This window comes from Podarcis cretensis (assembly GCF_951804945.1).
Source record: "Podarcis cretensis genome assembly, chromosome: 5".
NCBI classification, from domain to species: Eukaryota; Metazoa; Chordata; class Lepidosauria; order Squamata; family Lacertidae; genus Podarcis; species Podarcis cretensis.
Window position 1 is genome coordinate 62,804,622 of NC_137174.1, and position 576,716 is coordinate 63,381,337.

Below are 576,716 nucleotides of genomic sequence, written 5' to 3' on the forward strand. Positions count from 1 at the left end.
AGTCTCTGTCTGTAGAATTGGAACAGATGCGGCTGTAACGTAGTGCCTGGCTATATACAATGGACCTCTCTTGTACCTGCGATACATTGACGATATTTTTATCATCTGGACACATGGTCAACAGACCCTGGACACCTTCCACCAGAAATTCAATGATTTTCACCCCACAATCAACCTAACAATGAATCAATCTATGCAAGAAATACATTTTTTGGACACTACTATAAAAATACAGGATGGGCGCATAGACACCACCTTATACCGTAAACCAACTGACCGACAAACATATCTACATGCCTCTAGCTACCATCCCAAACATACCAAACAGTCCATTGTATATAGCCAGGCACTACGTTACAGCCGCATCTGTTCCAATTCTACAGACAGAGACTCTCACCTAAGAGATCTACAGCAAACCTTTTTAGAACTAAAATACCCAGCAGATGAAGTTAGACAACAGATCAACAGAGCCAGACTGATACCCAGAGAGAACTTGCTGCAAGACAGACCCAAAAAAGAAAATAACAGAACACCTCTAGTCATCACATACAGCTCCCAAGTTAAAACAGTACAACGCATCATCAGAGATCTACAACCTCTCCTGGACAATGACAGTTCTCTTTCTCAAGCTCTGGGAGGAAGACCTTTCATTGCCTACAGACAGCCACCCAATCTTAAACAACTCCTAACCCACAATAATACTACTACCAGACTTAACACGGACACTGGCACCAGAGCCTGCAATAAACCCAGATGCCAACTTTGCTGCCACATACACCCGGACAACACCATTACTGGCCCCAACAACATCACACATACCATCTTGGGACTATTTAATTGCTCATCGTCTAACATTGTGTATGCCATCAAATGCCAACAGTGTCCTTCAGCTCTCTATATTGGACAAACAGGCCAAACCTTACGCCAAAGGATAAACGGACATAAATCTGACATCAGGAATCACAAGACAGAGAAACCAGTAGGAGAACACTTCAATCTCCCAGGACATTCTATACAAGATCTCAAAGTAGCTGTTCTATTACAAAGGAATTTCAGAAATAGACTGGAAAGAGAAGCTGCTGAATTGCAACTTATTACCAAACTTAAAACCATGGAGAGACCTGGTCTTAACAAAGACATTGGATTCTTATCTCATTATACATGACAAAGCCATTTTTCACCTTCTCACCCCTTGCTTTTTCCTGTAAGACCTATTGCAGTCGTTAAGAGTCATCAACAGGCTCATCACAGCTATCTGCCAATCACCCATTCCCACCACCCTTCTGAGTAATACCCCTCCCCACCTTCCCACTATTTAGAAGGGTCTGGTGACTTCTGTTTCAGTGTATCTGAAGAAGTGTGCATGCACACGAAAGCTCATACCTAGAACTAACTTAGTTGGTCTTTAAGGTGCTACTGGAAGGAATTTTTTTATTTTGTTTTGACTATGGCAGACCAACACGGCTACCTATCTATTCCTTTTGAATGTCCCTTAATTTTTCAAATTTCAGCTTCATTGGATGGTTGCAGGTCAAAAAAAAAAAATTGATCCACTTTATCCACACCATGCCTAATTCCCTATGTCTTTTTCATGTCCCCACTTACTTGCTTTTTTCTACAGTAAAAAATCCTCAATGTTGTGACCTTTCCTCTTGGGGGAATTGTTGTAGCCAAATGATCATTTTGGTTGCCCCTTTCTGAACTTTTTCCAGCTCATATATATATATATATATATATATATATATATATATATATATATATATAAATATTAGGTGTGGCAACAGAACACTTTATTTCAAGAACAGTCATACGATAAATTTATCTGTCATTATGATATTGACAGTTTTGTTTTCAATCCCTTTCATAGAATCATAGAATCATAGAGTTGGAAGAGACCACAAGGACCATTGAGTCCAACCCCCTGCCAAGCAGGAAACACCATCAGAGCACTCCTGACATATGGTTGTCAAGCCTCTGCTTAAAGACCTCCAAAGAAGGAGACTCCACCACACTCCTTGGCAGCAAATTCCACTGTCGAACAGCTCTTACTGTCAGGAAGTTCTTCCTAATGTTTAGGTGGAATCTTCTTTCCTAATGATTCCTAACATAGAATTCACCTCTTCCACAGCTGCTACACACTGGGTTGATGAGCTATCCACCACAACTCTAAGATCTCTTGGTCAGTCACCGTCAGTTCAGACCCCATTAACGTTTATGTAAAGTTAGTTTTTTTATGCCAATGTACATCATTTTATACCTACTTAAATTGAGTCACATTTGTAATTTTACCCATTGTGGAGAGATCCTTTTGGAGCTCCTTGCAATCTTTTTTGTTGTGGTTGTTGTTATCACCTCGAACCCTTTTGTTCAAATCACCAGGAATATCAGCAAACCTGCCCACATCACAGCTCACCCCTAACTTCAGCTGATTTATGAACAAGTTAAAAAGCACAGGTTCCAATCCTGATCTGTGCAGACTCCATTTCTTACATTCACCACCCACCCCCACTGTGAGAATTTTCAATTTATTCCTTCTCTCTGCTTCCTGTTCTTTAACCAGTTATTGATCCATAAAAGGATCTATTCTCTTATCCCATGACTGCCAGGCTTACTTACAAATCTTTGATGAGGGACATCATCAAATGATTTTGGAAAGTGTAAGTACACAATATTAACACACTCACTGCTATGAATATGCTTATTTACACTCTTAAAGAATTCCAAAGGGTTCATTAGACAGGACTCACCTTTACAGAATCCATGCTGGTTCTTCTTCTACAAGGTTTGCTTTAGCAGCTTAAGGAGATTGTTCTGTCAGCAAAAGCATTTCTGCTTGCTGGATGGAATGATTTCCTCTCTCCTCCCCCCAGGTGCTGTTTTGGGGGATTCTTTTGACCCTCCAGAACAGATTTGGGGAAACACATGGCGGGGGGGGGGAGTTCTGTTGAACTAATGGGAATCATTGTACTGCCTTCCACTAGCACAATGGGTTAGCTGAATAAGGCAATTTCACATTCAAATTCCTTAACTCTTGGGTGGATGTTATCCTTCAGATCAGATGGAACTATACTATCCCTCAGTGAGGAGTTAATTATCATAAACATCTAGGTTCTGAGATTGCCCGGCCTTTCTAGAACCAGCCAATAAGAATGTGAGTCAAGCAAGCTGGCACAAACAGTATTGTGTTCACATATTTTGATGTCAGTAAAACAGCCTATAAAATCTGACTTGAAGAGTCAGCTATTGACAGCTGCTCAGCTACTGATAATGGTTACCTATGTTAAATATATATATAAATGTGAGGCCTTCCTGATGTTGTAGGAGTACAACTTTCATCATATCTCATCATTGGCCATGCTAGCAGAGGTGGAGTTGTAGTCCAACATCTGGAAGAGCGCCACATTGGCTACCCTTGAACTAGTGGAACACAGAATAGGGGTGTGTGATTTCCTCTTGTCAACAATTTGATATGAAATCCATTGCTGAGTTTTCCTTCCTTCATTAGACTGCACCGGCTATTTCTTTAAAGTGGAAATGTGTATAGAATATTGAAAGTTTCTGAATTCTTATCCCCTACATGACCCATTTACAGTGCAAACACATATATGTCACCTCAGATGTAAGTCATATTGATTTCACTCCAGGTAAGTGATTAAAGTATAGGATTGCAGCCTTAGGAAAATATTGATAGGTCAGAGGACCCCTCCCAATTCTCCCCTCCTTATTTTTCAAAGCTTCTGACATTTTAATTAGTTTCCAGAGTCAAACAAGCACAACAGTATTGAATAACGTTAGAATGTGCTGTTGTTTTAAACCAGTGTTTGTATTTATACATGCATATCTCTCTCTCTCCCTCTCTGTGTGTATATATATATATATATATATATATAGTGGTACCTCGGGTTAAAGATGCTTCAGGTTACAGACACGTTAGGTTACAGACTCCGCTAACCCAGAAATAGCACCTCGGGTTAAGAACTTTGTTTCAGGTTGAGAACAGAAATCACACAACAGCGGTGCGGTGGCAGCGGGAAACCCCATTAGGTAAAATGGTGCTTCAGGTTAAGAACAGTTTCAGGTTAAGAACGGACCTCCGGAACGAATTAAGTTCTTAACCCGAGGTACCACTGTACAGTATATGCAATAATGCAATTGCTTTAACTGTTTTTATGTCGTTATATTCTAAACTGATTTGTGGTTGCCTTATGAGAAGTGATTAATAAATGAAATAAATGAATAAAGATGTGACTTGAAGAGACTTAAGGAAAGAACTTCTCTCGCATCACATCTGTCACATGTACACTTAGGTGTGTACACAGAAATATGCAATATATTTTTAAGTAATCAAAATATGACTTACGAGAAGTTGGAAATATTTATCAGGGAAAAGTTGGAAACGTTTATCAATGCTCCCTTATTAGCACTGCCGTCTTGGAAAGTAGGCATTTAATGTAAAAGCCGGTGTTTTATTTGCCAAGCCTCACTTCCCTAGGGGTGCAGCTCAACTGTCAGATCAATTCTTCCTCAGTTCATCCTCCCGTATAAGCTCCCTGACGGGCTTGGCAGTTTCTGCAAGGATGGGGACTAACCCATCTGCCTGCGCAGGAAGGGCCAGGAGCAAAATCGGCCAGGGAGCTGGCGGCGGCTGTGCCACGGGACAGGGCTATTTCCCATTGGTTGGTCGTGTTGCTATGGAAACGTGGGACGCTGCTGCTGCTGCGGTGGTGCGTAGGAGCCATTGCCGAATTCCTCTAATCAGGTACCGTCTGCCTATCAAGCCCTTGCAGTTCTTGGGGCAATAGAGTCCCTTCGGAGTTTCAAGACCAGGAAACGAGAATTTTCAAGTGAGACTCATCTCTGAGTAATCATAATGCATTAGAATGGCCTGCAAATGTGGCGGTCCTAAAGATTAGAAATGACACCACAAGTTACTAGGGCAGTGCTGGGAAGTGACTAAGGCTGCAATGCTAAACACTTTTACTAGGGAGTAAATCCCACTGGACACAATGCAGACTTACTTCCAAGTAAACATGTGCTGCAAAAGCCATAGTTGGTGCTTCATAGCCCTAAATTATATTTAATTAGCCAAGTGCCTTGATGATGATTCTCCAGGCTGGGCAGTAGTGTGACATAGTGACCTGATGTTTTGGCGTTTTTGTTTTGGCAGCACAATGACCAGCAGGAAGAAAGAATTAGCTTTGCAGGTCAGTAAGTGAGCTTAATGTTTCAAATGTGGCATTTCATTCTGTTAGAGTTCCGGCTTGTTTGGAAGAGAGGGTGGTTCGGGTGCAATGTTGCATTGTATTCTGCCAGTGAAACCTTCCTACAATGGCACAGATTTAAAATAGAAAGCAGAAGTTCTAAATGGATTTACCAGTCTCCCAGGGCAACAAGAAGCAGTAATGCAATTGCTTTCATCATTTGATGAATCAGAAAGGAAATGTAAGAGCCGATTTAAATGAATCCCTACAGTGCACATTTCCAGGGACTAGTCACTGACACAGGGTGTTATATTAATCAGAATGAGGTAAAATAAGAACCAAAGGCTGAAGGGTGAGCTGTATGATAATTGGAGCAGATTCAATTTTTAAATCTTCAAATACAAATTAAAATACAAATCAAATATTCTAAGAAAGACACTAAACTAGGTTTAGCCCTTCATTTGTAAGCACAGCTTCTCTGTTAACTTTAGATTCAGGTAGCCAGCAGTGTTGGTCTGACACAGTTGAAATAAATTAAAAAATTGTCCAGTAGCACCTTAGAGACCAACTAAGTTTGTTCTGGGTATAAGCTTTTGTGTGCATGCACACTTCTTCAGATACACTGTTAACTTTATCTTCATTAAGACCTAGGGTAAAAAGGATAAATTGTCCTTTCAGATTGGCTGTGTTGATTTGGATGTCTCCAAAGTCAACAACAACAAAAACTAGCATGGGTATCAAAACACAGTATTAGTCCAAATATACATGCATGTGTGTTTTCATTTTTATCCTAGGTTTTAATGAGGATCAGGTTGGCCAAGAGAATGTGTTTACCTACATTTGGAAGGGATGTAATACCAGTTCTAGGGTTTGTGAGATGCAATTAGGAGAGGCACCTGTTGGAATGGGCCTCCCTCCTCCTTGCTATTGCCCATTCGTTTGCCTGCTTCCTCTGGGCCCAATCCACAAAATATCCAGAAAGAGATCATAGAATAGAATCATAGAATCATAGAGTTGGAAGAGACCACAAGGGCCATCGAGTCCAACCCCCTGCCAAGCAGGAAACACCATCAGAGCACTCCTGACATATGGTTATCAAGCCTCTGCTTAAAGACCTCCAAAGAAGGAGACTCCACCACACTCCTTGGCAGCAAATCCCACTGTCAAACAGCTCTTACTGTCAGGAAGTTCTTCCTAATGTTTAGGTGGAATCTTCTTTCTTGTAGTTTGGAACCATTGCTCCGTGTCCGCTTCTCTGGAGCAGCAGAAAACAACCTTTCTCCCTCCTCTATGTGGCATCCTTTTATATATTTGAACATGGCTATCATATCACCCCTTAACCTCCTCTTCTCCAGGCTAAACATGCCCAGCTTCCTTAGCCGTTCCTCATAAGGCATCGTTTCCAGGCCTTTGACCATTTTGGTTGCCCTCCTCTGGACACATTCCAGTTTGTCAGTGTCCTTCTTGAACTGTGGTGCCCAGAACTGGACACAGTACTCCAGGTGAGGTCTGACCAGAGCAGAATACAGTGGCACTATTACTTCCCTTGATCTCGATCTCAAAGTAAGTGGAAGTTGCTGCACCATGACCTCTGTTGTCAACTGCTTGCATGCTCAGGGAGAGCAGGTGGACGGGTAGGCAGAAAGGAGACACAGCATGAGCAGGAAGCTCTGAGTGCCAGCAATGGGCACCCTTGCAAGAATGTAAGCATCAGTATGTGCCCAATAATGTCAACCTCTAATGTTGGCCCTGAGGGGCTGCCTGAGGAAATAATATCACAAGTGATGTGATCTGTCCAGCCTGCACAACAAATACTTTGTTGGAAATGCATGGATTAATATTCTATGTTTCATGAATCTTTTATCATAAAGTTGTTATGATGCATATTTATTTACAAGTAGTCCCATTGGCATCAGTGTCCTTCCTTCTCCTCTAGGCTGTGTGAGAAAGTATCTTAGATAATTTGCAAACTTCCATTTGAATACAAATTATACTGGTAGTATGTAGCTGGTTGCCAGAAAAGGAATGAGTTAGACACTACCCTATAACTGAAACATACTAGTGTAGTTTAGTCATCTGGTGACTGGAGACAAGCATGTATGATCTCAGTGGCACTTTGGACATAAGAACATGAATATATGAATATTAATACATATCCTATCTTTCATTCATAAAGCATGGTTATAGAACCATATAAGAAAAGATGGGAATGTGTTTGCAATTCCTTTATTATAAATTGCTCCGTATGGAATATAATCTCTATAAATCCTGCCATCAAGTGGCTAGAAGAAGAAATTGATTATTATTTCAGTCCTGTTAACTACTTACATTAGAGTAGACATATTGATTTCACTGGAACGACTCCCATGTGGCTCTAAGTCAGCTACTTATAGGCTGACCTCAAAGTGCTTTGCCATAAACAAAGTGCAGCCATCTGTTAATTAAATGTTTTGAGGTCTGATATGCTGGGCTATACAACAGAAGCAAGAACATGAAATGAGTTGCTTGAGAATTATTTCCTGGGATGCCTGCAATCACGCAATGAAATTCTATGCATGTTTCTTTTCAGAGAAAAGTTAAGTGGGTTTAAAGAGTGCTTTTCCTGGGGGTATGCAAGGGTATGTATAACCCTAAACATTTTGTGAATCCTTGTACTTTTGCCCATTTACTGTATTTATTTTCCCCAATTTGAACTATAAAATGGTGATTTTCTTGAGTCAAAATGAGAGTTTAAATAGATCTACAGCATTCATGTCTTACAAGCAAACTTCCATTTACCAAAATGCTAATATCCACGTTGGGCTGTGTGTTGGTAGCATAATGCTATCTTAAAATTAGATTCATAGAGTTGGGAAAGACTTCAGAAGTCATCTAACTGCCCTGAACTCCTGGCCTACCTGGTGGCAAGTCAGTATGTAAAGTCATCAGTCCACATGTCCAAAGTCCAAACCGAAGGCACCATCCTTCAGAGATCCAGAAGCATCCAAGCTGAGGGCTAACAACATGAGCAGACAAAGCCTCCTAGCTCTGCTGCCCCCTTTATACTTTGCATGCTGATTGCAGCATCTGGGCTTCAGTCATGTGACCACCAGCTGTTCCAAGCCTATTCTAGCTGAGGAAACAGACACATCCTCCCAGAGGTAGTGTCGCCGGAAATCACCCCCCCCCCTTAACACGTGTTTCACAAGCACCATACTCACATACACGTATCTCCCCCTCTAACCCTAGAGATGTTCCTTTAGAGGGCCATCTCTTAAAGAAAGCCTTCCGTAAATAAGGAAGCGCGAACCTGACAGCTTTCCAAAATAGCGCTCCACATCGCCCTATCTTTATTGCCAGTAGACCGGCCGCCTGAACTTTACTGGTAAACAACGGCCGTCTCAGCCAATCAACATTGTCGAACAGCGCCCCTTGCGGCAGCCACGCTGGTACTGCAGGCTGCAAGCGCTTTTTCCCTCACCTCTTGACAGCTCTCAATACAATGTTTCCGAGTTCAATTGACCGTGACTGATCTAATCAAAATGTAGCAAGTTGCTTCCGAAAAGTGAAAGTACTTTGAACTACAAGGACAATATTCTTCATAAATTCGCCAAAAATCAGCCGTACCTCGGATTTTCATCGGACCACTTTTATTCTACTCCATATTACAAGGGCTATCGAAGGGGGGTGACCTGATGCACGGCAGCCATAATCCTTTGACCGGGCAGTCACGTACTCTGGAGAGCTTCCCAGCTGATGTGATCACCTTGATGGCCATCGTGATGGGCCCAGACGAAAGGCTATCAGGAACACAATAACCGGCATGTTTTAGTGTATTCCGCACAGACTCTCACAAAGGACTCTGGCCAGGATTTCCCCTCAGGGGGCAGGAAACCTCGCCCTTCTTTTGTTTTTGAAAATGACTCATGTGGGATGGGGAGAGGGGGCTCCGGCCAGGTGTCAGGACTCTCGGATTACCTGTGTAACCCCTCCTCGACTCCTCCCAATTTTGATGTAATCGTGATGTAAATATGATGTAATTCTGGGGGTGTAGCTTGGGGGATTAGCAATTAATAAAAGTTAGGGTCGTCCTTTGTTCGGGGCTTCCATCTTGCTTCACCTCGTGGGCGGTGGAAGTCCTGTCGCGACAGTCTTTTCCTTAAATAAAGACCGAGCCTACTGGCTGCTGTTTTGCTCTGAATTGCTCTGGTTGGTGTCTTCATTTGTCCAAGAGAGCCCTCGGATTTTCCGGTAACAGTTTTGGCGACCGTGCTCAGGGACACTTGGTTCTCCTGCAGAGGTGAGAGGGGAGATAGAGGGGATCGGGCGCCACTGGGCAACCTTAGCCCAGGGATCCTTTTCTTCCTCTCCCTGCCTCCTCTTTGCGGGCGGTAATCAACCGTCACCAGAAGTCCGACCAGAGAGAGCAAAGGCGAGGTAAAAGCCGGCTAAAAGAAAAGGATCCCGGGATCTGCGGGGGACATCTTCGAACGTGAGTATGGTTTGAAGAAAACACATTGGGTGGCGGGTGGAAATAAACGTCCTCACGACAGCCAGACTTTCCTTCTTTCATTTCCGACGTTCCCTCTCGGGGTCGGCCAGGAACGTTCAACTTTATCCTTTTCTCCCCCGATCCTCTCCTTTCGGAAAGTGGCCAGGGAGGTCGCGGAACTTTACTATCTGACGTTCCCCCTCGGGGTCGTCCAGGAACGCCAAAATCTTTCCCTTTCTCTCCCCCCAATTTCTTACGCGGAACGTATCCGGAGAAATTGTGGTACTTTACTGTTTTCCGACGTTCCCCCTCGGGGTCGTCCAGGAGCGTCTTATCTCTCTATCCCTTTTCTCCCCCGTTTTCCGTCTTGGAATTGAGTCCGGGAAAGCGTGGCTCTTTACCGTTTTTCTCTGACGTCCCTCTCTCGGAGTCGTCCAGAGGCGTCCTTCAAAGCTCTCTCTCCTCTCTCTCTCCTCTCTCTCTCTCTCATCTTTCCCTTTCTCTCCCCCCAATTTCTTACGCGGAACGTGTCCGGGGAAATTGTGGTACTTTACTGTTTTCCGACGTTCCCCCTCGGGGTCGTCCAGGAGCGTCTTATCTCTCTATCCCTTTTCTCCCCCGTTTTCCGTCTTGGAATTGAGTCCGGGAAAGCGTGGCTCTTTACCGTTTTTCTCTGACGTCCCTCTCTCGGAGTCGTCCAGAGGCGTCCTTCAAAGCACTCTCTCCTCTCTCTCTCTCCTCTAATCATGCAAATGAAGCCGCCCCTCCTGCCCGGCGACCTTTGTTAGGGATGACCCGGGTACGTGAGAACGCAAGGTCATTTGTTTCCTTTCCAAACTTTCATTTTCTCGGACCCCAATCTGGCATTGCACTGCGCAAGCGTTCAGTAGGGGCTCCGAACTTAGTCACAACGGCTAGGCAGGAGGCTGTCGTGAAGGGTAGAAGGGGCGGCTCACGGATTGGGGCCCCACACTAGGACCAGTTGTGTAAGCAGTACTGCGGTGAAACTCTAGGATTTGTGTTTGTGTATCGGGTAAAGAGAGAGACCCGTGAGTTCAAGGCTGATGTTTGAGAGTTGTGAATGTGAGATTAATTACGGTTCAATAGTAGACGAGATTAAGCTCTATAGGGATAAACCGAGGTACCTTAATTACTGAAAAAAAAAAAAAAAAAAAAAAAAACCAAAAAAAAAAAAAAACTATTTCTCTGCCTTCTCTCCACCCCCCTCCTTTTTTTTCTTTCTTTTTTTCCTTTTTCTCTCTCCCCATTTCCTGTCCGACTATCCTTTAGTCTGTAGGACGTGCCGCTAGCGAAACCCCATTTTGTAGGATAAAGAAATGGGAGCCCACGCTTCCCAACACTCTGACTGGACTCCTCCTGGCGACAAGGCTTCTATGAAGCCTTTCTGCTCTAGAGAGGACTCCGATACCCCTCTGCAATTTGTCCTCCTCAACTGGAAGGAATTGAGAGGGAGAAAGGGACTCTCAAAATCTAAACTGAGGGATCTCTGTAACGTCTCGTGGGTTGCCTTCACCCACCACCTGGAACCACTTTCTAAATGGCCACCTCATGGTTCCTTTAACCTCACAAGAATGCAAGCACTTAAGTCCTACTTAGCTGACGAGAAGCCCCGTCAACTATACTACCTAAATGTCTTTGTCGAAGCCCGCGAACTATTTCAACGGCAGCAAGCCCAAATTGCCCGCCAAATGGCTGTTTTAAAACCCAACGGACCCCCTCCCTATGATGAGATCAGAACCCAGGAGGAACAGCTGGAAAGGACCCTCGTTCCTTTCTACTACCCCGAACCACGGGCTCCCCGACCGCCAGGACCTGGGGCAGGTGACAGAACAGAAGCTGGAGGAGGGGGCGCGGGACTAAGGGAAGCCGTAACAAATCCACCCGATGCTACCCCTTCCCAAGGTGCGGGACTAAGAGAAGGCGTAACCATCCCACCCGCTACTGCCCATCCTCAAAACATCCTGAATACCTCGCCGTCCGACCCACCCTCAAATATACACAACTTAAGGGAAGGCCCAGCAGACTTGGGCCTTGAACCCTTACTCAACGGGCAACTCCTTAACGGAGGAAGAGAGGGACCCGTCTCCAGCAGGACTAGAAACAAGGATACTCCGCAAAACGGAGACATAGAGGGCGCTTTCCCTCTGCGAGCATTACCCATACCCCCAGTCAGGGCAGGAGACCCACCCCGCATGGTTTTTACTCATCAGCCGTTTCTTACTTCGGACTTGATGAACTGGTCTGACAAGATGCCCTCCTTAAGAGATGACCCTGACAAATGCCACCGTCAGGTGGCCACCATCTTCTCCACTCACAACCCCACTTGGGCAGATGTGCACATGCTACTAGGGGCCCTTTTTAATGAGGCAGAAAAGAGAGAAATACTAGCAAAGGCGGGGGAGGCTCTAACCCGAGAAGACTACCAGCCAAATCGTCCTGCCTCCATGGCCCCTCTAACCGCCCAGACGATCCTTAATGATCCGGACTGGGATTATAACACCACCGACGGGATATGGGGATTAAAGATTTTTAAAAAGGCCATCTTAGATGGAATCAAAGCTGCTGGTCAGCGAACCGTAAACTGGACAAAAGTCCAAGCCATTCTGCAAGGGCCAGAAGAACACCCGTCCGACTATTACTCCCGCTTGGTATCTGCAATTAAAACCTGGGGCGGGATAGACCCGGAGAGCCCCCAACATGAAGTCATAGTAAAAGGCTTCTTCAAAGACCAAGCAACGGCAGATATACGGAAGGCCCTAAACTCACACCTGGGATATGATGGAAAAACTATAACTGAAATTCTTTCCATCGCCAAGTCAGTCTTTAATTCAAGGGACGAGCGGAGAAAGAAAGATCAGAGGCCCGACTCTCCGCGAGTATTAGCTTATGCAGGAGGGGTCCCCCTTTACAAAGACAGAAGCAACCAAAGGGGACCTGACTTCCGAGACAAACGTATTTGCTACAAATGCGAAGAAAGAGGACACATAAGGAAATTTTGCCCCCTCCTAACTGACACTGCAGGACCAGAGTACGGAGACACAAAAACTTACAGAACGGATTATCGGGACCCTGTCTACCCCAGACCCAGAGGATCAGATACCTCATATGGATATATTCCACCTAAAACCCAGCCGCCACATCGGGCGGGTCCACCCCCTCCACAACCTAGACCCAGGAACCCCACTCAAGATCCAATAAATCCCTTCAAGCCGGAAAACCGCACCATTGATCCAGCCCATGAAATGGTGATAGACGAGTATAAGTCGCATTGACAACTAGAAGCAGATCCCGCCTCTTTCCCCTTTCTTTGCCCCGTCTTGCAACTATCCTCCTCCGATCCGATCTGCACTATGCAAATCGATGGCCAATCTTACGATTGCCTCTTAGATACGGGAGCCACTTATTCCACCCTCACTAACAGCCATTTGATCCCCGGGGAAGAAACCAGAACCGTAATGGGACTGGATGGAATTCCCCGAAACTGCCCTCTTTCCAAGCCTGCAAAAGTTTCCGTTGGACCTCTATCTGTTAAGCACACCTTCTTACTGACATCTAGCCCTGTCAACCTCTTGGGGAGGGATCTGCTCTGTAAATTAAACGCCACCATACAATGTGGCCAAGAAGGGATTTATTTACACATGCCAAATGAATCCCTCTTCAGTTTTCAAGGGGTCTTACAGGAAGTCCACACTACACCTATTGATCTTCCACCCGAATTACTAAATAGCGTTTCCCCTTCCCTATGGGGAACCGAGTCGACCTCCGTCGGACTCCTAAAGTCCGCAATACCAGTAAAGATCAACTACAGGAAGGATTTACCATTCCCCTGCACCAAGCAATACCCACTTCCTCCAGACGCCATAGACGGACTGACCCCGATGATCGAGGAATTCTTGAGGATGGGAGTTTTAGTCTCATGTGCCTCTCCTTGTAATACCCCCCTTCTTCCCGTCAAAAAGCCCAATACAAATCCCACCAAATGGCGCTTGGTACAGGACCTCAGGCTCGTGAATTCCTTTGTCATCCCTAGACATGCTGTAGTCGCGAATCCGCACCATCTTTTAAGCACCATCCCAGAGGGAACTGTGGTCTATTCCGTCATAGACCTATGTTCTGCCTTCTTCAGCATCCCCGTGCACCCGGAAAGCCAATTCCTCTTCGCTTTCACATGGCAGACAGGGCAACTAACGTGGACCCGCTTACCCCAAGGATATGTAGAATCCCCGGCCATCTTCTCATCTATACTACATCAGGATTTGTCGGACGTAAACCTACCCGGAGGTTCTGCCCTGAGGCTTTACGTTGACGACATTTTGCTCTGTGCACGGGATCTGGAATCCTGCAAAAGGGATACTATAGCCCTCCTAAACATACTGGCACAAAAAGGACATAAAGTATCCCCGAAAAAGATACAATATTGTAAAAAGGAAGTTAAATATCTTGGCCACATCCTAGGAGAGGGCACCCGGGCACTAACTACAGACAGAATTGAGGCGATAACCAAATTACCCCTACCAAAGACTAAGAGACAACTCCGAGGTTTCATCGGAATGAGCGGGTTCTGCCGAGCATGGATTCCGCGCTACGGAGAATTCACCCGCCCCCTTACAGCAATGACACATGACAATGCCCCTGATCAACTACAATGGTCTGCAGAGGCGCTTGAAGCCTTTGAATCTATTAAAAGAGAATTGAGAACCTCACCTGCCCTCGGACTCCCGGACTACAGACTACCCTTTTCTCTATATGTGCACGAAAATAAGGGAGTCGCTTCGGGTGTCCTCACGCAGCAATTTCAAGGAAGGAATAGGCCCGTCGCCTATTATAGCCTTCAGTTGGACACTACTGTACTAGGAAACGTAGGGTGCCTTAGAGCTGTAGCAGCTGCAGCCCTGCTGCTAGAAAAAGCGCAGGAAACTGTCCTAGGACACGAACTAACCGTGAACGTTCCCCATGCTGTCGCTACCCTCCTTAGCTTACAAGGATGTCAACGCTTCACAATACAACGCTTAAACAGATACGAGGCCATCCTCCTCAGTCCCTCAAATGTCACCATAAAAAGAGTAAATTCTCTCAACCCTGCAACCCTCCTGCCCCTCCCTGACGACGGCACCCCACATCACGACTGTTCTCAAATAGTCCGCCATGTGGAAAAACCACGGGAAGATCTTGACTACCTTCCTTTAACAGACCCTGACCTCATCCTCTATACAGATGGAAGCTCCAAGGTTGTGGGAGGGGAACGAAAGAGTGGATATGCCATAGTCACTGACAGCGAGATCTTAGAAGCACGACCTGTCCATGCCAAATACAGTGCGCAAGCGGCTGAACTAATCGCCCTAATCAGAGCTTGTGAATTAGGGGCAGGGCAAAGAATTACCATCTACACAGATTCAAAATATTGCTTCGGGTTAGTTCACGCCACGGGCCAGATCTGGTTGCAAAGGGGTTTCTTGACTGCAGCAGGGACCCAAATTGCACATGCTACCCTGGTACAGCGTCTCATGAACTCTATACACCTTCCTGAAGCCATAGCAGTAGTACATTGTAAGGCACATACGAAAGGGAGAGACTCAGTCTCAACAGGGAACCGACGCGCTGACAGCGCGGCACAGGAGGCAGCCCTTCAACCCTTCTCTGCAGACAATGAGTTCCAGGGACCACAAGTTTTATCAGACATAGATTTCACAAAGATGTACAAAACTGCGACCCCAGAGGAGGTTAAAAGATGGGAAGAACAAGGGGCCCACTTAGAAAATGGCGTTTGGTACTTCCCAGACGGAAGGCTCATAATGCCCAGACTATGGGTACCCAAACATTTGAGAGTCCTACACCAACGTACCCACTGGGGCAGAGACAACCTTATAGACACAATGCAACGCTGCTGGTATGCCCCAGGTCTTGCCCTCGCCGCTAAAGCTGCTGTAAAGAATTGCCATACTTGCCAGAGCTTTAACCCAAAACATACCGCCAGATGTCCACCAGGGGCCAGACCATGGGCTTTTGTCCCATTCGAAAGTCTTCAGATAGATTTTATAGACCTACCACCCTGCCTAGGCTACAAGCATGCCTTGGTAATCATCGACCAGTTGACCGGGTGGGTCGAATGTTTCCCCACTCGCAGAGCAACTGCACACATTGTTGCAAAGATTCTATTACAAGAGATCATACCCCGCTTTGGAGTTCCCCGACACATAGACAGCGATAGGGGCTCACATTTCACATCCGACATAACTCAACAGGTTGCCAGTGCCCTCGGAATTAAATGGAAGCTACATACCCCATACCATCCACCGTCCTCAGGACAGGTCGAAAGAATGAATCAACAGCTTAAAACGCAGCTCGGAAAACTTTGTAAAGACACTGGCATCAAATGGGTCAACGCCATGCCACTAGTCCTCCATAACTTAAGAGCATGCCCCCGTGGAAGCCTCAAATTATCCCCCTATGAATTACTATTCGGAAGACCCTCCCCAGTGTACAATACCCAGTTTCCTACCTCAGAGCTAGAAGTGGGCGAGTCAGAATTAACTAAATACGTAATACAGCTCCAGCAACAACTCATTCTTCTCCACAAATACGCCGCCTCAGGCCAAAACATTCCCTTAGATGAGAATATCCACCCGTACCAACCAGGGGATTGGATACTGGCAAAAACTTACCATAAGGTACCCCTACAGCCCATCTGGGAGGGCCCCTACCAAGTACTTTTAACCACTCCAACTTCTATTAAGGTAGCTGAAAAGACAGCCTGGTTGCATCACACTCGCTGCAAGCCTGCTTTGCCACCCGAACCTGCCTCAGACGACTCCCCCTGCTGCGTCCCAGGCAAACCGGTAGATGACGACACTGAGATAGAGGAAGACCAACAGACCGGACCAGATCGGGGCACAAATCGAGCCCAACAGACCGGACCAGATCGGGGCACAAATCGAGCCCAACAGACCGGACCAGATCGGGGCGCGAATCGAGCCCAACAGACCGGACCAGATCGGGGCACGAATCGAGCCCAACAGACCGGACCAGATCGGGGCACGAATCGAGCCCAACAGACCGGACCAGATCGCGGCACAAACCAAACCCAACAGACCGAACCTCACCCACCATATACATCAGCCCATTGGACCTCCGAAATAATCACATCAGCCACCCAGGACGACCAACCCCCAATACGCCTCAGACTTTCTAAGACACACCCAGTTTGACAGCTCTACATTTTGACAGCTCCACACTTTGACAGCTCCGTTTGACAGCTCTACATTTTGACAGCTCCACACTCTGACAACTCCGTTTGACAGCTCTACAGTTTGACAGCTCCGCACTTTGACAGCTCCGTTTGACAGCTCTACAATTTGACAGCTCCATTGGACAGCTCCACAACCTGACAACAAACGCTATTTACAATGATAATCACCATACCCACCCTCCTCTTTCTCTCTATTACCTCGACTCTTTCTCATAACACCATGACCACACACGACTCATGCCCTGGATTACAAATGGAATACAAATATCTAGACTTCGGAATTGTTGATATGGTAAAAAGAGGGACGCCCGACCGCCTAGGAGATTTTGATTTCTGCTTACCTGAGACCCGCGTTCTCCTTCGACATTCCATACTACCAACCCTCGCTATTCACCAAACGTGGGAACTTTTCATTCGCTCACCCTCATACCTACCACTTGGCAAACTCATCCTCACTAAAGATGGCCCTTGGAACCGAGCCCACTGCCTCAATGGCTCTTACGTACTTTTTTCTGACGGTACACCCAAACAAACTCTAAACTGGACACTTCTAGACAATGGCGGCGGTGACTCAGTCTATACTGACCGAAATCACCCCACAGATCACCTGGTCCATGGGTTTTACTGTCAACGAGTTGATTCCACTCCCCGCCAAACCATCCTACAGGGAGTTTGCCTGCGCAGGTACTGCTGCGTCTGGGACATCGGACTCGCCTCCGCTTGGGACGGGAAAGCATACCTAGAAGGCTGGCATCACTCCCTTACATCTTCAGCAGAGTGGGACACTACCGGACCCCAAAGATGTGGTGGTCTTACTACAAACCTCACTTACCTACTCCGCCAAGACCCTCTCCACCCCCCCGGTACTGCACCTCGACAAAGGGGGGAACTGTCAATATCCGAAAACCCCGACAGTAATGATTTGTTATCCACTTGGCACTCCAACACCTACGTAAAACTGATCTCTCAAATTGCGAAACAGACAACGACCAATGAGTGCTGGATTTGTGCCAATGCTCCCGCACACCTCCACAGCGGCCTACCATTTCTTGGAGTACCCCTCACCCTACAACAACATCTCTCCGCTGACGTACAATCCTGGAACCTGACTGCCGTGAACTTGACCCATCAATACATCTACCTAACCGGACCCACAACGGGTGACCTCTGCCGGAAGTTCAGCGGAAATGACAAGCCCATCGGAGAGAGCACCTGTAAGTACACCATTGATATTGCTCTAAATGGCAGGATTACCCTATGGCACCAGGACAACCCCTCTATTCACCCCACCTTAATGTCTGCATGGAAACGCGTAATGAGCTTACCTGACTCCTGGAGTCCCTCCCCGGCCTCCCGGTGTTTCTTCCGCACCTTCCTCACTGGCCGCATAAACTCGTGCCTACAGGGGTTGTTCTGGGTTTGTGGCCACCGCGGATACACGTGGGCCAGCCCCCATTCCCGTGGCACTTGCTACCTCGGACTAATTTTGCCTGGGGTTCGGGTCACACAAGATCTACCCCCCGGGAGGAGACGCAATAAGAGGGCAAAGGACTTATCACAACTCTCCGATGTGGCAGCTAATAGCGAAACTTATGGTCGAGCTCTCTTTCCCGCGTATGGAGCTGGCTCCAACCACGTCGACATCCTTAAATTAACGGACATCCTACTAAATTTCATGGAGGAGTCCAATGCCGCCACTCAATCTATCCTGACGGAATTAACGGAAGTCAGGCAGACTGCGATACAGAACCGCCTTGCTTTGGACTACGTTCTCGCCTCAACAGGAGGCGTTTGTGCCCTTGTTGGAACTGAGTGCTGTACACACGTGTCCGATCAAACCCTCAATATTACGGGACACCTTAATAACATCCATAAACTAACCGACGAGCTTAAAGATATACAACATGAAGGATTGTCAGATAGCCAGCTGTGGAGCTGGCTACCGGGGTCTGACTGGATAAAACAGCTCCTAGGAAACGGACTTCTGATCCTGATCACTGTAACCATCTGCATTGCTGTCTTTTGCTGCGCAATCCACTGCTTCCCGATGTGCTGTCAAACCTGCGGCTTTTGCCCTTCAATCCTTCACCCGCGGTCGACTGCCACCTATAGACCGCCAGCACCCGGAACCCAGTCCACCTCCATCGAAATGGGACCCCTGAAGGACTTCCAGAATCCGGACACTAGGTATGACATGTCAAACTTTTATTGATTTGTGCGGAGAGAAGGATTGCGCGGTTTTCCCAACCTTCGCAATCTTATCTCCGAAGGGGGGAACTGTCGCCGGAAATCACCCCCCCCCTTAACACGTGTTTCACAAGCACCATACTCACATACACGTATCTCCCCCTCTAACCCTAGAGATGTTCCTTTAGAGGGCCATCTCTTAAAGAAAGCCTTCCGTAAATAAGGAAGCGCGAACCTGACAGCTTTCCAAAATAGCGCTCCACATCGCCCTATCTTTATTGCCAGTAGACCGGCCGCCTGAACTTTACTGGTAAACAACGGCCGTCTCAGCCAATCAACATTGTCGAACAGCGCCCCTTGCGGCAGCCACGCTGGTACTGCAGGCTGCAAGCGCTTTTTCCCTCACCTCTTGACAGCTCTCAATACAATGTTTCCGAGTTCAATTGACCGTGACTGATCTAATCAAAATGTAGCAAGTTGCTTCCGAAAAGTGAAAGTACTTTGAACTACAAGGACAATATTCTTCATAAATTCGCCAAAAATCAGCCGTACCTCGGATTTTCATCGGACCACTTTTATTCTACTCCATATTACAAGGGCTATCGAAGGGGGGTGACCTGATGCACGGCAGCCATAATCCTTTGACCGGGCAGTCACGTACTCTGGAGAGCTTCCCAGCTGATGTGATCACCTTGATGGCCATCGTGATGGGCCCAGACGAAAGGCTATCAGGAACACAATAACCGGCATGTTTTAGTGTATTCCGCACAGACTCTCACAAAGGACTCTGGCCAGGATTTCCCCTCAGGGGGCAGGAAACCTCGCCCTTCTTTTGTTTTTGAAAATGACTCATGTGGGATGGGGAGAGGGGGCTCCGGCCAGGTGTCAGGACTCTCGGATTACCTGTGTAACCCCTCCTCGACTCCTCCCAATTTTGATGTAATCGTGATGTAAATATGATGTAATTCTGGGGGTGTAGCTTGGGGGATTAGCAATTAATAAAAGTTAGGGTCGTCCTTTGTTCGGGGCTTCCATCTTGCTTCACCTCGTGGGCGGTGGAAGTCCTGTCGCGACAGTCTTTTCCTTAAATAAAGACCGAGCCTACTGGCTGCTGTTTTGCTCTGAATTGCTCTGGTTGGTGTCTTCATTTGTCCAAGAGAGCCCTCGGATTTTCCGGTAACAGTAGTGAGCCCCACATGGCCAGCTAGGGAGCTGAGCTGTGGGTCCTTGCCTGCCTCAGCCTCCCAGAGTGCTCCACCCACTCCTCCCTATGCTTCAGAACCTGCCATGCTCCTGGAGAAAGGGACCCCTCTGGCTCTGGGTCCAGCTGTTCTGGTTCCTGTGCACTGACCCCCCCCCATCCCCTCGCCATACTCTGTCACCCTGTGAGTACTTCCTACACCAACCTCTCCCATAGCTGTCAACGTTTCCCTTTTTTAAAGGGAAATTCCCTTATTCCGAATAGGATTCCTCGCAAGAAAAGGGAAAAGTTGACAGCTATGACCTCTCCTCCACTATCCCCTGCTTGCCTGTGTGTCCCAGTCCTAGCCACACCCCTCATCAGGATCCTCTTCCTCCTCCCCATTGTCCTGCCAGTTCCTTACACTAATCAACCCACAGGTGAAACAGGAAATCCCATGTTACAGCATCCTTGATAAGTAGTCATCTAGCTTCTGCTTAGAAACCTATAATTGAGAGGTCACCACTTCCTAAAGTTTTACTGTGCTATTGGATGTTTTTCCTAATATTTAGCCAAAATCATTTGACTTGTAATTTGAATGTGTTTGAGTCCTCCTTTCTGCAGCAACAGAAAACAAATGCACAAACAAATTGCACCATCTTATGTGCCATGTTTGAGCATCATGCTGTCTTTTATTTTCCTCTCTATATACATTTTGCCTAAAGAAAGTATTTTCATGAAACTGACTTGTGACTTTGACTTTCTGACACAAAAATCTTAGTTGCCCCCTTGCTAATTTACCAAATCTCCTTTCAGGTAGCTCTTAAAGGCTTTATTGCTTTATTGAAAGCTTTCTCAGTTATATTTCATTTACACACAGATGGTTGTTAATAATCAGGAACTTTGGGAAGAAATGCTGGGTTCCAAAGGTTTGATTGGTAAGACCTTAGCTGTAAATATGGCATGGCTCTCTGTTGCTGTTCATAAATACTAGTACTAGTATACTGTGGCCTCTGATCACCAACCCTCCTCCATTCCCCCATTAATCCCCTAGAACTTCTCTTTTCACCTCTTGCAGCTACTAAGCTTGTTTTGCACCTTCCCAACCCCATTGCTGAAGCTTCTTCTGTTCTATTCTACAGTCCCACTTTGCAGCCTTCTTTTCAGCTTACCACTCATGCGCACGCGTCCATTCTCTTGTGCAACCCCCTTGCACACAATGCTCCCATGGTAACCTTTTGTATCTTCTTCCTCCCATACATTGCAAGTACTAAGCATCCTTTTCACCTTCCACCATCCCCTCCTGTTCTTCAGGTTCTTTCTTGCCCCTGCTTTCATCTGCAACCCTATTCCCATTGCTCCTTCCTTTTTTTGCAGCCCCCATTTTCACCTTCAGCACTTTCTTTCTCCCTCCTCCTCTTTTCCCGCCAACAACCCCCACTTCCATGTTTCCTCCTCTCTTATTTTGCAGTCTCCCCTTTGTCAATATATCTCATTATTATCCCTTTTCTCCCATTTGCACTGTCCCTTGCAAACAGACCATCCTCATTTTTATGCCTCCTCCTTCCTCCTAATCTGCAGCCCCCTTTCCATGCACAGCCCATGATGCTTTATGTTACCATATCTTTAAGATGAGCAGAATCTAAGAGCAAACCTGTCAGTTAGCTTGACTTCATTTGAGAAGGTTCAGTTCAATTGATGGACGGTTCTGTTTTAAATCACTACACAGAAAATGAAATATAATACTAGGATTTAGATACATTATTGTGAGAGTACTATGGAATATTTCAGGCCTCTGAACCTTCTCAAACACAAAGAAGCTGAATAAAGTAAGAGGGAAACATTTGTATACAGCAAGAAGAGAAGAACTATGAAAGGAAAAGTGATTTTAAACAACAGATGTTTGAGTAGAGCAAGCAGAGGGTGACAGTGGGAGGAAGATTGTGACTTTAAAAAATGGCAGAGGTTTGAGTAGAGCAAATGGGGAGCAACACCGAGAAAAAAGTGGTGGTTTAAAACAAGTTTTCAGTACAGCAAGAAGGGAGTTTGGTAAGGTTCTGTTGTGTTAGCTTTTTGATGTTAACTTCTGTGTAGTATTCATCTCTGTGATTTCTCCCTTCTCATACTTAAAAAAACCCCAAACACTTCCCTTCTGAATACTACTTTTTGTTTTCAGTGTCCTTTCCTTCTAGATCCCATGCCACAGCCTCTGTTGTTGTGCAACCCTCCTTCTTTCTTGCTGCCCTCCCCAACTCTGACTCCATGCAAATCCAGGATTGTAATAAGGCATTACACGTAATAAGTCATTACAATAAGGGCTGCATGATGACAGCCTTACATTTATTTTTATATTGAGAGATAGATATAAATACTGACAGTGTTTATAGAGCAGGTTAGAAAAGGAATGAGTGTTCCTGTTGTTGATGTACCACCTTTCACCCAAACCTGTTTCTTCCAAATATTTTGGACTACAACTCCCATCACCCCCAGCTAGCATGACCAGGGATTAGGGATACATAAGTAGTGATAGTTAACTAATTTCATTTGCATGTGCTGAACTAAACTTTGTAGGTTCTGAAATGCCATGATTTGCTAAGTTAGCTTAATCTCTTTGTAGTGGTAGATGTTTATCAAGGCTGGTGTGGACCATGTAAAGCAGTAGTAAACCTCTTCAGGAAAATCAGGAATGAATTTGGTGATGACCTCCTTCATTTTGCTGTGGTAAGAGACGGCTTCAAATTTATATAGTAGGGGTAGCTACCATGATGCATTCCAGACATTGCCAGACTCCCAACTCCCATCAGCCCCCATTAGCATAGCCAGTGCTCAGGGATGGTTGGAAAATCATATGGATGGATCCGTCGAGAATAGTTGGCAAAGATAAATGCCTATGTGGCAAGCAGATAAAACGGGCAATTCATCTTGCTTCAGTGAGCTAAATAAAGCTGCAGTTCTATACACTAAGGTAGGGAACAGTTTTTCAGTCCTGGGGCTGCATTTCCTTGTGCCTAATCTTCCAGGCGTAGCAGGTCCAGCAGTCGGCAGAGCAAGACCACAATGGGGGAGGGGGGAGCAAAGCTGGCAGTGGATGGAGATACTCCACACTCTCCCTCACAAAACACAGCCTCCCCTTCCTGTGAGCTCCTCTCCCCTGCTCTGGCTAATTAGGAAACATTGTGGTTAGAGATCTCAATAACACAAGTCTTCAGGCATTAATTATTGCTTGAAGAGGGACCATGAGTAGAGCAGGGATATGGGGATGCAACTTTAACCCTGCCACTCTGCTCAAGCCCTGATCTTCCAAGGTTCTCATTTGGCTGAGGGAGCCTTCCCAAAGAGATATACAAGGCTCTCTGCTGTAGCTGTTTGCAGAGGCCAGAGAAATCACAGGGCTATGGGGGCAGAGCTAAATGTGCATCTGAATAGGTGTTTATCCAATCAGGTATAGGGAACCGAGGGCCCTCCAGATATTGTTGGGCTCTAGCACCTATAATTCCTGTCAGTGTGGCAAATGGTCAGGGATGATGTAGAAGAAGAAGAAGAAGAGTTTGGATTTGATATCCCACCTTTCACTCCCTTTAAGGAGTCTCAAAGCGGCTAACATTCTCCTTTCCCTTCCTTCTCCACAACAAACACTCTGTGAGGTGAGTGGGGCTGAGAGACTTCAGAGAAGTGTGACTGGCCCAAGGTCACCCAGCAGCTGCATGTGGAGGAGCGGGGACGCGAACCCGGTTCACCACATTACGAGTCTACCGCTCTTAACCACCACACTACACTGGCTCCTAAGACAGCCCTGAGAAAGACCTCGATTTAGGCTACAATCCTATACCTACAGAATGACAGAACTGTAGAGTTGGAAGGGGCCCAAGGAGAAATCTAGTCCAGCCCTCTGAAAAGCAAGCATTCACTTACCAGGTGGTGCAGCAATAAAACCGCTGGGACATTTGCAAGGCTAAGCAGAGTCCGGTATGGTTTCAAATTGGATGGGGGACCGCATGTTGAAATTCTTGCATTGCAGCAGACTGGACTAGTCGACGCCTTCCAACTCTACAATTCTATATTTATTTATAAAAAAAATGCGTATACAGCTGTGTGAGAAGTGTGACTAGCCCAAGGTCACCCAGCAGCTACATGTGGAGGAGCGGGGAAGCGAACCCGGTTCACCAGATTATGAGACTACCGCTCTTAACCACTACACCACACTGGCTCTCATGTGTGTTGCAGTCCAGCAATAACTGGGAAGCACCAGGTTCTAGAGCAATTCTGCTCTAGATGTTTTTCTGGCCTACCCAAAGGGTGCTTCTGTAGTTGTGAACATTTGCCCTATTATTATTATTATTATTATTATTATTATTATTATTATTAAATTTGTATACAATACTGCCCTTCTTACACAGATCTCAGGGCGGTTCACAACATAAATGCTCTTAGTAAGTTGTTTGCTTGTTTACTTTTTATTTAGGCTGAAGTAGATTCAGTTGATGCCCTAGAGAAATATCGTGGAAAATGCGAACCTACGTTTCTCTTTTATGCTGTAAGTTGGTACTTTTGAAACCTGAGATGTCTTTTAAACCTGTTTGACTTTAAACTTGCTCCACTATGCTCTGGTGTGTATTATGTATTAAACACGTGTTTTTGCTCGTATCAGTGAATTTGAACTTGCTGGCAGCTGGAGATATATGTTGTTGCTGGGAATCGTATTTTTATATTTCAGATATTACCTTAGTTTGTATTTCCCCTCATTCTCTATGCATACGGTAACCTAAAATACTTTCCACAGTAGTTGTAACTTACGTAGTTTATATAAATGTATATGCTTCTGACCATAAGATTAAACAAGACAGAGATTAGGATGCTATAAATATTAAGAATGTAATTAGTAGTGTCTGAATAAATTAGGCATCTTAGGATAAAGGGGGGGGAAAGCCTTCAAGAGAGATTAGCACACTTAGCAATTATCCACTCCTCCATTTGTTGGTGCAAATAGCAACCAGGTTTTCTGCAGTTTGCCATTCCTTCTGATTCATTGCTAAAAAGCGGGGCAAAGCAAAACTCCTCTGATCCTTGCCTACAATGCAGAAGTGTGGACGAGCCCAAAACAGGTTGGCCTTGTGGTACTGCTCTGCTAGGTGGCTGCTATGCACAGGAAACTCTGTCAGAAGAACATTGCTCAGAGTATGTAGCTCCTGGGAAGTTGAGGGAACACATAGGACCTTCAAAACAATTTGTGGTGTGGCGTGTTCCCCGTTCAAGATTACAACTACTCCATTTCTCTTCCTCATCCCAGTGTTCTTATCACTCTGCAGTCGGACAGCATTCCATGGCCAATTATCACAATTGGGCCACTCTGCAGGGTTCCCCCCAAAATAGTTATTGTACTTCTTCAGACAGTTTCTCGAGTCTCCTTCCTGTGTGGGAGTGTTGTTCCTTTGGTTATGTAAGCAATGCCACTCACAACCTAAGCACTGGAAGTGGAAGGGGATGATATGCTTGCTTCCTGTGGAACGGGTCGTACTACAAATTAATAGGATGAGTCAGCTAAAACATTTGCCCCAAGTAGTGTGGAAGTCAAATAACTTGACTTTAATGGATTGGGGGCAATAAATTATCTCTGGGTAAATTATTTTATGGTGCGATAAAATACATGTCTACTCAGAAGTAAGTCCCACTGATTTCAATGAGGCTTACTGCTAGGTAAGTGGGTTTAGGATTGCAGCCAAAATCAATCTTATGAGTTTGCCAACCAGTTAAGGAATTAAATTTGCATACATTTGCATGTGCCTAAAAACATTGTTTCTGAAGGAAGAAGCATCTCCTCTTTGTTTTTTCGACATTGCAGAGATAAGATAGTGCTCTTTTAAGATAGTGCTTGACATCTTCAGTTTTTGCAAGGGTTTATATTAAAAATAATTATTCTTTCTAATCTGCCTCATTACTTGGGACCACTTTCTAGCCAGTTAAAACAAGGTTCTGTTTATTGATCAACCAATGAAATGGTTCAGCCTTGCAACCCTTGCTACCTGTGAGGCATCCCATGCTTCAATCCTCTCCTTCCTCTTGTTCTGTGATTCTGGGTCTTCAACTAACAACAGGAGAGGTTGGAAATCAGTCCACGCTTAAAATCTAATATATTTTTTGCTGTCTTTGTAGCAGCATAGCATTTGTTGGCAGGAAAAGAAGACCCAGACTCCACCACTGGTAATATTAATGCTTGTGTTGATGCAAATTATGTTTGTAAACTATATTATATTTTCTGTCAGGGGGGAGAGTTGGTAGCAGTTGTAAGAGGAGCAAATGCACCATTGCTACAGAAAACAATTCAGGAGCAGCTAGAGGCAGAAAAGAAGGTCTTGGATCATGGAGCAGATAGAGTGGCGGTAATCTAACCTCTTCGATTTCATTTAAATTTCTTTTAAGTTGTGTCTTTGATTAGAGTTGTGGGCAGGGGGGTTGTGGGCCATCTAGTTTAAAGCCCTGCTTAATGCAAGAAATCCAGAGCAAAGTGGCTGTCTACCCTCTGCTTGAACACCTCTAACAAGGGAGAGACCACCACTCCTCAAGGTTGACTATTGTTGAACTGTTTGTACTGTTAAGAGGATTCTCCTAATGTTTGCTGCCTCTTAGCTGGTCCATCAACTGTTGTTATCAGCTGATGTTCCTAGGTCCTTGTTTCCAAATTCTGTGTAGAATTCAACAGATAGTGAACCATGACTGGGACGTAACTCTGCTTCCATTATTATCTCAGTTTTAATGTTGCCTAGTGTGTGTCTACTTGAAGGGAAAGAAAATTAATAAAAAAGTGAGAGTAGTAATGTCCTTCAAATAGATACCCAGTTTCCACTTGCTGGAGAATGGAGATTCTGAAAGGCCTGGATTCTGACCCTATGGCCTGGAGCCTGGCACTCAATCGTCTTTTGTCAAGTGTTTTGCCTTTTGGTATTGAGCAGGGGAAGGGGGAAGGTTTTGATTCCCTGGCATAGCTGTCAACTTTCAGATTTGAAAATAAGGGATCAGCAGCCTCACCTGTCCCGGGGAGCCTTGAAAATAAGGGATCAGCAGCCTCACCTGTCCCGGGGAGCCTTGAAAATAAGGGATCAGAAGCCTCACCTGTCCCGGGGAGCCTTGAAAATAAGGAATCAGCAGCCTCACCTGTCCTGGGGACAGTCTACGGGATATCTAACAATCCGGGATAGCAGCAGGAAGCTGTGGGAAACGGCACTGAAATAAGGGAATTTCCCGCAAAAAAAGGAAAGGTTGACAGCTATGTTCCCTGGCACTGGGGCTGTAGTTCCTGAGAGTCCTGGCTCAAGGATATTGAGTTCAGAGTTCCATTTCTTATGATCTTGACATCTGATGGGAAAGTGGTCTACAGGGACCCCTCCCCCTCTAAGTACAGTGGTACCTTGGGTTAAGAACTTAATTCGTTCTGGAGGTCCGTTCTTAACCTGAAACTGTTCTTAACCTGAAGCACCACTTTAGCTAATGGGGCTTCCTGCTGCCGCCGCGCGATTTCTGTTCTCATCCTGAAGCAAAGTTCTTAAACCGGGGTACTATTTCTGGGTTAGCAGAGTCTGTAACCTGAAGCATCTGTAACCCGAGGTACCACTGTATGTGTCCAAGTCACTGCTAATCATCTGGGATAGCTCTGTATGCATAAACGTTATGGGTTTCAGAGGCTGCAGGAATCTCTGGCACCTGTGGAGGTTATGCATCTCTTCCTCTGAGCATCCTCTATTAACAGTGAGAGCATGTGCAGCTTCTTCCCTCAGCTCCTTAGTATTCATGAATTCAACAACACATTCATTATCCATCAGATTGTAACCATTTGTTAATAAAAACCAGCTCCAGAGATAAAAACCGTAAAAAAAATACTAATAGATCACATTTTGGAAAAATGGACAAAACACACCACCAACGAAACAAAAAACCCCCTATTACTAAAAATAACCATTGTCTATTACATAACACTAGTCTTCATTAAAATGTAGTTTTTCTAAAATAGTCTGCAACCAACACCCTCGTATGCTTTGATACTAGATCCAGGATGAAGCGATTCCTAAAGAAGTGAGTACTGCCATTGAGGGAGAGGAATCAGAAGATGGGGAAGAAGAGGAAGAGGAGGAAGAAGCAGCAGCAGGTATTTGGCTGTAGTCAGTGGCATATAGGTAATACCATTTATATACCGGTAGTTTAAAAATTATCCTTGCACAAGAAGGTAAGCAATCTCAGATTGGATTTTTGCCACTGCTCTACTTTAGATTTTGGCACTGATATTACTCATCCCAGAAGGAGCATCTTCTGGGTTTATGTAGATAAGTGAGGCTTGTGTTGTGGTAGAGCTGTGAATGCTGAGTTGCAGCAAAGTCAAAGGGACTAGGTTCCATTGCTTAGGAAATGTCACTTTCTCTCCTCCCAGTATGCTTGAGAAAACCATTCTTATGATATATTTTGGGCTATCATAGTACTAGGCTTTGATGGTTTAAAAAAAAACCCCAGAAAAAATTGAAAGAGTATTTAATTTTACGGTTTTATACTGATCCAAAAGGCCGAAGCAATTTCACAGTGTAAATATCAGGCAGATATCCCTCCTTTGATGTTCTTCCAGGGTCTGCTTTCTTCTTATGCTAATTTCCTCTCATGCTTTCTTCCTAGATTAATTCACCAATTGATGCTTTCTGGAACTGGCTTTCTCACTATCATTTGGAGCTGATGAGTAATGTTACAGACAAGTTTTCTCTAATATAAGTGTAAAAAATTAAATGGCTACATATTGCCATAAGCAGCAGCAATGTGTTTCAGGTTGGAGTAGTCTATGAAAAGAATTACAGATGTTTAGGAAAGCCTTGCTACAAACCTGACTATCAGGTTAATACTGTTCAAGGCAGCATATATGAGGATATGGACAGTAGGAGAGCTTTGCTGGGCTTATCTCATTCAATATCAGATCAAAGGCTTATTTAACCCTGCATCCTATTCCCCATATGTGTCTATGGAAAGCTCAAAAGCTAGGTAAGAGCACAATAGCTTTCTGCTGCAGTTGTTCCCCTAAAATGGGCACTCTGAGCTATTATGTCTCTGATCCTAGAGGCAATATACAAACATCATTAATCTGTAGCCACTGATAGATTTATCTTCCATCATGATGATGATGTGTGCCACACAGGTTTGTCATGTACCTAGTATGCTGTCCTCAGGTGCACTGGGGAAGACTATCCTGTTGTCATGTACAATTGTCAGTCTAGTCAGCTTTTGTACATGGGCACATCATCTTGTCCTGTGCTAGAGGCAGCAAAATGTATTGGGTCAGCCCTGTCTGTGACACCCTAGATTAAAGGCTTTCCAAACAGAACAGAGCTGATATAACAGTTTTGCAAACCCTTTGGATATATGTGAATGAGAAAAACTGTAAACTTGCCGAAGAAACTGTAAACTTTCACAACAGAAATTTTATGATTGATCTTGCACAGTGTTGGTTTTGTCACTGGAATCAATTTTCTAAGCTTAGCAGTGACTGAACGATTTATCAACATGTGAATTTACAGTGGCTGTGTTGAATTCTGATATGGTGGCTCATGCAGTACTTGCTGGATTGGAAGTGTGACTTTTTGTGAGACAGGCAAACCACCTAACGCACGTTTGCTTCTTCTGGTTATTATTATCAGTGACTCATGCATTTTCTGGCCTTGCTTTTCTATTTGAGAATACTTGCACCTGATTACTGTTTTAATAAAGAAATTCAAGTAATTACAGATTTGTTTTTCTTTTCCACATCCAGATGCTTCATGGCAAAGAAACCATGAGGATTCCTTTGTGCAAAGGAGTTCCACCACTAGGCAGGGAGTGGGTGACGCTGTGGTCTAAACCACTGAGCCTCCTGGGCTTGCCGATTGGAAGGTCTGCTATTCGAATCTGCACAGAGGGCTGAGCTCTTGTTGCTCTGTCCCAGCTTCTGCCAACCTAGCAGTTCGAAAGCATACCAGTGCGAGTAGAAAAATAGGTACCACTGTGGTGAGAAGGTAAACGGCATTTCCGTGCACTCTGGCACTTGTCATGGTGTCCTGTTGCCCCAGAAGTGGCTTAGTCATGCTGACCACATGTCTTGGAAAGCTGTCTGCGGACAAATCCCGGCTCCCTCAACCTGAAGTGTGATGAGCACCACACCCCATACTCAGCTTTGACTGGATTTAACCATCTAGGGGTTCTTTACTTTTACTCTTACCATAGAGGTCTCCAAATGGGAAAGAACAGCAGTCTAACCAGGATGAGCCATCATAACTGACATTGCATAATCCTACTACCAAATAAGACTCAATGAGTTCAGTGGGATTTAATTCCAGTTAATTGACCCCTAGTTAGTGCGGGTGGCGCTGTGGTCTAAACCACTGAGCCTAGGGCTTGCTGATCAGAAGGTCGGTGGTTTGAATGCCCGCAATGGGGTGAGCTCCCATTGCTCAGTCCCAGCTCCTGCCAACCTAGCAGTTCAAAAGCACATCAAAGTGCAAGTAGATAAATAGGTACCGCTCCAGCAGGAAGTTAAAATCTGTTTCCGTGCGCTGCTCTGATTTCGCCAGAAGTGGCTTAAGTCATGCTGGCCACATGACCTGGAAAAACTGTCTGTGGACAAACGTCGGCTCCCTTGACCAGTAAAGCGAGATGAGCGCTGCAACCCCAGAGCTGTTCACAATTGGACTTAACTGTCAGGGGTCCTTTACCTTTTTTTTAGTACCTTTCCCTTAGCTGATACCATGCACACTCCTTAGAATGTAACATACTAAGGTGTATCTCAGTATTTTAATTGGTGTCTTGTACATGCCTACCATAAAAGGTGTAGAGAAGAAAATGCCACTCCCGAAAGCACAGAATGGAGCAACATCACCAGCCACATGGTTAGTATCCATAACAATGTGAGCATTCAGCTGCTGTATCTTGACATTCCTGTCCCGGGACCAGCTGCCTGGGATGCCTGAATATCAGCTAGCTGCATGGGAGGCTACTTGAGAAGAAGGGGAAGTGGGGTGGAAGCACATTCCTGGATCAGGGCCTGACTTAGAGGCAGGAAGGAATGCAGCTTTAGCCTCATTGCTGAAGCATCAGTGCTGTTTCAAACTGTAAACCCCCCCCCATCAGCATACAAATCAGTATGGCTAATTTGACCCAGCAACATCCCCCCCCCCACCGCCCTGCAATCAACCAACCATGCCCTGGGCCCTCTGGTCTCTTACTTGGTCAGCAAAAATAAGCTCCGGTCATATGCTATGCAAAAGAATGGAAGTTTGTAGACTTGATCAGGGTGGAGGACTGTGACAAAATTAGAATTCCTTCCTGTTTTCTGCCCCCTTTTTTTCGGTGGGCATTAGCCACCACGGATAGGCTGCCTGATAACTGAGTTAAATCAATGGTCCATCCAGCTTGGTATTGTTTACATTGACTAGTGATAGTGGCTCTTCTAGGTTTCAGATGGGTCTGTTTTTCAGTCCTACCTGGAGATGGCCAGGAATGAACCTAGGACATTCTACGTGCAAAGCAAATGCTCTACCACTGACCTTCAGCACTTCTGCAACAGTTACCTATTGGCAACTATTAGCCCCCTGTCATCCCATCATAAACTCAGCAGTGGCCAGAAGATTGGAGTAGATCAGTCTACATCCCAATCCCAAAGAAGGGCAGTGCCAAAGAATGCTCCAACTACCGCACAATTGCACTCATTTCACACGCTAGCAAGGTTATGCTTAAAATTCTACAAGGAAGGCTCAAGCAGTATGTGGACTGAGAACTCCCAGAAGTGCAAGCTGGATTTCGAAGGGGCAGAGGAACCAGAGACCAAATTGCAAACATGCGCTGGATTATGGAGAAAGCTAGAGAGTTCCAGAAACACATCTACTTCTGCTTCATTGACTATGCAAAAGCCTTTGACTGCGTCGACCACAGCAAACTGTGGCAAGTTGTTAAAGAAATGGGAGTGCCTGATCACCTCATCTGTCTCCTGAGAAATCTCTATGTGGGACAAGAAGCTACAATTAGAACTGGATATGGAACAACTGATTGGTTCAAAATTGGGAAAGGAGTACGGCAAGGCAGTATATTGTCTCCCTGCTTATTTAACTTATATGCAGAATTCATCATGCGAAAGGCTGGGCTGGATGAATCCCAAGCCGGAATTAAGATCGCCGGAAGAAATATCAACAACCTCAGATATGCAAATGACACAACCTTGATGGCAGAAAGTGAGGAGGAATTAAAGAACCTTTTAATGAGGGTGAAAGAGGAGAGCGCAAAATATGGTCTGAAGCTCAACATCAAAAAAACGAAGATCATGGCCACTGGGCCCATCACCTCCTGGCAAATAGAAGGGGAAGAAATGGAGGCAGTGAGAGATTTTACTTTCTTGGGCTCCATGATCACTGCAGATGGTGACAGCAGTCACGAAATTAAAAGACGCTTGCTCCTTGGGAGAAAGGCGATGGCAAACCTAGACAGCATCTTAAAAAGCAGACACATCACCTTGCCAACAAAGGTCGGTATAGTTAAAACCATGGTTTTCCCAGTAGTGATGTATGGAAGTGAGAGCTGGACCATAAAGAAGGCTGATCGCCGAAAAATTGATGCTTTTGAATTATGGTGCTGGAGGAGACTCTTGAGAGTCCCATGGACTGCAAGAAGATCAAACCTCTCCATTCTTAAGGAAATTAGCCCTGAGTGCTCACTGGAAGGACAGATTGTGAAGCTGAGGCTCCAATACTTTGGCCACCTCATGAGAAGAGAAGACTCCCTGGAAAAGACCCTGATGTTGGGAAAGATGGAGGGCACAAGGAGAAGGGGACGACAGAGGACGAGATGGTTGGATAGTTGAAATATACTCAGAGTCGCAAAGTGATTTCATGCTCTTTATTCAGCTCATAGTGGTGAGGAGGAATGAAATCCCCTCAAAGTATCTGCTTTATATACATTATTTACACAATGGGCTGCACATGATTGGCTAATTCCGGAATTCTACTGTAAGCCAATCAGGTTGTGGATTCACTTCAATCTGGAGCATGACTGGGTGGTTCCTGCCAACCAATCATACTGCTGCATTGTTCTAGGACCAATCAGACTGCTGCATTCTGAATCCTATTGTTCTAGGACCAATCAGACTGCTGCCTTTTGGATCCTATTGTTCTAGGACCAATCAGACTGCTGCAGTTTGGATCCTATTTGACTCAGTACATAACACCCCTCCCCTCTAAGTTCCAGTCCTGCCCGGGAGGTCGCATTCATAGTCCTCAAGGTACGCTGGCGGCCTACGTGTGCGTTGCGGCCTGGGGTGTTCCCTGGTCCGGGGTTCAGGTTCTGGCTCGTGTTCCAAGGATGCTGGCTGTGATGGGGCTGTTTGGTCTGGCGCAACCGGCTCGCTCAGTCGTGGTTCTGGTTCCGGTGTCCTTTCAGCCTCACGGGTCCTCTCTGTATTTACTGATTCTGCCTCTCCTGCTGGCCCCTGCTGCTCTATGGGCCTCACTGCCCCACTGTTCCCTTGGGACTCCTCTGACCTGTCCTCCTCCTCCTGGTTTTCTCCCGGGAATCGTCGGCGTATCTGGTCGCAGTGGCGGCGCCAGCATTGCCCCCCATCTGTTAGCACCTCGTACGACACGGGGCCAGTGACCCTGGTGACTGTGGCGGGTACCCATGCAGGGCCTGCCCCAAAATTCTTTGCGTACACTGGGTCCTGGGCCTCGAAGGTCCGGGGGTTCCTGCCTTCCCCCACCACTACCTCATCCTGAGCTCTATCGGGGTGAAGGCGGTCCAATCTGATTGCAAGGCGCCGACCCATTAGTAGTTCAGCGGGGCTCCTGCCAGTTGTTGAGCTGGGGGTGCTGTGCTGTGCTAGAAGGAATGTGGCAAGGCGGTACTCCCAATCCCCTTGCGTCATGCGGCGAAGGGTTTCCTTGGTGGTCCGCACCATGCGTTCTGCTTGGCCATTGGTGGCAGGGTGGAATGGCGCCGAACGGATGTGGCGGATGGCGTTCTGCGCTGTGAAGGTTTGGAATTCTCCTGACGTAAATGCAGTCCCGTTGTCTGAGACGAGAGTGTCAGGGAGCCCGTGGGTAGCAAACAGCCTGCGTAGTACCCGGATGGCTGCGGACGTAGAAGTGGACGGTACCAGTGCGACTTCCAGCCATTTGGTGTAGGAGTCCACCACTATGAAGAATGTTTTCCCCTGAAAGGGGCCAGCGAAGTCCACATGCAGTCGTGACCATGGTGCTCGGGCGGACTCCCAGGACTGGACTGGGGCCCTTGGGGGATCTGGGCGGGATTCTTGGCAGGCCTGGCAGTGTTTGACCCAGGCCTCTATCTCTCCGTCAATCCCCGGCCACCACACATAACTCCTGGCAAGGGCCTTCATTCTTACTACCCCAGGGTGTGTCTCGTGTAGGGCTGTGAGGACCCTTTTTCGGAGGGGCTGGGGAACAACGACCCTGCTTCCCCATAACAGGCACCCCTTGTGGGCCGACAGTTCATGTTTGCGGGTTGTGTAGCCGGCGAATTCTGGCCCGGGGCTGCTGCTGGGCCATCCCCTCCACACCCAGTCCAGGACCCGGGAGATGACCCTATCTTTCTTGGAATGGTGTGCAACTTCTTGTGCCTGAATGGGGCGGTCAGGAAGCAGCTCCAGGCTCATAACCTCTTGTGCAGGTGCTGGGTCAGGGCCTGTTTCCGGTAGTGGCAGCCTGCTGAGGGCGTCCGCATGGCCCATCGCCTTCCCAGGGCGGTGAATCAGTGCATACTGGTAGCTGGTAAGGAAAATTGACCACCTGAGGACGCGAGGAGACAGCACTTGGGGGGTCTGCTTTTCGGGGGCAAACAAGCCAAGCAACGGTTTGTGGTCAGTCACCACGGTGAAGGGCCGCCCGTACAAGAAATCATGGAATTTTTTAACTCCCTTCACGATTGCCAGACCCTCCTTGTCAATTTGTGAGTAGTTCCGCTCAGTTGCGTTGAGTGTCTGGGAAAAGTATGCCACCGGTACCTCTCTTCCATCTGGGAGTTGGTGTCCCAGGACAGCGCCAATGCCATAGGGTGAGGCGTCGCATGCTAGCACCACCGGCAGCCTCTCGTCGAAGTGTGCCAAGACCGAGTTTGAGACAAGCAAGTCCTTGACTGCCTGGAATGCGGCCTCCTGGCGCTGGCCCCACACCCAAGGGGCCCGCTTGTCCAGGAGTCTGTGTAGGGGCTCCGCTACCGCCGCCTTGTGGGGAAGGAAGGAATGGTAAAAGTTCAATAGTCCCAAGAAGGCCTGAAGTTCAGTCTTGTTCTTGGGCGCTGGGGCATCACAAATGGCCCGTACCTTGTCCCCAGTCGGGTGGACCCCTTCTGCGTCCACCATAAATCCCAGAAAGTCCACCTGGGGCACTCCTAGTAGACATTTTTCCCGCTTCACCTTGAGACCTGCTGTCTGGAAACGGTGCAGAACGGTGCGGAGGCGGTCCTCAAACTCCTCTGGTGTGGGCCCGGCAATCAACACATCATCGAAGAAGGGGGTGACGCCAGGAATCCCTTTAAGGAGAGAGTCCATTAGATTCTGGAATATGCCTGGTGCCACGCTGACACCGAATTGCAGCCGCTTTACCCTGAATGCTCCTCTGTGCGTCACAATCGTCTGTGCCTCTGCTGTGGCCTCATCTACTGGCAGCTGTTGATATGCTTGGGCCAAGTCCAGCTTGCCAAAAATTTTCGACCCAGCCAGGGTGGCAAGGACATGGCTGACCACTGGCACTGGGTATGCATGGGCCGTGAGGGCCTTGTTTATAGTACATTTGTAGTCTGCGCAGATGCGGACTGAACCATTAGGCTTGACAGGTGTGACGATTGGGGTTTCCCAGGGGGCATTAGGCACCGGTTCCAGCACTCCTTGCTCCATGAGCCGGTCCAATTCCTCATCTATACGGGGTTTCAGGGCGAACGGGACCCGGCGGGCCTTGAGCCTGACCGGTCGTACTGCGGGGTCAAGCTGTAGAGCAATGGGGGGGCCCGTATACTGTCCCAATTTCCCATCGAAAACCCCCGGAAATTCCTTGCATATGGCGTCCACGTCCACTTGTAAGCTAGTGTGGTTCACCCCGGTGACAGCTAGCCCCAGTGGTCCAAACCATGACAATCCCAGTAGGCTAATGTAGGGGCCCTTGACCACAAGTAAGTCCAGTTGCCGCGTCCGCCCTCGGTATTGCACCCTGAAGGTCCCCACCCCCATTGTGGGGACCTTACGTTTCTGGAAGTCCCGGAGGGTGAATGGGGCCGGCCTGAGTTTGGGACCCCCAGTAGGACACAGTTTCCTTAAGGTCCTTGCCGAGATTGTGGATAGAGTTGAACCCGTGTCAAGCTCCATGCGGCATGGGGCCCCCTCTATCTGTACCTCTACATAAATTTTTTCTACGTTGGGGTGGGGCAACTGGTATACCTGGAAGTCCGTGAGCTCCGTCGAGTTGCCTTGGTGCGTTGGGCCCCGGGACCTGGGGTTCTTGGATTGGTCATCTGATGCCTGGCATCGGGTGGGCCGAGCCCGACACACCCGGGCGATGTGTCCCACTTTTCTGCACTGCCTGCACTCTGCGTTGCGGAAACGGCAGGTCCTCCTCTCGTGACTTTCTCCACAGCTTGCGCAGTTCCCTCCTTCTCGTCGAGGCAGCTGTGGTATGTGGGCTGCTTGAGTGCGCTGCTGTACTCGGTGCACCTCCTCCCTGTCAGATCCTGAGTCGTCGGTGAGGTCTTCGTGGTGGACCCTCGGTTGGGATGGCTGGCTCGGCCGTGCCTCTTGCGTCGACCTCTCGGCAGCTTCCGTTGCCAGGGCCTCCTCCAGAGCGACCTGGAACGTTAGGTTCTTCTTAGCGTAGAGGCGTCGTTGCAGCTTCTCATCCCTCAGGCCACCGACGAGGCGGTCACGAAGCATGTTCTCCAGCTCTGAGAAGTTGCAGAACCGGGCGGCTTGGCGGAGAGAGGTCACAAACCCAGTTATGGTTTCCCCAGGGGCTTGCCGCTTTGCATAGAAGGCATTTCGACGAGCTACCACTGAGGGCTGTGGCGAAAAGTGCCCCTTCAGCTGTTCCATTATTGTTTTGTATGGAACAGTAGCAACGTCTTCAGGCGCAAGGAGAGCCCGGGCGATTTCAAATGTCTCCTCTCCGCAAACGCTGAAGAATATTGCCCTCTTCTTGGCGTCTTCTTCATCGGTGACCCCTTTGGCTTCTAGGAGGAAGGTGAAACGGGAGGCGTACGCTTCCCAGTCTCCGGATGCTGGGTTGAACGGCGAGAAGCTGCTGTCGGTTGCCATTCTGAGTTCCTTGTGTCCCGGAGCTGAAGCCTGGATACACGGTGCGAGGCAGCGGTGCGGCAGGTGGCGGTGCTGCGGTGCTGTGTGTGGCAGTCAGCTCAGCGGGATCCCACCTTCGTCGCCAGTGAAATATACTCAGAGTCGCAAAGTGATTTCATGCTCTTTATTCAGCTCATAGTGGTGAGGAGGAATGAAATCCCCTCAAAGTATCTGCTTTATATACATTATTTACACAATGGGCTGCACATGATTGGCTAATTCCGGAATTCTACTGTAAGCCAATCAGGTTGTGGATTCACTTCAATCTGGAGCATGACTGGGTGGTTCCTGCCAACCAATCATACTGCTGCATTGTTCTAGGACCAATCAGACTGCTGCATTCTGAATCCTATTGTTCTAGGACCAATCAGACTGCTGCCTTTTGGATCCTATTGTTCTAGGACCAATCAGACTGCTGCAGTTTGGATCCTATTTGACTCAGTACATAACAATAGTGTTCTCGAAGCTACAAACTTGAGTCTGTCCAAACTGCGGGAGGCAGTGGAAGAGAGGAGTGCCTGGCGTGCTCTGGTCCATGGGGTCACGAAGAGTCGGACACGACTAAACAACAACAACATCCCATCATAAATGGCGTAAAATACCCTTATACTCTTATTTGTTTTTAGGTGATGAGCAGGAGTTGCCGTTAGAGGAGGCATATCTATTATGTATCTAAATGCATATGCAAATGAACTGTCAATTAGGGAAATCCTTTTTATCTAATTTACTCAGATTACAGGCTAAAACCCCACCCACCCCCGCATTTATCTAACGGATCCAACGTCGCCGCTCTATCAGAACCTATTGCATCAGGAACTGTTAATAATGCACTATTACATGAACTGCCCCCGCCCCCCGCTCTATTTAATATTTGAGGTTGTTGAACCTCGGAGCAGCAGCTTAAAACGCGTCCCGCGCCGAAACCTTTAAATCGTACTGAATTAAAAACCGCAAAAGCCAGCAGCCGCGAATTTACGCTCTCGGATGCATCTCTCTTCGGCGCCAGAAGGCGGCGCTGCGAGATCGAAGGCCCGCATGGCCCGAGCTTGGGCGTCCCCTTTAAAGCAGACGCCGGGCGGAGAAGCTGCGCTTGGGCCGGGCGGAAGTAAGTGGCGGCGGGGGCGGCGGAATCGCTGGCGTTTCGAGGGCGCCCCCGAAGATGTGGGCTGGTGAGCCTTGTTCCTTTGCCTCGCTGGCTCAGGAGTCGGGGGGCCGAGGGCGGGCGCCTCCCAGTTTCCCAGCAGGCGGCTTGGCTGGCCTTGTGTGGGGCGCAGCCCTTGAGGCAGACTCGCCCCGCACCCCCGTCCCTGGCCGTGGCGATGCCTGCCGCTTCTAACATGGCCCGATCCTGCTCTGTGCTGCGGCGTCCTAGAGGAGGGCGCCCGGGTTTTGTGGGGCGGGGAAGGGAATCCCCGGAAACCCCTCCTCTCCCAGCCTGTGGGGTGGCTGCTGTTTGCTCCCAGAACTGGCACCTTCGGGTGGGTGACTGAACATACCTCCGTGGGGCTCTCGGGTGCCTTGTCGCCTCCCCCCACCCACCCACCGCTGTTGGAGAGAAATGGTTAGAGTGTGTGTGTGTGTGGGGGGGGAATAATATTTCTAAAATAATTTATACTCTGCCTTTTGGCCCTAACAAGGACCTCCAAAATGGCTTGCAACTTAAACCGTATGAGTTGTAATCCAGACACGGAGAGGAGATCAGTATGTTTTGTGTTAGTCTGCACAGCTGACATCTTGGTGTCAATGCATGCCTGTCTTAGGATAGCTACTGTTACTTTCATATTTTTGATCTAGTACAAAAGTGAAGCAGTTGTGTGGAAATCTCACTCTCATGTTTAAGTAGGAGTTCTTAGCTGTGACTTTTCACTTGTAGTCTGCATATTGCCACTGCTGCAGGTTTTCTCTGATTATTTCCATGTATCCCTATTGTAAATGTGGCATGTGAACCATTCTATATCAGTTACAGGTGTTTGGGTTCTGGAAGCAGATGTACTTTAATCAAGTGGCTGCTTTCTGACAACTGGGAACAGGAAAGATGGAAGATGAACTGAAGATGGAGAGTCAAAACCTTGACCAAGATCAAGGTCCCTTTGTGGCAGATGAATCAAGTCAGCAGCCATTGTGCCAGGAATCCTCTTCCCCCAAGCTGTCTGTGACTGAACTGAGTAGAGAGTTGGACTCCAAGAGTGAGCTGGTAAGACATTGCTGCCTGTCTTTTGTCTAAAGAATGAATTGTTGCTGTCCTTCATTATACATTATACATTGTTATGTGCTACTGTTTACTTTTGTAGTGGTAGGTAATCAGGGTTTTAAAAAGTACGTTGCAGGTGCTAGTTTCAAGTTCATTACATATGCACAAAATATTTTATGGGAGTTTTATTCCTTCAGATTTTTGGATTGGATCATACATTAATATCTTGTTTGGTTCATGTAGTTGCAGTGGGTTGGTTCCAGAAAAGTGTAGTCAGGACTCCACTTGGCAAACAGGGCTTTCCTGCCTCCTCAGGAGTGCTCCCCCCAAAAAAAACACTCTTGGAGTTAGAGGGACTCTGGAATAGTATGGGATGTGGTGCTGGAAATTAATACTTTCAGAAGCTTGCCAGAAACTTGTGTCAGAAGTTTGCTTAAGACACACACACACACACACACTTTGCATCTCCTCTAACTATAGGGAAAAGAGGCATTGGTTTGTGGCCAGAGTGCTTTTTTAGCATCAGAAATCAAGCTTACAGTGCTTTACTTCAAACACTGAAAGTATTAGACAAACTGCAGAGTGACTGGATGTCATCTACTGTACTGTGTTGTCTATTATCTGTTCTAAGATGCTGTGTCTAGTATGTTTTGGGCTGCTTTTGCAGCTGAATGGGTAGATTTGTTACATCATGTGGGTTGTTCTCTTGTCTTATTTTGATGTGGATGAAGATGGCTGAGTGCTGGAAGATTAACACTCCGCCCCCCCCCATATAAGTCCCAGACAATCCTAAAATGAAAGGGAAAAAGTGGGGACTGTAACGTTAATTAAAATGCTCTTAAAGCAAATAGGAATTGAGGATTTGGAGTTTTCATTCTGGGGGGGGGCGAGTTTTCAGACAAACAATAATTATTGTGAGTACAGACTTCCTTCAGTCATAACAGTTCCCAAAGTGGCTTTCAGTGAACCAAAGCTAAAAACAGTTCTCAAAATAATAAATTGCTTCAAGTACCAGAAGGTGGCACTGGATGTATGCATTATTATACCTTCTTCCACTCCCAGATATTACGACTCAGGAGTAGGGACCCTCTGGCCTGCAGGCCAAACTTGGCCCATAAGGCTGTTTCTCCCAAACCACACCCACTTGCCCCACACCTGGTATCATGTGACAGATAGCTATGCAACTGACAGAGCACAATCGGGAGCCTTATAATGCTCTCCTGGTTGTTCAGTGACAAAGGAAAGCAGGTTTTGATTCTACTGTCCATTAGCTGATGGACTCTAGAGCCAAAGCCTCCTGGATCAGCTGCACATGGTGCTTTGAAGTCCTGACTTCAGAACTTCAAAGCATCCAATCACTTGACATCATTGTGACCTAAGGTGTTTGACAGCTGGGCAGTCTCTCAGGGTCTGTGATCCCTGTTCTAGCTGCTCTCTTAACCCCTTCATACCCCACTTTATGCAGCTCTTGGGGGCATTCAGATGCAGACTTTTGGAAGTGCTTATACAGCAGCTAAACAGGGATTGACAATTTGAGCAATGGAGACTGCAGTTCCAATTCCTAAAGTGCCATCCTGCTGCAGCAGAGGAGAAAGACGGACATGGTCATCCTTTTTCTGGTTCTCACCTTCAGGCTTTGGTGTTTTCATTACCAGAAAGTCCTGGGTTTTATGTTGTGTTTATGATCTGTGCGTTTTTTGTTGCACATATCTGGTATTTACATGGTTTACACTTTTGTTCAGCCCTAGATCATTACATTGATCAAATTCCCAGTTTTTCATAGTGTGTGTGTACAGTAGCTCCCAATTGAAATTTTCCTTTGGAAAGCACTGATTTTCAGAAAAGAGCACCCAGGGAAGAGTGATTAGGAGCATGAAGCATTTCACTGTCAAAAGTGGTCAGCCAACATCTTCATGATGAAGCTTAAAAATGTTTCTTTTTTTGATATAGATAGATGACAAGGAGTTTGATATTCCTCAGGTTGATACTCCCCCAACACTGGAAAGTATTTTAAATGAGGTGAGTTGAGCAGGGTAGTACAAAACCCTTATTTGCACACTGTGCTGGAAGAGCAAAATGCAAATGTGCAATTGCTCACAGACCAATTTATCATAACACTGCTCTTAAACTACCTTGCAAAATGGGACCAAGCTCCTCTAAAAATTGGCAAAGCTGTTTAATTGGCATTGTGTGTTCTTTTCTCTCTGTGTGCCTTTCTGAACCCACCAGTAGGATTTTATTCAGCAATCTTTGAGCAAAGTCTGTCTTTCATCCCTGTCTAATACCATGCCTAACTGGTACCTGGCAAACCCAGGCAGTACTGCTGTAAGTTACATTAGTGCATTGCAAGGCTGGATATAGCATGGTTGGCCAGCTATGTTATTTCTGTCTCTTTTTTAGACTGATGATGAAGAAGAGCCATTTGTTCTTGAGGATCCTTCCCTTCTAAATATTGATAACATTGACACTCACTCATATGATACTTCATCTGTAGCGAGCTCGGACAGCGGCGATAGAACACACCTGAAAAGGTAAATGTGGGCAAATGCCTTGATGCGGCTCCTTTGTGATCTATGCCATCACTGACGGTCTCCAGGAACTCACTGCATAGGATTAGTAAGCAAGAGTTGGCAACTTGCGCCCCACCATGGGAGAGGAGGTATGGCAGTTGCATGAGGGGGTGTAGGAAATGGCATAAGTGCCCTCCTCTCCTGTGCCACTCATGTCCTCACAACTCCACTCCACAGCTGGCCTTCTGAGCTGACGTATCTGTGGTATGCACTGTTACATGTGTCATGGTAGCATTTGCATGGCTGTAGTGTATCTGGTGTTCTGCTGGCACAGTGGGACTTTAGCCCCTCATCTAGCAGTTTCTCACTTCAGCACTGGGTTCTGAGAGATTGTCCTTACTTTACAAAGGAAGAAGAAACTTCGTGATTCTTTCTCCATCCATGGCTCTGTGATACGGCTGTCCCTTCTGAAAGGAATCTCTGCTCAGATCGTATCTGCAGCGGTAAGTAGCTTTTCTCCACCAAGGCAGATGAACAACATGGGCAGTACACAAGTCAGAAGAGACAATAGTTAGGTGGTACACTTATGATATTCATGCAGCGGGTAGAAAAAGATAAACATGAAGTTTGTTTTCCTAGTCCACAACTAACTGGGGTCTAGGGATTTGGATATGCGGTCAAGCACACTCTTCCACTGCCTCGTGTTCTGTTTCTATTATTTCTATATATTTTATTTATTTCATAACATTTATACACCGCTTGATTTGTAAAAAAAACCCAAAAGCCTCAAAGCGTTCTAGTGTTATATCTGACTGCCACGTGGGTAAAAAAGAGCTCTGGTAAATTCGCAAGTGTTAGTTTGAGAATCCTGAAAAAAACCAATTCTCTGGGTAATTTTAGGACTGGGTGTGGTCCCACATAATTGTAAACCCAGGAGGGGGTGCTTCTAGCCCCTGCATTTTGCAGCTTTGGGGTATTTTCCATCTGTGGGAAAAGCAAAATCCACTCAGGAGGGAACAGAAACCTTTTCTGCACAGTCATAACCTGATGAATTCCCATATGGAATTAATCTGGTTGGGGGGGGGTGTTTGAGTCAGAGTTTTAGCTTCTTAGTGGCAAGTGTAGGCTTAAGTTTGGACCAGATGACCCTCAAGACCCTTCCAATTCTACGATTCTATGATTCTGTTATTTCAAATGGCAAGTTGGGAAGCCTCACATGATTATATCTGACATGCAGATTATTTTGTGTTTCACACTTACGATTATTGATGCTAGTTGCATAATATATCTTTCTCTTTTAGGCCAAAGTGGATGCTGGCTTACCCACTGCAATTGTAAGTTTATGAATAATTATATAATGCTTGCTTCATTTTTGACGTTCTTAAAGCCTTGCTCCTAGATACAGTATTTTTGCAGACCCTGTTTCTTTCCAAAACTATTTCATTTGTATTACTATATAGAATGAATGAATAGATATGAATAATCCATGTAACAAAATAAAGGACCCAAAGCAGTGCACACAATCTGGTACTCCAGTAACCCTTGCAGTAGCTGTGCTAAGCAACATTTGGATGTAAAGCTAAGCTATGGATTGCCAGGCTTGGGCTCCTTAGCCATGAGAAAGAAATGGGAAACTCTTGATTTTAATTAACCTCTTTTATCTGAGTTTGGTATTACCTGGTCAATCTAGAGTTAGCCTTAACCATGGTTTACTGAAACAACCCAACTTAAAACCATGGGGTGGGATTCATTGTTGTGCTTTAATGAATGTTTGCACAAGCCTTGCAGCTTGCCAGATGGAACAGCCCCCCTCTCCTTCCCCTGTGTGCTGTTCTGGAGGTTCTGACACCTCCAGAGCCAATTTCACACACACACATACACAGAGGAGGGAATCCCTGTCGCACAAATGGAAGTCCTTATGCAGGGCTTCTGCTTTAATGGGGCTCATTAGGTTATTCCAACCCATGGTTTATGAAGTTGGCTTGTTTCAATAAGCTATAGTTAAGATTAATCACAGTTTAGGATTTGGCTGTAATGCTAAACTAGGATTACATCAAAGTGAAAATATCCTTTCTTTTCCCTCATAGAGGCACTGGAGGAGGAAAGGGGAATAGATGAGCCCAGTTTTTGTGCACAGGACAATGAGTAGGCTTAATGAAAAATCAGGAAGTCTAACTGCCACCTAATGTATATGATGATAATCCAGTCAGTCACCTGTTCCAATTATAAAGGTCACTTGGATCAGTTCTTTTTGTGAAATAATCTTTAATCATTTGGTCAGCAAGTGTTTCTGATATGGCTTCTTCTGAGTCCTTTATAGAAACCTACTCCATGGGTGCATAACCTTTTAGGGTTAATTTCTAGTTTCAATTTTGCTTGCTTAAAACATTGGGTTATTGCTTGTTGTCTGCCTTGTTTTCAAGTGCTTTAATGCTTTCCCTTGGCTTTGCTTTGTTTAGGCAGCATCAAATCTCATAGCAGTGGGAACATCCCATGGACTGGCACTGATATTTGGTAAGCAAGGGTACCTGTTGAACTACTTAAACTTCAGAAAATCACTTTGAATTTTATTTCTGTGGCATATTCTGGTCATCTGATTCAGTAAGCTTAGCAGGACATGCTACGTGTAAGTAATGTGATGTATTTTTAAATGATGTTGACTTGCAGGCTTTCTGGATTAAAACAGATTATGTTCAAATAAGGTAGGGGTTTGTTTTTTTACTCGGTTCTCTATATGGCATTTGAAGGAAGTGTTGTCTGGATATGCTGTTTTGGCCTCATGTTACAAAGAAATGGATAGGCATTTCGCCTGTTGCTCCCCACCCTGCCACCAGCAGAAACTGATTTGTGATAGCCTCTTGCTGAACAGAAACATTTTATTGGATATTTTTCCTCCCTATTGACTTCTGGCTTTTCTTTCTCTCTCAACTTTTTTCCTCCTGGACTGAGAAGGCAAAGGTATAGTACCGCTGCATTGTGCATGTAACTTGCATGAAAAGATCCACATTTTAAAACTGCCACAACTATGCTCTGAATTCTGATATGCTAGATTAAATTTATATTTATTGAAGGTATTTGTATACCGCTTACTGAAGGTCTGGACAATATGTTCACAATGTAATTTTAGGGCATAGGGTGCAGGAATTCATAGAAAACCCTGAAGCTATTTCCTGTGCTGGGAAATTCCTCTGAAGAAGAGACAAATATTTTGTCTGTAGCTTTTAGTACATCATAGCTTTGATTACCACTCTGGCAAGAGGTACTGGTCTCCAACCAGAACATATTCAATAACCGCCTATACAGTTTCGGGGGAAAGAAAGTACACCCTCTTTGAATTCTGTGGTATTATCAGGGCACAGTACCAATCACCTCCTCCTTAGCAGGTCTTAAAATTAGGTAAATACAACCTCAGATGAACAACAACACATGACATATTACTCCGTGACACGGTTTATTTAACAAAAATAAAGCCAAAATGGGGAAGCAGTGTGTGGAAGAACTAAGTACACCTTATGATTCTATAGCTTGTAGAACCACCTTTAGCAGCAATAACTTGAAGTAATTGTTTTCTGTGTGGCTTAATCAGCTTCTCACATCATAGTGGAGGAATTTTGGCCCACTCTTCTTTACAACGTTGCTTCAGTTCATTGAGGTTTGCTGGCATTTCTTTGAGGAAACTGGCTGCCTGCCACCTCTGATGGTGTTAACTGCTTTCCCCACCTGCCTTTCCCTCTTCTTCCACCATCCCTCTCGTGGACACTCTTCTTCTCTCCAGCGGCTTTGATCCTGAACCTCACAGCTAATTAAAATGATGAGGTTGGGATGTCCTTAAAGGTTAAGGGACCCTTGACCATTAGGTCCAGTCACAGACAACTCTGGGGTTGCGGTGCTCATCTTGCTTTATTAGCTGAGGGAGCCGGCATACAGCTTCCAGGTCATGTGGCCAGCATGACTAAGCTGCTTCTGGCGAACCAGAGCAGTGCACGGAAACGCCGTTTACCTTCCCGCCGGAGCGGTACCTATTTATCTACTTGCACTTTGACGTGCTTTCGAACTGCTAGGTTGGCAGGAGCAGGGACCGAGCAACGGGAGCTCACCCCGTCACAGGGATTCGAACCGCCAACCTTCTGATCGGCAAGCCCAAGGCTCTGTGGTTTACACCACAGTGCCACCCGCGTGAGATGTCCTTATGGTTAAGCAGACTTTCAGAACACAAGTTAATTGGTTGAATTTGCTTAACCATAAGGATGGGATGTCCTTATGGTTAAGCAAAATCAGCCAATTAACTTGTGTTCTGAAAGTCTGCAGTAGGGATGGGTGAGGGCATTCCCCCCCCCCTCCCGGTACATCTGACTGGGTTGATTCCTGGGTGAGAGCCAGAAACAACTAGGAAGGGTGTGCATGTGCCTAACCCAGCCTCTTGGTGAGAGATGGATGACTAGTGAAGGGTGACCTGGTAAGAGCACGGAAATCATTCATGGGTACATTTGCAGGATGGTGGGTGGGCAATGTGAGATTGAGCTCTCCCTTTCTGTGGTTGTACACCATTTGTGGAATGCCCTCCCTAGTGAGGTGCATCTGCCTCCATCATTAATTTTCAGAAGGAATTTGAAAACATTTTGGTTTACTGAGGTGTTAGGTGGCTGAAGGATACCTATTCCTGGTAACTCTGAAGTTACCGGATAAAATAATGTTTTTAACTCTAACTGTTCTTAGAAATTGTGGATGTGTTTTCTGCTCTGGCTCTTTCATTCATTCATATAAAAACATCAATAATAATAATTAATAATACTTGAGGCAGAGATATAATGTGTGGGAAATGATTTGATTTTTATAGAGCATGCTCTGTGGTAAATACAATTAACTTAATTCATTTATAAAAGTATTTATATACCATTTGCTCACAAAACATTAGGGGTGTGTACAGCAACATAAAAAACTTAAAAGCAGTACAGAGCAATCATTAAAGTGACTGGCTACCCAAGGAAATGTAAACTGCATAGGCCTGCCAGCATGTGTTTGGCTCATACTTCCTGGATTTGTTTTTTAATGTGTGGTGTTTTATTGTGTTGCAACAGTGTAAATGAATCCGGGTTTTGTTAAATGCTGTTTGTTATTACCTATTATTTGTAATCATTAAGAACATATCCTTCCACTACAGACTTTATGCATTCACAAGGTTGCAAAACATCCTGTTCAGTATTGACATCCTTTGAAGTATTGACATCCTTCAAAGATCAGCCTATGAATTTTTTATTTTTCAAAAGAGTTTGAAGCCATATACCTAGTTTTTACTTCCTCCAGTCTATTTTTAAAGTAGCTGTGTTATATTAAAAAAAAAAAGTTTGACAACATTTAACATGCATATAAGTTTAAAATACTTGGGCATAAACCCAAGTTTGATCACATTAGTAGAAGCAAATATCATGTACTGAAAATGGATAAGAAACTTCACTCAAGTAGCCTTGGGGCACTTACAGTTTTTGACTAGAGAGTCTAACCAGTTTCTAGAGAGCTGCTGAACTAAAATAAGGAAGCTGTGTTTCCGCTCCCTTCCCATTTGAATAGCTGTCTATGTCATATGACAAACTAGGTGTGAGATGAGGATTGTTGCAATCTTTAGTGTGGTGATCTTCATTCTCATATATTTGTGTGTATGTAATCTTGCTTCCAAACAGGCGTGGGGTTGAGTGGGAACTGTTTATCTTGACCTATAGGCTTTTATATTTTTCATTTTAAAAAAGTTATTTTACATAATATGTGATGGTGGTAGTGGCAACAGCAGATATTGTCCATTGGCAGCCTGTTTGTGACCTTGAAATTCCCTCAATGCAATGTGCTTCCATGGCATTTTGGGAGAAAAACATGGAGGCCATAGCAAAATAATTTTCTGTTCTATTCTTCCCCTCAAGCTTTTAATTGAGGCATAGCTTTTATTTTACTCTCCATTTTTCTATTATTCTTTAGCCTTTTTGTATTAAATTTCTAAAATATAATCTTTCTCTTGAAAGAACTGAAGTGTTTTGTTATGTTATCTTTTGACTTTATTATTGCCATGCTTCTGTCTCCTTTCTTCTTGCTGCTATAAATAGTGCTGTTTTCTTTTTCTTTTTTATGTGGCTTATTCTTCCCTTTATAGCACTGGCCCTGTTGCTCCTGAGTTTTGTGGGCCTCATTGGGTGTCATAGCCCTTCACTGTTAGAATTTTAAATTCTGTCTTTAAAATCACATAAGCGGTTGCTCCTCATTTTTCACTCTCCACAAAAGCTTTCTTCACCTCCTCCTCCTGGTGAATTGTAAGCATGTTATGCCCAATTTAGGTGTCACAAGTAATCATGGTTATGCAAACCCGGAAAGGAAGGATGAGGGTGAGAGACCACAGTTTGTTGCTAGTTCTCTGTATCATGGGTTGAATGATTGAAAATGTGATGTCTGAAATGAGCCAATTCATGATGTGTAGAATTACTCTTGATTCTGGGATTGATGTGCTGATCTTTGGTGTTGATGTACCCATATGTCAACTAGGCATCTTTGTGTTTAGATCCTAACCAGGCTCTTCGGCTTTGTTTGGGCAGTACCGCAGTTGGAGCACAGTATGGGGCTATATCTGCTCTTAGCATCAACAACGATTGTTCAAGACTTCTGTGTGGTTTTGCAAAAGGACAGGTAAGGTTGATATATGGCACAATACTGTGCATGCTTACTCAGAAGTAAGTCCAGCTGTGTTCTGTGTACCCCAAGGTAGATGTGCAAACCCAGGGGTTACGTTTCAGTGAAATCGGGTAAAGTGTGGAACACCCTCTAAAAACACCCTTTAAATGTCCTCTCTGCTGTTCTCTTTTCAATCCATACCAAAAACACTGTATCCAAAAATATCCACACACAACTAGAATTGAAGCTCTGGAGCTGACAGGAGGCTGGAGGCTGCATGCAAAATCTGCTGCGCCGCCCCGCACACCAGCTATTAGGCGGGGAGGCTGAGCAGTGTAAACAAAGCCCTGTTGCACCTTCAGTCTCTTTGGGGCTTCCTCTGCCTTCACTGTCATCCTTTTCGGGCTCCAGGGAGGGTCTCCTCATGAGCTACGAGGACTCTCCAGTTCTCTCCCGCCATTTCTGGGTTTGAACTGAATTATGTTATTTCCCAGCACCACGCATGTATGTGGTTGTGCGTAAGTGAGGGGACACCTGTAATCATTGGCTACTGCTTGTGATGGCTTTGTTCCACCTCCGCTGTCCAAGGCAGTGTCTCTGAATTCCAGTTGCTGGGGATTGCAAGTGAGGAGACTGCTATTGCACTTGGGTTCTGCTCACAGGCTTCCTATGGGCATCTGGTTGGCCACTATTAGAACAGAATGCTCAACTCAATGGGCATTTGGCCTGATCTAGCTGGGCTCTTCTTATTTGGTTCTGGAGAGCAATGATTTTCTATTTACACCTTTTGTTATCTCCATAGATAATTTCTTTCTACTGTGGCTTATTGTAGGGAGAAGCCTGATGACCCCAAATGTGATATAGATTAGCAAGCAGTACATGTATCCCACACAGTACTTCTTTGTACTCCGTGAGGCCTTATTTTAATGCGAGAAAATCAGCTTTTTTTAAAGTCTAGCTTTGATTTTCTCAATAAAAATGTCATATGAAAGAAAACATCATCCATTTTATTTGTTTATTTTGTAAACTCTATATTTCAGTTCCTAGCAAAACTTTCAAAGAATAGATAGATAGATAGATAGATAGAGTCATGTTCATTATTTTGGAAATTGGGAGTGAGCAATCTTGGCAGTCTTGCTCAGTCATGTTGGCTAAGCTGGTGGGAGGAAGCTTCTGCTTTTAAACTGATGGACAAGCCATAGTGCAGTTTGGATGTGATATGGCAATTAAGAAAACTTTGTGGCCTTCCCCACCCTTTTGCTCCACCCCCCTTGGCTCATACAGCCCTCCCTTTTCCTGTTGTTACCAACAGTAGTTTACAATCATGCCTGACCAGTTTAACCCTAATTTCTCTTAACCATAATTAGCTTTCAAACCAGAGTTTGAAACCAGGATTAGACCCCATTTGGTCTCAAAATGTGCTTAGCAGTAATTTTTGTTAATCATGCCAGCTCAGACTTTGCAGTCAGGATAGTTACTGCTAGCCAGGAGAGAGCGCTGAGGAGGGAAGGACATAGGAGCCAACTCCTAAGGGCTGTGGGGACTTCGCCCTCTCAGTTTTTTTGAGGGGGCTCCCCCCCCAGTTGATGGACATTGCCATTCAAATGGTGTGCAAGCACTGTGTCATGTGATCAATTATGCAGGGTGCTGCTTACCTGACACCCCCCCCATATTTTATTCAAGTTGGCACCCCTGGGGGAGGAGGAGTCTGCTCCCAGTTCCCAAACCATGGCTATGGGGAATCGTGATGTCTGAATTAGACCTTTGTTCTCTAAAGCTTTATAAAATGTGAAGTACACTCTGTGCCTGGAAAAGTAGGACAAAATAATTGAATAACGCTTGATTACACAAGAAGATGGTTGGCAAATATTTCGTAGATGTCTTCATGCTTTGGTAATCCAGACTTGTATTAGAGAAAATTAATGGTCTTTTACTTATAGATTACAATGTGGGATCTGGCTAGTGGAAAGCTTTTGAGATCAATAACAGATGCTCATCCTCCAGGAACAGCAATTTTGCACATTAAGGTAAGAAATATTAATTAATTCTGCTTTGTGAGCTGTGTTGGCTGCACTGAAATTGTGTTAGATCTTTCTGACGATAATAAATTGTGCACACCTAATACAGCACCAGTATTTCTTACCTCAAAATTTGAATTGCATAGGAAAGAGAAGTATATTAAAAATATCCCACCCACTTCTGAAAGGCCACAGATAGTTAAAGATCCAAGGCCTGGTTATAGAAGAAAGCTTTTGTCTGGTGCATAACAATATATAATGATGGTGCCAGGCAAGAGCATTCTACAAACAGTGAGGCACATGAAGAAGGGCCTCAGATGATGATCGCAGGATCCGGGTTTGATTCATAGGGCCAGAGGCAACTCTTAAGGAACCATGGTCCTGATCCCTTAAAGACTTTATAGCTCAAAACCAGCACTCTGAATTGGGCCTGGAAACTAATTAGCAGCCAGTGCAATCAGGCCAGGTTTGGCGTTATATGCCGAACTGTCTTGCCTCAGTAAGCAACCTGGCCGCTAAATTCTGCACCAGCTGAACTTTCCAAATTGTCTTCAGAGGCAGCCCCACATATAGCACATTACAATAATCTGACCTGCAGGTTACCAGAGCATAGACAACAGAGGTTAGGCTATCCCTGTCCAGATAGCAGTGAAGCTGGGTCACCAGCAGAAGCTGATAGAAGGCACATTGCGCCACTGAGGCCACCTGAGCCTCAAGCGACAGCATTTGGTGTAGAAATACCCCAAAGCTGTGTAACCGCTTCTTCAGAGAGAATGTGACCCCCATTAAGAGCAGGCCACCTCCCATCCATCTGGTCTAGGGTAGTAACCATTAACAAGTGAGGTAGTGTTAATGAAAGAAAGTTTTAAAAGTTGCTGAGACGATACATGTTTGGGGGAAAAGTAATGTTCTGTTCAGTTTACAGATGATCCAACGCTAGCGATTTGCAACGACAGTGGAGGCTCAGTATTCGAACTCTCTTTCAGGTAAGAATCTGTGGGTTTATTGTCGGATGACAGGATTGTTGGAAATAGACCCTTTATAATGAAATCTTTTCTAAGAACTTGATGTGCAGCATTTCAAACACCAGGTTGTGCTCAAGATTTCAAGTTGAACAGACTGAGGAAAAACACTAGAGGCATTCTCTCTTGAGTATCCCTTGAGTATCCTGGTCAGTATTGTTTGTGCTGGATTTGCAAATGTAGTTGTTAAAAGCCATTCCTGGAATTACATGCAACACTTTTGAAAGCTAAATTGTATATGCATTTTCCTATACACACAAGTCACTGTTGTAAATTGTTGCTGTTTGTTTATGTCCTTTTACTGTATTCTCAGGAGAGTCATGGGTGTGAGAACATGTGAATCACGCTGCTTGTTCAGTGGTTCCAAGGGAGAAGTCTGCTGCATTGAGCCTTTACATGCAAAGACTGAACTGAGAGACCATCCCATCACCCAGTACTCCCTGCTTGCAATGGCTTCCTTAACAAAGGTGACTTCTACACAAGACATCCTGCTTTAAAATGGAAGAAATATTGCCGAATGCCGAATATTTATTACTTACTTTCATTTCTACCTGCAGATTCTTGTCATTGGTTTGAAACCGTCTTTGAAAGTGTGGATGACTTTCCCATATGGTCGTGTGAGTAATTTTGACAAATTCATGATTGTTCAAAGTGCTCTGGTGGAGCATGAGGGTTACTGGGGCCAACCCTACCATGAAGCAGAGGGAGGAAACTGCCTCGGGTGATAGATGCTGCCCCTCACACTCCGACTGTTTCTCCTGATCCTGCCCCATTCCACCCAGCCATTACCCTCTGTTGAAGGACAGAGCTGTGTGTCCCACATGACTTGTCCTGCACCCCCAAAATTAGCCTGCCTCCTTCACATGCAATGGAGAATGTTCCTTTCTTGAATCAACTTCTGGTCTAGGCTGCTTCTGTACATGTGACTAGAGAGCACGACGCCATCTTGTCCTTTGCCTAAGGCAGAAAATTGTCCTATGCCAGGCCTGAGGATTATTTGTGGAGAACCTTAGTTTGGATGTCTAACACAGCCTTCCATTGTCTTGTAAGAACTTTATACAACACACACTGCTCCGATGGAGTAATTCTTTGCCAAATGAGGCATACCTAAGACCATTGAAAGTGCACCCACCTCTGCAAGGACTGGAGATGCTAATGTTGTACATTTCAAGCTGATTGCATCTTTATAAAGCTTTGGAAAGTAAAGTATTTTTTATATATATTTAGTAAAGAGCATGATTATAGCATTGTTGAATCAGCAAGTCTTTTTGTAAATTGAGTTTAAATTAGACCAGTATATTTCACTTTCAAACCAGTACTTCTCTCCCCTCTACAGCCAGTACTTTTTCTTTCTTTTACTTGGTGCTAAGAATCTCGTATATTTTCATCTTCAGATGGACCCCTCCAGTGTTCCATTGCTAGCATGGCATTTTGTTGCTGTACAGACATCTGTGAATCCCGTGCTTGCCTTCTGCCGAGGAGATGTTGTCCATTTCCTTCTGGTAAGGTTCATTTTATCAATCAACTTTGGAGAGTTGCTTTCTAAATACATATTCCCTCAGAGTAGTTGGTCATTAACTTACAGAAGCTCAAACTGTAGGATGGCAACAGTTGTGTTGTAGATGAGTTTCTCAGCTTACTAGTCTGTTGAAAAAGCCAAAGTATCTAATTGTTCAGTTTGATTTTCACTTAAGTGTACTTTGGGATTAGTGGGAATCACTCTTCTTTATTTATTCCTGAATTATTTGTGTACCATAATTTGTTCTCAACAAATATAATACAGTAAAACACACACAAGCTAATCACCAGCTGACTATCATGAAAAATGTTGGCAAATTTAAAAAGTTTTCTGCAGGTGTTAGACGAAAACACAGCTGAAGGTAGCACAATTGTAAGCAGCCCAATTGCTTGATGGACCAATGGTCTGACTCTGTGTAATGCAGTTTATTATGTTCCTATGAATTACCTAATTTCATCACCAGGTTAAAAGAGATGAATCTGGAGCAATACATGTTACAAAGCAGAAGCAGCTACATTTGCACTATGATCTCATTAATTTTACAGTAAGTTGTTATGTTTTATTTTCTACTACGAAATGCGAAAAATTTTGTTGCTAAAAAAGAAATAGGCATTTCTTCCATTTGATAGGCTCTTAACGCTTCAGAAGATGAACCTTATCTGGGTAATGATGGTGAGGGGTGTCAGATGTTTATGTAGTTGTCTCCCTGCTAGCCTCTGTTGGCAGAGAGGAGCACCACCATTTAGGGGGCTGTGCTGTGACTGAGGCTGCAATGTCACTCAGCTAAGCTACTTCCAATTGTTCTCACCTTTTTTTAGCAGGATCCAGGGGCTCAAGGATCCTCCTAGCAAATAATAATAAAAACCCCACAGTCTGACATGACCAATGCAAGCTGGTAAGGTGTTGGTTGCAGAAATGGCTCCTTTGCTCCCCACCTCCATTTAAGATTGCTCTGTTATTTGCTAGTGAATTTCAACATACTTAAATACATTGTTGCCACTTTAATAGTTCTCACTGTGTTGTCTCTTGAGCCGCGATCTTAATTTCTTCTCATTTGCCTTAGTTTGATTCTAGTAGAAAACTCGTCAACATTAACTATTATTGGAAGTGTGTTTAAGACTTGAATAACCTGGAGGTTTAAAAAGTATAAACGTATAACCTACAAATATGAATTTTTTAAAAACTTCATTCTAGTTTTGTGCCTTGGGGCTTAAAGGGGTGCTTCAAGTTTTGCTCCCAATGGTTGTGGAGACCATCATATTAAGAAAGAGCTTGTCATATAATTGTGGGGATTTGTACATCACACTTGAGATTTTCCACTTTAAAATGTATATTTCTAGTCTTGCTGATTGTGGTTAAATATTCCCAGGAAAATTACATGACATTCCTCTCTAACATATTTGTACTGAGACCCCAACTTCTAAAGTTAGTCATGTTGCCACCAGCTATATAATTCGGATGCTATGGCTTTATAAGATTTACTTAAGAAGAAGAAGAGTTTGGATTTGATATCCTGCTTTATCACTACCCGAAGGAGTCTCAAAGCAGCTAACATTCTCCTTTCCCTTCCTCCCCCACAACAAACACTCTGTGAGGTGAGTGAGGCTGAGAGACTTCAGAGAAGTGTGACTAGCCCAAGGTCACCCAGCAGCTGCATGTGGAGGAGTGGGAACCGCAAACCCGGTTCCCCAGATTACGAGACTACCGCTCTTAACCACTACACCACACTGGCTCTCTTAGTGCCCAATAATATCCCCTGTCCTTTTGTGTTATTACTTGTTGGTACCGTTTACCTTTGCTTGATTTCTAGTGGATAAATTCACGCACAGTGGTTCTTCTGGATAGTGTGGAGAAACTGCATGTGATAGATCGTCAGACGCAGGAGGAACTTGAGACTGTGGAGATCTCAGAAGTCCAGTTAGTGTACAACAGCAGCCATTTTAAATCATTGGCTACAGGAGGCAATGTCAGCCAAGCACTGGTACGGCCAAATGAGATATGTACTTAATGAACATGTTGGTTTGTTAGGAATTCCTATCTAACATCTGGTGTGTCCTGAAACTGCAGCTAAATAACGTCTCTCTCTCTCCCCCGCCCCCACCGCTTTCTTATTATAGTTCTCTGTTTTTGTACAATTGGGTTCTGTATTCTTCCTTTATGGCATAACTGTAGCAATAGAGAGAAACTGTATGGCATAACTGTAGCAATAGAGAGAAAAACTATTCTACAATGATGAGAGCAGACATACAGAAAGGACCTTCCTCTCTTTCCCAACTATATACACTTCAGCACATCCAAAAGATACCTTGAAACTCTGCCATCACTTTGCTGCACACAGAAATTGTTTGTTTGCTTACATAGCAATCACAGTCTCATATCCAGATTTTAAAGATTTCAAAACTTGACCATAGTTTTGTTCTGTCTCTTGCCCATTTGGTAAATTTCAGCAGAAATTAGCTTATGTTTCAAGCTTCTGCATTGCAAACTACACGTCTGAAATATAGTCAACCTATTTGGTAAATATTAGCTGCCTTGTTGACCCATAACACATCATTAAAACTCTTAGTGGATCACAGATGAATGTGAAATGACTACTAAATGCTCTACTTTGAATTTGTCACCTGCTACTATACAAAGGAGAGAGAGAAACGACTGAATAATTAAGCTTGTCTGGCTGCACTTATTTTTTCCATTGCCCTATATTCCTCATATATTTTCTTACTAATGAAAAACACCACTACTGTACTCTTGTACTAAATAAAAACACTCCATGTTTTTTAGGCGCTGGTGGGGGAGAAAGCTTGTTACCAGTCAATCAGCAACTGTGGTGGTCAAATATTTTATTTAGGCACAAAGGTAAGTATGACCAGGTTCTTCTAAAACTATTTTATTGTTTACTAGGCCTCTTTATCTGCCTCTTATTAGAATGATTAAGTTATTATTATCTCAGTATAGAATTATTTGTCATTTGTTTTAGTACTTGTAAAGCATGTTGTGTGCTTTGGCAGAAAGGTGCTGTATGTAAATGTAATAAATAGAATAAGGCTATCAATGGCTCCTAGTCATGATTGTTATATATATACTACCTCCATCATCAGAGATGGCATGAGAGGTTTTTTGTCTTCAGATGTTTCTTGTGGTCTTTTCATCTGCATCTTGTTAGCCGCTGTGGAAAACAGGATGCTGAATTAGATAGCCCTTTGATCTTAAGTTGTGGGATTCATGTTTCTTCAGCACCTAGAATAAATGTTGCCTAAGCATCCTGCCAGCTGGTATGGGAATTCATAGTTACTACCAACGAATGCTTAAGTAGACAACTGCATTTACTTGTGCTTTTACTTTCCTCTACTTTCAGTCTGTCCATGTGATGACACTGAGAAGCTGGAGAGAGGTAAGTGAAGAGAAAGGCCCTAGTGTATTAAGGCTGCAACCTTAAATTCACTTACATAGGACTAAGCTTTTCTGAAGTAAGTTGGGCTTATAACTGAGTAGACATGTATAGGATGACACTGTGGAGAGCTTAGGTTCATGACTTGGTGACAGGAGGAATGAGCTGCCTTCAAGACAAAACTTTGATGAGTAAATATACATATTATAGACAGAAAACATTGGTGTCCTGTTAACTGAATGCAATATTTTCACCAACCAACATAATAAAGCATTGCTAATCTAGACTGCACTGTCTTTTTTTTTTTGGTAATTATTCACGATGCACCGAAAGATTACCTCTGTACTGTTGATGCTGTATATGTATCAGCAATGAAGGAAACTTACAAAAATGTGAAGAAATTGCTAAAGGGAGTTAATGTATCATGTTCCTTCCATCAGCAAGCCCCATAGTTAGTTTTGTTCCAAACTGACAAGGGGAAGGCAAATAAAATGGATTGGCTTATAATTTTAACTGCCATTAATTATTGCCCAGCTCCATGTTATTCAAAGGGCAGTTGTTTTGATGTTATGATGTTAATCAATTTTCAAAGCTTTATAGAATGGATTTGTGGAGTACTATTTTTGAGTGGCTGATTGATCTGAGACACGTGTATGTGTGGGTTGTGCACATTGTATTTTTGTGGGGGGGGGAGGTGTTGAATGTTTCTGTGTTGGAGCAAGCATCCTAGAAATGTCTTAAAACACAAACAGAGCAATTAGAATTCCTGAATTAAATCCTTAATTGGAGATTGCTTTTGGTCACAATCTGTAACAGTTGTCGCTGTTGTGTATCTGCCTTCAGAGAATAGATCATCTTCTGAAACAAGATTGCCTTAATGAAGCACTGGCTCTTGCTTGGTCCTTTCACGAAGGAAAAGCCAAGGCTGTTGTAGGTAAGTTTGATTTAGGTATTGTACCACCTAAGGCCCCCCCCCCCAAATTGCTTACCTTCTAGCAGCTGATCTTAAGAAGTATATTACCTATGAACATGGAACTTTCAGCTTTCTGTCCTGGCTAAAAGCCATTGTTGGTACACCTGCTTTTCATAAATTTGTCTAATCCCATGCTAAAATTAATCCTGCCTGTCTTTTAATTCTACAGTAAATGTGGTGGTGGTTATACACTTTAAAGTTGTGTTTTGAGACATTTAATTTTTAAAAAATTGCCTACTCTGAGTTATAATAAGTGAGGAGCTTTTTCATTTGCAGTCTGACCTGGAAAAGACTCGGTATTCTGTTTTGTTTTTAAACAGGGTTATCTGGAGATGAACAGAAACGAAAGGCTGTTGTTGCAGACAGAGTGAGTTTTTCCTCTTCCTAATCTCATCTTTTTTTTCAAATATAGAGCTACATTCTGTCTTTTTTTTTCTGTACGATTTTGCTTTTGTTTTCCCAACAAACAGCTTAATTAGGGTGTGTGTGTTGGTATATGTCTGAATGTAAAAGCAATGACAATTAAAAGTCATACTTGCCATCAGTGCATATTGTTCTCTTAAGGTTACAGACTCCGCTAACCCAGAAATAGTACCTCAGGTTAAGAACTTTGCTTCAGGATGAGAACAGAAATCGTGCTCCGGCACGGGGCGGTGGGAGGCCCCATTAGCTAAAGTGGTACCTCAGGTTAAGAACGGACCTCCAGAAAGAATTAAGTTCTTAACTAGAAGTACCACTGTATATAGTTACGCCTCCACAATGATTAAACATTGACACTGTACATTAACTGATATTGGGTCCAAATTTGTGGGAGGTCCAGGTAGCCTTAGTGGTTTGAGGCCCCTTTAGCAGCTGTGACTGATACCACAGCTATGGCTGTTCCTGAACCGGCAGAGCCTTGACCCACAGTAGTTCAGTCTTTGCTGACTTCAAGCTTGGATTCCTGGCAATGCACTCTAGAGTGGTGCCTCGCAAGACGAAATTAATTCGTTCCGCAAGTTTTTTCTTCTTGCGAGTTTTTCGTCTTGCGAAGCACGATTTCCCATAGGAATGCATTGAAAATCAATCAATGCGTTCCTATGGAAACCGCCTGCAGACCAGGTCTGGGGACAGTCTGTCCCCCGACCTCTTCTGAAGGCTGGGGGGGGGGGACAAGGGCTTTTCTTCCCACTGCCAGCCTTCAGAAGGCTGTTCTGAAGGCTGGCGGTGGGAAGAAAAGCCCTTCTCCCCACCTCCCGCCCCGCAAGCTCCGGGGACAGGAGGGCTTCGCTGCCGACCCCCAGAATTTTAAAAGCCCCCAGGACAGTGGAGGTCTTCTGAAGGCCGGCGGTGGGCGAAAGTCTTTGCTCCCCCCCGCCTGCCTTCAAAAGCCGTCCGGGATAGCGGAGAAACGTGCTGCGCTTCTCCGCTATCCCGGGAAGGCAGGCGGGGGGGGAGCAAAGACTTTCACCCACCGCCGGCCTTCAGAAGACCTCCGCTGTCCCGGGGGCTTTTAAAATGCTGGGGGTCGGCAGCGAAGGTTTCCCTGCTATCCCGGACCTCTTTTAAAATGCTGGCGGTGGGGAGCAAAGCCTTTCGGCCCCCGCCGGCCTTCCTGGACCTCTTCTGAAGGCCGGAGGGGGGCGAAAGGCTTTGCTCCCCACCGCCAGCATTTAAAAGAGGTCCCCGGAGATTTCCCTATGGGCTTTCTTCTTGCGAAGCAAGCCCATAGGGAAATTCGTCTTGCGGAACGACTCAAAAACGGAAAACTCTTTCGTCTTGCGAGTTTTTCGTTTTGTGAGGCGTTCGTCTTGCGAGGCACCACTGTATGTGGAGCTTCTCTTGCACTTGATCTGGAAGCTGCAGTTAGTGCAGAATGCTGTAGCATGACTGCTGACAAGAATGAGACACCTCTGCACTGGCTGCTGATTCACCAAGTTCAAAGCGATTCCTATTAGATTCAAAACCCAGCATCTATGAGAGAACTTTGGCAGCTGGACAGCCCACCCCCGATTTGGCCCTGTATCCCTTTCTGAACTCATTCCTAGGGCCATAGATCAGTGGTAGAACATGTGCATTGCATGCAGAAGATTCCAAATTCAGTCTATGTCATCTTCAGGTAGGACTGGGAATGTTCTCTCTCCTTCCACCGTCAAGTACCTTCCTTTCATATAAAGCATGACGGGCGCTCCTTACCTCTGTAATCTTTCTGTTTCACAGATGGTTGAAATTCTCATCCATTTTGCTGATCGAACGATGAAGAAATGTCCTGATCAGGGTAAAATCCAGGTTATGGAGCAGCACTTTCAGGTACAATGCTTTTGCAGTGATTTCTCTTTTCTTTTCTATTTCCACTTAAAATTCAGAGGTTAAAACAGTTATGAATTGTTTCAAGAGAAATGGAAGCACCTATATAAAAATAATATTTCCTTGTATAGGCTGCTATCATGCTGCTCTTGGGCATCTTGTGGTAGACGCAGGGTTGATTCTTCTGCGTCAGAAAAAAATGTCAAGTCTTGAGGATAATGTGCAAGCAATATAGTGACTTCCTAATTTTGTGATCTCCCTCTATCAGTGCAAGTTTAATCTTTTCTGGATAACAGCTACAGAGCAGTAATAGGAGATCAAGTAGTACTTGCGGATTGTTAGTGACACTTTCTGTGTGGTTTTTTCGCAGGATATGGTGCCTGTCATTGTTGATTACTGCCTTCTGCTTCAGCGGATGTAAGTGAGAGCATGAGAAACTTGCTTACTGAATTCAATAGATTTGCCATATATACTGCACCAGGACTGCCACCTATAGCTGTTCCTTGCCTTAATGACAAACAGCAGGTGTCCCAGAAGAAAAGTGGAATATGAGAGCTGACAATGATGGAACAATTGAGCCATAGGGGAAGGTTTTCTCTAAATTTCCTGTCTGAATGATCTTGAATTATAGCACTGCATTCGCAATTGCTTATTTGTAAAATGGCGGGTTTCTAAATGGATTTTCCTTTTAAGGCCTCACCTTTTAAAGTTTTTGGTCCGAATGACAGATGTTTCAGGAATTTCATCTTTGTGAATTCCAGTGCAAATTGACTTGATCTGTGCCTTCTGGACTCATATGCAGATCAGAATGCAATTATCCTTTTGGATTTCACATTTATCTGAATTTTACAAAGCAGTTCTCACTTAAAAAAAAGTACCAAAATGTTTATTTTAAGATAAGGTATGTTACTAAATGACATTTTGTGAAAAAAATACATATTTATAGACTAATATGTATTTGAAACATGGGACAGAACAGATTTACTGTCTGAACACATGCAAAACTGATACTGGCAGAAATAGATTGACCAGTCCCTCATCCGTAATATGAATGCAGGAAGTGTTCTCCCTGCTGTGTATGCTGTAGAAATCAACCATTACTAGCTAAAATAAGTTTTTAATTTTTGATAATTACTTATTCACTTGTCATCTTCATTCCAGGGATCTGTTGTTTAGCCAGATGTATGACAAGATGAGTGAAAATTCTGTGGCAAAGGGTGTCTTTCTGGAGTGTCTTGAGCCATACATTTTAAGTGATAAATTGATGGGAATTACAGCTCAAATTATGAAAGATTTGCTGCTTCACTTCCAAGATAAGAATTTAATGGCAAACATGGAGGCTTGCATTGTACATATGGATATCACCAGCCTAGACATACAGCAGGTGATAATTGGTAACCTTCATATTTTGACATGGATGTAATCTCATTCTGCTGCTGTTTAAGTACGAATGTTTTCAATAGTTAACGAACAAGATGTTTAAAACGTTTTGTGTTGCATTGTGCTAAAGAGATGTCCCTGGGCTCTGTAAAACTCTAAAAAGCATTTTAGAACCAGACAAGATCTCTTAGGGTGATCTACATTAATCCAGCTATAATTATGTGGATTAATTCCAGTTTCAAACATGGGGTAAATCACGGGTGGAGAATCTATGGTCTGCAAGCCAAATAAGGCTTACCAGGCCTCCACATTTGGCCTGCAAAGCCATTTTTAGGAGTCCATGCCCACTCGCCCTATTCTTGTCATGTATGATGTCACCAGGTGTCTCGTGGGTAAGGGCGGGGCTTCAAAGGAAAAACTGGGTGCTTAAAGTGAGCTCCCAATTGTTCTTTTGGTGAAACACTTCCACCACCCATTAACCACTCCTTCCGCAGGGCCTGTAAGACAGAGCTGTTCCGTCTGGCCTTCAATTTGAATTAGCCTGATCCTTTATTCCCTTTTCCCTTTCCTCTTCTATGAAGAAACCCTTTCTGGGACCCCACATTTAAATTCTTGTTCATACACCTCCTTGCTGGCCCTAGTAGGAACAACTTGGCCAGTTAGCCCTGGTGACCATTTGATGTCTACTGACTGGGGTTCCCTCCCCCAATGACCCCTGAATTTTTGAATTTTATTGATATTGATGCTGCATTTTATGTTGTATTCTATGCTGTTTTATGCTGCTTTTAAGTCACATTTTAAACAATGTTTTATATTTGCTGTTAGCCGCCCTGAGACCGTTTTTTAAACCGGGAAGGGCGGGGTATAAATAAATATTATTATTATGAGCAGTGGCTCATTCAAGGAGGGGGAATTGTTCTCCCTTCCAGTGCTGCTTGAACCTTAAAAAAACTGGAGGTTCAAAGAGCAGCACAGGACTGTTTGAAAGCTTTTCCAAAGCAGCTCCATACCTCAGTTTAAGAAGCAGCATGGTTGTATTTGTAAAAGGGCTTTAAATGTCTCTTTGAAAAGCCAGGAATTCCAAAAACAGCATGTGGACGTTGGAAAGCCCTTTGCTACAAATTACCTCCCTTCCCCCTCATTTAAGGAAATCAGTTTCAGCTTTTTGTATATGTATTTCTCTACATTATCTTCTGAGTCCACATGCTGCTTACTATCTGTTATAGTGTTGAATAAATCTTCAAGTCTCAAGGCATATTTTTTTGTTCCTAGGTGGTCCTCATGTGCTGGGAGAATCGTTTGTATGATGCCATGATCTATGTCTACAACAGTGGCATGAATGACTATATTACACCAATGGAGGTAGGAAGGTTGCAGCCACATACTAAGTACCTTTTATGCTCATCATCAGTTTTCTGCAAGACGCTTAGCTAAACATCAGCCCCAGCCAGGGTGGCTGATGGTTAGGAATTAAGGGAGTTGGAGTCCAACATAGTCTGGAGGCCATCACATTGGTTTCCTTTACTCTTTAGCTTTAGACTGGAGCAGTCCAGTTTTTATTCTTCTTTAACTGCAGTTATTATTTATTCTGAACATTGTGCATGTTTACGGAGAAGCCACACACACATTCCCTGGGTGACATTGGCCACAGCCATTTTCTCTGAAGCTGGGAGCAATAAGTCTCATGGTTCTTATCAAGCATCACTAAACATAGAGCTGGTTTAAGTACCGTATTTTTCGCTCTATAACACGCACCCGACCATAACACGCACGTAGTTTTTAGAGGAGGAAAATCCGTAGGCATGCCACCTGTAGGCATTCCCTCCATAACACGCACAGAAATTTCCCCTTACTTTCTAGGAGGAAAAAAGTGAGTGTTATGGTGCAAAAAATATGGTAATTTCAAGGACTTGCTCTTCAGCCAGTGGTTGTTTTTTTCAGACCAAATAAATAACTATGCAACATTTGACAATAAACAAGTCAGTAGCAACCTATTTACTAAGGACGTAGCCAACGTGTACTGCTCATAAGATGTCTGAAAAATAATCACTATTTTATTTTTCTTCCGATAAAGTGCAAGCAAGCAATAACAGAATTGAAACAGACTTTAAATTAATGGAGGCTCTTATGCAAAAACTTTGTGATATTATCACTGATGCTGAGGCTAAGAGTGCATTGTAATAAACTGGTCATATGCAATAGCCTTCCAGAAAGAACTCATGGATACAAGATTCTCATATGGTTCTGCCTCCCCAACATCATATGTTGAACATTGTGATTATCTTGTTGTACTTTCTGGAGACAGAATTCAATTAAATAAGAGCACTGGTAGGGTACTGTGTAACCCTGCAGATGTCATTGGACTACAGCTCCCATCAACCCTGGCCACTGGCCATAATAGTGCAGGTTGATGGGAGTTGGAGTCCTACAGCTTCTGGAGGACTACATGTTTCCCATCTCTGGGAACCTCTTCTTATTGCATACCTGTTTTCATTGCAGGGAGAGAAAGTGAGTCAGCTAGACTGTACTGTTTATTTAAACCACTGGATTAAAACCTCTCCTTTTCCCAGGGAGAGATACTGCATTTAAATAAGCAGAGTGCATCGTTTTACTTGGTGGGTGAGTGGGGAGGCATTGCATGCACTCAGAATTTTATTTAGTAGTTTGAGATTGCTTCCTAGAAAATAGCAAGTAAACAGGTCACTGGAGAAACTGTAAATATGGGTGCCTTAAACATGTTCCTTCTCCCTATTAAATTCCTTGTTTGATGAATCATTCAAACCTGTGTGGACACAGATTATATCATGGCAAGTCTAGGACTACTGGAAAGATGGTGCCACTGTGGACTGCATGGTGGAAAAGGTCAACATTTAGCTGTTGTCATGGAGAATTAGAGAGAAGATCATTTAGTGACACATTCATAATGTCAACTACCAGCTACATAATTGCACTGATACTTCGTTAAGGACAGAACAAATCCCTTGTATCCCCAAAATGTAATAACATAATTTCTAAGCTTGCTTGTTTGTTTTTTGGTCCAGGTAAAAAAATAAGCAGCACGTTGGTTTGTTTATTATAACGCCACCTTTAAGTATTCATCACCTATTCCTTTTCATTTGCATGAGCAACCATGATGCTGTTTCAGTCTTCTTGTAGGGAAATAAGTATGTTATTTCAGTGGCGGTAACAGTGGTTATTAAGCAACTGCCTGAGTGTACTGATTGATACCAGTTTTCTGCCTGAAAATTTTAGTGCTGAAAATGTTCGAAAGGATGGTGGTAACTACTGCAGTATTAGGCCATCTGCATGAGTTGGTTTTGCCACTATAGGTGGCTGAATAACTGTTATTGGCAGCGCAGCTAAAGGCCACTTTGTACAATTCACATTTCCCACCCAAGGTAATTTATACACTGGAAATGTCATCAGTTCCATGAGTAATTCATCACCAATGGGAAACATCTATTTATCAGTTGTGCCATATCTTCTGTGTTCAGGATTCAATCCCCAGCATCTCCAAGTAAGGCTGGGAGAGACCCTGGTCTGAAATACTGGAGAAAGCTGCTGCCAGTCTGTGTAGGCAGTACTGAGCTAGATGGGCCAATGATCTCACTTGTTATAGGCAGCCTCCTATGCAAAGGAATTAATATTAAGATGGGTAGAATGAAATCTGCAGTTCCGTAAAAAGTGTTTTGGATTTGCTACCTCCCAGGTGATATATTTTTATAGTCTCCCTTTCTTGCATCTACACTGGTTCCTGTACTGGCCTTTGCCATTTAATTACAACCAGTAATCCCCTGGATGTTTGAATGCACAGAGGCAGCAATCTAGTATAGGCCAGATTCTTATCAGATCCTAGGCTTCTGTACCAAATTTGACAGGTGGGCTGTCCACCTGTCCATCACTAGGCAATACAGTGACATCAGGCAATTGTGTGCTTTGAAGTCATGAAGTTGGGATGTCAAAGCATCATGCAGGGTTTGCAAAGAGCCCTGTGTGGTGCTTTAAAATGTGTGAGGCTTTGGCTCCCAACTGTGTACTGGCAACCATACCTCTACCTGTCTCACAGATGACATCACATATGACATTAGTTCTGGGGCAGGTGGGAGTGGTTTGGGGGGAAATGGCCCTCCAGGCCAAATTTAAACTCTTGGTTGACCAAGTTTGGCCAATGGGCTGGATATTCCCCTCTGCAGTATAGATGAAGAAAAACCCCTTCTCCATTACTCTTATTGCATAGGAAATCAAAATATTTTTTAGCCTTGAAAGGAAACCATCCAATCCCATACTGGTCTCCCCTGAGAACTTCACAGACCACATACTGCTCCTTCATTTTCTTAGCGGACAGATGAGCTGCTGTTTTGGCATTGAAAGAGACTGGAGAAGGCAGCAGGCGAGTGTTTAAGTACACTTTCCCACATAGTAAAGCTTTACCTCATGTGGTATGGGCCTGGGGCACACTCCCTTTGTATTATGCTGCCGTTCCAAAACAATTTGCAGCTATTTAAACCAAACTGCCCCAGGCAAAACTTCCCATTCAACTACAGTTGCACCCTTTGACTACTTGGCAATTTTCTCTTTTTGAAATCTCTCCCTTTTTGACGTCTTTTTACTACTGCCAAATCCACTATTAATATGTTGAACGAAAATGAAGAGCAACAAAGGAAACATCTGCTAACCTTGTTTGTGTTCTCTTCATTCCTCCCACCCCCAGAAATTGTTCAAGGTCATTGCTCATCCTCTTAGTGCTGGAAAGTCTCTCTCAGGTACTCTGTGTTTGATAAGTATTTATTGTTTAAATTTACATTTTGAGCACTTTTTGAAAGTTTGTTTGGTTTGTGATAGCTGAATGTGAGGGATTGCTATAGCCTAGCCTACCCACCTCCGGTCATCCTAGGCTCAGCTCACCTCATTGGCTTGTTCCCTTGGAGAGATCTGCTTTATGATTGATAAACTTCCTCTCTGGAAATTACTTTCATGTTAAAACTCACATGAATCCAGCCTATACCTTAACGTTTATGCTGATCCTACTCAGCTTCTGTGTTCCCAAATGAGCTACAAACCCAGGAGGGACACTGCCAGTGGTGTGGCTTGGTATAAGGCAGCTCATGATGTTCCATAGCTCAGATGAAGGGGGACTTATGCATTCTTCTAGCTGACGCCAATATCCTATAAAAGGATAGGAATACACCGCCAAGACCCTGAACTTTCTGAGCAAGCATGGTGTCATTCCTTTGTTTTATACAGTGACTATTATTTACTAAATATCAAAATTATAGTATTTTTTTGACATTTTCAGCCTTTCATGAACCTTCTCAAATGTTCAGTATCCAGATGCAATGTCTTTAGTGTAGACATCTGTCCATGTATCAGATTATGAAGAAAATGGAACATTGAGTTTGTCAAATCACTTGGTTGTTGCAAGTAAGTGACCTGAGGCCCTTTTAGCAAGGCAGGTTATGAACTTTGAATAAATTCAACTCCAGAAGATAATACAAATCTTTTGTTTCTCTGTGTGTGGTTTATTTGTTTGTTTTTTAGATGAGCAAGTCATCATGGGCAACAAGCTGCTTGTCTATATAAGGTACGGTATGTCCAGCATCTATGAGATAGTTATTTATGGTTTGCTTTCTGTAGTACAGTGGTACCTTGGTTTAAGAAAGCTTAGTTTATGAACAACTTGGATTAAGAATGCTGCAAACCCGGAAGTAGGTGTTTCGGTTTGTGAACTTTGCCTTGGAAGCAGAACATGTTGAGTGTGTTCCATTTGTAAACTGAGTCCCCTGCTGCTATGGGAAAGCACGCTTTGGTTTGAGAACGCTTTGGTTTAAGAATGGACTTCTGGAATGGATTAAGTTCGTAAACCAAGGTACCACTGTAGTATGATCTTTTTTGTCACATAGGGACAGAGAAACCCAGCAGCTCTGCCATGCCAGCAGCCTATACCATAGCTTAGCTAGGATTCTCTGCACCCCAGTGGTGCACAACATAAGTGGACAACTGCCAAGAAAGTCCAACATTGTTCTGACTTCAAAAGAGGAAACTTAATAAAAATGAGATAAAAATGAAATTGAAAGGGATAAAAAGGAAATTGAAAGGGAAAGTCAAGAGGTTCAGAACACTTGGCAGGAGAGAGGCCATTCAGTACCATCATAATAGAAGCTTGACTGGAATGTAGACCTAAGATCAGGAAAGGTATTATCAGGGCCAAATGGATGCCACTGGAGTCACTGAAGTGATTAGAGGCAAGCAAACTAAATTCTAATGCTGATAGACTGCTTTGGGTGAGTGGGGAAACTGCAGGGGTATAGAACAGAGCAACTGGAACCCTGAACAGGAGCACTCTGCTGCTGTTTGTTGAAGGGTCCCACTTGTATACGAGTAGGAACCCAGATAAGGAAATGGGGGCCATTTCCAGCCACATTTAGGTCTTTGTTAGGTTACAGTTCTTAATTTATGGCACTGTTTTAACTCCATCTATCCTTTCTTAACAGTTGCTGTTTGGCTGGTCGAGCTTATCCACTGGGCAATATCCCTGAAGATCTGGTACCTTTGGTTAAAAATCAGGTGAGTTAAAAATAAACTGCAAAATTCACTGGAAAGGCCAGTGGCTCAGTATTACCCAGCCAGTCCATGTAGAAAATAATGAGCTGAATGACTGATGGTCCAGCTCCGTATAAGGCAGTTTCCTATGTTCTGCCAGAATAATTTTGCATTTTTGAAAAATTTGGAAGCTGCTCCCGTAGGTGTGCTTAATAAGAAATAATAATATCAAAGGCATAATTTGTTGTGGAACTCCCTTCACTCCGTCTTTGAATAGTATCCACCCACTCTGGCAATGGTTGCCACAGCAATATCCCAAAGTTTTCTGTGCTCAACTTCACAGACTGCTGGTCCATGTTTGGAAGTCTTATTATAGAGGAAACGAGAGAGTGTAGAAAATTTGAGACAAAACAAAAGAGGCAATATTGCAGGAACACAAGCAAATAAAAATTCAAAAGGATACTTTCCCCCCTACATTCCAGTTGTGTCATATTCTTTAAGACTATGTGCAGATACTAAATTTATTAAGGTTGGCAGATGACTCCCATCACGGAACCTGGTTTATCTATAGCAATCACATAACAATGTGATAGGAATGACATGCCTTTTGTGCTTAGCGTTACGTTGCAGATATCTGATAAGAAGTTGCTATCATCTGGATAACGGTAGCCTTTTGATTGTCTGCCACAGCTCTTTGTAATTGTCCCTGAGCACTTTTTCATACACATTTTGATTCTCTCCCCTGCCCTTCTTTCAATGAAGATACAGTCAGCTGGGAGCTGTGCTGTGTTTTTTTCCCCTGGATTTTTTTGTCCATTATGGACTTCATGGGAGTCTAGAGCAGGAATGGGGAACCTTTGGACCTTCCAGATATTGCTGAATTATTATTATTATTATTATAATCTCTGACCATTGGCCATGCTAGCTGACTGGGACTGATGGGACATTTGAACAGCCATAGATTCCCCACCACTGGTCTAGAGGCTAAGGCTGCAATCCTATTCTCACTTACCTGGGAGTAATTCAAATTGACTCTGGGACTTGCTTCTGAGTAGACATGCATATGATAAAATGTACCTAGGCTTCATTTCAGTTCTTGGGGAGGATGGCCAATAAGTAGATCACCTGATTGATTGATTGATTGATTGATTGATTGATTGATTTTTTTAAAGTAAATTTCTATACTGCCCATAATCCAAAGATCACGGGGTGGTTTACAATGTAAGAACACACAAATATATACCATAGCAAGAAACAAAAACAATATCCCCCACCCAGTTTAAAAGGCCACAGGATTGCCATGAAGGATTTATGTGACATTTTGTATTTATTTATGATATTTTTCAAAGCAATGTAAAGAAAGAAAAGTCATTGATCTAAAAAGCCTAATTTTGCATTCAAACATGATAGGAGGGAACATGCAGAATGGAAAAGGGTGGGGACACAGTGTGGCTGTTTTGTGCATGCAGGCTTCATTTGAGTTGTTGGGGATAAGGGTGAACAAGTAAATCTACCAGATTTTTCTACACTAAGTATTATACATTTACAGTGCAATCTTACGTGCTCTACCTGTATGCCACCGTACAGTGCGCACAGGATTGTCTCCCTGATCATGAAGTGACTTACTATTCTGTTAAATAGCCACAATAATGGTATAAAATAGCTTTTAATATCCACATTGAAGCAACATTTTGAAGCATATCTGATCATTTTGCTCTGTATGCAAAGACATTAGTGCTTATTAGCTGTGCTCAGCTCAGTAGCGTGGCAGATAGTTTGGATGTAGGCCAGGTGCATCTAAATCACTGCCAGTAAATTTCAGGCATCACTTCTGTGTTCCTGTTGCTAAAGCTCCTCAGGGAACTGTTATTTTAACCACAGCGAAGCATTGCGTCTCATGCCTTAATGTACAGATTGATCATATAACCTACTTACTGAACTGACTGGCACTCCTTATCCCAAGTAGTTGCACAGTTGTGGCTCTCTGCAACTCTGCTGTGCTGTGCTGTTCTGGTCTTGTGATGTTTAACTGATATACCTGTTGCTCATAGTCTGTGATGGACAGCCATAGGTGCGGTCCGTGTAGAGATGTCCTGTGCCCAAGGCAGTGGCAGAGCTTCATGCTCCGGCACCGGGGGGGGGGGGGTCGGATCTTGAAATATGGGTCCCCTCAACAAAATTTAAAATTCGGCTTTGTAATTCGGAATTTATGTGATGTGATTTGATTTGATTTGATTGCTCGGTTAATAAAAATTATTTTTTTAAAAAAGAGAATCCAACAATACAGTGGTGCCCCTCAAGACGAATGCCTCGCAAGACGAAAAACCCGCTAGACGAAAGGGTTTTCTGTTTTGGAGGCGCTTCGCAAAACGAATTTCCCTATGGGCTTGCTTCGCAAGACGAAATGTCTTGCGAGTTTTTCTGACTTTTTTCCCCTCCCCCCCTTTTTCTAAGCCGCTAAGCCGCTTATCTGCTTATCCGCTAAGCTGATAAGCCGCTAAAAGCCGCTAAGCCGCTAATAGCGCTAATCCGCTAAGCTGTCAATGGGCTTGCTTCGCAAGACGAAAAAACCGCTAGACGAAGAGAATCGCGGAACGGATTCTTTTCGTCTTGCGAGGCACCACTGTATCTGGACTGTGGAATGTAAACAGATATTGTTGGATTCTCACGGGAAAGGGAGACGGGATGTGATGTTACTGGTTTCCTGTTTCTTTTGTTCCTTTCGTTTTCTTTGTTCAGTTGCTCTCTGCTTCTCTCAGACACAAGATGTATTTTTCTTTGCTCTCTGCATAGCTTAGTAATAAAGTATAGCAATGTAGCCCATACCTGCCTCATCCTTCCGTTTTGGACTTTGTTGTTTTAATGCTCTGCTGGGTGGGCTCAAAGAAGATGAGCCTTATCAGCTGGGAGGACCGCAGCTGAAATTCAATAGGGCACGCCATCTGAGAGGACGTGGCGCCCAGCGTGGGCAGGGGGGCAGCCGCGATGGCATCCCACCGGGATCGCGCTGCCGGGGGCGGTACTCTCCCCCCGCACTCCTCTTCCTCCGCCAATAGCCCAAGGCTCCACATGGATTTCTGTTTTAAGCACAGTGATTGGATGGGGTAACCCCAGTCATTCTTGCTCAAATTGTCCATGTTATTTTCCCCCAGCGTTTGGCCTGTGGTTCATAGATTTTCATAATCACTCTCCCATTTTAAATTCTGCTAACAATCTTTCCTTTATCTTTTATGTCCCAATAAATTGACTCGATATATTAGGAATCGGTGCATTTTGGAAAGTAATCTCAAAGGCAAATGTGCTTGTGTCTTTTGCCAGAATTCATTATTTAGGAAACCTGTGGTGATAATCTCTCTCAGATGCCAGTGAGCAGCAATAAATGTCAATAATTGTGAAAGTGGATGTAAGAAGCCATGGGATATGTTAAACAGAAGTACTTTGCCTACGTTAAATCATTGAACTTGTACCAGGAAATAAAGGTCCAGCACAGCGGATGGCATTTAAGGAACAGAAAATGCTGCTGAAAATCCATTCTGTATTCTCAAGGAGGTTTAAGGAGCTGGTAAGCTTTGAACAGTTCCTTCAGGTATTCAGTGATTATTAATCTTTCATGGCAGGTCTTTGAATTCCTCATTCGTTTGCACTCAGCAGAAGCACCCACCGATGAAGAGGTTTACCCTTATGTCCGCACACTGCTGCACTTCGATACGCGGGAGTTCCTCAATGTTCTTGCACTGGTAAGTGGCAACATCACTTCCACAAAGATATTGGGGGAGAAATCCCATCACCTCCTTCATTTGATTAAAGATATATATGTCAGGTTTTCACTAATCTAGAAAAACTTACTTGTTTGACAAATATAATATTTGCTAACCTTTTTCAGTATTAGCTGCAACTGAATATTCTGTTTGTCACAACAAACTCTCCTTATAGTGTGAAGAGTTGTAGTCTTTATGAGCCAACCATCCCATTTACTGTTAGAAGGCCTTTCTGAAAAAAGGGAATTTGGGAGCCACTGGCACAAATTCCACCAACACTGGGGGTGTGTGTGTCATACTTCTTGAACTTTAACCAATGTATTCAATGCATTTTAAAAATGCATATTGTATTAGGAAAAGTCTTTAAAATGCTGTTGGTATTGCATATGCAGTTTTGCAGCAAGTAACAGGTTTCCAGGCCAGGATATGCTGGTGATAAATCTGTTCACCATTATGGATTACATTACTCTTGGTGGGCCAGATGTTATAAAAAATTATGTAGCAGTACACTTGCTAAGTGTGCAGTTCAGCATGTGAAAAGCTGCCCTTTTTATTTTATTATTTTACAAAGACCATGCAGTTGCTATTTCTGGAAGCCAGAGGCTGCCCTACTATTAGATACAGGAACAGAGAACCAGAAGACTCTCCTTTTATTTCCATTGCCCTTTTTAATATCCAAGTGTAGCACCCTGCTTGTGGTTAATGCTTAGCTGGAATGAAATATTCAACGCAGCAATAGAGAAATTAAAATAATAATTTATTTGTCAGACAAATAAATGAGAGGCACAGTGGTATATGGTTACCAAGCTCTGGCCTGGCTTCCTGCCATTATGGCCAGCACTTATATTTCCTTAATCCAGCCCCCTTGCTCCTCCTATGGCTGCCTCTGTCCAATCAGCCTGGTTGAAATTCCTATTGGCTGTTTGCTAGAACCAATCACAAAAGATACACCCATTTCCTATTGCCTTTTATGGGAAATAAAGCTATATTTATAATTGGCAAACAAGTAGCCATTAACCTCTACAAGGCACCTTAATTACCAAATCACCTTTGCCCCCTTAATTCTAAAATAGAGCAGATGGCTAAAACAGATGGTGGCTAATTCTATTTTAAACAGGTGTCAGAGATCTTGTGTACGCATCATCAATGAAAGATCTCCTTCTTTGGAGGTTCCTTTAAACAAAAGCCTGACAACCACATGTCTAGAGTGCTCTGATGGTGTTTTCCTGCCTGACAGGGGTTTGGACTCTATGGCCCTTGTGGTCTCTTCCAACTATTACTTTCTAAATCCTTTGCATAATTACATTTAAGCCAATATATTTAATACATAACATATATAGTTTTTTTATAAGCAAAGACGTTTTCAAAGTAAGAAAAAACTTAAAAACACTTTCTTCAGAGAGAAGCCCCCCTTTCCCTATTTCCATTAGCTCTTGCCCTTAGGAAAATGTGGCTCAAGTCTCTAACGGGAGGCACAATAATTCTTACTATTTACCAACTTAATTGTAGCTTAATTGTACTCTGCAACATGCAAGGTCAGCGACCTCGCTTTCAGCCTTTTTATGACTGCAATAAACCAGAGGGCCTCTCTGGCCAAGAGGATGAACATCTGCCAAAATCTTAGCCAGCCTAGTTCCTGCCTGGCATGAAACATTTGTGAATTTGAGCTCATTTTTAAGATACAATCCTTGATCAAAATATAAGCCTTGATTAAAAATGCAGGCTATGATTAGATACCTCACAAGGAGAGTGGAAGATGTATGTGTGAGGCTTAGGGGTTAGAAGCCCACAATACTAGATTGGATTTGGGGGCTGAAGAAGAGGGGGTGAAAGGATGGCACTGTGAAAATCCCATCATTTTCATGGATGCTCATCTGCTTTTCCATTTGTGCTTGCTGCTAATAGTTTCACACTGGACACCCACAAGCCACACTACACCCTGTCATTATTGGTACTTTTTTCATTTCAGGGATACCTTCTTCTTGCTCAGTGTAAATAATGCCTCTTTATGCTGAGAACTAATTTATTTTGTGCCTCTTGTTAGAGCTAACATTGTTGTCTGTATTGATGCTCTAGTTTCATTTCCATATTGGAAGTGGGGAAGTTTGCCTCTGTAGAAATAATACTGACTCTGCAATCTGGCTTCTGCACTCTGCTGAAACTTTAGTAATCAAAATAATAATAATAATAATAATAATAATAATAATAATTTTATTATTTATACCCTGCCCAGCCAGTCTGGGAAACCCAGCCAGTCTGGGTAGGGTATAAAAAATAATTATTTTTATAATATTTTTATAATAATATTTTCTTCTCATTTCCAGACATAAGCCTCTCATTGACCTCTCTACTGTCTTTAGTACAGTTGTTGTTCCTCTCCTGGTTGATTCCCTTAATGCTCTAGGTTTCTTTATCTTGCTCCCTTCCTCCCTGTCTATAATCCATTCAACATGTTTGCTTTTTCCTCTCCCTTTGTTCCTTCAGGACCTGTTCTTAACCCTCTGCTATAATAGGCGCATGAGCTTAACATCCTGGTTTTGAGTTTGCTACAGCATGGCTACCCCCTCTGGAAATTGTTACATGTATGCACTGTGCTTGCCTCTGCCTCAGGACCCCATAGCTTTCTGCCACAATATAAGCAGTCATATCTTAACAGCTTGCATGTTACTGTCAGCTTCTCCACTTCACACTACTGTCTGAGATGCTGCAGGCACCTGAAAACAATTATAGTTTGAGCGAGTTGTGTTACAGGTAGAGGCCAAATGATACTGTCCATCAGAAAAAGCTTTCATTGCAAAGGGCTGTTGTACTTTTATTCCAGTTTCTATAGTCTAATTGGCCGCCAACGTCTTTGCAACAAGATTTACAAGCAGAGTAAAGTAACAAGTTTAGTGGATAATTACAGTTGGCGTGAGGGAATGAAGGAAGGATGTAACAAGTCCCACTGCTAGCTGCTGCATTTTTCGTATTTCCCATTATATGGGGACAAAGGTATAAAGTGTTTCCCCCTCTTTTCTCTCCCAATACCATTATCTAACAAAGACATTTGAAGACTTTAAGAATGACAAGCAAGCTGTAGAGTACCAACAGAGGATTGTGGACATCCTTCTGAAGGTAAGCCCCCTCCTCACCTGTTTTTTGTAGTGGCCATAGTAAAAGATGGATTGTTTCTAGGGTGTTATATATTCCTTTATTTTAGTCCTGTCACTGAGTTGGAATGCTTTCTTTGGGAAATGAATAAATGTGTCCTTTGTGTGCCTTGTTAACTGGCAAGAAGTGAATGGCACTGGCTTCACTAGCACCTCTTGCAAGGTACTCTGAGGTACTTGAATGAGAAATGTTTCCTGACTTTAAACTAATGGTGCTCTTTAAAAATACTAAACAAATATTTTCCTGTAGAATGTACAGTTTCATGAGAGAATAATCGTGCAATGCCATCTCTTTCTTGATCCAGTATGCTTCACTGAAGTGCCTAATGAAGCTAACTTACCTTAATACATAAGTGATGATGTATGTTGGTTTCATTGATGGACTTTATCCTTATCTTGAATATAATATACACTGAAACATAATGAGGACAAAGAACTATGGACAAGTTTTTAGCACCGTGTTGTTGTAAATGGTTAATGCAAAATGGATTTATGTCGTATACAGGAGAGGGGGCAACTAAGTTTATCTCTGTGTGTGGCCTTGGACTGTTCCAGAATAGGCTTCTTTTGGTCATAACATTTAACAGAAAATACGTTGCTGTCATAGGTTGAGGAACTGAAAAATGAGCCTTGTATCCTCGTATTTCTGCTAGAAGGATGAAGAACTTCAAATTCAAAGATGGAAAAAATAATAGAGAAATAACATTTTGTAACTGAAAGCGTATTGAAAAGAAGAGATGGGTTTCCTGCTAATTGCATCAGTTAACTTGTTTGTCTTCTCTATATCTAAACATTTCAGTAACTGCTCCCTCCTTGAGGGGGAGTTCATAGTTTTCCATGTTCAAACCCACATAACATTTGCAGATATTATAAATTATTAAAGATTTCATAACAGTTGGAATTTCATCTTCTGTTCAATTAAATAAAATTTGAAAAGGCATTAGAAAATTCTGTGATAACCCCACCACACCAGAACTGAAGTAGGTCTGCATTAGTAGCTAAACATTTCCAGCATTTAAATAATGTATCCGAGTATGTCTTTTTAACCCTAGAAAGCATAAAATGCCATTTTAATAATAATTTATATTCATTTAGCAGTACCTGTTTAGCAGATTTACATACCGCGTTCATTTCTATTGTAGGATTCTAATTCTGATATGTTTTCCATTGTGCCTCCTTCCCAGATTTTTAAGTATACCATTATTCTTGCCAACAAACCCCTTGATTCTTCACCTGTAATTAAAGTTTCCCAGGGCATTCATTTCTTTAATAATGAGTATGTAGGAACCAACACCTCTAAAATAAAATTCCTTATTTGAAAGCATTGAAACCAAAGTAGTTTCCAACCTCCCAAGTTCTGAACAATTTCTGTCTTAACAATTGTCCATTCAGTTGTTGTTGTTGTTGTTGTTTAGTCGTTTAGTTGTGTCTGACTCTTCGTGACCCCATGGACCAGAGCACGCCAGGCATTCAGTATCTGCTCCCAAATGTAAATACCTCATGTGTTTCCAAATTTTCAAAGACACATATTCATCCTTTAAACAAATTTGCTATTCCTTATTACTGAAGATAGTAGTCGTTGTACCAATTTATCCACTATTTAATCATCTCTTTCTTGCTTTGAATCCCAAAAAAGAACCTCAAGGGGTATGTTGATGTTTAATTGTCCTAGATGATACATTATATCTTTCCTATTTTAAGTAATCTATTTCTGTTCTTATTCTCATCAGTGTTTCAGTAGCTTTTGAGACAAACGATCATTCTCTCTTTCTGTTTCATGTGGAATTTGGTGGCACCAAATGAAGTTTGTAGTTTATTAAGCCATGGACAAACATCAGAATGTGGCCAGAGCCACTAGGAGAGAAGGGCAGGATCATGAACTGACTTAAAGGTTAAGAGAGTTTAAAAGTTTAAGTATCAGAGCAATACGGGAAGGCACTAAAGGCAAACCTATAGAAATGTAACATGATTAATACTTGAAGAAAGAAAATAGCAAGTACGCAGTAGAAGGTGCAAGGGATGGAGTTTGCAGCCATGGTATTTGTGTATGTCTTCATTATATTCTGTTAACTCCTTGTGCTGGCTGGGTGAGAGTAAAGGAGCAAGGTTTTTCTCTCCACGTATCCTCTCCATTGTCTTCATCTTTTTTTATATAGATCACGATCCTGTGGGCAGGTTGTCTCTTTATTAATTGTGCACATTATGCACTTCTAAATATATAATACATCATTGTGATTTTGCAAAATAGGTGCAACCCGCATTTAGAGCTTGCCCCCCACCCCATCAATCTGTAGTAAACCCTGAATGCTCTCTTGCCATAAATAAGTTTTTTTAAAATAATAAGCTAAGAAGGTCTCTGTCTACTCTTTGCAGTGTCTTTAGTCCCTACAAGACGATACACAGCTACACTTTCTTTAAATGTGTCTCTACACATGGCAGAATACATGAAGGCAAAATATTACTATTGTCCTCCAGTAACTTCTGTGCGTCCAGCACTGTATAACAGATACATTGCCTGGGGCATATTCTGAGATTATTGTAAAAAGAAAAAAATCAACTACATTTCACTTGACTACAGGATCTTGAGTATCCTGTGCTGTGGGCTAACCCTATTAACTGAGGACACTAAGGTTTTCTAGACAGGTATGTCTGAGCTTGTATGCTTCGTTAGTCGAACATAGTTTCATGTTGTCAGGTTGTATAAGCCTTAGTGTGGCAGGAGAGTTGGGGACAGTCTTTGCTGACAGATGAGATATCGGTCTAAATGATATTGGTAGGTGAAAGGCAGTCTTTCCCATAAATCATCTGAGGGACCTGGGGCAGTTTTGGTATTTTATGAGGGACTACATGAGCACAGAACAATCTACAGGAGCATGAGAGGAGAAATAATATTTTCTAACTGACCGGACTAGCGATATTGCTGATGGTTAATGTATTTGTCATATGGAGTAAACCGAAACTGAGCGCTGCTGGCTGGTGTGTAATGGAGAAGTTGAATAGATCACCTCAGACTTGGAAAAGGAGCAAAGTAGGAAGCAGACAGCAAACTTGGCCACAGGGCGTGACTCATTCATATCAGGTACCCATGGTGTAAAGGCTCACAATAAACAACCACAAGTAAGCAATGGAACAAGGTATTGTGGGTCTCTTATCCAGTCTGCCTTTCCATAGATTTGTGGAATAGTGTTATGATATTGGCAGTTTTATCTTCAACCTCTTTCTTAATTATCTCAAATGTAGAATTCATTTATTTCACAGCTGCTGCAATTGCACACTGGATGTGCATCTCCACTGAGCTATCCACTGTGACCCCAAGGTTGTCATCCTAGTTGGTCACCATTGGCTTATACACCATTAACATATATGTAAAGTTAATATTTTTTTCCTGCAATGTGCATCAATTTATACTTGCTTATCATGAATTGCATTTGCCATTTTACTGCCCGTTCACCCAGTTTGGATATATCCTTTTGGTGTGCCTTGCATTCTCTTTTTCTTTTAATTGTCCTGAACAGTTTTGTTTATCAGCAGACTTTGCTACTTCACTGTGTTGCCTTTATATCATTAGTGAACAAGTTTAAAAGCACAGCCCAACACTGGCCAGTGGGGGATTCAGCTTTCTACATCCCTCCATTCGAAGAACTGTCCATTTTTTCCTACTTGCTTCCTATTTTTTAACTGGTTGCTGGTCCACCTCTCCTCTTATGCTCTTATCTATGGTGAGCTTACTCAGGAATCTGTTGAGAGACTTTGTGAAAAGCTTTTTGAGAGCCCGAGTACATAGTGTCAACTGAGTCATCTGTATGCTTGTTGACGCTCAAAATTATTTTTAATAGGTTGGTGAGACAGTGTTTAACCATGCAGAAGTCATGGTGGTTTTGCTTCAGCAAGACCTGTTCAATACGTTTGGTAATTCTAGCTTTAATAATGCTTTCCACCACTTTCCCCAGAACAGACATAAAGCTAACTGGTCTGTGATTTGCCTCATCTCCTCTGGATCCCTTTTAAAGAAATTCTGTTACATTCGCCACTTTCTAGTCCTTTGTTTGTTGTTGTTTAGTCGTTTAGTCGTGTCCGACTCTTCGTGACCCCATGGACCAGAGCACACCAGGCACTCCTGTCTTCCACTGCCTCCCGCAGTTTGGTCAGACTCATGTTTGTAGCTTCGAGAACACTGTCCAACCATCTCATCCTCTGTCGTCCCCTTCATCGTCTTTCCCAGCATCAGGGTCTTTTCCAGGGAGTCTTCTCTTCTCATGAGGTGGCCAAAGTATTGGAGCCTCAGCTTCAGGATCTGTCCTTCCAGTGAGCACTGAGGGCTGATTTCCTGAAGAATGGATAGGTTTGATCTTCTTGCAATCCATGGGACTCTCAAGAGTCTCCTCCAGCACCATAATTCAAAAGCATCAATTCTTCGGCGATCAGCCTTCTTTATGGTCCAGCTCTCACTTCCATACATCACTACTGGGAAAACCATGGCTTTAACTATACGGACCTTTGTTGGCAAGGTGATGTCTTCTAGTCCTTGGGTATGGAAATTGATCTTAGGGACAAGTTACATACTTAGATCAGGGATTCCACGTTGGGGTAGATTCTGTTTGAATCCAGATTTGCCAGTTTCTCATTTGTCACTGAATTGTCTCTTGTCACTACTGTTCTCAGTTCCTCAGACTCCCACCCATACTTTGTGAAGAAGCTTCTGAATACTGCTAAAGCTTAGCCATTGTGTGTGTGTGTGTGTGTGTGTGTGTACATGTGTACGGTTCTGTAAACATTGCAGTACCACCAGAATGTTCTGAAGATGTTGGGTGAAATGGTGTAATTGTCAATCAACCTTGCCAGCTTAGCTGTATCTTGGTTAGACCATGTGAGAAACTACTTAATTTAGTTGGGAGTAGTATTTCCCTTATTCCCTTAAGCATGATGCTGTATCTCAAAATGCCCTTGTTATTTTGACCCTCCTCTTCTCAGGGCACAACTATTTAGGATCTTAAGGAGTGCAGCAAAATTCAGTGTAGCTACGGGTGTCCATTTACAAGTGGTTCTTGACACAGTGTGCTTTTAAGCATGTAGAAAGCAGGTAGTTCAGAACATTCACTCATGTGATGAGGAGAATTTTAATCCTAGCTACATTTGTGTCCAAGCAAAGGGGTACTCAGATTCTGCATGGTGCTTGGCTAGATATGATAAATCTAGATTTACAAAAGGTAGATAAAATAGTTAATATGGATTTATGGAATGCTTTGTTTTAAGACACTATAACTATACTGTCTCCATGACAGAAATGTTTCCAAAGTGCAAAACATGGATAGGTAGCATGGTATAGTCAGGAATAATTGGGAGTATTAGCAATTCTTTATGTATAGAATAGCAAAATTTAAGATGCTAATTGTTAGAAACCTATCATAAATAACTTTTGGAAGAGGATTCTCACAAGTTAACATTTCTGTCTGCTCCTTGGTGAGAGAAAATGGAATTGTACCCCCCCCACACACACCCTGATTTATGTCCATCTTCTCTGTGCCCTCTCCCATTTTACGACTATTTATGATGAGCTCCCGAGTTGTTTCATAGACTGCACAAACTATGCCTACTGTTATCCACTGATGAGTTCAGAACAATGTCTCTGGCTGTTACTGCAAGGCAGTGTAATATGACTTCTCTGTGATAGTGCTATATCTGCTTCTTGTGATAAGGTTTCGGAGCTGATACTTACATCCAGTCCATGATGAGCTGAATTTCTTATGGCAGTGTAATGATAAATTGCTCTCCTTCAGAGTATAGACACTGCAATGCAAGTAAAGTCATATGAATTTTGTTTGAAATGACTAATGTGCTTGCCTTGTGCTTATGTGATCTAAATTTTCCAATTTAGTAATCTGGCTTTCTCATATTCCCTTTTTCCAGTAATATATTTTGGAAATCTTTATATGATTTTCTTTATCACATTGGAATTGGATACAGTTTATCTTTTGCACAGTTAGCGGTGGCACTTTGGGTTATTGCTATGTGTTATTTGTTCTGTTTCATGTATGTTAAGTGATAACATGGGATAACCTAATTAATTGAGCTGCTTCCCCTTGTCTAGGTTATGGTGGAGAATTCTGATTTTACCCCCTCACAAGTTGGATGTCTTTTTACTTTCCTCGCCCGACAGCTTGCTAAGCCCAACAACACACTGTTTGTAAATAGGACGCTATTTGATCAGGTAAAAGGAAGGGGGAGCACAAATAAAGGGGAAAGGAATGTTGCTGATTTTGTTTTTTCTTTCATTTTTTAAATTACTCAATAAAACAAAGTATATATGCTTACAGACAACTAGAAGATCATTTTTCCAGGACTATTTTGCATAATACCTACATTAAGCAATTAATATTCATTACTATTAGTATTTTGTTTACGAAGTGCCTAAAATCTCACATTATGTGATGCCATAATATAAAATTACGGGACTGTGTATCATGTCTTTCTTTAACAGTGCAAAAAAATGGGATATAAAGCATGAGAAATTTGATGGCAGTGATTTTATAAAGATTAAGTGGCAACAGAGACTAAGATACATGTTGGAGGATTTCGAGAAGATCAGAAAATCCAGTCTGCAGGCCAAACTTGACCCACCAGGGATTCAAATTTGGCCCTTAAAGCCATTCCCTCCAAGCTACACCCACCTGCTCCACACCAGAGATCATATGTGATGTCTGGAGCAGGGCAGGTAGAGACCCGCCTGCCAGTACATAGTTGGGAGCCTTAAAGTGTGCTCCAGAGTGTGCATTGACAAAGGAAAGCAGACTTGAATTCCTACCAGAGCCAGTGTGGTGTAGTGGTTAGGAGCGGTAGACTCGTAATCTGGGGAACCGGGTTCGCGTCTCCGCTCCTCCACATGCAGCTGCTGGGTGACCTTGGGCTAGTCACACTTCTCTGAAGTCTCTCAGCCTCACTCACCTCACAGAGTGTTTGTTGTGGGGGAGGAAGGGAAAGGAGGATGTTAGCTGCTTTGAGACTCTTTTGGGTAGTGATAAAGCGGGATATCAAATCCAAACTCTTCTTCTTCTACCGCTGATCAGCAAATGGGTGGTAGAGCTGAAACCTACTGTATTAACTGTATTAGCTGTATGTAGTGCTTTGAAATCCCCACAAAGCATGCGGTGCTTTGAAGTCATTGTGGTTTCAAGTCTGGCCTGTGGAGCCCAAAAAGGTTTCCTGTTCTTACAGAAGATAAAAGTAGAACTTGAGACTTAAGTGGTTGCTATATTGCTCTCTATTTGCTGAATTCATACATCAGAAAATTAATTCCAGGCATTCTGGATATGGGTCTACTTTTCCAAAATGCTATAGTAGTGCTGGTCATCTAGAGAATTTTCTCTCCCAGAAGCATTTGATAAGGTATATTTCTGAGACACAACAAGAAAATGCACATCTATATCCCTATCTCTGTAATCATGTTTGCTTCCCGTCCAGGTCCTTGAATTTCTCTGCAGTCCTGATGATGATTCACGGCACTCTGAGAGACAGCAGGTATGAATCGTTAGACGAATAATTCATGCTGTTAGATTGGTGAATGGTTAGGGAAGGGAAGGTCATTGCTAAGAATGATCAGACTATTGAGCAGCAACAGTAAAACTGGCACTTCACAGATTAAGAAGTTGTCAGCAGCTGGAGAGCAACGGACAACCTGTATGTTTATGCAAGCAAACGGACAATATCTGCATGATCATTATATGAACAATAGCTGAATATTTTTATAGCAATGCAGATCAGCCACACTGAAAGCACAATCTGCGGTGTGAGCAAATGCAGCTCAAAACTGCACCCATAATGCATAGGCAGCTGCTGCCAATAATACCAGTGAAGCTGATTGCAGACATCTCTGTGTGTATGGTTTACTTTCCCCACCAACTTGAAAAACAGTTTGGGATGGAGGGTGGGGAGAAAGGGGCAGCAGCAGTTATGGGGAAAACGTGTCCCCTGCATTGATTGTCCAATGGCAGTTCAGAAAGAAGTGGACACATGCAATACAGCAGCCTTTCTGAACCTGTGGGTCCCAAGATGTTGTTGGACTACAACTCCCATCACCCCTAGCTAGCAAGGCCAGAGCTCAGGGATGATGGGAGTTGTAGTCCAGCAACATCTGGGGACCCACAGGTTGTGAACCGCTGCAATACAGGATAACCATCCATTCATCTAGCTCAGTATAGTCTACAGTGGCTGACAGGACCCCCTACCCCTAGGTTTCCAGATGGGGGTCTCTGCCAGCCCTACCTGGATATATTGGGGGTTGAACCTGGAAGCTTCTTCATGCAAAGCAGATGCTCTGCCACTGAGAGCGCGGCAGGCTGTGTCTGAGTAGGAGGAGAGGAAGAGTAGAGGAAAGTTACTTTTATAGGGCAGGATATTCTAACCTTAAGGTGCAGTGGTAGAAAGAATTACAAGGAGCAAGTGAATGGGGTAAGAGATGGATCAGGCTTGGAACGGGAAAGCCAAAAATATTTATACCAAGCCTCCAAAAATACACTGATACAGCAAAACTACATTATAGCTTCCATTTTGCAAACAAGCTGGGCTTTGGTCAAGACAGCTATCTCAGAGTCAAAACGTGATCGGAAGCTTTGTGAGAGGTGTCTGTTGCCGAGCTGTACTAATTCAGATTGCAGACATGAAGTGACATGTTTAAATGTTTACCTATAAGGAAAGTGTAAGGTAAAGGTAAAGGGACCCCTGACCATTAGGTCCAGTCGTGGATGACTCTGGGGTTGCAGCGCTCATCTCGCTTTATTGGCTGAGGGAGCCGGCGTACAGCTTCCAGGTCAAGTGGTCAGCATGACTAAAGGACAGGAAAGAAAAGATTTTTGTGGGGGAGGAGGAAAGGGCCCCAGCTAGAATGAAAACAATGTGTACAGTAGGATCACATCTTTGGGGGGGGGTGTTATGTTCCAGTGGGTAGTGTGTAAAGCTGAAATCATATATAGTCAAAACAACCCCCTGGAATTTCCCATGCAATATTGTGAGTTGAGGACCCGCCACCCGCTTAGGGATAAATAAGACACAAGGACACATATATTTTAGGTTAATGTGCTAAATAAGGCCACAACTTTATTGGTTACAGCATATGAGTGGTATTGGCTTAGGCATTGGATCAAACAATCTATACATGACTCAACCCCGTCCAGCAAAGTGAGGGCGCAGTGCTGCCACGGCTGCTTAAGTGTGGCTAAACCCCACCCCTGAGCCAGACCGATTGGCTGGCAGCGGGGGAGCGGTGCAACAGTGGAACGGCTGTTGCCGGGGGCCGGAAACGCCCTCCCTGCCGACGCCGGGAACCGGCTCCCACTCACAACCCCTCCCCTCTGGGAGGAGGAGAGGTCTTGCCATTCTGAGCTGGTACAAGATTCTTGCAAAGGTCATGTGAGTGTTTCCCATGCCTTGCATGTGTTTAACTCTTGTGATATTGGTTGGCCAGTTGACAAGTGCATAAAATTGTGATTGTACGTGTTACTGCAATGCTAGCTCAGAGCTCGAAGGCACTCCGTGTAGCTCTCAGTATCTGAAAATGCTCATATATGGGCACAATCTACAAGTCTATAGCTCAAGAATGTTGGGAACTCTTGATTGTCCAGGTATAAACACAGCATCTAATAACTATTTAATGCTTATAGGTTCTTCTAGAATTGCTCCAAGCTGGAGGCATAGTACAGTTTGAAGAGAACAGACTCATTCAAATGGCAGAAAAAGCTGAATTGTAAGGCTTTTTTGTTTTTCTGTCTCCCTTTAAACCATTTCTTATCACTTTCTTCCGTTTTATCCTGTCACCTGTGTTGCCCTTTCAGATAATCATAAAGCCACATCCTTCTGGGTATCCAGACACTGTTACAGCCTTATATGGAGCATAAACTTAATCTGGTTTTGTATTGTGTAGATCCTATTGGATTTTCCAGTGGATCTCTGTCCTCGCCTCCCCGAGTGTGTGTATAAACCTCCTTTGTTACCCATGGTGTGTGATGGTGCTCCTTAGTATTGTTCCTGCTATAATTTCATTCTTTTATGTTTCTCTAGTTCTACACAGATGATCCCAATAGGGTGCCTAATGGGGATGGGGCCTATTGCTCCTGTAATTTCATCCAAGCTGGCTAAGTCTGAAAGCTCCAGGCTGGCATTATCTGCAGGAAATGGATGGATGGAACTAGGAAAAGCACATGAGGTGGTTGCTTGGCAACTGCTTTCAGTGAGCCCTCTGTTCATCCTCAAGTTGCCTTAGCATTGCAGCTAAACCTGGGCCCTTTGCACAACAGTCTAACCATGTGACAAGGTTTCTAGCATGGCCTACAGCCGAAAACAGTAACATGTTAAGCTGACTTCTGCTGCCAAATTTTTGCATGTTTATAGTGCTTCAGATCAATCCAGTCCCAGTCTGCTAGATTTGATTCTGGTATCAGATACTGGGAAACATGTGCCATAGAGAAAATACTGTACCTATAAGTGCTGCTTCTGTTATCTTTAACCAATCCCAGGACATTATCACAGGAGTAAACACATAGTTCAGACCTGCAAGAGAGCTTAGGCTGCAATGCTGTATACATTTACAGTGGTGCCCCGCAAGACGAACGCCTCGCAAGACGGAAAACCCGCTAGACGAAAGGGTTTTCCGTTTTGGAGGCGCTTCGCAAAACGAATTTCCCTATGGGCTTGCTTTGCAAGACGAAATGTCTTGCGAGTTTTTCTGACTTTTTTTCCCTCCCCCCCCCTTTTTCTAAGCCGCTAAGCTGCTTATCAGCTGATCCGCTAAGCCGCTAAAAGCCGCTAAGCCGCTAATAGTGCTAATCCGCTAAGCCGTCAATGGAAACCGCTAGATGAAGAGAATCGCGGAACAGATTCTTTTCGTCTTGCGAGGCACCACTGTAATTAGGAGGAATAGATCCCATTTGACTAAGAAGATATGCATAGACTTGCACTGTTATCTGCCTGAACCACTATTTTGTTAGTCCACTTGCTGCTGCTGCTATTAGTTAAAGTAATGTCACTATTCTTTTTTTAATCATTTGTTACTTTCGTATGCTGCTTCTAGTACATTTATTGTGGAACAGCAAGTTTTCAATGAAATTAATAAATAATAAACTACCGCCAATCCAAAAGTCTTAGAAGTCCTTTGGAAACCCCAAAGGTAAGCACAATTCCCATTGGGAAGAAATGCTTTAAGGCAGCGGTAGGGAACCTCTTTTGGTTACATGGGCCAGATCCTTGTCAAATTTGGCTTACAAGGCCAATCCTGCTAAATAAGGATGCCTGTTAAAGCTCAGCTGGAATATTGGTGCTTCCCAAAGTTGGATCTCCAGCTGTTTTTGGATTATCACTCCCATCATTCCTAGCTGGCAAGATCAGTGGACAGGGATGATGGGAATTGTAGTCCAAAAACAGCTGGAGACCCAACTTTGGGAAACACTGATCTAGATCAGGCATTTCCAACCTTCGGCCCTCCAGATGTTTTGGACTACAATTCCCATCATCCCTGACCACTGGTCCTGTTAGCTAGGGATCATGGGAGTTGTAGGCCAAAACATCTGGAGGGCCGCAGGTTGGGGATGACTGATCTAGAAGTTACTAGATTGCATATCTTCTAGGCCACCCATATCCTGGAGGGGTCCAGCTCATTACCTGTCTCCTAGTCAGATAATTTGATTTAAAAGGAGATCTCACACACCTTGTTCTGCCTTTTCCTTTAAAAAATAATGTGGTTTAATGCTTAGAGTGTTGGACTAGGACCTGGGAGAGGAGGGTTCGAATCCTCACTCAGCCATGAAGCTCACTCTAAAACAACAACAACAACAGTCTAAAGCCTCTCATATTAATAACCCGATCAGGCTTCCACTGACCATAGGTAGAATGTATACTAAGAAATTTATGAATTGTGTCTATCCTTAAAGTATTAAGACAGAAAAAGGAAAATGTATTGCTTGCAGAAGATGCGTTATGCCTGAAAGCCACGTCGCTCCCTTCAGTTTCTGACACCTGAAAAGAGCTAACATCTTCAAATGAATAAATAACATTGTTTTATTTCAGCTATCAAATCTGCGAGTTTATGTATGAACGGGAACATCGCTATGATAAGATAATTGATTGCTACTTACGAGATCCACTGAGAAAGGTAAGGCTGAATGGACACAAAAGTAATCACTGAGAGAATCCAGATGAAATCTTCACTTCTGCATGTTTTGTGAGGGGGGAGGTACTTGATTTTCAGGGAGGCTTTGATGTGGGAGTAACCCCTAAAATACATTCTCCTTGCCATTTTGCATTTACAAGGCAGTTCAGCATGCAATGAATTATATAGGAATTGATTTTTAGATTTGTTGGGTTAGTACATCCATCAGATTAGTGTGTGATTTATTTATTTATTTATTTATTTATTCATCCTTCCCATTTATTACCTTTAAAGGAAGAAGTTTTCACTTTTATCCACAATATACTCTCCATTCCTGGATATAACACAGAAGAAAAACAGTCTGTGTGGCAAAAAGCTATGAAACACATTGAGGTATGACTTAGATTAACTGATTATGCATTTTAAGGTAAACCTAATTTATCTGCCTAATTAGGGATCTGGCAGACAGTTTGGGTGGCATGCCCTTTTTGGGTTATTTATATTTTTAAATTATACTCTCTGCCCGGTTTTAAAAACAAAAATGGAAAGCTTAAAAAACAAAAAACAGCTAAAAGCAATAGTTACAGCTGTATTATTTTTTTTTTAAAGCACTCTAGATAATAACTTCAGTCATTATGGAACGAAAGTCATAGCTATTATGGATTTATGATATTAATTGTTTACTCAAACTGGCCCATTTGTTCTAGCTGTCTTTCACTAGTCAGAATATCTTTTAATTCATTACACACTTTGTTATTCATGCTCCCCCCAACACCATCTTTCCAGGAAGAGGCTATTAGTGAAAACTGAATTACACAAAGGAACAAACCTTTGTTTCTAATACTCCCGATTCTGATCCTGTATCTAAACCAGCAGTTCTCAAAGTGAATCTGAACAAGAGCATTTATTTTAGCTATGAATAGTAAGCTTGGATGTAGAGTGAGTTGGCAGGTGATGAATTGGCCTCTTGGGTCCTTCAGGCCATTCCCCATTCAGAGCAGCTTAATGCCCCTCAGGTCAACAAAGCCATTGTTAGCACAGTTATCAAGAATCTGCCTGATGGGCTGTGCTCCTTTTGCTCTGTCCCAGCTCCTGCCAACCCAGCAGTTTGAAAGCATACCAGTGCAAATAGATAAATAGGTACCGCTGTGGCGGGAAGGTAAACGCTGCTTCCGTGCGCTCTGGTTTCTGTCAGTGTTCTGTTGCAACAGAAGCGGTTTAGTCATGCTGACCACATGACCTGGAAAGCTGTCTGTGGACAAACACTGCTTCCTCGGTCTGAAGCAAGATGAACACCACACCCCATAGTCAAGTTTGACTGGACTTACCGTCCAGGGGTCCTTTACCTTCGCCTATCAAGATCAATTGGAAAATCCCATAGAGCCTCTCAGCCTAGAGCTTGAAGCTAGTCCTTACCACTGTGACCATAACAATTAACGTATAGAAAAAGTATAGCTATATAAACTTTCAGAAAGAAATTTATTTATAAAATTAACATTTCTATACCATCCTACATCCGGAAATCACAAGGCAGTTAACAATATAAACACACACACACAATTGAATAATCCTCATAGAAATTGCTCTGAACTCTTTGACATAGATTCACTGGTCAACAACAAATTTGTTGTCTGCATTTTTTCAGTTGATTTAGGATGAATCTGATGCGTTGAATCAAAAAATCACATTGGTTTTGCTCAATCAGGTCAAGTTTTTGAGCTATGGCCACGTCGTTTTTTTTACGTTTTTGTTCACATGTACGCTTTTGTGGAGCATTTTAGAAGAAGTTGGTGGGGGGTAAAATGCCATGTCATATAATTGTTTTGATTGGAAAAGATTATTTTAATGACAAGAAGTATTCGGGTCCGATAGTTCTGGATGATTATATCGAAAAGGGATCAGTTTGAAGTCATAAAACCTCGAAATCTTCCATAAATTGGTGCGGCAAAGCATAAAGTTATTTTGGTATTAAACTTGGTGACCAGGATAAAGCTTGGGCGCCACACATAGTGTGTGGGTGGACCAATGGCAAGAGGAGTCTGAACTTTGGAATTCCCATGGTTTGAAGGGAGCCGACAAACCATGTCACGGACTGCTACTTCTGTGCTGTTGATGTGACTGGGATCAACAGAAAGAACCGGAGCAGTCTCAACTATCCTGATCTTCAATCAGCACGTCATCCTGTAGCTCATTGTGATGAAATTCCTGACATTAGTGACGAAGATGCCTCCAGTGTTGAAGGACATGAAGAAGAAGAAGTGGTTCTTGAAGATGATGCTCCACATCCATTTTCCCAAAAGGAGTTGAATGATCTAGTTCGCGACCTCAGCTTGTCAAAGGACTCTGCCGAACTGTTGGCATCCAGATTGAAGGAAAAAAACCTCCTCTCTGACAGTGCTCACATCAGCTTCTTCCGCAACAGGCATCAAGAGTACCTCCGTTTTTTCTCGGAAAAGAAGGACTTGGTGTACTGTGCAGATATTGCGCAGCTTCTGCTCAAGCTTGGAGTGCCACAGTACGAACCCAAAGATTGGAGACTGTTCATTGACAGCAGCAAGAGATCACTGAAATGTGTTCTGCTACACAACGGCAACCAGTTTGCCTCTATACCCCTGGTTCACTCGACTACACTGAAGGAGAACTATGAAGCGGTGAAGTATGTGCTGGAGAAAATTGGTTATGATCAGCATAAGTGGTTTATTTGTGTTGACCTGAAGATGGTGAACTTTTTGTTGGGACAACAGTCTGGCTTCACCAAGTACCCATGATTTCTCTGCATGTGGGATAGTAGGGACCATGCTCAGCATTACACGAAGAAGGACTGACCTGTGCGGGAGGAATTGGTGCCTTGCAAAAAAAGGAATGTCATCAACGACCCTCTGGTGGACAGAGACAGAATACTCTTCCCACCGCTGCACATCAAGCTCGGCTTAATCAAGCAGTACACCAAGGCTCTGGACAAGGATGGTGACTGCTTCACTTACTTGTGCCAGGCTTTTCCAGGATTGACCATGGAGAAGTTGAAAGCTGGCATCTTTGACGGTCCTTCCGATCCGTCAGCTCATCAGACATCCAAAGTTCGGAAACTCAATGAACGAAGTGGAACTGGAAGCGTGGAAGGCATTTGTTCTGGTAGTGAAGAACTTTCTTGGCAACAATAAGGCCAGAAACTAAGCAGAACTTGTCAACAACATGCTGACTGCTTTCAGAAACCTGGGCTGCAACATGAACGTCAAGATGCACTACCTATTTTCACATCTGGACCGGTTTCCTGAGAACCTGGGTTCAATGAGTGACGAGCAGGGGGAGAGATTCCATCAGGACATAAAAGAGATGGAGACCAGGTATCAGGGTCTCTGGGACGCAGTCATGATGGCTGACTACTGTTGGACTCTGAAGAGAGACCTCCTTGCCACTGAGCATTCCTGGAGTTCCAAGAAACGGAAGATCAAGCCCTGAAGTTTGAAAAATGGTGAAGCAACATGCAATTTACATGTACTTACCTTTATCAATGCCCACCATTCAGTTTACAGTAATCGATGTTTCTATCAGGTAATCAATATATGTTGTTGGAAAAACATTTTTTTCCTCTTAAAAACATATTTAGGGTGATATGTGTTGACAAAAATCAGATGATAATGCCACAAAAATGTAATCAATCTTGTCACAAGATCTGATTTTTTTCAAATCAACATAGCACAAAAACCTGACCTGAGGGAGAGAAATGGATGCCATTTCCTGATTCAGCAGTGCAAAAATACCCTAAATCAGTTGTAGAAATCTAGACAACATTCAAAAAGTAAAAAATTGTTGCCCAGTGTACTTTTTATTAATCCTAATAATACCATGAAGTATAAGTGAGTAACTTAGGCCCGTGATTTCCATGAACTTCCAAACTCATTTGAAAGAATCCCATTGTTAAAGTCAACAGAGTCAATGTGCAATAAAGCAGTTGGGGGAAAAAATATATTCACCAGTGTGTTGCTTTTTATACATTGGTTAAGTGCCTGTCAGTTTGACATGATAGAGTTTTATCTCTGTTGCTCTTCCCCGGGAAGATGACTGGCCTTATCAGGGAAATACCTTGCCTACATTGAAGAGGGGCTCCTCTGCTTGGGAAGTCCTCCTTACCCTGTCAGGAATTCAGCCTGTCTAGGGGCAGTGATAGATGGAGACCTATTTGCAGGACTGCTGCTAGCTTCTTGTTATATGGGAGAAATGTAACAGTTGGTCCAATGTGTGCACATCCTCCGTGGATGTACTATACCTGAAGCTCAGCATGACCAAGAAATAGAACCTGGAAACTAGTTATGTAAGTATGAATTTGCAAGATATTACAAGGAACGAAACAGCTATACTTCAGGCCGCGTTATGACTTTTTCCATCTTGGGAGCTATAAGAACAGAAGAAAATTCATAAAGATATCAGCATGGTTCATTGTGAATCCTGCTGAGTGCAGCCAGAGGAGGACATTGAGAGTAAGGGTGAGAAAGGAATGTATGCATGTGGAAAGAGAGAGCTGCTTTTTAGCCTCTAGGTATGTTCTCATAAGATGAAAGCAGGATTGAGTTAATTTGAATTCCACTGTCTTTCATTGGCTAATTTCTATACATGCAATCAGTATTATTTCAGGTACTAGGCATGGAAGTATAAGCTGCTAGCTAATCTACTAAAATAATACAATATGTTGAATAAAATGTATGTATGCTTATTGTAAAAACATCCTGAAAAACTGGGCCTACAAACTAGTTAAGCAAAATTGTTCAAACTGGATTTAACTCTGTTGATGTCAGTGACATTCCACCTAAATACATTTTGTATAGAAATAACTTGCATTGAGTCCACTGATTTTCTAGAGGAACTTTGTTCCTGTCGAAATGTGCTCAAGAAAACAACCCCAACTAATGTTACATCCAAATTCTCTAGCTGAACAAGACTGCCTGCCTGCTGTAGTCAAATATTAAGTTGTGTGTGAAAACCAGTTCACACCATTATCCTATATGTTATGTGCTCTGAAAACAATTATCATACTGGTTACATCCTGACTATTCAGCACAAAGTTAAGTTAAATTGCTTGCCTGTACATAGATGGCAGTGAGACGGTTGTGGGAATTTCGAATAGAGAAAACCTGTATTTTTCAGCTTCCGTGTCTGTTCATTGAAGAAACAGTTGTAACCACTGAGTTAACAACCTCTTATTTTTAGCTGTCACTTTATCACCTTGTTCATTTATGAACATATTTCAAACAGAATTGATTTCTGAGTGTGTTCTATGGTATTTGATTTTACTGTATGTATAATCTCTGCATTAGTAGGGATAAAAGAACAATTATTTTTTTCAACCTTTGCACAGGAGCTGCTGTCAGTGAGTCCCTTTAAAGCAGCCGATCTGATTTCAGTTCACTTCAGTGAGCAAATTGAACAAATAATTCAGAACCTTCAGGTAACGTGTCACATGTGTCAACTCAGTTTTTAAATTGAGAAGAAGTTTTCTATTAGGAGAGGGCTGCAAATTACTGCATTGGGCAATTGCCTAAAAATTAGGAATTGTCAAACCAGGACTGGGGCCGCCGAGAAAGCATGTCTCGCAAAGGAGCACAAAATCTATGCACGAGCAGTGACAGAATGATCGTACTCTTTGGGGAAATGTTCTAAATTTTATTTTCTTGGGATTGCACCAGTATCTGCTCAACCAGTGTGGCATACATGGCTATACTGCTAAGTCACGAGGCTAGATCCCAACCCCTTTGACAGTATTGCTTTTCCCCATGTTCAGAGCAAGTCTTACCCTCTTCTTTAAATCCCTCATTATCAGCCAGTTTTAGGTTTGTTTTTTTATTGTAGTGAAAAGCTTTTCCTGAGCCACTTCAAAGTCATTTTCCTCTCCTCCTCCATTACCTCCTGCTCCTCTCTCGTGGTCCTGAAGTGTTCCTGTTAGGAAAAGCCGTTTTTGTAGTAGGGCATGTGCACAGTGTGTCCTCCTATCTGCAGCAATTTTCAGCTTCGTGGGCAATTTGTGAAAGTTGTAGTGGCAAAGAAGCTCTCTTTCAGCCTGATCCTATGCCTGTTGACTTAGCAGTAAGTCCTACTAGTTTTAATTGGCATACTCCAAGTTGGCGTGCATAGGATTACATCCTTAATTATATATTAGACATCCTGGAGAATGGATGGAGAGAATGAGGTTATGCTTTGCAGGATTGTATTTGAGTTGACCTCCTGCCTTTCTCCACCATACTCCATTGCTCCAGACTTTTTTATTTAATCCCTTTGAGGAAAGGGATGGAAGGCATATTGAGCTAGACTAGGGTGAAAGTCCCTGGGGAAATGGGCAGATGGAGAATTTAGCTTCTCTCATCACAGTATTGTTGTAAAAGTCAATCTTCTTTAAAAAATGGATATGAAGGTCTGTCCTCATTCTATCTGGTTTGGACAGAAGGTATCTATTCATCATTTAAAAGTTACTTTCTGGGCCAGGCATTGATACAGAGCTTTTTGAAGTCCCTAACTAGCATATTATTTTCATAAATATCCTGCTAAATTCCTCTTGCTCTTTAGTGTGCAGCACAAATATAAATGTTCAGCCAAGACAAGGTGTCTAAAATTGTTTTTCTAAACACTCATTACATTCATCGATGGAGAATTTGTCACTGAGCCACTGAAACAGCTGGCAAATTTTTTTTTGCTGAACCAGTTAACTTAATTTGTCCCCCACTGAATATAGTCCAGCTCTTGGATAAGTTTGTTACCAACATCTTAATAACTTTAAAAAATGATGTAGGAAATTAAGAGACATCACCTGAGTGTTAGAATGTTTCACCTGGAGGTTTAAATAAAAGTACAGAAGGTTATGATATGATGTTCACCCTCTGAAACATGCTATTTTGCAAATCCTAGTTTTATTTTCATTCATATACACAGCAGGCCTAGTTCTTTTAGTTTCTGGGGGCATGATATGCAGTATGTTTTGTGCCAAGGTGAATCCCTATTTCCATCTGATAAAGTTTTAAACACCTGCTATATCAGTTGCAAATGTTCCATTAACTTTTTCTCCTCCTTGTTTGTCAGGATCAATGTTTGCTTTTCCAGTTTTTGAGGAGCCTACTTGACCCAAGGTATGTATACAGATTGCAGATTCCATTTTGATTTTTTTAAAAAAATGTTTTTATTCCTTTTTAGGTTACTCCGTTTTAGTTTTTGGAACCAAAATATTTCCATTAACCTTTTGTTGCAGATGTTAATGAACAGAGGCAACATTTGTTTCTGAAAATTTAGAAGATTCTTCTTGTCGAGGCAACAGTTTTCTCCAGCGGAGTGGGATTGTGTTAGTGTCTGATAGTGTTCTTCCTTACTATCAAATCCTCTAACCACCAGGCAACACTCGCTACAGAGTGCCAAGTTTTAACTAAATCATCATTTCTAAAGTAGTTAATTTTGGTCATCTTACTTGGGAAATGTTGGGGGTTATTTGCAGTATTTTTATGCATTTGGTGAAGTGTAGGGCTTTGGAAGACCAAGATAGGAAACACATTCCTATCATTTCCTTGTTAAAGAGGGGTTGGGCCTGCTTGTTGCCCCCTCCCCCCCCCCCAGCTATATGTCAGTCCTTACCCACTTCAGTGCCATGCCATTCAGCACTTCGCTAAGCATTCTGGGGTTGTTTTATTTTGGGTTTTTTTTAAAAAACAACAACACATGGGATGCCTTTTCAACTTCAAAACCATTGCATTGATTGGCCCCTTAGATGGATTATAAGCCTACTTAAGTGTGTCTTTCTTTTTACAGTGAATATATAACAGGGGGAGAGTGGCTTCAAGTCCAAGAACTCTTGCCTGTGTGTCTTTTTTAAAAAAGCAGTTTCTTAGTTCTCTTAAAGTAGCTTTAATTGGGCACTCCAATTATTCACATTGCTTTTGTAATTTATAAAATCCCTCTTTATACATTTTGAAAACCTCTGCTTAAACTTTGGAAAATCACATGTATTAGAGATGCAGGGCCAAGGCAGTGGGTTTGTAGAAGAGAACTGGAATCAGATTTGGCAAGAAATGCCTGTTAAGGGGACTGTAGTGTAGGAAGCAAAGATATACAGTAGGCCCACAACTTACACAGGGGTTACGTTCCGGGGATCACACCTACAGCCAAAATCACATATAATCAAAACCCATTGGGCTCAATGGCTGGTGGGACTGCCAGAGTCATTTCCCCCAGAACGCTGCCTCCTCTTTTAATTTTTTTTTAGATTTTTTGCCATGCACATAAAGTTGAATGTGCACAAGTTAAATGCATGCAAGTAAATGCAAATGGTTCCTGGGAGACGAGCCTGTGTGCTTGAAAAGGATAACTCCAATAAGCACAGAGCAATAAGCTGCAAGCCTGACAAGACTGTGCCTCCAGTTGTTTTTGATTTTGCTATTCTAGCTACCTTCTCAGGTATTTGTTGTTGCTAGTGCATTGCCAGCTGATGGTCCAGCTTGTTTGCCCCAGCACTTAAAAAAAAAAAAATCAGAGTACTGAAGCAAAATGGTTTATTGAAACATGGGCAGCTATAGAAGCTACATCGCCCACTTATCCACCCAGAAGACATTGACCCAGATTCAGTGTTTTCTAATTGCTGTTGCAAGGGTTGTTGCGCTAGTGTAGGGGCAAGGATAATGTTTGCACTGGATTTCATACTGCACAACAGTTGTGCTAGCAGAAGTGTGTTGTGCAAAAATTTGGCACTGCAGGAAGTATTGGGGCTACAGCAATATGTTGTTCATCCAGCCATGAGAACCATGTTGGCTTTCTGCACCTTTCATTGCGCAAAACTAAAGCAGCTGGTCCACTGCTAAGAGACTTTCACTTAGGGCTGTGTTGAATTCATCCCATTGTTTTCATCAGATTGTCTGTTAGACAAGGCTTCTCTGTGATGACTTGCCTCCCTAGAGACTGAAACATATAGTACCATCTGTAGCCTCATTCTGGTTCCTGTCACAGAGATTCTGTGCCAGCACAGCCACATCCAAGAGGGGGCTGATTCTGGCGTTAAATCTCTGCTAGGAACTAGGATGCCATGATCACTGGTGGAAGTCATCCCACGGAAGCCATTTACAGGGGCCTCTGCGCAATCAAGTAACACAACTTTCCATTTTGTGTACCACTTGTTTGTAAGAGGAAATGTCATTTCAGAGAAAATTACATTTTAAACGGTGTGCGGGTTGCTTATGGGAGTTGTAGCAATATGCTTTGTGGTACAACTGCTCATTGGTCATGGGCAAAAGCACTCCTGGCTGTGTTTATTTCCCAAGGCAATTGTATACCTCCACATCCCCCCCCCCCATCTCCAGTCAACTGGCCTTGTACCAATTTTAGAATAAATCTCTGGCTAAATTAAATGTGCCAGACTAATCCCCTCTGTAATTCCAGTCCCTTCATTGTAGTTACACCACAGCAAGGAATCTAGCCCAAATGTGCTGTCACGAAATCCTCTCTAGTTCAGACAATAGGCTACTCTCTTCAGGATAAAATCTCAGTTTTAGTAAAACGTTAGCAAAATCACCATCCGGGGTGCAAGACGAACATCCACACTGATATGAAGGCAAATGTTTAGTTTGTGGATGTACTTTCTGCTCTGATAGTTTTCAAGTTTGCCTCTATATCAAATGATATCCAACATATTAACCTGTTTTGGAAAAACAACAAGCCTGGACCTTCTGTTTTGTGCACTTCTACTAATATGCCCTATATCCCTTGTGGTGATGCAGTACACTTTAGCCCTGCTTTATGTGACTTTCCACAGTTTTCCAGTGAATAAACCTATTAAGATTTTTCTGTTCATGCTGAAATCATTGGCTATATTTCAGCTTTCAAGTCCATATATATCACTGGGCAACAATTTTTTACTTTTTGAATGTTGTCTAGATTTCTACAACTGATTTAGGGTATTTTTGCACTGCTGAATCAGGAAATGGCATCCATTTCTCTCCATCAGGTCAGGTTTTTGTGCTATGTTGATTTGAAAAAAATCAGATCTTGTGACAAGATTGATTACATTTTTGTGGCATTATCATCTGATTTTTGTCAACACATATCACCCTAAATATGTTTTTAAGAGAAAAAAATGTTTTTCCAACAACATATATTGATTACCTGATAGAAACATCGATTACTGTAAACTGAATGGTGGGCATTGATAAAGGTAAGTACATGTAAATTGCATGTTGCTTCACCATTTTTCAAACTTCAGGGCTTGATCTTCCGTTTCTTGGAACTCCTGGAATGCTCAGTGGCAGGGAGGTCTCTCTTCAAAGTCCAACAGTAGTCAGCCATCATGACTGCGTCCCAGAGACCCTGATACCTGGTCTCCATCTCTTTTATGTCCTGATGGAATCTCTCCCCCTGCTCGTCACTCATTGAACCCAGGTTCTCAGGAAACCGGTCCAGATGTGAAAATAGGTAGTGCATCTTGACGCTCATGTTGCAGCCCAGGTTTCTGAAAGCAGTCAGCATGTTGTTGACAAGTTCTGCGTAGTTTCTGGCCTTATTGTTGCCAAGAAAGTTCTTCACTACCAGAACAAATGCCTTCCACGCTTCCAGTTCCACTTCGTTCATTGAGTTTCCGAACTTTGGATGTCTGATGAGCTGACGGATCTGAGGACCGTCAAAGATGCCAGCTTTCAACTTCTCCATGGTCAATCCTGGAAAAGCCTGGCCCAAGTAAGTGAAGCAGTCACCATCCTTGTCCAGAGCCTTGGTGAACTGCTTGATTAAGCCGAGCTTGATGTGCAGCGGTGGGAAGAGTATTCTGTCTCTGTCCACCAGAGGGTCGTTGATGACATTCCTTTTTTTGCAAGGCACCAATTCCTCCCGCACAGGCCAGTCCTTCTTCGTGTAATGCTGAGCACGGTCCCTACTATCCCACATGCAGAGAAATCATGGGTACTTGGTGAAGCCAGACTGTTGTCCCAACAAAAAGTTCACCATCTTCAGGTCAACACAAATAAACCACTTATGCTGATCATAACCAATTTTCTCCAGCATATACTTCACCGCTTCATAGTTCTCCTTCAGTGTAGTCGAGTGAGCCAGGGGTATAGAGGCAAACTGGTTGCCATTGTGTAGCAGAACACATTTCAGTGATCGCTTGCTGCTGTCAATGAACAGTCTCCAATCTTTGGGTTCGTACTGTGGCACTCCAAGCTTGAGCAGAAGCTGCGCAATATCTGCACAGTACACCAAGTCCTTCTCTTCCGAGAAAAAACGGAGGTACTCTTGATGCCTGTTGCGGAAGAAGCTGATGCGAGCAATGTCAGAGAGGAGGTTTTTTTCCTTCAATCTGGATGCCAACAGTTCGGCAGAGTCCTTTGACAATTCTTCGTGGGGCGGCTGCCCCATTAACTTAGTTTTGATCCCCCAACTTTATGCTTTGCCACACCAATTTATGGAAGATTTCAAGGTTTTATGACTTCAAACTGATCCCTTTTCGACATAATCACCCAGAACTATCGGACCTGAATACTTCTTGTCATTAAAATAATCATTTCCAATCAAAACAATTATTTGACATGGCATTTTACCCCCACCAACTTCTTCTAAAATGCTCCACACAAGCGTACATGTGAACAAAAACGTAAAAAAACGACATGTGACCATAGCTCAAAAACTTGACCTGATTGAGCAAAACCAATGTGATTTTGGGATTCAGCGCATCAGATTTGTCCTAAATCAACTGAAAAAACACAGACAACAAATTTGTTGTTGACCAGTGTATTGCTTCCATCTCCTATGATCTCCCTTGTTTCTGTTTCTCTTATTCCTGGCTTTGCTGCTTGGACCCAAATCACTTTCCATGAACTGGTAGAAGCCAGTCATACTTTATGCCATGAATACTAACAATAAGACTTAGTCCACTCCAGTGGGGCCAGAGCCACCTTCCTGGCACTGTTGATTCTTTTGGTTAGCAGGGCAGAGGTGATGCAGAGGCTGTGTGAATGTGCTGGTGGGAGCATCAGATCAGTGGTCCTGCCAGTGCACAAACACATCCCTGATGCAGCCAATGCCCCAGCCATATTCAGGTGATGGGGGGACTGCCCCACCTCCTGCAGCCCTACAGTGTCAGTCTCTGTTTTGTTGCCTACTCTGCACAGTCTTCTGTGTTTGTCTAAAACGTGTCGGATCCCAAATGCAATGTGCCATTTGTTGTTTCAGGGAAGGTGTCAATCAAGAGTTGCTTCAGCTTTCTCCCTTCATTACTGAGCAGTTTATTGAGTTGCTGTGTCGGTATGATCCTGACCAGGTTTTAGAGACTTTGCAATTCCTGGAGTCCTACAGGCTGGAAGAGACAATTCAGGTAAAGTAGGAAAGCTTGGAAATTGGGCTGGAATTGGAGGGAAATAGAAGTTTTGCAAGAGCTGTTTTCACTCGTCGGCTAGGCCCTTTCACATGGTATGTGGAAGAACAGGAATCGGTGACAAAAGGGGTTGCAAGGATGCATCATTGGCCCCACTCGCAGTCTTGCAGCTTCCCCCAGCCTTGCTCCTGATTTCAATGCATGAAGTGTAGATGTCTGAGGCAGGCAAATCTCTATGGGAGCTGGAATCCTGTGTGATCTGAGTTCTGACTCTCAAGATAGCCTACTTGTGTAGACTTCCCCAGCTCAGACATTGACCTCTAATGTATCAACACGGGGGCAGGGGTAGAGAAAGTTGGTTTTCAGAGGCAGGACCAGTTGCAGGGCTCGAAGTGCCCTTTTAATCATGTGATGCTTTTTCAGTTCCCTTCACCTGCTCTGTCCTCTCCTATACCTGTGCTCAAACCTGGACCAGTTCTTACAGCTAAGCATAAGTGGGAGGTTTCTATCTGGGACTAGTGGGAGCCAATCTAACTTATGCATGCCTTGATCATGCTGTCCTGTATGCTGTAGTGCTATTAGGTTGTTGACACTGTACCTAAACTCAAGTTAATCAGTAGTTTTTTGGTTTAGCTTCCAAATGGTTTTAGCAAGAGCTTCTTCTGTTTGGGATGTGACCCCGTTATTTTTTCCGTAGGTGAAGCTATTGCTATGGCAATCTCACTTTCATATATCACACAAGACTACAACTGATGAGGCTTCATAATACATTCTTAAAACTAGAATGCTCTTTTATGATGGGAAAGGCCTTTGAAATTTTTGGGGCCAAAGTGCATTACTCAAGAATTCTGTGGAAATTTCCCCTTTTTAAAAGAAAGAGTAGCTCCTTGGGTAGGGAGGGAAGGTAGGTGGAGATGATGTGCTTTGCACTTTCCATTTTTACCATTTTTCTCCACTGAGTCCCCACCTTCAAGGTTCTCTCTCTCTCTCTCTCTCCTCACCAGGCAGAAGAAAAAAATATGGGAACCACTGAATGATCACTTACACTAGAATATTTATAGTATAGCATCTTGAGGGTCCTGAGGTTGTTACCTGAAGTCTGTTTTTTAAATACCCAAACTCTCCCTCTCTTTTAATTATAGAGAGCATAACTAAAATCACCTTTGTATAATTTTTGTTCAGATCACACAGAAATACCAACTTCATGAAGCTTCTTCCTATCTACTTGAGAAGAAAGGAGATATTCATGGTGCCTTCCTAGTTATGCTTGAGGTATAGTTGACTAAAAACTACTTTGAAATGCTTCAGTCACTTTCTGCTAGTAAGACCTAGTAACTAAGAACAAGTACCTGTTTTCCAATGGTAAGACCTGTTTGGCGGTGAAACAGACTCCCTCAGAAGGTGTTGGGCTCCCCTTCACTGGAAGTTTTAAGCAGAGGTTGGGTGACTTGTTTGCCATGGATGCTTTAGTTGAGAGTCCTGCAGTGCAGAGGGTTGGACTAGATGGCCCTCAGTGTCACTTCCAGTTCTACAATTCTATATTTACCTCAGCTTATTCCACATCTCGGAAGACATTTTGCCATATTTTCTCCATATACAGTCACTTACATATTTTAGTCCATATTTTTACGATAATAAATATTATCTGTTTGATTATAACTTTAGATTTGGAACTGGAAACCTTTAGAGGGAAGGTTTAACCCAAAAAACATGTCTAATGCCAAATAAGTCAGTTTACCTGATGCCATTATTTTGATTGTTTTCTCACAACTCCTAGCAGCAGCAAACAGTGAGGAGCAAGAACAGAGAAATATTACTGTATGAAGCCATTGTCACTTGAGTTAAGCTACACATGTCTGGACGTCACTCTAAAGCAGGTGTGGGGAACCAGACTCTGGCCCTCTATGTAGATATTGCTCAACTTACAGCATCCATCATGCCTAGTCAGCCTAGCCAGTCTTAGCCTTCAGTTAGCCACAGAATTAGCACTTAAGACCAATACCAAGACTGTAATGATCCAGTATTAGAAGGACATTAGGGGAAGTAAGCTAAATCCCAAAGTACAGCTCTTGTGCCCCTTGTTCATTCCAAAATGAAAGGAATGGAATTGCTGTTAACTATGAGATAATGCTGATTGTACCAATTGAAAATAAAAAAGGTGGCTACCTTATCTGGTCTTCCTGCGCCCCTCCCCATGTTATCCACTATGTAAATTCTTCTGAAGTCAGGGAAACTTTAAGGGGGGGGGGCAGAATAATTGGCAGTAGAAAATCCTGTATGAAGGGCTTGTGAGTTCAACTGATTATGTGTTTTTCTGCAGTGGCTACAAAGCAAGTTGTTGACACTTAAATGTGAAGATGAAAGTAAGTTTTTAAAATTGAGCTTTCCTCCTTTTTTCAGGAAATGTGACTTTTTTGAAGAGAGTAAAACTCAAATAATATCAAGCTGAGAATAATAGAAGAATTGATTAGCTTTTTATTGTTCTGTCAGAGCAAGTCTAGACCACGTCCCCTTGACAAAGATGACTGCATTTTATCTCTTGCTTCAGTGTTACTAATCACTCTTCTCCTGGATTAGTGGGCTTGAGATTGTAATGTGTTTTTAAAGTAAGAAATGCTGAATTTGCACACGTGCATCATATCAGGCTGGGCACCAACACATGGCACACACTGGCAAATGCTCCTGCAGGGGAGAACCACTGCTGGTGCTGGATCTGGCCAGGGCCCATGTTCCTTTATGTAACCCCACCACCATTTTAATCCCCCCGGAATTTAATGTGTGGGTCCAGCCACATGGCGCTAGCACTCCAGTCTGCATCGCCATTGGGCCGTGGAAAAATCACAAAAGTAGATCACATTGACAAAAACGGAGGTTGTTCCGGCTTGTGCTTCTTTTTATCATGCAAAAATTATCTGTTGCTGGTAATTTCTACACTAGAACCATTTGGTGAAGGCATTTTAGAAATGTCATAAATGCCCAGGGAAATAAATGGCTGATTTGGAGATACTCTTAGGATTTAATTTCAAAGGGAAGTCTGATCTAGACATGCAATGAAGAATAAATTCTGACTTCTCAGACTTCTCTACTGCAAACCTCATATGTTTGCTATCCATGTGGTTCTAGATGACATGGACCCAATTTCACCATAGGAAGCTCCTGTCACTTAGCGGTATAAGCCTGGTGCATATGCTTAGAGTTACAGCAGTTCTCAGCTGAGTTGTATGTTCACATCCTTCCACCATACACATAATGTAATGCACGAGGCTCACAATCCACATGGAGACCTGGTTTGCATGTTTCTTACCTTTCACAAAACAAAAAGCGGGAGGGAGTAGATTGGACTGAACCAGGCTTATGTGCCTACTTCCTATGCAGTCTTCATCTCATACAAGTAAAGTTAAAACGGGCTGTCAAACAGTTGTTCGAAAATAATGAACTGAATATATTTTTTATGAGAAACTGTATTGCTTACAAAGAAAAAAAATAAATGAGAAAAGCATGATTGAATTCGTCAGAGAAGCCAAATGTAGTCAGTCAGTTCACATTTAAAATATATCTTAGAGCTTGTCTTTGCTCTGTAGTAACTTGGCAGAATGCTACCATAAATGAATTAGGTAGTTTAAGGTGAACATTTATTTTAAAAAGATTGCCTGGGCCTTTTGGGTGTTTTCTTTTGTATTTCATAAAATCAGCTCAAAGCAAATGTTTGTAGCAACGCAAGATCACCTCCTACCAAATATAAGCAGCCATGGAACACAGGGTAATGTAATTCATCCCATAATCTCCCTAACCTAAGTAAGGTTTTCTAAACATCTTTTGGATATTGTGACAGACTGGACAATTTAGGGATGTAAGACGCTCACTGCTTGGATAACCATTATGACTTTGTTATTGAATTAAATGGTTTTAATAGTTGTATAAACAATAATAGTAACTTATGAAGAACTTTGGCTTAAAGCATCTGTTTTCAATGAAGAGGTAACTAACTTATGTGGCATCTGAGCCAAATGTTATAGGAATGTCTGTATGGTTGTTATTTTACAGAGCTCTACCAGTCAATGTGGTAGAATGGCAGCAGATCACCACCAAGTAATAAACAGTATAGGTGAAGTTGCTCATATTGGAGAAGGATAAATAAAACCCTAAACAGCCTGGTGTGTGTGTGCCCCCCCCCCCGTCCTGAAGTTTCCCCTCTAAAATATTAACTTGTTCCATGGGAAGCTCCCCTATTATGCTCCCCTATTACATGTTATGGTAAACTTAATTTACAGTCAAGTTATGTGATTATTTCCCCCCACATTGATTTTAGCTGTCTGATTTAACTGCCAGATTAGTATCTAATTGCTATTTCTTCCTTAAATCAAGGTTCAATAGAATTTCCTTCATTAAAGGATATTGAAGATAGCTTAGCAAAAACAATTGCACTTTGCCAGAGGAATTCACATAAGTTAAATCAACCACAGCGAGAGGTAAGAAGTCTAGGAAGTGCTTGGCTTGTTTTCCATTAAGCTCATCTTATTGTAACTGGGGGGCTGCTGTGAGAAAGATGCATCTAGTTTCCCCCTCCCCCTCTATAACATCTAGTATTTTGAGTTGTGACATTGTGAGGCACCAAGTTTCCCTGACCCCATCAGCACCATTGACAGCCAATGATGTGGGGTGGGGATATGGAAAGCAGAACATCATGACTCAAGAGAAGTGCTGGTAGTTATTGTAGAGGGGGAAAGGGGTTGCTTGTGTGGTGGTTGTTCTCAGCTACAACCTTAAGTTTACCATAACATCTAGTTTGGTCATGGATGGAAAACCAGAGCTCCATCAGATGCTGCTGGACTCCCAGCTCCCATCAACCCCTGCCACTATAATCAGTGACCATGGGCGATGGGAGTTTCAGTCTAACAACCTCTGGAGCACCCTAGGATTCCCCATGTCTGATTCAGGTGTATCCTATACAAAAGCCAGATAAGGTTAATTGTTCTAATACTGGCAATTGTACTGTTATTCTCAAGAATATTTTGTATTTATAGTTTATTTAAGATGTTTTAATCTATGTTGGAGAGGTTTGCTTAAATGTAAGACATATATAAATTGTCTTAATAATAATTAGTACTTAATAATAGTTAGTTTGACCTGAGGTCAGATGGAGCCAGCCAATGACATTTTGCTCCCTAAGGCAAAGAACAAGATGGCTGCCCCCTTCCCTATTCCACATACACAAGTTGACTGTATTGAAAGTTGAATCTTTCTTCCACTGAAAATAGAATAGCATCCTCCACAGCACCTGAGGCACCTGGCTAGCTTAGGTTCTCGCGACAGACTATGGGATATATAGCTTTGTCCTTCAATAAGGGCAGTGACGCAGGGTGGGGTACAGGAGCAATAACCATGGGGCTGCCAATCCTCTCCTGCACAAGCTTCTGTCATCGGATGCATTTGCCTCACTCTGTCTAGTGGCAGGGCCAACTCCTGGGCCAAACTCTTGCCTGATTCAGGTGTATGGACTCATGGGATTCCATTTTGTTTCTTTTCTAGGCACTGTGGTTTCCACTCTTAGAAGCAATGATGTCTCCCCAAAAGTTATCCAGTTCTACTGCGCTGTGTCATTATTCTGAATGTAAGCGCCAAAATATCCATAACAATGTGTACTTCAGACCCTGTTCTCTGAAGCCAAGTAATTGAGAGTGAGAATGTGAATAGCTTTGTCACTGAGCCATAACACTAACAATTCAATAATTGGCAGTGCATATAAAGTAAAGGTAAAGGTACCCCTGCCCGTACGGGCCAGTCTTGACAGACTCTGGGGTTGTGCGCCCATCTCACTTAAGAGGCCAGGGGCCAGCGCTGTCCGGAGACACTTCCAGGTCACGTGGCCAGCGTGACATCGCTGCTCTGGTGAGCCAGAGCCGCACACGGAAACGCCGTTTACCTTCCCGCTGGTAAGCGGTCCCTATTTATCTACTTGCACCCGGAGGTGCTTTCGAACTGCTAGGTTGGCAGGCGCTGGGACCGAGCAGCGGGAGCGCACCCCGCCGCAGGGATTCGAACCGCCGACCTTTCAATCAGCAAGTCCTAGGCGCTGAGGCTTTAACCCACAGCGCCACCTGCGTCTGCATATATAAAATACATCAAAAATGTAAGCATAAAGCTTATCAGTAGGCCAGATGACAACATCCTATACCTTCAAAGTAGCCCCAAAACTGATTTCACTGGTGCCCAGCAACTCCCTCCCTCCCTCCCCAAAATCTTGTATACCTTGTCAGAAAAGACCAGAAATCCCCCTCACAGTTCTTCTAGCGACAGCTCCCATATGAAGACTCCTAGGGCAGGAGGGTTTTGCTCACCTTTTGTTCAGGAGGGTCCTCCAGTTCGCAGCTGTTATGTCATGAGTGCATTTGCGTATTGGCTTCTGTTTCTGTACTCTGAAGCTTGGTTATTTCTCTCTGTTCCTCTTTTCCATAGTAATGAATTTGAGCACTGAATTATGTGTGGGGTATGACATGGGAAACATTTTTCAACATTAAAGTATTATAGTAGTATAAAGCTTCAGGAGCTCTATTTTCCTTTGCCTTCAGACGTAGATACTGAATTGCCCTTCTCCCTGTGGATATAATATTGAGGAGTTTCTGTGGAAATACCTCTAAACTGGAGAGCATTTGTTTAAGGCACCACAGAAATTCATCTGAAATTAAATAATCACAGAAAAGAATTGTCTCCATTCACCATCCACATGCACCAGAGAATCCATTTTTTATTAGATATCGTGACTTAAAAACACACACACTGGAATAGCATTTGCTCCTGTTAGTTATGACTCTGATGTATTTGTTCTACCAGTTTTGAAGAACTTGACGATGCAAGTGTTGAACAACATGGCAGCATTCATTGCCCTGCCACTGATCTTGCAGAAAATTCTACAGGTGAGATAATGTACTCATAATGTATTTTTAAGTGAAATATGCCTTTATATGTGCATGCTTAAGTCGTGGTATAAAGTGGTATTACTTATTTGCCTGATACGTTGTGTTAATATCTGTGAATTCATCTCATTACCTCTGGTTTTGTGGGTGGTGGCAGAGGGTGTGTTGAGTAAAGTCAAAGTTGTACAGTGAGAAGGATTGACGTTATTAAAACAGCTGCTGCCAATAGGAATTGGGATGGGTATTTTGTAGCCTTTTGTAGAAAATAATTTTAAAATTGCTAAGACTTTCATACTTGGAGTAAAGTGAATCTGAGAATTAGAAATAAGTGAAGGACTGAGGTTCAAACTAAATGTTACACAAGTTTTTGTCCTCTTTCTGTTACTATAAACACGAATACCTTGGTGAGTGGAGCTCGTGCTTTGCATCAGGGGTCACCAACATGGTGCCCTTAAGTCTTCCATGGCACCCATGAAGCCTCTGTGTCCTCTCCCAGTTGCTACCTCCTTGGTCATGAGGGAAGGACTGGTTTGCCCAGTTTGGCAGAGCCATAGCAGTAGTCTCCCAGCAGCAACAACACTTTCATTTACTAGGAGAGGGAGAGGTAAGGTGGTGGCAAGGTCAAGGCTGCACAGGGAGCGTGGAAGAGCCAATCTGATGCACTTATATAGCCCCGAGTGTACTTCTGTCTTCCTCCTCTTAGTACAAGTGGCAGCAAGGCTGCAGTTCTGCCCCACTAGATGCTCCACTCCTGAGTCAAGGTGGTTACTTTTTTCTCCCTTGAGAAGTAACTAGGGAATAGTTACAGGGTCTCTGTACATTCCTTCATAGGTGAACAAAACTGACTGGAGGAGGTTTGTTCTGATTTCTGTATTTTGCATGTTTTGTATTGGAAGATCAATAAAACATAATTAAAACAAACAGAACACATTTCAGGGTGTTCCATTTGCATTTTATAAACCACGTAAGAAACAATGCATTTGTTAGCTCTTAATCCAACAAAGCCTAACTTTAAATGGCTTTCTCATCCCCATATTTAGTTTTGCCAAAGCCATATTTGTTTGCTGTCCTTTTATTGGAAAACGTTTTACAAAATCAATGCTCCCTGCTGGAGATACAACCTAAAAAGCAGCTCCATGTCCAGATTACGTGCCTTGCTTGTGGCCTCTACTAAAACAGAAGCCTACTGTTGTGTATCAAATAATGGCTTTTAGATTTGCCTTATATTGGACACATGATTCCCCTGAGATGCACTACAGCTTCTCTGTGGATGATTTATAATACCAAATCTCATATCTAGGTTGATAATATTTTTGTAAAATTGCTATCTAGCATTCCTTCAGTTCTTGGGAGAAATACTACTCTGGGGACTCAAACTGGCACTGCTTTTATTTCATCTAAATTACAGCTGCCTTTCTCCTCATCCTAATCACTATTACCAGTTTCTAGTTTCTGCTTCTAAAGGCAAAATGTGAATTTGATGCCTACTTTCTTTTGCTCTCCTGTCCCTAGTTTCCAGCTCCATTGATATTTTTTTTTGTTTTGTTTTAGTTGTATTTTGGACCTCAGAACAATAGTTCCCATACCAAAGTGTCTTGCTTTCAACTGTAATTTATAGACTAGGTAAAATACCTTCCGTAGCATAGGTCTAGAATCAAAACCTGAAGAATCTGAATTAACAAGCTTTTTGTTAGTTTGAGCTACATGAGGATAAAAGTCCTTGGTACCAATCACTTCGTTACAGGAGAATGATCTTATTTGTTACGGAAGACCTAGAAGACCTAGCAGCACAACTTACTTATTATGCCCCATTTTCATTTTCAGAATAGGAGTCTTTTCTTAATCTTGTATTTGCTTTAATGATAACTCCCTGAGACGGCATGCGTCAGGCTGCATATGTGCAGCACAATTGGTTGGGGCCTCACTTTCTGTTGGTGTTGTCAGATGCTGATGGAAATAATTACTTCTGGCACTTGAATAATATATCAGACCCACTTAGCAAATGTTGGACTGACACAGCATATCATCTGCATGACCCGTTCCCAACCTGATGTCCTTGAAATGTTCTGGACTAATACCTCCCAACAGCTCCAGCCAACGTCGCCAATGTTTAGGGATGATGAAATAGGGTTGCCATATTTCTATCTGTGAAACTGTTTTTGAGCTATTTTTTTATGGAAGATCGGCAAAAATGCCACTGCTGTCATGGGGGGCTATACATCAGCAGTTTCCCGGACATTTTGCCCAGACTCTGCTGCCAACTGCAGTATTCTACATAGGTCCGGGAACTTCTGGATGTATGGCAACACTAAATGAAAATTGTAATCCATTGACTTCTGAAGAGTGCCAGATTTGGGGTGGCTGTTCTGTATGCCCTGAAATGAATTAGTTTTGTGGGTAGGGTAAGCATTTCTTAGAATCATAGAACTGTAGAGTTGGAAGGGAACCCTTGCAGTGTAGGAATCCCGCCCATCGCCATCCGTGGATTCGCTCAAACCACCAGCCATCTGGTTAACAGCCAGATGCACTGACCTATTGTGCCACAGGAGGGCCCTACGGGTAGAAGATCTGCCTGCGTAAGGTAAATAGCAAGAACATTCCAACAGACTGAACTATTGAACTGTCTCTTTGCCTAGAAAGATATTTTGTAATGGTCTGTTTTTTAAGAAAGGCAATAACATTTTTTTATTGCTTGCTTTAAATAGGTATAATCCACATACCATAGCAATACTATAGATCTGTTTTCAGCAAAAATACCTGGGTTATAATTTCACATTGCATTTACTTTACAGTTACTCATTTGAAACGGTATTAAATATGATTAATGTTAGATTTAAATTCTAAATCTGACTCATCAGAGGATTTAGTAACATTAATTCAAAAGGAAAATGAAAGAAATGCTTTGGGGCAATATTAAGAGAATTTTGGGGACATTAAGATAAGTATTATCCCATTAAGAGGATGAGTGGTATCTAAATAGAGATGAAAGGTAAAGTGCTAAATCTTTCACAAAGCCATAATCCCTTGTGAATGTTCTTAAAACGGATATCTTGTGGTTTCTCACTGTATACCCTGTTCCAGAAGCAGGAAACTTTAAGATTCTTTATTTCCCTATGCCTGTAGGAAAGTCAAAGCTGTGTCTGAGCACATTTAAGCATAGAATATCTATTTAATGTGATAATGAGCATTCTATAGCTGCTGGAATTGAACTGTGGGCAAATCATTATAAGCAGTATAAAAGCTAAAATTCATATTGCATATATTTCACTTCCACTACTAACCAGTAGGACACTAAGCTACGCACTAAGCTATATAATTATTATAATTATATAACCTGTTGCATATGTTGTTTGAGAAGTAAAGAAACACAACATGTAAATGGCATCAATTTTCCTTGCACCATAATTGGTTAGTGCAAGGCCTCTAGCTAACTTACTCATTCACACTACTTTTTAAAATATTGTGCAGCTTGATTTGACCTGATCTCTAGTAATTAAAGATCTGTGAGTTGGAATGTGCTTGTTTATCTTGGTATAGACCTTCTCTGCCTGCCTAGTTTAAAGGGCTTTCAAATGAGGGTTTCAAATGTACCGTAATATCAGTTCCTGGTCTACCAGCAGCATTTGGGAAACCCAGAGTCTTTCAGGCACCTCTCCTCTGGGGGTCATTTGCTTCCTTTTTATAAGAAGCATCTGCATGCCGCTCCAGAAACAGTGTTCTCTGACCTGCTTACAATAACAAAACATGAAAAACCCCAAAACAATTTGTTATGCCTACCGGGGAGGTTGCTCAAGAGCAAACAGGCAAGATCCCCACTGGTCTTTTCAAAGGCTTTATTATTGGTGCAGAAACATTTACAGTCCAGAACGTCTCAATTCCATGTCTTGCTCAGTCACTAGCAGAATCTGAGAGTGGGCGGTCCTTAAACTTTCTCCAGCAGAGTAGTCTCTTGACCCCCATCCAACGCCTCCCCTCTCTGCCTGTAAACCTGCTGCGCAGAGAGGGTGTGGCTAAAGGGGGACCTGCCTCCCCCCCCACTTTGCTCATGCCCGGTGTCTTGGCTCTCTCTTGCATCCTCTGAGCCCTGCATCCCTTCCCCACTAGATCTTTGGAGGCTTCCTGTAACCCAGCTGCCCTTCCACCTCTCACCTCTGAGCTGATGGCAGTTCCCTGACACAATTAGTAAAGACTGCGGAGCGAATAATTGGGTGCACTCTTCCCACCTTGGATCAAATTTGTGCTTCCAGGTGCCGTAAGAAAGCTGCAGAGATAGTGCAGGACAGTGCGCACCCCGGAAATGATCTCTTTCAGCTTCTGCCTTCTGGAAGAGAAGGTACAGGGTCATAAAGACTAGGACTAGCCACCTGAGAAGCAGTTTCTATTCAAATGCAATTTTGGTTTTAAACACAGTGTAGGGTAGTCTCTATGGGAGTCTATTGTATTTAATTATGGGGTATCAGAGTTTTTAGGGGGCTAACCAGGCTGGGATAGCTGGGAGAGCAGGCTTGTTGGTTTTTGAATGTCTGATGTAGATTTTTTTCAATTTCGTTGTTCTGTATGGGACAATGACAACAAAGATTATCGTATCAATCAATCAATAAAAATAAATTAAAACACTTCAGCAGCAGCAAGTAAAACAGTATAACAATATAAACAACAACAACACTAGAAGCAGAATATAAAATTCAGTGGAATCTAAAAATAATGTCTTCACCTGGTAATGAAAAGAGTAAAGAACGTGATAGGCAAGCATCGGGGGGGGGGCATTCCTTAACTAAGGTGTCACCATGAAAAAGGCCATTTCTCAATTAGCCACCAGTAGCAATTCACTTGATCTAGAAAAGGGTAAGTACCTTGGAAGAAGTGGGTCTTTCAGGTAACCTGGTTCCATGCTATTATGGGTGTTAAGGTTCCCCACCTCTCCTGTAGCTTGTTAAAAAGACATCTGGGGTGTTATCATTTTGTCAGCTGGGATTAATGTCTGGAGCAATCCATATATGTCACAGTCTTCACTGCCATCTCTTTGCTACTCTGTCCTCCTCGGTTTCCTTTCTAACTAGCGCTTGGCGTCCCTTGACATGTGCACACTCTTGAATTGAGTGCCTCAGAAAAGAGGAGCTGGCTCGCTTAACAGATAAAAATAGCTTGCTGTATGTCATGGATCACGTACATGCTGTGCTAAGGGCCCAGACTTCCCAGTTACTCTCCATAATTTATATGGTGCCTCAGCATGATGCACTTTCTATGCTGCCACTTTTAAATTATGCATGCTAAAATGAAAAGTACTTACTGAAAACAGAATGTGACCCCAGAAGACTCCGCTCCCTTTGTGTGAATGGATCATTGCTATGCGCCACTGCTTCCTTGCAGATCAGGGAGAAGGTTTAGGTTGACCTAGTAAAAATTATAACTTGAGTGCATTTGTTAAACAGGAAACTTAACAACCTAATGTAGAGGCTTCCCAACCAAACAGGCGTGTATGGGGATTTTGTAGCCTCGTTTGTAGCTCATAATCATTTATGTTTCTTTTAGCTACGCCCCGGCTCAGAGCCTGTCCAAAAAGCAGCTTTGACTGCACGTGGCTTAGCAATCTAGCATCATATTGTAGGTGTGGGAAGCAAGAGAAAGGGAGGGAAAGTGTTTTAAAACAACAGTTGATGTTTGGGACTAAGCCACTGTTGCTGATCCAGCTAGTCCCCAATTCCCTAGAGTACAGGGACAAATCTATGTGGCTTTCAGGTATTCTGAATTGTCATGTACAGCACTTGGAAGAATCCTGAATATGCCATCTAATCCTTTAATTTTTTTATCACTCCTCTCTAATCTCTACAGGTAGTAGCATAAGCTCCTTTAGGTCATTAATTATAAGGCACTGCTGACATGTATTTGAGTCTTCTAGATTAGTCCAGTCAACTTAGTCTCGTACTGTGCAAAACTAATGTTTCTCCATAAAATTTGTATTGTAGAGTATATCTATCCCTGTCCACCAAAGGTAACTCTCCTTAAATGGTCTGTAATCGTCCTTAAAGGTAAAGGGACCCCTGACCAATAGGTCCAGTCGTGGCCGACTCTGGGGTTGCGGCGCTCATCTCGCTTTGTTGGCCGAGGGAGCTGGTGTACAGCTTCCGGGTCATGTGGCCAGCATGACTAAGCTGCTTCTGGCGAACCAGAGCAGCACACGGAAACACATTTACCTTCCTGCCAGAGCAGTACCTATTTATCAACTTGCACTTTGATGTGCTTTCGAACTGCTAGGTTGGCAGGAGCAGGGACTGAGGAATGGGAGCTCACCCTGTTGCGGGGATTTGAAGCGCCGACCTTCTGATCAGCAAGTCCTAGGCTCTGTGGTTTAACCCACAGCGCCGCCCGCGTCTCAGTAATTGTCCTTGTTGTTGTTGTTTAGTCGTTTAGGTCGTGCCCAACTCTTCGTGACCCCATGGACCAGAGCACGCCAGGCACTCCTGTCTTCCACTGCCTCCCGCAGTTTGGTCAGACTCATGTTTGTAGCTTCGAGAACACTGTCCAACCATCTTGTCCTCTGTCATCCCCTTCTCCTTGTGCCCTCAATCTTTCCCAACATCAGGATCTTTTCCAGGGAGTCTTCTCTTCTCATGAGGTGGCCAAAGTATTGGAACCTCAGCTTCAGGATCTGTCCTTCCAGGGAGCACTCAGGGCTGATTTCCTGAAGAATGGATAGGTTTGATCTTCTTGCAGTCCATGGGACTCTCAAGAGTCTCCTCCAGCACCATAATTCAAAAGCATCAATTCTTCGGTGATCAGCCGCCTTTATGGTCCAGCTCTCACTTCCATACATCACTACTGGGAAAACCATGGCTTTTTCTATACGGACCTTCGTCCTTACTGTTGAATAAAACATTTTATTTCTGCATATTTTATTTTCATCCACTGGTTCATCCACTGGTTCTTACACTGCCTTTTCCTGCTACATTAAAAAGCCCAAGTGTTGACTTTAAATTTAAAACTGAGTTCAGCTCCCATGTGCTAAAACTGTAATCTTGCTGCATTGCTTTAAGCTTTTAGAACATATTTCAATAACATATTTGGGTGTGAGTTTTTTCCTGCAAGAGCTGCAGATTTAAAAAATGGAAAGCAGAGAGCTATAAAAAGTATGAGACAAGATTACTATAAAACTGTAAATAATGAAAATCCTGTTGACCTTTCTCTCCTGAGGCAATATGTCATCATGCTTTAATTAGATCTCATGCATGACCAAACCAAAAATTGTTTAGAAAAGAATTCTTATTGAATCAAGGAGTTCAGTAGGGAAATTCCATTCTCTTCACTGCATTCCTTTCAGTCGCTTGGAAGGATAGGAAAACCCTTTTGGGCAAAACAGATTCATCTCTAGGACAAGGTCTTTTAGGGAGCATTGTTAGGCTGGAACCTTGTAGTAAACCTTGTTGGGAAGCAACCTTGGAATCAACGAACTAAGAGAACCTTTGACAGGTAAGCTTACTGCATATCCAGAATGTGGGGGCCTGCACCACCCTCCACATAGTCTTCTGAATCTGCCCTGAGTGAATTTGGGGTTATCTGAGCTATGTGCTGTTACTTCAGTCACAGAGAAATATTTATGTGAACAAACACTTGACTATATTTAGAAGATATAGATCTCTCTGTTTCTCATGCACTAGCAGTTTGATTAGATAAGAGGTTGTATGTTTTTATCGCAGCCAGAGAAGTCAATAGCTATTAACCAAACATTTCCCCTTATCTGCCCCTCCCCTCCTGGCATTGGTGTGTGTAGTAGTTTTTCAGTTTGTTTTCACTGAAGTTGATTAACATCGCTTGCAATACTTTTTACAGGATCCAGTCTATGGAAGAGGAAAACTGGGAGAAATTCAGGGTCTTGTTCTGGGCATGCTAGACAGCTTTAATTATGAACAAGTAAGTAAAATGGGCTTTTTCTTCCTACTAAGGTAAAGCGATCTTGCCTAAAAATTGAAGGGCTTTTTGTCTAATGGAAGAGAAATTGAGTGGTGTTATCCACATTATCCCCTTTGTGTTAATTAACCAAACAGTTAATTGCCTATTAAATGAATCTTCCACCAGGTATGATGAAAGCATGTGTTAACAAGCAAGTTTTTGTTGTCTTGGACATGACAGTACCTGTAGGTTATCAGATACCCTATGAAGCTTCCTTTATACTAACTTAGACTACTGGTCTATCTAACTCAGCACTGTCTGCTGACTGGTAGAAGCTGCCTAGGATCTCAAGCAGAGGTCTATCCCTCACCTCATGTTTGCTTTTTATTTACCTTAAGGCCTCTGTAGACAATGTGCAATGCAACAAATGTACCGTTCTTGCTAAACAGCTGACTTGGGGATGGTAGGATTGTTTCTTCTGGACATGATCATGCTCTCTGAAGGAGCAGGTTCACAGCACAGGTGTGCTTCTGTCGCTTGCTTTCCTTCCAGGTGAGGTGGTGGTAGCAGTGAGGAGTACATCTTGCCACCTTGGGCTGAGGAGTTACCTTTGAATATTTCTCTCACCAGAATTTTGCCACTAATTTCCCCTGCTTTGATGAGCTCATCGTTCAATTTCCCCCACTAAGTGGGGAGCTGCATTTTGAAATTTTATCAAATGCAGTTTATTTGTGTTTATTGTTTATTAAATTCATACCTAGTCCTTCCTCCCTGAAGGGTGCTCAGGGCAGCTAACAATATGAAATCCAACCAAATTCAATATACAATAATTAAAATGGCAGTTATAAAAGATCAGATCCCCACTTACTGAAGGCCCCTGCTTGTGCCATCACATGAGAAATTCTGTTCTGTTTTACCACACTTAGAGCAAATCTAAGCATATCCTTCTAGTTTTTTGAGCCCATTTCTTTGGTCAGAAACCATCTTCCCTCTATGACCATGATAGTATGGAAACTTGCTTTTTTTTTCTTTTTCAGATGAATAGATTGTTTACTGGTAGTTGCTATTTATACCTTAGCCTTTTGATCCCTGGATGTATTCTCAATAGGAGAGTCTTGTAGCCATTTTTGAGCCCAGAATAGAACGAAGAAAAGCTCACTCCTCACTTCCCTTGCAGTCATCTTTTCCCTTGGGAGCTTTAGGCTTCTCCTCTCATTCTCAAAGTAGCAAGACAGTTCTTAATTGTGATTTCCAGGTATGATGCACAAAACCACCTTTGTAGCTTGCTCTGAAGAAGGGGAAGAGGCACAGAGAGAAATGGCACTAACTCATCAGCAGACACAGCCCCTCTGGGCATGAGGAGGTGTGAGGAATTTATTTAATTTCCTCGCTGGGAATTTGCTTTCATGAGCCATCGGAAGGCATACTTCAGTACCATTTAAAGTTCTGTAGCTGGGAGTCTTCTCTGCCATATTCAACTCTTGCATTGCTCTGGCATTTAATTAGGAATTTGCTTAGGGTGCCTCCATATTGCTTTCTTCCAGTGACGCTGGTAGTAAGCTGGAAGTCTGAGAAAGTTGCTGGCTAGGAGACTGGGTGGGGGTGCCACCCCCCAGTGCTGTTGTTGTGCATACACACTTCTGTGTAGGATAGGTGTGTCTGCGTGTGAGCCAACCCCAGTAGCACTATACATAAATCACAGGAATGTATGAAACAAATAACTATCACACAAACATATTCTAGTTTTGCATGGGATGAGGCAGTCATCTTCAAAAAGCTGCATTGCATGGGTTGGATTACATGACCCTTGGGGTCCCTTTCACAATTTTATGATTGTATGGTGAGTGTAAGCATTAACTAGGTCATACCCATACCCCACACATTTAGAGCACATGGCTGCCCTCAAAGGAATCCTACATGGCGTGTTACAGTTCAGTGTTGTAAGTCAGCTGTACCCTCATTCACATAGATGAAACAAGCTGTCTCCAAAAGTTAAAAAGATTGAGATGGAGGTGGAGGGGTGATGGAGAGAAGCCCGAATGAGAGGAGGGGGAAGGAGGTGGGGAACAGCATGCCTGGTTGGACCTGGTTGCCAAACCATGGTTTGGGTACCAGGGAGTGTCATCTATGCACCTGGCAGATGTGGTTGCAAGGATAAATGTGGATAATCCCATGCACGCCACCTGAACTTCTATGGGGAAGGGTAGCATGCAAGTTTGACAGATAAACATTTGTATCCTCAATATGATAGCCCTAACCAATATGATAGCTGTTTGACAGTGGAATTTGCTGCCAAGGAGTGTGGTGGAGTCTCCTTCTTTGGAGGTCTTTAAGCAGAGGCTTGACAACCATATGTCAGGAGTGCTCTGATGGTGTTTCCTGCTTGGCAGGGGGTTGGACTCGATGGCCCTTGTGGTCTCTTCCAACTCTATGATTCTATGATTCTAACCACACAAAGTTCTACAATTGGAGCCCATCCAGTACAATGGGGTGTTGCACATGATGCAGACATATTGTAAGTGGCTGCTGGTGGTGTTATATCATTTAAACATTATGTATGTTTGTTTTAGAGTATCACTTTGATGGGTCCAATTTATGCTTGAGCTCTGTTGTAATCCCAAACACCTTCTCATTAGCATAAGAATAGCTTGTTTTTTTCGCCACTTTACACAAATACGAAATTGGTTTAGCCCGAAGGCTCAAAATGTGTGAGCTAGGAAGACACCATTCTATTGGATAAGCTCCAATTACAGTACTGTAGACTGACCTGTTATAAAATGGCCACACAGTGACATTTGACAGCATATATTATGTATAAAATAGCAGGATCTGTCATTAAGATACCTAAAAGTGTTGTTTCTCCCCTCATTTAATCTCTGTGAGATGTTTTGCCACATGCAGAATTTATGGAGCATGGCTAACAGGTTAAGTGATGTCTTTCTCGTATTGTCCTTGTGCTTGATCAGACTCTCTTGGAGACGACAACCAACCTACTCAACCATGACCTCCACTGGTCCTTACGTAATTTGAAAGCATCTGTGACTAGAGGGCTGAACCCCAAGCAAGATTACTGTTGTATTTGTCTACAGCAGTACAAGAGAAGACAAGAGACTGCTGACCAAATCATAGTCTTCAGGTAACTGTTGAGAAAAGGCAATAAGAGGTCCTAGCAACAAGAGGTCCTGAAGTTTAATATAGTTAAGATACATAGAGGTGGTTGTTGTCTTGCTGCACTGTGAGGGGGCCTGATGTAATGGGCTCTGTATGTCTTCAGGGTTTGTATTTTTTATTTATTTTTAAATTTTATATCCCACTTTTCATCATGCTGATCTTAAAGCGGCTTACAACAATAAAATATACAATATAGAAAATTTAAAACATTGATTAAGCTTCCAGAATTCTAATCTCAAGAATTTAAAATCCCCCTGAATGTAAAACTTAGGAGACTTTTAGCCAGCAGAAACAAGTATTTCTGAAGGGCTTTTATAGATGACTGAGACTAATTTCTCTTTAATCGTTAGGTGGTCATTTGGCAAATAGAGATCCAGAAAATGTTTGTGACAGAGAATAAATGGACAAAAGTATGCTTACTCCACTATATTAAAAGGGTCTTCTTACTCTGTGTTTTGGATTGCAGGATTAATGTCTTTTAAAATACGTTTGTTTCTCTTGACAGTAGTGTGACATTTGGTTTACTGGAACCTATTTAGAATTAATTTTACAAAACAAATGTGCTCTGGTGTGCAGAGCATCTAGTTAATATATGTGTGCAATTAAATTTCTTTCTTTTTTTTGTAACAGCTGTGGCCACTTGTACCATTCTCTCTGCCTCCTGAGTAAAGAGTGTGGCACTGAAACAGACGGTCAGATGAGATGGACTTGTTTTAAATGCAATGCAAGTAACAAAGGAGGAAAACTAAGCGGTGCTTGCTTAGAAATGAAGAAGGGAACTCCTGTATCTCTGGCACAGGTAAGATTTGCAGAAGTGAACCTTTCCTAGAAGGCTGAGGTTATACCTGAGTTTAGGAGCACCTCAGTAAAATGAAGCTTCTTTTGTCTACACTTCCATCATTCAAGAAGCTTTTGGTGTGGCTTGATAAGTTCTTGCCGTGTTTGAATTGAAGGCTTTTTAAAAAAATGGGACATGCATTTATTTATGGTACAATGAAAGGCAAATGATGGCTTCTTGCCATGTGCTGTATGAGTGCTTTCCACACGTGCTAGCAATCTAAAATCTTCCATGTGTCGTAGTAGACAAGGCATTCGTTCAAATTGTAGGCAGACATGAAAATAAATACTGGGGAGCAGCAGGAATCATTATGTGCACTGTACCTTCAACTGCCACTTTGGTGTGTTTTGAGGTCTGCAACTGCTGTTCTTGCTCCTCTGGCCGAGAATCAGTGTCTGAGATGAGGCTGCGGAATTGATTTTGAATCTCTGGAGACAAGCATGGCTTCTGGCAGTCCTGCTTTTTTGTGTAACATTCCTCCAGGGGTGATCAAGAGGTGGTGGACCATCCTTCTTGGAGGGATTTAAGCAGACATTGAATGGCCATCTGTCATGTATGATTTACTTGAGACTCCTGCATTGTAGGGGGTTGGACTAGATGACCCTCGAGCCCCTTTCAACTCTATGATTCTATATGTGGGTCAAGTTAAAGTGGATTCTGTGCATACTCATGTCTGAATTACTCCAAGTGGAGAGAAATCCTTCCCGTAGTGCAGTTTTTATCACGGATTATTTGTGTGTGAAAGAGCATAACATCCTTATTGAAAAATTAAAATGTAGAAAATGCTTTTTAGATACAGTGCTTCTGCTAAATGCCTCCCAAAATTGCATTTGGCATTTTTTTTTTTATCACAATGCTGACTCATGTTCAGTTTGCAAGCTGCTTAATGATAATTCAGAAGCTTTAAGTAATCCAGCTGCTAAAGCAAAGTAGTAGAAAATCCTGATTTTAGAGTATAAATGTTATACGCTTGAATTGGATGAGAGAGGACTAATATACAATGCAGCCAGAGGATGGTTGCAGTGGGAGTCGATGTTTGTAGCTATTGTAAGGAATGCCTGATGTATCTATCCAACAAGATCTCATGGCCTCGGGATTTGACGGCACTCTGTTTCCACAACAACTTGAACAGAGAACAGATTTGCATTGAATTAAGTGTCCAGACCAATGATTCTTCTAGTGACTTCATTGCTTTACTCCATTTGCATTGAAGTACAAGTAATTCAAATAACACTCTAATGGTCAAATAACATCCTTCCGATGAGCTATTTGTTTGTAGCATGCATCTTAAGCTGCCAGCTTTAAAATTAATGCACTTCAGCTGTTAGAAACTGGAGAACATGGTGGACACTTGAAAGTCCTTCAGCAGTCTAAGATAATACTATTTGCTGTAGTAGGTCCCCTACAATATAGTACAGTACTTCGAACCCTTTGTTGTTTGGGCTTAGTGAATTCTATGTATAATCCTGCTATATTTTCCTTCTGTTGTCATTCTATCAGATACCTTTCTATGGATTATGGGCTTCCCAAAGGCCACTATGGGAACAAAATGCTGCACTAGATAGGTCTTTGGTCTGATCCATCAGGGCTTCTTTTTATACTTAAAGTATGTTTGTCCATGGTCAAATAGAGGGCACTCTTGGACTACCTGTAAAGTTCCGAGTTTGGGTGTTATATTTTCTTTAGAATGCTTTGAGCAAAAATGCATTAGTGCTGGGAAATGCCACCAAGCATCTGGAGTATATTTCTTAGTACCATTTCTGCTCCTCCGAAATGGACTGTCAGCTTGAATTTTGAAGTAGTGTTGAGATTTATATGTGAACTGACAGCAACCCAACACACTCTATTCTTTATCTCTCCCTCCCTCTCTCCTGTGAGCATCCTTTTCAGCAGCCATATTGAAAAACAATGGGTATGCCAGGAAATGGGTGGTTTAAAGAAATGGGTGTATGAACATTCAACGGCTTTAAGGATTCGGCGTTTTAAGTGTATTTCCAAAGCTCGCATTCCATTCCTAAGAGGTTGTCCCCAACTTAATTCCTAGGGCAGTTTTCTCCAGATCCCTTGGCTGGGATGTGATGCGGCTTTTGTTCTTGAAAATAACCATAACTGGACTTTGTAACAGGCGCAAGCGTACTAGCATTGCCCACCCTTCCTCTCCAGCTCAAGTGAGGAAGGGCAGAGTAAAGATAGAAAAGCAGACTGAGTTTGTAGCAGGTTGCTCTGGGCAAGAGCTGCCGCACAGCCAGGAACCGCCAGCAGGAATAATTTCGGAAATGACAGATGGCAGCCCAGACCATTTCAGCCCAAGGCAACTTAGCCAGCAACATAAATCTCTGTTGGGGGTACAGGAGGCAGCCTCCCTCTAAACACACTTACTTATCTAGAAGAGGATAATGCTTACCTAGTCTTTATGGACTGATTGTACATGCTAATAGTGAGGCAGCTTCCCCAGTAATTCCCTTAGAGTGACTGGAGGCCACCAATGGTGACTTATTGCAGTGGTCTTTCTGTCTCTTTTCTTAGGCGTCTTAATCTGTGCTTTGTGAGCATGTTAGAACATTTATTTCAACCTAGTTACTGATCCTAGTAATTGAAGGTAACTGCCATTTTCTGAAGAGGATATACCAGAGGCTGAGACAGAAAAAACGTAAAGGCATGAGAAACTTTGCTAGTTCTCTGTGCTTTTCTGGGGCCTTTGATTGTTAATTTAAGCCAGATCTTCTTGGGCTTTATGTGAAAGTGCCTTCTTTTTTAAAGGAGCCTTTGGAGAGTTTTCCAGATTAAACCGAAGTATAAGTTTGTCAATGCAGTGACGGATGTTGCCTTGAGTATAAATTCCAGGCCTTTCATCTGTCACAGTGTCTGCCATTTTTCTGCAGTTTGCCAAATAACATTGTGTTTTTTTCAACTCTGCCATTGATCTTTATGGAATTGACATGACTCTAGGTTGAAATAATTTCTTGTTTGCCTTTGCAATCTTGACTTGAAGAAGATCACTATGTATGTATATACACCTTTGCTGAAGGCAAGAGTTCACTTGGATATATATATTTTAGAATGTAACCTTGACTGTCTTGGTATGTATATGACTGAAATACATCTTACGTGGCTGTTGGTTCATTACTCACCTACACTGATGTATAGTTGTTGTACAAAGGTAAGAACTACCGTATTTTTCCTTCTATAACACGCAGATTTTTTCTCCTAAAAAGGAAGGGGAAATGTCTGTGCGTGTTATTGAGCGAATGTGTGGTCCCTGGAGCCAAATGGCGCGAGGGGAGGCAAAAAAAATCAGGCAAAAATCAAATCACGCGTCTCCTAGAAGGGAAACCTGAAAAGAGGAAGCGGCTGCTTTCCTGCATTCTGCCTCAGGGTCTTACTGCCCACCCACCTCTGTTTCCTTGCTGTGTTTGCTCAAACGGAAGGAAGAGCAGGGAAAGCCCCTCCCCTCCAGGCAAGCAGAGGGGAAAGCAGAGTGTCGTCTCTGTGCTCCCGTGCTGCTGAAAACATGCAGGAGGGAGGGAGGGAGGGAGGGAGGGAGGGAGGGAGGGAGCGCACGCGAGCTGGCTGGCTTGGGTGGGTAGGTGAGGGAAAACTTTTGCCTTCCTTTCCTCCCTCCCGTTATACCCCTCTCCTGCATTCTTAGCCAGCTGCTTCTCTGCACACCCCTCTCGTGCTCCTTGTCCGTTCTGTGTTTTTCCTTCCCTCCCCACTTAAAATGTGGTTAAAAAGCATGGATCCACATGGATCCTCAGGATCTTTGCATTGGGTCACCCCAAATTCACCATCAGATCACATAGCATGTCCATGGCTACAGCCTGCCCCCCAAAAATCACGGACCCACTGTTGCCTGGGGCTGCAATGGTGCAAAAACGTGGTTACAAAGCATGGATCCACATGGATCCTGAGGATCTTTGCATTCGGTCAGCCCAATTTCACCATCAGATCACATAGCATGTCCATGGCTACAGCCTGCCCCCCAAAAATCATGCACCCACTGTTGCCTGGGGCTGCAATGGTGCAAAAACGTGGTTACAAAACATGGATCCACATGGATCCTCAGGATCTTTGCATTGGGTCAGCCCAAATTCACCATCAGAGCACATAGCATGTCCATGGCTACAGCCTGCCCCCCAAAAATCACGCACCCACTGTTGCCTGGGGCTGCAATGGTGCAAAAATGTGGTTACAAAGCATGGATCCACAGGGATTCTCAGGATTTTTGCATTGGGTCACCCCAAATTCACCATCAGATCACATGTCTGTGGCCACAGCATGAAGCACAAAAATGATACATCCACTGTTTCATTCAGAATGTTTTTTCCCTTGTTTTCCTCCTCTAAAAACGATGTGTGTGTTATGGTCAGGTGCGTGTTATAGAGCGAAAAATACGGTACTTCATATTTGGCCAATAAGTCCTGCAGCTTAAGACTGGAACATAAGTCACCTCTGTGCAGAAAATTCTGTAGAATACTTAAGATTGTAAAGTCTCATGCATGTGAGCTGCCGCTCCATTCATATATGAAATGTACAGTCAGTCATATGTTCCCATCATGTGATAACAGGGCGCATGTTATTCACATCTTGGAATCAATGTAGAAAATCATCAGTGTGCAACCCTTCCTTAATGGTGTGTGTCAGAGCTGCCTCTAGGTCCCAGCTCACAGAGGACCAACGCCAGGCCGTCGTTATGTACAAAAGTCTTTATTGAGGTTTAGTTTCCATTTCAAAGCCGCAGCGCGCAGCTCTACGTCTTAAAGCCTAGACCGGCGAAGTCCCGTCTGAGTCTCCGCCCCTTCCACACCAGTTTAAGACTCTCGCTTTGCTCCACCTCTTCCTAAGTTCCTTTCTCCTCTGGGCCCTCCTGCCCGCTAGGGTTTCATCCTTTCTGGACTCCTCTGACGCTGACCCCCCTGATTCTTCCCCCTCCTTCCGGCGGGCTTTAGGACCTGGTTCCCTATCCGGGCTACCTTCTGTGCCGCTCGCCTGTACATTTGAACTTGGCGCGCGCGCCCAGCCGGCAACTTTCCTCTTGACCGTTCCCTCGCTCTCCGATGGAGGCGTGGCCAACCCTGACTCATCTTCTCTCGCTGGTGGTGAATATGTGGGCTCTGATACCTGGGACTCCTCCCCCCCACTACGCTCTGGTGGGGAAGCTGGTCCTGATTTCCAGCTGCTGCTCTGGGAGTCCCCGCTGGCCCCTTGCTTCTGGGGTGTCCCCCTTGGGTCCCCCCTTGCCCTGGCCATCGGTGCCCCCTTCTGTGAATCTTCTGATTCGCTGGAGAGGCTCATGGAATCTCTCGGGCTGCTGTCATCTTCTCCTACGCTGCTCTCGGATTGCTCCCCCTCGCTCTCCATCTCCTCCCCTCCCTGCGCTCCCTCTGAGTCCCTGACAGTGTGTGAATAAACAAAATCCTGCAGCCACTCTGGTCACTCTACACAGTGTGGTTGAGAAAACAAAAATGAATGAAAGGGGAGAGAAGATACCGGAGCTGAAATGAGACATTGGCTGTAATCCTCTGCATAGTTATCTGGGAGTAAGTCCCATTGAACCCAGTGGGATTTATTTCCAAGCAAGCATACATAAGATTGCACTGTTTCTCACATAACCAGGAAATGGGTACATGAAGGAACAGCTACTATTCCCAGCTTGATCTCTGGCATTTGCTATTAAGAAAAGCTGGTAGCTGTACTGGGAAAATGTTTTCCTGACAGACTAGTGAGCTAGTTTGAACCTGCTGCTTGTCAGGATGATTGACTTCTGGGCTTCAGGATGATTGATGTGACTCTGTAGACCATTTCTTGTTCTCACTACTAGAATTGTGTAGTGTAACATCTAGCTCTAGTTACTTAAACCTGTTCGCATAAAAACATAGGCAAGTAAGCCTTATCTTAGCCTTACTGCTTATTGTATTTCTTTAAAAGGCAAATAGAAACAATGTGTGTCCAGAAAGGAATACTAGCCTTGCTAAACTAGATGTGTACTGCAGGATACAAACAACAACAACAAAAACAACAACAATTTATACCCCACCCATCTGGCTGGGTCCCCCTAGCCACTCTGGGTGGCTTCCAACAAAACACTAAACTACAATAACCTATTAAACATTAAAAGCTTCCCTAAACAGAGCTGCCTTTAGATGTCTTCTAAAAGTTTGGTAGTTATTTTTCTCTTTGAGATCTGGTGGGAGGGCGTTCCACAGGGCGGGTGCCACTACCGAGAAGGCCCTCTGCCTGGTTCCCTGTAACTTGGCTTCTCGCAGCAAGGGAACCCCCAGAAGGCCCTCGGCGCTGGACCTCAGTGTCCGGGCAGAACGATGGAGGTGGAGACGCTCCTTCAGGTATACTGGACCGAGGCCGTTTAGGGCTTTAAAGGTCAGCACCAACACTTTGAATTGTGCTCGGAAATGTACTGGGAGCCACAAAGAAGTGTTCACATCTTTTGAGATTTGCATATACTTGTAGGATTAGAAATTCTTATCTCTAACAGATTCTTTGAATCTAGACTCTAGAAACATTGAGGTGGGAACTTCTGTTTCAAGGATTACATGTCACATTTGCGAGATTCCAAACGAACAAATAAAACCTCTTTAGAATGACTTACAAAAGGGGCTGTGAAGTCACTTTTGCAAATAGGATGTAATCCAATTCAGCCCGATTCTGAGCAAGCTAATATATCTGCATCACCTGTTGTTAGCTGCTTAGCCGGCTCCTTGCGTTTGAAGTGAAAACTGCAGCCTAATGTATGCATGCAGGTTTCGGCATTTATACTCTGTGTAATGACACAGATGTCAGATTGGCTAAGAGATTTCCAGCAGCATTGAATAAAAAGCTTTCGTTTAGTTAAAAGGAAGAAAATGCCCTGCAGTGCTCGTTTCCATGACAACAGGAAAATTGCCCGCAATATATATCAGCTCATCAGCCCCAAAAACAATCTGATTGATGGTTACACACAAGTAAGAAACAGCTAAGGGGAGATAGTTATGTTACATTTTCTTGTCTTTGGATAAGAACAAATTACCTTCCACTTCTGTGTGTGTTTGTTGCAGGCCTCTAAAGAGAGACAATAGATCACATAGCAGCAGTAGATTTGTAGTTGTTAGTATCTGCGATTTGGAAAGCTACTGGCACATGGAGAGTTAATGTGTAGTACAAATTCTTATTCACTCTCCATTTTAAAAAAATTGTGGAAAATGGACCTGGAGAGTTGTGAAAGTAAATGTCAGCAAATAAGCCCTTGATAGTTCTTTTTATGTTGAATTCTTTATTTTAACTGTTTTAAAAAGATCAAGCAGAGCCTTCAAGATTGCTCAAAAGAAAGTCCTTATTCTTATTCACAATACACTAAACTGAAATAAAAGAGAAGGGAGAGGGGAGAAAATACATAAGACATAGAACAGTTGAATCCCAATACTTGATCATAATTTTGTTAGTCAGTATTATAATATTGATAATCTGTGGATATAAATCTTAACTGGATTTGCTCTGTTAAATGATGGGTTGGATCCAGAAAAGAATGGCTTATTCCGCTTGCACAGTGGAGCTTTGCTTGGTCTCCCCCTCCAGCCACTTGTGCGCCCCTAAAAGCTGTTATTGAGGGTCAAGACAATGTGGGATGCGATGATCATGGAGGGGGGGGGCTGCAGCAGGATGGGGGGGAATCAGCAGCAATTGGGGATTGTCTTATGCAAAAAAGTGCCTTTGTGCTCTGACAAGGAACCTTTTGCACCAAACTGGTAAATTTTTCCCAGTCACTCTGAAATTGCAGCCTGATTTTTAAATGTTCTTATTCCTTTATAATTGTACATAATTTTCAGGTTAAGGTTGCAACCTCTGTGCACACCTTTTCTGGAGGGAAACTCCATTAGCAGTGGGATTCACTTCTGAGTTAGCACATGCACAGGACAGTACAGTAGCTCAACAATACCGTGTTTTATTCTGTAAGATCAGGCATAGGCAAACTTGGTCCTCCAAATGTTTTGGGACTACAACTCCCATCACCCCGACCACTGGTCCTGTTAGCTAGGGATGATGGGATTTGTAGTCCCAAAACATCTGGAGGGAGGGCCAAGTTTGCCTATGCCTTCAATCTTGATAAGTTGTTGGATCTTCTCTTGATGATGTTAATCAATGCAACAATCTTTCTTCCTGCTTCAACCTGGGCAATTGAGTTCCCTTGTATTGGCCAAGCCACTAAGTTGTGGAATTCCCTCCCCAGAGGTACACCTGGCACCTTCAGTGTCCAGCTTTCTGCAAATGCTGAAGATGCACATTTTTACCCTAGCCTTTGACACTTCTTGAGATGTGTATTTTTAGGACGCATCCTATTCCTGTGACTGTATTTTGTTTTAACATTTTAATTCTGAATTTTAAGTTGTTGTAACCTGCCCTGGGACCTGCTGGAAAAGAGTGATTAGTCGAAGCAGTAGTAATTCACTCAGTCTCCATCCCCAATTCCAAAGCAGGAATAGTAATGAGTTTCCCAACAAGAATGTTGTGAAGATATAAAAGATTTTGTTTGTTGTTTAGTCGTTTCCAACTCTTCGTGACCCCATAAACCAGAGCACACCAGACACTCCTGTCCATAGCTGTCAACTGTCCCTTATTTGGCGGGAAACTCCCTTATCCCAGCACCGTGTCCCGATGATGTCCCTTAAATTTCCTAGGTTTTATGCTCGCCCGGCTCGGGAGGGAAGCAGCAGATCGGGTTCTTCCGCCTCGAGAGCGCGCATGCGCATGAACTGCCACGTCTCCGTCTCTCCCTTTTTCCCCTCAGGGGCGCGTCGTGAGGAGACGGGTAGCGGTAGGTGGGCAGGCAGCCCCTCTCTTGCGAGACTTCCGCCGCGCTGCCAGGGGAAGCCAGAGCATAGCTGTCAACCGTCCCTTATTTGGCGGGAAAGTCCCTTATCCCAGCGCCGTGTCCCGCTGCTGTCCCTTACTGATGATGTCCCTTAAATTTCCCAGGTTTCAAAGGAAGCAGCTCCTCTCCCTCCCTCCCTGCCGGCCAGGGAGGAGGGAGGCTCCAACTGTGTTGCTTGGCTGCGTTGCTAACCCAATAAGGAGTCTAAGAACGACTGGGGGGTGGAGCTTGCATGCCTTGTGCCGATCAAATTGGCCGCGTTGCCTGGGGACTCGCCTTTGCTCAGTGCTTCCCAGCGGAGAGGTGACGGTGGTTTTCCTTGCTGCATCCCTTTGCCGTGTTGCTGTGCTGTGGGAAGCACCGCTTGAGGCTTCGTTTGGCTGCTGGCTGGGTTTTCTGCTGGCTCGGAGGGGCTCAGAAGTCGAACATACCCGTGTTCGGAAAATCCCTTATTTTGGCTGCTGATCCTTTATTTTCGAGGCTGCTGGTCCCTTATTTTCAAATCTGTAAGTTGACAGCTATGCTCCTGTCTTCCACTGCCTCCCGCAGTTTGGTCAGACTCATGCTGGTAGCTTCAAGAACACTGTTCAACCATCTTGTCCTCTGTCGTTCCCTTCTCCTTGTGCCCTCCATCTTTCCCAACATCAGGGTCTTTTCCAGGGAGTCTTCTCTTCTCATGAGGTGGCCAAAGTATTGAAGCCTCAGCTTCAGGATCTGTCCTTCCAGTAAGCACTCAGGGCTGATTTCCTTAAGAATGGATAGGTTTGATCTTCTTGCAGTCCATGGGACTCTCAAGAGTCTCCTCCAGCACCATAATTCAAAAGCATCAATTCTTCAGCGATCAACCTTCTTTATAGCCCAGCTCTCACTTCCATACATCACTACTGGAAAAACAATAGCTTTCACTATACAGACCTTTGTTGGCAAGGTGATGCCTGCTTTTTAAGATGTTGTCTAGGTTTGTCATCACTTTTCTCCCAAGTAGCAGGCACCTTTTAATTTTGTGACTGCTGTCACCATCTGCAGTGATCATGGAGTCCAAGAAAGTAAAATCTCTCACTGCCTCCATTTCTTCCCCTTCTATTTGCCAGATGCCTGTTGTTTTTGTCCATGGAGTTTTCTTGGCAGGGATACTGGAGTGGCTTGCCGGTTCCTGCTCCAGGTGGATCACGTTTAGTCAAAACTCTCCACTATGACTTGTCTGTCTTGGGTGGCCCTGCATGGCATAGCTCATAGCTTCTCTAGTTATTCAAGCCCCTTCGGCACGACAAGGCAGTGATCCATGAAGGAGATATAAAAGATAGGAAGCATAAAACACTAGGTATTGCTACATATGGCATATTGGAGCCTCTTCACTGTTGTTTTTTGGATGTGGTCCCAGTTACATAACAAAGGTGTCTAGCAAGCTGCTAGATTCAGGAAGGCCAGGAGGAACACAACCCATTTTTCCATATCTAACACCCAGATGTTGTATAATTCCAGCTCTTGATATGACTCAGAAAATTTCTTGGCTAGTGGCCAGTGAGGTTGGCCAGCTGCATTCCAGTCCACGCACATTATATATCCAGCTAAAAGCAGCAAGTTGAGAATTTCCTAGAGTGACAGCTTTTGTGCATCACTTGTATATTAGACAAGCACAGTTCTTGTTCCTGCCCTTGCCTGTTCTGAGCATGAAATAAAAAATGTTTAATGAAAATGAAATACTACAAGAATTGACTAGAATATATTTATTACTGCAGACATAAAATATCATTTTTCCTTGTAACATGCTTATCTTTTAGTTTAATGGGATATTCTCTGGCTTTGTTTAGGTCAAAATATAGGGCAAGGTGTCCTGAATTAACTATATTTGTTTGGTCCAGAGTCAAAGTTCTAAGCATGTTTTCTCCAACTTTCTGTAATTGAACTTCTCAGTTAGGTCTGATAAGACACTAGAGTGTAGAAGCCCTGGTTGATGTACATGTTTTGTGTTGGTGACATTGTAATACTTCTTCATAGACCAATTCTGAGGCCATCTTGGATCCACAGCAAGCTCAAGCTCTTGACCAGCTTTGTCGTCTGTACCAAGGAACATCAAGGGTAATATAATTTTATGTCTCATTTTTAATGAAGTAAAACTAGTTTGGAGGTGTGTTCTCATATACTATATACAAACTCCAACTAGTTTGGAGGTGTGTTCTCATATACCACAAGGATGATACTTGGGGAGGGAAGAAAGGTATTATCCCCTTCAGGGGTAAAGTAAGTTCATCATACCCACTGGAAGTGTGTGTTTCTTTTGATTATTCGAAAGAGAGTCTAGTTTCCTCAAAGCACACCTTTCTTTCACAGCTGACTTTTGAAAAGAACATTTCCCCTACTTTTATAACTCAGTTGGAGAATTTTCTGTGATTTGGTCAATGCTGTCTCAGTAGATGAGGTTGTGACCTGGTAGTTTTTGATTAGCAACTTGCGCTATTTTTTATTTGTACTAAATTATTGTTTGCCCCTTTGAGTAGGTCAGTGCTTTTACTACCCACATCACTCAGTAATATATGTTCCTCACATGATTTCCATTACCTACACTATACCAAGTGGTGTTCTTTGGTTTTGCAGTTGGCTCTTCTGACTGAACTCTCACGGGACCGTGGTGGAGAAAAACATGGGCTCCTCCATATCTCCCAGGGTGATTCTGCACTGAATAGTGTTTTCCAGAATGAGACCTTCCAACTTCACCTCACTCCTCCTCCTCTAGTGGAAGACTAATCTCTATTTGATGGGGTTCCAGGGCATGAGAACAGCACCGTGAAAAGTACATGACGGTACTCCTGATGGTGGAACAAGCTCCCGAGAACTTCACTTTGTATTTAGTAGATGAGAGGTTGCAACAATGCGGAAACTTTGTAAGGACCAGCTATTATTTTCCCTCTGTGACTTGCTTAACAAAGCAGAAGGGACATAAAAAATATCTCTCAGTCTTGTTTCCATTGGGCTTTGCTGAAAGCTATAAACTACTCTGTCAAACCTATGCTGTTCGTCACTGGAGCTGAACACAACAGTACTTGGGGCAGCTGCACTAAGCCCCAGGGATAAAGTGTCTGCAGCCAGAGCTTATTTAAATAATTGGAGTCTGTTTCCTTAGAGAAGAAAACCAAGGGAATACAACAAATGTCAGTCATCCAAAGTTGACATTTCTCTCATTTTAATTTAGAACAAGCTGTGAAACTCTACAGTCAGTATTCTAATAGGTAGCTGAATGCAGAGAACCCAACTGAACCCAAGCGAGACAGAACTGCCAAGGATGCCCCAATTGCATGATTTTTTCTGAAATTGCTTTAGCTCTTCCTCTGATTTTAGCCATTGCAGTAAATCTCTGTTGGCCCTTGTGCTAGTGGCTCAAGAAGGTTTGCTGTGACAGATGCTATTCCAGGAAAGTGCCACTCATTAGCATCCTGAAGCAGAAATTTTGCTAACCAAGCACATTATAATGTAGTACTCAGCCAACTTGAGAGTGGCAAATATTTGGTGCCAGCTTGTGTGTGTTGTAAGGCCTGCACTAGCTGTGTGCCAGCATTTACACAGAGCTCTCACTCTTTCTAGTGTACCAAAAGAAAACAGCACATTCATCATTATGATGGCGGCGGCTGCTGCCGAGTTACTGAGCTGCATGGAAAGGACATCCTCTTTCATTGTATCCCACCCCAACCCTAGCTCATTTATCTATTATGAACTCTATACTGAATTAAAGGAAAGGCTTCAGATGGTGGTTTATGATTCCCACCCCACCCCTCTCCTGCTCTTGCTCTCTTCTGTGTAGATAGGGCATCATTAGCAGCCTGCAATAGGAATGGGTTTTATAATGAATTTAAGGTGATATTTTCCTGGTCCTACAGGGTAAAGCATAAGCTTCCCACTAGTGTCTTGTTTAATGTCCTTACATCTCCAAAAGCTGGTAGTTGGCAGTTTTCCCTTGTTTGTTTAAGGAGTTTCCTGTCTTTGTGATAACCTGTCCAAAGGGAGAACAAGTGCAGATTAAAAAGCACATCAAGCAGTTTTTTCACGTGACCTGCTACTGACTGCCGTGTCCAGAGGTGATTGCAGTGTGTATTGCGTTCCCTCATCTTTTCTCAGGATGCAAATGGTTCTCCACTATGCATTAATGAAATTGATGCACATATGGCTGCAGATTACTCATATGCTAGAGGTATGTACATCTGGAGTGCACAAATTGAGAAAAGGTTATATGCATACAATTTTATTTATTTAAAACATTCATTGATGTGGGATTATTATGAAATCGGGCCTTGGGTACCCATTTTCTGATCTAATCCACTTCAGTTAAAGCTAAGCTATTTAAATGTTCAGCATCATCCTTGATTGCACCCTTGATGGAAAGGGGGTTGTAATCATGCTGTGAATATATCATTCTTCTTGTGCAAGTATTCAGGTATAAATATCTATGAACACTTCTGCCTCCTCTTGAACTAATGCCTCTTAGTCCTGGCTTATGTTTGTCCATGCTATATAATCAAGCAAGATCTTTGGCACCTAGGTGACCACTGATTTTATGGTAAAGGAATATCAACTCCTGGTAAACAGGTTTTCTTGGTCTTAATCAAAATATGCTTACCATTCTAGTAAGAAATGCTTCTGCAGTAGGTAAGTTAAATAAAAGTGCCAGTATCAAATGCTATTATATAAATGTATGGTATGAGCACACATTTGGTTGCCACATTTCAAAAAAGATATTGGAGAGCTGGAAAAGGTTCAGAAAATACAACCAAAATGAGAAAGAGCTGACCAGCTCCCAAATTAGGGAATGTTACAGTGTTAGGTCTGTTTAATTTAGAACATGGGTAGGCAAACTAAGGCCCAGGGTCCAGATCCGGCCCATTTGCCTTCTAAATCCAGCTCGCGGACGGTCCGGGAATCAGTGTGTTTTTACATGAGTAGAATGTGCGCTTTTATTTAAAATGCATCTCTGGGTTATTTGTGGGGCATAGGAATTCATTCATTTCCCCCTAAAGATATAGTCTGGCCCCCCACAAGGTCTGAGGGACAGTGGACTGGCCCCCTGCTGAAAAAGTTTGCTGACCCCTGGTTTAGAAGATAGGCAGGTAAGGGGAAACCATAACAGGGGCTTATAAAATTATGCTTGGATAATAAGTGGATAGATAAACAGTTTTACTTGCTCCTTCATAATGCTAGAACCTGGATGTATGAAATGAAGCTGAATAGGACTGACAAAAGGAAATGCTTCTACACCACACTGTTAAAACTGTGCAGAAGATTCCTGCACTGCAGGGGGTTGGTCTAGATGATCCTCGTGGACCCTTCCAATTCAATAGGATTGTATGAAAAGAGATTATTGTGGGCTTCCCAAGATGTATCTGGATGGCCACTGTGCGAAGAAAGGATGCTGGATGAGATAGGCATTTAGTTTTACCTGGCAGGGGTCCACTTACGTTCTTACAGGGCAATGCTCATAAGCAGGACCCATTGAGTGGAATTCAGCACCAGGCTTTTCCAGTCCGATGGAGTGATCCCCGCTCTCCTCCCACCTATGCACTGTGCTCCCGCCCTGAGCCAATTTCAGGTGACGCACCAGGAGAGGAGAGGGGGAAAGCCCCGCTGCGCAAGCGGAAGTCCTTGTGCAAGGCTTCCACCGAATGAGCTCATTAGGTGAATCCTGCCCATTCAGTTCAATGGAGCATTGTCCCTGTTAAGGCATAGTAGTGTGATGTCTTAAATCTGTTAGTACTCTTGTTCAACCAAGCACTTGGATCAGAACCAGCTGCCAAATATAATGTTGCTATTTGGAGACTGTGTAGCAGAAGGTTTAATAACTGGAGGCCCCTGGCCCACTAAGTGATGCCAACTGTTCTTTCAGTTGCAAGGCTAGATGCCAAAAGAACTGTGGAGGAAAATGACAGTCGTGGCAACAGAATGTGCTGGCAGGGGAAGGATTTGAGGTGCTAGTCAACTACTTCTCTAAGCATCCCTCGAAAAATAGGCTTTGTTGTGTGTTCTTTGTGCCTCTCCTCCCCTGCCGCAGCAGCCAAGAGTCTGGCTTGATTACTGTCCCTTATAAGTGGGAATGTGCTTTATTTATTCAACCTTGGTAATGGAAGTTCAGGAGGAAGAGCGAGGATAGAGGGCAGAAGCAAGCTGACAGCATGAAATGGAAAAGGAAAATGAAAGCAAAAGGAAAATGGTTGAAATTTTTTTATTGATGCTGGAGGTCCTTAGGGAAGCTCACACTTTTCAGTGTTCACCTTTAAGCTGCAGACATTGACTCCAGATTTCATGCCCTGTTGGGCCAAACTGCACATGGGGAAGGTCTCTGCACCCTTCCCTAAAACTCTTCCCTATTGGGACTAGTTTTTAAGTATTTCCCACTCTGAGCCTTTGCTATAGACTAGCAGACTAGCTTTGTCTGAATGTAACTACTATTTAAACTCATTCATATAAACACACACACAAAATTTATTATTACTATTACTGATCACTCTGTGTATTTCTGAAAGTGAAATAAATTGGCTTCCTTCCACTTATAATTCACAAGGATCGTCTATTCAGTTTCTGTAGCATTAACTCAAGTCTTTGATGCCACTAGCAGTGCCAATCCCCTGCCTTTTAATCATTATAAATCATCTGTTTTGACTAGTTCCTGAGCTTGTGGATTCTAATGCCTAAATCATGCTGAAAATATTTTATTGGTTTTGCATGTATAGGAGGAAGAGTAATCTGGCCTCTGTGTATGTAATGCATGAGTCTCATGTCCCCTCCTGTTTCCTGCCTTTACAAAGCCCCCTCCCCTGCTCTCTTTTAGCAGTCAGGTTGTCTTACCATTCTCCAGTATTGTCTCTGAGAAACTGTTCACACTACTCATAACCACCAACCCCCCCCCCCAAAAAAAGAACCAGGAGAAAAAGAACTTTTTCGCCAAATATGATCAAGCAATCCTTATTGTGTAGGATAGGCTGATTTGAATATGTTTTCCTTGTAGGATGTTCATCTTTGTTTAATGTCTAGCACTCTATTAACTGGCGGAATAAGCAAGAACTCATCTATCTTATTTCATTGTAAATGACTTGCAAAGAGGAAAGAGAAGGTTCTACTGATAAAAATAACTTTGCTAAGCTGCCCAAGGTCTTTGCTAATTGTGCTAGAGCAGGGCGCTTTCATATTCAGGATGTGGAAGCACAGTGAGCTAATAGAGAGCTAGGAGATTAGCCAATCCAATAAAGTATTAAGAATTCCACCAATTTTTAGATTTAAAAAGCCCTATTGAGACTGGGAGCAGCACAATACCCTTTTACCTTCTGTTGCATTTAGAAATCTAAAAAATGCCCTTTCTTGAGGCTGCAGCAAAGCAATTTCAGCCATGTCCCAAAGCAAATTTGTACATGAACACACAGTTATGACCTCCTGGCTACAATGTTTGGAATATAGATGAAGAAAAGACTTGTGTAGGCAGAAGTTGGGAAACATCTATGGTATGGGAGACATCTATTTTATGTCATTCTCATTCACCCATTTCAGTTACAAGTGTTCAGATGAGTCAGTCAACTCTTAATTATCCTATTCTTATATTACCTTTGGTGTGGTATGCCCTTAAACTTTTCTGTATCAGCATGGGTTAGCAGTAGGATCTGTTTGCCACTGACTATACTCTGTTCTGTGATTGGTATATAAGCAAATAAGTACGTATTATGTCTTTGTGTACTTGTACCCATGGAGAAGAGTCATAATTCAAGTGACGAAGGATGCTCTATATGCAGCAGGTCTTAGGTTCAATCCCCAAGCTGACCCATTAAAGTGTTCTAATGTCACAGTGACAATATTGCATGGTGTCCTATTTAAAAACAACTCCTCTTAAGATGAACTGCAATCTTTGTCCCATTTACAGAATTCATGATCAGGTCAAGTCTACTATCAGCTGCTTTCAAACTCAAGATGGGTATCTGTTAAACTGTTGCAAGACAGTCAGCAGAGAAATAAAGAAGACAGGAGAGGGTGCATTGCTTAAACAGAAATGTTCTGTTTGTGGAGGGGCAGAATTAATGGCCAGATGCTCAATGGAATATATTCTTGTTACTCAAGTCTTCATTGACTAACTTACAAGAAAGCAGAAAATGACGTTTGGTCAAAGAAGAAAGTATAAATTCTCTTCTCTAGCTATGACAAGAATGGTAAAGAACTTTCAGAGCTTACTAAGGGAAATCTGCTGTCCCTTTCAAGTAGTTTTACAGAAAATAATAACAGGCCTTGTCTAGCAAAACTTAACTGTAGAAAGACAACTATAGTATTAACTACGTTGAAACTAAGGAATGAAGAGTGGTGCTAGTGTAGCAAGAAGCTAACAGAGACTGTGGTGTCATCTTTATTTCCCAGGTGATAGTTGCCACATCCAATTCAGCTACACTCCAACAATTTCATGATAATGCACAGCTACACCTGAAGATAGCATCGAATCACACCAGACCCCATTTAGAATTCAACATTTTTGGACCAGTATAGAATTGTGGAGAATAAATTTGCCTTAACGCTGTGCTTGTGCAAAAGCAGTCTTCACATTTATTATTTTGTGAGAAGTTTACATGGAACAATAGGGTACCCTTGGGGGAGTACGTTGAGACACAGCATCATGTGCTAAATCATCTAACCAAATCCTGCCATGGCCTGCACCCAGGCAATCTCCAGGGAAGCCAGGCACTACAGGATTTTGCCCATTGTGCTTAAGACTTTCGAACAGAACAAGTTTAACAGTTTAACATTGTATGCGGCTATTGCTAATTAACAGTTTGATAAAGAGTGTACCCATATAAGTAAATCTGTACTGAATTTAACCCAGCTCATGCCTCAGTTCAGAATGTATTTCTCTAATCTTAGCCCTGGTTTGGTGGCTGCTAGTCTGCCAAGGAAGGTTTCATGATTCTTAAGTGTAATGAAAGAAACTAAGGTGTACTTTCAGAAGCTGCCCTGTTTCTGCCCTCAAGTGTAATTCACATTTTTTTCTAGCCCCATCTGCCATTGCCAGAGATCCTTACTCCTTTCATGCATAAGAAAGCCAACAGCAAATGTATACGATGCCTTTCAAACCCCTAGCTAGAGTAATGCAATCTCGTTTTATGCATTGTCTTCCTGCTATAAAAGCCATAAGTATGCTTAACAGTACAGCACCTGAGAAAACACTTTAATAACCCCCAAATAATACTTTTTTTAGTAAACTCTATGAACTAGAATTTACTAAATTTATAAAACAGAATGTTTTTCTTTAAAAATTAGCAGAATATCCTATATATCCAGAAATGCTAAGAAAGGCTTTACCAGTTGTGATGCCCAGAATTGAGTTCCTCAGCATTTTGCCAAGAAATGTATTTTAATATAATTCATCATAATAAATATTTTTTCTTCTCAGGGTGTTATTTTTATATTTTAAAGTACAATATCAGTTTATATAGTTGTTCATAATACACATTGTAATCTAAACGCTTTCTAAAAAGTGTCTATGTCAGAGTGTAGAAAACTTAGTAATGTGTTAGGATAGTGTTTAAAGAGCAGCATTCAACAACACAGCATAAAATAATCTAATACTGAGAGATATATCTGTACATATTTATATGCTCATTCTCACCAAGACTTACGGAAAGTGATGTAACCAATGTCTGAAAAACGATGTGGTCACATATTGTTTGGGGAGGTCTTGCGATATATCCATCGGCACTTGACCCTGAAGTGTAATCTATTTCTGACTAAAACTAAACTCCCCCCACCCCAATCCTTAGGACTCAAAGGGCCACTATGCTTGAACTGATTCACAGAGCATCTCTCCCCAGAGGATAACCTGCCTCTGTACAACTAAAGCTGAGACACAAATACATGAGGGGGTTTAAAGACCTGTCTTACTCACTGTACACTGTTCTATATGTTACATGAGAACTTTCAATGTGAATTGGAAGGACACAGTGAAAGGAAGAAAAAGTTTGACCAATTAGCTGTGACTTTTTCAAGTAGACTTTGATTAAACCAAAGTGTTTCAGCAGCTGGAATTAGTATCTCTTAGCTGGACACCTTAACAGGCATGGAAATGGTCTTTAAGCCAACCACATCTGGACAAGTTTTTTTTTCTCCTGCCTTAATCACCATGGGAGAAGCCATAGTCCAACCCAGCAGGAAAGTTGCCCTTTTCCGAACTGATATTAATTTGGACCCAATACTAAACTTAAATCTTAAACCATTACTGGCTCAGAGTAATAAGAAATCAATAGAGTAGTAAGCCGAACAAAACCTTTACACCCCTATTACAGTACTGAGCTGGTTTCTACCATCCATGTCAATTCATGCACAATTATTAAGTTCAGGTGTACATGTATTGAACATATGCACAGCAGAAAGGGTTGGGTGATTTATTTATTTTTACAAAAGCTGCTGGTATACCACTGATCAGCTGGACAGACTTTTCTAAATAATGGGCTCGTGACAGCTGTCTGCCATGAGCAGATGGCAAGGGCAGATTCACATAATCAGTTTTGCCATGGGTGTGTTCAAACCCCAGGCAAAAACATCTGGCAGGTTTGGAGAGAGAAAAACAAAGTTTGACATCATGAACCTATTTCAGGTTAGAAGCTCTTCAATCTATGCCATATCTTTGCAACCCAATCCAATTTGGCCTCAGTTGGTAACACATGAATCAATTTAAGTCAGACTGAAGACCAAATGAAGTTGGTCAATTGGCCGTGTAACAACTCACCCTAAAAAAGATTTTAAATTCAGGCATCGTTATCATTCTTTTCCAACAGGATTATGATTAATAAGGGTATATTGTGCTTATTCTGGGAACCCCCTGAGTTACTCTGCAGCTTGCAAAAGGGTGGTGTGCATGCAGGTTATTTGAAAAGGGGGTACACTGACTGCAGAACGTGTGGTGCAGAACTTGTGGGTCTTGGTCTCCTACATAAAATAAAAAAAACTAAAGGGCTTTGTTCACCCAAACATTTGGTGTGCTGATGAAAGGCTGCCTCCTTGCTCTGAAGGAGTAATTTGGAACTAATAGGAACAGCTCACAATTTGACCTGATTTTTGCAAATTAAGTGCACCATACCAAAATCAGGCACAGTCTAGAACTAAAAAATACGTCAAATCTGTAACTTTAAAAATATACAATAGGGCTCTTGAAAATTCAGTGGTTTGATTAGGATCAAACAACTAATTCACAAGTGACTAAATAATGTTAACTACATTCCTCTGTGGGTTGTCAAGTGCATTGGAAAAAAGGACCTGTCAGAAAAAAGCTAGTAGTATAAATGCTAGAAAACTGGTATTGTTTTAAGTATGCCTAGCTAGTTTCCAGCTCAGCACTTCACACTGTGGTTTCTATGGTCTCAATCACTTCTAGTTCGCATTGTGAGGGTGATAGGAGGGGACACTCATCCGGTTCCCAGCTACTGTCTGGACTATAATCTTCTTCTGAACTTAGCTCCGCCCCTTCCTCTGTGTCCTCATCACATGACTCCATATAGTGAGCCCCAACAGCATTGATCCCAGAGTCCTCAGAGCTGGAGGGGGAAGAGCAATGATCTATTTTTGGTGTATTATTCTCTCTCAAAATTAAGGCATTGCGTGTGGTGACCTCCTGAGGCTTCGTTTTATTGGGGGGAGCAGGAGGTTGCCTCTGCACGTAACACATCTTCCCATTGATGCATTTCACACGGTAATTGTCAATAAAGAGGTCCGAGATTGTGCAGAACCGTGGGGAATCTGGGGGTAATGGTGGCTGGAAGACAGGTGCAAACTTCAAAAAGTGTTCCGTGAGCGAGACAGATATCTGAATGGTGTTTGTGGTTCCCCGAGGCCGAACAGGTATTTCTGTGCTTGGAAGTTGTTCTACTGGAGTCATAGGCTGATAGACGTATTTGCCTGTGAAGGATATGAAAAGATGAATTAGAAGCCACATTCTGCTGTGTAGGAACTAGGTCAGGAACAAAACGGGTATTAGGCCCTGAATATCAGTTGCTGAGAAGTAACGTGACAAGAAGGCTAGGAACATAGGAAGCTGCCTTATATGACGTACCAGTACGTTCACCTAGTTGAGGATTTATAAAAGTATTTATATACTGTCATTAATAGACTAATATCTAGGCAGTGTACAGGAAAAAGGCATTTAAAATAGCAGCACTGCCTACAAAATGAGTGGGGTACCTTTTTAAAAAGTCAAGGGCTACATTCCCATTGAGGGGTGGTTAGGGGCTGCATACTGGTGGTGGGTGGGAACACTCCTCTCTACCCAACCCCACTTTTCTCTCTCCTCTCTTTCACACCCACACCATATTGACACCATTTCCTTCCAGCCACTTTCCTTCTATGCTAGGGTGTGGGAGCAGGCTTTTCTTTTTCTCAGCCTAGCGCAGAAGGGAAGTGAGCTGCTAGAGCAGGAACAGAGCAATCTGTTCCTCCTCCTTCTTCGCTGGATGAGGGAAAGGTTTTTTCTCTCCCAGTCTAGCACAGAAGCAACGTATGTCACTGCTAGGCCAGTGGGAGGAGGGTGGAACCATTGCAGGCTCTGTGCCACACTAACTGGCAGCAGCCCTCGGAGGTCTTTCCCAGCCCTTCCTCAAAAAGCCAAAAATTGAGCATGGGACTTTCTGAATGCAAGTCACACAGGTTTCCACGAGGCATCTGCATAGCCACTGTGGGAAACAACCCTGATCTAGATGGTTTCTTGGTTTAATCCCTCTGGGCTCTTTCCACATTCTTATTTGTGGCTTATTTTTCTTCACAGTCAACTGAAAGCGAGCTTTCCATAAGTGCCATTTTCTAGGATAATTCTTCTAAAGAAAAGCAATCAGAAGATGTTTCCAGAATCATCAATGCATTTATTTTGTTTTCCCTACTACACAAATATGTCTTTTGGGAGGGTGCTGCATTTTCCCCTTTGGTAGTATTGGACACAATTGTGGCTGCAGCTGGCAACGGAAGAAGTTTTAAAGCAGGATATGAAAGGACTCCAAAGCTGTGACTGCCACTGGCACTCTGATAATTCAGCTAAATAAAAAGAAAATAGGATTATGCTGGCTGTAAAATGGGCTCTTATGCTGTATTGAACAAGAAGCTTGAAAGCGCTGCTAAAGGAAGCCATATAGAATTTTAAAAAGCAAAAAGACAGAGCTTTGTTGCAATGAATGAGAAATCTGAGCCCAATTCAAAAACCCAAAAGAACAGAATTTAAATGTCTTCTAAAATGCATCATGAGCAGCTGTGTGACAGAAATGTTACAAACATGGAGGACTACTGTTGTGCTCAGATGCCACTGTGGTAAACACTCAGTGAAAACTTTCTACTGTTCTTGCCCACAACTAATTGGATCTATTTTGAGACAGCGCTTTTCTTTCTCTGACTCTCCAGGTTCTCAGTAATGAATTACAAGCTAAACAAGTTGGCAAACAAAGCAGCCATGCCTTCGTTAGCATCTGCTTCCTTTTCCCATATATGCACTTGCTAGCACAGCTAACATCTTCCCATCTTCTCCATCCTTCCAAAGCTCTTATTTTGTAAGCCCAAGGCACAGACCTTATGAAAACCAGTAGTTATGCATTAATGTATCCTCCTAATTCCAGTCAATGCAAAATGATTGACAATTATCTATTTTCAGTGCTAATCTGTGTCAATTACACACGTTAACCACTACAAACAGTGTAGAGCAAAAACATTAAGCAAATGCCTGACAACCCCAACCTATCTTTCACCACAGGGAGTACTTGAGCTTCGGAATCTTGAGGCATGTGTTGTGGGTGGACCCTGCATCCTAATAATGGCCATTCTACGATTACAAACATTTTCCAACAATAATGTTATCCCCATGTGTCTCTATTATGTTTCTTGCAGAGCTCTTGGGTAGAGGGGAAGTAGAAGACAGACATTTGGTCATATGGAATCCAGGAATTCAGCTTCAGCTTCAGGTTGAGATAAGCGCATGCTTTGCAAAAATAAAATGTGTAGCTAGATTATGGGAGTTGCTCCCCTCCTGCCGGCAACAAATTCACTTCAGACCAGAGTCAAGGCAACCCTGGAGCCCACCTCCATTCTAAAATTAATCAGGATAATAAAGCAAGTGCTAAATTAATCAGGATAATAAAGCAAGTCCTACTCCCATAAATTTTTTGTTCAGTATTGTGGACCCTATTTTATGAAACCGGACGCGGGTGGCGCTGTGGGTAAAACCTCAGTGCCTAGGACTTGCTGATCGTAAGGTCGGTGGTTCAAATCCCCGCGGCGGGGTGAGCTCCCGTCGTTTGGTCCCAGCTCCTGCCCACCTAGCAGTTCGAAAGCACCCCTAAGTGCAAGTAGATAAATAGGTACCGCTTTATAGCGGGAAGGTAAACGGCGTTTCCATGTGCGGCACTGGTGCTGGCTTGCCAGTTGCAGCTTCCGTCACGCTGGCCACGTGACCCGGAAGTGTCTTCGGACGGCGCCGGCTCACGGTCTCTTGAGCGAGATGAGCGCGCAACCCTAGAGTCTGAAACAGGCCACCCTCCCTGTTGCACTTCTGGCATCTACTGAAGACCTTTTACATTTCAATTGGCTTTTAAACCAAATTTTGATTTTATAGTTCGAATGCATTTTTATTTCTATTGCATGCCACATAGAGATTACTGTGATCAAATGGCATACAAACTGTAGAAGTAAAAATCACGTTCCTGGGCAGTCCTATTATTGCCTCTAGACCCTGATGTGAGGCTACAGCACTACCAATGCAGACCTGCTGAGGCCTTCCCAGTCCCTTACCTCAGGGACGTAGGCACGAGGCTCAGAAATCCTCCATACATGCATAATTCAGTCAGGGATGCTGGGAAATCATAGAAAATGAATGCCAGCTGGTTCAGATTGGGCCTTTAGGCCCTACTTTGAGGAAATGAAAGCACTAAACCGCAGGGTCTGAAGGCCTCAGGCTGTAATACAGATTTCTCTTTGTAAGTGAGGCCTCTCAGCCACTGGTAAGGAACACAAGTGAAGAGGGTGCATAGGGCCTCATTCATGGTGAGAAATTCTTAGCAGAGTTTGAAGTCTCCAATCTACACCATATATGCACAGTGGCATAGCATGGGTTGTCAGCACCTGGGGCAAGGCAAGTAATTTGCGCCCCCTAACCCATGGATTTTAGCACTCGAGTCTCTTCCACTAGATTAATGTGCCCCCCCCCCAGATGTTGCGCCCGGTGCGGCTGGGCCCCCCTGCACCCCCACGCTACGCCACTGTATACGCAGAGCCCAGAACTCCAGGCAGGAGTTCGGATGATAATTCTGGACACCCAGTGAACATTCAAGAAAACAATCTATTCGCTTTTGATTATTTCTAGATCCTACTTGAAAGTTGTGTTTGCTCATCCTTATTCAAATGTTGTTTCCCATCAGATAAGCCGCTACCATTGCATAGGCATGATGTAGGCGAATCATATACCTTACTTGAATTGCTTGAGACACTCAGCAACATTTTAGAGGAGGGAGAAAGTGGACCGAAAACTATTTGCATCAAAAATCTACTAAGATGTTTAAGAAACATGAAACCGTCAGTATCAGATGCTCTTATCAAAACAGAAACAGTCGCTAAATCTGTGCTTTACAATGTGGCCTGGGAGGAAATGAATGAATGCATGAGCTACCAACAAGACTTCTGCTTGTGCAATGGGACTTTTCCCCACCTCGCCTCCCCTGTGCATTTCCAAAATTTGCTCCAGATGCCATGTGGGGGTACAGTGAAACGAGAGGGGGAAAGTGCTCTGTGCAAGGAGAATCCTAGGCCTATGCTGGATTCTACCTATAGGCTACAAACTGAAGTGAGCTCTAGAGAGTAGAAACACCTTCAAGGTTCTTTTCCAACTTTTTATTTTTATTTAATATTCTATTTATACACCATTCAACTTTATTTTAAGGACTGTGTAGTTCCCTCCCACTTTGAGAGTTGTTTTAACAATAATCAAGCAGTGTATAAATTTTATGAACTAAATAAATATATCCTCAGAACAATACCTGTGTGAGAATGATTGACACACAGTTCTTCAAGTGAGTTTCATGGCCAAGAAAGAAGATAAGTCTCAGTCCTTGACCACAAGCACTTTCCTGTTGAACAAACATACTCAGCCCTTATTGGGGATGTGGATTCCCCTTTGAAGTTTTATTTCCTAAATATTTTTTGTACTCATGCAGATCTTGGGAGTCTCCCCCGTCTGCTGTTAATTCCCTCTTGTGCATGACTAGTGCTGTGCTGCCTATATAAGCAGAACTGAGATTGCTATTAATATACAGGATTTTTAAAAACCCAAAATCAAACACCTAATATTGAAACCAATGCAATGATACCAAACAGGCAGGTAAAACACCGAGTTGCTGACAACTCTGTTCACATGTAGGTATTTGCCATGTGGGTTAAACGTAACCTGTTATTTCTTCCAAGTAAACTGGGTTGCACAGAATGTATGTTTCATGTTTTATTTCCTAATATCTTTTAAGCAAACTTTCTGAGAAGTAACGGTCATTGAAAGCCGTGGGACTTATTTCCAAATAATAGATTTAGGGCTGCAATACAGGAAATGCTAAATTTAAAATACTCCAAAATAATGACTGGCTCCTGCTATGTTGCAGAACACTATAGATCAAGATGTTTTGATTAGAGACTGCAGACAGGAGATATGGGATATGTTTTTGATTTTCTTGCTGGCTCACAATCATTACTCAAGGAAACCAACCCATCTGTGCCTCCAAACGCACCAACTGTGGAAGGCTCAAAATAGAAATTATCCCTGTGCAGAGCTGCTGTATTCATACCCCAGGACTGGATGAGTTGGGGACTGGGGGACTAACTAGTTCTACTCTTACTTGGATAGACAATTCTAGGTGATGCTGGGGAAAGACTGCTAGACTGCTTGGCACTTGTGTTTGGGGGGTCTCCACAGGGTGCTATTCTATCCTCCATACTGTTTTATGTTTACATGTAACAGTTAAGTTACATGTCAGTGGAGGTTTGAGGATATGGCTAGTACTGGCTTATCTGTCTAGGTGAGCAGCGTTCTGTCCATTCTGGAGGGAGTTGCACTCCTCCTAAAGTATTATATACAAAATTGGTTCATCTTATGTCCCTAGAAGTGCAGGTTGCCTCCGTAGCACCTTTTTCCAGTTTCTATTGGTGTACTAACTATGACTCTATCTGGACAGGGACAACCAAGCTTCAGTTTTTCATGTCCTGATATCCTCCCATTTGTCTTCAAAGGCAGACCCATGCACAATACACTGCAATACTCCAGTGTGAAACTTCAGTTAAATCAGAACACAGCAAGACTGCTAACTGGAATTGGAGAGCATGAACATAGCATGCTGGTGCTTTCCTGGCTTCAATGGTTTCCGGTCTATTTCCAGGCCCAAGTCAATGTGCTGTTTTTTTTGACCCTGAAAGTCCTGCATGGCATGGAACCAGAGTACCTGGAGGGTCATCTACCTAGATCTCAATAACCTTCGGAGGCCTTTCTGAGGCCTTTCTCTGGGCGCTCCTGCCGGGTTATGTGTGACAGGTGACTACTGGAGAAAGGGTCTTTTCTGTAGTGGCACCTCAGCTCTCTCAGCACCCCAGAGAGCCTCACTCGATGCCTAGCTTGATGTCATGCTGACACCAAGTAAAGCCACTCTTACTTTCCCAGCTCCTCCTATCAGTTCCTGTTATCTGGGCTTTAGGTATGTATGCGTTTTATTGATCTATTTATTTTTCATCTGTTTTTTATCTCAGTCTTAAACTGTCCTGAGAAAATGGTTCAGCACATCATAGAAATATTTTAAGCGAAAAAAGCAAAGTAGGCTGATACTTTTGCGGGTAGCTTTTCACAGTATTTGAAGCCAAGAGTTAATCTTTGCCTCTGCAGATTTTTTGCCTACTGTATTTGCCATGCTCTTCTTCCAAGGGCCTTGGAATGACTTGCATGTGGTCCCCAGGTGGTCTCCTATCCTGGCAGCATCCAAGGTCAGGCTCGCTTAGTACTCAGAAACAATCAGATACACAGCATCTTTGAAACTCTCAAAGGTTTCATGAGCAAGAAATACTGCAGCTTTGTCAGCGGCCCCTTATATCACTATGTTTATTCAGAAGGCATATGTTCTACTAGTAAATGCACAGAAAATGGCAGGGGTCCAAGACAGATCACATACTATAGTATATAATTATAACCTACTTCCCCAAATGTATGCCTATGAAAGTAAGCATGCTAGTAGGAATTTCAAGAATGACGGGAAATGCAAGTGTTCGATTTCTGAAAGGAGACGTACGAAGGCTCACATTTATATATATATATATAAAATGCATCCTTTGACCTGGAAACTCTGTCTCCTAATTCCAGGTGCGTTGAGACTTGTTGCAGCTACTGAGTGGCAAGGGAAATGTAAGCTGCTGCAATTTACTCTCCTTTATTAAACTTAACATGCCCGTGAATTGTAAAAATGTCCCAGGATGCAAGACTGACTCAAATTAAGCCACAGAAACAATTCTTAGCTTTTAACAGAAGATTATTCACAAAGTCATTTGTCCTGTACAAGTAGCTCTAGACAGGCTTGAGCATGTTCCAAAGAAAAAGCTTAACTAATACAATGCAGAAAAGAATCTCAGTTTGGTGGTGGATTTACGGTCTACGACCCCTATGTGCCAGCCCTTTTGGAGCTCAATCCATCCACCTAAATAAACGTGACTATGTTAAAAAATGTGACAGAGCTAAATGCATAAGAATGATTTCATTAATGATATCTTGTGGTTGTGCACAATGACACTGAGAACACACTGGTCTAGTATTCTTGAAAAAGCTGACATAAGGCTGCATCCTGTGAAGCTATGGAAATATCACCTCTATAAACTTAGTTTGCTTATGAATCCCACCAACGTCACTTGATTATTAGTACTTGAGTATAATGAAAGGAAACAAATCTTTGTGGAATAATCTGTAAATGAATGTTATTTGAAAAAGGCATACAGAAAACTCTTATTTTGTTCAAAGCACACCTGACTCCCACAAGCCTTATGTAATTTGACATAAAAAAATGAATTGTGCCTAGGCTTTTAAAAGCAGCCAAGGTAATTAACCCTGACCAGGTGAAAACTCAAACACTGTCTGATGCTTAGAAGGAACCGTAAGCATTAATGGCTATATTAGAAGAATGCATTTATTTCTAAGGAAAGAAATAAAGTGCTTTGTTCCATCACAAACACCATCAGCAGAGCTGCGCTTTCTTTGGGGGAAATGGATTTGCCCTTTTTCCATTAGGAGCAGGTAATTCAATATCACCACTGTGGCCCAATCGCAAGTAAGTACATGCATTGTGTGAGAGCTCATACTAAAGTGCCAGAAAATTGGGAGTAGCTGCTCTGTAATGAAAGCAACACGTAACATCACATTGCAGAAAACCTATAGCACCCAAGCCTTTGCTGGTCAGCTGCTCTACCAATTATTTCATGGCTCAAGGGAGAGGCTTAACCTTTCAGATTCCAGAAAGCTCAGTGGTGGTGAAAACAAGAAGTATTGTGGCACTTTAAAAGATACCAATTTTATGGTTGCTCTTGTGGGCCAGACCCATCTACAGTGCTTGTAAGAAGTTAATATACACAAAGGCACAAAGGAGGAGAACTGTGAGCAGTAAATCAGTATCTGCATTTGCAAAAACGGTATACTAAGGAAGAAGTAGAAGACCTGGCCCTCACAAGAGCAACATACTTGATAGCAACATATCATTCTGGGAAATCAGGGTAGAGACTTGTTTTCCATATTTGGATCAAGAGCTCCATACAATGCTTTTGTTTTTTCCCAGAAGTAGAAGAAGTTGAATTTCATAGCTCTCATTTGTTGCAGACATGACAGGTCTTTTTGCAGCAAAAAGAACATTTGCTCACATGGTATAATCAACCTAATCAATCATTTCCACTAATGTGCAATTACATTGCTAACTCATTATTGTAAACAGATCTCTACCAGTTTCCTTTAGGGAGTTATTGGAGGATATATTTTTTGTCTAGAACCAGTAGAAGCTTAACGGCTTGTTCCTTTTTTTATACAGTGGTACCTCGGGTTAAGTACTTAATTTGTTCCGGAGGTCCGTAGTTAACCTGAAACTGTTCTTAACCTGAAGCACCACTTTAGCTAATGGGGCCTCCTGCTGCTGCCACGCCACCGGAGCACAATTTCTGTTCTCATCCTCAAGCAAAGTTCTTAACCTGAAGCACTATTTCTGGGTTAGCGGAGTCTGTAACCTGAAGCGCATGTAACCTGAGGTACCACTGTATAAGATTCAACACATACTTTGGATTTTGTATTCTTATCTATGCTTTTTCTAACACCAGATTAAACATGAGTGGTACAGCGGACAGGATACTATTGTTTTGTACCTACTGGGACAGGAGGCATAAAAACTCCCGTAGGAATTAAAGCAATGAGAAGATATTAAGAGAGAAACATTTTCCTTCCATCATGGCAGATATTAAGCTTGGGAAGTCTGGTTCCCCCTGCCAACACACATACTTTAAGAAGGTCATATGCAAACACCATCCAAAAGAAAGTATCCCCTCCTATAAGATGGAGCAGATTTAACCTATGGAGACTGATACAATTAACAGGCAATGCAATCCTATACTTGTCTACTCAGAATTAAGCCCCAGTAAACTCAGTGAGACTGAATTACATTTATATACAGTATAGGATTGTAGCCTCAGATTTTTAAAAATTGAGTGACAGCTCAAATATGTGCATGAAGATAGGTAAGAATCTATCTGTAACTTATGCATTGTATCTAATGTTGGTCCTACTTAGAGCAGACTCACTGACAGTAATGGAAATGTCTTAATTTAGCTCCATTCATTTCAACGGATCTACACTTAATAGAACTTGGGCACAACTCTCTGTCTATGCTATCCTAAAGTCAAACACCAATCCTCTCCAATCACATCACTGATTTTAAAGAGAGGAATGTCTTCATCGAATAATACGATTAAAGAGTTGGAAGGGTAATCTAGATCAACCCCTTGCAATGCTGGTTGTTAAACTCATCAAAATATTAGTTTATTTACATTAAAAAAAATCCCAGCAAAACATGTTAGAAACAAGTCAATAGGTTGAGCTCAAAAAGAGTTCTTTACTAATTGAGCAGTCTGTATGCATCCCTGCCTCACAGCATCAAATTCTGTTGCTAATTTGAAGGTATCTAACCGTGAAATAAACAGAGGATTTGCTTAAGCATTCTTTTTTCTGCTTCTATTGATCCCAGCATTCCAGTTTACCTTTGAACCTCTGTAATGTAGCTCACATATGAAAAGCGCTTTCAGCTTCTGTTTCCACCCCCCCTAAATCACCACCTTTATTAACTTGGAGGTTCATGTTTTTCAAAAAGGATACTTAATAATGAAAACAGCTACAAAGTAATAAAAGTTACACTCCAATTTGGGAAAAGCTTACAGAGAAGACTCCACTGTTGAGCTAAGAAAAGACACAGACAAAACATGGGACAATTAAGCCCCCTACCCAACAGAATCACATGCATGAAGCTATATTAATGCTTATGAAAATAAAAGGTTCATTGTTCACAACATAAGAAAAACCAGAACAGATTGAAGATTAAGTAAAAGGTGTAAGGTAGAAGAAGAAAAAATGGATGGGGATATTTGGGAGACAGCATTTTAAACTAGATCTTCAGTTTAAAGTGTCAATATCTCAATGAGCCATAATTCTGCCCATATTACTTGCGCAGGTTTGAGGCTTGTCTCTGTGCTACCCTTCCTTCAAGAGCTAGCGCCAACATTTCCACAACTTATCTCTCAATTAGCAGGGTGCATTTAGATTTACAGGCTAAATGTGTAAACCATTTTGCAACAAGTGCCCTTAGCAATGGCAGCATTTCAATAAAGCCTAGGGAACTGGCCATGTTTTGTAGTACTTTGGTGATGAAAAGATTATCTGGGTCTTTTCCAAAATAAAATAGAAGAACTTGTAACTGCTGATCTTCTGCCAAATGAAAAAAGTGAAGAGGTCCATAACACATGTATTAACAAAACTCACAACTGGCAAATACTATCAGCTTTTACCATGAAATATAACTTCAAACTTTCAAAATTATAGGTACTCAATACATGCTTAATCTACCGTAATCATCTGTTGAGTTAGTCAAACTGAAGTGTAACGATGCACTGGACTATTTTTGTTTGTGTATTGTATTGCTTATTTCCAGAATCCATTTACCTTTTATGGATTATAAATGAAGCTTTAAATTGGCAGCAAGGTGTAAACACAGGTAAGCAGATGATTTATGGGCCTCTAAGGCTTCCTGGAATTTGTAATATGAACAGTCACTCAACAAACTAAAATTCTCCAGCTCATTTCCAAGAGGGTGAACCACGAGTTCATGTTCTAAACATACATATAGCCAAATTTTACATAGTTAGCCATTATTTTAACTGAGGCATCATGCATTTTCACCATTTATGTTTCCATGTTATGTGCACAAATCTTTGAGGATAGGATTCTCCTCATAAGATGGAGCTTTTATATGCATAATGACAAGATATATGTCTTCCTATCATATACAACAGTCTAGTCAATATTGTATAGCAAAAAATGCTTGAAAAAGTAGACCTGGGAACTTCCAGACCCCTCAGTAAGGCACACATGTTAAAGGAACTCCCTTGCTGGATCAGATTAAGGTCCACTTAATCCAACATTCTTTTATCAATGGTTACCAGCCATCATACATGCGTACCCTACACATGAAGGCGATAATATGCTCCTGAGGTTTGCTTCTAGCAATGTGAAGTCAATTGCCTTTGAACATGGGAGATTTCATTACAGTGTGATGGACTTATCGTGCATGAATTTGCAGAGTCCTTTTTTCAAAGCCCATGATGCCGGTGGCTATCGCAAAATCGTGTGGTAGGGAATCATTTTGTCTATGTTTAGCCCATTGCCATTTTCATTGTTATCCCCCCCCCCCCCCCGGGATCCAAAGAGGCATCCATGTCATGTAAATTCCAATTCATTACATACTGTCACAATTTATGCTGCCTCCTTTCTGAGGTCTTCAACCCCCATATTCATTATTTGCCAATGATGATTGCAAATGAGATTCAAGTAAGTTAGTTACAGGAAGAATAGGAAGTCATGAAACAGTTACAAATTGTTGGGAGTATAGAAGGTCATCTAGTCAAGAATCCCTTCCCCAAGCCAGAATATTCTATGTAATATAAAGCTTGCTAGATGAACCTTCCTTGGAAACCTCCAGGTATGAAGACTCCATAACCACAAAACACTTGCTCCGTTGTTCAGCTTCTCTTATAGTTCAGAAGTTCTTTGTGGTATTTAATATCAAGCCATGTTACAGCAATTTAAACCCAAGGCTTCCTTTCTACTCTATTAGCCCAAAGTAGAAAATGCTTTCCCAAAAGCCAAGACTTCAAAACCAATTCTGAGAGTTTAAAGGAGGGTTAGAGCAAGGTCATATTTCCTGGTTACATTTTTCAATGACAGTAGTGCCCCTGCAATTTGTAATACAAGAACTTGCACTTTTGTCCAATTTTGAAAAACATGTGTATACAAATACAGCAAAGGATCCTTGAGAGCATCCTTATCCACACAAAGGCATGTAAACTTGAATTAAGATGTTGATGATGTGCGATTCTCTCGAGTGAAAAATCCATATATTTCTGCTAATTCACAGTTCCCACCCCTCTTTTCATATTCTACAATAAAGTTATCAGCTCCCATTTTGTGATTGATTCTGCTAACAATTTTAACAGGGCTGAATATGACCTCAATCTGTTCAGATTAATCACAAGAGAAGAAGCAACTTGATTACGAAACTTTAAACACCTGTCCCAGGAGATGCTATTTGATTGTAGAGGGCTCTTTCAACATATCAAACAGAAAATTTAAAGATACATTCAAGGAGCGGAATGTGAAATTATATATTTTTAAAATCAAGATAGAAATGAAATGCCACTTTTTGAACAGTGTGGATAATTAACTACCGGAAAAGATTAAGAAGAAGTGCAGGTGGCATATTATACTGCAGCCTGAATGAAGCATCACTATAATTCATCTACAAGTGAGTCAGGCTGGCTAGTAGTAATAAATATCCTCAAGTGCATAAATTACTCTGTGATGCTCTCTGGGCTGGGCTATGTGGTCAGAGTGGTCCCTGCTAGCCTTGAAAACCATGCACTCTGACAAAGCCCATAAACTCCCAAGAAAATTATCAACTCAGACAATGTTGCACATGCAGAACACCATCTGTAATCACAGCTACTCCTTCATCGGTCCTCAAAATATCCCTTATCAACTAATGTACCACTGGTAGAAAATTATTACTATCTGATGCCTGTGAAACTTAAACAGAATGATGAGCTATGGTCTAAGAAAAATGGCAAATGTCTATAATGACTGGATTTCACTTGGCCATTCCATTTTCCTTGCAAAAATAAAAAGGGGTTCTTTTTTTAAAAAAATTAGAGTTCAGTCATATGTTCAGAATTAGAAGTCTACTCTTTAGCTGACTTTCCCAAGGTCATCTAGCACCAGTAGGTCAATATCAGATAATATTTCAAAAAGCTATTTCAGGAGATGTATAATGTGTGTGATGTTGCATCCTGCTGTTTTGCATTTACAAAAAGAGAGAGAGAGCTTAATTGAAAAAAACTATTACAGAGTTCTGAAGCAAAAATCAATGCACTGTGCAAAATTAATCCTTCTATGTGAAGGTTTGATTTTAATCCTTGATATTGTTCCACATCTGTTCATGCCTGCCACTTGAGCAATCCAGGCCTCCCTTCTCTTCATCATAGAGATAAAAGAAACAGATGTCAGCTGTGGAACAGATATTCTCAGGGCCAATTCACACAACCAGTGGAAATGATAGTGAACACATGATAGCTATCACATTCAGTTTGCCTGCCACTAACAACTATGTTCACATACTAAGAATGTCTGTGATAAATTGGTTGTAACGGTTTGGTAATATGGTATGATATCTATGTACAATGTCATTTTTATTTCAGTTGGTATCGTTTATTGCCAAATTGTTTGATTTTCTTAGATGCCTTAGGGACACAACTACTAACATTAAGAAAAAAATACTGTAAGATGCTCTGAGACCAAGGGATAGAAAGAGGAAGAAAAAGAAGAAAAATACAAAAACATTTTAACAGACTTGTATTTTTCCAACTGTCTGTTATTTAAGTAAGCATAAAGAGGAGGGAGCTATGGAAGTCAATGTCACTGCTACCAAAATTCACACCATATTACATAATGCTATGCCCTTGGAAGGCATATGTGGCACTGAGAAAATTTGATGTGCCCCTCATAATAATACAGAAGTGTACATTATCTAGAGAATCATAATGTTTTCAAGACTAAAATCTCAAACATCTGGACCCAATCTAAAATGCCACAAGATTTGCTGCCTTGGATTTTAGGGAACAAAAATATGCTATAAATAGGTAGCGAGGCTAGACCCCAAAAAGAACCAAGGTGTCAAAATGGATCTGGGGGTTTCCTTCAGTTACGTGCACCAAAGGGAGGAAAACCTCCTTACAGATAAGCCAGTATGCCACTAGAGATACTGTAGGGAAAATAAAATGTTTAGGGTTAATTCATATGCCATTCCATCTCATATTGTGGACCTTCCATTATATATATTCTAATGACTCAAGCGATAAATCCATGGCTGTGTAGTTAATTCACATCCCAAAAAAAGTTGCTCTTCCCAGCCTCATAGTTTACTCAGTCTAGGAAACTCTCCATACTTTTGCTTGTCCTGTTATTTTCCCCTTGGGAAAACCCGCTCTTCACGGCTGAATCGGAGCAAACATCAGTTGGGTTTTCCATGGATGGACGTTTGCTCTGATTCAATAGTAAATAGTGGGTTTTCCAAAGAAAAGCGTCAGGGCAAACAAAAGGCTGCTTGGCCCTATGCTTTCTAGGCATGGGATGAGTGGAGTGTGGATGAGCCCTAGGTCCACCTATGAAGTGTCTTTCCATTGCCCATTGAAAAGATAAGTATGTTCCAGCTTGGTCATAGCTACCATTTACTGTTCCCAAGCACACAAAAATAAAATTGAGAGGCTCTGCAATAATATAAAATTGCTCCCAAGGCAACAGTCACTTTTTTTTTACCAAGAAGAACAATTGTAATTAGCTATGCTCAGTATCTCCTTGCTCACATAACTAGGAGTAGGCAATATGGGTTATTTGCCAAGGTTGTCTATACATAAAGGGCAGAGGTTAGAATGGAAAGGCATGATACTGCTTGCCATAAAATATATAGGAAAACAATATATTGAGACCCCCAAATTGTGGTCTGTTGAAGCTACAAAAACTGACATTTATAACTTTGCCATAAATAATAATGGCAAAATGGCTGCTCATGTTGTATACTGAAAATTGCTTTTATTTTCCAAAATCTGCTCATACATCAATCTGAGAAAGTAAGACTGCCAATTAATTTTAATACATTAGTAGTGTACATATATGTACTGATTACCCATTTCCCACATCTCAAAGTTACAAGCCATTTCTTAGGTATATATTTAAATATGCAATATTCCCAAGGGGAAACAAATACAGAGCCTGTGCTAAATTAATAAGGAGTTTATAATTGTTTGCACTGGTTTTCCTGGAGGTAAAAAAGAAGAAATCCAGGGTGGACCTTAAATTACCTTTAAAAAATGCTGGCATCAAAGTAGAGAAAGACGGAAAACGACAGCTACTACTGGTGAAGCTTTTCATTAAATACTGTAATCATAAACTGCCAATTTTCACTTAGGGACGAATCAGCTAAGCGAGCAGGTTCAGGAAGAATTGTGTGGGGCGAACTCTGCAGGCCACTGAACTCATGCCCCCTCTTGTTGCTCTGTGCCCACTGCTGTGTCACAATTCTGCTCCTTCACCAAAGACTGAAAATAAACATGCCACCTCATTCTGGAACTCCAAAGGTGGGGACTGAATCCTTGATGAGCAGCGGGACCATCAATACCCCTAGATAAGGACGTTCGGCTGCCTAATTTTGTATTTATTTGATTTTATACATTTCTATGCTGCCCTTCATCTGAGGATTGAAGGGTGGTTTACAATATAAAAATACAAAATATAATTTGTCTAGCCAAGCTTTTGTGATCTTATAGATTCCTATGATATTTATGTCCTCAATAATGACTCAATTTTCTCCCTATGAACATTGCTTCCCACTTCCTTTCCAGCCCTGTTTCTCCATTGGCAAAAAAATCTCAGCAGACTCAGAGTATGTCAACAAAGAAATCATTGGTTTAGCACTAATAAATGGAGCAAGTCCTAGAAATGAGAGATGGTCCATTTGGAACCAAGGAAGCTGCCTTCTAAAAGACCACTGTGCCATCCAGTTCAGCACTACCTACACCAGGGATGGGGAATCAATTTCAGCCCTAAGCTCACATTCCTTTTTGGGCAACCTTTGGAGGGCTGCATGCCAGTGGTGGACAAAACCAGAGGCAAAAGTGAGTGAAGCAATTCATGTAATATTTACTCACATCCTCCATCCTCCATCCAGAGAAGCAAGAGGCATTGACTGAGGTCAAGGACCTTTGGAGTATGGAGAACCAGTGAGAGGTGTAGCATAGGGAGTTCAGAAGGCCAGACAGAGGGGCCCTACCTGTGTTTCAATTTCACTGGAAAAGGCTCCTGAGGGCTGCAGATAGGTGCCTTTCCTGGCCCTACCTGGAGATGCATTGGGTCCAGTCGTGGCCGACTCTGGGGTTGCGGCGCTCATCTCGCTTTATTGGCCGAGGGAGCCGGTGTACAGCTTCCGGGTCATGTGGCCAGCATGACTAAGCCGCTTCTGGCGAACCAGAGCAGCACACGGAAACGCCGTTTACCTTCCCGCCAGAGTGGTACCTATTTATCTACTTCCACTTTGATGTGCTTTCGAATTGCTAGGTTGGCAGGAGTAGGGCCCGAGCAACGGAAGCTCACCCCATCAGAGGGATTCGAACCGCCGACCTTCTGATCGGCAAGTTCTAGGCTCTGTGGTTTAACCCACAGCGCCACCCACGTCCCTCTGCAACTAGTACCAACTCATTAATTCTCCATGTCTAGGATGAGTGCTGTTACCTTCTGACTTGCAGGGACAAAACCCTTCAACTGCAGATATGTCTTCCTGGGACAAATAGCTTTGAGGGAATTTTCTTTAGGATCATGGAGCAGAGGGAAAGGGTTAAGACCCCTCCACCAGGGCTATAGTTGCAATCCAAATTAGGAGGCCCAGAGCTATTACTGTACTTTTCCGTGTATAAGACTAGGCTTAACATTAAAAAATAATGTTAAAAGGGGGGCTTATACATGGGGGACAATCTCCCCCCATTTTCTGAATTTTGAGTCCCCGTCTTATACACGGAAAAATACAGTAATTTTTTAAAAAACACAACACTCAAGCAAATGCAAATATATATTTAACATAATGTTCAGTTTGGCCCTCCGAGTGCCATTCTGTCCAATCCTGATATAACTTTGGCTGGATTCCCTCCACTGAAAATGGAAAAGAGTGCATTGTTTTAATGGTTATCTGCACAGAGTCCTTGGAAATTGCTAAGAGCTCTTTAAGATCAGTTACAGATGGGGGTATTATATCCCAGCCAGATGGGCGGGATATAAATAATAAATTATTATTATTATTATTATTATTATTATTATTACTGAAATCTTGGTCAATCCTTGTATAGGAGAAAGCACCTGATCAGGCTGTGATCGTAGTGATGTGCAAGTGGGCGAATCAACTTATCCACTTGATTAGAAGCACTAAAGCAGCAGATTCAAAAAGGCTTAACAGTGTGCTTTACCAACAGGAAACCAAAAACATTATTAGAGAGCATTTAGTGAGCACTAATGTGTATGACATCATTAGAGCTTTAGTGGAGCACTGTTCTACTCAGCAACAGCCTAATTTTGTAGGCTGAAACGGCACAAAGGGGTAAGGTGGGTTTAAGAATGATGATGTCCATATAACTCAGGGTGTGGAGTTGTAGTTCATCCTAACCATGTCCACAGTCCCAAGTGAATTTTAGTTTTATTGCCATTTGTTAGCAAGTTGATGCATCACTAGGGCCTCCAAGATGAAGGGGTGGAAAGCAAAACCCAATGAGATCAAAGAAAGGGAAAGGTAAGGCCTTTAAAACGTACAAAAATATAGATTTGGACAAGAAGTACACACCATTAGTTGATAGCTTGACAATTTATTGTGGAGCAAGCAGTTTTCAAAAGGAGATACAACAATCCTCTAAATTTACAAATGAGATATAGTTTAAAAACAGAAAATGACAATGAATCCTACCCTAATATATAAATTTCCTCAGGTCACAAGGACTGGGACATGAGTCATGATGCTTTGTGAACGGAGAGAAAACCCCACAGAGACTTGGATGGGAACAACAGGATGCTGAAGCAGAAAACTGAAATGCAATTTCTCTGTTGTAACAAGTCCAATGCATCTACCTCTCAGTTTTCTGGCTGTAGATAATGAAATGGCCACATCAGCCAACTGAGATTTGCTGTGTGACTTGTTCCAGATAGATGGTGTGGCACTGAGTTTCATGACAACTATACCAATAAAAATGGGAAGAAAGAGCAAATTGTTTATCATCTATTTTCTTCTGCATGGCCTGCCCTTCACTCTGGATCACCTCATATCATTCAGTAAGGTGTTTCTAGCTTGGACAAGGGAGGGCTGTGTGTGACTAAACCAAAAAACCAAAACCTTAATTGAGAATGAATACATTTTAACTAAACCATTCCTTAGTGCATTTTAGAAGCATTCTTTGGGCATAGATTAAATTTCAGGTTGCCAGGGAAGATCCTTTAATAGCTTGGAAACGAGATAGCATTAAGATTACAGGTTCTATTAAATGCAGCTCCATACTATAAGAGAATAAATAACAGAAACCACCAATTTTTAAAACCACTATGAATCAGCAAGCCTAGCCTGAGACAGCAAGCCCACAAAAGAAGGTATTTCTGATGGGTATTTCTGATCTTTCCCCAGAGAGGCACACCTAGTGCCATCTTTATCCAGGTTTAGGCACCAGGCAAAGAATTTTCTCTTATTTACTGAGGTTTTTGGCTCTTGATTTGAAGGGTGGTAGCATGGCCTCTTTGGGTAAAACAGGACCTGTAGCCTTGACTTTTTGTTCAGCTGTGTTTTTTAGCCTTTTATTTGTACTACTGTATTTTTAGGGTTTGGGGTTGTTGTTTTTTTGGTTCTTAGCTGATTTTATCATTAAGTCACCCAGCCTCACTTTGTAAGAAATCCAACTAACAAATACAATAAAAATGACAGCCAAACTAAACGCCTTGCTTCAACCACTAGTGTTTATACGTTGATATAACTTAGACTTCGTACACATTATGAGAGCCACTCTTAGTGTACAGAATCCAGTAAGGAAAACCTACGAATAGTGCAGCCCATCCCACGGAATGTTGGATCCATTTCCTGCCTGAACATCTGTGTTCATATACAAGGCATCTACAACTCCAGCGGTTATCAGAGATAGAAGAGGGAGCGCCTTCTTGTAGCGACAGAGGCTAGGATTATATGGGAGGTTTGCTGCTTCTCAGCCCCCCTAAAACAAAAAACGATACGTGGAGCGGGGAGAGAGGGGAGTGTGGTTCTGTTCTGCCAAGAGAGAAGAAGGGCAGGCGCACCCCTCTCCTTCCCTTCCACCTTTTACCCATTACTGCCACTAACACAGCTTTACAGCGAGCCCATCCCATCCCTTTCTTGCCTCATCAGATACACGCAGGCTGGGAGGATGGAGAAATCCATCGTGTTCCGGGTGCCATGCGATCAGCCCCTATCGATCTCGCCGTCAAATCCTGCCCTCCGGGCACCACAGAGCCACCGAGGCGAAGGGAAGGATCCGAATCCCAGGGGGGCAAATAGGGTGTGCTTCTCTCACCGCCCCCCCCCCCGGGGCTCGGGGATGCTCGCCTGCTCTTCCGCCCTCGCGGCTAGCAAACCACCACCCAAACGGCGCGCCACTCCCCGCCTCGACAGGAATCTCTGCAGCGTTCAGCCAGGGGGCTCCCTGCGCTTGCAGGGAGGAAGGAAGCCTCTGGAAGTCCTGCGAGGGGCCAAGGCGCGCTGCTCGCCCGGGCGGCCCGCCCATCCCGCGCCATCCCCCCTCCTCCTCGTCCCCCCAAAACACTCACAGTGGCACCAGCCCAGGTGACAGCACCAGTGCAGGCGGAAACAGCGTCCGTGGCTGTGCGTGGTGCACATCGACAGCCCGTCGCAAGGCTGGAAGTCGGGTCTCCCGGCGCAGCTGCGGGCCAGCGCTTGCGCCTCGTCCAGTTTCTCGCTCTTGCCCGCCGCTAGAGAAGCGGCAGCGGCGCTGGCCGCCGCCCCAGTCCCGCTCATGGCGCTGCTGCTGCTGCTGCTGCTGCTTCTGCCGCCGCTTTGCCCGCCGCCACCTGCAGCCCGCGCCGAGCCGCGCACCTCCGCCGAGTCTCTCCCGCCTGCGCGCACACAAGGCGCAGCGGGGCGGCGAGCGGCGCTTGTGGCCAGCAGGGACGACGCCACGGGCTAGCCCGGCCGCGCCTGGAGCCACCCTGGCCTGGCGCCCGGCTCCGCCTCAGCCGCCTCAGCCCGCCCCCTCCAGCGGGTGAGTGGGTTGGCGGGAGGGTGGGGCTCGGAATGAGCGGGAGAGTGAGGGAGAGAGGGGAAGTCTGCTGTGGGGACTCCGCCAGACGCCTCGTGAGCGGCAGGAGGGCGGGAGAGGGAGCGGAATCCTCCCGAGAGACCGAGACCGGCCAGCCCTCCCAGGACGCGCAGCGGCTGCTTCAGGCGAGGGAGGGAGGGAGGGAGGGAGGGGCGCCTGGGGCCCGCTCCCCACCCCCTGGCAGCCAGTCAGAGCGGCAGGTGGGCCTCTCTCCTCTCCAGGGACCGGTTACCAAGGAGCCTCACCTGCCCTTGGGGAGGGAGGGAGAGGAAGCCCCCACCTCACCCCGGGCTCCAGCAGACCCCCTGCTGCTGGAAGCCATGTCGAATGCATCGTCAGCTGCTTCCACAACCACGGACTGGGAATCTTTGGGTGGGCGGGTTTTTGTTTTTTAAATTTTATTTAGTCAGAGGCAACCATTTCTCTCCTGACAACACTCCCTCTGGTACCTAGCGACGGCCCCGCTTTCCCGGCTAACCTTTCCACGCCGCTCGGATCTCGCCACCCCCTCTGTCGGGACCCTGCGGGCTTGTATATAGCAGCAAATCCGCAACGTGGCGATACAGGACATCTGTTATAGACGGGCTATAACAGCAGGGCTCCCCCGTCGGCTTTGCAAGACATACACTAAATAATAAACGCGGGTGGCTTGAAGCAAGCTGATTTCGTATAAACATGTCATAAGCTGATAAGCGTGTGTGAATGAAGCTTCTTTTTGCGTGGGGTTGATAATTGCTCCCTCCTTGGCTCAGTGCGTTCCAGAATAAAAGGAAGGCAAAGCAGGAGTTTGTCCGAAAGGCCCTGCAATGGCATTCAGAAAGCTCCCTTCTACTGTTGCATGCCACCCCGGTCTCTCAGCGGTGCAAGATTCCAGGGGTTCCAGATGCTTTATCCAGGGTTTGTGTTTTCTTTTGGAAAATGAGGCAAAGCAGAGACTCTGGTATCTTTATGATACAGTATATGGTTTATTCACACACACACACACACACACACACACACACAACATGAGCCTATGATGGAGGGATTCTCAGCATTGACATCCCAAGTGGGTCTTGTTTCTCCCATAGCTGCAGCCTTGGATGCAAATAGAAATCAGACATCCTGCTCTGACCCTCTCTCCAGCTTGCTTCCTTAACCATGAACCACCTGTCACCTTTTTTCCTCTAGGTCACATCACACCCAACCCTAAAACTCTTCTTTGAACTCTGCCTTTGTCTTATTAACTAATTCTGAGTTGGGGGGGGGGCTCCTCTCAGTTGCCATTTGGCATAGAGCCCCCTCTCTTTGGCTTTCCTAATGGCTAAACATTTTTAGAAGCCAAATACCTTCGGGGCAGGGACATGGGTGGTGCTGTGGGTTAAACCACAGAGCCTAGGACTTGCTGATCAGAAGGTCGGTGGTTCAAATCCCCGCGACGGGGTGAGCTCTCGTTGCCCGGTCTCTGCTCCTGCCAACCTAGCAGTTCGAAAGCACGTCAAAGTGCGAGTAGATAAATAGGTATCGCTCCGGCGGGCAGGTAAAACGGCATTTCTGTGTGCTGCTCTGGTTCGCCAGAAGCGGCTTAGTGATGCTGGCCACATGACCTGGAAGCTGTATGCTGGCTCCCTCAGCCAATTAAGCGAGATGAGCGCCGCAACCCCAGAGTCGGCCACGGCTGGACCTAATGGTCAGGGGTCCCTTTACCTTTTACCTTTGGGACATCGCACATGCAATGTCACTCATGTTGACCCCCGCAATCTTCTTTACAGTTTGGTGCCTCTGACTGCAACACAGTCAGATTCTCAGATTCTCAAAGCCATGCACTCTTTCCTGTCCTCGCCACATTTTTACTTCCTTGAACTTACAGAGGCATTTTTGTCAATCTCCTGTACTCTGTCCAATCGGTCCAATGGCTGTTCTGGACAGGCCTCATAGAAAGAGCGTTCCTGCCGGGTCTGCCTTTCTGGCAGTCTGCTCAATCCCATAGTTTTTCTGTTTAGAGACACATTGGAGGGACCTCTTTGCCATAACTGTACTTTTGGATTAAGAATGTGTGTAATGGTCCAATTTCCTACATAAGTGTTGTGGTAGTGCTGTTTGCGATAAAAATGGCAAGGTTGCAGTACTAACAAGTAAAAATGTTACCAGCCACCACTGAAAATACAATCAACATAAAGCAATAATTAAAATCAACGTTAAAAATAAAATACAATGGAGCAGAAATACTATGGTATCTTTAATGCGGGGGGGGGGGGGGAGAGGTGTGAAGCACTTTAAGGGAGTTTTTTGCCTTTGGTGGTGTTGCAGCAATGAAAAGGGCAAATGCAGTGTTAGGAATTATTAGGCAAGTTGCAAATGATAGGTCAGCAAATAAATCCACATTAAGGATACAGTACTTAGTGTTTTGTTCTGATCGCACCACTTCAAAAATAATACAGATGAGATAAAAAGGACTGAAGAAAAAGGAGTTAGTTTTGACAGTAATGTGCAATTAACTTTTTATATGACATATGGAGAGAGCACAGAAGTTGTTCACAATTGTCTTTCAGTGTTCAGTAAGATCGTTGGCATTAAGTTCTATTTGCCAGTGAGCAATAGCCAACCACAAGGATCTTGCTTGTGACATGAAACCCTCTTCTTTTGTATAAATGATCTGAGGTTAGAGCGGGGAAAACATAGGTCGATTGTCTCTCTAATTTCTTAAATGCCAGAAGGCTTTTGGTTACTCTTCTAGTAACAGGGTAGAATCTATTACCCTTTCTTATAAATTATTTTAAAGGACAACTATGCAATGCTGGTTGTCTTGGTCCTAGTAGTACATTGTAGAGAGCGGTGTTTTGGTGTGATAAATTGCCTGATCCTGATCCTGTGCCTCATGCTCCAGATGTTGTTGGAACCCAAATCCTATCAGCCCAAGCCACTGTGATCAATAGTCAGGAATAATAGGAGTTGTGGTCCAGCAATATTTGGAGGGCCACTGATTCCCCACTCCTGATTGGTGGCAGCATATTTGACCACAGGGCTCAGAGCTGCCTAAATGTGGTTTCTTCACATAGCTGTGTGGTAGAGCTATCAATTTAAGTAGGTTGAATTGCACATATGCAGTTTTGTTTGTGTCTAATAATGTGACAGGCTTGCCTTCCTTGAGTCTTAATGTTTATTTGGCCACTTTTAAATTCTTAATAGATTTGGTATCACAGGCTGGCCTATTACTCTTGCAGCACACTTCTATGAACGTTTTCTCAAGAATTAACTGAGGTTGGATTGAGCTTGGGAGTATACATGCCTACCTGGAGCAAGTATCACTGAATCCAATTGTACATACAATGGCATTAAAGGAGGCAGTGATGGCCACCAACTTGGATGGCTTTAGAAAAGGACTAGACAAATTCATGGAGGAGAAGCTAATTCACAGTCACTAGCCACAATGGCTATGTGCTGCCTCCACTGCCAGTAGCAATATGCCTGTGAATACTGTTTGCTGAGAACCACAAGTGGGCAGAATGTTTGTGCTTATTGTGTTGATTACATTTATATACCACCTTTGCTTCCAAAAATCTCAAGGTTGTGTACTTGGTTCTCCTCTCTGTTTCATCCTGCAACAACCTTGTGAGGTAGATTAGGCTGAAAGATGGTGACTAGCCCGAGGTCACCTAGTTAGCTTCCTGGCTGAGTGGGGGTTTGAACCCTGGTCTCCCAGGTCATAGTCCAACATTCTAACCTTTACACCACAGTTGCAGGCTTCCTGCAGGCATCTGGTTGGCCACTGTGAGAATAAGATCATCTTAAGATCATCTTCATATTTTTGAGCAATAGTTCCACATGGTATCCGAGTACCCATGCAGCTGCATTTCCCTTTACTTCTCTCCTGTATCTTATTTTTGTTTTCTTTGATAACTTCTACTATACTTTACCTTTCCCCTTCTTTCTTATACTATCTGCAATCTCAGTTCTCCAAGTATAGCTAAAACATCAACATACACACACAAAGCAATCTTGTGGGAACCTAAGGACTGCAGGCATACAAGATAAGAAAAACTAGGGAGAGGAACCTAAAATAACCCTGTGGCCATGGAATGCAGACTGAGTTTGGGGGGGAGAGGGACAGAGAGAGCAGAAAATCTGAGTGGGAGGGGAAATGGAATGGAGTATCCTAGAAACAGGAATATTCCGTTCCACAACATTGTGTACCAGGTCCCTAGCCTCTTACTAAATTTGGTTGCTTACTTTCAGTATTTTATCTCTCTCTCTTTTCTTCTTTCCACTTTCAAGAGGTTGGGTTATATTGGCCATCTTACTCAGTTTTTTTTAAATTTGCAATGAATATGAATAGAAGTAGTAACTTTAAAGGATTACTGCAGAATTGCTATATAGTTCTACATTTCTATCACATCTCCTTCCTAGCTTACTCAAAATGCCTTCAATATTGCATCCAAAATAAATGCAGTTATGCACTAGATATAACAAAGGGTTTTTTGGGGAGAGGTTTTTTCTCCCTCAGTAATCATACTTTTGTGAAAAGCACTAAAGTAGATGCTTCTTTGAGGTAGTAGAAGTAATCACATCATTTGTGTCTGTGAATGTATATATTTGCTTTTTCCAAGATAAACTTGGCAACAGAGAATGTGATCTTACGCCAGTACAGTATAAGACAATGAAGACTCATTGGTTGGAATCAACATTTTCATACTCCTAATTCCACACCACTCATATAGGTAATAAGTATTGTTAAAGGAAACAGCAAGCATGTGACAGAGGCATATATGAAGATTAAACTGTTAGGAGAATAGATGCTTTCTGTTCCTGGAAGGAACGTGAATAGGCTTGTGTACTTGAAAAGACAATAGTACTTGAGCTGTGATTATATGCCTCATCTCCACCCCATTCATTTAAAGCACATCCAACATACATTTATAGGACATGACTTCCCCCAGAGAATCACGGGAACTGTAGTTTATTATGGGTGCTGGGGGTTGTAAATCTGTGGGGGAAACTGCATTTCCCATTATTCTTTGGAGGAAGTCGTGTGCTTTAAATGTCCATTGAACGTGCTTTAAATGTACAGCTTGCATCTAGATTCTTCAAAACCAGAGTGCTAAGGAAGATTGCTGGTTTCAAAGTGAGCTTGTTATCTACCACCAGTCTCTGGATTGTGGTGCAGATAATATGCTGGACATTCTTTCCTTGGAGCAGCTAGAACAAGGCATATGTGTGTTAACGGATTCAATATGTGAACCCAGGTTTTTGCCAGATCCAGCTAATCGTAAATCACAGCATGAACAGAAAGAATTTCCCATCGTTTCCAAGCATGTGGTATTCTAAGACGGTTGCTTTCAAGGACAGATTTCATAGAGGAAAATAGATAATTAGTAAGAGCCAGTCACAGCTGGGGCAAAGATGTCAAAATACAAGCAATTCATTTTATGTTCTCGTCATTAAATATTTTGCAGTGCAGGCATGATTTTAACCTTCCTTTTAAAGGCCAGCAAAAATAGCATGCAGTTTGCAATATGGCCAGAGTTAGATGCGCAATACAATCCTGCTGTGTGCAGATGAGAGAAAGAGAGTCATTTAAATTGCTGTTTCCACTTGCTCCTTTGCAAGCACTACTGTGCAGCTGCCAGACTCCTTTCAGGGTTGAGAGAAAATAAAAGTGGTGGATAAACACTGACTAAAAGGAATTTATTAAAAACTCTTTTTGACAGAACCTGAACGTCCTTTTCCTGTACTCCCTCGTACTCAGAGTATAAACTCATATCTGTGCCATCATGAATGTAATACTTAGGTTCCCTCTGGAGGTTTAGTACTGCTGGGGACAGCAATAAAAGTCAAGGCTTTCCTCTCCCCTAGCATGCTGATGTGATTCCCCCCTTTCCCCCCTTTTACTCTTTGGAAAGATCCCTGTGGGCTAGTCCATTAATGGAAGAAGAGTGCACTGGCTTAACTCTTATCTTTAAAAAAACACACAACAACTTGCATAAATATTGTGTATTTGTGCAGAGAGAATCTAGGAGCTTCAATGCCAATAGCAAAAGTTCCCACCACTTGGAGAAATATGTCATTAAACAAATTATAGCATTAACAAATAAAGTAACGCCTGAGGAAACTTGTGGTACAGACTTATTGGAGCTGTTGTAGAACGGCATCATTTTAAACCACACTGCTGTCTGCCTAAATCTTTCAAAGTGATGTGTTGTTAAAAAGCTTTAGCTGCGTATTGTAATATAAGTTGCAATTATTCTTTTAGAGGTGTAACCACTGGTTTTATATATTGTGACTTCTGGAGGAACTGCGTGGCTAGTGCAAAATACTGGCCCTCAGTCATGAGTAGGGTGAGGCTGTTGCATCAGGCAGGAAATCTGGATTTATGTGTGTCAGAATTTCACCCCTCTCACCTAACCATTACTACAGTGGTACCTCGGGTTACATACGCTTCAGGTTATATATGCTTCAGGTTACAGACTCCGCTAACCCAGAAATAGTACCTCGTGTTAATAACTTTGCTTCAGGATGAGAACAGAAATCATGCTCCGGCGGCGAGGCAGCAGTAGGAGGCCCCATTAGCTAAAGTGGTGCTTCAGGTTAAGAACAGTTTCAGGTTAAGAACGGACCTCCGGAACAAATTAAGTACTTAACCCGAGGTACCACTGTACTGCCTTGACCTAGACTGCCTCGTTGCTCTTCTGAGGCTGGCAAGGAAAAGAGTTTGTTGTACCAATAGGTAGTGAATTTTTCATATGCAGCGCTATCTTGCACATGGCGATGCCATCAAAGAAAGCTGTTATCATAGGCTCTTTCACTGGTAGCAGAAACACACTTCTAAACTCCTACCTCACCTCAGCCTTCACCTCAAGCTCCTCTTCTGCTGCTTGACGGACTGGGGAACTCTCTGTTGGGAAAACATCCTTCAGAGTCTATTCAACTACAAGCAGTGAAAATGGCTGAAATTATGTCCAATGAGGGCCATACAAGAAGATGGGGCTACAGGCAAGCTGTCCAGGGCCTAAGACAAGGAATGGTTGTGAGCTGTTGGCAGGGATGGAAAGGGCTTTTGAAAAAGCTCACAGTGTCTAAGGACATGAGAAATTCTAGTGTTTTGGCAAGAGAGGACCAGGGACAAACGAAACACTGAGCAATGCAGGATGTTGACTGAGAGCCAGGGCAGCTTTTAGGAGACAGAACCAACTAGACACTGGCAGGAAATTAAGGGACTTGAAACAATGGCAGCAAAGGCATTGATGTGAACAAAACTGGGGCAAGAAAAAAGATGGGGCTGCAGACAAGCTATGCAGGACCTACATTAGGTCTAAGAATGGTTATGCACTGTTGCCAAGAATGGAAAGTGTGTTGGAAGTCAGAGAAGTGTGGACCAGACAGGCAAGAGGGGCAAAGGGTTGCCAAGTCTATCCTGGAGAGGCTGTCTATAATTTAAAGGGATGCACAGATGGATTCTAGCTGGTGCAAATTCCCACTTCACCAGAGTACAGTGATGGAAAAAGCCACAACACATGAAATTCTTCCTTCTATGAAAGTCTAACAAGCACAAGAACCCTCTTACAGGCTATATGTGGATACCCTAAGGAGGCAGCTAGGTTTAAGAGGAAGGAAAGGAATTTCAGAAACTACTTAGAACTGAAACCCATTATGGAGGGAGGGAAGTTATAGTTTGGTTCTATTTCTGAGAAAGTAGCATATTAGTTCTAGTTACTATCCTGTGGCTAGCACCTTAATGCAATAGGGTGTGGTCAATTCAAGGCTGAGTGGCATGAGAGAAGGATGCACAATCCACTGTTTGAATTTATTTAGAGCATTTTTATCCCACCAATTCTCTAAGGAACATACACAGTCCCTCTCCCTTCTATTTTATTCTCCAAACATCATGAGGTACGTTTGGCTAAAACCTCACCTACCAAGCTTCAAGACTGTGGGGATTTGAACCCGGGTCTCCTTGTCTAATGTTCTTAACCAGTACATCTCACCAGATCTTCTGAATAATCATGAACAGAAAATTCAGCATCTTAAGGCCTGCCATATTGGCAATGCCTGCACAGCCCCCTTTGGCCAAGCCCTGGGAGTAACCAGAGGCAAATTTAGGGCAGCATAACTAGTTCCACTGCACTGGGTGCTGAGCCCAGAGGGCACCTCATGGTGTTGCAACTATGATGTATGGAAGGTGAGAGGCAGGGGAGCAGCAAATTTTGGCCTCGCACCAGGAGCCGCTGAAATTTCAAAGACCCAAGTTCGCCACGGTGTGATTTGCCAAATGAGGCAGCCTGGTGGACCAAATTTGGCCAGTGGGCTGGCGATTCCCAGCCCCAGTTCTAGGTGCTTTGTGATACTAGTTTTGAGTGTGAGATCAGGAAAGGACACTGTAGAAAGGCACATGTGATTAATTAAAATAGTTTTATTTAGGGAGAAAATTCATTGCTGAATCTTGGTGATTTTACTTTTGATTTCCTGGATTCCAGAAATAATTAGTCTGAGAAGAAAAGTTTGGGCAATCTTATGGCCTCAGCACTGTAATTCAGACTCAGAGGTTGGTACGGCACTCTTGGAAGCCCTTTTTGCTGGCACCATTGGTGCTTATAGAATCCCTGAGATACATTATTTCCAGCAGGCCCTAAAATCAATGTTCCTGAAGGCACTTATTCTGTACTTGCTGATACAGAAATTCCAAATTATGTAAGAGAAACAGACTGAGGAATTTGGAGATCACACAGGTTTGAAAAGCAGAGGAGACACTGATTTAGAAAAGGCAGACAGCAAGAACGAGGCACTTGTTTACGCTAGACTGAAGAGCATTTGAAGCATCAGTTGCTGAGATTCATTGGCCACCATCAATGTGTAAGAAGGTGGAACTGAGCTTTCCAAGGCTGAGAGTTCTGTTCCTCAGCCACATTTCTCCTCAGCAGTGTTTATCCACTTCACTGCATTTCATCTTTGAAGTGGTCTTTTTTACTTAGCACACATCAATTGTGGAAGAGCAGAGGTCAGAATGATAGCTATCAGAAGCAGGTGAAATTGAGATACCCTCCTCTGAATTTTTTTGGAACTATCTCCTGCCAGGCAGCGGGGCTTTGCATCAGCTCCTCCCTTCAAGAGAAGCCAGTGCAAAGCCCCGCTACACCACCAGGTGTGTGTGTGTGTGGGGGGGAATCTCCCCCTCTGCCCAATGGCAAAGCTGGGTGGAGAAATGCTTCTCCTTTTGTCAACTTGGCGGGGGGGGGGGGAGACCTTCCACAAAGCTTTGGCATAAGTCCCTCTTTGCCCCAGAGTCCAGGGAGACCAGCAGCATAGCTGGGCAGCAGAATGGGGTAACACCCCTTGAGGGGGGGACACTTGAAGTGGCTGCCTCACCCAGCCTCATGGGCAGGTCGACTTTAAATGTAGTCAGCAAAGAAATGGAAGAAAAGCACGCTGCAAGCAGCAATATTTCATTCGCATAGGCAGGATACATAGATGTGTACATTGTATTAGAATCAGAAGAGACACTGACAGTGTTCTACAATGCACTGTGTTTTAGTCTGGACTGGAACAGTCAAAAATATTTGAATGGGAAAACCAGACTGCTTGCAGTGCAATTACAACTTGCTGTTCTGAGTTCCCACAAGTGATGACCAATCTTTCAGAGGAGGGCTGCCCAAGGCTACAAGCTTCTGCAGAAAGGCACTGGGCTGTAGTTTGGGTATGTCAGGATTAGCCTCAGCATACTTCTGCAATTTTGCTAAAACTGTAGGCAACCCTACCTCAGAAGCATAGAACATGGGACCACCCCTATGTCTGGGCCAGCCGTAGCCATTGATGTAGATGGTATCAATAGCTTCTGGACAAGAAGCTATTCCATCAGATAATATCCGGAAACCCTCATTGGCAAGGGAATATAGGCAGCGTTCCAGGATCTCATCTTGGCTAATGGTGCGTACTGAAATACCATGAGCATTTCTGTACTCAGCAAGAAAACTATGAAGCCACGGATCTGACTTTGCTACCCTTCCCCCGGGTTTATCATATTCGTACCAACCCTTCCCAATTTTCTGGCCATATCTCCCCTTCTCGCACAGAATATCAGGGAGTGGGCTGTATCGTCTTCCACCTCGTTGACGAGGAGGTGTGCCAAGAGGCAGGCTGGGTCCAGTAAGGCCTTGCCCTTTCCTAGATCTCCAGCCCACATCAAGCCCAGCAAGGTCTGAAACACGGAAGGGACCCATTTTGAAACCAAATTCCCCCAGAGCTTTGTCTACTTCCTCTGGAGTACTGCCCTCTTCCAAGAGGAAGTATGTTTGCTCAGTGTAAGAATTCAGCATTCGGTTTCCAACAAAACCAAAACAGTTCCCTACAAGAACCCCAATTTTGCCCATAGCTTTGCCAACTCTCATGGCTGTGGCAATGGCATTGGGAGATGTTTGCTGACCATGGATTACCTCTAGTAGCTTCATTCTATTAGCTGGTGAGAAGAAGTGGGTGCCAATTACTTGCTGAGGGCGGTTTGTGACAGAAGCAATCTCATCAATATCAAGGCAAGAGGTGTTCGTGCACAGAAGGGCCTCAGGTTTGCAGACTGCTGATAACTTCTGGAAGATTTCCTTCTTCAGAGCCATATCCTCATATACAGCCTCAATAACCATATCTACATCCTTCAGTGCACCAAAATCCAGTGTGAACCGAGGCAAACCAGGCATAGAGGCAGCCAGTGTTTGGCCATTCTGTTGCATTCTTAAAGCTTCCCGTTCTAAAAGAGCTGTGATAGTTCCTCTAGCCAGCTCCAAATGCTTTTTATCCTGTTCAAGAGCCACTACAGGAATTTTAGCCTTGACCAGAGATGCCACGATGCCTTGTCCCATTGTCCCTAAACCTTGTGATAAAAAGGGCAAGGAGAGAAAGGAGAAGGAATAATTAGAAATGTTCTACAGAGAGGAGCTTATTAGGCAATCTTTTAACTTACAAAATAGGCAAATAAATTGAGGGGGAAACCATTGAGAAGATCCACATTTGAATTAACATTACCATCCTGAAAAGAAACTACTGCAAGGCTGAAGATGGAAAGCAACGTTAATGTCTGTGCAAGTGAGTTGGGATTATGCATTTCATAGGGGAGTCTGTTCAATAGCTACTAGAAATTGCACTCTCCTCCTTTTCTTCCTCTATGCATGAGTGGAGGAGATAAGCTATGTAGCAATTCATATTTGCTGTCTTGCCAAACTCCAGCAAACTATATTTTTACACAAATCATAGTTATTAGGCTTGGACAAAATGGCTGCAAATCCCCACTAGATACTTCTAGTCTCCTCCACCTATAGAAAGAAGAAGATGAGGGAATGTGCAAGCCTAAGGCTCTTGGATGCTTGTGTTCATAATACAAACTATGGTGTACCATCATATCAGAATGCAGCCAAGATAAAGTTGTAGCAGAATAGGAATTCCTCACAATCAAGTGACCTTTTTTGTCTGATTAACCATCTTTTCTGTCATGAAGTATGGTGGTTACCTTCTTGCATGTGGAGCATGCTTTCAAAACCTATTGATCTTCGCTTATTCCAGAAAGGCTGCATCAAACTGCTATTAGTCAATGTTCCCCAAAAGCCTTCTGCTCAAAGCTTTATGGAGCCTTACACATGGTGCTCCCTCAGTGACATAGCTATCTAGGCTGGCCTGCTAAATGCTCAATACATTCTAGTTTCAGCCCACTGATTTTATATTTGGACAGCTTCTCAATCTGTGTTCTGGGACAGCTACCTGATGAGGATCAGATCAAAATCCCTTTGTACTGCAGGGGCCAAAGATCAGAATGAGGAAACTTTGTAATAAACAATATTTAGAACCAGCTGTCAATGTCTGAGGCTTGCTAAAGGGGTCAAAACTATGTGACTAACACTTTTTTCTGTACAGTGATTTAATTATTTTAAAAACTCATGGCCCATATTATCAGGTTTATGAATGTGATTTGTTTTAGCTGGACAAAGAAATACAAACCACAGGGATTAAAAAATTAATCTAAAGCAGCTTTATGAAGAATAGCTGAAATTATGCTGTCAGTAAAACAAGATCAATTCCTAGTAATGCGGGTCAAACAAGGTAGCAATTTGGCTCAGTCCTCCAGTATACTGTGGGATGAAAAATAGCTGAATAAAGAGTTTACAAGATAGAAAAGCTGGAACATGTTTGTCTCTATTTAAATGTTTCCTACTACTTCTGGAAGTCCTTTCCCCCTCTAAGTCATCTTACGTAGTTGATCTGACCTCAGTTCCCACTGTAGTTATTTTCTAGTTGTATGGTTGATTTCCAGCTGGATCCCTGTATGCATGGGGCCTGTATACTTCCTCATATGGGGCACACAACAGCTTTTTTTGGGGGGGGGAGCTCATTGGGGAAATTGTTTAAAAAAAACTCTGCCGCCCACTGCTGTGGACCAAATCTGAATAATAGTGATATCTATAGGTACGATTCCGCCTTATTTAAACACACACACACACACACAAGATCTTGTTTATGAATATCTCCAAATTTGGCTGTTAGTGGGGAAGGATGAAAAATCTCTTTATACGCAGAAGAACCTTAGCTTCAGAAGAATCTGAGAAAACCAGTTCTAATTAATGCAGAAGATTAATGGAGATTCAAATGGCAGGGCCCAACACTGGCTCTTTAAAGAGAGCCTTAGGTCTAATACTGAAGCCCAGACTCAAATGAAGCACTACCCATTGCAATGAAGAGAAGACTTGGATCACATTCAAGTTTTGCAGGGGCAGGGGAGGCGGTGTTATATATATTGCAACCACCACAGACAAGTGTTGTTACCTTCATTTCGATAATGCTATCCTTGCAAATTAACACCCACACCCTGCTTCTGTATATTACAGCAAAAGAGGACCAAATCAATTTATTAGGTAGCTGAGCACCAGATATGCTCAAGCAGCAGTCAGTCATGCAAAATTCATCCTACACTGCCTTAAAAGCATTTCAGATTCAGTTTGCTCGAAGCAGCGAAGCAAGTTTGTAGCAACGCACAGTGACCCATGTATAATGATGGAAAACTTGTTACAGAAAATTCAGTAGGCTTAAAATGTATTGAAACATATTCAGATTGTAAATGTTCAATTAAAGTGCTGGTTTATTTCAAAGTTCTTTGTAGTCTCTGAAGAATATGCAAATAAGGTGCCAACATGAGGAACAGATGTTGGTAGATGCTAGTGTTTCTACTACATATTCTCTAGATTAATATCAGCTTGGAGTAAGATCCTCCTCTGGGCAAGCTATTCTTGCTCCATTCCATTCCAATGATAATTCGGAATTAATATTTCTGTTTTGACCTGTATCTGTATTTCCATAACAGACATATCCATTTTGCATATCTGTCACTTGTCTAGCAGCAAACCTGTCATTTATGATTTCCCATGAAACTCAAAATGGAGACTGTTCCCACCAAAGCCCATGTGGTAATGCAGATCAGGTCGACACACATTTACGTCTGCATACTGAACAATAAACCACATCCCTCCCACATGTGCTGAGCTTCAGGCTCCATGCTGCTTAACATGAATGTCAGTTCTCCAGTGGATGAGTTCATAGCAACTTGAGAGTTCAGGCTTGTTGGCAGATGTAACTGACGACATAGAGATTTTTGCTCTAAAGGGGTATGACTCATGCAGAGAATGTTAATTAAGATTGCAAAATGGAAGAAGCAAAGGGGCATATGAAGCCACAGTCCTCAAGGCTACCTCGTGCTGAGGTGAGCTTGCAGAGAGCTCAGGTTGCACCCACTGCAGCAAAGCACATCCTGTATCTAATAACTGGGGAGGGAGGGAGGAATAGAGGAGGGATGAGATGGCTGGCAGTCTCTTAAAAATCAAAGGGGCATTGCTGAGGGCTGGGCTACTTAGAGAGCTGTCTCCCACTGAGTATACCGATCAATATGCAGAACAGCAAAGAACAGTTGAGAGATCTGTGCAGTGCATCAAAGAGCTTTATTTCAGCTGCCTGTATAAAAAATTAATGAAGGCATTATTTGGGGGGGGGTGAGAGAAATAGGAGACGGCAAAATGGGAAGAGTGGCTCGCTACAATGAGATGAAAGCTTCTTAAAAGGTACTTGTCAACAAAACATATTGGGATGAATACATCCTCAAATGATTAAGTACGTTTCAGTAAACAGTCTCTGTGCAAGGGAAAAGCAGTCTTTGAAACCCAAGCCCGACAGCCCCTTTTTCTTGCTGAACTTTTACCCATAGTGGCCAGAAGCAAAGGAGCTTTTATGGGCTGTGTAGGTGTAGGTGCACCTTCTGTCACCTCCGCATGACACCTGACAAAAATATCTTCTGCATCTGTTGCAGAAGACCTACTTTCAAAGATCACATTCCAAACACAAGAATTTCATAGAGTCAATGCATTATTATTACACTGGCTGAGCAAAACAATCTCCCTCTACTTAACTTATCACAGAAGAGGAAGGGATAATGGGTCATTGCTTTCCTTTTCTTCCCCTGTATTGGGAGATTTACAAAAAGGCATATCAAGCTGTCCAGAATTAGAGGTGGCAACCTTAAGTAGAAGCAAGGTGATGAGATTCAAAGGAAGGCTGAGCTCCAGGATCTTTAAACAGTGATGCAGCTACTGAGAAGGGAAGCTGGGACTGAAGAAATGATACACCAATTTTGGATCTCCTGCATGCAAATTAGGTGATGCTTAAGAATGAACAGGGAACAAAATAGGAACTTTGCAACTGCTACTGAGAACAAGATATCAAGAAATGGCTTAACTCATGGAATCCTATAGTCTTACCTATCACAGCTGCTCTCCGGACTGGCTGAGGGACTGCAGTTTTCCAAGATGCTCCACTGGGCAATGCCCACTTCTCCACCAACCTTTGTGCAAAGAAGGCATATTGCAATGCCTTAGCCTGTCCTGAAGTCAAGAGGAACATGAACAGCTCCCTTTCTCTGCGAATTCCTTCTGCAAATGGCAGGTACACAGAGGCTTTTACAGCATGGAAACACATTTCTGGCGAGAGGCACCCATTGGCCTGCTTCTTCACCTTCACAAAAGCTGCATCAAGAACGGCTTCCATGTTGGGTAGCTTAGGAGTTTCTTTTTGGCAGAGCCTGCGAGGGCCCAACGGCTGTCCTGTAGGGACGAAGAAATCAAGACGACAAAACTAGTCAGTCCCTATCTTTTCCTGATAAACTAAAATTAAATTCTTGTCCGTCTGCAGGTGAAACACAGTCTCACAATGCAGCTCTCTGGACATGGCCCTGTAGGTAGGAGTGGATCCACTGTAAAACAGTGCCATCAATCCCAGTCCCACAGAGTTGGTCCAGGAGGTAAAACTTAGAAGTAAAGGACCCATAACAATTAACTCCAGTTGAATTTGACTATGGGGTGCAGCCCTCAACTCCACTTCCAGGCTAAGGGAGCTGGTGTTTGTCCACAGCTTTCCGGGTCATGTGGCCAGCATAACTAAACTGCTTCCAGTGCACAGAACACCATGACAGAAGCCATAATGCACAAAATGCCATTTACCTTCTCGCTGCTGCAGTACCTATTTATCTACTTGCACTGGTATGCTTTCGAACTGCTAGGTTGGCAGGAGCTGGGACAGAGCAATGGGAGCTCACCCCGTCACACAGATTCGAAATGCCAACCTTATGCGGATTCCATAATCAATGGAATCAAAAGCTGTTGACAGACTGAGAAGCAGAAGCAGAGCCATATTCGCCATGCCCTGCTCTCAACATAGGCTACATCAGGGTGACTAAGATGGTTTTGGTCCTAAAACTGTGCCTGCCCCAGACTGAAATGAATCCAGATAAGTATTTTTAAAGTATGTTTACTTGTAAACACTAAGTTCAATGGAACTTACAACTTAAGAGTATTTAATATTTATTTACACTTTTTAAAAAAGTGTAAAAAGGGATATTCTAACCCTTATGCTTGCAGAGAGGAATTTCAAAACCTCACTGCAGTAAAGAATTTAAGCATCCTACATTTTCCAAAAGTATATTAAAAACGGAGGCAATCTATATTGAGCCATATTAAATACTTTCATCTCCCCTGAAATCTGACCTAAGAAATACACAACATTTTAAATTCCAATCACAATCCTAGATCACATATTTTGAGTGTTCTACAAAACAGCAGTCTCTGAAACACCCTGCATGTTTCTTTCTTCTTTTGTTTAGGAGATAGAGGTGGGAGAAAATAATGTCATGATTGTTGATAATGATGAGGATGATCTCTTTGTAGTTCATGTTACTGTCAATATAGAAAAAGCCAAGATAATATACATTGCATTATTTATGGGACATAACTCTCTCAAACCTTTACAAAAAGAAAGGTGAGAAAATATATCCAGGTATTTCAGTATACCACCTTATGGTACAAGGGCTTCAACCGCATATATCAAAAGGCTCATTTACAACATGCAAACACCTGGTTATTTAGGATTCCCTGTAAAGGCAGGGCAATCCATAGGGAAACTGAGTCCCTGGAAGCCGAAGAAACTGGAAAGTGAGAACATAAAGAATGGCCAGGAAGTGCCATATATCATCTGGTCCCTTGAAGAAAAGTACTTGTCTGGACTTGCCTAATTTGACGCAGAGAGATTCCTGTTGTGGTGGTGTTGGCAAAAGATAAAAAAAAAAACCACAGTTGAGTGTTTCTAGTGGGATTTCTCCTGCTTAAATTCAGTACATCTATTCTAAAATATAGGATCGTTCCTTTCCCAAGTGGTCCCTTCTATCCATGGCCATACCTGCCCCATACCTGATATCATGTATAGGGTAGGTGGGCATGGTTTGTGGGAAACAGCCTCACGGGCCAAACTGGGACCAGTGCCTGCAGTCCAGATGTTTCCCTCCCCTGTTTTACGCCATATCGTATCTATTACATATCAATGTTCAGGAGGTAATCCTCTCAAAGTGACAATCTACCACTTACACTGAATTCCACAGATACCACAACCTATACATCTGGACCATCTGTGGACTGTAGGTAGTGAAATGTGCACCATAGGAGTGCATCAGAGCCCCACCCCAAACCCGATGCAAACACACTCTTTGTCAGCAATTACTGATCTTTTCCAATTGATTCTTAAGAGGAGATGAGGAGGTTTTTGTTTTTTTGGAAGGGGACCCACCCAGACAAGAGCTGGAGGCTCACCTCCCCCAAACTCTGCTTGAAACGCCATTGAAAAATTATGGCAACATAATTATAGTAAGGTCTGCTTTGCAGGAAACCTTCCTCAGACATACAAATTACTGGGCACTGAAACTCTCCGAACTTTGTTGTGTAATGGGTAGAATTACCAACAGCTAAATGGTAATCATTACCGGTATTTTTTTTTTTTACATTTGTGCCCCATCTTTCCTTCAAAAAGCCTAGTATTAAAAGGCAGCCACTGTTCAGACTTCATCTGAACAATGGCACAGTAGCTGCCTCCATGAACACAAAGAACTATGGAACTCTGATAAATTGATGGTATTTGCTGCTGTATGCTGAAAGCAGCATTATTTTCCAGGTTTTAGTGCCATCAGGTGGACAAAGCGAATAGTGTGATGTTAAAAACAGCTGATGCAAACATATTCCCCCCAAATACGTTTTCTGCTCCTTGCTCACGAGACATCTAGCTGAATTGAAAATACTCCCCCCTCCTTTTTACAGAGGTGCAAGTTGCACACCACTTGAGTAATCTGTGGAACAGGGTCACAGGGAAACCCTGTGCATGTTTATTCAAAAGCAAGCCCCTTTGGTTTCAGTGGGATTTATTCCCTAGTAGGAATAGATGAATTTGTCCATTTTGGTTTCTCCTAGTTTCTCATTTTCCCACCCTTTAGCTTAGTTTACCACCTTTCTTCATCAGTTCATAAGTTAGTTAGTGGTTGGTTTTTTTAAGTCTTCATGAAAACCATCAGATTTTAGCACGGATTTCTCCTCATATGCACATCTTTGTATGCAATTTTGTCTAACGTTCACATTTTTGCAAAGCTATTTTCCCTTATATAATGAATTTTTGTATGATATTTTCCTGAATATATGCATTTGAATGCATGCTTTACCCTAGCATGTGCATTTTGGTAAACATTACTTGGCTGGAGAGCTGAATGGCAAAATGTAGAGAACTGCAGATTTTGAAGAACGTCTGTTTCAATTCACATATTGTTTCAGAAAGTGCAAAGTCAGTAGGATTGCCTAAAAATGTGAACTGAATCAAACTGCTCTCCCAGTCGCTAGTAAGTGTGCGTATAGGACAGCAGCCTCAGTGACTCAGCCAGCAGCACCCTGAAGTCACCCTGCTTGAAATGTGGACCTCTGTGCATTGGAAATGTCTCACCAACTATTGCCTTCAGAAGGGTAGTGAGAAGAAGTACAATTTTATGGGTAGCCAAATGTGGAAAGATGTAGTTGTTCAATAATTTGTTTTCTGGTGCTTAAAAAACATATTAACAGCAGAATTCTATGAATATTTTAATCAGAAGTAAATGCTGCTTGCTCATTGAGAATTTCCATTCCACCTTAAGGAGCAGACGTGTGGAACTGTTGCGTGTCACATGTCTGTTTACATTCCAGCACAGCTTGCTGGGAACTTCCATTATGTGTACAGTGGTGCCCCGCAAGACGAACGCCTCGCAAGACAGAAAACCCGCTAGACGAAAGGGTTTTCCGTTTTGGAGGCGCTTCGCAAAACGAATTTCCCTATGGGCTTGCTTCGCAAGACGAAATGTCTTGCGAGTTCCTGCGGGTTTTCCCCCCTCCCCCCCCCTTTTCCTAAGCCGCTAAGCCGCTTATCAGCTGATCCGCTAAAAGCCGCTAAACCGCTAATAGCGCTAATCCGCTAAGCTGTCAATGGGCTTGCTTTGCAAGACGAAAAAACCGCTATACGAAGAGCCTCACGGAACGGATTAATTTCGTCTTGCGAGGCACCACTGTATTGCTTTTGCTTTTCTCTTTCTCTCTGAGAAGATGAAGAGAGAGACAACATGTTTCTTTGTCCTGATTTATGATTAATAAATCTGTAGTTGTAGTATGCTTTCACAAGCCTCACGCCTATTCTGTGTGCGCAGTTCGATCTGCTGATAGTGTGCCCTGGCTTTGAAGCCCGGGTCGCTGATTTACGTCGGAGCAGAGGCCGATGGGTCTTCTCAGTGGGACGGCTGGAAGGAGATGGCCCAGCTGGGCCTAGCCAGCTGGCCTTGCGGCCCTCTGCATGTCGACAGCCTGCACAAGATGGCAGCCATTGGCTGCAATCTTATACTCTCTTACCAGGAATGACCAGCATGACAGGGCACGAGTGTTCAGCCTCCCTTCCCACAGCAGTGTTGCTGTCACTTACTGGTATCGGACAGGGCAGCAATGAGATCAGAGCTACACAAGCACACCTGTGCAGCCAATCTGGTGCTTGTGCTCTTCCAACTGTGGTAAGTGCCAGTGGCACCACTTAAGCTCAGTGGGACTTACTTCTGAGTAGGGATGTATAGGATTGTGCTGCTAGTCACCTGTTGGCCATGTTATATTTGTCGTATTAAGCTTGCTTGTGTTTCGTAAAATAGGAGTTTCTTGACGGTGTGATCATTAGACCCGCTCAGTCACAAGCGTGCCTCTGTTTTAAAATTTATAACCAATTGTGTTTTCGTTACGACTGGCAGTAATGATGCTCGACTCCAAAATTATAGGCCAACCATTTGTTGACACTGAGTCCGCATAGGCACATTTTCATGAGGTATATGCACCAAGGAATGTGCTGCTCAGTGATTCAGACAGGCCTCAGGTGCTCCTGTAGGGTCCTGCTGGCGTTTGTCCTTTAACTCACTGCACAGCAGATGCCTGGATATCAACAAAGAAATAAACAGACAAATATATGGAAACTGCTTTAGCTGCAAATGGTGGAAACAGAAAGATTTAGGTTAAACTATAGAAAGAAGTTCATAACTGCAAAACCAGATTAGCAGCATAGCAGATTGTTTTGTGCAGGTTATAGAAAGTCTTTGCTTGGAAGGCTCCCAATCTTCCTTGGGGAGTGTTTACCTCTTTTGGGGGTGGGTTTCACACACCCTCCAAAGCCTTGAGCCGTGTTTTTTGGCCTGCCAGGGGTATTGTAACTCCTATGTTTTAGCAGATCCAGGCAAAGAGCCTTGGTGGAACACAGGAGGACATTCAGTGCTATGATGGCAAATATTACAGGACTGGGAAAGTTATGGCTCGCCGGATGGTGTTGGACTCCCAACTCCCATCAGCTTCAGCCAGCATGGCCAAGGATAGTCAGGGATGATGGGAGTTGTAGTCCATCAACATCTGGGAGGCCACAGGTTCCCCACACCTGACATGAATTACTATTTTCAGACTTATATTTACAACATTTATATACTACCTAACATTGAATATGTTAAAATAAAAACACAATAAACAATAAGACAATAAAGGTCCAGTAAAATTTTTCCATGGTCAGCAATAAATGCGAACAACTGGAGAAACACTTCAGGGAACGCTCTTCCACCCCTATGAGAACAAGGTTATATTAACTAAGGACAACCAAGGCTGCATGAATTCCTACTTTAGTCATGCGATTATTTTGAAAAAAGCAATGTTTTTGGAATCCCTTGATCATCGATATTCAGAATCCTATAGCTTTATTTGAAAAACAAAAACATAAAAACAGCTCCACCAGTTAATTGGCAGGGCATCAAGTTAACCAAGGATTTTTGTATGGACATTTATGATTTGGTAATACAGTCTTATTATTTTCCACCAACTATCCTGTGTATCAGGGCTTTGTACCATTCCAATGTTGTACCTTAGTAAGGTTACTGTCCTATGCACACTTACGTACCAGGGAAGGAGCCCCACTCAACACTTCTGAATAAACATGCATAGGACTGCTCTGCTAAATAAATATTTTCACTGATATTTGTCTATGGCTTATATTAAGGCTTGCTTCAGGTCATGCTTCATGTGTTATGCTGCTGCCCAATACAGTTAAGAACTCTTACCTACTACTCTTTCTGCTAAGTTTATGGCCGCTTCGATTGTTTTTCCTTCCACAACCCCATCTAGGATTCCCAGTTTCAGCGCTTCAGTTGCTGGCACATGTCTTCCTGGCATGAAGAAGTGGGAAGGAAGAAGAGAGTGAGGAAGGCAGACAAGACAACATCAGGGTTTGCTCCAGTTGAACAAGGGGGGCAGGCAGCGACAAGATTGGGACCTATACCACTTGGACTCCCTCACCCTGAGCCAACTTATAACAACTGCCATGCAGGAAGGAATTTCTGCAGCCAGTTCCAGTTCCAGTGGGTCTGGTTGTTTGTTTGTTTGTTTGTTTGTTTTAAGCATGTGGGTCTTTGTGTATCTGTTGCATTTATAAATGTTGTTAGCTACTTTGAGGACTCTAGCTAAAAAGTGGGATAGAAATATAGGGCGCAATGCAATGCCACGCTCTTCCAGTTGTTCTGTCTGCACAAAAATGCAGCTTGGCAGATGGAATCATCACTCCCTCTCCTCTCCCCATGCACTATTCTAGGGGGGTTCTCCTAACCCTAACCCAGAGCCATTGGGGGGGGCATGGGGGAGGAGAGTCGGGAAGCCTTGTTGTGCAAGCTCAAATCCTTCCACTGATGGGACTTGTGAAGTGATTCCTAAGGGGAGTGCAACTCCACCCAAAACAGTCTGAATGTCCAATATTGTGACCTTATATACATCTTATTACTTAGAAATTTCAGGGATCGAACTTAGGACCTTATACATACATAGTGTGTGCTTGTCACGGCAATTTTCTAACATGTTACTTGCATAGATATTCATTATCTTGTAATGTCAGTATAGTTATCCAGCTGTTAATATACTTGACACCTGTATGGTTAGCATTCACATCTGGAGGAGCTTACCTGTGGTGATGATTTCAAGTGCAGCTGGTACTCCAATCAGTCTGGGAAGTCGTTGAGTCCCGCCAGCACCAGGAAGTAAGCCTATTGTGACCTCAGGTAAACCTACCCGAGCCTGGAACAAAGATTGGGTATTTGTGATGCTTGGTTAGAGAGTTACTGGGGCTTATAATATATTTTTTTATTTATTTAAACAAGAACATACACTTCAATAGCACCCAAGAACAAAAAACCAAACAAAACTGAATGAAAACAGAGGGGGCGGGGATGTGGAGCTACCTCACTCTCATTTATCAATGATGTCATAGTCTTTAATGATAAATAGGTATCCCTTACCTGGGTTATGACTCTAAGGTCTCTGGGTGGTGTGTTGGTTGGAGGTAATATTCCAAGTTCAAACTCATGGAGAGAACATATATTAAGGAGCCTTTCCAACAAGCTGACCTATCTAAGCTGTTTTTTAAAAAAATCATTGTACCTGCTTATTTGCAATCCTGTAATGACAGCCCAGCGCTATTTCCAGGCCTCCTCCAAAAGCCACCTCTTCAATAGCAGCCACCACTGGCTTTTCACTCTTCTCTATCAGAGAAACTACTGCTTCCAAGCTGGGCATGTCTCCTTGACCTACCCTGGGAAATCCTTTGATATCAGCACCTAAAGAAATTGAACAAAACCACGAATATATATACAATCCCTTCAAATAAGCTATCCAGATAAACCCTTCTTCAAATTGGTAGATGACAACCAACAACAGGGCAGATTCACAGACTTCAAGAAGGGTGAAAAGTATAAAGATTCAATTTGGTGTACAAACATTGTTTCCTGAAAGCATATCCTACATTTTCTGTCTTTGGGACTCTCTGCAGAACTTTGGCAATGGAGAAGCTACAAATAATGGAGAAGCCACTTGTAATTGTGGAACCACTGAAATTCCCATATTACTTTATTAGGAAAAACTTATGTATGAAAACTAGAAGAAAATAGCCTAGCTGAATCATACATAGCAGAAATCTATGCTGTTTGAAGCAAAATTTCATGGCAGAAAAACAGACTACAAAAATTGTGTTGAGATGTAATATATCTAGTTGGTAATTTATTAAGGGTGGGTACTGGCTTTGCTCCATGGAAGGTTATCTGTGGGTTTTGAGGGTTGCTTTTTGTTCACTTTCAGTCATGTGGTCAGTCTTTCAAAGCAATGGAACTACACTTGCATAGCAGATAGTGAACCTGCTCTTGAGACATTTGTGATGCTTTTTAAGAGACAAAATCAAAGAACTCATTCCATAAATTATATACAGACAGGTGTCAAGTCAATAAGAATTCCCACTATGGGTCTCTAGTATAGGATCTTGCATTGATCTGCTGTGCCCAATTACATTCAACATCCCTACTGATAATCAAGGAAAATTTAATCACTAGTGGAGTTAACACAAAACCAGATACAAGGGTTAGATGGTTAGCAAGTTCTAGGGTTAAGTCGATGATGCAAACAGATTCAATTAATCACAAAAGGGCCAACAAAACGTAAACTTTAACATAGGCAAAGGTAGCCATAATAAGCAAGGTCAAGATAAAGGCAGGTTAGAGCAGTGTTTTCCAATCCCGTGCAAGTGGGTCATTGGGTTTTATAAGCAAACCCAAATTAATTATTGCTTTTAATACTTAACTGGTATGATGAAACCTGTAACAGCATTTTGTTTTGTTGGCATATTATAATGCTCTGTTGTCACTTGTAACCAAATGTAGGAAAGGCTTGAGTCTTACTTTTTAAAAAACACTGCTCTGGCATCTGGCGGCAGATCCAGTGAGAGTTTGCCACAAAGTGTTCATTTGGGGAGTTGTTTTGAGTGACTGTTACAGCTTTCCTCTGATGAGCACCTTTTGGCAAACCATCACCGGATCTGCTGCCAGGTTTAGTTAATAGTTTAGCCAAGGGTGATTTGAAGTTTGTTCCGCCAACATTTGTCCGCTACTTTTCTGCTGAAGAAGCAGAAGTTTGAGTGAATGTGAAACCCATGTGTAACTAATGTTACAAGGTTGTCTTTGTCTGTGCAAAATGAACAACAACTCAGTGAACTGTCGTGACATGATTCTCAAAGAAAACTTTGGGGAAGTGAGGTTATCTGAATTTTGGCTTCATGTTACTCACATTACTCACATTACTCAATTACTCACATGTTACTCCTGAGCTAGCATGAGCTAGATGAGGCAATACCTGCGCTATTGCTATTTGATAGTACCTATCTTTTCAAACCTAGCAGTTTGACAGTACGTCAAAGTGCAAGTAGATAAATAGGTACTGCTCCGGCAGGAAAATAAACGGCATTTCCGTGCACTGCTCTGGTTCGCCAGAAGCGGCTTAGTCATGCTGGCCACATGACCCACATGAGGCCGGCTCCCTTGGCCAATAAAGCAAGATGAGCACCACAACCCCAGAGTCGGTCACGACTGGACCTAATGGTTGGGGGTCCCTTTACCTTTACCTTTATCTTTGTGAGTCAGGCTATGAAGATGAAATGTGGTAGCAGGGTTATATGAGTTGGTACATAGGTGCTGGCTCCCTGGGGACCTGGGTGCCTGAGCACCCACAAAATTCGCCAAATTAAAGGGCCGAGCACTCACATATTTCAGTGCCAGGGCCACACACGCTGCAGGCACCCACAGCCCCGGGCACCTACAGTCGCAGGGCCAAGCTGGCACTCCTGACTTGGTAAGTTGCCTACTTTGGATGGGGTCATACTTTCCTTAAACTTTTCAACAAATTCCACATTAACAGGAATGTTAAGTACACTTTTGCTTGGATACCTCAAGTTATAATTACAAAATACACGAATTTACAGTTGGAATGCCAGAAATTGATGGCTGCTGAAGACAAATGGTCCAAACTTCATGTGACAATAAACTGATGGGTCACCTTACCAAGTAAATTAGGGTTATGAGTCATCATACCAAAATATTTAGGAACCACTAGATTAGTGAATGAGAGGAAAACAATAATGTTTGATGTCACCAGAGACTATAATGAATATGAGTCTTCAGTTCTTGGAACTCTGAGAAATGGTTCTCTATTTCAGTTACAGAAAAATCACTTTATGGTCCTTTAAAAATAATGGTCTGTTAAAGGATCAATAGTCATCACAAGATATAAGGAAAGGCACCCAAAACTCTACTTTCATTAGTACAGCATGGCTAGTTTAGAATAAGTATAGTGGCATTTAATTAGCCAGGATTATTTTCAGTAAATACTAAGAATACAGTTGATTCCAGGCAAATCCATGGTACCAGTGCAGAGTTGCAAAACATATTAATTTTTAACAGGAGCAGAAAAAAGGTGATACACAAACATGAGTTCAAAGGCTCTTACCTGCGCTGAATTTCCCATTTGCTCCACAAATCACAACAGCTTTCACAGTGGGATCAGTATTTGCATGCTTCACATCTCGTTGTAAAGCCAGTAATGTTGGAGGGCTAAAATAAAGAAAATAATCACTGAAAGCGTTAGGGGAATATCTGATTTGTTATAAAACAAATCTCTAAAACATTTTTTTTAAATCATGTGGAATCTATTTGGGAACTCTCAATGGAGGATTCTAACCATTCTAACCTGACCTGAACTGTAAAAGATGTTATGTTGAGTCCACAGGTAAAACCTATGTGCATGTAATGTATTTCTTCAGAAATAATGGCTTTTAGATGGCCAAGCCTTAGAATTGTATGCTCTTCCATGTGCCTCCCTCTAATCATAGTTTGAAGTTAACTGTAGGCCTGATCCACACATGAGCAAAAAGAGATGGATGAAAGTGATAATGACCTGAGATGGAAAAGTGATATTACTTCATGGTGGAGGTGTGGGATACCATTTCTGAATGCTGCTCCTATGTTAAAAAAACCCAAATCTTTATTGGTAAGTAAAATCTAACACCACAAGAAGTAGGCTGGGCTAGAATCGCCTGATATGCAGTGGTGTTTGTTTGCTTGTTTTAAATTGCAACCATTTTCTTATTTTGTTTACGCATGGGGACATTACAAATATGCAGCAGCAGCATCTGCATTCTGAAGTTTTAAAATCCAGTCTAGTACTTCAGTATTCTACCATGTCATTCTTCTCTGTGCGTAGACTGAGGCCAGTAGTTGGTCAGTTCCGACAAAATGGTCAAAGCAGAAAAAGAAGGAAGAAGACATTGGGTATGAGGAGAAGAGAGGAGTGAGAAGGTGTGAGTGAACATGAGAATATTTGAATTTTTGTTCTCCTAAAAGCTTGATGATGAATATACTCTAAAGAAACATGAAGTAGCTATACTGATACAGAGCTGTTTCTAGAGTATTGAGTGAAAAGGCGATTTTGCAAAGACCTCCCTTTATGGGAAAAACAGTAGCCATACAAACAACATAGGTACATAAATATGTATCCTAGACAGTGCTTTAGTTGTGCTCTGCAATGTGCAGCAGCAGAGCTGGGGGAAAACAAAGTGACTGCAGTTTTCTCCCTGGGCACCAGCACAGAGTGGCTAAGGAAACCCAGCCAGATGGGTGGGGTATAAATAATAAAATTATTATTATTATTATTATTATTATTATTACACTTTCTTGTTCACAGTAAGCCATCATTTGGATTACTATTATGTGCATACCAGGCCATTGATAAAACATGAAGCCTGAAAAGATATGAACTACCTCTAGAGGGACCTAAAATGGCAGCAAAAACTTTGAAATAAATTCAAAACTGTGGCGATTCCCCATTACTTCTTCCACCTTCAAGGCCAGCAGAAAGTCACAATCAGAAACTGAAGATGTAGTAATCTTAAAGTCATTTGAAAACACCAGTTTGAACCCAGGCTGACTGATTTGTTATGTGAAAAACACTGGTGCTTCACATCTCACATCACAGTAAACATAACACACCCTACACAGAGATTATTTTATAATGATGTGCCCCAGAGTAAATGGGGAGTGAGTGTGTTTTGCAGACAGGTATTGCACAACTTTAATTTAAAAACACTACTGCATCATGTGAACATTTCAACATATTGATATAGATAAGTGAGTTTTTCCCAAGTTCAATGTTAATTTCTTTAGTTATATGTTGTGTTTTGGACACCTTCCCAATTAGAATCTCAGCTCCTTTACTGCATGTCTGTTCTTGTACTTCTGAAGCATAAAGCATGTACCTGTGTGGTTCTTTCTTGCAACGTACAATGGTACCTCGGGTTAAGAACTTAATTTGTTCTGGAGGTCTGTTCTTAACCTGAAGCACTACTTTAGCTAATGGGGCTTCCTGCCACCGCTGTGCGATTTCTGTTCTCATCCTGAAGCAAAGTTCTTAACCCGAGGTACTATTTCTGGGTTAGCGGAGTCTGTAACCTGAAGTGTCTGTAACCTGAAGCGTCTGTAACCCGAGGTACCACTGTATACAATTCCATACCATGGCTCCATGATCATTCGTGTGGGAGAATTTAAGCCGTTGTGACAAGTCAGTTTGAAACCGTAAAGCAAATCCTATAACATGGTTGGGCATTAGCAATGCCAAATTGATTTTTCAAAAAAAGTCAGGGATAATATGACTTACGGTTCCAATCATATGCACACTTAGTTAGGAATAAGCCTTAGAGGACTCAGTTCGACTTACTTCCAAGCAAATACCGTATTTTTCGCCCTATAAGACGCACTTTTTCCCCTCCGAAAATGAAGGGGAAATGTGTGTGCGTCCTATGGGGCGAATACAGGCTTTTGCTGAAGCCTGGAGAGCGAGGGGGGTCGGTGCGCACCGACCCCTCTCGCTCTCCAGGCTTCAGGAAGCTATCCGTTAGCCGTGGGAGAGCCACGCGGCTCTCCCATGGCTAGCGGAGAGCTTGCCTGCACCCAGAAGCTTGGGGCGCGCTGAGCTCCACATGCCCCAAGCTTCGGGATTAGCGCAGCGCTCCGCTAGCCGTGGGAGAGCCGCGCGGCTCTCCCATGACTAGCGGAAACCTTGCCAGCAGCCAGAAGCTTGGAGCGCGCTGAGCTCCGCACGCCCCAAGCTTCGGGATTAGCGCAGCACTCCGCTAGGCTTGGGAGAGCCGCGCGAAGTTGCACTGCTTTCCCAAGACTAGCGGAGACCTTGCCGGCAGTCAGAAGCTTGGGGCGCGCTGAGCTCCGCACACCCCAAGCTTCGGGATTAGCGCAGAGCACCTGGGGGGGGGTAAATTTTTCCCCCTTTATTTCCCCCCAAAAAAACTGGGTGCGTCCTATGGGCCGGTGCGTCCTATGGGGCGAAAAATACGGTATACATAGGAGAGGGCTGTTAGACTACTATTTGTTATATTCATCATTTCAAAATGTGGTGTGACAGAAAATAGATCAGAAATGTTATATTGCAGGAATATGTAGACTGCAGGATCTACCTTGCTTGTTACTTAAATTCTAAGATCTACCAATTGGAGTCAGGTGCAAGATAGGCAGGGAGGGGAGCTCTTACGCTTACTAACTACGGTAATACGTATATTAACTTTTTGCTTTCACCAGAACAGGGGCTAAGTCCTCTCACAAAAATATCCACCCCCCAGCTTTCTTCATTTTAATAGTCTGATATTGAGCTGTAGAGTTTTGTTGTTGTTGAACTACCGTGAGTCGGAAACCCACACAGATGATTGCCCAGAGATCTACCAACATTGGCCAGAGTTAAGGGGAGGTGCTGTATAGTTCAGTGGCGGAGCAAAAAGTCCCAAGTTCAATCCCTTGCATCTCCTGGTAGAGTTGGAAATAGATACATGCCTAAGAACCTGGAGAGATGCAGCCTGGTTGTGTTGACAATACTGAGCTAGATGGACCAATGATGCCTTATGCATTGTATTCTTGGAGTCATTTGAACAAACTCAGTAAGATGACATTTTACATTCTCTATGGAGCTTCATCTCTGACAATCTTTACACTGCCTGTGAAGTAACTAGTTTATAGCTAAAATACAGAAACACAGTTGTCGTCAATGCATTGTAGCTAATTATCTGTTTATGTATCATTTGTTAGGGAACTATCTTACCACTGGAAAACAAAAAGGCTAAATCTGGGTTCCAAACTGAAACTGTCTCGCTAAACATGGAATAGAAAAACAGGTTATTTACTAGCAAACAGTAACCCAGTATATTATAATGTGATCATGATCCTGGCTCAACCTAATAGTATCCAAAGTCCTGAAAAACACAAGACTTTTGAGTTTACATATTAACCAGATTCTCAGCCCATGACTTTTTCCTTTTCTTTGGATGATCTTTACCATGCCAACGTTACAATTTACCATTAAAAGTGGAATTTTACATAAATCTTTTTTTAAAAAAAGAATTAAGATGATTACTTCCCGCTTCCTGTAATGAGAAGGAAAATGTGATCCAAGGAATACTCTCCTTTGCTTCAATGTAACTTCAGGCTAGGCTACTACCTACACTATTTGACTCATAGGTTTTGTGACATGACTGACTGCAATAGTAGTAGTAACAATAGCTGCTGGCAGTCAGCTCATTTTCAGCATGCAAATTCATCTTTATTGAACATTGTTGTTCTTGTTGTTTAGTTGTGTACATCTCTTTGTGACCCATAAGTACCCATAAACATGTGATGTGACAGGAATTCCCAATTTTTCCTTCTGGGTGAGGTGGTGACTCCATTATAGGCCCACACAGCCCTGAAACGAAAGAAAAGCCACCTTGACAGCAGCCAACTGAAAGGCAAGATAAAATGTCCCAAATGAATGAATAAAGCTATCTGAGCTCTACAACCAATATTTTATGCTTTGGGACTCATGTTCTGTCAGCCCCTTTCCTAAAAATGCTACACTTCAGAGGGACCAACAGGTCCATTCTTCTAGGGATGCATTACTGAAATTGCATTGAAAAATTCATTCAGATTTGGAAACACTTTAAGTTTCTGAATATGAATAGGTACTTGTGTTCAATAAAGAAGAATTCACATGGCAATTCTGATTAGTGAAAGAGTGAATACAGAATTGTGTTCTAGCTCCTGGGTGATAATGAGCAGGCAGATGGAGACTATGTTTGTTATGCAGCTTCTCTGCAGATGATGATGGTAGGATCAAAATGAGGAATGTATATGGAATAACAGTTCTATGAACCTGTGGAAGACAATATGGTGCAATGTTGTTGTTCCACACCAGGAAGTCAGTATAGAGGACCAGGACAGGGGCCACAGACTTACACAAAGCATATTGCTAAGTCAGGCACAGATACACATCTCTGGCTATTCTGTATCTCTTTGGGTTCACTGTGAAAGAACAAACCTACTGTCATCTCAGCCCATGCACAAGCACAAAGCTGTCCTAAATTATTTTGAAACTCCAGTTTGGGAAGCAGAATTGTGCTAAATATGTTACTGTATATGCCATTTATACTTTGTAAAACATTTTGAAGATTGCTCAGCATATTATTGCCTTATACTTTCTTTCTTTCTTTGGCGATCACTCGTAGCAAAGTAAGATTGTCTTCCATGAACATGGTCTTAACAGTGAGTCCGTAAGTGACTGTGGAGGCAAATTCTGGATCCACACCTCCTTCCACAGTGGGGACATAGGTTACTAGGTGGAAGTTGATCACAGTGAGGGTTTGCTAAACATGCCTTCCTCTTAGCTTTTTTATCATTTTCACCCTGAGTTCCTGCTTCTTCAAAGTCCATGACACATTTGGTAAAGGCTGTTCTCCATTTGGAGCACTCACAGGCCAGTGTTTCCCAGTTATTAGTGTTTATCTTACATATTTCAATCATCTCCTTATTGCACAGCTAGGAGAGTTTCTCTACTTGATCAACGAATGTTTGTAGGTGAAACTGTAGTTCTCAACTACAGTGGTACCTCGGGTTACAGATGCTTCAGGTTACAGACGTTTCAGGTTACAGACTCCGCTAACCCAGAAATAGTACCTCGGGTTAAGAACTTTGCCTCACGATGAGAACAGAAATTGTGCAGCGGAAGCGGGAGGCTCCATCAGCTGAAGTGGTATCTCAGGTTAAGAACAGTTTCAGTTTAAGAACGGACCTCCAAAACGAATTAAGTTCTTAACCCAAGATACCACTGTACTATCTATATTGCCTTCCACTTGTGGCAGTAAGGTTTCTATTGTTTACAATCTGGGCTGGTGTGGTGCCACAGAATGTTCAGTTATTCAAGGCACACTGACCAGTTTGTAGGCCAGCTTCTGTGAGGGTAGGAAAAGTTGTTAGTTTGGCTGTGATGAAAACCTTATATTGGAAGCAGCCCTATGACATAGGAAAGGGGAGGTCAGCCAGAGGATGGATGCAGCGTAAGCAATGGACTGAGAAACAGAACCATGAAGGAAAGGTAGCCAGAAAACAAGGTTTAAATAAAAGGGTTAAGAAGACTGAGAACTGAGGCAAAATGAAGCTAATCAGTTCTCAGTCACAAAGCCAGGAGGCTCTGTATAATGAAATGAGTGTTAAGGAAGTTGATAAAGAAAATAGCAAAAGGAATTTAGCTAATTCTGTAGCTTGAGCTCTACCTCTCTTTTAAATCAGAACCAGTGAAGGCGGTGAAGATCCTGTGTGAGTGTCTGGAGGCGGTTGGAGGATGGATGGCGGCTAACAGATTGAGGTTGAATCCTGACAAGACAGAAGTGCTGTTTTTGGGGGACAGGAGGCGGGCAGGTGTGGAGGATTCCCTGGTCCTGAATGGGGTAACTGTGCCCCTGAAGGACCAGGTGCGCAGCCTGGGAGTCATTTTGGACTCACAGCTGTCCATGGAGGCACAGGTCAAATCTGTGTCCAGGGCAGCTGTTTACCAGCTCCATCTGGTACGTAGGCTGAGACCCTATCTGCCTGTGGACTGTCTTGCCAGAGTGGTGCATGCTCTGGTTATCTCCCGCTTGGACTACTGCAATGCACTCTACGTGGGGCTACCTTTGAAGGTGACTCGGAAACTACAACTAATCCAGAATGCGGCAGCTAGACTGGTGACTGGGAGCGGCCGCCGAGACCATATAACACCGGTCTTGAAAGACCTACATTGGCTCCCAGTACGTTTCCGAGCACAATTCAAAGTGTTGGTGCTGACCTTTAAAGCCCTAAATGGCCTCGGTCCAGTATACCTGAAGGAGCGTCTCCACCCCCATCATTCTGCCCGGATGCTGAGGTCTAGCGCCGAGGGCCTTCTGGCGGTTCCCTCATTGCGAGAAGTAAAGCTACAGGGAACCAGGCAGAGGGCCTTCTCGGTAGTGGCGCCCGCCCTGTGGAACACCCTTCCAGCAGATGTCAAAGCGATTAACAACTACCTGACATTCAGAAGACATCTTAAGGCAGCCCTGTTCAGGGAAGTTTTTAACATGTGATATTTTATTGTATTTTTGCTTTCTATGGAAGCTGCCCAGAGTGGCTGGGGAGGCCCAGCCAGATGGGCGGGGTATAAATAATAAATTATTATTATTATTATTATAAGAAGCAAGCATAGTGAAGACAAACAGTTGAAGGGAAGAGCCAAGAAAGAAAACAGGACATACCTTTGTAACACAAGAAAATATTTAATAAAAATAAGGAAGGAAGGAAGCAAGGAAGGGAAAACAGGACTGAGGCTGTAAACTACTGGCAGGCAGGAAAGAAAGCAAAGCTTTGGAGGGGGAGGAACTGTGGGGCAAAGCGCCAAGAGGGCATAAGTGTGGTAGGTTTAAAGTCCAGATCCTTACAGGGAGAAATCTGCCAGCTAATGATTTCTACTGTCACTGATCCCACAAGGGATAAAGGAAGGCGAGAAGAAAAGAAAAGAAAAGAAAAGAAAAGAAAAGAAAAGAAAAGAAGAGTGTGTGGGTGCTGATTTCCCATGCTGATTTGAACTAACTTTTGCTGCAGGCAAGAAACAGTATTTGAGAATAGAGAAATTTTTGCATTTGTCTGGAATTAAAGGCTGGAAAACAGTTGTAATTCACATGTCTCTTGTATATATGGTATCTTTTGTCTAACAGGAAATTCAGGGCTGAAACTGTGAAGCACAGGGGAAAAGCCATAACTTAGGGTCCTCACGCTGCTTGTGTGTGCTTGTTAAACTTGAGAACAAAGCTAACCACCCAACTAGGGTGAAAGTATCTCTGCAGTACCAAACTAAAACATCTCAATATCATGCTGGCTTATGCACTGCTGGAAAATTAGGGTTGGGAAGCAAGAAGTTAGTTGTGGCTGTAATCCTAGGCACAATTATTTGGAAGTAAACAAATCCGGGGACGCGGGTGGCGCTGTGGGTTAAACCACAGAGCCTAGGACTTGCCAATCAGAAGGTTGGCGGTTCGAATCCACGCAACAGGGTGAGCTCCCGTTGCTCGGTCCCTGCTCCTGTCAACCTAGCAGTTCGAAAGCACATCAAAGTGCAAGTAGATAAATAGGTACCGCTCTGGCGGGAAGGTAAGCAGCGTTTCCGTGTGCTGCTCTGGTTCTCCAGAAGCAGCTTAGTCCTGCTGGCCACATGACCCAGAAGCTGTACGCTGGCTCCCTCGGCCAATAAAGCGAGATGAGCGCCGCAACCCCAGAGTCCGTGACTGGACCTAATGGTCAGGGATCCCTTTACCCTTTACTAAACAAATCCGAGTAAGGGTGCAAAGGCTCTGCTTACAATCCATTACACCTAAGAGGAAGCATCACCGAGTACCATGGGAGTTTCTTCCATGTAAACATAAGCAGCTAGTCCAACATCCTGTTTTCACAGTGGTCAGCCTATGGGAGGCATGCAAGCAGAATCTGAGTGCGACAGCGAGCGACCCTCCGAGTCATGCAGAAGAAGCGCATGCAGGCTCGCTCGTTGCCAGCGTATCTTTCAGGGGCCGAGCCTGCTTCGAGGGTCAAAAATGCGTTCTCTGGGGTCGAATCTGCAGACCAGCAGTTTCCACCCGCCAACCAGGAGCCCGAGAATCCCTTGCCTGGGGCGAAGTCTTCCCTTGCAAATTACCTGAGCGTGTTGAGTGGAGGATTACACAGTCGAATCACGGCCACTGCAGCCGATCCCCGCGTGTACAGAGCCATGATCTCGCGCGGACGGAGCCCACGAGCCCAAGAGACGCTTCGAGCTGGATTAAGCAGCACCGAGGAGAAGGCGGCCCCTGTGGGAACCAGAAAACCCGGACTAACCAGACTCCATGACGGGCTGGGGAGGAGGCTGGCCCCGTTTGCACCCGAGGGGGAGGTTCCAGCTGGGGCACCAAATCGTGAATTCGCGCCTGCTTGGACCCACACCTGCCAGATGCATGCTCTGAAACATGGGCGGAGCCAGGATTTTTTGTTGGGGGGGGGCAGAACCGACGTAATTGGTCAGTTAGTTAAGTATTTCTATTGTTTAATCCAGGGGAGGCAGCTGCCCCCTCCCCCTGCCCTCCTGGCTACGCCTACGCTCTGAAATTGCTCCAATTTATACAACCGTTCACTCTCTGCTACGACAAGCAGTTTTCAGGGCGAGAATTCACAGAGGCTGCCTTCACGCATGCGTACTCAGGGCAAAATACTTGCAGCAAGTAAGAGCTGCAAGCTTGGTAGAGAAAGGGTTCCACTCAAATCAGTAGGACCAAGTTGAGAGTGAACACGCTGTAGCCCCCCGAATCAGACTAAAGGGCTATATATAGTCCAGCATTCTGTTCCCAGAGGGACCATTCAGATGCCCATAGGAAGCTGCACCATGACAGGACTGCAAAATCTCTCTCCCATTTGCCATCCCCAGCAACTAGTTTCCCGAGGCATACTGCTGCTGCCCTTAGAGGGAAACGGGTAAAAGGCGGATCCAGCTGATTTTAAACGGATCCTCATGAATTCATATGATATTTTTTTTCATTCAAATTAAATAAAACTGCCATGATACTGTAGACCATGTCTTAGTCTGTAGGCAGCATCAAAAAAATCATAAGGTATGATAGCCATCAGGACTAGCAGCCAGTCAGCAGTCTCCTACATGAATTTGTCGAGCCCACTTTTAAAGCCGCTGCCAAAGTCAGTGTTGACAATATCGAGCTAGATGAACGAATGGCCACCTGTACAGGGATAATTTTAGTACTCTCACAGAGCTGCAAAACCAGATAGGAGGGGATCGCATCTTCTGCTTCACCGGGGAAAGGGAAAGGAGGAGGATCGCTCGCTTTTAGAAACGGGGAAGTCTGGCTGTGCAAGCAAATTTCATTCATTTCTTTCTCCTCCTCCTCCTCCTCCTCCTCATGCCCACCCAAGTCACTCACATACACAGGCGCAGGGAAAGCCGCTCCGCCCACCCCGTCAGCCCCGCTCTTCTTTCCCAAACAATGGATCAGCTGCTCCGCAGGCAGCCGGATACCCTTGCGGGTGCATAGCAGAACAAATACAGTAATCGTTGCTTAGCCATGTCGATGAGAAGTTTCCACACCTTTTTGTTTTTGGTCCCCTTTTAAGTCCATCTCCAGCATAGTCAAGGAGAGAGAGAAAACTGGAGACAGATTTCTGGGGGGATTTTTGGCCCCCTGAGGCCAGTTTGGCCAACCCCTGGGTACGCCCCTGAGATGAATTCACAAAAGAAAAACAGCTTTTTCACTTAGGTGTGAAAATATAAAAATAAAAATCGACCACATAACACTATTTGAATACCAGTGCCCATCAACCTAGGGGGGAGGGGGCGGTCCCCTCAAATATTTTATTGGGAGGGCTGTAGGAACCTTGGTTCCTATGGGTGTGAATTAGTTGATCACAGTGCAATCCTGTATGCATCTACTGTACTCAGAAGTCAGTCCACTTAGGTTCATTAAGGCTTACTACTAGGTAAGTGTGTATATAGAATTCCAGCTTCCATCTCTGCTGCAACTACCGTCGAACCCCGCGGCGCTATTTATCTATAATGAGAGCGCTGCATTGGTTACTGCGGAATAGCAAGCAGGAGGGAGAACTCGGTACTTGGAATAGCCGCAAGCCGCTGGCCTTTCAGAGTTCACATTGGCATTAAAAGCGATTTAGGCTGAACACGCTTTAAGCCGCATCCCGAATTAAACGCATTTATGTAAGCCTTCCAAGCACTGCGCAGCTTCCGGAGGCGTCGTGGAGCCGGAAGTCGAGGACCCAAAACACAAGGTTGGCGGCCGAGAGCGTTTGCTTTAGTGTCAGGTGATGCCGGAAGTGACGCGCTGTTGATGGCCCGGCAGGTGGGAGGAGGACCAATGGCCGCTAGTGGCTTCAGGACGGCGGTTGGGCGGTGAGTAACGGGGTGCTGTGAGGCGAGCGAGCTAGTTGGGGGGACGCGCGTCCTTGGCTCGGGCCGCGGTGTCGCGGTGTGGCGGCGGTTGGGCGCGCGGAGGCGCCTCCGGGGTTTGGCCGGCGGGAGTTTCCTGCAGCATTTCCTTGTGAGAGGGCGCTGCTTTGGGCAGGGGGTCCTGCCGGTTCCTCTGCCCCGCCGGCTGAGGGGATTTCCCTCACCTCAAACACGGATTCCTGGCTACGTGGTGCGGGCAGGACCGCAGCCCAGTGCTGTTGTTGTCTTTGGTACACGCAATCTGCACATCCGCGCCACCAGGCGTATCCTCCTCCTCGATATTTGGCAGATGGAAACAGGGACGCGCTTGTAACAACCCTGTTCTGATTCCCAAAAAATCGCTCCCTGAAACCCCTTCCCGCCAGTTCACATGGCTGGATGTTCTTCGCCACCAGCTGCAGACTCCATTCTGCTTTCCATCGATTAGGAAAATACGGAGCTGCCTTACACTGGGTCAGACCGTTGGCCCATCTCGTTCAGTATTGTTTGCACTGATTGGCAGCAGCTCCTTAGTCTTTCAGACAGTGGGTTTTCTCATCCCTTGCTAGAGATGCTTGTGATTGAACCTGGGACCTTCTGTGTGCCAAACATATGTTTTACCACTTCCCCAAGTCAAGTGAATCACTGTTCTTTTGGTAAAGATGTGTTAGGAAACCACACATGTGGTTTGTGTGTGATCCTTGGTAGAATCATAGAATTGTAGAGTTGGAAGGGACCCAGTGGATACCATCTATGGTCCACACCTTGCAATGCCTTGTTGCAGAGTTTACTGCTTGCTATGCGGGTGGCTCTGTGGTTTAGGGCTTGCTGATCAGAAGGTCGGCGGTTCGAATCCCCGCGACGGGGTGAGCTCCCGTTGCTCGGTCCCTGCTCCTGCCAACCTAGCAGTTCAAAAGCACGTCAAAGTGCAAGTAGATAAATAGCTACTGCTCTGGCAGGATGGTAAACGGCGTTTCCGTGCACTGCTCTGGTTTGCCAGAAGCGGCTTAGTCCTGCTGGCCACATGACCTGGAAGCTGTATACCGGCTCCCTCAGCCAGTAAAGCGAGATGAGCACCGCAACCCCAGAGTTGGCCACGAATGGACCTAATGGTCAGGGCTCCCTTTACCTTTACTGCTTGCAAGGGAACTGCCAGTTGTAGCTTTCCACCTGTTACTACAAAGCTGGGCCCTCTGCTATGGTGGAGCCTCCTCTCCACCAGCAGTGCTCCTCTCTGCTGACAGAACCTGGTGGAGTGGCACCTATGCACCATCCTAACTCTCCCAGGAATCAGAGAGGGGGGAATTGCCTTTTCAGGCTGTAATCCAGGCATAGGCAAACTCGGCCCGCCAGATGTTTTGGAACTACAACTCCCATCATCCCTGGACACTGGTCCTGTTAGCTAGGGATGATGGGAGCTGTAGTCCCAAAACATCTGGCGGGCCGAGTTTGCCTATGCCTGCTGTAATCCTAAATGCACTTCCCAGAGAATAAGATCCATTGAACTCAGACGACTTGCTTCTCAGTAAATATGCACAAACTTTGTAATGTGCCTGTTCATAAGCCCAATGGAATACAGTGGAAATAGCAGCATGAGTCTGTGATGTTAGCTTCTGTTAAATCAACAGTCTTAATTTTTGCAACATGTTCCTGTACAACTGTCTAATAGCTAAATTTGATCTTATAGTTCAATAGCTTCAAGTTCTTCCTTCTAACCAGTTGTATGTAATTAATTGACATAATCTCCTCTATTTGAGTGTTCAGCAAGGCAGTCCTATTGTTGTTAGTGATTGTGATTTCAAATCATTTTAACGGTTTTGACAGAAGGATTGTAGATAAGTGTACATACCATATTGTATAATTTTTATTTGTACTTAGGGCCAAATCAAACACCATATTTTTATGCAGATTGTTTGGGATGTGTGAGATGTTGTCCTTGCCTAGTCAAATGATTTAACATGGTTCCAGATTTAGACTAGCTCATGTTCTGAATTTTCTTTCAGAACACTCTTGTGCTTGATTGTGCACATTGTTTTAAGTATGCTGCTACAATCTGTAATGTATTAACTACTTGTTATAATATCAAAAACGAGGATTTGTTTAGGGCTGTCATGTGATTAAATAACTCTTAGTTGATTAATGAATGGAATACTGTAATGCATTTGTTAAATTTGCATATGCATTAAAACAACAGCTCTGAAAAAAGCAAGCTTTTAACTGACTAAGCTTTTAATTGATTAAATGTTGCAGCTGGTTTTTCCATTTGTAAAGTAGAGCACTGCCAGAGAGGTAGGATATAAATTAAATAATACATGGTTGTAACTTGGAAGTGAGTTGCAGAGCTAATTTTTGCATCATCAAGAGAGCTTCTCTATGACCTTCCAATTCATGTTTGATGCACAGGGGGTGCAATAAAAGGGCCTGAAGGATTTACATTCTAGAAAGAGTTCCTAGTAAGATATGTTACAATAAATAAGTTCATTTAAATTTGTTTCCTGCCATATCTTTTTGGCTTAGGCATTTGCTCATGGTGTCCTGGTCACATGTTACATGCAAACATACATGAAAACACCTGCCATCAATGAAAGCATGCATATCAAGATATTTTCCCCAGATTTGTGGCCCACCACAGGGTTGTTGTCTTGCACAGCAATTACCTAAGTGGGGAAATAGCAAGCGAACCCAGAATCAGGTACTGAATGGAGTGTTTATTATAAAACGGTGAGCATTTAGTAGATACAAATTTGTCTAAAGGTTTTACAGTCTGTGCCCTTTTTGTACCACCAGCTTAAATGAACTTGTCCTATGGAGAGATAGGCAGATAGAAGACTTTCTCAATGCTTGAACTGCATTGTTACAGAATTCCCTACCATGGGATGTGTGTTTCTCTCATTGACTGGTTTTGTTTTCTTTTGCTTTTAAGTGATAATGGTATTAGTCTATCTAGGTTCTTAATGTTATAATGTTTAAGTATTGCTGCTATTTTACTGCAGATTTTGAAATCAGTTGTTATTGTAAATCTTAGATTTGGTTTTTAACCTGTTTTACAATTATCTTATTTTATGACCTTTGTATGTTTTGACTCTGAGAGAATAAATATCTAAATAAACAAAATGTTAAAAATAGTATGCATTAGTGAAAATGCCAGATTTTTAAAGTTGACAATAATATCTTAATGTTACTGTGATGTTATTTTTGCTTCAAAAAAAAAAGGGGGGGGGGAAGAGTTCTGCAGTCTTACACTAATTTATCAGGAAGTAAACCCTATTAATGTAGCAGTGCCCCATAGTGGTATAACCTTCTGGAATAGTTAAGTTTATTTTATTATTATTTATTTTGTTATTGTTATTTTATATACTATTTTTAAAAATATTTTTCTTTTAAAGTAGATTTAAAATAAAAACAAAAGCAATTAAAGGGAAGTGTCAAAAACAATATTAAATCACATTATTGTTTATAATCAAATTGGTTTCAACAAAGTTTGGACAAATGCACTTACTCTACTGTATAAACCTTTCAGAAGCTGTAACTGAGAAGGTGAGAATAAACTCTCTTTGGAACAGTTAAAACCCACTTCTCAAGAAATTATTTTCTGCCTTTACCTCAGGCTGCCAGAAAGAAAAATGTTAAATTTTACCATGATTTTATTTAATATTTTTAGGCAGTGTTGAGCAAATAAGCAGGTTCATGTAATAGTGCAGAGTTAAGTCCCCCCATGCTGTGCCCAAAAAAGCAGGATTTACTCAATTTTGCATTTGTTTCTTGTAGTATTTTTAAGTTGTCCGAATCCTCCTGTGCCTAAGCTCTGCACCTTAAATGAAGTTTTCCCTCTTGGATTATATATCCAACAAGAACATTCCCTAGAATTTGTTAGAAACAAACATAGTTTATTTACATAGTGTGATCTCTTTTGTAAATGTCATAAATCACAAAATGTGCATATGTTTGACTAACTGTTTGAATTCTCTCCCCCCCCCCCCAGTGCACTAAAATCCAGATTTTTGGGGATAGCGTCAAACAGACCCAATCAGCAGGAATGCATGGATAATTAAAGCTTCCAAAAATGAGTCGTGAATTGTTACCCTTCTTCTGGAATCCACAATTTGAGGACAGTAAGTAGTTATTTTTGCTTTGTCTGGTGTTTTCGAGACTCAATCCTGTCAAGTAAACAAACAAACTATCAAAAGAGAGAGAGAGAGAAATCACATTGACATTTAGTTGGTGTCACCCAAAAGGACTTGCTGATAAAGGCTTCTGTATGGTAGGAACGTAAGTTTTCCTCTGTTGATACCTTTTAAATATTTATTTGTAGGTTTTAACAGCCATTGTGTTTTGTGGAAGAAATTGCAGGTAGCAATCCTGGGCCATTAGAAAGCATCGTGGAACAAGATTATTAGGATTAACTAAAATTTCTCAAAACATTGAGCAAGATTTCAGGCTCCCTAGAAGTATTCCTAAGACTAGATGTTCAGTTAAAAAAAGAAAAAATATGTTCGAGAACATGGCTTGAAAAGCTCCATGATCTGAAGGAATTAACTGTAGATATGATGAGTCTTCATATATTTTTCATAAATCTGCTTCCAAATTGGGCTTCCAAATAATTTTGGCAAGGTCAGGGTAGGCAGAGGTCAAAGAAGGAAAGGAATGAAGGGAGAGATGGGTGAGGAAACTGGTGTTGGATTGCTTGTACAGCCAAAAGGACTCTTTAACTTTCACATATTTGACTAATCCCATTTAAGTTTCAAAGTTTTTAGGCAGCACTCTTACATTCCAAAACTTGTGTTAAGTACGACGACAAGACATTAGTTTTTAACATTTTTCTAAGAATCATAGGGAACCATATTTTGCATTAAATTTCAGGTCCTGAAATAAAACCACTGATACATAGTATTGATTTTACAGTCCTTTCTGTTTTTCTCCAATGAAAATTAAATATATATTTTCTGGTCTCTCTTTGATACCTTTGTGCTCTAAATAGGCCTCTCTTTACATTGCATCCAATTTTTATCATGTTTTTACAAGAAAATCTCGTCTTATAAAAATGTAGTGAAAATTCCAATAAGAAATAAACTGTCAATTTCTCCAATGAATCCCCTGGCACTGCTTGTCCATTCCTTCAACCTACTTTATCCATTTCTGTTCAGAACCTTAATCATCCAATCCATCATTGTTGAAGCTGATCCAGATTTTTAGTGCCAGGGAAGAACAGGCTGTACAGCCGCTACAAGATTTTGTTGTAACTCAGTTGTCCATTAATAGACTCCTTCCAAATGATTCACTATTAACGTTATCATATCAAGACTCGGTCTAATGCTCATCATTAGAATTATAGTCTTATCACCTCTATCCAATAGCATTGAATATATTGAAATCTCCACTAAAGATGGAAAAAATGTATGTGTGATCTGTTTGACATTTTCAATATTTGAATATCTGAAAGACTGTCTCATTACCTACAGACCCTCTTGGGTGTTAAGATCAGCCCTGTGTGATGAAGGGTGGGTAAGATTTGAGTTGATAACAATAATTAATAATGAATACATTTGAGAAAATATTTTATTTAACACGCTAGCATTAGATTCAATAGTTTATGTTCCCTCAGTACAGAAAGAAAATTGCTTTATTGAAGTTTAATTTTTACCCCGTTGATAGTTCACTGTTATTTATATGTATTTCTTTTTATCTCTAGCTTTTAATCTGATACATTTGGGACCGCATTTTATTGTTCTTCCTTGTGCTCTCTTAACATTTTGTAAGGCTTTCCCCCCACTGTATATGGTATATTTAATAATAAAAACTCTTATAGGGAAAAGGGGAATCTTCATCTTCACTTAGTGGTTGGTTCTAATTACAATAGCTGGGGTTTCTATAGCCAAAATGTATAATGAGGAATGTGAGGGACAGTTGTTTGGATTAATAAAAAATATTCTGCTAAATGTGAATTGACAAGTACCCTTGCTGTTGGAAAACTGTAAGTAAAGATGCTTTCAAAATATAATGGGCATCCAGAACATAATATGAAGTGCATGTCAGGTTAAAGTTTAAACCAATACTATTACTATATGCACTAACTTGCTCCTAGTAAAACTATAGCTTGACAGCTTTTCACCTGCAATCCTTCCTGATAAAGATGTTTAGGGTTAAGGTGTACATTTTAATGGATACTGTTGCCACATTTTTATTGAAATGGCTCAGAATTTGACATATTTGAATGCTGAGCCTTTAGCTGAGTCGACTAAAAGAAGGCTTAAAATTTCAACCATTTTTCTGTTGGTTCCTGTCTTGTTATTCTGATTAGTTTATCAAGATTAAGCCAGAGTACTCCAGTTTGGATTTACTGGAGAACTCTGACTTAATGTAAACTAGAATCTCTGTGCTGAAGTTGGTGTGCAAGGGGAGGACAGGCAAAGGAGGTGTATGTGGTCATGAGGTTTGGCCATGCATCATAAATCATAAGTAGTATATGAAACTATGGACAATTCTCCAGATATGGCCAGTATTCATTGAATCTGTCTAGTCCCTATTATACATGTGAATCAGAGCTGTAAAGCAACTGTAAATGGTAATTTAAAATGTAAGCTTCAGTTTATAGCTGCTGTTTGTACTATACATGTTTGTGTTACTGAGCAGAACAGAGAACTGTGTTCTGCAAAAATTATGACAAAGCATGCATTTGAAAGGGATGTTAAAGTAGTTTATTCTGCAAGGAGGATTTCTCAGCACCCAGGATTGTTAATATAGAACTGGCTTTTCACAATTTCCTTTGCCCCAGTTAAGTCAAAAAGCATTACAGCTGTTAAGAGTATCACTATATGTGGGTTTTTTTTCAAGCTTCTTCCCCAGCAATAAACTGGGCTGAAACTTCAGTGACAGGAAATTTTTAGAAAGCTAATATACTATTGCACAATATGCACAATAACTTTTTGTGGATAAGTTTCTAACCTCTCCAATGGTCTTCCACCTTTTTCTTGTAGGCCTTTTCTAGCGTGATTCCAGTGTATGTTGCTTCAGGCTCCAATTTAGAAAGAAGATGGAATTATAGCTGAAATTCTTCCATAGTCTAGTTTTCTAGTAGGATTGCCAGGTTCCATATGGCATAGAGCTTCTGTCCCTTGAATAGCTGCAATAGAAGCAAGAATTACATATTACCTTTAGGCAACTGTAGCTCTAGCTGCCACAGTGTGCTCTAGTTCATAGTTATATAAAGAGGTTATATAAACAGGGATTTATATATAAATAAGGAAAGTTGCAAAATGAAGCACAGATCAAAACGCAGTTACTTAGGCCGTGACAGTCACAATTAAGGTTACTAGATTTTGAAAATGAAAGGCCAACTATGCCTCAAATAATTGGCTAGAAGAGAGAATTTTGGCAAATTCACTTCTCAAACTGTAGATCTGTGGTCGTGGTTGTGGGGAAACTACACATAGTAACATTTTCAACTGCTGGACACAGGGTCCCAGTTTGTATTGGCAACATTAATATTATTGGCTGTGTTTGAACTGCTAAACCTTAGTATTACGTGAATGAGCCTCAGACATGTCATCTTCACCTTTTCCTCCCCTACTCTGGGGTGACTTTTGCTTCTGTTTTTAACCACATCTTAGTGTCCTGTCCAAACCCAAACAAACTATGACTTACCATAAAACAAGCAAGCATTCACAGGCAGAAACGTGCAGCTTGTCCACACCTCTGTCACTCAGGAACCAAGTCATGGTTTAGCTTTGTTTTATGTCCAAACCTGGGATTGTAATTTGCCCCACCCAAACAGACAAGGAGTGGTACATCAAGAACATGCCTTGGTTACAGCGCTTGGTTTGTTGGGAGTAGGGCAAATCACAAGCCCAAGTTCGAATGTAACTCACAAGCCCAGGTTCGAATATAACTCACCAAACCATGGCTTAGCTCTCAAAAGTGAGGGAGGAGTGACCTAGCTTCAGTTTTCTCCCTGTGAACCAGCATACTTGCTTGGTTTGGGATGATGGCCAAAGCTTCCCTACCCTTGAGTTAGGTGCTGTGATGAGACTGCCCGCTACTTTTAAAATTTGCTTCCCTCTCTCATATTCACTTGTGTCATAGGACACAAGTTTGATACTATTCAGTGGGAATTCTGAGTAAACATGCCTGTAATTGGGCTGTTAACCTACATGGGGAACATTTCTAGTCAGACAGACAAATTTAAATATACTTAGAAATGCTTATCAACAGATTTTCAGATTAAGAGTTTACTTGCTGGTGAAGACCAAAGTCCAGCATTATGTTTCCACCAGTGGCTGGCCAAATGTCTTTGGAAGCACACACACAGGTCATGGCTTTTGTCTGTTGCATGTCACCAGCGTACTGCAAAGTATATTGCCACTTGAACATGAAAACTACCATGAGTAATAGTTCTCTGTTCACTTATGTTTGTCTAGACTGTTTTAAGAAACCAGTAAAATGATTTGTAAGGAGAAAAGAGTTGTGAGGCAGGTGTGTGTGTGTGCATTCTGCATGCTGGATTCAAGCAAAATCCAGAGTGTATCGTAGTTTTCACTCTATAGGACACACTTTTCCCCCTCCAAAAATGAAGGGGAAATGTGTGTGCGTCCTATGGGGTGAATGCAGGCTTTCGCTGAAGCCTGGAAAGGGAGAGGGGTCGATGCACACCGACCCCTCTCACTCTCCAGGCTTCAGGAAGCTATCCGCAAGCCTTGGGAGCCGGTCTCCCAAGGCTTGCAGAGAGCTGCCTGCATCCCGAAGCATCCCGAATTTTTTTTCTTTATTCCCCCACCCCACCCCCGAACTAGGTGCGCCTTATGGGCCAGTGCGCCCTATGGGGCAAAAAAATACGGTAATCTTCATTTCCTTAAGGAATGCGTCATTGGTTGCTAACTAAACTCTATGCTAGGCCTGGGTGATGTATCAATACATTGCCCAGGATCAGTTTGGGAACCAGAGTGTGGTTATATACCACCCGGCGGTATGCCTGTCCAAACCCAAGCAAACTATGGCTATGAATTGTGTGGGTAGCATGGTGGAGCCTAACTACTGCAGTACAAGCCCTGAGCAGAGACAAGAGCGGAAAGCTTTCGCATAAGGAAGTAAAATTCCTGGGCTTACCTTGTGTTCTTTGATCTATCTCTTAAGTGTGTTGAATTCAACCTTTTGAGTACGTAGAGATAAGCCCTTATCAACTAGCAGTTAAAATAACAAACCCTCCCACCTTGCTGAGTTGGACAGAAACTCCCCAAGGCTTCTGGACTAGAGTAAATGTGTACAAATGTTATACCAGTCAGCCTTGATGGGGACAAAGTTTACACACTGAAGAGATCCACTGCAACAAAAGTTTTGCATTGTTTTATGTAGTCCAATGCAGTTTAAAGTGAGTATTTTAAATTAAAATACTTAGGTTTTAACTCAATAGATTTATCTAGAGAGAGATCCATTTCCTGCTAGCAAATGATGCACATTAAAATAATCTGTAAATACACATAATGACTCCTGTGGAGGGCAGAAGAGGTGAGTGAGTGGGTTTTCCTATTGTCTGCTATGAATGAGAAAAGTGTCTCATGCACTCTGAATTCAATCTGCCATAGCTAGCAATGGGACCATAGTAGAAAGAATAAATATTGGCAGTACAAGCTTTAAATTTTTATTCTCTTGAAAAATTAGCAAATGTTTTATAAAACTATTGAATTTTTTCTTCCCAGTGGTTGGACATCTGTTTTATAGAACTTTTCAGTCATATTATTTAAGAACATTTATATTTATAATCAGTGCTTTTTTTCTGGGGGGATGCTGGGGTACACATATCCCTAAACATTTTGTGAATCTAAGTTTGGCCTTTTTGAGGAGCAGTATTTCAATATGAGTAGGAAAATGAGAGTATCCCTAAACATTTTTTTTAGAAAAAAAAACCACTGTTTATAATGAACCATTCCGAAATCCCCCGCACTGTGAATATAATTTTCTTTGTTCAAGATACTTGTATATGATATTCTTATCTCAGTTATATTTTAATTCCTCAGTTCAAATAATAAAATCCTTCATTCCTAATTTAATATATCTTAACTCTTGCACTTGTTAAGCACACACCTCTCCAACTGGAATAAAAGCAAACTGATTCACCTGTCACCTAATTGTTTCTCTCTCTATATGTCATTGAGTTTCAACTGTCTATACATTTGTTAAACATTTGGATGGGTGGATCAGTTTTTCTTTGAGCACAATTTACTATCTTTTAAGAGAAATATTGTATTTGCTGGAAAATACACTATTTTGAGAAGTTCTGATAACATTTTTTTTTTTAAATTTTGTAGTCAGAACTTGGGATTTTACAGACCCAAATATTAAGGATTGCCTAACCACTAGAAAGAAGGTTGCCCTAGGTCTGGAATGTACCTTATCATTCCTGAGTTGCAGCATTCCTCTGATGTCAAATACAGTGGTACCTTGGGTTACAAACACTTCGGGTTACAAATGCTTCGGGTTACAAACTCCGCTAACCTGGAAGTAGTACCTTGGGTTACAAACTTTGCCCCAGGATGATAACGGAAATCGTGCGGCGGTGGCAGCGAGAGGCCCCATTAGTGAAAGCGTGCCTCAGGTTAAGAACGGTTTCAGGTTAAGAACGGACCTCTGGAACAAATTAAGTTCGTAACCCAAGGTACCACTGTAGAGTCCTACATGTTTTGATTTTGTCATGACAGTTTATAAGTTCATTGATAGAGCCTAAAGTAGGAGTCATGTTTTGAAGAATGCCCTAGATTGGTAAAATACAGGAAGAAGTTAGTGTGTACTGATGGACCTCTCTATAAATTGACCTGGGTGTCTCCAGAGGTGATGGCAGAGCTGAAACCTGACAGTGCATTTTCAAGAATCTGATTATGATTTGGTTCACATGTAATGTAGACCTAAACCATGGGTTAGCACAAGCACACAGGCTCCCCAAAGGCAGATTCTGGTTGCTTTGCTTCTCCTTTGTCCCTGCTTTTGCAGTACTGTGAGCTAAGCAATGATTTCATGTAGCATATTGCTAGAACCCAGACTTATACTTTTTGTGCCCCAGATAAACCATGAAGCAGCAAAGCAGCCACAGTCTCCTCTCTGGGAACTTTCATGTTCCTACTAAGTCATGGTTTGGCTTAGCATCACATGCAAACTGGGACTATAAGTTCTTAATTCAAAATATGGTGATGGTTTGGGAGTCATAAAGATACTGGTTCAGTTCTGATGTAATACTAATTGTTTGGTGTTTCATGAGCAAGCCTTAGGCTTGTGTACCCCCTTTTCTTGCTCTTTCCTTCTTCTGTACACACTATGTATACACTATTTTTGACAGAACTAGGAAGTACTGGAAGGAATTTGAGGGAGGAGGGTTTTGTTGTATGGTTCCAAAATATGGCTTGGAATTATGGTTGAATAGAGCCAGTGAGAGACTGAGCTTGTACAGTTCACATAGCTGCATGAGGACAGGTTTTTAAAAAATATATTTACTAGTTTACAGTATATAGAATCTTATATAATGTAAACATCATAGTTATATTTTGTTGAATTTCATATTGTATTTAGGGAATCCCTTGGATTCAGTTCTCTTTGGAGGACCATGTGAAAAGTATATGCAGAGCCTGGTGCAATTCAAGCCAAAACGTTCTTTTTAAAAAATCTTATTAGTCTTGTTTTATTTGGCTATTTTCAGATAGAAGAATCCAGTGTTGGAATGTCTTACTCTTGCTCTTTGAAGCTGCACTGAGTGTCAGCTTGGTTTATCTACCTTGAAGAGCAAATCAATGCACAGCTTGAAGAGAGGGCATGGGATGTTGCCGTGCCTGGAACAATGATCAGGTACCAGAATGAACCTTAGATTTAGAACAGAAAGAATATTAATAGGTGAGAATTACAGTAGCTTACTTTTTCAACATACAACATGTGAAATGTTAGGGTCTGTACCAACATAACTCTACAATTCTGGAGGAAAGGTGGGATATACCAGTAAATATCAATAACAGTAACAACCAATTTCATACAGTTCTTTAAATTGCACCTAATACTTCAAATGTTGTTCTCCTTTGGGTAAAGGTAAAGGTAAAGGTACCCCTGCCCGTACGGGCCAGTCTTGACAGACTCTGGGGTTGTGCGCCCATCTCACTTAAGAGGCCAGGGGCCAGCGCTGTCCGGAGACACTTCCGGGTCACGTGGCCAGCGTGACGTCGCTGCTCTGGCGAGCCAGAGCCGCACACGGAAACGCCGTTTACCTTCCCGCTGGTAAGCGGTCCCTATTTATCTACTTGCACCCGGAGGTGCTTTCGAACTGCTAGGTTGGCAGGCGCTGGGACCGAGCAGCGGGAGCGCACCCCGCCGCAGGGATTCGAACCGCCGACCTTTCGATCGGCAAGCCCTAGGCGCTGAGGCTTTAACCCACAGCGCCACCTGCGTCCCTGTTCTCCTTTGGGAGGAACTGCTATTTTCAAAACAAAGTTCTAGGTTTCTCTATATTTATTGTTTACTGTGTTCCCTTTATTATGCATACAATCCTATATTATTTTCCTTTTATATACTCCTCAAATCTGGGTATAATATTTAGTTATTAACTTGGGATTGGATACAGACTTAGTTATGCTTAGAGTAGCTCCCCTTGAAACCAATGAGGTTTGTTACGCTAACTTAAATCCCATTGATTTCAGTGGGCCTTCTCTAAGCACGATTAAGTCTGGATCCAACCCTTAGTGTCACGGTGTATGCTTGAAGTAATGTAGGTCTCTGGTTAATAAATGTACTAGTTTCCTATAGCAGATATCAGATATTTGATAGGTTTGTCATGCAAGATCTATTCGGATGGCTGGCTTTGCTGTGATATTGTTATGCACTCATCATATAATGAAGGGAGAGAGCTTTTCTGTTCTGCAGCTTTTCTACATGCTGTTCTAATATTCACCTCACGTATCAGCATTGTTTTCATTATCATCCGGTCCCACTTGCCCCACACCCCTCCCAGCTGGCAGGGTCTGTATCATAACCCTTTGATGCTGTGTCGCAGGGGTTTGATTGGTAGCATCTGCCTGCTCTGTGATGAGATTCCTCTGAAGAAAGGCAGGCTGTTGTTGCCTGATTCTGATTGGCTGTCCCACCTGACTCTCTTCTCCACTTCCCCCCTCCTTTTTCAGAGCACACACCACAGCAGGCTGTATTCTGAAACCTAAAACAGCCCCGTATACATCCATTCATGAATCTGTGACGTCAGTAGTGTCTGTGTTCTCCTTTGCAGCGGGGTTGCAGGATTGTGTGGGTGGAATTTCCTTGCTGTATTTTGCAGATCAGGTTTGGGTTTCGTTTTTCTGCCGTCCACATCATAACACATGAAAATGGAGCAGGATTGTAGAAATTACTCACCACCGTAAGTATATTAACAAAAACTGTCTTCCTTCAAGGGGCTGCGTTTGCAAAATGACCGATGTTACCTTCCTGCCATTTATTTCAGAGGGAGCAGATGGATGATGCATTTGGGGTGTGAGTGGACTGGGAAAAATGCTGAAACAGACCATATTAAAGCCAAAAATATTTCTGTTTCTGCCAATTTACTTCTTTGTAGAGCAAACATAGATATGTTTCATTTGCTGTTCTAGAGGTTGTTCTGGAGGTTGTGTAATGGTCCTTCCCTCTTTAAAATGGGAGAGAATGCATTTCTGTGGCTGTCTGAAAAGGCAGAGATTGCAAACAGCAAGGGAGAAAATTGCAACTGATCTTAAAAAAGGAGGCTTCTCCCTCTTCCCACGTCCTTGTGAAAATGTAATCTTCAATGGTGGTGCAGCTTTTTAATAAAACTTAACATGTTTGTCAATATATTTTGACTGGATTTGGGAACAATTTAGGTCTTAATGAGAAGTTTAATGATTAAATCCTTCCATAGAAATGAAAATGGCTTCTTTTAGCATACAAAAATAATTAGATATAAAGTCCCAATGATTTACTGTTTACTGAGATTATCCTTACTGAGGTTTGATTGTCCTGCTTGCTAGTGAAATCAGTGAGAGTTCATACGGAATGGCAATGTATCTTACCCTTGAATCTTGCCCTTTCAGAAATTGCTGAAAAAAAGAAGTACCAGAAGTGACAAAAACAAATGTCAGGCAAATGGCTTGGACCTAATAGTTCTGGCTCCACTTCATTTCTAATGTTCCCATCCTAAGTTACAACATAGTGTTTTCCTGAGTTTGTTGCTGAAATTGGAAATACATGTAAAGCTCTATTTTTGACATTGTGCCTAGAATAAAAGACGAATGTAACAAAACAAAAGTGAGAGTAACAAAGCAAGAAAAGTAAAAAAACCAAAACAAAAAAAAAACCACCCCACAACCCTGGTTTCCATGTTTGGAAAAAAATGCATCTTACCCTTTCTCTTCACTGGAACATCCACCCCCTTGATACCTGGTTGTCTTTGTTACTTACTTCTTTGTTACTTAGTCTCTGGGTTCACATGCCTCTATGTTTCAAAGTACAGTGGTAGAAACTGAATGACAAATTTCTATTCTTACACAATTAACTTAAATCCATTCTTAATTGATGGGGGGGGGCTTTATGTTTGTTTATAGGCATTTAATATTACAACGGCTTAATAGTAGGATTTTTAAAATCTGTGGCTAACTTTTCAGATTGTAATAAGGCTAGTGCAGCTTTGATTTGTGGTTTGTATGTTAATTAATTCCAAAAAGTGAAGCTTGGCATCTTGTTAATCTCTTCAAATGGATTATTGACAAAGAGCATTGCATCTCTTCTGTCTCTTGTGGTCAGCAGAGGTCAGGATTTTCTCTTTTTTGCACTACTTGCTACAGTAAGGGTCAGTTTCCTCCTGTGTGCAGAGTTAAATAGAATTCCTTAAGTATTAAAGTTCATTTTAATAATTCTCAGCTACTCCAGAGAAAGTAGCTTCAGAGTGTTTACTCTTTTTCTGATATTTTTCTGATAAATTCCATGTTTATCATCGGAACTGGAAAAAGCATTTAAAATTCTGAGATGTGTCAGAATAATTTTTTTAAGCCACCAGCCCATTATGGCATACAGAAATTGCTAAATTCAAATTACAGTTGACCAAATGACTAGGATTTTTCCAACTCTTCTTCCATTGTTTTGCAGATATGCTGTAAGTTGGTATTAATGAAATATTTGACCATGTTTATAAACTTGTAAGATGTAAGGCTTATTTCATCAATTAAAATTAATTTTGTTGTTCAGCTTGTGGTCCTGGTCAAAATACAAAAATTCTGTTGCATCTTTGGAACTCTTAAGGACCAAAGAAACAGTATTTGTCTTAAGGGTATTCAGAGTGTCACTAAAAGCTTTAAGAAGAGTAAAAAATAAATTAATAAAATTTCCTGCCTTCAAAAACTCCAGCAACTGTACATGTGGAAATAGGGTACTATTCTATAATGTATTTTAATAGCAATTTTGGGGAGTAGGGGGGCCAAGTGCCCATCAGTTTGGAATCAAAATGGGGCCACTCCAAAAGGAAGGTTGTTGTAGTTCATACTTGGTAGAGTTGTTCCCTATAAGAATATAAGCTTGTAAATTAAAAGGCAAAACAAAAGAAAACAAAAACAACAGCCTGATAAGTTTCATGTGGGTGGGTGGGGGACTGATAGGAGGGAGGGAAGATAAGGAAATTAGACTGCTTTTGCCTTTATCAGATTATATTAACTTTAACTGGAGTTGGGGTTGGGGAGGGGAATACATATATTGAGGTTAAATTCCACATTCTTACTTCCTAGATTGTCTCTTACTAGCCTAGCACATAACCATAGAATGCTCAAGTTCAGGGCTGAGGTGTCCAAACCTGAGCCCTCTCACATGATAGGAATATAGGAAGCTGTCTTATACCAAGCCCATCTAGCCTAATATTATATTGCTGTGAGTTGCAGGCAACTCTCCCAAGATTTTACGAAGAGGCCTTTCACACCACCTGCTACTTGACCATTTTGGCACTACAGGAGTAGGCATCAGGGTTGGGATAGAAAAAAGTGTCCTTTTTAAAGGCAATGAGAATGGATGAATAAGTGCATGTATAAATGCCTTTCCGAAGGAGGAGAATGACTTCAGACAGTATTTTACTATGGCAGGCATCTATTTTCCATACTGTTGTGTTGATTGTTATTTGATGGTGGTATGTGTGGTAGTGAGGAGAAGATGATTGCTTGATGGTTCTGCCTTGGCATCAAAGAATAGGTGTTTGTATGTGTGTGTATCCTCCATGTCTAGGAATTCCCACCTGGGGTAGGGTAGACTACAGTACCATACCCTCCAACATTTCTCTGATGAAAATAGAGACATCCCATTCCATATTGATACTTTTACTATTTATACCCCACACATCTTACTGAGTTGCACCAGCCACTCTGAGCAGCTTTCAATATATATAGAAACAGAATTAAACATTAAACACTTCCCTATATAGGATTGCCTTCAGATGGATTGGGGTTCGGATAACTCCATACCCTCCAACATTTCTCCAATGAAAATAGGGACAGCTTAAGGAAAAGTGGGACATTCCAGGATCAAATCAAAAACCAGGACAGCTTCTCTAAATCAGGGATGTTCTTGGAAAATAGAAACACTTGGAGGGTCTGCTATACATATATATCTCCATATTAGGGCTGGGCGATACATAGTTTTCAACATTGTGATATATTATCCACTAAATATTGTGCTATACTGATATAGCACTATGTTTGAAAGAAGGATGTAACTATATAGAGGTGAATGGGGTAATGTCCTAGCAACTTCTACTACTTAGGGGTCTGAAACTGATACATTTTTACTTACTTTTAAGTATTTTACTTACCTTTAAGTATTGATACAACTGATATTTTATAGTACAGAGCAACAGGGGCAGAAGAGATGACCGGCTTCACAAGATGGGTGACACCTGGCTTGAGAGCAGTACATGTGAAAAGGATCTAGGAGTCTTGGTTGACCACAAACTTGACATGAGCCAACAGTGTGACGCGGCAGCTAAAAAAGCCAATGCAATTCTGGGCTGCATCAATAGGAGTATAGCATCTAGATCAAGGGAAGTAATAGTGCCACTGTATTCTGCTCTGGTCAGACCTCACCTGGAGTACTGTGTCCAGTTCTGGGCACTTCAGTTCAAGAAGGACACTGAGAAACTGGAACGTGTCCAGAGGAGGGCAAGCAAAATGGTCAAAGGCCTGGAAACGATGCCTTATGAGGAACGGCTAAGGGAGCTGGGCATGTTTAGCCTGGAGAAGAGGAGGTTAAGGGGTGATATGATAGCCATGTTCAAATATATAAAAGGATGTCACATAGAGGAGGGAGAAAGGTTGTTTTCTGCTGCTCCAGAGAAGCGGACACGGAGCAATGGTTCCAAACTACAAGAAAGAAGATTCCACCTAAACATTAGGAAGAACTTCCTGACAGTAAGAGCTGTTCGACAGTGGAAATTGCTGCCAAGGAGTGTGGTGGAGTCTCCTTCTTTGGAGGTCTTTAAGCAGAGGCTTGACAACCATATGTCAGGAGTGCTCTGATGGTGTTTCCTGCTTGGCAGGGGGTTGGACTCGATGGCCCTTGTGGTCTCTTCCAACTCTATGATTCTATGATTCTTCCCATATCATGATTTTTTACATAACACACACACACACTGTGATTCATGATATATTGCCATACCAATTATTATGAAACTATTATCATGATGTGAACTTCAGTACATTGTCCAGCTCTATTCCATATCTCATGTATTTATGGTATTTATAACAAAATTCTAAATAAAAGAAACCCAAAAGGTTGTATCCAGTTGTTGCCCTGTTATAAAGACTTTTGTTCTGGTGAGAGATGTCGACTCTCTCAGGAGGAGGAGGGAAAAGCAATATGTTGCTGATTTCTCCCTCTTTCTTACAGTCCCCAGTGCCCCCTGAAAATCTGTTCTGGACAGTCCACCAACCCTCATAACAGATTTTCAGGGGGTCCTGAGGGCTGCAGTGTAAAAGGGACTGGCAAGAATTTCCTTCTGTCCTCTGTAAGTGGGTGTCTCTCTCTGGAGAAACAGCGCTAGGAAGACCATTGTCAAATAGGGCAGTGTTTCCCAACCTTGGGTCTCCAGCTGTTTTTGGACTACAGCTCCCATCATCCCTAGCTGGCAAGACCAGTGGTGAGGATGATGGGAACTGTAGTCCAAAAACAGCTGGAGACCCAAGGTTGGGAAACACTGAAATAGGGAACTGGCATCAAATGGGTTTGATGTCAGTTGGCTAACCAGGCTCTTAAGCAATGGTTTGATCCTCAATTAAGATTATTGTCAGTAAACCACATTAAACCACAGTTCTCCATTTTGGAAATATTCAGGAACTAGGTTTAATTTAACCAGGTCTGCCGCACTTTCAGAAAGGAAAATCCCAAAATATCCTATGTGTTCTATTCAGAAAGAGTTCTTTTTAGGAGGTAGTTTGTGGTGAATAGGTTTTGATGGGTGACTTTCACATGCATTTTTTGTCAAAAAATTAAAGCCAATGGCATGCTAAAAAATTACTTGACTCTCTTCCCCCCATTCCCCAACTCAACTATGAAATTAAAAAGAAATAAGTTTTTTTTTGGTCATGCTCTGTAAGCTGTATGACAAATTTGCTTTCCCGCTTAGGCTACTGCAATAAAATGTATAGTGTGTATAAATGGAAGGCATGTAAAAAGAGGTATTCTGAGTAGCTTCTGCCAGGAACTTTTATTGGTTTCACATCTTAATGTGACAACACTAGGAGCTGAAGAGAGCTCTTTCTACCTGCCTAATAGTTATATAGAGAATGCAAAGTGGACCCCTTCAGGGAGAAACAGATTAATGAAATGTGTGATAGTGGATTCTCATTTTCATACTATACCTTGTTGTGTAAATATCAGTTCAGTGATATTTCTATAATAATAATGAATGTGCATTTCCTTTTCTAACTTAACTTTAAAAAAATACTGTGTTTGATATTACCAGAAGTCATTATGCAACCTTATTTATTTTGTGTTAAACTAGATTATGCAATCTAGAGCCATTGGACTGTGAACATGAAAATGCTCTGAATGGAAACAATTCTAAAAATATCTTTTATATCACATGGGACGATCATACATATAAAATGTATTGTTTACAGAATAAAGGCAACATTTTCTTGGGCAATTGAAACTGAGCTTTTATTTGTGTGAAGAACAGCTTATCTGAGACATATTTTTTCAGACTGGGGAGAATTCAGCCCTTCTGTCAATTCATGTACAGATATGTAATTAGCTTTGGTTTCTCCGATGCCAGAACAAAGATGTAAATATTTCTTTTTCTTCTTCTTGCTTGACAGAATTACAAAATAAAAGTTGTATCTGCAAAAGGGGGGCTCCCAGAAGCATAATAGTGGAACATAACATGACAAATTAGAGCAGGAAAGGTGTGCTCTCAGTGGTGGTTCAGCTCCAGGTTGTGAAACTCTTCTGTCTTCCAAAGTTTGCATACTCCAGACATGCTTTAAGACCTTTTTCCAGGGATGTAAAGTTGATTTCAGCAGTTGTATCTTGAAGACTGGTTTAAAATATATATTTTTAACGTATCTTAAGATTTTTTTTAAAAAAATTGTTACTCATCTCCAGGTTTATATAGATAAGTGCATAAGGCAAATAAAGTTTCTATCCCTTGTTTTGAATATAAATCACAAGCAGCTGCTATAGATGCAACCACATTGTAAGGGTGTTACATAATATGGAAAGACAGCTATAGTATAACAATACCGTATAGTAAAACATAATTGGAGGAACTGGATTGTTCATATTCTGGTAAACGGAGGTCTCCTGTAAGATCAGCTTACTCAAGTCCAGCTTTTTCTCCACTGTTAGTTTCAGCCTGCTTATATATAGCTGTCGGTTCTCCTTCAGTTCAGCCTGTCTTGTCTTAAGGAACAACTGTGTTCTATGTTAGACTATTCTAAGCTGGGACTAACACCCCAGTAATAGTAAAACAGATAGTTGAACAGAAGATCATTCCTATGTACCTCAGTAATTCACTTTGGTCAGTAATATTTACCTTTAAATGGGTGAAGTTCACACTTGTCCTTGCAATAATGCCTGAGTAAGTCCAATCTCAATAGTATCAAACAGTAGCCCAATAGAAATTACCTATTTATAAAACAGGTGTGGGGAACCTTTGACCCTCCAGATATTGCTGAACTATTACTCCCACTACCCCTGGCTATTGGCTGTGCTTGCTTGTGGGAGTTGTATCTCAGCAACATCTGGGGTGATTGGGTGTCCAAGGCTCCCCACACCTTATATATAGAGATACAACACAACATACCATAGTTTTCCCCTAAATGCACACTTGTTAAAAATTTCCATTACAGTTGGGCACAATTGTTTTGAATGGTTATTATGATAACAAATCCATTTACAAAGTATATCAGCCTTGTTTAACTTTAATTTTAAATACCTAATTCTATATTAATAAAATTATTGTTTTACGATGCATGGAATGATCCTATTGCAGCTTGGATTTTTTGTGGCAAGCTATGTAAATACTTCAATTGTTTTGTCACATGAGCCTGTTTGGTTTCGATGTCAGGTGGCTTAATGTGACAGATGGGCAAAGTCCAGCATGCAATATATTGCTGAGAGATACCACAACTGTGGGAGAACAGTTGTAACTTCAAGCAATTGCTACTTCTGTTGTATGAAAAGTTCCTTGGGACAGGATAGCCTTTTTGTTAGGAAATGAATCCTTGGGCTTAAACTGAAGAACAAATAGGTAGTTTACATCAGTTTATTGTTCATTTAAAATATTTGTCTCCAAATGTAACCAGATATATGATTCTCATAACCTTTCTGTGGTTCCTTTTTCAGGTGTTGTGGCCACTTTCTACACTGGGAGTGAGCACTGGTGTTTGTTAGAGCAATATCTTTGACTGTCAACTCCATGCACACCCACAGTACAATGACCAGTTCTCAGGAGCCCCTGAGCTGGTCTTCCTCTACGACTGTGATCGCCAAGACCCTCAATGAAGATAAAGATTTCACTAGGATGCATGGAGAACATATACCCAGTGGTCTCCATCCTTCATCTGAGATCATAGAAGACGTACGAGACAAGGGCTTACTTCATAGCAATGCATCAGAGAACATGAGCAGTCCAGTTGCCACAACAGTATTGACCAGTGTAAGTGAGGATTCCAGGGACCAATTTGAAAACAGCGTGCTACAGTTAACGGAACAGGATGAATTGGAAACTACCGTTCATCAGGGCACCAATGATAATATACCTGGGGAGACCAACAATGGAACAGAAGATATCAAGATCCAGTTCAACAGATCAAGTAGTGGAAATGGTGGATTTCTTGAAGGACTCTTTGGTTGTTTGAAGCCTGTATGGAATATTATAGGGAAAGCTTACTCCACTGACTACAAGCTGCAGCAACAAGGTAAACCTAAAAAGTCAAACCATATATTTTTGTGCCTTTAAAAATGTTCTCAGATATGAAGGAGGGGAAAGTATAGCCTCCAGAGTGTCATAAAATTGCAGTAGCCTCAATCTCATCTATTTGAATTTATGGATCAATGTTTCATATCTGACTCATCAGTTCTTTTTTTCTAGAAAAATAAGTGCCAGTACTCACCATGAAGTTGTTAACACTAAGTGTCACACTTTTTAACAAAAAGAAAAGAGGTGCTGATACTGTGGACCCTTGAGTACTCCCTGAAAAAAGCACTGCCACTCAACTTTCAGAATGTCTAAAAATAAGGCAGTCCCGAAACCAAATAGCAATTTCTGCTATTCTGTGTTGCTTCTTGTATTGGGTCATTTATTAGGCACCTGGAGCAGTGGTGTAAGATTGGTTGTCGATGCCCAGGGTGGGTGAGCTGGGCAGGCGCCAGCCCTTGCCACTGCCGCAACCCTACCCCCACCAGAACAAAGTGGGGCCATGCTGAGTCAACTGCCCACCTATGCAGGGGGAGATTGACTGGCCGACACTGCCCTTGGTGGGCGGAGAGGAGTGCCAGGCTGGGCTGCACTGGGGTTGCTTACATGCTTCGCGCCCCCACATAAATTGTGCGCCCAGGGTCATGGCCCCCCAGCACCGCCTACACTATGCCCCTGATCTGGGGTATTATTTTTCTACCCTGGGATGGGAGGGGGGATGTGGGGATGACTGCATGCAAAATCTCTTCCTAGGTGTGGCAAGATCATATTCTTAGTTGCTCTTAATAATCTTTAAAGCAGGGATCCTCAAACCAGATCAAGAAACAATTAGTCTGAGCTCCTTAAAATGTGATTAAAGCAAAACAAATGTGCATTTGTTGTGCATGGAAAAGCTGTGCTTGTGGGGCTGATTTGTGGGGAAGAGCTCCATGTACAGTGGGAATGAATACTCAGAGCTTCTTTCATTAAATGAATGGGGCCCCTCCTATTTGTACAGAGCTGAAGTTGACTATCACTTGTGCTTTCAAATGTTTGGTGCCCCTTGTAGCATCACCCCTGAGCACCAAATGCAGTTTCAGAGTCAGATATCCCTTGCTTTACTGACTTCCAGTCTGGAAGCACTTCCGGTCCAAAGCACCTCTATAAGTAGAACATTTGGGATATTTAGGTTGAAGAAATACAGTGTGTGTCCTTCTATCTCAGTATCTTTATTATGCGAATGCTCATCTAGTTATTTCCTGGGAAGCTTAACAGCTAATGAAAGCACTAGTGCTTTTTCCCCTTTTAAAATACAATATTATCTAGATGTGAGCATTTTGCATGCTAGCAAAGTTCAACAGGGCATCAGACTACAAAGGCACTAACTGGTTGATTACTCTGAGGCTTGACAAAAGGTAGCTATAGCAGTCAGAATAACAATGCTTGTTTCTTATCAGATACATGGGAAGTTCCTTTTGAGGAGATTTCTGAACTTCAGTGGTTGGGCAGTGGAGCGCAGGGAGCTGTTTTCTTAGGGAAATTCAGAGCAGAGGAGGTGGCCATCAAGAAAGTGAGAGAACAGAGTGAAACGGATATCAAACACTTGAGGAAGTTGAAGCATCCTAACATCATTGCTTTCAAGTAGGTCATACTTTGATTATCTTGACTCTAGAATAATGTTGTTTTTTTGGACTCATATGCTATATCTCTTCATGTCCTGCTAAATTGTATTGTGGGTGGCACTGTGGTCTAAACCACTGAGCCTCTTGAGCTTGCCAATTCAAAGGTCCACGGTTTGAATCTGCGCAGTGGGGTGAGCTGCCCCAGCTTCTGCCGACCTAGCAGTTCAAAAGCATACCAGTGCAAGTAGATAAATAGGTACCGCTGTGGTGGAAAGGTAAATGGCGTTTCTGTGCACTCTGGCACTCATTGCGGTGTCCCATTGTGCCAGAAGCAGTTTAGTCATGCTGGCTACATGACCTGGAAAGCTGTCTATGGACAGACACTGGCTCCCTTGGCCTGAAAAACGAGATGAGCGCTGCACCCCATAGTCGCCTTTAACTTAACCGTCAGTGGTCCTTTACCTTTTACCTTTACTTTAAACTGTGTTCAGGTTACAATGGACTCCTTCTGTCCTCTAAACAGTAGTTCTAGCTGGAAAATCTCAACTTCAAGATTATTTCTTTAGCCATGCCTGCTGATGGTAAAACAGAATCCTTATATTAATTTACTATCCTCAGATGATCAGATATTGGTGAGTGAACAAGCCGGCAAGTGTCACTTAGTATTAAACCAGCTTTAAACTAAGGCTTCATATCCTTGCTTGTTTGGAAGCCATTAGCCATAGTTTCCCAGTATATAAATGGAAACCGTAGCAAACTGAAACTTCCTGGCTTGTTTCCAGTTCATATGAAGGGAGGAACAAAGTTGCTGTTTATGGATGTATGTTTATGGATGCATGGTACAGTGGTAACTCTGGTTGCAGAAGGGATCTGTTCCAGAGGTCCAGCCGGATCCCTAGGTTTTCGCAACCAGAGAGACCACTTCTGCGCATGCACGTGTGGCAAAAACCCGGAAATATACTTCCGGTTTTGCCGGTTATGTATCCCAAAGTTTACATAACCGGAGGGATACGTAAGTGGAGGTATGATTGTAGTTGGATAACATGCTTTGTATTCTGTGGAAGCCCAAGTTCTTCCCAATCCATTATTGCAGCAATTTAAAATTTTTTATTTCCCACTCCTTTCTTTGTGAAAACTTTATTGTTATGTGTGGAAAGAGTTTTAATGTGAGTTAATTCAGCAGCATTTCATCCTCCTTATTCTGCCCCAAGACCCTGAATAATAATCAACGCTACCTCATGAAATTCAATTTTAGAATGAAATAGAATGTTTAGAATGAAATAGCTCTGGGAAGACATTTCATTATTCCACTTACTATTCTGGTACATATATGACCAATTAATTGGTGGATAAAGTGAAAATAATGTGAATTTATTTGAAGGATAGAATATGAATATGAATAAATTGAAAGAAAGAGTGATTTGGTGTCAAAGATGAGAAATACTTTTACTGTCCAGGAGAATTAGCAATGGACAGCACTTTTCATTTTGTTTCACTTGCATGTTCTCATTATTATAAATGTTGCTGTTGTTTTTAATCTATAGTTCTTTTTTATGCCAGGGGCGTTTGTACTCAGGCACCGTGCTACTGTATAATAATGGAGTACTGTGCTCATGGACAGCTGTATGAAGTGTTGCGAGCCGGTAGGAAGGTCACACCTCGCCTGCTTGTGGACTGGTCAACAGGGATTGCTAGTGGAATGAACTATTTACATCTTCATAAAATCATCCACAGAGACCTCAAGTCACCCAAGTGAGTTGTTGGCATGTGGGGAGTGTAAGACAAAAAATGAGATTTGACCTAAATTGTGGTTGTGAGTTGGAATTACATTCAAACTTTATTCCCCGTTTCCCCCCTTTTTTTCTTTTCAGTGTATTAGTTACTCACAATGATACAGTAAAAATTTCAGATTTTGGTACTTCTAAAGAACTCAGCGATAAGAGTACAAAAATGTCCTTTGCAGGGACTGTAGCTTGGATGGCGCCAGAGGTGATTCGCAATGAACCTGTCTCTGAAAAGGTGGATATTTGGTGAGTAATGCATTAATAAGTACTTGTCAGCTTCAGTGTTTCCAACAGAACTTCTGAGACAAACTATGTTCTCATGACTTAGCATCACTAACAGCTTTGCTTTAGAAGATCTGAGCCTTAACCCCCTTGTTATATACAATTTTTCTGATTTCTCTCTCTCTCATTTTCTATCAGGTCATTTGGAGTAGTTTTGTGGGAGCTTCTCACTGGAGAGATTCCATATAAGGATGTCGACTCCTCAGCCATCATCTGGGGGGTAGGCAGTAATAGCTTGCACCTTCCTGTGCCCTCCACTTGCCCAGATGGATTCAAGATCCTTATGAAGCAAACCTGGTAAGGGTTGTTCTGTCCACACTGAGCCCAGCTGGTATGGTGCATACTCCTCTTCCACCCCCAGTACAAAACGCCACAGTATGCCCACAAAATGAGAGTGAAGGGTGAGATCTCTGTCTGCACCGACTAGTAAGATACTGGCATTAACACTGTGATACTACAGTCTGTTCTTTTGTAAAGCACAGTTTAGAATAATACATTGGCTTGGGGGAAAACAACTTCTTCAAGTGTATGAACTGATATGAATGTGTTCTGATTGCCACAGACAGTAAGGTAATAAGTAGAAGCCATTCCTGCAAAGGAAGAATGGGGACACACTTCGAATATGCTCCTAATACTTCCTTTGTGACCATAATTCAGCACTTTTTTGAATTTGGTGCCCTTTTCTTTTTCCACCATAATTGGAAAGGAAGGGATGAGAAAGGAGAAGTAAGTGAAGATGCTTCTGAAATGGATATGTGGAAAATAACAAAGTGAGAGGATATAGTGTTCATATCTAGCTAATAATCTTTCTACATTAGTGTTACATTGAGGGTTTGGTTTGCCTTGCCAGATATGGGAGGGGGAATAAGGAAACTGACATTTATGTATTCCTGATTGCTACCTCCTTTGTTTTACTTTAGGGGGTGGTGGTATTCTAATAGGCAGTGAGAAAGGCCTATTTCAAATGAAACCATCAATTAAAATATTCCAAATTGCTTCTTAATTATGTTTGGATGTTCTCTCCTGTTTGTTTTTCTTTAATTTGTCAGGCAAAGCAAGCCGCGGAATCGGCCCTCTTTTCGACAGACACTTATGCACCTTGACATTGCATCTGCTGATGTGTTGGGTACCCCTCAAGAGACTTATTTCAAGTCTCAGGTAAATCTTTCTTTTCTAGCACCAGACTGTATCGTTGGCTTGCCATGTGTTCTTTAATAAGACTTGTATGGTAGGAATAGGAAGAGAAAAGCACAGGCATTCATTTATGAATCTCTTCCCATAATTCACCCCAAAGCGATTTACAATATAATAACAGAGTTGTAAATAAAAAGCAGTAAATAAAAAACAACAGCACATACATAAAATTAATTCCATTCCAAGCTAGATACCAGCTGGGATGAAGATTTTAAAAGGCTTGTTGAAAGAGCAATATATTTGGCAGGCATCTAGAAGATAATATAGAAGAATCCTGTGTGATGTACAGTTAGACAGAGTTCCAAATGGTAGGTGCTGTCACACAAAAGGCCTGATTCCAACATTGTACAGAACGGACCTCCTGATTGGATGGTGTCTGCAGGGTGCAGATTTTGTTCCAGTGAAGTATTAAAGTATTAAAGTAAAGCATTTTACTGACGTGATCAAGATGTCTACAAGTGCAAATCCGTAGGAATTGTGGTGTGAAATCTAAAGCCAAATAAATAGTTGTTATTATATTTCCATGAGTATTGCATACTCTCCATGTAGTCTTGGGCCTGAAAAGCAGTTGGCTACAGATTTGAGAAGAAATTGAGCTGTTCATAGGTTTGAAATGGCAATCAGTTTTATAGGCTAGGAGAGATTTGCAATACACGTCTGTACTTAATGTTAGAATTTCAGCTAAAAAGATGAGTCCCTGGTCAAGCCTGGTGATCAGATAGCTTTGCAGCCTCCTACCACAAAAGTACTATTGGAATAAAGAAGCTTGGGTTTCTTTTTAATATGTTAAAGTAGTGCAACCCTTTATTGTGCAGTTGTCACTGCCATGAGTTATGCTGTGTATCCATCTAAATTGCTTTGGCAGGCTGAATGGAGAGAAGAAGTGAAGAAGCACTTTGAGAAGATTAAAAGTGAAGGAACTTGCATACACCGGTTAGATGAAGAACTTATTCGTCGCAGAAGAGAAGAACTCAGGTCTGTTGACTTTCAGTGCGTGAGAAGAGCTTTGCTAATGCAGATAAATTAACTATCCTGTTTCCACCAAGAGACTGCCAGATATTTCTGGGAAGAATGCAAACAGGACATTCAGTCTGCCTCTGACCCTGGATGTTCTATTTAGCTATCATAGCTAATAGCTGTCAATAGTTTTATCTGTCAGTAATTTGTCTAATTTCTTTTTAAGGAGATAAGCATCCTGTTGCAGGAAATTCCTTATGTTAACTATGCACTGCATAAAGAAATAACTTTTGTTTGTTTGTCCTGAATTTACTGCCAATCTCTTATCCTGGGTGACCCTGAATTATAGCAGAAGGATCTTAACAGAGTTCTCTTTAGTGAGTGCTTCATTCATATTTAAACTCTGATTTTGGTTTTATTACATTCAGATACTTTCATCATTTGCTTATCTTGGAAGTGGTAGATGAGATGTTTAATTGAGAATAATTCTGCATAAGTACATCTATTAAGCTTCCCTTTTGCCTGTACAAATTGTCCCTTGGAGGAAAAGCCACTCACCTGTAGCTCTCCTTTCTTTTTCATAGGCATGCCTTGGACATTCGTGAACATTATGAGAGAAAACTGGAGAGAGCCAATAATTTGTACATGGAGCTCAGTGCCATCATGTTACAGCTGGAGGTTCGAGAAAAGGAGCTCATCAAGTACGCTCATCCACATAGATGTACCTTGTAGCCATGCAGATGACATAATTAGAAGCAGGGATTCATAGGTTTTCTGATTGTTCTAGATTAAAACAACAACCCCATAATGATCTGTTTCGAGATCTGGATGACAAACAAGCGTAATTTGCTTCAATGGCAGGAAATTGTGTTCTCTTTGTGTTTCCCTTACATAGTGCAAGAGAACAATTGCCATTCCTTAGTATTAATTTTTTCCATGGATCTGCTCCAGACACTTCTTTTTCTAATCAAGATTGTTGTGGGGAAAGCTTCTTATTTTAGAACACAACACTTCTGTTGCACACTCATGTTTTTTTAATCTTGATATGAAACACAACCAGCACTTATGGTCACATTAGTTGTTGCCTACATCAGCATACTCCAACCTCTTCAGATGCAGATCCACCTTTAACCTAAACACACCAATTTTGTTTACCATATATTTGTTTGGTGGTAGTACTGCTGTTATTGCTTCCTTTAGATCAGGCTCTACCTAGTATTGGGCCCCATCTCCCAATTTAAGACAGTGGCCTAGAGAATAACTAGGTTCCTCTCCCAAATGCTGACATGAGCACTTGCGTGGACAACAGTTTGTAATATTTATTATTCTTTTGACTTGGGGAAATTGCAAATATACTAAAAAATTCATTTTATAATGAAAAGATTACAAATTTCATTTTTAATCCATGTGCAGGCGGGAGCAAGCTGTGGAAAAGAAATATCCTGGGACTTACAAGCGTCACCCAGTCCGACCAATAATCCATGCCAATGCAATGGAAAAATTGATGAAGAGGAGAGGAGTCTCGCACAAGCCTGGGGGCCAGACTAAACGGTGAGCCAAATAACAAAAACATGTTCAAAGGCTTTTCACAATTACGTGCATATATCTACAAAATGAGGAAGCCACATCTGCTAGGGTCAGCATCCATTATTGCACAAAATGACTGATTACTCAAGTGGCACTGACAAATCTTCTGGTGTGTAGCATCCTTGAATTAGACATTAATCTATAAGATGGGATATGTGTGTCCTTGATTATGATCACCAATAACATGGAAGTTTTAGTAATGTAGAGCAGGTGCAATTTAAGAGCGGAATGTTGAACCAAAGAGTTTTATCGGTGGTCATTTAGAGTACCCAATGCAGCTTTTATATCAGGGAGTGCGCTTTTAATATTAGCAAAATGGTCAGCTGATATTTGACCTGGATTAAATGTACTAAGGGGTTATCTAGACAGCTTTAATTCTGGAGACTGGTGTGGCATTTCAGCATTTTTGCTCCTTGCCATTTAGAATGAGTTCTTCAGTATGTACTGATCTGTTGATAGTGGGTAGTGTGGAACCACCACAGATATGAAAAATAAATGCCTACAAATCACAGCTGGGCTTTTGTAGGCAAGCATTTTTTTAAACCAGTGCTTTAGCATAATGCTACAGCTAATTCACATTGCTGCAAAACCTGTTGTTGCAAACTGGGAGTCATAGGATTTATTCTATGTTCACCTGAATTATTAAGCAAGCAGCATGGGGTGGGAATGCAGGTCTAATTTCCTTTTTTTAAGGCAAAAAGTCAAGAAGCCCACTGGATGTATGCATGCCTTTGGTTCACCTCAGTGCTTCCTTTGGTACCTGCCAATTCCGAATTTTATTTTTAGTTTACCCTATGTGACCTATAACAAAACTTGTGTTACTTCAGTGTCATCTGTCAATAGGCATGTTGACAAAAAATGAAGGAAATAATGTGAAAATCTCCATAGAGTGGAAGCTTGCATATGTTACTTCTAATAGAGAGCATGCTGGTTTTTGCATCCTTTCTCAGGCCTGACTTGCTGAAGATGGATGGCATATCCAGCACTGAAGTGGCTCCTAGTGGCTCTCCCCTTTCAGGAAGTCCAAAGATGTCAACCCTCAGTAACAAAGGACGTTACCGTAGCAAACCACGCCACCGGCGAGGAAACAGCAAAGGCAGCTACAATGATTTCACAGGGATCTTGAAAAATCAGTCAGCTCAAGATGACTTGGCCCATTCATCTCACCATCATCAGCACCATCCTCATCATCATGGGCATCACCCCCGAATGAACATCCATGGGCAGGACATAGCCAACTGTGCTAACAACCTTCGATATTTTGGCCCTGCTGCAGCCCTACGCAGTCCTCTTAGTAATCACGCCCAAAGGAGGATGTCTGGTTCTAGTCCTGACCTTATCTCTGCTGCTATGGAAGCTGATTCACGGAGAAATCTGGAGGAGAACGAGAATGGCGAGGGTGAGGCTAATCATTGGGAATGTTGTAAAGGAGATACATACAACCTTTGCCCACAGTGCAGAATGGGGACAAATACTGAAAATCAAGGACAGTCACTTGAGCCAGGGCTGGAGAAGTCTGAAGCACCATTGCATACAAATAAGCAATTTCCTGGAAATAATGAGGAAGGTGAATTCAGCAGCCACAGATCAGTGTCTTCTCTTGGCTCATCTCATCCTGCAAGTACTCCAGGACTGCCGGGTAAAACACGACCCATCCCAAAGGTAAGATCCCTCCAACCATCCTGGAAGCAATGGGCAGATTTACATTTTGCTGTTTTCTCATGCACCCTAAATTTCTTAGTTCTTTCTGTAGAATACTATCTTTGGAGACTTCCGTTCATGAAAGTTGCTCAGGTGGCTGTATGCTTGTAAATAAGTGGCAAATAACATTGCCTTTAATCTTCTACTAGAGTGGAGATGACTCTTCAGAAGAAGAAGAAGGGGAAGTAGATAGTGAAGTGGAATTCCCACGGAGACAGAGGTAGGACACTGAACTGCTCTATTTTTATCGTAATTGCTAAACAAAGGTTTGGTTTAACAAAAGGATGGGGAGTTAAAATTTTGGTGGGATGAGGAAGGGTTAATGGTTGGGTAATGTTCATGAGCTATGACAAAGGCAGGAGAGCAGAATTCTGGGGGGTGGAGATAATCTCAGTTTTTTCTCTCCTGCCTTGGCGAATCTGTCAGTTAAGTGGTTTTTCTTCCCATTTTCTTTTCTATTCTGTCCTTCTGTGTTTGCTTGTGTGCGCTTATTGTGAGCTGATTGTTTTTGTTGTGAACATTACCCCCCAATGAACCCTTCCTTATCCACCAAATCTACACGTCGGGTAAGACCAATCGTCCTTTTCATTGTAACATGATGAGAACTTAAGAGGGGTGACTGTAACATTATTTGTTATCCAGGTTCTTTGAACAGGGAAACTACCATAAAAAATTGCTTTAAAACTCTCTACCCATGTCACATTTATACTGAAAATGTCTAGATCTAATCATGATAATCATGAGATGCTGCTTCTAATGTGTTTCCCCCACAGTTTTTTCTGATATGCAAAAACACAAGAGACTTATCTACAAAAATCTGGAAAAATTGCTAGCACAATTAGTCATGATTCTTTCCTACATAAAAGGCATACACTACTTGCTTTTGGAAAGTAGGCAGGCTCTATGATTAAAAATTACTTTTTTTGTATATTTGTTTTTGACATTTGTAGTCTGCTTTTAAGTTTAAAGAAATTCCCAAATGAGGTAGCAAAGAATAAAAACATTCCAAACAGTTTGGGGGGGGGACTTTAAAAGCCTATGAAAATTAAAAGGTTTTTGCCTGGTGCTAAAACAACATTAAAGTAAGAAAGAAAAGAATAAAAACAACAATATCTAAAAAGAATACCTCCCTGAATGGTTAAAAAATAAATAAAACAGCTAAAAATATAAAACTGCAGAATAAAATCATTCCATATTAAAACCAAATTGCTTCATTTCAAAAGCCAGACCTGAGCCAGATTGCAATGGATCTAGATAATCAGTATTGTCTCAGGCTGTTTGGAGTTGAACAGCCACTACTCCCTCAAACATCTTACCCAAATAGTTATTTTCTGGACTGTGCCCGGATGTGTTCTGGGAAGAGGAGGGAGAATTCCTTAATTAATTGGTTAACTGTAGATATGGTTAAGTAGGGTTGAGATAAATTTCCATTCATCCTTGATATTATGGAATTTGCTGGTGATCAAGGCTCTATAATTATGTGCTCTGCAAAGTACTTCCTTTTGTCAGTCCTAAATCTTCCAACATTGGATTCTTCATTGGATTACTGAAGTTCCAGTGTTATGAAAGAAAGGAGAAAACGTCATCCACTTTCTACGTTCCATGTATAATTTTATATACTTCTATCATGTTCTTTCTTGCTCACCTTTTCTCTAAACTGAAAGGTTCCCTAATGTAACTTTTCCTCCAAGGGGAGTTGCTCCATTCTTCTAGTCATTTTGGCTACCTTTTTCTGAACCCCTTCTAGCTGTACCATTCCTGGTGAGATGACCAGAACTGTATACAGTATTCCAAATGAAGTCACAGCAAATATCTGTATGATAACATTGTGATATTGTGTCAGTTTTATTATCAATCCCTAGGGATCCCTACCATTTTTCACAGCTGTTGGACATGGGGTGATCTCTTCATCAAGCTGCCCCCTACAACTCCAAGGTCCCATTTTTGGTCAAGTCACCAACTGTTCAGACCCTATGAGAATATATTTAAAATTTGGGTGGGGAGGAATTGCCCCAATTCTAGCTTACATTGAATTGCATTTGCCATTTTATTGCCAATTCTCTGAGTTTGGAGAGATACTTCTGGAGCATTTCACAATCCCTTTTTGTTTTAATCCCTCTGAGCAATTTGGTATTATCAGCAAACTTGGCTACTTTACTCCTCACTCTTAATTCTAGATCTTTTATGAATAAGTTAAAAAGCACAGATCCCAATATCAATTCTTGGGGGACTCCACCATTTTTATCCCTCCATTGGGAGAACTCTCTGCTTCCTGTTACTTAACCAATTCTGATACACAAGAGAACCTCTCCTCTTATCCCATGACTTCTAAGCTTACTCAAGAATTTTTGGTGAGGTACTTTGCCAAAAGCTTTTTGAAAGTCCAGGTATGCTATATCTCAACTAGATCTCTCTATCTATATGCTGCTTGACACCCTCATAGAACTTTAATAGATTAGTGAGACAGTACTTACGCTTGTAGAAGGCATGCCGGTTCTGCTTCAGCAAGACTTGTTCTTTTCCATTCTTGGTAATTTTATCTTTAACAGTGTTTTCCACCAGTTTCCCCAGAAAATTGGCCTTTAATTTCCAGTATCCCCACTGGATTGCTCTTTTAAAATTGGGGTTACATTGGCCACTCTCCAGTTTTCTGGCATGGAGGCTGATCTTAGGAACAAGTTACATATTTCCGTTTGAAGTGATTTCACATTTGACTTCTTCAAAAACTCTCAGATGGATGCCATTCGACAGTTTTTATTTTGGTGGTTCCAGAATAGTCATAAACTAGCACTGTCTTTTCACTCCTGTACATTGATTCTTTCTATTGTAGAGTCTAACTGGATTTACCTGTAACTGAACCTGAAACCATTTCTTCCAGGAAAACTCATAGGGAGCAGAAAAACTTTAGTGAGTGGTGTGGATGCTTGGCTCTTGGTTGCCCACAGCTTCTCCTCTTTGAATTGCCCCTTGAGTTTTTACCCTGGGGGTAGGGGAGAAAAGGCTGTTACATGCCACCTCCATCATTTCTGCTTTGAACCAAAGTGAGAATTCCTACCCTGTTGCAATCAAAGTGGTGTGGTCATGCCACCTACCTGTATGTGTCCTGGGTTTTTGCACTTCAAGGCAAAGGGCTCTTCATCTTGGGTTTGAATGGCCAGGATTTTTTGGCTGTTTTTTCTAGTGTGATGACCAAATTTCTTACCTGTTTCTTAGCATTCTTGATAATTTTCACAGGTTTTCTTTCGATTGCTGAGTCAAGTCTTGGCAAAGGGACAAACTAGAGTGATGCTGAATATATTTGTGCCACCAAGAATATGTATTTATTTATCTCTCTCTCTCCCAGAAAGACTAGTGGGGGGAGGGATCTGTCTGTGGAATCACAACATTCTACATTTCTTCATTGGTTGCCACTGGCAGTGGATGGGTGGGGGGGAGAAAAATATTATGATGTTAAGACATAGTTAAGTTTTATTAAATGTGTTTAAGGTGTTAAAGGCAGATCAGCTTGTTTGGCCCCAAAATTGCACACCCTTATTTTCCTGTAAAATATATCAGCTCATATAAGTACTTTTGGGGAGAAGTAGAATTCACTTAGTAAGATGCTTCAGATCTCCATCTTCATTTTGACTGTTAGTTTTAGCTACATCTCTGCAAGGTGATTTTTGCTTTGCATTAATGAAACTGTCATCACCTTGCAGTGCTCTCTAGGGAATCCTCTCCCACGTTGGCTCTCTCAACTTCAGAAGCTGCCTCCTGTTAGTTTGAATAAATGATTGGTAGTCCCCTCCCCCCCCCCCACATAGTTCCCTAAAACAATATTTTCAGATCTTATTGCATAAGAAAATGCTGAATTTGTAACCTGCTGTTCAGTGCCAAAGGCAATATAGGACTTAAAATGACAACAAAATAGGGCTACATTACATATATCAACCTATTTACTAGGAGAACCAGTAGGCTAAATTAAGACTCGGTATGAATTTTAGGATTAAGATAAAAATAAGAAATGAAGCCTCAGATTTAGCAACCTGGAGGCTTTCTTATTAAAAATGTTTTTAATGGATTTGTCTCTGGTGTCTCAGTACTATAGTCATTTTAACCTAACTTAGAGTGCAATCTAAGAGAGCATCACAACAGCTATATATGATATACTAGATGTCTCCCTGTGATGGCAGCAAGGAGAGGACAAAAAGGGATAATTCTGGAGGCAAGTTGATCCTTCACTGGACATGTCCCTGGACAATGGGAAGAGTACACCAGCCATGGGGCTGTTGTACCCATTTCCTCTTCCATGGGAACCAATCAGAGGAATTTTTTCGTTTAGAATAAACATGAGTAAGGGAAGGGGACTTGATAGAGGTGTATAAAATTATGCATGGATAGAGAAGTTCTTCTCCCTCTCTCGTAATACTAGAACCCGAGGTCATCCAATGAAGCTGAATGTTGGAAGATTCAGGACAGACAAAAGGAGGTACAGCACTTAATTAAACTGTGGAATTCATCATTACACGAAACGGCAATGGCCACCATTGTGGACAGCCTTGAGAAAGATTGGGCAGATTCACAAAGGATAAGGCTATCAGTTGCCACTCATGATAGCTATGTACTACCTTAGTATCAGAGGCAAGATTTCTTTGAACACCAGTTGCTCGGGGTCATGAGTGGGAGAGGGTCATTGTACTGATTGTGGGCTTCACATAAGCATCTGGTTGGCCACTGTGAGGATAGTATTTTGGACTAGGTGGGCCTCTGGTTTGATCCACCAAGGCTGTTCTTCATGTATCTTTAGGAATGGACTTGGCCTTCTTCTCATCCTTGTTTGTAATACCCTGCTCATTAGATCAAGTGCTTGCAGCCTTTGAATCAAATCAAACCCATTAATGTTTTATGGATTTGCAGGCCTCATCGTTGCATTAGCAGCTGCCAGTCTTACTCGACCTTCAGCTCTGAGAACCTCTCTGTGTCTGATGGAGAGGAGGGCAATACCAGTGACCATTCCAACAGCCCAGACGAGCTGGCCAACAGGCGTAAAGATCAACGGGCTGAGAAGCTGGATGAGATGTTGTCACAGACTCCAGAAATCCCCATTGAGATATCTACCCAGTCTGATGGCCTTTCAGATAAGGAGAGTGCTGTACGCAGGGTGAAAACACAGATGTCACTTGGCAAGTTATGTCCAGAGGAACGTGGCTATGAGGTCAGTAACACTCTCTTCATTGCTTGAAGTTAAAATATTAATTAGATGCTTGGAAACTAGGGCTGTTGAATAAATACATTGCAAGGTTTCCAACTGGAGCTCTGCTAGCCTTTGCTTTCGCTATCAGTTTTTTCTTACATCATTCTATTTTTATTTGATGTCCCATTGTTTTACTTCTCCCCAGTGTTTTAGTTCATTGAGAAGACAGGAAGCCTTTTCAGGGTTCAGCTGTGCCAGTTCCCTCAAGTGCCAACTTGACAAATAGCTTTATTTACTCCACACTAATGAAAGATTAAAACCAAAGTTAATCTGTGTGGGATTGTATATTTGCATGCTTTCCCATGGGTTTAAAAGAATTTTTACAGAAACAAAACTAGGTACATCAAGCTTTTGGGGCAAAATCACTTTAAAAATGCAATTTTTGAGCTATTTTTATGCAAAAACGGCACTGCTGACATGGGCTACCATACGTTCCAATTTTCATGGACATTTTCCCGATTTCCGCCCAGACTTCTGCCGACTGCAGTATTCTGGATATGTCCGGGGAAATCTGTACATATGGCAACCCTAGTATATAAGGACATGGCCAGAATCACGTCAGGAATTTTGTGGCTCAGTAATCTATTGCATGCATCAGATTCCCAGAAAACGAAAGGCTGAGCTGCACATTCAGATGCGCTTTCGCTTTTTTTTGAGATGGACCAGGGACGATTCTGTCTACAGATAAAATGCCAATAAATTATTTTAAAAGTTGTTCCCTTGGATTTGTGATGCAGAATCCTGGAGAGTTTGGAGAATCAGGTGGTGACTCTTCAGATGCAGAATGCTCTGATGCAACAGTGAGGACCAGTAAAGCCTGCAGCTCTGCAACTTGGTAAAGATGTATCTCTTCCCTCCTTCAGTCGTTTGATCAACTGGCATTTTGATTCCCCCAAGAATCCCCTCTTCATTCCTCTGAGAAGCTGCATCTCCACCCCATCACCCAGATGATCTGCAATAACTTGAATCTTTGGAGAAATGTTCTGATGAATTGGTTTCTCGGTGAGCATTTCAATCACGAATGGCAGGGATGTATTTTATTGAATAATGAGCTATTGTATCATATTTTTGGCATTTTAACACTTTTTACTCTGAAGAGTGAACTGTATCCATAGACAAAATAATTGATTGCAGAAAGAAGTTCAGAAGACTAGCCTATGAAGGACAACAATCTTTTTGAGTCTTAGACAGCATGCATAAGGCTAGGATCTGATACTACTTTTGACATGGGACCAGGCCATGCGGTTCTGAAAGACCAGAAATGAAGGAAGTTAACTCAATGACTTGATCACATCCAGTGAAGCAGTGGATCAGGTAAACTGTGAACAAATGCCATCAGTGTAACCAGCGTAACTTTTTCAATAGGAACTTGTTCACATTCCTGGAAAGGTGTATCTTGAGTCACTGCTCCCCTAGCATGTGAGAGTGGGAACTAATTGTGTTTTTAAATTGGCATTTGGTTGGTTGTGACATCCTGCTGCTGTATTCTAGCCTCAGCCTCTCCAGCATTTTCCAGCATCACTATGCCACTGTGAGATCAGGAGACACAGCATGGAGTGGCTGATGAATAGAGAGAAATTGAGATGCTGTTTTTCTAAGTTACCTTCCTCTCCATTCCAACCTGCCTTTTGTTTGCTTCCTTCAATGAAAAATGAATCGATCAAATTAGTGAAGATCAAGAACTCACAAGCCATGGAAAAGCACATTCTGTACATCCTGAGGACTATCCTGAAGGAAGAAACTGGAAATTTTCCTACTATAGGTTGAACACCATAAGGGAGTATTGTACTTGGATGAAGCCAAGGGAATAGTCTGGCCTGAACCAAACAAGTGGCCTCTGCTTGTTTAGTGGTGTGACTGGTGGAAAGTAACATTGAAATGTGATCATGAGTAGAGAATGCCCTTCATCTTGGGTCTGAGGGAGCCTAAGCCATATTTTCATATTGATGGATTTTGGATTGGAGAGGGTCCAAGACTATTGCCTTTCCTATTTGAATGGTATCCCACTTTCCTTCTGCAATACCTCATTTTTCCTGAGCAACTTCCTGAGGTTTATAACCATGGCTCCTTTAACTGATATATCCAACGGAAGCAAAACAAAAACACTAAAATGTTCTATTTTGGTTTTATAGCCAAAGTTCTGCCAGTAATTTTGGCTGTGCCCTCAATTTGTTTCTAGTTCATTCAGGGAAGAACAGTTCATTGTCTTGAGTATAAAATTGTATCCTAGCAGTTTCCATATTTATAGTAGTCAGTAGCAGTTGCACCCCGCACTCTCCACCCCCAAAATGAAGGGCAAAGATGGGTTGCATGCTGTTTGTTTACATTTGATTTGATTTTTTTTTTAATTGTCTAGTGGCAAAATGAAGGGAAATTCTTTACTTATACAGAGAGCAGTATTGTATGAGTTAAATTATTCCATATTTTAAAATTATGTAGCTGGACTACATGAATCTTAAGTTATGTCATTATTTATTTTAATTTCTATAGATTAAAGGCAGGGTTTATTGTAGCACAACATATTGGTGGTCCCTGTTCAGTTGCTTCATGGCTACTTATCCCAGGAGGAGGAGGAGCCAAGGTGTTTTCTTAATGTTGTGACCTAATAATGTGTTATAGGCCATGCTTATCTTGCTGGCTGCAGCAGCCTACCGACACTAGGATGGGGAGTAGACCCGTACAAGCAAATTAAAGCAGTCCTGAGCTGCATGTGCATGGAGTGTGACATGGTTAGGATGCAGATCTAAGACCTCTTGGCATGCTTTAGCCTCTCAGCTGCAGTCCTAAACATTGTGATATATCGGAATGAAACAAGAACAACAAAAAAGCAAATAAGCCCTGTTCACTTGAAATTGAACAAGAATTCCTTAAGCTTAATATGCTTACACTAAACTGATCTGAGCTGTGCCCACTCTGAAGGAAATTCTGTCTGGTCACTTGTACTCCTTGGCAAGCTTAAGAGTGAATTACTTTTATTGCGGGGGGGGGGGGGCACAGATGCTGTTTATTCCACACTTCAATAAATACCATTCCATTGGTGTATGGACCAAGCTGTTGGGGAAGCAGCACAATATTGCTCCTGTAAAGTCCACCACAGACACCTAGCTTGGTGCTTCTTCTGGGAAGCATGTCTTTCTTGGCATGATCCAAACTATCAGTACAACTACCTAGCAGCCTTTGTTTCTCCTTTGAGTTTCACCACATTCTTCCTGGCCCCTGTGGACAATTACTTTGCTTTGCTTTTACTCTTCTCCTTTCTTTGGCAATCACTCGTAGCCGAGTAAGATTGTCTTCCATTAATATGGTCTTAACACTGTGTCCGTAGTGTGCTATTACTAACACTCTCATGTTCATGGGTACCTTTGAGTACTGTTGTTTGGATGATCTCTGAATTGGAAACTGTCTGCTTTACTAATGGAATAAGACAATTTGGCAATAAAGACACTCTTTCTCCCCCCCCCCAGCTCAGCCCAGCATAAAGACTCCAGTTTAACAGCTGGTAGCTCACTTCATAGCCCAGTTAGCTGACTATGCTCTTGAAAAGTTCATTTTTCGCAATAAGACAAAGTGGGGGATGGTGTCAAGAATGACAAGTAGCTGCATGATGCTTTCCCCATATGAAGCACTTGGTATTGTTAGCCCACTGTGGTCTTCATCTCTTTTCTAGGGCAAGAAGCATTTGTATGAAATGCCTCAGATATATAATGTAGAACTGTCAGCTTTAAAGCATAACTTCTCAGGGTCTTGGGCAAAGGAAAGTCCTGTGATCTTTTAATTAGAGGTATTGAGCCTGGAGTCTTAGGCATTCAACGTATGTGCTCTTGCACTGAAGTACAACCTCTCCCCAGAGTCTTTAACATTAGTGAAAATGTGTCTGATTTAATGGCCTCTTGTGTCTGTTATTGGTTGTTTCTTTTGGTATTTGCACACAGCCTGCATCTGTAGATGTCATCCTGCAGTTATAGTATGTTGAAGGAATATGTAAAGGTTTAAGGAAAATTCATTAAGTTATGACAACCGGGGTCTCAAAGGACATGCTCTCTCCTCATAAATGTGTGTGTCCTGTGCTTTCCTTTCCATTTTAAAAAATCCAGTTTTGCTTTGATCCCCAAAGAGCTGTTGAAATAAAGGGGCATTCATTTAAGGCAGCTAGTAAATTGGTGGTTATGAAAATCAGGTGTTAACAACTAGCAACTTGTGCTTTGGTGTGTCTAATACTTAATTGTAGAATATTCAAAACTGGTATTTGTGATTTGTGCCATTGAGAGAATTCTTCCAGAGCCATTTCCTCTTTCTTCAATTAAATTGAACAGGTTTTGCTCAACTGAAAGTCATTTTTAAAAGAGCTGAAAATGTAATCAGAAATAAGATTAATCATCTCATATTTTCCCCATGCCATTATACCTTTTGTTATCAGCTCTCAACTTTTGGGTACTCTTAAATGCACAAATATTTTTTTGTAAATTTAGACAATTCTAGCAAATTTCAGGACTGGAGAGAGATCCAAGAGAGAGGAAAATCAAGCTAAGCCACCCAAGTTTTCTAAGTTAGAGAGCTGTGATATTGTTTATATAGTGAACTGAGGGCTGGGCTATATGTTATGACCACCAGGATAATGGCTGAAAATACCAGACCAGTGCTGTGTTTCTCCCTAGTGTTGCAATGTCTAGGGGCACTCACCACATGATACAGCATCCTCATATTGTGAGTTTCCTAGTCCACACTCCATGTAATTGCCACTGCTGGGAACAGAGCATCTCATGTGATCATGCTGTTTCATGCAGGGAGGGGCCGAATTTGCCCCAGTGACGCCATAGCATATAGCCTGGCCCTACGCAGAGACATGGTCTTGTACTATTGTATTACAAAAATGCTGTAAATGTTGTGCCTCAAAAAGATAGACTTACTAACCCTAGAATATGGATGGTGAATTGTGCTCCAAAATTATATTGGTTTAACAGAGGTGAGATTTTAAATGGTTGGTGTTCTCTTAGAGTATGCAGGTTATGTTTTTAAGTCTCTCTCTTAAATGTGAGGTGGAAACAGACTCTCAGGTATTTGTGTGACTCTGGGCTCTAAAAAGCCTGTTTTGTTCTGTAGGTCTAATAAAAGGTACTGACTATATACCTACTTTCTTCTCTGGGAACAACACTCCAAAGCATTAAATATTAAGACACAGACAAAACTATGGTAGCTGGAAATACTAGTACAGAGAAATACACACTTTAATTGTCCTTTTCCCTAGAAAGCAGTGTCAAGTTTACTGGCAGAAAGGGGTAGGTAGCCACCATGCTTCTTCCACACATTACGTTGCTTTTGTGTTCAAGGAGCAAGCAGCACCAGAAATGCTTTCTTGGCACCAACAAAACAGTGCATTTTTGTTGTAGGGTAGGAAAGTAGTTCAGTCTTTGTGTAAACACGCTGTTAGCATCTTAGGGGTGTCAGTGGAATGGATGGCCTTGTGCTGCAGAGTCTAGATTTAGTTCTTAGAACAAAGTTCCCTTTAACTGAAAGCCATAAACCCAACAAATCATGTCATCCAGATTATGAGACAGTATTGCCATGTGTGCAATCCTCAGTGATTAACCTTTTGGCTGTGTTTTTACTATTCTGTGCCAATGGCATTACAACATTATAACTGCCTGATTAAGGGTTTGCTAATAATGGGATAGCAATCTGCAGTATGTGTACAATAAGCAATGCAAACCAGAGAGAACTCAAGGCAAGTTGATTAGGTTTTAGTCACATCTCATAATGCATTCTTAACTACTGGGTGCAGCTATGGCACAATCAGTGTGGTGGCTAATGGGAGTTAATGGTTTTACATGTCATTTGAAACAATCATTTCATATGCTGTTTTTTTTCTCCCTACTCTATGGCTTCCTGAAGCAAACTTGATTTTTTTTGTTTTGTATTGAACAGTGTATAACAATTGGGAACAAGACTGACTATCAAAAACAGATGCATGGAATAAAAAGCCAGTGTACCTCAAGTGCTTATAGGCTCTTATGTCCTGTGCGACTGTAGCTGTGTGTATTACACCCAAAAGTGGGTGCTTTGGTCAATTGCCCACACACCACTGGATGCAGTTCTGTATTTCCAAAGACTGTTCTCTTTTCAGGACCTTGTGGAAAATAGGAACATAGGAAGCTGCCTTATACTGAGTGAGACAATTGGTCTATTTAGTGCACCTGAGACCTTTTGGCATCCAAAGCAGATGGTCTACCACTGAGCTACAGCTCTTTCCACAATATAACTTGTATGATTGCTAATTATATACTGAAAGGTATATGTCAAGAGTGCCAGCAGAATAATGAAAGTGACTTCATAGAGCATCCATAGTGAAAGTCCACATTATCCTCCTACATTAAAAGCTAGGGAGGAGTTTAATGAATGAAGTGTATTCTCTTGTATTATTTTCTGATTGGTGACACTTTAGTTTTTTCCTGAAATACAATCATTTGGGAGTATGCTGTCACTTGCCCCTTCAGCTACCTGCTTTTTTTCCTTTAGCAACAGATGAGTGTGTTTCCGTGGCAAACAACATGATCTTACAAGTCAACACTTTCAGCACAATTCTGTTGATTTCAGCAGGTTGTAGTCCTAAGTATGCACAGGATTGCGGTCTTAGTTTCTCAATACCTGCTGTGTTTCCCAGATAATCAGATTAGCGCACAATGGGAGCTGTGCCATGTTCTATGTGAAGGGAACCTTTCCTTAGCACACAGAAATGGTGGAAAATCTCGGCAAGATTAGGATATAACTTCAAATTGCTTTTGTGGAGGCCAAGTACAAAGTATTCTGGAATCTAGGACTGCTGGAGAACATAGGCTAGGTGCAAATGAGTTAAAACAGCTACCTTGTGGCTTCTTGCTGAAATGGGAAGCTAAGCTACTGAGTGGAAGCAGAACTTTCCCCCCCGTTTGTTTGTCTGTAAATTGGAAAGGAGGAGCTCTTAAATGCACAGTGCTTAGATGTCACTCTTGGAAAGTAGCTAAACATAAACCGTGTTCCTTTTATACAAACAACACCTTACACCACTGTTTTCACCAACATTTATCTGATAATACAGTTTCCATGTAAACACACACACAGGAGGTAAGGCACTTGATTAAGACATAATTTTTCACAGACTGATTGAAGTCAGACATTTTTCTTTTGCCCTTGTCTCAGTTTCAAATTGCTACAATTGTTACATCAGTGTTTGTTACGATCTCTCTAGCATATAGCACATATACAGAGTCTGCTAATACCATCCTGAGAAGCTTGTCATTAATGTTGACAAGTTTAGCATAATACCGTTACTTTAGTGGAGGATAGCAAAGTGTTTAACAAAGCCACCTCTTCCAGCACAGACATGGTAGACTAATAATTTTCACAAGAAACCCAACGATCCATGCAGGAGTTCCTGAAACATTAGCCCAGTACTTACACTTGAGGTGGTCAGATTGTCACATCAAACAGCAAAAAAGGGTTCTAGGTTAGCTGCCTTACCAACACCTAGTGTTCTATATGAAGGGATTTTATTTGTTTTTGTATAGAACATAAAAGCACGCATCTTCACCTGCATTCTGAAGTACCGTAGTGGTTTTGCCCAGTTAAAACTTCACACCTGACCCTCAGGGTCCCTTCCAATTCTAAAACTTCAGTGAGAATTAGACCCTTGTCAAAAAGATATCTTGATGAAAGATTTTTGTAATAGTGGCTGTTGACCACTACTAAATACTTTCTAAGGGGGTGGGGTGCAGAATACTGAGATGAAGTGATAGGGCTTCATCTCTGGGATGATTGTATACTCTTAAGAAGCAAAGGAAAAAGGATGACCTCACTCATAAATAAGTTTTCTCACCCCTTAAGCAGTGGATTATCTAATGGACTAGCGACACAACCATGTCCATTATTCAATGAAGACAAAATACAGCATAAGCAGAGAATGCGGTTTTCCAGGAGGCACAGAAAAAAGTAATAGGGAGGTTAAAATAGACACAAAACCTGAACAAAGAGATATCCTGGAGCCATTTTACATAGTACACTCTCCTGGGGAATTGCAACAAAGTGGAAGATACTCCATTTCATCAGCAGTCTGTACATGATTGTAGGAGTACTTTACACCTCGGTAGCTCCCCACAATGGCAGATGTAGAAGTGGCATCTCTCATCTCCCTACCTATCCTTAACTAGATCTCTTAGATTTGCAAAAGCAACAGCACTGACGTAATTCTGCTAAACCCGTTCTACCTTTACAGTAAGTACAGTTGCTGCTGCCAGAGTAACCGAGGTACTGAGGCTTTGAGAACAAAGCCAGTATGTGGATTTCATTACCACCACTTCTCCAGCCTACAAGGGAAGGAAACCAATAAATCAGTCCTTCAAGACTCAATAGTTCCCATAGCCTACATTAACCTAGTTTTCTTCTTTGGGATTTCCAAGCAGGCAGAGGGAGGAAAAATCACTCAAGATGGGTTCCCTCAATAGAGAAGATAATAGGATTCAATTGTTGGTGCTGGTATGGTGTGTCCCATAGAATGCACTGCGATTGCCAATGGTAAGGGGTGCTTTGTATGTGATCTTTTCCTGAATTTGCTGTCATGTAGGAAGCAACCTCAAATTTCTAGGCAGGTATTATCATTTATAACCTCTAAGTCAGTGGTAGCAAAACCACATGACATAAAACTGTTCCAGTGACAGTATTCTTGTAACAGAACACATTGGAACAGTTGCGAGCACCTTTTAAAAATGAGTTTTGCAAGTCTAATTATTTTTAAAAACACACACACTAAGAGCAGAAATTGTTTTCTGTCTATGTGTTACTGAAAGGAGATGCCCAAGCCTGTACCAGGGATTTTAAAGTTCAGTAAAAACAAAATGGGCTGGTGGGGGGGGGAGGGAATTGCACCTTTCCCATAAATAGACTTCTATAATATCTGGTCCTAACCCAGCCCATTCAGCTACTCTTTCTCCCATTGAGGAAATGGGCACTCCGGTTATTTTTGTCCAAGTTGAGATGCTTCTGACTGAATTTCTTAATGAAGGTCCCAGGAATTAATGCCACCATGGCTATAGCCAACATCCTGAACAGAGTACTCCAGGAGAAAATAGCATCAAGCGAGGTGATCTGTGAAAGGATTGAACCAGTCTGGACGCAGATGAAGTTATACGGGATGAGGCCTGCAGAAGTAAGAGAATACTCATATAAGCAAAACTTTCACATTTTTCAGACTTGCCTTGGACCTGTGAATAAGGTAAGAGCTTGAATGTGCAAATGCTAAGGAGAACACATTTGGGAATGTATAAGGAAAAAATACGTACACAAAACTAAGAAAGGTCAGCAGAGAGAAAGTACCGTATTTTTCGCCCCATAGGACGCACCTAATTTTTTGGGGGGGAAATAAAGGGAAAAAAAAATATTTCCCCCCCAGGTGCAGGGCTGGGGCGGGGGAAGCCTGAGCTTCCCCCGACCCCAGCCCCCAAAACAGGCTGCTATCCGCAAGCCGTGGGAGAGCTGCACGAAGTCGCGCAGCTCTCCCACAGCTAGCGTAGAGCTGCGCAAAGCCCGAAGCTTGGGGCGTGCTGAGCTCAGCGCACCCCAGGCTTCTGGGTGCAGGCAAGCTCTCCACTAGCTGTGGGAGAGCTGCGTCTCCCACGGCTAGCGGAGAGCTTCCTGAAGCCTGGAGAGCGAGAGGGGCCGGTGCGCACTGACCCCCCTCGCTCTCCAGGCTTCAGCGAAAGCCTGCATTCGCCCCATAGGGCGCACACACATTTCCCCTTCATTTTTGGAGGGGGGAAATTGCGTCCTATAGGGCGAAAAATACGGTACTTGGGATTTGGACTAAGCATCTTGAAGAATATTCTCCACTGCTCAAGAAGAATGGGAAATGTTTCTTGCTTACACAATTAAAGGGTATTTGTCATCTCCTGCAACAAGAGCCTGCACTACACAAAATATTGTCTTAAGCTACTCTATGAGAAGCACATTTTTCAGTATGTACCTTACAGTGAACTGGTGTACTTTAATGTTACCTTAGGGACATCATCAATTTTCACATTAAGGGAGCGTGTGTTTAAGGAGGATAATAAACTCTTACCAGTTTTTCCTAGTGCCCCCTGAGACAAGAAATATAGAAAAGCCCATAAAAATAGTATTTTTTTCTCTCGACAAATCAAAATCAAATAACTTTTTTTTTTTTTGCACTATGGTTTGTAATGCCCAACAGACATTAGTTAAAATGCCATTCAAGGGGCTCCCAGACAAATGGGCATACCTCCAATTATATTCACATTGCAATTTCCACTATTGCCAGAAAATAGTCCATCAAATTGGAACACCCACACAATAAAGGTAAGCTGGAAGTGGTAGGGAATGAGCAAGCACTGCCATTTAAAATGGAAAAAAGGGAGGAGAAGAGTATATTAGGTAGTACTAAGAAAAATTGAGTGCTTTTAATCTTACCTATGAATACAGAGAAGAAGAACTGAGTAACAGGGATGTTCAGGATTGGAGATGTGAGATTCAGAAACCAGTTTGGAGTCATGGGAAACAGCCTCAGAAACAACAAGAAAAAAAATAAGGAATTTCTGTTCTCTTCCACCTGCCATAGAAAAAAAAGAAACAAGATCTGGTCAAACTGTGTGTGTGTGTGTGTGTGTGTGTGTGTGTACAAATTTTGTAATACAAATATTAGCTTGTATTCAAGGCACTCAAGGAGCTGATATTACCACCAATAAACCTGGTTTGATGAATAAATTATATAACCATTCTATACTGGCATAATAAAAAGGGTAGAGAATAAGTAGGGGTTGTCAACCTGGTCCCTAACGCCTGCTAGTGGGGGTTTCAGGATTCTAGGTGGGTGGTAGGGGGTTCTATGGCACAAGCTGAATCCTCCTTCCATCGAGCACTGGTGGGCGGTAAGGAAATTTTACCATCAAGAAAGATGCATTAGTGGGCGGTAGGTAAAAAAAGGTTGACTACCCCTGGTCTAGACTAGAGGGTTGCTGCAAACCCCTTTTTGTTTCAGTAGTTAGGCCTACATAGGTAGCATGAATGTAGCCTTGGAATTCCCTTCTATATTTGTTGCTGTTTAGTCGTTTAGTCGTGTCCAGCTCTTTGTGACCCCATGGACCAGAGCACGCCAGGCACTCCTGTCTTCCACTGCCTCCTGCAGTTTGGTCAGACTCATGATTGTAGCTTCGAGAACCCTTCTATATGCAATTATGATATTGCAAGAGCTATAAATTATACATTTCACTAGAAGAGTTTTCTGTTAATTCCAGCCATTGTATTGTAACATACTGGCTGCAAATTCTTGACAGCTAGACTTGATAACGAATAGCTCAGTTGGTTAGAGCATGCTGCTGATAAAGTCAAGGTTGTAGGTTCAATCCCCATATGGGACAGCTGCCTATTCCTGCATTGCAGGGGTTGGACTAGATGATCCTCAGGGTCCCTTCCAACTCTATGATAATGCACTACCCAGTCACAAAGCACTGACTAAAATATTATAGGTGATTGGGACTTACCTTCCTTTGAAGCATGGCCACCTTATCAGGAAAATAGTAGGTGACAAATTTTTTTCCAAACACATTGGACAGCCCATAGCAGCAAGTGGCACCCACAGAAGTCAAGGCAGAACACAACAGGAGTCCCATCCATGGTCCAAAGAGAGCCCCAGCAAGGATGTTCTGTTAGAGCAAAACTAGACAGTGATCCAGTCCATAATAAACTGTGGGGAAAGCATGAAGGACTCTATGAACCATAGAAACAAGAGCAGCTCTGTTAGATCAGACCAATGGTCTGTGTAGTCCGGCACTGTGTTTCTAGCCAGGAAGTCCACAGAGCAGAAAGGCAAAATATTTGTGCTACCTCCCTGGCAACTGGAAGCTAGATATACAGTAGGTGGAGGTGCTACTTAGCTTTCTTAACTAAAACCCATTTGTAGACCTGCCCATCATAAACTTTCAATTAGACTATTGCAATGCAATACATGTGGGGTGACCAGACAGCTGCTGATTTGCTCAGTGGAAAATCCACTTTTACACATAACATTTAATGTGGACATTTTAAACTCTTAACAACTTGGGATCAGGATACCTAGTAGATTGCCTTTGGCAGTACAGGCCTAGCCAATCTTTCACGAAGACCCTGCTGGCTGATCAACAGGTTGTTACATGGTGACAATGCAGCACACATACTCTGGAATGCCTTCCCTGATTCATGAGGTGGAGACAATAATACACCTCTTAAAAACTTAGGTTTACACCTAAGAAGAAGAAGAAGAGTTTGGATTTGATATCCCGCTTTATCACTACCCGAAGGAGTCTCAAAGCGGCTAACATTCTCCTTTCCCTTCCTCCCCCACAACAAACACTCTGAGAGGTGAGTGGGGCTGAGAGACTTCAGAGAAGTGTGACTAGCCCAAGGTCACCCAGCAGCTGCATGTGGAGGAGCGGAGACGCGAACCCGGTTCACCAGATTAGGAGTCTGCAGCTCTTAACCACTACACCACACTGGCTCTCGGACTCTCTTAATTTTTTTAGTCTGTAATATATTTGTATTCTCATTTTTATCTAGTTTTTAGAAAATTTTACTGATTGCTATTCTTGTATTTTTACTGTTTTTCTGCAAGCCTTTCATTAGAGATTTTTATTATATCAAACTATATATTTTAAAATAAATAACAGATACATGTCTATCCCTTTAAAAACCACCTAAGTTTCTGGCCATCAACTCATGTTGCAGAGGACTCCATAAAATAATCATATACTGAAAAAATGATTTTCCTTAGTCATCAGCTGATTCAGAATTCTAGCATTTATGTATTTATGTATTTTATTGACTTGCAGATAAAATTTTAAAATACAATTAAAAGTGCACAATCATAAAATAGGTTAGCAACATAAAAAATCTGGTGGGGATAAAGCTATGACCATCAATAGATAACTTTGTAAACACATGGTGCACAATTATTGGATTCTTGAAGTCAAAATATCAGAATTAAGGAAATTGACATCCTATGATTAATTTTTTGTTTTGTTTTCTGCCTCCTCTTGCTAACTAATCCTTTTTTCACTGAAGTTGGTATTTGAGCAATAAGCCAGAGAATGGTGGGACATTCATGGATGGTTACTGAGCTTAGTTTTAAAATCAGTTATTCATGAGGACAATCTCAGTTGTTGGAAAGTTTAGGCATTAATAATGCATGTTCAACTCTGACAATTTCTTCTGAAGAGCGTAGTAACACTCTCAGTCAGGTTTCCTCAAACTCGGCCCTCCAGATGTTTTTGGCCTACAACTCCCATGATCCCTAGCTAGCAGGACCAGTGGTCAGGGGTGATGGGAAGTGTAGTCTCAAAAAACATCTGGAGGGCCGAGTTTGAGGAAGCCTGCTCTCAGTGGATTCTGCTGTGGGTGGTCTAAGGGAATTTCCACAAATATAGAATTCAACATGATTTGTATGTGAATGGAGTAGCCCAGGCCCTAGGAAGAGTGTAATCTAGCCTCTAGTTGACGGGTGGCGCTGTGGGTTAAACCACAGAGCTTAGAACTTGCTGATCAGAAGGTTGGTGGTTCGAATCCCACAATGGGGTGAGCTCCCGTTGCTCGGTCCCTGCTCTTGCCAACCTAGCAGTTCGAAAGCAGATCAACGTGCAAGTAGATAAATAGGTACCGCTCCGGAAGGAAGGTAAACAGCGTTTCTGTGCACTGCTCTGGTTCGCCAAAAGCGGCTTAGTCATGCTGGCCACATGACCCGGAAGCTGTACGCTGGGCTCCCTTGGCCAATAAAGCGAGATGAGTGCCGCAACCCCAGAGCTGGCCATGACTGGACCTAATGTTCAGGGGTCCCTTTAGCTTTTAAGTGGCATTCCAGGAGTTATTAGGCAAGTCTTCCAAAGGCACTGAAAGTGGGGGAAAGGACCAGATGGGTTTTCAGCAGCATGCTGCAAAGCCAAAATCTTGGAGCTTTGCAGGTATTATACATACCAGAAAACTGGAGCCAGGTATGGCGAAGCACTGTTTGTATAGGTAGGCACTGCAGAACAGTAGCAGCACATAAGTATGGTGTTCTCTATTGTAGTACCGTAGAAACTCTGCAAGCTTTTGCAGTTCCTCTAGGTCTGAAGGAAACTTTAGTGACCTGATAAACAAAGAGGATAATCAGTTCAGTTGTGAACATACGCTGCCAATGAAGGTGTTTTCATTCTATGGACAAACACATGGAAAATTATGAAATAAGGGGAATGAAGCAAGAAGTACCATGTCATCTTAAATATTAACATATTTATTGCAACATGTGCTTTTGTAAGACAATTAAAAAAGTTAAGTATCCAAGTTGCAACAGCACTATGCTTTCTTGCAACATGTGCCTGATCATCTGGAATGTGGTGAGGGAACTGCCACGTCAGGTCTCAGGTTGCCCAATTTCTTTTGGAAACTACAAATTCTATTTCTGTACCACTTAAATCTACATAAGACTGTGAATATTATAAAATACCATAAGCCCCAATAGGATGGGAGGAGAGGGAGGAATTGGTCAGTAGGCAGTTACAGAATACTGTAACCTACAGTACAGTGTTATGCCAACCAGGCAAGAACAACAAACCTATAGCTGGATATACCTGAGATAGTCAGCAAGAATAATAGCATAAATCAGCACTCATCAGAACACATGCACACTATGAATGCAGTAAAATAACAATTCAACCACACAACTGTGTAGGCACAGGTGTGTGTGTATTTACAGGAAGAGGGAACTAAGAATCAGGAAGCATCAGGAAACTGTGGGTTCAATTTGTAAGGAAATGTACAAAGGAATACCTTCCCCAAGAGAGGACAGGATACTAGGCAGAAACAGAGGCCCATTGTTTCCATCACTCAAAAAGAGTCATTTGTGCCAGTTTAAAACTCCACAAAGGACACTGGTCAGTGGGGTCATTTCCTGTTGGCTTCTAGGTAAGCCTCTATACTACTGAAGGGATAGAGAATCAGATACATCCAGTCATCCATCCTCAGTCTTTCAGAGATAGGACAATGGAGTGCGTGTTGGAAACAAGCAGCGATAAACATATTGAAAGTATACTGTCATTTAGTGTGCATGCTCATGCTGGTGGAAAATAAGGAGAGAGATAAGAAATTATAAAACTTAATAAATGTTGAGCTTTTTATCTGTATTTTAACTGAAGTCTGTCTATGTGCATGCTTCTAACATGAATACTAACGTATGGTTCCGCTTTGATAGTAATCACCTTGCTCTTTTTCTTCTTCCTTTGTTCTAAGAACTAAATCCTTGTCAGCCTAATAAACTTCTCTACCTCACAACTTTACTGCAATTCAAGAATCTAGTAGGCTGTAAACATACTTCAGGTCCATGCAATCAGCCATAGCTCTGGCATTAACAGTATGCCCTTCTCTTAAACTGTGACCACACAGTTATTCATGCCATTCGTTCATTCTTTGCTTGGTTTCAACAAGAACTCAGCAATTAACTTTTCAAGCAGAAACAAGTGTAGTATCTTTACCTTGTGGCCTAATGCTAACACAGAACATAAAGGTGCAACATTTCAGCAGAGCAAGGAAGGTGCTAGTTACTAAAACTTTGGACAATTAAGAAAGCAAGCCACGTATTAAATTGTTAGTACAGTATACATTGGTGAGATTCATCAGAGGCAGCAATTCAAAGTTAGAATCCTTCTTAAATGAAATCTAACACAGAAGGAGAGTTATAATTTAGGCTGTATTTTTTCCACAGTGCTCAGGATTTGTCAGTCTGTGAAATGCATCAGTTCTGCATATTGCTAGTTGCTCATGAAAATTCAAATTGGAAAACAATCATGTTCAGATTTCAACATATTTTGCTGAAGCAAACAGTTGATTACATTTTTAAAAATACAGCCTTAATTACTACAAGATACTTGCTGAGTTAGGAATTGCAGAAAAGAATTGCAGTGAATTCTGGTACCTGTGGGTTATGGTGGGCTACTGCTTAGCTTTGATTTTGTGGCAAAGACAGGCCGCTGGTTTTACAACTGTTTAAAACTTAACAGCTATTCAAATTCCTGATATGTGTATAACCTAAAGTAAAAAGGAAATGAGGGAAAAATCAGTGATATTCTCTACAATGAGAAGCTGATCCCCTAAAAACTACTGACAGAGGTCAGTCATAAGGATCATTCAATTCTCACTAAGCTATATTCATTGTTCTGGAAAGACCCAAGCCTTTCTGCTTTAAGACCTCTACAACTCCTACTTTTAGATAGCAAGATGTTGCCTGAAGCAAGGCATCTGAAGTGTGGAGTGCTCTTTATTAAATGCTATTCTGTGGCTGAGCTTGCCACTGCAAGTTCACGGATGGATGAACAAGCAGCAAGAAGTCATTTGAAATATGCACCAAGGCATGTATGATTGAAGAGTAGTACTGTATGTTACTGAATAAATTCTAACATGCTGTGATACCTTAGAGACTAACAGATTTATTGTGGGACAAGCATTCTTGAAACAGCATCAAAAACAAAACCGAAACACAGCTTATGCTCAGTGGTGCTAGATTCTGAAGGATGTGTCACAACACACACTACCATCTGAAGAGCCTCCAGTTACAACTATTAAGTCTAGAGTCCAAATGACCTTACGCCTGCACCACTGCTTTTGTTACAATCATTCAATCTGTCAGCAATTTTGGAATAAGAGGATAGTGCCTTCCAAAGTCAACAAGTCATTACTTACAGCTGTGTACACATACCATACATTTAAAGCACATCCCTCTTTCCCTGCCCCCCGCCCCACATTCGAAAAAACAATAATCCTGGGAGCTGCAGTTTGGTAAGGGTGCTGGGATTTGCACTACCATGAGGAGCAAACTACATTTTCCAGGATTATTAGTGTGTACGTGCTTTAAATGTATGGTGAAAGGGGGCACCAACTCCCTTCAGCTCAGCGGGTTCCCGAGACCACTTGAACACCTCGAGGCTGTTTCATAACAACTTCCTACACACCTAAACTTAGTTCAGAGCATGCAGCAGCACATTTCCGAGCACCGCACACGCGAAGGGTAGCATCGGATTTCGGCGGCGATGTATTTTTAGGCTCGCTGTCAATCACAGTCGCAGGCGCCCTCAGCAAAAACCCAGGACCTTCTGCTCTCGGGGCAAGTGAGTGCAAGTCAACAATCCCCAACAGAGAAGAAGTCGCTGAGGCATTAATGAAGCCGAGGCTCGCTTCTTCTCCTCCTCCTCCTCCCTGGGAAGAGCGCAGCATCCCAGCTCCACGAGCGGGGCCCCCGCCAAGCCCCCGAGGAAGAGTCCCACTCACCCGCTCCCCGCGCGCGGCTCTCCGGGCAGCCGCACCGACAGCAAGTAAAGCGCCGCCGTGGCCGCCCCCAGGACCAGCAAGAACCCTCCGAGGGAGCGCATAGCGGAGCATTCACAACGGCCGCCGGGAGGAACGGAAAGCGCCGCGCGGGGAACTCCGGGACCTGCCCCCGCGTGACGCTGCGCCCCGTCCCTCTCACGAACGGAAAAGGAGGGACGGGGCGACGCACAGCCGGAACTTCCTGTAAAAATGGCCGCCCGCCATCCCGGCCTCCGAGTCTATGGGGGTTCCTGTTGGACTTCAACTTCCATCAGCCCCAGCCAGGACGGTCCATGGTGAGGGCTGACGGGAGTTAAAGGCAGGCAAATAAGTGGAGGGGAACCGGGGTGGGGAAGGCAAAGGGCTGCGAAAAAGCGCGCGTTCTCCGCGTTTACTGGCTCCTGTGGTCCCCCCGCCCGTGGTATAAAATAGGGTCTCCCCCTCCCCCCGCCCGTCAGGCAGTAGAGACCCGAATGGAAAGACGCCTGACGGGTGCGTGAGGAGCAGGACTGCAGACATGGAGCTCGGCCCAAAGTGAGAGAATACTATGACCATGCATATGAAGCGCACACTTTGTTTTCTTCTAGTGCAGACGGCGGGTGAAGAGAAAAGTTTCGAAATATAGATATACAGTATATAAACAGCCTCCCTTCCTAATCATTTCGTCACCGACTGCGCGCCGGTCGCGGGAAAGTGACGCAATTCCGGGCCGGCCGCTGTGGCTGAGGCCTATGTACAAATGGCTCTCCCAGGCGCTGCGCTCCTGGCTGCTCCCTTCTCCCCCTTATCGCCGCGACGCGGAGCCTTCGCTCCCTCGGCCGCGGAAAAGGCGCCACCCCAGGTCAGAGGGGGCTTTAGTTGGAGCCAGGGCCCCGAGGGGAGGGTCTGCTTAGCCTCAGGGTGGGCCGGTTGTGGCAGCCGCTGGACATGCCTTCCAGCTTGCCTCTTGCGCTCCCCTTCCCTGCGTGGCCCTCTTCGTTCTCAGAGGCTCAGGGAGCTGAATGAAAGAGCCTCAAAGGTCTCATGCCTCGAGCCAGGCCGTCTCTCCGAGTTGGCAATAATGCCGGACTGTGTGTTCAGCGGGGCTTTGGTTGCAAGCGCTTCGCACGTTTAAAGCACGCCCCCTTCCCCCTCCCCCCGCCCCTAAAAAAAATAAATCCCGGGAACTTTACCCCACGGAGCTACAATTGCTAGCACTTTTAACAGATCACAATTCCCACTATTTATGGGGAGGAGAAAAGGTGCTTTAAATGTATGCTGTGTACACAGTGGTGTGTGTGATTTGGTCTATTGGCAATGCAGGCTTGTTAGAATTTGCATATTATTGTATTAAGGTAAAGATGCCAGAGGAGAGGTGCAGATATTTCTGGTTGAATAGTTTTCTTTACTAGTCTGGAAGCTAGACGAATAGCTGCAACTCCCGAAAATCTATCTTCAGCTTTAGCAAAAATTTACTTTCAAAATTGTTTGTGCTGCATACACATCCTTGCTAATAATGCTTAAGACACCAAGCTGTATTTAAAAGACAGACATTGGTTCTAGGCATAGCTGTCAACCTTCCCTTTTTTTGCGGGAAATTCCCTTATTCCAGCGCTGTTTCTCACTTCTACCCCGGATTGTTAGATATCCCGTAGACTGTCCCCGGGACAGGTGAGGCTGCTGATCCCTTATTTTCAAATCTGAAAGTTGACAGCTATGGTTCTAGGTAGACTTCAGTATGCTTTTATTGCTGTTAGGAATATGGATGTGGTTACTTGCTGTGGCTTTACTAAAGCATATCTTCGTTGTTTGTAAGAATAATAATGGCAGGCTTCCTTCTTGCAGGAGGAAAATAGGAACCAAAGTTAAAAAGGAAACAAGTTACAACTTTCCCAATTATAGTCCATGAGCAGACATGAAGCTTCAGATTTTTCATAGTTAGTTTCTGATTCAAGCATGAGATGAAGCAAGTGCCCTCCAAAGTGGTCCATGCTGAACCATTCTGCTTTCTGAAGTGCCAAAGTGGATCTGAACCAAATCTTGTTTTCAGTGCACAGCCCTACTCAGTGCTTTTGCCACAGGATACTAGCAAAATGGCACAGAAATGTTGCAGATAAAGCATCATCCTATTTATTGATGTATAGTGCTGTCAAAGGGGGGTGGAATTTAGCTTGCAGATATGTGATCAACTATTTGATGGTCAAAAACAAAGTGACATCTGCAGCAGCTGAAAACATGGGTCTCTTGGCAACAAGTAACTCAGCTTTGCATTGAATGCCTCATTTCTTAAAAAGATTTACCTATTTCTTCCACAGTACTTGGTGGCATGCTGAAGACCCCGATGAGAAGCAAGCAAAAAGGCAGAAGCTTGGTAATACCTGTTATATCACTTCCCATATTTTAAGCACTTTGGCTTTGGGTGTACTGACTCTTTGTCTTGTTTTTGACAACTCCCTGTCATTACTGCAATATAATTAGGTAGATCTTAAAATATTTTTCTTTCCCTTCCCACAGAGATTTCACAGCTGTCTCAAATGGCCATAACTCATTCTTTACTGCAAGTGAAAAAACCAACATTGTGCAAACATGGAAAGTCAGTGCTATTAAGACTTGGTCAGGGCATGACACAAATTTATTCAAATATTGTTTATAAATCAATAAATGCAAGGGCATTTTTGTATTGCCATACCTATCCAGCAGAGACATAGAAGAGGGGCTTTAGTTGGAAAATTGCCAGAGCACTAAATAACAGTACAGAAAGAGTAAGGACCCAGTTCAGAAACCTCATATTGGAGGGGCTAACCAGGAATGTGGCTCTGTTCAGACCAAGAAAGGAGAGCCACCAAATTAGGCAAAATTTCTCTTTCTCTGGATAAGAGCAGAGGGACACCCTGCAAATTGGACTTGCAAATCTTGGAGCCCCAGGGAAGTCAGCCCAGTTCTGAAACCATGTAAAGGTCTACTGAACCTAAACATGAAGGACTTTGTCACAGTAAGTAGCATCAGCCGATGCCTACATTCAATTTTGTAGTGCATTTTGTTTCACTTAGTTTGCTTCATCCATCAAATTGGGTTTCATTCACCTGGTTTGCTGCTCTATGAGGGAATAATTTCAGAAAGCTGCTGTGCCACTAGAATTTATAACAGAATTTATTCATTTATTTGATTTATATAGCACCCTTTATCCAAAGATCCCAGGGTGGTGATTAACATTAAGAACATAATTTATGGAGCATAATAATTAAAAGGTAATAGGCAACATAATGATAAAATAATCATAATAACAGCCCTACCCCTGTTTAACAGGCCATAGATTATTTAATGGCCAGCCAGAGGATTTTATTCGCCTGGTGCCTAAAGACATGTAATGATGGCGCCAGGCGAGCCTCTCTGGGGAGAACATTCCACAGACAAGAAGCCACCACAGAAAAGGCATGTAGAATGGTAGCAATCCGTTTAGCTACTCCTTATTCTGACATTTGATAACCCAAACCAGTATTACCATTGACCAATGAGCCAGAATAGCCTTGGGAACCCTGACTGACATCTGCTTATAGGAAACAAAAATTGTCCCAGACCATGAAGTCTTGGTTTTATTAGTATACATTTTTAAGAATCTTGTATCTAACTTATTCCTTTTTTGCTCCATTTCATCTTCTGGTTAGAGCAAAAGGATGACAAGATTACTTGTTTCCATAAATATACATATTGCCACGTGTGAATGTATTCTGTGGTACCTCTTGGGCCTTCAGTCTACTAGCCTTTAGCATTAGTCCATAAGGTGTTTTCACCTTATGACTACGATGCTACTTTGTACTACATGAGATTCATGAGAGGCCTCCCTTTTGTCTGTTTAATTTTTCCTAGGTATTTTTGAAACACTGCATCAGGGGATTGCCTCTCTAATTAAACTACCTTCCTATCTGACAACTAAGTATTTTCAGACTGGAGATTGGCATGCAGAAACTACAGACGAGGTTTGTATGCATTCTGGGGAGAGACTTACAGATTTGATATGCACATTCAAACCAAATTAGATCCATTGAACTACTACGCTGTTTCTCTGGAGTGGCAACACTATTGAATTCACTTGAGTGGAAAGGATTCTTAGGGATAGGCTTTCCTCTGGCACTGTACATCACAAGCTTATTTCCCTGCACAATTTTCTTCTCATCACCCCAGTTCCTTCAAATAAGAAATGTTGTTGTTGTTGTTTAGTCATTTAGTCGTGTCCGACTCTTCGTGACCCCATGGACCAGAGCACGCCAGGCACTTCTGTCTTCCACTGCCTCCTGCAGTTTGGTCAAACTCATGCTGGTAGCTTCAAGAAAACTATCCAACTATCTCATCCTCTGTCGTCCCCTTCTCCTTGTGCCCTCCATCTTTCCCAACATCAGGGGCTTTTCCAGGGAGTCTTCTCTTCTCATGAGGTGGCCAAAGTATTGGAGTCTCAGCTTCAGGATCTGTCCTTCCAGTGAGCACTCAGGGCTGGTTTCCTTCAGAATGGATAGGTTTGATCTTCTCGCAGTCCATGGGACTCTCAAGAGTCTCCTCCAGCACCATAATTCAAAAGCATCAATTCTTCGGCGATCAGCCTTCTTTATGGTCCAGCTTTCACTTCCATACATCACTACTGGGAAAACCATAGCTTTTACTATACGGACCTTTGTTGGCAACAAATAAGAAATAGACCTTGGCTAAGAGAGAACTCTTCTTGCAGGCCCTTAAGACGAGAGTGTAGGGCTGTATGAATGGAAGGCCATGAGAAATGCCCATGCACTGCTGGACTGCTTGGCTTTTCTTAGGTAAAACTTGCTTGTTGCCCTTTTGGAGAATTGTCGGCCAAAGGGGTTTGTGGCAAAAAGAGTCTCATTAATTGCCCAGCTTAAGAGAAATAATTGTGGGGTCAGAGGTTGTGTCTTTTATTATGTTGAATTGGTTCTTCTGCTGAATGAAAAGCAGGGGTGAAAGTAATCTCTAGGGATCTGACACCTTACCATTCAATTATTAACTCAACATCTTATATCACAAAACAAAACCCCCAATTCTGCACACTCTGGGCTCTTAACGTTATGGCATAGATGAATATAAATGTTGCTAATACATCTCCAAGTGTATTGTTGCACAGTAAGTGCCTGTTACTGTTTTATTCTTTCTTAAGGTATCTAATCTGAGATCAGTGTGTTCATGGCTCTGGTTGTGAAAACAGAGAACTATGAATGAATCATATCAAGTGACACACAGGGTTAAGCATTTTGTTACAAATGTATTAAAAGCACACCTCTTATTCTACCAACCCATTAAAGATAAGTTGCAGCTTTACACACCTGAGCCTGATGCTGTTTTTCTCAAGTTACATGAGTGAAATTATTGGGGCTTGTGCATGCATGATTGTGCCCTGGTCACTGATGGCTTAAAATGGCAGAAAGAATGTGGGGATTGAGAGACTAGAAGGCAGTAATTAATGTAGTTTGTTTGTTCCAATCCAAAGTATTGGAAGAGGAGCAGTCTAGGGAACTGTGGGTTTTGTACATTTGACATGTCTGGAAAAATACTTACAAAAACAAATATGCTTTCTTCAAGATTATTTCAAATGGATCTGGTAATTCAGATGATAAGAAGATGGAACCTTTCTCTGGGATGCAGAAGCTTGAATTGGGTAAGTGATGTGTAATGTCGCTACATTTCATGTATGATTGCTTTAGCAAACTCTTTCAAAATACTCAAAGCATTGAAGAGTGCACTCTGTCTTCGTCTTTTGTTGTTCTCTCATGTAGTGGTTATACTCCCTTCATATACAGTGAGGTGGGAAAGTATTTGATCCCTGGCTAAATTTGCCTGTTTGCCCTTTGACAAAGAAATGACCAGTCCATAATTTTAATGGTAGGTTTATTGTAGCTGTGAGAGACAGAATAACAACAGGAAAACCCCCAGAAGACAAAAGTTAGAGATTTGCATTATAATGATTATAATGATGTGCATTATAATGAGTGAAATAAATATTTCATCCCCTATCAACCAGGCTACCTGGTAGCCTCACTGTATGTTACGAGCTGAGATTAGAAACACCTGCTGTAAGGGAGAGGTCTTACCTGTAATCCCAGCTTGTTACAGTACAAAAGACACCTGTTGACAGAAGCAATCAATCCAGCAGATTCCAAGGGGATCAAATACTTTATTCCCTCACTGTATGGTATTTATAACTATTTTTTCACTTGTTAAGAAGTGCTGAGACATTATTGTATGGCATGGAATAACCTTCAATGATACTAGCTTAGGTTGGTCTGCCTTGGTTGTCGTCTTTCAGCCTGTGTGTGCATGTACAGTTTGTTCTTCTTTGTCCTATTATGTTTCTGTTCTTTTCCTTGTGGGTTTGGCTACCTGTAAGTCAGGCAACCTTTTGGGGGCCACCTGCCAGTGGTTAGCAGGGCTAGAGCAAAAGTTGGGCAGATGTGACAGTTACATTTGTAAAATAGGCTACATTCCAGCAACATCAAAGTCAGAGGTTTTTATACAGAGGCACCCACAATAATGTCTCCATCCCCCATTCAGGCAAGCAAGAGGCATTATCACAGTGCTCAAGGACCAATTTTAGCTAGGCAATGGAGAATGCAAAGCAGGGCTTGAGAGGGTTGTGGTCTTGGAAGGGTCTTGAGGGCCGGATAGAGAGGCCTGGAGAGTTGTATTTGTCTTCTGGGCCAGAGGTTCCCCACTCCTGCTGTAAGCAGATCTGCTTATGTTGAAGGGCTTGAGCATGTTGGAGCTTTTCTTGCAAGTCATTTGCTGGCAAGGAGGACTCACACCTGTTGTCTCATATAATGGATGCCAGCCCTTCCTTGCTACTGGATTAGCTTGCAAGGAGGACAGCTTTTGCCTGCCCTCAACAACACCCACTTTCGTATGATAGGACACGCTTATGTGCGGGCATAACAGCTTGTCTCTAAAACAGCAGGCTGGAGCCTTCAGATTATTCTACCTGAATGAGTAGGTGCTTCTAGGAGCAACCTTAAAGGGCTATAGTGTTCTCCTCCTATCTACCAAAGGAAGTTTGGTAATCCTCTGGGATCAGCACAGCAATTGTCTATAGAATTATTTGTGGTAAATCCTCCTCCTCTTTTTTATAGATACAAAAACTGGTTTCAGTACCAGTATGCATCCAAATGAAGAGATGGTAACTGATTGTCACAGAGTTAAAACCTGTCTGAGGTAAATCTTCTGTTCTTTCAATCTGTTTTGATATGCACTAATTATTATGCACTACTTGGAATTATGCAAACCTGTAAGTTTTTGTAGCATTCTTAATTCTGTAATGCTTTCTTTCATCCTCCCAGGCATGAATGTAATGTCAAAAAGAGTAGCAAGAAAAGCCATAATTCGGTTCAAGAGTGCTTGCCAGCATGGAAAATTGCTACCCACAAGCATTGCTTAGAAACCTCCCCTCCAGAGACTGGAAGACATCTAAGGAAACTTCACTGTACGGTGGAAGAGGCAAGTCCATTGACATATATAGTACTTGTAATGTACAGCAAGCTTGTAATGTACAGATTTGCCTTGCAATAGAGAAATGGCTACAAGATATTTAAATGTGGTGTGTATTTCAGTAAGGCTGGTTAGATGGTATGTTTTCATCCTTTACATTTTATTGCATCTTTTTTCTTAGATCAGGGCTAGACTGATTTCAGTTTGTGTAGTTGAATTTCCCCCTAGAACTCTCATGGACACCTAATATGTGTTAAATTTTTCTTGTGAGAGAGTCTTGCCAAGGGTAAAGGTACCCCTGACCGTTAGGTCCAGTCGCAGACGACTCTGGGGTTGCGCGCTCATCTCGCTCTATAGGCCAAGGGAGCCGGCGTTTGTCCACAGACAGCTCCCAGGTCATGTGGCCAGCATGACTAAGCCACTTCTGGTGAACCAGAGGAGTGCATGGAAACGCCGTTTACCTTCCCACCAGAGCAGTACCTATTTATCTACTTGCACTTGACATGCTTTCGAACTGCTAGGTGGGCAGGAGCTGGGACCGAACAACAGGAGCTCACCCCGTTGCAGGGATTTAAACTGCCGACCTTCTGATCGGCAAGCCCTAGGCTCTGTGGTTTAGACCCGCATCCCTCTTGCCAAGAGTACAAACTCACTATCTTTTCAAACATTCAGGTTTGCCTTAATTGTTAAGTGATTCAGAGTATGCATTCTTGCTTAAGACCTGGATTCAGCTCAAGCTCTACCTTACCATTATTTGCAATAATCTGAGCCGGCACTAGGTCGCCCACCAGAATTTGGTTGGTGGGCCATTATGTAGCTTCCCCCCACCCCCACCTCCATTACACTTCTGTTTTTAATAAAATATTAACTGTCCTTTCTGTTCCTCAAAAATAACCAGTGTTCTTCAACTTGATTTCAGTTGCATATCAGCTACTAATATTCTCTCTGAAACAATAAGAAGCCTCAGTTTGAACCAGTGAAGTAGAGAGATGATAATTTGGGTGGTAGATCTGGTAATCTGCCATCTGTAATCTAGTTTCCTGTTACATAGGACACTGCCTTATCAGAATATTAGTCCATTTAGCTCAGTATTTTCTATAAACTGACTGGCAGCAGCTCTCCAGTGTTTCAGAAAGGGAGCTTTTCACAGCCTTTCCTATAGATGTTTAGCATTGAACCTGAAACCTTCTGTATGCCAACCAGATGCTCTGTCACTGAGCTATGGCCCCATGTTCTTATATAACCATCCTATATGAACTGGGACGGATCAATTGGTCTTGGTCCACTTGATCAGTTGGATGGATCAGTAGCTTGGTCTATACATGTTTGCTCAGAAATAGAGCTTACTATTTTTCCCCAGGGGAATTTACTCCCAAATAAGATAAGATAAGATTTCTGTATCTGAGTTCTCTTTATGTGGATTGCTATTGCTTCGAATCTGTCTTTCAGAGTGATTATAGATGGCTGGCCTGAGAACTTGTATATTGAGGCACCCTGCTGGAGTATTCTTATTACTATTATTATATTGATTTATACCCCACATTTTTCCCAGTCCAGAAAGTGATAAAATAGAAAAAGCTTTAAAACATAGAAAAGATGAACCATTAAAATGTAATTAAATAATATTTAAAAGATCCATTAAAACCACAGCCAACAACAATATATTTAATATATTTTGTATTTTTATGTTGCAAACCACCCTGTGATCTTCAGATGAATTGCGGTATGCAAAATTAATAAAGAATAATAAAAGAATATCATTGTAACATATAAGAGTATGTTTAGAATAATGCAGGTATGAATGTCATCACCCTTTTAATGATAAATAACTTCATTATTCGTCTCCACCTCCCAGGGAGTACAGAGAGAGGAGCGAGAAAAATACAAACAGCTGCTGGAACAAGAAAAAGAAAAATGCTATAAAAACCACTCCTCTCCCACAAGAGCAAAGTGCTTGGAGTAAGTCCCTAATAAAAACGTTTTAATGAAGTCATAGAATGAAATAATGAAGTATTTTCTTTTGAGTAGGCTCATGTGTTTCTTGGTGAAGGTTAACATGCATTGAGGAAGACAAAACAGATAGTTAATTTCAGCTTATTGGCATTCTGGATTTGAAATATCTCCTTAATTCATGCACTTGGGCAACAATAGTGGCTTTAATATCAAGGAACTAATAGGTGTTAGCATCAGTGAGTAGTTGTGGTTGTGCAGAGCTACACGCTGAGAGGAAGCTGCAGTTGGCAATCTGGTCACTCTCAGGTGTAGCAGGAAGCCACTTCTTCAGCTATCTTCCCAGTAAGGGGCATTCGCATTTTCTTCACACAAAAAATCTCAGATAACCTAGCTAATATGTTATCCTCCTTTCAGATCCTTTTGGGTTTACCTAACTCTGAATGATACCTTGTTTTCAGTATCAGTATGTATGTGTGTTCAGTATTCAGTATCTGTTCAATGCCATGTTGAAATTTGAGGATTCTTTTCCTTAGCTGAAAATATAATTTATCTCTGTTCTTGTGAATATGCTAAACCAAGTGTCCAGCGTGAAGTCCATCAGCCGCTAAAATCTCATTGCTGTGTAGAAATCGATGACCCTTCATTTGACACACCAAGAAATGGTAGGTACTATACAAGCACTATACAGGTATATAATTAAGTATATAATTAAATCAAACTCTAACCTCTAGTTCATACACTTTCAGTTCTACCAGTTTTTCTTACTGCTATATTTCCTCCTTGTGTTGCACACTAACTTGAAAGGCCTGGGAAAATCACCAGTCTTTCAGACTTTGGTTGATGCATTCCAGTATATTCAACTAACCTAATTTGCCATCTTAATCATTCAAAGTGATTAATACTTCAGTTAAATTATGCTATTCTTCCTGTTCGTATGCTTTTTCCTGCAGCTAAAAAATAATAATGACACAGCTTTCTCTGATAATTATCTGCATTCATGATGTTATAGGAACTCCTTCTAAAGCTACTTTTCCTGTAAGAAGACATATTTAAGAGATGCAATGTCTCTGAAAGTTACAGTGAATTTCTGGCTAATATTTTGAAAATGGCAGAACTTAATTGTTAATTTGAAGAAGCACACAGGCAGGGTGGTAGCTTATACACACGCCAGGGGTGGAGAACCTCAGTCGCTCAGGTCAAACCTGGCCTGCCAATCCATTTTCCCTCAGCTGGCTATATCTCCTGATGGGCAGGTGGACAGGGTTCCTGCTGATGAGCAAAGATTAAGCTAGGGATAAGAGAGTGAAAAGGGAAGGTGTGAGTTTCCCAAAGGCTTTCCACAGCTTTTGCTAGTATCCCTCCCCCTTCCACTGAGACTGCAGCAAGATCAGGCTTAAAAGGGAAGGAAGGAGACTTCTTCCTCTGCTTCCCTTTTATGCCTTGTTTTCCTGTAATCCCAAAGGCTTCACACAACAGCAGAAGGTGCTGGCTTCTTTCGCTTAAGTCACTGGCGGGATGAGGGTAGGGACAGACAAAGCTTTCTATCTCTCCATCAAAAGAGAAAACAAGAGCTTTTCCCCACCTCACTGGTGTCAGAAGAGAGAGAAGGAAGCCAGTTTCCTTTCCAAGCGCTTCCTGCCACTATGGCAATGGCCAGAAAGAAGTTCTCAAAAGCAGCAGGTGCTTGGGATGTTAGGAAAACATTCTTCAAGAAACAGATAAAAGTTCCTTTAAAAATGGTTTCTGGAATTTCCTTTAGTGTGTGGGAGTGGCAGTCTTGGCTTGATTGGTGTCAGCTGGAGGTGCAATTAAAGGGAGGAAATTGCAGGCTGCAAGTTTAGCGTGGAGAAAGCACACACACACACACGCTGAGTTTATACCGTGCTGGTGAGTTATAGAAAGAATGCAAATAGTTTATGTATTTGTAATAGAAATGCTTGTGTGACCAGTCAAGAGATAAAGAAGCTCTTGACTGAGAACTTTGACTATGACTACTGTTCTTGTCGTCTGCCTCCGGGGGAAAACTCTGCTATAAACAGTAAGACGAGGTTTTACTGAGGTGCCAGCATACTAGCAGAAAGTGCAGCAGAAGTGTGTGGGCGGTAACCTCTAATATGGGAACCCCTGCAAGAGATGTTGACTGTGTGCCTGTGAATCACATGGTGTCATAATGATGTTGTGTGATGGACAGGTGGGCAGCAGTGATTACTGGTCAGGTTTGGCTTTCAAGGCAAGTTCTGATAAAAAACCAAAAAAGGTCACACTCCTGCTTTAGATGGTTATAAGAGGATCACTAAAGGTGATGTTAAAATTTGTTCATAAGTTCATAAGTACTTTGTTCTCTCCTTTTTAAAATCCACCTTGGTATAACTAGCCAATCATGCATATTTTGTTGTTCACCCACAACTTACTTTATTTTTTTTTAAAAAAACTGTAAATTAGATATACATTAAAATTGTGTCTTGTCATAAGGTGGCAGAAATAGCTTATTGGTTTATTATTCTTTATGATATACTTGAAATAAGAAGCTGTTTCCTTGGCATATTATTAAGAGGAGAAATTATTTACATGTGAAATGAGTATGGCAGCCAACATTTTTAAATTTCTTTTCTAAATATGTCACTCAGTGCCGTGCTAAAATTACAGTTGACTAAAATACTGTGTTCATTGCACTTTTTTTCTTAAAGGTGTCAAAAACTTTGGCTGCCTGTGCCCTCAAAGAGCAGCAAACAGGTATGTGAAAATGTTGTTGCAAAAAATTTGCTGGTTTTGGCTTTGGAGTTGATTGGCTGCACATTGATGCAAGAGCACAACAACCTTTAATCATTGTGTGCGTCAGGTTTTGCTTTTACACTATTCTCATGAGTAGTACTTAGTTGTATCATTAACTTCCCCAAGGGGAAGTGTTAGAGCACTGATACTTAGGTGGATTTAGGACTAATCAAGAAGACATAAAAACAGTATGTGAGCTGTTGTTAGCAATGGCTCTATTTATTTGTTATTTCTCTCTCTCCTATAGATACACGTTTTAGGACATAAGGAGTAAGAGAAGTACTGCTTGGGGGCAAAACCAGACTGGATGTAGGCAGGGACACATCTTAGAATCATTGAATTCTAGAAGGGATCTTCAGGATCCAGCCCCCTGCAATACAGTAATCTCAACTAAGCAACCATGTTAGGTGGCCATCTACCCTCTGTCGCTTCCTAGGTTGCTAAAGCTTCTGCATCTTAATTTTGTAGAGAGAAACTAGATGAAATGATATATAGTTCCATGCTGTTTGTATATAATGAAAATTTACTAGGTACATTTTTTATTCTCAAGCCTTCAGTTCTGGAGCCCTTCCAAACAAAGTATCTTCACCAGCTTACATATTAATGGGATCGTAACTGTCTAGTCAAACTTCTTTCTTATACTAAAAACTTATCACCTGGCAATGTTTGTCTAGTTCTGTACTGTACAACTTTGGCTTCTGGAGAGATGAGCCACTCATCTAGGTATTATAGATGTTGCCTCATACACTTTTGCAGTTTGCTGTTCCTTCATTCTTTCTCTTTCCACACAAGCATTGCTGCAACTGCTTTTCATGGGAACAAAGGAGCATTGATTTTAGCAGGAATTAAATGCCAGTATGCTTTCTTCTTCATGGGAAAACTGTTTTCCCCTCTGCCTTAGCAAAATCCATCTTTCTTGCCGTGAATTAATCTTTGCTTCTTTCAGTTCAGTGACAGTAGCAGAAAGAACTCCAGAACCTAAAAAATTAGTAGTACATAAAAAAGAGGTGAGTCGTTTTTCTGTACTAGTGAAGCTTTTGTCCTTCATTGCATAATTACATTTTTCCATGTGATTAATATTTTATGTATAACCTGGCTCCTATAACAGCCTATAAGGATTAAAATACATCACAAATATACAATGTAAGATGCTGGGAGGAATATTAGAGTATGGAGAGAGGAAGCAAGGATGTTTGCAGGTCAGAGATTTCACTTCAGGTTATTTTGCTTCTTGAGATTTGTTCTGCTCTTCTAGTCAGCTTTGCTGGTTTGATTGCTCCTTGTGGGTTGCTGATGTCAGTTTCTGAATCTTTACAGAATACCCAGTCAGTATTGTTGAGAAACAGAGGAACCCAGGGAAGACATTAGTGGTGGACTCTGCAGGGTGTCACATATTAATGTTGTACCTGTCTCTGATGATTGCAGATGGCTATCTGCCAGGCTGTAGAAATCAAAACAGTGACCTTTTCCATAAGCGCAACTCAGCAAACACACATTTGGTGTTTCATATTGTATTTTTTGGGGAAGGATCTTGCAACTAAAACTTGGCTGTATTGCTAGATGACTAATGTGCTAAGCCCCTTTTTGTGGATTTGGAACTTAAGTAACGCATATACAGTGGTACCTTGGTTCTTGAATTTAATCCGTTCCGGGGGTCAGTTCAACTCCTGAAACGGTTCAAAAACCAAGGCGCGGCTTCCGATTGGCTGCAGGAGCTTCCTGCACTCAAGCGGAAGCCACTTCGGACATTCGGCTTCTGAAAAATGTTTGCAAACTGGAACACTTATTTCTGGGTTTGTGGCGTTCAGGAGCCAAGCCGTTTGACTACCAAGGTACCACTGTAGCGCAAAGGGAATCCCCACTTTGGGATACAAGAAAGTTTAGGGCTTGAACCAGGCAACTCCTTCCCATACTTGTATTTTTATTTCCACATACCTCAAGTATGCAGAGATCATGTCTGTGGGATTCCCTATTTTGCTACCAGACTGATAGACGGAGGATACAGCTTTAGTGGAATCTTAAAGATGGCACTGGAATCTATTGAATTTTCCTTTCCCATGAGCAGGCCTGTCACAGACTTGTATTTCACAATGGTCCATTTTCTTTTAACAGAGTTTAAAGCATTGCTTGACAAATGATCTATCAGAGGATGTGTCACTTAGGTTAAGCCTGGGTCAGGAAGAATCATCATATGGAAGGCATTCTGTAGTTGAGACAGAAGAACAGAAATATCTGAGCTTGGACAAGGCTACAGAGAGCCTTCTTTACCTTACAGAGGTACCATTCTTGTGGTAGGGTTGATTGGGATAAGTTCCTATCTGATGGACTATTTGACCTGAACAAATGCCACTGCTCTCTTCTATCCTCGGTACTATGCCCAGGAGCAGTAACTTATTATTTTTAAATTAGCTGTTCAGATTCAGTTGTAACCCAAGCTGCAATATTCAGTATGTGACATGTTGCAAGCAAGAGCTTTAGCATCATTTTATAATCTGAGGAATTTGAGCAAACTAGAGATATCATGACTTGTCCCCACTCCTGCCCCCCGAACATGGGAAGTTTAATTCTGCCTGCTGCTCTCTACTTATGCATCTAATAGCATTACACTTGCCCTTCCAGGATATGGAGAGAGAGATAGCGAATGTGCTGAACTGTGGCGAAGACGACGAAATCCTGACTAGTGCCTTCAAGCTGAACATTACACGTGGAGACATCCAGAGACTAAGAGACCAGCAGTGGCTCAATGATGTGGTAAAATACAAGTTTTCAATTCTAGTCAAAACTTTGTTAACTTTTTCTTGTGGCAAGGTCACATGCTGTGAGGTCCATTAGGGTGGACTTGAATTCTTGGAAAATGAAAGCTCTTTTAAGTGTTGCATCCTGGCTTGGTAAGGACTTTGACACGATTTGGCAGGGGCATCTGTTCTACACTGTTTGGTATAACAAAGGTCATTCTGGTGTTTGAATGACATGCCATGTTCAAGTTTGCTAATGAGTGCAGGGAAATTAGCTGAAGCAGGGCTTCTAGCTATGCTGAAGATCCTTGAGGCAATTCAGCAGGGTTTTGTGTGCATTGTATATTAATGTCCTCCAGAACCTGCTGCCAGTGTCACAGTTTATACAGGTGCTTCTGAATTGGTACTTATTTCCTCAGTTCTGAAACAGCCTCTTTAATTAATTGCTCTGGTTTCTGGACAGATGGCTGCAACACTTTTTGTAAGAAAAAGGATTCTATTTGTCATGCAACATCAAAAAATTTCTAGATACATTGGTCCACATCAGTTCTGATTTCTTCCCTGTCTGTACCATTGATATAATCTTGACACACAAGAGAAGCAAAGCAAGCTTCAGAAACGGCCTCCATCTTATCTAAGAGGGTGCTGTGGGTTTTTGCAGACTCGCATGATTCATCAGGAGGCTTGGGTCATGGGGGCCCACAGGTGGGGGTCGTGGCAGGAGTGGAAGTACTTAGTCTTGCTTTCCAAATATCCTGATCAGACCAACGACCCAGGTAAAATGTGCAGATTTTACATGGAGTGAAGGTCTTAGCAGTTCTGGAGACACACTGCAAATTCTACAGCCCAGCAGTTTAGCCACATGATGTCATGACAGCTGCCTCCTCTTTAACATATAAACATCTAATCGTTGCTCTTTTCTTCCTTTCATTGTTTCTTGTATTTATAGGTTATTAACTTCTATATGAACCTTCTGATGGAGAGAAATAAACAACTGGGCTTTCCAGTACTGTATGCGTTTAATACTTTCTTCTACCCCAAGCTAAGTTCTGAAGGCTATAATGGGGTCAGAAGATGGACCAAGCAAGTGGACTTGTTTCAGCATGATATTATCTTAGTGCCCATTCATATCAGAGTACATTGGGCATTAGTGGTGAGCACATTGTTCGCTTTTCTCATCTCATTTTTAGAAGGCGAGAAGATGTGAAAGTAGCAAATGTGAATGTTCCATTAATACTATTATTTTGATGATAGGTTATAGACATGAGGAGAGAGACCATCAAATATTTTGATTCAATGGGACAAGATGGCCATGTGATATGTAAGAGATTGCTGTAAGTCAATTTTTCTAATATTTTTTTTTCTTCCCATGTTTGCACATTTTTGTGTAAAACGTCTTCTAATTACAGTTGCAGACATCATGCATTGCCAAATAAATAACCAAACATAAGCAACTGTCTGACAAGCTGTCTTAATACTGCACCAGCTCTTAAATTGCTCATAGATATATTGAGAAGTTTACTTAACCCCTTAGATATGACTGTCATTTTTAGAAACAGACACAGTTATTGTAAAACTGTATTCCCCACTTAGTTTACTTCACAACTTTTTTTAATAAGCGTTCAATTTAAATCATCAAGTGAAAGTATGCTCTTAAAGATATATAGCATCTACTCATTCTGCCAGATATTGAAAAGGTTTATGATGCAAAATTTTGCTAACTCTGTAGAGTGATAAACTCTATTTCAGGAGAATCGTGACTGATCTATCTCATGCTTTTATTGAACAGGCATTTTCTGCAGGAAGAAAGCAAAGCCAGGAGAAACATGGTCATAAAAGCTTCATCATGGACACTTTACAGTATGAAACCACACGTGCGTGTGTGATTTTACGGCTCTAATGTGCATCTCAGCACATGTTCTTTAAAGTGTTGCTTTGGGTGTACTGATCCTCCCTTAAAGTATCATTTATTAAGCTATGAACAAATGTTGGGTGCTCACCCATAAGTGTTGAATGCTGAACTTGTTGAAGGGTTTCCATAATGCTTTTTAAATGGGTACTCAAAACAGTGAAGACTTAGATGAAATTTTATGCTGAAGGGATTCTAATGTGAAATGCTTACTATCTTAGATTAGGTTAATTTGGGAAAAGTTTAACAATTTCAAGCAGAGTGGATTTCACAGAATGTATAGCTCACTTGGTAAGACTGTGGTGCCGATATGGTCTATCTACTATTGGAACTTTCTCCTGTAGTCTTAAGTTTTCCGTAGAGCAAACATGTCTTATGTAGGAAATGGGAAATGTAGTGCAGTACAATCACATCATACTTGGGGGTTCGGTTCCACGTATCTATGACACTAACAGAGCCTCTTCAATGTTCAGTATTCTGCAATTGAGGGGGGGAAGCAGAAAGGAAGCAATATCTATATGTATATATTTCTGCATTTTTCTGTTTCCTCCCTTCCCTCAATCTTAGGAAATTCCACAGCAGTTGAATGGCAGTGACTGCGGAATGTTTGCTTGTAAATATGCAGATTTCATCTCCAGGGATAAACCCATTTCATTTACACAGGTGAGTGGCCTGAAACACTTTAGGAAAGCCTAAAGCTGCTTTCCTCCTGCTTTGCCTCCCTTGAGGTAGGCAGGGATTTGTTCACGGCTAGTGCTGCCATAGGCCTTCTCTGTGACCCCTATTTCCATGGAGAAATGGCTGCTTATTAGTGGTGTCCCATCTTGCACAACTGCACATCTGGGACTTTGCATATCTGATTCCTTTGTTTGGATATGCTCCCATATATTCTGTTCATGACATGATGAGCTGATAAACCAAGCTATTGCAAAGTAATAATCTGGGGTGGTGGTGGAGAGAGAATAAACATGAACGTAGTAGTAGACTTTGAGCACAGAGAGGAAGTTTGCTTGTATGACTGCGTTCAGTGTTCCAAGGTGTTTTTCTTTTTGCAGCGTCACATGCCTTACTACCGCAAAAGGATGGCATGGGAGATACTTCACCAGCGACTGCTGTGACACCATCTCAAAGTATCCTCTTTCCTGATCTCCGTTCAGAGATGGGAGGTATGCAGACGTGTCGTTCCAAACCCAAGTACTTAGTTCTGAATTTCCATCCAAAGGGCTGAAACATGGATTAAGAAAGGGATTCAGCAGAATCAGCTTAATGGTACCAGAGTAGCGAAAGACTGTTAAAGAAAAGCAGCCCGACAATTCGATATTGGATAAACAATGAGCAACCTCAGTGACGTGAAGATGGAACATTGCCATCTTCCCAACGGCTGTACATTACGTACTATAATTTCAAGGCACTGACTCTAATCAGGAAATATGCTATGAGCTCGTATGTCAGTTCCCAGCTCCATTTTTAGGTTAGCCTCACCAGTTTGCCAGCACATCCCTCCTAGGCAAACTACGGTTAGAAACACTTCCAAGATGGAATAAGGAAGGGGTGTGCAATTGTGGGTGGGTGGGTGGATGAACCTGTGGCATATTCCTGACCACCAGACAAAGATATTTTGGTCTGGAAGGTGGAAAACACACTTGTTTGGTTTTTTTTTTTTTCTAAAACTGGATTTGTGGTGATTTTGGAAGATAGAAATTTCCTTTTGATTTGTAACAAATCCATAGCAAACACCCTAAATGGGGACTCATCTTTCTTTAAAAGGATTATGATTTGTATGAGACTTATTTATTTGCATTTGTATATTTAAATGGAAATGTGTTGGAATCTGAAATATTTGAAGAACTAAAAATGGAAATAAATATTTATCTAGCAAATCTCAATTTGAATCTTTTCATCTGATACTGTACTTCATCTGGAAAAGTTTTGAGGTAGTAGTGCTAAGGTTAAAGGAATAACGTTAATAGGTAAATGGGTAGAATTCATATATTTTCTTTCAAACGTAAGCATAACCATAACTTTATATAATTTAATGGGTAAGAGAAAACAGCTCTACTAACTTTCTTCCTACAGTATCTGCATGTCTTTAGTAGGCGGAAGCACATGTTGCATTCTGGTGAGGAGGAAAAGGAAGTGTTCACTAGCATTGCAAGCTGAATGTTAGCAAGTTGTGGTCTGACTACAGAGCACACACAGAAAACCAAACCAAAATAAATCTAATACCCCACCTCTTTGCTATATTCATTATCTGCTTGTCAATCAGTACAGAAAGAAAAACTAACTCTGGTCTTTAATGTTTTGCAGGCATAGGCAAACTCCGGCCCTCCAGATGTTTTGGAACTACAATTCCCATCATCCCTAGCTAACAGGACAAGTGGTCAGGGATGATGGGAGTTGTAGTCCCAAAACATCTGGAGGGCCGGAGTTTGCCTGTCCCTGATGTTGTGGAATGGGAAGAGTGGAAGGAAATTGCAGTGGGCAGGAGACTATTGTGAGGTGATTGTGGGACAACTGGTCTGTGCCTAGTTCAAGTTTGAAGGCACCTTTTCTCTCTCCCCCCCCCCAAAAAAAATACTGCAATTCCCCTCTCGACTCATAATGCTGTTATTTAGTGCTTTGACCAATTATTCTTGGAGGCTGGTTATATTTAACATTTTTGCATATGGCAGTTGTGCAGTACCATTCTGGAAATTGCTCAGCCCAGTTTTGGCTATAGTTATATTGGACAGCCTTCAAAGTGTTGTGCACTTCTGGGTAAGAGTCCTTTATGAACTGCACATGCAGCTATTTTGCTGTGTACAAGAGATTTGGTGATGGCTTCCCACTGTATGCACGTAAGTGAAATGGGAACATATGAAAGCTACCTACAAGGCAGAGTGTCCTGTATCATAGAATATAGTGGATAAATGCAGGTGTGTGGCCTGTTAATTTGTAAGCCTTCCTTTCCTTTAAACAGATACCTCCATGCACTACTTGTCTGTAGTTAATTCAGAGAAGGGAAAGCTGCAACACTTCAGGCCGGGTTACGTCTGGTGAAAGGTGCTTTGGTTCCTCCCCTGAAATATGCCTAGAATTGAATTAGTGGTGGCTTAAACGTAAGTTTTGCAGCCTGAATTTATGTTTACAAATACAGTATTTATTTAGCACTTTAAGTGCTCGGTGTACTTGCATGCATTCCCAATAATCCTTACACCACAGTAAGACTACTCAGTCTTTGTATCCTTGCATCTCCTAAAACCACTGGGAGGCCATGCCTTAGACGTCAGCCCTTTACACACTTACCTGGGACTAAGTCCCATCAAACTCTGAGAAGCTTCCTTCTGAGGACACTTGTATAGGATCTCTACCACACAAGCATTTAAAATACAGGCATCACCAGCTGTGGGGTAAGCACTCTTTTTTTCTTTTTCTTTTAATCTGACACCACCACCAATAAGCCAAAGCATGTGAAATTTTCACAAGTGGGCTTTTCCATCCACTTCCATAGGGCTTCCTTCTCTCCCCCCCACCAATGTTGGGCCTCCCATCTTGTGCAAGAAACTGCATATGGGAGCTGATGCTATAGGACAGGTTATATTTAGAGCATAATTGCCTACTGTTAGTTGGCACATAAATATGTAGCTATTATGCTACAAAAATAATCGGTTAATCCTGTAAGAGATTAGCCTCTTTGTAAACTGCTTGTTTTAGCATATGTTAATCTTTTCTATCACAGTAAGAAACAAGATGTTGTGTTTGTTTGGCCACTAGCTTGTGCTGGTCCAATCCTGTTTTTGAGTGTGTGTGTGTGTGTATGTGTCTAATATTCTTCTTCTAAGCTGGTTTGTTAAAAGTTTTCGCCATAGTGACAAGTTAACTCAAATGATACTTTTGAAGGGTCCCTGCAATTCAAATGAGTTTGAAAGTCACCCAGGTACTTCTACAAAGCGCAGCCCTTGTTTCTGCTTCCACCCATTGACCTCACAAGACTGCACAGGATCCCCTCCTTAAGGCTGGGGAGGAAGTAGATTAGGGGAGAGTGCTAGCATACCACCCACTTTCCTATTTTCCTTTTTCTGTTAAATAAAACTACTGAGGTCAGGCTCTTGTTAGCTGGATATATTTTGTTTTTCACAGAACACTGTTTGAAGTAGAGAAACTGGCATTGCAGTCTGTTGGTACAATGGTATGTTCACAGAAACCAGTATAACATCCATCTGTTAGCACAGAAAACTCTAACCGTGTGTGTAACCTGTCAAACTCAGGAGTTCTGCTCCAGTGTCTCTTGCACTTCTATCCTTTATTATTATTATGTTCCAAGGCCATTTGCTCTCATCTAGCAGAAGAAGAATACAGAATAGTCATCATGCAGAATGATGCTTTCTTCCACCTGGCAGCTTGTCTTTTGCCTAAATTTATTTCCAACTCATTTTTATTAAAAAAATAAAAAAATGCTCCAACTCTCAGTTTTACAAGGCATACAAAATCTCAAAAAGGGACACACAAGAGCAAGGTGCTGAGGTATGAAAACACCTGAGGTAGTTTGTTTGTTTTCTTTTGTTTTCTTTTTTTGAAAAAAAGTTGCAATTTTCATGCCCTGGGCCAACACCATCTTGTCAATCCCATTTAAAAAACCCACTTCCCAAAGTATTGGTGGCAGCATCCTCCATGCAAAATGTACCAAGTGTGCTCTGTTTTCCTGCAAGCTGGGTGAAGGTTCCCCTCCACCCCTTTTAGGAAGCCTAGGTATAACTGAAGCTTGGCATTTTGATAAGCAAAGTGGAAGTTGTGGCTGGGTGGTTCTTTTTGCATCTATGATGTGTTTACTTGGAGCACTGCATTGTCTGGTGGTACAAAAGGAGAGAGTGTATGCAAAAACCAGTTTGAGATCTATGAAGCAAAGAGAAGATCATATGAGCTGGAGAAAAGAAATGCATAGAGATTCCTCTGCTAACGAGACGGTATCCCTTCCGTTGGCACATACAGGCAGCAACCCAATATGGCATGGAGCTGCCATTGGTCTTCCTAAAGTCCTTCTAAATGTTGTTCACTTTGGATTACCAGAGCAAAATTTAAGTGGAATTCCAAAGTCCTCCATGCTACTTTCTGATAGAAATTCAAAATGGACTAGCTTCTTTCCTTTTTAATCTAGAAAAGCCTGCTTTTTCTAAAAACAAAATGCGACTGTTTAAAAAAAGAAATTAAAGACTGGAGTTAGTTTAGTTAGCTATATTAATTCTAAAATATATTAATGCTGTCCTGTACAGCAGCCCATGCACTGTGTGGGGGGAAAATGGTTTCCTAGTATGTACACACATGTACAGAAATTATTCTGAATGGGTTTGTCTGCAAAATTTTTTGCCTATGTTAGTCCAACTAAAGGGATAGCGTTTTACTGTTAGACAGACTCCATGTGGGCTGTGGTGTGAGGGAAGCAGTTCCCTGCTGGCTGAAGCCCGACCCCCTCCCACTCCCTGTGTACTGAAAGTCCTCTGCAGAGCCCCAGCTTCTTGGGCAGACTCCAATGCCTCCAGATAGTCTTTGGTTTGCTCCCTGGTCTGGTTATTCTGTCAGGTGTTGGAAGGGCTACATTCATCGGTTGTTGTTGGCTAGCCTTGGAGCCTCATTTGCTGCGCTGCGAGGCGGGGGCTCCCTGAGGGTGTTTCTGTTCCTGCTGTTTCACCTGCTGGACAATTTCCCTGATCTTGCGCTGTGCAGTCTACAAGGGGAGAAAAGAACAATTATTATTAATAGAAAAAGAACAGGCAATCTCGCTATAGCTAGAGGTCAGGAAATGCAGAGAGCCATCTCCCCAAAATGAAAGACCCAGGTGAGGGTCCTCTGTGGTAACCATGGTAAGTATTCCACTATCTCCAGCTGAGCTAACATAAACAACTGTGACTTATGTGAAAGCCCTGCTAAGGTCAGCTTAGATGAAATTATTTCAGTAGCAGTTGTATTCTCTATATTCAGCCAGCCTGACACAAACATGCTTTCAGGCAGCAACTCTGAAAAGTGTTGTGTATAATATAGAGCGCTTTCAAAGCTGGAAGAAGCACTACTTGTTTTTCCTTCAAAAGCTGCTAAGTAGTTTCTGCATTATACTCTTAAGTACCAAAGAATTACAATTTCCCCATTTTAGGACCGTGTGCTATATTTGTCCCTTAACAACTATGAATGTAAATCAATGACATGTACATGCACATTGACTACACATTTCCATAACTTCCATGTAGCTTCAAGGCTGTCATTTCATTAACTTGTTAACGTTTTCATAACTATCCTATTGTTGAATAAGCCATTATAAAATACTGCACCTGACTGGCAAAGAAGTGACCAATGATTTTGACGACGACTTCCTCATTTTCATCAGGTGTTTGGTCACGGGGTACAATTACTTCTGCACTAGTTAAGTTCTGTAGTTCATTCACCTGCAACAGCACAGAAAAAAAATCTGATTGGAACTGCGAAAAGGTTAATGGCATAATCAGTAGGCGGAGCAAACGTGATCAGATGTTCATGCCACTCCTGCCCTGTGTATCTACTCAAGCAATCCAATCTAATAAAAGCAAAATGAGGGGTGATGCTTAAGTATCAAGACTCGTCACTTGGCATTCAACAGAGGAGTGCTCATTTGGGGGGTGAGGTCAAGCTGTTGGACGGTTGCAACCCCACAGATTTTTCTACCTCCCTTGACCCTGATAGCAGCAACCCCACATACCGTTTTGCCACCTTTTCCTATCACACGACCTGCTGTGGAGGAAGGCACCTTAATGTGGGCTTCAAGCTTCACTTCTTCTTTCGGATTGAAAAAGTTTTCTTCTTTCAGTTTCCCAAATATTCGTCCTTGGGCCTGGGATCAAGAAAATAAAAAAGACCAGCTGCTAAATTTCCCAGAGTCTATAATCTGTGGTTATAAAGGTAATGTACACTCTAAAAGAACTCACTTTCTCTTTCCAAGGAACAAGGTTCCTGACTAGGAGCTACATGAAAAGTCTCAAACCACTTGTCCTATCAGGACCGTGTCCTCTTGCCTGCTGTTCTCCCAGATGGTGTGCAAAAATGAATGTAGCTACAACGACACGAGCAGTCCTGTCCTGCTGCACCTAAAATCCAGCCCTAGAAACCAGGACAGACCCATACCAGCTTCTCTACCTTTATTGCAGGGTTAAAAACCCTACCTCCATCCAACAGCCTTTTGGGTCCTAGATCTGTGTTCTTAAAAGAGCATGGCAGCTCTTAGATGCTACAAATAACAAGGTTAGATTCTAATGGTAACACAAGGCCATGTGTTGTCCTCTTCTGTTGGGCTGCAGCTGTTCTGCTCAAACAGCTGACTTAAGAGTCAAAGCATAAATATGTGCATACTTTAGCACAATAGGACCTTCATCTAATGGCACTCTATAGCAGTGTTTCCCAACCTTGGGCCTCCAGCTGTTTTTGAACTACAATTCCCATCATCCCTGACCACTGGTCTTGCTAGCTAGGGATGATGGGAGTTGTAGTCCAAAAACAGCTGGAGGCCCAAGGTTGGGAAACACTGCTCTATAGGAGCTGCCCATATATGAATTTCGCAGGGGGATGCTGATGAGGCACAAAGTGAGTCTAATCTTCCAGTAGCCTCCTGAACTGAAGGATGAGCGGTGGCGCACTTTGTCGTGTCAACAGACGATATTTGGGGGCAGGAGGAGGGAAAAACAATAGTTTGCTTTTAAAACACTAATATATGTTCTTTATATCAGGGCCAGTAACAGTTGTAAAGTTCTGCAAGTTTTAAGAAGCAGCGGGGCAGGTAGCATTCTCCAGTTGGGATTCAAAGTTTCTTTCACACAGCCCTGTTTCTGTTACCCCTTAATAGGACTATTTCCCCAAGTTTTAGAGAAAGTAAAATCCCCTCCAGCCCAACCTCTCCTTTTGTAAAGGTAAAGGTAAAGGTACCCCTGCCCGTACGGGCCAGTCTTGACAGACTCTGGGGTTGTGCGCCCATCTCACTTAAGAGGCCAGGGGCCAGCGCTGTCCGGAGACACTTCCGGGTCACGTGGCCAGCGTGACATCGCTGCTCTGGCGAGCCAGAGCCGCACACGGAAACGCCGTTTACCTTCCCGTTGGTAAGCGGTCCCTATTTATCTACTTGCACCCGGAGGTGCTTTCGAACTGCTAGGTTGGCAGGCGCTGGGACCGAGCAGCGGGAGCGCACCCCGCCGCAGGGATTCGAACCGCCGACCTTTCGATCGGCAAGTCCTAGGCGCTGAGGCTTTAACCCACAGCGCCACCTGCGTCCCTTCTCCTTTTGTACTGCACTTCTAATTATAGCACCATGAACATACAGGGATGCTCAGGCAACTATTTTGGAACTAGCCGATTTAAGCTTTGATCCTATGCACACTTACTGGAAAGTAAGCCCCAAAGTGGTCTAACTTATGGGGAAACAGTACCCTGTGATTATTGGATGACGCTGTCAAGTTTGAAACAATTGCTGGAAATCGAGAAATATGTAAGGGAAGGCTGGTGGGTGTGGTCTCAAAGCTAAGAACGTGGGGCTGTATTACTCTACTGCTCTCCATATTTCGGGTTAGCAGCAACATCAGAACTCTACTGGCAGGCTGCTTTAGTTGGGGTTGGCCACTCTTGCCTTCTTGGACAGCTGCTTCCCTCATGTTTCAGCAGCTGACACAAGCAGGCCCTGATGCCTTGCACTTCATGACACAAGATTGCTATGTACTGACCTTGAATTGTGCTTCTGGGGGCCCAGTGATGATCACCATCCTTTCGCTGGCATCTGGACTCTCAGCTGGTGCAATCTGCAAGTCACAGAGAACACAGCACAGTGCAGCAAATTTGTCCCAGTGGCATTGGCCCTTTGCCCTCCATCAATAGCCCTGGTGCAGAGGTTTTGCAACAAGCCCTAGATTACAGGATCCACTTAAAAAGCTTCCAGACTAAAAACAGATACTGCACATGAACTCTGGGCTCCACAATACCAAAGGCTTGCTACCTGGGCTCTTTAATTATTCTGATATGGTAGACTAGTTTACATTCACCTCTGGGTTCTTGAAAGCACCTAGCTTAAAGGTAATGCTGCACCACATTTTGAGCAGGGTTTGATTTTTGGTAGGAGAGTTTCAGTGCCAGAGTTGTTGACACTTCTGTTGAAAAATTGCATTTCTCTCTCTGCAGCACGACTCCTCCCCTTGCTTGGCAAGTATGACAGCAGGCAATGGGGAGGCATGCTGCAGATTGTGTTGCCAGGTGCCCCCTTCAAGTAGTAGTCTGCACTTTAAAAAAAGAGGAGAAAATGATCCACTGCACAACCTACACGCCTCCCTCCATCTTATCAGATGCTTTACCACTGTTTGCACATAACCCAAGAAGCCACTGGAACGGGGAAGTGGGACACAACACCACTATGAAGAGTGTAAAGGGTTGCATATTACACGCACACACACCGCTTTGGCTCAGTGCTAGTAAGAGAGCCCCTTAAGGGACACATCCTGTGTTACGTTTTTAGTATCAGTAATGAGCCGCAGGAGCACTTCCATGTCCAAAACCTGAAACATACATGAGAGGCAGCCTCTGATAGTATAGAAACAAGGAGTAGTGTTAGAGCCTAGTGTATACCCAGATAGTTTGTGCAGTAGTTTGGGTATATCACAGACTGCGACCTAAAAATACAAGCCCCAATAGGCAATGATTCACATGAGCTTTCCCCAAATGGCTATGTATAACCCAAACTTGACTTGCTCGTGTCATGCAGGGCTGGTCAGGCCCACTCAATCATCAGCAAGCCCCAAGAGTAACGAGTCAGTCTCCACTAATGAGTCATTTCCCAAATATATCAGCTGTCCTGGGTGTGCAGCCAGCTGTCTTTTCTAAACCGATAACTGTTTTCTGAGGAGCTGTCCATAGCCAAGATATGTGGCTGGGCACCTCTCCTGTTGATGCATATTCTCTCTCTCCTTATCTAATGGGGCTTCTTTTGTTTGCAGACACACCAGTTGCTGATGGCAATTTATTTCAACTAGATTTTTGGAATGCTATCTTGAATTCTTTGGAGGAAGAATGGAATATGAATGCAGTTAAGAAAAACTGATGAAGAGGTGGTAGAACACTTAATGTTGCAGGAAGGTCTTAACACACAACTGCTCCTGGCAGTATTGGCCATGGATTTAAGAAATCAGAGCTGGAGGCAGGCAGAGTTCTGTAGCACTTGGCTTCTGAGCTGGAGGAAGAGGCAATGCAGGAAAGGGCGAGGGGTAGGTGGGTGGGCTTCTTACCTTGATTGAGGCACCTGCAAATCTTGCCAGCTGCTTAATGTGTTGGCCCTTCTTCCCGATAATTGCACCCACTGCCTGTGTTGGGATGAACAAGTTCACCACCTCTTGCTCTGGCAACTGTGGACAGCAAAGGGACATGAAATGCATATTGGGAAGAAAAACGAAGCATTCCCACCTGTATCGCTTTCCCAAGGTGGGGAGCAGCAAGCAAGGAAGCAAGCAAGCCCTGGCTCATGTCAGACGACAGGCAAAATCCACCCCAGCAGTGAAATGACAAGCACTCCTCAAGGAAATCTCAGATGAAATGGGGAAAGGAGAATGCAAGGAAGAGTTAAAGCAGAGAGCTATCACCAGGGACTGGGAGTTAAATACAGTGAGCACCATGCAAATCAAACTATTCAGACAACTGAAGACCTCCTGAAATCTACTGGATTTACAGTGCAAACCTATACACGCCTACTGAGGAGCAGGTCTCATCAAGTTCAATGGAGCAAACAAAACCAGGGAGAGCAATCTGGTCAAAGCAAATGATGGGAGTATTAAGTGTGTGTGTGTGTTGCTGTCTGCTGCTATGACAGAGTTTTGGCAAAGCCAGCGAAATCCAGCCAAAACGATGGTCATGGTGTGGTGTTGTCGTATCTTCTCTCAATCGACTGCCCCTCTTTCAACATACAAGGGTGTCGTACCCCTTTGATTGTTGATATATACTGTAATGGTACAAAAAGAAATAAAACTATTGCTTTCTATTTTCACTTGAGTCTCAGTAACAAGGCGTCTGCGAGCAAAGAACCAACACAGGTTGCCTATCTCAATGAGACAATGCTTTATGTCTAAGGGGATTCCTGGTCTAGGGAAATTTAGTTAAGTAGTTTCTTAACTAAGTACCAGTACGTGTTTTGCCAGAATGTGCTTAATTAATGTGTACTGAATTATCTCTTGGCACGAAGTCACAAAACATGACTTTACACCAATGCTGCAGGCAGCTACAGAACAATGATTCAACTGGAATTTCAACTAGGATCCTCCCAGGCTACAACCAAGTAAGTACCCTCTGCAGACCACAAAGCGTGAAGAGGAATCAGTTTTTCTTCTCCTTTCTGACATTTTTTTTAAAAGTAAAAACAGTACCTTAAAGTAGGCATTTAGAGGTTGAAATTATTTCAAAAATTCAAGTACTCGTTACAGATTCCTCATGAATCAAAATGCAAGGAAACTGTAGATCAATTTCATGCTATATAAACTTTAAAAGCTATTCTACAGTCTTATATATTGTGCTAGCTTACAACTTAGGTTCCATTCAACTGACATGTCCCCTTGCCCTCTCAGTTCCAAACCTTCCACAGCATGATGTAGACTGTGAAACAGTCACATATGACATTCTTTTGGAAACAACAGAAGAAAGCAGGGAAGTTATAGGGACTGTTTGATTGCACACTTAAACATGCATTTTGCTGCTGTTTTCTTTATGTATGTGCAAGGACCACTTCTTATTCTTTCTACACACACAGAACTGCATGCCCAGGATGGGGCAGCCAGCAAAGAATTGCTTGCAGGAATAAATGGCTAAACCTGTTTTCAGGCCAAGAAGTTGGGAGAGAGCCAAACTTTGTTTAAAAAAAGAAAGACATAGGAACAGAAAAAAGAAATAGGAGGTGACTTATTGCAGAGCATTAGTACTGATTGCTTTCTCCCTGTGATGTAGAATGGGTTTATCCGAATCCTGTTAGAAAATAAGTGGAATGCCACCCTCCAAAATGTCAAAGCATTCACTTTAGGTGGGAGGCTAAAATTAATTCAGGAATGCTAATAAGCATCTCCATCAGGATCATACTTCATTTACCTTTCTTGCCCCTCCGAGCTTACTGCTCTACAATTTAATGGAATGAAGAATTGAACGCAGAGTGCTAGTAGGCTTGGCTTCCTAACCCCAGAGACATTTTTTGTTTGTGTGAGCAATACCCACACTGCCTCACTTTTCTAGGGTGAAAGGCCCCTGGCACAGCACCATCAGAAAGAGAATGCAAGCTGCACAAGAAAGCACAAGAGTAGAGCAGAAAGGAAAGAACCAGGCACTGTAGGGTTCATGGATGAATATTGCCAAGGATTGTTTTGATATCATCTCCTAGGATAAGAAAATCTAGCATACAGAACAAAGCAGGCAAGGCTAAAGCTTATTAGCATTGCCACCTTTTGATAGATTGGGGCTGCAACCTTTAATGGCTCCATAACATTAGGCGAAGGTGCTCATGGCACAAAGATCTACTTACTGCAGAGCTATGGAACGACAAAGCCTGTATCCATGAAGGTGTCGTCCTGCTATTTGGAATGGGTCACAGCTTAATTGTAGAGTACATGCTTTCTATTCAGACGCTCCCAGATCCAATCCCTGGCATCTCCAGTTAAGAAGATCGCAGGTAGGACAGTTTGGAAAACCTCTGCTGAGACCCTGCCAGTCAGACAATACTGGGCAAAGGCAGTCCAATATTCTGACAGTATAAGGCAGCTTTGCAAGTTGCAAAGTGGCAACACTCTAGAAAATACATGTATGAAGAAGCTAATGGAATTGGCACCTGGCTCCCTGTGACTACAGTGGTACCTCTGGTTACGTACTTAATTCATTCTGGAGGTCCGTTCTTAACCTGAAGCACCACTTTAGCTAATGGGGCCTGCCGCGCCGCCGTCGTGGGATTTCTGTTCTCATCCTAAAGCAAAGTTCTTAACCCAAGGTACTATTTCTGGGTTAGTGGAGTCTAACCTGAAGCGTATGTAACCTGAAGCGTATGTAACCCGAGGTACCCCTGTACAAGGTAAGAAGCAGGGCAGTGTAGAAGCTTCTCGGTGGCTTTGCTGTGTGTTACTGTCACCAGTGCAACAGAGTGGGCAGAAACATACGGAAAAACTGCTCCGGAACAGAACCACTTAAAAGCCTCCTAAGCGAGAAGACAGGGTATGCTGCAAAGCAAGGTGCACAGAAGGCCAGCATCCAGGAAGAGCAGGGCAATGCACTTACAGAGTGCTGATGCGGGTATGCGCCAGTCGGCGAGGCTCCATAGAGGCCCGAGAGGTATGCCGCGTGGCTCTACGGCAGGAAAGAAAGTGACAGTCAGTGGGGAGGGGCTGGAGGCAGAGGGCCACATGTCCTAGCCGTGGGTGTGGGTGTCTGTAACCGGCATTTCTGCAAGGCCCCCTTGACGCTGACATCACCAATCCCTTTCCAGTGTGACGTGGATGATTCTCAGCTCAATTCACGGACTGCCTCCACTGTAAAGATTGTGTCCAAGTTGACATGGAACAGTATCATCCCCCTTTCTGATTGTGAGCTCAGGTAGCGAGTGTTGACAGGATTGTAGCCAAAAACCGAGCCACAGAGAAACAAGAGGGAGGAGTCAGCAAGCATGGGAAGGAACCTCAAGGTTTAGAGCGGTACAAAAACGTCCTTTTTGAACACAAAACCTAAGGGGGGTAAACACAGCCAAATGAGGACTGAGCATGCTGGGCCACCACAGAATGTTACATGTCAGCCGGAAATCTAAAAAAAATGGGGCCATAGGGGAATGGAATGGCTGGTGAAAGCCTGACCATGAGCATTCCTATTAATAGATGAGAAGAGGGTGCACTGTTTTTGCTCCAGGTCCCACTTGTTTCCATTGGGTGGGGGGTGTCTGTGTGCCTATCAGTTTAGGAGCAAAATTGGCCCACCCAGTCTCGTTAAAAAAAATAATGCTTCTACATACATGGAGGATTATCTAGGGATGCACATGTATATACATCTTTTTTAAAAAAAAAACCCTTATCTGGTCCTTTTATTTCTCTTTGTGGGGATGGTAGTTGCTGGTTTATTAATCTTATTCTTGTTTCCCATCCTGGTATCGCATCATAAGGGTGTGTGTGTGTGTGTCAAAGTATTTTAAATAAATGAATATGTTTATTTTTAAAAAGTAAAACCTTCAGAGGCAGCTTGAGCTTCCAGGAGGTCCAGGAAACTGAGGCGGCAGTTCAAGGGAGATTGGAAGTGGGTCAAGAAAAAGCAAGAATGAACCTCCCTACTATCAATTGTATTTTACATTTCAGATTGCTTTTGCTAACTGTTATGATCTGCTGGCAGCTACTGTTATCTCTTACCACACTGCTAAGTTTCCCCCTCTATTGCACGGTATTTTTTAAATTTACTGTTGCTTTTATAATTTCATTGATTTTGATGAACTGTGGTATTAAAATATTTTAAAATTATATATATATAATGTGTGTGTGTAAAACAGCCATGCACTGAATCACACATTTGGCCCATCTAGCACAGTAGTGTCTACTCTGGCTGGCAGCATCTCTCCAAGACCTCTCTCTACCTGCAGATCCTTCTTTTTCATTGGAGATGCCAAAGACTGAACTTGGGACCTTGCACCTGTAAAGCATGTGCTCTACCATCAAGCTGTGGGACATCCCCTATATATATTTAAAAGCCCAATACAAGGTTTAGCTAGGTATGGTGTACTTTGCACATGAGTGCTGCCACTGCTGAACAAAAAAAATCCATGCTGTTCTGCATGGGATTACACATAATCAGATAGGGACAGCCCTGTTTCCCAAAGATATGCAGAATACCTTCTGCAGCTTGTTTCCAAAGTCAGCTCATCACAAAGGGGTAGAGGTGAGCTATCACCACGAGGAGGAGGGTCACATCACGCAGCACCCTGTTTCTGTGGCCAAATGTGTGGGCTGTGATACCTGGCACACTCACAAAAGAAACCCCCAAGAGGTCCTTGTTTTCTGAACAGGGTAAGCAAAGTCAGCCAACCGGGTAAACAAAATGGACGCCTATGTTGTCTGAAAGTTGCCCTAGGATTTAAGGAGAGACCGGCTTTCTTAAAAGCCCATAGGGATGAGTCTCCAATACTGTCATCACCAAAGACCTCACTTCCATGTCCTTCCATTGCACCTGCCCGCTTCCCCCAAACTGCGTAGCAGGGCACACTCCAAAACACTACACTTGAAGCAAAGATCTGCTTGCAGGAACTGGTCGTTGTGTCTCCTCCTTGCCTCTAGAGGGCAGCAGGACAACACCACAGAGTACATTTGCAGAGGCACGTACATAACAGGGTAGAGGATGCACCAGCTACTTACAGCAAAAGGGTTGTATGGGGCAGTGACAGCAGGCCTGCGGGCTCCAGCTCCAGAGGGGAGCATGGATAAGCCTGTCGAGAAGATGCCCAATGCATTGAGGTTAAGTCCAGGGATCAGATTGGCTTGTTGCTAAAAAGAAACACAAGGGGAAATGAGAAACAACAAAGCAAACTGAGGGAGGGCTGGGAAAACTATGTTTGGGCCACCTAACTTTCGTCCAGTGAAGTAAGACCTGAAGGTGTCTGGCATTTTCTTTGGGGTGGGCAAGGCTTCCACACACCTCCATCTTTACTTGCCCCCATGGTGACTATTGGATTCTTACCCCAGGACCACCGGATTCTCACACAGCAAGCACACACGTAAATCGGGCAGAATCAAGAGCTTACATTGACTGCTACAATGTCATTTTCGTAGGCTTCCCGAAGCTTGTTCATGATCTCCACCTCAGCATTGGAGCAGGCCTCAATGCTACCCTTCACGGTGATGGTCCTCTCGGGGTTATAAATGGTTAAATCCTGCAAACTGGACAATCAGAGAAGAACAAATGTCCTGGGATTTGTAACATGCCCTGTGGTTGACAGTACAGGCTAGGCAATAATTATATTTATAAAGCAAATCCAGAAAGTTAAATCTATTGGTGAGAACAACGCAGATCAAGAAGACAAGTTATTTAGGTTGAGCGCAGATGGGCGCAAGAGCCTCTTGTTTTTCACTTTAAATTGTACAGAGGACAATCCCACCACCCGACTCTGTCAGGTGGATTAGCTGGAGCATCCACAAATTAGGAAGTATTCCACGCACAGACACACCCGGGCATATGGTATCAAGGGTGGATTTTTTCCAACTGCTGAAAGGCCAGGTTAGCCAACAAGGTACCCTCCAGGTGTTAATGGACTTCACCTCCCATCAGTCCTAGTCAGCGTGGTCAATAGTCAGGAGTGATGGGGTTTGCTGTTCAAAAACATCTGGAGGGCCCCACGTTGGCTACTCATGCTCTATGTTACAAAGAGAGGCAGCTTATTGGATGCCACCCAATATTTTGGGTGAAGGGGTTGTGCTCAGGTACATACTGTAAATTTCTCCTTGGTCTAACTGAGAAGTGTAATTTGACCGCCTATCTGGTCAGCGGTACTTACGGAGAAATGGTGATCTTGGTCCCCGTGTCCTGCTCAATTTTCTTCAAGTTTCGTCCTTCTTTGCCAATCAATCTCCCAACTAGGCTATTGTGTGCTAAGATTTTCAAGGGAATCTCTTCAGCTCTGAAAGATGTGAAAAAACATTAAATCATTTTTTCTGGCATTAGTCTTCCCCCCAGTCCTCCTTTCTGAAGTAGGTTCCCTAGCTGGACTTTACAGGGCCCTTCAGCAAGACAGTGGGACCTCGGGTTAAGTACTTCATTTGTTCCGGAGGTCCATTCTTAACCTGAAACTGTTCTTAACCTGAAGCACCACTTTAGCTAATGGGGCCTCCTGCTGCTGCCGCGCCGCTGGAGGACAATTTCTGTTCTCATCCTGAAGCAAAGTTCTTAACCTGAGGTAATATTTCTGGGTTAGCGGAGTCTGTAACCTGAAGCATTTGTAACCTGAAGCATATGTAACCCGAGGTACCACTGTACAGAGAGATGCAGCTCCAAAGTCTTCACTGTTGGTCCTTGGAGAAGACCATGGTACATTTCCCAACACCACCTCCCAGCATCGTATAGGATAACCATGATTATCTGCAGCCTTTTACCATGTCCTGGCAAAACCAGTGAGCTTCATAAACACTTGGCCGCACACATTGCTTTTCCAGGTACAAACTCAGAAGATAAACTGTGAAAGAGCAGTATTTAAATTTCTCTCCTCACCGCATTTTTTCAGTGTTCATGGTAATGACATGTATAGAAGGCAACAATTGTTTTGGTTGCATTTCAAAGACATAGATGTGATCTGCATAGCAGACTTCATAAACCCCACACCCAAGCCATTACCACCCTTGCAACTATTGCATTTGGGACCCTGCTGCCGAGCAAGCCTAGCTAGATAACTGCTTCCTATAGCCTGCCTTTGACTACAAAGTATATAAGTGTCCAGATCCATCACTCAAGGGGTTCCAGCCACCTATTAACATGGGCCAAATCAGTTCATCAGGCCTAGCAATGCAGGATGTGAAAAGATGTATGACTTCTCAAATGTCTACAATGAAACCAGTGTGCTAAAATTAGAAATGGCCAAAAAAGAAGGTGGGGAGAGGAGGTGACATATGCCAATGGTGGCTTTATTTATTTAGTTGCCGTAGAATGAAACACTGGCTGCAATCTTTACATAACCAGGAGTTCCATGATCCAGCAAGACCTCATCCATTCCATGAAAAGGGAGGGTTTTTTAAAAAACAACAACACAAAGGAGTCTTTTCAGCTAGCAATGGGGTTAAGGCCTTCACCACTGGACCAAATTAGTATGTGTGCCTGAGTGCAGGCATATGTATTTACATATATTTCATATGAGGTGCTTTAAACAGAGTCCATTACTCCACCCAACGCAACATAACCACTGCCTTATAGCAAGACAGACCACTGGAGTTTCTCCAAGCCCTACCTAGAGATCCTGGGGGTTGAATCTGGGACCTCCTGAAAGCACAGCAAATGCTCAGCCACCGAGCTGCAACCCGATCCCCAAAGCCCATTATTGTGCATCCTGATTGGTAGATGCTTTCCAGAATCTTATACTGGTCATGCCACAGTCAAAAATCCTTTAGCTGGAGATGCCGGAAACAAGGGTGCCAACTTGAATAAAATATTGGGGTGGGGGGCAGGTAAGCCCCACCCCACAAAACAGATCATGAGACACGGCACACACACACCATTTGAATGACAATGGCTGTCAACTGCAGGGGGCAGCCCCCTCAAATATTTTATTGGGGAAGGTGAAGGGACCTCAGCACCTAGGAGTTGGCTCCTATGGCTGTAGATTAAGCCCAGAACCTTAGTTCATGCAAAACATATGTTCTGACACTGAGTCATGGCCCTGTAGAGAAACTTCAAACTAATCCTCAGGACATGAGGAGCATCTGTTTATGGTAGGGTAGAAATGCTTATTTAATCAATAAAAACGCAATGTATTAATTCCCAACTATATATTAATTAATTAATTAACCGTATATTAATTAAGAATCCCTCCTCCATGTGGGTCGAGATGGTATTTCTTTGTCTTCTCCCTCTAGCCAATTGAGATTCCAGCCTGTAGAAGTTAGACTGTAGAAGTGGAAAAGGCAAAAGGCCTTTTGTATGCTCTAAAAGGTGAATTTGTGTGGTATGAACCTTCGATGCACAATGTTACATGCATGCAAGACTTGCTATTTTAGGACTTGCTAAAGGTTCTGTTTCGTGCTTTCCCTATCAATGCCAGTGATACTTACGATTTTGTTTCTTCAGCCTCCTTCTGCATAATATCAAGTATCATGCGACATGCTTCTGAACACCCCTCTGGGGTGGCGTGAATGGTGATTGGCTTCTCTGCGGCACCAGCGTTTTCCTTCCGATGAATATCTACCCTGCAGCAACAGAGCCCATACAAAGAAATCTGCTAGGGGTCAGAGAAAGGTGCCTGAAGCTGGCACCCTAATAAACCAGCGAAGGAACTGCATGTAACAGTGTACAAGGCTATTTGACATGATTAACCACCAGCAAAGAACCCATCTTCAAGCAAGCATTGAACATAAAGGATAATGCAAGAAAAGCATTAAGATTTATGGTTCACATTTATACATGGTTCAGCATTACATGAGCAAGCTTCCAGCTCCTGTGCTCATTCTTCTCATGCTATGATGCCCTTCTGGACTGCCACGTTCATAGCAAACCATTGTTTGCTATTACACCAGCAGATTAAGGTATACATTTGCCTTCCAATGACGCAAAAACTAGTTTCAAACCACGGTTTCCAATTTTGTTTCAGGGCAAGCAGAAACCACAATTTTGCACTTCTTGCGAACCCAAGAAGTCAAGGGAGGAGATGAGATTATGTGAGCTTGAACATGTGAGACCAAGACACCAAAGTGTAGAAGAGTGATGTAGTGGTTAGAATATCAAACCATGATTGGCGAAATGTGGGTTCAAATCTCCATTAAGCAATGAAGCTCATTGAGTGACCCTGGGCCATTCACTCTCAGACTAACCTAACTCACCGGTTGTTGTGAGGATAAAAAATTGAGTGAAAGAAAATCACAGCTAAATGCTTCTCTGGTTTGGATGCCATGCAAATCACTGTTTTCTGAATTATGAGATCTTCCTGGACACATTAGATGATGTTGAAAGGCTCCAAAGCAGTAAACATATCATGTGCTTCCTCAAAAAAGTATTACCTTAAATATTAATACAGTTATATGTTAGAAGTAAGAAAGATTAGCTTTGCTGCAGAAGTTTAGATTTCTTGCTCAGTACATCTCCCTTTCTTACAGGGAACAATGCTCTGGATCCCACAAAGGGAGATTCCCAGGAATGACTGAGTTCTCTATAGAGGATTACTCACCTATCTAACCCCTTGAAAATGGATTCTGGATGGAACCAAATTTAAATGAAGCAGAGTGCATGAATATACAGTGGTACCTCGGGTTAAGAACTTAATACATTCCAGAGGTCTGTTCTTAACCTGAAACTGTTCTTGTGAAACCTGAGGTACCACTTTAGCTAATGGGGCCTCCTGCCGCCGCCGCGCGATTTCTGTTCTCATCCTGAAGCAAAGTTCTTAACCCGAGGTACTATTTCTGGGTTAGCAGAGTCTGTAACCTGAAGCGAATGTAACCTGAAGTGTATGTAACCCGAGGTACCACTGTATATGCATGCATGGATATACTCAAACATACCCTAATACAGGAGCTAAAAAATGATCTGCCCCTGCTGCAAGCAAAACTGGTATAATCATTTACATAAGGTATGAAGAAACTGTGGTCCTCCTGATGTTGGATTCAAGTTCCCACCAGCCCCAGCCAACATGGCCAATGGTCAGGGATGATGAGAGTTGTAGTCCCAGAACATCTGGAGGGCCACAGCATCTTCATGCTCAATTCACGCACAGGACTGGTTCAAACAAGCTGCATCATCACCCCCACCCACGTGAGAGTGCTGTCTCATGAGTCACCATTGTGATGAGTGTCAGGGAGACCACAGACAACGTCCCCAAAGTGCTTCTACCCCACACCAGCTAGACTGCCAGTACAGAAATGGCCCTTTATGCTCCCAGAATCGTATGTATAAACAGACTCAAAGAATGTATTTAAAAATACATAATTCATTGGCCTTTTGACATTAGCACAATTTGCATGCATTGAAAAACCAAGCTAGCATTTCGATTCAGATTGTGAGTGACCTTGCAGAAATGGAAAACAATGCAATATCTTATAAGGCATCTTTGAAGGCTGGTGCACATGAAACAGTCACTATGTGGAGGCTGTTGTAAATGGCTTCCTGTGGGCAAGACAAGCTGTCTGTGGGTAGCAGCTCATCCTGGAGACCAGGCAATTTTTCTCCATGCCACCATGAGGCTCGCCCACCCAATAAATAAGTAAAATTAAATCAAAAAGATCAGCCCAATCTATGTGGCACTGCACACAAAACGTCTTGTATTGCGAGAAGCAGCTGCCACACTGAGTCATTTAACCTTCACATGGCACCGGTTTCCTTTGTGCTGGCCTTCGTCTGGGGCGCAATGCAGGAGAACACCACACATGTAAAGAAACCATAGCATCCCAATATTGGGGTGGGTGGTGGCTCTGGGATGAGGAACTTAGAAGGATTCAATAAGGTATGGGGAACTTGTGGCCCTCCAGATATCGTTGAACTCCAACTCCCATCAGCAACAGACAACATGGCCGATGGTCAGGGATGATGGGAGAGACAGTCCAGCAACATCTGGAGAGCTAAAGGTTCTCCACCGCTGGGTTAAGCAGGCCTGCTAGTCACTGCCATTGTCCTGTGGCATCCTTGTTTACAGTGTGGCAAAAGAAAAGTATTGTGGGAGCTTAACGCTGCTGACTAAAAATGACAAATGTGGAACTAGTTTGGAGGAGAGCCCAGGTATGTAGCAGAGTAGACTGGATGGCATCACACCCATTCATCAGGCATGCACGTCCCACTTCTAGGTCCATCAGGTGGTCATACACTTGATGCAGTATTTGCACAAGACAAAAAAAGCGTAACGCTCAATGACCGTAAGCCTAAACCATGCAGTAATTTCCAGGATCACCATCATGTAGTTTGCATGCATGGGGTGTTATGCACACACACCCTACGCAAACAAGAAGTGCAGTTACTTCTGCTGGAGCCAGAGGCAGAACAAGCTCAAACTGTGATCAGAACAGGCAGACTCCTGCCCTTTCTACCTCACACAGGTTCATGCTTAGTGTCTCGCCAAAACAAGCTTTGATATAGAAAAATGGACACTAATCTTTAGTTTAACGTGTCACTTGGAGAATAATCTTTCGAGAAAAATGAAGACCGGGGAAAATGATTTGAAGTTTGAATTACAAGATGAAGTGTACTCTACATAAGGGTACTTTTTTCTGGCCTGCGTAGGACCAGTCTGGATAGTTGGCCTTGGTGAAGATTTGATGTTTTCATCCCCAAAAAAGTTTTTGATTTGAGTTTCTGCTGAAATGAGGCTGCATTTTAATGTTGTAGTTTAATCTTGTTTTTAAGTTGTATTTTAATCCATTGTTTTTATACCTGGTGTTAGCCGCCCTGAGCCTGGTCTTGGCTGGGGAGGGCGGGGTATAAAGAAAAATTATATTATTATTATTATTATTATTATTATTATTATTATTATTATTAATTATTCCAGTTCAAACTGCTACATGGCTTTCCTTCTCCAAGGTCTTTACACCTAAGGAATGGGTTTCAGCTTCAATAAAACCCAGATCATACACTGTAATGTAACATATATAGCATTTTACATCCAATGTAAAACTTCCTTGAAAAAACTATTGCACTCTTAAGAATACCAAGCATCAAATAATATAGTCAAAGGAATTCTTGCTCCTCTCTAAAGGAGATGAGAGGGCTCCCTCATCTTTTTTACTTTGACTAGCTCAGATAATGCTTTCACAGGAATAGCAAGCTTCCTAATGCAAAATGAAGGTCTCTCTTAGTTGTAGGATCATATATATCTTCTTATAAATACTTGAACTTTTTGATGGTTTTGATGATCTCCTAAGCATAATGTTGTTGCACACAACATGTTTTTCTGGCTAAATCGCAGATGACATGATTAGGGTTAGAGTACAGTTATTAAACTATTCCAGGAAGAGATGGAGGAGCTTACAGAAAAGAACTACAGTAGCAATTTGATGACAAAATGATTAAAATATTATAAACACCCCTTGCACCCAGTTATGCAGAAGATATTTGGTGCTGAATAGCAGCAACCAGCTATAGGCTGCTGGTAGTATAACAGTAGTAGCAGCAGCAGCAGCAACAGCAACAGCAACAGCAGCAGAAGCAGAAGCAGAAGCAACAACAAACTCTGGGGAAAGGGGCTTTGGGTGACAGTACATAACAAAACAGGTTAGTGAAACTATCCAGAATTTCTGCAAACACAGGGTGAGTCTGAAAAGGACAATTTAACCATCACAGTTGCAGGGCTGTAATACCTATCAAGCCACAACTTCCACATAGGTATACAAAACACATCAGAACGGGATTAAAATTTGCTGCAAGAGACAAAGCTTTTGCTACACAATGCACACCAGAGCCCATTGCTCTGCATTTGGTCTTTTAAAAAATCACAAACTAGGGACATAAAGGCTACAGACAGAGCCCCTGTGGAAGGAAATTAAACCATTTGTGGTACTTACTTGGACTGGGTTTGCTTAGTAAGGTTCTTTATGGTCAAGCCCTCCTTTCCTATGATCGCACCAACAAATTGCGTGGGGACCAGGATCCGTAGTGGGAAATCGAGCTGTTTGGGCTGCGAGGAGCCCCCAGGGGAGGGGCCCTGCTCCCTGGAAGAGTGGCCCCCACGCCGGGATCTCGGAGGGGGCTGAGGGGAGCTCACCTCGTCGTCTGGGATGTAGGAAATCTTGAAGGAATGGTTCTCAAACTGGTGACCACTAAGCTTCTCAATTGCTCTGAAACAGAAAAAAGGGGATTTTTTCCCCTCCCTGACAATAAACTAACCCTAAAGAAAAATCCAACATCATTCCCTGGTTCAGTTCTTTATATTGTCTCAGCCCCACCCCCCAAAAAAACTTCCTTCATCTCAGTAGTGTGATTTGAGTGTGCTGGTCTTCAACTGGTGGGTCACAACAGGAGCACTATGGCCATTTATTATATGGTAGAAGATTAAAAAATGGGTTTCCAAATACATTTTTGGGTCCCCAGTCTAAAAAGGTTGAAGATACCTCATTTGGGGTGAGGGAGTTTTTAGATGCTGTTACTATTGGTGAACAACTGGGAGTCAAAATTCCTTGTTAATCTACTTCAAATCACCTAGGAAGTTATCAGTAGATCCTTATCTACCTTCTGCCCAGCTCTGTTTTGTGGCTCTTGCAAGTGATTCCTGTGAATTATTATTCAATGGATTGTCAAACAGAAAACTCAACTGAAAAGGCTAAACTGTGAAAATTAGAAGTCTACTCTTGAGAATATAACTGTCCATATTTTGTGAAAAACACATTCATGCCAAAAATGATTAGCAATCCCTAAAAGGTTAAAAAAAGACCAATGCCAAATTAGCTAATAATATTGCTATTAACTTCAACTCAAAGCATTGAGAGTTAAAAATTGTGGCCAACAGCATAGACCTAACTATGCTTACTAAGAAGTCCAACCTAATTTGTTAAGTGCAATAGGATTCACTCACTAGTATGTGAGTTTAGGATTGCAACCTTAAATTACAACTAATGTTAGCTGAAATGGGGCCATATTATTTTGCATTTTGTGGATATTGTTTACTATCTGCAGCTAAGTGCACTAAATAAAGGAACCCTAATTCTGTTTTTCTATGGGCACAAAGGTGGTGCTTGCCAGTCCTGTCCTTAGAATAAAATCCCACTGGTCAAAGCAATGTAGAATCCATTGTCCCCTTTTTCATTTGCTGGAAGTATTTGGCATTTCATACATAAGGGATGGGAACTTTGTGTTCCTTCTGATGTTGCTGGACCACAACTTCCATCTTCCTGACCAAGAGTCAGGTTGGATAGGGTTGATCAAAGCTAAAACCCAGCAACATCTGGTAGGGCCACAGCTTCTCCATCCTGCTCAAACAGGGTGCTCCCATTTCTCAGTAGCTATTCTGCTTGGCCCTCAGAGAAACCGTTCATTGGTTAACACTCAAATAGCACAGATAGGTAGATAGATGGATGTTTCTGGTAAAGTGGTAGCTAGGCCATAATGCACCACACACTAGTTTTGTTGCAGTGAATAAAGGAAGAAAATTTGGAGAACATTGCCAGGAGAAAAAACAGAGCAGAAAGATAAGAAAGAGTAAAAATTACACTTAGAACTGCCACTTACACTTTCGCTTCTTCTTTTGTTGCATATGTAACGTTGACAACTGCTGTCTCTGATTCTGTATTAACTGAAGGGGAGTGGAGAGAAACAAATGTTTGGGTTACCATGTGGGAGAATATCACAAGAGGAGCTTCTGTTTTGAATCATATTAATTTATTGAGTTTCTCTCCACCCCATCCCCCCTATTCATTGCCATACAAAATGTTTTCTAGGACTTCATATTGAGAATCTTGCGTCCTAAGAAACTCACATGGTCACCTCAGCCCACAGCAGCTGTGTTGGAGACTCAGAACGTCACTCCAGTCTATGATAGGCTGATTTGGAGATGCAGTGCCATCGGCTGAATTTGGCCTGGATTTGGCTTTTGGCACCCCATCACTATCCCACATTTCAGTTAGCTCACAGCACCATGAAAAACCATATCCAGGATGAATTTAGCCTGTGACTTTCTATGCACATAATGACAAAAAGCTGTCATGGGTTAAAATAATCCTGTGAACCTGTTCCTCCAGCATGTCCCTCTATCAGCTTTCTGCTTAATGAGATGACTTTGATAAGCACTTAGCATGACTGTTGGTTACATTCATAGACTAATTCTCTTGAAAGATTAGCATGATGGCGATCATTTCTTTTACAGGATATTGTGTCTGTCAGGGTAGAATTTGTTGAATGAAAAGACAGAAGCAAGCTGTGACTAGACAACTAACCTAATTTACTGCATAGTTTTTAAATCTAAAAAAATCTCATAGGGGTTTATACTGAAAGTCTTGAAAACCCCACAGAGAACAGGTTCTAAAAACAACAAAATGTTTCATTATGCTCAAAGTGTTTTTTCAGAATTAGAATCAGTAGAAACCAAGAAAAGAGAAAGCTACAGAGGTTTATCTTTGCAAATTGTCCGTAAGAAATGTAAGTTGCTCCCAGTGAAGGAATTTTCTAATTCTGAAACACATCAGGCATAACAACATAACACGGAGAACATGTCCATTCTGGTTTGTTTCTATATCCAGTGCTTCTGGTTTTATGCTGAAAACCTGCCTCCAGGCCAATGTATGAACCCCAACTGAGTTTTCTTCATATTTCAATAGAAAGACACTATGAATATTAGGTAAACCAAGGAAATGCAGATCATTCTCAATATCACACACGAATACAGTGCACTACTACTGCCCAAGTTCCAACAAATACAAATAAGCACATGGTATATTGTGGGGTGGGTATGCCTTCTATTTTCCCTATATCTAGACTAATCTAAATGCTCCAGAACTAATAAGATAGCAATTCTCTTGCATCCTCTCAGATACACATATGTGCTCAGCTGTGTGTGGTTAAGTGGTCTAGACAGCAAAGGGGGAAAGGCCAGGAATGTGGAAATCACTTGGCTGTCATAATGTGAAACTATCAGTCTTTGTAACGTCTTTGGCGTGTGGTCATCCGCAGATTCTGACTTCTGGCTTGAAGTTTTTAATGCTGAGAGTGTCAGAACCCTGCAGCTTGAAGGAAGAGGCCTAATAGTTTATTTGATCTGCCACTGTTGCAGAAGCAAGCAAGCAAGCAAGCAAGCAAGCATTTTAGTATCTCAGGCTCCCTGAAAGAATAACACAACTGATTTAAAAATGCAGTAGATAAATCAGTACTCTTGCATCCAGCAAGACTCTCCTTCAGAGGATTTGGGGATAAGAAAGTGGATGTACGTTTGCTTTGAATCTCGTGTCAATCACACAAGCTCAATAAGTGTTCTCCCAACAGCTAGACACTTCACACATAACTGTGTTTCTCCTGTGCCAATACACCTGTGTGTCAACACCAACTTGTGAAGTGGCTATTGGATAAGCTTTTCTTCAGTGATTACCCTGAAGTCCAGAATAATTCTATGTTTAGGGGGTGCTTCAAGACAATTTTTCCTATACATGTTACATATTTATACCCTATTAAAATACGTCCCTGTAATTTATTGCACGGGAGACAGCAAGGACGCACATTACTCCAGAGTACTATGAAGCAGATGTTTAATAAGTACAACAGTCCCCGTGAAATGAATCATTTCTATATAAGCACTTAAAGCTATAAGAAAGGCTCAAGATGCCTGAATAAAAACCAATGGCAAGAGTGAGAGTAGCAAGACATTTCCTTACCTTGTTCCACATTCTCTACTGTCCCATGCTGAGCTAAAAGACCATCTAGTACCTGAAAGAGAAACCAGGATGTACTACGTGAGGGGAAAATAGGGGATGAATGAGGCACAAATTTTGTCTCAGAACATTCTCACCATAACAAACCAGTGATCAATGCATGTATCTTAGGCTCCAAGCCTATGGGAAGAGACAATTGTTTCATCAAGGATTTCAGAGCCGTAATAATGTCTGAATAATTTGCCTTTACCTTTGTAGGCTAGAACTATTCCCAACATTTGTTTAAAGGGATTTGGTGCAGTTGCAAGCATGAAATGGCTTTCTGAGGCAGAACCTAACAAAAAGACCTAGACTTCTCTCAATAATCAGTCACAGCTAGGCCAATAAATTAACCAAGGATCAGAACTGGATCAGTCATTGGCTCTAACATATATTTGGTAGCACAGGGGTGGGGAACCTCTGGTCCTTTGCAGGTTGTCAGACTCCAACTCCCATCAGGCCCAGCCAGCATGGCCAATGATCAGGGGTGATGGGGGTTGTAATCCTGCAACATCTGGAGAGCCACAGGTTCTCCACTTCAGCTGCAGCACGAAGAGGAGAGTGGGACTGCCTCAGAGACTTAGTAACTAAACCAACAACTTGCTTTTTTTAAACGTCAGCCAGGCAGGTTATTCTAAAATTATTTCCTGTCCAACAGGGAAGTCTGGCATAAGCATAACTCACTGAGGGCCTAACTGCAACATGTTGTGCATAGGGGCGAATTCAGACATGGGAGGTCTTGCTTCAGGGCATGAGATTGGGCACAAGAGGTCCTCTTTGTGCACTGCAAAAATATGGCTCTACAAAGCTGCATCGTAGTCACCTTGGCTAACAGCCATAGCAGTAAACCTCCAGGAAGCAGTAAAGTGTGACTCTTCCCTCCTAAAGAGCCACAGGCACAGATTGTCAGGAAGCACCCTTCCCAGAACTAAAAATTTAAGCTGTCCTGTTCATCCAACACCTGAAACCAGGAATTCAACCACCTGACTTACTGCCAGTGAGTCATGTGAACTTTTGTACTGAAGCAGCAAGGGGGCCTTCTAATCAGAGCCTTGTCATCGTCCTTGTGGGAATGAGGATGACTAAGAAAAACAACTAACGCCATGTAGTCATTCCTGATGCTCTGCACCCAGTGTGTAACAAGCAAGCTTATGCCTTATGACTGACAGGATCAGCATAAGAGGCCCCTTCAGCAAAAGTTCCTGTACCCCAAAAGGCTTTTTCTCACACAAAAAGATGCAATCTGGAAAAATCTTTCTATAACCTTTGAGACTAATGAACCCTAGGCTTTCACGCACGGAGGGCACCCGGCAGTCACAGGGCGGTGCCCTCAATATTGGGGGAGGCACTGCTCCCTGCCAAAAAACATTGGGGGAGCTGAAGCTCCCTGTACCTGGTGCCACTGTCTGTATTTCATTTCCCAAAACATGGACAATGCACATTGCTTACTATTTGGATCACACTGTTCTAACTTCCACTGGATTCTTTTGTTAGGATGTGGCCACCTCAAGAGGTCGTTTAAGCTGTCCTTGCTATGTGATAAACATTCCCCACCCCTCGATTTCTCCTGTTGCATTTATTTATTAAAACATTTGGATCCCACCTTTCCACTGAGAGGCCAGGGCAGCCAACATCAAACAAATAAAAATGATGTAAAGATTATTTTTTTAAAAAACCAAGCAACAAGCAAATCAGTAAAAAAAAAAAAGCAATGAAAATCACAAAGGTACAAATATGCTGGATATCTGGAAAGAGAATGGGTTTCCAATGCAAAGCGAGGTCCCTGATCACATGTTCCTCTTTCCATAGCAGCAGGCCACATATCCTATAGGGGCGTGGTTGTTGGGGTTTTATGTGTGTATGTAGGCTTCAAATATACAGTGGTACCTCAGGTTACATACGCTTCAGGTTACAGACTCCGCTAACCCAGAAATATTACCTCGGATTAAGAACTTTGCTTCAGGATGAGAAGAGAAATCGCACAGCAGCAGTGCAGCAGCAGCAGCAGGAGGCCCCATTAGCTAAAGTGGTACTTCAGGTTAAGAACAGTTTCAGGTTAAGAACGGACCTCCGGAACGAATTAAGTTCTTAACCTGAGGTACCACTGTAGTGTGAAACTAAGATTTCCCATGAAGAGAAAGGGTGGCAAGTGATCTATCTTGGGGCCTGTTTTATCCTCTATGGAGGAGGTGGCAGACAAAAACCACCTCAGCATCTGCTACAGCTGGAACACACACACAAAACACCTTTTTACCACCAACTGCCCTGTGGGAAGGATCCTGATTTGCTTTACTATATCAGTACTGTTTCCTCTTTTGTTTCATTTTTAAATTCAATTTAATGTTTCCTCTCAGCTGCTTTGGAAGGATTCTTATCCTGAAAGCCAGGATAGAAATAATTGTAATGAAATGAATGTTAAAAAACTGAATGAGATAATTAAGTCCTAAGGGGGGAACATAAGGTGCGACTGTATGTTCATAATAGGCACTGCAGGCCAGTCCCCAGTTTTATTCAGTTTTGAGAAGAAAAATCAGGTGGCTGATTTTAAAAAGCTGTAAGGGACTACAGAGACCACCTGCAAGACAGAGGTCATTAAACTCCCTTTGGGCGCTTCGGCGTGCTTCTCTGTCAACACCACTCTCCACACACCAGGGATGGGGAATCTATGGTCCTTCAGATGCAGATGGACTACATCTCCCATGGCCCTTGTCTACTGGCCATGCTAGCTGGCGGTAGTGGGGAGTTGTGAGTCCTACCACATCAGGAAGGCCACCTGGACCCTAAATCCCAATTTTGCTGAAGAACGTCTAGTCAATGGAGAAGTGGCAGCCAATGACGATTTCATTCTCTGGAGGCTGCAACACCCTGGATAACTTTAGCACAAATACGTCGTAAGCCTTTAAAAACCCATGATCTTAGCATTTTGAACCACTGCATTATATGCTGTGTATTTTTATACTTGTGGGAAAACTACATTTCTCTCTCTCTCTCTCTGCTGGAAATGTTTATGCTGCAATTTCTTTTTTATGATATTGTGGTTTTAATATTGTATTTTTTTTTATTAGATGTTGTCAGCTGCCCAGAAAACCATGTTACTGGGTGGCCTGGTTAAATGCCGTAAACAAGTAAGAAAATATACTTATTTTCTTATGGGAAAGGAGGTAGCAGGAAATAATAAAACCTTCTATACACTTACCTCCCATTGTAAATGAGGGGGAATGTTCCGGATCTGAATCTTCCTGCTCCTGTAAAGATATAAAGTCCCCAAAAGTAGAGATCACATGAGTCACAGGACAAGAAATTGCTTTCTTGACATCACACACCAGCAACTTTAGCTGAGAGATAACTAGAACAGCACAGTGAACCCTTTTTACAACCCCCCCCCCCATTTGTTCCTTAACAGTAGCCAGGTATATGAAGAGCTGGTACAAACTATAACTTCTCCATCTATTGTCTTCCAAACCCTGAAGCACAATAAATGTTTGGGATTCTCAGCAACCCAGCCTCAACAAGTAAGTGAAAGTCAACATAAGGCATGTAACCCAAAATTAATCCAAATGGATGTTGTGAAATTCACCAAGTCCTGACTGCTATACTATCTGAATTTCATCAACTGCTTTCACATCAATATATGAATAAATTACAGTTCAAGCTTATGCATATCTACTCAGAGGAAAGCCCCATTAAATTCCATGAAACTTACTCCTAGTTAAGTGTGTATAGGATTACATATTTAGTGATCCTGGCCCAAACTTGTACTGGCAGGCACACTCAAAATACAAGCTTCACTTTCCTTCATTAACAGTTGAGTGCTATGTTCATTAAGGGAGAAGCCAGGTATGGGACAATACTTTACTTACAAATGGATTGTACAGCACTATGGAAAATGCTCCAGAACCCAAATAGTTTTATCAAGCATTGGGAATCAGAAATTAGGAAGAAACTATGTTTGAGTAGTACATTTTGGCATGCACTGAACTCTAAAAAGGTAAAGGTAAAGGTACCCCTGGCCGTATGGGCCAGTCATGTCCGACTCTAGGGTTGCACACTCATCTCGCTCAAGAGGCCGGGAGCCAGCACTGTCCAGAGACACTTCCAGGTCACGTGGCCAGCGTGACTCAGCAGCATCTGGCGAGCCAGCACCAGCGCCGTACACGGAAACGCCATTTACCTTCCCGCTATAAAGCGGCACCTATTTATCTACTTGCACTTAAGGGTGCTTTCGAACTGCTAGGTGGGCAGGAGCTGGGACCGAACGACGGGAGCTCACCCTGCCGCGGGGATTCGAACCACCGACCTTGCGATCAGCAAGTCCTAGGCGCTGAGGTTTTACCCACAGCGCCGCCCGCGTCCCTGCACTGAACTCTACTGTCGCAGTAAACAGGCAGTAAAGCTGAGGTGAGACCCAATTTAAAGGCAAATTACACAAAAGGTGTGACAGTCAGCACCCAGTAAATCCTCACCACTGGGATGCTTTCATAAACACCCCCAACCCCAGGGCACCATTTGGGGAAGGCAAGAGGAGGCTGTCCCCTCCCTCCTGTGTTTCAGACAATGTATGACTATTCCTCAGAACTTTTAGGGGGTTTTCGAAAGAGTGCTGGAATTCTTTTCCTTCTCTATTAATTGTGAAATTAGTGACTGAAATTAAGTGAAGCATGGGAGCCACTGCATTCCTCATTCGTAAATGCGAGTCACTTCCTTTTTATTGGAGAAGAATGTGGAGCAGCTAGAGGGAAAGACAGTGGCCTGAGTGTTCAGGTTGGACAGGCCGTTCCCATCTGGTTTGCCCCTGCGCTGGGTTTTTGTGGAGCGCTGCCTAGCCTAAAGCCTGGGGGTTTAGAACTGGCCCCTGCATTAAAACAAGCTAACAAGTAAAGACTGACTTTCAAACCTTCTAACACACGGAAAGGGCTTCACAAAAATTATGAGCTCATAATAGAAAATTAAACTGGGTAGGTGCAGGAGTATTAACCCCCTGAGCCATTTCACACACGGGTATTGGAAAAACCATTTATGGCTGTGTATACCATCTGCTGTTGCTTTTTAAAATTATGTGGCTTTTGTGTGTTTGTGTGTGTTTATTTGTAAACCAATGTTGTTGTTTTTCAATAATAATAATAATAATAATAATAATAATAATTAAATAAACTGCATATAGAAGTACTTTGACAGATGATAGATGTGTGAACATTGCACAAGAACATGCACACCCATCGAAACAAACTTGTCACAATGTTTATATACAATAGAATGCATGGATATTCTTTATAACCCTGTACAATCATTGAGGAAAAATGTGGGCTGCCAGTTTAGGGTTGGGGAAAGTGGGGGAAGATTCTTATCAAGCCTGGACTGGAGGCCTCAACAAAGTGAAGATTAAATTGCAAAACAAACAAACAAACAAACAAACAACTAATTTATTTTAAGACCATTTGTTGCAGCTCCATCTCCTTCGGTGAGAAGCAGTGATTGCCTGTGTGTTAACAGGAATAATAATAATAATAATAATAATAATAATAATAATAACCGTATTTTTCGCCCCATAGGGCGCACCGGCCCATATGGCGCACCTAGTTTTTTGGGGGGGAATAAAGGAATTTTCCCCCCTTTATTTCCCCCCCCCCAAACCAGGTTGGGGAATCCAAACCAGGTCGGGGAACAGCGGGATGGCGGCGCTCCGCCTCCTCGCTGTCCCCCGAGCTTTTGGGGCTGCCCGATATCTGCACGAAGCCCGGGATGCGCTGTGCAGCGTGCCTCAGGCTTCGGGATGCAGGCTGCTATCCGCAAGCCTTGGGAGCCCGACGGGAACTCCTGCGGAGCTCCTAAGGCTTTCGGAGAGCTTCCTGAAGCCTGGAGAGCGAGAGGGGTTGGTGCGCACCGACCCCTCTCACTCTCCAGGCTTCAGCGAAAGCCTGCATTCGCCTCATAGTACGCACACACATTTCCCCTTCATTTTTGGAGGGGAAAAAGTGCATCCTATAGGGCAAAAAATATGGTAAAAAGAATTATTTATACCCCACCCATCTGGCTGGGCTTCCCCAGCCACTTTGGGTGGCTTCCAACAAAATATTAAAATACAGTAATGCATCAAACATTAAAAGCTTCCCTAAACAGGGCTGCCTTCAGGAAAAGCAATGTGCTGATATTACTTCTGTGTCAGCCTTCCCCAACCCAGCACCCTCCAGATGTTTTGACCTACAACTCCCATCAGCCACAGGCAGCATGTCTGCAGTTGAAATCCAGTGAAGCTGAATGTCGGATAATTCAAGACATCTAAAAGTAATCACTTTTTCCTGTAGCGCATAATTAAACTAGGGAGCTTGCTCCCACGGGGGGCAGTGATGGCCACCAATTTGGATGGTTTTAAAAGAGGATTAGACAGCTTCATGGAGGATAAGGGTATCAATGGCTCTTGAGCCTCGTCAGGCTTCTGAACACTAGTTGCTGGAAACGGCAGGAGGGGAGAGAGTTCTTGTGCTTGGGGCCTGCTTGTCGGTTTCCTGCAGGCCTGTGGGTGGCCACTGTGAGAAGAGGATGCTGGGACAGATGAGCCATGGGCCTGATCCAGCAGGCTCTTTGTATGTTCTTATTAAAACATATGCAGGGCATTGGGCTGGAGAAGCTGTCCTAGGTCACAGGTGGGATGCAGAAGCCATGGATGCTACTAAAGAGACACAACATGCTATTGTGCATTCCCCAATTCACATGCAATAGATTTGCTGTGCAAATATTACTTTCACTGAGGAAATCCTATGTTTTCCACATCGGGGGCTTTCAAACCTGCTAGCCCAAGGCCCAGTTGGCTGAAAATGGCTGAGGCCTTCTGGTCTCAAAATGGTGGTAGATGTAGGAAGAGTCTGCACACAATTATTGACATAACTTTCTACTAATTTCTAATCCATCTCTGCAAATTGCTATATTCTTTGCCACAGTGGCAATGAGTTCCACCGTTCATCTTTCCTCAAGCCAAGTGCAGACATTTGAAGGTATTGTGGCTTTTTGGATCCAGCGGGAAAGGCTTTTCTTTTGTACTTTCACCTTTCCATCCCCATATGCATCCCAAAGTATTGCTACCCATCCTCTGTAATTTCCTCTCCCATTCTCTTTCCACACTGAGATAATCCCCTATATCCTCCTCCCCAAAGGAAACAACAACACTTGCCAGCTTCTTCATCCCTCCTCCCTGGTCCTGTTACATTCAGTTCTTTCTCCTATATCAGCTTTCGTCTCTTGCCCCCTTCCAGCAACAGAGAAGCTCTATCAGAGATCTTCCTCCTATGCGTAACGGAACAGTTGCCAACAACCTTGCATGAGCCAAAAGACAAGTAAACAGGAGTGAGCAGCTGAAATTGGCTGGAGGGGGGGGGGTATTCTGCTGAATCTCTTCTAGTTTCTCACACTGGGGAGTGGGGAAATCATAGAAACATTTGCCTGTGCCACTGGGTCAAAAGAGACACAACAGTAGCCACAGGCAGAGTGTTTGCATGTGTCAATGTTCTACCCACACACTGTACCATAAATGCACTTTCGTTATGTGAGCCACCCCTTTCGCCTTTATGGCTAACACACCAGCAATATTTGACACTCCAGGTACCTTCTATGAACACTGACTTCTCATTCTACCAGATTACAAAAGGTGAGTTAACTTCCTCACAGGTTCTGCAGCCAATCCCAAATTTTGATAATTGCATTCTCTCTCCTGACAGCAGCAGTGCTCATTCAGGGAAAACTAAAACATAATTCCCCAACAGCAAGGTAAGTGCTCAAGCGCAGTCTGAACTGAAAATTCAGGTTCCACTTTAATTTTCTCAGAAATCAAATGTATCCAAACAATGCAAAATGTCTTTATACAGTGACAGAAATATTAGTGCAAATGGTAAAACATGAAGCCAGTGGCAAATCCAATTTTCTGCCTGCCAATAATTCACTGAACATTAATCCTCTCATGGATTTCTATGTGGGGTAAATATACACCATGTTTCGTCATCTGCTACAATGGAGAAGACTGGCCAACATTCCCATTCATGTGACTCAGAAGTCCAAATCCTTAGAGTCTTATTCCACATGTCTGCAGTACAGGGGGATGTGAGACAGGATAGCCAACTCTGTCAGTGGCCAATCCATCTGGCTGTGAAATACTTATATAACTATAAAGAATTGGTGACCTGCATCTGCTTCTTTGCCTTTTCCCTCCTCATCTCCTTTCCCCATTTTGTACCATGTCTATTAGTTTCTGCTCACAGTTACACAACTGCCATTGTTTTCTAGCTGCATATACACCATACATTTAAACCACACAAAGCACCTTACTTCCTCAGAAGAATCCTGAAATTACCCACTAGAGCTACTGTGATGGGATGATGAGCTGCTTGTGCGTAAAAGCTTAGTCCCTCAGAGTTTGCTCAGCTTAGCAAGACTCTGTCTTTAGCGGAGCCCTTAAGCGTGGCTCCCTCAATCGCTGGCAGTATCCGACAGTGGGCGTTTACGGAATCTACTCCAGCATAAAAGCTCCTTGACGGAAACGCGTCGTCTGGATTCTCGGCGCGACAGTTTCCGGCGAGGAGTGGGTGTACCTATGGGAGGACCTGAGACTTCTCCGCTGTTATCGCTGGAAGACTCCCTGAGCCATTCCTTCGTTTCTCTCTCTCTCCCCCTGCTGGTGCCTTCCTCCGCTGCTGAGTCTCTCCTGACTTCTGAGAGACCCTCCACCTCCTGCCTTTCCGATGGCAGTTCCCTGACAGCTACCATCCTCAGTACCCTCAAACTACAGTTCCCAGGAGTCTTTGGGGGAAGTCGTATCCTTTAAAATGCTAGCACACTTTTTTATGCTTTAGTACTTTTGCTTCCCCAAGTTGTTTCAATGCCTGGTAGATTTTCAGTTCATTTCTCAACTCTCCAGTACATAAAACAAATGATACCACATGCACCATTCATTCATTCATTCATTCATTCATTCATTCATTCCCTGCCCATCTGGCTGGCCACCATGCTTATTGCCTGTGAAATACATTCATTATATTTTCTTGCTTGCAAGGAAGGTAAGCAGCCCTTGAAACGATTAAGGACGCTTCTAGATTGTAGCTCTTTTCAGAGAGGTTAGATCAGATGCCAGGCAAAATCAGGTTATGCAATTACAGTTGATTGGGAGCTCTTGGCCAACAGACCCACTGGAAAGTGTGGGATAATACTTGCTTTGAAATATCATTTAACCTCTCTGCAAACAAATCAGAACAAATGCTCATTAAATGGCCAATGTCATCTTATCTCCCTGCAAACTAATTAGGATGAATGCTCAATAAGGAGGTCATCTGGAAGAGACTAAAGACTCAAAGAGAATCACAAGCACAACTCCTGAAGCAACAGAAACTCATCTAGAACCTATGCTGAATCCCATTGTTCCAAACCAGACAACATTTCAGAGGTTAAACTAGGATTTTGACAGCAGTTTACCTTAGATTCATGAGAGGAAGCAGTTTCAAAAGCCCCATCAGTAACCTACTCTACATTGTATCATGTTGAAATAGGTAGTGTGGAAACATTTCATTATCAGCAAAAGCTGTATATCTAGGTTTGATGACTCTGCGAAGTGTTGCTAACTGCCAAGAGGCAAAGCTTCACACTTTAAGTCACATATCAGTGTAATGGCACTGGTTTCAAATTATGTTGGCAAAGGACCAGCCTAATGCAGTCCAGGCCACATTCAGTCTTAATTTTGTCCTTGTACAACCCAGCAGGAAGGAGGATGGGGTCAAAACTAGAAGTATTTGGTTGTCCACCTGTTGCTGGTCTCCCTGCCTTCCACCCTACCAGTTGCAATGGGCACTAGCCACCACTCCAAATAACTTAATTTGGTTTTAAGCTGGCAAATGAAGGGTCATGAAAGGAGAGCAGAAATGAAGACTGGAGGGAGAGGGAGAGATTAGCTAAAGGCAAACACAGTCAAAATGCTGTTAGGGCTTTCTTACCACTCATTCAAGTGGGTGTGTTTTCTATGGTTTTAACATTCAATGCCAGCTCTCACAAGTTTAGCCTGACTCAAAAGATCCATCACTGTGGAAACGCAAGGGCAATGTCAAGGTGCAAGCATGAGTCCATTTGCATCACCCGTGAGATGGAGGCTTCTAAACAACACAGGAAAACAATGAAAGCACCTGTTTTAGTGTTGCATCAGATGAATCAATAAACTCTGCTCAAGCATAGTTCCCATTACTCAGCCAGAAGCAGAGTATGAAAAGTAAACAAGCACAGCCCACCACACTGGAACACCACCCAAACTACCCCTTCCTCCAAATCACCCCAGTGCTACCTCACTCACTCCTTGCTGAAGGTCTGCCAAAATAAACAAACCTACAAGTCGTAAATGAATACATTGGGTAGCAATGTTCAGCCTAGGCTTCTCCGGATTCTGCATACTCTGTAATAGATGTGTCGTGAGAGAACCTGGGATCACTTCCCCTCCATCAGAGTTACTAGTCCAAATGTTGTTTGACTCCAACTCCCATCAGCCCAAGCTAGGAATGGTTGGAATTGTAGTCCAATTAATGACTGGAGGGCCACATGTTTCCCATCCCTGCTGTTGAAGTACTAGAGGGAAACTGTTGCTCTACTTGCTTTCCTGCACATACAGAGTTGCCTATCAGAGTTAGAGAAAGCAAAGCTAGAGGTATCACTGACCCAGTGACAGGTATTACTTGATGAGGAATGGGCAGTAATAAATCTTCGATATAAAGAACTCAACATGTGATCTGAGTCACCTCTTGAATAAGACCACACGTCCATCCTTCTAACTTGTCACTGGAGGGAAGCATTTCTCGAAAACACCAGCAGAGAAAAGAAACACAAGGCACCACCCATTTTAAAATAATTTGTAGCGGAGAGTTGCACACTGTTAAAGTCTATTTGTTCCACACTTCAGCCCCCTCCAGGCTTCTTTTACAACGTCTGTAGCAGCAGCAGCAGCACAGATTACATGGTGTGAAAATAAAATCCAAAAATAAACCAGTAAGGCAATTTTTTAATTTTTATTTTAAATTCAGCTAAGGCCTCCTGGAAAAGTTGGAAATTGATGGAACTGTTGCAGAAAACTGGGGGGGGGGGGGGGAGAATCCAAACAACAACTATGGGTTTGAGTTTTACCGCATTGCAAGTGGAGCCGAAAAGAATGATAAAAGACTTTAGACAGAACTGTTTTCTTTCATGTGGCAAGTGAGAGGTATTTAATAGTTTTCAGCTTGATGACAATGCCTATAAGGAGAATAGTCTTGACTGATCAATTTGAAGCATACCGAACACCTGGCAAAAATGTTACATATAGGTTCTTTATTAGTGCTCAGAGTGAAGCACAAGTCCATACGTGACCAATTTAAAACTTTTAGCACAAACTTGTGAATTGGGGGCAGTGGGCTGTGTGAATCACTTACTAAAGATTGTATCGTGAGATCAAGAATGAGATCAAGATTACTGAGAGAGAATTATATAACCCTGGAATGTTCAATAGATGTATGCAGGGCAGCAGCAGCAGCAAAGCAGTGGAGGAGACTGAGTGACAGCAGAGAAACAAATGGGCTCTCTAGTACAAAAAAGTACTTTTTTTAAAAAAAAAAAAAAAAGGACAGTCAGGTTCAGGGGGAGCCCCAGCACTAAAACAGAGTATGCAGAAGTAGCAAAGGCACACTATGTATGCCATCAGCACAAATTCCTCTACATCTAGGAAAGAAGGACGAAAATGTGGCTAATGGAAATGTATTATCCAAGTGTGTGCTCAAGACACACCTTTCAGTAAACAACTCTAATCACAATGCGACAAACTCTTCACAATGCAACTCCAAAGCGTCCCTTCCCCCTTACTCTAGAAATGCACACAAAGCACATCCATTGATAAATCCTAACAGCACACCTCTTTCCCCCACCACAGAGCTGCAAATTCAGTGCCTCTCCCTATCCCAGAAGTCAGGAAATATAAAAGCATTTGCTTGGAGGAGGGGACCCCAAAAAAAGAACATAGGATACTACCATAGGAGATCAGTGGTTCATCTAGCTCAGCACTGACAGTGGCTCTCCTTGCTAGCCACACACAGAAATACTGGGGAGTGAACCTGGGACCTGACCACTGAACTACATCCCATCCTTACACCCCACCGCATTTAGAGAGATAAGCAGCATGCATATTGCAACTGGGCATGAGCATCTAGGCAGTGACTACCAACAAGGTCTGCCCTAACAGACCACTGCACACCAGTCTCTTAAAAAAAAAAGTTTGCTCTCCTGCAAGAGAGACAGAACATATCTCTTGAGGAGAGAACAGTGAACCTCAGGTGGTTTGATTTCAAAGTCATTTTCTATCCTGCCACAAGAGGGCACGCAGCATCTTGAGCATGAGAATATGGAGATGGGCATGCTTTCCTTCCCCACTCCCATCTGCAGTGAGAAACCCGGTCTACTTGTATAGGCTCCCCACACATTTAAGTACTCTGGGAAACCAGCTAAAATGCTCAACTGAAGCAGGCTCCACACTGCAAACAGTCGCCATTCAGCTCGTGGCAGGTGGCAACAGTGGGATGAGCACACTTGGCCCTCATTCCAACTTTCTGCAATGTTGATCACATGGAAAAGCACTCCTGGAAAGGACTAATGTCTGCAGAGAAAAGTGTCTCAGCTTAACAAAACAGATACATACATACTTCCCAGTTTCCTTTGCTATCCTTTTGAGGAAGACTCAGTGGTAGAAGACATACTTCTGCATGCAGGAGGCCTTCTCCAGGAAGGTCTGGGGAAGAGTGTTCTTTTCTGAAATCATGGAAAACTGCTGCCACTTGATGTGCACTGTTCTAAGCTAGATGGACCAATGGCCTGGCTCCTTGTCATGACTTCTCTAAAGGCACTGACGTAGCCTTCATTCAGCTGATGCACCCATTCACTATCAAGACAGAGATATTCCAATACGAAGGGAAGCTGCAAAGAAGAGGAAAGCTATGAAAAGATCCTTTTTCATGTGCCCATCTACAGAACAATGCATAGCTCCCATCCAGGCCCAGACAGCTTGCTAGGAATGATAGGAGGAGGAGTCTGAAATCACAGGGCATGCTGGCCAGCTGCATAGCAGTACTGAAGACACTTAAGGAAATGAGTCAACCTCCACGCCATCTGCAGAGGCTGACAGTCCTACAGTGGAAGCATCCACAAATAAACAGGTCCAAAGGGCAAGAGGAAGGGGATGAGGAAACTATGCAAATCAATCCTTCTAGATTTACTATCAGGAGGTTTTATTTATTTATTTATTTTAAAAGCTATCTCTGAGAAGCGCATGCAGGGGGAGGGGTTATTGATGGAAGGAGGTTCCTTTTGCTAGCTCCTGGGCTTCCCAAGTTATATTCCACAGATAAAACATCAGCATGCCATCTGAGCTTTTCTACTATTTTGGTAGCATGTTTCACTGTATAAAATGACTTTACAAAACTTCTCCGTTTATCCTCAGAGACGCGGGTTTTTTTCCTGGACAGCAAAGATTGTTTTGGCAGAGAAAGTAAGTAAGAAAGAAAATGATTACAGTGGTGCCTCGCAAGACGAAATTAATTCGTTCCGCGAGTTTTTTCATCTTGCGATTTTTTCGTCTTGAGAAGCACAGACTTTGGAAAAGCTTCAAAAATCACCAAAGTCTTCAAAAACCTCAAAAAAGGCTACCACACCGCGTGCTATGAGTTGCTCCTCGAAGTGAATGCAAGGTTTTAAGACAAACCCATCTAGAGGGCATCAGGCTGGCAACTGAAAGAAGATCATCTCTCCACTCCATCAGAATAAATACTTAGGCACTGACTCCTTTGGGCAGATTTCCCCAAACTGATGCCCTCCAGATGGGCTACAACTTCCATCAACCTCAGCCAGCATGGCAGGACCACTGCATGTTGACCAACAGGGAGAAAAGTTGTCCAACTGCGGCTTGACATAGCTTCAAGTATTCACCTGCACTGGAACGACATTCAAAAAAAACTGTTCCTCTAATGTGGAAACCATTTTTTGTCATCACAAATAAGCTCAAAAAATAAAATAAAATAACAAACCTCTAGACCAGATATTACCTTCAGAGGAATGATAATACCAGCACTGTGTTTCCATGCTTGCTGACTACTCGTCCAGTCTCTTCTTACCTGTAAGAGGTCTTCTTTCCTCTCTTCCTTTTGTCTCACCCACTGAAATAATGCACATCTTCCACCGCTTTTCAAATGGGCTGAATTTCAGTACTAAATGTTGAATAAATGGCAGCAGGAAAATACTTCATGCCTTGCTCCTTAAAGACCTAGCTTCAAATCATCACATAAATGAAGCTAGAATTCTGCAGTAACAATGCTCATAATTTACTAAGAGTAAACCCATATAGGCATGGATAAAGGCCAGAATGATCACAGACTGTGGGAGGCAAGTGCTTCTGGGGAGATGCTTGTGGAGAAAGGAATTCAACAGCGCAGTGATAACCATATAAATACTGTTTGATCATCACCAATGTATGAATCAGTGCCAAGGTGTGCACTTGCAAGTTTGCTGCAGTTGATGTCAAAGGGTTTGTCAAGCTGCAGGGTGCTACTAAACATGATGGTTTCTGATGCATCAGCATAATTCATGCTTCTTCAGAATTATTTCCTGAAAGTATTCCAGCTATACATCTAATGCTCCCCGTGACAAGCTGAACAGAAAGGCCTCTGGTAAGCAGCAAGGAGACATCAAAACTTGGCTTGGAAAGATAAACCCAGCAGGCCTTACTCAACAACACTTAGGCCAATCCTGGGCATTGTGCTAGCACATGACTAGAGTAAAAATGGAAAGTCTGCTTCTGTAGAGAAGTGGGTTTGCTGTGCAAGAGCTCCAAATCAAAATCAGCCTGAATGTGCCAGACTGAATTGCACCTGATAAGAGCAGGAGTCTGGAAATGCCTTTAGTTTTGAGGATTTATTATTATTATTAATGCTATTCTGGTTACAACTGTTCTAGCATGTATTCACTGGTTGGGATGCTAGAATAAATCCTATGGAAGAACACTTCTCTCCCTCTCATTCTCTCTCTGCCCTTCAGTACAGTGCCTCACACTGGCTGGGAATGCATTCAATTAAACGATCGCTCTCCTTGGGAAGGGGGAACCCACGGTAGTAGGAACTCTCCCCATGCTTCTGTCTATTTTCTGAGAAAGGTGGCAATTTAATCTTGCTTGTTCCATTTTCAATGGATGAGAGGTTAAAGTGTTTTACGCCCAGGTATCCATAGCGCCCAATGTAAATGTACGGGGTAAGGTGACAAGCAGCCGTCTCGCTGAATGTAGGGTCGACTCTTTGGTTTCTCCCAAGCCTGCGCTCTCAGCTTATTGTGAATACTATTTGTTGTTATTTTTTTTAGAGAGTAGAGTAAAAGGTTCAAGTGTTAGACCTAATACATGGTTTGTTAAGAGCAGTTCAGCACGATGCATGACACAGAAAATGCCGTGATCTAAAAGAGCAGTGACAGAAAGATGAGAACATAGTTATTAAATATTTATATTATTGCAATGCTTGCACGACAAAAATCTGACCTGGACCATGTAGAAACTGTCCCTTTGGTCCACTGGAGAGTCTGCCTTTCCTGGTTTCAGCTCTGACTGCTTCACATTCAAATTACCTTAAACCCGTTTTAGAATCAGATGCAGGTATAAAAGAAAGGAATGGGGACAGAGCATAGCACAGCCATGTTCCTAAAGGAGTGATTACACATACTGCTTTGGTGCCCAAAATAAGAGACAAAATGAGCCAACTGGACGGCCTGCTATGGCAGCAGCCAGTTCTGGCTTCCTCTCTCTTGCTCCACGTGCAGCCAGCAGTAAGTAGTGCTTGGCTCAAAACGCACCGAGTGCAGCTTCTAGATTTCAGCTTAATTGGCCATCTGGCTGCTTGCACAGAAGCAACTGCAATTTGCCCAAATCTAGGCCTGGTCCCGGGGCAGAAATCGAGGTGTTCCAAACCAGAAATTAAATAATGAATTAAAACTAGTGATGAAAGACAATTTGGTGGACAGATAAAACCAGCAGTGTTAGAAGTTCAAGCGCTCAATATGCCTCTCCCCCACCCAAAAGTCCGGGCAAAGAAGAAGAGGAGTTTGGATTTGATATCCCGCCTTTCACTCCCTTTAAGGAGTCTCAAAGCGGCTAACATTCTCCTTTCCCTTCCTCCCCTACAACAAACACTCTGTGAGGTGAGTGAGGCTAAGAGACTTCAGAGAAGTGTGACTGGCCCAAGGTCACCCAGCAGCTGCATGTGGAGGAGCGGAGACGCGAACCCGGTTCCCCAGATTATGAGACTACCGCTCTTAACCACTACACCACACTGGCTCCCACACTGGGCAAAGAGATGTGTCCTCACCTGGCAAATAAATGACATCCGTGTTCCTGCCAAACTATCTCTATTCAGGATCCAGACCAGGCATAGGCAAACTGGGCCCTCCAGATGTTTTGGGACTACAATTCCCATCATCCCTAGCTAACAGGACCAGTGGTGAGGGATGATGGGAATTGTTGTCTCAAAACATCTGGAGGGCCCAGTTTGCCTATGCCTGATCCAGACAAAGGGGGATATAGGGACTTCCCAGCTCAGAAAGAGGGCAGGGATTTATCCCTATTACGCCATGCCTCAGAGGCACTCAAGAGTTGTTCCTCACTATCATTAGCCCCAGGAGAATAGGGAGAGAAGAACAGATTCTCTGGGTGAGGTGGAGATGCTATTTGTCGCAAGGGTATTCATTCATTGCTGATTTTACCACTGCAGTCAGTTTGCCTTTCGATTCATGGCTTCTCTTTGGATTCATATGGAAAATACTGCAGTGGTGATGTGTTCAGGTGCTAAACATTCCTGCAGGCCTGTAAATGTTGCTTCACCTGTTCTGTAATGTTGCCAGTTGCTCCTGCATCTACAAGCAATTGTAGATGCCTACTTCTCATGTGGGGATGCGGGTGGTGCTGTGGGTTAAACCACAGAGTCTAGGACTTGCCGATCAGAAGGTCGGCAGTTCGAATCCCCGTGATGGGGTGAGCTCCCGTCGCTCGGTCCCTGCTCCTGCCAACCTAGCAGTTCGAAAGCACGTCAAAGTGCAAGTAGATAAATAGGTACTGCTCTGGTAGGAAGGTAAACGGCGCTGCTCTGGTTCGCCAGAAGCGGCTTAGTCATGCTGGCCACATGACCCGGAAGCTATACGCCGGCTCCCTCAGCCAGTAAAGCGAGATGAGTGCCACAACCCCAGAGTTGGTCACAACTGGACCTAATGGTCAGGGGTCCCTTTACTTTTACCTTTTTACTTCTCATGTAGATAGTTGTTTTAAGGCTGTCATTTACACCATTTTTAAGCATGTTTCAATTTCTCTTCTTATTCCAAAAGTGTAATCCTCCTCACAGCTCAGTTCTTGGCTTAGTTAGCGTACCTGGACTTTGGGCTTGTTTGCCCCCCTTTCCTTTATTCTGCATTCTTTAGCAAAAAGATTCATCTCCCCATCATAGCTGTCAACGTTTTCCTTTTTTAAAGGGAAATTCCCTTATTCCGAATAGGATTCCTCGCAGGAAAAGGGAAAAGTTGACAGCTATGCTTGCCATGGGTGCCGACTTGCTCTTCACATGGGGGGGGGGGGTGTGCACCGCGTGACACGTCCAGCCCCTGCCTAGTGCGAAAGCACTCATGCACTATGCTGGGGTGCACAAACATCCCACCCGCCCCCCGCCACCGTGATGCCACTCGCGTGCCAGGTGGGAAATGAGGAGGGCAGCATCGGGGGGGGGGGCTGGGGGCTCCTTCTGCCTGCGCAACATCAGGCAAATCCAGAAGGACATTGCCTGATCCAGAAGGCTATTCTTATGCTCTTAGCTGCACAAATATGACCATCCTTGTTTTCTCCATCAGTTTGTACAGTTATGATTTGTGATAATCTTCCAGTATTTCCAAAAACATAATTCAGAGACAATTAGCTTAGCCTGGCTTATCCCCACAATTTACTGTGCTGCTTGCTTCAAATATATATTTCAAAATCATTTTTTACTTTAGGGTTAAAATAGTCTATGAGGAATTGTATTTGCAATATTCAGAAGCCATCTCCAGCCCCTGTATGTGAACATTTGTCATGTGCATTATAAAACTTCTCCATAATGCAAAAGCAGCCATTTCAGAATGGGAGAACTCACACGTTTCACTCCTCATGCCTGGTGCGCAAAGCAAGGCAGTCTGCTTTCACCAGCTTCCTCTTCCAGTCTTGGATTTTTGTTTCTTTACACCACATTGTCAAGCATATTATTGTTTGGGAAGAACTGCTCAGGCACTTTTAGTGGCTTGAAACATAGCCGCTGAACAAAACTGAACTATGATCCCTCCTGGCTTGTAGCTTCCCATTCCTTTTCCTTCCAGTACTCATGCCCATCTCTGAAAGTGCAACATGCACTCACTAGCCCTCTTAGGAAACCAGGACTCCCCTCCACATGTCCTATGAATGTGGGGTGGTGGCGGCAGGTGCTGAAATGCACATTTGTCTCTTTGTATGTAAGGGTATACCAAGTGGCAGGACACACAGTCAGAAACCTTAAATAAACAAGGCCCCTTATGATGTGGAGACCTGTCAATATGTGCACATGAATTCACGCAAACCGACACATTCAATGTGTGGATAGGAGTAAAGCTTGCTCCTGCATATTCACTATATGAATGGAGAAGACCTGTTAACATCTGAAGTGGGCTACTTTCTAAACAAAGTGTGTGGGGAGCATCCAGCCCATGGGCCAATCTCGGCATGTCAATTTGGCCCACAAGGCCATTTTCTCCGAACTATGCCCACTTGTCCATCAATTGATGTCACTGGATGACATAAGCTTTATGGGCAGGGTTCAATATTGCTGGGCATGGTTTCACCAGTCTGTTCTCTGTGGGGAATGCATTGGTGAAGTAGAACCCTCCCACTTACCTGCAATGGGCAGGATTGCCCATTTATCAGTCTTCTGATAACATCAGAGAGGTGAGTGTTCCTGCCCCCACAGGGTGGGGGTGGTGGAGAAAAGCAAACCCCTCTTCTAAAACATATCTCTGCATTAAAGGCACTGAACAGTGAGTATTACAAATCAAAATGCATGGAATGTGCAATGGAAATGCCGTACCTGTATCAGCTGGGAAACAAATAAAAGGATGGACTAAAAAGATGGAACAGTGAGGTTCTGCAAGCAGCAGTAGCATGCTTAAAAAATGGACTTGGCAACTTTTCCTCTTCAGCACCTCAGGTGTTAATCACCAGATCCAGAGCTTTATGGGGAATGCAGCTGATAGGGGTCTGTATTTATACAACCTTGTCCAATATATGTTATTTAAAAATTGGCAAAAAGGCAGTCATATGAAGATGGAAGTGAATAAAATGAAGAAAATCCACAAACTTACAGTTTAAATTTTGATTTTATCTGTATGCTCCTAATTTTTTAAAAAACAAAACAAGCAACACTACCTAAGGACTAGCCAATTTATCGCTTGTAAAAAGCATTAAAGATTGCTTAGCTCTGGGCAATGCCCCTTTCTGGCCGTATAAAATGCTACAAGACTGGGCAAGCATTATGCCACAATATCATATTCCTTGTGGTGGCATATTTACCAAATATTCGGCGAATATATGACCCCTATTTGATTTCTGATCCTTTGGGACAGTAGTGTATTTTCAACATATTTGTTGACATCAGTCTGTCTTGGGAGACAATGGAGTATGCCTTCAAGGGTGACGTCCAACCTTTGAAATGTTATAGCTCCTGCTGCAGTGGTAGAGACAGACAGGTTTTGTTGCAGCTAGGGCAGATGATTTCTGATCATTTTGGACAGCAGTGTAGTTTCAACATATAACATATAAAACATAACATATAACATAACAACATATAATAGACAACATGCAAACCTATTTATTACTTGAGAGATGATACCATATAACATATCCTAATACATGCCACATCCCGCAATGCCACCAAGTATGCTCAGTGAAAATCACAAGCGAAACATCAGCACAATCACGGAGTCATCTAAAATATAGTGCACTGAACTTAATTCATTTCAACTTTGATATCCAAGCTGTTCTGGATATTATTATTTTTTACCAGCGGTAAAACATCTCTTGCCTGATCTGAAGCACTACAAAAGCTTTGGAACATCAGAATCTACCTTAAAGCAGGTCAAATTATTTGTCCATCCAGCCCCGTAATGTTTGGCTCTCCAGGTGCTGGAGACTGAACCAGAGACCCTAAATCTTGGAAGTACACTGGAGCAGCTACATGTACATTTACACAATATATTCCATAACAGCAGACATTAATTTCTTTGGTACTGAATTTATGTTGTGGGGGACCTGATTTTGGATTGCTCAAGGTGACACTTGGACTATGGGGGTTCACTTGCCACAGTTTTCTGTATCACTCATACATCTTAAGCAGGGGTGCCAACTTGAATAAAATATTGACGGGGGCAGGTAAATCCCACCCTGCATAACCAATCACACAACACGGTGCATGCATGCCATTTGAATGGCAATGCCCATCAATGCTGGAGGGGCCAAACCCCCCTCAAGTATTTTTTTGGGGGGAGGGGAGAGACTGAAGGGACCTTAGCCCCTAGGAGTTGGTTCCTATGGTCTCAGGACTTCTAAACCAACAGTGCACAATCTACTTTTGCTGTTCTTCCTAAGAAATGGTGAAGGTGCTGGAAGAAACAGAAGGGACTAGATGTCAGGAGTCAGATTGCTGCCATCTGGGCACATGGAAGTGCTGTAGCACAGAGCCTAGGACTTGCCAATCAGAAGGTTGGCGGTTGGAATCCCCACAACGGAGTGAGCTCCCGTTGCTCGGTCCCTGCTCCTGCCAACCTAGCAGTTCGAAAGCACATGAAAGTGCAAGTAGATAAATAGGTACAGCTCTGGTGGGAAGGTAAACGGCATTTCCGAGCGCTGCTCTGGTTCACCAGAAGCAGCTTAGTCATGCTGGCCACATGACCTGGAAGCTGTACACTGGCTCCCTTGGCCAATAAAGTGAGATGAGCGCCGCAACCCCAGAGTCGGTCACGACTGGACCTAATGGTCAGGGGTCCCTTTACCTTTACCTTGCTTTGCATACAAAAAGCTCTGGGTTCAATCCCTGGGTATCACCAGGATGGGCTTGGAGAAACCCCAATCTGAAACCTTTGGAAGCTGCTGCCTGTCAGTTCAGACAATACTGAACTAGATGAACCAACCAGTAGCCAGACTCAGAATAAGGCAGCTTCCCATGTTCCTTTCTGCCATTTTACCCTACAGGCTCACATCAGCACCCACTGGTCACATGCCCTTGAGCTCCATCTTCTCACTCTGGAGCCTCTTCCACAGCTCATGCCACACACCAACAATTCAGGCCTCCAAAAAAAAAAAAAAAAAAAAGAACTCAGAAATTCCTCACCCGTCCCTGCACAAAGAACTTCACGAAGCCGTGAAGCTTGCCAGAGGAAGTTGGCCAGCACGCAGTATCGTATAACTTGCTGTGCTTCTCTCGATCGAATGCCGAAACAATGTTCCAGTCAGTCTCCCAGAGCTGCCCGCTGAGTTATCTCTGGGCTGCTCACATAATCAAATGCAGTTTATTCAACACACAGAAAACCTCGAAAACAGCCTCGTGCTACACACAGTCAGAAGTACTCCTGAAAAAACATGCCTCGAAATTCAGTTTCTAGCTGGCTGCCAGGTCTATAAATAGAAAGGAAATAAGGCATTTGGTTCACAACCCAGTATTATCTCACAGTGTCCTGAACATCAGCAGCTGCATTGCTCAAGATCAAGGATTTCCCTGGAAAAGTCTCAAAGTACACTGCAGCCACCCTGAGATTTGCTGACCTTGGACAGTCTGTATTCTTGAACAGGAGTTCTAAGATGCACAGGACACGACTTGTGTTGCTCACTCCTATTTAGGCTACTTCCATAATTGTGCTCTTTCACAGGGAGCTCATAAACTTGGTCGAGCCTTAAGGAACGATGGGAGGGTGTACCTTCCCCTGTTTATTTGTTTGTTTGCTTTGTAGCACAAGACAATCTTTAATAAAAACCAATTTTAAAAAGGAAGGATGGGAGGGAGGAAAGGAGGAATCTTATGCCCTAGTACAAAGGGATTTAACTGGCCCTTTCCACATGCTCTTAGAAAGTACTGAACCAACAAGGATATAATAACTCCGGAATGCTAAATGATTCACAGCTGAATACTGCAAGTTCAGATATGATCAACTAAACTGATCAATTTCTTCTGCATCTGTCATGTGCCGTTGTACAACACCCTGCTTACTGCTCTCTTGATGTTGTAGCATTATTAGATCATGGGCTATGCTGGCTGAGGCTGATGGGAGTTGTAGTCTAACAACATCTAGAGGTCATCATGTTGGCTATCTCTGCTCTAGAGCAGGGGTCAGCAAACTTTTTCAGCCATGGGCCGGTCCACTGTCCCTCAGACCTTGTGGGGGGCTGGACTATATTTTGGAGAGAGAAAATGAACAAATTCCTATGCCCCACAAATAACTCAGAGATGCATTTTAAATAAAAGCACACATTCTGCTCATGTAAAAACATTATTGGACCATCCATGGGCCGGACTGAGAAGGCGATTGGGCCGGATCCGGCCCCTGGGCCTTAATTTGCCTACCCATGCTCTAGAGCATGCACAGCCATGGTTTATATGATCGACAGCATCTAGTACAGCACTGACAAACATCATGACTCTTGCACCATGCAGGAGGCATGGAATGGGGAGCCACGGCCCTCCAAATGTAGCTAGAGTCCAACATCCATCAGCCCAGTACAGCATGGCGAATGATAAAAAACGATGGGAGTTGTAGTCTAGAGAGCCATAGCCTAGTATGGTCCAAGGATGTTCCTATGCTATACTACACTTTACCTCTTGCTTTTGAATCAGCTCCATGCCCTACCAGAAAGAATGCTGACATTATCCTTCTCGTCCATAGAAATAATCCATACACTTCACTAATTTTTTCTTCATTTTGGCACAGTTAATTTTTTTTTCTAGAAAGCAGTCTGCAGTACCAACAGAAAACAAAAGTCTGACCTTTCTTCCTACATCGGTACTGCTTTAGGTTCTCATTGTGCGAAAGAATCAAGAGGCAGCAGAAAGTTTCATTCATTAAAACTCTGCTTGTCCATTCAAAGAAATGTTTGCAAATAGCTAATTCCTTCCTTATTCATTTCAGCTGGAATGCTAGAGAAGGATCTTCTGGTAGTGTTCAGAACTCAACATTCTATGCTCACTCTAGATTTCTGCCAAAATTCTACATCAAGTAATTCACTTGAAGAATAGCTTTGAACTGGCACTGAAATTATTGCCATACTTAGTACTCAAGAGCACATTTTCAGTTTTTATATGATGTTCTTTTTGAGGGAGGAAAAGTGGAGAGTATAAATTATCTATTTTTTCAACTGTATGCACATCACAATATGACTCTTTGTATCGTTTTAACTGTTGGAAGTCATTTCATGGACTGAACGACATCAGCAGAAAGATAAGCAGGGTTTTAAAGCTCAAAACATGAGTAAGTCCTTGCTCTCCCCTATCCCCTCCTTAATTTATTCTCATTCAGTAATTTACAACATCAATGATCTTGTGGCACTGGTTTCATTCACAAAGTGCCTGGTGGCAGCAGATCTCATTCATAAGATTGCAAACTGCTGGGAACTTCAAAAGTTCCATAACTGAAAGCATCCTTTAACATTTGTCTAAAACAGCAAGTACCATTCACAATTTCCACCAATTAAAGGTGAAGATAAAGGCTTTCCATTTCACCTACTAAAGCAGTGATGGGGACCCTGTGACCCTCTAAATGCTGCTTAACTCACACTCCCATCATTCCTGACTATTGGCCATGCTGGCTGCAGCTGATGGGAGCTGGAATAAAGCAAGCTTGACCAGTGTGTCTGGATCAGTCGTAGGCAATGGAGGAATAACAAGGGTAGGGTACTACTAGGTGGAGCACAGCTCTTTTGCAGATTGACGCACGGTTCTGAATCAGGCAGACTGCTCCAAGGAAATGTCAAGAAGCCATTGCCTGTCAAGTAGGAAGCAGCAAAGAGACTACATAGCTCATCCTCTTTGGATTAGCTGAGGGTTTCCCAAACTTGGCCCCCCAAGCTGTTTTTGGACTACATCTTCCACCATCCCTAGCTAGCAGCACCAGTGGTCAGGGTTGATGGGAACTGAAGTCCAAAAGCAACTGGCGATCCACGTTTGGGAAATGCTGGAATACAGCAACTGCGTTCTTCCATCACTTTTGTCACAGCTATATGTGAGCAATTGTGGGTGCAATGCAAGGAGGCGAGTAATCAACCATCTCCACCCTAAACTACCTAAGGGGTGCCACCTGTCCCCATCCAGCTGTTCCCCTCACATTTGGTATCAGAGTGGGGGAGACAGATGAGTTTTCTCAAAGAGCAGGGAGAAGTATGATAGAGTCACCATGATTTGGAGTGGGATGCTCATTTTTCTCTGTCCCACTACCATCTCTTGTTCAAAGATCTTGCAGTTTGTCTTCAAGTAGCCTGCAAAACTAGTTTGACCAGATACAACAGTGGAACAAAAGGAAAGAGGAAAGCACATACCATGCATACATGGGTCTGCCTGGCTCCCCCATCAATTCTCTTGCTCTCCAGGCACAAAGAGGGGTTCACAAATAGTGAGCTCTTTGGCCACTCCCAATGGCCTTTCTGAGCTGTGTTTCAGCTCATGTGATCCTACATAAACCTGTCCTATACCGACGCAGGTCATTGCTCCTCCGTCATTGTCAGCAGCTCACAAGGTCTCAGGGAGAGGTCTTTGCCAGCTTTGCAACAGGAACCCAGCAGAGCATGGGGGAAATATCATTCCTTTCTTCATGTGCACTGCTGCCTGCTATAGCTGGCTTTCATGCTTTCCTCCCTCCTCAAATACAGTGGCCATATCTGCCAGCAGGGACCTTGATATATATGGGAAAGGTTGTTGTGAGTAAGACTGGTTGTTGGTAGATCCTTTTGGAATGAAGAACAGTTGAAAAAATTAGCTAAATAAAACTATGGCTGCATTGAATGCTCAGCCATTTCAAGCTTTAGGTCAAAAGTGGAGCTTTCGGTAAACATAAAAAACCCCAAAACTGAATTGTGAGAAAATTGTCCATTTTCCCAACTCTGTTTGCTGCTCACCAATCTGCTTCTCCAGTGCCGTTTTATCCATTCTCATTACCAAGTTGTCTCTCTTGATTAGTCACATGGGCAATCTGGTCAATAGGGAAGCACTTAGTGAAAATAATTATATTTTGCAGCCCAGAGGTTTTCACCTTTTCTGGGTCCATGGCTCCCTTGACCAACTACGTTCTTTCTGTGGCACCCCTGTGGGGCTCAGGAGCCCAGTTATGTCACCCCTTGCCTGCAGAGCTGGCAGCCTCTCACCCAGTGGCGTAGCGTGGGTTGTCAGCACCCGGGGCAAGGCAAATAATTTCGCCCCCTAACCCATGGATTTGCGCCCCCTAACCCATGGATTTGCGCCCCCTAACCCTAACCCCCAGATGTTGCGCCCGGTGCGGCCGCCCCCCCCTGCACCCCCCACACTACGCCACTGCTCTCACCCTTTTTTGAACACCCTCCCTTGTGGAGTGTTCCCTCAGCCTCCTCTCCTGTTCCATCTCCTTGGGAGCCCTCCGGACAGCCGCAGCTGCCGCCCTTGATCTCTGAGCTACCCCACCCTGTTCCAAAGAGAGGTGCCTCCTCACACTGCCCCACAGAGGCCTGGGAACCACTCCCTGGCCAACCCCAGAGGCACCATTCGCCTGGGAAGCTTGTAGCCAGGGCTGCTGCAACAAACAGCTGTGCAAGCCTTTGGGAGGCATGAGTGGACATCAGAGGAGGGAGGGAAGGAGAAAGGGACAGAGGCAAGTGTTGTCCACAGCACCCATCATTCAGGTACCCCAGGGTGCCACAGCATACTGGTTGACAGCCACTGATATAGCCCATTATATTCGATTATGTGATATCATTAAGGGCAAATAAAGCCTACTGAAGGGAGGGAGCAATGTTTCTTGTAGCCAATGAAGAATTCTACTGTGAGTGGGGTGACATCACAACAGTATGTAGGCAAACAAAGGCAATTCAGAAACCATAGCTCTCACTCGGAGCAGGCAAACTTTATCAACTCATTTTGATGCAGTCACAATGGAACGGCCAAAGGGGGGGGACTATTTTCAATTTGATGGGGGGGCAATGTCTCCCTTTCAGATCCATCCTGGGTAGTTGCTGGCCAGAGCTGTATGGGAAACTGAGAGTGCTTTGGAAAACTCCCCACGACAGTCACCACAGCTGAATGAATGATCCACACTAGAATCTGAAATGAACCGAGTATGGTGAAACCAGATATAGCATCAGCACCATCAGCTGAATTTCTGGAGGCAAATAAATGTATGAACTACAGTTTGCAATTGATGGGAAAATAACCCTCTGTGGCTAGTTTCTTTCAAAGGAAAGGTTAGCACCGTGACTCCCCCCTCCCCCCGCCAATACTTGTGAACAATTAGTACCCCAAACAGATTACAGTAAAATAGCATGAGTCAACCAGTCTTATGATTCTGGACAGGGCTGAATCATGCCATTCAAGCACCCATAGTTAGCAATACAGCAGCTGAGGCTGCAAATGAAAAAGATACGGTGTCAGAGACACAGACACACACAGGCAGTACCTCAGATAAGAGCAGATTTTCCAACTTTCATGTGCTAGGGCTAAGGAGACTTACAGATTTTCTGAACAGTGCTAGTTCAGCCTGAGTCACAGAGGCCACTGCAAGATTTCTAATTATCACCCCCCTTTTTTCTTTTTTACAATCAGAGGTTCAAACAGGAACACACACTGCTGCTCTCACATTCTCTCTCAGCCTCCTAGAAACAGTTTGAAGTGCTCCTGCTCAGAGGTAGCCAACACAGTGCACTTCAGATACTGGACCCCTAACTCTCATCAGCCTCAGGTCAGTAGTTAGGAATGATGGGATCTGTAGTCTGGCTGCTCTGGCAACATCTGAAGGGCACCGTACTGGTTGCTCCCAGCTCAGTTTGTGAAGACCAGTATCTCATGCACAAAGAACAGATTGCTCCCTCCCATCTCCTATATTTTCACCTGGTCAAAAGGGGTGAGGGGGGGTTGTTTAAATTTTGTCTTTATCTTCAAATACAGTAACGGATATAACTTCACCAGGAATCTCACACTAGAGATAGTTCATTGTGCTGAAATAAGAAGAGCAGTTCAGAGTCACTTATGTATGGCTTCGTGCATAGGCAAACCTCAAACCCTTTAACTCAGTCTCCATGCTCCCAGTTTTCATTGCCCTTTCTTTTACATCGTTTCATTTGCGCATACTTTGTACAAAACTTAGCCAGACTCTCACATAGCACAACTTCAAATAAGCAAAGGGGGAAGCATGTCACCAAGTTGATGAGACAAAATCACACAGAGAGGTATCTCTGGTGATTCTTCTATACTTCCCTTCACCCAAAGAGCTGTCAAAGCCCAAGTCTGAGTATCTTACGGAAGTTATGCAAGACCTTACTATCTGGGCTGGTCTTTACAGACTGCAATTAAGAAAATCTAATTGTTCTAATCTGCCAGTTATCATAATTTTTAAGGAGGTTTGAAAGCTTAGCATGGCTAAACACTTTAGAATACACCTAAAAATAGGAAGAATGAATTGTACAAAAGTATCTACAAGTCTTTATGATTTGGTCTGCACAGGGGCTGTATACCTACTTGTGCACTTAAGTCTACTATGTGATCTTCCAGGCTTCAAAACATAAATGCTGCAAAATAGACTGGGACATCAAAGAAAAATCTCCAAAATCTGGACATCATTTTTTTTTGGGGGGGGGGGAGTAGTTGCACTAGATACAAATAGGGGCATGAGGCATTGTTGAAGGAGGTAACTGGATTAAAGAAATCCAGATAAAAGAGATTTCCAAAATAGAAGTGAATAAAGATTAACACCTTATTCATAACATCTCACAGAATGAGTCCATCAATATGAACAGCTTTAGCATTCATTTAAAAAGTCCGTAACTATTAAGTACAGTCCAATCTCTCCTTTCCTAACAGAAGGGTATTATAAAATCAAGTTCAGTCTACGTTTGGTTAGAAATGAACTGTGGTGTTGAAAAATGAATGGGGTTGCTTATAAGGCAAGAATGGAAATATTCAGGGAACTGGAATAGTTTCTCATAAGTCTTTAGTAAATGCAGGAAAGAAATTTACATTACACCTTCCCATTATACACACATTGTACCTTTATGCTGGTAAAGAAAAAGCATTGTTGCCCTTTTCAACTGATGAATGAATGTTCAGATCAATGTGAATTAATATGTAGGAAACTAGAATGTGTTAATTATCAAAAGCAGGAACATATCAACTTTAAAATCATCTTGAACAAAATTAGCCCAGAAGGAAAATGCTTGTTCATGGCATCAAGTTATATCACAATCTTGAAGGCACATAGAGGCAATGTTAGAAACCGAGATATGAAAGCTAGGAGCTAAATGGCACCTTAAACCTAGGTTAAGGGAACAACAACAGAATGTCTAGGCACAGACATTATAACAAGAATACAAAACTGAAAATGAATGAACTGCAGCTAAAATATTATGTTAATTTTTCACATGGTCTAGTCCTTTCCCTACCCACCCACCCTAATATTCTTAAGAGGGTCTCTTCTCCAGACTTCAGAGAGTAGCTGGAAGTGGGGAGGCAGAAAAAGCTCCTCCTTTCCTTCCACTATGCAGTTTTAATCTGAAACCTTAGATACACTACTGCGCCCAGAGCTCAGAAACTGCTCGTGCTAATGAAATTCCCTGTCACAAAATGTGCCTAGAACAATGTGAGTTTCGAACACTGCGTAGATGGTGTTAAATAAAACTTGCACCAGCAAATCCAGTGTGAAAGTTGACAATCTTTCCAACTCCTATAGTACCTTTTAACATTTCTTAAAATCACCCCTTTGGCCCATACAGGGATTTACAGCTTTATTAATCAGTTCAATAGTCAAAGACGTGATAATATGTGCTGAGTTTATACATGTGACTAACACTAACTCCACAGTATCAAGTTCTGCACGTATATATGCTTTTAAATGTATACAAATGGTGTCCCTCATAACTAACATGAAAATGATACATCCACATCAATATATTCAGCAATCCTAACCCAATCAACTATACTCCCCGCACCCCAGCACTCTCAGTGGCAAGATTTTATTCAGCACATTTTATTAGTTAAGTTTTTTAACATAGGATGACAAATGGTTGCGCACGCACACCTTTCCAAAATTCCCACTGTAGAGAAGCTGGCTCTAAAAATAATGGGCAAGAACTTAGAAAAACAAACTTCAGGACAGGGCTTTAACCACGTTGAGACCATTTGCTTATCTCCACTGCATCACTTATTTTCATTTGTGCCACTAATGAAATAATGGAGTGTCACTAGCCATAGGTCAGATTCTCTTGCTACTATCCTGGACCAAGGACAGGTATTTTGGTTTACAGCACCGGCACTATTTCAAGCATAAGCAGATCCTTTGTATCACAAAATCACATTCAAGGGATAGAACATTTAAAAATATGGATTGTCTCTCTAGTAACCCTTAATATCCCTCCACTAGAATATTCACTGTTGACTTCTATTCACAGAATTCTCAAATTCTCCACAACCCCCTCATCCCTCTAACTTTTGTGTTTCTTTACATCCAGTTAACGACCACAGAAATGACTCACAGAAACAACATAATCCAGACCAGACACTCCAGTCACTCCTGGGGAACCAATTTTATAGTCTAAAAAATTGTTTTGTCGGATGGGAACGGTAGGTGATTCAACATGTTATAATTAAACAGAAGTCTCTCTCCTCTGTCTCGATAACACTCATTGAAACCATAGATCTGGTTTGCTTTAGGAACAACTCAATTACACAGCTGTAATTAACAAATATTTACTGACACTTCTCTATGTGATTTATTTGAAAACAAGAGTTTTCAAATAATTTGTAAAATAGATTTGTAAAAGAGCACCACAAGACACCATACATTAGCAAAATCAAGTTCAGTTTCTGATACTTTAGGAAGAAGAGAAAGCTAACGGTTTCTATTACACAATAGTTTTTAAAACAGGATCACAGGAGCGCCTTGCCTTCATCCCATGAGGAACTGTTACAAATACATGAGAGATTTTCAGGATTCATACACTTCATTTCCAACAGAAATTATTTCCTTTAAGTACAAGAACACATAACTTTTGGATGACTCTTCAAAGAGACCAAAAAAAGATTAACCAATTTTAAAATAATCATATTAACTAACTTCTTTTAATCTCTTAATGCAAATTAGCTGCAAACTAAAATTTATCAAAGCATTTTCAATTTTTCCATTCACTTACATTTTATGTCTTTTTATTTAGATACTGCAAATTCACTTTTTATGTTCTTATTATTAAATATTTTAGCCCACAAAATAACTTTTTTTCCCCAAATAGGAGAACAAGAACATTTTACACCAGTTGCTACATTACTGCTATATTTCCCCATGTATATGCTGTGAGTTTATACAAGTAAACTTTATCAGTTCTGTTCTACAGGAAAGCACAACATGATATTACTGCAAACTTTCCATTCAGGGTGTGCAACTAAATCAAAATCAGTGCTTAATGTAAAACACTTGTGTAAATTTTTCCATTCCAATAATAATTATACTTAGAAAGCTTCTAATTCATAAAAGTTCCTTAAACAAACTGGATTATTTTTTCATCAAATTACATGTTCTGTAAAACATCTGGATTTAAAACGCATTTTGAGGAGAGATATTTTATTTACCATTTCTGCAGAAAACAACAGAAGCAGAAAACAACAACATGAACAGGGCACTTCCCTAAAACATTTGCACCCCAAGCACTGAAAACTGGCAATATTGAATTCATGAAATATATTAAGAGCCTTTTGTCAGCCTCTGGCCCCACGCCCCCAGAATTGTCATATGGCAGACACCATTTTCAAAGCTACCTCTGCCTGAGAGTCCTAGCTTGCTTGCTCACTAAGAAATAAAGAAAGGAGAGAGAGGCACCAGAACACAATGCAGATTAGCAAATCCAGATTGAATCCTCACATTCTTGCTACTTTCTGAAAACTTTGTTTTCTACTGCAAGAGTGGAAAGAATGAGGCGCTTCTATACACCAAGGCAAAGCTATATAACCCACTTAAATACACCATATCTGCAGCCTACTCTCTCTTGCAAATCCTAAGCATGTTTAACTGGAAATACGCCTCACTGGCTTTAACTGTAGAGAGCTAATCTGCTACAAAATACACACACATACCAAAATGTGGCACTTTACAAATGGACGTATTTATTGTGACATAAGCTTTTGTGGGTCAGAGTACACTTTGGCTCTTGGGTGTTATTTTTTTACTGATCTGGATGGAACAGACATTTTAAAAAGTTTAAGATAGTAGGCTTAAATCCAAATGGATTTGAGCAGAAATTAACTTAAGTTTAAAACATGGCATCGAGAGTAGCTTGAGGTGCCATACAAAGCAGGTTTCATTAACAAGTTATATTTTGATCAGACAGGTAAATACACACACTTGTGAATTTAAACATTCAGTCCAAACCTGACCATGAATCCCACCAAACAATGGCGAAAAATGACTCCTCGTTACAAAATTTCATGGTGTGAAAGGTACTTATTGTTTCTTAATATAAACATTTTTGCATTCTAATTAAAGAAGACCATATCTTGACATCTGATCTGGAAAGCTGTCCCATGTCTCCATGTCTACACACAACCAACTTTCCCAACAAAGCCCATAAAAACATTTAGAAAGCTAACTGTGTTCAAGTGGTTTTGGAGCTGTTTGATGCATACCTAGATCTGACTGAATTCGGAGATGGACATGCATTCAGCTTCTGAGAATGTAACCTTAAGGAGCATTGTAATAGTCCTACTGAAACATATAGATAGCTCCCATACTCCAAATTGATTACAACTAATTATACGACAATTAACTTTCAGAATCCTTAGGCATGACAGGCAGGTGAAAGGGTATTAGAATATAATTTTATTAATTTGTCTCCCTTGTTTCAACTCCCCCCAATGTTAATAATATCAAAGAATTTGCCATTCTCGTGCCTTTTTTTTTTTTTTTTGCATAGTAACAAGTTAAAACAAGTGTTGTGTTAGAAAAACAGAACTAATTGGGTGAAAAGCTGCTAATCATATGACACTAAATATTTGCACCAGTCTAACTACCTGAAATCATGTTCTGCAAATAGCAATCAGAATATCCAATCCTAAACTTGTTTACTTGCTGGTGTAGCAAATATTTGGAACTGACCACAGAGTGACAAGCTTCTCCCACTTATGCATTTAAAAAGAAAATAATAAAAATTTTCTGATGCATTCCTAATCCAGTGCCTACTTATTTGGGAGTAAGCTCCACTGAAGAGAGACAACTCAAGAGTAAGAATGAGCATGCACAGAATTGCATTAGCTTGGCTTTCTTCATCTAGCATTCAACACTTTTAGGAGTGAGCAGTGCTTTTTTTCTTTAAAAATGTTTAGGGGAACACTAATTTTGACTCAAGAAAATCACCATTTTATAGTTCAAGTTGGGAAAAATTAATACAATAAATGGACAAAAGTACAAAGATTCACAAAATGTTTAGGGGTATGTGTACCCCTGCGTACCCCCAGAAAAAAAAGCACTGGGAGTGAGGATTTACCAATGAGAAGTATACTCTGTACACTTAGAATTGTTACTAATTTAACACCTACCAACAACACTGTGATCAAACAGAATTTATTTCCATATAGCACATGACAAAATTAGGATGTTACAATTAGTTATGTGGAAAATAATAAAAACACTGAGGTACAAATGTCAGTATGAAGTCTAGAATTTCTAAGCAGCTGTTGCAAATCAGTGTTTTTGCTGCTACAGACTAACACCAAGAATGCAGCTTACATGTAATCTCACAATAGTATTTCATTTAATGGTAAGGCATTTTTCATGTTCTGAAGCTACTCATACAAATGATCTGAGTAACAAGTTCCGGACTGCATAAGTTTTCTCACATTAAATATTCTCTCCACTTGATTATCACACTACCAAAATTCTATACAAATATTTCAAACACAACATTTCTCATATTTCTGCACTATTTCTTTTAAACTTCGGAGTAGTTTCTTTTAACTAAAGGCATCTATAGGGAATTCTTTTCAAACACCAGTTTCAACTTCAGTTTTTTAATCCTAAAACTAAACTGTGCATTTTGAGAAATTAACATGCCGAAGCTATTTCTTAAACGGAACCTCAAAAATATGTCTAGAGCTTGCACACTACTCAGGAAGTCAATAAATGTCTCTTCACGCTCAGGAACTGCATGTTCAATGCATCCCTCCCAAATGCAAAGCAAATTTTACTACTCTGATGCAAAGCAGGTATGAAGTCAGAGCCTTCAACAATAGTGGGTATTGGTATAACTAATTTCCCCGTGTACTACAAAGGCTTGCTACACTGCTTGTGATGAAGAATGACACTTGCAGGAGAGGAAAGGAAAGGAAAAAAGAGAAAGGCCACAAGCACAAGCCTTCACCCATTATGTCAGAGATTTAGAAACAGTCCGCAGCAGAACTTATGTGCTTATGTGTTAGACAGCTGCAGTGGTAAAAGAACAGTTGCTTATGCAGCAATATTCATAAAGCAAATTGGAATTCTACAGATCAGGAGCACCATACTTTATACATTATAATAACCTAAAATACCACAACTTTTTAAATGTGCTTTGCATGGAGTAAGAGAGAAAACCCTCAGATGAGGAAATACTACACAGCAATCAGAACAAAGACTAAATCAGAAGGCAACATTAGCACCCCATATAAAATCACACACCTTCATGGACCCCTGCCTTGTCTGCGAAGGGGCCTGAATAACTCAAAGAGGCTCTGAGCCATGCCGTGCAGGGCCACCCAAGATGGACAGGTCATAGCTGAGAGTTTAGACTAAATGTGATCCACCTGGAGAAGGAACTGGCAATCCACTCCAGTATTTTGCCAAGAAAACTCCATGGACATAAAAAAGGGGAACCTTTGAGAAGAAAGTGAGTTTCCAAGGCATGCTCTGGTTCATGAGGTCACAGACAGTCGAACACAACTAAAACGACTAAACAACAACAACATAAAATCTCACTTCTGCCATGGATCCATAAAAAAGCCCAAACTACTCCAAAGGAGTACAGGTCTTACAGGTTGTGTGGTAAGGTCCTTTGGCAACAAAGATCTCTGGAGTGTGAGGTAGGTGCAGCTTTAAGTTAAGGAGTAGCTTTTAACACTTCTTTAACTCTGAATACAAACCAAGAGACACAGGGCATGCCATGGGCTTGCTCATTCTCAGTTAACTTTTGGCTGGTCAAAATAGGAACACTAAATGAATTGCTAAAAATGTTAGCCAGCATAATGGCTGCAGTCCTAGGCATGTTTACTTTAATGTAAACCTCCCTGCCCCCCCAAACCCCATCAACTAAGGTTTTACTTCGAGGCAGTTGTGTGCAGGATTGTACTATAAATGGATTCTCAAGACGTCACAGGAAGCCTTTTGTTAAGGCATCATGACATTTCAAAGAAAATATCAAGTTGATGAATTGAAAACAATTCTTCACAACCAAATCCATACCGGAGGAAACACTTGATGGTTTCAAGAATAAAAATGACTCAAAAGCACCAAAAAGAGAGAGAGGCAAACATGCAGCTAGCTACTAAACAACATACCGCACCACAGCCTAAACTTAAGTGACGCAACCTCGCTCTGCTTCTGGGTCATATGAGTAAATCGACTGTAGTAAACGAAAGAACATGAAAGTACTTACCTTAATTTTTTAGGGACAGAATAATCCACTTCCATGACTTTGCCATGCAACTCCGCTTTACCTTAAAAGTGGGGAAAAGAAAAGGAAATGTGGAAGCGTTGTGGTGCTCAGAAACGAAACCCGACTAGAGCTGAGGGAGGGTGGCACACTTCTTGATTCGCCACAGTCCACGGCAGAGCGAGGACTGTGGGGAACGTAGCATCAGGCATCAGTTTTGGAGTGAGAACTCCTTGAAAGTAAGTTCCAGCTCTGAAAGGATTTTAAGCACTTTGTGAGGGAAGTGTCTATATTCGGGGTGGGCGTGGGGGGCACAGACTCCTTTTGCCCAAAGGAATTACCCCTCCCTCTGCCCGTGAAACCATCCTTTTGACCTATTCCTTGGCTCAGTCCTTTTGATCTGAAAGTTGGGAGCGTTCACATGAACACGCACTCCGAGGCGGGAGAATACTGCGCGTCCGGCTCCAGTACCGCCCCCTCAGCTCGAAGCCTTCTACCCCACACTGTTCATATGAATGCCCCGCGAACTACCAAGGAGCCGGGCAGCTCATCCCCACGCCGGAGGGCTCTTGCGTGGGTGAGCTCGCCCTGCCTGATCTTCCTGCCCCCCCGATTCCACCCAAGAAACGGCCCGGCCGCGCGCATCAGCAAAGGGCCATCCGGACTGCGCGCTGCTCTCCGGCCGGCCTTTCCCGGCGGCTTCCAGCCCGGCCCACTGAATCCCGGTGGCCGGGCCAATCCCCCCCTCCGGCTGCTCCGGCCTTGGCTCGGCTCACTCGCGGCGCAGCTGCCGGCCCCAGGGCTGAGCGTCGCTCGGGCCCCCAGGCACGTCTCGAGCTCTTTGCTCCGGGTCCCCGTCGAGTTGGGACAGGGCACCTCGTAGAAAGGTGCCCGAGATCTAGTGGGTGCCACGAGAGCTGGAGGGAGCCGTCCCCAGCGCCCGGGAGCCGCTCAATAAAATCGGAGAAAAAAATCAGCGAAAAATCCCTCCCTCGCCCGCCGGGCCGCTCGCCGGAGCGCAGCGCGCGCGCGGGGCGAACGAGAAGGGGCGCACGGGGCGCGGGGACCGGATCGCAGGCTCCCAAGGAAGCATCGCCCTCCGAGGGGAAGAGAGAACCCCGTCGGTCGGCAGGGACCCCCGATCGCCGGAGGTGGTCTGGGTCAAGCGGGGAGCCCCTTCGCCGCCACCGACTCCCGCCCGAGCGGGGATTCCCCTGGCCGCGCAAGCTGCCTCGCGGGCTCCGAGGGGCCTCGACCAACCCGGGGGAAGGAAGGGACGGCAGCCGAGGGGGGTGGGGGGAGCAAAGTAAGCGGTCTCCGCGCACGCCCCCCTGACCAACGCGGAGCGCCGCGCCTGCAGGCTTACCGGAGAGGGTCTCGATGGCGCGGATGGCCCAGTTCTGGTCCGGGTAGTCCACGAAGGCGTAGCCGGACTTAAGCAGGACCTGCCCGGTGAGGGGCAGCTTCCTGTCGCCGAAGAGCTGCCGGAGCTCCTCGGCAGTCACGGCCGGGCTCAGGTTGCCGATGTAGAGCTTGTTCATCGTCCGCCTCTTCGGGACGGGGGGAGGGACCGAGCGAAGCCGAGGCCGCCGCCGCGGCCGCCCCCTCCTGCTCGCCGGCCGCCCACCTACCTAGCGGAGCCACCCAAGCCACTGCCTCCCCGCCAGCCGGCCCGGCCCAGCGCGCTCCTCCAGCCGCTCTCAACAGCGCCCCGCAGCCGGGCGGGCAGCGAGCGAGAGAACGCGCGGGCGGCGGGCGGGCGGGCGGAGCCCAGCTCAGCCCAGCCCAGCCCCACGCGGACCCTCCTCCGAGCTCCCGGTCGCTGGGGCCCGCGTCTCCCACTCCCGGGACCGGCAGGAGGCAGCGCGCCTGGTGCAGACCTGGCCCGGGCGCCCGCCGAGAGATGGATGGAGCGGCGCGCTGGGCGAGCCGAGCCGAGTGCCAAGCAAGCGCCGCCCCCTCGCTCCTCTCCTCTTCTCTTCGCCCGGAGCACGTGGCCACGTGCCGCGCGGGGATGCAGCCCCCGAGCCGAGCGGGCGAACCCTTCGCTCGCGCCTGGAGACTCGGCGCGCCTCTCGGCGGACGGAGGCGGCAGGAAGAAGAAGTCCTGGCCCACGCCGAGGCCGGCGGTCCCGGCAAGCCTTCTTCCCGGCAGCGGCGGGGGCGCTGGAGTTGCAAGAAGAAGCGATGCTTTTTCAGGTCATTCATGAGCCAGATCGTAAAAGAGCCCCAGATAATGATGATGATGATAGTAGTGATGGTGATCAAAAACAACTGGCAACTTTTTTTGCGCGCTCGCTCGCTGGGTGCGCATGAGCGCAGGGCGACTTAGTTTTACCCAGTCATAGGACAAGCGGGTCATGTTTACGTGCGGGTGTGTTCATTAAGTCTGAATGCCCCTGGAGGGCAACAAAAAGCCTTGTTTACTTTCTCTGCTTGGCAGGATTCTGAAAGCGAGCGCGACTTTCCCCCGTAGCCCACGTTTCTCCGCTGGGTTTGAGTGAGATTTCTCTCTCGCGCGCTCTGTCTGTGTGTCTCTGTCGGCGATTATAGCCTATCAGAAAAGGCGAAGGATTGCTGTCCTGCGGGCAAGCCGCGCTCTACCTCCTGCTCGCCCACTTCCGGATTCACACGGCCCCGTCCAGGTCCGGGGATTCCCAGCTCCGCTTTCGATGGAGGGAAATTCTGCCCAAGTCCAGGGGCTCATCTGGGACGATTTATTAGAACGGAGGTGTTTGGGCTCCAGTGAAAGCGGAGTCAGTGCGATTTTGAGACTACCGTCTCGATCCCATACGGCGTTTACTCGGGAGCAATTTCTCTTGACTTCCATGGGAAGATGCGCTCAGGATGGTGGCGCGACTGTGTTGAAAGTATCCTGACCGAGATACAAGGGCGTCAGCTGGGGAAATAAGAGCAGTGTTGTGAAGAAGATGCCCACCCCCCCCCCTCTCAAGACGGCGGTGGCGCCTGGCTATCCAGTCTGTGAATGAGCAGTGGCAGAAGAAGCACGATGATGGGCCACGTGTAAGGGAGAAGGGCTCTAGTTCAGTGAGGGGGGAGGGCATCTGCTTTGCTAGCAAAAGGCCCCAGGTTCAATGTCCGGGTAGGGCAGGGAAAGTGATCTGCGTGAAAAACCCTGGAGAGCTGCTGCTGGTCAGTATTGACGATCCGTGGCTAGAATGGGCAGACGGACGTTCCTGGAGTTTCCATTTCCCCTTTGCAGAAGGCTCAGCAGTCCTGTCTGCTGTGAAGCCCCTCTGTCACAACTACCCCTCGGTGGGGGAGACGCTTCCCCTGAATTTCTCGGCTGGGTAAATAAAAGCAACGCGGCGGCGCGTTTCCGCCCACCTTTAAAGATGTTCGTGGCGACGTCACGGGCGGATCCGCTGCACGGACCATCTCCTTCCCGTTATTCATGTCTGTCGGGATTAGCCACAAGGTGCTCGGAAGAGGAGCCAAAGTTAGAGGCATCGCTGGCGAGGAGAGAGGAGGGCTCAACGAAGTTCTTCTGCGCAGGCTCCGAAAGATTAATGGAAGATGCGATGCGCCTCGTCGTGTTTCTGTGCATTTCCCATTCATCCCGAGTGAGCTTGTGAAAGACATCTTTCACAGCCCAAGGGGATTGTGTTATGATGCTGAAGTTGGTTCTTGGCTCCAAACGCTCTGTTAGGGCCAAGAGAGTAGATTTCACGTATTTCCCAGGCAGCTTAGGCTTGGGCTATTTTATTTTATTTTTTTACTTTTTTAATAAACCTCCCCCTCCCCTCTTCTTTTTCAAAACATTTTTCAAAAATACATTTTATGCTGCGGAAAGATTGGATCTGCCCACTGAGCAGACATGGTCTTGGAACCATGGATGAGTCAGAGTTGAGGGCCCCCCCCCCAAAATAATAAACAATACTTTTTAAACCAAGAAACAATTGGACTATATTTTCAGTTATATATATATAGACTGAAATCACAAGACTAATAACTAAGTGCTCATTGCCTCTAGCTACTTATTAATCAGAAATATTTCATTTATTTTGACCCTTGTCTAGATAACAGAAAAGGATATTTAAATAAAATAATACTGCATTAAAAAAATTAAGGCTAACTGGATTTACTGAAACATCCCAAAGAAAGTATTTATCTACTGCAGAGCTTTCCAGACTTTTCATGTTGGTGATATACTTCTTAGACATGCATAATTTTGCAACACAGTAAATCAGTTTTACTAGCAAGTCGGAGGTTAAACTAACCCATTTCCAGCCCCGGGAGGAATGTGGAGAGCATTCATGCGACACACCTACACACTACAGCAGATACACTAATGTGTTGTGAAACACAGTTTGGAAAGCTCTGGTCTATTGACTGTTGCATTAATGGCTCACCTTTTCTCCAAAGGAGCACAAGGTGTCATACATGGCTCTCCCCCTCTCAGTATCATCCCCTTATTTGTTTGTTAGACAAATAGAAAAGACCAACTCTGCATTTTGTAAGGATCTTAAGAGGGACTGCAAGAGACACCTTGCAGATAATGAGCAGCGCCATCCTCTGCATACTTATTCAAAAGTCAGTACTTTGTTCAACAGGCTATATTTATTCCCTTGTAAATTTGAATAGGATTGCAGCCCTATTGAAAGTGTGACACTGCTATTGCTTTTTGGTATTCCCCACCACCACTAATGAACCAACATGGTTACCTGATTTTTATTTTTATTTTGTCTTTACATGTGTGTTAACAAAGTTTGTATACATTGTATTTAACGCCATGTTTTTCAACCAAAATCAGCTTCTGAAATCGCTTAGAACAAAAGGAGGCTGCAAAGTGAAAATGCTAAATTGCAAATTGTCAAGAGGTTCAGTGCTATCACCTGTGGCTTGTGTAGGACAAAGGTTTTCTTAAAATTACGCTACATGTTTGGGAGGAAGCATGCACAGACAACCCACAAGTAGCATTGGAGAAGGTTTGAATACCACTGTGTGGAACAGAGCTGTCATAGTGTCACCAGACCAGAAGACTCCAAAGAAGTGGGGCACCTTGCTTCTTGCATGAGGGAATCAACTGTTAAGCAAAGGAGAGGCCAAAGACAAGTGGGACTCACAGCAGACATCTCACAGAGCTAACCTTGGCTCCCATCTGGTAGCTCAGTGGAAGAAGAGCCCTCAAATTGGAAAAAGGCGACTGCAATTCAAGCCTTGTCATGTGGGAAACTTTAGGTTGATGTCCGCAAGGCAAGACACTGCTGCAGAAGATGACCAGCTCAGAGGCTTCCAAGTAGCTCCACACAATGACCATCAAACAAAACTAGTCTAGATGTGGCACAGGACCATTAGCACCAGAATGTATCTGGCCTGGCACAGCCCCAGGGGCAGCTTACATCACTGCTGCCATATTCTATGGAGAAGAACTGGGCAGCTCCAGGAGAGGAGCACTTGTAAAAGATTCACTCTAGTTGGCTTCTATATGTGGGGTGTTGTATGGGAGGTGAGCTACTGATGAAATATTCCTTTATTCCCACCAGCCCAGTTTACTCCTGGAAAAACTATAATAAAGCAGATTTTCTCTTAAAGGGTTACAGCTGTTTCTAGGAAATCCATCCAGTCCACAACTTTTTCCTCCATATTCAGAAGTACATTATGTTGCATTCATACTTGCTTGGGTCAATATTCCACAACATATTTTCATTTAATATATACCAGTATACAGTATATATATTTGCAGTTCACTATGGGAACAAGTATGGTCTATAATGACTAACACACACTCTGCAGGATTTCAGACAGGGTTCTTTCCTAGCTCTACTTGGAGATGGTAGAGATTTAACCAGGGACCTTGTGCATGCAAAGCTTCCCCTGTAGTTCTCTGCTAACTTGCTAACTGCTGCCACATTCCCAAAATTTCTCCAGTCTCTTTTCTAAGTATGGCTTTGAGCTACACAATGTTTCGGCTAATTCCTCTTTTTATGTGTGACTGATTAGTCATGAAACCTATGTGATTCAACTTGGGCTACAAACACTTCAGGTTACAGACTCTGCTAACCTGGAAGTAGTACCTTGGGTTAAGAACTTTGCCCCCGGAGAACAGAAATCGCACGCCGGCAGCGCAGTGGCAGCAGGAGGCCCTATTAGCTAAAGTGCTACTTCAGGTTAAGAAAGGACCTCTGGAATGAATTAAGTTTGTAACCTGAGGTGCAGTGGTGCCTCGGGTTAAGAACTTAATTCATTCCGGAGGTCCGTTCTTAACCTGAAACTGCTTTTAACCTGAGGTACCAAATTAGCTAATGGGGCCTCGCGCTGCCGCTGCACGATTTCTGTTCTCATCCTGAAGCAAAGTTCTTAACCCAAGGTACTGTTTCTGGGTTAGCGGTCTGTAACCTGAAGTGTCTGTAACCTGAGGTATCACTGTACTACTGTACTGGGCAATTCTTCCAAGGTTGGTTTTGGTCCCAGCACTCTCTAGGCAGAGACTCCTCCTTGGCTATTAAATTACAGAGTTGGTAAGTCTCTTTTTCTGCTACAGTGAGCTCAAGTCACTCTAGGAGTGACTGCCAGACTACAGCTGCCAGACTCACGAAACACCACAAGAGTGCGCTGTGTGAATATGAAATCTATGTGCTGCAAGCATTCTAGTGCATGCAAATAGTCACCCCAACTAGCACTGCACATTGCACATAGCATTTCCACACTTTGCAAAAAGGTAGAGAAATTGCAGGTGATAATGGTACACTTATTGCAGAGGTAGGCAGAAGATAGATTAGGTTGTGCGCTCACCCCACCCTTTCCCCCTTTAAATTATGACAACTGAAATGAAGCATGGTTGGGATGTTTAGGAACTGAACTTTGTGTGGAAGGACTGTGAGCTCAGTTCAGTTCCAGTAATCAAAATAAATTATTGTCCTCAAACTCAGACAGGTGCTCAGGGCAACACCTTTCAGCATGATAACCACCGATGATTGACGTAGGTGTGGTCCCGCCTACGTGGGTGGGGGGAGATAAAGCTCTCTGGCCCATCAGAAAGGGTTCTCACCCCTGATCTCCAAGAAGAACAGGAACAGCAAGGTGCTCTAAAAAAGCTGCCCAATATATACAGTAGATGCTGAAGATCTGGTATGTTGCTGAATCCACGTATTAGATCAAGATAGGAAGACAGCTAAAAATGTGAGCTTCTGAAAATATTGGGGATGTACCAGCCACGTAAGCTCTGGAAATTAATTGTGGCCCATCTATTTCACTGCAACAGTGAAATGATAGAACCCATGATAGAAGTAGATGGTTTTTGGAATTCTGCAACTGATTATGAAGCTTACAAATGGGACCTGAAAATCTAGCAGTGTTCAGTGCTGTTTCAGTGTTCCAGTTAGCCATTCATACTTTCTTTCAGTAAATTGTTCCCCTGCCCCTTGTCCCATCCATGTCAGCATTTTATGACCACCAAGCATGCCCAGTTCTCACTTAGCTGTTTCTGAAGTCTCTTCTCCTTTTATCTATCCCCCTTTTGTGCTTTGGCAACCTTGGTGTTCCCCAAGCCTGTTGGTATTTCACTCCATAGATGATTCTGTTTTGGCTGCATAAGCAACAAGACTCACCTGTAAATGCCAAAGTAGACAGAAGGGTGTAACTTTAGGAACTGATGCCTATGTTCATTGTTTTCCTCTTCCCTGAGGTGCATGGGATGTTAGGGGAGGGGCAGTACCTCTGGGACGCAGGTGGCGCTGAGGTCTAAACTACTGAGCCTCTTGGGCTTGCTGATTGGAAGGTCAGCAGTTCGAATCTGCATGACGGGGTGAGCTTCCATTGCTCTGTCCCAACTTCTGCCCACCTGGCAGTTTGAAAGCACACCAGTGCAAGTAGATAAATAGATATCGCTGTGGCAGGAAGGTAAATGACATTCCTGTGTGCTCTGGTTTCCGTCAGTGTTCCATTGTGTCAGAAGTGATTCAGTCATGCTGGGCCACATGACCCAGAAAGCTGTCTGTGGACAAATGCCAGCTCCCTTGGCCTGAAGTGAGACGAGTGCCGCACCCCAGTCGCCTTTGACTGGACTTAACTGTCCAGGGATCCTTTACCTTTTAAATCTTCAGTACCTCTGGGGCAGTTTCTCCCCCTTTGGTCCTCACCCTGCACTCATCTCTCACCTGTGGCGCCTAGTAACAACAGCGGCCATACCCCAGGAACAGCTTTGACTGGCTGGCTAAATCAGGTGAGGGTAGCGGATGGGTCTCAGACCCTTTGTGAGTTAAAGACTTCCTCTGCATGGAAAGATAGGATCTGGCGGATTGAGCGGACGTGACCAATAGTGGGTTCTGTGGTCAAGAAGGTGGTTTCAGCACATGCTGTAGAAGGAAGTGAGGAAGAGGTGAGGTTCTTTACCCTGGGAAGGTAGCCCATCTAGAAGGAAAACTGATCCTATACCTCCACTGCCTTGTGGGATATCCTTGGGAGAAAATGCTGAGGAGTAAACCTTACCCAAATCCAGAGTGCAGACCCTTAGATAGTTGGCTTCTTGTATGTCTGCTTCTGGCAACTCCTGCAGCCAAGCTGGTATCAAACATATTGTTCTGCTTGCCTTTGGACCACATCAGTGAGGCTGAGATGTGGGTCTTACCATTTGGGCAGCCCAGGACCTCATACATGCTGCCCGGGCTTGTACCCTAGGGAGGTCACTTTGGTGCTGCTAAAAAAGCGGTTTGACTTCACCCCTGGAACCACACTCGCCTCATGAGACAGATGCCAACAAATGTCCTCTTCCCTCCAAACCCATTTTTCCTTTTGTATAACTTCTTTAGGATTCTAAACGTGTGGGCTGGAATATATACATTTTTAATCTGTGTAGTGCTTAATACGCTTTAGGCACGTTATAAGTGATAAAAAAACAGGCCTAACAACTGCTACATCAGAGTTTTGGGATCACAACTCCTTTTGGAGGTGAAGCAGCAGCAAAGTGTAGGGCCTAACATGCATACCCAGTGAGTTTTTGCTTGGGTGTGCATATGGAAGTGGGCACTTTTAGTTTCAAAAACGCTGCTGTGGAGTACGAAGAAACATTTGTGCTGTATTCAGTGTTTTATATAGTGCCGCCTCCACCTCTACTGGGTAAGTGGTTGTCAACCATTTGTCTTCATAGGACAATAGCTTTGCAGCATTATTTCTGGGTAGTTTGGATTGCATCCATGCTGGTGAATGTAAGGGCAAAGTGTCCTCTTCATGCTCTGCTGCAAAGCCTGGGCAGCCCTAGGGAGGCTATTACGTCTTGACAGTATGAATACAGAACAGCAATCAAGAATTAGCTTCCTTGATTGTAGGGGTTTGCTGGACATTGTATAGTCAGTACCTCTACTGCCTGATGGGCCCACTCTCAATTTGTTTCATCAGCTTTCATGCACGCTGAGTAAAGTGGGCTGTAGAGGCAACAGGTTTATATATGGCAACTGGCACACACATCAATGATGATATGGGGTTATGGTAGTTTTCAAAAAGAGCATGGTGTCCCTTGGTGCTTGGGGGCTTCAGTTGCACAACAGAGTTGTTAACAGAACAGCATCCTTACGATTCTCATGAAGCCTGGCAAATAACCAGAAGGCAACTTTACATAGTACAGTATCAACTTGCCTAGAGCAATGGGAGATTAAAACTCATCTTTAAAGAAAGTTAAATAAAACCCCTTTTTGTTCACTCCAGGGAATATTTAATTGCCTTTGATTTCTAGAGTCAGACCCCATATTCATTGAACCAATCTTGTCTTGACAGTTATGGCTCAGGTTTTTTAAGCTGTCTGCTTAGCAGGGCCCAACTGCTTCTTGATCTTTTTACGATTAGAATGGGGAGAGAATGAGTCTGAAACAACCCGAGTAACGCTACTGTCACCTACATGGATGACCCTTCTACATCTAATTCAATTGATGTATGCATGAAAGTTGAAGACCACTCTAGTAGGTTACATGCTCTTGAGAAGGTAAAAAAGGTAAAGGATCCCTAACAGTTAAGTCCAGTCGCGAATGACTCTGGGGTTGTGGCGCTCATCTCGCTTTAATGCCCAGGGGAGCAGACGTTTGTCCGCAGTTTTTCCAGATCACGTGGCCAGCATGACTAAGCTGCTTCTGGTGAAACCAGAGCAGCGCACAGAAATGCCATTTACCTTCCTGCTGGAGTGGTACCTATTTATCTACTTGCACTTTTGGGCGTGCTTTTGAACTGCTAGGTTGGCAGGAGCTGGGACCGAGCAACAGGAGCTCACCCGTCACGGGGATTCGAACCACCGACCTTCCGGTCGGCAAGCCCTAGGCTCAGTGGTTTAGGCAACAGCACCACCCGAGTCCTTGAGCTCTTGAGAAAGCTGTGCCAAATCATGTAAGGAGAAAAGCAAATAATACTTGAGAGCTGGTGATTCTGTGTACAGTCAAGCCTCAGTTCCCGAATGCCTCCGTTATCGTACATTTTGGCTCCTAAATGTCGAAAACCTGGAAGTAAATGCTCCAGTTTCTGAACATTTTTTGGAAGCCAAACGTCCAACATGGCTTCCGCTTGAGTGCAGGAAGCTATTGCAACCAATCGGAAGCCACACTTAGATTGTCGAACATTTCAAAAGCCAAACAGGCTTCCAGAACGGATTATGTTCGACAATCGAGGTTTGACTGTATTATTTTTATTCAGTCAGTCAGAAGATCAGGCCTGTTTTAAAATTGGCCAGCTTTACCACACAATAAACATGTTAACTGCTGACCACAAACCAACTAGAACTCCTGTGATGTAACCTTTTGTGGACCAGAACCAACTATCACATCTACAATGTATATCCTCTGTTGCATATTCCCCGACAGACATAACAGGCGAAGTGCACTGACACTTAAAGAACCTGTAATGTGAGTGGTTCTAGTTCACATAAATCTTATGCCACAGTAAGTCTTGTCTTAATGTGTCACATAGCTTTTAAATTACATCTCTGGATACTGCAATTAGGTATGTATCTAGTCCCCCCTGCCCCAATGGAGAAGAGTTGGGCTGCTGGTTTAAAGTGTAAAGCTCATTCCCTATTTTTACAGATTCTTTAAACCCAGAATGTCATTCATCTACCATGTAAAAACAAAAGAAAAAGTGGGATGCCTATATAGCTAATGTTCTTACTAAGTATAACAAACAGATCACTTTATGAGATGACACTTAACCACCATGCCTTTAACATGGGCTGCATCCAAGATTATAATTGCATAGCATTTATCGGGAGAGAAAAGTACTATGCATTGAAAGCTAACCCACCTGGTAGTGAAACTATCTTGTTTAGTTTTAAAAATAGGGCTCTGCAGTAAATTAAAAGGCCAGCAGGCAAGTTATTTAAATGCCTGATTCAGAGTTAAGAGTTTAACATTTCTCATGTTTAATTGTGTGCAACTCTCAAGCTCTCAGGAGCACATATTTGTTGTCACCCAGCAACTGGGTACTGAGAATGTCTAAAGTAGTTTCCTCAATTCTAAAAATTGATTTCAGAGGATAAGATTGGTGAGAAATGGAGATGAACCTATTTTACTGGGGCTTTTATTTTGTGTAATAAAGCTATACATTTGATAGCACTGAAATAAGAGCTTCCACATAAACAGGAGGATTCAAAATGAAGCACCTGTGAAATACACAATACACTATTACATGTTAAGTGTATGTGAACTATTAATGCAGCTTTTAAAAACTGATGAGCTTGAAGTCGTCCCCCCGCCAACATATCCTTAAATACAACACAAGAACTGTTTAGTCAGCTTTGCTCCTAGGGGAATAATTGCACATTAATGGACATGGAATGCAAACAATTTAGGGACTGTTTTGAAAACTGTTTTAACAACCGAATTTCCAGATCACCTTTATATCATAAAATACACGTTCCTTATCACAAGTTTCCAGCACTTACATCTGCTAATATGAAAAGCTTAACCTACTTACAGAAATAACAAGTTACAATGTGGATTTTTATTCATACTTCATATTACAGAAAGTATTTGAGAAAGGTTTGGGGTACAGAATTTTGGATACTGCTCTGAATTTGGTAAAGGTTTTATTCTTTCTCCGACTCAAACTTTGGTTAAGTAGGAGATATGGGCTTCAAAGTAAGTTTTAAAAAAACTTTATTATGCCACCATTTCAAAGCATATTACACAGGTTTTGTTCTTCAAAATACCTTGGAAACTGTTAAAAAAAAACAAAAACTGAACGAAGAACTTTGGACAATAGAAACCCTTCTGCAAAGTTCAGACTAAAACACATGCAGAAGACATACTGTTCTCAAAACATAACTTTGAACAAAGCACAAACTACACAAATATGCAGAATGAAACAGCATTTTAAAACTTCACCAAAAGTAGTCTCCATAAAAGGTGTAAAAGTCACCTATTCACTAGGCACTATTAGACTTGAACAAAAGTAACCAAGTATTGTCCACAAGATTGCAATCTCAATGCACTGTCTGTAGCTACGAAGTTCTTTGTTTCACACTTCAATAGCGACCTGCAAGTAAAGAGATTGAGAGCTCCATTAGAAACTTGGGTGGGTTCCATTTCTGTATACTAAGTTTACATACACTGTTAATTCAAAAGCTGGACACTTGGGGGCAGCAGGGAAAAAAACAGTTCAATGATCACGAGTACTTCCCCATGTAAATTAAATGGCTTGGATCCAGACTTGCTCTTCGGGGAGTGGCAAGGTTCTTTCTGTTCAGGGAAGGGTGTCTGATATGGTGGTTCCTATTGGTGGGAGATGAGGTGATTTCCACCAATTCCCACACGTCATCCATGCTACCTTCCATTTTGTTCAGGAAAGTTCAATCCTCCATGGCTATGGGTTTTTTTGGGGGGAGGGGCTTCAGGAGGAATTGACAAGTGTTGCCTTCTCCCTTATATAGCTAAAGCACTCTGTTTGCAGAATACTACTCAAAGAATCCAAGCTTACATTTTTATTTTATTTTAATGGAAGTATTAGCTAAGTTTAGAAAAACTTAACTGCACAATATTAGTATATTTAACTTGTGACTTACGAGGTGAATAGGATCGAGACCGGGAGCGAGATCTGTAGCCCCCCCTGCTGTAATAGGGAGATGGAGATCTTCGCCTGCAGTGAATATAGCAATGATGATGGTTTAAGTTTACTTACACTACAGATGTTCATACACAACTTGTTCTAGTTTTGTCACCCGTACCCTTTGTATTTCATGCACACTAAGTATACCAACAAAGGGACGCAGGTGGCGCTGTGGGTTAAAGCCTCAGCGCCTAGGACTTGCTGATCGAAAGGTCGGCGGTTCGAATCCCTGCGGCGGGGTGCGCTCCCGCTGCTCGGTCCCAGCGCCTGCCAACCTAGCAGTTCGAAAGCACCTCCGGGTGCAAGTAGATAAATAGGGACCGCTTACCAGCGGGAAGGTAAACGGCGTTTCCGTGTGCGGCTCTGGCTCTGGCTCTGGCCAGAGCAGCGATGTCACGCTGGCCACGTGACCTGGAAGTGTCTCCGGACAGCGCTGGCCCCTGGCCTCTTAAGTGAGATGGGCGCACAACCCCAGAGTCTGTCAAGACTGGCCCGTACGGGCAGGGGTACCTTTACCTTTACCTTAAGTATACCAACTAGATACCAGAACATGGGCTTTACTGTGTTATACATTTGTTTTACAGTCCTGCCTTCGGGCAGAAGATATAGGACAATGAAAACACGAACTACACGCCTTCTGAATAGTTTCTATCCAAGAGCTCTGATTGCACTAAACAATGATCTCAGGGCCAGTTGTAAGAAATAGCAAGCAGTGAGTAGTAAGGAATGAGATAGGTTTTAGGTTATGCTATGCTTCTAATAGGTTGTGTTATATTCTGGATTATGTATGTTTTAATAGATTATGTCTGAATAGGATGAGAGTGTTGGAGATACGTGCAAATGTGTATGTGAATCCGGTCTTGGGTGTTTGATTTTCGTTGTTGTGTATACTGTGTATATACGGACAATGACAATAAATTTATCTAAATCAAAACTTACACAAGAAAAAACTGCATTAAAAAAGTTAGAAACTAGTATATTCCGGTGCTCCCTTTCTAGTAAGAAATCTGCTTGTTCTTATGTCAAATATTAAAGCCATTGCAAATGCAGTCGGGATATTCAGATCATCCTTAATTAGCATGCCAATGAGACATACTGGTGAATGAACATGGAAACATTAAGACTGATCTATGCAATAGGGTTTTTTTTGTTTGTGTTTTTGTTTGCAAAAGCATCTCCATATGAGATAACTGTTTGTTTATATAATTAATTTTATACTATCATAGAGCATATCAAGATGGGATACATGTCTAAAATGAATGAATGAAATTTTAAAAAATACAAATAACCATTAAAGGTGCTGGTTAGTCATAGTAAAAATCAAGCAGCTGCAAAGGCTTGATGGCACAGAAATGTCTTAAGAGACTTGTTCTTGGAATAAATTATCTGATTAAAGTTAAGTCACTGTCATTTTTGAAGTTAATCTAAATCAGACAATATAGGGCATGCTACGACTATGGACCAGACAAAAATATATTCAAAATGAATGCAAGATCAATCTCTATCTTTATCTGAAGTTAGATTTTGACTTCTGGACTCAAATGTTCTGTGGCACACTTTCCCACTGAAGTCTTCCCAATGATTATACTTCCTCACTGATAATTCCTTATTACAAACAATACTTTTCTAAATGTAAATCTTGACTACATTGAATGTTTATAAAAGGTGGGTTTTTCCAGAAGTTGTGCTGCTTAACAAATATTAACTTCCTCAGCATCAACCTGCTTTATTGGTTTTGGAGGTACCATCTCCCCAGGTTTTCTAAACATTACTCAAGTAGGTCATTTCAGCAATATCTGTGTATTTTTTTAAAAATAAAAAGGCATTAAATCTTTTTGCAGCATACCTGTACATCTGATCCCTGTCTTGGGCACCTCGCCATCCTCCTCCTCCGCCACCACCTCCTCCGCCGCCACCTCCTCCTCTGCAAAGACAAAAGCAGAACCATTTTTTGCACTTTTATTTACTGAATTTCACAAATGATATTTGGGATTATTGGTCAAGTCACGTCTTACATGAAATACTTAAATGCTGTAACCATGTCAAAAAAACTCAAATGTCACATCAAGACTAGGATATTATAGATGCAGTTAATTTTCAACCTTGAAAATTGTTCCAGTCAGTCATTTCCTGGTAGTGGAGTACCAGTATGATGGAGAAATGTATTCACCAGTGCTTTTAAGCCTATATCTGGATATGGATGCTAATAGGATTTTGAAAGCAACAAGGACCGAAATAGACTGACATCGTTGGAACTCACAATTACAGATCAGAATAAAATGTCATACTTTAAAGCAGGGATGGGAAACACGTGACCCTCCAGATGTTGCTGGAATCTGATTCCCATTGTCCTTGACCATGGCCATGATGGCTGGGACTGACAGGAGTTGGGATCCATCATCACTGGAAGGGGGCAGCTTTCCCATCCCTGTTCTAAAGGATTCATGCAATCTCATTAAGTAATAATCGGCAAAATGTAGACTTACCTGTATGATCTGCTATAATAGTCACGGTCATCATAGCCTCCTCTCTCAAAACCTCTATCATAGTAATCTCTCCGTCGGGAACTTCCACTGTAAGGAAACACACCATATATATAGGTATACAACACAGGAAGTAAATACTGGGTGAAACATCTAGTAGGAAAGCAGAGGAGAGTGCATGCAAAGCATTTTTCACTGGTGTGCCAAATGCCATCTGGTCCCCTTCATCCATCTATTTCCAGATGCTCTGTATGAGACGGGGGGAGAAAGAGACCCTGCTTTGACAGGAATCCACGCTGGCTGCACCATAGCACTTTTAGACACCACACCACCCAAGTGCCCACCAAGAGCCTCTTGTTTGTTTTAGGGACTTTTTGGCTGGTTGGGCATCATGCTTTTTTAACTGTGGCTTATTTCAATTTGTGGTAGAGTGTAGGTGTTTTGCTTTGGGGGGTTTCTAAGCACCACCAGTTTTTTCCCTGTGAAATGGGTATTTTATGATGCCCATGACAGTCCAAATGTGCCAATGGCCTAAGACGACTGGGGACCCCTGCTTAGATTATAAGTCTCAGGGGCAGGGACTATTGTTTTTAAACTTTTGTAAAGAACCTTGCAAGTGTTAAGAGACAACAAGAAGTTAACATGCCTTCCGAATTTCTGGAAGCTATACAACTAGTCTAAATCCTGCTCTTTAGTGAAGAAATCCAGATTCATATTTTAACTGCCCAGGTTTTAAATTCCCACATGCTAATACATAGCACAAATAAAATACAGGTGATACTCTTATATTAGTTTGAAATCCGGGTTTTCAATATTAAAAATAAAGTTAACTCTGATTATTTCTAGATTAAATATAGTTACAACAACTTACTAAGTAGGTCTCCCCATGTATATTCCAGGAGTAGGTGTGTGAGGCCTTTTTGTTATTGAGAAATCAACTCTGATCCTTCTTCCATCAAGTTCCATTCCATTAGCACGTTCTTTTGCCTATAGGAGTTGAATTTTTTTAAAATTGTAGAATAAAGTTGTTCTGAATCCAATTTAATTCACATCAAAAACAAGTTAGGAACAAACTTACTTGCATGGCCGGAAAGGTATTTTACCAGGTACAAGTCTTTATTTACTGCACTAGGAAAAATTAGTCATGCTCATTTCTATTTTGAAACTATTCTAAATACTACCACACTGCACAGCAGTTTTAGTTATGACCAGAGTTGGTTACATAAAATAGATGCACTGTTCACAGAAGCAGGGACCTTGCTGTTTCCTAGTCACTGCTCACATACATTTTAAAAGAGATGAGCAGCAAATGGGACATACATGCACTCTGGGCACAGGATGTCACTACACACGTATAGTATGCCTACTTACGTGCATGCCATGCAAATATAATGAGTGAAATTTCTGTTTACTATTTCAGATAATCTGGAAGAGGACAAATCACAACCAAACAGCAGGTAAACTCCATTTATATGAACTTTTGAAATGCCCATGATTTCGGTACAATGGTTTTCCACCTTTGCTCATGCAAGGAATGTAAACGGGTAAAGCTGAGGTTCCACCACGCAGCCCATGGAGCAGAACTATGTGGAATGCAGAATACTGCATCTGGAAATCTCAACTCTTTTCTTATCAAAACTGCATTAGTAAGAACACTTATGCAGAAAACCCCCACCAAATCACAAACCAGCCTACTCTGATTTTCATGAGTATATTAAGTTTTCTGGTGTATACAGGAGAAGGTCTGGTGAAAAGTAGTGACTGGTTCTGTGAACTGAAATGCCCCCTGTTCAAATCTTATTTGTGTCATATATACATATATACAACAACCAAGCAATGAGAACTGGCCTTTATGGGGTTGCTTTAAGGATTACTACTAAGAATGAATGTTCATGAAGAGATCTGGACATCTGAAATGTGTTACATAAATCCTAAAGACAAAAATCTATATAAATGAAGGACACCCAAGAAGACAACCCAAGAACTGCATTCCATCTGGCCTGTTGGAAAAGAAGCCCTGATATATAGTGACCATTTCTAGGCAAGGTGCTGTTTCACTTGGGTTTATCACAGCCCTGTTAATAACAGCAGCAGTAGTACCGGAGAGTTTGAAAGGAACCACCAAGCAACTAGTTAATTTTTTGAACACCCTTCCTTGTGGAGGGTTCCCTCAGCCTCCTCTCCTCTCCCCACTACTTGGGAGTCCCTCTGGGCAGCTGCAGCTGCTGCCCTTGGGTCTCTGAGCTGACCCCCCACCCCAAAGAGAGGTGCCTCCTCACACTGCCCCAGAGGGGCCTGGGAACCACCCCCTGGGCAGCCCCAGAGGCACCATTCAGCTGGGGAGCTTGTGGGCAGAGCTGCTGCAACAAACAGCTGTGCAAGCCTTTGGGAAGCAGAGACACGAGAGGAAGGGAGGGAAGGCAAGAGGAACAGAGGCCACTGCTGCCCACAAAACCCCTGACCATCATTCAAGGCACCCCAGGATGCCACGGCACACTGGTTGAAATCCACTGTCTTAGCCTATCCAGGGTTGTAGCGATGATAAAATATGAAGGAAAACATGCATGCTGTCCTAAGCTGCTAGAAGGGAGGACAGGATACAAATAAAAATAAGACATAATGCAAAGAGGCACATGGCTTGCGTGACCATAAAAAAATGAGCTATCAACTCAAAACTGTATAGTTACAGCAACTGATTAGGATCCACCCTTGTTCAGGAAATGCATGGTTTGCAAAAGTAGGTACCTTAAATCACTTTCTTGATTCAAAGCCTACTGATGTTGGGAAATGTTAAACACTTTATTAGCATGGGCTTTAGAAAAGTATGAAATATTTTAGAAGACAGACACTCACTTACCTCCTTAGCATCATCAACACTTTCAAAGTACACAAAGGCAAATCCTCTAGAACGTCGGGACTGCTGGTCATATACAATAGAAACATCAGCAATTGGGCCATATTTGGAGAATACCTCTCTCAGGTCCCTTTCTGTTGTGTACAAGCTTAATCCAAACACACCAAGACAACAGTTTGGGTCGGGATTTGCCTGTTTTTTTAAAAAAAGAAGGAGTTTTCATAAGAATTCAAGATGTCCCCCAAAACTGTTTAAATGCTATGGGATACAATATAAAAATGTTATTCCAGTAAATTCAGAAAGCTCTAACAGGCCTAAGGGCTACCCTGCTGGGTAGGATTCCAGTGTCCCTTCATTTTCTTTTCTCATGAGAGAAGAGAAGGTAGAAAAAAGGAAATCAAAATGTTGTTAAGTTCCAGGCAGTCTTATACAGTGGTAACTCGGTTTTCGAACACCTCCGTAGTCGAATGTTTCAGAACTCAAACACTGAAAATCTGGAAAGAAATGCCTCAGTTTTCACACATGCCGCAACAGGAAACGCAGCTTCTGTTTTGAGTTTTCTGTATCGAGGCTTCCGCTTTTCGAACATTTCTGAACTTGAACCATCTTCTGGAATGGATTACGTTTGAAAACCAAGGTACCACTGTACTTCATATCTGGCTGATGCACTCGAAGTCTCATTCATATACAGGTTCACTTAGAGAGCATAAACAAAAACCGGGGCGGGGCGGGGGACACACAGGACAAGCTATGATTTCTCATGTATGACAACCCTTTAGCCTCTGTACAGTGTCTTCTATGGCTTTCTGGTTTTGGTCAAGGAGCATTTCTGGGTTTAATATCTTATTTCCCTAAAATAATGTAAATCTCTCCTTACATGTAGCCATGTTGGTTTGCCATAGTCAAAACCAAATAAAAAAATTCCTTCAAGTAGCACCTTAGAGACCAACTAAGTTTGTTATTGGTATGAGCTTTTGTGTGCATGCACACTTCTTCAGATACACTGAAACAGAAGTCACCTTATATATAGTGAGAGGGTGGGGAGGGCTATTACTCAGAAGGGTGGTGGGAATGGGTGATTGGCTGATAGGTGTGCTAAACCTGTTGAGGACTGTTAATGACTGCAATTGGTCTTATAGGAAAAAGCAAGAGGTGAGACTGGAAAGAGAAGTTGCTGAATTGCAACTTATTACCAAACTTAAAACCATGGAGAGACCTGGTCTGAATAGAGACATTGGATTCTTATCTCATTATACATGATAAAGCTATTTTTAGCCATCTCATCCCTTGCTTTTTCCTGTAAGACCAATTGCAGTCGTTAACATTTTTCTAGAACAGGTAATCCATTTAGGAAAAGTTGCTATGAGAAGAATCCAATTAAGATCTTCTAATTGCACTCTGGGGCTTCTAAGACCATCCTCCCCAATGCAATCTTTCGTGTCCCCTGAGGAGCTGCTGGAGAATGTCAGGGGACTGAAGTTTACCCTAATGTGTAAATTTCAAGAGCTCCCTCAAAGGAAGCACTTTCTGCTACCTCTAAAGAAAGCCCTGCAAAATGCAATACAACACACTGGAACTGATTATGTAACCATTATTTTACCTGCACTGAATTATAAATATCAACCCAGCCATTATGTCATAACTAGCTAATCTAGACAAAATACACCATTCTTAGGGGCAAGTGCCAAATTCTGCACACTGAAACAAAATAAATTAGAATAAAGCTTAGCTTAAAGGTTTCTCAAGCAGTAGAATAATAATCTTAAACATACAAGTTCAGGTTTAACCATGCACAAATATTAGTACAAATGCCGCCAATGCCCACAGTAAAATCCACCAAACATTTTAAATACCATTTGTGAGACATATTATAAATCAACTTAAAACTTTTACATGATTTCTGGGTAATTTGAAAACTTTAGAACCTCCAAAGACACACACAGCTGAATTATCTCTGGTCAACTGCTGCCATCCCAGCCTTACTCTGTTGCCAACATGACGCCGCCGAGTAGACATAGGAGAATGGCTGTGACTGTGTCGGCGACGATAGTCGCGGCTGTAAGATCTGCTTCTTGACCTCCTATGGGATCGAGAACGTGAGCGTGACCTCGTATAATGTCTGCGAGAACTCCTCCTTGATCTGGATCTGTAAATATGAAAACTAAGATTATGCTGAACTACAGGCGTCAAAGATGAAACTTGCATAGCATACAAAAGTTTCTATGTCTACTGTATTTTTAGTCCTAATAACTGCCAGTCTGGGGTACAACTAATCAATGCGGCCTTCACTAAACATCTGACAGTCAATGGTAAGAAGGGATTTTAATAATCAGAACACTAAAACCCAAACCCTGTCCTTTGTTGGGACCATCAAGTTTCTGATGAAGGTGAGATGAGGAACAGGGCCTGTACTGAAGACCTTAATGCAGAGGCAGTGAAGTTTAGAGTAAAAATGCAGAGCTATAGATCCCTATCAGATTATTTAAATCAAAATGTTGGTATGCACATTGAGTCTCAGCCTGTTTTATTTCAGCCATGCAGTGACTGTGCCAAGCCCTGCTTTCGTTATATACAGATTCTCAGTGTTTTACAGTAGCCAAACCAAAATTTCCTGCAAGAATATCTATCTGAGCAAATTCCATTAGAATAGATATACAAAGCTTAACTGAAAGTTTGCAAGCGAATAGAAACAGGTTTCTAAAAGTGCTTCATCTGGGAGTCAGAAATACTTTTTGAAATACTGGTTATTCAACTAATGCCAGGGAAAGATTCTACATGAAGAAGTATCAATACAAGAATATGACACTTAGTAGATACCCAATGTAGTCTTAAGTAGCAGGGTAAGAGAATGGCTAATAGGCTCGGCCTTTGCCATGCCCCTACAAAACAGCCATATGCTTGCTGAGACTATTGCTGAAAGAGGCCGCTTTCCACAGAAAGCATTACAACAACTCCTTGCTGCAATGGTGTCTTCAGGCTAGACAAGGCTACAACCTAATAATCTAGTCAATAATTGCACCACACACAAAATCCACATCAACTTACAGTTGTCTCCAAAACTTCTTTTCTTATAGATAAAAAACAGCAAGGTTTTTAGACACACCAACCTCTTCCTCCAGACAGGCTTACCGAGATTCAGATCTTGATCTAGACTTTGACCTAGATCGCCTTGAACCTTCTTTGGACCTAGATCTAGCAGGTGAGTGTCCTGGAGACTTGCCGGAACCGTGAGCGCTTCCGCTTCTGGAAGCGGAACGGGACTCCTGCGTGTAGAAAAAAAAATAGTTTAGTTTAATTTGAATGCTACTTCTCCAGTACTTTATTCTAAACAAGCTCTGGTAAAAGGTATCAAAAACATTAATGATCTGTGTCTCCATTATGTGTCCGGGCAGTTGCCATTAGAACTGCCTAGATTTATGGGTTTTTTGCACCTGTTAAGCACTTATTTTTTTAAAACCTGCATGTTTTTTCTATTAAACAAATAATGCATGCATGTTTAGCAAAATATACAGGGACACATAAACAGACTAGTAATTACTTAGCGTAGTGCTTTCAGATTCCAGATTACTTCTTATCTTAACTTCATTTTTATTTCTTTTCTTCATTCTTCCGTTTCAAATTCTGACTTCTTTCATCTTCCCCACTTCACACAAATTGCTCAATATTCTATAAGTGGGACTTCTGGTCTGATAATTAGCATGCATTCACTTTCTTTTTTTTCAAATTTCAGCTTCACTTATTCCTGAGCTTCAAATAATTCTCATTTATAAAACTTGTCAAATGGCGACTTCCGCATTTTCCTTCTTCAACATTAACCTTAATAAAAAAAGAACAGGATGAAGAATATTTAAAACTCCAGGATAGATATCTAGTGCCAAGACTGAAACTAGAAAAAATGCTATGTGTTTGCACTATTTTAACTAGATATGCAGTTCTAGTATGACTTTCTTTTTCAAATGATGGCAATTCAATGAAAAATGATAGACCAGCTATGAATATGCTAGTTATTCCTACTTCAAAATTAACGTGTAACCACTGAAATGAGATCTTAGACTGCAACACCAAAACTCCATGAACTCCATGTGCCATTCCTCACATAAACATTAAGAAATTAGTAGTATGTCCCAAACTCAATTTACATACCTCTGCTCAAGTTTGGTGTTATTCTTTTTAGCATATAGAACTATTGAAAAGCCATACCAACCAGGTTTCAAAAAATAATTTAAGATACTTCATTCATTAACAAGCCTATATTTGCAAGTTATAGTAAGTAGACTGTACCCTAACCACTACAACAATGAAGAAATGGAGAATTCTATCTTGTTACAATAACAACTCTAGTTTATGCTAATGTTTTATTAACCTTTGAACTTTGCACAACTGAAAACACTTCTGCACTTACTAGAATGTTTCTGTGCTCACAGATTCTATTTCTTATGGAACTATGAGAGCTTCCATGTTAACAGTAAGGATGAACTGTCTTAGTAGTAGAAGGATACTATCCAATCAAGTAGTTCTATTAGCTGAATGACTTCTGGTTGCCAACTGAACTTCCTCTCCCTCTCCTTTCCCACCTCCAGATCTGTTCTGAGTCCCCACCTCCACCATATGAAGCAGATTTGGGAAGAGCGTAGGGTGGTGGTGGTGTGAGTAGACAGAGGTTCTGTTGCACAAATTGAAATCCTTGGGCTAATGGAGCTACTTAATTGGATACTGCTTAAATATTATTATTTCTTTCTACATATGACAATGGCCCCCAAATTCTAAAACATATGGATTGATGATAGAGTAGTAAGATTTTACTGACAAAACCACTGATGAACAACATACTAGATACACATGTACCATCAAAGGAAGTCTAAGGAAAATTAAAACAATGCATTATCATAATGTGCAATTAGATGGTGTATTTTAACAACCTCTAAACCAATTCTTAAAATAGAGTAAACTATAAGAACACATTATGGACTTCCTCTGAAACGAAATGTGTTGGGATGGAGACAGACCACAACCTTGTCCTCAGGTAACTATTTTCATGACATAGGCTGGACACTTAAGCAAGTAATTTTGCTTAATGTTCTTCAATGTATATGGACACAAGAAAACAGAAACCCTCAAGTTTCACATTGCTGTCCTAAGGAAATCTACACTCTGTGCAATAGCTACTGGATTGTTTGAGTAGAGATTGTTACCATCATGTAGAATATGCAGTCTCAAAATTTTAATTAGTAGAAATGCTTGTTCAGAAAATATAAAAGCTGAATACTTGATTTGAAATCATATTGACTAAAACAATCTATCCTCTTCTATTTGTAATTTCCCACTGCTTGGGAAATGTATTCAACTACAAATTGGCTACTCAAATAAAGAATTTGAGTTCACTACAGAAAATGTAATGGGTTGATAAGCAACTAACATTCCCTAGATCTAGAAGTCAAGCATCATGACCTTTGGAGGTTTCTAGCCAGTGACATTATTATGGGAACAACTCCAAAGAAAAGGAGAGACAATTTTAAATTAAGTGATTCCCACAACTCTAAACAGTATGATTTAAACAAAAAAGCAAAAATTATAAAATGAAATATAATAATTTATTTGTATCCCACCCATCTCACTGTGTTGACACCGCACTCTGGGGGGCTTCCAACAGAATGTAAAAATCCAAACAACAAAATACTACCAGCCACCCATTATAACAACACTATTATCGTTAATACAATTTCCTTTTAAAATACTATGCACATATTCTGTTTAACCACCACTGAAAATGGTTAGAGTAGCACAGGAATGCAAAGATATGCTGTAGCAAGAAAATGGTTCATAGATGCAGCATTTCTGCAAGATGGGAGTTATTTTCCCACTGTATAGATTTGTATTTTGCAAGAATGGACGTGGAATGCCAACTTGCTCTATTCCCTACATTGCTCTGATGATTTAAGTGAGCCCACAGAACTACCCATTCTGATTGGAAAAGTTAACAGCGGCAAATCCCTCAATTTCTTTTCTTTTCTAGTCCTCTTGCCTGGAGAACATAGGGTGAACTAGTTTTATGGCAGAATGGCACATAAGGCATATTCTGGAAAATGTCAAAGCACACACTACTTAGTTGACATTCAGTTTATGCATAAATAGTGCCACTGTATTCTGCTCTGGTCAGACCTCACCTGGAGTACTGTGTCCAGTTCTGGGCACCACAGTTCAAGAAGGACACTGACAAACTGGAACGTGTCCAGAGGAGGGCAACCAAAATGGTCAAAGGCCTGGAAATGATGCCTTATGAAGAACGGCTAAGGGAGCTGGGCATGTTTAGCCTGGAGAAGAGGAGGTTAAGGGGTGATATGATAGCCATGTTCAAATATATAAAAGGATGTCACATAGAGGAGGGAGAAAGGTTGTTTTCTGCTGCTCCAGAGAAGCGGACACGGAGCAATGGTTCCAAACTACAAGAAAAAAGATTCCACCTAAACATTAGGAAGAACTTCCTGACAGTAAGAGCTGTTCGACAGTGGAATTTGCTGCCAAGGAGTGTGGTGGAGTCTCCTTCTTTGGAGGTCTTTAAGCAGAGGCTTGACAACCATATGTCAGGAGTGCTCTGATGGTGTTTCCTGCTTGGCAGGGAGTTGGACTCGATGGCCCTTGTGGTCTCTTCCAACTCTATGATTCTATGATTCTATGAAATATTTCTTATGTCAGCAATCGTCTTATTAAATTGCAAGCTCTTCCTTATCCTTCATCAGGTAATGGCTCAATCACCCAATTCTTAGCCAAACCTTTCTTCCTGTAATTCTTGAAAGGTGAACTGAACCTATGATTCCTCCACAACATCCCCCCATTCATACAGATCAAGGCATCAACTTCAAAGCATTAATCACTCAGGCAGATGTGCAACTTCTTGCACAACATTCCTTTTGTGCCATCTCAAGTTACTCAATCTTGTCTATTTACTCCAGTCTACAAATCCAGTCTAGTGGCTAAATTATTTACTGTATCTTCACCATATGAACAACTCCTATACAGTCATACCTTGGTTGTCGAACACCTTGGTACTTATTCGTTTTGGCTCCTGAACACAGCAAACCTGGAAGTGAGTGTTCTGGTTTGCAAACATTCTTTGGAAGCCAAATGTCCGAAGCGGCTTCCAATTGAGTGCAGAAAGTTCCTGCAGCCAATCAGAAGCTGCGCCATGGTTTTTGAACATTTTCGGAAGTCGAATGGATTCCGTTCAACAACCAAGGTATGACTGTACTTCCATTCTTACTTCTCATGTTCCTGCTGCCACTTACACACTCCCTTCCCACAGTAATCTCTTGCCTGAGGTAATGGTAACTGAATTACCAGCAGTCAGGTAAAAGCGCAGTTCTTCCTTTTCCGCTACTCTAAGGAGTAGAAACTGCCACACAGTGAAGTCTTGGTCATGATCAGGGATAGGCAACCTAAGGCCCATGGGCTGGATGCAGCCCAATCACTTTCTCAATCCGGGAATCAGCGTGTTTTTACATGAGTAGAATGTGTCCTTTCATTTAAAATGCATCTCTGCGTTATTTGTGGGGCATGGGAATTCGTTCACCCCCCCAAAAAAAATATAGTCCAGCCCACCACATGGTCTGAGGGATAGTGGACCAGCCTACAGCTGAAAAAGGTTGCTGACCCCTGGTCATGATGGTTCCTAGGCCTTTAACTAGCAAATGCAGCATGTGAAGTTGCTTGCCTCTGCTATAGACTCAGTTTTAGAAACAATGTATTCAGATCTAGAACCATTCAAATTTCCAGGAAAGTAACAACATTTTAACAATGAGTGATATTGCTATCATGTGGCCCAAATTGAAATATCACTACTCAGCAGCAGCAACAATTGACTTGTTTCAAGCTAAATATTCTTTAGAATGTGTCTCTTCTGTGAAGCTCATTCTCTTTCTGATGTAATCATACTCAGAATACTCTGAATGTAATCTTTACTTTCCAAGGTCCCCACAGTCACTGTATTTCTTTTGAATAAAAAGCAAAAATCTATTTGCACTCATTTTTGCCCTATGTTTGAATCATTTGAAAGATTCAGTCTAACCAAGAAAAATAATGGTCTGTACATCTGCTCTGGTGACCATACATTAGGCTGATCAAGTGGGACACCCTTACTTTCTCGCTCCCAGAATGGCCAAATGTTCTTTAAGATTATAATCATGGTTTGTTTTTGTTTTTTACATCAGAGCTTGCTGGGGTTGATGCAAATGCACAGTGCCATGCTAAAAGAAAAGCTTGCACATTTGAAATATTTACTTGTGCCAATGTTAAACAGAGAAGGCTGGCACACTAATTTACAGTTGACCAACAATCATGGCATGTGGTATTTGATACTACAGGGCTGAATGGCAGCTATAATGAATTAACCAAGTGACAATTCACAGCCTTGTCCCACCCAACACCTGCATTACCATTCAAGTCTCTCAAAACCAAAACAACATAGATACAAAGCCAACTAGACTTTACATTCAGTATTAGATGGGGCCCAATCTAAACTGAACTGTATTTTAAGGACAATTAATCAGCAGGAAAAAGATGTGCGTGCTACTGCAAGCCAGTGCCAGTGCCTATAGCCAAGTAATCAATGTAATTTGTAATGTTTGCCACATGCACACACAAATAGTTTTTGTTGTTGATGTATCCCTAAAAATGTAACATGGAAACAGTACCACTCCTTGAGAAATACTCTTTTCTTGCTGACCTCGCCATCTCCATCTCAGCATGGGAGGTAACCACTTTGTTAGAGGGAATTTATAGCTCACACAAGCATAAGTGCATCAGAAATGGGAAGCAAACAAACTAGAAAGGTTTCCTCTCCTTAAGTCATTCCTTCCTAGCTCTGCTGTTTTTGTGCATACATGAACATGCATACTCTGAAGCTCAACAGGAAGTGAAAATGCCCAAATGAGGAGAAAGTTATCCTGGTTCATTTCCCTTTCTGTTCAGCATCCCAATTAGATTTAAAAAAAAGCTGTGTGGGGATAAAATGGGAATAACAAGTATGTGTAGAAATTGGGGTACACTACACATTTTGAGGATTCCCTAACCCAAACCTCAGTGATTCAGCTAGAACTTAAGCTGGCATACATGTGACTTCCAGGCACTCACCCATCCAGGCACGGGCCAGACCCCAACCTGCAAGGTGGGAGCCTCATATGCCTTCCACCCATACTCTAGTCTTGAGAAATACGCAGAATCTCTTTATGATCAGAGTTAACAAATAATCGTAACTTTACCTTGAGAAATTTACCAGCTGACTAGCTCCCATCTGAAAGAGTCTCAATCAATTCATGCAATGCCCAATAACACGACTAAATTGCACACTTCCTTACTGTTAGCAGCTGTTTGTGCAAGATTAATATGGGAAAAGAGACTAGACATTTGAACTGGAAGTATACTTGGCCATTTTACTTCTTTCACAGCATTTGTGGGTTCAGTTCCTCCCCCCCCCCATCACTTGCTCATTCCCTCTGAGCAAAAAAGTGACTTTTTACAATGCAGCTTTCAACAGAAGCCAACTCACAAAACAATCCAATCCACCAAGCCTGAGGTGGTGTGGATGGAGAAGTGGTATCCCTCTACCCAGTACTGCCTGTGGGAGAACATCACAGCAAGGGATGTCCTACTGCATCTGCCCCAAGGTGGTAATCAGAACAATCCTCAAAGGTAATCAGCACAAGGTAATCCTCCTTCCTCAAAAAAAGTTGGGTGTTTTGGAGCCAAGCATCACAGAATCCACTGGATGATGTGATTGCAACAGACCTGACTTGGGCCCATTTGCTGTGATACTGGAAGTTGGCATAACAAAGATGCAACCCCACCTCCTTTCTGCTTGAATGGTGAAGCTCTGGGTCCCACCACGGAAGCCAGGGGTCTAAAATGCCTCCTTGGTCTACAGTCAAGAGAACCTGTAAAGTTGGTCTGTATAAGCTACTGACATCACTATATCATACATTATCACTTGATACACACACTTAAAGTATTTTCTTACATAAGCTTTTATGCCTCTGCATGAAATTCAGCAATATCATACCAAGACTGGGCTCTTTATTGCTTTAAATGCAGATTGCAGCACTTTGACCAATTAGCTCAATGAAACCTAATGCTTCACTTATTCTGAATCTAAAGTTCCCTTTCAAAAAAGTACCTTCCCTTAAGCATTTAGGGTACACAAGTTAGCCTGCTGAAGAAGAAGAAAAGTTCTTTTGCACTTTATTGTGGCATAAGGTTTTGTGGAGTTCACTCCATGAAAGCTCAAACCGCAAAAAAATGTTTTCATTCGTTAAGATACCCTAAGGTTTTGGCCTGTTTATTTTAAATAAAGTACGCTGGAAGCTATTCGATAGCCAGAAATTTGTTCCACGTGAATGCTGAGTGCGACCGTTAAGCTCAACGTAGAAGCGTCACGGGAACGATCCCTTTGCCATCCAGGCTAATCGAGACTGGAGCAGCTTTCCTCTCAGTCCCAAGCACGTTAGCAAGGCTGCGGAAAGGGCCGGACACTGCGTCCCTTTCCCGCGTTAGCTTCTTTCTGGGTTTGAGGATCGCGGGGGCCAGAGCCCTGCCATTTTCTCTCCCTCTCTAGAGGGAGCCGCAGCCGAAGCGACGAAGACGCTTCTCGCATCCCCGCTCCTCTTAAGTCCTGCGCGGCCATTTTGTCCCCGCGGCGGCGCGCTCATTCGGGTCACCAGCCCCAAGATGGCGCCGGGAGCGGAGCTCGCCGCGGAGCGCTACGTCAGAGCGCAACCGCTTCGCAGGAAACGGCGGGCCATTTTCTCGCGCCAAACCGACACGCAGCTCGATAAAGGGGCGGAAGAGAGAGAAGCAGCGGGTACCGCTAAGCCGCTTCCCGCCTCCTCATCCCCCGCCCCGCGTGTACCTTCATCCCAAAGGCAGTTTTTTTTCGCGCCCGGCCTGTAGGAGACAGGGAGGTGGGCGGAGGAACGAACTAAAAACAAGGCCCGGCTCCGTCTCTCCGCCAAGCGGGCCGCTTATGCTGCGCTTGCAGGCTCTGCGTATTACCCGCTCGCCGTAGTTCTGCTCCCCGCTGTCGCTCATCCTCCCGCCTCGCAGCGCTGGACGCCGACCGCGGTTGCTACAGCCAAACCGTCCGTTCGCGAGCCTTCTCCGCAGAGGAAGTGACGACGCCACAGAAAGCCCCGCCTCCGCGCGTGAGCGAGTGCCCGCCGCCTCGCTCCTCCTCTCTCGCTCGGAGCTTCCGGCGCTAGGAGGAGGGCGGGGGAGAAGCGACGCTGCCCCGCGATATTCGGTGGCTCTCGGCGTTAGCGATCGCCCTGCCGAGTAGCTGTGGCCAGTTCAGCACCCGCGCGCGTATCGTCTGTGTGCACGCGTGGAGGGATTGGGGCTCTTCTCCCCGGTGTGTTACTTTGCAGTCACTGGTGTTTTGAGTTTCAATGCCATTTTGCAGAGAACCTTGTTAAACTCACGGCCTTGGTCTTTGCTATTGTGAACACTCTTGCTCGCCACCCCAGTCTTGAGAGTTGCGGGATTCCAGGGGTTCGGTTTCCTTGTCTTATAAGAATTTCAAGGTCTCAAATATAGAATAAATACTCATAAATGCACACATATCTAAATATATGAACCATGTGTCTGAAATAGTATGGGAGAGCAATCCTGAAGCCATTTTGACTCTCCCAATGATCTCAAATATTCCTCTGCAGTAAGGGAAGCAAATGCGGAAAGCCTTCCCATTGTCTTTTTGCTTGCAAATCCTGTCTTAAGGGCGTATATGTCTATGAATAGGGTGAGCCTGTGACCTGGATTCAGGACCTAGAGTATTATCCATTACAAAAGAATGGTCAGACTACCCAGGTAATGCATTCAGTGACCATTATCAGGTATCCTGGCAGGTCGGATTTCTGCTGTGGATCACCTGTGATGTACGTATGATGTTTTTTGGGGGTGGTCTTGGACTACAGGGTAGGCAACAGTTCCTTTAATAAACATCAGGCTTATTAGCTGCTTTGCTTCTAAATATACTATGGTTTGCCTCTGTTGTTTTTTCCTACTGATAGGTAACCCACTTAAGGACTCTATACTGAAAAACCCATAAGGGAAAGGGAGCAGTTTTTCTTATAACACTTGGAATGAGGGATAGAGGAGAGAGTGGTACCTTTAGGATATACAATTTACTTCCAGACAGTGCTTTTTTCAGGGGACGACGACAACGCAGGGGTATACATACCCCTAAACATTTTGTGAATCTTTGTACTTTTGTCTATTTACTGTATTTATTTTTCCTGATTTGAACTATAAAATGGTGATTTTCTTGAGTCAAAATGAGAGTACCCCTAAACATTTTTAAAGAAAAAAAGCACTGCTTACAGATATACAGTATACACACACACACACACACACACACAACCTGAGCCTATGATGGAGGGGCTCTCAGCATCAACATTTCAAGAAGGTCTTGCTTCTCCCACAGTCACAGCCTTGGAATCCAAAGAAATGAAGCATGGCTCTTACTCTCTGGCTTCTGCCCGCTTCTAGCCCAGGTGACAGGCACACAGCTCTGGTCTTTGTCTTTCTCACTACCAGTAAGGTGAGGGAGGGCCCCCCCACTCGCTTGTCCTCTGACACAAAGCCACTTCGTTTGTTACACTAAGGACACTACTTAGGACCATAAACTCACAGCAATAGTTTGGTATCCTGGATAACACCTGTCAGAAACCAAGATCCAACCTTCAAACAAATGTAGAACTGGGTTATAAAAAGTAATTGAATGGCAAAAATAGGACATTTATTATTATTAATCCACCTTTCTTCAATAGAACTTGGGGTTCTGAAGGTTCCCATATAGGCACTGAGGAGACTCGCGTGTGCTTAGCTTCATTAAGGTTGCATAATGTGCAGTCAGCCCATATTTCCAAAGATAGAATAATATACACATCAGCATTGTATGGCACAGTCTCCCCCAACCTAGTGCCCTCCAGAAATTTTGGACAACTCCCATCAGCTTATCCATCTAAGACAGGTAGGCAGTCTTTTTTCAGCTGCAGTCCCATTTTACTCTTCCTACCACACTACTCCCCCTTTCTCTCTCCCACTCTGCCCAGCAAGTTACTGGCGAGGGGATAGATTGTCCTTGCAAAAGGTCTGAACTTGCAGATGATTTTTTAAATTAGGCTGAGGCTTACAGGCTGTATACACCTAATCTTAAGAGATGGCACACAGAGGCCTTAAGAACATCTTGTCCCCTCCTTGAGTGCTTTTGCCTGGTTGGGATGTTTCCTTAAATGTCATTGTGCCTTTTGCGTAACTGGATGGAGTAGGTGGTGGTGTAGAAATTTCTGGAACGGAGCCCACTGTACAAAGTAAGAGTCACATTCATCACTATGTTCCCCTTATTAACTCCCCACTCCCTGGCATGTGTTACCTGGGATGTTGACACAAAGGGGTGCAGCCTTTGAAAAATACCCTACCCCCCTGGATTTATGAGGTGCTATTCCTTTGCCATACATCTTTTGAGTAATAAACAAGCGGTTGAACTGCTGAGGGCTGGAGAGGTTATGATGATTCCTCAACTGCTGCCATTGGCTGGGGACTGCCTGTGATGTCACAAAAGCACATGGGAGCTGAGTAGCTATATAAAGGTGGGCCAACAGAAAATCCAAGGCAAAAGCTCCCCGCCTCCCGAAGACAACATAGTGGGCAACAGCTATGGCATTCAGCACTGGGCAGTCTACTTCCAGTTGGAGACAAACTGGCAAATGGATGGCAGCAATCACCCAGCTGTGGAGCAATGAGAAGGCAAGTTTGCTTGCTGAGTGGGATTGCAGCTTAAAGGCAGTTGATGCCCACAGTTGGAAGTTTGCTGATGTCTGGCAGTGGACCTGGTAGAAGCTGGTAGATGTTGGTGAGTAGACGCCAGTGAAGTTTGCATTTGAAAGCCAGTGGATGCCACAAGGCTGAAGAAGGCTGATGTTTGTGTATGTAAGCTGGCTGAAATTCACCTTTGGAAGCCCGTTGACAGCAGCTGTGTGGATATTTGTGGATTGAAGCTGGGTGTGTATGTGAATGACTGGTGAGTAAACGTGTGTGTGAATGGGAGGTTCTGAATGTGGTCAAGGTAAATGGTGCTTTTTAGGAGTGGTGTAGGTTGCCCTCCATATAAGACCTTATTGGGAATTATGCATTTCGTGGGGGGGGGGTGTGTTTGTCCTCCAGGTGGATGAACCAGTGGATATTCATGGGGAAAGTTAGTGGAAGTTAGCAGGCTGACATTAGGGATGAAGTTGCCAGGTAGAAGCCAGTGGAGGTGCCTGGGTGATGCTGTCAGATTGCAACTATCCTCACAGTTCCTGTTTGCGCCATTTAGGGAATGTCAAAAGCCTGTGCAGTTTTCCCTACCTGTGAGAGTAACGAAGAGAATGGCAGGGCTGAAGCAAGCCACCTTCTATTTCTAAATAAATGTCTTTCTAAATACATTTAAGTAAGTAGTGTTCATCTCCAATATGGATAATGGGAGGCTGTGCAGATGCTTCCACAACTGTTGCCGTCGGCTACTGACTCCTGGTGATGTCTCAGGTAAGTATAATTGTTTATACTGAAATGGAGAATGCCATTGTGTATTACCGAAGGCTTTAACTTGGGGTTTTTCCATGGGGCTATATTGAAGTAAAAGAATAGGACTCCGAGTTCCTAAGTGTTGTTTTCTAGTAGCTAACACTTGGGGAATTTGCAATTCAATAGCCTTCCATCTTGGAAGGGTGGTGGCCGAGTCTTTTTTTCTCAGGCTCTGTGGGAGTAAGGATGTAAATGAAGCTCTAAAGCAGCACACAGCCTCAGGCTAATGCAGGCTGTAAGGAGACACACACCCTTGTTTCCACATCTGTTTGGAAATACAGTATCTTTTACAGTCGTACCTTGGTTTTCAAACAGAATGTGTTCCAAAAGTCTGTTCGACTTCCAAAATGTTTGGAAACCAAGGCGCAGCTTCCGAATGGCTGCAGGAGCGTCCTGCAGCCAATCGGAAGCCGCAGAAGCCGCGCTAGATGTTCAGCTTCTGAGGCAAAGTTAATAATAATAATAATAATAATAATAATAATTTATTATTTGTACCCCGCCCATCTGGCTGGGTTTCCCCATCCACTCTGGGCGGCTTCCAACAAAGATGAAAAGTACACTAAAATGTCACATATTAACAACTTCCCTGAACTGGGCTGCCTTCAGATGTCTTCTGAATGTCAGGTAGTTGTTTATCACTTTGACATCTGATGGGAGGACGTTCCACAGGGCGGGCGCCAGTACAGAGAAGGCCCTCTGCCTGGTTCCCTGTAGCTTTGCTTCTCGCAATGAGGGAACCGCCAGAAGGCCCTCGGAGCTGGACCTCAGTGTCTGGGCAGAACGATGGGGGAGGAGACGCTCCTTCAGATATACTGGACCGAGGCCGTTTAGGGCTTTAAAGGTCAGCACCAACACTTTGAATTGTGCTCGGAAACGCACTGGGAGCCAATGTAGGTCTTTCAAGACTGGTGTTATATGGTCTCGGCGGCCGCTCCCAGTCACCAGTCTAGCTGCCGCGTTCTGGATTAGTTGTAGTTTCCAGGTCACCTTCAAAGGTAGCCCCACGTAGAGCGCATTGCAGTAGTCCAAGCGGGAGATAACCAGAGCATGCACCACTCTGGCGAGACAGTCTGCAGGCAGATAGGGTCTCAGCCTACGTACCAGATGGAGCTGGTAAACAGCTGCCCTGGATACAGATTTGACCTGTGCCTCCATGGACAGCTGTGAGTTCAAAATGACTCCCAGGCTGCGCACCTGGTCCTTCAGGGGCACAGTTACCCCATTCAGGACCAGGGAATCCTCCACACCTGCCCGCCTCCTGTCCCCCCAAAACAGTACTTCTGTCTTGTCAGGATTCAACCTCAATCTGTTAGCCGCCATCCATCCTCCAACCGCCTCCAGACACTCACACAGGACCTTCACCGCCTTCACTGGTTCTGAGTTAAAAGAGAGGTAGAGCTGGGTATCATCCGCATACTGATGAACACCCAGCCCAAACCTCCTGATGATCTCTCCCAGTGGCTGCATGTAAATGTTGAAAAGCATGGGGGAGAGGACAGAACCCTGAGGCACCCCACAAGTGAGAGCCCAGGGGTCTGAACACTCATCCCCCACCACCACTTTCTGAACACGGCCCAGGAGGAAGGAGCGGAACCACTGTATGACAGTGCCCCCAACTCCCAGCCCCTCAAGACGGTCCAGAAGGATGTTATGGTCGATGGTATCAAACGCCGCTGAGAGATCCAGCAGAACTAGGAAACAGCTCTCACCTCTGTCCCTAGCCTGCCGGAGATCATCAACCAGTGCGACCAAGGCAGTTTCAGTCCCATGATGAGGCCTGAATCCCGACTGGAAGGGATCCAAATGGTCCGCTTCTTCCAGGCGTGCCTGGAGTTGTTCAGCAACCACTCGCTCAATCACCTTGCCCAAGAATGGAAGATTTGAGACTGGGCGATAATTGGCCATCGTGGCCGCATCTAAAGATGGTTTTTTAAGAAGTGGTTTAATAACCGCCTCTTTCAGTGGGCCTGGGAAGGCTCCCTCACGGAGGGAAGCATTCACCACTCCACGAAGCCCATCGCCCAGTCCTTCCCGGCTAGCTTTTATAAGCCAGGATGGGCAAGGATCCAGGAGACAGGTGGTTGGCTTCACTCGTCCAAGCAGCCTGTCCACATCCTCGGAGGTAACAGAGGATGCAAATTGCAAATTGACATACCTACTTCTGGGTTTGCGATGTTTGAGTTCCAATTTGTTCGTGAACTAAGCTGTTAAAAAACCAAGGTACAATTGTATTTCTAAGAAGATGAACTTGTGCTGGACTTGCACAAGACTGTGTGGAATTATTTGGATGCATCTGATGTTTTTGTTCTGTTTTGAATAAAGTTCTGCAAGTATAGTTTTGAATTGAACAAATGGGTCAGACAAATTTTATTCCAAAAGGAGTCAGTTTTTATGCTTCCAGTTGCTTCAAGCTATGCAACATTAATATCTGCAATAGTCACAAATGGACATGGTGGCTGAGGAGAAAGAGGCAGTTACTAGTGGAAGGAGGTGGAGGGTGCAGCCTTGGTTCTCAAATGCCTTGGTTCCTAAACACCTAAAAACCGGAAGTAAGTGCTGGGTCTTTCCATGTCATGTCAACACGGTCATATCACTCACCGTCTCAGATTTTGAAGAAACTTGGTGTACCCCCTTAAGGTTGCAAGAAACCCCCTTAAATTTTTTCCCTCTATCTCAAACGGTTTGGCTATCAAGAAGTGACTCCATTGAATTTTCACAATGGATTTCCACAGATCGAACACACTTCATCAAAACCACTTCAACATTAGATGAGTTCATTGGTGACCTAACAGACAAAATAGAACATTTGATTCCTCAAATGATTCTTGTACTTTGTATCCTGTGGTAAAGGTAAAGGTATCCCTGCCCGTCGTACGGGCCAGTTGTGTCTGACTCTGGGGTTGCGCGCCCATCTCGCTTAAGAGGCCGGGGGCCAGCGCTGTCCGCAGACACTTCCGGGTCACGTGGCCAGTGTGACGAAGCTGCTCTGCCGAGCCAGCACCAGCGCAGCACACGGAAATGCTGTTTACCTTCCTGCTATAAAGCGGTACCTATTTATCTACTTGCGCTTAAGAGTGCTTTCAAACTGCTAGGTGGGCAGGAGCTGGGACCGAACGACGGGAGCTCACCCCGCTGCGGGGATTCGAACCGCCGACCATACGATCGGCAAGTCCTAGACGCTGAGGTTTTACCCACAGCGCCACCCGCGTCCCTTTTGCATCCTGTGGTAGTGCATTATAAAAGTTCTGACGGAGTGAATATGATCTCGCCCCATTGCACTGTTTCTGATAATTTAAAGCATGATGTGAATATGGTATACAAAACTCAAGAAATAGTTTTGAAATATATAAAAGATAAATTTCCTCACATCAAACAGATACACTACTTTAGTGACGGCTGTGCAGCACGGTACAAAAATAAGTTCAACTTCCTAAATCTCTGTCACCATCAGGAAGATTACCAAATAAATGCTCAGTGGTCTTTCTTTGCCACTAGTCATGGCAAGTCAGAATGCGATGGTATTAGTGGAACTACAAAACGTCTAGCTAGAAAAGAGAGTCTTCAGAGACCCTTTGACAAGCAGAGTACTACTCCAAAACCATTTTTTTGATTTCTGTGACAAAAAAATCGAAAAGGTCAGATTCTATTATATTGCAAAGGAAGAAACAGACATAATCCGCTCTTCCCTCAAAACCCGTTTCAGAGACGTGCGGACAGTCCCTGGAACTCGGTTTCCACAACTTTAAACCACTCAACTCTACAGGCACAACTGAAGTAAGAAGAATGAGCATTGATAAAGAACCCTCCTTCACTTTAAACCTGAGGAGCCTCCCCAAACTTCCTGTGAATGCTAATGATCTGTATCCTGGATTTTCTGTCGCTTGCAAGTATGATCATTTGTGGTACTTTGGAATGATATCAGAGATTAATCAAGATGAGGGAGATGCTTTTGTAAAATTTCTTTACCCAAAGGGACCTTCACCTTCATTCTGCTGGCCTAGCCATGACGATTCTTGCGCATTACCATTTCCTCATATGCTTGGTGTTGTACAACCCCCGCAGACAATCATTGGCAGAAGAGACTTCTTTCCTGACGAGTGTATAGCGTTGATGGAAGAAAAAAATGGAAAACTTACATGTGATACTGAGGCTACAGCAAAGAAACTGAGGAGCATTGAACTGTGATAATAGCACAATCTGTTATGGTAATTTTTTACTTTAATTTTTTACTTTAGTTTAATTGTTGTCCTTATTGTTATTAATGTATCTGCTGTCATAAAACTGCCTCGTTGTGAATTATGCCTCAATATATTTAACATAAATGTTAAAAAGTCTCCATGCATCCATTATTTCAAGATGGCACACAAACATCATTTTTTTTCTTTTCTTTTGTAAGACAGACATGTCTGTGTATGCAATAATATTCTGAAAAACAAATTGGGGATCATGTAATGTTGCTTAATTGAATATAATGCACAATTTTAAATTCTCTTCATCTTTTTCTTGCTAGGTCTTATTACTTTATTTGTCAGCATTCAAAGCTTCTGAACGTATTTTTTTATTGATTTCCCGATTGCCAATTTTCATAACTTCAAATTCAAATATCCCCAAATTAAAACAAGTACTGTATGCACTTTTGAAAAAAAACCTTATGATAACCAATATTATATTAATTTTTATGATGAACAACTTTGTTTCATTAATTTTTTCTATTACAGCTATGGATTGTAGGAAAGTTGTACCCAGTAGCCATTTCCCCCCCCCATGATGTCCAAAAAACGTAAAAATTTCATTACAAGGAATAAAAAAAACATAAATTTCATTCTTTGTTGAGAAAGAGCATGTCTTTGCAATAATTTTCAACATCAAGAACTTTGGGTTCCATCATACTCATACGCTGAAAATTGAGGTTTTCCACCAAAAAAAGTGCATTTATATATATTTTTAAGGCATTTATAAAATCTTTTGAGTGTTGGTGTATTTTTTCCTGAAATCCTCATCCTCTTATTGAGCTCTGTGTAAAATTTCAAAGAGATCTGATCAATGGTTATGGAGAAAAAAATAAAATGTACATGTGCCGAGGGTTTTTTATCATCTACAATACTGTTTTATTTATATTATAGTACAGGTACATATTGCTTTCATTTTATGGATCAATGGTCTCGTTTTTATCATCTACAATAATGTCTTATTTATATTATAGTACAGGTACATTGATTATTGCTTTCATTTTATGGATCAATGGTCTCGTTAGTTAAATTCATGTTAAACCGCTGTTTTAGGGGTTGTTTTTAAAAGTCTGGAATGGATTAATCCGTTTTGCATTACTTTCTATGGGAAAGCATGCCTTGGTTTTGGAACGCTTTGGTTTTGGAACGGACTTCTGGAATGGATTAAGTTTGAGAACCAAGGTGCCACTGTAGAAGGAGGAGGCAATTCAGGGGAATCTGGGGAAGGGCAGGCCAGTGGGAAACACAGAAGGGAAATCTGACCTAGCTCCCTTCTGTCTACTTTAGTTGCCAACATTCTGTTCTCTCAGGGCTCCTGTACCAGTCTCAGCTACATAGAGATAACAAAAGCAAGGGATTCTGCCTCCAGTGAGCAGACGAAAGTCTTATACCGACCCCTCATCACTGTTCTAAGAAGCAAGAACTTCAAGTGATGCACTCCAGTCCTGGGTTTGGCTTCCTTTGGAAGGTACAGTGGTACCTCAGGTTACAAACGCTTCAGGTTACAGACTCCGCTAACCCAGAAATAGTACCTCTGGTTAAGAACTTTGCTTCAGGACGAGAACAGAAATCGTGCTCCGGCGGCGCAATGGCAGCGGGAGGCCCCATTAGCTAAAGTGGTGCTTCAGGTTAAGTACAGTTTCAGGTTAAGAACAGACCTCTGGAACAAATTAAGTTCTTAACCTGGGGTACCACTGTAGTTGCTTGGACGCTTATTGTAATTTCCTAATAATTGTGCTTCTTTAAAAAGATACACATCGAGTGCACACTGCAGTTCTGCAACTTGTTTCTTCTCAGAGATCTAGCTTTCCCTCTCTCCCTTCTGAGGAGGCATCATCATCATCATCATCATCATCATCATCATCTTACATCCTGCCCTTAGACAGACCACAGCGTGGTAACAAAAAACAAAACAAAACAAAGAAACACACACCCAAAAACCACAACATTAAAACCAAAATCTGAAATACTCAATGTTTAAAACAATCAGAAATATAGCTATGTCAATACAGGGAAATGTTCTCTGACCATCACCTGGCCTCCTTGGGCCATCTTAGTTCCCAAGGAGGCAATCACTTGAATGCTATGGGTTATTAAAGGTATTTGGTCAAGGCTGAGCTGCTGGCTAGGTCTTACTTCAAAGCAACTGCTATCAAAAGCCTGTAAAAGATGGAAGATAGCCATTATGATATATTTTAGTCATTACACAGCCTGGTGGGGCTTGCTGGTTTACTGGTTGTTGATGTTGTGAATAATATATTTTGGTGTTTTATTCTAGGTGTTGCATACCCTGCTTTAAGATTGTTCATAAAATATTTGTTGGAAAACCGTTAAAATGATATACACTGAAATTCAACCGGGGGATACGAGGAAGTCACTTAACAATGTCAATAAGATTGGTTTAAATAAGGTTATGATTTATGTTTGTTTGTTTATTTGTTTAAATTTTTTGGGAAACCCAATAAAAAAAAAATTGGGGGAAAAAAGAGAGATTGTTCATAAAATATTTGTTATCACTCTTCATTGTTAAGTACTGTACTGTAAAAAAAAAAAAAAATGCCTTAAGGGAAAGTAACTAATTCACTTGGACACCAGATGGCAATATTTGCCAATATTTCTCTCTGCCCCAGTAGTGAACTTTTTATTGTTCCCTTGAGGATTCTTCAGATATGTGTATTATGAGGGGCATATTTCTAATGATTTCTGGTATTGTTCACAAAGTCATCCTCCTCCTCCTCCTCCTCCTCCTCCTCCTCCTCCTCCTCCTTCTTCTCCTTCTTCTTCTTCTTCTTCTTCTGGTGGTTACATTTAAGTAAGTCACTGAAAATGACTAAACACATTCTTTGGATCAAATGTAAAGTTCCATGTCTGTTAACAAGCTTCACACGCACACACAGTTGGCAAAGAAGTAGGGCTGTCAACTGATTAAATAATTTTAGTTAGCTTGGAGGGCTGCATTTGGCTCCTGAGCTTGAGGTTGCCCACCCTTGCACACACATTCCCTGCAAGGCAGCAATCTGTGCTATGTGGCCAGCAATGTGAATTCCATAGTGCTCTTGAGATCCTTTCAGTATGAAAACTGTGCCTCATCACATCCTTGAGACTTTTGCAAGGTCCAGTCCTGTGCAAACACCACAGTATCTCATTACCATGTAATGTAGTAATGGGGAACCAGGCTGAATGCAACCCTCGAAGCCCCTTGGCCTGACCCTTGGACCTCTCCCAGCGTATAGTGCAACACCTCTCCCAAGGCCACACACCTGACTGGTGCTGCTTGCCTGGAATGTGTCCTTGAAACTCTTCAGTGTTTATGCCAAACCTGGGTCTCCAGCCGTTTTTTGGGACTACAGTTTCCATGATCCCTGATCACTCATCCTGCTATCTAGAGATGATGGGAGTTGTAGTCCAAAAAGAGCTGGAGACCCAAGTTTGGGAAATGCTGGTCTAGATGGGATGTGGGAACATCTGGAGAAACTACCCTACTGCAGAAAGGTATAATTTACACTTACTTTTGCCTCTGGCTGTCAGTTTGCATTTCTTAGTGCAGAAAGTATTGAACTGATGGGTAGAGATCTTTCCTATTCTAAGTAATTTAAGAGGGTTCTGGAAGCTTCTCTGCGTGAAAGAAATAAGCAGAAGGTTCATGATGTTTGGGTTATTCCTTCAGAGAAGCTGAGTACAGCTGGCTTAAACTGGTTCTTTTATCTCTTCTGTCAAGGTCATGCTGACTATAAAAATAAGGCCAGAAGGAGCCTGGGTCTCGCTTTCACTTTCTGTCTCTCTTCTAGTGTGGTGTTCTGTATATAGTGTTAAGGTTTAGACTTATAAGTTATTGTAAGCTTAAATTAAGTCTGCTACAACTGGATTTCTTATGGACAGTGCCAATCCTGAATGTATTGGATTTGTTACCATGATGCTCATTTGACTTCAGTAGCAGTAAAGCTCTGCTGGATGAAATATTAATTGCCTCTGGTCTATTTTTTGGGAATCCTGCAACATGTTTATGTTTTTACTCTGCTCACTATACGCTGGAATCTGCTCTGGATCAATATCGAGTAGAATTTCAATGATACTGGCTTCACTCATCTCACTGTATGTGATCCTTTGAAGGTTGCCCAGAAAGGAGTGTGGCTCTCAGGCTGAAAATCCCAATCTCAATACATTGACTAGGAAGATAGCTGCAGCACAGAGAATAGTCAGTGCTCGGTCCACCCCTCATTTAAAAACAGAGTTAGGACTCAATTATACAGCTGCAAATATAACATTTGGAATGTGTTGTAAAGTGCAACATACAATTGTGACGCTAGATGGTGACTATGAGCTATAGCAAATTCAATGCATTTTTCAAAACTATTTTTAAAAAAGCATTTTCAAAATGTTTTTAATGTGTGTAGATTCCACCTTGGATGACTATTCCAGAAAGCACAAAAGTAATAAGTTTAAAAAAAAATAAAATATTGCAAGATTCGATAGGAAGTATAGCCAGATGTTTGTCACTTTTTCTTTTTCTCACATAGAGATGAATGAGTGCCTCAGAATATGGGTTATGTTATTCAGAATAGCATCAAACCTGCACAGCTACAAAATAATAATATGCAAATAAATTTCAAAGAAGACTTTACAGAATGGCATGGGCATTTGTTGTTTAGTTGTTTAGTCGTGTCCGACTCTTTGTGACCCCATGGACCAGAGCACGCCAGGCACTGGCATAGGAATAATTATAATGTTCTTCAGTAATAAAACTGACACAACTACATTCCACAGTGTCTGCCCCACCCCATGGATGCCAAATCTGGGAGAGGGCAGAATTGTATTTTCCCAAGTAACCCCCCTCCATACACCGTGCAGTCAATGCTCAGGTAGTGCATCCTCAAGGAGACAGACATGAATGATGTCCAATGAACAATAAAAATGCATGTGTTGTACTAAAAGTACATTGCCTTCAGTCTAATAGGAGAGCAAAACATGCACACAATCCCTCTTGTGCACTTTTCATGCACAGTTCCCCCCATTGTATCAGCTAGCTGTGTGGAAAAGCTGTTCTAAATCTTTCACAGGCAAAAGTTGTACTTCCTGCAACCATGAGGGAAAAATAATGAAGAACTGCTGTCTTGATGGGCTTGTTATGGGATTAGCTGTACAAAGCACTCTAAAAATTGCTGTCATCTCTGCTTGAGTGATATATTTCCTCATGCTAAAGAATTGCTCATGAACTGTTACTAGAATTTGTGAATATCAAACCAAGTATCATTAGAAATAAAATTAATGAGCACGCCAGAGAAAGGTTTAACAACACAGGATATAATTACTCATGAGACCAGAAGAAAATTAGCCTTGAAAGGAACATTGTGTTTCCAGTTATTCCAGTAGATTAAGTAACCAAGACTGTTTCACACTCGTGAGACGGGCCCATCAAGGTGCTTGCTGGCATGTCAAAAAATTGTAAGCAGCTATGCAATTACATGCTCTGAACTTTGACTTTTTGGACTCATGGACGCTTTCCACAGCACTGCTATGACTTTACCCCCACGCTCCCAAGTGAGATTAGAGGAAACCAACAGTCTCCTCTAATTTTCAGGCCAAACATGGCCCATAAGAACAACCCCCTCAGCTGATGCCCAGCAGCCACTACAGTAGACAAGGAGAGTCCATAGCTGTGTAAAAATGTATACAGTGGTACCTCGTGTTAAGAACTTAATTCGTTCCGGAGGTCCATTCTTAACCTGAAACTGTTCTTAACCCAAGGTACCACTTTAGCTAATGGGGCTCCCACTGCCGCTGTGCCGCCGCCATGCGATTTCTGTTCTCATCCTGAAGAAAAGTTCTTAACCTGAGGTACTATTTCTGGGTTAGCAGAGTCTGTAGCCTGAAGCATCTGTAACCCAAGGTCCCACTGTACAGTCACAGTGATCTATTTCTATCTACCTATCTACACACATACACTGAAGAGTAGCAATACATAGCATAATATCCAATTTATTATTCTCAGCATAACTGCAATCCCATGCATTGTTTTTTTTTTTTGGGGGGGTAAGCTCCATTAGGCTGACTTGATAGGGCAGAGGTGCCAGGTTGACCCCAAGATTGAGGGAGGCCTGGTGTGCGTTGTGTGTGTGTGTGTGACATCACACACATCTCCCAGCACCGCACAAGCCAGTACACCCTTCTGCTGGGCTGCACCAGTCCCTGCAGCATCTCCTGACGCTGCACAGGCTGTTGCAACCTTGTGCCAGGGTGTGCAGGTCTCCATGGTGTCTCCTGACACCGTGCACCACGACGTTGCGTCCTCTGGAGGATGCTGAGGTGCAGAAGGCCTCTTCAACACTGAGGAGACCAGCCTCCCTTCAAACAACTATTGAGGGGGCGGAAGACACCTTGGCCCTCTAGAGTTGGCACACCTGTGAGATAGAAACTTCTGTCAGTTTGCATGTCTTACTGTAGAAAGTATTGCTATGATGTATAGAGATCTTTATTCAAATTAATTCAAGAGGGTTTTGGAAGCTTCTCTGTGTGAAAGAAACAAGCAGAAGCGGAGTACAGCTGGCTTAAACTTCTTCTCTTATCTCTTTCAGTCAAGGTCATGCTGATTATAAAAGTAAGGCCAGAAGGAACCAGGGTTTCACTTTTCTTTCTTTCTATCTCTCTTCCTTCTGGTGTAGTGTTCTTATACTGTACAGTGGTACCTCCGGTTATGAACGGGATTTGTTCTGGAGGCCTGGTCGTATCCTGAAATCTTTGTAACAGGAGGTGCCTGTTCTGCGCATGCACGCAGCGCTGTAGAACACTTCTGTGCATGCGCAAGGTGCGCAGAGCACTTCTGCATGTGTGCAAGCGGCAAACCCACTTCCGGGTAACCTGAAAATTACATTACCTGAACGTAACATAACCCAAGGGTCCACTGTATAGTGTTAAGGTTTAGACTTATTGTAAGTTATTGCAAGTTTAAGTCTGCTGCAACTGGATTTCTTATGGATGGTGCCAATCCTGAATGTATTGGATTTGTGACCATGATGCTCATTTGACTTCAGTAGCAGTAAAGCTCTGCTGGATAAAATATTAATTGCCTCTGATCTATTTTTTGGGAATCCTGCAACGTGTTTAAGTTTTTACTCTGCTAACTATATGCTGGAATCTGCTCTGGATCAATATCGTGTAGAATTTTAATGACAACTTCATCAAAGAAAAGGAAAGAAGTATTCGGCCAATTATCATTCTCTAACTTTCTCTATGCTAGTCAATCATAAATGAACTTGAAAGTCTCATTATCCTCTCATTTACATACCAGAGCAAAGAGGGTTTGTTATTTGGCAGATGATGTAATCACTTCTGCTCTGAAAAAATCCTACATTGCCCTTCTACAACTGCCTATGTCTATCTCTCAAAAATGTGAATACGAACATGGGCCTACTTCAGAACCTTTGAATCTTTGCTTCTAGTTGTACTTAAACCAGTCCAAAGTAAAGACACAGTTCTGCCAGTGATGAACAAATTTAGTACAGACCTGAGGCAAACATATAATGCATCAAGATGTCTAGGACATGCTGTGCTCTGTCATGAGAGCTACTTAGCTAGCAATTTATGTAGTTTGTTAGTTTGTACTTTGCACTTTTGTGCCTCGGTATATCATAATTTCTGGATTCGGGCTTCCTAAATTAACCACTCCAGCAGAGCAGAATACAATTAGTATTCTATGATGTACACCACAAATTCACTCAGCAGATGAGAATATTTAATTGAATTTACTGGTGGGAATTCATCAGCTCCATAGTAGACACTAGGAAATCTCCCTGGGGACAAACCAGAATATCTTAAACATTTTAGGCAAATAATGTTTATTATCTAAACAATTCAGGATAATGGGATTTTTTTGCACTAGGTAAATAGATTCTGTAGGTTGGTTCTCTAAGTTGAAATGCTACATTCTTGCAAGTCAGCAGTGCTTTTAACAAACACTATTTATTTCATCATTGATATACCAGATGTATAAGGCTACTAAAGGATTTCTTTCATCAACTCTATGCAGGTACAAACCTGTCTGACAGATGACAAATGCCTTCTAAAATTGTAAAACAAGGCAGCCAGGAACCTTCCCCCCATTTGATAATCAAATATAAGAGGCACTTAGTTGCCTGGTATCTATAAATCAGCCTCTTAATTTTGAAATGTGTACTACAATTGTACCTTGGTTTTCAAACAGAATGTGTTCCGGAGGTCTGTTCTACTTCCAAAACATTTGGAAACCAAAGCGAGGCTTCCGATTGGCTGCAGGAGCGTCCTGCAGCCAATTGGAAGCTGTGCCGGACGTTTAGCTTCTGAGGTAAAGTTTGCAAACCAGAACACCTACTTCCAGGTTTGCGACATTCAAGTTCTGAGTTGTTTGTGAACTAAGCTGTTTGAAAACCAAGGTATGACTTTATAGCTCATTTACACTTTAAGCTTTAGGACAGGACTATTCTTCGTCTTCTCTTCATTGCTACTCCCTGTATCTTGGCTGGGAAGACAGCTCAGTTTAACCTAAAAGCTACTTTTAATTCAGAATAAAAATCCAGCCAAGCATGATATGGGTTAAGTGACCCATATTAACCCAAACGTACTGATTAACTCAGACGAGCCTCTTTACATTTGGAAGATTTTCTTTTGCTTCTGAAAAGGCTAGGAACAAGCCTTCAAAATGAAAGCTCTCGATCCGGAAAGTCCAGTGTAGATGCCAGCTAGCGTCTTTTTAGAACTTTGAACAGCAAAGTTATTCGGAATTAGAATCTTCTCTGTCTCTTGCAACTTCTTAACCAATATTCTTGACAAAACTGATTTATTTACTTAATTATATGTGCATGAAGTTTGAATCTAGGCCTTCATCGCTCCATGATTCCAGAAAAAGAAAAAGAAAAACTTTAAACCAGTAGTCATTAAAACAGCTTAAAATGGAACAGTAAAACAATAATACAGCAAACTGACAGCAACTAAAGTGCCACTCGTGCCTCAGAGCAGTGCACAACAAAAGCCTGGAGAAACAGGTATGTTTTTAATTGACACCAGAAGTAAACAGTAACAGCACCAAACATACATCTACATACACAGTAGAGGAAATTCCATGGGTCAGGCACCACTACAGAGAAGGCCCTATTTCAAATTACTATACATAAAGTTTGTGCAAAGAGTCCTTGGTCCATAGTATACTTCTCCAAAGCTCCCCTTCATGTGCTCTAAGTGTGTACATAAGGCCAGATAGACCCATGCCATATGCCTTACTAACTGAATTATGTTCTCTCTGCCTCTGGTTTATATACTGCTGGTGGTGTTAATGCTTTGCTGTGGGGGCGTGGAAGGGCAGGAATTTCTACTCCTCACAATGGGAGAAGTTTAGCTGGTGTAGGGACCAGGAGAAGAGTTTAAGGAAGGGCCGGCTAGAGCTGTGGGCGATCAAGGAAGGTTGAGGCTTGTACCTATTCCATGCCATGGCTGCCCTGCTCAGATGTAAACATGGTTTGGCTGCAATTGGCTTAAGTTAAAACTTTATTCACATTAGCCAATGGCCATAGCAACAATAAAACATTACAGTATACACAGAAAAGGAAATTTGATATAAGAGCACAATTTAAAATCCTGAATCAGCCATCAATTAGTGGCCGTTAGCTGCAATTGGCTTGGTATGACAGCAACCAGTTGTCAATCGTCCCCACCAGTCTCTGTCACTGTACAAAAAGAGCACATGCAGCCAAGGAAAAGTTAGAAACTACAGGAAGGAGATCAGTCCCCCAACAGTAGGATGTGAATAGTCTGGCCATTGTCTGAAGACTATATTGAGACTGAAACCAGCAAAAACAGCTACAGGCAACGTCTTCTGATTCCAGGCAAAGGACACCTGGTGCTGAGACAGAAGCTGACAAAGGACCAAGTTGTATTGCTTTATGTAATTAAGTTGATGCTGTTAGGTAATTAAAAGAAAGAGGCTGGTGTCTGCGATGAGCTGGGCTTCATGACTCTGTATAAAGAGGACAAGCAGAGGAGGTCAGATCCTTCAGAATATATATGGGGGAGAGGACTGGATGCTGAAGACTCACCTCACAAGGATAGGCAGTGTTTTACAATGGTATAAGGCTTACATTGCAATCCCATTCCTCCTGTCATGCCACTGTCATTCCCCTCTCTTGGACTAATGGCTGGCAGAGTTGTACCAGTGGAAGGTGTATGCTAGCCTAGTGTCCCGGTGTGTAGCCCTAACATTCTGCTGGTATATTTTCATTGGCAGAGAGACTCTGGAGTATGGGGCTTCAGTTAAACCCAAAAGTTCCCTAGCTGGTCTATACGAAGCATATGCTTTCACCATTAATGATATTTCTTCTCTACAAGAGCCTTCTTCTCTGGGTAGATAATTGTCTTGGAAAATGGATCAGTCCATGAAAAACTTGATCACTGTACAGTTAGGAGATTTATATCATTGATACTATAAATTTATAGAAGTTGCCTCCTGGGTGTCTCAGGAATATAATAATTTCCAGTGACTCATTCAGTCTGGAACATTCACAGTAGATATGTTTTGTAATGTAGGCAAAAAGTCTTTAAGTAGAACAAGGTTGCTTTACGAAAAAAGGAAAAATCCAAGTGTTTCCATGGCAATGATGAGTCTACCTCTTTTGTCAGTGGCTTGCTTTTACAAAATTCGCATCCCTAGCATATAATTCAGTTTTCACTTGCTGAGCTCCTCAAGCCATACTTGTGGTGATGATGATGACAATCTACAGGGCTCTCAAACAATGGAGATTTTAGTGCTAGGAAGAATAAAAGCCAGTGGCTTTGTTACTGGATGTGGCAAGAGGCCAGCTGGTGGAGAGGCATTCCTAACATACCAAGTTTTGATACAGCAAGAAAGTGTTATCTTCATCTATAGCATGAGCATCCTTTGCATAACCTTGGCCACAAAGTTTTTCCTGTACTTTTTGACACTTCCCTCTTCAGTATATTGAAATAAATACACTGTGATTTTGATTTTTTTTTTAAAAAAAAGATGAATAGATCTCATTACTATTAGCACCTGCTTCTGCTTTTTGGGGATGGGCCACAGCTCAGTGGTAGAGCATTGGCCTCGCATGCAGAAAGTTCCGGTACAATCATTGGTATCAAGAAAAGAATGAGAAATTAGTGGCGATGTTCTTTTGCAATAACCTTTGCTAAAGTGGTGCCCTCCAATGTTTCTGGACTGCAGCTTTCATAGTCTCTACCATTGCCCATGCTGGTCAGGGCTGATGGGAGATAAAAGATCTGCATGTTACTAGATTGGCGAAGGCTGCTTTTCATTAAAGTTTAGCTAGGAATTATTTATATGACTCATTAGATCAGTGTGTACAATACACACATCACACTGGGCTTAGCAGTAGAAAAGCCAGGTTCAAATTGCATGAAGTTTGCCAGATGACCAAGAGAACCATAAACCTTCAGCCAACCTCCTTCATTTGGTTGTTGACGAATTGTAAAACATTTTGCATGCTGGAAGGGCTGTTTGATGATGAGCAATATGTCTATACTGAAACATTTTACCTAGCAATAGCAAGAGAGCAATTCCCTTGGTGCCTTAGATCTTCAGTAGTGCTGATTCCAGCAACCAAAGCCTTCAAAAAAAAAAAATGCTTCTAATTAGTCTCATCCTGTGAATTACTGAGGTCAGGAGGCAGAATGGAGGCTGCATTAATCACTGAGCATGGTCTGCCAGTGTGATATCAACACTATAGTCCCATGCGTGCTCAGATGGGTGCTTGCTTCTTATGTTGGCCAAATCAGGATGCAAGCGCAGTCATGATATGCCTTCCTGCCTTTTGGCAGAGCCTACATCAGTTTCATATTTTAGGCTTCAAATGTCCTTTGAAGTTACAGTGTGTACAGAGCTTGAGCTGCTCAAGTTTATGGTTTCCTGGGTGGTGGGCAGAAATCTCAGTGACTGAACTAGAAATTATCTTGGAAAACACGTGCTCCCAAATCTGTACTTGCTGGCAATGCAACTAATGCTTCAGATAGGGCAAATCATTTTAGAGTTCATAGCAGCCATGAGATGTGTTTGTGAATCAGAACAGGAGAATGGTGCTTGGGGCTTTAATTTTAAATCAATTAAAATTGCTTTCCCAATATTGCTGTTTGCCACACAGGTGGAGCACTGATATTTGTGCTGTGCCACTAGGTCTTATCCAGTGTGGAACCAGGAGTTTCAGGGTGGATTTTAGTTCAGGAAAGCAATTCAGGGGGGAAAGGTTAAAAATCTCCCTCCCTTGGTGCTGTGATCCCAGCCTGATTTCTGCCTTCTCCCTGCTGCCCACAATTACCAATTAATGAAAATCCATGTGAGATCTTACAATGGATCTCATGTGTGTCACACTTCTAGTTTGGTCCTAAGGTAAGAGGAATGAGATCAATCACAGGTGGCGACTGGTGGGTAGGAAGGAGGTGTGTTTTATCCTTCTTATGCCCTCATATTCTCCTCTTTAAATGGTTCCCTAGGCAGTTTGTGCCTTAGCTAGGCAACTTACTTCTGATCTATGAGTCCATCTTGGGGAAATTATTTCAAAACTGGCAGGAGGCACGTTTGCAATGGAGCATCAATTGGTGGGTGAAGGGTTAAGCCACTCTCTCTTGCAGATCAGTTATCCAGCTGCATTCATGCCACTGATAAATTAGGGAAAAGCCTGTGCTTTCATTATAATGTTAATTTCTACTCATAGAGGCGCCTTCTAGGAAATAAGGCTTCCTGGAAGTGCATTTCATCCTTTCAAGAGCAATACCCCACATTAAAGTATATTAATCACTATGGAAACCAAACCTGATAATGCACACACAGATACACACATGTACTGGTACTTACACATCTCAGATCAGCATGTTGCACTTTGTTTTGGAAGCAGGAAGATAGAAATAGACAAAGCAAGAGATACGAAGGTCTACCATTTAGGCTCTCAGTTTCCAAAAGCACCAGTAATTCTTAGGTACAGGAAGTGCTGGAATGACCACATTTGTTTTTATACCATTCCTGAAACACTTGGGTTAAAATAGATTCTCAGCGCAAAGAAGCTTTATGTTATTGGCTGACAAATTCTAGTAATTGCTGGCCCCTGCTGACTTCCTGGAATCCTTCAGCTGTGCTTTACTGCAGAGCCTCCCCCAGCCCCAATAAACATGTCAGATTAGTATCAAGAAATTACAAGTAAATGAGGCTTGACTCATTCCAAAGCTGCCACTTGAATATAGTGCAATATATTTATAGATGCCTGGTCCATATTTGGACTTCAACAACAGATAAATTGCATTCCTGGATTATTTTTTTAGCCCAAAGGCACAGGTAGTTTTGCAAGTGTAATGGCAGATTCACATGACCATTCTCTCTCCTCCCTGCCCCCTCATGCTTTGTTTTGATTCTTCATACCCTGAGGGGAGGGGAACTTTCAGAATGGGGCTAATAATTAGGACACTGCAAGTTGCAATTTGAACATGTGCTGAAACAGCCATAAAACTGGCTAAACTTATCAAAATCCACTGAAAGTGTGCTAATTTGAGTTGTGCTGATATCTTTAAAAAATTGCCCAGTGTGCAATAGCGCAGTGGGAAGAAAGTGCATTAGAATAACCCTTTTACACAGCTTACAATGAAATTCAGCATAGTGGGGAAGCAACAGACTTTAGAGTGCTATTTGAACTTCCGGATAATTTCTGTCTAGTTTGGAGAGCCAATCCCATTAAGAGAACCTTCACTAGATAGGCCAAATTCCCCAATTAGCAAAGCTCTCCAATGTCTGTCATTATTAGCCAAAGTCATACTTTCACTTAATTTGCATGCTTATTTTAACTGGGCTCCCCTTCTCCCTCTCTTGGCATTTCTGTGCAAGAACGATTCCAAAAACAGGCAAACATTCAGAGGAAAACTAGAATATAAAAGGTCTAGACTTGTAGACTTGTTTGGAAAGACAAGGAAAGGCAAAGGAACTGGGTGTGCTGCACTTAGGTTTAGATGTTGAGCTGTTCAACAATGGAACTAAACTGCCTAAGGAGATTGAAGATTTTCTTTCCTGAGAGACAGAAAGAAGAAACTTTCAAGGCTACTTAACATAAAAATGTCCAACCCTTAAGAGAAGTTAAAATGATCTGTTCTATTGGAACTCTTCCAATGCTGTGATTTGATGGTACAATACATTCATGACTGGCACTGTCCACAAGAAATCCAGTTGCAGCAGACTTAACTTAAGTTTACAATAACTTATAATAAGACTAGACATTAACCTATATACAGAACACTACACTAGAAGGAAAAGAGATAGAAAGAGAAAGTGAAATCCAGGCTCCCTTCTGACCTTACTTTTATAGTCAGCATGACCTTGACAGAAGAGATAAGAGAGCCAGTTTAAACCACCTGTACGCAGCTTCTCTAAAGGAATAACCCAAACATCATGAACCTTCTGCTTGTTTTTTCCACACAGAAAAACTTCCAGAACACTCTTGAATTAAATAGACTAAGAAAGATCTCTATACATCAGATCAATACTTTCTGCACTAAGAAATGCAAACTGACACTATCTAGCTCAGTATTGCCTACACCAGGCTTCCTCAACCTTGGCCCTCCAGATGCTTTTGGCCTACAACTCCCATGAGACTAGCAAGATCAGTGGTCAGGGATGATGGGAATTGTAGTCTCAAAACATCTGGAAGGCCGAGGTTGAGGAAGCCTGGCCTACACTGATCAGCAGCAGCTTTCTAGGATTTTACACATATATTCTCATAGTTACCCAATGTTGAAGAGAAAGATTTGGAAGACAGATTCTTATGTTTTCATAACAGAGTTAGCACAATGGTGACTGCTCCAAGCACATTAAAACTTGGTTAGATTTTCATTTGTCCTTATCTGCCTTTAAACAAACGATCCCCATGAAAATAATTAGGCGAGAATAAATCACGGACACTTAGCTTTGCAAATAAGTGAAGATTTTTACTTACAAAGTTTTAGAAGTTACAGCAAACAAGTCTCTGTCCATTGGCAGTAAAACAAAGAAGAAAAAGGTTCCAAACTTGAAAAGAACTTGGTTTCATTGCAAAAATGGTAATGCAATCTTTGACTTAGCAAAGCTGCAGGCTGTAAAAATCTATTTTGGAGAGATTCAGTTCACCTGGTGTTTTGTGTAGCTCAGAGCCATGCTGCAGCTCCAGCTTGTTCTGGGAAGTAGGAGAAGGAGAGAGAGCCTGTGAGAGCAGGGAAGGAAAGGCTGAGTTTGCTAAACTCCACACATTGGCAGCTTGAGCTCAGATTAACATATTCTTGAACGCAAATGTGAGTCGGCAGCTGTATAGCACAACACCAGGACCTTCCACATGCCACGCAGGTGCTTTACATGGCTTTTTATTAAATGTTTACTCAAATGCAAGCCCAACTACTCTCTATAGATATTACTCTTAGGTAGGTGTGGATAGAATTGCAGCCTTCTTTAGTTTCATTTTCTCTTTGGCTTGTTAGCTGCTGTTAGCTAATTATGTTGAAGTAGGAACCTTGTCTTGTCTCTAAAGAAACTTATTAGCTCCAGGTCTATTGGGGTTTTGTGGAATTATTACGTCAGCGAGCTAGAAAAGGTGGAGAAAAGGAAACATTAAAGGGAGAGGGCATTATTAGCGTTCCACCTATAGCAATAGGATGATCTAGGACAGGGGTCTGCAACCTTTAAGACAAAAAGAGCCACTTGGACCCGTTTCCGAAGGAAAAAAAACTGGGAGCCGCAAAGCTCGTCATTATAAAAATAACTTTTTTGTCACTTTTTAAAATTATTTCTTTGTTTGACCCCTCAGAATTACTCCTCCTCATAGAAATAAACGTTAAATTAACAAGTTACCTTTGTGTGTGTGTGTGTGTGTTCTTCACTCCCCTTCAAAACAGTGACCAGCGTACATGCCCCCTTTCAATGCAGTGACCAGCGTACATGCCCCTTACAATGTAGCGGGCGGGCGAGTGGGAAGGTGACGTCGGGACGGTGCGTGACTAACGCACGCACCGCCCCCATGCGACGTCACAAGCAGTACAGTGCCCGCCACAGTGGGGAGTGTCAGGGCGCACAATGCGCCTCCTCCCCTCGCTAGTATCCGCCCCAGAGCCGCGGCAAAGGTGTAAAAGAGCCACATGCGGCTCCGGAGCCGCGGGTTGCAGACCCCTGATCTAGGAGGTACGGGAAGACTTGAGTAGCTGAAAGACCTTTCTGGTCAAGTTCCTATCTGGTTTCTAAACTGAGTGCTGAGCTTCACCCCCCCCCCAAAACCCCCTCCAAAGTTAAAAATGTTAGTCATCCACTGTTTCCCATATTATAACATTTTTAAAGGGTTCTTTGATTTTGTGCATGCCAGTAGGGAATTGGGATTGCATTCTGGGTCTATTTCCAGGACTGCAATGAATTGTTTTGCAGAATATACAGTAGGTGGAGTTTAATAGACTCACCTTATGATTTTTGTGTTCAGATTTCTTTATTCAAACCTGACAGGATTAAAGTGAATTTCTCCATTCACTTATCAATCTATATTGCAATATGCAGTACCGGAAACAGTAAATTTAGCTTGGGCAAGATTTTAATATTTATTATGCCTACTCAGCTCAGCCAGGATAAGTTTAAGTCATTCCAAATATATAAGTTAGTTTCTTTGGATAGAGTCCCATAATTAACATTATTTAGTTGAGCATGTTGATTTGGTTTCTTGACTTTTGGGTATTGAAAACTGCATGGAACTATTGAGAAATCACAGGCTTCCCAAACACCAACCTGTCTCTCTTGGGAGGGTATTTAAATTAAACTCAGGTTTTCTCTGTTTATGCCAGGGGTTGTCAACCCTAGTACCTACTGGCACCAAGTTGCCTATGATGGCTTCCCCTGGGCAAGTCTCTAGTCCTAGAAAGTTATGGGGCAAAATGTGCAGGTACCTTCTAAGTGATTTCTGTTAAATGAGAGAGATGTGGCTACCATGTGTATTTTTCCTGCTGCTAAGAAATGCTCCCTCTTGCTATTAAACAGCAATGGCATCAGAATGTGTTGCATGTGTGATCCCCATAATCAGGACCAGCAAGACATAGCTTGCGAACTATGTTCCTGGTTCGAATCCTGTTTTTTTCTATCTTAATGTAGTTGTGCACAATGTTCCCAACCCTTACAAACAGCTTGCAGTCTCAGTTCAAAAGTACAATTGGCCTGTATAATCCAAAAGACATGAAATCCGGTTTTGGAATGACCATCATCCTGGACCGCTTCCATCACTCTGGAATCCCTCCCCGCCCCCACTATCCAGGATGCTACTGACCAACATCAGCTGGGATGGAAAACCCCAATGAAATGAAATTCCTGCTCTTTCTAATTTATTCATAGAGGGATGGAAGTTTCTAAATTCCTGCTCTTTGTAATTTATTCATAGAGGGATGGAAGTTTCTTCTGCTTCTGTAACGTTTTGCAACAGATTTTGCAAATGTGGATTTTGGGCTCTTTGAGAGTAAGGTAAAGGTAAAGAGACCTCTGACCATTTGGCCCATTCGTGGCCGACTCTGGGGTTGCAGCGCTCATCTCGCTTTACTGGCCGCTTCTGGGTCATGTGGCCAGCATGACTAAGCCGCTTCTGGGAAACCAGAACAGCACATGGAAATGCCATTTACCTTCCCGCCAGAGTGGTACCTATTTATCTACTTGCACTTTGTCGTGCTTTCGAACTGCTAGGTTGGCAGGAGCAGGGACCGAGCAATACGGGAGCTGACCCCGTCGCTGGGATTCAAACCGCCGACCTTCTGATCGGCAAGTCCTAGGCTCTGTGGTTTAACCCACAGTGCCACCCACATCCCAGTGTCTCTGATAGTACACTGCAATAATTGTGAGGTCTGGTAAAAGCTCAGAAAATCACCAGGTCAGAAATTCTTTTACATCCCTCCCCCTTCAGTTTCTGTTGGCAATTTTGTTTTCTCGAGATCCTCCATTGCGATCTGCAGGGCCTTTGCTGCCAGTTGAAATTTTCTGTTGCTGCTTGAGGCTTATTTCAAAGGCTTCATTAGCAGCCTTCAATATGTGTTATTCCCTCCCCCCTCCTGACAACTCAGTTATTTTAGTCTCAAGGGGCTTTATAAAGCTAATCCATTGTGCTGTTAAATCCTGTTTCAATTGTCTTATGCACCATTAGGAGAAGCTGCATTCTCTGTCATCTTTCCCTAACTGGCAGCTATGGTGGGCTCTACTCTTTAACTGTGTGACTCAACTGCTGATGAAAAGGATGTCCACATGCCCTGTTTAACCCTGGACAGTCCTCCAGGGTACATGGGCACCTCTCCACAACCCAAGAGTAGTTTGCAGTGATAGGAGACGACATCTCTGCTCCTTGTGGTTGGAGCTGAATGAATGAATATTGCTGGGAGCTGCAGGGTTTAAGGTTTCTTTTTATAAAGTTTTTTATGTGTCCTGGAAGCTTCTTTCTTTTATGGCACTCAGGGTAAGGCTTTGGGGCTTTTTACCCCCGGAGGGTTTTGGTCTACCTCAATCCTTAATAATTGGAAATTGCAATTTCATTTTTTTAAAAAAATTAAAAGGACAATAAGGATAGGGGAAAGCAGGAGGGGACGAGTAGCACACAGGTCACCTAATCACATTATACCTGCCATAGGTATTATATTTCAATTTAATTATTTCTGCATATACTGTATATAGGCACGAGCACATTTTATGCAAAATTGTCTTTTGGTGATTTTCTTTCTTTTGTAAGCAATGAGAAAGTGGTCACTATACACAGAAGATTTAAAAAAGATATTTAGGCTTCTTTCTGCATCTATTCTCTGGTTAATCAGAATGTGCTTTCATTGGCAATGCTTAGGTAAAGTAGATTTTATCTCCTAGTTCAAGACAGAGCACTTTGCTCTAGCTGCTATCAGGCTGCTCACACACCATGTCTGTAATCAGCTGATGCCATTCATAAGGATTTAGCTGTGATTTCTGTTACCTTCCAGGGACTGGGAAATGGAATTTCTCCAAAGGCCGGAGAAAGCACCATTCCAAGGGGCAAGGGGACAGGAGAGGGAGGGAGCACGATATAGGAAAGTGACCTGCTGCTAAATCCAGGTCATTGGTAAATGGTGCTCATCCAATGAACAAGTTGGAAATATATTCTCCTCCTGATTGCAAGGTAATGAAAGCTGATACTGAAAGACTGTGCATCCAAAAGCTCTGCAAAGTCCATCTTGGAAGCAGCATCTGCAGGGAAAGCATGTGTCCTTTAGGCTAGTAGTGATGAACTGTTCATAGTTTATCGATTAATTGCAAGCACAGAAGTTGGAGAGCATGTTATTGACAGGGGGCAGATGTAGAGTAACAGAAGCAAAAATTATAGGAAACTTGAGGCTTACTTAAGGCTTTCCCCCTTTTTAAGTGTCCATTTTGGGATCTGATCTTACTGCATCACTCTGTTTTACCCAGTTGCACAAGAGACATCAGTGTACGTAGCAGCCTGCCCTTCTAAATAATACTTTGACTGAAGAGCATCCCAAGTGAGTGCCACCACTATAGTGCAGTGGGCAGTGTGTTGTTCTGTCAGATTCAAAATGCTGCTCAGCTACGAAGCCTCTTGACTAGTCACAGTATCCAAGCCTAACCTATCACAGAGCTGATGTGAGGATCAAGGGACTAATGAGAACACAGCCATATATACTAGTCCTGAGCTCCTTCTAGGAAGGGCAGAATTGAACAATGCAGCCTCTTTATTCCTGGGATTGAGGTGAGATGGGTGTGACTGTGGCCCTCCAAATAGTGTTGGATTCCCAGTTTCTATCAGCCCCAGCCGGTGAGGAATTATAGAGTAACATTTTGGGGGACAGGTATTGTAGGGGAAGCTGTAGAAGTGCTAGCAAGGTGAGAACAAGAAGAAATCGAGGGCAAGAGATGTTGATTTTTAGAGGAAAACAAACTTTTGGGTCAAAACACCTTATGATAAGACATTCTGCGAAAACCGCTCACTTCCATGTCCGTTGAATAAAGAGGTCCTTGAAATAGTGCTAATTTTGAGGAAACAAGATTGCTTTCTTGAGGGACTGCAGCCCAGCAGGCAAAACTGAGGTGAAGGCAAAACTGAGACAGAACAAGCCCCCTCCCTCGGTGTGCTGTTCTGGGTTTTATTCCTGAGTTTCCCCCTGAGCAAATTTCAGGGTGTGTGAGGGGAACGAGAAGGGAGGAGGAAAGCCCCATTGTGGAAGACCTTGCATAGGGGCTCCGTTTTGGGGGTTTGTTAGGTGAATCCTGCCCAGGGATAGAGCTTTCCAGACCTCCAGGAGCAGACAGGGCAGTGTCAATCCATTTCTGCATGGCAGTGCTGGTAACACAACTGAATGAGAGGGAGCACACCAGCAGTGCCTGAACAGAAAGCAAAAATCCTTTATTGTACACAGTACAGAATGTAATGCAGCTTTGCAGGAGATATATTATATAGCCCTGCTCAGGCAACAGTCATTTCACATCAATCCTCAGATTAAGCCTTTCTGCACTATAGACTTCCCATAACCAATTAAACAAAGCGAAACCCACTGTTTTGGTTAAGCCCTGGGGGCATAATTTGGGGGTGGGGGCGCTGCAGCTGACTTTGCTGCTGCCCTGTGCTTTTTTTGACAGGCCACGTGATACTTTCTGGGGAGAGTTGCTGAGTCGTCTACAAAGAGTTAATCTTCATACTTTAAAAAAGAAGACGTGAAGTTAGTCAAAAACCCAAACAAAGTTATCAAAGCAGAAAGAGAAATCCTATACAGCATTTACAACAAAAATTGGAGTCCGCAGGGAAAGATATGCATATTTGGGTCAAGCACGGTACAGGTGCATGCTGAATGCAGCTCGCAGCAAGAAAAGGGGGAATTTCTGAAGGATCCAGAGATGTTTTACATATAATGATCAACTCTGACCAATTCCCCTTCCTCTCTGATTTTTCTTTTCTTTTTTTTTTACAAACCCAAGTTTTTTTTATATATATATATATATTCCTTTTTAAAAAATCCTCTTAAAATATGCAACTTGCATGAACTGAAGGAGGGTAATACAACTTACAGATGAAGCTAAAAAATATGTCTGTATACACATCTTGCACCTCTCTTGCTCGCAAGCCTAGGGAGAACTGGAAAAGGTAGTTCAGCTGTTACAAGACGATGCCGCCACACGGTCAGGACTGCCCTGCCTGGGAGAAGTTCAATGGCTGGAGCTGCCTTGTATTATATACATACAGTCCCCAGTTGCAGGGAAAGCCAAGCAGCTTGCATTTGCTGCTGCTGTTGCTGTTGCTGCTGCTGCTGTGCGGGAGCATACTCTGAATGCAGAGCACACTGTACAAACTGTCCTGGACAGCATCCACTGCAGAACAGCACAAAGCAGATATTCACATGGAAGGGCAAGGGACTCCACCCCCCCGCCGCCACAGCAACCTTCGCGTTGGCGCTGCTTGAAGCAAAAAAGCAGCAGCTCAGCTTTGCCAAAAGCTGGTTTAGCCTTAAGATACAAAAACCTACAAAAAACCTGGTTACAAATGTTGCCCCACAACATAAAAAGAGTTTTGGCCGAGCCCCCGACTTCCCCTAAAAGCAAGCCATCCATGCGCAGCCTTGCAACAGAGGGGGTGGCCAAGTGCCTGTGTGGCTCATAGGGATCTGGTAGGTTAAGTGCTGTCCTTTATGTTGGGTTTGCTTATTATGGACCAAAATTATTATTATCATTATTATTATTATAACACAAAACAAATAAAAATAATCAGAAGGAAAGGCTTCCTCAGATTGAAGAGCTGTCGACTGAGAACCCAGAGGGGCTGAGCTAATTCAGCCATGCCAGGAGAAGCACCACACTAAGCCGTGACCCATCCGAAAAGGGCTTATTCTGCACTGGCTCCTTAGCATCCGGGAGCCCTTTCCATTATACAAGGTAGAAACAAGGATTGTGATTGTTACATAGCGTATTTTCTTGACATTTGCTAATCACACACTGTCTATTCAAGTCCTGTGAACATCTTTTTGTCACACACGACCCTAAGCAACCGGGCCCAGAAGACACCCCCTGTTGCAAGTCCCTCCCCAGCTGTTCTTCACGGTGGCAGCCGAAGCGATCCGCAACAGGAGGCCCTACTCACTAGCCATGCTACTGTCTGTCTTCAAGGTGGAGGGCCGTTAAAAGTATTTTAGGCTCTTCCGATAATATTTGCAAAGAGCAGTTTTATGAACAGCAGAAATTCTTTACAAAGAAACAACAAAAACAAAACATTTTTGCCCTTATTTGTTGGAACCGGAGTCTCTTAAGGTCAGCATTCGAGCTGCCTGGTGAGTCAGTAAGCAAAGCCCTCGGCGTAGGGGAGGTTGCTGCAGTGATCCAGGTCCAGGAGGTATGCGGAGTTGTCTTCAAAGTGTGTCAGAGGTAAGGTGTCATCTTCGTTCACATGGCAGTCTGGTTCAGCTTTTAAGAACGGGCGCTGATTGTCAGGGAAGGCCATGGAGAAGAGGGCGTCGGGGTCACAAACAAACTTGTAGACATACCGCTCTCCAGCCACCTTAAAAAAAGAAGACGGGCAATACAGGTAAGGAAGGGGCAGGTATGTATGACTGCATATATGGATGGATGGTTCAATTGCCATGTGAAGATGGATTAACAGGCAGGAAGTTATGCAGGAGAGACAGGAAGTGAAGAGTCATTGTTATAGCAGTTGTAACATGTTCTTCAGGGGTTTCTTTCTAATTGTTACTGCCCTTTATTACTTTCCAGTAGCAACATAACTTCTCAAAATCTGTTGTGAAGAAAGAGTGCAGAGCATGTGCAAGCAAGTGCCTTTCAAAAACCTGGCTTTTTATTTTATCCGTTCTAGGATATTCGTACAAGTCTGTAAAGCATTATAGCTAGGCTGTGTGAGAGCTGAGATTCTACAAGAACATTGCAGAAGTGTAGGCTGCAGTATATTAGTCATCATGAGAAAACCATTCTTTTAATTAATTTGTTTATTTGAAGGATATTTCTAGCTCTTAAGCTGGCAAAAATAGACTCAAAAGTATGCCTGGTGAAATCTCAGAACCTGAGAGTGGGATGGGCAGGATATATACTGAATGAGGGCAAGGCTAAGTGTAGTCTGCCGTTGTGCAGGAAGATGTTTGCACAGAATACACAAAGAACTTGCAATATACACCTTTCAAAAGGAATAAACTGGAGGAGATGACATAATGTAAGAAAACAGGTTTGCTGTGAGGTTGGGGCACAGTTACTTATGTCATAATATATTTCTTAGTATTTAAGGTGCCACAGACTCTTTGAAATGCTTTGCTAAGGTGACAATGCAGAATTGGAATGGCAATCTCAAAGGCTCCATTCTTTGAACAATAGTGCCTGCTGGGGTTCAGTCCATGTCACACAACCTTCAGAGAAGCAAAGAAAACAAAAGTAAGCCTTGACAAGCTACTTGGGAACTTCAAGTCAGGTTTAGATGTGGTGGAGTTTATCAGTTTGCATTTCTTAGTGCAGAAAGTATTTATCTGATGTGTAGCGATCTTTCATATTCTAATTAATTCAAGAGGGTTCTGGAAGCTTCTCTGTGTGAAAGAAAGAAGCAGAAGGTTCATGATGTTTGGGTTATTCCTTCAGAGAAGCTGAGTACAGCTGGCTTAAACTGGCTCTCTCATCTCTTCTGTCAAGGTCTTGCTGACTATAAAAATAGGCAAGAAGGAGCCTGGGTTTCACTTTCTCTTTCTCTCTTTCTTCCTCCTGAGGTGGTGTTCTGTACATAGTATATTTAGTGTTAAAATAACTTATAGTAAGTCTAAACCTTAAGTTTAAGTTAAGTCTGCTGCAACTGGATTTCTTATGGACAGTCCAATCCTCAATGTATTGGATTTGTGACCATTATGCTCATTTGCATTTAGTAGCAGTAAAACTCTGCTGGATGAACTATTAATTGCCTCTGGTCTATTTTTTGGGAATCCTGCAATGTGTTTAAGTTTTTACTCTGCTCACTATACACTGGAATCTGCCCCTGGATCAATAGTGAGTAGAATGTCAATGACAAACTTCCTGCAGAACTGTAACTGATAAAGAAGTGTTACAGACTTTGCTTTTAGACAATGCAGTATATACCTAACCAAGCGACTTCAAACATCAAAAGACATACTATGGAAAAGGTCCCAGGGAGGGTACTGAGAAATCTCAGGTGCAACCAGCAGCAGGGAGTGGCTCGCAACACTCATGAAACTATGTTCCGTGCAACAAATGCAAGAGATATTAGTGTACTATTGGATGGAGGAAGAGAAGAATCTTCTCACACACAACCTAGTATTGCAGCTTTAGGACTGGGGAAATTAAATGTCGACGGTGCAAAGAAATGAAAAATCAATTTGCTTTTTTGCATGCTGTAAACTGATTGTCTGGAAATGCCCCAAGAAATGGTGTGTTGGCTGTCTTCCCTCCAATTAGGCAGATGGAACAGGAGGAAGAGTGGTCCTGAAAAGTAAGCCATAACTGTGCCAAAGACTGTTCCTTTACAACCACACAGCTCTCACGTACCAAGGATGTTCAGAGGAAGGAGTGGGCTGCTCACCTTTTGCATTATGCCTTTTTCATAGTAGTAGCGCAGAGAACGGCTGAGCTTGTCGTAGTTCATTGCTGGACGATTCTTCTGGATCCCCCACCGACGAGCTACCTAAGAAGGTGAAGAATACAGCCATGAAGCTCTGCAGTGCTTGTCAAGTGTTTTGGCATATTGGTTGGAAAGTCTTTGTGATCAAGCCCCTCCCTCTAGAGGAGACACAAATACCACCAGCAAGGCCACAGGTTCTGAACTACAGTGGTACCTCTGGTTACGTACTTAATTCATTCCGGAGGTCTGTTCTTAACCTGAAACTGTTCTTAACCTGAAGCACCACTTTAGCTAATGGGGCCTCTCGCTGCTGCTGCGCGGTTTCTGTTCTCATCCTGAAGCAAAGTTCTTAACCCGAGGTACTATTTCTGGGTTAGCAGAGTCTGTAACCTGAAGTGTATGTAACCTGAGGTACCACTGTACTTTTATGCAGGCCTAGGTTGGGTGAATCAAACAGGGCACTGGGATCTTCCAGGGGGCCTTACCATGACACCTATGAAGCCACTGAGCCTCCTTGGCCCCCTTGGTTATGAGGAGGTGAGGGGAATTGCCCTTTCCTCCCTTGAAAAGCACAAAGTTGAATAAGGAAGTTGGAAAAGTGATACTCCTCCCCTCCCCTTTCAGCTCTATGTACTTTTCAAAGGCTCAGAAAAAAATCTGCTGGATCCATATTTTACCCAGATCCCTTGGGAAAGCAAAATTTGTGCATGCATGCTTTCTTTCTATTTGTAAAGAGGGAGGGGAAAGAAGTGGTGGTACCCATGGCAAATCAATCCACATGTGTCCATAGGCCTAAAAGACTGGAGGATTCCCCCCCCCCACTTAGCACATAGTTAATTGTTGCTTCTTGGTGCTTCACAAAGTCACACACAACCAGCCAAACTTTGCTGGCCAGGGCACAGAGTATTGACCAACAGACCTTTAGCATGTCACACTTTTTGACTGCAATGGAAACCAAAGCCAGCAAGGCATGACTAGGAAACCCAACAATGCTGCAGTGAGTGTGTTCCTAATGGGTTGCAAGAGCACCGACTCAATTCTAATATGATTCTGGAGCAGTTGTGTGGAGGGGATTACTCATTTTAGCTCTCTTTGGGAGCAGGTTCTGATGACATAAGCCTGCTGCCAACCAACCCACTGTTTCCCAGGGGATTTCTGGAATGGACAATCTGCAAGGCACTCAGAGAAGATTAATGGGATTTCCTTGCACTAAGTGCACCGAGGCAGCTTGCATCCACCTGAGGCATCACAAAGGCCCAGAACAGCAGTCCGAGCCAATACACAGGGTGTTTCCAGTTGCCTCAGCAGCTAAGCAGATAGCTACATTCGTATGGTGCACCCGGTCAGTTTGGTTTTTCATCAGAGCAAAGAAAGAGGAATGGAGATGCAAGGATCAATTAAATAGGTTCACCCTCCTCAGAGAAAGCAGCACCATGCCTCACTGCAGCTCCAACACAGAGAAAAGCATCTACTTCCTACTACCTACCTCTCTGCCCCTTCTCCATCTATTACAGGATTTCAATTAAAGCTCCAGGAAAACCTCCAACAGAACTGACATCTTGCTTCCCTTCGCACTCAGCTTTTCCTGTCCTGCCACCCTGAGCACAGCTCCTCTCTCGTACCCTGAGGAGGAACATGTCTGGAGCAAAGCACAGCAGCACGCATACAGCAGCGCTTAGCAAGTTCAACAGCACACCAGTTGCCGCAGTGTCAAAAGGAAGAAAAAGCACAAGAAGCTCTGCTGTGTTGTTTTAAGGCAACAGAGAGCAATAGGCTTCTCAGTATCGTGGGGGACTGAGCCTCTCTTAACAGGCTCCAGGATGGAAGCATGTTCGGTTACATTTTGCATGTTCAGACACAAGTTCTTTGCATATGGATGTAACGGCAGGAAGAGAGCGGAGAGTGCGTTGCCAATGCACAGATTCCAAGCAGCCCTGAAGCTGCTGTTACATAATCATCTCTCAGCACACGGGCTTTGATTACGCGGTAAGAGCTTCCTCTTGCTGCTGCACAGCAGGGCACAGAAAGCCACAAACTCCTCCAAAGCCCCTTATCCTCTCGCTGGACCATAGGGTCAGAAAGCAAGGTCTTTTAACAGCCTTTTGATCATATAAGAGAGCCCACTTCCATTTACTTGGGGCAGACTTCATTGAGAGGAGAGGCTTCAAATGTATAAAGCTTTTCACCTTGTGTGCGTGGGGAGCAGGACCCTGCAATGTGGCTGTGCATTTCCCACTTGCGCTCCTCTGGCGTACTCGCCAAAGGAAAACTGCCAGACAGCGCAAGATTCATGGCTAAAGCATTTCCAGATCAAAGCCGTGCCTTTTCCTAATGGAGAGGGAGTGAAACGGCCGACTCTCACAGACCTCTGACTAGAGGGGGGGGGCCCTGCCAAATTGTTGTTTGAAAAACCACAATTTCCATGCCGAGTGTACTGTATATTATGGATAATTACCCACCATGCACTGCCTGGCTCAGCTGTGCAGCTGGTTTCAATTATTAGTCAAACAGCTTCCTTCTCTGTATCATTCAGCACAACCCAGCACACCACAAGATTCCTCTCGGTAATTTCAAGGGTTTATTTACAAAAACCAGTGTCTCCACAGGGCGACGACAGAGCAAAGCCTACTCAGCAACAGAGGGAATTAGCAGAAAGCCTTTCTGCAAGGCACAACCAAGTGTCTGAAGCTTAATGAGAAAAGTGGGGCGTGGGGGGGGGGGGGAGAGGGGGGATGCGGTAGAGGGGAAGTAGGGGGAGAGAGAGGGATGAGCCAATACGAATAAAATTGGAAGCATAAGAAATCCATTGCTAAAAATATATGTGTTAGGAAGCTCATATGTGTAATTGCAAAAAATAAGATGTGTTATGTTGTCACAAAGTAATTTAATACCTGCAGTGATAATGCATAATGAACAATATGAAAGACAAAACGCTGAAAATACAAATAGACAAAAATACAGCAGGATCGCCGAAGAATGGATGCTTTTGAATTATGGTGCTGGAGGAGACTCTTGAGAGTCCCATGGACTGCAAGAAGATCAAACCTATCCATTCCTAAGGAAATCAGCCCTGAGTGCTCACTGGAAGGACAGATCGTGAAGCTGAGGCTCCAATACTTTGGCCACCTCATGAGAAGAGAAGACTCCCTGGAAAAGACCCTGATGTTGGGAAAGATGGAGGGCACAAGGAGAAGGGGACGACAGAGGACAAGATGGTTGGACCGTGTTCTTGAAGCTACTAACGTGAGTTTGACCAAACTGCGCGAGGCAGTGAAAGACAGGAGTGCCTGGCGTGCTCTGGTCCATGGGATCACGAAGAGTCAGACACAACTAAATAACTAAACAACAACACAGCAGGATCATGTAGAAACCAAGTTCAAGGTCTTACTATCCAATGTGAGTCTCTGTTTCCTGATTTCATCACTATGAAACGTTTTCTTTGTGTTTTGTATCAATCTCAGTCTACTTAACCAATTTAGGTTATCTTTATTAATGAAGAAGCACATCAGCAAGAAAAATAAACACACCAAACTTTTAATCATTGATGGTGCTTCAGGTATTTTACCTTTTAAAAAGGAAGTGCTTATTCCCAGTCATTGAATATGACCTGCAAAAACAAACTACTCTTTCAAACTATAATGAAAAATATTGTTATAGTTTATGATTGCTGCAGAGCTGCAAAATTTGACATGCAGCAAACACACATTGCAGCCTCTCTAAGAATGCTGAGAGCAATAGTTTTCTACCATAACTGATTAACAAATGGGTAGCTTTTTTTTTTGGCCTTCCCACTGATACGTTCCCCATGAATAAGAATTGTCCGAAATGGGTGAATGAACTAGCCTCCCATCAGCATTTTTTCAGAACATTGAGAAAATAGCTCCACTGCGTTGATGGACTTCTGAACAATTCTATCCCTATGAGGTCACTGTTTATCTTGGTCTTCCATTTATTTTATATTTCCAGTGTCTTTATATTTTGTTCTACTCACTGCATATTATTGCTGCAGTTTACCAATCACATGGTGGACCAAGAAGCAGAACTGTTTTTCACGTTACAGTGTTTAGCTTTATATTTATTTGTTTAAAAGGGGGTAGACTTCTTGTGCCTCTAGTTATGAGAAAAGAAGCACATTCTCTGTACCTGCTATCTGGGGAGCTGTTATGGAAAGCCAAGTAAGCTGTGCCAAAGGACCAGGAAGAAAACAACATGCAAGAAATGGATCCTGGCTAGACTCTGTGTTATGTGCTGTCTATTTTTTACATTTGCAAATGTTGATTGGTTTTTATATCGTGCACATTTGTAAAACTAACAACAACTCACCCACAACTTTCCCTAAAAGCTGATGAGAAGCAAACAGCAAAACAAAAGAACAGAAAAAACAAACAAAGCAGAAATCAGTATGGAAAGAAAAGGGTAAGGGATAGCTCAGCATTAGCACTCAGCACCTGCAGGTAGATGGTGGGACCTGCATATCCCCAGTGAGTCCCACAGTGAGACCCTTTATCATCCAAAGGGCAGAATCTGACTATATGCTATATTTCAGAGAAGTTTCATGAAATCAGGAAGAAATTTTCCTGCTCTAAACTTGGAGCTGGTGGTTGCAGGGGCAGAAGATAAACCCTGACTCCCCAACAGCTCAGAGCTTTGGGGTGTGTGGAGGTTGGCTCTGCCAATGGATTATATGCCACTTGGTCCTACTCAAAAGAGACCCACTGACATTAACGAACATGACTTAGTTTAAACAGATCTACTCTGGATAGCAAGGGACACGGGTGGCACTGTGGGTTAAACCACAGAGCCTAGGACTTGCCGATCAGAAGGTCAGCGGTTCGAATCCCCTCGACAGGGTGAGCTCCCGTTGCTTGGTCCCTGCTCCTGCCAACCTAGCAGTTTGAAAGCATGTCAAAGTGCAAGTAGATAAATAGGTACCGCTCCGGCGGGAAGGTAAATGACATTTCCGTGCGCTGCTCTGGTTCGCCAGAAGCGGCTTAGAAGCGGAAGCTGTATGCCGGCTCCCTCGGCCAGTAAAGCAAGATGAGCGCCGCAACCCCAAAGTTGGCCACGACTGGACCTAATGGTCAGGGGTCCCTTTACCTTTACTCTGGATAGCATTTAGTTAGGTACAACCCTCTGTGCCTTGTGTTCCGAAACTGAACACCCAACAGGTATAGGAGCAATTCCCCACTTTGTTGACTCCACAGTGGTTCTGAGCTACAGGAGGAAGGTTCCCTGCTTGCTCTGCCTCTGCGCCCAATGGGTGCTCCAATCTCAGGGGACCCATCAGGTGCAGATACAGGCCCCCCCACCTCCCCTTTCCACCTTGGAGATGGGAGACAAAGGCTTGCTATAGTTCTGCGCTTGCACCCACCAAGAGTAGATTTCAAAGAAATTTCAGGTTGGGGCTGGGGAGAGTGCAGGTTTCACCCCCTCTCCTCTGTAGCTCCAGGATCTGAAGGAAGCCTTAGGCTCATCTTGCACATCAGAGCCCGCCTCACGTTTTGCACTCGGGCCTCCCTCGCCATGAGATTATCAGACCCTGCCAATGCTCTTCTTGAAGACCAAGACTGCAAGTGGAGTCCCACAACTTCCTCACCCCACCTGGTTCAGAGTCAAAGCCACTTTTGAGAAAGTGTGCAGGGGCCCCAGTGTGAACTGAACAGAACGTTCTGTTGAGTCAGGCAGTGTCTAATAGGTTGCAGTCGTGCTCCAGAATCAGAGCCTCATACAAGGTGCATTGTGTTTGGTCTAATCCAATTGCATTTGATCTCTAATAAGGTTATAAAACCACACTAGCTGGACAACATCTTCTGAAGACTGAAAGACAACCCAAGCAGTTAAGACAGGGAGCCATTGCTGGCAAATAATCAGGCCCAGGAACAGCCAAACTAAGCAAGTTTGTGCTCAACAGGTTCAGCAAGAAATGTGGAAGCAGAGCCTTGTGCCATCTGCTGCTCTGAAGTTTCCCCATCTGACCTTAATGTGGACCGGGAAAGAACGAACAAGCAAATAAATAACAAAGCCAAAAATGGCTTCTTTTACAGCAGGCATAGGCAACCTTCGGCCCTCTAGATGTTTTGGACTACAATTCCCACCATCCCTGACCACTGGTCCTGTTAGCTAGGGATCATGGGAGTTGTAGGCCAAAACATCTGCAGGGCCAAAGGTTGCCTATGCCCGATTTACAGCATCTCTGCCCACTGTTGTAGCCCTGGACATTGAGCCCTGCCATCTGCAACTTGGAGTAAGTTAATAATGAGGAAAGATGGATGTACTTGTGCCCTTGCCAAGTTGCCACATGAAATGCCTGCATAGTGCACCACTGCTCAGCAGTGTATGAGGCAGATTTGGAAGTTACACTGGAAGCACCAACAAGAGGTACCCTGTTCATGCATAGTGTGCAAAAGGTGACATCACACACTTCTACCGTGGGTAGATATAGGAACTGTCACCACATCGGGTGCTGATGCATCTCTGCATGAGGGCAATGCTCAGCCAGCATGGCACACATCATTGGTATTTTCTCTCGGGAGCACTTGTCATGCCATGTCCCTGCCTCAACAGGCATCATTCCAGGTTGGGTGCGCCAGTATCAGTGAACTGCAGCCATTGTGTACCACCAGGCAGACTTACAAAAGCTCCTGAACAAGCATCTGGGTTGCTGGCTACCCTGCAACTGGTCCTGAACCACTGCTATTCTATTCTCAACATCAGTCATTTAAGACAGAAAAGGATAGTTGGGAAGGAATTAGGACAAAACCACCAACTTTTTGCAATCTTTCTGGTACATGTCCAATTTTAAAGGGGTAAAGGGGACCCCTGACCATTAGATCCAGTCGTGACCAACTCTGGGGTTGCGGCGCTCATCTCACTTTATTGGCCGAGGGAGCCAGCGTACAGCTTCCGGGTCGTGTGGCCAGCATGACTAAGCCGCTTCTGGCCAACCAGGGCAGCGCACGGAAACGCTGTTTACCTTCCCGCCAGAGCGGTACCTATTTATCTACTTGCAATGGCGTGCTTTTGAACTGCTAGGTTGGCAGGAGCAGGGACCAAGCAATGGGAGCTCACCCCGTCACGGGGATTCGAACTGCTGACCTTCTGATCAGCAAGTCCTAGGCTCTGTGGTTTAACCCACAGCACCACCCGCATCCCCTGTCCAATTTTAGCACCAAGCAAAAACACACACACCAGTTTCCACCATAAGGCCGAAGTCATCACCAGCCCTACTCCACAACCTCTGTGCCCCCTTCAGTTAGCCAGACCCCAAACCTTCCCAATCTGGCAGGTCTCTCCTAGTGCTACTAGGCCCTCGGGTTAAGTGGCTTGGTCCAGAGGTCAACAGAAGCTAAGCAGCAGCAATTCACATCAGCCAGCCTAAGGTCTCATCCAGCTCCCTTCTCCCAGTGACACTTTCATTCGAACTTCAAGTATTTCATCCTCTGTTACATTCTAGTAGGCTTCCAGCCATTCTGTCAGCTGAAATTCAAACCTTTTGTTTTGACAGTCAGTAAATTAAAAGTGCAACCGTCATAGCCATTTTGGAGGCTCACTCTCAGATTTCTTTTACCTCTTCTGGCTCAATCAGCTTGAACTCCATGCCCCTGCCAGTCCAGGCGATGAAGTGAGCATTGGCTGGGTCGTCGAGGAGTGTGACGAGGAACTGCCACAGCTGGAGCGACCCTCGCCTCTGGTATGGAGGTCCTTCACGATATACTGTGGGTTCTTGCTTCACTTTACCTGTTCCCAACAACGGCAACACACACCAGTTAGAACTGACATCCCAAGTGCCTCAACCTATCCCCTGCTGCAGTTTCCATTAACTTCTGGATATCTGAAAGAAGCCAGGTGAGCGAGGAAGTGGCTACACATCTGGCTGCGGATGCTGCTTCTTCTTTTTTTTACTCCTCTCCCCATGAAGCAATATGCTATATAGGCAGCTGAGTGTGAAAGCAACTCTGCACCTGGCTGGCAGCACTTCCTTCATAGGCTTTAGCATCCAATTGATTGGCACTTAGCTCCACTCCTGGAGCCCTATGTCTTGCAGCAAATTTCCCCATAATATTCAGCACAAGCGAGGTATTTTATTGAAGCCCATGGGCGAATTGGCTAATCAGTGGCCAATTCTGACCTCTCTAGAGTTCTGCAAAATCTCTTCATCCCAGACAAACCTAAGCGGACAGTCCCTTACCTTCCATCCTCTCTGGTACAACACAGGTGTCATCAAAGTAGAGCCGGGCATCTTTCTCATAGGGGAATCCTAGGAAGATAAAATACACATCTATTAGCTCACCACAAATTCTCTGCAATGTATTGCACTTGCGCATACACACACACACACACACACACACACACACACACACACTCTTAAGCTGTTCCTTCCTGGACGGTTTGATTCGCTTCATTGCATTGCTTGTTGGCAGCAATGGCAGCTACTCAGCCATTCATTAAAAGCAACAGGTAAGGCCTTGAAATGCTTATTTGCAAATGTGCCAGCTGCTGCTTCTGCCAACTCCATGGGCTTGTCCAGACAGAAAGTTCCCACATAGTTGGTTTCACACAGAAGTGCTAAACCACAAGTGGAGCAAAGAGTACTGCAAACAAAGTACTGAGAAGCTGGTTTTCTTGCACTGCAGTCCTTCACTTGAACTCTGTCACCTGCAGTGCCTCGCCCCATCCCCAGTCCGGCATTTCGACTGGCTGGAACAAGCATGGGGGTCTGCGCAGAAGCACCCCAATGTTGCTTGCAAGAGTATCAGCATGTGTAGCACTCAAGAATACCCTAAAAAACAAAAAATCTAAGAACACCCTAGGGTTGCTTTTTATCCTTATTGATTGGATCTGACCAACCTCTAAAGATCTGACCAAACTCTTAAGCAGTTTAAACTGCTTTTAAAAAAGAAAGAACCTTCCCATGTGCTCCAACTGCACTGGTTAAGTATCACCAAATGTCTACACTGCATTTCATCATATCACTTTAAAGCTGTCAACAGATTTCTATGTCCATGGAGAAGCTTCCCTGTTGCGACTCTTGTGGGTCTAGTTCCAGTTCAGCACAGACTGCAGGATAGCTGTGCATTTGCAACAGAGGGAGGGATACGCAGCAGCAGCAAAACACTTTCACTTTATTTTCCTACTTATAGCCATTTCCACTAGTCAACAATTTTAACAAACAAACACTAGTGGCTGTATTTTTATTTATTTACTTAACTACATTTATACCCTACTTTTCCTCCAAGGAGCTGAGAGATGGGTGACTGGCTTTATGGCTGAGTGGGGATTTGAACCCCAGTCTCCCAGGTCTTAGTCCAACACTCTAACCACTACACCAGCCATGCTGGGTAAGGCCTGGAGGACGAGCCAGGCTTTGCCCATTTTGCTCACTGATGATACTGGACTCTCCATCCACCCACCCCCTTTGATCAACTTGCAAGTGCTTTGCCAGTTCAAGTGAGGCGATGTGTAACCGGATCCACCACCTGCCTTGCCAGAACACTTGCAAACTGACTAGAAGAGGGATGGAAAAGCTGTTGGACCTCCAGCTCTCCATTAGTCCTATCCAGCATGGCCAATCGTCAGGGTGATGGGAGTTGTAAGTCTAACATCTGAGAGGCCTTCATGTTTCCTATCCCTGGACTAGAGAGGGAGGATCCTGTTGTAGGTTGCTTCCTCCAAACAGATCCAAGAAGCAGTTTAAAGGATCCGATCCTGGAGACTACAAAAATGTTACATGCCATATTTGGAAACTGGTTTGAAAGCAAAATCTTTCATTGACATGTAACCTCTAGTTCTGTACTATGAAAATCATAATCAACAACTTGCCATGAAATCCCTCTTTTGGCTAAAGCATGGCCAATAGATCCACTATCCTTCCAGCTATGGTCATTATTACAGTTAATGTGACATGAAGGAATGCTTCACACAAATATGATTTGTGTATATGTGCAAACCGCTTTAAAAATGTGACAAATACACATGGATCTGTTTTGCCACATTTATCAGCTAGGCCAGTGTACTGGGACTTGATTTTGTTTATTACAATTATTTCCTATGTCGCTTCAATCACAGGTGGCATACGCAAAGTTCTCATACGCAAAGACCCAAACCTCCTTGGTACTTTATCAGTAAGATAGCCATTTTCAGTACACAGCATGGAATACATGCAAACTTCCTGCCAATGTAGGAAATTTGTCACATGTGGAAGAGCCGTTGGCTGTCATCGTAAGGGCAGTGATTATTAGATGGACCCACTCCATTCAAACCATGCCAAAATGGGCTTGCTGCTTCAGGGTGTAGCTACTGAGTTTAAAGATAGTTCTCTCCTGTGTATCTGTATACATGTGAGAGAGACCCTTCTTGCTCAGATAAAGTTCCACTGAAGTCAGGTGTTTAGAGCCACGGTTGCAGCTGACATTGCCACCTAATGTGCCAAAGGAGGAGGCAGGAAGGAAGAAACCACTTTGTGGGTAAAATGGAACGAGCCATATCTGTGTCCAAGGAAGGAAATGGGTGAAAGAGATATTGAATTTCTGACAGGCCCGAAAACAGCCCTGTCAATCTTCTTGCCATGCTGTGAAGCTCCCACCAGGCCCAACAAGTATGGCCAATGGCCAGAGAAGATGGGAGATGCAGTTCAACACCATCTGAAAGGCTACAGGTTCTTCAATCCTGCAGTAACTCGACCTTCCCCAACCTGGTGCCCACCAGATGTTCTAGACTACAACTCCCACCAAACCCAGCAATTAGTCCAAAACATCTGGAGGGCATCAGGCTGGGGGAAGCGGAGTTACAGCAAGACAACGAAGACTTAGCAGGAGGCAGATAACATCACAATCTGAATAAAACTGGCTTCCCCAGTCCATTTAAAGTTATGGCATAAATACATAATTAACAGCTGCAAGATGACATACTTACTCTTGGCAACTGCCAATTTTCTGCTAGGGATGGGTAGGAGCACTTACTATCTGTGAAGATCTAACACAGAACTCAGCGGACTGAAGAAAGCTCAGCGTGGCTGAATTTTGTTGCTGAGACAATCAGTCTTCTCGATCAGTGCTCAATGTGGGTTGATCTTCCCCAGAGTTTGCTGAGCAATCAGTACACCTCAATTAGGGCAGTGAGTTTCACAGCACCAGAAGAGTCAGGAAAGAGCCATAAAGGCAGGCTCAGAGATAGTAAGAGGAAGACGGGAAATGCCTAGAGCACAAGAAGTCCCTGGTTCAAACCTAACCACTGAATTCACTAGGTGAGCGCCAGTGTGGTGCAGTGGTTAGAACACTGGATGAGGACTGGGGAGACCTTGGTTCAGATGCTCATTTGGACCAGTCACCAACTCTTAGCCTAATCTACCTCACAGGGTTGTTGTGAGGCTAAAAGGGAGAGGGGATCATGTAGACACCACCTTGAGTCCTTTGAGGACAGCAAGATGTAAACATGATAAACAAAAATGAACACGTGGTCTTAGGCAAGCCACCCTCTTGCAGCCTTGCCTCCCCCATCATATAGCCCTAGGCTGCTGTAAGGATCACAGAAATAAAGACCTCTCAACACCCTTAAGCTCTGTAAAAATGCTTGAAGTGTCTTGCTATTATTAAATTTCCTGGCACCAATTCCCTTAATGTCGTCTCTTATGTTACAGCAAAAGGGCCTCTAAGCAGAGGCATGTAAGCCAGGACTTTTGGTTTCATGGGAGAAGGTGTTTCCCTTTCACTTCCTGCTGGGATAATCACATCTACATTCCTTTCCATTTTACCTCATATGTGCATAGACATACATAAGCGTATACATGTAACTCAGCCTGGGTCAACCTGGTGCTGTCCAGATGTTTCAGACTACAACTCCCATCAGACCCAGCCAGCATTTATGGACGGCACAAAGTTTGTGAAGGTTGTACATCCTGACTCCCCACTTACCATCATGGCTGTTGGGGAAGTAGCCTCCTCCTCCTCCTCCTCTTACATATGATTGACAGTTAGGCACTTCTGAAATAAAGATGGAATTGGGGTTAACACCACCCTGAACCAAACACACTTCACTTCTTCTCCAGGTTAAACAGTGGACAGACCAACAAAGAAAATCCCCAGTGCACCAATGTCTAGGTTTGCAAGATTCCACTTGACAGTTTCTCGGAAATCCAGCATTTATTTTTACAATTCTCCAGTAATGCTTCTCAATGTTTTGCAGAGTGCATCCTCCATCCAGATTGGAAAGAAACGTATTTCTGCACCATTACTTTTGAAGGCTACAGTCCCAAGCTGGGAGCAAGCTCTACTGACAACCATAAGGCGTGTTTCCAAGTAAAAATATATAGTGTTGTACTGCAAGGCTTTCCAAGAGTTTTCTAAATGTACCTTGGAGTGGGCCCAGGTGGGATTTAAAATCAGATGGAAACCATGCACAAATTATTATGCATCCAATTTCTACATGTCTGCAAACCCCACAAACAGAAGCAGGTTCTGTGAAAATTCTCCACGGCTGGATTCAGATAACAGTCTGTGCCACAGAGGCTGCGGCAAAACTCACCAAGTGGAGACCCTGGTTATCTGTAGAATCCAGCTATGTGGTGAAGCACGTTTTGCCTGGCCCCAACAATCAACTGTAGATGCATAGCAAGATTCGCATTTCTGTGTGCCAAGATCCTATAGGCTAAAGTGATTCATGGATGGGAAACCTGGAGCCCTCCAGACATTGCTGGAGTGCAACTCCCATAATTCCTGATGGTTGGGACATGCTGGCTGGGGATCGATGGAAGCTGGGAGTCCAATGACATCTGGAGAGCGACAGGTTCCCCAACACTGTTCTACATGGTTTTAAGGTTGGCACACAGACTACATAGGTAAACCCATTGTGACACAAATGGTGGTCCGGAAGCAATCTCTGAAGTGGAAGACTGGGCAATGTGGTTATCCAAAAACAAATATATAATTTTTGAAGGTCTGATCTTTCAACTTAACTCACATTAGCAAGTCAAAGTAGTAATGGAAGAGAAACCTGAGCATATGGTCTAGTCCCGTCTACACTCCCTGCTAGTGGCTTTCCAGAATCTGAGGTAGAGGCCATTTCCCATCACTTGCAAATGACTCTTTTAACTGAAGATGGCAGGGATTGAACCCATGACCTTTGCACACACAGCAGGTGCTCTGCCACTCAGCTACAGCCCCTTCCATGAATTTCCCCTCACCTGAGAGGCCGGACTTCAGATGCAAACTATTTCTGCCATGTACCTTTTTTTAAAAAAACCTACTGGGATTTGGCATCAAGAGACAAGATGAATCAACAGCTAAATAGGAGATGACCTGAATTTGTGGGCAATAATATGATCCCTTGAAAAATCAGGTACATCATATTGTTCCTGGAAGCTGTAATACAATCCCCTTTGCTGCTGCAGCTGTCTCTCCCGAGAAGGCAAAGCCTTTCCAAGAGCATGTGAGAAAATAACTTAATGAACCTGCAGGAGAGGTTGGACACACTGAAAAAGTCAAGCTTAATATTTTGCATTCCCTCCGATAGCACGTGAGAAGCAGGGAAAGAGGGGGGGGGGAGCCTTTAACTTTAGATCTTTCCCCATCTGTTCTACCCTGCCTCCAAGAGGTCACAGTATTTTTAGGCCTAAGGCGATTTGCAGATATGTAGTGGGCCCTGCACCAACAGCAGCTGCACAATCTAAAGTGATCAGGCCCCCCCTCCTCCTTTCCCCCCTGCATGTCCCAAGGTGAGTGCTCAGCTGCAGGTTCATAGCTGCTCCATGGAGCCGGTCGCTTAACGCTAGAGCTGCCAGAGAGAAGATGGGAAGACAAAGAGCTGCTGCAGAGAAAGGTGAAAAGCTGCCTTCTCTTCCCTGCTCCACTTCCCGCACCAGTAATGCCTTTCAGATTATGGAAGCTTAGTTTCTCTGCTACATCTGTTGAATGCCTGATTTTAACATTTGTCCCCCCCCCCCAAAGCCAGAAAGAGATAATCTAACATTCTAAATAGGTTAAACGCTGCCACAATAGACAGCTGCTCCGCCCTCTCCCTTTGCTAGAATGTGAAGAAAACAGTAGAGCTTTAAAGGAACAGGAAAAAGGGGTGGGGTTTTAGAAAACTAACATGGGAGGAGCCTGGTGGAATGTCCAGAACAGCCTTTCTCAACCTGTGGGTCCCCAGATGTTGTTGAACTACAACTCCCATCACCCCTAGCTAGCAAGGCCAGAGCTCAGGGGTGATGGGAGTTGTAGTCCAACAACATCTGGGGACCCACAAGTTGAGAACCACGGGTCTAGAACAAATGCATACTGTAGGTGAGACATCTCTCATAACCACGCAAGGGCTCACCGGTGCCTGCATTATTGCCAAGGTAGAATGCATTCTCCAAACTGTTGGGTGATCCAACAAGCACAACAGGATTTATTCCATACTCCAAGGACTGCCTGAAGATTGGACCACTGGCTGCACCAGGATAAGGGACCTGTGGTTCTCCAGGTGTTGTGGGACTCCAGCTCCCATCAGCCCCAGCTAGCAAGGCCAATGGTCAGGGATGGTGGAAGACGGAAGTCCAACAACATCTGGAAAGCCACAGCGTCCCCCATTCCTGGGCTACAGAGCGACTACTGTTCACTGAGGCTACTTTATGTGCTTGATGAGATGCAGTGGGAACAAGCCAGCCTTTGCATGTGGCTAAGAGGGATTCAAGTGAATTGACTCACCTGAATCAATGCAGTAGTCCCGGGGCTCTTGCTTGATTCCCATTGGAGACTGGAACCCATGCCTTGGGGGCCCTGGAATGCCTGGGACCCCGTGATCATAGAGCGGGTCGTGGTATTCCTGCTTGAATCCCTGAGGAGGATGGGCAGCTGCTGGAACAATAGGCTCCGACATCTGCCTGTGGTAGACAGGGCGATTGTCCCCAGAAAGTCCTGGCTGAGGATATGGGTGGCAAGGTTCAGACATCTGTCTCTGAAACCTTGGTTGAAATATGAGGGAGAGGGATAGGGAGAGAAAGAGAGAGAGGGAGTGAGTTATAATCACAGTTAACACACTCCATACCCACTACAGCAGGACAGCCAATGTGGTACCTCCAGATGCTGTAGACCACAACTCCCATCAGCCCCAGCCAATATGGCCAATGGTGTTGGGAGCTATAACATCTAGAGAGCAGTGCCTTGGCTACCCCCATTCTACAACCTTCCTCCAGGCTGCACTCCCCTGAAAATGGAGCAGGTCTGATGCTGAACTTTCATTTCAGATGCAGAATCATTTCTTCAACAGCCCACCATACGTAGCTTACAGAAATCCATATTTAACACCAAGAGTCCTGTCCAATATAGCAACAACCATCTGTTATGAAGGGGTGGAACCCCAGTTGGGGTGTCTGTGATAGCATGACAAAACTGGAGGCATACAGCCCTGTCTACATGCAAGTAGCCAACATCTGGATCATTTTGTGGGATAACAAGTGCTCTGAAAAGGAATTCTGCCGCAAACGGAGCTGCAGGCTGACCAACGTGCTGCTGGAGAATAGCTGTTATGGCACTTGAGGATGTGCCCCCAGAGGAAGTGCTAGAAGGAGCTGGAATGAGACTAGAGGTATCTGCTCAGCTTTGCATGCAGATTGGCAGCACTTGCAAAACACTGTACCATGGGCTTTGTAGCTGCTGCCAATCAGCAGCACCTACAAACTCCCTTTGGCCAGTCATTTTACTTTCTTCATACCTGACATAATATATGACAGCCCTGGGGGACAACATCACGATGGAGCAGCCTTAGAACTGATCGAGCTAGACCATCAACTGGGCAAGACCATCTCCAGTGAAAGGAAGAAGCAGCTTGCCAATGAACAGGAACAGGACTATTTCACTATGGCTACGTTTTAGTAAACCAAACAAGTGGTTATGTAATTTTGAATCCACTCAGCAATCTATGAATGCAAAGTGGCTGCTAATCTGTCTATAAGGCGAGGGATTAAAGCCTTTAACTCTCCATGCAGGAGAAAATGTGTGTGCTTTCTGAAATGTTTTGAGGCTATATGGAACACACAGAGGCACAACAAAGCAGAGCCCTGGCAGGAGAGCAGCAACACTCATCCTCAGATCTAAGATCTTAACAGAACACCTATTGACAGAATGCCACTCTGGCCTGGGGGCTTTTCAGTGTCTTGAAAAGGGTTTGGAGATAAAAGGAAAAGAGTCATTTAGGAAGAAATTACTCTTAAATGCATGTCCAGATGTTAGCTTAGTTTCCTGGAGTGGACCAGATTCTTGGTTGGATTCTTAAAAGGATGGGAAATGACTTGAAATAGGCAGGACCATTTTCCACGGATGCCTCCATTATTCACAGGAACCAGCTGTGGGGACTGTATAGACCAGGGTTTCCCAAACTGTTTTTGGACTACAGTTCCTATCATCCCTCGCTATCAGGACCAGTGGTCAGGGATGATGGGAACTGGAGTCTAAAAACAGCTGGAGAGGTTAAATACGTATTCTGTAGTTGACCTCCTTTGTAATGTTTTATTTTGAAATCTTTAAATTAACATTTTAGTTTTCTGTTATGTTGCTTTGACTATATATTCAATATTTCACTTTCTTCTGATTGTTTTATTGATTTAATATGCTGTAAACCGCTTTGTGATTTTTCTTTAAAATATAAAGTGGTATAGAAATTTAAAATAAATAAATAATAAAAATAGACACATCTCCCTATCAGTTATTTATGCTTGCGGCGGGAGGGGGGGCAGAACCTGGACATCTGGATGATGGGCACCTGAAATAGCTCTATATCTCCCAAATTAGATGTGTCTTGGTGAGCCCCTAAAAGGATTAAGCAAGCTGTAGAGGGGGAGAAGCCCCTTGAGTCCTCCTTCTGAAGTCTGAGAGGCTGGCAAGCAAGGCCCGCCCTCTCCCTTCCCTCCGCTCTGCTGAGGCATCTTCACACTTTGAAAGGCGATTGCTATCAATCAATTCCTTTCCCAAGCACCCAGAGGCGCACAGGCTCCATTTGGCTTTGTAACATGATCCTCTGCAGCTGACAGGACCAGATTACTCAACTTCCGATCCACCTCCTTCTAACCTTCCAGAATGTAACTCTAGAGCTGTGCTGGTATGGCCTCTGCAGGAAGAGGGACTTCCAGATGGGACTGTGCAGAGTGTCCCTAGCATAGCTTTAAGGTCATTGGGAGCTCAGGGCCTGGGGGTCTAAAAAGCAATTTTAGATGCTGGTGATAGAGAGAAGCTGCTTTTTAAAAAAGAAAGAAAAAGAAAGAAATGAGGTGGAGATAGGGTCACAGAGACAGATGAGCACAGATCTCTCTCTGGAGGTAAGCTCATCTTTTGAAGCTTTAATGTTGATTTATGTTCCTATGGTTTCATCTCTTGTGTAGATTAGCAGAGCATTTCTCACGGCATTCTGCACAAAACAGATTTGAGTAGCTTTGCATACCGACCTTCAAGTCCTCCCCACCCCCACCTGCTCCAGCTTTAAGAGCTCATTTCACATTGGTCCCCTACCCAATATTTTCTATCTTTTTTTATGGCGAAGACGTGCACAGATGAGCTACATACACATGGGCTGATTGCATTTCTAAGAATTGCCTCCTTGCCAAATGCCAAATGGTGGTTGTTTCATGGCCCATTTGCAAAGGTTTGCATTCATGCAAATAATTCAGGGCACTTTTAAAAGCTCGCCCTGTGCAAATCTGGAACATCTACAGTGGCCAAAAAGGCAGAGTAGTTTCCTGAACAGCAAAACAAAGAACCCAAACAGAAGCTATCCTCAGCTCTAGTTGTGAAATCCCATTATTTGGAGTGCCTGTGGTCTTAGGATCCTAGCCTTCTGCTCAACACTTGGGGAACTGGGATGTGTCTCAAGAACCACCGAGATGTAAGCAGTTGGAATAAAATTTGGGCAAGTGTCAAAGGAGTTTGCAGTAATTACGCAAGGTCACCAATCCCAATTGTGAGAGAAAAAGGATTCTAGTAAAGATGGGAAGGCTGAAGTATCAGGCAAGCCACAGAATTAAAACAGGAGACATAGACTGCACAGTATCAAGTGCACAAACTTCTGTTAAATCTAATGGGAGTCATTCACCACAGGGAGCTGGCAATTGGAAAACAGTGATAGCTCTAAAGATCAATGGAAATGCAGATATCAATGCAGGCTCAGAATGAGGGAGATTTATAACCATCTTTTTGGCAGATATACTAAATCAGTTAAACCACAGCACAGAGAGCAATCGTAAAATACAGGACAGGGAAGCACCTTTTGTGTTTAGTGAAGAAAGGGATCAACCACAAGTCCTAGTTCAGATGACATGCTAAGCCAAACTTTGGCTTTGTGCAGTGTGGCAGAGCAGCAAAATGGCCTCTCTTGGAGCCCACACTGTCTTGCTAAATCAAGGTTTGGCTTAGCGTGTTGTGTGAACCAGGGCACTGTTTTGTCTTGTGGATCAATGAATCACCAGGAAAGGAAAAGGAGATTAGAGAACTTTATGGAAAAACAAAACCAACCAAGCACATGAGGGTTTCATTGACGGCAAATGCCACTGTGAATACAAGCAGGATAAATAGGCCCCTGAGAAAGTATTAAAAGATAAGAATTGAATCTATTTCAGTTTTATCTATTTATCTATTTAAATTGTACTTCCATTTCCATTTTATCAGAGCGCAGGACATAAATCTTTAATAATAAATGAAATAGTGTGTCCCAGTTTGAAAGACAGGCCTGACTGTTGATGAATTCGTATTCTGTAAAGCTGAAACAATGGTCTCTTGTAGGAGAAGGTTACTCCTGAAAGGGAAGAAGCCAAGCCATTTTCTCCCAAGGCAAATGAGAAGGAGAGTGGAAAAGGCTGGCCTCCTGCATCAGAAGAGGAGGAAGGCAATTGAAATGGACCCAAGTACCCAATATTAAAATGGTAAGATTCAAAGTGCCGGCAGTTATTAAATTTAGCAAGGGCAACTTTTGGAGTGTCCTGGTTTTTACTTTTTGAAATATGGCAACCCTAATTAGCATCCATCCAGCATACAATGTGCCTGGGATGGCAGGACCAGAAAGTGGGATGCTGCCTGCCAGAAAGCCACATTCCTTAGATACCAGGGAAGTAAATTCAGCTATGAGTCATAGTTCTGAAGTCATGAACTTTTGCCTCAATTCCAAATTGAACATCTTCCCCTGACTTCAAATAATCAAACATGGCATTCCTCAGCGACTTCAGGATATAGCTGTACGCCTTCTTGCAATAAGAACAAGACTTTGTCCCTCAGAATCGCCTGACAGCACTCAAGAATGACACACAGCACCTCAGTGTGCCAATCTGTGTGCACTAGCAATGCCGCCAAGTTTATAATTTAGCTCCATTAAAAAAAAATACCCTTGAATGCAGATTTTTAAAAAAGAAAACAGAAAGAACCAATGTACTTTTCTCTCTTTACCTGTGTTCTGTTGGATACTGGTTTTCAGGCATCATCTTTGGCATCTGAATAGGTTGATGAGGCGGCCGGGGAACAGCAAAGGTTTGCTGCCTTGGTTCCTGAAGGGCATGAGGGACAGGTGGAGGGGGCGCTGCCTGCAGAGGGCCTGTGCTGGGGGCATGGGCAGGAGTTTGGGCAGGTGTTGCTGGCAGAGGCGGGGGTGGAAGGGAGGTGCTCTGGAGCGCAGGTGAGGCTGGGGTGGCAGGCGGAGTTAATGGCTTGAATGCAGCAGGGGGCTTCCTGTCGTAGGCACTGTGTGAACAGAAGACAGAGAGGGCCGTAATAAATATGGGCAGCAGCCATTTCCACAGCTTCTGCTGGCTGCACTTGACAGCTCTGGCTTGTTTGCATTTCATGGTTGTCAGGAAGTAACAGTTGAGGTTGTTCACAGCCTCAAGGGAATCTTTGTACTTCAGGCAAGCGACAAAACAGGCTGAGTCATAGGGCTCATTTCAAAAACACTTCGTTCACAATTTTCTCGGAGATAACTGTAGCTTCCAATTGTTGTTGGTTTTTCTTATTAAAAAAAATCACCATTATTTCAGGAACAAACTCATTGCATTGAAAAACATGGGGGGGGGAGAGAGCTTTCTATTCCCCCATTTGTGATAACCAACAAGAATTTGATGCGATCTGAATGGCACATAAGCCTGTCACTCATCAACACACAATCATGCCCACAGGCTGCTTCAAATGTGGCTTTCCCGCCTACATGAGTGTAAGATGGAGTATATACCTATTGTACACTTGTGTGCAAAAGCCACGCATGTCTGCTTCAGAGAGATTGCATGTACGGATAAGACACAAGCTATCTACTATGTGTCCCTCCCCACTGCTATTTGAAGATTTTTGATACACGAGAAAGGGCCTGGTGTAACTCAGCCCCAATAGCAGTAAATGTTAAGACTGTCATTTGCTTTATAGTTAAAGAAGCTACCTGAATATCTTAAGTTTAGAAGATCACAGGTACCATGCACACCAGCACATATGATGCTCTTTGGATGTGTGACCTACTGCCAAGGGATGTGGTTAACCACAAGAAGGATTTGAAGAGTGGAATCTAAACTTTCTGCCCATTAGTCAAATCATCTGAATACTGAGTAATAACTAGCACTACAACATGGGCATGCATTTGGTTTCCTAGAAATGGAATGCAAATCTAAGTTGGTTTCTGTTTTCCTGATGGTCCCAACTTTGCCTACCAAGCTCAGCTCCCAACTAAGTGGTTCCTAATGTTTTTATCAGCATAACTGAGGCAAATTGTAACTGAACCCAGTTCAGGTTCCATGCTTCCCCAAGCCATCCAAAAGCATCTTAAGCTGTGCACCATTCATCCAACCTACCAATAGTTGTAGAGGCACTTTTCTCCATAATTAGCACAGAGCACCTGTTCGTGGCTACAGGTAGACAGCTCAGAAGAAGGGCTGTGGAGTTCCCTCTTGATCTTAGCTGGGGGCGGTCCATGAAGTACCACTGAATAAAAATTAAAAGTGGAAGAAAAACAAATCAATCATGTAATTTAGCACTTAACCATATTCCCATGGATTGGAATAACCAAAAACATGCAACCAGACATTGCTCACTGCCCCAGAGCTAAAGTTGTGCATACTAGTGTCACAGCACTACACAGTGATGAGCATGCATGCACAGCTCTCTCCTTGCCTTAAGGAGAGTTACTTGTCTTTGGAGAGGTGCACATTTAGACTTCCATAGCAATGTGTCAGAACTACGGAGGCTGTGCGAATGGCAGAAATCCCCATTGCTAGACTTGGATACAGCAGGCATTGCATCACAGCAGCAAAAGATGAACTGCTGGCAGCAGCAAGAGCATTTTAGGGTGGGGAAAAGGAGGGTATGAATGAAAACGTGGGGGTGGTAATTGTCACAGAACACTTGTTTCTGCATGGCTTTAAAACTTCTCATTCCCAAGGACCAAACCTCCACTTTCTGGCATATTCCAAGATAGCATGAACAGAACATGAGGAGAACTCAGGATACCAGATTGTATACGCAGAGGAACTGAGAACATGGTGGTACATGTTTGGTACCATAAGCATGGGCAGATTTCTACATCTTGAATAGGATTCTATTAGAACCATGGAGTTTAACCACCCTTCCTTTCCAGCAGTAAACATGCATGTTGCAGGGAATTCTGGGGCATATTCTAGGCCTAGGGCATGTCCTCAGGTGCCTCTGAAATAAACTCAGCCCTTGGCTGCAAGCTGCGTATTGAAGGGAAATATGGTTAATGGTACACAAGCTGCATTTTATGGAACTCCACTAAACCTCTATGGAATTGTTGTTGTTTTGTTGTTTAGTCGTTTAGTCGTGTCCGACTCTTCGTGACCCCATGGACCAGAGAACGCCAGGCACTCCTGTCCTCCACTGCCCCCCGCAGCTTGGTCAGACTCATGCTGGTAACCTCGAAAACACTATCCAACCATCTCGTCCTCTGTCGCCCCCTTCTCCTTGTGCCCTCCATCTTTCCCAACATCAGGGTCTTCTCCAGGGAGTCTTCTCTTCTCATGAGGTGGCCAAAGTACTGGAGCCTCAGCTTCACAATCTGTCCTTCCAGTGAGCACTCAGGGCTGATTTCCTTCAGAATGGAGAGGTTTGATCTTCTTGCAGTCCATGGGACTCTCAAGAGTCTCCTCCAGCACCATAATTCAAAAGCATCAATTCTTCGGCGATCAGCCTTCTGTATGGTCCAGCTCTCACTTCCATACATCACTACTGGGAAAACCATAGCTTTAACTATACGGACCTTTGTTGGCAAGGTGTACAGCTTGAGAAAAACATTGTGGTTGAAATACAGAGCTCTAAGGCACAAATGATTCCACACCAATGAGTTCCACTACTTGCATATCACACCAATTGTTCTTGTCTCACACATAAGGATTTCTAGGATCACTCTGAGTGCAACACAACTCCTCTGTGTCTTCCACCTCATTTTATGCCAACACAACAAAAATAAATGCTATCGAAAAATGTCAAGGGATGTGGCTAATTTGGGCAAGTACCTGTCCTGAGCTTCCATGGAGAGAAATAAGGGAACTAGGCTTGTAATTGGATCGTTCAATCTTGCTCTCCTAGCATTCCAATGTCCCTTTGAGAGGGATGCATCCTTCACATCGCTATACTGCCTAAACATGACTTGGCAACAGAAGTCCACTTCCGAGGATGCAAGGGCTGCAGCTATGCCAATGCCGGGTGATAAATTACAAAGCAGGGAACGACCTTGTTAGAAAAAACACCTCGCCTCAACAAGGGTCACAGCAACTCTCAGCTTAACTGGTTCTAAAAATACACAGTGCTGAATCCAACAAATGTCTGCATTTGGTCATTGGCTAAGTTGGTCTTTTCATCAGATCCCTCATTTTAAGAGGTACATTCTCATCTCTAAAGCTCGCAGAACATCATGTTGACAGCATTATTTGCATTCCATGTTACTACACAAGGCAGTACCAAACTTGTGCAAAAGCTGCATGAATGTAGTTTCTTCACAGGAAGCTTTTAACCAACAGGCACGAAGCACACACCCTAATCTCAGCTAGAATGGGTCTTTCCTAGGTTTAAGACAGAATTGTGTAGAATGTCCCACATTCCTGTTTCAGCAAGATTATGTGCCATCAGAATCACTTCTGTCATCATCTGTTCATCTGGGCAACTGCAGCAGCATGCTCCTCCTCATATAGGAATGTACTGCCAAACTGGCAAGATCTTTAAAGCTTGCAGCAAAACGTATCTCAACAGCAGGGGGGAAAGCCCTTGGAAGCCTTTGGCCTGACTGCCTGAATAACAGAAGGAAGTGTTATATCCTAGAGTTCTAAGATTTGGCCATTGCCTCTAATATTGTTGCAAAAGGTGCCATAATATTTAGGGATGGGGTAGGGGAAGGAACCACCCCACCCCTCATCATCTATTCTATATAGAAATACCAAAATTACCCCAGTGGACCAGCTACCATTCTACTCCTGTTAACATAAGAAGTGTCATTAGTCGCCAGTAGTGTCTGTTTAAGAGCTTCTATTATAATTTCCATTATTCCATCTAGTTTCCCAGGTGCCTTTCAATCACTATGCTACACTTGAGATCTGCAGGTTAAAGCCTCATTCCTTAACGTCACCCAATACAATTTCTACTGTTACACCATATTGCACCACCACGTTTTCCAGGCACTGGCTTCCCTAGTATTAGTTCTGGTGGAAGCTGTCAGTCTAATTGGCTCCCATCCTTTTACTCCACAGATAATTGTCCTACTAGAGGAACTTGCCTTTTACAGCATACTCCTCCCCACCCCTGCAGAGGGATAACAGCAGGGGCTTACTCACTGCAATGCTGCAGAAAACACAAAGCCCAGAATGGCAGGTTATTTGTTCCAGCATCTGGATGAATGTATTCTGAAGGAGACCAAACCTGGTTTTCCATCACAAGAGAATATCTCACTCCAGATGAAGCATAGGGACATTGGAAGCTGCCTTATATGGAATCAGGCCATTTGTCCATCTAGCAGACAGGTCGTGGCACTGCAGGGTTTCAGACCAGGGTTTTGTCCCAGCTCTACCTGAAGATGCTAGGTCTTGGAAGCTTGGGCTCTTCCACTGAGCTGTGCCCCTTCTCCCATGCTTTGTGGGGGCATCAAGAAAAACACAGACCAGTTTGGAGCACACTGGATAGTTGCTGGGAGATTGCACGTTGCCCTGGCTAGACTAATCAATAATCCTCCAAAGGGAAATGGAAGTCATACCCTATTCTCCTTCTGCAATCACCAAAGAGGATGCATTCCAACTTGCACACATTCTGCCACTTTGCAATTTGGAAGCAGATTTCAGATTAGAGTTAGAAAGAACAAGGGGTCTCCAGAAGGTATATAAACTGGGGAGGGAGGGGAACGGTTCAAAGGACCCAGGCCCTCTAAAATGCCAAAATGCTGAACTCAAAATGAAGGCAAAGCTGGCGATGGCCCTCATGCCACAGCAGAGAGTTCTTCTACTATATATAATTTTTAAACCAACTAATATATGCTTAGCCTAATTAATTTCTAAAAGAAGACGTTCTAGGAGAAGGCAAGTGCGTCAGAGTTCTGTACCTAAATAGTGACAGAACAGAACAGCTTGGCTTAGTCGGAAGTGGAGTATTATCTCCACAAAGGCTAAGCGCACAGCCATTGCCCACGAGAGAGGATAGCCTGGGTCTGACAGCTTCCAGCCATCACCGCCAATTAGCAGTTCCCTGCATTCTATGTGCTGTCAAAGCCTCCCAGAGATGGGCAGAGACATCCACTCCTTTGGGGCAGTTGGGACACATCTGGGAGGGAACATTTAGTGCTAAGCCCTGGACCTGCTCAATCCTCCTTTCTATGGGAGGGCAAAGGAGAAGAGCCAAGAGTGCCTTGGATTGAGCTGCTTTTTTTTTTTTAGGGATAAGGTTTTGCTTGTTTGAAAAGGCTACACAAAAAAGTCAAGAGTACAACTCATTTCATTAAACTCTGGTGTTTTTGTTTTAAAAAAACCACCAGCAGCCGCATTTCTCATACATTTTCATTCTGGCAGTATGTTGGCATTTCAAGTGTTAATGTGTCCCCGTCCCCCCACTCCCTATAATTTGCTCTCTGTCCTCTCCCACCCCCACTTCCTAATAGGCATGGCCTTGCTGAGCAGCAAACAGCAGGAAACTCACTTTGGAGGTGTTCCAGCTGTCAGTCACAAGCATGTTTCTTTCCAACAGTCTCTGTGTTGTTTGAGCGGTTGTTTTTCTGCCAGCAGCACAATGGGGCTTAGTTATTCATTGAAGAAGGAGGTTGAGGGAGGGGGAGAGAATCTGCAAGCAGGCACCACCCTCCATTCACAACCAATTTGGAATACTCCATCCATTCACAAAAAAAACCCCTCTCTCCCCACAGCTGAGCGCTACCAATCAGGGGAAGGGAAATGACACTTAAGATCATAACAGAGACCAGCTGTCCTGCACAGAGAAGCTTGTGCTGCGGGCAACGTTTATGTAAGGAATTCAAACACTGCAGAAACAGCCTGCATAGCTAGGAGGGAGTCAGCCTCTCCAAAGAGTTCATTGCAAATGATTGTGCAACCCCACTTGTGGTGAGGTCCGGAAATGCCCTTTGGCCGGGGTGGGGGTGGGGAGTAAAAATAATTTGTAAAATCAACTTTTCCCCTTCAAAACAACGGCTGCCTGCCAGTGGACAGAATATTTCCTCTTAATGCTAACAGTGCCCTCACTCTCAGCTCCATCTATTAGCAGCTAGTGTAGCCCCTGCATCAATGGGAAGGATTAAGAGAGGGGCTAATTATCCCCAGTGTAGGAAAAATGGCATTTCTTGAGGACTACAGCATTGTGAAAATGGTGCAAATTGCTCAAAAACTGCTCACAAAAGGAAAAAAAGGCAGCAAATAGGGGTCCCGGAGGAGGAAAGACAAAATATATTGCTGGTATAATGCCAAATAAAAAGAAACACATACAATTTAGGGAAAAAAGCACTTTCTTACTGAGCTCAAGAAGGAGCAGCTCTTGAAGGATATTTGGAAGCTGTAACATGTTGCTTAAGTCATGTAACATCCTATGCAAGTTACATGGGCTCTCAGTTAGCTTCTGAAGACAGCCCCAGTTTTTGGTTTCAACCTGCAGAGCTCTTATTGGCCTCTCTCTCTCTCCAGGAGTACTCCCACCATTTACGGCAGAGGTGGGGAACTATGGCCCTCCAGATGTCATTTGACTCCAACTCCCATCATTCCCAGCCATTGGCCATGCTGTCTGGAGCTGGTGGAAGATGGAGTCCATCATTCATCTTGACAGCCAGATGATACTAAACCAAACGCCCTGCTCCTAGGAAGGTGGGCAGTGCTGAACCTCAAAACATGGCTTGGTTTCTTAAGTCTGATACCACCTTTCCCAGGACAGAGGATAACAAAGTACAATAGCACATCCCTCTGCCAACTCCCTCACTGCACAGGCTCACAGATATTTGCCCATATGAACTCTTTTAGGAGCCCAGCCAAGACTTGCCTGTACAGGCTGGCTTTTGATGTCCCACCCACACAATATTTCAGCTTGAAAAATCACTCTCATCCCACCCCATTGGATGTCTCCTGCATGGAAACTCTGGATGCAAACAAGGGAGACGGGGGTAGGGTTGGAGGCAGTCCTCACAGACTGAAGAGGCCTCCGTAGTATGCAGGGAAATCCTGCTTATCTAAAAGAAGTCCCTCCTCACAACAACATCTGGATGACCACAAGCTCCCTTTCCCCACTTCCATCCATGAAAGCAAAAGCACTGTTGCAGTTTAAAAGGGCTGCTGGATAAAATCAGGCACAGGTTCAAGTGCAGACATTGCCTACTGGAACTGCCAAGTTTTCAATGGGATGCTGCCCCACCCTCAATCCACAGCAAGGTGCCCACTGGGTCACTTATCCAAGTGTGCATTCCATCAAACAAAGTAAGGCATGCAGCGTCTGCACTGAAGATGCACATTTGAGACAGGTCTGGAAATCCTGATCAAGCAAGTGACAGACATGCATTATGCTGCTTCTGAGCAGCCAAAGGGGAAAAGGAACAAAACACCACCTCCACCTAAAAACCTCCAAAGTGAATAAAACTTTTAATACGGTTGTACCTTGGATTTCGAACGGAATGCGTCCATTCGACTTCTGAAACGTTCAGAAACCAAAGCACAGCTTCCGAGGCAAAGTTCGCAAACTGGAACACCTACTTCCAAGTTTGCGGTGTTGGAGTTCCAAGTTGCTCATGAACTAAGCTGTTTGAAAACCAAGGTACTATTTCCCCCCCCCCCCCCCATTGCACACCCCTCCTAACCACTAAATATTAATCCATTACTATACTGGCAACGGCAGCCTCTGAAGCCTTACCAGGCAACAAGAGAAGCAGCCCATCCCTGAAGTACCTTCCTTGGGTGCTGACTTGAGGTACACACACCTATTTCAGGACTCAGAGGAAGAGCTCAGTGCCTCAAAGGCAGATATTTTGTGTGTGTGTGTGTGTGTGTGTGTGTGTGTGTGTGTGTGTGTGTCTGCCTCAGAGAAAGTACACATTCTCATTTCCCTGTTCTAATACATTAACTATAATTAGAACCTAGAAAGAAAGAAGCAAGCAGCACAACTAGAGGTTATGTCTCAACACGCCAAGGTAGAGAGGAAGTCAGGAATGCAGCGCTGCTTGGGGTGGGAGGCGCCAAGGGCTTTTGCCTTGTTTATCTGTGAAGCAGGACAATAGATGCTGAAGCAGCACCAAGAAATCAGCCAGGAACTTGCAGGCAAAGAGCTTTGTGCCAACGGAGCTCTCTACCCCATTCACAGATGCCATAGCAGAGAAACCACAATACTGCTTTCACCAGGAGTTATCGTGGTACAGTTTACCAGTTTAGAGAGGTAAGCTTTCAGAGGATGAAAGATGTTTAGAAGACAGATGTCCCATTTGATCCTGAATGTCCAAATTTCAAAATTAGCCACTCTCTCTCCTATTGCCTTAGATCTAACTTTGCAAATAGAATGACCTGGAATACACCATCAGCAGAGTCACGTGGTACTGCTAGACTGCACCACTTTAGATTCTTTGCGGGATCACATGTTGGAATGCATGTCTCCCCCTGAAATCTGCCTGCATATAGAAACCTAGTGCTTCAAGGAGAATGTTTAGCCTGATACTCCTTTCCTTGGATTTGCTTTCTTTCTAGTTGCTGAGAATCCTTTTGAGGGGCGGGTGATGGGAATGAAATTCCCCATCCATACTCTCAAGCAGAACAGTGCAGCAAAAGCTGCACCATGTGATTTTCCTGATGGAGGCCTGTGCTGAAATATGCATTTTCACCATGAGTCTGATGACGCGCACACTTTTCAGAGGAGGAAACACACATCCATAAGCTGGAAAAACAGAACTAGAGTCAAAAGACGAGCCTGTGGCCCAAAGGAGGCAAATTATCTAATCTGTTTGGGCAGTAGCCAACTAACGTGTCCCGTCAGCGCATAGGATTTCCTCTTGCGCAATGGAACTTCCCCCCTCCTCCCCCTGCACATACCCTGCGCCATTCCCAAATCTGTTCTGGAGGGCTTGGGAAACCTCTAGAACAGATTTTGGGGGTGTACAGGGGGGAGGGAGCTATGTTGCACAAATGGAAACCCTTGCGCTGACAGGATGTGTTCGTTGGATACTTCCCTATGGAAAGCGACTTCTCAGAAGTCACAGTGTTGCTTGTAGCGCCTGCATGGGTTATATCAGGGTATGCGGCCGCAAACTCTTTGCCAATACTGCATTGTGCTCAAATCCTCACACTGCAGTTAGAAAGTTGGTGATATCTATTTAAGACTCTATGCAGGGATGTATCTTTGCTTGCATGATACCAACCACCTGCCCATGACCTTATGTGCAGCCATCAATACCTGGTTTCCACACCGAAGCGGCTTGCTCCCAACTCCTAAGCGACTTGTACACACAAACAGGTTGCTTGGTAACCGTGTGGCTTTGTGGGTATGGAAAGCTAATTGATCTGGATCAGTGTACACCTGCTCAAGGAATGACGTACACTCAGGTCAACACCAGCCTGGCATTTAAGCCTTAATCTCCTTGCCTCTTGTCTTTGTAGAACTGACGAGGTCAGAGATCAAAGGGCAAGTCTCTATGCTTCAAGGCTTTTCATGCAATTTTGAACCTATCTCTGAACTCTGCTCTTCTTGCCCCTTTTTCTGACCCACAAAGGGTGTCTACAAATAGATGTGACACAAACCAGAAAACAATTGCCCAATTTCTTCAAATTCTCTCTCCCTCTCTCTCTCTCTCTCACACACACACACACTCAGAGAGTAATGCACCTGTATGCTTTCACCAAGGAAAAAGTGAAGTGCAGGGAGCATAATTCTGAGTTTTCAATATTCTCTACCCATTCTTGGCGCTAGTGTATTATCAAAATAGTCTTTCATATGAACTGACCCCAACTGAAGTGGCTAAAAATACTTCATGATGAAAGAGATGGGAGTTGATCAGCAGAAATCTAGGCACTTTCTTTAGCTATGTTGTCACAACACAGAGATCATTGTTGAGAGACCAACAATATTTTCAAAAGAACTGAAAGTTGTTTAAGAAGGGAACTGCTTCCAATGAAGTATACACTTTGAGTAGCATTATACAGATTTTTACTCAGAGTAGCCCCATTAAAATTAATGGCCATGGCAAACATACATTCAGTAATTTCAATGAGCCGACTCTGAACGAAAGTTAGTTAAATGTTGTTCCCCATACAAAAGGATCCAAAAACTTTCCCCTTGATCTCTGACCTCATCCGTTCTGCAAAGACAAGAGGCAAGGAGATTAAGGCTCAAATGCCAGCCTGGTGTTGCCCTAAGTGTATGTCATTCCTTAAGCAGGTGTACACTGATCCAGATCAGTTTACCAAAAATAATCTGTATTTGTTTTTTTGTTGCATCTCACTCTCGCCTTAGGTTTCGCTGTGTTGATTTTGTGTAAGCCACCTTGTAAATAAAGTCATTAACTGGAGCAACAGCTTGAATTCTGATTTAAGAGTAGAACCATTGAAAACAATGGGAGTTAAGAAGATGCAAAGAGCACCACTGGATCAGGCCAAAGCCCCATCTAGTCCAGTATCCTGTTCTCAGAGTGGCTAACCAGAAGACGCCTATGGGACACAGGACAGCCAGTGTTAGAATCTGAGATATGAAAGCTAGGAGCTAAAGGTCATCTTACACCTAGGTTAAGGGCACAACAACGGAATGTCTAGGCGTGCTTTTTTATAACAAGAATACAAAGCTGAAAATGAATGAATTGCTAAAACATTATGTTCATTCTTCACATGGTCTAGTCCTTTCCCTACCCACCCACCCTAATATTCTTAAGAGGGTCTCTTCTCCAGTCTTCAGAGAGCAGTTAGAAGTGGGGAGGCAGAAAAAGGTCCTCCTTTCCTTCCACTCTGCAATTTTAATCTGAAATCTTCGGCGCAGTACTGCACCCAGAGCTCAGAAACTGTGCTGATGAAATTCCCTGTCGCAAAATGCACAGAGAAAAATGGGAGCTTTGAGCACAGCAGCCCTCTCCGCCACTGGTATTCAGAGACATATTGCCTCTTTGACACTGGAGGTAGTATGAAGCCATCATGGCCAGTACCCATTCATAGAAGATAGGGTTAAGTTATTATGGCGCTGAAGGAGACTCTTGAGAGTCCCATGGACTGCAGGAAGATCAAACCTATGCATTCTGAAGGAAATCAACCCTGAGTGCTCACTGGAAGGACAGATCCTTTGGCCACCTCATGAGAAGAGAAGACTCCCTGGAAAAGACCCTGATGTTGGGAAAGATGGAGGGCACAAGGAGAAGGGGACGACAGAGGACGAGTTGGTTGGACAGTGTTCTTGAAGCTACCAACATGAGTTTGACCAAACTATGGGAGGCAGTGGAAGACAGGAGTGCCTGGAGTGCCCTGGTCCATGGGGTCACAAAGAGTCGGACATGACTAAACAACAACAAAGGGCTAAGTTAGTGATGGCTAACTTAAGACCCACAATGGAGCTTAAATATAGCAGGCAAGTCCAAATGCAGCACAATAAATCATAAAGTAAAACAAGTTCGAGTGTATACATTAGGAACCGCAATCCCTCTTCAAGACTGTTATCAACTCTCTGAAATACCATTGTCTCCCTTGGCCCCTTTATCTTTATCCACTAACCCATCCTCAGCCACAGGAAGTAGTTGCCTGTTTAATAATTCAAGTCATTATCAGGAACGTACAGGAAGAAGGTTGTAACTGTTCACCCTTTTAACCTTCACAGGGTTATCGAAGGCTACTTCAAGAGAAAATACACCCTTACTGCTCCAAAGGAAGAAAAAAAAGTTGACAAAATGGCAGGCTATAGCTGGGGTGGGGAAGAGTTGCAACTTGGCTGGGTTCCCATGTTGAGGCTACACAAGTGTTCCTGCACCTTTTTTTTGGTTGAGGATCATTTATTCTAATCAATATTTTATGTATTAACTCTACGTTTAACCTCACCTCCATTATATTATCCCTGGGCAAGTTACAATTCATGTATATATCTCACTTTTCCTTTAAAAAAAACCATTGACGTTTTCTTCATTTCTTTGTTCTTTTCATTGTACATTTCACTTTTTCAATCAGTTGTCCAAAGTAGCCCACATTTTAAAATGTAAAAAATATGAGCAATAAGAAACCCCTGAAATAGCAAATAGCAATAAGATGCTTGTTGGGCACAGAAAGGGAGAGCTCAGCCTCCCAAGCATTTTTAAATTGTCACAGGATAGGATGTGTGGATAAGGGAAGAGAGTGGTCCACTGGCGATGTCAGAGGTGACACACACAAACACAGAGAGAGCTAACCTTTATGTAATTTGCTAGCCAAGGGAATTCATCTCTCTCACCAAAACAGAACCGTTACCATAGAGGAAAGCCATCTGGAGCCTGCTCAACAAACGCTAACAATTGTCTGAAAAACACAGTGGGCGAGATCCAAGGTAGTGTGAGCAGGCATCCTCTTGTGCTGTGGGGCTTCTCCTTACTCTCCTCCCCCTTGCAACCCCCAATCCATCAGAGTAGATTTTGGGAGCACATGGGTGGGGGGGCCAAAGAGAAACCAAAAGTCTCATTACGCAAGTGTGCAGACAGCATTGGATGTCACCCAACATCTGGAAGAGACCCTCATTAAAGCGGAAGAAATAGTAGAAAAATAAAAATAGGACAGTAAGACCAAAAAGTAATAGGAAACAGGCACCTTAACCTAAAGCTTGTCACAGTGCCATTCTTACAGAACGAGAGTCAGAACAGAGGCAGAGATGTGTGCAGACAAATTGTGCTTTTTATAGACCTTGCAAAAGAATTAGCTTTTCTAAGTGCCACCTACAAGGGTACTCAAGTAAACGCATTCATGTAATTACATAATAGGAAGCAGAAGGAGAAATGAAAACCCACCACCATCATCCAAATTAAAACACATAGGACTGGTCCTAGTTCTAAGACCACACATTCCAAGCAAACATTTTGAGGCAAAACAGCACCAACTGTCTCCTGAACAGCCCCAATTCTAAACTCATTTACTTGGCACCAAGTCGCATCAATTTTAAACGGAACTCAAGTTAAGGGTGTTTAGGATTAGCATGTTACTCATGCAGCAGTTGATTTCTGTGCCAGAAACCACAGTAATAATGCAAACCATGAATCATCATACATCCATCTATGACATATTAAGCAAGAGCTCCAGAAACCCTTTCAAGTGCAAAAGATGCCGTGTTCATTTCTCTTTATTCATCTATTCAATCAGCTATTCTGGTGCTATACAGCAAACTCCATTACTGAGCCTCTCAAAGGCCACAGAGTTTCACTTTGCAGATTCTGGGCCCCATATTATCTTTCCACCTTTTAAAAAAGTAAATATTGGAGATCTCTCGCTCTTTGGGAACTTTAGCAGGTTTTTAGTTATTCACCTTCACTCAGAATTTAGCTCTTCTGCTATATACAGGACACAATCCTCTCTCCAACTCCTAGCAATCAGTTTCACTAGCCTGAGTGGCTTGAAAGACTTATACAGGTCAGAAGGGAAGCCTGTCTCCCCTGCAGACACATGGTTCCAGTAAGATTTAAATTTGGCATTACTAGATCCATTCCAGGCAGGAAGCTACTCATTGATATATAAACAGCTTCCATTGAGAATCCCCTCCTGCCATCGACCTGCTCACCACAAACACAGAATACATAGAGGATGCTCAGGCCAGAAGGAAAAGGCTTCTTAACCCAAACAGAACTCCTAATGCCTCTCACAAAAGGTTTGCCCAGAACTCGGGAGAAGACATTTTGTTTTCCCCACAATCCTTCAGGCTCCTGAACCGTAAAAGCTTGCTGAGAGAGAGCGCGCCTCTGCCAACAACATCTCCTCCCACACAGCCCGGCTGCAGTTTATACTGCTCCGAGCAGGAGAACTGGAAGGGTTGGGTTAGAATGTCAACACAGAGAGAAAATTTCTTACTCCAGGCTGCCTTTCATCTCAGGGAGGAGGAAAGAAAACACACACACACACACCAACCAGTCTGAGGAAGCTTTCATGGCAAGCTTCCCACTTACTTCAAAGTAATCAAAGGGCAATAATTAACATGCATTTACTGTAGCGCAAGATACACCACTGCATGCTGTGACAGAGTTTGAATCAAGAATCCGTTCCACTGCAGGCTATGTTTTCTTCCCTTCAAATTCTGTGGCAATTGGAACAGCTACACACACACACACACACACACACATACACACACCCTGAGTGGATGTGGAGTGACAATTCCACTTTACACTTTTAAGAACATCATCTTGCTTTTCTTTAACCTCTAACGCCCCCAAATCACAGTCAAAAAATATGCAGAAAGCATGCGTGCCTAAATAGCTTGCTGCCTGCAGAGGCCCAGGTGCTGAGCTCTCAGATGCTGCAGGTAAGGGAGCATTTTGGGGGGTGGTGCAGTGCGAGAGGGACGGCTGCTCTAGCCGCCTTCTCAGATCTGCTGGCTTGCCAATGACGAATGCTCCCTAAAGCTGCTCAAGTTTCACCAGCAAAGCTTTGTCCTTCACAGCTTCGCTATAGCTGCGGCTATAATAGCCAGAAAAGTCATTGAGGGAATTGGAAGGCACAGGGCTGGTGAGAGACAGAGTGCTCTTGTGCTTGCTGTCAAATGGATTTTAATATCTCTTACATTATGAAGTATTCATGGGGGCTTGAAAGGGTTCTGCAGAGATCAAGGTTAATAGGCAGCCCCAGAGATGCTCAAATAAATACCCTAAGTCTGCCAATTAAAGCAGGGCCGTTAACAGAACAGTCAGTGTCCACACCTTCTGTCTGCTCCCTTCTCGTCAAAATCCACAGATTCGACAAAAAACTTGCAAAAATACACTTTGGAGCTACATTTAATTAACAGAAGCAAAAACCAAGGGAGCAACTAAAACATGTCACACATCTTGCAATGACACTACAGATTTCACAGCAGGCAGACAAATGAACAAGAAAATGACTTACAGTTATCAGACTGGAAATCTGGGACAAACTGTTCATCATCAGGAACTTGGGCTAAAAGAAAGGGAAAAAACAAGGTTTTTTCACCAGTTAATTAATAAATTAAAGCCTACATTTCCTTATCTAAAGACAAAGGAGCTCACAAGCCAAAATAAATATTAATGACATACATTACAAAATAGCAAAAAAAGAAAAAAGATTCCATAGAAATGACAAGCACGACCAATTATCATAGCCAATATAGGTTATCAAAGCTCAATGGGACACAGAATTGTGATATCAACAAGGATTTACCTTCAGCTAACCAAGCCTCCTGCAACTGGCTGAGATCCTGAAACAATTCTGAAAGAAAATAAGAACAAAAAATTGAGTATTTTTTTCTGCTTACATGCTTTTTTCACATGCTGCTTAAAATGGTGATGTTTCAAAGATGCTTTTTTCAAACATCAACAACAAAAAAAGGAGGCAATTCTTCGCTACCTTCAGAATCATGAGCCAAGTCAGTGTCCTGAAACTTCCTTTTTCTGTCATTTACTGGCCTGCCTCGACATTCATCTGTGCAAGGTTTCTGGTAGAAGCAAAGAAATGTAACTATGAAGGGCAATCATTCAAAAACACAAAAGAGCAGAAGCAACATGAACTTTGTACAAAGGAGCAGGGGGCATCACATGATAAGAAAACAAAACCACATTTAAAAAAATGAAGTCCTACCCCAGGGACCATGAAAGGGACCTGCTGATCATAAAAACCATCCATTGTGCTTGCAAATTCTTTAATATTCCCTCGAACGTTTTTAGCATTGAGTAATTCCAGGATGAGAAGAGTTTTCAGAATCTAGTTCTGGCAGATTTCAGGCTGGAAGGGAGAAGAGAAAGACAGAGGAATCAGACAATGTTCTGCCTTTAAGGCACCTGAAGAGACCATCTCTAACAGCACACGAGCATGTTCTGCAAGCTTTGAGGATTATCTTTTGTGCTTAGTTAACACACATTAAACATGGGGGAGGGAGGAAGACAAATTATAGTATTACCCCCCTCTAGCTAGTTGCTATGATATCCATTCATTAAGTTGCTGCTCTTTTTAAATCAACACACCAAAGCTCCAACCTTTAATCCATGATGTCACAGAGTTACTATGGAAACAGTCGTGACATCACTAAATGCGAATTACAACCGCTTAAGAACAAACATAGGGAACGGCATGGATTATAAGCCAGAGATCACATGGCTTGGAGTACATTTTCTCCCTACATGGTCGAAAGATAAAATATAAATAGCAACAAGTGCACAGGAAAGTCGACTGGAGTTAGTGAAACAGCTTGGCTTTCTGGAGATGATAATTATCTGCATGCAACTCCTCTAGGTTACAAAGAGAGCCAATGCTCTTTTAACTTATGCCTAACCAATGCAAACCGAAAAGATCCCTTGATTTCAATGCTACCAGAAACTGCTTAGTACTGTAGCCATTCAAGCATTGTTTGAAGTAGCTTGTTTTTTTGCTGATCTAAACCTTTGATCGCCAAGGAAATCTCGGATAATTTACTCGAAAGCTTAAAAACACACAGCAAGAAATATCCATGTTAGGCTGGCATAAGACCCAGCGCGAAATGGAAAACTGCTCGGTCCCTTGTTCTGCTGATGCAACTTTTGCTGCTATTGAACAGCCCGTACATCTTCAAGAAATCTGCTAAGCAAAGGGCAGTTTTCAGTCACCCCTTAAGTAAATTCACCGTGAAATTTAAACACGAGAGATTTATGGCCTGTTTAAAAGAAGCAGTATTTTAAAAGCAGTATTTTCTACGAACTCCTCCTCTCAAAAATACAGAATCTGTGGTCTTAAAAAAAACACAAAAAACTTGAGTAAGTGCGTTTCATAACATGGGGTTGGCGGCGGGGGGAGAGAGAGACGAATGAAAGGTGGTGGTAGCGAGATCGGTTATGAACTTCTTTATCTAGCCTAGCTGGCCAACTGTTGCAAACTGCTCCTAAATATCACCGCGGACACAAATATCTTCCATTCCGAACTTGCCCCGTCGATTCAGAGCAAAAGAGCAATTTTTTTTTTTTTTTGCAAAAACGGCGATTGGAAACAACATCTTTAAAAACATTATGTCGCGCGTACTAAATCCGCTTTTCTATCTGGCCGCTGCGATTCGCCTCCTCTCTCTCCCCCCCCCGTACCCCTAGGAAAAGCCTTTAACGCAGCCAAACAATACAATTAGCATCCCCTCCCCCGTGTGCAAATCTGGCTTAAGTTTTATGAATGGCAGAGCAAGCAACAAGAGCAGGTAGAGTGTAACGAGATCCCCGGCGTAGGGCCCCATTCACAAAAACAAGGCACGCACTTCCCAGCTCGCTCCATTCACGAAACGCCTTCAGAGGCGCCCCCACCCCTACAGCCCTGTGCAGAACGCCGCGAGGAGACGCAGCCCCCGCCCCCGCACTCAAGGCTTCATTCACACAAAACCAGCTCCATTCATAAAATCGCCCACATTCACAAAAAAACACATCACCACCACCAGCAACCACCTCCCGACCCAGCCAGTGCCTGCTGCAGCCTGTGGCGGCGCGGCTGTGCAGCCTTCCTTTGGAAAGGCTACGCCGTAGCTTCTCCTCCCGGCACTCTGTGGCAGCCCCCAGAGCTGCCCCCTCCCGCACCTGAGATCCAGCCCCACTGCTTACCCCAGGCTCCAGCAGACCGAATCACTGCCTCCATCTCAGCCACGGCATCCCAAGCTTATCCAAACACAACCCCCCCCCCCCGCATTACTTTGCACCCCCGAACACCTGCGCCCCCTCCAGCCTCCTTCTCAGGCCGCCCAGCCGATCCCACAACTCCCAGCACCCCACCGCTCAGGACCCCCGGCCCCGATCCCGACCCCAGTCCCCGGAGGCTGCGTCGCCTTCGCCCCTCCTCACCTGGCCATAGAACTAGCGCGCTGCCGCTGTGCAGTCGCTAGAAGCCCTGGTTCTTCTTCGGGCTGCTGCCGGAGCCCCCGAGCGGCCTCCAGAGCCCGCCCCGCCCCGTCCCCATTGGCCCACGGCCCCGCCAGAGGTTGTCAGTCTCAGCTTGTTTACCCTACCACGCACCCAATGGCGCTCGGATGTTGCAACGCCTCCCGGTCCTGAATGGCTGTGGCGGCCCAGCCAGTGCGTTCTAAGCCCGCCTCCTCGCAACGATGAACTGCCTAATGTTTTTTTCCTCCAGGGAAATATAGCCAATCAAGGCGGCCTTGATTTACATACTTTTTTTCGAGGAGCGTTTTCATTCATAAAAAAAGGAAAAGAAAGAATGGTCGCGTTCCGAGGGCGAGGCAGAGGCGCAGGGAGGGATTTAAAGGGAACGCGCAGCTCGGCGGCAGAGAGTCTGTTTTTGCCAGCTCCGTTACGAAGTGAACACTCCTTGGCTGCCCACAGTCCCGTGCCGCCGCCGCCGCCTTCTTTTTCGCCTCGTGGACCATCGTGGACGCAGGACCATCTCACGACAACCGGCCAGCTCGGCGGCTGCCGGAGTAAGAAATAATCGCCATAGCAGGTCGCCCTCGGTCTTGGCACCTGAACTTCATTCTTATTACCACCCCCACCAGAAATCAGGGCCATCGTGAGGAGAACACCGGGCCCCCAGCACTGCCCTGCTCATTCAGCTGCAAGGGGGAAATGGCAGGAACAAAATCTTCTGGCCTTTCGTCTGGGGCATTAATCCAACGACGGCATTTTTCGTTACAAACAGTGCAAAGCCTGTTAACCAGGGAACAGCAAACTTTTTCAGCAGGGGGCCGGTCCACTGTCCCTTGTGGGGGACCAGATAATATTTTGAAAAAAAATAATGAACGAATTCCTATGCCCCACAAATAACCCAGAGATGCATTTTAAATAAAAGCACACATTCTACTCTTGGAAAAACACCAGGCAGGCCCCACAAATAACCCAGAGATGCATTTTAAATTAAAGGACACATTCTACTCATGTAAAAACATGCTGATTCCCAGACCGTCCGAGGGCCAGATTTAGAAGGCGATTGGGCTGGATCTGGCCCCCGGACTCGTTTAGTCCAGCATCCTGTTCCCCACAATAGCCAAACAGATGGCTAAAGGTTGCCCATGAAGGCAGCGCCTCTAATCCTGGAGGTAGCATATATATCTAGCACAACTAGTCAGCAAGTCAATGGGTCCCCCAGACTGCCTGAATTTCAGTTTACTCATGTGAGATGTTCTAGGGCCCTAAACTCCGTTCTGAAGTGGGGAGGGAGCCACTGGTGGAGGAAGAGGGGAGAGGGGGTAGCGCACCGCCCCTGGCACCGCAATCTTGGTGGGGTGCCATCATGGCTGCCCCCCTGCCCGTGCTGGGAGCCACGCCCTCGGGACACGTGCCAGCCACATCCCCGCCTGCTCTCCGCCCCCCCCCCGTGCCAGAGCATGAAGCTCTGCCACTGGAGGGAGCCACTTTCGCCAGTGACACTGGGAGGGTGAGTCTAAGGCATTGGCACAGAACATCTCAGAATGGACGCCCATTATGCCTGGCAAGTGAGGTTTGTTGGGCAATGCAGGTAGCCTTAAAAGGGAGGTACAGGATAGTGTGCACATGGCGGCAGCAGGCAAGTAAGCAAAGAAACAGTGTGAGGGAAAAGGGAAGTCGAGGTGGCATGGGCCTGAAGTTCATACAGAAGTAGAGGCAGCGACAGCAGATGCAGACTGTGGCATGGGAAAGAGGAAAGAGGGCTTGCAAGAGTAGCTCTGAGTAAGAAGAGGCAGAAAAGTGGGACAAAGCCAGCAGGAAAAAGAGAAGTCAAACTTGGTCTGGGCTTCACCAGCTGACCCACGCCATTTCACTTCCACACATTTCCCCACTATCTCACTGGTTCAGCCTTTGCCATCGTGATGCCCTGCAGATGGGCAGGGGCTGATGGGACTGGGGCTGATGGGAGTTGTAGTCCAAAACATCTGCAGGGCACTGCATTGGCAAAGGCTGCTTATAAAAACACTACCAATTCACAACCCGTTGAGTTGTTCTGATCTTAACATGCTCCTATGAATTGTTCAACTGATAGCAATGTAATTAAACTTGTGGGAACACTTGGGTCCGGGCCAGTGAGTTCTTCCAAGTCATGCTTTGGCGTCAGTTGCTGTTTCAGACAGACAGGCGGGTTGCACGAGGAAGCAGAGCAGCTTGTTGCGAGGTTTCACCTTCTCCTTGCTGAGAGTTACTTTATCTTTTTCCTAGCGAGGATTATCTTTAATTCACGTCTTTTCACGTCTTTCTCTAAGAGCAAACACACACACATATACATACATACATACACCTATTATATATGGTCAGGAATGAAAGCATAAGGCAAGTTGAGCTTGCTAGTCTAGGGGCATGATGGTCACTTAGGGTTCAAGAGGTCCTGGGTTCAGTTCCTAGGCAAGCTCTACTGTAATTGCTGGGCTACTTAGAGACTTTGTGTAGGAATAAGTACAGATGCTAGGAGAGGATATATTTATTAGATATTATCATTCTTTCCTCACATTTGTGAATTCAGCAGAGTATATCACTTAAAAGAAAGTTTAGATAGGCTAGTTTTAGCTTTTTAATTTAAGTAATACAGGATGCTTTAAGGCAGACTGGATTCTCCTGGTATTTTCTCCCTCTTTAAATCCCACAATCCTGTAAAAGGTAAAAAGGTAAAAAGAACATTTACTCACTCAGAATACTGGTATATATATCCACTGGAAGAGGAAGAGGGGGGCGGGGGCAGCGCACCGCCTCCGGCACCACGACCCCGGTGGAGTGCCATCACAGCTGCCCCCCCCCCCGCTGGGTGCCATGCCCCCAGGACGTGTGCCAGCCACACCCCCGCCTGCTCTCCGCCCCCAGTACCAGAGCATGAAGCTCAACCACTATATATATCTGCTATGCCCTCCCCGGGTCAGGGCACAGTTGGAGCATCTCACAGCGTTCTCTCTAGCAAACTTACAGGAAAACTCTGTGAGCTTCAGCCTATCTAGCAAATGTGCATTGTTGGTTTGACTGCATTGTAGATATCCCACATTTTGGTGGGGTGACAGGGGAGTTCTGTATGCTGATAGCAACAGAGCCCTGGCATCTTTTGGAAGGAACCATGGAAAGCCAGATGTCATTAGACTCCAGTTCTCATTCCCCCTGACCGTTGGCCATGCTGATGGGAGTTGGAGTCCCTCAGCATATTTAGGGCATTGCATTGGCTACTTGTACTTTATGCTTTCTGTAGGCACCATGGCAAAATTGGAGAACTAACATAGAATCACATGAGAGATATTCATTCATTCATTCATTCATTCATTCATTCATTCATTGTACTTATATACCGCTTGTTTGCCAAGGCAGTTTGCAGTTTAAAAATATAAAAACAAACAATTGGCTCGACATACAGGACTGTGTTATCTCACACTGATTTCAGAAGCCAATGACAAACTCCCTGGCCTGTACTTCTTCTTGTCGGCCTTCTCTCAAGGCACACAGTCTTTCTTAAGTAGCCCCAGGATATAATTGAAGAAAAAAATAATTTGGTCTGTGTTTTAAGTGAACCGACCTAATTCATATCTCTGGGATTAACACACAGATCAGAATGTGATTATCTTTCTGATTTTGCACTTCTCTAAATTTTGTGATATGTTCAGGAGACGTGCCAAAAATGCACATCACAGCATATGCTTTCCGTAAACAAATGTACAGGAATGGGACAGAACAGATTTATGAATAATCAAATGCAAAAATGACGCAGATCAAACAGAGATGGATTTGTCCATCCCTGTGTCAGGAAGCCCTAATCTTTCTCTGAGGCCACCTTCAGGAAGTGATGGTTATGAACTCCCTGGCCTGGGCTTCTTCTTTTCTGCCTTCCTTTAGGACTTTCTTAAGTAACTCTTGGGAAGATTTATTGTGGCTTAAATGGGCAGTATTCTTTGCAAGGTGTTGTTATGGGTGTGTGAATATGTAGGAACAATATCCACCTCCATAACTGCAGATCCACATTATATACATTTGAAACATATTCAATGCACATTTAAAGCATATGACTCCCTCTGAAAAACCCTGGGAACTATAGTCTCCCCCTAACAAAGCTACTATTTCCAGCACCATTAACAAACTACAGTCCCCAGAATTCGGGGGGGGGGGGGGAGAGTCATGTGTATTGAACACATGTAGGTCTGTTAATACATTCATGGGCCATGCGTGCAACTGACCTCTGGGCCTCCTTAGCACATGTGCATATGCTATGGCAGCTCACAGTGTCAGGTTGAACAGTTCCAATGGGTTTGGGGGTTTTTTGTGTGTGTGGGGGGGGAGCTTTGGACCCATCTGTTCTGGCAAGTGCCCAGGAGGATATAATTCAGGCTGGGCCTCTAAAATTATGTCCAGTCTGTGCAATTTTTAAGGTATAAAATTATTTCTGAGGCTAAGTGGTGGACCCATGGAATGATGGTTCTGCAGCCTCGACAAAGCCTGTTTTATTAGCTGGTTTGATGGAAGAAACTGTTTGAAGTCATCCTTTGCCTTCTACATTATACTTTTCCACTGAAGCTCTGCTGGAGAGAGGGTAGAATAAATTTGACTAAATATAACCCATTCTAAAAAAACCAAAAAACCCAACAACCATAGGCTCTAAATTTAACACAATACCTTTCACATGGAGTTTTTTCTTTGGTTTTGGAGACACGTGAGCTTGCCTGCTGCTGCCTTTTATTTTTGTTCTCCTGGGGTGGAGGGTGACGGGGAGGGGAAAGAAACTGATTATTTTTAAACCAGGAGCTTTGATTTATACCGGCTACAATGACATAAATCAGTCTTTTTATTTTAAAATTAAATGTTCCTTTAAAAAAAATATGAATGGAAATGTTCCATCACTGCTACAACTGGGCTTGCTTTTTTGTTGGACTTCCAAAACACGAAGAGGATGAAATGATTGGAAGTCCCCTGCTTCTACAGCATCCCAACAATTGTTTCATGACTTTGTCATAGCTGGAGATGGGCCAAGTACGTGTAGAAGACATGGAAGCTCAAGGGCAAAATGCTTCCTATCCAGAATTTATTTACAGGACAAATGACAGCCCAATGCCCTTTACCCAGTTTCAAGGAAGGCAGGTGATCTAAAGTCTCCCTTATCTGTCAGCGCTAGAAGCAAGAGTTCACAGCTCTGTTCAGGTTGGCATATCCAGGGGAAGCCAATGCAGTACCCTCCAGATGTTATTGGATTCCCCATCAGACACCATGGCCAATGGTCATGAATGATAAGTGGGCAATACATAGTTAGATAAACCAGTGGTCTGACTATGTTCCAATAAACTGTGAATGAATGACCTGGTAGATCCAACATGTGGTCTCCAAGAACATACCAGCTAAAAGTGAAGGAACTCCCAGAACCTTGGTTAGAGTGTATTTTGCCAACTGCCTGCGAGAGGAGTCTCAGATTTCATTTTGGTTTGGACTTACGTTGCTGTTGACTGCAGCTGGTATTACGGGCTTGATTGTGGCAATGGGTTGTTATGATGAGCGCTTTCCCAAGACAGACAATGTAATGATAGCCTGGAGCCAAGGACTCTGCTGTGGCTGGGTTGTATTACAATTACGCCGATAAAGTGGCACATGTGTGCTACACCAACACCAGAAAACAGAGAGTCTGAGGTTGCCATTGGTCCCCTAATGACTTGTAACCAATGGCTACTTGAATGATGGGCAACTGTAAATGTGGTTGAGCAGGTCAAGTGTCATTTTTATTCTTTCTCTTGCATAGAGAACAATGGGATCACCACCATCCTACTCTGTGCCTACGACTGGGGTTCTCCTCTGTTTTGTCATCACTGTTTGTTTTGATGCTGTTGTTTTCCGGTGCCTGGGCTAGCTATGGCCTGTTTTGCAGAAGGTGCCCTTGCTTTTTTAGGTGCTCCTTTCTTCTCATTGCAATTGTGTTGCCCTTGAACACTGAACAATCAGAAAGTTTCTTGGAGAACTACTGCAATCCGGACACAGGATGCTTATTTTCATTCACACGAGACAACAGTGGCACTGTCATGCTATTGTGCCTGGAAAAGTGCAGTCGATGATACCCCAGCTGGCGCTCTCAATCAAAAGTTGCTCCAGAAGTAGCCATTACTTCATTGTCATTTTATTTGATGTAAAACCACATCGGTTAGGATTTACATATAAACATGAGCTACATTACGAATTCACACAATTCCATGCAGGGAACTACATCGAGATCCATGGGAAAGGAGGAAGAGCAGTCCATGCTCAGGAGGATATACAGTACATTTCATGGTGAGGAACAGGATTAACTCTAGCTGCCTGTATTCACACAATACACTAGGCGGGAGGTGTGCATTGATTACAGCCTAAATGGAGAGATGCCCATTTTGCCCCATTACGTACCTGGTCCTCTCTCTGGCTGCACTGAGAGTCCCCGAAGATTGGTTAGTGAGATGCTAGTGAAGTGCAGTTTAGTCTGGTAGCTTCTGCAACAGAGGCAAACGTTGTGCATACCAAGTTTTCAATCTGGAGTTTTGCTTGTGGTTTGGTGTCGTCATACGCTGAATTTATATCACAGGACTGCTGTGTTGTTTCCTCAGAAGGTTTATGAGCATGAACCGAACTGGGACAGAGCAACTTCATCCACCATATAGCGAGAGTGACAGGAGCAAGGATGGTCGTGTCATTGAGGGATGGGCTGTAGCTCAATGGTAGAGCCCATGCTTTGCATGCAGAATGTCCCAGGTTCGATCCCCAGTGTCTCCAGGCAGGGTTGGGAAACCCTGAAGGGCTGCTGCCTGCCAGTGCAGGCAGTACTCAGGTGGATGAACCAATGGTCTGACTTGATAAAAGCAGTTTCCTACATTCCTCGTCAGCATGGATTTCAACAGTAAGGCCATGATTCCCGAATAAAAGCATTGTAGGTGGCGGGTGCTTAGCAGTGGGATGGACCCCTAGGAATTAAGCAATCCCATGAATGACACTAACAGCACTCCACCAAAAAGAAAACCCCACCAAAAACCAGAGGAACTGCTTCCATACTTTATATATGTTGGATTGTTTCAGGCATGCACACATATAATTCAGTTTCTCAGAACTGGATTACCCAACACCTGGTGACTCAGCTGAACGTGTGAATTGTCTCCACCTGGAAATGTTGCATTTGAGGTGGAACTGGATGGTGCAAATGTTCTCGCTGCAGGGATTAATTGGTAAAGGCTCATTTTTCATTCATATATGCAAATATTGGTTTCCTCAACGGTCATTATGTGGTGAATGTGGATTGTGAGACGGCTTCTAGCACCGCCATATGAATGGACTGCATTCTTTGGAGTGGAATTGTTTTAACTGGGCAGCGATTCCTTAGGCACCAAAGTGGTGCATCGAGCCATTTCGTACAGTGGTGGAGGTGGCACTGTTTAGCATTCTTGCCCAGCTGGTCTAAGGGTCACATTGCTGGTATTTTGCAAGAGGATGACCAGGCTAAGGAAGCAGCCCACTAAACTGACAAGAGATCGGAAGCTCTGGCACAGTCCTTCACGACATGGAGAAGCAGAGCACAGCAAATAATTTGACTCAACGTTTCATCCTGGATGGCTGTTCAGCAAGCTACATTCCCCCAGAATCTATCTTCTAGGCAATATCCCAAAATATACTTCAGAGCACTGAGGGGCAGAAAGATCAGGGATGGAAGAGGAAACTATGGTAGATGTGCAGATTGAGAATGGGAGGAGAAAAAAAGTTGAATGTCCAGAGTGATAGAAAGAGAGATAAGCAAGGAACAGACATGGTGCAGATACTGGAATATTACAAGGTTGCTTACTGAAACTGCCCTTACTTTATGCAAAAGGTTCCCATTGCAGACCCCCAGATTCCTTGGCCAAAGTTCTACGCTGATGTAAATGCAGGAGAGTAAACAGCACCTTACCCCAGTGAGCGGAGTGTTTGGCCTGCTTTCCTGCAAAGCACTAAGTCCACAAATTGCCTGCCACACAAAATAAAGCAAGCTGCTAATGTCACTGGAGAAGCCAGCATAGCACCCCGCCCCCCGTGGTCCTAGAGGAGCTCTCTGTGAATTGGGCACTGGCTGTATGCAGAAGGCATTTGCGACATTCACAAATAAATGCTGCTTTGTCTGGCTGTCAGCCTGTATACTCTGCCTGGGCTGGAGATCAAGCTGGGCTAATGAGTCATCACCTGGAATAAAAACCCCACAGCTGGAATTCACATCAGCTGCTCTCTTGACAATGCAAAAGCCAAACTGGGCTCCTGCTGCTTCTGCCTCGGCTCCCTCAGGCCTGCAGAGTGAACAGGACAGGGTTGTTGCCTCCTGCAGGAGAGAGGCAGAAGTCTAATGGGCGCACTCCTTTGCAGCATAGAGATGGAAACCACACTACCAGACCCATTTCTGTCTACTGTGTGAGTGCTAAAAGGCATAACCCTGCCCTGAAAAAGAGATTGCAGTTCAGGAACAAACCACAGTAAGCATACAGCCACACAAGGAGCAGGGCTGTTGTACAAAGAGTTGCCATTCTGATACGAGCCAGAATTTCCAACCGTTAACAGTTCTACTAAATGGAAAAAGAACGAAATGGAAAAGGAAGAAAGAAACTTGTCCCAAGCTCTCTCACACTGATGAGCTTATAAATGATGATTCCATATACTAAATCTGCCTTTGTGAGGCAAAAAAACAAGTGAAAGACCAGCTTATGAACGTGGCACGTGCCTGCTTAGGGTTCTTGCTGAATGGCAATTCCCTTCACCCCTGGCCATGGCCATGCTGGCTGGAGCTGATAGCAGCTGGACTCCAAGGGCTAGTGGGTCACACATCCCCCATATCTGACTTAGATCTAAGCACAGGAAAGAGAAAATCAAATGGTTCTATATGAGGCAGGTGGGGTTGCCAGATTGGGAGTGTGGAATATTCAACCCCCTTTCAACTTCCAAGTGCTGCAGGAGGAGGTAAGCCAGCTATGGCTCCTCCTGCCTGTTCCCTCCTAGCTCTTTCATCCACCCTCTCCCCTGCTTCCTGTAATTGATCAGAGCGCCAGGTATGCCTCACAGAAAGAAGGGGAGGAGCAGATGACAGAGCTGGCAAGAGAACAGGCAGGATGTCTCTTGCCACGCTGGGAGATTTAAAGGCCTATTTTATTTATTTCAAAGCATTTCTGTATAACCCTTCTTCAAAACGGAGTCCACAGTGGTATACAACAGATAACGAATTAATTAATAGCTAATGCGATACAATAAAACACCGACGATAGCAGCCATAGACAGCAGCTAAATAATGCAAAACACATTACATGCCTGGGTAAATAAAAACCATAGAATCGTAGAATTCAAAGGGCCCTCGAGGGTCATCTAGTCTGGTGTTTCCCAACCTTGGGTCTCCAGCTGTTTTTGGACTACAACTCCCATCATCCCTAGCTAGCAAGACCAGTGGTCAGGGATGATGGGAATTGTAGTCGGAAAAAACAGCTGGAGACCCAAGGTTGGGAAACAATGATCTAGTCCATTCCCCTGCAATGCGGGAATCTCAACTAAAGCATCAGTGACAGATGAGAATCCAACCTCTGCTTAAATACCTCCAATGAAGGAAACCTTCCAAGGGATTATTTTAGGCTGCAATTCTCACCACGTTTACTCAGAACAGAAAAAAGTCCGTCATTGGATTCAGTGAGGCTTACTACCACGTAAGTGGGGTTAGGGCTGTAGCCTTAACCTAGTACCAGAAGGATTGTAAAGTAGGCACCAGGTATACCTCTTTAGGGAAGGCATTCAAAAACTAGGGTGCCACCACGGAGCAAGTCCTTTGAGGTTTGCAGGGTGCACACCGGAAGCTGTGGGTTCCCAGGCTTGTCTTATCTTTCATCTTCAGCTTCCTTTCTATAAAGAAGATGCACAGCAACCTGTTTCTTGGGGCTGCAGAGGGGATGAGCGGACACTGTAGAATGTTTTGCTCACCAACATTGCTCTATCCCAGGGGTAAGCAACCTAAGGCCCGTGGGCCGGATGCGGCCCAATCGCCTTCTCAATCTGGCCCGCGGATGGTCCGGGAATCAGCGTGTTTTTACATGAGTAGAATGTGTGCTTTGATTTAAAATGCATCTCTGGGTTATTTGTGGGGCATAGGAATTCGTTCATATTTTTTTCCAAAATACCCACATCGTCTGAGGGACGGTGGACCGGCCCATGGCTGAAAAAGGTTGCTGACCCCTGCTCTAACCACTAATACACTTGGGGGGGGGGGGGATGACAGAAAACGGCACTATCCCAGATTGTTCTGATTACCAAAGCCTAGCTGCTACCCTGCTTAAACATACTGCTGCAAGGTTTTGCTAGTTCATGTTTTGTTCATTTGTGCAAATGTCTGTAGCTTACTGCTTACTGCTGAGATGCCTCTAGAGCTGTGTACTAATAAAAGAGCATGTTAAAGCCTTCAATTTGCCAAGTTATACTTGGCACTGGGTGGAAGGCAAGGATTATTTTAAATTATGGGATTCTTGAGTGTGGCCAGATCATCTGGGTTTTAAAGCTGCTGTGATGCTCTACAACCACTTCTGCTGTTTAAGTATCTCTCCTTCATTCAGTGTCTGCCCTCTGGCTATTTTTCTCTCCCTGTATGGGAGGGTGGATTTTTGGAGGGCAAACAATGCATTGTTTCTTAACCCTTTTTTTTATAAGCCATCTCAGCAACCTTTCTCTAACCCTATAGGAATTGGACAATATTTTTTTTTTTTTAGCCATCTAAATCTTTTTCTTGGCTTGCCTACTGTCCCAGAGCAGCCTGATCATAAATGTTCATTTTCACATTAAGTGCACCAGATTTAGGATTGGGTTGTCATCTGCATCCTGTGTATGTTTAGGAGGGAGTAAGTCTCATTGATTCCAGTAGGACTTACTTCTAAGTAAACAGCAGGCAGCGTGTCATTTCATGCCTCTTGTTGGCTGTTCTCCAGAATGTTTCCAGTGATATGCAGGATATCCTTTTTAAATTTATGTGTATTAGGGTATCAAATAAGAGGTGACGTCTAGCCTGGCTGGTATACTGTGGTTTTTAGATTATTATTTTTGTTACTGAATGGGAATAACTAAAAATGCTACTTTGTTTTTGGCTGCCCTGATTAATATTAAGTGAAACTGTCAACAGTGGCTTAGTGTGAATGTGCAAGTTCCCAGAGAGGAAACGGTGGCGCCTTTGTAACTCCTCCTCCTGTACTGCATGAGCTTAGCTATGGTTTGGCTTAGTTTCATCCAATCCCAGGTTTGTGGTTGGTGTCACTCCAGACTAAACATGAGGGGCAACTGAATGTTGTTCTTGTGTTTACAGTTTGTGGTTTGTCTGGAGGAGACAAGCCATGAGCCTGGGGTTCAAAGGACAGTCTCATCCAAACTATGGCTTAGCTCAGCAGCAGGATGATCATGAGTGGACCTGCTGTGATCGCCTCACCAGGAGCCCTCATGCTTGTGTGTTCAAGCTAAGCCATGGTTTGACTTAGGGTTACATTACATGCAACCCAGCTCATTGTTATATTTTCTAAAGGCATCTAAAATTAGATGTATTAGCTTCAGCAAGGTTGCTGTCTTCCCATGCCATTGGAGCTAACTTTGCTATTCCCCCACTGAAAGTACAGCACCTTCCTACTTCCTTCTTAATCACCAAGCATCTCTGTGATGCTTTGACATTTCAGAAATGTAGCAAAGCCTCAGTCACACCTGACAGCAAAGCACTATTTGGCCCCTAATAATGTGACAATTCGTCAGTTGTTTAAAGCTGAACAACTGATAAGTGTTAGTGAGTACTTAGGCATGGAATCTGGCAAATACAATTAGGTATTCCTGTCCCCTGAACCATTCAATTGTAATTTTCTCCAGGACCCTCAGAATCTCATTTTGCTAGTCTGGAAGAGAATCTATTTCCTATTCTTACCTAATCTCCACCAACCTTAATATCTGATTTTAAGATATGAATTTAGCCCAGCTGCTTTCCTTATGAGAATTTGTTCTTTTTTAATATGCCTTTGGTTGCCCATAACTCATTCTGAGCTCTTGATTTGTTTTCTGCGCAAATCTCAGCTACTTCTACACTGCCTGTCTGGTTAAAGATATATTTTTTTTAACATTTATTTACTGTTTATATAGACTCCTTCCATCTGTGATTGTTTTCCTGCTCCATTTTAACAACTGAGCCACTGATGGTTTTCCAGAATTATTTCAAATCCAGATACCAGTAATCCTTGTCAGAAGGTGGATTTAGTTATAATTAAACCAGTGCAATTTTATCAGTTGAACATGAGGGGAAATCGGAATTTTATAAGAAGTTGCATGAGAGCGTCCTGGACTATCTGGACTATGACAACATCATTATGATGGGAGATATGAATGGCGTGGTATCAACCAACATGGATAAGTCACAAAATCAAAATGTCACAAAAGATGGCAGACTACCTAAGACTTTTTTTGAATTGACTGACAATATGGACTTGATAGACATTTGGAGGACAAAGAACCCCTTGGGAAGAGAAGGAACATTCTTTTCTGAAGCCCAACTGACATGGACGAGAATCGACCAAATATGGATATCTAGAGGTCTGGCATCTAAGACCAGAAAGGTGGAAATCTGCCCAAAGACCTGCTCCGACCATAATGCTGTAAAGATGGATATGACACTACTACCAAAATTGGAAACTGAAAAGACTCAACTTAAGAACTACCGCCCCATCTCTCTTCTAAATGTGGATTACAAAATATTTGCAGACATTTTAGCAAGTAGATTTAAAAAAGTTTTAAATCAGGTAATTCATAAGGATCAGGCAGGCTTTCTCCCAGGCAGACATTTGTTTGCTAATACAAGGAACATTATTGATATTTTGGAACTTTTGCAAACAAATATCAATACAAAAGCAGTGTTAATCTTCATAGATGCAGAGAAGGCCTTCGATAATATTTCTTGGAAATTTATGAAGGAAAATTTGGAAGGGATGGGAGTGGGACGGGGTTTTGGAAATGGATAGATGCAATTTATTCAGAACAAAAGGCTAAACTGATAGTCAACAATGTGATTACAGAAGAGTTCAATATTGAAAAAGGAACACGACAAGGCTGTCCTATTTCCCCATTGTTATTTATTTCGGTCCTGGAGGTGCTCTTGAACATGATTAGAGGGGAACGGTTGGTTGAAGGAATTCAGGTCGGAGCGAAGCAATATAAACTTAAAGCGTTTGCAGATGACCTAGTTTTGACCCTACAGGAGCCAGAATCTAGTACGAAAAAAGTATTACAACTGATTCAAGAGTTTGGTCGGGTAGCGGGATTTAAACTAAACAAGCAGAAAACTAAGGTATTGGGAAAAAATTTGACAGTTACAGAGTCAGAACGGTTTCAGAAAGAGACAGAGTTAAATGTGGTTAAAAAAGTAAAATACCTAGGGGTAAACATAACAGCAAAAAATCTGAGTCTATTTAAAGATAATTATGAGAAATGCTGGTCAGAAATTAAGAGAGATTTAGAAAGTTGGACAAGACTGAAACTTTCCTTGTTAGGTCGAATCGCTGCTGTAAAGATGAATGTATTGCCAAAAATGCTGTTTTTATTTCAAACATTACAGATTGTGGACAAAACAGAGTGCTTCCGGAAGTGGCAGAGAGACATTTCCAAATTTGTCTGGCAGGGCAAAAAGCCCAGAATTAAGTTTAAGATACTAACTGACACGAAAGAAAGAGGGGGCTTTGCCCTGCCAGACTTAAGGCTGTATTATGAATCAGCAGCTTTCTGCTGGTTAAAAGATTGGCTGCTCCTCGAGGACACTGATGTATTAGATTTGGAAGGCTTCGACAATGCGTTTGGTTGGCATGCATATTTATGGTATGACAAGGTTAAGATTAATAAGACTTTCAAGAACCATATTGTCAGAAAAGCAGTGTTTAATGTCTGGACAAAATACAAAGACTTATTGGAAAATAAAACTCCAAGGTGGCTTTCACCATTGGAAGCTAAGGCCTGGAAAAGACTCAATATGGAGGCCAAATGGCCGAAGTATTGGGAAATATTAGAAAAAGATGGAGACAACTGGAAATTGCAGAGTCAGGAGAAAATGAAAGACAAAGTGCGAGATTGGTTACACTATGCTCAGATTAAAGAAGTTTTTAAACTTGATAAAAAGTTAGGATTCCAGGTGGAAAAATCGAAGTTAGAAACGGAACTGTTAGAGCCTAAGACTAAGGTACTTTCAAGAATGTATAACTTGCTGCTAAAATGGAACACACAAGATGAAACGGTTAAATCGGCTATGATAAAGTGGGCACAGGACATTGGGTATAATATTATGTTTGAGGACTGGGAAAAGTTGTGGACTACTGGGCTGAAGTTTACTGCATGTAATGCTTTGAAAGAAAATGTAATGAAAATGATATATAGATGGTACATGACCCCAGTCAAACTTGCAAAAATATACCACTTGTCTGATAATAAGTGTTGGAAATGTAAGGAAAATGAAGGAACGTTCTTTCACCTTTGGTGGACTTGCCCTAAAGTGAAGGCTTTCTGGGAAATGATATACAATGAGCTGAAAAAGGTATTTAAGTATACCTTCCTTAAGAAACCAGAGGCCTTCCTTTTGGGTATTGTTGGCCAACGGGTGTTAAAGAAGGATCAAACATTTTTTATGTATGCAACAACAGCAGCAAGGATACTCGTTGCTAAGCATTGGAAAACTCAAGATCTACCCACACTGGAAGAATGGCAGATGCAACTGATAGACTATATGGAACTGGCCGAGATGACGGGCAGAATCCGAGACCTGGGAGAGGAGACGGTGGAAGAAGATTGGAAAAAATTTAAGATTTATTTGCAAAAATATTGTAAATTGTATGAATGTTAAGCAGGATGTTTGATCATAAATAACTTGGCACCATTGAAACAGACGAAGTGAACTATGAAGATAAGTTAAATTTATGAAAAAATCAAATTTTTAGATAACTATTAGGCTAAGTTTAATGTTTTAAGGAGCGAAATAAACGTATCTAAAATTTTAAGATATAACATTGGAAAATTAGATTGTAAGGTGGGGACAAGGTGATAAATTGCTGGTTTAATTTCTATTAATTTGGAACGCAGGAGCGGGAGATGTGAGGAAGTCCAAGGAAGACAAGAAAATATGTTATGATATGTGATATCTTTGTATGTTTTTCTTTGTGTGTTGTAATCAAAAAACCCTTAATAAATATTATAAAAAAAATATATCAGTTGAACAGTCCTATAAGAAACAAGATATTGAGTTCCTCAGTAAACCAGCTTGCTAGTCCTGAATCAAATCACCCACAGCATGTCTACAAGCACCAGTTTCATAGTTGTGCTTTATGCCAGTTTAATTGTTATGACTTCCCCCAACAAATGATAAGAATTATAGTTTTTGTTAGGGGCCTGAGAATTCTGCTTCTGGTCCTCTTCATAGAATGATAGTTCCCTGAGGAAGGGACTCATCAGCAACCCAGCTTAAATTTGTGGCATAGGCATGTGCTCATATTTCAGAGAGGGAGAAACTAATATTTTCAATGTACTGAATCCTGGCCCATTACCTTTAGTTTTCTCGGTTAGTATCTTACTACTTTTATTGTTAAGAATCTACTTCAGTCTTCCCCAAGTTGGTGCTCTCCATGTATTTTGGACTCTAGCTTAGCATGGACAATGGTGAGGGATGATGGTCAGGACAATGGCCAGTTACAGTCCAGAGTATCTGGAGGGTACCAGATTGGGGGAGACAGAAATGCCTAATGCTTAACACTTGCCTCTCCTTTACTTTTGCACCAGATAAATAAAGGGGGCTAAGATCTAGTTGCAACTGCATGGAAATCCCCAAGGGGGACAGAATTTGTGCTGTGTTGTTTTTCTCCTTGGCAACTCAAGAATCCTGAGCTTCTAGCTGCTGGCTTCTGGATAAATTATTTTCCTTTGTTCTTTGCTGTACAGTCAATTAAACCCAAACCAAACCAAGCCAAATATCAATTCAATGGCAGAAGATTTGAGAAAAGAGAGAACAAGCTATATTTGCAGCACTGAACCAAAACCGCCCGAAAAGAAGCAGAATACAGAAAAGAAAAGAAAAGAGACAAAGATATTGTGATGCAAAAATGTTCAGAGACAGGTTAGTTGAGCAGGAAGGAAATGGAGCTTTGGGAAGGGAGAAGGGGAAGCAGATAGGATAACGTAGCTGGCAGCCAATGGGGTATCTTCTGCCCCACAAAAATAAGCAGCGCATGAAGACTTCGGTTGTTGAGTGTAAATGGTCCCTTTGTGGAAGCAGCTGTCATGCAGCCCTAAAGAGGTAACGCAGTAAATAGGGTTTAATCATTCTTGAGACCACAAAGCCAAAATATCCCTCTTTGGGGAGATTCCTCAATTTCCAGCTGTAAGAACAAGTCTGCACAGCCACCACAGTTTGTTCTGCCTTTTGCTCCTTGCTCAGATAAATGCTATCATCTGAATGGGTCCCAAATGTAACACTGTGGGGTTCGTGACGGCAACGCAGTTATCTATGAAAATACAGTCATGTTGTCATGGATGTCAAGGTCTCCACCAGATTTCCTAGCTTATTGAGAGTGTTAGGCAGGGTTTGTTCTAGGTGAAGCCAAGTGACTTCATCTAGAAAGAATTACATTAGCTGAGAACACCCTTCCTCATTATTTAAGGAGTAAAATAAATAGGCATAATAGTTGGAATTGTGCCACCAGCTTTTTCCACTTTCAAAGAATAAATCAAAGATTGCATTCCTTTCTTTCAGATATGTAGAGGCGAGCCTTCCACGTGGTCCTGTCAGCCAACAAGGAGAGTCAGTTAACACTTCCTTATTCTTCTGCGGTTAAATGTGAATGAGACATGTTTGCTGACCCTGAGCGGCTTCAAACCAGGGCAAAGAGCCACCCAAACAAAATCCTGCAAGGCTATCTCACACAGAAGAAGGTTACATCAAGAACATCGTCTGGCTCAGACTCTTTTCTTTTGATGATGTAATAAAAACAATCTTTCATAGACCCATTTGCCAATGACTGGTCTGCTTTGAAGAGGAGTTATGTTACAGGCTATTCAAGCTGTTCGTGGATTCCTCTCTTGAAGAAAAAATAGGAATTGCACCAAGGTGGCATGTGGGCTACTGGTGGATCCAAACCCAAGGTGGCTTGACTGCCAAGTTTTGCTTTTGGACAACTCAAAATCTGACTCACAGTCTATGCAGTTAAAAGAGTTAGAGCATGGAAGAATAGCAGCTAACCTGGGTATTCAATTCATATTGAAACATAGAGCCATTTTAATCTCTCCTCTTTGTGAGTTTTTCAAGTTCTCTTCTGTGCTGCTCTGTTACAAGAACAAATACATGGTGGGGGGGCAGAATATTAGCTCTTTAGGATGACCTCTGTGTATGCTTACATTTCATCATGAGACCAAGCTGGCCTTTAATGACATTCAAATGCCAGCCATGGAGTTGGCTCTTGGTTTTGGGGTTCAATCCTTGCCGCATGTTTAGGCCGTTGTAACACATCCAGCACTTGATTTGCAATTTTTGCCACTGGACTAAAGTCAGTCCCATGACGAGAGTGAGTTCTGGCAGAGCTCTCAATCAGTGCTTCCAGAGAAAACTTAAAAACATGTTCACATGTGTCAGATGTGGTCAGACGGAAGAAAAGAAAAGCGTCCAGAACTGAAAGGAGAATGCAAAAATATTAACAGAGAGAAGCGTGGCCTACATCTAAACTGAAAGGATCCCCAAGTTGGTGAGGTTGTCATCGTCATCATAGACCAAACTGACTTGTTATTCCTACATTTAAAGTACCCTGAGTTTGCTTTCTACTGCCAAAAAAGGCTCCTGCCTTTTTTATTGTCAACTTCACTCTTTCTGGTTTCCTCACTTGGCAATCTCTGCTTTCTGCATTCATAAGCCTCTGAAATGGAACGCCTAACCAGCTTCTGCTTAAAAAAATAAAATAAAATTAGAACCAAGCTAGCAAAAGACACTGCTGTTGTAAGAGTTTGGGGGTGGTGGATAATAATGTGCCCTCCTCCTTTCCCTTCTTACCTCCCCCAGTGTTTCCCCCCCCCCAAAGATAAGGAAAAAATAAATAAAGAACATTTCTTATCATGTGTAGGATTTGGTGACCCAAGAGGGCAGCACAGCGAGATGCCAAAAGTCTTCTGACATACTTTAAAAATAAATAAATAAGTGAAGCTCGGTTTCTTTGCCAAGTTTGGTGTTTTAACAGCAGCTTCTGGGGTTCTAAAGAGTCCGAATAAATGGAAAAGATCCCACATCCCATCTGCAGGGCTACGTCAGACATGCCGTTTTCCATGTCTGTTTGTTTGCTTTCAGACAGGGCTGTGCAATTCGTGGCCGCCTAGAACAGCTCTCCTCAGAACAGTCCCAGCTCTCGCCACAGTCCAACCAGAGCAGTTTTGAGAGTTTCACCTCCTTAGACTGTGGCGCTGCGGAGGAGAAAAATCCCCCTGAACCATCAATGTTAGTGTTATCCCTGCCAGTGATATTTAGAGAATGTGGCTATGTGTGCATGTATATACAAACCCACACCGCTATTTCAGTTCGGCTGCCGAATGCCAACCCTGTTATTTTCCACTAAGAGTTCATAATGCTGCCTCCAGACTGATGTTTCCGAAGCAGATTCAGAAGCCAGGAGATCTGAAGAGATGAAGGTTTCTTTCCATAGGCTTTCCCCCTGTGCGGTCGGCTGCCTCTGGAATGGAGAACTGCTGCTTTGGAAGATTGTTCTTTTGCTTGGTTGCAGATTAGTCTCGAGTTCGGTTCCTCCTCCTCAGGAAGAAGAAGCTGCTCTTTTGGGGAGGTCCCAGTAACATCGGCACTTGGCTTTTGTGGGTGATTTTGATCTGAACGGGAAGAAATAGCATCAGGATTAGAGCATTGCTGTTTCTCAACAGCCATTATGCCAAGAGCTCAAGGAACGTAGGAAGCTGCCTTATGCCAAATCTGACCCACTGGCCATAGAATCATTGCATTGTAGAGCTGGAAGGGACCCCAAGGGTCTTGTAGTCCAACCCTAGCAATGCAGGTCCACCTGGCTTAATACTGTTCACACTGACTGGCAGCAGCTCCCTGGAATTTCAGGCAGCGGCCTTTCCTAGTTCTGGCTGGAGATGCCAGGGGTTGACCCTAAGACCTTCTGCCCTATACCTATATCACCTTAAGGGTCATGGTTCCCCCATCCCCACCCAAGAATCCTGGCAGCTGTAGTTTGTTAAGGGCACTGAGAGTTGTTATCCCCATCAGAGACCCATAATTCTCAGAGTGGTTTATCAATCAATCCCTCATCCCAAGGAACTTTTGGACTTGTAGCTCTGCAAGCGGAATAGGGGTCTCTGAAGCATCCTTAATGAATTTCAGTTCCCAGGATTCTTTGAGGGGAAGCCAGGACTTTTTAAGTGGTATAAGCAGTGTTCAAAATTAGCCAGGCATTTTTTCACCTGGCTTTTGACCACTTGCAACCAAGTGAAGATGCCTTGGATAAGTGACCCAGAGGGCACCTTGCTGTGGATTGTGTGGGGAGCAGGGACAGTATCCCATTGAAAACTGGGCAGTTCCAGTAGGCCACATCTGCACTTGAACATGTGTCTGATTTTATCCAGCAGCCCTTTTAAACTGCAACAGTGCTTTCGCTTTCACGGATGGAAGCAGGGATGAGGAGCCTGTGGCCATCCAGATGTTGATGTATAAGACTGCTTTAAATGTATGGGGTGCCAGAGTGCCCTCCTGTGACCCGATGAAGCCACCGTCAGAAGAGGCGCTGCTCACAAGTTCCACCCCCACAGCTGTTGCATCAGGAAGCAGGGAAAAGAAGGACAAGTCTGCCCAGTTCCTTATGCAACATGCGCAAGGCTGCTTATCGGAATACCAATCAAACTGGAGGCAGCACTGTGATATGACCTTAAGACCTCTGGGTGGGTGTGGAGGCAGCAGAGGATCAGGACAACCCCCTGAGATGGTTCAGGGGTGGCAGGCAGGCTCCCAGGAAGCCACATAAAGCATTTCCTGTCTGACAAGTCATCTGCCACAAGGATAAGGCCTCAATGCAATATGAAGGATGGGGGCTGGTATCCAGCATCACACAGAAAAAGGAACTGGATCCCTAGATGCCTCCAGGTGCTCAGCACAATTGCTTTTGGGAAGATTTTTATACCACCACCAGTATACAGTTACAACCAATGCTTCTCTGTCAAAGGGTTTCAACTCCCATAGGGGAACCTAGGAAACAGAAAAAGCACTATGCAAGGTTTTCAATGACCAATGACAAAAATGTTCCTAATGTTATTTCCTGACCACTGGTGACATTTGTATGTACACATGAATCTTAAGATCCTTTATTTTCAGCTGAAATTGTTCATTGCAACATTCTGTTCTACTCATTCGCAAATAACAGAGGACAATCTGTCTTTTTTACATGTCTAACACATCCTCCTTTGATCTTCAGATGATGTACAATGGTGTGGAGACACAGAAGATACAGCAATGTCCATAATGTTGTAGCAGTGTACAACCACCATAGGTTTCTCCCTCTTTCCCCTTTGATTTTCCATTAGGAATACAAATGTGACTGTCATTGCTGAGAAAGGGTTTGAGAATATGACATCAAAGGAGACAGGAAAATCATGCTTCCTCCTTCTAAAATTGTAGAGGGCTATTTGCTAGAATATTATAGTTATTTTGCTTCATTGTTTCCATGTGAAATAAAAGCTTAGTTTGAAACATAGTCCCTTTCCAGGATCCACAACTGAGATCTGGGTCTCACCTGCAGTTCATTCTCCAGAAGAGGGACAGCCAACATGGTATTCTCAAGATGTTCTCATCAACCCCAGCCAGCATGACCAATGGCCAGGGACGATGGAAGCTGTAATCCAACAACATCTGCAGGACATAACATCAGTCACTCCTGCTCTAGAGATCAATCTTCCATAGCTTCTAGCACTGACAGTTGAGCTACACTTGCATATCCCAGATCCCTTTCATAACATGCAACTACTCACTGTGCAAGGTGGCTGCATCCAGGGCTCTCCATCCACTTGCATGGGCAAAAGCTTGGTTGTCCTGGAACCCACAAACAAGGCAGTGTGAAAAAGTTAACAAGAGTGAAGTGGATAAGCCGGGGCAGAAACTGTATCTTGTTGCAAGCTGATAATAACAAACATTTTTGGCAAAGAGGGAGAAAAACAAGGTGGTCCAGCCCTACATTCTATTACTCACAATGGAGATGGCTCAGCAATCTGTTGAGGAGTTCAAAGAAGACCACAGTCAATTTCTGTATTTCAGATCCACCTCTTAAATGTCATTCACCTTATATGTGAACCTGCTACCTGTTTTCCTAGAACACTCCTTGTGTGCAATGGATTTTTGTTCTAATCTCAAATACACTGCCCATTTAGGACTTTTTGCCATCTCGTTTTCAAATGCACCACTAGAAGGCTAGAAAATTGGAACTTAGTATTAAAAATAACAGAGAGGATTGCAACAAGGACCTGCAACAGAGGTCAAGGGAGGGGAGTGCAAGGTACCTTCTTCTTTGCTTAAGTTTCTCACAGACCAGCTTGAAGCCTCTTACAACCTGCCCAAAGGAACCCTTAACATTCTCCTTCCTGCTTGCTTCAACCAGTTGCCAAAGGTCCTGGAAGGAGATTGTCACTCAACCCAACTATGCTCCCCTGGGCCTGGGGATCCTCTCAGCTTCCCTACCTCTTAGACTATCTATTCCACATGTCTTTACTGTTTCCCATATGTACGAATAGGCACTCAGTCAGTAGCCCTTACTCACAAGCAGGATATAGTCCCAGTTGCTGTCAGGAGGAGCATTTGGCGCTGCAGTGACCAGTGGTGTGTTGATTGCCTTGGACTGTCCAGTAGGCATGGCTGCCTACCACCTCTACAGCCAGTCTGCTGCTTCCCTTGCCTATCAGTCTTGCCTAGCAATCTCCTTACCCAGGACTAATTAGGAGGTGGAAATACTTCTTGGCCCTTCCAACACAACTTGAATCCATCCTTCTATAGTACAGAGTGCTGCATTTTATGGGTGCCATAGCTGCCTCAGCTCTACAATGTTATGTGTGGCATAGGCCCAACAAGACATCAATTTGAGTCAACAACAAAAAACAGATGTCAGTCTCTGCTCTCCCCCACTCCCCACGTGATGCTTTCCTGCCTGTACTGTGATTTCATGCTTTGAATACCATCCGGGGCTCTCAGAAGACTCAAGCAAAAGCAAGATGCAGGGACCAAGAGCCTGGGGTGATTGGTACCTGATGGTAACGGAGGAACACTGAGCTAGCCTCTTGCCAGCACTTTTCAGTCCAGTATAGATCTGCCCCATCTCCATCGCCCCTTCAAGGCCCACAACTTCCAGGAGTTGATCACTGAGATCTAATGAGAGAAGGGTAATGTGTGAATAAAACAAATACAAGTATGGGCTTTGCCTTCCATGAGCATAACGCATAGGGTGGGAGGAGTGAACAAGAGAAGATGCACTTAGGAGCAGAAAATGTGGTCTGAAGGCAATGTCTAGAACATCAACTTCAAGCTTATTGCAACAGATACATTATCATACACCAAAATGCTCAAGAAGATGAGCTTAGTCACATACAAAAAGTCTCCTCAAATCATCTCCTTTGAGGTGCTGTGTTTGTGTTTTACTCTGTTCTGTATGCAGCTCAATATTTCTTGAAGTAGCTAAGATGGAAAAAATTGAGCCCAGTGCCATCTGAAAGAGCACCTCTGAAGTTTGAGATGGCTATATACATGCAATGTACGTGCAATACCTTTAAAAAGTATTTAACATGGGCACAACCCAGTCAAATTTTGCAGAAAATAATAATAAAAGGGGGTGTGAGGAATTTACTTGGGGTGTGCATTTTGTAATTCTGGGAGACTTTCTGTGTGTTTCAGAATTCACCCTCTTGAGCATTTTGGTGTATGATATACTTTTGTTTCAATAAGTTTCAGGTTAAACCACAGAATACATAGTCCAGTCAAATAGCACCTTCCTATGCTCACCTTGCAATTGAATTCTCTGGTAAAGCAGGGATATTAATTCAGAGCTGGAAAAGAGCACTAAACAGTCAAGGAGTTTCTCTGCATTTTGCTTTGCCTTGAGATGAGTTAGTTTCTGCTCTTATGTGGGTCCTCACCTGGAAGACCTCACCATTGTTAAGGTCACAATATGGGACAGGTGTCGTGGCACGAGCCATACCACTCACCATTCATGACATTACAGGCACCATCTATTGGTGCATGCAACTCTCATGCCACCACATTACTAATACCACTCCAGATCACAATGATCTAGCTAGGAAAAGAATCACATTTTCTGGGGAAATGTTTCAACGGCTTGAGAAACACGATATCCCTGAAACAGAAGCCCTTCCTTGGAGGAAGATGTCTTGATCCAATACAAAAGGAATCCTAGAACTGGAAGGGATCCCAGAGGGCATCACAGCCAAGCCCCTGCAATGCAGAAATCTTAATTAAAGCATCCATGGCAAACGGCCACCCAACCTCTCCTTAAAAAGCTCCAATGAAGTTCCACCACCTCTCATATCTCATGGGAGTTTGTTCCACTGTTGAACAGCTCTTACTGTCAGAAAGCTCTTCCTGATGTTGAGTCGGAATCTCCTTTCTTGTAACTTGAATCCATTGGTTCGAGTCCTATCCTCTAGAGCAGGAGAAAACAACCTTGCACCATCCTCCCCGTGACAGCTCTTTAGATATTTGAAGATGGCTATCATATCTCCTCTCAGGCTCCTCTTTACCAGGCTGAACATACCCAACTCCTTCAACTGTTGCTCATAAGGCTTGGTTTCCAGACCCTTTACCATCTTGGCAGGAGCATCAGCTGTACATGGGGTAGCACTCTTGAGCAGCACCCACTCATTTTCAGAGGGGCGTGTGCAGGGTGACACACTGGTAGACTGTGCTGCCCAAAAGCGCTACCGATGGTTGCTCATTTGTTGCACATCACACAAATATCTTAAGAAGAAGCCTTTTGGCTCAAGGGTATAGCATTTCTTCCAGGCACTGAAAATGAGGCGGCAGCTAATGATAAATAGCTGGGCCTTGCCCTGTCCTGTTTTGGTGTTTGTTTGGCAAATCCTGTTGCCTAAGCTCAGCTGCGCGCGTGTGTGGTCTATTTTTTTGTTTCCTTTTCTGTGCAGGGAAAAAAGCATGTCCTAGATTAACAATGAATAGCAAACAAGGAGAAACAAATGTGAAAGCGGAGCAAACTGGAGGCTTTTGCCTACTTCACACCCAACCATTTGTCCATGCCAAGGATGCACCTGCAGTTCTAATAGTAAGAGTCATTTCCTTCTGCATTGCCGCGAACCAGCATTTTTAATTCTCCAAAGCTAGGCCTGGCTTGAAAGGCCTCGAGAAATTGGCGTCAGTGGCCTCAGACTATTCCACAGCCTTAATTTCCTTCCTTTGCTCAGTGGAGCCCATTGGACTAATATGTTCCATCTCTGAAATATGGCACAGTCTACACAGTCAAGATTGTTTTTCTCTGGTGTGGTTCTTTCTTCTTTCTTCTTCTTCTTCTTCTTCTTCTTCTTCTTCTTCTTCTTCTTCTTCTTCTTCCAGGACACAAGAAATGTAATTAAGCTGTGGATCGGAGCTACTTGCACCTCAAACCTCAAAGGGCTCTGCCGTAACATGCTAACTTGGGCAAGAAGGAGGTGTTTGCTGACAGTCTGAAGATCAGACTGATAGCAGATCATGCAAAGCTGCATTGTTAAACCAATTCCTTTGTGTGACTCAAGCCTAGTTTATAAATAATCTGTGTTTTTGTGTACTGCAGAAGTAGCTGTTCCAAAAAGCAATAATTGACATTCCTCAGAATCAACCCTGCAAACCTTATCCTGATATGCTGGGTGGTGCTTGTTTTTAGGTTAGTTATCCATTATTACCTGTGCAGGCAATGTAAAGGCAGCATGGAAGCTCACAAGGCTGCTGTGTGCCAACTCACTTGTGAACCAATCATTCCAGGAGGTGAAGAAGTGGAAAAACTTGCGTAGGAGGGAAAGCCAGGTGGGCTGAATATGGCCTGCAGGCCTTCAGTTGCCAGCTTCTGCTTTAGTGCTCTTAAAGTTGCAGTCTTCAAACAATTACCTCCAGTTTGAAAAAGTAATTTGAAAAGGTGCCATCTACTCTTCCAAATGAGGGAGATACCCAAAGGCTTGCTTTGAGGGTTGTGCAGCAACCGTATGCAGACCTTGCTGCCTCTGATTCTGCTTCAGTCCTCTCCGCTCAGAAAATTCTCTTGTATTAGTCACCATGGAATATTCTAGAGAGAGCGCTGTTTCCCCACCTCTGTAACTTCCTTTCCTTTGCTTGTATTGTAGCTGTATTAAAGCACCCTCTTAGTCATTCTGCCATGCCTAAGTAACACCTGCTATGTCAGGCTCCTTCCCAATGCTTTCCGCTTTCTCCCACGTGTACATAGATAGGTCTTTTTCTTATTTTCAGCCAGGCACTCTCACCAAAAGAGCATTTCAGAGAAACCAGTGGCTGTGGGTCCATGAATCCGAGCCTCCCTTTCATTTCCAGAGGCTCAGCCCTGCCCTGCTGCGCCAGCATCGTTATTAGCTGAAGCCCTTTAATATTTAATTAACCTACAAGATCCATTTTCTGTAAAGACTCAGACTCAGAGGAGACCAGCATGGGTAGAAGGAAATTAAATATGCAACCTCTAATGAAATTCAGGTTAAAGACAAACATAAAAATAACTGCCCCGTGGAAAATGCTGGTTTTAAAAGTGTGGCATGAGTAACTAACTGCCTCATCCTGAAATCCATGCATTTATGTTGATGATAGGGAGGAATGACTAAAAACATAGGGGGGGGGATGGGGGGAAAATCTTTGTTGGACTCTACTTCCCATCAGTGAGATGGGCGCACAACCCCAGAGTCTGTCAAGACTGGCCCGTACGGGCAGGGGTACCTTTACCTTTACCTTACTTCCCATCAGCCCCAGCCAGTATGGCTAATGGTCCAGAGAGATGGGAGCTGTAGTTCAGCAGTATGTGGAAGACACCACATTGGCTACTCCTGATGTTATGTACTAAGCTTGGATCCTAGAACAATAGGCAAGTAGGATCCTAGAATGCAACAACTGATTGGCCTGCAGGAAAAGACCAATCAGGCTCCAGGAGGGAAGCAGAATCAGCCAGTCAGATGGGACCCATTGTGTAAATAATGCATATAAAAGCCTGAGGTTTGGGGGGCAATTCAATCACTGTTTTACAAGCTACAATAAAGAGCATGAAATCACTACAGGACTCCAAGTACATTTCACCTGATTTAACTCAATCTTAGTCCAGGAGCAAGATCCACCCATCCACCCACAGATTAAGTGGGGCAATCTGGAGCACTGTGTACTGGCAGCAGAGATGAAGCATGTTGCAGAAAAGTTGCTTATAAGACTAGCGGATTGAAATGATTCATCCAAACAAGTCAAGCTACACCTGGCTGTTTCTTTAGCAGAAATGGTGATTGTGTTTTTGGAACAGGTTCCATAGTGGGGGGTGGGAGGACTAGACCAGGGGTCAGCAACCTTTTCCAGCCGTGGGCTGGTCCACTGTCCCTCAGACCATGTGGTGGTCTGGACTATATTTTTTTGGGGGGGAAATGAACAAATTTCTGTGCCCCACAAATAACCCAGAGATGCATTTTAAATAAAAGCACACCTTCTACTCATGTAAAAACACACTGATTCCCAGACCGCCCACAGGCCAGATTGAGAAGGCGATTGGGCTGCATCCGGCCCCCGGGCCTTAGGTTGCCTACCCCTGGACTAGACAGTCAATGTTCTATGTCCTTATTCTTATTGCATCTTTCCCTCTTTGTCCATGCCCTGTTGTGCCCTTCCTCCAGAGATATCCTCGTACTCACAGCTGGAAGCCAGCTGTGTTGCTTACATTAACAGATTATTTAGATCTGTTAATTATGGCTCTTTGAATACTGCATGGTAGACTGTCACTAGGAGGGCTGGCTAATTATCAGGTGTGCCCTGCCACGTCCACAAGCTCTAGCTGGCCTCACGCCACCCTTTTCAGCCTCTGCCTTGCTGAGCAATCTTGGAAGGCAATCGGGACCTGAGGAGGAGTGCCAGGCTGGCTCTCAACATGAGAGCAAAAAATAAGTAACTATGGCTGCAGTCCTATACGACGACACAGACCTGGAAGTTAAGTCCTATTGAACTCTATGGAGAATACTTCTGAGGAGACATGCTTAAGATTGCACTGCCCACTTCTCTTCTATATTTGTACCTATAGTTGTTGCTGAGCTTGGTTGATGTAAAGTTGTAGCTCTACACTCCCACTTGCTACTCAGTTTTGAAAACTGATCCTCAGTGCTTGATCTTGACTAGATTCCAATAAACTCCACCTCCTGTTAGGACTGGAAATGTCTCTGGTCTCGGGTTTCTGCCCATCCCTAGAAAAATGTGATCATTCTTTTGAAGAAAAGTGTCTCCTGTCCTGTTTGGATTTCAGACAGGACACTTTTTTTTCATGTATTCAAGCTCCTCCTCCTCCAAACTTCGTGGGCGAAGGGTGTGTCCAGTGGGAGGAGGAGAGCCAAGAACAAGAATTATCATGAGATGCGAGCAGAGGACTGGGTGTTAGGATATTTCCGTTCCACCTTAAAAGGGAGCAGGCTTTGTGAGTCACAGAGTCTGCGTATTTCCTGTTCACAGGAAGTTTATGTTTTGTCTATTGCTTTCGTTCTCTCTCTGTGCCTGAGACATCGAAGCAGGCAGTCATGTTTTTTCTTTGTTCTGATCAACGCTGAATAAAGTTGTAAATAATGCTCTCCCGAGAGAGCCTTTCGTTGTGCGAACTCTGCTGATAGAGCGTGCATGAGCTCTGGAATGTGGCAAGCTATTTCTGAGGCTTCGTGTTGCTAATTGACTGATGCTGTATCTACGGGAGATCAATGGATCATCCGGAGACGACGTGGAACCATGATGGCCTCTGTCTCCCTGGCAGTATCCCAACAACAGGTTATGGGCCCAGATTCACGGCACTTACAGGAGAGTAAGACTGCGAGAGACTCTGTGAGGTATGTGGAGAAAGAAAAGTAAGGCTTTTCTGTTGCCGCGGCAGAGCAGAGATTTTGATCTCCGGACGGGAGATCGATGGATCGTCCGGAGACGACGTGGAACCATGATGGCCTCTGTCTCCCTGGCAGTATCCCAACACTGGGGTGGTGCCAGGAGGAAGAGTTTGAGAGAGAGTGTTTTTGTGTGGGCAAATGATGGGTTGGGGAGAGTGAGAGAGAGGGTTTTGCAGGGGCCTGGTCCAGTGTGGGAGCGAGAGTTTTTGTGTGGCTATAAACGTAAAGCCCAGCTACATATGTAATATGCAATACTTTTCTTATAGTTGTAAATCATAGTGCTTTTGCTGTTTTTTTCATTGAACTGTAAACCCTGTTGATCTTCCCACTAACCCCAAATGTCACCTGCAGCCACTTGAACCCAGCTCTCTTCTCAGTTCCTTTTGGGAACTTTAAATCCCACCTCCCACTTTAGACTTGATCCATTCAGACCTGGTTTTTGGCTTGCTACTGTCATGTGTGGTTTGGGCCTAGCAAATCTAGTGAACAGTGACACAATGCGCCTGTCTTGATGACCTATAAGGCGTCTGCTCTGGGAGCTCCTGTGGTGACAGCTACCATCCTGCAGCAACTTCTACTGAGCCATGAGAGGCAAAATAAAACCTCCTTCCTTATCATTCTGGGATCTTACCTACCCGTCTTTTAACCTGCTTTTGCTCTAATTTCATAGGAAGTGTTACGTAAATTTCATGAAGGTTTCCTAAACAAAGCAAGTGGTAATTAGCATAAGTGAGCCAAGTTTTGCAAGAGAGGAACTACTAGGCTAGAAAGAGGGGGAAAAACAACACAAACCAGATCAGTTATCTTTATCTGTATCAGCTGAAGTCCCTGAGGGAAGAGAAGCCCTATCCTTGCCCACTAAACTGGAAAAGCAGCTCCTGCAGCGCTAGAATTGCCAGCTTATTCTGGGTGTGCCAGTTCTCCCTTGTGGCAGGTAAATATCTTCTCCACGTGGCATCATAGCAATAAAAAGAATAAAGCTTCATGTCAATCAACTATTAGAGGCACGAGAGCTCTGCCAGAAGAGTTGCCAGCTCCAAGCGGCAGACTGGGCATCTCAGCAGAGTTATACAGACCAGGGATCCCAGCACTGCAACAAACTTGGATGCTTCTTCTGTTTCTTCACCTTCTTCAACAATATCATCACCAACTTTCATAACATCAAGTCAAAGCCTCAAGGACTTGTTCATCCAACATACCCTAATGTTATATGTGCCACCATGTGCCAGAAATGCCCTTTTGCTAGTTTAGAGTGCTGACAGGTTAAATGGGGATGCTGTGATATAAGTGAGCAACACAAAATGAACACAAATCAATTTTACCCAAGCCTTTATTTCTCTCTCCCCTTCCTTTGTGGTCTACCTGGTGTCAGTTTCAATACTGTAAGCCCCTAGGGAGCAGGGACCTGACCTCTCCTAATTTGAAAATGTTATATAGTGGGATGGTAGTATGGAGATATGCAAATTACACAAACTAGGTGCAAAAAGTGCATACATTCACTTTTACAGGTTGGTTGTTATACTCTATTTCAAAGGACAAAGAAGAGTCAGAGAACTGGAGTTTGTAAACACACTTGATAAGGGCATAACTAAAGTTTAGCAGTACAATCCATCAAATTCTACATTGGCAGGGATTATGGCACAGCTCCCATTTATTCAAATGGAGAGGGATTGTGCCCTTTTGTATTGGCTTTGCATTACAGAGGTGATGTGTTCTGGTAATTTCTGTTATTGCTAGTTCTCAGCCCATTACTGTTGCTAGCAAATATCTCAGCGCATTTTTATACATGCCCACAGTGCTTTTTTTCAGTGGGGACGCAGGGGTGAATCTTAAGTTTGGCCTCATTGAGGGGCAGTATTTCAATATGAATAGGAAAATGAGAGTACCCCTAAACATTTTTAAAGAAAAAAGCACTGCGTGCCCATCACTTTCACTGAGCTAAGAGCCACAACACCTCTTTTTGGCCCTTCAAAACTGGCAAGTTTTTGAGTATGGATTACACATGGGGCGGCAGCAGTTGCAGAAGGCCAGCTCTTAAAATGTCCGTAGCTACCCATCCACTCATCCTATTGCAATCATAACAATAAATGCCCTTACCTTGAACACAGAACTTGAGCTCCTTGGCATCAGTAACCACTGAGGATTGTAACTTTTCAGGTACCTTCTTGCTCATCCGGTTATAGCTGCGTTGTTTCTTGGTCTCCCCCCAGAGATTGGAGCCCCCATACATGCTGGGAATGTTGAGGACTGCGATACCTTCCAGTGAAGTGCTACTCAGATCCAGAACTGTTCCATCACACTGGCAGGTAATGGTGGGAGACAAAGATAAAGAAGCTATTGTGAGGCGTAAAATGTCCTGCATCAATGCACTGCATTGTTATGTATTTATTTTAACACTTCTATCCCACTTTCCTAAAAATCCAAGGTGACTTCCAACTGCCAAGGAGCCAATAAAACACCACCTTTATCAAAACACATCACAGCATTAATGTACAATCAAGAGTATCATTCTAAGACTGTGGAAAGCTTTCTGAAACAGAAAGGCATTGAATTCCCCCTCCTGCCGAAAGCTGAGCGATGACTTAGAAGTGCACTCCAAAATCTCAAGGGCGCTAGGAAAACAACTCGGCACACATTTTTTTACAGCTGTTTTTGTGCATTTACTGAAAGGACCTATCCTGCATGGGGCCTTGCTGAAAGATTAGAACAAGTAGAGAGGTGTATGTGTGCATATGTAGAGAGAGGCATTCTCTGAAGATAAAGGCCATGCGGGATTTCAAGGGAGAGAACTAGTAGCTTGAATTGGACCCAGAAACAAACATGAACCAAGTACAGTTGACATAAAACAGGCTGAATATGTTCTCACTTCCCCTTTCCTACATGGAGGCAAGTCCCAGCATTCTGAACCTGCAAAAACCTTATGGGCAACATTACAAGGCCGCCCCATGTAAGATACCTACAGAAATTAATTTTGAAGATTATGCAAAGATAACGGCAGCAAGAGCCTGGGTGTGCAGCTGGTGCATCTGATGCAAAATGTATGAAAGATACTCCTTCGTCTGGCTTCTGCTAGTGAAGTTGCAAAGCCTGATGGCAAAATTATTCTGATAAGGTAACTAAAAAATGCTTTCAACAACAGATAAACTCACCTCACTTAAAGTTGTGACAGTTAAAGTGGCAAATCACCAACACATTTGCTTCCAGATACCCTCTCTCAGCATAGCCTTAAAGGATACTTCCAGGGACGAATGACCCTACAATACCCTCCAAAAATTGAGCAAAATATACAGTACTTGCATCACCTTGCATCACCTTTTATAAAAGGGGAGGGAGGCTTGAACAGTTTTTTTTAATTGACTCAAGAAGCTTGCTAGAAATGCTAGTCATCACAGGAGCAACAGACCCAGACATCAACAGAAAGCTATGTTTAAAAAAGCAGGTCTAAATACAAGGTAGATAAACAGCAATAGGGTTGCTGCTTCAGTTCAGAAGGAACAATGATTGCCAACAGTTAAACTTGGTTCTGTTGTTTTTCACGGGAATATTATGATTGAACCTTCTCTGTGCTGCTGGGTAAGCAAAGGTCTGGCAGGCCACAGAACGTGATACAGATGCCATATATTCACACAGCAGAGGAACGAGCATCCAATGGGCAGAGAGAATGTTTCCCTCTTTAACCGTGCTCTGTCTCTGTGCCAGTGTGGTACAATGGCCTCTTTGAGAAGGGGCAGCTGACAGGCTGTTGGCAGGGAGACTGGAAGTAGACATTTGCAGCTGGGGAAAAAACCAACTTTATTTCCAGGAGTCTATACCGTTACTGATGCCAATTTCCAAAACAAAACTGTCATTTCACTGTGCTCATGACAGATGCCTGGAGCCAGAGGGAGGGCAAACTGTTGCTTTCATGCCACCGGATTAATACTTTGCAGCCCTGAGAGTGGGAAATGAGGGCTATCTATTTCCACAAGCATTACATCTAGGTGCCTTTCCCATTTTACTGATGTACATTAGTACAGAACCTGAAAAAGACTCAAATAATTTGGCTGGGTAAGTAGAATCCTTGTATGTAATCAATAAGTTTTTCTGTCTCAGAACATACTGTATTTTTCACTCTCTAAGACGCACCAGACCACAAGGTGCACCTAGTTTTTGGAGGAGGAAAAAAAGAAAAAAAATATTCTGAATCTCAGAAGCCAGAACGGCAAGACGGATCGCTGCGCAGTGAAAGCAGCAATCCCTCTTGCTGTTCTGGCTTCTGGGATAGCGGCACAGCCTGCATTTGCTCCATAAGTCGCACACACATTTCCCCTTACTTTTTAGGAGGGAAAAAGTGAGTCTTATAGAGCAAAAACTACGGTATATCACACCGTGACAAGTGTTAGCACCCAAGCCTGTGTGGAGGTTATAACAACAGGCCTGGAAACTTTTCTTGCAGATCCTATTGTGATCGTTTGGGTGAGTGATGGTTACTTTGCACATCATCAAAAGTGTTATTGTCTTTATTACTTCCCATGCCCCATGACTCAGCCATGGGACGGAAAACAGGTTCTGGGGCTAAGGCCAAGCACCAGCTGGGCACTGCTCACTGCATATTGCCCCAAAAGCTTCTGGCAAGATTTGCTGTTTGTATATTCCACATCTGACTTCAATTCTCAGCCATGAATCCCTTTTTGCATTGTGTTAAACAAAATAGTCAAAGACAACCATTCAATTGAAAGACAGCTTTGTATTTTTTCCCCTAGGCCAGCTGGCTTGCAGAGAAGCAACCCCAAAGAAGAATCAAAGGTACCAATTCTGAGGATGGGATGGAGCTGCAGGGTAGGGCATCTTCCATACCTCACTGCAGCTGGAAAGGGCAACTTCTAAGGCTTCCTATATACTATTCCTCAATATCTGCCCTTCTTGTGTCTGGAATGCCTCTTTATGAAGTATTTTATTGCCTCCTTGTTCTGAAAGTTAATTTCCCCCTGAATGCTTAGCTTAAAGTCTCCCCACTTACTAACATGGTTTCTAAAGAACTGGAACCCCTGCTTTCCTTAAGCATGATTTTGCAAGTTTAAGCAAATATCAGAATTTAGGAAATTTTGAAACTGTCTGATAATTTTTTTAGCATTTTAGGAGGATGAACTTTGAAACAAAAGGTATCTGCGTCTGCCCAGGTGTAAATACTAAGTCTGCCATTTTAAACAGTAACATGTGTTCTTGATTAAATTCAGAAGTCTGGTGATGGGCAATATTATTTGGCAATTCTTAAAACTGTTAGGAGGCCACTGGAATATGTCAGAAAATTTTGACAACTGGGTACTGATGTAATGGGCCCACAGCCAGCAAGGACACAAGATTCTGAGCTTTCATTTGAAAATTAATTATCACACCATCCTGAAAGAAAGCTAGGAAGCAAAATGTGCAGATACCCTTCTAACATATTTCTGTGAGATAAGCTTGCCTGGCTGCTTCTACCCTTCACTGCTGTTACCCAAAGAGTCAGTGCTGTGATTGAAGAGTGAGTTGTTTTGATACCAGGTGACAGGAATCCCTGGTTCCTAAAGAGCTGCTGGTCTTTTGAATTAGTGCAACTTCTGACCTGGGTTGCTGGCTCACTAGTTTTAGGGCTCAGATGAGGTCATTAAATGTGCCTATCTTTCTTATAATGATTCAAAATGATCATTAAGCAACATAAAACAGCATGAAAGTAAATGGCAATGTACATAGCATACATATCCCAAATGTGAGAGTAACAGTATTTGGGCAAGGGGGGTTTCTGCCCCACCAACCTCAGCCTGCCCCCAACTTCTGTCCTTCTTACTTACAACCAGTCAAGAGAGTGGCATGAGCTGCCTGCTTCCTCCCCTTCGATCTCACCCACATTTCCACTTTCCTTGCCACTTTCCCCCTGGGAAAACCTGTTGTTTACCGCTGAATCAGAGCAAATGTCAACTGGGTTTTCTCTGAATTGATACTGGCTTCAATTTAGTGCTAAAAAGTGGGTTTGCTGGGTGAAAGTGGAAGGGCAAAGGCAAAACCTCTCGGTGTGGATGAGCCTTGAGTCTCAGTGTTGCCCTTTTTAGAACTCAGAAAGGAGAAGGATGGCAACAAAACTAGAATTAGTTGGCTCAGCCTTGCGATTGGCTCTGACTCTGCCTAATGTTGGGCTCCCTGTCTTCCACCCAATGGTCACCAGCCACCACTGGAGGATAAACCTGCTAGGATCCAGCACAGACGAGAAGGACCTAAGAGTTGTAGTGATTCACAAATGGAATACAATCTCAGCAGTCAATGCCTGGAAAAGAAAGGCAAATGCTATTTTCGGCTGCACTTATTTTATAGATGTACTGGGTGTGCAGGACGTAGGAGGTAATAGTAGCGTTCACTTAAAAACCAAACCAGTAAAGCACCCCTCCCTAAATTTTAAGTAATGTTGGACAATGGGGAAAAAGTTCCCTAGGGAAGCTGTGGAATCCTGCAGGGTTTTTGTTTTGTTTTTTTGCACCCTGTTACTAAACGAATCAGAGATACAATTACTAGAAGGGAAGGTCAGGAGAAGTGTCCAAATGAGTGGGACCCAGACACTTGATGCGTTGGGGATGGCTCAGGTCCAACTGCGCATAAGTTTTGTGCTTTATAAAAAGCATACTTATTATAAAGCCCCTACCAAGGCTGAAAGCAAAAAAGGGAGCTGTAGAGTGAAAAATTGAGGGAGAAGGAAAAGGGCAGCAACAACTCAGCAATCAGCAGTAGGGCATGTCCACATGGGGCTTTTGAGATGAGCTGGATATACTCACCCAGTGCAGTAAAGTAAAAGGGAAAGGGATCATGGACTGTCAAGTCCAGTCGAATTTGACTATGGGGTGTGGTGCTTTTAGGCGAGGGAGCTGGCTTTTGTCCACAGACAGCTTTCCGGGTCATGTGGCCAGCATGACTAAACCGCTTCTGGTGCAATCGAACACTGTGACGAGTGCCAGAGCGCACAGATATGCCATTTACCTTCCTGCCACAGTGAAAATCCAGACACAAAAATGGTTGAGCTTTTTTTTTTTTTTTGGGGGGGGGGGGCAAAACTGATGAGCTACTTTTTTTAGTTTTGCCCAAAGTTGCCATATTTTCCCAGACATTTTACTAATTTCTGCCCGAACACAGCTTCCGACTACAGTACAGTACCGACTACAGCCAGTGTGGTGTAGTGGTTAAGAGTGGTAGTCTCGTAATCTGGGGAACCGGGTTCGCGTCTCCGCTCCTCCACATGCAGCTGCTGGGTGACCTTGGGCTAGTCACACTTCTTTGAAGACTCTCAGCCTCACTCACCTCACAGAGTGTTTGTTGTAGGGGAGGAAGGGAAAGGAGAATGTTAGCCGCTTTCAGATTCCTTAAAGGTAAAGGGACCCCTGACATTAGGTCCAGTCGTGACCGAGTCTGGGGTTGCGGTGCTCATCTCACTTTATTGGCTGAGGGAGCCGGCGTATAGCTTCCGGGTCATGTGGCCAGCATGACTAAGCCACTTCTGGCGAACCAGAGCAGCGCACGGAAATGCCGTTTACCTTCCCGCCAAAGTGGTACCTATTTATCTACTTGCACTTTTACGTGCTTTCAAACTGCTAGGTTGGCAGGAGCTGGGACCGAGCAATGGGAGCTCACCCCGTCGTGGGGATTTGAACCACCAACCTTCTGATCGGCAAGTCCTAGGCTCTGTGGTTTAACCTACAGCGCCACCCGCGCCCCTATTTCAGACTCCTTAGGGTAGTGATAAAGCGGGATATCAAATGCAAACTCTTCTTCTTCTAGTCCAGATATGTCTGGGTAATTCCAAATATATGGCAATCCTAGCCACAGTGGTACCTATTTTTCTACTTGCACTGGTGTGGTTTCAAACTGATAGGTTGGCAGGAGCTGGGACAGAGCAACAGGAGCTCACCCCGTCGCGAGGATTCAAACCGCCAACCTTCCGATCCGCAAGAGGCTCAGTGGTTTAGACCACAGCGCCACCCACGTCCTCACCTTTACCTCACCCAGTGCACTGCATTCCCAAAAGCTGCACATATACACAGAGTTAATCTAGGCTGGCACCTGCCCCCTCTGTGAACAATACTAGAATATTAGCAAGGCTAGAACAGACAGGGCTATGTACACAACGGTGGAGGGAAGGATGCAAAAAGAACCCTAGTGGGTTATCTAGTCGGCATCCTTCTTCCTACACTGGTGAACAAGGTGCCTCTGGGAAGCCCAGAGGCAGGACATGAGTGCAGCTGTGCTCTCCTGCTGCTGTTTCCCAGTGCTGTCTCTGATCATTATGACTAGCAGCCATGGATAGCCTTTTCCTCCATGAATTTGTCTACACCTGGGACCTTCAGCACATACTCCAGCAGCTGCTCCACCAGTGATCTACAGCCCTTCCTCTGAGGATCATGGGGCAAGACTTCAAAACAGGTGGCGTGTCCCTGTTGCCTTTAAAAGCACTGCCACGCAACCTAGTTCTGAGCATAGCTTTTGACAGGAGGCCATCTTCTGTTGTGTTGGACAGGGGGAGTCATTTGCAAAACACTCCATCACCAGGGCAAGGTTTTTGTGCCAGCTGACGCTTCTGCATTCTAGCTTTAATGAATAACTAATGAAAGGTTCATTTATCCACCGATGGGGAAAGGAGGAAGTTTACAGAAAACACACACCTCCCCAAAGCCCCAATACAAACTGTGTAAAAAAGAAAAAAGAAAAGAAAAAGAGAGAGTAAAATGACAGGGCTCTTAGCAACCCCTGGCAAGCTGTTCACACTCCTCTCCAATTAAAGGCTGTTTCCATCTAGCCCAAAGATCGCTGTATGCAAACACGGGGTGTACACACACACACGCACGCACACACACACACACACTTCCAGCCAAGCTCTGAAGTACAGCTGTAAGGAGGAGAGGAAGAGGCTAAATTCTGCTCTCCTCCAACTGACTTCATAGATGGCAAGAGCCCAGATGCTGGGACCAACAAGTACACTTGAAGGATGATCCCTCAGTGATGTGTATTCACTTTTAAAATGCTGCTTAGTGTCTATGGCTGCTTTTCTTTTCACACAACTGCTGCCTTTGGTATCTGAGGAGCTTCCTCCACGGCAAAGAAACTGCCCCCGCGCACCCAAATTAGCAGTGGATGGCAATGTCACTAAAGGATAGGCTGGACTGAACTTCTGGCTGTTTGCAGAAAAAGAAAGCTTCTGTTTACACATTGAACAATGAAGGGCAACAGGATATTTATTGTTAGCTGGATCTGAACGTGTTTTAATCCAAAGTCTTGCTCATATCTGTAACTGTGAGCCCAAAGCAGGATTCCAGCTCCAACTAGCAATAAGATGGGGATTGTTTTCAGGAAGGCTGTGGAAGTCATAAACCTGGGGGGGGGGAGGAAGTGGCCCTCCAGTGATGTCCCTTAGGCAAAGCTTTCCTGGGAACTTTTCTCTTGACTCTCTCCTGGGCTGTGGATCCATGTTTGGAAGAAAGAGGCAAAATGTACCTGCTTCTTAGCCTCCCCCCTCTTCACTGCATTCAGAAGCACAGTGGAGGCTAAAAGAATGTACCAGACTTTCTTTTAATCTGGTCATTTCCTGACAACCTATTTATTTGAGCATTCATCCTGATTTGCTCGCACAAAGTGTGCAGAGAGGTTAGACATCATCGGCTTCTGACTGAACATTCATTCCGATTTGATTGTTGAGAGGTTCTACGGCACTGAGTCAAGCAAGTGTTGTTCCACTCTTTCCAGTGCATTTTCCCGTCACTTTCCTTATGCCATCATAAATGGCCAAGCCTTTAAGGTGCTACAAGATGGTTTGAAACTTCTGCCATAATATTTAGAAAAAATGCGTACAACAAACCTGTTTTTCAATTATTAGTATGGCTGGTTAAATAAAATGTATAAGATCAAAGTTTTAGCTGATTAACACATTTGTTTTGCATTTGGGCCAAACACTTTCTGAATGCAGCAACATGCTTTCCTTGTTTTTAGATGATGCACTTGCACATCACAGCAGACATTACAATAGAAGAGGCATTCCTTTGTGTATGGGAGAATGCCTCTTTTAAAATGGGACGACACCTACAGTTTTCATATGCATCTAACTATATATTCATAGTATGTTGGGAATGCCCCCCCCCCCGCTACCTAGTTAAACAGTGGCACCATTTTAGCCAATTAATATTTTAATCTATTGATCTAACCAGCCAGTTGATTAAATTGATTAAACATTGCAGTCTTTATTATTTCTTATAATCTGGGGGGAAAAGTTCAAGCAAGTTTGGAGCTCTGTTGCTGATGTTATTTGCCTATCAAAAATACTCTCAGCATTGATTTATAGTACAAGGGCTTGTTTGGAAATACAGGAACCAGATCCCTTTGTAGTTTGGATTTAGCTACTTGTATAAATCCTTTCCCCCCCTTGTCTATTGCACAGATTATCAGGAAACCAGCATGGGAGCAGAACAGGTGCTAAATAATACCGTAGGTACCTTGACTCAGCATCTGAAGTCTTGGAAGATCTCCACTGTGGGCAAGTCTTAATTATCTGCATAGCTTATTGTCAGGGAACTGCCATAAGAGACAGAGGTGGAGGGAAGGCTCCAGAGCGATGCCGGAGAGGGTCCCAGCAGGGAGAGAGGCAGCTCAGCTGCTGGGGAAGGAAATCAACGTAACACCAGGAGAGAAGGGGGGCAGATGGGGGAATCGGAGAAAAGGCTCCAGGACTCTTCAACGGAGACTAGTGGGGAGAGCACAGGTGCTCCGCTGCCCACACCCTCCCTGCGCAGAAGACTTCCGCGCAGGGAGAGGAGGAGGAGACTTGGCGTCAAAGAACTTTTTTGCTGGAAGAAGTTTAAGAAACGCCCGCTGACGGATTCTGCCAGCGACTGAGACAGCCACGCAGTGAAGGGCTGTCCAGACAGAAAGGGTTCAACCAGGCAACCAAGCCAAGAGTGGCGGCAACTTACGCATTAGCAACCCCCTAGAACCATTACACTTATGGTTGCCTAATGGATTTGATCCATACCTGCTTTGAGCATGAAAGGACAATGGGTTTCTTTCCTGCTATTAGTGTTAATTAGCTGAGAAACGCTACAGTGGAAGTGTTATCACAAAATATTGGTGTTGTGAATGGCCACTTAGGATATACCCACACTTAACGATTCTCTTTTCTCTGTTCTTTCCAGGCACAGTGCACGCTTTAAAACTGCATGTCCAATCAAAATCTGCTCTTTAAAGCTCAGTTGGAACAGACGTCAATCCGTGGAAACCCCAAACTGACATTTGCACCTATTAAGCACTAAAGAGTGGCTTTTTGCAGGGAAAGCTCCAGGGCAAAAGGAACCCCTTCAAAATGCTCAGACACAGAGCTTTTAAGTGTGGACTTATGCCTGGAAAGTGTGGGGCAAAAGGTAAGAGTGCATAACCCTTAATTTGGAGTGTCACAGACTCTACCTTTTACAGTTCATTGCCACTTGACCGGACTTTTTACATTTCCCCCTTTTCCTCTGAATTCATAGCTGTAACACTCATGGCATCTGATGAACTGCAGTCTAGTCTGTGAATGGTGAAGCCATAATACTGTATATACCCATCAGTTTTTAGGGCCCTTCATCGCTTTTGTCGCAACCAACTAACGTGGTTACTCCTCCGGAAGCAGTGAATTTATAGTGACTCTGAAAGCTGAGTGGGACGCGGGTGGCGCTGTGGGTAAAACCTCAGCGCCTAGGACTTGCCAATCGCATGGTCGGCGGTTCGAATCCCTGCGGCGGGGTGCGCTCCCGTTGTTCGGTCCCAGCGCCTGCCAACCTAACAGTTCGAAAGCACCTCCGGGTGCAAGTAGATAAATAGGGACCGCTTAGCAGCGGGAAGGTAAACAGCGTTCCGTGTGCTGCGCTGGCTCGCCAGATGCAGCTTGTCACACTGGCCACGTGACCCGGAAGTGTCTGCGGACAGCGCTGGCTCCCAGCCTATAGAGTGAGATGAGTGCACAACCCTAGAGTCTGGCAAGACTGGCCTGCACGGGCAGGGGTACCTTTACCTTTACCTGAAAGCTGAGCCCTACATCATTCCTGCCATGTCAAAACTCCTGGAAACGGTTCAAGGTGGTGGCAGCAGGAGCTCCATGGTACTCTTCAACGTTACAGCTGCTACATAAAGTAAACCCCATTAAGGAGTATTCCTAGCAGCTTGTGTGTGACAGGTGTAGGATCAGCTTAATGGAAATGAGGGCCGGAAGGGAAACTTGTATCAGCACTAAGAATTACCCACATAGTCTCCTGGGCAACAAAGAGGCACTGCAATCACCTGGACAACAGTCTCCAGCAGAAGCGGCAATTTGAGGATCCCTGGAAACTCACCTCAATCTCTACATAGTCGTGGAGCTTCTTGCAGGTGGCGGCAAAGGTTTCCGTTGTGCCAAATTCAAAATACCAAAGTTTATTCTTCATTCTGACAGAGAGAACAAAGAGAGGGGGGCATTACAGAAGGAGAGATCCCCTCCATCATCTCCTTTTCCGAACATAACTGTCCTCTCCAGCAGTCACTGAGCACCATATCTACTGCAAATGTCTGCATGCAGAGAACTACCACACTGCCACTGGAAACAGCTAGAAAAGAACATCTTTTGCCTCCCAGAAAATTAGGGCCATTGTGCGACTGAATTCTCAGCCGGCACCATAATCTTTTGCGCAGGGTGGTCTGGTGAAATGCAGGAGACGGGAAGAGATCCAAGACTAAATTCACAGGGGCATTTTTAAACCATTACACAGAGGGAGTACCAAGGCTCTGCAGAAATAAAAACTTGGAGTGCTCATCAAGGCTTACTCCAAAATATCTGTGTTTGGACAATAAATTTGCAAATCCTAGTTGAAAGACTGGGGACAGTGTGATCTCTCTGTACTGTAATCCACACAGAATAGGTGGCAGGGGGAATTGCTGTAGAGGGACAGCCATGCTGCTGTTGGGCTCCTGTAAGCATAGAGGAGGTGATGAGGTGTCCATAATCCTCAAAGAATAAAACAAAATAAATGCAAACAATGCATTTCTCTGTTTTTCATGAAGGGGGGTGGGTGGGATTTCTAGAGGAGAGTAAGCTTGGTGATGTGATAATTGCCACTTAAAAAGTGGGGGAGGTAGATGATCACATGTGACCTGGACTGGTGTAGTGGGAAGAATGTCAGCCTCTAAAGTATTTTGTGTTTCTGCAAAATGGCCTTGGTGAAAGGGAAGGTATTGCTTATCATCCTCCACAGGCATTCTCTGACTGCCTTCTCCAGAGCAACTGCAACAGGAGTACTACCAGAAAGAAGAGTCAGATTTTCCCAGATTATACAAGTGTAGCGCATCTCATGTTGGGGGAAAAAAAGGCATTATTCCTGAAACAGAGGCATCATGAAACATCAAGGGATGCCATCCAGACCGCATGCAGTAAAGTGGTAAATACTGCATGCTTTTCACGCTAAACACTGATCATCCCAAGGAAGATGGCAACTCTCTGGGAAACTACCAAAGGTCACCCACTCAAAGCTGGTTGGATCTGGGTGCCAGGCTGGAAACATGAGAAATACCACAAATACAGCTTTCCATGTGGCACCTTGATATGTTTGGGAAAAACTTGAGCTTTTATGCACATGACTTAAAACACTGCAAATGTATCAGGAGCAACAATAATGGGTCAGTATCAGCAGCTTCCTTTCATTGTGTGCAAGCGCAAGAGACTCAGGGAAAACAGCTTCTTAGTTCCTTGGTTGTTGTCTATGGTGGTGGAATACAGCAATTTGAGGTTCCTGTGAGGGTCATGCAAAGCTTTGTTCTGGAACCCAATGCGAGTCTTGCACCACAACCATGGAATGGTGGCATAGTCCATCTCCTTTGTGGGGTAGTTAAGACAGCAGGTGCAATAACAGCAGGCAGTACATACCTTCTTAAGAGCTCAAGGTTAAGCTGATACTTAACATTATTACTTTTATGGGCTCATACACACTTAGTTTTGCTCTGCGTCTCTAGGCAAAGATCTGGGCAGTCCAGGTCCAGGTCCAAGCATGTGTGTGTGTGTGTGTGCGTGCGCACACGCGTCAGAGCTTCCCCCACATTTTACTGCTGAATCGGACCAAACAGCAATTGGGTTTTCTACGGATTGCCATTTGCTCTGATTTAGGAGTAAAACACAAATTTCCCCTGGAAAAGCTTTGGGACACACACACAAAACCATGCTCAGACATAGACCTAGAAACCACAGACCTTTGCTTAGAACACAAGGAGCAAAGATAAGTGTGGATGAACCCAAAAGTCATCAACAAGGCTTCATGTTGATATTTTATTTTATTTTAAGAAGTATAAGCAAAAAAGGGAAATTTTCAAAGGAGAATCTCAATTGTTGAAACTCATAAAACCAATTAAAATTCTGAGGTCCCGGCGAGAGGGCTAAAGCCATGGAACAAATGTGCACTTTTGTACTCTCTACCATTCACTTCTTCATAATAAAACTTGGCCCAGTTAGCTTGATGATCGCTGCGGCTCTCCACTGCGAAAGATCCAAAATTTCAACTCAAACTGCAAAAAGAAAATTGTCCTGCACTAGCCTTTTGATTGAGCTAAGAGCCTTTGGGGACAGAGATCAGGCTTACCTGATTTCTTGTGCTAATAAAACTGCGTGGGAACCTCGCTGAACCTTGCAGGGAAAATTTGGTCCTGGAGAAAGGGATTGAAATCACGAACGCTAAATGCAATAACAACCAGAAGCACAGTGCCTCTGTGTCCTTGCTGGATAATCATGGTTCTCATGCACAGAATGTGAGAACAATCAATGTTTAGAACAGCTAGCTGATTAAACAGGAGTCAGCAGAACAAAGCTAATGCGAGAGAGGAGAAGAGAAGTGTCTTTGAGGAAGGGATAGGGGAGTGACTACATTTTTTTTGTCTTTGTAACAACACCTGGCTACAGAATTGAGCAGGACTCCAAATCCTTGCTTCAGCAGCACCAACTCTTTGGCAACAGGGAAAGCAATGAAATCTTCTTGGAAGTTTCTAAGAGTTGCCTCAGCACTGCAAAATAAGGCACCTGCTCAAGGATAGGGAACTTGCTGCCCTTCAGATGTCGCTGAATCACAACTCCCATCATCCCTCATCATTGGCTATGCTGGATAGGATTGATGGGCACTGCAGTCCAACAACATTGCAAGGTGGGCAGAAGTTCCCTACTGCTACTTTAAGTGTAAAATATCCTTAGATAACTCAATGAATACACTCAGACTCAACCTGAAACAGCTGTAATTTTGGGACACAGAGCAAACATTTGTGTACACTATATATGTTTAGCTGAAATTAGTTACTGCCCCAATAATAGGGATAATGCATTGGGAATGGGCCCAACCAACTGAAAGGGATGTGTACAGTGTCCTTTGTATTTGTTGCTGCTTTTATTTGATATATGTTCCCTTGAGCATTTTTAAATAAAAAGCAATCTTTTTTTAAAACAGCAACCCCACCAAACTCCAAATCAATCAAATAAAATAATTACGTGAAAAGGAATTGGGATATTACATTATTTTCAGTCACTTTTCAGTGGTATTTGCTTAAGAGGAATTTCTGAATGATTGTGCCAGTTTCCTCACAAATAGCTGCAAGGCCTGAGAGATTCAGGGGCTCTGAGTTGAACAACCAACCTAGGACCCACCCTCCCCCTAGATTCTCCCAAATGAGGACAACAGTGAAGCCATAGTCTCATTGGCAAATAAGAGCAGAACAGCAAAATGTAAGGAGGTGTGGGGTGGATGAGAAACCCGCCCACGTTCAGTCGAGAAAGAAAAGGCAGAGAAGACAGGTTGATTTACTAAATGCAAACACACATGTCAGGCAGTATTTATTTTCACCCTGCTACGCGCCTCATCCTGACATTGTTAGAGTTGTCGTCAGAGGTTCAAAAATTGCACGGTTAATTTTTTGAAGAGGCAATTATGCATGTCTGAATAAAGTTTGCATAATTTTGAACTGCATCTTGTTAAAAACAACTTTGCAGATTTTATACTTTTTCATCCCCATTTTTTAAAAAAATTTTGCAGGGAAGGAAGTACTCAGGAGAGACTAGGGGCAAAAGCCTAAAAGCAGTAAGTGGAAGGAGGGTGTGGCCTGATGAAGCACTCACTAAGAGCTGTGCTGAGTGATGGCTTCCTAGTCCCCGATTCCTGGGAGCTGTGCCCAGTCTCAGAGGAACCGACCAAAACGTTTTCAGGTATTTCTCCACAATCATGCGACATGTCTCAGAAATGTGCTCCGTGCACAGAACAGCTGACATTTTCAGGATCAAGTTTCAGACATTCAGTGCTTGAGACTATATCCTGCATCTTGCAAGGCAGACAACCTTGCAGATTCTTAGAACCAGAAGCTTTAGTTTATCAGAGGCTTTAGTTTATCAACCGCTACATGCAGGGGGGTTGCTAAATACAGACCTATGACACAGATTTCCATTAAGTTTGCATATGCTAATGTGTATATGACTCTGGGCAGTTAAGATCCTGCGTGTCTGCACCAGCACTGCATTTTGCAGGGTTCTCAGCCACCTTTAAGTCAAGGTTTTTTAAAAAGCAGAGGGGAAGTAGCCGACGATCTGGGCTTCACTGCAAAACACCCATGGCTTGAGCCCTTAACAATGCCCTTGGCTACATATGGAAAGGGCTATTATAGAAAAGCAAAGTGTGTGAGTATAAGAGTGAGTGATCAGCTTGGTACATGTTGCCTCTGACCCTTGACCACTGCTCTTCAGCTTATCAGCAAGATGTGGAGCAGGACAATGAATGTTATTTCCTGCTTACACTCCCGATAGCCCTTATCGCCTGCTGTCTTCACCCAAAGACAACAGACTTCAGCTGCAAACTGGTCTCTTGGGAACCCAGGGGTTTAACCGTTGTCAAAGCTAAGGTGGACGTGGAGTAATCATACAGTTCTGGTCCTTTGCTGTTCCTAGACTGAAGCAGGGAGATACTAATGTAAAGGAGGGACTTTCAGATCTGAGATTAGAGTTGAAGAACCTGTGGCCTTCCAGATGCTGAGTCCACAAAGTCCTCTCTCTAATTCTGTGAAGGGCAACCCATAAGCACATCCACTCCCTTGCCCCCACTCCAGATTAGGTTTGAAAGCAATCATGCTTTCAAAGCTAGTTACACCTCCAAAAGTATTGGGGTGGTCACATGGCTTCAGTTTACATCAGTGCATATCCCATAATTTCCCACTGAAATCCCAAAACTTTTTTTTTTTACTGCAAATGTTCTGGTTTCTTGTTTCATTTCTGCTATACTCTGAACAACTATGTGGTAATATTTGGGAAGCATCGCACAACAAACTAAAGTAGAACATTGCACTATAAAGACAGGGTTGCCATATGTCCCAACATGGCTGGTATTTAGCCCTCCTTGCTTGAAAAAGCAAGGGTTTTTCTTTTAGATTTCGCAAAAAAAGCTGAACAACTTTTGTGTCCAGATTTACTTTTTGAACTATGGCAACCCTATAAAGAACACGTTGCAAAATACATACAGTACAGAATAAAATTCTAGTCTGGAGGGGCCCCCAAGGAATGTTGAGAAAGCTTATTTCCACACAGGAGAGAGCTTAATGTTGCAAATGAGCCATTCAGATATTCAGGTCATTTATAACAAGTAGTAGTAGTAGTAGTAGTAGTTTTTAAACAGATTGGATTTCCACTCCAGATTAAATCACTGGGGTAGAGGGTACTGGCTGGCATTTTTGTGCCAATGACATTATGAGGACTTGGTCAAAACACTGGATTCATGAACAGCATCCCTCCTACAATAAACATACTGTGTTATAATCAGTAGTGACCATGCTGTTTAAGACTGGGCTGTGGAGCTGGGTTCCATCTACATCCAGTGCTTGGGATTGAAGGATTTTTTAAAAAAAAACAGGAGGGGGAAGAGAATCAGAAGATAGGGGTTAGCAGCAGACAATCTAGAGAATGAAACAGGGCCAGCCCTACCATTAGGTAGAGTAAGGGAACCACCTCAGGTGGCTGATTTTGGATTCCATAAAAGGCAGAAAATTGTTATTTAGTTTGTTATTATATTTTTACTGATGGGGTATGTGTATATGTTAGGGTTCTCAGGCATCTTTTTGCCTCACATTGCAGAATACCTTAAAGAGCCCTGGGTTTTATGCAGCTTGACTTTGGAGGAGAGGGATTTGCTGCTCTGCCTCAGGCAGCAAAATGGTGTGGGCTGAAAGGAGAGTCCTCTTCATCCCAATATGCTTTGCATTGTTACTCTCACCCCAGCGCCTGAGGACTTCCTCTCTCTTTTTAATTGCATGTCTGATGGCACCTCTCTAGCCTAAGATGACTCCAGTGCAGTCCTAAGACCATGGTAACCTAATAGAGATTGTTTACAGGAAGTGTGTTCATGTCCGAGCTTCATTCCCTGTACCAAAATTCTTACTCAGTCCCCAGAAATCTTTCAAAGGTTTAAGGACTGCTGTAATGCTGTAAAGACAGAAACAGCAGCTGTTCCACTCCCGGCCACCTGTAGGTGTAAAAACATCTCCAGAACTAAATAAGGCAGCTCAGAGGTATGGTGCATCTCACTAGGTTCCTTGCTAAATACTCTTCTTCGCATTGTGGTGGCCTGCTCCTTCCTAAAAAACAAAACAAACGCACGTTCTTGCCTTTTGGATTTTTCATTTAATTTAACCAAATTTCTATACCGTTGGATCGTAGTAAAACCTCTAAGCAGTTTATAAAAGCGTTGTCTACTTGGAGTTTTCTTGAAGAGAGAAGGCTTGGGTTTGAATTCATGTGAGAAAGTAAAGCCACAACCTGCATCCTTTCTGTCCAATGGAACAATTGTCAGAATGAGTTTGCATAGCACAAACAGGCATTTTGTGCTATTTTAGGCTGGAGAAAACATCCAGAAAACTATTGCCTGATTTGAAAGGGGTTTATAAAGGCTTCTGTACATTACCAGCCTCCCCTAACCTGGCATCCTCCATATGGCTTGGACTACAACTCCCATTAACCTTAATCATGTACACAGCCATTTCTATTCTTCCGCTGCCATGTCTGGTGAGGATTTGCAGGTTTGTTTGTTTTTTAAAAAAATACAAAAATGTCAAAACTTGTTTACCAGAGGCAAAAATGGACGAGTCAACAAAACGTGCAGCAAACTCTGAGAATGGCTCTGGAGGAACCACCCTCTCCCATTGTCTGCTTTCAAACTTAAAGAAGCCATTTAAGGCTTAGCCTAAATATTTTGTCAAGATTGGAGTAACTACTAAGCTCTGCTCACAAATTCATTTGGAAGCAGTGCACAAGATGGGTTCAGCAAGTGTCAAGGTATTCACACACATCTCGCCACAAGCGTTTGAAAGTCAAGCAGACCTTCCTTTATGCATTTTCTCTTAAATGTCCAAAGCTTGTCTGTCAGATGCAGGACTCTGGATGAAGTAGACTACTAGTGAAACTTTCTACAGTGGTGCCCCGCAAGACGAATGCCTTGCAAGATGAAAAACTCGCTAGACAAAAGGGTTTTCCGTTTTTCGAGGTGCTTCGCAAGACGAATTTCCCTATGGGCTTGCTTCGCAAGACAAAAACATCTTGCGAGTTTGCTTCCTTTTTCTTAAAGCCGTTACAGTGGTGCCCCACAAGACGAATGCCTCGCAAGACGAGAAACTCGCTAGACGAAAGGGTTTTCCGTTTTTCGAGGTGCTTCGCAAGACAAATTTCCCTATGGGCTTGCTTCGCAAGACAAAAACGTCTTGTGAGTTTGTTTCCTTTTTCTTAAAGCCGTTAATACCTGGGGAATCCGCGCTCCGCAAGACGAAAAAATCACAAGACGAAGCAACTCGCGGAACGAATTAATTTCGTCTTGCGAGGCACCACTGTAATACCCAGGGAATCTGCGCTCCGCAAGACGAAAAAATCGCAAGACGAAGCAACTCGCGGAACGAATTAATTTCGTCTTGCGAGGCACACTGTACATGCATTACAGAAGGTTCAGGGGCATGGCCTAGGGCAGGGGTGAAAAATCTTTTTTGGCCTGGTGGCTGTATTACCTCTGTGGATAGCTGTGGGGAGTTGCATTCTGGGCAGTGGATGGGGTGATCAGACCCCAAACCAGTCAAGGCCAGATGTGTGCACAACCACACAACCATACACCCTTAACACACAAATGCTGACACTCTTAAAAGGCTCTAGAATATTGAGTCAGAACATGATGCAGAGCATTGCCTGGGACTCTTGAGCCTTTTGTTTTCTTTCATGAACTGAGAATGCATCCATGCACACGTAGTTGAAGACTGCAGGAACAGATTAGTCGCAGTGGACCAGCAAACTTTTAAGGAAGTTTATCCACACACGGAGGATAGATAGAGCTGTGTTATACTGAGCCAAATCATCCACCAGGTGGTCCATTTAGTCCAGTTTTCCTTACTCCAATTGGGCAGGGGGTCCCTTTCTCAAAGCTATTACCTGGGACTTTCTGCAAGCAAAGTGTATGTTCAACAGCAGAGCTATGTTTCCCCTGTGAGGAATTCTTGAAAAATCTGCAGAGAACCCCAGGATTTCCAGTAACACTGTTTGAAAACTATGAGATACTCTCAGTCTGTTTTTATACCTAATGCCCCATCCTTCCTCAGAGCTGCTCTGTAAGTTCCCAGATTGCTGCTGGGCCAAAGCTGTGTAGACAGTTGGTTAGAAATGCATGTCCACAGGTCCTGGAGAGGAAATCCATGGTTAACCAAAATAAACCACTAATAAGAGGTGGGAAGGCATAGCAAACTAAATGGCAAGTAGAGATGTTGATTGGGTTGCTCTCCATGGAGGATGGCTTCACAAGAGAATCAGGAAACTGGATGAAGACCAAGTATTTTTGGATGGGAGGGAAGAAAGAGAGAGAGAGAGAGAGAGAGAGAAGTAACAGCATGGGCCAAGAAACACTCAGGTGCATAAGCACTTAGCTGGCATTTCAGGCTATGATTCTGGTACCCGTTCTTAAGTTTCCTAGCAGTGTACATATGCCAAACATGCCAAAGCAAAAATGTAACATTTTGCCATTAGTATTAATGGGAAATGAACCCATCTGCAAGGAGTCTAATGACACAGCGATGCTATTGGCAGGGATGTGTGCAGTAATGAAAAAAAAACCATCTTAAAGGAAAACTAACACTCAGAAGAAATGATGTTGTTTATATTAAATCATTTTTAAAAGGTTGTTGAATATGGATTTCTGCAGAAAGCAGAACTTCCAGTTATAGACTGCAGTGGGGGGGAAAGGAGGAGAGTTGAAAGTAGTGGTTTTTTTCCCAGCCAGAGCTCAGCTCCAGCACCTTTCAGGTGGGCGCCATTGCCATTCTAAGAGAACAAGAGGAAAGTTCATGGTGAGCTTTGGCACCTCTTTTTCTAGAAAAATAGCACTGGCTGAAAGGTAAGTTCTCTGTGAAGGAGGTCTGATTGTTAAACCACTCTGGGAATTGTAGTTCTGTGAGGTCTTCTAACAACTCTCAGCACCCTTAACAAACTACAGCTCCTAGAATTTTTTTGGGGGAAGCCATGGTTGTTTAAAGTATCACAGTGCTTTAAATGTATGGTGTGAATGTGGCCCAAGTGTTTGACTATGTGATGGCCCGTCCGATAGCACCTGAAGCCCAGATTCTTCAACTGTTTCTCATATCCATCAACTTTCCCCATATTACTTTGTTCATAGGTTCACTTGGAAGACCCTGTGTCTGAACTAATGCATGCTGTGGGTTTCAACCTTAACCCACAAGGAACTATATGAGATGTACACAGACCAGAAATGTAACGGACTTGACATTATTTATGTTATTATGTGTGAGATAGCTTTACAATTTCCCTATTTATTCTTCATCATCTAAGTGTGCGTTCATGCAATCACTCCACATATAGGCAGCTGCTTCTTTCTCTAGTTTGGACAGCACCACGTACGGTAATTTGTGACAAGCAAATCATGGCATTGCTCAGCTCATTAGGAAGGTTTCTGAGTGCATGCACCAACCTGATGTTTGCGCAGGTACCAAATGATTCAACCTGGCTACCATCTGAACATATACAGCTGAGCTAAACATCAGTGAAGGGGGGCAGAGCAGTTGTGTGAACTGTTAGAAGAAAAGGGGATACATTAAAGCATTACGTCATTCTTAGGTTTCTCATTCCATATTAGCGATTTTCTCCCTGGGTACATTTTAGAGGATAAGAGAGATTTTCACTTTAAGCTTGGAGTGTGGTTGGAGGAGTGTTAAAGTTCTAAGGAATTTATGAACACAAGAATGCTAGGAGTAATTCTCTGAATGTCTCCTGCACAGGCCATTAGTGACAAGTCTCCCGTTTTTTGTGAACTGCAAGTGAAATGTGAGCTAGTTCTAACCTGATGTTGTGCCTTGCCTTGATAGCCTGTTCCTGCTGGCCCTGGAATTTCTATGTAATTATGAAGTGTGAATGAATAGCACTGGGTTTACAGCCAAGCTCTAGCAGCTTTCTATGCAGAAATTAAAGTATAAAGACCTGCAAATAGTAATAGTTGCAAATCCTACAATGGTATAGGCCACATTGCCTCAGGACTGCATGCCATGAGGCTGACGTAATTAACTGCTGTACAGAGGGAAATGAGTTTCTTCAGTTACAGTTTCAGGTAAAAAAAAAACAAAAAGCAAACCACCAAGTTACAGTTGAGTTAAAGATAAAGAGAAGGGCTCAAACAGAGATGGCCAGGTAATACAGATTTATATATGAATCCTCAAATAATATTTGCATTGTCCTAGATGGCCATTATTCCTTCTCAGTGAATGGCTCTGTTCCTGAGGGAGTGGAGAGACAGAAATGCTAATACATGTTTGTTTTACAGAGATGAGTGAAGTAGATTATTTACCTTTGCCTTGCTAAAATACCTTTTGACTGATACCTCGCTTACTTATGGGCTGATACGAACAAAAAAGAGGAAAGATTTCTCTGCTGCAGGGGTTGGACTAGATGCTCCTCAGGATCCCTTCCAACTCTGCTTCTATGAGGACCATCCCTTAGCCATCATACTCGACACCAGTGAAGGCCAACTGGTGGCTCATGGGCTGGATCCCACCTCAGGAACATATTACTAGACACCCAGCTACCCTACCAAATATTAATCAACATACACACACACACACACACACACACACATATATAATGAGTACATGTTGGCCTCCCATATTTAAGTACCAAATGAGAAGCACAGGAAAAGTCATGCCTACTACAAGGTGTGAAACAACATAAAGGAACCATCAGTATCCCTTGCTTTGTGCATATGTGGAAGCCTTTACTGGCTGCACTTCATCCTTGCCTGTTACAGAAATTGGTGAGAGAACAATGTGGGCAAACTTCAGCTTATGTGTGGGTTGTCTTTGACAGCTGCACCCCACAGAAATTGCTATTTCCATGCTGGGCAAAGCATCACCTGTTGATTCCTTCCTCCCATTCAGCTGTTAAAATCATGGAGGTGTCCCTAAGTAGGATGGCTACCCTAGGCTTACAGGGGTCAGATACTGTCATACAGATATTCCTGGGGAAATGTTTGGCCAGCGTGCCAGGTTCTTTAGCCATCCAGCAGGTGAACAGAACAGAGTCAGGTGGTGGCTTCCTACCAAGATCTGTTGCATCCCATTACACCATATCACCAACTCAGACAAACACAGAGCAGAAGTACCACCCATCCTCTCCCCAACTCAGGAAAATTCCAAGCAATACACAATAGCTGAATACCACCTTAGACTTACTCAGAATAGACCCACTAAGTTAGATCCATTAATTTCAGAGGGCCTACTCTTAAGTAAACCATAGTTGAAGATCATCCAATGTAAACAAATGGCATTAATTCCATCATAAAGTTACTGAACACTGCCTTCTTCAGCACTACAATGACAGTGGAGAAGGGGAAAGATATTTACCTGCTATTAAACTTTTCCGGATGTTTTTCCCTCATCATGTGGAATCTGTGTGCAATGGATGCATCCTATAAAGAGAGATTGGGGGCGGGGGCGGGGAATTAGTCAATGAGGCCTTCCAAATACTGAAGACAGTTTCATTGATTCAGGTGTCCCACAAAACTGCACAATTAGCACTTTTCACCCATAAATTGTGCTTTCAGTTTTTGTGGGGAACAGACCTTATACAGTGGTACCTCTAGTTACGAACTTAATTTGTTCCGGAGGTCCGTTCTTAACCTGAAACTGTTCTTAACTAGAGGCGTGCTTTTGCTAATGGGGCCTCTTGCTGCAGCTGCGCTGCCAGCAAACGATTTCCGTTCTCATCCTGGGGCAAAGTTCTCAACTTGAGGTAACTCTTCCAGGTTAGCAGAGTTTGTAACCTGAAGCGTTTGTAACCTGAAGCGTTTGTAACGCGAGGTACCACTGTAACTGATTTTAAAGTTACTTTTCCCCATGTGTATTTTAAAGTTATAAAGCAGGAACACTATGGGAAATACAACATTTCTCTGTTTCCGAGTACTCAGAGGTCATGCTAGGGCTTCCCAAAGCACCTCCTAAAGTTATTCATGACAGAGTTAAAAAGTAAAGGTAAAGAGACATCTGGTTAATTCAACATTATGAATCCTTGTGTACTCTTGCCACTTTCCCCATGCTTCGGAGAGCTGCTTCAGAGGACCTGTTTACTGGATATGCATTCTGATTTGCTTGCACAAGACTTGTGACTAGTCTTTATTGAGAATTTCTTCTGAATTGTTTGCTTGGAGCTTATGTGACAATGAGCAATCATTCTACTTTGTTTGTGTGGTGTTTATGCATCATTCATTCATTCATCCCAAACTTTTTAGTGTATTTTCCCTGTCACTTTCCTAACTGCCAACATTAATAGAATCATAGAATCCCTTAGAAAAATAAAAATAGTGGATTTGTTGCAGCAGGGTCACAGAGTGCTTTGATATTCTTTAATTGCACAAAAGTAAATTTTCAGTATGTACTTGAATCTCCCCTGCAAAATATTGACTGTATGGAGGCAACCCCAGCTTGAGTTTTTAAGATGCAGGCAAAGAATTGTAGCGGACCCTTAGAATGACAGCTTTTGAAAGGACAAGAATCCATTTTGTCTAGGCATATTATTCACTGTAATCTCCTTTGTACCCTTAGAATATTAACATAATCATTTTTAGAAGATCATCAGAAGCCCTGATCAGCATAATAAATCAACAAAGAATGCATCAAAACAGGCCTCTATGAAATGACCTAGCTTAAGCCTTTTTTAGTTAGCGGAAAACTTGTTATCCCACTTATCTATCATGGTTGTCCGCTGTATTTGAGCAGACACAAACCTCAAGTAGTTTTTGAATGGCCACATAATGCACACATACATAAACAGAGATCACAAATAGTAACACAAGGGCCCCTCTTGCAGTCTCTCTGGGTTCAGATAGCCCAAGGAATGTGCTTTACTCCATCCAGGGATTAGCAGGCTGTTCATCATCCACATCTCAGTGATGGGGTGCAGAGGTGTCACTAGTCTCAGGGACTTTGCAAGCCCATGGCCTGATCTATTTGTAATCCAAAACTTCCTGTTAGTGATATAGCTGCTGGCCCACATTTCTCACAGCCCAAAAATAAAGGGGGCAAAGATGGGAAGCAGCATGTGGCAGCTTGGACTCAGAGGTGAAATGGCTTGTCATCATCAGTGGTAGTATTTAAAGGCACCTTGTCAGCAATGAGATTTCGTAGCACCAAAGCCCTCCAATATACTTTCATTGACCTGCTAGCACCCTGCAATTGACTATAATGCACAATGGATCTATGGAAATTGTGCCACAAGTTACACAAAAGTAACTTTCCTTAAAGATCTGCAAAGTGTTAAGACAATTTAAAATTATTTAATGCAATATTAAGCATGGACTTTGGAATCTAAAAGGTCAGCACTTCAGTTATAGCCATTTTTAAGACATACTGGCCATGTTTGTAACACATTTATGACAATCAATCACTTATAAATGGAACCTCAATATAACATGAGACTGTTTTTAAACAAATGCTTCAGTGCTTTTTTTTTTAATCAGCTGTTTCTCCCACCATGTCAGAACGCTAAAACGAGTCAGCTGTTGTGGGGAGCTTCTTAGCAACCCTACAACACAGGTAAAGTGATATCTTTTATTGGATCAACTTCAATCAGGGAAGGAGCATGCAATCCATTAAGTTACACAGAATTCTTAACTGGGCAGAATAGAAATTCAGGTAGTTAAATTTCAGGTACAGAAAGGAAAAGGCTGCTAATGTTATAGCAAGAAATCAAATTCAATAGTGCAGATATGCTCATGCTAATGTAATTAGTGAGGAACAACTTATAAAGGAAGCAATGGTTAAGTGGGCCATTGATATCAGGCATAATATTGAAACTGATGAGTGGGAAAAATTATAGAACCAAACAATGAACTTCTCGGCATGTTATCAAGTAAGAGAAAATGTGCAAATACTGCAATGCAGATGGTATCTGACACCAGTCAAACTGGCCAAAATGTATGAAAGAGATTCAAAACTGTTGGGAATGTCTAGAGGCTGAGAGTACTTTTATTCACCTATATGGAAATGCAACAGGGGAAAGGAATTTTGGGAAATGGTGTATAACAAGCTATTTTATTTTATTTTTAATTCACATTTCTCAAGAAACCGGAAGCATTCCTTCTTGGCATAATTGGGAATGAATTACCAAAAAAAGGCAATAACTTATTCCTATATGCAGCAACAGCTGCAAGGATAGTGTACACAAGATACAAGAAACAAAGAGAGATCCCAGGGAAAGAACAATGGTTAAATAAGCTAGACAGACTCACAGACCAATCTTGGCCCACCAAGGAGTCCAATTTTGACCATGGTGCCATTTTCTCAAAATCCCACCCAACTGTCAATCATCTGATGTTACTTGTGACATCAATTGATGGGAGGGGTTCAAGGGACTTCTGCTGTGTGCAGGTGATCCTTCCACAAGGAACCCTTTTCTCTCCCCATCCTGTGATCAGGAGAGGAGAAAAAGCCGCCTTTTGAAAACATCACCTGCACACAGGACTCCCCTTGCAGATAGCTGATGCTTCCAAAAGGCAAATTTTTTGCTTCCCATTCCATCAAGTGGACAAAGAGCCATTGTTATGTGCAAGCTGATCTTCCTAGGCAGCTCTGAAGTCAAGAGCCTCAGAATGGGAGCCCAATTACATTTCAGGATTCACAAGTCAGGATTCACAGTTCCCTGTAGCTGAATCCTATTTTCACACAGGAATTCAGCCTTCCTTTATCCAGCTCTGTTCCTGACCACACTACCCACAAGACTGGGTCATGTGAGCCTTTGAAAGATCAGCTGACCAAACTGGCTAAGTCCCATGACACTCCTGTAGGTCAACTACCCATATTCTTGCATCACAGACTTCACAATAAAGACTAACTGCTTTTTCTCATATAAAGAAGACTGTCTTAACGAATAATAATTATTATTGATGCAGAAGTGAGTCTTCTTAGATCACAAGTTTGCAATAAATTCTTACTGAGATTTAAGAGTCATCACAATCTCCACAATCTCCACAATCTCCATTCTCAAGTACAAAACATAATTTCCAGTCTCAAATATGAGCTTTTGACCTCATGCCCATAAGACAAGAAAACTGCACTCCAACTTATAGCTGTGAGTTGGCTGGAGGTGTTGCTTGTGGTATGCATATATCTCACTGCTGTTGCTTTACTTAGCAGGTTTTGTGGGATGTGGGGGACTTCAAAAACACGCAGAAGCCATTTGTCCCTAGGTGACAATGGGACAGAATAGTATGTATACCATGGACAACGATGCTGCCATTGTATCACCTCCAAAGCCTGTTGTCCATCTCCTGTTTGACACACAACGTTATCTAGGGCTTCTGATACTACAGGGGAAATAGGGAGGGAGATCATTGGAACAAGAGCTGTACAGACAGTGCTTACCACTCCTATGGAGAAGTAGTTGTTGATGATACTGTAAGGGACAGGGTCCCCATTCTCCTCTTTGTCAATAGGGATGACATCAATTTGCCATCGGTCCAGCATTACCTCTGCACTGTGTTCAATGTCCTTCAGGACCTTCATTAAGTTGCCACCTTCATAACCTTGAGAGTGGAAAAAGGGATGGCATGTGGTAAGGAACAGAATGTCAGCGGTGGAATAGGCCAAGCACTAATGGGGCAAACAGTTGTGTTACAGAGAGTCTGGTAATGGATGCCTCGGCTCTATGCAAAGCCATAAAAGAAGGCCAAGTGATCAGAAGCAGAGAAGGAGAAACAGTCCTGGCAATGATTTGGGCCCAACAACATCAATGGTGAATGGGGAACCATGCTCTTTTCTAGTAGATAAGGCTGTGGGTTGGGTAAGATTGCAAGTTGCATGGTGGGTGTGGTAAGGTTTCTTTTCTTTTTTAATGTATACTTTGAAGAGCTGTCAGTGATGGACAGTCTCCAGTGGTGCAAAGCCCGGACAACGACAAGTGGTATTAGAAGCAGCTGACAGGTTTCAACAGCACATGGGACTGCTGTCAGGAGGGATCAATGGCAAGTCATGGTGTGAGGTCGTGATGAATGACCCTACAGTGTTAGGCTGACTCAAAATACTTACCTCCGCCCCATCGTAGGCAGCGGGCAAGGTCATTGCCTGTTCCCAGGGGCAGGATAGCCACAGGAGGGTGTTTTGCTATGTTTATCTTATCTGCAAAAAGAAAAACAGACTTTAGAAGCCAACAGAGTGCTGGAGTCAACTTTCCTTTTTCTACACTACCTGCCATAGCAGAGCTAATGAGGACAGGATTTCCCAGGGGCAATGAACTACAGCTGTATCCCCTGGCTATACATGGTGTATTGGTGTTTGGAAGCAATTTGACCTAATATATTGTAGTTTTATATGTTGTGTTCACAAACATGCACCTTTCTGAGCACATGTCTGGCTGGGGAACTGCATCACAAAATTCAGAGAAGTGTGAATTTCAAAGGATAACCTCATTTCAATTAGCTTATTGGTGCAGCAAGTGTGAATAAAGGAGGTTTGCCTAAAAAGGCAAACCAAACTAATTTCCCTCCCACCCCTAGTTCCTTGAGCTGCTGGACCTCAGTTCAGAATTTCAGGAGACCAAGCCTGCAACCCTATCTATGTGTGCAGCTTTCAGAAAAGGGAGGCAGGAAAGCCTCTTTATAATGCAGCCTGCAGTCAAAGATGTGGCTGGTTAATGCCAATCAATATATGAATCAATATATGGTCCTGAGAGATCTGCATTGGCTCTTAGTACGTTTCCGAGCACAATTCAAAGTGTTGGTGCTGACCTTTAAAGCCCTAAACGGCCTTGATCAGGTATACCTGAAGGAGCGTCTCCACCCCCATCGTTCAGCCCGGACACTGAGATCCAGCGCTAAGGGCCTTCTGCTGGTTCCCTCATTGCAAGAAGTGAGGTTATGGGGAACCAGACAGAGGGTGTTCTCGGTAGTGGCGCCTGCCCAACTCTAATTTCAGACCCTCAAAGGAACACGGGAAGCTGTCTTATACTGGAGTCAGAGTTGGACCATTGGTACATCTGGCTCAGCACAGTCCACACCTGGTGGAAGTCCAGGGTTTCAGGCAAGTAGCCTTTCCCAGCCCTACCTGCAGATTCCAGGGGCTGAGCCTGGGGAAGCAAGTGCTCTGCTACTGACCTACTACAGGAGCCCTCCTCTCTCTTACACAGTAGTGACCCCAGGCGTATCAGCTATCCAACGAATCTAATGTACTTTGAACCATGCAGCATCCCTGGATCCCAATTTACCTATGCAGTCCAGGATCCATCCAACGGTCCCATCTCCTCCACAAGCCAGAATACGGAAGTCTGGAGCATCACGGAAAAAGTTTAAGCTAAGAGAAAGCAGAAGGAAAAGGTAGGGAAGCTCTTTAGAATAGCTTGGTTTCCCATATATGGGAAAGAACACCACATCTAAACTGCTTTTAAATTCACACAAAAGCAAATGTGAAAAAAGGCACAGCAGCCCTGCTGCTCTCCAAAGTCCTAAATCATGCAATTCTTGCCCATTTTCAAGTTTGAAATTGAGCAAAACAAGGAAAACCAGTGAAGAGTCAATCTGCACAGCACACATTCAAGAAGAACACCCATAAAGGAATACACGGCATTTGTAAGAAAGATCTGCATGAAGGGGAATAGTTGTTGTTGTTGTTGTTGTTGTTGTAAAATCCATGTAAACTTTGGACAAGATCCAGCAGCTAGTTGCTGCAACAACATCCAATTGACAGCAGTGCGATGGGCCTTAGCCACAAATAACTTTTGCAGGATTGTATAATTTGTATTCAGGGGTAATATCCACAGGTATTCCATCAGGAGGATGTAGAGTCCCAGAGCCCAAAGGTTTATTGCCTTAAGACAGACATGGCAAATATCATAAACTCCAGCACGAGCTCCACGCATAATTCTAAAGAATTGGCAGCAGGCTGAGTTCCTCGAGCTAAGGTATGTTAAGAAGCTTCAGCGAGAAGGGAGGTGGAAAGGGAAACTGGAGAGGGAAGGTGAGCAAAAAGCAAATGGGGAGTGAGAATGGGCAGCACAACTAAGAGGGAATTGTAAGGATAGCAAAATGGACGCAGGTTGATCAATGGATTTCAATACCCAGGAGTGGGTCCTCCTCGATCCAGGTTGTAAACTTGTCTGGGGTTGAGTAGATAATGGAATTTCCGATGAACCCTGAAAGTAAGTAAGAAAAACAAGAAATGATGGCCCCTAAAAAGGAGAGTAAAGTCTAGGAGGAGGGAAATCTGTCAGTTTCACTATGTCTCAATTTCTCATTTTTCCAGTCTTAAGTTCTCCACATTTCCACACTAGTTTTCATTTTTCTGTTTAAAAAAAGTCCTCATGAAATTCATCAGAATTTTAGTGCAAATTTCTAATATTAAATGTTTGCAAGCAATTGTGCCCCAAAATAAACATTTTTGCAAATCAATTTCCCCCTATTATAATGCACACTTTTACCACATTTTTGTACTCATTACTTGGCCAGAGAATTGCACTACAAGATTTGAAGAAGTGCACATTTTTTAAGGATGTTTGTGCATCAGTTTGTGCATAGTTTTAGAAAGTGAGAATTAGGGAAGTTTGCCTTTAAATATGAATGGATTCCAATTTCTCCCCTATCCCTAGCCAAGGCAGATGATTACACTTTCTTAGCATCAGCTACTCTCTATCCACACCACATCCTGCTCAGGGCAGCTCCATAAGTGTAGCAAAAGTTGCCACCTTCATATTCAGAAAATGGAGGGTGCTTTTGGATTGATGTTTACTGCACCGTGGACCCATCTTTTCTCCTTTTTCTTTATTATAAATTTATTTAAATTTTCAGATTTACAAACAATCATCAAGCAGACAAATAAAACCATTTCCATTTGGAAATCTTTTCTCCTATTTCTAAGCCCCCTCTCTGAAATGTTTGCTTCATAAATACTTTTGAATTACAGCTGTCCTTGCCAAGCCAAAGACTTTGGTGATGTCCCAGGCACCAGATAACAGGTATCAGTGACGGCCTTGCAACCCCATTGAGCAGTGCTATCTGGGGTATTTCCCAAGCAGCACAATATTGCTGTCTGGTTGCAGGGAAATGCAATCTCTGCTATTCTTTCCTTAAGGGAAGATGTTTGCATTACGTGCAATGATTACTAAATGTGCATTTACTGTACCAAAAACCTCTATCCTGCAGAGGGTACAATTTTCCAATAGGAGGAAGGGAAACATACCTTTCTCCTTGTCTCCCTCCACTCTTGGGGTTCACGAACACCAACAGTGGATGTGTTCCAGGCTTAGGGGTGATCTAGAAAGCAAATTACAAAGCAAACAAAGAGCCTCCTTATACAGCATACAAAACATCATTCATGCAAAATGGGGGGGGGGGGAAATGAGTCATACGGCACTGCCACAGAGGAAGTAAGGCATGCAACTGGCAACATGTTGGATCAGCAGAATCTGGAGAAAGCTGGGAACCACCAATCTGTGCACTTATTCTTATCCACACCTATTCTGTCTATGGGCCTTCTAAGCACACGAGCCATAGCCTCAGGAGCTCGGCTCTGTTTAATATATACATCCTTTGACTCAATAATGTTTGCCTTATGCTCCGCAAATATCCTCTTGTGCGCTTCCTGATATACGCCTAGAGACTGAACTCTTTAAAGGACAAGGCAGGCATTGCTATTGAGACAATATTAGGTTAGCAGAGCTTCAGCAAGCTTGGGTTCTGTGGGGAGAGCTGCAGAAGGATGGATCCAAGGGTTAATCTGTTAACCATGCACAATTCAACAGGGCGACTATCAAAGGCTATTCCAGAACCAGCTTCATGGGGAGACTAGGACAGGGGTCAGCAAACTTTTTCAGCAGGGGGCTGGCCCACTGTCCCTCAGACCTTGTGGAGGGCCGGACTATATTTTTTGGGGGGGAAATGAATGAATTCCTGTGCCCCACAAAGAACCCAGAGATGCATTTTAAATAAAAGCACACGTTCTACTCATGTGAAAACACCAGGCAGGTCCCACAAATAACCCAGAGATGCATTTTAAATAAAAGGACACATTCTACTCATGTAAAAACGTGCTGATTCCCAGATCATCCGCGGGCCGGATTTAGAAGGCGATTGGGCCACATCCGGCCCCCGGGCCTTAGTTTTCCTACCCATGGACTAGGAGATCAGTGCAGAATGACAATTTCTCCCTGGTATGCCTTTCTCCACAACTAGCCTGCAATTTAGGCATGGTGTACAAAATATAATTCTGCAGGTATACACATGCTCATTCACAAGTGTAAGAGAAAAGTGAGAGAGCAAGTGTGATATACTGGTGAGAGTGCTGGACAAGGGCAGGTTCAAATCTCCACTCAGTCATGAAGCTCTTTGGGCATGACCTTAGGGTAGTCACCACTTTCCAGTCTAAACTATGTCACCAGGCTGGTGCTGAGATACAGCAGGGATGGGAAGAACCATACATATTGAGCAGGACAGAAGTCAAATCAATAGATATGATAGCAGCAGCTGTGAACTGTCTACCTGTAGTCCATGCCCATCCACCGTGGTGGTGTTGTATCTGAAGGCCAGGGTTGTATCATCTGGGGTTGTGCTGGATGGCGATTCACTGTCTGATCTTCTTGGGTGGGATTGCCTATCCTTTGGAATAGGGAAAATGCATAAAGGACTTTGAAGCATGGATGAAGGCCAGCAAATAACAAGGAAGCACTGACAACATAAACAAAGTGGGAAGGATGACTTCCTCCTGACTACTGAAATACAACAGAAAGACCACGAAAGCTCCAAGAGTTAAGTTAATATCATATTAAACTTTTGTATTAAAATACTGTCCCGTCAAGCAACACAGAATACAAACATGCAGATTAACCATCAATAATACATTGTATGAAGTGCAAACCGTATCTGAATATAGTGAGCACATAGTGAATGGCACTGAAGGACTGAATCAGTCATTCCAAAAGTAGTTTAGAAAGTTGTGTACACAACGATGGCTCCAAAGTTCAATACTTGACTTGCTTCCCAGGCTGATGTTGTTCCAAGATTTATATTAACTTCAAAATTCCACAATCTGCACAGCTGAAAAGCTTTCTGAGAGGCCCATACACATATTAAGAAAAGCTTTTTATATACATATTAAGCTTTTTAACGTGGATTTTTAAACACTGATGCAGCTTTCATGATGCTTAGATACCTGAAAAGTGAATGAATCCAAAATATTTATACTATTCTATGTTTAATCATATTTATACTGCAGTTTTCAGCCAAAATTGGATCTCAAAGCAGCCTTACAACACTAAAAGCATCACAAAACCTCATAGATTATTCTGAATAGCAATAGTAACAGAGGAATAAGTAAATATGAGAAAAATCCAGAAAAGAGCACCACATAATAAAATTGCCAAATTTTTCTTCTTTAGTAAGTATCTCCAAGGGCTTCCTTCACTAGGATATAATTCCCAGCTCTGTTTTTCCTTAGCAGTGGCAAAAGGGAAACCCTGGACCATGATGGGGTTCCAAATTATAACAGCCATATGCCAGCTAAGCCAGCTCAGTGAATTCCACATCGGGTTAAAAAACAAAAACTGAGCTGACTCTTATAAATCTTCTGAATCCATTCCCTGTTTTAAGGTGTCCAAGTATGGTGTTTGTCATATTTTAAAATGTCCAAGAGCTCCTTTTTGAAGCAAATGTGGAGATGGTGGAACTGCGAGATTCATGTCAAGCCAGGGAGCAAGTCAAATACTGAACTTTGGAACCATCATTGTGTCCATCATTTCAAGCCACTGTTGAAGTGATTGATTCAATATGATTCACTGCAGGGTCACTAAATTAAGAAAGATTGTTTGCACCAGTAGTGGATGGCATGGTGGGGCGAAGGTGCTTACCTGAATGCCTCGCTTGGCTGCGTACCAGGAGAGAGAGGGGGAAAGGTGAGGCAGTGGGGAAGGCAGTGCAGTGTCAATGCACTGGCAGGAACAACGCATTGGCTCAGCTGCTGCGTTTGCACTGCGCTGACTTTGCTGCCACCTCGCCCCCCTCCTCCCAGTAAGAAGCAATGACCTGCTTTCTGGGAGGTCGTGTAAGTCCCTTTGCCCAAACAATCTGTCCACTACTGTTTGGCACTTTATGAAATGTATTACTGAATGCTTATCATCATGGCACTGTTTGACAGACAGCATTTAATATATTATACATTAACTTTGGGTCTTCTGTTACGCAATTTGGGTGGCTGCATTTCCACTAGCAAGTAATAAGGTATGTTTTAATTTATCTCCCCGTTATCTCCCCGTTCCAATAGTTTCTTCCCCCATGGATTTACAAATTTATAGATTCTGGAGTGGGACAGAAATCTGACGAGAGAGAGATAGATAATGCCCTGTTTTTAAACTTTATTCACAGAAAGGTTTTTAATTCAAAAAACTGCTACTGTTCTCCATATTTAATGTGCAATCCAGATCACTGGCATTTTCATGATTTTTGACCTCACATATACATTTTCTTCATTGGGACTCAATTACCAGATTTCACTATTTCCTCATTTCTCATAGTTCTGGACACAGGAAGAAGTAGACATAGCATTTGAAAGTACAATGTTTGTACCACCACAGTTTCCTCATTAGGAAAGAGGAAACTTCTTAATTTGTGGTAGTTGTGGAGCACTCTTTCCACAGAGGTGTGTTTTAGATATTGTGCTTTTAATTGTTGCAACCCACCCTGGGACCTTCAAAGATAGAATGATCTTTTAAAAGCATATGCAAAACCACAAACCACAAAATAAGAGGTAGATTATATGCAAAACCTGAGAAGGATACTACAAAAAGTGTGGAAATCTCTCAGCAATTGTCATTTTTGAGCCTGTCCAATCTTACAATCTTGCACACCTTGGAGTGCCTGTGCCTATTCCAAGTAATCACAAAGTGGCTCTAACACAGGGATAGGCAACCTACAGCCTAATCAGGCCTGAAAGGCCTTTGAGGTTGGCCCACCATGGGCAGACCATGCCCACCTTTCCAACGCTTGACATCATATAGGACGTCAAGTGCAGGAAACTTGTAGCTAAAATGAAGCTGGAGCTAAAATGAAGAAGATTTGGCTTCCGATTCTTCCTTTGAATGCAAAGGACCTTCCTCTGCAGGCAAGACTTGAGCAGCACCTGAAGAGAAAAAAAACGTTCCTTTGGGTCATCTGATGTCATCCTGACATAAGGTGATTGACAGGCGGACAGCACTACCCACTTGCCAAAATAGTCTATGTGGTGCTCAGGATCCATCTTCCTTTGAGCTTTTATTTTCAGCTACTTTCTTTTCTGCAACAAAGCCTAAGGCTGTATGCTAATGATTATTTACTTGAAACAATTGGAGTGATTTTCCTCTTCTAGCAAGCCTCAATTCACTATTAGTAAACTGATAGCTGCATATAGTTAATGGAGTAGTGGGAAAGTATGGTAGCAGTAGCAGCGGCTCAGTACGAAATGCCCAGATTGCAAGCAGTTTGTCATTCAGCCTTCTTAGGGACACACCAGCTTTCTAGTAATGGACATAAGAGGCCTTCTCTAGCAGCTCTACAGGAAAGTACCTTAGTTTTAAGTTAACAAAATCAGTTTGGATGGGTTGAAAATCTTAAGTTTTTGAGAGAGCATCAACTAGCAGCCTTCATATGTGAGAAAGAGAATGCCAGTCATTAAGCCCATTTCATAGGTGTCAAGCAGACTCATTTACCAGAACAACTGGGCAGATGTGCGAAGGCAATAAGATGTGGTCCTTGAGCTGCCCACCATCACACTCAGGCTTCACATGAGAGGCACATTTGTTGTGAAGCTGCAAGAGGAGAAAACACAGCACAAAGATTCTCTTTAAATATATCTGTAAAAAGGAAGGCTGTTACAAGTAATGGCAAGGTGGTTTCTCTAACTGGCATTAATAAACAACATAAATAAATGTTACCTGGCTAATATTACATTACATGTTGGAAATGTCAGAAGACAAGAGGGGACTATTATCATATATAGTGGGAATGCAAATTTGGGGGGGGGGGAGAGGAAAGAAGAAGAATTGGGGGTTAGGTAACTATGAATGAATATAAAAATTAGCCTCATATGTGGTCCCTGTGGATGGGGGACTGCTGACTTGGGAACTCCAAGATCAAATGGAGCCTTTCCTGAATTGGGGAAATATTTCAGGATGAGTAGAATAAACCAACTTATAGATAGTGGAATGACTTCTATATGTGCCAGATGATCCCAGGGTCATTGTACCAAATCAAGCAAGTAACAAAGCTCAGTCACATTCCATGGCTTCTCAACAATATTCAGTGTCGTGGCCATTTTCACAATCAAGAGAAAAACCGAGGAACAGATTTCTTATTTATTCACAGGCATGCCGTGATTATTGCCAATATAGAAGAAACATGGCCTGCTGATGTATGAGGTGACTTGCCTTGAACAGCTTAGCGTTCTTTAAAAAAAACACCACCACACTTGCTTCACGTACTCACTGTGATTTGGCACCATACACAATGTAGTCCGGTAATGCCCTGGTAGCTCTTGATGCTTTTATGACAACGATCGCATTTGGCTGGGGAGTTCCCCTCAATCCATGTGTGTTGCATGACCTAGAAATGCATGAGACAAGGTGATCCATGCTGGAAAAGAAATTCAGGCACTAAATATGAGGAAACAAAGGAGAAGAAATGCTCTTGAATGAGCGTGAGAATCATTGTTCCTTCAAATGTTTCAGGATATGCTTTTGAAGCAAGGGATAAAGAAAGGAATGGGAAAGTTTTTTTGGGGGGGAAGTCTGTGATCCAACTATCGTGGTGTCTCCTGAGCCTTTGGCTAAACTCACTGTATTATAAGGCAGGCTACTCACCATCTTAAATGCCATTGGTATAGATTATTAGATGGATATTTTAGCTATAATGTCACAATGAACTGCTCACATGGGCATGCACAATCCATTGCTTCTCTGAGTTCTTTTCCAGTTTTGCAGCCTCTGTTTTTGCTTTGTCTTGACCTTTCAGCTATGTTTTAGTACAGCTTCTGGTACCAGCTGCAACTCTGGCCAATGTTTTTTGATGTGCTTGCTCTCTCTCTGACTACAAACCCAGCTAGAGTTCCAGCACAATGTCCTTATACATCGAATGACAGGGCTGATGACCGTATCCTGGGGGCAGATGCTTTCATTCAGAGTTCAAGGAACCTGGAGCTGCTGAGCTCTAAGAATGTAGGACTCTGCTGCCAGAAATGGGCCTTGATGTTTTGCTGTTGAGTGTTTGCTTGCCTAACCTCTTCTGGAGAAGCAGCCATACCTGCAACAGTTGCCCAGAAGGCAGATTCCTCCCTTTACAGTTTGATACTTATGAACTATTCCAGCAGTATGGCAATTTGGTGGTAGCCTATAAAATACAGGTCCTTCTTGGCACAATAGTAGGGCTCTTATGACTGTGTGGACAGCATGGTCTGCATTGCAGATGGCCTGCCTTAGATGGAAGGTCATCAATAAGTAAACACATGCACTAGGCATTCATGAATGCCTTACTCACAGTTGTATTTCTCTTTGATTTCACGTAAGTGCTGATGCAGGGGGCAATCTCTTTGGACACACATCTTTCATGGACTGTGTATTTACAAACTGTAGAGAAAAAGAAAAAGAGAGCAGCTCTAAGTTCACCCTATAATCAAGGCAAGCAGTTTCTAGCTATTTCATTAAACACACAAGACATAACCGGCTGTACTTTTGAATAAATAAGGTATACTATTCCTTGTATCAAATTGTAAATTTCAACGGAAGTCTCATAAAGTTCAACAAAAAAGCAGAAGACCCAGTGGATCAGTTTATTCTCTAGTCAGTTCATGCATAAGGCCCATACATGTATAAGTGTCTATTCCACCTTTCTGTTCATCAGTAGTACAGGCTCTAAGTAATGCAAATAAATACAATATCGTAATCTCACACATTTTACTGATGAAGCCTAGGATGGCGAAACAAGGCCAATATTCCGGAAATCCTTGTCTTAGAATCTGTGAAAAGATTCTGTGGAACTGTAACAACCTTCATGTGGATTATTGGACTCTATGAACAGACAGGTGGAATAGACTGCTCCACCATCCATCCAGACAACCGAAAGGCATTATCAGAGATCAAGGTCTCATTCCAGCCAGGCAAAAGTATTTGGGGTGCAAAGCAGTGAGGAGTGTGGCCCAGGGAGACTTCTGAGGGCCAGATAGAAAGACATAGAGGCCCACAATTGCCCCCTCCTTGCGCCTGAGGTTCCCCACAGAATGTTGATGACCATTTGCAGTGCATAGTAGCAGCTGTAGGATTGGCACACAGACTTTGCTGCCACTGCCTAGATCCCTTTGGATCCTAGGAAAGGGTACGAATTTTATTCAACAAGTAGAGGTGAGGCTTGGCTTATGGTTCATCCGTTCCACCACTTTTGGGAGTTGCGCATGTAGAAAGATCCCCAAACATTCCCAGAATAAGGAACCCACCAGAAGTAAATATAGAATCCCTGCTTGCTGTGTGTCAAAATTAAAAAGGAACAAAATAAACCAGGAAATCTTTCTCCTCATCTGTCTTGGGGATTCTGGCATTGTTGGCTCCACTTCATTCGCATGCAGGTCAACAAACAAGGGTGAGTCTCACATGAGCATTATACAAGCAGCCTATCTGGGCACTTACAGGAGCAGCAGAGGCCTTGCTTCCTGACGCCCAGCAGCATAGTGCGACAAAAGTTGCAGTAGGCAGGCTTCTTGAAGTGCTTCAGCCTCCACGCATGCTGTCCATCATCCTTTACATTCTACAGGGAGGGGAAAAAGCCCACTGAGATGGAGTGGAAGATACAGAGGAGAGATGCAGCACCTTTTGCAGGATAACCTTTTCAACTCAGGATGACCAGAAACACAATGTAAACTACCTGCAAACTGATTGTCTGAACTGGTCCATTTACAGCCTCCACAGCCTACTAACATTTTTGAGGATGCTGGTTAGAAAATGTAAAAGAATAACTTAGTTACGATGTACACAGATCTTCATAAAGCCCATAATAATAATAAAATAAGCTGCCATGACATAGATGTTATTTAGACTGCAATCTTTATGTGCTGTATATGGTTCCTTTTTTTTTTACAAGTCTCACTTAGAAATGCTAATTATTAAGTGGTATACAAGTGCCCTAAATAAATAGATGCCGTTACCTGGGAGTAAATCCCACTGAACTAAATGGGACTGACTTCTGAATAGACATGTATAGCTTTGCGCTGTCAATGACTGTGGACTATCAAGCCAAATTTGAGGACTATGCATTTTTAAAAATTTGCACTGCTTACACCATTGTAAGCCTACTATTTCCACGCAACTATGAAATCCAAAGAAACAAATTATTATTAACATACAAACATATTATATATTAACATACAAAAGAAAGATTTTATGGTGTATCATTATCTATACTACTTGTTTAATGTGGTATAACCATTTATATGAAAAATGTTGGTCTGAAGTGAAAAAAGATCTTGAAATATGGACAAATTTAAAATTATCCTTACTGGGTAGAATAGCAGTTATTAAAATGAATGTATTGCCAAGACTATTGTTTCTGTTCCAATCGCTACAGATAATTGACAAGATGGATTGTTTCAAGAAGTGGCAAAAAGAAATTTCTAGATTTGTCTGGCAGGGCAAAAAGCCCAGAATTAAATATAAAATTCTTACTGATGTGAAGGAGAGAGGGGGGTTTGCCCTGCCGGACTTTAAACTATACTATGAGGCGGCAGCTTTTTGCTGGCTGAAGGAATGGCTACTTCTTGAGAACACAGACATTCTTGATCTGGAAGAGTATGATAATGCTTTTGGATGGCATGCATATTTGTGGTATGGTAAGGATAAAGTACAAAGGTCGTTCAAAAACCATATTGTCAGGAAAGTGCTGTTTAATGTCTGGGTCAGATATAAAGATCTTTTGGAGAATAAAACCCCAAGGTGGCTCTCTCCAATGGAGGCTAAGGCCTTAAAAAAGCTTAACATGGAATCTAAATGGCCAAAATATTGTGAAATTTTGGAGCAGGAGGGAGATAAATGGAAATTGCAGAGTTATGAGAAACTTAAAGATAAGGTGCGTGACTGGTTACATTACTTTCAAATAAGAGAGGCCTATAATTTGGACAGGAAAAATGGCTTCCAGGTGGAAAAATCGAAGCTGGAAACAGAATTACTAGAACCCAGGGCTAAGGTATTGTCGAGAATGTATAACTTGCTGCTGAAATGGAATGCTGAGGATGAAACGGTCAAATCTGCTGTGATAAAATGGGCACAAGATATTGGTCATAATATTATGTTCGCTGACTGGGAACGGTTGTGGACCACCGGTTTGAAATTTACGGCATGTAATGCCTTAAGAGAGAATATTATGAAAATGATGTATAGGTGGTACATGACCCCAGTCAAGCTTGCAAAAATCTATCATTTGCCCGATAATAAATGTTGGAAATGTAAAGAGGTTGAAGGTACATTCTTTCACCTTTGGTGGACGTGCCCAAGGATCAAGGCTTTCTGGGAGATGATTTATAATGAAATGAAAAAGGTATTTAAATACACTTTCCTAAAGAAACCAGAGGCCTTTCTCCTGGGCATGGTCGGCCAATTGGTGTTAAAGAAGGATAGAACCTTTTTAATGTATGCTACTGCAGCAGCAAGAATACTCATCGCAAAACACTGGAAGACACAAGATCTACCCACCTTGGAAGAATGGCAGATACAAGTAATAGACTATATGGAATTGGCAGAAATGACCGGCAGAATCCGAGATCAAGGAGAAGAGTTGGTGGAAGAAGACTGGAAGAAGTTCAAAGTTTATCTACAAAATCATTGTAAAACTTATGAGTGCTAAGGGCAGTGTAAATGAAATGATGGGGTTCCAGTGATTAGGATAAGGAAGAGTATAAAGGGAAAGATAAAGGATAAAACGAATTTGAATGAGCTTGCTGAAAAAACTTTTAAAGTAGAATACAAGAAGGGAAGGCGGGAGGAAGCAAGGAAAATAAGGTTTTGAAGACAATTAGAATGAACCAGAGTTTTCTTTTAATGTTTCTTCTATTATTATGTTGAATCTTTTGTATGTTTTTGTTTTTTATGTTTTTTGATATTGTTTGTATTTCTGATGTTTGTTGTTTGTTGTTTTGAAGTTTGTTATATTTTGTGAAACTTAATAAATATCATTAAAAAAAATAATAATGTGGTATAACCATTTACAAAGGAACCAGAAAGTCTGTAAAGGTGCTAGATTTTCCACAGCTTGAAGGCAGTATCTATCAAAAATATTTCTATATTATCACTGTAACACACAAATTAGTTTTTGTTTTTTGTTTTTGCTCTACCATGTTTTCTAGCCAGGCAAGTTTCACCAGTTTCCAAGGGACATTGAAGAGATATCAAGAATAAATGGGCAATAAAGGCTCGATCGTAGTTTAAAATGGTATTATCTGAAGAAGAAAGTTTTGATGGAGAGTAAAGGTAAAGGTAAAGGGACCCCTGACCATTAGGTCCAGTTGCAGACAACTCTGGGGTTGTGGCACTCATCTTGCTTTATTGGCCGAGGGAGCCGGCGTACAGCTTCCGGGTCATGTGGCCAGCATGACTAAGCCACTTCTGGCAAACCAGAGCAGCGCACAGAAATGCTGTTTACCTTCCCGCAGGAGCAGTACCTATTTATCTACTTGCACTGGCATGCTTTCGAACTGCTAGGTTGTCAGGAGCAGGGACCGAGCAACGGGAGCTCACCCCGTCGCGGGGATTCAAACCGCTGACCTTCTGATCGGCAAGCCCTAGGCTCTGCACCTAGGCATCCTTTATTACAGGCGTGAATGTTAGGTGACCTAAAATACTCTCTTCTGATTGATGGTGGTGGTAACTGGTACCTCCACTTGGCACATAAGAACATGAGTGGAAGCTTCTAAGCACCAAGCCAAATAACACTCTCACCTCCTACTCATAAAAGCTATTCCTTTGTGCACATAAGAAGAATGTGTGAAAATGGATTCCTCCAAGTGCTTTTCCCCAAAGTTACACACGCCTACGTATGCCACATCAATACTTGCAAAATACTGGTCTGCTTAGCAGCTTAAAAAAAATCAAAATAAAAATCTGGCTTTAGTAGCCCCCTTATAGAGTGAGCGACACTCAGACTTCCTCCCATTGTGAAATGTCCTTATAAACATCTAGTTCTTGTCATGGCACAGGGATCTCTGCCCTCAAATTGAGAAACTGTCACACAAATACCCAACATGCATCACAAGAGCTTCATGAGCATGGCCATCAAGGGCCCACTGTACAATCTGAAGATTCTTCTTCTTTTTTAAAATGCATTTCAACCAAACCAGTCGCTATAGAAAGGCATATGATGGGCAGTACTCTGTAAGGACAGGCAAAGCAATGCCTACTAATTGGGGCTGATGGGAGCCAGCCAAGAAATGTTAGAACTGGATGAAATCCACTGATGTCATGGTTCAGGAGACTCCAGCCATAGCCGCGCGTCACCTCTCCAGCCGGGAGAGGGTCACGGGGGGCTTCTTTTGCCCCGTGCGCGCTCTCACGGCTGGAGAGGTGACGTGCGGCTATGGAGGCTCCTGCCATAGCCGCACATCACCTCTCCAGCCAGGGGGCATCTTTTGCCCCACGCGCGCTCTCCCGGCTGGAGAGGTGGCGCGCGGTTATAGAGGCTCCTTCCATAGCCGCGCGTCACCTCTCCAGCCGGGAGAGGGTCGCGGGACTATGGCGTCTTCGCTCCATAGGACGCACACACATTTCCCCTTCATTTTTGAAGGGGAAAAAGTGCGTCCTATAGAGCGAAAAACACGGTACTTGATTACATCTAACTTCTATCTATCTTAAAGTAAGCTACATTTACCTCCTTTTTAATATTTGTTATAAATCTTGTTATAATTCTGTTCATTCTCTTAACAAATTTATGGAATGCCAGCAGCAGTTCATTAATTTTCCTTGTATAAAACAGATGTTATTTGAGAAGCTGACTTTTGACATTCTGCTGCCCTCGTGTGGTTTAACTTTTGAAAGTAGCTGTATTAAAAAACAAAAACCTTTCTTCTTTTCCTTTGCTATCATTGACTTTATTCTGTGCTCTTTTAAAAGTTCTGTTTGTCTCAAAAGGGCTTGTGGAAAAAATGCTCCTTGAGAACTGTGCCTGTAAGCTATTAGGACCTATGTTTGTTGACCTTGACAACACAAGTGATTTACCGTATTTTTCGCACCTAGTTTTTGGAGGAGGAAAACAAGAAAAAAAAATCTGAATCCCAGAAGCCAGGGATCGCTGCGCAGTGATCCTTCTTGCTGTTCTGGCTTCAGCGAAAGCAACGCAAAGCCTCTTCAGTGCATCAGGAGGAACGCTCCCGCTGCCCTGAAGAGGCTTCATGCGGCTATCCCAGAAGCCAGAACAGCAAGAGGGATTGCTGCACAGACTTATGGAGCAAATGCAGGCTGCACAGCAATCCCTCTTGCTGTTCTGGCTTCAGCGATAGCTGCGCAGCATGCATTTGCTCCATAAGAGGCACACACATTTCCCCTTACTTTCTAGGAGGGGAAGAGCGAAAAATACGGTAAGTATCTTTTCCTGAATGTAGTAGAGCTATCATCTGTGCTGTGTGAACAATATTTATAGTCAAAATAACAAGGGGAGGCAAAGCATCTTGGTATGCATGAGCAATGGTATGCATTAACATTAACACATTTAGTTGCCTTGCCAAACGTGGATCCACCAAGTTGATTCCTGTTCCCAAAGAATTCCTGTTCCTCAAATACACATTGATATTGAATAAGGGATCTGACTTTTTATCAGTCTTTCTATCCATCTTTTTTATCCCACCAAGAAGCTGTGGGTGATAGTCACCCAACACTCTCCCTTTACATGAACACTAAGGCTGGATCCACACTGATCTTTAAAAATGCTAAGAAAGAAACCGTTATATAGCTCTCAAAGCAATTTTCCATTGACTGCTATACAGTGCCTCCTGGTGTCACATATTTACAACGCATTTATAACATTATAACTTATGGTTACCAGATTTTTTTCAATGAATGCAGGGACACTTTTTTTTAAAAAAAAACTGAGTAGCAACAGGGAGTCAGTAGTGGGGATGGTGAGGCAAAAGACCCTGGGCCCAAGCACACATGCATACTGTATAAAGGTGCAAAGCCTTTCTTTCATACCCTGTGGAACATAAATGCACAGTTTTTTAAAAACTGGGCAACGGCGTGCTGCCCACCCGTGACTCCTGAGCCTTTCCTGATCTCCTGCCCCCTTCCCTCCATTTTGACAGATCAGGGAGGCTCAGGAGTCACAGGCGACTGGCCGTTGCCCAGGAGGGGCCAGCCTGGTAGTGCAGTTGGCTCTGGCTGGCTTCAGGAGCTGCTCGCTGCTCACTGCCGTGGCACAGGGAAAATGGTGGGCACCACGGAAGCGAGGAGCTCCTGAAGCCAGCCAGAGCCAACTGCACTACCAGGTTGGCTCCGGGCTGCTGAGGCTGCCGCAGCCACGTTTCCCAGGGACAGATTTGCAAATCTGGGGACATTCCGGGGACGGAATTTGTCTGGTGACAGATGTGCAAATCCGGGGACTGTCCCTGGGAACCCTATTATAAGTCACCTCTTATTTTCCCTGACTGGCAGCCCCTCTCCATGGTTCGAAGCAAGCCTCTTTCTCAGCACTTGCTGCCAGAGATCCTTTTGACTGGACCAGGAGCCTTCTTCATGAAATGTGGGTGCTACACCACTGAGCGGTGCTGCCTCCTCCCTTATACACATCAATGTTTTAAATTGGGGGTGGGGAACAATGATTCCCGAGATGTTGTTGGATTACAACATTGGTGATGGGGCTGATGGAAGCTGGAGTCCAGCAACGTGGAAGATGGAGCAAGCTTGTTTTGGCCTGCTTCAGAGGGTAGGACTCGAACAAACAGATTTAGTTTCCAACTAAACATCAGGAAGAGCTTACTGATGGGGTAGCAGCTGTTCAACAGTGGAACAGACTCCCTAGGAAGGTTGAAGACTCTCCTTCCTTGGAGGGTTTAAAGCAGAAGTTGGATGGCCATCTGTCATGGATGCTTTAGTTGAGATTCCTGCATTGCATAGATAACCCTTGGTCCTTTCTAACTCTACAATTCTATGATTCTCTGAACATCTGAAGGTTCCCCATAACTGCTTTAAATACAACCATTTGTTGAAACTGCTCACATTTTGAAGTGCCGTAAGATTATTGAACCAAATATATAAGTAGAAAGAAACTGGGTGTATCACATATTTAAACCCTCGCTGAAAGAGGAGAAAAATCTTGACTAGCTACTTTTTTTTATTACTCAGTTGAACATCTTTTATAGGGACGCGGGTGGCACTGTGGGTTAAACCACAGAGCCTAGGGCTTGCCGATCAGAAGGTCAGCGGTTCGAATCCCCGCGACAGGGTGAGCTCCTGTTGCTTGGTCCCTGCTCCTGCCAACCTAGCAGTTCGAAAGCACGTCAAAGTGCAAGTAGATAAATAGGTACCGCTCTGGCGGGAAGGTAAACGACGTTTCCGTGCGCTGCTCTGGTTCGCCAGAAGCGGCTTGGTCATGCTGGCTGCATGACCCGGAAGCTGTACGCCGGCTCCCTCAGCCAATAAAGCGAGATGAGCGCCACAACCCCAGAGTCGGTCACGACTGGAACTAATGGTCAGGGGTCCCTTTACCTTTACCTTTACTGAACATCTTTTGGCTCATCTTCTCTGAAGTTAGGCCAATCACTCACAGTTTCCATGCCCAGCAGAACCAGCAAAGGAATAGTGGTCATGCCACCCCGAATCCACTCTTCCAGCGTCACAGTTCCATCATGATCATAGTCTATTTCTTCCATCATCTCTTTCAAGATCTGTAGAAGACAACAAAATTTAATTAGAATCAACAGATCCTCCCTCAACCCACCAAACAAAAGTTATTCCATTGGTAGAATATATAGCAGATCTTCAAGGGTGCAGCAAAGAGAGCCTTCATGATTTAATTCTGACCATGCTCAGCAGAGACTCGAAACTCACCGGCCTCAGTTCTGTGGAGTCCCATTCAAGGTATTCTGCTACATGAACCATCTGGTTGATAATACGATCTAGCTCCTAGTTTCAGAAATAAGACAAAAAGGAAGGTAAAGGGGGGGAGATGTAGATGTGTGCACATCTTCAGCAGGGCTGGATAACCTGTGGTCCTCCAGATGTTGCTTGAACTTCTAATTCCAATCAACTCCAGCCATTATGACCAATGGACAGAGATGATGGCAACTGCAGCCCAGCCACACCTGGAGGACCACCAGCTTCCCCACCCTGGATTTACAGTAATGTAGTAATATGCATATGCTGACATTCCAAACGTATACCACGACACAAGGAAGGCATCCTGTCTTTATGATCTAGCTATGTGGGTTTGGTTTCTCGTTCTTGGAGGCTGTGAGGATAATTCCACTGAAGAACTTGCTCAAGGGTAATATATAATACCATGTGTCGCACAGAGAAAAATAGCAGGACTTGTATGCAATTTCTAGTAAGAAATATGGGATCTCAAGTCAATATACCATTAAGAAAATAGGAAGTCTAGCATATCTAAGCTTCATTAAAGGCCTTGACAGCCTAGAAAAGCTGTATCAAAGATGTGTGTGGCATCAGGCTTGAGTGGTTCCTGGGCATTAGGCAGCTAAAGGTCCCCTTGCCTTTGCCACTGATGCCCTCCCTCCATTGGTGCTGCTGCCACTGCCACCAACATCAATGGCTCCCTCTGTCCCACCCTTAAAAAGAGCAGTCAGGTTTCCAATAATGCCTGGAGCAAGGCTACATCCAAAAAACTGGGAAACTGAAAGGCTAAACTCGGCCATACTACTGCCACCGCCACTAGATAAGCCTGCCAGGACCTATAGGAATGCCACACCTGCCCGCCCCCCCCCCCCCCAAGACCTAGCAGCTTGACCCAGAGACCAATCAGATATCACAGATGCGCATATGATCCTCTGCACATGGGGAGGCCTCCAAACATTTAGAAAGACTTGTGTCCTCGCCTTCTTGAGAAGGGTACTGCTTTGAGAGACGGCTTACCGAGCTGTCCAGGAGGCCATTGCCATCTGTGTCATAGAGGCGAAACATAACTGCAAGAGAACACAAATTAAGAGCAGGCATGTGGTGTGGGCCACATATTTTGCTTTTTTTAAAAAGGAAAGAAAGAAAGCAAATCCAAAGACATGGTTGAAAATGGCATGTTTAGCATCACGTCTAGTTTGGCCCTGAAAGGGAGGGAAGGTGGCGAGAGAGACCAGGCTGAAAGTTCGTTGCTGGAGTTGGCTGGAATGAAACTGCAGCTCTTGGGAGCTGTCCAAGTTGCTTTCCAGGGGGATCTTTGGCCTTGGGGGGGGGGGAGTGTCCATTGGTCCCATACTCTACATGTACCTTTTAAAAGAAAGCAAATGTTATTAAACCACACTAACTTTCCAATGCCCAAGGGATCGGCTGGGTACCTCTCTTTCAGCTACGCTCTTCCTATTGGAGTAGCGCATTCATTGATGTTGAGAGCCCTTCACTGTTCACTTCCCGTCAGCACCTAGACAGAAATAGTTGCCCTGTGAAGTCATGTGCAAGCTTAGACAATGGCCTAGGGTTGAGTGCAGTCAGGTTTTGGTTCTGGCCTGACAAACAGAGGCCCTGCTAAAAGATTTTATGACACACCAAACCCTACATGCACTTAAACAAGCAAGTGACACCTTTCTACCTATTTTATATATCTTACGTTTTCTGAACATGCTCATCAGTGAACTTAATATAAGTAAGTGCACAGCCTGGGCAGTGCAAGCACCGACACTTGGCATCGTTAGGGCAGTTGCCAGGGTGACAACAGCCTGGTGGGAACAACTACGGGTGCCACTTTGATTTTATGTGTGTGATCTGGTCTCCTAGCAGTATCAGGTGGTGGGGTCTAGCCACTATCACATCCCTCCCCTAATTAAAGTTTGTGGGGTATTAAATGGTGACTAGACTCATTAGCTTAGCATTGCTTGGAGTGCAGAGTGTCATGTTAAAAGGCCTAAGATTATTAGAAATAAGAACCTGGACTGTGCTTATTAGATGGCACCTTTATTTCAGTGTCCCCACCTTGTTTACAACTACACGCAGCCTGGCGGTCTTCCTTCCAGAATTCTCTTTCCCCTTTTTTGCCTGCTGTAAGAATTCTGAGTCTGGATCAAGGAGGAGATATTCCAGAAACATTACTCTGGGCTGCCAGGTAAGCCCTGAATAGTCCACTGATGGAGGATGGAACACAATGAACACTTTGCTCCTCAGACTTAGAGCCAGGGGCGGAGGATGGGGTGTGCGGTGGGTGTGCTCTGTCCCGGGTGTCACCACTGAGGGGGGGGTTGACAAAATGCCGGGCAGCACTCACAGCAGCGCCTGCAGTGCACCCGAGCCACCGCATCTCTCCTGGGAGAGACGCAGTGGCTTGGGAGCACGCAGGCTCCATGCTGCCCATACGGTCCGCCCACTGCCTCCCACCCCCAGCTGTAGGGCGGCTGAGTGGGAGGAGGCAGGCAGACTCTGGAGGCCCTGAGGTGTGCCCTGCCCCACCCTTGGGTGCGCTGCCCCAGGAGTCCAAGCGGCTTCCTCCGCTGCTGCTTAGAGCCAGCCTTGGGCATCATTAACAGCTGATTTAACATGCAGGAAAAATAACAATAATAAGGAATGCCAAAATCACCCAACTAGCAAAACAGGGATTTAACTGGCAAAAAAATAGCGTTCAATGGTTGCAACACCTATCTGGTCCTATCTTCATGACAATGTTATTTCATCAGAGCTATCCTGCCCGCTGATCTCAGTGCTGCTTTGGGTACTGTGCTTCAATCCTCACTTGTATTCCTGGTGTCATGTTGAGTTGTGTCTATCTTTTGACCTCCACATTCTCCGTGTGCTATGACTCTTCCAATTGCTTGGCTTGCTCCATATAGTGTCAGTTTCAAATAATTTTTGTTAGGTGACCACTTGAAAGAAACTGACTGTGGGGCGTTTCTTTTATGAAAGCTTTGTGCAAAATTTCTTTGATAAACAGAGATGTCGCATCCATCAGTACGTGGTGTCTTTTAAGAACAATTAAAAAGCAGAAGAAAAACAAGCCAAGGGCACCAGAGGGCAGCCTTGCACAGTTTCCTGAAATGCTAATGTAACAGAGCCATAAATTCTTTCCCATGGCTTTGTGGAGAGTAATAAATAAGTAGCAGCATGCCTTCCTCCTCCTCATCATAGTACAATTGCTAGGCACCCTCTTTCATCTCTTGCCTTTCATTCAGATCATGATAACCAGCTCAATCCATGAAGCAAACCACAATTTTTGTGCAGTACTTGAACTGTGCAGGTAATGAGAAGAGATGAGCAACTTTGCCCTAGAAGAAACCTATTTAGTAGTTACAAAAAAACAAAACGAAAAATAGAAACACCCCTCTTCTTAGACATGTAAGTATCCTTTTAAACAGGCAAGCTCTGTTACCAGGGTGCCTATTCATCAGTCTACATGTCAGTGATGCTCTTTCCAGAGGCCAGTTTCAACAACACATTTCCATTCCTGCTGTGGCATTTTGAAAAGTTCCTGGGCACAATGTTATCCCTGGAGCGGGTTATCCACATTATGGTTCCCAAGCTGATCCTGTGAGGAGGATCCTACAGTATTCTGCTTCGTAATATTTTCATAATTAACCTGCCCTTTGGTGCGCAAAATGACTCTGGGGTTTCTAATGGCAAATGAGTCACACAGTCAGCTTGGCACAAATTCAGAGCCATCCAAGGGAGAAGGAGAAGGAAAACAGCCATGATAAGCTCTGTGGTTGTGTGAGTCAGCTCTGCAAAGAGTTTGTATGGAAACTGATTGATGAGCTTTCATCCCTCTCCATTTTAGAATTCACTTCTTTTAACGGGAGCAATCAATGCTGCATGCAAAAGAGCTGGATTGTCCCCAAAGTTTTTTGTTTTTTTTTAATATTAAAAGGTCCCTTCCAGATCAAATTGGAAACTGCTTAAAATGCAAAATCAAATTTAAATTCTGAAGTTTTGCCTAGGAATTTGTGTGACGTTTCAGCTTTTTAAACACACACAATGTCTACTTAAGTTGGATAGGCCTAAAGCAGAGATGGCTAACCAGGATCACCCACACTTTGACATACACCACCCATCCAGAGAGCACAGCTTATGCTCATATGCAGGCAGATACACACATACATCTAAATGGCATACATAGGTAGCCCAACACAGGAGCTGGTGGTTCACCCCCTACGCTTGACTTAAGGGATTGCCAGGAGTTTGGCATTTTAGTTGTCCTTTTCTGTCTGTTTCTGCTAGCCAAGATAGATGAGCTGCAGGATCCAGGAATTTTCAGAATTCCTCTGAGAAGAAAAGTCTCTAAACTTCTCCAAAGTTAAGGATCATGTTTTCTCCTGGAGACTGACATATTTTTTTCTTTTAAAGGCATTACTCCAAATTATAATAAGCAGGGTTCTGAGGGGATCTGGTCCGTTTACTTTTTGTGATGTTCTGTTAAGATACATTTTAAAGAAGTTTGTGGGGGTCATGAATGATCTAAGGTTGCAGGAAATAATATGTGTGGGGCTTGTGGATTAGATTAAAGCCCCCTACACACACGGTATCTTTTATCCCATAATTTGAATATAAGAAAAGGGTCCACCACCTCAGGCCTGTTTTTAAACTCTGAAGAAGGGACCCAAGAGAAGCAAACACAGCATAGAAATATGACCTAAGTTGATCTGGTCAACTAAGAGGTGCCACCTAACCAACATATCTGCCTATGATGCTCTAGAGGAAATGGATGGAGAATGAGTGGAGAGGGATGGAGGATTGTGACCCAGTTGATTCACAACACACACACACACACACACACACACACACACGCGCCTCTTGCCAGAACTTGAAGCTCAAAGCCATTACTGCTTCCCCTGAAACCACAAACCCTCCCATTCCCCCCCCCCATACCACACCACTGCCTCCAAGTGACCCCAGCACAAAACAAGTCTTAAGACCTGGTGCTGTGGTCACAGACACTCTTCCTGTCACCCAAGCACTTACACTCCAGCTTATCCTCAGCCCGTCCCCTTTCCAGCAGTGACAGGTAGCAGACAATGTCCTTCAGGTAGACTACCTGAGCCAGTGGGGCTGACAAATGCGGACTGGCTGTTTTCAAGGAGATGTGGCTCTTTCGAAGGCTGAATGGTAATTTCTTCTCCAAGCTTCTGGAGCCTAAAGAGGAGGTCAAAAATAAGCACAGGTGTTTCAAAACTCCAAAAGAGATGTTGGACTATGCGGTCAGGTAGACATTAAAAAGACAACAGCAACTCGGGGCCTTCTTTTGCTTGATCCTACCAGTGGCACAAGCACCTCAGGAAGGGCTTGCCAGCAGCGCATCCTTATAGGTCTGTTTTATCTTTAGCAGTCTAAACTAACTTGGGCAGCAACAGCAGAAGTGCAGCACAGCAATCCTTCCACCTAGGGGGAAGCCTTCCCAAACCTTCCACTTTGCTCCTTAGTTTCAGGAAAGCTGCGCATAGCACTGCACTAAACTTTCATCACTCCCTAGTGGGTGGCTGAATGTAATGAGACCATTTAGCTTCCTCCCCTTCCAGCTCTATGAACTGTTGCATGCCACCCCAATTTCCATGAGCGGTGCAGGATTCCAGGGGCTTATTCAGGGTTTGAGTTTCCTTTTGGGAACAAGGCACAGCACAGACTATGGCATCTTTATGAGATATGGCTTTATTTGCACATATATACTACTTGCGCCTAGATGGAGGGATTGCAGAGCATTCACATCCTGTGAGGTTCTGGCTTCCCCCTTAAGAGCAGCACTGGATTCTAGGGACAGCGAAAAGCCACCCTCTGTGTCTCCTTCTTCCAGGCTGTCATCCTCAGCTCCCTTGCAGTTCTGCCACTCCTTCTCCTGCTAACTGACTCCAAGGACCATCACTGGCCTTTGTCCCCTACTAAAGACCCAGATCGTGAAGCTGAGGTTCCAATACTGTGGCAACCTCATGAGAAAAGAAGACTCCCTGGAAAAGACCCTGATGTTGGGAAAGATGGAGGGCACAAGGAGAAGGGGACGACAGAGGATGAGATGGTTGGACAGTGTTCTCGAAGCTGCTAACATGAGTCTGACCAAACTGCGGGAGGCAGTGGAAGACAGGAGTGCCTGGCATGGTCTGGTCTATGGGGTCATGAAGAGTCGGACACGACTAAACAACAACAACAAAATAACCCATCCACCTAGCTCTGCAAGCTGTCTTGGCCCGTTAGCATAACTAAATCCAGGGGGTTTCAGTGTTTGACAAAGTTTAATCAAACCTTGATTAATTCTAACTTCTACTGAATTATAACACATTTAGGGGGACCTACCCCCCCAAAAAAACCTCATAACAGTGTGTAAAGTTTTTGAAATGAACTCCAAGGAAGTGTGTCAATGCACCTCCTCCTTTTTTAACCCTTTGGAGGAAATGCTAAGCACGTCATGTCAAAGTTGTGTGTGTATATGTGTGAGGTTTTTTTTTTTTTTACTGTGTTTCTGTTTTACTCAGCTTGTACTTTTAAAACTACTTTTGGAGGGTGGTTTTAGGGGTTTCATATCCCATTGTATTTTGTCTGTTAGCCTGGGAAAGAAATGATTAATATGTGAGCCAACTTTAAATATATGAAAAGCCATCACAAGTAGATGATGGAGCAAATTTGGCTTTTGTTGTTGTTGTTGCTGCTCCACAGCTGTCTTCCCCAGCCTGGTGCTCCCCAAATGTTGTCAGCCACTGCCAGCACGGCCAATGGTGCTCATATGAGTAAACCTCTTGCATAACATCCCAAATCTACACGTCTGCCAAGGTATATAAGGTATGAGGAGGTATATATGTATCAGAATACAAATTCATCTATATAACCTCTGAGAAGGAAGACCTAGGAAAAACAACCAAATACTGAAAGAGAAGTAGCTGGCTCAAGACTAGCAACTAAAAATTAGTCAACAGGTAAATCATAAGGCTGTGTAGACATGCACATTGATGTGAGCGCTGGCCCTTAGGAAATGAGGAGATTCACAACTTCTTCCACTTATGCTTCCCTGACATAAAGGAGTGGGTTGGAAGCAATAAGACACTCTGTGGCTTGCCCAACCTGGCTCCTATTGCCATGGTAAAAAAGATACTGGCTGACAGGATTTCAGCAGCAAAACAAGACACTTTCCTCCCACCCCGCCACAACATCTAAAGATGCTGCAGAATCCACTGTGCTTGAAATAGAAATGTGGCTTTGCAGCTGAGCTGAGGCAGCTGGTGACACCACCTCAGATAAATTAGCTTGTTGCAAATACACTCCAATGTTTGCAAAGGCAACAGTAATGTGCTTCCCAGAGCGTCTCAGAGGAAACTCTCAGGAGTCCCTGACTACCACTGTGCAGCAGATGGATGTGGCTGGGCCTGCGGAGAGAGAATGCTGGAAGTAACATAGTTAGTTATTGACCCAGTGAGAGAATTGCTTTTTGAAAAATCACTTTCTTGTCTTGATGCTGATGTGTTTGCTTCCCAAACTCTCACAGAGATCAAAAGTGCTTCTGTTCAACTTCCATTTCAGGTTTCCTAAGAAGACTTTGCTGACAGAACCAAACAGAGAACTCCAAGCTGTGGCTTTGGCCTGTGACATCTGCGGTCACATCCACACCATAAAAACACACCTCACATCCACCTGGGGATTAACATGACATCTAAGAATGTAAACTTATTTAAGGACAATTATGATAAGTGCTGGACTGAGATAAAGAAAGATTTAGAAACATGGTCAAACCTGAAGCTTTCCTTGTTAGGTCGAATTGCAGTAATTAAAATGAATGTATTGCCTAGAATGTTATTTTTGTTTCAGACATTACAAATTGTTGATAAACTGGACTGTTTCAAGAAGTGGCAGAAAGATATATCTAAATTTGTCTGGCAGGGCAAAAAGCCCAGAATTAAGTTCAAGATACTCACCGATTCTAAAGATAGAGGGGGGTTTGCCCTGCCGGACTTAAGACTTTACTATGAATCGGCAGCTTTCTGCTGGTTAAAAGATTGGCTACTTCTTGAAAATGCAGACATTCTAGATTTGGAAGGATTTGATAATAATTTTGGTTGGCATGCATATATCTGGTACGACAAGGTTAAAGTGTATAAGGGTTTTAAAAATCACATTGTCAGGAAAGCACTATATAATGTTTGGGTACGGTACAAAGATTTATTGGAAAATAGAACTCCCAGGTGGCTTTCACCTATGGAGGCCAAGGAGGTAAAGAAACTTAATATGAGAACCAATTGGCCGAAATATTCTGAGATTTTAGAACAAGAAGGTGGTGAATTTAAACTACAAAGTTATGAGAAAATAAAGTCCAAGGTACGAGATTGGCTCCATTATTTTCAAATAATGGAGGCTTTCAAACAAGACAGGAAAATTGGTTTCCAGGTGGAGAAATCGAAATTAGAAACAGAATTGTTAGAACCCAATACTAAGAATCTATCAAGAATGTACAACTTGCTGTTGAAGTGGAGTACATTAGATGAGACAGTGAAGTCTGCTATGGTTAAATGGGCACAGGACATAGGTCATGACATTATGTTTGCTGACTGGGAGCAGTTATGGACCACAGGTATTAAATTTACGGCATGTAATGCCTTACGAGAAAACATTATGAAAATGATTTACAGGTGGTACATGACCCCAGTCAAGCTTGCGAAGATTTATCATTTGCCCAATAACAAATGTTGGAAATGTAAAGAGACTGAAGGTACCTTTTTCCACCTTTGGTGGACCTGCCCAAAGATTAAGGCCTTCTGGGAAATGATTTATAATGAAATTAAGAAAGTGCTTAAGTGCACCTTTAACAAGAAACCAGAGGCATTTCTCTTGGGTATGGTCGGCCAGCTGGTGTCGAAGAAGGATAAGAATTTCTTTTTGTACGCTACTACGGCAGCAAGGATTCTTCTAGCAAAGTATTGGAAGACACAAGAGCTACCCACGCTGGAGGAATGGCAGGCGAAAGTGATTGACTTTATGGGACTGGCAGAAATGACCGGCAGAATCTGCGACCAAGAGAAAGAGACTGTGGAAGAAGATTGGAAGAAATTCAAGATGTATCTTAAGAATTATTATAAAATTGAGGAGTGTTAAAATGCTGAGGGAAAAGAAGACGTAGAATTGCAGCGGAAAATTGTGTTTAATTCTAGGGTGGAATAGAAAAAGAGAATGAATTTATATTTAATTGGTTAAGAAGGGTTGCTGAATAATGGTACTAAATTAAGGATGCAAAAAGGGAAAGGTATGGGGAAGTCCGGGAAAAGAGGGTTATGAAAATAAGGTTAAGAAAATATGAGTTTTTGTGTTTGTTTTTATGTTGTTTTTTGTTTATGTTAAAAAACTGGAAATCAATAAAAAATTTTATATAAAAAAAAAACAAACACACACCTCACATCCATTAAAATACATGGCTTCCCCCTCTCCACAAAATCCTGGGAATTGTGGTTTACCCCTTGCAGAAATACAATTTCCATACACTTAACAATTCATAGTTCCCAGGGTTCTTCGGAGATAGTCACGTGTTTCAGATGCATGTTAAATGCAACGTAAATGTATGTTGAGGACCTGGCCTCTCTTCACAGCTACAGAGAGTTGAGGAAGGGAAATTGCAGTGTTCATACAAGGCCTCAGGAACAGAAGAGCAAAGATGGGACTCACCTGGGGACTGTGGGCTAAGCAGAGAACCTGAGGAGAGCTTGGAGGACCCTGAGGAGTTTTGAGCCGAGGGGGTACCAGCAGTGGATTTCTGTGAAGATGACCTGGACCAGCTAGGTGAGGCATTCCCAAGGGCGTTGGCATTGGCAGTTGGAGCAGGACTTAGAGATGCTGTTTGTGTCTCTGCCAGGTTTCCCGGGGAGCTTTTGGGTTCAGGTGTGTGCCTTCCTGTGGCAGTTAGGAGAGTTTTCCCATTGATCCCTATAAATTCAAACACAGCATGAAGTCAGAACTCTTTAATGGAATGTGTTATTCTGCACACTCCAACTTGGAGCCTATTGGATGAGGACTGTCATGCAGTGTCCTGTGCAGATGGAGAAGTATCTCATGTACTGCTTGTGCCAGCTCAGTCCCCAGGAAGTTAGGCCTGGTCTGCTGAGTTCTCTCAAATTAGACACAAGGCTCATTTCTTCTCTGATCTGCTGTCTTACACTCATCTCCATCTCTGTTACCACAGGACTAGTGTTGTCACTGCATTTCATAGTGTTTTCAGACAGAAACGACTCTCCCTACCTTGATCACATCCAACACTATGCATTTAAAGCAGAATCAGGTTTTAGCCAGTTAATTATTTTTCCCTTCAGTAGGTCAGGAAAGGCCATAGCTGAACTATGAAGTCTAGCAAGCTATCAATATTAATTTCATCAGAGGAACCTGAGAAGAAAACAGAAACTGACGGTCTCCTAGGAAGCTCCTAAGCTGCTGTTTCCACAGAACTCCTTACACTTAATCTTATCACAGCTTGGTATTTCATAAAATGCGTTTGAACACGCTCCAGTTGTCTCTTTTACAATAACTATCCTGTCAGGATAAAAAGATTTATATTTAGAAGTGTGCATTGGATGCAGATGAATCCTGAGGGTGGGGTGCCTCAGGAGGATTTTTTTTGCCTTGCCAGTGATGAAGCAGAATCTGTACAAAGTGGTACAAGTCGCAGCAGGGACCCATGAAGCCCTTTGTGGCACACTCGTGATCCAGACATGAAAAAATGCTGCAGACAAGCATCTGATGAAAATAATGTCTCTAAGCTTATCATGATGTCAGGATGGGGTGATGGAAGAAGCAGACCAAATACCAAAGTGGGAAGAGGAGAACACTGTGACTGACAGGCCTCCAGTACAAAATTCTCTCTATATATATTTGCTTGTAATTCTGCAGATAGGTTACCATACCTACAAATATCATCCACTTCTGTCAAAAGGCATTATTTTGATTTTCCAATAGTGAATGGGGTAGGAACAAAACATATAAATAGACCCTGAGCTGAATGGGCTGTTTCCTGAGATGCCAAAAGGGGGTTTGAAGTGAAGCATGCTTTTTTTCAGCTGGAACTTGCTGGAAGTCAGTTCCAGCACCTCTCAGGTTGTCATTATAAGAGAACAAGGGAGGCGTTCATGGTGAGTTCCTGCATCTCTTTTTCTAGAAAAATAGCACTGTACACACACACACACACAAACACACACACACACACACACACACACACACACATACACATTTTTTGTCTTTGGTACATAACCAGAATGGTAGATGCTACTTCAATGTAATATCAGCATTGTAGAGTTGAAAGAGCCATTTCTGCATAGCAACAGTTTCCTGACAAGACCTGATGGTTACAAATGCCAGGTCGCACAGAAACACTGAGAGAGGTAGATCTGTAAAAAGCTTTGGCATTCAAATACTGTTTGTTTTCTATGTTTACTTAGCTGCTGCATGTGACTGTGCGGGGATTCCAGAGTGAGAGAGTGGGTAGTCCCAGGTAAAAAAGAGGGAAGCAAGAGAGTACAGGAACCCAGCAACATCAAATAAAGGCAGGAGATTCAAGACAGACAAAAGGAAGGATGGCAAGATCCAAACCAGGAAAAAATATTCAAGGAAAAAATATTTAGACTTAAAACCTAAGGACAACTTTCTGATGATACAGTGGAACAGACTGCATCAGAAGGTGGGAAAACTCTGATGTGTTAGAGATTTTTAAGCAGATGGTGAATGGCTATCTCTCAGAGATGCTGTAGGGATTTCCTGCACTAGTAGCAGTTTGGATCAGATGACCTTAGGGCAGCTGTTCTCAACCTGTGGGTCCCCAGATGTTGTTGGACTACAGCTCCCATCATCCCTAGCTAGCAAGGCCAGAGCTCAAGGATGATGGGAGTTGTAGTCCAACAACATCTGGGGACCCACAGGTTGAGAACCACTGCCTTAGGGGATCCCTTCTATGTGTTTCTAATGGTTAAACAATGAAGTTCACTTTCACAAGACACGCTGATGGCCACCAACATGAACAGCTTTAAAAGGAGACTCAAGCTGTCAGTGGCCACTACACACACGATAGCTGTATATTACCTTCAGTCTCAAATTCAGCATGTCTCTGAATATCAGTTGCTGGAGGACAACAATGGGAGAGGACTGCTGCATTTGTTTCCTGTTTCTGGTTGGCCAACGTGGGAAAATAGTCGAGTAAATTAGAAAAGCCCAGATAGGCTTTTGTACTTATAAATATCTGTACAATACCGCTCTGTCCATTTATGGTTATGGAGGTCCTTGTTAAAAGGTGGAGCAGGGATTTCATAAAAGAGCTTATCGTAGATACCTGTAACAGGGGCGCAAGCAACTTCAGTCTGGATAGAGATGCCTGTATCAATGGACTTAGACTCTGAAAGCCCGAGAGAAACAGAAAAATAAACACACACTTTAACAACGTACACTCAGTAACCTTTACTGCAAGTTTGTAGTAAACAGCTGTCAACACTTTCTTCTTGGCAAATATATAAATACTTGGTTAGAATAGAAAGGATTGTGTGAACATATTATTATGTCTCACCAATAATGGAAAGTACAAGTGTGAGTGGGGGGAGGGTCAGAACCTAACCTAAGCTGTGGGATGGCGTAACCTGAATCCTGGCCTGGAGGAGGTGGAATCCAATGTGGACTCAGTAGGCTCAGTGGCCACAGAATGCCAACTGGTTGTTGGAGGAGGGTGGAAATGGGAAACCAGGGATAACAACGGGTGAAATGGAGTACCGTATTTTTCCGTGTATAAGATGCCCCCATGTATAAGACGACCCCTATGTTTTGAGCCCAAAACTAAGAAATAAATATTTAAAACACCAATCAGAACAACTTTGATATTTTATTAAATATTCAAAACACCAGTATATTTAGTACTGTATATTTAAACATCAAACAGTGAGGCAAGCTGCATAATGGCGGCTGCTCCTGTCAGCTCAGTGTAACTCCCCTGTAGCTGCAGCTCCAGCTCTCCCGCCTGTGTGTTGCACTTTTGTCTCAGTATTTACGGTATGTACTGTATTGAGCGCCGGCAGATGCGAACGCTGATCAAGGAGCTGCGACTGCCAGAGCTGCCTGAGTGAGTGCGTTTGGGGAATCGGGGTGTGTGTGTGTCTGGGTAGCCAGGGGGCGACTGAGGGAACTGGGTGGAAGGGACAATGTCTGGAGTGGGGGCTGCTGGGGGGGAGTACCAGACCAGGGTTTGTTGTGAGGCCAATAGTGAGGGGAGGCTGGAGGGAAAGAATATGGATGGCGGCATGTCTTTATTTATATATTTAATTGCAACATTCCGTGTCTAAGACGACCCCCAATTTCAAACTGAAAAAAAATGGGGGGAAATATCATCTTATACACGGAAAAATAGGATATTATAAAATAGACTGACTGGAAGAGAACTCCACACTTGCATTTTGTTGCAAGTCTCACTTTGTTCCTTCTAAATACAAATCTGCCACAGAAGACGACTTCTAAAAACATCCCAGCTTCATTTTCAGTTTTGACTGAACATGCAACACTCTTCTTAAAAACTAAAAAAATGACAAGTGAACCAGTAAATCAGCAAATGGTAGGTAGCAGTGATGGTGTGTGAAGCAGCCAAAGGAGAATGGATGTTGCTCACCAAGATTGCTGAGCTGTGTAATGCTGGAACTTTGTCGCTGGCTCTCTGGGGAATATTGGCAGATTTTTCGTTTGAAGGACATGAAGAGGTGCTGGCAGAGCTCCTCTGGAATATCCACCTCCAGATATGTTCTCATGAACAGCTGGAACCCCTCATAGTCAATTGGCTTCAGGGAAGAATGGAATAAAGCAAAATAGAAAAGCCCTTTAGATTTGTTTAACTTCTCATTTTAAAAAGGGATGGTCTGTAGAAGTAGGATTCCTTCTAGACAATGCCACAGTTAAAATCAATCACCAAGCTTTCAGGCTATTGCTAATGCGTGTTACACAATATACACCATGGTGACCTGTGATTAACAAATCGTGAACAGGTAGCATTCAGTATCCCACTGGAACAACATGTATGGTCCAATAGAGCTCCACAAAACGGCATCAGGGGGAAATGAGTGAAAATCATTTTTAGGTCAGAGATGTCAGTCTTCTGTGGTCCATGGGTTATTTACCTTAGAAAGGAGAAGAAGGTATCTGCTTGCTATTTTAAATAAATGAACCAGTTGGTATGTTTAACTCTAGATTGCTCTTTTTAGCTTATCTTCAGCATTGGTCCATAGGGGGTTTAACATTTGTAATTCAGATATTTAAATAAATGGACATATGCAGTTAGAGTAGATTTGGCAACTTTAAGCTACAGAGCAGGGTTTGAATGTCATTGCTCAAAAACAGCCAAACACAAATCTGAGAGTTTCCTCCCCCTCGCACCAGGAACAGCCCATCATCCCTTGAGGGGTGGCAGATGGATGCTTCCAGATCCATGGCGTACTATTAAATTTAATGAAGGTTCAAAGTAAGCATGGGAGGGGCAGCAGCAGTGATGGGCTCCAGATCTCTGGCAAAGCAAGTAAGGCAAAATAAAATACGTTTGTTGTGACAGAGGCATCATGGAGACCAGCTTGCAGTGCACATTTTGCAGTTGCAGCACTCAGCTTTCAGAACTCTGGCAAAAATATTGTTAGACAGAGATAAGTCTCGTTTATATCACAAGGCCTAATATGAGAAATAGCCACAGACTGCACAGCAGGAATTCATTTCTGAAACCAGGGCCCAAGAATAATTTTTGGTGACCTGATAAAAACTTGTTACAGATAGGTAGCCGTGTTGGTCTGCCATAGTCAAAACAAAAAAAATTCCTTCCTGTAGCACCTTAAAGACCAACTAAGTTAGTTCTTGGTATGAGCTTTCGTGTGCATGCACACTTCTTCAGATACTTGTAACAGATAAAAACTTGTAACACGTAACACACTCCCCCCTCCCCCCATCACGCACCTGTCCTATACAATCTCATGAGTCATGAAAGATAAGTTACTGTATTAATTATTAAATTACATTTTCTGCATTTCTGAAATTACACCTTGTTTCTGAAACATGCCCTCCAATCCCACTCCCCTTTTTGCTATTTTTGTTAAACATAATGTCAAGCCTGATGAACAGTCCTATGAAGTTTCTGATTATTTTGTATCTTTTTGGTTGGCCCTGATAACGGTATTATCCTCTTGATATATTTTGATTCTAATGGATGAAAACATTTTATAAATAGACTAGTTCAAGTTAAAGCTTTATATTTCTGGCTCTTTTCATTGAAAAACCATGGCTTAACTTCCTAAAGTCAATTTAACTTGCAAGTTTGAACTTGATAGACGAAGTCGCTGCGTGGCATTTACTCACAAATATAGTTGAGCCGCTGTGGGTAAAAGCCTCAGCGCCTAGGACTTGCCGATCGTCAGGTCGGCGGTTCGAATCCCCGCGGCGGGGTGTGCTCCCGCTGCTCGGTCCCAGCGCCTGCCAACCTAGCAGTTCGAAAGCACCTCCGGGTGCAAGTAGATAAATAGGGACCGCTTACCAGCGGGAAGGTAAACGGCGTTTCCGTGTGCGGCTCTGGCTCGCCAGAGCAGCGATGTCACGCTGGCCACGTGACCCGGAAGTGTCTCCGGACAGCGCTGGCCCCTGGCCTCTTAAGTGAGATGGGCGCACAACCCCAGAGTCTGTCAAGACTGGCCCGTATGGGCAGGGGTACCTTTACCTTTACCTTTATAGTTGAGCCAGTAAATCCTGGCAGCAGCACTAGCTCCTACTGCCCCTGGGATCAGTATCCCTATTATAGTACTTTGTTCCTCCCACCAGCTGTACCCCCTCCTTCCCATGCACCAGGAACTCTGGGACTGGTAGTTCTTGAGGGAGCATGCCATATAAGGAAGCACGAATCTCTTTCTCTCAGACAACAAATTTTAACTGCATAAGCACACACACACACACTATTCTAGAGAAGAACCTTGGCCAGCAACTGACTGTTCAAAATATTGCTTATTCTGTTCTAACGTTATTTCTGAATAACTCCAGCAAATATCACAAGATATGGACAATAGGTACATAGATACAAGGAAATATGCATTCACAACTATCCTCAAACATAAAAGTGGGATCGGAGAGCTGGAAAACAATTCACATCTGGCAACCAATGCACCCCTTTGCTTTCAGATAGTACATGAGTAAAGGTAAAGGGACCGCTGACCATTAGGTCCAGTCATGACCAACTCTGGGGTTGCGGCGCTCATCTCGCTCTATAGGCCGAGGGAGCCGGCATTTGTCTGCAGACAGCTTCCGGGTCACGTGGCCAGCATGACCAAGCCGCTTCTGGCGAACCAGAGCAGCACACGGAAACACCGTTTACCTTCCCGCCAAAGCGGTACCTATTTATCTACTTGCACTTTGACGTGCTTTCGAACTGCTAGGTTGGCAGGAGCAGGGACCGAGCATCAGGAGCTCACCCCGTCGTGGGGATTCAAACCGCCGACCTTCTGATCGGCAAGTCCTAGGCTCTGTGGTTTAACCCACAGCACCACCCGTGTCCCAGTACGTGAGTAGACAAGTCTAAAAAGCCTGGAACACAAATTTTTTTGTGGTGACTCATTTACCAGAAGTAATGTATTTAGCGTTAACTCTGGAAGTGTATTCTGACCAAACTAAGTCTCCTAGAGCAAAATATACAACACATTAGAGGGCTTTGAAAATTTGTGTCCCAGGCTTTTAAGATTCATCTACCCATGTACTATCGGAAACCAAAGGGGCTCATTGGTTGCCAGATGTGAAATATATTGGCAATATTATTTTCAGCTCTCCTACCTCACTATAAAGTACAGTTCAGCCTTCCCCACCCCATCAACTAGGCTTGCAAGGTTAGGGATATCGCCCCCTGGATCTCTGGATGCTCATAAAATGTATCCTCTCCCCCACATCTCGTGCCCTGTGCAATCCAAACTACCCCAACACACCAGGGATAGAAACAGATCAGATTGTAAACACACACAGCGGCACATTATATGCAGTAGGAATGCACTGAGCTCTGTTTGAAGCTTTTCACATAACAGATATATAACAGATATATCTAAAGAAGCCTTCCTCAGCCTCATGAAGCCAGGGCTGATGGGAGTTGTAGTCCAAGTAGGAGAAGGCTAATCTAAAAGTATACAGAGGAACTGCAAAATGACATATAGCACTAATATAAAATTAGAAAGCTCTCTCTCCACCTCCCCCGCCCCCCGAAGCAGAGGCGCAGGAGAACATGCCACACAGGAAAAGGCAGAGGTGCACTTTCCACACACATTGAAAGCAGAGGCGCATACTGGACTATAAGCTTATGTGGGGTGGCAGCAGCGACACCTAAATAGGAAATGCAGCTAAAGCTCTTCAGGATGGAATCGACAAACATATTTTAAAACATTCTGAAAATGCTTCTTCTTTTTAAGTGTTTTTTAAAATATATTGAATTTTCCATAGGGCTCACCATCGCCATCTTAGTGCCACATTGTATATTGCACTTAAAACACACTTTAAACGCTTTATTTACAGCTGTCTAGTTGAGTCCCAGGAGTTTACACTGCAATGGAGGATGGCATGCTCAGCACAAGCTGCCCTTCCTGTGGCCCAATGGGTCAATGGGTCCGGCTGCTAAGCAGAAGGTAGGTGGTTCAAGGCCACACAGGGATGGCTGTGGGCAGGATTGCTGCATTGCAGAGGGTAGGACTAGATGAGGCTCAGAGGATGCAGATAATAATAATAAATAATAATAATAATAATAATAATAATAATAATAATAATAATAATAATTTTATTTATATCCTGCCCTTCTTGGTTCAAAAACTGGGCTCAGGGCGGCTAACAACAAATTTAAAACACTTAACTGTAAAAGCAGCATAAAATACAGTATAAAAACATGAATAACAATAAAATTCAAAGTTCAGAAATCAATTTAGGGGAAATTCATCTAATAAGCATTAGATAATCACCAGGGCTAGCTGGCTGAATTAGTCTTACTTGGGCCAGCAAGATGATGTGAGAATTAGGACATTGGTTCACTATTCTGACATTTTTCTGCATGTTTAAGTCCTCTCAACACTGACTCCCTAAGGATACAGAAGAGGCACTGAGGTTTTCTGATTTTTGTAGAATACTGATTGAAATTGCAAGTCATAACTTTGATCCTATTTCTTTTTTTTGGGGGGGGGGGTCAGTTTAAGCAGAAGCAAACATGCAAGGCAACATGTAAACACCACATGTGAGAGCTAGAGTATGGAAAGCAAGTCTTACTTGGTTCAGAGTGTCTTGTTTCTGAGGAAAGGAAGAGCGGAGAAAAGACAAAGCAAAGTTCAGTGAAGAAGGACCGAAGAGCAGGAGGAACAGAAACAGCTATTCTGCTGGACAAAGGCAAACCAAACTTTCAAGATGGTATGTGCTACAGTCCTTCCCATGACTGTACTATTTTAGAACACACTTGGGGGAAATCCGTAATTTTTAAAGACCTTGCATTTTAAAAGCATGCTCAAAATTTCCCAGCAGATGGAACTGTTTACACGCTAGAGAAAAGGCTTGTGAAAATTTTATCCCTGAAATGTAAATTTTTGACATAAGAGAACAGGCAGAGTTTTTGCAATAATAATAATAATAATAATAATAACAATAATAATAATAATAATAATAATAATAATAATAATTTATTTGTACCCCGCCCATCTGGCTGGGTTTCCCCAGCCACTCTGGGCGGCTTCCATAGAAACCAAAAATACACTAAAATATTACAGATTAAAAACTTCCCTGAACAGGGCTGCCTTAAGATGTCTTCTGAATGTCAGGTAGTTATTTATCGCTTTGACATCTGATGGGAGGGCATTCCACAGGGCGGGCACCACTACCGAGAAGGCCCTCTGCCTGGTTCCCTGTAGCTTTGCTTCTCGCAATGAGGGAACTGCCAGAAGGCCCTCGGCACTGGACCTCAGCGTCCAGGCAGAATGATGGGGGTGGAGATGCTCTACCCCCATCATTCTGCCTGGACGCTGAGGTCCAGTGCCGAGGGCCTTCTGGCGGTTCCCTCATTGCGAAAAGCAAAGCTACAGGTAACTGTATACTGGGCCGAGGCCGTTTATGGCTGTAAAGGTCAACACTAGCACTTTGAATTGTGCTCGGAAATGTACTGGGAGCCAATGTAGGTCTTTCAAGACCGGTGTTATGTGGTCTCGGTGGCCGCCCCCAGTCACCAGTCTAGCTGCCGCATTCTGGATTAGTTGTAGTTTCCGAGTCACCTTCAAAGGTAGCCCCACGTAGAGCGCATTGCAGTAGTCCAAGTGGGAGATGACTAGAGCATGCACCACTCTGGTGAGACAGTCAGCGGGCAGGTAGGGTCTCAGCCTGCGTACCAGGTGGAGTTGGTAGACAGCTGCCCTGGATACAGATTTGACCTGTGCCTCCATGGACAGCTGTGAGTCCAAAATGACTCCCAGGCTGTGCACCTGGTCCTTCAGGGGCACAGTTACCCTATTCAGGACCAGGGAGTCCTCCACACCAGCCCGCCCCCTGTCCCCTAAAAACAGTACTTCTGTCTTGTCAGGATTCAACTTCAAGGATTATTCAAGAACTATTTAAAGGATTAAATGAAAGATTGCTTCATTTATTCATTATTTTTATTTCTTGTCCTTGTATTTGGAACTTCCTCCAAGAAGCACAGGGTACAAAGTATCACAAACGTAGCATTTCATTCTCACAACAATCCTGTGAGGTTGGTTGGGCTAAGTGAGCACAATGCCCAAGGTCATTTACAAGGTAATCTTGTGTGTTTACTCAGAAAGACGTTCCTCTGTGTTCAGAGGTGCTCATTTCCAGCAAAGCATCTTGAGGACTGCAGCCTAAGGGAACTTAACAGACCAGAACTTTATGGTTTAAATCCCTCTGGGTCCAATTCTACACCGTGCAATAACAGATGCTGGAGATACTGAAAAAGTGCATTCTTCGTAATGTTACCTTCAATATGGGATACAACACTTATGCTTTTAATCATGATGGTTGCTAGAATGATGCTGCACTGAGGGCTTCTAACAGGCATCTGGTTGGCCACTGTAGACTATATGAGCCTTACGGTCTGAACCAGCAGGGCTCCCCTTATGTTCTTATGGCTAGATGAAATTGCTCAATACAAATCTGCAGCTATTGTGCAGGGTGTGTATATCCCACACCCTACTGAACCCTAAGACCAGGGATAGACAACAAGATGCTTGGGATGACAACACCACTCACCACAGCCACCCCATTGGTTATGGGAAGGCTAATAATAATAATTTATTATTTATACCATTATTAAAAACACGATAAAACATCAAACATTAAAAACTTCCCTAAACAGGGTTGCCTTCATATGTCTTCTAAAAGTTAGATGGTTGTTTATTTCCTTGACATCTGATGGGAGGGCGTTCCACAGGGTGGGCGCCACTACCAAGAAGGCCCTCTGCCTGGTTCCCTGTAGCTTCACTTCTCACAGCGAGGTAACTGCCAGAAGGCCCTCGGCGCTGGACCTCAGTGTCCAGGCAGAACGATGGGGGTGGAGACGTTCCTTCAGGTATACTGTGCCGAGGCCATTTAGGGATCTGTAGTCCTCAACATCTGGAAAGTATCATATTGGCCACCGCTGCCTTAGACTCTCCTTCCTGACCCCTCTCTGACAGGCTGACTCAGATGGAGAGACAGGGAATGGCAATCACACACGAGTCATGCCTACCTTTCTTCTCATCTCTAGACTTGTTCTAAAAGAAGGTTAGACTGCAGGCATCCAGTCAGGTGGGTTAGTCTATATTCTGCTTGGCCTTTGTCATCGAGTGATTTGCTTTTAGTATTCTAGCTCCTATGTAGTTATACTTGTATTAGTAGGCTGCTCTGTTGCTTGGTTTTTAAATTTTTTATCTTCTAAGTCATCTCAAGGGCCTTTGGGTGGAAAACTGACCAATAAATACAAACCTGGTAGATTTTTATTTTATTTTGGAAGCATAGTGCCAGACCTGAGCACACCAACATTTAAGGTTTTTTAAAGAAAAAAAAGTGGACAGCCCACCTGAAATGTGGGAGAAAGGGAGGAGCAAACGGTTTAAAGGTACTTAATAAATTTATCTGGAAACTGTTATACATGTCATTAGAGGACGTACGATTGAGAGGCGAGGAGGAGGCAAGTTCACTGTTAGAGCCGAAAAGCTCCCGCCCACTCCTGATTCCAGACACATCTGTACAGATCCTTGATTTCTGCTCACAGCGATTGCTACGTTGCCATCGCTACAGGCAAGCGACTGTCTGAGGAAATGATGGGATATCCCCTCAAAGAGCAGGAAATAACAATTCCACCCTGGCTTTTCCCAAGTCAGGTAGGAAGTGGGGTGGCTGCAGTGGTATAATTTGGAGCAGGGGGTTATCGCAACAACCCCCTCTCCATATGTTATTACTGCAGGGATAAAGTAGTAGGAGTACCATTAAACAAATAAAAGCTAAACGGCACAAAAGGACTGTAGGAAAATAACCCCCCCCCATCCCCAACTCGCTCCTTTATGGGCAGCTTCCTCCGCAGCCTCTGCTGGAAAGCAACTCTGTTCTTTAAAGCGGTTTTAAAAGGCAATTAGTCATTAAACCCAATGGCAAATGCAGTAATTTCTCAGAGCGGGTAATAATGAATTATACCTACATTGGCTGCTTTGTGCAATGGGAATAATCACAGTAATATCTCCTGCCGTGGGGCACAAACCACAGCAATGTGCTCTCAGTAGAAAGCAGTGCGGCCCACTTACGGCCACCCACAACACAGCACTTGTCCTGTTCCCTCCTAAGTGCCTAGCAAGCACTCTTCCTAAGAGGGAGCACAGTTGCAATTCTTGCCATTTCTTTTGTTGGCTTGTCCTCGTAATTACTTTGCATGTCAAGAATTCCCTCACAAGCTCTTTGTGCCCGTTTCTTATTTAATTTCATTTGATATTCTAAGGTTTTGGAGCCTTTTGTGTTCTTCTTGAATAGCACCACAGCTATTTCCTTCTCTTAGCGTGGAAGTGGGGACAACCCACTTTTATTGTTCTTACTAATCTGCTTTTCCTAGGAGAGAGAACATAGGCCTTCAGATCTGTTGCTCTTTGGAAACGTTTCCACCTCTCTAAAAAAATATGTATCAGAAAAGGAACTATCCTAATTTCTCCTTAAAATACGGAGGAATCACCCCCAGAGAATCTGAGGAACAACACTTTCAACATGGGGGCAAATGCAGTGAGGACTGAAAATGATTTCTGCTCAACTTGTTCAAAGTTAGTTTTAAGAGGGGGGAAAAGGGAAAGTAGTAATGTTACCCACTTTAAGCCAATGAAAACACACAAGTGTGCATACTTTATGCTCCCCCCAAGTTAGAGAATTCTAATTTCAGATTAGAAAATCAAAATACTTATGTGCAGCTATATTCATTCATGCTGGTACCTTTGTTCGTAAACAATGAAATTGCAAATTCTTAGAAACTGATGATACAGGCAACTCTCAGTTACTGTTATTCCATTTTTCTTTTTACGCTATTATCAGAATGCATCTTCAGATCTTCAAAAAATCCATATTTAGGACAAAGCCTTTATTACATCAACCAAAATGCCATGAGCATTTGAGTTTTCCAGAACTCTTCATTGGGCTAGATAGTAAACAGAGTAAGGAATGGATGGATGGATGCGGAAAAGGCTAGTCCTTGGTGAAGCGATGCAATCTGCAACGGGTCACGGTCTCAAAACAGAATGTGGAAGGAGACAGCCAATGAAGCTTGGTTACATTCTATGCAGGCTTCAGGTTGCACCTAGGGCTGCTGGGAAGTAGGTACAGGCAATGACTGCCCTAAGTGCAATGGGACATTTATTATGGCATAAGCTCACAGTCCATTTTATCAGATGTATGAAGTATAATCCTGAATTGGCAAGAATATATATGCATATGGGGAATGTAGAAGAATGAGCTCAGAGGAAAATGATATGTAAAACCAATAGAAACAAACATGACTACCCTTCTGGAAACTGTGATGTGATAAATAATATATTTGCACCTTTATTTTTTTCAATTACTTTTTTATTTACAAATTTAACAAAGAGAGAGAGAGAGAGAGAGAGAGAGAGAAACAATATATAAGTAATACTATTAATAACAGTAAATCAACACCAGCCTTTTTAAACATCTTGCCTGAGAAGGAGTTGTGCATTGCTCAAAATGTCACATGGTTGATCCTAACAAATGGCGTTATTTGACCGAAGGTGTGCATTTTGTTCAAATGGACCAACAAGACTACTGGTGTTGATTCGATATAGAATTTAGGAATACATTTACAGCAAGCTTTCTTACCTGTTCTGGATTATATTTTGCTAGGATACCATCTCCATGGAACTCTTCCAAAACATCTTTCAGTTTCTTTGTGGAATCTAGAAGGAGAAAGTTAATGCCAATACCATGAATATCATTAATTACATAGAAGTCTGACGATGTCATCTGTTTCTTCAAAAGGTAACTGCAGCTTGCCAAACTTATGAATGCTTATATATGACCATGCCGACACCTTGGGCAAAATGATGTTGTAAAAGTCATGGCGGGCTCTAAAATTTCATGAAAATCCATCCTGCTTTATTTTCAAATTATTAATGAACCTGCAATGAGTAGAGCGCCCTAAACGTTATATTTACAACACCCCAAATATTTCCTTTGAAGCAGAAGATATATCAGAGTTGCAATGTCAAATATTTGACCCTAGTATTGTGTAGGGAACACACACCACCTCAGCCTCTGGATTCTCAATCAGGGCCCAAACAAACCCTCAGCTCTCCCACAAAAGTCTCATGACAAGGAGGGTTCCTGGAAACAGCAAACATCACCCTAGTCTCTCACTTTAGACTTGCTTTTTATGGGCAGGCCCAAGGTGGATGGTACTATGTCCCATTCAGCTGCACTATCCACATCAAATTCCAGGTACAGCAGTTTTGCTGAATTTCCCAGGGGGTCCCAAAGGTTGAGAAAAGGGTCTCCTTCCACTCACAGCTTTCTTCACAGCTGTCCTCTCCTTCATCTTCTCAGATGCTGACTGCTACTGCAACACATGCACGCATCGCAGCCAAGATGGTCTCTGTCCTCTTCAGCAGCTTTTGTAGCTGGAGTCAGTCATGGCCCCACCCTCCCAGGCCAGGTGGGAAAAGGCCTGCAAGGCAGGGAGCAGGACTTCCAGGATTCACAGCCAAGATGGTCTTGCAGGATTCACATAGGTAACTTGGTTGGGTGGATGCTTAATAAGAGTGCCCTCTGGTAGGGTTCTTATTAGGCATGGCTTCTTCCACACCCCATTCCCGACAGTCGTCTATCTTAAGGTGTACCAGGGGAATATATACACATACAGGAAAATAAACATGAGACTAAGGGTCTCAGAGCAGCTGCTTTAGGGTGGGTTAATCTTTCCCAAGATAGTGCCATCCATGCAGCATTGGATCCACAACACACAAGGCCCTGTTTGGGACACCATTTCCTCACTACCACCACTCCTCACTGCTATTGCTTCTCTTCTGCTTTCTTCTTCTTCTTCTTCTTCTTCTTCTTCTTCTTCTTCTTCTTCGGTGATCACTCATAGCCGAGTAAGCTTGTCTTTCATGAACACGGTCTGAACAGTGAGTCTGTAAGTGACTGTGGAGGCCAATTCTGGCTCCACACATCCTTCCGCAGTGGGGACATAGGTTTCCGGGTGGGAGTTAATCAAGGTGAGCGTTTGCCAAATGTGTCTTCCTCTTAGCACTTGTCTCCCTTTCGTTCTGAGTTTGAGCGTCTTCAAAGTCCATGACACCTTTGGTAAAGGCTGCTCTCCAATTGGAGCGCTCGCAGGCCAGTGTTTCCTAATTCCCTTCCCCTTCATCCCCCCTCTTTTCTTCCTAATCTAATACGAATGTCTCACAACAAATGAAACTGATCTGTAGAAAACACAGCTTGAAAAAAAGAGACAACGCAAGTATTTTTGTAATCTAAGAAATCTTTAATAAAAATATATTTTTAAAAAATAAAAACAACACCCACACACCCACACCATACATTTTAAGCATATTTAAAACACATCTCCCTCCTGGGATCTGTAATTAATCTTTCACAGAACTAGAATTCCCAGCACCCATAACATAGCGGAGCTCTCAGAATTCTCAAGCGTGGGGAGATGTGATATAAATGTATGGCGTGTATGGAGCCTAAATGCCCTTTCCACCCATTTCAAAACTTGTGCACAAAAATTAACTGTTCACTGGCATGCTGAATTTTCCTCCTTCAATGACTGGAAACTTGCATCTGTCATGGGATAGAAGCATTTTCACTGTAGCACTTCCTGTCTGAACCACTGAGTGATGTGACTTGAAAGCAGCTTAGCTCCCCATGCTCTCCCAGTGCAAAGAACAGCATTAATTTAGCAGGTTGTGATTGCTATCATCCATTATTTCTGCCACTAAAATATTTGAGAAGGGTTCTTTCGTAAGAAGTCGTGATGGAAGCCAGTTTCTTTTTTTAATCTCCCTTCCTGGGGTCTCAGAGCTCCAGGAGGTGAAACATCCCAGCAGGCTCACAGCTCAGCTGCCCTGGATTAGGAAGTCAGCCCCAGAGGATCAACATTGACTGAAATACCAGAGGAAAATGCTTAAAAGAAGGGAATCTGCTTTCAGATGCCTAAAAAGGGCTACTAAAAATAAACTAAGGGGACTGCTCATATCAAACGCTCAAGATCCCATCTCTTAAAGTGGTCATGAATATCACAGTGTTTGGGCTAGAGTCTCAGAAGGATTACATTTGGAGCAATAAGGTCAGTGGGAAGAAATTGTTCTGTGCATCCTTATTCCCCAGGCTTCCAATGTGGAAGTATATCCACCAACCACAAGCAGAGAAGATTGTTGTATGTGTGGACACGCTGAAGGGCTGCCTCTTTAGTGCTGGCCCCATTGACTTAGACTTTGACTAGTCCGTATTGAGACTAATATTCCTCCTTCCCCCACAAATTGCACTGCCAGCCCATTTGGATGTGGAGCTGCCCCTTAATCTGTTCTCTAGGTGTTCTCTCTTCTCCCACTTCAACCGATGAGGGCCGTGTGGTCATTCACATTATAAGAACAGAAGAAAAGCCCTGCAGACGTAGCCCAGAAGACACCAGGCAGGCACCTGGCGGAGCTGCATTTTTTCCATGGGTCAATAGCTGTACAGATTCATACTTGGCAAGTGCTGCGTTCATGTGCTGAGACACAGATGCAGCATTTTATCATTGGACCACTTCACCCCAAGCACACTTTAAGCATGTTTGTTAGCCTGCATAGAAAAAAATAAATTAAAAAGGGTAATGTGAATGGATCCGCAGGCACAAACAATTTTTAGAAAGCCTTCTCGTTTCCTCCATGATAGAAATCTGATTGAGAAGGCATTGGAAAAACTATCCTTTAGGTCTGGTGGTGGAATGCAAGGGATGAGGCTTTGGTGGGAAAGTGCAAAAATTATGCTGTGGAAAAAAAACGAGACATGGTTTTTGAGACCTGGGGTGGGCTTCACATAATCAACGTCATCAGTAATGATGGTTTCTCCTCTCTCCTCCCCCTTTACCCTCCCAATTGCCTCAGGGTGTTGGAAGAACCCCCAGAATAGCACATGGGGAGAGCAGAGGGGGGTCATGCTGCCCAGCAAGCTGATATGCTTTCACAGACAGAGCAATTGCAAGAGCGCAGCACTGAATTCCACCCTAAAGGTAAAGGTAAAAGTACCCCTGACCGTTAGGTCCAGTCACGGACGACTCTGGGGTTGCATGCTCATCTGGCTCTATAGGCTGAGGGAGCTGGCGTTTGTCTGCAGACAGTTTTTCCGGGTCACGTGGCCAGCATGACTAAGCCGCTTCTGGGAAACCAGAGCAGCAAACGGAAACGCTATTTATCTTCCCACCGGAGTACCTATTTATCTACTTGCACTTTAACGTGCTTTTGAACTGCTAGGCTGGCAGGAGCAGGGACCGAGCAATGGGAGCTCACCCCATCATGGGGATATGAATCGCTGACTTTCTGATCGGCAAGCCCTAGGCTCAGTGGTTTGACCCACAGCGCCCGCGTTCCTTCGAATTCCACCCTGGGTGTTTGGTATTTCCAAATACAGAGTTGAGCCCTCTTACATACGTGTCCCCATGAAAACTGACACATTTCACGGTAGCATCGTGGAGCCCTACCACACAGGAGTATCAAAATGTTATCTTAGGCCTTTGCAGCAGGAACACTTCTCTTCCAGAGGCCAGATCTTTGCGGAAGAGAAAACCCGAGAGAGCGCACCAAGTTATTGACCTGCATACACTAGCTGTATCATTTCTTTCTGCTGTGAATTTTGCTAAAGCCTAAGCGCTTAGTAGTGGGGTGGGGGGAAACCACCTTTGGAATTAAGAGCTTCTCAGGCTCTCAATTTGGCACTTCAATGCTGGGAGCAGTACTTGAAAAATGAAAGTATCACATTAAATACAGCTTTGCAGATTCTTCCCTTGTGTGGAACACACCACCCTTTCAAACCCACATGAATCCCTCACTACTATCCCTGCCTGTTCTGCAGACCAACAGGCTTCCAGGATGGACTGCAGGTGGTTCATGGTGGGGGAATGAGCCCAATGCCCTGTATTTGATGACACCCCCCCCCCTCAAACACTCCCCATGTAGTCAGGACTTAAATTTACATCTCCGGGTTTTAAAAGATCTTATTGTATGTACTTGGATGTTCTGTGCTTAAGTTATTGTGGCATATCTCACAGAATGACACATCACAGTACAAATTAATTGTATCCTTCCTGTGAAAGAAAGGACAAGGATCGCATGCATCTTATTCACCACGTGCTGGAAGCTGTTGTGCTAATGCTGGCATAAATAACCCACACCGAAATGGCAAGCATTTGAGCTGAGAGAGGGACAATACTTACACTCAGAATACTGCTGGAGCTGAGCAAACTCTGCCGGACTAAGGGTGATCCAGGTGCCATCGTTCATCTTTCAGGCGAGCTTTGGGGAGGCTGTCTCCACCCTTAGCAGAGGTCTTGAGGAGGAGCTGCACCTCTAGAACAAGAAATTATTCTTGACCATCGCTCAAGTTTTGCTCTGCAGATGTCTACTGAGTCACTGTTGTTTCTCTACAGCAGAACTCAGATCCTGATCAGGGTGAACGCCAATGTGCCTGGTCTCCGCAGAGCCATCTTTGTCTCTGCTGTAGCTAGGAGTGCCATCAGAAAATGCTTCCTGGAGAAACGCCAGTGTCTTCAAATCTAGAATTAAAATGTGCAAGTTAGAGAATGGCATACATTTCCCCCCAAATCTTTTTCTTTCATGCTGGCTTTCAGGGAAACAAAGGCAGAACTGTGCTGACTCAAGCTTATTTAACAATTTGAAAAATGAACTGAGAGAGAGAGGGAAATTCCAGAGCCCCCACAATGAAACAGGCCATTTCCAGTGTGGGGTTGTGGTTGGAGTGTCACACAGGTTTAAAGCCTGGCCACATCCATACGGTACATTTAAAGCACTATTATACCAATTTTAACACTCATGGCTGTGAAAAAGAGGGGATGTTCAGGAGAGCCTCACATCCCCTTGTTTGCCCAGCTGCTGCACAACAGCCCTGCAGTGGAGTCAGATAGGTCTTATGATCCCGTGGCTGCTAATCACCACTCTCCCACTTTTGTAACCCACGTGGGAGGGGACCAGGAATGCACCAAAGCAATTGCTCTTTAAAAATGATCTGAGCCAGAATCCTGGGAGCTGGAATTTGTTCAGGTTGCTGAGAGTTTAGGAGAGCCCTCCCTATCCCCTCAAACAACAATTCTCAGAGCGGTTTAAGAGTTCTTGCTAAGGAACTCTGGGAACTGTAGGTCTGTAAGGGAAACAGCGGTCTCCTAACAATACCCAGCACCCTATCATTCCCATGATTCTTTGGCGGAATGAGGTATGATAGTGCTTGAAATGTAGTGTTGCACACCAAACAAATCTCTGAGATTCCAGGGGTTCCAGACGCTTTGAATAAGGGACAGCAGAAACTGTGGTGTTGCAATAATACAGTGGTACCTCAGGTTAAGTACTTAATTTGTTCCGGAGGTCTGTACTTAACCTGAATCTGTTCTTAACCTGAAGCACCACTTTAGCTAATGGGGCCTCCTGCTGCTGTCATGCTGCCGGAGCACAATTTCTTAACCCAAGGTACTGTTTCTGGGTTAGCGGAGTCTGTAACCCGAAGCATATGTAACCTGAAGCGTATTTAACCTGAGGTACCACTGTATATGGTTTATTTACACATATGTACAACCTGATGTAGAGGCTCACGGCATCAACACACCAAGAAGGCCTTACTTGGTCACAGTCTTGGATTACAGGAGAAATCGGGCATGGTTCTGTCTCTCACTTGCTTCTAGCTTCTACTTCACATGCACCAACTCTGCCTTTGTATTTCTAACTACTAGCAAATTGTGGGAGGTGGACCCACCCATTTGTTGGCTAGCACACAGCCACTTCCTTTGTTACCTTAATGGTCCATACTTAGAGGACCATTAACTCACCAGGAAGCTAGCCTGGCTATTGCAGGAATTGAATCCATGCTGGATCCAGGAATTAGAAGGGTTTGAGGCATACAGCCTTCACCCCCCCCCAAGGAAACCGTCCTAATAGTATGATGCAGATATCGCTTGGATTAATGTCCTGGATGCCCTTGGACAAATTGTTATTTCTTAGCCTAAGGCTAACCTATCTCACAGGGCTGTCATGTGAGAGTTAGAGCGCACAAGGGAACCATGTATGCTACTCTGAGCAACTCAGAGATGGGTGGGATAAAATAAAGTAAGTAAATACAAGCCTTTTGCCAGATTTGATGGACAGTATTGCTAATGTAAAATAGCTCTGCTGTATCCTAATAAATGAGTGAATCTCTCAGCCATGAGCTCAGATGAACCATACAAGGAACTTCAAAGCAGGAACAACTTAGTTCATCTTGATTTGAATATAAGCAGCTGATTAAAAGTTTCAGAAAAGAATGGCAGTTTCCCAAAATACAGGAGGTATCCGATGGTTTGGTAAAGACAAAGACTGGGCCCTTTACCTGAAAACAATCAATTGTCTTAGGAAAGCCATTTGGCATTATGCCTCACAATTCATGGAGAACCTGGCAGAATGAGCAGCCACATTCATTCCACCATCCTGTTTAACATTTACACCCCGTGCAAAAGTCAAATCAAGCAAGCAACCCTTTCTACAACTTTCTAGAAATTGCTGGGTGCCCAGACATTCTAATTACATAGGAGACATTGTAAAAAGCTCTATTAACCTCTAATTTCCCATCTAAATAACACAAACAAAGGGGATTCCTAAACATGTGTGCAATGAGTGACGATCTTTCCAGACACTATGTTGCTTGTGTAGAGACAGCGCAGCCGCAGCCACCTCACTAATTTATTACGTGGTCTAAATAACATCTACCTAGCAAGTTCTGTAGAGAAGCTGCCAGGGTCTCCAGTATTAATCAAAACACTAAAACCAGATCCTTGAGAACTGCAGTTCTTTCTCCAGTGAGCTCAGATATCGCATGTGAGGGCAAAAGCTTTGTGTAATGCTCTTGGCAGTGAGAACTCTCTCCGCTGGGTACCTAAACCATAAGGCTGTGTATACACTATACATTTAAAGCACATTCAGAGCACATTCTTTCCCTAAAAGAATTCTGGGCACTGTAATTTGCTAAAGTTGCTGGGAACTATAACTCTGCGAGGAGAGAAACATGCAAAACCAGGGTAAGAAAGAGAATTGAATGGAGTACACTAGAAACATGACTTATTCCACATGCCTCCATAGCATGATCACCATGTTTTAGTCTGTGCCTGATGTAAATTTGGTGCTTTCCTGTAAAAGAACATGATGGTTGTGAAAAATTGATGGAATCCATGCCCTGATCTACGTTCTCTCGGGCATTTAGAATACATGCATGAATCACTATCTGAATGACAGAGGAGGGAAGTTAATTTTAGAAGTTTAAGAATGTATAATGCCATAAGAAGAGCCCCGTTGGATCTAGCTGAAAGTTCATCTAGTCTAGCTTCCTGTTCTCACCATAGCCAACCAGATGCCTATGGGAAGCCCACAAGCACGTCCTGGGTGAAACAGCACTCTTTCAACTTGCAATTCACAGCAAATGGTATTCAGAGTCACATTGCCTCTGACAGGGGAGGTCAGCATGTTACAAATGAGAGAAAAGAAGGCTGGATTAACAGAGCTGTACCTCGGTATACGAACAGCCCTGTTAACTAACTATTCGGTTTACGAACTCCTCAAAATGAGGGAGTAGTGTTTGCAAACTTTACCTCAGTCTATGAACAGAGGCTGAACAGTGGAAGGGCACTGGTGGCAAGAGGCCTCATTAGAGAAAGCGCGCCTCGGTTTAAGAACTCTTTCGGTTTAAGAATGGACTTCAGGAATTGATTAAGTTCTTAAACCGAGGTACCACTGTATTCAAAAACCACTGACCATTGTTCTAACGAGATTTATCTTGTACATTTGCACTCATAACACATGTCTTTTGAAATCAGGAATCACTGCTTGAATCCCTACCTCCACTCCCACTATTACGGTTGCTGAAAACTATAATGTTTTGCTCAATTTATACAGTATTGTTCTACTCCATGTGGGTTGGTTTTATATATTGTATTATTGCATTGATTCGAGCTATTTTTATAATTGTATTTTCTATTGCTGCCACATGCCCTGGGACCTTATGGTGAAGGGCAGGTAAGAAAATGTCTAAATAAATAATTGGCTTTCGCCCATCTGCTGTATACTGTATTCATTTAGTGTATAACGGTCTTTATTGCACTGCCTTCTGAAGGGGTGTTTGTTTCAATAAATACAACCTAACTGTAACATTTTGCTTCTTAAGGTGTTGATCTGCTTGCACTTTTTATAGAATAGCCACAGCTCAAAACTTATCACTCAGCTCCATCTGGCTACATCAGGAGGGGAGAGGAGAGATGGCAAGGCCTCCCTTCCCCAGCCTGGATGGGAGTATTTGGCCCTTTCTCTCCCACAACTGTCTCCATCAGAAGACAACCTGCCTGGCTGCATCAGAGGCCTGACAACAAGGCTCACATACACAAACCCCAACTTGGCTAGGGCCAGCTGCCATTCGAGTCCTCCCCTCCTATAACTGTTTCTTGCAATGAAACTTTCCACTTGGTCTTCATGTATTATGTGGCTTCATTACTCCACAGCTGGTCATCTTCCTCTTCCCTATCTATTCATTCCTCTTGTTGGCACTGTGTCTCATTCCAAGACATTATTTCAAAGTGCAAACTATTTTGAGTGGTTCAACAGAAAGGTGGCATATAAATGTAGCATATTTAGAAATTAGTTGTCTGGATAGGCTGTGGGTGAAGTGTGTGCTGTGGAAAGGTAGGGATGCACTTCATTGGCCTTTAGTCTTCATGCCTGTTGATTTGCATGGATATATACTAGGGGCAAGATGTTCCTGTCCCTACACAGACATTTGCAACTAGAGACACAGGGGAGAGGTTTGAAACCTGAACAACTGCAGTGCACATCAAATATATTTTGAAATGGCATCCCCCTGAAACCAGGGGTAGTCAAAGTGGTGCCATTCAAACATTGTTGGGATGAAATTGGACTTTCTCAACAGCTCTTGTCAGTAGGGGCAATGACCAGGGAGGAAGGGAGTCCAACAACATCTGGAGGGTACTAGGTAGGTATAAGAGAGACAAAAATATGGACAAAAGATTTTTGTGGGGGTGGATTTCAACTTGAACAATTTTCAGGAGTACCTCCAAGCACCCACGCATATAGAATTTTCAGCGATCTTATAGATTGGGTTAAGGAACCTCAAGCCCAGGGGTTGAATGTCATCTTCCTGGCCTCTTTACCTCGCTCCCAGGACTCTCCCCAGCCCATGCCCCTCCCAACCCCACTCTCACAAGACAACCCCTCACTGGCTCTGATCCACATCTTCCTTGGGTGCTTTTGCCAGACTAGAATGTGTCTGTGACCTGTGATAATGCCTCTTGGTTGACTGGGTGTGTGCATGTGGGTGTGTGCATGCGCGCACGCTGTGATTTCTCAATGGCCAGAATGTAGCCAAATGTAAAAAGATACACAGCTCTGCTCACTTTTGCCTTTGGCCACACCAGCCAGTGGAAAAGTTCTGTTATAGATTCTGACTGACTGAACCAAAGTACAAGATTCACATCTTTATTGTAGCAAAGAGCAGTTATTAGGAAAGATCTATATGACCATGAAGACATTTACCTCCACGAGCAAACTGTACTAAGCTGTTGGTGTGTGGGCTTTCCATGCAGTCAGCAATCCTACATAACTGGAATACCAGATCACACAAGAGCCTAAAAGCAATAGCTTGGACGAGGAGTGAGAAGTGCTGGTTGAGTCCATCTTGCCCACATCCCTACCAGAGGAGCAAGACCCAGCCCCTGATCTTGAGCCTGGAAATCAAGATCCCAGAACCTCTTGCTCCCTAAGTCCTGCTCATCAGTGCAGAGAACATAAGCTCAGTAAGTAATAAAAAAGCATCAAAGTGCCAGGCCTCAGACATGAGGGCAGTACCTTAAGAATCTCCATTCCATGGGGATGGAGTATTTGGGAGTGTACTTAGGTCTGAAGTGCTGAAGGATATAAGCCATTATCTGGGACTGTTGGAGGAAGTTCCCTCTACCTAGTGATCTGTCCATGGTCCTGCAAATCTTATATCCTGCTCTCTTGTTTCTCCAGAACCCATTCTGTATTGGCTGCCTGTAAATATCTGCACAGTGGACTGTCTCTTTCACTGATCTACATTCTCACCATTGCCCCAGACCAATATTCTGTCTTCTGGGGAATCCATGGACTGTGCTGCTTCAGAACAGGACATTAGGTCTTCAGTATTAGCATGTACACATAAACTTTTCAGCAGAGATACAATTAGGAACTAAAAGCCTCAGAGAAAAATGGTATGAGCGTGCACAGGGTGCATCAGTTTCACTCGATGTGGAAGCTCTTTTGTAGCTTTTGTATAAACAGTGGTACCTTGGCTCTTGAACGGCTTACCTGTTGAACAAATCGGAACCCAAACGCTGCAAACCCAGAAGTAAGTGTTCCGGTTTGCGAATATTTTTCCAAAGCTGAACATCCGACGTGGCTTCTGCTTGACTGCAGGAAGTTCCTACAGCCAATCGGAAGCTGCTCCTTGGTTTTCAAATGGTTTCAGGAGTCGAACAGACTTCCGGAACAGATTAAGTTTGAGAACCAAGGTACCACTGTACTTATAATCATCACAGTAGAAGAGGCTGCTGGATAAAGCCAACGGCCCATCTAGTCCAGCAAACTGTTCTCACAATAACCAACTAAACACGCAGGAGCATTATTAAAACCTAAGGGGGGAAAACAGCAATGCAAACCCTCCAATGCATCTCTCAAATCTACACACACACACAAACCGTACATTTCCAATACCATGTAAGTGTTGAAAGCTGCAATACATGCAGAAACCACCCATCACTTCTCCCAATCCCCTTCACAAAAATGCAAACGATTAAGTAAAAATTAGATATTACAGAAATATAGCTACACTTTGCTCACCATTGCTCTCTCTTAACAATTTTTTTTTTTTTTTTTTTTTTTTAATCCTAGCCACTCAAACTAACAACCACTCCCTTCTCCCGGCTAGCTACCAATAATGTGTTTTGAGGTGTGGCCTTCAAGGAAACAATTCCAAGCATGCTTGGACTGCTTTTCAATGCAGCCCTATTAGATCTATACTGAGGAATACAATGGAACAGAATTGGAAGAAGGGGGAACCTTCACTACTCTGGCTGGAAAACTGGCAGCCCTAGCACTCCATTTTTACATGGTTTTTTCTGCCCAGGGACACATGGGAGGAACTTCTTTGCCATAGTTATATTATTGGATTAGGATTGGCTGGGTGCTGTAGAGACTTGATTGGCCAGAGGACAGTGGATTGACAAAAATGTTTGCAGAACGTCTCTGCATTCAAATAGAGGCATAATATGTGTGGGAGAGGAAGAGTGTGTGACTTTTGAGATTTAGGGGGGAATTAAAAAAAACCTGCTTGACATTCTTCTTGCAAAGTCTGTGCTCCATTAGAGCAAAGAGGGCACTGCCCCATTGAACTCAATCTACCCTCCTTCAGTCAATGTTTATCTGCCTGCCTTCTTTCTAACAAGCAATCTAGTGGGTGGCACTGCTTACCAGCTTCCTCCTCTTGTAGAATTCAGCACGGAGGAGGATGGGCACAAACCAAGAATTAGTTAGCTCTGCCTCTGGCTCCACCCACATTTGGTCTGTGAGTAATGCTTTGGCATCAGCTTCTCTAAGAGATCACTGCTTCTGTATGTAGAATCCACCCCCCCCCCCAAATTCTGAGGTAAGATGGGTGGCTAGTGGGGGCAGAGCTTCTCTGCGATGGGGCCTGTAATTTGGAATGTCCTCTCCAGGCCTATTAGTCAGACCTCTACATGTTTTATCTTTCAGGCATCAGTGTGATTTGTCCAAGCTTTGGGAGGGCTTGTTTCATGAGTTTTTAGCTATAACCAATTGGCGCTGGAATCACAGAACCATAGAATTGTAGAGTAACAAAAGTGATTGAGGTCCTTCCTCAATCTAGGCAACCGTGTGTGCTTGTTTTTGTGTGTGTGTGTAGGAAAGTACCGTGGTTTCCTGGATGTGATGCTTTTAGAATAAAAGTGTTCCCACTTACATTTCCCAACCGGCTTCTCCATTTTCACATCATATTCCTTGCAAAAAGTAGACATGAAATGAGAGGAAGTGCTAGAGGGGAGGATACCCATGCTCTCTTCTCCACTGGCATCTTAAAAAGAAATCACACACCCCGCCCAATCTTCTCCCCCTGTTCCTGATGCCTGCAATAGAGTTTCCTCAGCTTGATAGACTCTTCTCCATTTTTAAAGCTGAGCTGCTACTCTCAGCGAGTTCAGCAACTTCCCCTCCTTTCAGTTGCTGCCTCCTCTGGCTTGCCCACCCACTCCTTCCCCCCAGCTGCAAGTCTCCTAGTGCCTGAGTGGGCAGGGGACAAGAGGCTGCTGCTGTTGAGAGAACAATTGCCGGCAGCATTTCTTGTGGCTGAGATGGGAATCCCACTCAGCAACAGCCAGGGATCCCGGGAGCAAAGCTCCGGAGAGAGTAGGAAATGGATTGTGGCTCCGACTTCTGGGGGAGAAAGGGCACCTTTGATCTCCAGCCTGCTAAAATATTTGCAGTGCTTTCCCTCCCTCAGCAATTTCTCAAAGAGAAATCCTGAAGCGGTTACGTTATATAGTCATTCTCCCCTCACCCGCAAACAGAGCACTTGGAGGGCGTTTGGACTCTCTGCCCGTTGAGCCCTTGAAAGTCACTCTTGCTATCTAATCTGCACATGCTGTGGGCGTTGGAGCAGTTGCACCATGACAAAGCTGCATCACCACCACCACCCCCCACTGTCAGCCGACAGTGATCTTGCTAGACACCCTGAGAGCACTGCTGGAAGGCGCGGTAAAAAAAATAAAAATGGTACAAACTAACTGCATGCACACAGAGACACACAGATAAGCCGCAAATAGCAGGCAGGTGACCCCCCGTCAACTACAGAGCATCCGATTTCTGAGAGAATGTTCAATAAGATATCAAGGGGAAATGCCAAAATACTTCCTACTTTGACAGGCCGATAGTGATCTGTGGTCAGCTGCTGTTGCTGAGCATGCCTGGTTCGTTGGTCTGCTTTTAAAAAACATTGTTTTAACCTGCAGAAATAAGCGTCTTGGCCTAAAGTGAGGTTCTTTAAGAAACGGGAGCAAACAACCTTCTGCCATGTTCAGTTTGTGCAATAAAAGCAAACTCCACACTTCTGCTGTTGGGACACATCTGGGACAGTCATCTTTTAGGGATCAGAAGCAGCGCTGATGTTCCAAATATAAAATGCACAACCCACAGGTAGTGTCTCATGATTCTCTTTATATTCTCACAATGCACAGCAGTAGGGTTTGAGCAGACCTCAAAAAGGGGAGGGGGTAAGCACAGAAAATATTTTCATGCTTTTTCAAAAGTGTGCAATAGTTTCCTCTTCTGCACAACAAACCTAGTAATCAGTCTCAGGTTCTTCCCTGAACTTCCTCTTTCTTCCAAGCCTGCCTTAAACTATTTATGTTTGCTTTTTAATTTCTTTTACCGGGTAGCCTGCAGCTAGTATAGACTGGGACTTATTATCAGTGTATGGAATGAAGAAGTTCTTATGTTTATGCCCAATAGTTTTGCACCCTGGTAGTAAAGAAACTTTCTCAGCTTACATAAAAGAGAATTAAAAAAGCAAGAACAGCCTTGAACTGCAAGCAATAGGGTGGAAGACGAAAGGAAGTACTTCCTTAAACACTGCACATCAGGGGTCCATAATTTTTTTTGGTTGGCAGATCAGATTGTTTTCTCTCCAAATCTGCAAGGTGAGTGGGCCTGCTCAGTCACTTTTGTTCATGAAGATTTTGTGTGTGTTGTGAGCCTTCATGAGGAGCACCCAGGATTGGGGGGAACAGAGCCTTTTGCTCAGAGTTGTGGCCGGAGGAGCAGCACACTTGAGTTTTCCATCTTGTTTCTGCAGAAGTGAATCAGTGACAGAGGGCATTGATATAGCAGCTGGGCATTTTGGGAGGGGGAGACATCAGGTGAAACAAGCTATGGTTTATTTGGGCACTGTAATGGTTCTAGGGGGTTGCTCGTGCGTAAGTCGTCGCCACACCTGGCTGAGTCACCTGGGTGAACCCTTTCTGTCCGGACAGCCACCCATCCGTGGCCGTCTCAATCGCTGGCAGAATCCGTCAGTGGGCGTTTCTTGAACTTCTTCCAGCAAAGAAGTTCTTTGACGCCTACTCTCCCTGTGCAGAAGTCTTCTGCGCAAGGAGGGTGTGGGCAGTGGAGGACCCGTGCTCTCCCCGCTGGTCTCCGGCGAGGAGTCATGGAGCCTCCTCACCGATTCCCCCATCTGCCCCCCTTCTCTACTGGTGCTACGCTGATTTCCTTCCCCCACAGATGGGCTGCCTCTCTCCCTCCTGGGACGCTCTCCGGCATCCCTCTGGAGCCCTCCCTCCTCCTCTGGCTCCGATGGCAGTTCCCTGACAGGCACCTGCAAGAATGATCCTTACTCATTGGACGAACTGTGGTTTGATCAAACCCTGGCTCAGCATTACACCCAAACAAGGCCTTGTAGCTCTCTTGTGCTGCTTCTGGTAGCTTAGCTTGGTGGAGCTGGTTGGGTTTTTTTTATTAGTATTCCTTCTGCCCAGAGCACTTATGATCACAGGCTCTTCTCTTAGTGTTTTGCTGATGGCTGGCTGAGCCACAAAGCATAATGTTTTTGACATAGACCAGAAACAGAAGCTCTGGTGCTCAAGACCATAGACTACTAGAAAGCATTTCCTCTTGATAAGCCGACCCTTTGCTGCCAGCATTCTTCTCAGGCACCCGTGACGTAACATGGAAGGCAGCCTTTCTGGGTACAGCAGATGAGCAGGCAACCAGTGGGAAATCCCCCGAGGCTAGGCTATTTTGGAAATGTTTTGATTATAGATTCAGTTTCTCAGCCTGGTCACGATTATGCAGGATGGCAGCATGTACATAGCAGGGATTTTCCTCACCAAGAGAAAGGGTTGTGGGATCCCAGCAGGAAGCAAGCAGCTCCCTGCCTGCTCTAGTTCCTTTCAAATAACAAGAGTGTTGCAATGGCCCCGGCTGTGGAGGAGGGAATCAAGGCAACTCTGTGGAGGAGTTCATGCAACTCTGCTTTAAGTCTTTCGTCCCAGTCAGCCATAATGCACATCAGCTGAATTTTGCATGATGCTCCAAAATCCTTTTCCGGTACCAGTAATTTGATCTCCTGTCTACACATGAGAGGTGGAGGGGGTAACCTTGCTGTGTTGGAATTCATTTTCCATTTCAGCAAGAAGGCAGTCTGCAGTCTCCAAAGGTTTAAAACAGGGGTTACATTCCTTTCTGGGAAATCTTTCTTTGATAGGGGAGGGACAGGACAGACCTACCAGTGGTAGGTGGGGCCAGGGGCAAAAGTGGGTGGAGAAACAAATGTAAACACTACCTTTGTCCAGTAGCCCAGTTTATACACCCCCATTCTCTGTATCCTCCATCTAGACAAGAATAATTATTAAAGGGCACATTCCAGACAGGCAAAAACACTTGGGGGAGGGGGCAAGCAGGGCCAGTGAAGGGTATGGCTGAGGGGGTGCCCTGAGGGCCAAATAGAGAGGCATGGAGGGCTGCATTCAGCCCCTGGGTTCTATGTTCCCTTGATAAAAGAAATAAAGGTAAAGGTAAAGGACTCCTGGACAGTTAAGTCCAGTCAAAGGTGGGTATGGGGTGAGGCACTCATCTCGCTTCAGGCCGGGGGAGCCAGCGTTTGTCCACAGACAGTTTTCCGGGTCATGTGGCCAGCATGACTAAACCGCTTCTGGCGCAACAGGACACCGTGACAAGTGCCAGAGCGCACAGAAATGCCGCTTACCTTCCCGCCACAGTGGTACCTATTTATCTACTTGCACTAGTGTGCTTTCAAATTGCTAGGTTGGCAGAAATAAAACTGAATAAGGTTAAGCAAGAAACAGATGAACTCTGACATCCTTTGATGATTCTGTCTTCCCCTGTCAATATCACCTACTGAAAATCTTTTCTATTACCTATCAGTTCTACACCTAAGGTGATCTGCTGCAACTTAAGGTGCTGTATCTGTGGCATTATTCCTCCTTTGCAGGAGATATTGTAAACTGCCTTGTGGTCTTTGGATTAAGGTTGGTATATAAATTTAATAAACAAACCAACAAATGTTGGGATTAAAAAACCATTGAACTGATAAACTCTCTTTCCCTGGTGCCCTACTTTCTACTCACCATTTGGAAGTGTCTATCCTGGTACAACTCCTGCACAAACATCAAGAGTCTCTCACAGAGACCTTTCAGAGGAGGAATTATGCTGGTTTTACCACAGCAGACTTAACACAGAGTTTTGTGGTATCTTGGTTTGTTTCCATCACCAATGCCAACCTGTCCCTGAGCAACCACCACAGCAAACTCCATTGTGTTCACCACCTCCCAGACATGATTGCAATTCATTTTGTCCCTGCTAATCCAGTGCCTCTGGCTAGCAAAATAGCTCACCTCCTCTTTTGACTTCGCTGGGCACTCAATCACGTTATCACAGATGAACGCACACGGTCCCTATTATGGTTCTGGCAAGCCTATTGACACTTACAAATCAAGGGCCGACTCTCTTCCATCTATCGTCTCCGCATAAATGGGCAGACAGAACAGATGATCCAAATACTGGTACAACACCTCTGCAGTTGGTATAGGAAATGAGTTGCCAGCAGAAATGGCCAAGATCAGGGCCCAGGAGCACATTTGCAAACTATAGACACTATTGCAGACATCACAACCAAGCACACACCAAAATCTATTATACTGGCTACAATAGACTCTTTAAAGACTAATTTCATGCCAGGGGTGGGGGAAGAAGACCCTATGGGTGCCAGTGAAAGTATTGGTTGGTGCAAATGCACTCATGCTGGTCCACAGTAACATCTGCCATGCTTCCATCAAACACAATTGTTCCTACCCTAACGTTCTTGTTCTTTCCTATCTACACTTTGCAGAAGCTGCACTATGTCCCTGCAGACTCAAACTACCTCTACACTAAAATAGTTCTGGAATGAGCTCCACTATCAGCTAGATATCCCCAAGATAACTACAAGAATCACTCCAGGGGAGGAAGGGTTGGCTGTACTAGGTCCACCTAAAGATTCAATGAGCCCAGAGAGCCATCATATTGCCCCATGCTCTGTTGATGAATGGAGGGAGCGGAGCTGCTACACTCTAGCTAAGCTCCTCAAGATCCATTCCTGCTGCACTCCACTCTCAAGTCTCCCTGCTGAAATGGAGAATCCCTTTGCCAGGGCCCCCGATCTCCTCCATCACATCATACACGGAAGAAAGAAAGAAAGAAAGAAAGAAAGAAAGAAAGAAAGAAAGAAAATTCACAGATCCTGGATTCTCCACTGACACAAAAGAACAATCTTGATGGCAGGTGTGTGGACTGTGCACAGTAAATGAGAAGCAAAGGCATCTATATTTTCCAAATATAGCTCTAGTATTCTCTCAGTGCCAGGGAAAAGGAGCTGATGAGCAGCTCTCAAAGAAATCCACAGCTTTCCCAGGGCTTCCAAGATAAACCTTTTGTTCTCCAGAGGGACACAAATTTGGAAGAGCTAAGGCTGGAGACTTTGGTGTTTAGGACCCCACTTACACCTGGCATTCTTTTTGCTGGCCGTATCAAAGTGAAGAGGGCCTCCTGCAGCCCTGCTCTTTGCACACAGAGACAAACCAGGTCCCTTTCAAAAACTGTGTCTGTAGCTGCCCCGAGAACAGTCAGTGTTCAGGCTCTGATGTAAGAGAGGAAGGTGTGAAGCTGGATTCTGGGCTTCCCCTCTTAACTAAATTTAGGATTGCCCAATCAATTCCTGCATGAAGTATCCCAGGCAATTGCAGGATAATTTTATTTGAAAGCATTTTGTGCATACTGATGTCAATACCACCAGCGCTCGGAGGAGAAAGCGTACATTTAACCAGCAGCTTCTCCTTCAGATTTCTGCCATTCCTTCATATTACTTTTTACCACCCGGAATGACACAGCTCCCAGCCCCCACACCTTCAGAACCATTAGTATATCATTAAATCGAAGGGAAGGTTATTAAACATAGATTTATCCTTTTGGAACCATCCACCCCAATGAGAATCAAATGCCAGCACACAATATGCATTCTGGAAAAGTAAAAGCAAAGAGTTTGACATTAAAAAAAACCCACAGTTCTTTGTATTTATGTAAGGCCCTCCAGACAGATTGTGTGGGGTTATGGTTGTTGTTTTTTTTTTTAATTGTATTCTGCAACATGTTCAGCAAATAAAAGCAAAATTCAGTGCAAAGAAGGAGCACCATGAATTACTGCTGCTGGATCAAGGGGGATACAAATACTAGGATAAGTACACTCACTTCATCTTCCTGCCATGGAGATCCTTGTCCATTTCTCTTTTTTTGAGACTAGATAAACCCTCGGTTTCTTTCACTCAGCCCATGTGCTTACAGGGTCATCTGCACAAAGCCTGCTACAGATTAGTATAAATGGATTAAGTAGCAGATTGAATTAGATTCCAGCCCCACCTTGATTTGCAAATGCTGAAGAACTAAATGCATCTAACTTGCTTCAGCTGTTCACACAGCTGCTTCTAAAATGACCAAGCTACATGTTACAACTGGCTGGCTGTATCTTGTTGGGGGTTTTTTTGTTTCTTTGTTTTTAAATCAAAACCAGCCTCTAGAATGGTGGGAAGGGTAAAAAAAAACCTGTGCAAGACTTTTGCTTCCTGACATTTTTTGACTGCGGGGAGGAAAGATACAGGTCCTGCTATCTTTCTTGTATGACACATTGTAAATCTTTGATTTAGTCTGAAGTGCAAGAAAACTGCCTTTGATGGAGGAAAAAATCCACCAGGTTCATTAGATTGCCAGCTATTCCTAAATGTATTCCTTTTCCTATGAAGGAAGATGGTAGCAACTGTAGCTGTTTTCTTAGACCTTCATCTCTACAATGAGGCAAGGAGTTGTTGTCATTTCTAATTAACAGTGCAACAATGGAGCATTCCCCTTGATTTTCCATCCACTCCTAGCACAACAGTCCTTCACACTGTGATTGATAATACGCAGTGAATTGGGAAGCTAATATGGACAAATTAGAAAGAGAATGTGCTGCTCCATATGCTGGAATAACAAGATCCCACCCCCCACAATTTTTCCTATTCATGCTGCTTTTGACTGGGAATTGTCTTAGTTACATTCTGGTGGTGTTAGAGTAGCTTCACCCTGAACCAGTTATCTTTCTAAACAGGATACTCTTGCATAAACCAGAGCCAATCTCATATAGTGGTTAGAGTTTTGAAATCAGGCTACATGCACGCTAACCTGTAGTAGTTTTCCTCCATGATTGTTCATGCTCATCCCCTGCTTTTAAGCTAGATTGATTCTAGATCCTGACATTCACAAGGGCGGGTGGTTACATGATACATACTTGAAAACCTTCCTCTTGTTTAGGTTATCCGCACCTTTTCCTTCCTGCGCATGCTCCTGAAGTAGAAAGGAAGTACCGATTGCATTCTTGGTATACACCCACCCACAATGTCACTGGGCAGGTGTGGATACATCTGGTATTGAAAACATCTGTTTTCAAAAGGACACACTGTGAGATAATGCAGACTCTTTTTGCAGTGAGCTATTCTCTTTGGAATGAAACCAGTTTCTCGGGAAGCACTTTTCGGGGGCAAAAATATGCAAATAATCTGTGGTGTGGTGTACATGGAACATAGGTAAAGGTAAAGGGACCCCTGACCATTAGGTCCAGTCGCGGACGACTCTGGGGTGGCGGTGCTCATCTTGCTTTATTGGCCGAGGGAGCCGGCGTACAGCTTCCGGGTCATGTGGCCAGCATGACTAAGCCGCTTCTGGAGAACCAGAGCAGCGACGGAAACACCGTTTGCCTTCCCACCAGAACGGTGATCTCTGATATATCTAACCCAGGAAAAAGAGGGTAGTTGTTGCAGCAGCAAGTTTTAAAACGCAAAATAAAAATCTACATACCCAGTCGCAGGATCTGTGTGCTAATAGCAGAATCAGAAAGGTCCAGCTTGACTTTGATCCCACGGTGAGACTGGAAATTGAACAACAATACAAAGAGAAATTTAATACGAGCATGTTTTGGTAACAAGACGTATAATAAGTAAAAGTATAGTCATGCTGCTTCTCCTTTTACAACACTGCAAAAATATGGCTCTTTGCCCCTCCACTGGCTCAACAAAAACTCTGCTCCACACCTTTGCTTTGACTACTGCAGCCTGCTCTTATCTTGGCCCACTCACCTCTGTCAAAATAGAACTTAGAAGTCCAAATCACTTGTGTCCTCATGTTGCTTTGATCACATCAGATCTCTCCTTAAATACCCACATTGGCTTCCAATCCAATGCACAAATTATTTGTCTTTACTGTGAAAGCCCCCTCTGCTCTTATATCCCAATGTAGTAATATTCATCATGGCTACAAATTAGTTCTGACTACCCTGAATATTGACATGATGTAACATGGTTGTGACTTTCAATGTGCAATGAGAGTGATGTCTTTGGCCTACAGCATGCAAGCCTTCATCCTTCTGCCTAAGTCTCTTTCCAGGGAATAAAGGAGCAGTGGTCCCCCATCACTGGTCCTGCCCCCCAAGGCTGTACAGCTCCGAAGTCCATTCCCCTAACATCAACAAACTGAGAATAGCTAACTAAGAAGAGCATAGACCTTTTCTCAGGTGCAGACCTCTACAACCAGAGGTTTCCCCTTCTCTGACATCCATGCGCAACTCTTAGATATGGGGGCAGCAGGGAGTCAAAGCCAGGGAGCAGGTGGCCCCACTTTTCCTGTAATCATATGAATCCCCTTCATGAGATTAATGAATGAAGGGGCCTGTAATCTCTCTTTCTTCCTATCAGAAAACTGCTATGTCTAACAAAATTGGGAAAACTGCAAAAACAAATAAAATGGGATCTACCAGCTGCTCAGTACTGTTACACATTCTTTATACTAATTGTAGGATAGGAATCTGTGACAAAGTCTTGTAGGTACATTTGGTACAAGATCAGGAATGTTCGGGGGTCAGGGGAGAAATGTATTTGCAATCTCACCAAATATTGAAGGAACATTATGTAGTTCCTTGTCAACATCCATGCTATCAAATATTATTACACTGTTTTCTCAAAAAGTATCTGGGCAGAAGAAAATCAAAAAGGGACAATTGGATCGGATTTGCCAGAGTAGCACATGGCACTACCAAAGAATTGTGCAATGCCTTCCACATTCTCTGAATTCATTCTTTCTATTAGGTCTATGAAAAATGTTGCAAGCATTTTATTATTACTATTATTTGCATATGAAATCTCAAAATTCAAGAGAGAAATAATAGAAAGTAATTATAAATTATCATCAAAAATGTATAATATATTGTTGGAATGGGAGACAAAGGATGAAGAGGTCAAATGTGTAAGGATAAAATAAGCAAAAGATGTGGGACATAATATATAGATGGCATACTGGGAAAGATTATGGAGAAATGGTATAAAATTCATGGCATGTACGGCACTTAAGGAGAACTATATGAAAATGATGTATAGATGGTATTTAACACCGGTTAAACTATCAAAAATGTACAAAACAAAAGATAATAAGTGTTGGAAATGTAAAGAGGCAGAAGGTACATTTTACCATATGTGGTAGCAATGTAAGGTTATAAAAAGCTTTTGGGAAATGATCTATAACGAATTGAAAAAAATGTTAAAAATAACCTTTGTTAAAAAACCGGAAGCTTTCTTAATAGGTATAATTGGAACGGATATACTGAAAGAATATAAAAGTTTATGTACGCAACAACAGCTGCACGGACATTGATAGCCCAACGCTGGAAAGAAGAACAAGTCCCAAATAAAGAAGATTGGCAATGTAAACTAATGGAATATGCTGAAATGGCTAAATTAACTGGAAGGCTAAGAAATGAAGAGGACAACAAACATAAAAAAGCATGGGAAATGTTTATTGCATATTTACAAAAGCACTGTAAAGAAGTTAATACAATAGCAGGGTTTTAAAAAAACCACTTGTAATATTAATGACAAGGTTTGAAATTGGAAATACTGTATTTAAAGATAAGAAAATTATAGACATGTACAACATAAGAAAACACAAAAGAACCAGGGGAGGAAATGGAGGGAAGTCAAGGGATCGGAGGAATGCCAAAATATGGATTTGATATATGAAAATGTTTTATTTTCTATTTTTTAAAATTTTAATTGTATTTGTTTATTAAGGTATGTGAAGATAATGTTTGATTGTGAAAAAAAAAAAATTAAAGGGAGGGGGGGGGAGAAGAAAAAGGTTGCAAGCAGTTTGTTACTACAGAGCCAAACAATATATTTGCAGAATCTATTGCTTTTGCTTTAATTACTGGATGTTTCCAGCTTATACTTTTTGATGGAAGAGGAAATTTCTTGGATAGCGGAACCAATGAAAAAGTCCATTGGTACAATTTCACTTTTCATCCTCTGAATGCATCTGCTCATCACAATTCTCCCATCTGCATCCATCAGGATTCACACCTGTCATCTTCTCATACCTTCTCACTCAAGATCTGCCTTCCCCTAACCTGGAGCTCTCCAGATATTTTGGGCTATGTCTCCCAGGGTCATGTTGTCTGGTGTTGATGGGAGTTTTACTCCTAAACATCTGGAGGGCACCAAGTTGGGGAAGGCAACCTGCAGAATATCACTCATTAATCCACTTTGGGGGATGGAATTTGTTGCGGCTTTGCTCAAGAGTTTGATCACATTCTGTTAAAAGGAATATCTATATCTTCTTGATATTGGAATTTCTACTGCTCTCAGACTTGGAGTTGTTTGCAGTATTCCAAATATGAGAGTGTCAGGTTTGCTGTTCTCAGCCAATATGAAGAAAAATGGCATGGTAAAATGGATAGCTGATAGATAGAAATCCCAGCCAGGCTCACACACTGCTCTGTGTAGGAGGATGTAATAGCAAGATCTCTCAGTTCTTCCGCTGCAAATTATTTGTATTCTATTATCACACCCTTGGATATATTTGAAATGCACCAGGAATGGAAAAACACATAATTTATCGAATTCACTGTTGTAGGATATGTTGATGGCCAATAGATTAGGTGGCTTTTAAAAAAAGAGTTACTGTATACAAATTCCTGGAGGAGATGGTCTATTCATAATCAGGGTTAGCTCCAGGTTTGTGGGGGTCATTGGGAACAGGATATCCATGGGCCCCTTGTTGTCGTCCCCCCGCCCCCCGTTCCTCCTTCAAATCACAGCTCTCCCTCTTGAGCACACAGGTTTAAACTAAAACAGATATTGACCAACACTGCAATCCTTTATCATCAAAGGAAAGCACAAATGTTAGCATTTCACTAGTTGCCTTTTTAATTATTTTTACCCAATAATATAACTTAGAGATAAATTATGCACACTTACCTGGGAGTAAGTCCCTGTGAACTCATTGGGGCTTACTTCTGAGTAGACATTTACGTACATGGGATTTTATTGTCAGGGGCAGTTAGTACGAAAGAGACATATGATTTGGAGGTACAAAAATGAATATATCTTATAAAAAGTAAACAACCTGAATAAATGTTATACCCTTTCCTGCAATTAGAAACGTAGTCTCATTGATGCACTTCAAATAAGGATAAAATATGTTTGTCTGTTAAGAGGCAAAACTTAATCTCAAATCTCATACACATCCCCATTTGACTCAATGAGGCTTACTTCTGAGCAGATGTATATAGAATTGCATTCTACATTTTTCAGTATTTCAGAAACTGCACTTCTAAACATTAAGGTTATACTACTAACAACTAACATGTTTATTGTGGGCATTTTGCATTTAAAGGTGAACCTACCTAATCTGCATTTTCTGAAACAATACAAGAACCAAACTACAGCCGCTATTCAAAATTCACACATCTTTGATTTGGTATAGCTCTCCAGTCAAGTATTGCTCACAAAAATGCATATACCAAGGTAAAGTGTCCATAAAAATGCATATGTTTGTGAAAATAACATTAAACAGCGCATTGTCTTGTGGGAAATGTGTATATATTAGGAAAAATTGCATGGAAATGGATATTAGGATAAATTTGCACTGAAATGCTAGTGCATTTTCATGAGAGTATTTTTTTAAAAAAATTGCAAACTTATATAGAAATGTGGAGAACTGATCTTAACATTGGAAACATAAGAAACGGAGAAAAACCTAACCTGGCAGATTGGCCCATCCTGACTTAGGCCACATTAGTTGTCAAACTCTAACCTGGGGCAGGAGTACCTGGGGCCCTCCAGATTTTGTCGGACTACAAGCCCCATGTTCTCTGACCATTGACCATTCTGGATGGGGATGATGAAAGTCCAACAATATCTGGATAGCCACCAGATCTCCATCCCCTGTTCTAGACCATTAGATTCTGGGACTGAGGGAAGCAGGTTGCCTGGCTGGCTGGCTAAGGATGCCGGGGAGGAGTGGTTAACACAGACTAAAGGGAGGTTCTAGAGCAGAAAAGTGAGAACTAGAGGGGCCATAGGCACATGTTCAAAGCTGCCCAGAGCAGCAAGGATCAAGCAGGAAGCTCTAAGGCCACATGGCAGATTAAGATGGGCCATTGGTCTCATCTGACTAGAGCCCAGGCAGCATTGGCTGGCAGGGCGGAGAAGGTTGGGGCAGTGTCGTTTATCTGGTTTTCCACTGCAGTGATCACTGCCATAAACGAAGAGGAAAAGAAGGAGTGCCATAGTGCTGGGTAGGCTGGTGTGGTGCTGGTGCAGTGACGAAGCCAATTTGACTCTCAATAACACTGCGCCTGCGTCACACCAACCTCCCCACTCTTATGCCCCACCTCCCTGGCAGCAACCGCTGGGTTGGGAAGGCAGAGGAGCAACAACGCCCCCTCCCCCGCCAGCTCCTTCTGGGTTCAAGCATCATTGATCTTGGCCCAGTAAAAAAAGAGCATCAGATCAATCCCATCTCAATCTCATGAGTCATGAAAGAAAAGTTTCTATTTTAATCCTGAAATCACATTTTCTACATTTCTGAAATTACACTACAGCCACAGTGGGAGTTTCTGCTATGCCCCCAAATACCCCTCCTCTATTTTTAACATAACTTCCAGCCTGAGGTAAGAGGCTTATAAAGCTTGCTATTCTGTCATTTTTTTGGAGGGGGGTTGGCACTAATAAAGGTACTGTGCTTTTACTGTTTTAATTCCCCCGCCCTCCATCCTAAGGGACCGATGCAGCTGCAAACATTTTATAAACAGACCAATTCAGGAAGAAAGCTTTGTTTTTCTGGTCTTTTCCTTTGCAAAATCATGAATTATCTTCCAAAGTTAATTTTTCACACTGCGTGGAGATAATAGCCAGATGGCTTAGCTGTTCTCATCTCATAGAAGAATGTCTGCGGTTGGTCTGAAATCAGGTAGCTGTAGACCCAGTGACTGAAAAGCCACCAACATAAGCCAGCAGAAGCAAGTTCAAATCTTTGCTTAGCTATGAATGCTCCATATGTCAAGGAGAGCACCTCAGAGTCAGTTCTTCACTCGTAACGTGGGGATGACCTGCGCCTTAAAGGCTGTTATGGGAGTGAATGTGATAGTGACTTTGAAAGTACACTTGTACAACAGAAAATGCTATGCAAATTATAATAATGGCCAAGGCTTCATTCAGTTGATGCCCTCATAGGAATAAGGCTGTTCAATTTCTTTCTCATAAAATGCAAACGGAAGGGAACCCAAACACTTTAAGCATCTGAGGAGATACCAGCAAAGAATCAGTGGGTGCTGCTCAAATGGCCCCAGAAAGACAATTCAGAGTTAAGCATTTTTAAATACAATTGATTTCCCTGAGAGAGTTAAGGATGTGCTTAAACATTTTCCACTAAAATCAATGGACCGTAAACGTGCTTAACATTAACTGGACTAAGTCCCATTAATTTCAGTGGAAATATTGAACTACATGCCTAACTTTCTCATGGAAAGCAATAGGGTTTAAATTTGGCCAAAAAAAAGCAAGCTTTTATTTGCCTGCTAAGTTGAGGCCAATTAGGATACCTACTTCACATGCTGAAGATTTTAGCAAACATTGGCAATAGAGCCATTTTGATTAGTTTTGCTAATTGCCAAGTTCCATTAAGCCAGCGGAGGGTGGGTGGGGATGACGTAATTCCTGGACTAAAATCATAGATTGCCATCTCCCTAGAAAGAAAAGGTGTAATTTGCTTCTGTTAATTTTGTTAGATATGTAAATTTTAAATGGCACATTGCCCAATACCAGTGCTTGCCTAAAAATAGCCTGTAAAAATATCAGTCAGCTTGGAGATGGGAGTATCATGTTAGACCACCATTCATTTGGCTTTCTGAAGGTGCTGTTTCTGGGCAGATTGAAACTTGCCACCTCCAAACCCAGGTTGGGTTGTGTCATCCCTAGTAAAGAACGTTGATGACAATTCCAGAACACTTTTGATGTGGCTCTGTACTGCAGTGCCTGAATCTACAAGCATGTGTTTGCTTCCAGTAATGGGAGGGAGGGCAGGATTGTTTAGAACTACAACCCACGTTTTGCATACACAAAGCTCCCTGTTCAGTTCCCAGGAGGTTTGCATATGAAGGTATTTGGGTAGCATTGTAACCTGGTTAGGAAAGTCCACTGCTGTCTGTCAGAGCAGACAGTGCTTAATGGCCATATTAGCTGGGCTCATTTTATGGCCTTCACTGAAGTATAAAAATGTGCCAGTATTTGCCATGGATTGTGTGGTTTGAGCTCCATATTGAAAGTGTGGGTTCTTAGTTGTGAAAACTTTCAGTTTCACAAGAACTGATGGGACTATGTGTTGAGTGGATCATCTACCAGATGATGAAATGATACTGTGACAATTTAACTGACATGCTCAACTTGCAGTTCAACATACACTAGCCACAAAGCACCTGACGATTAGAAGATTTAAATCAGCAGTTTGGTCTAAGTGCCAAACTGGGTGCAAGATGAAACTACATAATCATCACATGCTAAATTTAGCTTGGATCTAATCAACTTGACCACAACAATGCATCATGTTAATTGCCCCTTGGATGATGTTCTGCTTACACACAAGTACAGACCCAATGCATGTTGATAAATATCAAATCTCTGTGCTCCACTGTACCCTGCTTACCTGCCCCTCACCTGTTGCAGACATTGTTGGGACTGTAAGAGTAATTTGGAATGGGGTTGGTAGGTAGGAAACCATAGTATCATTCCTGGTTAAACAAATACCTCCTTTGTAAGGCAGTGCCAGATACAACAGAGCCACAGCTCCTGCACATTTAATAGCTGTGGAGAAGAGGGAATTTCAGCAGGCAGTTGCTTGTCAAAAGTGCTCTATCCGCTTTTGCATCTGACTACTCTCCTTCTGTCCCATAATGGGATTGTATAGAATATGACTTGCAAAAGCCCACCTTGCAGATGTGGCTTTAGTAAACAAAACAGGATCAGATTTTCAGCCAGCTTGAAACTATGCCGCTTTTGCATTGCAAAACAGCAGTGGCAAAACTTCATGTGAACAGGTGAAGCTGCAGGACCCTAGCAGGTTAAGGAAGATTCCTATTTCTATATGTCTTAGCAAACCAGTGAGAAAAAAATGTGTGTGGAAGGAAGCCCACATCTCCTATCTCTCTAAACCCGAAGCTCTGGAGAGCAAAGTTTCCCTGGGAGGGGGCTGCTCTTGTTTCTTCTACCCACCTTCCATCATTCTTTCACAACAGCTTTCCTTCCAGCCCAGTTAACGGACGCTCATTTCCTTCCTAACTAGCTCTGACAGCAGGCACCGTGTCTGTATGTTAATAGCATCAAGTGCCCAGTGTCTTTTTACATTGCACTAGACCCAACAGACTATTAAACTGCAGCTGAATTAAAGACGAACCTCACAGACATCCTGCTGCAGTCTTCAAGCTACGTCCTCCTTTCAGTTCTACTGCAGACCAACTCCCCACACTCTAAGACACCAGCCAGAGCTTTGCTATTTGTCTGCAACATGGGCTCCAGTGAAATAAACATGCATCAGCTACAAGCACACACACACACACACACACACACACACACGTGCACAGCTAGGTTGACTGCAATTCTCTGCTTTTTGAAGTGTTTTTCAGCCTTACCGTTCAAGTTGCCAGAAGCTTGCTTTCCTTTCCTTTCCTCCCTTCCTTTTCTTCCCTTTTACTTAGGAGGACAACCAAATAAACAGAGCAGATGGCTTTGAATGCCCAAGCCTGTCATCTGTAGCCTTGGCCCTTATAATCCAGGAGGCTTAGCTGGCTGGCTGGCTTCTTGGGTGTCAGGAAATGCAGGCAAGCATAGGGGGCAAGGAGTGCTTGGGAGCAATGTCTGTTTTCTTCTTCCAGGCTGCTTGCTGTGCTGTTGTGGATAGAGCTTGTCTTTGCTGGCAACTGCTGTCTCTCTTGGTCTGAGTGCTTCCCCACACAGCCTGACAGCTCTAGCTACCACTTTTAAGGTGGCTCCCAATCCCTAGCTGCAATATTTTCTGTCTGCCAAAAAAACAACACAGGTTTGCATCTAAGCTGTACCTCCTGGATCCTTCAGGCAACACACTGGCTCTGTCTTCTCAGCAGGAACGGAAAAGAGTTCCCCCACCCAGCCACGACTGCAGAGAATAAGCTGGGGAAACATCCATCCTCTTCGACGATTCTCTCTCTCTCTCTTTTCGTTACTTCATCGTGTGCTGAAATGTTTTGCTTGTTAAGGCTAAGCAGGAGTGAGTCTGTTTACACACAGCAAGAGTTCTATAAGACACCCACGGAAAGCCTTGGTGGAGTGTTGTCCCCACCTCCTAAGCACTCCCTTAAATTCATAATGCAAATTGAATTGCCTCCCCATTTCTAGTTAATTCACTTCAGTTTGTCATTAGATTTCATCTGGACTTGTGCAAATGCTAAGTGGGAGAACCCCCAAGCTGAGATGTCAAGACCAGATCGCCAGCAGGGATTTAGAGCACAGCTAAGCTCATTCAGGCTGGTTTGGAGGGTAGCCCTCTCTCTTTCTTTCTTGGTGCCTGGAAACAGAATTCTGAACGCTGGCCTCCTGTAGCATCCACATGGAGAACGTTGCTGGCTGACAGTCCAGTGTTCTCTATCCTTGCTTAATCATCAATCATCATCATCATCATCATCATCATCCCACTTCAAACCTAATTAAGTATCCTGACTTCCTATTGAGGAACACCGTGAACTGTATTTTCATGGAATTCCAGCACCCTAACACCACTACAATGTTCAGGATTGTTTGGAGGAAGTTATGCTTGTTAAATTGGATCAAGACTCATTTGAAAGCAGTTTCTGTTCCCAGTGCATATGGGTCTGCATTTGCTCTGCTTCAGCCCTTCCAATATCTATATCCACTCCCATTATGGGCAGAACTTGGGGATTTCTCTTCAAGGGTGATGTGCAAGTTCCTCCTTTGCTTGATGCCTAGTGGTTTGCGCATCCTCTGTCACTGTCAATACCTGCCTCTTTTTTTTGGCAGATACTTCAAGTTTTGTGCTAGAGTGCAGAACAAAGAGGAACAGAAAGCTTCCTTGTGGATGAACCTTGCTGAAGAACCTCACTCCCTCACCTTGGGACACAGAGATGCCTGCCCCATGACTGACCACACCCATCCCTTGTTAAATATCTGTGTCGCTCCTGTAAAAAGTCCTCAGAGATCCACAAGTAGTGCGAATTGGTATTCAGAGCATGCTTGTTTTGATGCATGTCCACAGATTGTTAACCATGTCACACGGCTGTCTGACTCCCCTGCTAAGAGGCTTTACTTATTCTGGTTGCACAATCAAGATGTAACCTCACCTAGGTGGGTGAGGTTACTGCCAGTCAATTGATGGGCTCTTTTTAGAGAGAGCAGGCAACTGAATTTGACAAACAGCAGTAACTGCACCTTCTTTTTCCTGTTCAAATTACATCTATACAGATTTCAGCAAAAGAATAGTAAGACCTTGTCAGTATCAACGATCTAGTCAGTGTCTCCTTGTGGCATCTGTGTAAAACATGTGTGACCTACATTATCTCTAGGGCTGTAACCCAGTTGAAGGAAACTTGGTTAACTGCATATGAGAAAAACAATAGTTTTAAGGGGCAAATCATGCTTTTCGGCTGCAATCCTGACCACTTCCCTGGGCATAAACCCCACTGAATTCAGTAGGACTTACTTCTGAGTAGCCATCCGTTCAATGGTGCACACATTTGTCACAACAGGCAGAACACACACTGCATTTTCTCTTAAGTGTGATACTTGCAGTTGTTTTTTTGCCCGTGCACACACACACTGTATGTATTTTTAAAAACTGACTGATTAATCAGAGGCACACTTTTAGCTGATGAAAATGTTTTAACTGATGGATGTGACTGGTTATTCAACTAATATTTCTGCCCTAAGGATCTTTACAGAAATCCTCTGGCAAGTAGGGTTAAGCCTTGTTTATGGTGCTGAAAATTTGTACTGGTGTGAAGCATGAGGAGATCATTTTGTTCCAACATGCTGTGCTGCAACAAAAACATGTGAAATGCCACATGTCTAGACTTAGAGCTGCACGTTGATCAAGGAGACCTTCTGGTATTGAAGCTGGGCTGGGGGAAACAGCTCAAAGCAGCTGTGAGGGGCAGGGCAGACTTTGGTTCCCACACCAGCCTGCTCATTTTGATCAAAGTGAGACTCCACAACCCCTGCTTCGCAGCTGGATGGCTAATCATGTGCTTAGCAGACATGTGCATACAACCAGTTTGCCCCCCTTAACTTCTCAGGATTGTCGTGAAGATGATCAAAATTCTTAGTAAATTAAGAGGGCAAAATAAAATGTAAGCCTGTGGGAACAGTTGCTGTAATAAGCTCAACATATTGGACTGGTGCATCATTTCTGAGTTAAGCATTTTAGGGCATTGCCAAGACCAGGATGCTTTTCCCACCTTTACAATGGAAACTTCACTAGTGGCCAGTGAGTCTGATTTCCCTGAGAGAGTTAAGGATGTGCTTAAACATTTCCCACTAAAATCAATGGAACGTAAACGTGCTTAACATTAACTGGACTAAGTCCCATTAATTTCAGTGGAAATATTGAACTACATGCCTAACTTTCTCATGGAAAGCAATAAATAGGGTTAAAATTTGGCAAAAAAAGCTTTTATTTGCCTGCTAAGTTGAGGCCAATTAGGATACCTACTTCACATGCTGAAGATTTTAGCAAACATTATCTCCCCCTCAAGTCTGCAGCAATGGCAATTGGCCTTGCAAGCAAAGAGAGCAAGGACTCACGCTTGCTGTTTCTCTAGCCAGGGCTTGCTTGACCAACACCAACACCCCTTATTTACTTCTTATATTTCTATCTCACCTTTTCCATACATGTGGCTTCCAGGAGGTCTGCTTGGCTTCAGTAAAGTGACAGTCTCCTGTGCCTCCTGGGACCCTTTGGGGTCAGCTAGAGTGCTTTCCATTTTAGTACAGTCGCCACATCATGTTTAATTCATTTTATTAAAAGCATTTCTGCCTCTCCTTTTGGTTCAGAAAGTTTGAAGCGTTGCCAACAATGGAGGATTTCCCCCTGAAACAATCACCAGCTTCCTCAGAACCACAACATGGGAGGAAAGGGTAACACTCAACACTTAATTATCAGCCCCACACCCAGCTGATGCTATTTGCATCTTCAGAAAACAAACCCTGTGTGTACTTGAGGCATCTAATCATAAGCCTGCATTTTTATCAAAGCTTATATGTTTAATCAGGGCTTGTATTTTAAAATGAGCTTAAAGATTTTCAAATGTTCATGCCAGGCAGAAGAGCAGCTGCCTAAGAACCTTGGCAAAATGTTTTTCTCCTAGACAAGGGGGCCCCCTGATTTATAGCAGAAAACAATTCTCAAAGTCGTAAAAAGGGAATTACAGGCTGACAGCCAAGGTTACACTGACCCTACAAATTAAGGGTTGATAAATAGTAAAATGAGCCATATCTTCTTCCTAAGGTTAAAAAGGCCAAGAGCAAATTGAAAAGCAACTGGTCTGGCTGGCAGAAAGGGAGCATTTTTGGGAAGTCTTTTCTAAAGCTATTTCTTTCTTAAACTAAGATCCTTTTAAGATTTCTTTTCCTTTTAAAAGGTTATTTATGTATTAAATATATTAGCTTAAATATAATTATGCAAAGGATTTAAGAAATGCTAGATTCTTATTTCATATAGTTGGAAGAGATCACAGGGGCCATCAGCCACCAGCCTCCTGCCAGACAGGAGATGCCATCAAGCACTCCTGATATATGGTTGTGAGGCCTTTTGTTTAGAAACCTTCAAATGAAGGACATCTCTCAATGTTGATGTGAACTCAAAATCCTTGACATATGTTTAAGATAAAAATTCAAGATTAACCATCTGTTTTGGAAGGCAATAGGGCAAGGAGGGCAAGAGGTGAGCTGGTAATTAAGATTCCTTGTTGAGACACATGTAAGATATATTACTACTTATTTGTCATTTATAGATAGAAGAATATATAGCTTTTTGTTTCCCATAAAAGGACAGAAGGAAATGGGTGTATCTTTTGTGATTGGTTCTAGCAAACAGCCAATAGGAATTTCAACCAGGCTGATTGGACAGAGGCAGCCACAGGAGGAGCAAGGGGGCTGGATTAAGGAAATATAAGTGCTGGCCAGAATGGCAGGAGGCCAGGCCAGAGCTTGGTAACCATATACCACTGTGCCTCATATTTATTTGTCTGACAAATAAATTATTATTTTAATTTCTCTATTGCTGCGTTGAATATTTCATTCCAGCTAAGCGTTAACCACAAGCAGGGTGCTACATACTAAGTGCATATACGTATCTAATGTTACTTGTAGCTTGGCCTTAAAAGTCCCGGGCCCTACTGGCAGAGTTCCTGGTTTGAGTTTACCACTGCCTTTCAGTTAAAGCCTTAATAACAAAGGTCACTCTGAGGGTGGCAAGCACTGCTCACACATCCTAAGAGGTAATTGGGTTACTCTAGCTTAAGTCCGTGCATGGATAATGGGGGCTGTGCATGCATTAGATATACAGTGGTACCTCGGGTTACAGACACTTCAGGTTACAGACGCTTCAGGTTACAGACTCCGCTAACCCAGAAATAGTACCTCGGGTTAAGAACTTTGCTTCAGGATGAGAACAGAAATCGTGCTATGGCGGCACGGCGGCAGCAGGAGGCCCCATTAGCTAAAGTGGTACATCAGGTTAGGAACAGTTTCAGGTTAAGAATGGACTTCCAGAACGAATTAAGTTCTTAACCCGAGGTACCACTGTACAGTAAAAAAGAGATGATGCTTTATGAACCTTCTCATCATCACCAGACCCCAACGTAGGTCACAGCAGTGTAAAAATGCAACAGTTAAAACAAATTACAATTAAAAGAATGGGTGCTATATATATATATATGGGTGCTATATATATATATATATATATATATATATATATATACGAAAGAGAGATTGTGCAAATCAAATACACTAGAAGCAACATATACAAACAATACAGCAATATTGCACACAATATAACTATGATACCTATAATGCAATTACAAGGGGCCATGCTCGCGACAGGGCAATGGTAGCAGGTAGCTTCATATTTGTTTTTCTTTTTAAGAGTAGAATAAGAATCTTTTTTGTGAAACTAATGGCTTAGCCATGCTTCCTCTTGTCCCACTGCTTTCACCTGAGGAAAACTGCTCTTTAGTGCTCAGTTGAAGCAAACAGCTGGAGAAAGCCCAAATTGCCATTTGCTCCGACTGAGCGCTAAAGAGTGGGTTTTCCCTGGGAAAACCACTCAGGCCTGGGCTTTCTAGGCACAGGACAAGCAGAAGTGTGGAGAAGCCCTAAAGCAAATATCATTTCCAGAGGGTGCATCTGTTGAAGTAGACTGTATTTCACTGCAAGAGACCCTCTGGAAATGATATTTGCATCTGTTGAAGTGGACCCTAGTCCATGAAAGTTTATTCCGTAATAAATTTGTTAGTACTTAAGCTGCCACAAGACTCTTCATTAACTTCTGTTAACTGTTTTAAACTCTAAACCAGGGCATGAAAATTGGACCTTGCCACTAGCGATGACATAGTGGTTCTCCTATTATACAAAATGTACGCATCTTTATCATAAGGGCACTGGTTGAACTCCTTGCTGGGAAGATCTCTTATTTTAGCAGCTACCTCTGGGTATACTATGAAAATTGAGGGGGCGGGGAAATGGTTTGCCAGAGCAACTGAAAAAGGAAATATTACGATGAAGTTGAATATCTCTATAGCAATTTCTTTTGTCTTGAAAGGACACTTCAGGGGGTATTAAGCTTCACTTAGTTTTTTGGCCCTTGTTTGTGGTCCAGGCAGTCATGGCCACTGTGCTGTTCAGTGCTGCTTAGCACCAATTTCCCCCTCCTTTTTTGCATGAAACAACGTCAAAGTGTGGGCAGGGAACATGGCCCTCACTCTGATTTGGCTTTGGGAATCCTTCACGTTGCTAGATCTGCCTGGTTCCTTGGAGTTGTGTGGGGGAACGAAGGAAAAAAACAGCTCTGAGCTATGGTGCTGAATTCACATCCTAAACAAAATGGTGAAAGGGGTGGAGACTCTTCATAGCCTAAGAAGAGAGTGGTGATCATTTCAGTTCTGCCCTAGTGGACATTTATTGCTACAAGAGACAGAAAGACAAGAATGCTACCATGTTGCTGAAAATATATTGTCCTTATAAGTCACAAGAATATACAGAACATGGAGAAAACTGAAGGGCCATTGCAATGTTTTCCTCTTTCCTAATGCAGAACCAGTCCCTTGTGTGTACAACACGACAAGCCCTTGACATCACAACTGAGGCTGTGTTCTGCTCCCAAGACAGGAGGGCCTGGTGTGCTCAGACAATCAACCCTCAAGTGTGTTATTATGGCAGCCCTTCAGTCAAAAGCGTCCTTTCTCTCTCTCTCTCTCATCTCTCTGTTAATTTCCTTCAAAAACAAAACAAAGGAAGGTTCTGAGCATTTTCCTCCATGGCAAAGGTTGAATTTTCCTAAGGAACAAAACAAACCACAGCAAACAAAATATGCCAAAATAGATAAAAAGCTTTTCCCCTTTCTTTCCATGACGTGCATGCTTTAATGCCGAGAGGCGACACTATTTCAGGCATGTTGTATTATTTATATCTAATCATATTGCACTATATTCAATTTGGAATATATATATATTTAGAGAGAGAGAGAGAGAGAGAGAGAGAGAGAAAGGGTTTTCTGACTTCAAAATGCTGAGAAAGAGCAATTATGTCTTAAGTTGACGAGAAGTTGATGAGGAAGACTCAGCTCATTTGCGTAACATAACACACATATGTACATTCACCCACAACTTGCTTTTGATCTGAATGCTTATATTTTATGTGTTTTTCAGCTCTTCTCCATCATCTTCTTGCTTCTGATTCCCTCTGGGGTTTTTTTTTTGCTGAGAATCTAATAACATGCTGAAAGTTGGGTGGGGGAGATGAACAATTTATGATATGAGGAACCAGTAAAATCCCATAAATGTTTTTAAGAAAAGTCAATTCCCCCCCCCCAAAAAAAAGCCTGGTAAGGGGAATAAAATGCAGGTTTGCGGGAAACCTGTAAAAAAATCTTCCATAGGTACATGTGAATATATGAATTTCCCTGTTCTGTCTCTGTATGCTTTAATTTCTTCTTCTCTTAACAGTAATACAAGTATTATTTGTATTATTTTCAGTATTACTTATGGTATTACCTTGAAAAGGATTATTTCACTTCCCCTCCCCACAAAAGACCTCCCCCACAAAAAAGTTATATGGGTTTTTCTTGTGCCTTGAAAATTAGCAGATTATTATTTTTATTTTTTTATTTAACAACAACCTATTAAGCAACCAACTTGCTTTACATGTTGCTTATTGTTGGAACCTACATAAAACATGTACAGTCATAGCAGGCCATAAGTATGTTCACCAAACTATATACTTAATTCCCAAATTGGCAGTGCAGTTCTAACTACTCAGGAGTAAGTCCTACTGAACCCAATGGAGTTTACTCCCAGGTAAGTGAGATTATTCAGATGCATACTATGGTGTGATAATATTCGACACCTTATCAGATCACGACTTTGCTGCTTGTTGAAAGCTCTGATGCTATGAATCATTTGTTTCTGTTAGCTATAGAAAAGCCATCTTGGCTGGACTCAGAAATCACTCCTCCTGTGTGCTGTGGAGATTTCTAATTACTATTAGCTAGTCTAGTTCCTTCCTGGGATTAATTAATAGTTTCCATTCAGTTTTAAGCACTATTAAGAAATGAATCATTATTCTGTTGGCTAGCAGACAACCATGACAAGGAAAAAAAATGGGTCCCATTTTTGCTGAAATTTACAGCTTTGGAGCAATAAGGCTTGTTACCCATAGAAGGTATGGATGGTCAGTCCATCTCTGATAGTGACGTTGTTATAACATTGAGGTCCTCTTTGGGCTCTAGATGTGCAGCACAATCCTGCACAATGTCTACTAAGAAGTAAACTCCATTAAGTTCAACAGGAGTTACTCCCAGGAAAGTGTATGTAGGATTCAGCTGTGAGAGCTAGTGTGGCTTAGGAGTTAGTGTGTTGGACTAGGACCAGGCCTGTAGGGTTGCCATATTTTGAAGAGCAAAAAAGAGGACACATTTTGCAACTTCTACTTTTAACTATGGGTCACGATGACAACTCTACCCATGAAAAAGAAGACACATGGCAACCCTGTCTGGGAGAGACCAGGGTTCAAATCCTCATTCAGCCATGAAACTCCCTGAGTGATATTGGGCCTAACCGCTCACTCTCAGCCTAACCTACCTCAAAGGGTTGTTGTGAGAATCAAATGGATAGAGGGAGACTTATGTGCGCTACCTTGAGCTCATTGGAGGAACGAAAGCGGGATATGAATGCAACAAACAAACAAGCCCTCCAGTGAGATGTACGTACAATACCTTTACACTCAATAGTGGGGGGGGGGGGAGGGATCTTTGAGCTCAGTCCTCCAGAAAGACCATGCTCCTGTTATCCTGCCATTTGAGAGGAGGCTGGTACTACTCTGTGCACCCTTTGTCTAACAATGGCTGATTTGGGTGGCAGTGATGTTTCTGCCCACTGGCACTGATACCAGGTATAATCTGGTCATGTAATGGGTCAAAAGTGGGTATAACCTCTTTTAGTAACCTGTGATCAGCAGGGGAAGCCCTGTTAGGGGTATCGCCACTGGTGCTGTCTACTTGGCACTGACCCATGACACAGCCTTCTTGGTGAAAGTTCCCCGCTTGCAGAATGCCCTCTCTGGTCTCTCTCTCACACATTAACATTTAGGAGGAATTCTAAAACGTTCCTATTTGCTCAGGCAATTGACGGCTGAAAGACAACTCTTCTTGGCAGCCATGAAATTATTAGCGGTGAGAATATGTGGTTGTTTTTCAATGTCTCTCACATGTTCTTAATGCTTTTAAATGTTTTATTTTCAATTGCACTGCTTTAGTGCTTGCTGTTGGCTGCCATGAGCTCCTCTGGGAAGATAGGTGGGATAGAAATTTAATTAATTTATTAATTAATTAATTGTTAATGTCAAGGGGAAGTGGTGGGGGTGTCTACAGGGACATCATGGATGGGGTGGGTAGAATCAGTACCCAACAGTGAATACATTCAAGTGATTTATGTGCATAAAATATTATTAATAACACGAGAATCAGTGTTATTATGACATTTAAGAGTAAGCGCCTGGTGCTTGTCAGTTATCTTGGCACCTCTGCGCTCATGGGCTGAGGCACTGGAACATTGTTGCTTCTTACTCAGCTGTTGGGTAGGATCCTGCCTACACACTTTCCTTTATATCTCTCTCCACAAGTAATTGGGTCAGATAATTTATTTTTAAACGTAAGTTGGAAATTCAGGACAGGGGCCTGGGAAATAATATAATCAAGGAGGCCACAGACCTGCCTGAGCTGCCCCGAGAGAGAATATGATTATATCCCTGAGAGAGAATTTGATTAGATAATTTATTTAAGGTTATGTTTATCTCATTGGCTAAACCAGGGATGAGGAACCTATGGCTTTCCAGATGTTGCATGAGGACTATGCCTCCCACCAGCCATGACATTGGTTGTGCTAGCTGAGGCTTATGTAGGGATGCCATACGTCCAGGATTTCCTGGACGTTACCCGGATCTCAAAGGCGGAAGTGACATCTGGGAAGAATTTCTGGAAGGCGGTGGATTGTCCTGGATCTTTGGCAAGTAAACCGAGAAATCGTGTCCGCATATTTACATCTTGAAATATGGAAACCCTAGTTGGGATTCAACAACCTCTGGAGGGCCACGGGCTGCCCTTCCCTTCCCTGGCCTAAATTACTCCTACATTGGCAGGTACATTTATTTTTAAGCAGCACTGGATTTAGGGCAGTGCAGGTGGTTCCCTTATATAGGGTGCCAAGCTGAGGGGGTGCATGATAGCAACAACAACAACAACACCTATATTTATATAGGTACCTACTCAAAGGCCCCAGACAGATGGGCAATTGAATTGCTGCAACTATGATGTAGTGCAGTTGACAGCATGTGCAGAAGGAAAGGCAAGAGGGGGAGGGTGCCAAATAAATATTTATGGCCCCAAATTTTGCCCTCGCTCAGGGTGCCATATTACTAAAGTCCTCTCCTGTTTGAAGCATAAACCTTCTGTTCTTTAGAAACCCTGTTGTTGTTTTTCGTCATCACATTTCTAGCTTCCCTTTTCATTTCAGTAACTCAGGGTGGCATAAGTGGGGTCATCTCCTTTCCTTCCCACTACTGTGAGAGAGAAAATGCATGTCCTGGTTTTCCACAGCGACTCGCTGGAGGGTATGCATTACACCACCCTGGCTCTTTTCAGGGGATGTTGGGCCTACCCATATTTTCTTAATGTCCAGCTGTCAGGGAACTGCCATCGGAAGGACAGGTGGTGAGAAGGCTTCAGCAGAATAGGAGAGCCTCTTCTTCAGGAGAAGAGGGAACCAGTAGGGGGAGTGCGGGAGCTCCAAAGGAAAGGGAGTCGGAGGGGAGGCTCTGGGATACTTCCAGTGAGAACAGCGAGGAGGTATCAGAACAGCCCATAAGGACTCCCACCCCCCGCCGGAAGCTGTCACGCAGGGAATCCAGGAGGCGCATGTCTGTGAAACAGCTCTTATGTTGGAAACGTTTCCGCAAACGCCCACTGTCAGATTCTACCAGCGACTGAGGGAGCCATGCTCAAGGGCTCTTCTCAAGGCAGGGTTTCACTACACAGAGTGAGCTCTGAGGGATCCAGCTTTAACGCACAAGCTGCTCATTATCCCACCAAGCAATCTGACAGTCCCTGAAAGCAGCTTGTGCAAAGAGAGGCATCATGAGCAACCCAGCCGGAGGCGGAGATGGGGGAGCAGCTGCAGCCGGTCCTAGCCTGGAAGAAAGGTACAGGATGTTGGAGGTACAGTTAGCTCTGCAAACGGCGAGGCTGGAGGAGAGGAGGGCTCATGATGCAGAAAAGGGGAAAGCCGCCCAGCTCTCGAGGAAAGTGCCAGGACTGGTGCAGAAGTTTGGGGGTGATCCCAGGAATTATCAAGCCTTCAGGACAGAGATGCAATATGCCCTCAATCTGCAGTTTGATGATTTTCCTGATGAGGATTCGAGGGTTGGTTTTGTGATTGGGCATCTCGAAGGCACAGCCCGGGATTGGGTGAGGCCACTAATGGCAGCCAATAATGAAGCCCTAAGGGACACAAGGAAGTTTTTTCGCGCCATGGATCTGATGTTTTCCAGCGAGATTGAGCAGGGAGTGGCGCGCAGGCAGTTAATGGCGTGTAAACAAGGGAACCGATCTGTCCGTGAGTACTGGACTGAGTTCACCATGTTGATCCATAAATTAGGATGGGATTTGTCAGCGGAACCGATACAAATGCTGTTCGAAGAAGGACTATCTTCGGCAGTGAAAGACGAACTTTCCCGGGGGCCCAGGGCGGAGTCTATGGACCTTCTGACTAAATCAGCGCTGGCCATAGGGTCACGCCAGGAGGCCAGAGCCTTGGAGAAGCGGGAAGGGAAAGGGGAGCGTTGGAGGGATTTCCGCATTCCAGAGATGCCAGAGCAGCCTTCTCTGCCAGCAGAGCCGATGGAAATCGGAACAGCGCGCGCGCGCGCAATTTCAAACCCCAGTGAAGGGCGGAAGAAGGAGGGGAAAGGCGCCAAGAAATGTTTTCTCTGCCAACAGCCAGGTCATTTTGCCAGAGTTTGTCCGCAAAGAAAGGAATGGCAAGGAATGGCGGGAGCTGTTGGGGAGGAGGGAGAAGGAGCTAAGGAGCAAGTAAAAGCCAACGCCTGGCTGCCACCGACGGGGCACAGCAGCCAGGCCAAGGAACAGTAAATGTGCCCACGCCAGAACCCCCAAGACCAGCTCTTGTAATAGAGGTATTGCTGGAGCTGGCAAACGGACACCCACTAAAAGTGAAGGCGCTATTAGATTCAGGCAGCTCCTGCAACTTTATGAGTAAGGAGTTTGCAGCCGCCCATCAGATACAAACCATTCCTTTAAAAAATCCCCTGCAGGTGACCACGATTGATGGGAGGGCGCTGTTGGGGGGAGAAGTAGACCAGCAGACGGTCCCCATGACAATGAGGGTGGCAAGACACACGGAACGGATAGCGTTTAATATAGCCACGTTGGGAGGAGCGCCCATCATTTTGGGGATGAGCTGGCTAGCGCTGCATGATCCGCTTGTGGGATGGCATCAGAGAGTGGTTTCCTTTGGGTCAGCACATTGTATGGGACACTGCACAGAAAAAGGGGGCCAAGCAGGCACTCAGGCCACGTTAGCAAAGATAGAAGCAATGGAACAAGGTAGGGTACCACGACAATATGCAGATTTTGCCGACGTCTTCAGCGAAAGGGAAGCAGATAAACTACCCCCGCACAGAGCCTTTGACTGCCAAATCAACTTACTTCCAGGAGCGCAATTGCCAGTGGGCAAGGTGTATGCAATGTCTGACAGAGAGATGCAGGAGCTAAGGGAGTTTATTGACAAAAACCTCAAGCGTGGGTTCATCAGGGAGTCACGAGCGGTGGGGGGTAGCCCAGTGTTCTTTGTAGACAAAAAAAACTCGGACAAACCGAGATTAATTGTGGATTTCAGGGCCCTAAACGCAGTGTCCGAACCCGTGACTTTCCCTATGCCCAGAATCGATGACATTCTGACCCGGGTGAGAAAAGGGAAGATTTTTACCAAGCTGGACCTGAGGGGGGCGTATAACCTGATACGTATGAGGAAGGGAGATGAGTGGAAAACCACTATGTTCACCCCCTTGGGGGCATTTGAGTACTGCGTTATGCCTTTCGGCCTCCAGGCGGGTTCCGCAGTATTTCAATCATTTATTAATCACGTACTAGGACCATTGCTGTACAAGAACTGCGCTGCGTTCTTGGACGATGTGCTGGTGTACTCAGAGGATGAAGAGCAGCATGTGCGAGATGTAAGAGAAGTACTGAGCAAACTGCAAGAAAACCAGCTGTGGGTGAAACTGGAGAAGTGTCAGTTTCACGCCAGGGAGGTGGAATTCCTTGGGTACCGGTTGTCGGACAAGGGGCTGGCCATGGATCCTAGCAAGGTGCAAGCAGTGCTGGAATGGAGGTCACCGAAAACTAAGAAAGATGTGCAGAGGTTTTTGGGGTTCGGAAACTTCTATCGGAAGTTCATCAAGAACTTCGCCCATTTAACAGCCCCCATCACGGATTGTCTCAGCAGTAAGAAGAAATTTGTCTGGACGGAAGAAGCGCAGCGAGCTTTCGAAAGTTTAAAGAGGGCGTTTGCTTCGGAAGAACAACTTTTACACGTGGATCTGCAGCAGCCGATGAGGGTGGAAACCGACGCGTCTGACAGAGCGGTGGGGGCCGTGCTTCTGCAGCCAGGAGCGAATACGTCGGAATGGAAGCCGTGTGCCTTCTTCTCGAGGAAATTGAACAAGTCTGAGAGGAATTATACAGTGTACGACAGAGAACTACTCGCTGTCCACGAAGCGTTCAAGAGATGGAGACACCTGTTGATTGGAGCGCAACACAAGGTTCAAGTACGGACAGACCACAAAAATCTAGAATACTGGAGAACAGCCCGAGTGTTGAACCAGAGACAAGTAAGATGGGCGCAAGAGTTCTCCAAGTTCAATTTTGAGATTTGCTACGTGCCAGGGGCTGAGAATGTCAGGGCGGACGCTCTCTCCAGAAAACCTGAGTACTTGGAGGGGGAAGGAGGGGCGGAAGAAAGACATATCATCTCAGAGGACCACTGGGTTTGTGGGGCGGCATTGGTGGGGCAAAGAGAACTGGTAGAGGGTATTGAAAACGATGAATATGCCCAAGAGAAACTTAGGGAACTCAGGGAGACAGGTGAAAACGCAGGGGGGTTTGAGGAAAAGAACGGAAAACTATATTACAAAGGGGCGCTCTACATACCAGGTGGGGAACTAAGAGGGCGAGTGCTTAAGCAGTTGCATGACAGCCCCACGGCCGGGCACTTCGGGCAGCACAAAACCATGTGGTTGGTTACCAGGGAGTTTTGGTGGCCCAAGGTGCGGGAGGACGTGCGGGAGTATGTCAGGGGATGCGACAGGTGCCAAAGAGCAAAGGGAGAGAGGTTGGCGCCAGCGGGGTTATTGGAACCCTTACCCACCCCAGAAAGGCCATGGGAGATGGTTTCCATAGACTTCATGACCGATCTACCGAGATCCAAAGGGAAAACCGCGGTCATGGTGGTGGTAGATCTACTAACTAAGATGTGCCACTTTATAGCTTGTTCTCATGCAGTGACAGCGGAAGAAACCGCAAGGTTGTTTGTGGAGCACATTTTTAGGTTGCATGGCGCCCCCTTGAGGGTTTTGAGCGACAGAGGAAAACAATTTACTTCTAGGTTCTGGAGGAAACTAATGAGCATGTTGCATGTGGAGGTAAGTTTTTCCACCGCCAGGCACCCAGAAACAAATGGGCAAGCAGAAAGGGCAAACGGGGTTTTGCAACAATATCTGAGATGTTATGTAAAGGACAGAGAAACTGATTGGGTGGACTGGTTACCTCTGGCAGAATTTGCCTACAACAACGCGGAGAACGCGTCCACAGGGGTGAGTCCCTTTCTAGCCAATTATGGGTGTCATCCTCGGGCGTTTCCAGGAGAGGGCGGGGGAAGGTGGAGTGTACCTGCAGCGGAAAATTTTGTTGAAGAGATGGAAGCGATCCACCGTCAGCTCCAACTCAACTTAGAGAAAGCCAAAGAAGAATATAAGAAGCAAGCTGACAGAAATAGGAGGGAAGGCGAAACCATAAGGGTGGGTAACCGGGTGTGGCTATCCACCCAAGGACTGCCGTTCAAGGGAGGGTGTAAGAAATTGAGACCCAAACGATTGGGACCCTTTGAGGTCATACAGCAGGTCAACCCAGTAGCATTCAAACTCCGATTGCCCAGTCACATGAAATTGCACCCAGTATTTCACAGGTCATTACTGTCGCCCTACAGAGAGGGGTGCGAGTGGGGGGAACGTGAGAGGGAGGTCACCCGGACACCCGTCATAGAAGAGAGAGAACGCAACATGGATGTGGCAGGGATCATTGATTCCAGGTGGAAGGGGAATCAGGTGGAATACTTGGTAGAATGGGAGGGGGAGGAAGAGTCAGAAAACGCATGGGTGCCGGCAGAGGAAGTCAAGGACGAGATTTTAATAGAAACGTTTCATCGGCGTTTCCCAAGTAAACCACAACCAGTGGCAAGGTTTAGGAGGGAGCACTTCGGGACTACAGATGAGGAAGGGGAATTTGAAGGGTTCCCAGAGTCGGAAGTGGAGGTGGAAACAGATTCCGACGAAGGAGAGGAAGAGGGGGAAAGAGGCGGTAGGCCGTGGTTAGAAGTGTTTGAATCCTCGGAGGATGAGGGGAGTTCCTTCCAGGGATTTCCGTCCTCGCCGCCAGTAAGAGAAGAGGCGGGAGGGGGTGAAGGGGGCCCTGGGGGGGAGGTGGATGTCAGGGAACTGCCATCGGAAGGACAGGTGGTGAGAAGGCTTCAGCAGAATAGGAGAGCCTCTTCTTCAGGAGAAGAGGGAACCAGTAGGGGGAGTGCGGGAGCTCCAAAGGAAAGGGAGTCGGAGGGGAGGCTCTGGGATACTTCCAGTGAGAACAGCGAGGAGGTATCAGAACAGCCCATAAGGACTCCCACCCCCCGCCGGAAGCTGTCACGCAGGGAATCCAGGAGGCGCATGTCTGTGAAACAGCTCTTATGTTGGAAACGTTTCCGCAAACGCCCACTGTCAGATTCTACCAGCGACTGAGGGAGCCATGCTCAAGGGCTCTTCTCAAGGCAGGGTTTCACTACACAGAGTGAGCTCTGAGGGATCCAGCTTTAACGCACAAGCTGCTCATTATCCCACCACACCAGCCTTATATTTCTACAACATTCAATACAGTGGTACCTTGGGTTAAGTACTTAATTTGTTCCGGAGGTCCATTCTTAACCTGAAACTGCTATTAACCTGAAGCACCACTTTAGCTAATGGGGCCTCCCGCTGCCGCCGCGCCGCCGGAGCCCAATTTCTGTTCTTATCCTGAAGCAAAATTCTTAACCTGAAGCACTATTTCTGGGTTAGCGGAGTGTGTAACCTGAAGCGTATGTAACCTGAGGTACCACTGTATAGTAATTACCGGTAGTAACCTGGTAACAGAGGTGTTGATGGTGACCTCAGGGCACCAATGCATAGCTGTCAACTTTTTCCATTTTTTGCGCGGAATCCTATTCGGAATAAGGGAATTTCCCTTTAAAAAAGGGAAATGTTGACAGCTATGCACCAGTGAGAGTTTCAGGTGTTGGAGGAAATTAAGGCAAGTCGGTCTTGGTGCTCACTGAATGTGCTCACACCTCCTCCTTGTCGCTGTTGCCACTGCCCATTTCTTTGCTAATTCACCCTACCTCCCAGGGAAATGAGACAAGGATAAGCAGAGGTTACTGCTCCTTCCCACCACTCCTCATATTGCTCGCTTGCTCAGCAACAGCAAGGAGCAGGAAGCTCCCGTGGTATCCCAGCCTAAGGCAGACATTGGAAGGTGCTTGATGATGCTAACCCTGATGCAAGTATTGGAAGGCATAGATCTCTCCAGCCCAAAGTGATTTTCTCCATGCTTCACACCTCAGGTTGCTTGCTAGTTATTGAGGAAAGCTGTCGCAGCTGAACCCCAGAAAGCAAGACTGATTGAGATTCAGACCCCACACAGAAGACCAAACTACCTCAGGGTCAGCTTTCTCTTTTTCACAACCTGCCCAGTCATAAGGAGAATTTTACCAAACATTAGCTACTGACATGATGGGCTTGGTCTATACATGCACCAGAACAAGATGATAGGATGGACTGGAGTTATTCAGACTGAGGGAAAATTATAAACTTTAAAAAATATTATGCCCTGTTTTAGTGACTTAATGCAAATGGAACACCAGAACTGCAAGCCAATGCTCAAGCAAAAGCCTTTCGCTTTGCAGGGCCTTTTCTTTTTCTTTTCTTCTATTTGATTTTTACTTGCAAAAGCAGTCAAAACTGGAATCCCTCAACCCTGCAGCCTGAGGCAACTTTGTCCATTCTACTACCTCAGAATTCCCCATCTTTTTTCTACTAAAATGTATGATTGAATGTGTGGTTAAATGGACATCTGCATAGCTTCTCTCACTTTTCCAGAATGTCTGTCCTGCTGCATATGGTAACCAATCACCTCATGATCTGAATCTTATGAAAGACAGGACTCCAATACAGCAGCCCGCTTCCATGACAACAACACTGTATTTGGTCTTCAATTCATGCTACACTGAATATATCCCCAGAAATATAAAGTCATTTGACATTCGCAATTTATAGCTGGAATGTTTCCATGTGTTGCAAGGATTTTGCTCTGGTATCCCACAATGCACTTTCTCAAAAACATGCCTATTTTGAGTGGTCACTGGGGATGGACCTGTCAGTTTTGGTTCCCTCCGTTTCTTGTTTTCCCAATTTTAAAATCAGTTCTCAGGATTTCTGAAGCAGTTTGCAATTAAAATAAAAACAAAAAACCAGCAGCGTTTTGGTGCACATTTCTCATTATAAACACATTTTTTAATGAAGTTTTAATTAATGTACACATTTTTGGAAGCAGTTTCCCCTAATGCATGTATTTTTCCTAAACATTAGTTGGTTGGAGAACTGCATTGCAAAGCTGGATAAGTGTGAATTTTGAAGGATGGCTGCATTTTGGTTCCTATATTGTTTCAGAAAGTGCAGATTTGATAGCTTCACCTTTAAACGTGAACTGAATTGAATTTCTCTTCCATCCCTAAACTGAATTTGATGGATGTCACTGTCCACTTTTTAACAGGATAATATGGTTTCATCAAAGAATACATTGCAGCTGCTGTATCCTTCTTCTGCCACTGTGGCTGATGGCATAAGCCACAGTGGAGCTTCAATTTGAATTATGTAGCCTGATCCTCTATTCCCTTTTCCCTTTCCTCTTCTGTGAAAAAACCCTTTCTGGGACCTCACATTTGAATTCTTATTCACACACCTCCTTGCTGCCCTAGTAGGACCAACTTGGCCAGTTAGCCCTGGTGATTATTCGATGTCTACTGACTGGGTCCCCCCCCAAAAAAAATGACCCCCGAATTCTTGAATTTTATTGATATTGATGCTGCATTTTATGTTGTATTCTATGCTGTTTTATGTGTTTTTAAGTTGCATTTTAATCAATGTTTTATATTTGCTGTTAGCCGCCCTGAGCCCAGTTTTTAAACCGGGAAGGGCGGGGTGGTGTGTGTGTGTGTGTGTGTGTGTGTGTGTATAGATAGATAGATATAGATACAGATATATAGTAGAGGCTTTGTACCTGGTACATCAGTACATTTACTCCTTGTGAGTTATTCCACCATTTACTTCAAAATTGTCTGTCCTCATAAGTCTATGATTGTAGTGTTTCAGTGCATTAATCTTTAGAATGATCTGTGTTCTTGAAGGGAAACTGCATCAGGAATGTTGATCTTAATGATGGAGGGCTGGCAATTCATTGTGTATTACTTCTATGACCAGAGCCTACCAGAATACTAACAGTTTGACAAAGCTGCCTTTGGCTTCTAAGATATCTTGAAATACGTCTCAGAGGATAGTGCTCTCAGTCTAATACCTCCGGATATCTGTCAATATAATTTTTTTTTCAGCCAAGCAAAATGTTCTTAAAAATTTGTGTTCACAACAGTGCACAAGCAACCCACGTCCCTGCAGTCACGTGCTTGGGGCAGGGTGGGGGTGAATTATGAACAGTTTGTTTGGTGGCTGTGAAATCACATAAAAGAAGGAAAGAAAATTCAAAGCTCAAGGTTAGGTTCCAAGTAGTTAGACAGCATTATGTCGTAACCTGCTTTCCCACCCTATAAAACACTGGTAACTGTGGAGAACTCACCTTTTAAAAGGTACTTACTAGAACAGGGTTTGGTTTAGAATTCAGGACTGCCCAAACTTTTTCCAAAGAGGGCCCCAGATTTGATGAAGTGAACATGTGTGAGGGCCAACCAAAGTTGCTGAGCTTTTTTAAGGAGTTTACCCCAGGACATATACTGGCACGGGGGCTGGATTAAATCGACCAGCGGGCCGAATTAGGCCCCCAAAATGGACTTTTGGACATGCCTGGTTTAGATACAATGTATGGGTATGTGGGATCACATAACATGACGGGTTAAATTTGAAATACTAAGTATACCTTGGTAGCTGAGAGTTGGCTATTGTTTAGTTATATGTCTGGTCTGGGGGGAAACTGGGTTCTTTTAAATACTGAGAGGTGGGGATTGCAAAATTACACTTCTAATTGGCTTACTAGGTAGACATTCTTGGTCACTCATTGCATGGAGTAAGTGGTCTGATGAGTAGGAGAGTTCCATACCAATCTGATTGGTTGAAGGATAGGCTGGCTGGAACATAAATAGGCTTGTTCTGCCACTGCTGAGAGAGATGATGAAGAAGACAGAAGACTGGCTGTGAAGAACAAGCTGAGGCTGGAGCTGAAGTAGAAGTGAGGTGGCAAGAGGCTATTGAGGATAGGGAAATCCTGGTAGTGTAGAGCTAAATCACTGGCTGAAGCCAAAGATTGGAAGAAACAGCATGAGAGGGATTCAGTAAGGAGCTTTTGCAGCTGACCAGATAACTGCCTGCAAGCCTGGCTCAAAGGAAACCAGGTGTGGTCCACAATACCTGGTGGTGAGATTAACCAGGGCAGAGGGACTAAGGGTACTTGGCATGTAAGTTAAATAGGGTTAGGAACTACACTTTTCCAGCCAGCCTTACAGAAACATCTGTAACTGTAATTTAAATATACAGTAACCTTATTAATGCAAGTGTAAGTCTTAAAAAGCCCCATAAATATAGTATTTACCTTATTTTACATTTATGGTTTACAATAAATATAGAATATCTTGTTACCGGTACTTTGATTTAATTATAAAAGTCTTTGGCTGGTTTGGTATCACATCTAAAATATCACAGCTACTGGATTGTAGTTAAAGGTATTGGTAAACAACTTAGGACAGATATTTGGTAGCAGAATTTAGAAGGTGAATCAACTGTAGTAAATAAAAGCTGGCTCTCTACATATTAAGGAGAGGCAACTCTTCACTGTACCAGATGGCAGTTTTTTGTTCTCCTTCTTTATCATAAATTTAAATGAATTACAGAGTTGCATTTCAAAAAGGTGAAATAAGACGAGGAACTTTATTGGTCATTTGATCTGTTTTCAAAAATGGTCTTGGTATATGATACAGGTATGTGCATAATCCACATGGTACAATACATTTTACTAACCAACAGGTTTATAATGTATATAAAAAGCAACCCATGTATTTAAATAAATAAATTACCATATACATGTGAGCACAAATTCTTCTTGTTTTAGGGGGGAGCTGGAGACTCCCCCCACCCCCATACAGCTCATAGCCCTTTTGGAAGATCCCATCCTGACGACACAAAATTTATTTTGTACATGAGATGTCAGGGGTGTGAGAGAATGAGTGTGCTTTGAAAAGGCATATATTAATGACACTGTTGCATCCCCTCCAGCAATTGATTCTGTAGTTCTGTCATAAGAAAAGAAAAGCATGTTTTTTGAAGAACTATATCCTTTATAAATCCAGGCTACTTATTATTCATGGTTTCTGGTACCCACTAGGTACTCTGTGATTTCTTTGGTCACGATTTTTAGGCAGGGTGGCAAGGATCTGAAAGCACTAATGTTCCCGAAATAATTGCCTGAGTAGGACACCTGCTGCGGATATAATGGCCACTTCAGCTACACCTACTGTACAGCTGGGCTTAGAGCTCAGTGCCTAAAAGCTACTTATATATGTGCAAAAAATAACTAAGAGGCTCTGATTGGCAGGTAGCAACTGGCACGCAAGCCTTTATCCCTGCTTTTTCCCTGCTGCAACTCCTTTGAACACCGGGGCATTGTGCCAGAGCAGAGTTTGATTTGTTAGCTTTGATTGTGCTCTCCCCAGCCATTTTATATTTTTGGATTCTATTGTTGTCAGATGCTCAGTTATGAAAGTGCAATAAGAACTGGGCCATCAGGTGTAAGGAGGAAGGGTGTTGAACTGGACAGTGCTACAGGACAAATGTTGACAAACCCAACAGGTTTAGCCAGGATAAACCAAGGCTTAGCTGCATCAATGGATCAAGGTTTAGTTTGGGGAAACATATGAAGTAATAATGAAGAGAGTGTCTCTGAGCCTATGATGACTGCTTTGCCCCTATTACTGAATATATATGTCTGCCATCTTGCGCTCCACAAAAGGGATATGAACTAAATAGGGAGAGCACATGGAAAAAGTTACTGCTGACCCCTAAGCCCTGAAAAACCAAATGGGTCCTTTCAAGTTGAAAGACAGGTGTGTGGGTTTAGTTTAGTACTGAGGTCTTATCAAAAGCTCTGCCGAGAGAGAATTTTGCATACCAGTAACACATTTCGTACTGTTGAGAAAGCTTTTCTGATTCACTAGACTTGTGAATGCAAGCATTTGCAGCCCTCAGATTTCTGTTATCCTCCTTTGGGGTATTCATGGGAAATATAACACACATATGAAGACAATTAGTTAATACTGAAAGAATGTGCTGGTTTTGTGTCCTTTCTCAGTAGGATTAGTACAACTGAACAAACAGCCCAGGCCATTGCTCCAGGCAGCAGTATTTTAAGGGCAACACAGCAGGGACTGATCCTCCCCCTAAGGTGATCATTTTCAGAGACCACCTCAGTTCTGCCCTAAGCCCTCTCCTTTGCAACTCTTCCTACCTGCCCCAAACTTGTCTCCTCCCTTGTGGGGAAATGACTTGTCTGAGGCTCAACTGTGCCCCTGGAGCAGGAATTCTTTGAACAGAACCAGTTTGTGACTTCCTGTTAATTCCCTTGTACAGGCTAGGAACTAAGGTGTGGCTAACTCATACAAAGTCCAAAAGGGCTCTTATCCCATAAACAGTACAATTGGAGCGCATATTGGTTCATCACAATGTGGTTCTGGAAAGATGAGTACAACAAAGAGCATGGTGTTCACCCATGCAGACACCTACACCTACATAGAGCAGTGTAGTCCTGCTGCTCCTTGATCTCCTGGATGTACTCTTCATATGATGGAAGTAGAGCATTAACAGCAGTTTCCATCCTGTGTCAAATAGCTTCATGGAGGCAATTTTTCCTTGTGACTATGGCATGTGTGAAGAGGCCAAACCCTCTTCCCCATGCGCCATGATCCTAATTTTGATTGCTCCCTCACAAGAAGGGACTGCAGGGCTTTTTCCAGCCAGAACTCAGTCCAACCACCTCTCAGGTGGGTGCCGTTGCCATTATAAGAGAACAAGGGAGGCATTCATGGTGAGTTCCAGCACCTCTTTTTCTGCAAAAATAGCACCCGGTGGGAGAGGAAGTTTTTCTTATTGTTATTAACAGGCAACTTATATGTTCTTTTATTTTAATCTCACCCCGTATTCAGGGTGGCACAAGCCTTCTGAAATTGAAATAAATAACATTTTCACAAACAAGTTGAGTAAACATGGTGGGCGACTCAAGGAGGAAAATGTAAGAATCCTTTCCTCTAGGTCAGCATTCTCTTCCCACTGGGGCCTGCAAGCTCCTTACATAAGGGCATAAAGGTGACAGCTATCCAGTGTTCAAATGATAGGAGATATCAGTTCAATTTGTAGATCTGTTCTGACTGCCATACTGTTTATTATTTTCCCCGATCTGGGTAGAGGCGGCAAAATTATTGACAGATGGGCAGATTGCATAGCAAGATGGAACATGAGATACTGCTCTGGATGAATTTTGTAAACTGAAGAACTGATCTGAAAGCAAAGATGTGAAATCCAATAACCAAGGACAAGTGTAAACTGTAATGTCAAATGGACAGAAACCAGCTGAAGATTACAAGTTAGATAGCACTATTAGAGAAAAAGATCAGAGTAGTGTCATAGATCCCAAAGGAAACACAGTCAATATGATTCTTTTGCCAAAAAAAGACAAAAAAGTAGTGGATTGCATTCCAAAAAATATTCACAAAAGCATATGAACAAATTCTTAGTTGCACTGACCTCAGTATTGGTTCCATCTCAGAGTTACATTCAGTATTCCTAAATTGGGGGAGGCTCAAATGAGAACAATAAATATGATGGATTCATAAAGAAACATCTACAAAGATAGGTTAAAGCACTTGGGTTTTTTTTGCCCTGGTGCTTTTCCTGTGAAAATCCACCCTTTACCAATGAATCCTGGAAAACATGAATTGCTGTTGGTTCCGACTCAGTACTAGAGTGAGTTTTCCTGGGGAAAGCAGGGATCTGTGCCTAGAAAGTGTAGGGCAAAAGGGAAGTGTGGATGAGGCCTTGTTGAGTAAGATCTACCTAACCAATTATACAAAAGAGCAGGAGTGCTGGTGGGATTATAAAACAGATCGTTAATTATGTTGAAGAAACTAAAGTATTATGCTATGATCCAGCA

At 43.2% G+C, this 576,716-nt stretch overlaps 11 protein-coding genes and 2 long non-coding RNA genes across 28 annotated transcripts; 5 read left to right on the plus strand and 8 right to left on the minus strand.

Moving 5' to 3' along the window:
* The first annotated feature begins 4,368 nt into the window (after positions 1-4,368).
* Positions 4,369-28,472, plus strand: NME9 (NME/NM23 family member 9). 3 transcript variants are annotated; one of them, XM_079976939.1, is made up of 7 exons: positions 4,371-4,759; positions 5,168-5,204; positions 21,187-21,244; positions 22,924-23,027; positions 24,769-24,840; positions 26,567-26,683; positions 28,344-28,472. In XM_079976939.1, the coding sequence occupies exons 1-7, from the start codon at positions 4,578-4,580 to the stop codon at positions 28,455-28,457; spliced, it is 684 nt and encodes a 227-aa protein (XP_079833065.1). In that variant the 5' UTR covers positions 4,371-4,577; the 3' UTR covers positions 28,458-28,472. The 3 variants fall into 3 exon arrangements, with proteins under 3 accessions (XP_079833066.1, XP_079833065.1, XP_079833067.1); XM_079976941.1 differs by having other exon boundaries at positions 4,732-4,844; XM_079976940.1 differs by lacking the exon at positions 21,187-21,244 and having other exon boundaries at positions 4,369-4,759; positions 5,168-5,208.
* A 10,263-nt stretch (positions 28,473-38,735) lies between these two features.
* Positions 38,736-134,986, plus strand: VPS8 (VPS8 subunit of CORVET complex). Its single transcript, XM_079976830.1, is given in 48 exon segments — positions 38,736-38,752; positions 39,608-39,841; positions 41,789-41,857; positions 42,239-42,369; positions 42,758-42,851; positions 43,650-43,682; positions 44,808-44,862; positions 48,890-49,014; positions 50,940-51,026; positions 51,936-52,003; positions 52,353-52,506; positions 52,597-52,656; positions 53,434-53,541; positions 54,022-54,102; positions 55,369-55,539; positions 56,340-56,414; positions 56,914-56,949; positions 57,790-57,880; positions 58,240-58,286; positions 60,119-60,208; positions 60,576-60,622; positions 61,367-61,589; positions 62,858-62,947; positions 66,297-66,348; positions 67,124-67,166; positions 68,077-68,149; positions 71,743-71,862; positions 74,926-74,997; positions 81,121-81,240; positions 82,491-82,547; positions 84,686-84,768; positions 87,084-87,168; positions 87,460-87,558; positions 92,519-92,608; positions 94,231-94,277; positions 99,349-99,490; positions 100,673-100,762; positions 101,811-101,853; positions 103,856-103,959; positions 105,020-105,101; positions 106,322-106,404; positions 114,232-114,312; positions 117,258-117,427; positions 118,093-118,261; positions 125,147-125,206; positions 125,209-125,259; positions 129,162-129,242; positions 129,759-134,986. Coding segments are annotated over 47 exon segments (4,341 nt in total). The 5' UTR covers positions 38,736-38,752; positions 39,608-39,682; the 3' UTR covers positions 129,909-134,986.
* Positions 134,987-135,699: 713 nt separating this feature from the next.
* LOC307216534 (UPF0524 protein C3orf70) lies at positions 135,700-158,706 on the minus strand. The gene is made up of 2 exons (XM_079976954.1): positions 158,377-158,706; positions 135,700-139,064 (listed from the first exon to the last, which is right to left on the minus strand). The coding sequence occupies exons 1-2, from the start codon at positions 158,582-158,584 to the stop codon at positions 138,508-138,510; spliced, it is 765 nt and encodes a 254-aa protein (XP_079833080.1). The 5' UTR covers positions 158,585-158,706; the 3' UTR covers positions 135,700-138,507.
* On the plus strand, positions 152,728-153,313 carry LOC307216561. Its single transcript, XR_013839149.1, has 2 exons — positions 152,728-152,819; positions 152,856-153,313. It is a non-coding gene; the product is annotated as an uncharacterized lncRNA (long non-coding RNA).
* Positions 158,707-167,248: 8,542 nt separating the features above from the next.
* EHHADH (enoyl-CoA hydratase and 3-hydroxyacyl CoA dehydrogenase) lies at positions 167,249-192,927 on the minus strand. The gene is made up of 7 exons (XM_079976865.1): positions 192,647-192,927; positions 184,088-184,191; positions 181,202-181,377; positions 180,727-180,838; positions 179,836-179,940; positions 173,636-173,977; positions 167,249-169,716 (listed from the first exon to the last, which is right to left on the minus strand). The coding sequence occupies exons 1-7, from the start codon at positions 192,718-192,720 to the stop codon at positions 168,446-168,448; spliced, it is 2,184 nt and encodes a 727-aa protein (XP_079832991.1). The 5' UTR covers positions 192,721-192,927; the 3' UTR covers positions 167,249-168,445.
* Positions 192,928-194,277: 1,350 nt separating this feature from the next.
* Positions 194,278-236,678, plus strand: MAP3K13 (mitogen-activated protein kinase kinase kinase 13). 6 transcript variants are annotated; one of them, XM_079976840.1, is made up of 18 exons: positions 194,278-194,896; positions 198,915-199,044; positions 206,610-206,755; positions 208,077-208,304; positions 215,774-216,348; positions 217,784-217,967; positions 219,509-219,700; positions 219,820-219,978; positions 220,153-220,311; positions 221,064-221,172; positions 222,074-222,183; positions 222,750-222,866; positions 223,579-223,716; positions 224,703-225,414; positions 225,603-225,673; positions 229,865-229,921; positions 230,350-230,647; positions 231,424-236,678. In XM_079976840.1, exons 5-18 carry the CDS (start codon positions 215,847-215,849, stop codon positions 231,523-231,525), a joined length of 2,910 nt encoding a protein of 969 aa, XP_079832966.1. In that variant the 5' UTR covers positions 194,278-194,896; positions 198,915-199,044; positions 206,610-206,755; positions 208,077-208,304; positions 215,774-215,846; the 3' UTR covers positions 231,526-236,678. The 6 variants fall into 6 exon arrangements, with proteins under 6 accessions (XP_079832966.1, XP_079832968.1, XP_079832969.1 ...); XM_079976842.1 differs by having other exon boundaries at positions 208,176-208,304; XM_079976844.1 differs by lacking the exon at positions 194,278-194,896 and adding an exon at positions 197,184-197,624 and having other exon boundaries at positions 208,075-208,304.
* Positions 236,679-237,727: 1,049 nt separating this feature from the next.
* TMEM41A (transmembrane protein 41A) lies at positions 237,728-248,120 on the minus strand. The gene is made up of 5 exons (XM_079976953.1): positions 247,991-248,120; positions 244,667-244,820; positions 242,206-242,367; positions 241,136-241,274; positions 237,728-239,853 (listed from the first exon to the last, which is right to left on the minus strand). The coding sequence occupies exons 1-5, from the start codon at positions 248,089-248,091 to the stop codon at positions 239,630-239,632; spliced, it is 780 nt and encodes a 259-aa protein (XP_079833079.1). The 5' UTR covers positions 248,092-248,120; the 3' UTR covers positions 237,728-239,629.
* A 72-nt stretch (positions 248,121-248,192) lies between these two features.
* SENP2 (SUMO specific peptidase 2) lies at positions 248,193-266,742 on the plus strand. Of its 5 annotated transcripts, none has more exons than XM_079976883.1 (17): positions 248,193-248,325; positions 250,324-250,379; positions 251,876-251,985; positions 253,592-253,667; positions 255,133-255,214; positions 255,340-255,500; positions 257,347-257,446; positions 258,020-258,102; positions 260,128-260,173; positions 261,159-261,219; positions 262,325-262,489; positions 262,832-262,963; positions 263,897-264,100; positions 264,202-264,281; positions 264,737-264,821; positions 265,424-265,519; positions 265,912-266,742. In XM_079976883.1, exons 1-17 carry the CDS (start codon positions 248,240-248,242, stop codon positions 265,972-265,974), a joined length of 1,686 nt encoding a protein of 561 aa, XP_079833009.1. In that variant the 5' UTR covers positions 248,193-248,239; the 3' UTR covers positions 265,975-266,742. The 5 variants fall into 5 exon arrangements, with proteins under 5 accessions (XP_079833009.1, XP_079833010.1, XP_079833008.1 ...); XM_079976884.1 differs by lacking the exon at positions 248,193-248,325 and adding an exon at positions 248,452-248,563; XM_079976882.1 differs by lacking the exon at positions 248,193-248,325 and adding an exon at positions 248,714-248,870.
* Positions 266,743-268,942: 2,200 nt separating this feature from the next.
* On the minus strand, positions 268,943-328,697 carry IGF2BP2 (insulin like growth factor 2 mRNA binding protein 2). Of its 2 annotated transcripts, XM_079976880.1 has the most exons (16): positions 328,185-328,697; positions 326,822-326,882; positions 295,079-295,127; positions 291,847-291,898; positions 289,715-289,778; positions 288,055-288,327; positions 283,627-283,761; positions 281,367-281,489; positions 280,617-280,752; positions 280,231-280,359; positions 278,123-278,191; positions 275,113-275,229; positions 273,565-273,639; positions 271,560-271,691; positions 271,156-271,269; positions 268,943-270,557 (listed from the first exon to the last, which is right to left on the minus strand). In XM_079976880.1, exons 1-16 carry the CDS (start codon positions 328,357-328,359, stop codon positions 270,462-270,464), a joined length of 1,800 nt encoding a protein of 599 aa, XP_079833006.1. In that variant the 5' UTR covers positions 328,360-328,697; the 3' UTR covers positions 268,943-270,461. The 2 variants fall into 2 exon arrangements, with proteins under 2 accessions (XP_079833006.1, XP_079833007.1); XM_079976881.1 differs by lacking the exon at positions 278,123-278,191 and having other exon boundaries at positions 328,185-328,696.
* Positions 328,698-338,740: 10,043 nt separating this feature from the next.
* TRA2B (transformer 2 beta homolog) lies at positions 338,741-356,393 on the minus strand. 4 transcript variants are annotated; one of them, XM_079976931.1, is made up of 10 exons: positions 356,237-356,387; positions 348,778-349,012; positions 348,326-348,459; positions 347,090-347,342; positions 345,200-345,388; positions 343,214-343,329; positions 342,346-342,432; positions 341,706-341,783; positions 339,816-339,889; positions 338,741-339,289 (listed from the first exon to the last, which is right to left on the minus strand). In XM_079976931.1, exons 2-10 carry the CDS (start codon positions 348,799-348,801, stop codon positions 339,279-339,281), a joined length of 966 nt encoding a protein of 321 aa, XP_079833057.1. In that variant the 5' UTR covers positions 348,802-349,012; positions 356,237-356,387; the 3' UTR covers positions 338,741-339,278. The 4 variants fall into 4 exon arrangements, with proteins under 4 accessions (XP_079833057.1, XP_079833058.1, XP_079833056.1 ...); XM_079976932.1 differs by lacking the exon at positions 348,778-349,012 and having other exon boundaries at positions 347,138-347,342; positions 356,237-356,393; XM_079976930.1 differs by lacking the exon at positions 348,778-349,012 and having other exon boundaries at positions 356,237-356,393.
* A 28,007-nt stretch (positions 356,394-384,400) lies between these two features.
* On the minus strand, positions 384,401-426,123 carry ETV5 (ETS variant transcription factor 5). The gene is made up of 13 exons (XM_079976888.1): positions 426,018-426,123; positions 423,811-423,954; positions 423,580-423,667; positions 423,394-423,441; positions 423,103-423,153; positions 409,414-409,543; positions 408,032-408,322; positions 403,313-403,569; positions 400,541-400,609; positions 396,820-396,888; positions 396,199-396,368; positions 388,593-388,694; positions 384,401-386,564 (listed from the first exon to the last, which is right to left on the minus strand). The coding sequence occupies exons 2-13, from the start codon at positions 423,853-423,855 to the stop codon at positions 386,343-386,345; spliced, it is 1,542 nt and encodes a 513-aa protein (XP_079833014.1). The 5' UTR covers positions 423,856-423,954; positions 426,018-426,123; the 3' UTR covers positions 384,401-386,342.
* Positions 426,124-441,969: 15,846 nt separating this feature from the next.
* Positions 441,970-553,965, minus strand: DGKG (diacylglycerol kinase gamma). Its single transcript, XM_079976846.1, is given in 29 exon segments — positions 441,970-444,923; positions 444,926-444,968; positions 447,120-447,180; positions 448,383-448,503; positions 456,345-456,546; positions 466,598-466,688; positions 478,176-478,240; positions 482,190-482,350; positions 482,853-482,942; positions 484,027-484,112; positions 484,876-484,950; positions 485,994-486,067; positions 487,292-487,408; positions 490,489-490,587; positions 491,264-491,380; positions 492,311-492,399; positions 493,453-493,570; positions 500,562-500,681; positions 500,845-500,919; positions 501,886-501,935; positions 505,903-506,073; positions 510,571-510,828; positions 513,215-513,277; positions 514,532-514,697; positions 519,172-519,192; positions 524,245-524,321; positions 528,842-529,180; positions 544,635-544,704; positions 553,216-553,965. Coding segments are annotated over 27 exon segments (2,901 nt in total). The 5' UTR covers positions 528,909-529,180; positions 544,635-544,704; positions 553,216-553,965; the 3' UTR covers positions 441,970-444,699.
* Positions 448,951-453,745, minus strand: LOC307216543. Its single transcript, XR_013839133.1, has 3 exons — positions 452,086-453,745; positions 449,903-451,990; positions 448,951-449,866 (listed from the first exon to the last, which is right to left on the minus strand). It is a non-coding gene; the product is annotated as an uncharacterized lncRNA (long non-coding RNA).
* Positions 553,966-576,716: the final 22,751 nt, after the last annotated feature.

Bases quoted from the DNA above. Each gene is read 5' to 3' on its own strand.
- NME9 (XM_079976939.1), top strand. From the start codon at position 4,578: ATGGGGACTAACCCATCTGCCTGCGCAGGAAGGGCCAGGAGCAAAATC. The intron at 4,760-5,167 runs GTACCGTCTGCC...TTGTTTTGGCAG, and splicing joins TGCCGAATTCCTCTAATCAG to CACAATGACCAGCAGGAAGA. The intron at 24,841-26,566 runs GTAAGTTGGTAC...ATTTTCTGTCAG, and splicing joins CTACGTTTCTCTTTTATGCT to GGGGGAGAGTTGGTAGCAGT.
- LOC307216534 (XM_079976954.1), bottom strand. From the start codon at position 158,584: ATGAGCGGGACTGGGGCGGCGGCCAGCGCCGCTGCCGCTTCTCTAGCG. The intron at 139,065-158,376 runs GTGAGTGTTTTG...TATCCTTCACAG, and splicing joins TCACCTGGGCTGGTGCCACT to GCAAATACGTCTATCAGCCT.
- EHHADH (XM_079976865.1), bottom strand. From the start codon at position 192,720: ATGGCTCTGTACACGCGGGGATCGGCTGCAGTGGCCGTGATTCGACTG. The intron at 180,839-181,201 runs GTACAATGATTT...TCTTTGTTCCAG, and splicing joins ACAGGATTGCAAATAAGCAG to GCTCGGGTAGGTTTACCTGA. The intron at 173,978-179,835 runs GTAAGAGTTCTT...TCGTCCCTACAG, and splicing joins CTTAGCAGAAAGAGTAGTAG to GACAGCCGTTGGGCCCTCGC.
- MAP3K13 (XM_079976840.1), top strand. From the start codon at position 215,847: ATGCACACCCACAGTACAATGACCAGTTCTCAGGAGCCCCTGAGCTGG. The intron at 222,184-222,749 runs GTCTGTTGACTT...TCTTTTTCATAG, and splicing joins CGCAGAAGAGAAGAACTCAG to GCATGCCTTGGACATTCGTG. The intron at 223,717-224,702 runs GTGAGCCAAATA...ATCCTTTCTCAG, and splicing joins CCTGGGGGCCAGACTAAACG to GCCTGACTTGCTGAAGATGG.
- TMEM41A (XM_079976953.1), bottom strand. From the start codon at position 248,091: ATGCGCTCCCTCGGAGGGTTCTTGCTGGTCCTGGGGGCGGCCACGGCG. The intron at 241,275-242,205 runs GTAAGTCCCAAT...TTTCTATGGCAG, and splicing joins TGGCCATGCTTCAAAGGAAG to GTGGAAGAGAACAGAAATTC. The intron at 239,854-241,135 runs GTAAGATTAAAA...TTACTTCTGCAG, and splicing joins CTTCTTCTCTGTATTCATAG to GCCTCATCCCGTATAACTTC.
- SENP2 (XM_079976882.1), top strand. From the start codon at position 248,761: ATGTACAAATGGCTCTCCCAGGCGCTGCGCTCCTGGCTGCTCCCTTCT. The intron at 253,668-255,132 runs GTAAGTGATGTG...TCTTTTTTATAG, and splicing joins GATGCAGAAGCTTGAATTGG to ATACAAAAACTGGTTTCAGT. The intron at 264,282-264,736 runs GTAAGTCAATTT...TTTATTGAACAG, and splicing joins GTGATATGTAAGAGATTGCT to GCATTTTCTGCAGGAAGAAA.
- IGF2BP2 (XM_079976880.1), bottom strand. From the start codon at position 328,359: ATGAACAAGCTCTACATCGGCAACCTGAGCCCGGCCGTGACTGCCGAG. The intron at 291,899-295,078 runs GTAAGTGTATAG...TTTCTCTTTCAG, and splicing joins CCCCTCATTTACAATGGGAG to GTACTAGATGGTCTTTTAGC. The intron at 280,360-280,616 runs GTAAGCTCTTGA...GTTTCTTTTTAG, and splicing joins ATGACATTGTAGCAGTCAAT to CAACAAGCCAATCTGATCCC.
- TRA2B (XM_079976930.1), bottom strand. From the start codon at position 356,272: ATGAGCGACAGCGGGGAGCAGAACTACGGCGAGCGG. The intron at 348,460-356,236 runs GTAATACGCAGA...TTCTACACGCAG, and splicing joins AGCAGAACTACGGCGAGCGG to GAGTCCCGTTCCGCTTCCAG. The intron at 343,330-345,199 runs GTAAGTGAGTGT...CAACTCCTATAG, and splicing joins GTGTTGATGATGCTAAGGAG to GCAAAAGAACGTGCTAATGG.
- ETV5 (XM_079976888.1), bottom strand. From the start codon at position 423,855: ATGGATGGTTTTTATGATCAGCAGGTCCCTTTCATGGTCCCTGGG. The intron at 408,323-409,413 runs GTAGGTTGGATG...CTGTTCACACAG, and splicing joins AAGTGCCTCTACAACTATTG to TGCCTACGACAGGAAGCCCC. The intron at 396,889-400,540 runs GTAAGTGGGGAG...TTATCTTCCTAG, and splicing joins CTTCCCCAACAGCCATGATG to GATTCCCCTATGAGAAAGAT.